General features: G+C 46.4%; 9 protein-coding genes and 1 long non-coding RNA gene across 17 annotated transcripts; 4 read left to right on the forward strand and 6 right to left on the reverse strand.

Moving 5' to 3' along the window:
* The first annotated feature begins 54921 nt into the window (after window positions 1-54921).
* LOC307112768 (WASH complex subunit 2A-like) lies at window positions 54922-124996 on the forward strand. Of its 5 annotated transcripts, none has more exons than XM_079793719.1 (31): window positions 54922-55062; window positions 55151-55279; window positions 56018-56182; window positions 62510-62572; window positions 65358-65531; window positions 68358-68451; window positions 69381-69442; window positions 70583-70630; window positions 76811-76921; window positions 77618-77699; window positions 78251-78319; window positions 85561-85679; window positions 86380-86437; window positions 87565-87624; window positions 88010-88168; window positions 90607-90734; window positions 92369-92455; window positions 96292-96393; window positions 98483-98611; window positions 102199-102362; window positions 109521-109623; window positions 113708-113863; window positions 115559-115738; window positions 117240-117368; window positions 117493-117573; window positions 118114-118236; window positions 119193-119255; window positions 119590-119802; window positions 121910-122527; window positions 123303-123480; window positions 124657-124996. In XM_079793719.1, the coding sequence occupies exons 1-31, from the start codon at window positions 55060-55062 to the stop codon at window positions 124791-124793; spliced, it is 3987 nt and encodes a 1328-aa protein (XP_079649845.1). In that variant the 5' UTR covers window positions 54922-55059; the 3' UTR covers window positions 124794-124996. The 5 variants fall into 5 exon arrangements, with proteins under 5 accessions (XP_079649845.1, XP_079649846.1, XP_079649848.1 ...); XM_079793720.1 differs by having other exon boundaries at window positions 118168-118236; XM_079793722.1 differs by having other exon boundaries at window positions 115628-115738.
* LOC307112772 (cytochrome c-like) lies at window positions 74227-76804 on the reverse strand. The gene has a single exon (XM_079793730.1). It carries the CDS (start codon window positions 76483-76485, stop codon window positions 76141-76143), a length of 345 nt encoding a protein of 114 aa, XP_079649856.1. The 5' UTR covers window positions 76486-76804; the 3' UTR covers window positions 74227-76140.
* Window positions 106923-108930, reverse strand: LOC307112474 (histone H1.8-like; the record flags this gene model as incomplete). Its single annotated transcript, XM_079793229.1, is given in 3 exon segments — window positions 106923-107465; window positions 107468-107746; window positions 108898-108930. Coding segments are annotated over 3 exon segments (855 nt in total).
* Window positions 124997-130559: 5563 nt separating the features above from the next.
* Window positions 130560-240341, forward strand: ZFAND4 (zinc finger AN1-type containing 4). The gene is made up of 10 exons (XM_079793727.1): window positions 130560-130867; window positions 143161-143458; window positions 179887-179962; window positions 183935-184002; window positions 189231-189417; window positions 200074-200221; window positions 218687-219841; window positions 221364-221418; window positions 238738-238855; window positions 239844-240341. The coding sequence occupies exons 2-10, from the start codon at window positions 143278-143280 to the stop codon at window positions 239977-239979; spliced, it is 2124 nt and encodes a 707-aa protein (XP_079649853.1). The 5' UTR covers window positions 130560-130867; window positions 143161-143277; the 3' UTR covers window positions 239980-240341.
* A 23147-nt stretch (window positions 240342-263488) lies between these two features.
* MARCHF8 (membrane associated ring-CH-type finger 8) lies at window positions 263489-355441 on the forward strand. 2 transcript variants are annotated; one of them, XM_079793728.1, is made up of 8 exons: window positions 263489-264043; window positions 310078-310257; window positions 333600-333650; window positions 347069-347151; window positions 347391-348236; window positions 349561-349741; window positions 351390-351537; window positions 351914-355441. In XM_079793728.1, the coding sequence occupies exons 2-8, from the start codon at window positions 310156-310158 to the stop codon at window positions 352213-352215; spliced, it is 1713 nt and encodes a 570-aa protein (XP_079649854.1). In that variant the 5' UTR covers window positions 263489-264043; window positions 310078-310155; the 3' UTR covers window positions 352216-355441. The 2 variants fall into 2 exon arrangements, with proteins under 2 accessions (XP_079649854.1, XP_079649855.1); XM_079793729.1 differs by lacking the exon at window positions 347391-348236 and having other exon boundaries at window positions 263491-264043; window positions 351914-355440.
* Window positions 355442-364852: 9411 nt separating this feature from the next.
* On the reverse strand, window positions 364853-422082 carry ALOX5 (arachidonate 5-lipoxygenase; the record flags this gene model as incomplete). The annotated part of the gene is made up of 14 exons (XM_079792931.1): window positions 364853-365401; window positions 366500-366670; window positions 366992-367092; window positions 367425-367546; window positions 370790-370968; window positions 372511-372597; window positions 377821-378024; window positions 383642-383788; window positions 387320-387492; window positions 388242-388348; window positions 399009-399131; window positions 412804-412885; window positions 415355-415553; window positions 421933-422082. 14 exons carry the CDS (start codon window positions 422080-422082, stop codon window positions 365222-365224), a joined length of 2025 nt encoding a protein of 674 aa, XP_079649057.1. The 3' UTR covers window positions 364853-365221.
* A 35144-nt stretch (window positions 422083-457226) lies between these two features.
* On the reverse strand, window positions 457227-461675 carry LOC307112621. Of its 2 annotated transcripts, none has more exons than XR_013814727.1 (2): window positions 461629-461675; window positions 457227-459122 (listed from the first exon to the last, which is right to left on the reverse strand). It is a non-coding gene; the product is annotated as an uncharacterized lncRNA (long non-coding RNA). The 2 variants fall into 2 exon arrangements; XR_013814728.1 differs by lacking the exon at window positions 461629-461675 and adding an exon at window positions 460536-461409.
* An 11943-nt stretch (window positions 461676-473618) lies between these two features.
* Window positions 473619-502685, reverse strand: RASSF4 (Ras association domain family member 4). Of its 2 annotated transcripts, XM_079793111.1 has the most exons (11): window positions 502577-502685; window positions 492669-492762; window positions 490662-490737; window positions 482303-482442; window positions 481241-481329; window positions 480571-480728; window positions 478607-478708; window positions 478288-478339; window positions 477605-477726; window positions 476879-476976; window positions 473620-475419 (listed from the first exon to the last, which is right to left on the reverse strand). In XM_079793111.1, the coding sequence occupies exons 2-11, from the start codon at window positions 492728-492730 to the stop codon at window positions 475359-475361; spliced, it is 960 nt and encodes a 319-aa protein (XP_079649237.1). In that variant the 5' UTR covers window positions 492731-492762; window positions 502577-502685; the 3' UTR covers window positions 473620-475358. The 2 variants fall into 2 exon arrangements, with proteins under 2 accessions (XP_079649238.1, XP_079649237.1); XM_079793112.1 differs by lacking the exon at window positions 476879-476976 and having other exon boundaries at window positions 473619-475419.
* DEPP1 (DEPP autophagy regulator 1) lies at window positions 482978-486359 on the forward strand. The gene is made up of 2 exons (XM_079793113.1): window positions 482978-483652; window positions 484158-486359. Exon 2 carries the CDS (start codon window positions 484185-484187, stop codon window positions 484797-484799), a length of 615 nt encoding a protein of 204 aa, XP_079649239.1. The 5' UTR covers window positions 482978-483652; window positions 484158-484184; the 3' UTR covers window positions 484800-486359.
* Window positions 502686-524453: 21768 nt separating the features above from the next.
* On the reverse strand, window positions 524454-552423 carry TMEM72 (transmembrane protein 72; the record flags this gene model as incomplete). The annotated part of the gene is made up of 5 exons (XM_079792915.1): window positions 552322-552423; window positions 532180-532246; window positions 527111-527182; window positions 526284-526423; window positions 524454-524938 (listed from the first exon to the last, which is right to left on the reverse strand). Exons 1-5 carry the CDS (start codon window positions 552389-552391, stop codon window positions 524454-524456), a joined length of 834 nt encoding a protein of 277 aa, XP_079649041.1. The 5' UTR covers window positions 552392-552423.
* Window positions 552424-576716: the final 24293 nt, after the last annotated feature.

Consider the following 576716-nt stretch of genomic DNA (forward strand, 5'->3'; position numbering starts at 1 on the left):
CCCTGCCCCCTTTTGAAGAAGAGGTGACGGCAGGAAGGCTCTGGTGGGGGACAGAGCGTTTCTTCCTTCTTTCTGGGTGGAACTCACAGTGTGGAGCCACCAGCATGACTCAATCACCGACCCATCTGGACAGCTGCCTGCAGTCTGTGTGGGCCTCTGCTGGGCCAGGTGTGACCTCTTTCGTCTCTGTGTCTAGTGAGGTGTGGAGGGCCAGGAGGTTCGGCACGGCAGTGGGGACACGCAGGCGTCCGGGGCAGTGGCCAGTACCCACCAGCACCTGTGAACTGGTGCACACCAGCAGCAGCAGCAGCCCCGGTTCTCTCCTGTCCCAGCACCTGCAAACAGCGTGTGGCCACCAGAATGCAGAGAAGGGCAGGCAGCAACCTCAGTCTTCCAGGAGCCGTGCCTTCCACGAGCTCTCAGGACTCAGGGCTGAGTGGCAGGAGCAGAGTGGGCGCTGATAGGGGGGGACTTACAATCTGATAGATAGAGCACCTGAATTAATCTGAAAAATGATCATATTAACTTTAAATCCTAGAATGCATATACTAGTCCTTATGTGAACAGAGGATTAAGTTTCTTATATGGGAACAAAGGGTTAGGTTTTTCTAAGTTTCATTTCTTAGGCCAGAACACCCGCATATTCCCTTTGATCCTGAACAAAGTGATTGAGGAGGTGACTCAACTATGGACAATGGACAATGTACCCAGCAAGCAAGCAGAACCGTTAGCATGGTCAGGCCGACCCCACCAGAAGTCAAGACATCATCTCATCGCCTGACAACCAGGAACAATAGTTGAATTCTGCAGACCCGAGGACTCCAAGTAGCTGCTCCCACTTCCGGCCTCACCCCAGCCCCTTCCCCTTTATAATCCTGTCCCCTGCACCTTGCTGAAAGATAGGTTTTGCATGCTTGTAAGTGGGGAGCGGGCCTAAGCTGGCAGGAGGACATCCCCCGGGTCCTTAGCGCTTCCGTGGAGGCGGGAAAGGCTCCTGCCACAGCCGCTGTGCTGGCCAGCCGTGAGCCCAGCTTCTGGCTGAGCAGCACTCCCCCTGTGGGAGCACACTGACCACCAGGGGGCAGCTCCTGCATTGAGTGTCTGCCTCCTGGTGGTCAGTGCGCATCATAGCAACTGGTTGTTCCACTGTTCAGTTGATTTGCATATTAGCCTTTTATTATATACTAGAAGCCCGTTGCACGAAGTTTCGTGCAATAGACCTTCCTTCACCTGGCTGCCGGCACCAGTTTTCTGCCAACACCAGTTTTCCTCTGGCCACCTGCTGATCGGAGCACCTCCCGCCAGTGCGATCGGCCACCCCGAGTTCCTCCAGCACCAGTTTTGGCGGGAGGCACTCCGATCGGCGGGTGGCCAGAGGAAAACTGGTGCTGGCGGAAAACTGGTGCCAGCAGCCACGCAATCGGCCACCCCGAGTTCTGCCACCGGCGCCTTCTGCCGGCCCCATGGGTCCTCCCGCAGCGCCGGCCATTGGGGCCGGCGGGAGGAACGGGGGGCGGGGACTCCTTCCGCCAGCCCAATCAGCTCCCTGAGTCCCGCCCCCAGCCTCCCACCGGCCCAATCGTGGGCGTAGCGGAGTGATGGTTATTTGCATAATTCCCTTTTATTAGGTAGGATGAAAAGGTTAATATGCAAAGTGTTCCCTCAGGAGTTCGACCAGGAGACTGGGAGTTCGATCACTCACTATGACATGCGCTGACCACCAAGGGGAAGGCCCCGGCCGGCAGCCGGCAGCCAGGGGAAGGAAGGTCCAGTTTTATACCACACTCCATAAAAATGGCAAGACAACTGCAGTAGGGGAATCTCAGTATAAACTGAGCTCAACTCCACAAAACAAAGGGAAGGCGGCTTTTGAGGTGCTGGGCTGTGCTAAGGAGGAAGCACTGCAGGGTTCTGGGTGCGGGGAGGTTCCGTCTGAGACCAGACCATCCTGCCACTGCCTGGTGCTTACCGAGGTCACGCCCCTACACGTCCCCGAGACTAGCAGGCGGGGCTCATCCTGGTGATGATTGTATTTCAGACGATGGCTCCCAGGTCCTGGAGAAAGAGATTCTCAGGGGTTATAGAAGATACATCTCAAAGAGACAGAGAAAGGATTTGCAATTGCAAGCTTTCTAAAGTAAGTGCTCTAAGAAAGGGGAGGTGGGGCCTAGAGTCAGGTTTTGACTGGAGCAATACATTCTTTTGTCAGCATTGCGATTTCTCAAGGGGCTTGGGGTCGTCATACTAGGTATGCAGCCTTGAGCAATTAGAAATTATGCTGGTATTGCCCCGGCCAGTGTGCTCAGTGGTTAGACCATCAGCCCTCAAGGGTTCCATTCCCTGTCAAGGGCACATACCTGGGTTGCGGGTTCATTCCCCAGCCCCAGTCAGGGCACATGTGAGAGGCAACCAATTGATGTGTCCCTTTCACATCGATGTTTCCCTTTCTCCTCCTCTTCCCTTCCACTCTCTCTCTAAAAATCAATGGGAGCCCTGGCTGGTTTGGCTCAGTGGAGAGAGCATCGGCCTATGGACTGAAGGGTCCCAGGTTCGATTCCGGTCAAGGGCACATGCCGGGGTTGTGGGCTCCATCCCCAGTAGGGAGCGTGCAGGAGGCAGCTGATCAATGATTCTCTCTCATCATTGTATTTGTATCTCTCCCTCTCCCTTCCTCTCTGAAACCAATTTAAAAAAATAAAAATCAATGGGGAAAAATATCCTCTGGTGAGGATTAACAGAAAGAAAAGGAAGGAAGGAAGGAAGGAAGGAAGGAAGGAAGGAAGGAAGGAAGGAAGGAAGGAAGGAAGGAAGGAAGAAATTATGCTGCTGTTTGTTCAAATCTCTTAGTATTGGGGCTTGGATAAAGTTGCTGTGAGGAGTCACAGTTCTCATGGGCCAAGGTTGAAACCTCGTTGAGAAGAGGGCTCAGAGGCACCTGCCTAAAGTTTGGTCAAGGAGAGAATCTTTGTCACTAAAAAGCCACAGTAATCAAGACAGTCTGGTAAGTTAATGCTCAAGAAAAAAAATACTAATTTTTATTAAAATGTTCTATTATTTTATGTTAATGATTGCTCATTTATTTCAGCCCTTTGTATTCAGCATGTCTCCATCAAAGTAAACCTACATTTCTATGAAAATTGAAGCTTTTGTTTTTCGCAGCCCACATAAACTTAAACCTTGTTCATTTGGCCCGTGTTAGCCTTTGAGTTTGGCATGCTTGACCTAAAGTAACCACAAAGGATGGTCTGAAATTAAAACTTTAACTAAAAGCCGTTAATGGTGGTTAGTCACGTCCTAGGCCAGTATCTCCACTGACAAGTTTAGTCTATACCAGTGATGGGCAACCTTTTGAGCTTGGTGTGTCAAACTTCGCCAAAAAACTGAGCATAACTCGGGTAATGTGTCACTTTGAGGAAAAAACATTATTTCGCAAATGTTTCATCCTCAGGAGCAGCAAATGTTTCATCCTCAGCATGCGGCTGCCTCAGCGGCCGCGTGTCATCAGAAATGGCTATGCGTGTTAGTGCTGACACGCGTGTCATAGGTTCGCTATCACAGGTCTATACCTTAACTGAGCCTCTTGTCTTTTTGCATCTATGATAACAGATTATAGAAATGTCAAGGTTAGCCCTAGCCGGTTTGGCTCAGTGGATAGAGCATCGGCCTGCGGACCAAAGGGTCCTGGGTTCAATTCCGGTCAAGGGAGCATACCTTGGTTGCAGGCTCCTCCCCGGTCCAGGCCCTGGTTGGGGCTCGTGCAGGAGGCAACCAATTGATGTGTTTCTCTCACATCAATGTTTCTCTTGAGAAGGAAAATAGAGGGCAACTTTGGGGCTTGCAGCCTAGTTCAGTATCGAGTTAAACAGGAATCGTACAAGCCCCATTCTAACTGACTTGGGCAGAGCTACAAAGCCCACCCGAGGGGCCCACCACAAAAAAATATATCAAAACCTCCCACACTGTCAGTTCAGGCTTTGGATCAGAATCCCCTGGACTGGCAGCGCTGGCTGCGTAATAAAGGTTTTCTTCCTGATTCCTCTGAGTGCTGGGTCACAACACTCTCTGTTTTTTCCTCTCTTTCCCTCTCCCTAAAAATCAATGGAAAAGTATCTTTGGGTGAGGATTAAAGAAAGAAAGAAAGGAAGAAAGAAATGTCAAGGTTACTTGTAACTTCCCTTTTTCCAGACCCCTCAAGGCACAACCAAATGCCCTGGGCGCCAGGACTTTTGCCCACGTTAGCCTTTGAGTTTGACACGCTTGCTGTAATCCAATCCCTGTCTTGTTTTCTCCCACCTACATATAGTCTTCCTTATGTTCCCTCCCAAATTTCAAATGCAGAAAAGAAATTACAAAATTGTTATCCTCAAAGCATTTGAGATCTTGCTCCCCATCAAGTCAGTTTGAGCTCAAATAAACTCTTACGGGTTTTGTTGTTGTTGTTAATCCTCACCTGAGGATATTTTTTCCATTGATTTTTTTTTAGAGAGTGGAAGGGAGGGATAGGGAGAGAGAAAAACACTGATATGAGAGAGAGACACATCAGTTGGTTGTCTCCTGCAGGTGCCCAACCAGAGCTGGGGATCGAACCTGCAACCCAGGTACATGCCCTTGACTGGGAATTGAACCCGTGATCTTTCGGTCAGTGGGCTGACACTAACCACTGAGCTACTGGCCAGGGCTTGGATGTTCCTTATGTTGACAGTTACATGACTACACATTTGTTAAAACTCATGTAAATCAAAACTTAAAACAAATTTTTTAAAAGACATAGGTTGCTGAAAACAGTGAATGAAAGTTTAACGAGGAATAAAAAGGGGCCACGTTTTAAACGTGACAAGCTAGGGAGCCCCATGTGGCAGGCCTTACAAACTCAGAAACTGAGAGTAAACACAAGGTGGTCTTGATGGGGGGGGCTTATAATCTGATAGAGCACCTGAATTAATCTAAAAATAATCCTATTTTAAATCTTAGATCACATATACTTATGTGAATAGGGGGTTAAGTTTTTCGTAAGTTTCCTTTTCAAGGCCTGTGCAAAGTGATTGAGGAGGTGACGCAGCTGTGGATCCAGCAAGCAGAACCGATAAGCAGGGTCACACCTACCCACCAGGAGTCAAAACAGCATCTCATCAACATCATCTCATCGCCTGATGACTAAGGACAATAGCTGACATCCATTCCCAGCCTCACCCCAGCCCCTTCCCCTTTATAATCCTGTCCCCCTGCACCTTGCTGTAAAACAGGATTTGATGCTTGTAAGGGCCCTGTCTTCTTGGTTGGCTGGCCTTCTCAATAAATGCCTTATATGCTCTAACCGATTTGGCTCAGTGGATAGAGCGTCGGCCTACAGACTCAAGGGTCCCAGGTTCGATTCCGGTCAAGGGCATGTACCTTGGTTGCGGGCACATACCCAGTAGGGGGTGTGCAGGAGGCAGCTGATTGATGTTTCTCTCTCATCGATGTTTCTAACTATCCATCTCCCTTCCTCTCTGTAAAAAAAATCAATAAAATATATTTTAAAAAAATAAAATAAACGCCTTATATGATTCAACCCTGCCTTCATTATTGGACACAGCATCAGGGGGTCTCCCGGTAACAGTCTGAAAGTAAAAATTTCTAACTAAAATTCCATGGTGGGTCATAGCATCCTAGGCCTGCAGCTTTCTTGACAAAGGTCAATCTTTACCCTTGAAGTTGTCTATTCTTTGTGCATCTAAGATAACATACCTTTGCAATATCAGAGCCATTTTCTTTTCCAGACCCCAGGAAGGCACAAGCCTGGCACCAGAGCACAGACCATGTTGTTATCTTTTGCCCACAGACCATCTCTCTGGCTTGTGCAGGAGGCAGCCAATCAGTAATTCTCTCTCATCATTGATGCTTCAATCTCTCTCTCCCTGTAAAAGAAATATGTGTCTCTCTGTTTTACTTTTTATCCTGTCTCAGAGATTTCCCCACTTGGCTGTCTCCTGCGCTTCTAAATCTACCACCAATGAATTTCATGTAACCCTCCTTATGTCTTCTCCTGTGAGTCTAATGTATAAAATAAGCTGCAGAACTGACACTCTCCAGAGCATTTTCTCATTCCCTTGAGATTTTGCTTCCCAGCATCTGTTATCAGTTTGGTTCAAATAAAGTCTTGTAAGATTCTTCATAGACTAGACATTCTTTTGTTGACAAGAATATTATCTTGAAGGAGTCCCTCCAAATTGCTTATTAATTACCAAAAGAAAAATAGAAATTTTCAATGGAGACTAAATGGTACCACCTTAACCAAATAATCAAAGCTAATGGTTAATGATGGGGCCAACATGGGCCTCCTGTTATGATGCCTTAAGGATCTTTTTTGTGGAGTTTCCACACACACAAAAAATGCACAACTTGATCTAATCACAAGGAAACAGCAGACAAACCCATTCTGAGATAGGGTATGTGGTGAAATGGCTGCAGCTGATAAAAGCTGCAGAACTGGAGGCCCTGGCTGATAGCTCAGTTGGTTAGAGCATCATCCTGACATGCCAAGGTTGTAGGTTTGATCCCTGGTCAGGGCACATACAAGAATCAACCAATGAATGCATAACTAAGTGGAACTTGATTTCAAGTTTCATTCATTATGGTCAGAGAAGATGCTTGATATGATTTCAGGCTCCTTAAATTGATTGAGACTTGTTTTGTGTCCTAACATGTGGTTTATCCTAGAGAACGTTCCATGGGCACTTGAAAATAATTTATATTCTGTTGCTTTGTGGTAAAATGCTCTAAAGATATCCAACCCCAGATTCTCCTCATGTAGCTCTAGTTCACGCTGCTCTCCCCCCTCTGGAGCTCAGGGTGAATGATTGTGAACAACATTTTGTGTGTTCACAAAATGTGTACTTCTCACCAACTCTCCCTGGTGGACAGAAATCCACTGCTTTTCATAATCAGATATTATGTGGGTGCCTTTCCCGGTTCTGGTGTTCTGTGCTCAGGAGCCCAGATTGGGGTTCCCCATACTTCTCATATATCCCCCTGGAAATTCAGCTGCTGCTTATGAGCACCTGGCCAGCTCTCTTGTGCTTCCACACGCCTACCAGTCTCAGTGTCGCTCCTCTGTATAGCCTTGGTTTTGAGGCTTCTCTTCAGCCGGTTTTCAGTTGGTCATTTAGGATGGTTTTTCTATACTTCAGTTGTAATTCCATTTTGGTCCTGGTTGGTGGTAAGTGCAGCTTTCACCTAATCCGCCACCACTGAGAAGTAAGGAAGAAGGCAGCATGCAGGATTACTCACAGGAGAATGTAGTGGCATTATCTGCTGCGCTCCTCGAGCTCACTGCTTTCTCACTGTCTCCAAAGTCGGTGGTAAGTTTCCTTCCGAACCTAACTGCAGCTGTTGAGTTATGAGCTTTCAGACTGAGCATTTCATTTTCAGACTACTCTTTAATTCTTAGAACATTCACATGGGAAAACCAAACCTAGCATTATGCCCGCATTGCCCATGCTCCTAGATAAAGCAGTGGCCAAACATGGTTCCCAACATCTCACCTTTACTTCAAAGTCTCTGAAGGGGAAGGTGGGTATAAGACATTTTGGGTTGTTACTCACCATGCACTCCCAACTTTCTTCTCCCTGGTAATCTCATCTTGGAGTGGCTGAAAAGCCTGTCTTTTCCAGCCTCCCTTGAAGCTAAAGGTAGACATGTGATGTCATTTTGGCCAATTAAACACAAGTATAAGTTTTCTCTAGAGCTTCTGAGGAAAAAAAAAAATATATATATATACATACATATATATATATATTATATATGTATATATATGTATATATATATATATATATATATACATATATATATATATATATATACACACACACACACACACACACACACACACTAATAAAAGAGAAAGATGCAAATTGATTGTACCTTCACGACGCTCACCAGCCAATCAGGTCAGTATGTAAATTAACCCAACAAAGGCAGGTTAATTTGCATACATAGGCACGAGCGGCTAGGGGTGGGGCAGGACACCTGTGTCATCACCATGGCGATGATGCAGGCATTCCGCACCGCCCCAGCTGCTCAGGGCCTCTGGGCAGCATGGGAAGGTGGAAAGGCAGCTCTGGGCCAGAGCAAAGGCAGAAAGGCAGCTCCCATCTGGGGCGAAGGCGGTGCCGACAGCCAGGGGACGGAAGGCCCATTCTTGCACGAATCTTCGTCCATCGGGCCTCTAATATATATATATATTGCCATTGATTTCAGAGGTGAAGAGAAAGGAAGAGAGAGATATAAACATAAGTGATGAGAGAGAATCAACAATTGGCTGCCTCCTGCATGCCCCCAACTGGGGACAGAGCCTGCAACCGGGGCATATGCCCTGACCCAAAATTGAAACAGTGACCTCCTGGTTCCTGGCTCAATGCTCAACCACTGAGCCACACCCGGCTGGGCCTCTGAGAAAGATATTTTGTCTTCACATAAAAGGGACCAGTATAAGAAGAGATACTGGTGGTTGGTTTGTGTGTGTGTGTGTGTGTGTGTGTGTGTTTTAATCTACTTACTAGAGGCCCAGTGCACGAAATTCATGCACTGGGGGGGGGGGTAATCCCTCAGCCCAGCCTGCACCCTCTCCAATCTGGGATCCCTCTCACAATCTGGGACTACTGACTCCCAACCCCTCTCCTGCCTGCCAACCTGATCACCCCCTAACCACTCCCCTGCCATCCCGATCAATGCCTAACTGCTCCCCTGCCGGCCCAGTCGCTCCCAACTGCCCTCCTCTGCAGGCCTGGTCCTCCCCAACTGCCCTCTCCTGTGGCCTGGTCCCCTGCCAACTGCCCTCCCCTGACAGCCATCTTGTGGTGGCCATCTTTAAGCACATGGGGGTGGCCATCTTGTGTGAGGGCATGAGGGTCAATTTGCATATTACCTCTTTATTATATAGGATTCCTTCCTTAAATATGACCTGTGATGTCTGAGGCTGAGGCAGTCATATTATGGTGATTAGATAACAAGAATGGAAAATATATATACTAAGGATAACAGAGAGAGAAAAATAGAAATGACATCACTGAGTTACCACATCATTCCTGATGCTATCTGCTCTTGGACCTTGTTAAAATTAAACAAAGCCAAACTGTTTGGGCAGCTTGCAGCCAGCCTGTGAATCACACGACCTTTATCTTCCTTAACCAAGGACGCTTGAGAGAAAATGGTTAATAGCTCTCCTCCCCAAGTAGAGTATGCATAGCTTAAATCATCCTGGAACTGCTAAGGCAGAAGTGGGGAAAGGGGAAGGAAGAAAAGGGAGTTTTATCTCACTCACTAAACAAAGAAGTCAGCAGTCTTGGGACTTGTCAGATGTTCTCATAAATTCTGCGAAAGCCACAGCAAAGTAAAAGGGGGCCTTGAAACATAGTCTGTGCCCAAGATATCTGGCAGAGGAACCTTGAAACCTGTAGACAGAGGAGTATAAAACTCCTTGAACCTCCATCAGGCTCACACCCAGATTAGCTGAGTTCCCAGCTGCGCTTTATGCCAGAGGTATCTTGATAAATTTGCTTACTTTGCTTCCTTAACAAATTCACTTGCTTTACTACATGCTGCTGTCTAGTGTCATTTGTTTGAAATCTTTCTTACAAGACTGACAAGAACCGAGGAGGAGACAACCCTCTCCTTTAGACTTAGGAGGCTCTCCCATAACATCTTTTCTGGTGTTTCTGTTGTCCTATAACACTGAGAAGTCAGAGAAAGGGAGTCTTGGAGACAGGTTCAGGGGGTTATCCCAGAATGAGCTGCTACTGCCCATTGCTCCCCTGGTTGCAAGTCTCATGGGAACCCTTAGAGTTTAGGAGATGCACACTTGTGGGGAGGAAGAGGGGACGTAAAAGGTGTAGGCATGCTCCCAGGAGAAACATGGGTCCTTTGTTTGGAGGGTTTTTAAAGGCTGGGAGTTTAGGGGAGGATCTCACTAAAATATTCACCAGCTTTTCCAGGTGTTCCCTTTCAGGGTCATGGTCTCTACTGGTTGGTTAGTGCCAGGGAAGGGGGTAATTAGTCATTGCAGCTGGTCCTGACATCACCTGCCTGGTTTTGCTGCTTGTCTGGGCTGCAGCTAAACAACAAATGAGGCCTCGATGTTATCTCTGGGAGGAAAAGTCAGGGTGTCTAACCTCATGATCAGTGAGTGATAAGCCAGGGGAGGAAAGGCCATCCTGTGGGTGAAGTCTGGTGCCGGTTTTGCCCATTGCTAGGCACCTGGGGCTTTTTGCCTTGGTGACCTTTTGTATTTGGCTGTAAATTGTTCATCCAGTTTGTTCCACTATTGTCTCAGTATTCTCATTCTACTTGCCAAGGAATTTTCCTAACTTCCTAAATTCTCTTTGAGTCACTAAATCCAAAGAGACCACATCACCAGGGACAATGAATATCTCCCCAGGAATAGGAGGAGACTCTTTCAAAAATCTTGACTCTGCAATTCCCATAACTCTGACATGCCCTGGAGAACAGGAGGAAACTCGGCCAAAGGACAGACAGAATTCTCTGTCATCCCAGTGAAAGGGAGGCTTGAACTAAAAATTAAGTTGTATGGAACAATTTCATTTATTTTGCTCCTCATTTGGGGAACTATAATACTGTGGTTTGTAATAAGAAATATATATTTGGCCTTTATCCCTATTTCTGGCAGAGTTAGACACTGGAATTTCCTAAGTGATAACAGTGATAAAGGTGTCTTTTGTTATTCATAACAAGCCTCTTTCCCCCAAGCCTGCGTTTCTATTAATGCAGTATTTTTGGAAAGCCCCTAGGAACAGGGATTGATTGCTAGGGAAACCAACCCTGTTGTTCGAGGGTTGAAACTTCAGTCCCACCCCTGGACCTCAGGGGAGGAAAAAGGGCTGAAGGTGAGTCAATCACCAATGGCCAGCTGCCGGAAGCCAATTCCAGCATGTCATAATTGCAAGAGTTTCATCAAAAGGTTGATGGAGCTTGGTGACTCAACAAGGGCTGAGTCACTTATATTGTCACCTGTTGGGAATGGCTGAAGGCATTTCCCCAAAACCTGAAAAGGATGATTGTTTGCTGCAAGACAGCTAAGGGCATCTTAACCTACATGTTATTGCTTCCTGTTGGCCAAACACCTGAATAGCCGAAGGCAATTCCCCATTCTGACAATGCTTCTGTACGAAACCCTACCCTTTGAAGTGTATATCTCCACCTTGCCTTAGGACAATTTGTGTTAATAAAAAGCAAGGGTCCTGAGACAAGGAGAACTTGGTTTCTTCAGCTAGGTTCCTCTGACCCCCAATGCCTTTCAAAATTATCTTTCATCTCTGGACTCTTACTTAAGTTACACACAGCCCCTTCTCCAGATTCCAGAACCCTTCTAGATGCTGGATCAAGACCACCGGCGTTAAATGGCACCCAATGTCTGGCAGCCAACAATTTAATCAGTCGTGCCTAAGAAATGAAGCTGCCATTAAGGCCTGAAAGGACGGCGTTCTGAGAGCTTCTGAGTTGGTAAACAGCAGGAGGCCCAAAGAGGGCCCCAAAGCCCCCTGCCCCTTCCCTCACACCTGGCCTTATGCATCTCTTCCATCTGGCTATTCCTGAGTTAGATCCCCTTATAATAAACCAGTAACCTAGTATGTGAATTGCTTTCCTGAGTTCTGTGAGCCTCTCTAGCAAACCAGAGGAGAAGGTTTGGGGAGCTTTCAATTTATATGTTTTAGAAGCACAGGTAACAACCTGGACTTGGCATTGGCATCAGAATTGTAGGGTGGGAGTGCAGTCTTGAGAGACTGAGACCTTAATCTGTGGTATCTAAAGATGTCTCCAGTTCAATCGTGTCAGGATTGAGTTAAACTCTAGGACATCTAGCTGGTGCTGCAAGAATCAGAGAATTGCTTGGTGAGTGAAACTCCCTCACTCCAAACACATACACATTTGGTGACTAAAAGGGAAGTGAAAAAGTCCAAAGGCTTCATTTGAGCTGCAGCCAAAACCCCTTGTGATTTTAATGCCCCTACTATTCTTGGCAGTTAGAATTAAATAACTTCATTCTTAATTAGTCCTTTGTTTACATTAACCACTCTTCCTGCTCCATTGCTGTTCTCAGCAATGTAATCATAAGTTGCTGATGTGGTTTGCCAAGCAGGAGGAGGCAATTTCAGGGTTGGAGGAGAATGTACGAGGTTTTTTTTGCAGAAGAAAAGAATGTCTTTAAGGTAGCTGCGACCAGCTGCTGGCGCCAGGAGTCTGATGCAGAAAAGCATTATCTGTGATGCTGTCTCTGATTCCTCTCCTTTAAAACTCTTTGGTCAGGAACTTTGGAGATGGTCTTTGGATGTTTGTCTGCTTCCTGAAGAAAGCAACCTTTCTTTTCACCCAACACTATCTCTCAAATATTGGCTTTTGAGCAGTGAGCACCCAAACTTGTTTTTTTGGTAACACCTTAGCCCTGAAAAGGATGCTACGGATGTATATCTTCCTAATTTTACTAAGTTTTTAAAATTAAGAATAGATTTTGTATTTTTTCACATCATTTTTGGAAGCTATGAGTTAATCATATGGTTTTTCTCTGTGACTTTTTTTTCTTTTTCCCTTCATCCATTTTACACCCCTCCACCAACCCCTCTCCCGAACCACCTCTGGCTACCATCAATCTGTTCTAAATTCTGTTTTTGGTTTTTATTTTATATTCCATATATGTGAAATAATGATGTTGCTGGTGGAAAGGGGGTCCTTTTACAGAGTCACAAGAAAAGAATTTCTGGGGACCCATACATGAGAAGTTGTGGTGTAGTGGTGTTAGGGGCAGAAATAGAATATTAGAAATTAACTATAATTATAAGAAATATTAACTATAATTATAAGAAATATTAATCATGCTCTGTTAACCATGATGGTTCTTTTCTGATTAGAGAAAGCACATTCTAACCTTGCTGAGAGTTGTAAGTCCTGGGACATAGGAGCTAACATCGGAATGCTGTCCGTCCTCCTTCCGAGAACTGCCTATCATTATGGAAAGATTTACAATCTCGTGTCACCTAGTCCTGGAGGCACCTGCTCTTTACAACCCCCAGCCTCTATTACCCATAATCTCTCTGCACACCCCCCCCACCCCGCCCAGCCCGCTTGACTTGTAACCTGTAGTGATTATCCCATGCCACTTTCCCATACCTGTAATTCCTACTTCCCCACGTAATCTTGTCCTTCTCCCCAATATAAGCAGCTGGCTTATGGTGGGATGCAGAGCAGATTTTTGTGAATGACCTGCTGCTTTCCCATGCTGCTGGCAGGATTGGAATAAACACTCATATATGATTCAATCCTGTCTCTGCTTAATTGGCTCAAGTAGTGCCAGGCAGCATGGACCCCTCGGTTGTCTGGTTACAGCAGTAAGGTTTACTGGGATAGAAATAGAAGTTTGCCCTCCGTTTTCCAGTGTCTCATCTCTGTCCATCCTGCTGTGGAAAAGTCCAGCCCTGTCTCTGGTCTTCATCAAGCCCAGAAGAAAGGCCAGTGTGCAGACGTTCTGTGCCATGTGTTCAGTCCAGTTCAGTCTCTGTCCCCACCTGGCTAGTGGGAGAGGGAGAGGGAGAGGGAGAGGGAGAGGGAGAGGGAGAGGGAGAGGGAGAGGGAGAGGAAGAGGGAGAGGGAGAGGGAGAGGGAGAAAATTATTAAATTTGGATTATATTATTTTAAGCTTGAAAAGGGCTAGGTGCTTTTTCAACTAACCAATAGATTTCCCAATCTTTTACAGGCTTGGTGGTGAGTCCTTCCCTTAACCAATCAATATCCTAGATCTTCTAGGGTTCTGTGTTTCTTATCCAATCTGATCCTTTTCCCAGACTAAGCACCACCTCTTTATGGTGGCCATCTTAGTACCTACTGGGCATGGCTCATAGTAGAAGCACCTCCCCCTGCACCATCACCATCGAAGCTTCTACAGAGTTTGTGCCCAGCAGAGGGATCTCCCCTTGATTGTTATTCCTTCTCCCCATAGTCTGGATGCGTGGACTGGCTGTACCCTGGGGGGTTTGGAAAGCTGGGCTTTCCTTTCTACCTGGGCGGATTGAGCAATGTTAATTCCCCTTGGCGGGGCAATGCTGCGATCCTCCGCGTTGTCTGTGATGCTGCAATTTCCTAGCAAAGCAGGCTTATTATCCCGTTTAGCTCCTTAGTTTATTATGCTTACTAATGTCTGGTTCTCTTTAGTCCCTTCCTTTATTAATATATAGCTACCTATGCTAACATATTGGTATTTGTCTTTCTCTGCCTGACATAATTCACTGATTCTGCTTTCTTTTTTTCTTTTTTTAAAATATATTTTATTGATTTTTACAGACAGGAAGGGAGAGGGATAGAAAGTTAGAAACATCCATGAGAGAGAAACATCGATCAGCTGCCTCCTGCACACCCCCTACTGGGGATGTGCCCACAACCAAGGTACATGCCCTTGACTGGAATCAAACCTGGGACCCTTCAGTCCGCAGGCCGACGCTCTATCCACTGAGCCAAACCAGCTAGAGCTGATTCTGCTTTCTGCCAGCTCAAATGTGATATTGAGTTCCCCTAGTGCATTTTTCATTTTAGTGATTGATTGTACTTTTCAATTCTAGAATTTCTATTTTGTTTAACTTAATATTTAAATATCTTTATTGATATTCTATGTTTGGTGAAACATTGCTTTTTAATAATAGAATGTAAAACTTATATTTAAAACTATAAAATATTGTTGAAAGAAATTAAAGAAGATATAATTCATGAATCAGAAGACTTAATATTGTTCAAATGGCAATCTCACCAAATTTACGTACAGAATTGCCAACAATTTTGAAACAGAAGAATGAATTGAGGAATCACGCTTCCCCCACTTAAAAGCATATTAGTACAGCCTGGTCGGGTAGCTCAATAGGTTAGAGGCCTGTGCTGAGGTGAAAGAAAGGAGTCTATTCCAATTGCCAGTAAGTGGGAAGCTGGGAAACTTTTCTTGTCCTGAAGAAACCCATCTGTCCCCCCCCCCCCTTTTTTTTTTAGCAAAGGTGGAAATTTATTAAACAAGTACAGACTCCCACGTGGGAGGGGGAAAGAGTCTGGCCCCTTAATGCAGGCAGGGTTTTTATTAAGGGGAGAGTGAAATCAGAACAAAGGGCCAGGGAAAGGGTGCGGGCCAGCCTTCTGTCACTGCGTAAAGGGTGGGAGAGGGTGAGACGGAAGGAGAGGGAGCTGAGCGAGTGCCGCTTCCCAAGGTTTCTCTACGGGTCCCAATCTCTCTTCAAACAGGAAGCAGTATTTTTATTGTGGGCATCTGCGAATTTTGGTGGCTGGCACATGGCATTTCCCTCCTCCCCCCTCTCCCTGTTGCTCCCCACCAACAGCCTCCTTCCTCCTCCTCCTCCTCCTCCTCCTCCTCCTCCTCCTCCTCCTCCTCCTTCTTCTTCTCCTCCTCCTCTTCCTCTTCCTCCTCCTCCTCCTCCTTCTTCTCCTTCTTCTTCTTCTTCTTCTTCTCCTCCTCCTCTTCCTCTTCCTCCTCCTCCTCCTCCTTCTTCTTCTTCTTTAATATGTTTTTATTGCTTTCAGAGAGGAAGAGCGGGAGAGAGATAGAAACATCAATGCTGAGAGATCCCACTGGGGATCAAGCCCGAAACCTGGGCATGTGCCCTGACCCCTGACCAGATCAAACCATGACCAACTGATTCATTGGTTGACACTCAATCACTGAACCACACTGGCCGGGCAGCAGCAGCCTTCTTTTAAGCGGTAGAAAGAAGCTAGATGAGAAAGAATAGCAGGGTTTGTTTACACTCTTAAGATACCAGAAAGTTGGCTGCTGCCTTAAAACAAACGGAATGCATAGCCTTTTTTCCCCCACTTAATTGGAATGCTAATTTGTGGTTACACTTTATTCCCTTTTCCTGACTAATTATATTTTATTTAATAGATATCCACATCTTTTTTATCATTCACAGTTGATGGACATTGGGTTGTTTCTGCTTTTTAGCTAATTTGAATCGTGTCTAGTACCATGCATAGCGTTTTTGCTGCAAAGGTTTTCACTGAATAACTAACTGCTGTAAGGCAAGTCTGCTGTCAAAAGCAAAAACTATCTGGTTGACAGTTTGGTTTTTTGTTCGTTCATTTGGTTGGTTGGTTGGTTAATTTCATTTCTTCATGACGAATCGATTAGCTACCACAAAAAGATAAAATAACTGGCTTATACTTGGGAGGTATTTTTGTTTGGTTGGTTTCATTTCTCCATGACAAATTAACAACCTTCAGCAGACCAATGTATTTAAGGGAGTTGCCAGATTGGTTTCATTTCTCCTTCAATGAAGTTCTTGCAGTAACTCCCATTTTTATATTATGTATGAATCTGAGCTAGTCCTCATAATGGTCACCACAATGACGGGTAGACATGGTGCTGTTAAAGCAGTGAGCATTTCTTCCCGGTGACAATGATTGGCCCCAAGAGTTAGTTTGTTATTATTATTTTTAAAAAACATTTTTATTGATTTCAGAGAGGAAGGAAGAAGGAAGGAGAGAGAAAAACATCAATGATGAGAGGGAATCACTGATCGGCTGCCTTCTGCACGCTCCCTACTGGGGATTGAGCCTGCAACCAGGGCATGTGCCCTTGACTGCAATCGAACTCAGGACCCTTCAGTCTGCAGGCCAATGCTCTATCCACTGAGCCAAACCAGCTAGGGTGGTTTGTTACTTTTAAACACACTACAGGAGGAGGAGAAAGAGAGGCACTGAAGGCACTGTGGAACCCACACTTCCCATGGAGTGCACACAAGTGCTTAGTTAGGTATAATCCACAAAATAATATCAGTTATTTGCTGTGAGGCTACACACATTTTAAATGTAGTCAAATATTTTGTATTTCACAAAGTCCTCTTAATCTTATGTTTTTTTAATATTCCTATTTTATTTTTCATGATTTTATCTTTTTTGTAGGAAAATTGCCTTACAGCCAATTAGTTATGTAGAAAAATGTTTGTGGCAAAAAAATCTTGTGGCAAAGATGTCTACTAGCAAAGATGCTTACACAAAAAGTACCTAGAACCGTTATGAAGAATGCTGCTAATAACATTTGTGTAGAAGTATTTGTTTGAGTGCCTGTTTTTTAATTCTTTTGGATAGATACCTAGGAATGGAATTGCTGAGTCATTTAACTTTATATTTAACATATTGAGGAACTGCTAAAATGGTTTCCAAAGAGGATGCACCATTTTACATTCCCACTAGCAATGCACGAGGCCTCTAATTTCTTCAAATTCTTACAACACTTGTTATTTTCTGTTTTCGTTTTAGCTATCCTAGTGGGTGAAAAGTGGTATCTTCTGGTTTTGATTTGCATTTCCCTAATGACTACTGACTTGACCATCTTTTCATTGGGCATTTGTATGTCTTCTTTAAAATGTTTGTTCATGTTATTTGCTCATTTTAATTGAGTTATTTGAATTTTTACTGCTCAGTTTTAGTTCTTTATATATCCTGGACACAAGTCCTTCAACAGACATATAATTTGTAAATATATTCTCCCATTCTTTGGGCTATCTTTTCATTTTCTTGATGGTCATTTTTGCAGTTTCAAAAGTACTAATCCAGTAGCCAATCACAAATATTTAATGTCTATTCAGGAAATATTTAAAGTAAGCAAATTCATAGAGATAGAAAGTAGATTAGTGGTTGCTAGGGGGTAGGAGAATAGGGAACTGAAGAGTAATAGCTAAAGGGTATGGGTTTTCTTTTTTCTTTTTAATTCCCACCCAAGGATATGTTTTTATTTTTTTAATATATTTTTATTAATTTTATAGAGGAAGGGAGAGGGAGAGAGAGAGAGATAGAAACATCAAAGATCAGAGAGAATCATTGATCGGGTTCTTCCTGCTTGCCCTCTACTGGAGATCGACCCCACAACCCGGGCATGTGATCTTGACCAAAATCGAACCTAGAACCCTGATGCTCTATCCACTGAGCAAAACTGGGTAGGGCTGTTTTTATTGATTTTAGAGGGAGGGGGAGGGAGGAACAGCGAGAGAGAGAAAAAGAGAGAGAGAGAGACAGAAAAAGAGGGAGAGAGATCAACGTGGGAGAGAAACATCAATTGGTTGTCTTCCCTACACACCCTGACCAGGGATAGAACCTGCAACCTAGGTATGTGCCCTGACTAGGAATTAAACCCACAAACCTTTTAGTGTAGGGACAACACTCCAACCAACTGAGCCACCTGGCCAAGGCATGGCTTTTCTCTTTCTTTCTTTCTTTCTTTCTTTCTTTCTTTCTTTCTTTCTTGCTTTCTTGCTTTCTTGCTTTCTTGCTTTCTTGCTTTCTTTCTTCCTTTCTTTTTATTTTATTTTTAGGTGTTGGGAAGTTCTGAAATTGATTGTGGCAATAAGTAGACAACTCTGTGACTATATAAGAATTAATTCTACCAAGGAATAAATAGATAACTTGAGTAAATGGAAGGGCATATTCTATTCTTGAATAGGAACATTAAAAATCATAAAGATGTCAATTCTTCCTAAGTTGATCTATAAATCTATTTTTAAAACACCTACAGTATATTTTTGGTATAGACAAGCTGATTCTAATGTACATGGGGGAAAAAACAAGCAACAGTAGTCCAAATAATTCTGAAAAAGAACAAGAAGGGACTTACTATGCATCCAAAGAGAGTATAAAAAAACAATTTGACCTTTGGAAAAGCAAAGCTAAGACAGAATGTACAGAGCTGTGGCCAGCCTTGCTGCAGTGCTGGCCAAGTGGGCTCATGCCAGCTTTTGGCTCTCTAGGTTTTTGAATCACTCAAGAGAGTAATTTTTTATGTTGAATCATTGAAATATTTGTCTGCTTTTGACCTACAAAAACAGCAGTTACATATGGTTCAACTAAATTAGAGAAAAATCAGAGCAGAGAATCTGACTCAAAGTTTTTTGTCAATGGTCAAAGTCAAGGAAACAAAAAACTACACACGTTCAAGGGCCTGAAAGCTGGTTCCAAACTCGGATATGTACTTTGTGACCGATAGCTGATGCAGTGGGGGTGGAAGTGGAGCAGGCGGGGCGTAAAGGAAGGAAAGCCCCCAGGACACAGCTGCGGAGGACTGTGGGCTGCGTGGGGCTTTCCTTGGCTGGCTGCGTGGGAGTGGTGGTGGTGACGTACAAAGGAGAGTGATCGCTCTGGCTTGAAGACACAGGGTCGGGGTTGATCACAGTGACCCACGTGGAAAAGGGGAATTGCAGCAAATGTGAAATGCATTTGTCATCAGGCAATTTATATTGTTCCATTCTTTTCTTTTTCTTACATGGTTCAGTTCCTAAGTTGGAAACCAAGCAAGTCACTACCAGGAATCATTTCTCATAAATGCAATGCATGCCCTTTGTATCCAGGATTAGAGAAAATTCGCTATAAAGAATGTTATTGGGACAACTGGGCGGTTTTGAATATAGGCTCTATGCTACGAAATAGTATTGTGTCAGTATTAAATTTCCTGAATGTGATAATTACATTATGCTTCTGTGGGGGAAATATCCTTGTTTTTGGATTTTTGTGGTAAAGTGACATAATATTTGCATCAAATTGCTTCCCCTCAAAAGACAGATACATAAAGCAAATGTAGCAAAATACTAACAACTAGTGAATCAGATGACATAAGTCTGCTATTAAAAATAAACTCAGTACCCTAGCCGGTTTGGCTCAGTGGATAGAGCATCGGACTACAAACTAAAAGGTCCCAGGTTCGATCCTGGTCAAGCGCACATGCCCAGGTTGTGGGCTCGATCCCCAGTGGGGAGCTTGCAGGAAGCAGCTGATCAATGATTCTCTCTCTCTCTCCCTCTTCCTTCCTCTCTGAAATCAATAAAAATATATTTAAAAATTTTTAAAAATAAACTCGGGAGGAAATAAGTAATACTAGCATACACTGGATTTCTATCCCTCTGTCATATGGGAGACACTTAACAAAAATAGGAATAGTTAGGCACGTGATCACTGGTGAATATGCTTTTAAAGTGAACTGACACAGCTCCAGGCCCCCTACGTGTCAGAAACATGCTGCCACCTGCCAGGCCTTCTAGTTGTCCTTGTTCTGCATTTCTCCAAAGGCTCGCGTTTAGGGTGGGGAGCATTTATAAGCCACCTGTTTGGTTGTGCCTGGGCTCTTTGTTCTTATAAAGTTTCTTTATGACCCTCTCTGTGGGCAACATCCTCCTGTCTGTCTACATTCCCTGTTCCCTGTGCCTTGGGACACTGGAGCCTGTGTGTTTGGGTTAGAGCCTGTGTAAATAACTATCGCTGTTCTTCTCCTGGCCCAGGGAAGATGTACATAAAGTGAGCACTTGTTTTAGCTGTACTCAAAGACAGGGAAAAGGCATGTGGATTTACGTGGCATTTAAAGAAACTTGCTTGGAGTTTTGAAACACTTGGAGCCACAGGAAACTATTAGAAAGCGAGCTGGCAAGTGCCTGGAACCACAAATGACAAATATCCACGAGACAAAGAAAGAGCCCAGCAGAACACAGCAAAGGCTCCCTTCCATCTCTCTTTTTTAAAAATTCTTTTTTCATTGGTTTTTAGAGAGAGTGGAAGAAAGAGGGAAAGACAGAGAGAAACATCGATGTGAGAGAAACACATCGATTGGTTGCCTCCTGCACACACCCTGACCAGGGCCTTGCAACCAAGGTACATGCCCTTGACCAGAATCAAACTCGGGACCCTTTGGTCCACAGGCTGATGCTCTACCCACTGAGCCAAACTGGCTAGGGCACTGTTCCGTGTCTCTCTCTCTCTCTCTCTCTCTTTTTAAAATATATTTTTATTGATTTCAGAGAGGAAGGGAGAGGGAGAGAGAGATGAAAATACCAATGACGAGAGAGAATCATTGACCAGCTGCCTCCTGCATGCCCCCTAATGAGGATCAAGCCCGCAACCCTGGCATGTGCCCTGGACCGGAATCAAACCCTGGACTTCTCAGTCTGCAGAACGATGCTCTATCCACTGAGCCAAACCAGCCAAGGCCGTCTCTCTTGATAACAGTACCCTCTGCTTATTCATCGGATGTGGGCTGTCAAGATGATGAAAGGAGCCTAACTAAGACTGGGACAGATGTTGAGATCTGGATGGACATCTATATAACAAAAGCCTAAGCGACTATTACAGTGTAACGACCAGAACGACTGGTCGCTATGATACGCACTGACCACTGGAGGGCAGATGCTCAATGCAGGAACTGCTCCCTGGTGGTCAGTGTGCTCCCACAGGGGAAGCGCCACTCAGCCAGAAGCCAGGCTCACAGCTGGTGAGCGCAGCGGTGGTGGTGGGAGCCTCTCCCACCTCTGCTGCAGACAGGCAGTAAGGAGCAAGGGGTCTTGGACTGCGAGAGCCCTGGACTGCGAGAGGGATGTCTGACTGCCGGCTTAAGCCTGATCCTCAGGGGATCGGGCCTAAGCCGTCAGGCGGACATCCCCCAAAGGGTCCTAGACTGTGAGAGTGCGCAGGCCAGGCTGAGGGACACCACCCCTCAGTGCATGAATTTCATGCACTGGGCCTCTGGTATTCTCCTATGAACCTTCATGAATGCTTATTCCTTTGAGCTGCTCCTCCTTCACCATCAAGCAGGTGGGCACCATAAGGCCAATGAAGCTTCCCAAGACTTTGCGAACTCAGCATTGTAATACTCTCAATTATCAATTACCCGAAAGAGGCAAGGTTACTGGTAACAATATCTGTCAGGATCGTGATAGCTACTGAATGAGATTCCTGGACCCAATTTCTCACATAGAAATTCTTGGATACTAGCAGAGTGTTCAAGAATTAAACTCAAATTCTCACACTCTCTACCTGAAGATGACATCAGATTCCACAGGTTAGGGTTCACTCCTATAAAACTGCCCCCTCCCACCTCAATTAATTTGCTAGAATGTCTCAGAGAACTAGAGAAAACCCATTTACTCACTAGAATACCAATTTCTTTCTTTTTTTTTACGTAAGATCTATCATCTATCTATCTATCTATCTATCTATCTATCTATCTATCTATCTATCTATCTATCTATCCATCCCAGTCTTAGGCTCTTTTCATCATCTTGATAGCCACATATCATGAATAGGCCTAGGGCTAGAATACCAATTTCTTTTTCTTAAAATATATTTTTACTAGAGGCCCAGCACACGATTAAATCGTGCAGGTAGGGTCCCTAGGCCTAGCCTCCTGTGATCAGGGCCATCTTCTGCCTGTTTGCCAGTCCCCAGGCCCAAGCAGTCCCCAGGCTTCCACTGCCAGGCTGTCAGGCCATTGGGATCACCAGCTCATCCCCGGCTGCTCCGGGGTTCAGGCCTGCGGGAAAGCGGGCACTGGAGAATTCACCTCCATGCGTGTGCGCTGGGCTGGCCGCTGATGGAACGTGCTGCCTGCTCGGGGCTGCTCACGCTGGCGCTGCCGCCACCACTGCCGCTGGGGCTTGAGGCCCTGACGGAGGCTGCGGGGCACGCCCGCAACCTACCCATCCTGGCGTGAGCAGCCCCCAGCAGGCAGCACATTATATCAGCGGCACACTCACGGAGGTGAAGTTGTCGGCACCCGCTTTCCCTCAGGCCTGAGCCCCCGAGCAGCTGGGAATGAGCTGGTGATCCCAACAGCCTGACAGCCTGGTCCACCTGCCACCCACCCCGATTTTCCCGTTCATCATTGCTGATCCATCAGAGCCTGCGGGCTGTGGGAGGGACCAAGAGGTCAGCAGTTCAGCCCGCTCACCAGTCCCCAGTCCCCAGTCCTGCCCCATCCCCACTCATGGGTGGGGGGAGGGGAGGGACCTAGAAGTGTTCAATGCCACCTCATGGCGACCAGTTGTTTGGTCGTTTTGGTCGTGATGCCTCTTGGCCTTTTATTATTATGATTGATTTCAGAGAGGAAGGGAGAGGGAGAGAGAGATACAAACATCAATGATGAGAGAGAATAATTGATTGGCTGCCTCCTGCATGCCCCTATTGGGGATCGAGCCCACAACCCAGGCATGTGCCCTTGACTGGAATCGAACCCAGGACCCTTTAGTCCACAGGCTTTACACCCTGAACCAAACCAGCTAGGGCTAGAATACCAATTTCTTACAAAGGATTTTAAAGGGTAAAATTCAACATCCAGGTAAAGAGATACATAGGACAAAGTCCTGAACAAAGTGCTCAGTGGCACATCAAAGCATTCTGATTTTCTGATGTGGAAGCTCCCCGCTCAGAGACGGTCCTCCTGGGCGTTCATGAAGGCTCCGCTGTGTCATCATGACTGACTGTCCTTGGCATTGGTGATGGATCATCTCCCTTCCCTTCTTCCTCCCTAGGAATGAGGGGCAAGTGGGACTGAAGGCTCCAATCTTCTAGTCACATGGTTGATTTTTCCAGCAACAAGCCTCCACTTTCGGGTGAGGTCCCCAAATTACCTCATTTATAAAAGAAATAACCATCTTTAACACTCTTAAGAAATTCCAAGCAGTTTGGTAACTGTGAACCAGAAACTGTGAACGAAGGCCAGATATTTTATAACTTACAATGTTACAGCTGCCCTTCTTGGAATGCCTATAATTTGTCAGGATCTGTTCAGGGCATTCAAATTCATTACCTCATGTCAGCCTCACCGCAGACCGATAAGTCAAGCATCACTATTCCCATGTTACAACGAGAAACAAATTCTCAAAAAGATTTAAGTGGGTGACTCTAGGTTATATTGAGGGGAATATAAGACAACTGGGGGGCTAGCAATCTGAATCTATGCCCAGTATTCTGATGCACATTCTTGTTAGTATCTAATTAAATCCATTCTTATCATTAATGCTTGTCCAGCCTTGCAGAACCTGTTTCCTGGAATACTTCCATTTTACAGAGGCCATAAACCATGAACCATACACAACCCGAGGGGGTTGGCAGCGCTGGTGCCAGCCAGGCCAGGCCTTTGGGTGTAATCTCACTTCCCCCATTCCAACCCACGGGGGCTGCAAAGTCCGCCACAGAGCCTGGAGGTTAAGAAACAAAGAACTAGCCGAGACTGGTTTGGCTCAGTGGATAGAGCGTCGGCCTGCGGACTCAAAGGTCCCGGGTTCGATTCCTGTCAAGGGCATGTACCTTGGTTGCGGGCACATCCCCAGTGGGGGGTGTGTAGGAGGCAGCTGATCGATGTTTCTCTCTCATCAATGTTTCTAGCTCTCTATCCCTCTCTCTTCCTCTCTGTAAAAAATCAATAAAATATATTAAAAAAAAAAAAAAAGAAACAAAGAACTCAGGGCTCTTTAACGTGAGAACACACTACAGTCAACGCTCAGGCTTCGGAGACTGACTCCCCTGAGTCACCGACTAGTGCATCTGCAAAGAAAGGCGTTCTTTCTGAATCCTCTGAGTGCCCGGCTGATCGTTTTCCCGTGCCACCTAGCCGCTTATCTGCAACAATATAGCTAGTGAGGGGCCACCTGAAGTCTACTGAGTTCTACCATCCAGAAGTGATAAATACGATCAGAACTATTGTGTACAATGGAATGTTATTCGGCCTTAAAAAGGAAGTGAGGTCTGACACCTGCTACAACATGGATGAACCTTGAGGATATTATGCTAAATGAAATAAGCCAGTCACAAAAATAGAAATACTGTTAGACTCCACCCATATAATGGACCTAGAATAGTCAAATTTGTACAGACAAAAAGTAGAATGATGGTTGCCAAGGGCTGAGGGCAGGGGAATGGGGAGTTGTCTAATGAGCACAGAGAGGGGGGAGGCAATTGGGGGATACAAGAGACAGAGCAATTCCATGTCAACCATGGGCCTCAACCCAGGTTCTTAAAAGCTCCCCCAAAACATTGTTCCCTAGGTCAACAACCTTTTCTCTCTTTTAAAAAAATTGATTGTTGACAGTATTACAGATGCCCGCCATTTTCTCCCTTTTCCTCTTCCACCCCAGGACTTCTCCACACTGTCTGTGTCGGGGGCTATGCATATATTCAGATATGTTATTTGGTTAATCTCTTCCGGTCCTCCCCGCCCCATCCTCGCCCCTCTGAGATCTGTCAGTCTGTTCCATGCATAACAACTTTTTCTTAAATAGTATTATAGCAGATGCTGTTGATGCCTGTCCTGTGTACCTCCAGCCCCCTTTGGGTTCATTTGCAGCTGTGGTGGACAGTTCCTTTGTAGGCTAGCAGCTTCCACTTTTTGCTACTAGGGTCAGTTAACTTTCAGCTACAAACAAACAGCTACAAACAAATCTCTTTAAAACACACAAGTGCACTTGTGTGCGCGTGCGCGCGCGCGCACACACACACACACACACACACACACACTCACACTTGAAAGAAAAAAGTATTGCCTTTTCAGATTCTGTAATATTTTGGAGCCAGAAATGGACACGGTGCTTTGAATTCAAAGAATGAACTGGCATTACTAAAATAAAATGAGTCATTAGAAATAGTAATTTGTATTTGCATTTCCCATAAATCAACTTCCATTATCCTGTAGCTATAATATGAGTAGATGGTGACATGTAATTGCTGGAATCTTACCAATCTTGTCAGCCATAATATTAGCTTTGAGGCTTCTTAGGATTTCTTATCCGAGTAGCATTGGGCAAACAGAATTTGATAAAGAAGAAGGAAATTCTTTTCTTTTACTCATTGGATATTTATATTTTAGATTTCAATCATGGCGTGTACGTATCAGTTCCTTCCTTAATTAATCATTGGCTAATCATAGTTGAAGTTCATATTAACAAAGCAATGTGTTTTCTTTGTAAAGAAAGACAGTTGTTCTGGCTTCCTGCTGTAAGGCAATTATCCTGGTGCTTGCTCTCCCCGCATGATCTACGTCCAGTTCTGACCCTCTGAGCGCCAGCCTTGATGTTAGCCCAGAGATGAAGATAGTATAGTATACACAGATCATGAAAGAGATCAAAGGAAACAAGAGACAACAAAAGAGATTAATACAGAAATAAAGACGTTTTTTATATTGTAGTATCAAAATTGGTTATAAGAATTCCTCTTCAGCCGTGGCCGGTAGGCTTAGTTGTTAGAGCATCATTCCATGTACCAAAAGGCTGCAGGTTCAATTCCCAGTCAGGGCACATACCTAGGTTTCCTGTTTGGTCCCCTGTCGGGGCACGTATGGGAGACAACCAATTGGCCTCTCTCTCTTTCTCGCTCTCTTTCCCTTCCTCTTTTTCTAAAAAAAACAATTTTAAAAAGATTCCTCTTCAGAAAGACAAATACCATATAATCTCATTTATATGTGATGTCTCAAAAACAAGACAAGAAAACAATACAAAAAAAACAAAAACCCCTCAGCTTGTAAACACAGAGAATAGATTTTGGGGATTGCCCAGAGATAGTGCCTTTTGTGGGGATGGGTGGGGATAGGCAGGTGAAATCAGTGAAGAAATTCAAAGGTACAAACTTCCAGGTATAAAATGAACAAGTCATGGGAATGTGGTGTACAGCATGTTAACTATATTAATAATACTGTATTGTATATTTGAAAGTTGCTAAGAGAGTGTATCTTAAAAGTTCTTATCACAAGGACAAAAACTGTAGCTCTATGTGGTGATGGTTGTTAATTCAACTTGTCAAGGTGATCATTTTGCATATATATCAATATCAAATCATTCTTGTACATCCAAAAGTAATGTTATGTGTCATTATATCTATAGTACATGCAAGTGCTGTTAATCCTGAGTCAGGTGTGAGAATTCTAAGCCAGAAAATTAGTGTACAGAAAGAAGTACAAGATGTTTGAGGAAAAGAAGAACACACTGAGCAAATGGAAGATCTTATGCATGATTAATAGATCAGTTAAAACAAATAAATTTAATATCTTCAGCAACATAAAGCAAAACAAAATCAAAGAATTATTTTAAAAAGCAATTAGAGCCCTAGCCAGTTTGACTCAGTGGATAGAGTGTTGGTCTGCAGAGTGAAAGGTCCCAGGTTCGATTCTGGTCAAAGTCATGTTCCTCGTTTTCAGGCCCTGATCGGGACAGGTGCAGTTGATGTGTCTCGCTCACATTGAATGTTTCTCTCTGTGTGTCTCTCCCGCTCCCTTTCAGTATCTCTAAAAAATCAATGGAAAAATATCCTCAGGTGAGGATTAACAAAAAAACCCACAAAAACAAACAAACAAAAAACACAAAACAAAGAATCAGACTTTTATTGTAAATTTCATCAGCAACACTGTGTACAAGAAGACAGTGATACAATATCTTCAATGAGCTGTTGAAAAATAACTGTCATTTTAGAATTTATACCTAGCTGTAGTATAATTTAAAAGCATGGGTGAAACAAAGTCATATTTTGGGCATTCAGAGTTTAAATTTATCACCAACAGAAAGAGCTACTTAAGATGTATTCCTACAAGGAAAAAAAGCTGAGGGAATGCAGAGGTAGAAACAGCATGAAATAAGCAATACTACTTATCTAAGTCATCAGTCAATCCTATTATTTAAGATAAAATTAGTATTAATAACCAAAAAATGTCTAAAATAATAAGTTGGGACAAGGATTCTGGATGACTTCAACGGGGGAGTTGGCCAGAAGAGAGAGAGCAGAGGTAGGTGAAAATTTCTTGTCCTGTTTGGGAACAGTCTACTAGTACACATATCGATTATCTTTAGATTTTATTAGGCAAGTGTAACTTTACGTGTGGATATAAAAAATTAAGAGAAAGCCTTAAAAATAACAATGGAATGTATACATTTCAAAGTAATAGAGGAAAAATGATGGAACAAAGAAAATTCAATCAACCTAAGAAAAACCAGGAATGGGAAGAAAAATAAACAAAAAGAGAACATAAATAAAAACACAAAGTAAGATGATAAGGTTAAGTCCAAACAAATGAGTGTTCATAATAAATGTACATTAGGAAAGTTTTTTTAAATGAGTAGAAAATGAGAGACTCATACATGTAAAAATGCCATTCAAGGAAAATTAAAATTGCTGATAAACATAAGAAAACATGCTCAGTCTCACCATTTATTAAGGAAATACAAATAAAATAGCAAGGAGATGCAATTTTTACTGATCAGATTGACAAGTATTTTTAATTTTGATAATAGCATGTGTTAATAAGGAAGTTGGGTAAGCAGTTACCCTCATGTCCTACCATTGGGAGTTAAAGAGCAATTTAACATATCTATTTTTAAAAATTGCATATGTATACAGGGAAGTATAATCAAGAATATTCTAGCAGCATTAGTTGTAATAGTGAGATATTGGAAATAATCTAAATGTCCATGAATGAGAGAATGACTAGATAAATTATAGCATGTTCATAGTGTGGAATACTTTGCAGTAGTTAAAAAGAGTAATTTAGCTTTATGTGTGATAATATGGATAGACATATTGTTAATATTTTAAAATTTACAGAATAAAAGGTACAGAAGTGTCTTATATGTGTAAAACCACATAATCAATATTATAAATATGCACACATGCATACATATTTTATAGATAGACATATGTACGTAAACACCTAAAAAAAAAATCTCTGAAAGGTTAAACAGCAAATCCACAGTTAAGAGCACGTCTGAGGAGATGAGATGAGTTGAAGAGTGACGTGAGCGGTGTGTATTGGCCTAGGGGGAGAATTGGTGTTGGGGTGGGGTGGAAGGAATTTAGTCTTATTAGTAGTCTGATTTTATTTTTAAGGAAATTATTTGCGTATTATTTGTTGAAGCGTCTGATCTTAATCAACTTTCCCCCTCTGGGTGTCATTGCCTGTGCATAGAGGGCAGATTTGCTAATCTAAACTGGCTGGGCTTTCAGGGAATGGACTGCGCACAAATAGTTTACCAACCATTGCATGATAGGAATTACGACCTCTCCCTGCTTTCCACTTCCTAGTGTTCACCAGATGCCAGAATCTTAAGGAACGAAAAGGGTGTGCCATACATGGCTGGGAACGACAGACTGATAGTGGTACCCTCTCTTGCATGAGCAGGTTCCTAGCACCCTGAGAAACAAAGCTGTGTGTATGTCTGCTGGGAAGTCATGCTTTTATGTAAGTAGAATGAAAATTTGTACTTCAGGTCAGGTGTCAGGGACACAATGAACCCTGCAGCTTCTCGTCTGTTGAAGCTCTTCTGTGACCCGCCTTGAGCTATCTACCTTCTGAGCTCTTATGTGGAACATCAAGAAAAGGAGTACCTTCTTCACTTTGGCAGTGGACGTTGAAAACACAGCCAAGAACAACTCTTTTTAAAAAATTTTTTTTATTGATTTCAGACAGGAAGGGAGAGGGAGAGTGATGAGAGAAAATCATTGATCTGCTGCCTGCTACACGGGAATTGAACCGCGACCTCCTGGTTCATAGGTCCACACTCAACCATTGAGCCACGCCAGCTGGGCAAGAACAACTCTTTATGTCCGTCAATTCCTCCTAATTAGTCACCGATTACGTATTTTTCCATTTAAAAATTATCTTTTGTTTCAAAGCAACTGCTTATAAATCTTTCTGTTTTGTAAACTGGAACACTTTAATTAGAGTCCTCTGAGTGATATTGTAAAAGTAAAGTACTCATGGCAACATCAAAAACAATGATTGTTGGGTCCCAGCCCCTCTGCTGGGGGCTGAACTTCCCACACCGGAAATTGGAAGAAGAAATGAGTAGCCGCAGGCAGAGGGGAGAGACCTTTTGTAGTCCAAGCAGCCATTGCACACAGGACAGTCTTTTCTAACACAGCAGTTCCTGCTAACACAGCAGCAAACACAAAGCAGCCACCCACCGGCTGGTCAGTAACACATTTTTATATCAACTCAGACAAAAGAGACTTCTTGCCAAATAGTGACGTTAGTATTGGGGTTATAGAAAGGTACGCCTGCGCAGAGTGTCCAGTAAAACTGCTGTGTCGTTGCCTTTGCACATGCGTGTGGCACATGGGCCTTGAACATCCAGCATACTCTGGTCAAAGTCCCCCCAACGATCCTTTCTGATGATCCCAATTCCATACTACAAACTCCAATGTGTGTCCTTTCTTTCTCTCTCCGACCCCCTCAGCCCCACGAGCTTTCTCCGTACTCTGAAACCCCAGTAGTAAATTATAATCTATAGAATCCACTTGGAATTTACAATATTGAATTCTTTTAGTATTGCCTATTGTATTGTACCACTGGTTCTTTCTATCTTTCTATTTTTTTAAAATATATTTTATTGATTTTTTACAGAGAGGAAGAGAGAGGGAAAGAGAGTCAGAAACATCGATGGGAGAGAAACATCGATCAGCTGCCTCCTGCACACCCCCCACTGAGGATATGCCCGCAACCAAGGTACATGCCTTTGACCGGAATAGAACCTGGGACCCTTCAGTCCGAAGGCCGACGCTCTATCCACTGAGCCAAACCAGTTAGGGCTATCTTTCTATTTTTATCTTTAAGTTCCTAATGCAGTGGTTGATTGGCTACTTGATTGGGTAGAATCTGGAAGTGGCTGGTATATAACCCTCATTAATCCTTGGTTCTCTAAGCCGGCAGTGGCTTGATGCCTGGGCCAGCCTCAGAACAGACTCTTCACCTTCCCTGTGGCCTGTTAGCCCGGGATTCCTGCAAAGTCCTGCTTCCTGCAAAGTCTCTGAGCTTCCCTAAAGCCAGCAGCCCAAGAGAGGCAACTTCAGTTTCTAATCCTAACACTTTTCTTTCCTCTACCACCCAGGGAGGGTGACCAAAAACACCCCCAACCCCAACTAGGATCCACCGCTTAATTTGTGGGGCCTAGTCCCTGTCTCATGAGCCTCACAAGTGAACTCTTGCAACTTATAAGAAGCAAGTCCTGGACTCTCCCCTGTGACAGTCAGCTCTTTCTTAGTCACTTTTCCTGTGACACAGCAACACAATGATATCAAGGTTGGCACCATGGAGCAGTAATGCTAACCCTAGAACTCAGCCTGGCCCTTTATCCCAACAATTTTTAGTGTCAGGAGCCTGCGACCTTCTTAGAAATGCCGTGTCTCAGGGCCCATTCAGATCTATTGAATTAGAATCTGCATTTTAACAAGGTCCACGGGAGACTCCTGGGCACATTACAATTTGAGAAAAGTAGATTGGGGCTCTGGTTCTGAACTCTACCCTGATAGTGTTGACTTCACAAATGCCCTGGCAGGAAGTGGCTCTAGGATTTTCAATGGTAGACAATTTTAATGTTTAAGGATAGAAAGATGTTGAATGAGGAAACGGTCAGGAAATAAAGGAGCTAGGTTAAATGATTGTTTAAAAATATTTTTTTATTGATTTCAGAGAGGAAGAGAGAGATAGAGACATCAATGATGAAAGAGAATCATTGATCAGCTGCCTCCTGCACACCCCCTACTGGGATGGAACCCAGACATGTGCCCTTGACTGGAATCGAGCCCAGGACCCTTCAGTCTGCAAGCTGATGCTCTATCCATGAGCCAAACCGGTAGGGCAGGTTAAATGATTTTTGAAGACCCTACCAGGAGTGTCTGTGCCTCTGAAATGGAAGCAGAGTGAGCTATGACCATAGAAAAAATCTTGGGTATGTCACAAGTAGGTGGTAGAGGTGATGGTGGTGGAGGGTCTATAGAGCGAAATCACCTGAATTTACCTCTATTCTCTGCCACTCACAGGCTATGCAATCTTTGTGAGGATTAAATGAGATGGATCTTGTAAAATGCTGAGCATGCTGCCTGGTACAGTGTTTATTCAACTACTCTTATTATGGTGCCATTGCCTTTCAGCCAAATACCACCAGGAATACACTTGCACTCAAATCAGTTGAGTTTATTAATCATTGCATAAAGGGAGAATGAACACTATAAAAACAGTGGGGCCATCTCACTAACAGGGTGTTAGAAAAGACTTCTTGTGGGATTTGTACTTGTGTTGTGTTATTTTGGAGAGGACTTAAGTGAGTTTTGTTTTTTTGTTTTTTTTATAATATATTTTATTGATTTTTTACAGAGAGGAAGAGAGAGAGATAGTTAGAAACATCGATCAGCTGCCTCCTGCACACCCCCCACTGGGGACGTGCCCGCAACCAAGGTACATGCCCTTGACCGGAATCGAACCTGGGACCCTTCAGTCCACAGGCCGACGCTCCATCCACTGAGCCAAACCGGTTTCGGCTTTGTTTTTTTTTTTTTGATTGGATGCTGTTAGGAATTGGGGTAACTGTGATGAGTTATCTTACTGAATGCGATCCAGAAGGAGGGAAGACAAGAGTAAAACTAAAGCTATAGGTGATAAAGAGGCAGCTGTCACTCACATTAGCCAGATGGGGGTCGTGTGCTCATTTCGTGTTTGGGACAATGTTCATCAATTTGTCTGTCTTCAGATATGATTGCAAGTGGTCTTGATCCATCCTAGTCTCACGGTGACCTTTTCTGATATGCATATTCTAGGAAGTTGTTTATGTTCAATACAACATCAAGATGCAGCTGAAAGTACCAAGCCACCTCCTGGCTATCAGGGGCTGCTTTTCCCTTTCTCAGTGGGCACTTAGGTTGTTCCCATTTTTTTTTGCAAAATGAATATCCTTTTATGTATGTTTCTCGTAGTGTTGGAAGTGTATCTTCAGGGTAAATTTCTCAAATTTGGATTTATGGGTCAAAAAATACATATATAGATTTGCTAGATATTGCCAAGGTCTCCTTCCAAAGGGTTGTTTTCCCTTTTGGGTTGTATTCCAACCAATAATGTATGAGAAAGCCTTTCCTCCACACTTTTGTTAATAAAATATGCTGTCAGACTTTGAAATGTTGCTGCTCTGATAAAAGATAGTCTTTGTGCTGTTTTAATATGCTTTTCTTTTATTTTTAACATTTGGACATATTTTCATATGTTAAGGGCCATTCTGATTTTCTTTTTTTATATTTACTACTAGTGGCCCAGTGCATGAAATTCGTGCATGGGGAGGGTGTTCCTCAGCCCGGCCTGCACCCTCTCCAATCTGGGACCCCTCGAAGGATGTCCTACTGCCGGTTTACAGGGATCGGGCCTAAACTGGCAGTCAGACATCCCTCTCACAATCCGGGACTACTGGCTCCAGCCACTCACCTGCCTGCCTGCCTGGCTGATTGCCCCTAATCACTCTGCCTGCCGGCCTGCTCGCCCCCAAATGCCCCCCCCTGCCAGCCTGATCACCCTCAACTGCCTCCTGTGCCAGCCTTCTCACCCCCAACTGCCCCCCCTGCTGGCCTGCTCTCCCCCCCTTTCCCTCCCAACTGGCCTGCTCACCCCCAACTGCCCCCCTGCTGGCCTGCTCACTCTAAACTGCCCCCCCGCTGTCCTGATCACCTCCAACTGACCCCCCTGATGGCCTGCTTACCCCCAACTGGCCCCCCTGCTGGTCTGCTTACCCCCAACGGCCCCTGACATCCCATCCTGGCCTGATCACCTCCCCCTCCCCCCTTGGTGACCCAAGGTCCCAGCCCCTCCTTTTTTTCTTTTTCTTTTTTCTTTTTTTTCAGCGTCTCCTTGAGCAGAGGCCAGGGCCAGCTGGAAGCAAGTATCTAGGATTTATTTATCTTCTATAATTGAAACTTTGTAGCCTTGAGTGGAGGCCAGGGCCGGACAGGGTGGGCGGGAAAACTTGGCTTCCTCCATTGCCGGGGCAACACAAGCCTTCTGCTTGCTCCAGCTCCGTGGCTGGCCGCCATATTGGTTAAATTAATTTGCATACTCCCTCCTGATTGGCTGGTGGGCATAGTGGAGTGATGGTTAATTTTCATGTTTCTCTTTTATTAGTGTAGATTGAGTTTTTTATTCTTTGCTACTTATTCTTTAAGAGCTCTTTGTATATTAAGGATATTAGCCATTTGTGATATATGTTGCAAATATTTTATATCATTTGTCAATTGTCTTTTGACTTTGTTTATGGCTTTTTTTTGCATGAAAAAAGTTTTATTTGTATGCATTAAAATTTATCCATTTAAAAAATATGTATTGATTTTAGAGAGGAAGAAAGTGAGAGGGAGAGATAGAAACATCAATGACGAAAGAGAATCATTGATTGGCTGCCTCCTGCACGCCCTACACTGGGGATCAAGCCCACAACCCCAGTACGTTGAACCGTGATCTTCTGGTTCATAGGTCGATCGATGCTCAACCACTGAGCCATGCCAGCCGGGTTATCCATTGTTTGTTTTATTTTATATCAAGTGTTTCTGGATTTTGAGTCATAACTAGACTTTCTCTACAATGAGCTTAAAGAGGAAGTCATTCATATTTTTTGTTAGTACTTGTATGGTTTCCTTTTTTACATTTAGGCATCTAATCCAGTTCGAGTTTATTTTTATGTAAAATGATAGGTATGGTTCTACGTTTACCTTTTTCCAAATGGCTATGAAGTTATTCCAGCACCGTATTTTAGAAAGCTCTTTTTTGCCCCAGTGGCTTGAGATGCCACTTTGATCAATATATTACGTTTCCAAATGTGCTTGGGTCTATTTTTGCACTTTCTCCTTTATTCCACTGGTCTGTCTACTCAGGCTGGTACTGGACTGTTTTAGTGATAGAGGCTGTACAGTATGTAAGGAAGTGTTCAATCAAGAATATGGTGGTGACTGACCTGGGCACCAGTGGGGATGGCTTTTCCAGAGACTGGAAGAAAGGGGCTGGAGGAGCATGTAGGCTATTGCTTCTGTTCGCCTAACATCTCTTCTCCCTCATTTGGTTAACAGTCCTCAATTTCTGTTTTTAGACCCACTTGTATGGTAATTCTGTGAGGCCTTGGTAGAGGTGTCAACTAAAGAAGTAGAAATACGACCTAAGGCAGGCGTCCTCAAACTACGGCCTGTGGGCCACATGCGGGTGTTTTTGCCGTTTTGTTTTGTTACTTCAAAATAAGATATGTGCAGTGTGCATAGGAATTTGTTCATAGTTTTTTTTAAACTATAGTCCGGCCCTCCAACGGTCTGAGGAACAGTGAACTGGCCCCCTGTTTAAAAAGTTTGAGGACCCCTGACCTAAGGGAACCAATCAAGTTCTATTTATCTCAAGAATTTGAAACTTCAGCAGAGAAATGATGTGGGGAAACACTGGACTTGGTTGGAATGTCTGTAAGGAGGATTCTCTGAAAGGTTGGGGGCCTCTAAGGGGACCTTGCTGAAGGCGACAGCCCCTGCCTTGACTTTTCCAAACAAGTCGATCCCCCTGGGTGTTTTGCTAGAATCTCTATGTTTAGTCTTTAGACCTGACCTTATAGAAGCAGGTGCTTTCTCAAGGATGCTCACCCTGCTGATTGTGTCTAGAGGTTAATTTTAGTTCAAGCTGTTGTGATAATAAAAGACTAACGAGGCAGGCGAACAGTGCTACTTGGTGGCGATAGCCAAGCAGTGCCTTAGCCTCTCTTTCACAGAAACATGCGTCGGAATAATCATTCCTCCGTCATTCAGGGTTGCCGGTCAGCCCCGGGAAAACAACAAGGGAGATGATTAAAGCTGAGTCATTCTGATGGCAGTAGCTCAGAGGAGGCTGTCCTGGGTCCTTCTGGTTTATGATCTTCCCAAGAACTGTCTGCTGCCCTTACAGGTTTGGCTCAGTGGATAGAGCATCAGCCTGCGGACTGAAGGGTCCCGGGTTCAATTCCGGTCAAGGGAAAGTACCTTGGTTGTGGGCACATCCCCAGTGGGAGGTGTGCAGGAGGCAGCTGATCAATGTTTCTAGCTCTCTATCCCTCTCCCTTCCTCTCTGTAAAAAATCAATAAAATATATTTTTTTAAAAAGAGACCTGTCTGCTTAGCTTTTCCTAAAGTTCTTTGATCTCTGCAGTATCTTTCCCAAAAATTCTATTTTGCTTAAGTTTGCCAGCCGAATTCAGTGGTGTGCGAATAAAGAGCTGCACAAAATACAGGCATAGAAGCATTATAAGTATGAAGCAGGAAAGGAAAGTCGGTTCTCTCTGGTTGAGGGAAGTGGGAGGGATAGTTTGGACAATGTGAAGCTGATCAAGGATAAGTATAAAGATCAAATATAAGTAAAAGAACTGCTAATTAGTGCTGCAGGTCTAGCTGAGTTTGTAGGACATGAATTTTAGTGATTTCCTTCAGTAACCTAGGTGCAGGAAAGGAGAAAGGGCATAGTTGGACTAATTCAAAGTTAGGAGCTAGCTGTGAAAGAAAAGTAGCAAAATGCAGTTAATATTGTTGAGAGCAATCTAAAATGGAGCCGGGAGGCTCTAGGACTCTGAGCTAACACACACCCTCCACAAGAAACTAAACTTTTGAACTGGGCTAAAGCACAAATTGCCACATACGGATATAGTCCTTGGGACTGACTCTGAATCACCGAACTCTGTATTAAAATACATAACATTTCACCTGGCAATAGACATAGCAATCAATCCGAATAGCACAATGTCAGTTTGCTTGCTGGCACCAATCACAGCTCTTTCAAAACAGCTTGTTTCAAAACAGCTTTCCTTTGGACGTCCCCATTTTTCTGTCTTTAAACACCCTGTCTCTTTCTTTTTCCCCTTGGAACACAGTTGGGTTTCTTTCCAAATGTGTGTCCAGAATTGCAATTTCTAAATACTCCCAAGTAAAGCTTCTGTTTACCTTGCAGTTCTTTATCACAATCGATGGACATTATGATACCATTGTGATTAGCCAGTTATTAGTCACTAGAAGCCCGGTGCACGAAATTTGTGCACGGCGGGGGGTTGTCCCTCAGCCCAACCTGTACCCTCTCCAATCTGGGACTCCTGGAGGGATGTCCGACTGCCCGTTTAGGCCCGATCCTGGTGGGATCGGGCCTAAACGGGCAGTCGGACATCCCTTTCACAATCCAGGACTGCTGGCTCCCAACTGCTTGCCTGCCTGCCTTCCTGATTGCCCCTAACCGCTTCTGCCTGCCAGCCTGATCACCCTCTAACCACTCCGCTGCCAGCCTGGTTGATGCTTAACTGCTCCCCTGCCAGCCTGTTTGCCCCCAACTTCCCTCCTCTGCCAGCCTGGTCACCCCTAACTGCCCTCTCCTGCAGGGTTGATCACCTCCAACTGCCCTCCCTTGCAAGCCTGGTCTCTCTCAACTGCCCTCCCTTGCAGGCCGGGTGCCTCCCAACTGCCCTCTCCTGCTGGCCATCTTGTAGTGGCCATCTTGTGTCCACATGGGGGCAGGATCTTTGACCACATGGGGGCAGACATATTGTGTGTTGGAGTGATGGTCAATCTGCATATTACTCTTTTATTAGATAGGATAGAGGCCTGGTGCACGGGTGGGGGCCAGCTGGTTTGCCCTGAAGGGTGTCCCGGATCAGGGTGGGGTTCCCTTGGGGTGTGGGATGGCATGAGTGAGGGGCCTGTGGTGGTTTGCAGGCTGGCCACACCCCCTGGCAACCCAAGTGGAGGCCCTGGTATCTGGAATTTATTTTCCTTCTACAATTGAAACTTTGTAGCCTTAAGCGGGTGAGCCTGGCCAGGGTGTGCGGAAAGCTTTGCTCCCCCTGTTGCCGCCGGCAACCCTGGCCTGCTCTCTCAAGCTCCATTCTGCCGCCATTTGTTTGAATTTGTTTACCTTCTATAATTGAAACTTTGTAGCTTGAGTGGAGGCTTAGGCCTGCAACGGCTATCGGAAAGCTTGGCTTTCTCTGTTACCTAGGAAACCTTGCTCTCTGTGGCTGTAGCCATCTTGGATGGGTTAATTTGCATACTCGACCTGATTGGCTGGTGGGCGTGGCTTGGCTGGTGGGCGTGGCTTATGTAGCAGAGTGATGGTTAATTTGAATATTACCATTTTATTAGAGAGGATAAGAAAGGAGCAAAGGCGGAGGCCAGACATGATAGGCGCGCCATCTGGGCAGCTTCACCCGGAAGCGGCAGCTTTGCACTCCCCAGGGAGCCACTGGTCTGTTCCCTGCAAAAACGGGAGAAGGGGACTCCACAAAGGAAGCTAGCCGCTTGCCTAGAAAATTCGGGGTGACATAGGGAAGGTGCTTGCCTTCCATTAAAGATCCCTGGGAACGGAGATCATTGGTCAGAATGGGCGTGGCCACTGCAAGCACATGAAAATCTGGGAATACCTAATCTCCGAAACAAGCGCTCTCCCTTGTTACTCTTGCTGCACTTGGTTCATGACTCCTGACCCTTGGCTCTTGTTGCTCCTGGCCTGTGACTCTTGGCCAGTGGGACTCTCTCATTCCTGCTTCCTTGCATTCGCCCGTATGGCCCATGGTAATGGACTAATGGGTTGCAGAGGGAACCACAAGCTAAGCTAGCTTGATACTGGACTGGACTCGGCTCCAACATGGTGAGGAAACTTTGGACACTGGCTCTGAGTTTAGCTCTGCTGAAACCCTAGCTACACTTCTATGACTGGACTAAGGGAAATGGGACCTTGGAAACTCAGGGATTTAATTCCATGCAAATAAAAATATCCTGTGAGTCTCAGAAAATTCCTCTTCTTGGGATAGTGCAAAAATTCCACCCCCACTAGCAACTGGGGGGAGACGAAGCCCCTTCCCTCCGTTAACAATTACATGGTGTCAGAAGTAGGATCTAGAGTGACCTTCCTCCTTGTCCAGTACTTCGAGTAAGGTACCCACAAGTGTCCATTGCACTTTATCATCTCCTCAGTGGTCCTGATTGTTGTAGTACGTCCTCCTGGACCCAAACCTCCTGCCTCGGTTGGGGTTCAGTCTCTATTTGGGCATCCTCTGTTGCCAGCTCTTTGTCTATGGGACTTAAAATGCCTGTTTGGTGAGTAATCACTCTTTTGAAACATGAGAAGTTCACTTTCTAAGGAAATGGCTGCTCAATAGCCACCATTTGGAACTCCCACTGTAATATTTATGGACAAAAATTCTGGGTTCTTATCCTGCAAATTTCTCTCTCACTGGACCATAATTACCTGGGATGATTACAGTTGAACTGGCCAACTTGAGGCTCTTTTTTCAAATCCCCAAATTAGTCTATTTGAGCCATCAGTTAGAAAAAGACTACAACACTAAGCAACCTGATGGGAAGCATATTTTAATTGGCATTTTATGGCCTCCAAAATGTAAGTGATTCCAAAATTGCTTCCCTCCAAAACACAAATTCTGAATTAACCAAAGAAAATTCTGAGTTCCTCACAGACTTACTAAACTTGAGAAGAATTCTAAATATTCTTCTGATGTCTCATTATCTGCACTTCTCATTCCTTCGCTATCTACCTGTCCTCTTCCTCTTTACCCTTTGCTTGCTCAATTCAATTCCCTTTTGATAACAATAAACCTGAGGCTCCATTAGATGCACCCTCCACTTAAAATTAAAATGTCAGATGAGCCTGACCCAGGACAATTACCCCTTATTTTTTATACCCCATAAAATTAAGCTGAGCTTCATGCCATTATTAAAGATTTCCCTAAAAAAAAAAGAAAGAAAGAAAAAATAAATCAAAAAAAGCAAAATAAATAAATAAATAACTTCTCATAAAAAAATAAAAAATAAAGATTTCCCTAATCCCAAATAGGACCTCATTGGGTTTGCTAGAGAATTTCTGCTCACTACTCAAACATAGGAGCCAGGGTTATCTGACTTCTAGAAGCTTATTCATATGTACATAGGAGAAGGACATGCCAGAGAATGACTGAACAAATCAGGATGGCAAAACTTTATGAGAGACTTTTCTCATTGAGGACAAGAAGCCATAAAACTGGCTAAATGGCTTCCATAAAAAGATACCTAAGGCTTTACAAATGTTTTTATTGATTTCAGAGAGAGGAAGAGAAAGATATAGATAGATAGATAGATAGATCTACCTCTCTCTCTCTCTCTCTCTCTCTCTCTCTCTCTCTCTCTCTCTCTCTATATATATATATATATATATATATATATAACCCTGGCTCCTATGTTTGAGTAGTGAGCAGAAATTCTCTAGCAAACCCAATGAGGTCTTATTTGGGATTAGGGAAATCTCTTTTTTATGAGAAGTTATTTATGTATTTATTTTGCTTTTTTAAAATTTTTTATTTCTTTCCTTTTTTTTAGGGAAATCTTTAATAATGGCATGAAGCTCAGCTTAATTATATATACACATATATATAGAGACAGAGAGAGAGACATCAATGATGAGAGAATCATCCATCTGCTGCCCCCTGCTGGGGATTGAGCCCACAACTTGAGCATGTGCCCTGACCAGAAATTGATTCATGGATCTAAGCTCAACCACTGAGGAACACCAGCTGGACTAGATACTCAAGGCTTTCACTTGAATTATTGATTAGAAGAAAATTTAAAAATGTGTTAAAAAAAAACCCCAATGAAACTGTTTTGGATTATGATGATAGGCTCGAAAATGTTTTTAAAGAGTAGTTTAGCATAAATGAAGTCAATGATGACACCTCAAGTCTTTTTAATCCAGCCTTTGTTGAGGGTCTGCAAAACAAAGTTGAACAACAGATAAAAATATTACAACTTAATTGAGCCACCATGCAAACCCATGATTTAGTAAACTATCCAGAGCAGCTTTCCCAAGCTATCCAAAAGATACCAAAGAGAAAACTACACAAGCCCTAAATGCCCAAATTCAGGCAACTCAAGTAATGAGCCTATAAATACAGCAATTGACAGTTAAATATGCCTTTCAAGGTCCCCAATGCAAAGCACCAAAAGGTTTTATAGCAGGCGTCCTCAAACTACGGCCCGCGGACCACATGCGGGTGTTTTTGCCGTTTTGTTTTTTTACTTCAAAATAAGATATGTGCAGTGTGCATAGGAATTTGTTCATAGTTTTTTTTAAACTATAGTCCGGCCCTCCAACGGTCTGAGGGACAGTGAACTGGCCCCCTGTTTAAAAAGTTTGAGGACCCCTGTTTTATAGTAACTGCAAACAGCCTGGACATTTGGAAAAAGATTGTTTAAATCTTAAAAGGCAATTACAAAGTCCAAGACCCCTAAAATGTGTGAATCCTCAAGGATTCCAACCTGTTTTTTCAGCAATGGGGTTTCTCTGAGTATCAAAAAGGAATTTCCCTCATGCTTCTAACTCAGTGGTTGGCAAACTCATTAGACAACAGAGCCAAATATCAACAGTACAACAATTGAAATTTCTTTTGAGAGCCAAATTTTTTAAACTTAAACTTCTTCTGGCGCCACTTCTTCAAAATAGACTCACCCAGGCCGTGGTATTTTGTGGAAGAGCCACACTCAAGGGGCCAAAGAGCCGCATGTGGCTCGCGAGCCGCAGTTTGCCAACCACGGTTCTAACTAATTCTTAAGGAGGAATTGACATAACTACTGGGAATGTGGTAACTACAGTCCTTGTAGACTCTGGAGCCAAGTTATCAGTCTCTTCATTCCTCTTCCTCAAAGTACTAAACCATACAAATAGTGGGAGTTGTCAATCAATCCAGGATTCTCTGAATCCCTTCAAATTTCTTTTCATCTTGGACCTATACAAGGAACTTAGCAATTTCTTTTGGTTCCCTCTGCCCCTATTCATCTCTTAGGATATGACTTTCTTGAGCTCACAAAGCCCAATTTTCCTTCTCTCAAAATATCCCAGCCTGTGTGACTCAGCAGTTGAACATTGACTCAGAACCAGGAGTCACCAGTTTGATCCTGGTCAGGTTACATGCCCAGGTTAAGGGCTTCTCTCTCATTGATGTTTCTGTCTATCCCTCTCCCTTCCTCTCTCTAAAAAAAATAAAATAAAAATTAATAAAACGTTTTAGAAAGCGGGGGGAGGGATATTCTTACATCTTAAACTTCTAACTAATGACCTCAAGAGGACTCGTCCATAGCTATTTCAGTTTTTTCAGCCAAACTTTGACTTAGCCAAGCCCTCTTTTAGATTCCATTCCAAATAAACTTTGCTCAAAAAAATGCTATTGACAAAAATAAACCAATGCAGAGGCCATTGAAGGAATTAAATCTATAATTGAGGAATATTACAAACAAAGCCTCATCATTCCTTGCATGAGCCCTTGTAATACTCATATCATATCCTCCATATTTAAAAAGCCTCATGGGAAGAGAAACCAAGATGGCGGCATAGGTAAACACCTGAAATTGCTGCCTCGCACAACCACTTCAAAACTACAACTAAAAGACAAAACAGACATCACCCAGAACCACAGGAAGGCTGGCTGAGTGGAAATTCTACAACTAGAAGGGAAGAGAAAACCACACTGAGACTCAGAGGAGCTGCAGAAGTAAAGTGCAGAGGTATGGAGGCATGCGCGGAAAGGGCTAGCAACTGAGTATGCAGTTGTCTTTCTCAATTGGGAGGGAGACACAAGCTCCTGACTACTCTGAACTCCAGTTCCGGGCGAGACTCTGGGGACCCAGACTCATACGGGGAGAAACTGGACTGTCTGGCATTGGGTGAACTCGAGGGTGGCTTTCTCTCAGAGGTGCTTGCAGCAATTTCCGCAGGACACTGAGACCCGGGGGCCTCTTAGGGCAGGGCTGAGACCCCGCCCCACCCAAGCTGTGCACAGAGGCTTTTGCATATCAATGGCTTGGCCCTTTGCAACCTAAAATTACCTAACAAACTGCAGCTGGGTCAGAGAGACCCAGAACATCCAAAAGAAGGCCCAAAGCCCCACAGCAGCTTGCATTGCTTCACAGCTGGGCCTCATCTAGGCACCTCCAAACCCCAAACAAAGGAGAGGAATCTTCAGATCTCTCCATAGCTCCTGCTGGGTGGCCTCAGGCAGAGGCTAAATTAGCACCTCCTTAGAGATCCAAGAGCCAGTGTACCCAGTGGTCAGAGTGGGACCATCCAGATTACAACTCCTCAGATCCATAAGGGACACACTCAGGGGGCAGACTCAGTGAGCACCAAAGCCCCACTGAAGCAAGTCTTGCCCCATAAGGGTGTCTCTAGCACAGAAGTTCTCCCATCATAGACACAGCTGATTCTCACAGCCAATTGGCCTGGAGGTCAATTCCTCCCAGTGATACCAACAACAATCAAGGCTTAACTACCACAGACTGTGCACACAGCCCACAAAAGGGTGCACCAAGAAAGTCCACCTCAGGTAACTGGGGAGGTTGAGCCACTGGGCCCTATAGGACACCTAGCACACAAAGCCACTCTATCAACACAGGGAAGCAGCCAAAATGCGGAGACAAAGAAACAGGTCACAAATGACAGAAATGGAGGAAAGCAAACTACTGGATATAGAGTTCAAAACCACATTTATAAGGTTTTTCAAGAATTTTCTAGAAAAGGCCAATAAATTTAGTGAGACCCTCGAGAATATGAAAAAGGACCAACTAGAAATTAAGCATACACTGACTGAAATAAAGAATAATATACAGAGATCCAACAGCAGACTAGAGGATCGCAAGAATCAACTCAAAGATTTGAAATACGAAGAAGCAAAAAACACCTAACTAGAAAAGCAAAAAGAAAAAGAATCCAAAAATATGAAGATAGTATAAGGAGCCTCTGGGACAACTTTAGCGTACCAACATCCAAATTATGGGGGTGTCAGAAGAAGAGAGAGAGCAAGATACTGAAAACCTATTTGAAGAAATAATGACAGAAAACTTCCCCCACCTGGTGAAAGAAATAGACTTACAAGTCCAGGAAGCGCACAGAACTCCAAACAAAAGGAATCCAAAGAGGACCACACCAAGACACATCATAATTAAAATGCCAAGGGCAAAAGACAAAGAGAGAATCTTTTTTAAAAAAAATATATTTTATTGATTTTTTACAGAGAGGAAGAGAGAGGGATAGAGAGTTAGAAACATCAATGAGAGAGAAACATCGATCAGCTGCCTCTTTCACACCCCCTACTGGGGATGTGCCCGTAACCAAAGTACATGCCCTTGACCGGAATCGAACCTGGGACCCTTGAGTCCACAGGCCGACGCTCTATCCACTGAGCCAAACCGGTTTCGACAAAGAGAGAATCTTAAAAGCAGCAAAAGAAAAACAGTTAGTTACCTACAAGGGAGTACCCATACGACTGTCAGCTGATTTCTCAATAGAAACTATGCAGGCAAGAAGGGAGTGGCAAGAAATATTCAAAGTGATGAATAACAAGAACCTACAACCAAGATTACTCTACCCAGCAAAGCTATCATTCAGAATTGAAGGTCAGATAAAGAGCTTCACAGAAAAGAAAAAGCTAAAGGAGTTCATCGCTGCCAAACCAGTATTATATGAAATGCTGAAAGGTATTCTTTAAGAAGAGGAAGAAGAAGAAAAAGGTAAAGATAAAAATTATGAACAACAAATACATATCTATCAACAAGTGAATCTAAAAATCAAGTGAATAAAAAATCTGATGAACAGAATAAACTGGTGAATATAATAGAATCAGGGGCATAGAAAGGGAATAGACTGACAATTCTCAGGGGGAAAGAGGTGTGGGGGGTGCAGGAAGAGACTGGACAAAAATTGTACACCTATGGATGAGGACAGTGGGGTGGGGGTAAGGGCAGAGGGTGGGGTGGGAACCGGGTGGAGGTCAGCTATGGGGGGAAAAAAAGAGGAACAACTGTAATAATCTGAACAATAAAAATTTATTTTTAAAAAAGCCTTATGGAAGGGGATGAATATTTGTTCAAGATCTAAGAGCCATAAATAATGTAATCATATATTGGCATCCAGTCGTACATAACCTTACTCTCAGCCATACCACTAGAAAGTAAATTCTTTTCAGGTGTAGATTTTTTAAAAATATATTTTTATTGATTTCAGAGAGGAAAGGTGAGAGACAGAGAGAGAGAGAGAGAGAGAGAGAGAGAGAAACATCAATGATGAGAGAGGATAATTGGTTGGCTGCCTCCTGCATGCCCCCTACTAGAGATTGAGCCCACAACCGGAGCATGTGCCCTGACTAGGAATTGAACTGTGATCTCCTGGTTCATAGGTCAACACTCAACCCCTGAGTCACGTCCAGGGATAGATCTTTGTAGTGCTTTCGTTAGCACCCCTGTTGATCCTGAAAACCAATTCTTACTTGCTTTCATGTCAGAATTACAAGGATGTACTTGGACAGTAATGCCTGTGGACTACACTGAAAACCTAACTTACTTTTCCCAAATTTTAAAGGCAGATACTGCCAATATAGAGTTCCTTTACCAGTCCACTCTCTCTTTTTTAAAAATATGTTTTTATTGATTTCAGAGGAGGAAGGGAGAGGGAGAGGGAGAGGGGGATAAAAACATCAATGATGAGAGAGAATCATTGATTGGCTGCCTCCTGCATGCAACCTACTGAGGAACAAGCCCACAACCCAGGTGTGTGCCCTGACCGAGAATGGAACTGTGACTTCTTGGTTCATAGGTCGATGCTCAACCACTGAGTCACACTGGCTAGGCAACCAGTCTACTCTTTTAAAATACGTGCCCTCTGCTTACTTTCTGAGGAAGCATCCCTTCAAGAGAGCCTCCACCTCCTTTGTGAGCTAGCAAAAAAGGGACATAAGGTATCTAAAGAGAAACTTCAGTTAGGTAAAACTTGGGTTAAATATCTGGGACATTTAGTTACTAATAAAGGTCTCCTCTTGGATTCCCAGAGGCTTCAGGGAACTTTCACTTTTCTGATTCTGAAGACTAAAAGGCAACTCAGAGGATTCTTAGGTTTGGCAAGTTATTGTAGGAACTGGATTCCTAATTTTTCTATCATGTCTCAGCCTTTATACTCCCTTCTCAAGGCTGAAGAGACAGAGACCCTCACATGGACAGGGTAATCCCGGAAAGCCTTCAGTGAAATAAACAGGCAGTCTTTATGATCCTCCTGCTTTAGGACATCCTAATTACTAATTGCCCCTTTTCCTTTTTGTCCATGAAAGAGAGGGAAATGCCTTAGGTGTCGTGACTCAATGACCTGGGAGACAACGTAGGCCCATTAGATACATAGTCAACAGTTAGATCTAGTGGCCAAAGGTCTCTCTCCCTCTGTGAGAGTTATTGTGGCCACTGCAATCTCCTACAGCAAGTAGAAGAGGCAATAATGGGCTCCCCAATTTATGAGCCTCATTCTGTGGAAGCCTTATTATTATTATACTACAGGCCCAGTGCACTCAGGGGTCCCTCAGCCCGGCCTGTGCCCTCTCGCAGTCCGGGAGCCCTCGGGGGATTTCCAACTGACAGCTTCCTGTTGGGAGTGGGCCTAAGCCAGCAGTCAGACATCCTTAGCGCTGCCGCCACCGCTGCTGCGCTCACCAGCCGGTAGCCTGGCTTCTGGCTGAGCAGTGCTCCCCCTGTGGGAGCACACTGACCACCAGGAGGCAGCTCCTGCATTGAGCATCAAGGCAAAATCAAAGAAAATCAGACGCTCAATGCAGGAGCTGCCCCCTGGTGGTCAGTGTGCGACATAGCAACCAGTCATTCTGCCCTTGGGCCAAAACTGGCTCTCCGACATCCCCCAAGGGGTCCCAGATTGGGAGAGGGTGCAGGCCAGGCCAAGGGACCCCACTGGTGCACGATTGGGCTGGGGAGGGATGCAGGAGGTTGGCCAGCCAGGGAGGGACTGCAGGAGGGCTCCAGGGCGTGTCCGGCCTGACTCACTCAGTCCTGATGAGCCAGAACCCAGCAGCAAGCTAACCTACTGGTCGGAGCGTCTGCCCCCTGGTGGTCAGTGCATGCCACTATTGAGCGGCCTTAGCATATCATTAGCATATTATGCTTTGATTGGTTGAACGGTCAACTGGACGACCGGACACTTAGCATATTTGGTTTTTATTATATAGGACTGTTTGCAGTTGGCTTTAATCAAGAGATGATTTCCCAGATTTTATGTCATAATCTTGTACTTTAAAAAAAATCATGTTTTCTTTGATTTTGCCTTGATACAAACTCAATGTATCTATACCAATATCTCAATCTTTTAAAGGTTTATATTTTCATAAATAGCTTTTATATGTTTTCTTATTTGAGGTAAAGATATTATCTGTTTTATTGCTAAAGAAACTGCCTGAGTTGGTTGGAAAGCCAGGTCTTTTGCACCAAATTCATGTCCTTCTTGATGTTTTTTAGAGGTTGGTTAATTCCCTAAAGGGAAGCCTTACTTAACTCTCATGATAATCAGCACTTCTCTGCTAGCAGACTGACCTCCTTCCTGCAAAGTTCTTTATTGTCTCCTGTCATCTAATGTGACTATTGCTCACTGTAATGCTCTGAACCATGCTACTCCCCTTCCTGTGTCCTTGAGAAACCCCTCAAGACTGCCTGACATTAACAGACCTACTTTTAACTCCTCAAATTGACTTACAGGAAATACCTCTTAAAAAGGCTGAATTAGTTTAGTTTACTTATGGTTCTTACCTAAAAGATGAGACAGGCCACTATCAAGCAGATTGTGTAATTATCTCTTTAAATAAACCATTGAGGACAGTCCAATGCCTCAGGCAACTTCTGCTCAAAAGGAAAGCTCTGTGCACTAATTGGAACTTGCAGTTTGGTCAAAGGTAAGTGGCTAACATACTGAGAGCAGGTATGCCTTTGGTATGCTAGGGAAGTAGAGAGGATTCCTGACCTCTTCTCGATAAAAGATAACATAAAAACCTCACAGTTCTTATATTTTGTGTGTGCTTTTTTAATCCTCACCTGAGGATATGCTTATTGATTTCAGAGAGAGAAAGTGGAGAGAGGAGAGAGAGAGAGAGAGAAGAGAGAGAGAGAGAGAGAGAGAGAGAGAGAGAGAGAGAGATTGGTTTCCTCCCGCATGCACCCGGGACTGGAGATCGGCTGCAACCTAGGTATGTGTCCTGAGCAGGAATCAAACCTGCAACATTTGGTGCACGATGTGATGCTCCAACCAACTAAGCCACCTGGCCAGGGCCAGTTCTTATATTTTAGAGCTCTTAGATGCTATTCAATTATCTAAATCTTTAGCAATCACAAAAACCCCTGGCCATTTAAAGGCAGACATAGAGGAAAACAGAAGCAATCATTTGACTAGCTGCTGTAAGTTAGCAGCATTAAAACAATTTCAGCCCCTAATGGCAGCACCTGTGCTACTGAGACAGGTTAGTGAGAAACTAGGAAAATTCCCTGGCAAGTGGAATGTGGAAGCCGAGACAAATAGCTGAACAAATGGCTGGAACAACTGAGCAGTTAGCAGCTAGCCAATAAATCACAACACCGTGTCTTCCTTAACCAAAGACACCTAGGAGCAGATGGTTTAAATCTATTTTCCCAATCTATCCTCAGGAGAACAGATTAAAACAACAACAATTAGAGCCAGAAAACCAGTTAGAGCCAGACTAACCCAAGATGGAGGTGAAACTGACCAGAGAATGACCCCTGGCTCCATACTACGGTTATTGTGATGCCTGGGCACACTAACAGACACGCCTGGTGGATATTCCGAGGTCTTCCCCTGGCACCTCCCCTAAAATCCCTGCCTCTAGGAAATAGATAAAAACCCTCAAGACAAAGGATGCCAGTGAGCAGCCGTGCCCCCTTTCCTCAGCCGGGTACTCTGCTTCTTCCCTAAGCTCTAAGGGCCCAATGAGACTTGCACCCAAGGGAGCAGTGAGCAGTGCGGCTTGTCCTGGGCTTATCCAGGGCCCTTTCTCTGCCTCACTGCCCCAAACTATAATAAACGTACTCTCACTTTCCCCTGGCCTTGTGCCTTGAAATTTTCCCTGCACGTCTCAGCCTGTGCTGGGGCAGGACTTGCCTCCGCTCAGGACCATTCCCGAGACACTACTCGCTGTCGCTATAGTAGGGTATTTAAAAGATAACATTATGGCCCTGGCTGGGTGGCTCAGTTGGTTGGAGCGTCGTCCCGTATACTCCAGTTGGTTCTCATTCTCTCTCTCTCTCTCTCTCTCTCTCTCTCTCTCTCTCTTTCTCTCTCTCTCTCTCTCTCTCTCATCAACAACAACAAAAAAATATCCTCAGATGAGGATAAAAAAAAAGATAGCTTTATGGAAGCACAGCATTTAGATGTTCAACAAAAAATAAAGAGATGGTTACAACAGAGCTATAAATTTGACCCTAAAAGAAAGTTATGAGCAGGTTGGAATAACTGGCCACTCCTCCATCACTGTATACAAGATCATATATTACAATATGTACATGACTTAACTCACTGGAACACTGACAATGGTTTTATGGGGAAAATAATACTTCTGGAAGCCATCTCCAAAGATAGCTTCCCAGGTATACCAAAAATACCAACCCTGCCCAAAGCACAACGCTGGGAAACCCAGTCCTACCTCTGTAGGGCATTTCCCCTGCCTTTAGGCCCCGTTAAGGTCTGGCAAATGGACTTGACTCAGTTTCCCCACATCGAGTATCCTTGTTAGTGTTCGTGGTGATTTGTGTGTTTCCTCCTTGGGTAGAAGCACTCCCAGGCCTCAGAGCCACAGCCTCCGCAGTCAGTAAATGCTCCTGGGAAAGAGCTTGCCCTCTGGGGGACTCCCCTCAGAGCCCCATAGCAACTGGGGAACTCATTTCACAGGACAAATTATACAACCTGTTTATAAAGTCAGACTGATTTTGCAGTAAGTCCATTTTGCTCATGTCCTTCCACTCCCAAATACTTCTTGGGCCCTAGATTTAGAAAGCTGGCATTTGGTTAAAAACAAATAAAATCTATCTCTTAGGGAATCCCAGCACAAAAACTTAAAACAACCAAACCCATGCTAATCTTTCAATCCTGATGCAAATATATAGAAACCTCAGGTACTCCCTTAGTCCCTCATGATAAAGAGCATGATGCCTTTAAGGTCTTCTGTGATAACGACTATCATGATCTCCCAACATATGGAGGACGTGATGTCCCTGCCTTAGAAACAGGACTTAGTACTTCCCTCAGGGTCTTGGGTTGAAGGACTGAATTACATGCTCTCACTTGAGGACACTGAATGTTTCCTCTTGTGTGGGGCCCAAATATCTGCTACCTTGCCAACCCAATAGTGAGGTAGATGTGGTATCATGCTAGTACTGATGCTGCCATGAGAAAGACTCTCCCTTCCTCTGCCATTATCCCCAAACTAGACTTCTTTGTCTGTAAAGTTCAACCAAACAAAGCAAATGCCATTGGGATTTGGGGTATGGTGTTTTCAGTCCTCTCTTCAACTGAAACTCCATAATAGATACGCAAGGCTTTGGGCATGCCTTTGCTAGAGCGTTTGTTCCTTGATATGGAGTAGCTGAATTAGAAGTCTATCAAAAATCTTTCCATTCCCAATAAACTGATGAATGGAGTGGATTCAGAGACATGGAAGCATGGAACAGAGTGCGGAATCTCAGAGGGAAGGAGGGGGTGGGTGGGTGGGTGGGAGGTAATCAACCAAAGAACTTGTATGCATATATGCACGACCCATGGACACAGACAAAAGGGTGGTGAAGACCTGGGGCGGGGGTGGGGGCAGGCTGGAGGGGGTCAATGGGGGGGGGGGAAGTAATACTTTCAACAATAAAGAATTATTTTTTAAAAAATCTTTTCATTCTCATAGCACAATCATGGAACACTACTGCAACTGCTCTTGACAACAAGGAATAATTGACAGTCTGCTGGGGTAGTACTACAAAACCACAGGGCTCTACATGTGTTCCCCACCCAATAAGATGGTATTTATGGCCTATTGGGAGAGAGATGTTGTTTCTATATCAACAAAACAGTTAGTGATAACAGAGCTTGAGGTTCTGAAACAAAACATTAAAATCTTTGAACTGACAAAAATCCTATATAATAAAAGGCTAATATGCAAATCAACCGAACAGTGGAATAACTGGTTGCTATGACACACACTGACCACCAGGGGGCAGACGCTCAATGCAGGAGCTGCTCCCTGGTGGTTAGTGCACTCCCACAGGGGGTGTGCCACTCAGCCAGAAGCCCTGAGCCGGGCTCATGGCTGGCAAGCCCAACGGCTGTGGCGGGAGTCTCTCCCGTCTCCGTGGCATCACTAAGGATGTCCAACTGCCAGCAATTGGACATACCCTGAGGGCTCCCGGACTGCGAGAGGGCGCAGGCCAGGCTGAGAACCCCCCACCCCCAGTACAGTAATTTTATGCACTGGGCCTCTAGTTACCCTATAAATTGGGATTGGACAGAGTTATTTAGCTGAATGCCCACAGGAATAGCAACCTGACTTCATTCTATATTACAGGCTTTAATCACATTGGTTTTTGTGATTATACCTAACTAGAGGCCCAGTGCATGATTTAATCACGCACATGTAGGCTGTCTGTCCGCTGGTCGGGACAGGTGTGGCCGGCAGCTCCGAAGTCCCTGGGCCCCTAGGGCAAGGCGGGGCGGGCGCGTGGTCCTCTGGCAGCCGGAGCCCAGGCCGGGGTCTTGCCTTTGCCTCCCGCCCAGGAAGGCTGGGGCCGCCACGCTCCTGCGGCCCAACTGCCACCAGATTCCTCCCCTGGGAGCCGCGCCGCCCGCCTGCCTGCGCCATCTCATCAGCCGGGGCCTCCAAATGCCCTGCTCGCTGCCCCAGAGGCCCCTTCTGTGCCGCAGCACAGCCATGGCTCAGACGCTGAGCTCGCGTGTCCTGCCGGCCTAATCACCACCTGGGCCACCCCAAGTCCCGCCCTCTGCGCCTCCTGCTGGCCCAATCGTGGGCGTAGCGGAGTGATGGTAATTTACATATTACCTTTTTATTATGTAGGATTATAAGTCTTACCAGGTACATCAATTGATTACCAGCCACCACTCAAATAATCTTAGCCCAACACCTGGAGATGTTACGATAAATAAATCCACTGAGACCATATCTACAAAAGTTTTGTTTGATCTGAGAAATATGAGATTTAGGTCTGCTTTTGATAAGATTCCTTCTTGCTCAAACATGGCCATAAGCTCTCTTACTGTGTGATCAGGAGACTGCTTTCTCTCCCAGGGTATATGACATTCTAGGAATGAGCCTTCCTGGTGACGAGGGATGTGTTGCTTTTTTTTTTTTTACACGAAATTCGTGCATGGGGGGAGGGGGACCCTCAGCCCGGCCTGCACCCTCTCCAATCCAGGACCCCTTGGGGGATGTCCGACTGCCGGTTTAGGCCCGATTCCTGTAGGACATCCCTCTTGCAATCTGGGACCGCTGGCTCCTAACCACTCGCCTGCCTACCTGCCTGCCTGATCGCCCCTAACCACCTCTGCCTGCCAACCTGATTGCCCCCTAACTTCCCCCCTGCTGGCCTGATAGCCCCCTAACTGCCCTGCCCTGCCGGCCTGATTGCCCCTAACTGCTCCCTGCTGATGGCCTGATCGCCCCTAACTGCCTCTGCCCTTGCCACTGTGGTTTTATCCAGAAGGACGTCTGGAAGATGTCCGGTCTAATTAGCATATTACCCTTTTATTAGTATAGATTGATTTCAGAGAGGAAGTAAGAGGGAGAGAGAAACATCAATGATGAGAATCATTGATTGGCTGCCTCCTGCACACCCCCCACTGGGGATTGAACCCACAACCTGGGCTTGTGTCCCTGACCGGAATCGAACCTGGGACCTTTCAGTTTACAGGCTGATGCTCTATCCATTGAGCAATACCAGCTAGGGCATGTGTTGCTTTTTTAATGGTGGAGCTACGATGCTTTCCAATAAGTAATCATTGATGCTTTCTAAAAAGAATCTCAATCAAAAGGAGGAAATGTAAAAAAATAGTAATGTGGCCTCACTGGTGTGCTCAGTGGTTGAGATCAACCCATGAACCAGGAGGTCACCATTGGATTCCCCATTAGGGTGCATGCCAGGGTTGGGGGCTTGATCCCCAGTAGGGGGCATGCAGAAGGCAGCTAATCAATTATTCTCTCTTATCATTGATGTTTCTATCCCTCTCTCCCTCTCACTTCCTCTCTGAAATCAGTAAAAACATTTAAAAATGGCACTATGGAGTTAATATCATGGAAAGAGCAACTTAAAATGGAGCTGGGGGCCTCTAGGAAGCTGAACTAAACCCTTCCCGCTCCAGGTGAAACTGAACTTTTGAACTGAGCTAAAGCACAAATGGTTACATCCTGACAGTTCCTGAGACTGACTGGGCATCACTGAACTCTATATTAAAAGGAGTAAAAATTTTCACGTAGCAACAGACATAAGCAATCAATTATGTATAGCACAGTATAAATCTAGCCATAGTGTAAAATAGTGGCCAATTGTGTGGGTTCCCTATTCTGATTCTTTACTGGTTTTCTAATCCGTAAGTTGCTTTACCTCCCCATGCTTCAGTTTTCTCAACTATAACACGGGGAAAATAGTGCCTACTTCATGAAGACATTGTGAGAATTTAATATGTATTAAGGTGTTTGATAAATGCTGAACACTTATTAATTTTAGCTACTATTAAAGGGGAGACCTATATAAAAATTACAATACAATGTAATACTTCATGATGAATATTTTTACAAATGTATAGAAAATAACTGAGGGGGCACAAACTTTACTTGGGGTAATCAGAGAAGTCTTCAGAGATGACAAGTGAAAACAAAAAAGTCCAAGAAATGGACAAACAAAGAGCATAGGAGAGGTGGCAACATCTGCGTTTTGTAAAAATTTATTTTAAAAATATAGTTGACACACAATATTGTATTGTTTCAGGTGTACAACATAGTGATGAGACACATATATGCCTTACAAAGTGATCACCACTATAAGCCTAGTATCTATCTGTCACCATACATGGCTATTACGATATTATTGACTATATTGCCTTCCCTGTGACTTATTTTATAACTGGCATTTCATACCGCTTAATCCCCTTCACCTTTCCCACCAACCTCCAAGCTCATCCCATCTGGCAACTACCAGTTTGTTCTTTGTATTTATGAGTTTGTTTCTGTTTTGTTGTTGTTGGTTCATTTGTTCACAAATATTTGTCTTTTTCTCTTGGACTTCTTTCAATTGGTGTAATACACTTCCGGTCTATTCTTGTTGCAAATGGCAAGGTTTCTCTTCTTTTTGTGTGTGTGATTGACTACTATTGTTTAATGGTCACCATATGACAGGCACCATGCTAGCTATTGAGCAAATATCATAACTTTTACTGAGGAAAAAACACTCGAGGTTAAATTACTGGCCACTGGGCACACAGGAATGGAAAGATGTTGGGATCTTCATTTTTAAAAGAAGTTGATCTAGTGGTGGCCTGTGTGGCTCCGTTGGTTGGGCATCTTCTGGTGAAGGGCACATACCCAGGTAGCAGGCTCGATCCTGGAGGCAGCCAGTCAATGTTGCACTCTCTCCCTCTCTCTAAAAATAGATATTAAAAGTTGGTCTGTCACTGGAAGGACTCAGCAAAGAGAATGTCAAGTAAGTGAGAAAGGATGGCCAGATCAGAGTTGAGATGCATTCGCAGGCAAGGATCAGATTATAAAGGGTTTTTCCTATCATATGATTAGATTGGACTTGAATCTGAGTGCAAAGCCCAGAGAGTCAAGTGTTCGGGTCACTGAAAGAGGTACAAACAGGACGAAAGTGGTAAAAAATTAATTTGTTAGATCATCTGGGAACCAGACGGGCTGAGCCCCCAAATGGCCCGAGCACCCAGGTACGAGGAGTCAGATTTTAAAGGACTCGGCAGGTGGGGCGGTCGGGATCCAGGGCAAGTCCGGAGGGGAAGTTACTAATCTTAGCAAATGGAATGTGGTCCAAGCGAAAGGGAATGCCGCTTGGAGATGATCTAAAGGTCAGTTTCCCAGGGGAGGGGATATCCATTCCATTATTTGATCAGACCTGACCTAAAGGATTTTAAGTAGGTCCCGCGCAGTGAGCTGAAACCCAGCTTGCCATCAAAAGACGGGCGGTGATCAGAAAAGTGGGTTATTCCTCATTTACTGAGCGCCTGTGCGCTGACCCGCAAGGGGGCGCCCTCCCTCTGCCCGCATCTCCGTCTAAAGCCCGCGGCCCCGGCTCCACACAACCTCCTTGGGAACGAGGGGCTGGCGGGGAGCTCCAGGGTGGAAACCCGCCGCCTGGGCCCGCCCGCCGAAGAGCTCGCCCGGGGCCCGGCACACCCACCCCAACTCCCGGCCCTTACCCAGCTGCCAGCCGCTTAATTATCTCTCCAGCGGCGGCCCCCAGCTTCCTTCCGGCGCCGCAGTCCAGTCACGTGAGGGCCCGGTCACGTGCGGCCAGGGCACGTGAAACCGGTCACGTGTGGAGGAGCGCGGCTGGGGGCTCGGCTTCCGGGACCTGCGGGCCGGGGCGGACGCGGTCTGCGCGGTGGGGGCCCCGCCGAGGCGCACTGCGGGGATGGTGAGGGCGGCCGCGGGCTGGTCGGGCCGGGCCGGGCGGGCCAGGCCGCCGCCGCCGAGCTCAGCCTCTGCTTGTCCTTCCGCTGCAGATGAACCCGACGACGCCCGGGCAGGAGCGGGCGCCCGAGCCCGAGCCCGAGCCTGCGTGGCAGCGGCCCTGGTCGGTGGAGGAGATCCGCAGGAGCTGCCAGACCTGGTCGCTGGCGGCGGACGCGGGCGTGAGAGGCGGGCCCCGGGCCGGCCGGGAGGGACCGCAGGGGAGGAGGCCGCCTGGGGGGACGCCCGGCCTGCGAGCGGGAGGGCTGGACCCCGATTCCCCCTCCACCCAGTCCGTCCCGCTGCCACCGGTCTTAATGAAACCCATGCCTCTCGCGCTCGAAAACTCCCCCCTCAGGGCCCAGGCGTCAGGGAGAGGGCGGGCCCGGGGGCCGTAGCCCTTCGTGCTGCCCCGCGGACTTGGCCGGGATCGGGCTTCTCTTGCTGAAGGGGCAGGTGCCCATCCCTGCCCGCGGCATTGCTGTGGCACCTGTGAGGCGAGTCCTTGCTGGACCCCGGGCTGTGGGGCGCCAGGCAGGCCAGCATGAGGTTATCCTGGAGGGGTTCTTCAAGCTCAGAACTGTGACTCCAAAGTCGCATATGAATAAGACTTTTTAAAAAGTAGTGATTTGTTATTTACCCTTTGTCTGTAATCCCTGTAGAATGACAACCAAGGAGGACTTTAAAATTCCCACAGAAAAGAAATAGCGAGTGCCCACTGACTGACTACCTGCCACTGGCTTGATGCGCTTTCTAAGTGTTCTTCAATGCCACTTGGCCTTAGCCCCCTCCAAACCAGCATCCCTTGTACATTCCAGCGCACGCACACAGAGGTGAAAGGAAATGGGTTTTTTGTTTTGAGACAAAAAAAATAGATGCATATAATATTGATACTTGTGTACGTTTATTTTTTTAAATAGTTACTCCAGTTTCTACAGGAATTTTCACAGCAGACTATCTCTAGGACCCATGAAATCAAGAAACAAGTGGATGGACTAATCCGGGAAACTAAAGCCACAGATTGTCGCCTGCACAATGTCTTCAATGACTTCCTTATGCTGTCAAATACCCAGTTCATTGAGAATGTGAGTTACTTGGCTACGTCAGACTTGTAAATAATGCTTTCTGGAGTAGCAAGAGATCTATTACTAGTTTCCTAAATTTTGAGGCAAGTGGTGGTTCTTGGTACTTTAAGCTTCTTTCTCTAGGATTAACATCTTTTAAAAAATTAATAAATTTTTTAAGCCTTTAAAAAATTTTAATTATAAAATTTTCTCATATTCTAGCCTTTTCATCCCTTTTTAGTTTTGAGAGTAGTCAGCAGTTGTGCTGAATGGTGTGGCACTCAAACAAGCCTTGTTTTGGCATATTCTGTAAAGATCGTCTGGGCCACCAGCATGTGACTATAGTTACAGAATGTTCCATTATGTTCAGATAAATTATATTAAAGGCATGCATGTGTCAACTTGGAATATTTTCAACTAGCAATGATGGCTGAACCTATGACACAGAATCAACCCTAAACAGATTACTGAGCTGTACACCAGGTGTAATTTTATCTGTATGTTTATTGAATTTCTGTTAAGTGCTAGGTTTTTGTTTTTGAAGATTTTTTTTTGTGTGTAATAGTTCTGTATTACTGTTCACTTCTTGGATTCCCTGTTTCCCATCCATCTGTCCATTGCCCTTAGTTCTTTGTCTTCCCGTTTCAGTCTGCAGCCAGAATTTGTCTCTGGATGTGACTGTTGGCACTGCCAAATTTAACTGCTTCCCAGACCACTATAATGCGTGTGATACATGTTCTTTTCATTCATGGCAGAGCATGATGTTGTTGAGAGTACGACTAAAAGTATCTGTAGGCTGATAATGTATTTGGCAGTGATTTGGCTCTTAATTTCCTCAAATCCTGACATAACTCTAGTTTGTGTGATGGTGCCATTTGGTTTCTTGCTTTATTAGAAAGATATTCAAAGTCCTGGGTTTTAGTAATTAACCTTTGGCAGGGACAAGGTTGCAAACTGCATTATGGAATTAGTGAAACTGAAGAGCATTTAGGCCTTTGTAGGGCAAGAGAAATCAGTACTGTTAGTAAAGGCTCCAGGGACGACTCTGAAGGAGGAGAAATGCTAATTAACAGTGCTTCAGTGTGTTACCAGAAAGGAGCACAATTCTTAATTACTAGTTTGTTAATTTAAGAATTTTGTCCTGAAACATTAATTGACCTAGTTAATAACTTTTTTTTTTGGTTAGTTAATGACTTCTTTAGTAGTATTTCCCAAGATTATAATTTTACATTTATTGATATGCAGTTTCTCTACTGAATCAAGCCCCATATTTTTGCAAAATGTTTTATTCCTTGGGCCTAGCACGGACCTGATATGTAGGGACTCAGTGAATATTTAAGTGAATGAGAGAACACATACATGAAAAGGACCAGTACTGTGTATAGTCTGTTCAGAAATCCCCTGCCCCTGGTCCCCTTTTCTCCAGTTCCCCATCTTCACCTTTTACCAGGTCTCCCCAAATGAGGAAAAGATCCTCTGAGTGGAAATACCCAAGATATTTTAAAATCTGGGTACGACTAACTGATTTGAAAATGATCAAGACACACATGAACCTGTGAGCTCCACCTGGTAGGCTGAAGGAAGGGAGTAGCATTGGTTATCTGCTGTGTCTGGTGACCAGAGGTGTACAGTCTTGGTTACTCTAAAATTTTCCCTGGGTTTTATGTATTTGCTGGCTGGTTTCTGAGATGTCACGTTTGGCTTTCAGCTGCAGGCTGTTGATGTCTTGGGAGGTAGCTTTTTTTTTTTTTTTTTAATATATTTTATTGATTTTTTACAGAGAGGAAGAGAGAGGGATAGAGAATTAGAAACATCGATGAGAGAGAAACATTGATCAGCTGCCTCTTGCACACCCCCTACTGGGGATGTGCCCGCAACCAAGGTACATGCCCTTGACCGGAATCGAACCTGGGACCCTTGAGTCCGCAGGCCGACGCTCTATCCACTGAGCCAAACCGGTTTCGGCGGGAGGTAGCTTTTAATGACAGGCAGGAAAAAGGTAGGATGATGGTGCTGTTCAGACTTAAGCATGAACCTCAACCTTTTAGGGAAAATGTTCTCACGATTTGAATTCTGAAGCTGCCATGTCTTAAAGTTTCAATTTTAAGAATTACTTGCTGGGGCTGGTGTAGTTCAGTTGATTGAAGCGTTGTCCAGTACACTAGAAGGTGGGGGGTTTGATTCTTGGTCAGGACACATACCCAGGTTGTCGAGTATAGGAGACAACAGATTGATGTTTCTCTCTCTTTCTCTCTCCGTTCCTCTCTAAAATGTCAATTTCAAAAATTACTTTTTTGTTTCTGTGTGTGAAAATTACTTCCCAATTTTCTGATCTTTATAGAACAATTAGGAAAAAGGATATGGAAACTGAAGAAGCATCTGCAACTTTGTCAGCTAGAGCAGAGCCATTTTGGTATATATTCCAAATTCATTTCCCATGCAGACCATGGGCTTTAAGTTTTCTTTCTTGTTATAAAAGTAATGAACACTCATTGTAGAAGAGATTGGCATAAATAAAAAATATTAAAGTGTAAAAATGTAAATAAAAAATCAACTATAATTTTGCCACTCCAGTGAACAAACCATGGAACATTTGGCATATTTCTTTCTACTCTTTTTAACTTTAACCTTTTCTAGATTGCCCTGTACACGCGCGCGCGCACGTGTGTGTTTGCAACCTTCATTTTTCTTAATGCTAATTTGTTTTAAGCATTTTAACATCTGTAGGGGTTTGTGAACTTTATTTTTTTTATTCTAGAACAATAGATCATAATCCTATCTAATAAAAGAGTAATATGCAGATTGATCATCACTGCAACACACAATATAGCTGCCTCCATGTGGACACAATATGGCCACCACAAGATGGCCAGCAGGAGAGGGCAGTTGGGAGGCACCCAGCCTGCAAGGGAGGGCAGTTGAGAAGGACCAGGCCTGCAAGGGAGGGCAGTTGAGAGGGACCAGGCTTGCAAGGGAGGGCAGTTGGAGGTGATCAACCCTGCAGGAGAGGGCAGTTAGGGGTGACCAGGCCGGCAGAGGAGGGAAGTTGGGGGCAAACAGGCTGGCAGCGGAGTGGTTAGGGGGTGATCAGGCTGGCAGGCAGAAGCGGTTAGGGGCAATCAGGAAGGCAGGCAGGCAGGCAAGCAGTTGGGAGCCAGCAGTCCTGGATTGTGAGGGATGTCCGACTGCCCGTTTAGGCCCGATCCCGGTGGGTGACCAGAGGAGCAGTTAGGCATCAATCAGGATCCCTACCGGGATCGGGCCTAAACGGGCAGTCGGACATCCCTCGAGGGGTCCCAGATTGGAGAGGGTACAGGCTGGGCTGAGGGACAACCCCCCTCCGTGCACAAATTTCGTGCACCGGGCCTCTAGTTTATTTCATAATCCTTCAAAATCAAAATTTTTAGTGAAGTGCTTCATATGCCTAGAAAAGAACAGATAACCACAGATGCTAACTATATGCACCATCCCGCATTAACAGATTTTAATATTTTTCCATATTTGGTTCAAATGCACCAACTTCCATTTTTTCCTTAAATCTAAACATTTTAGGTGAGGGCTTTTGTATTCTGCCTTTTTGTTCTTACCTGGAAAATTCATATGTGTGAATGTGTATGAATGCATACATCTCATCTTGGTTTTTTTCTATGTGGTTGACCTCACTGATTTATGTCTATTAATGCATGTGTGTAATATGTGTTTATGTGAAAATAAAATCAGGCTTACATGTAATTCTGGCCTCTGTCTTTTATTATGTTTATCTGCTATATGCCAGTATCACAATCTTAAATACCATAGATTTCTAATGTCTTCATAGGGCAAGTCCCCATGACTTTTCTTTTTCCTTTTTTTATCCTCACCCGAGGATATTTTCCCATTGATTTTTAGAGAGAGTGGAAGAGAGAGGGAAAGGCAGAGAGAAATATCAATGTGAGAGATACACATCGATTGGTTTCCTTCTGCATGTGCCCTGACCAGGGCCTGGGCCAGGGAGTAGCCTGCAACCAAGGTACGTGCCCTTGACCAGAATGGAACCAGGGACCCTTTGGTCCACAGGCTGACGCTCTATCCACTGAGCCAAACTGGCTAGGGCAGTGATGGGCAACCTTTTGAGCTTGGTGTGTCAAACTTCGCCAAAAAACAGCATAACTCTGGTATTGTGTCACTTTGAGGAAAAAACTAACTCCAAGACTCTAGTCGCAAATGTTTCATCCTCAGGAGCAGCAAATGTTTCATCCTCGGCATGCGGCTGCGTGTCATCAGAAATGGCTACATGTGTCAGTGCTGACACGCGTGTCATAGGTTTGCCATCACTGGGCTAGGGCCACATGGCTTTTTTTGATTCAGAATTTTCATTGTTGTCCTTGGCTTTTTACTCTTCTATGTGAATTTGAGAATTACCTTGTTAAGTTCCACAGAAAATCCTATTAGTATTTTGATTAGAGTTGCTTAGAATTACAAATTTGGTGTTTGAGAATTGATCCGGACATTTAAAAACAATGTTGTCTTATCAGATTGGCAGATATCTTTTTTCTTTTAATATCTTTTTATTGATTTTAGAGAGAGGAAGGGAGAGGGATAGAGAGATAGAAACATCATCAGTTGGCTCCTCCTGCAGGCCTGCTACTTAGGATCGAGCCATGGGAATGGAGCCGTGACCTCTTGGTTCCTAGGTGGACACTCATCCACTGAGCCACACCAGCCGAGCTTGGCAGATATCTTAAAAAGAGATAACATCTGCTGGAAAAGGTTTGGGAAATGAGCACTTGAAACATTATTGGTGATAGTGTGAGTTATCACAGATTTGTGGATAATACTTTGGAAGGAGCTACTAAAAAACAGTTTTGTTCTTGGACTTGGCAAACCTATTTTGGAAAACCTATAGAAATAAAAGGGCCAGGGTCTAAGACTATATGTGTGCATATGTTTACAGCAGTTTGTTTATAAAAGCAAAAACTGGAAATTTCCTTAATGTTCACCAGTAGGGAGCTGTCCAATTGTGGTTGAGTTCATACCATAGAATATTATGCAGATATTACAAAGATTAAGTCAAATCTGTGTTCATTGACCCAGAAAGTGGCTTACGTGAACATTAAGTGAAAAAGTGGGGCAGAGAACTAAGTATAGTACAAGTGGATGCTTATTTAAAACAAGGAAGGATGGGAGAACTCTGAATATGTTCAAATGTCTGTACGCATTTGTTTAAGAGCCACAGGAAACAGAAGAGCACACACCACATTTAAACTGGTTATTCCAAGGGTTAGGTTGGAGGTAGGGAAGGAAATACTTTTAAATATATCACTTTTCCTTACTTATTTATATAATTTTATTGATTTCAGAGAGGAAGAGAAACATCAATGATTAAAGAAAACCATTGATTGGCTGCCTCTTACAAACCCCCTACTGGGGATCGAGCCCACAACCTGGCATGTTCCCTGACTATGAATTGAACTGTGACCTCCTAGGCTAATGCTCAACCATTGAGCCACACTGGCCGGGCTCCATGTATCTGCATATTGACGTTTTAATTTTAATTGAGATACAATTTACATTCCATAAAATTCACCTTTTTAGTAAGTGTGCAAGTCAGTAGGTTTTGGTACATTCACGAAGTTTTGTAACTGTTACCAGCATCTAATTCCAGAACACTTTCATCACCCCACTGTTGTAACACTTGTTGTACTTGGGGAGTTTATAAAACGATAAGTACTGTAAGAATAACAAAGGAAATCGCAGTGAGTTGCTGGAGTGATGGCTGTTTTGGGAAAGAGGCCTTTGTGTCCATGCCCGTGGGCCAGTCAAACGCCTAGCCTGCAGGCAGCTCATTTGTGGGCGGCATGGCTTGTGTGTTTTCATATAAATAGGATAATAAAATGGACCAGCTACTTGAAGCAACAGAATGACAATAACTTTTGCCTTTGCCGTTTCTATTGCTCCAAATGTTAAAGCTCATGTTACCTAGTAGATACGTTCTGCCAGTTGACATTCTTAGTAGCCTCACATTTGAGTTTCCTGTATCATTGCCCCGTCAACACTAAGTGTTAGGTTAAGCAAAAAGGTGTGAAAACTGGCATCTTATGGTTTTTGTGACTCTGGTCAACAATGACATTGAACTTGGTTTCAGTCGGCTAGTCAGTTGTGTCTTTTTTTTAAATTTAGTTTTGGTGAATTGACTATTGATCTTTGCATTTTTTTGTCCCTGACTAGTAGCTTCAGCCATTTAAAGATAATTTTTTCCTTGTCTTGTATATTGAATTTACCCTTTTTATTGCATCTTGAATTCTTTCATTGTGATTTATTCCAAATGATGTTTTAACCATTTAAAAATGAACTTGCTTCCATGTTTAGCGTGTATACGATGAAGAAGTGGAGGAGCCGGTTGTCAAGGCTGAGGCAGAAAAAGCAGAACAGGTACTTGCATGAATCACTCTTCTGTGGAGTTGCTGGCTGAGAGATGAAAGTAGTGGAGACTTGTAAGGTGGCCAGTGTGGGGTGGATATTGGGGAAATGGGGAAGGCTGCTCCTATCAGCCCAACAATTGAAGTCTTTTACTTCAGAAATTTAGTATGTTAAAAAATACATAGTCAAGTTCCAGCATTCCAGCTTAGGAATGGAGCCCAGTTCAACAGAGATTTTCTGTAAAGGGCCAGTTAGTAAATATTTTAGATTTTGCTGGCCTCATTGGTCTCTGCCTCTTTTTTGTCTTTTTTCTTTTCATCCTCCTATTCCCTTTCTCTCCTCCCTTTAAAAAATACAAAAACCATTTTTACATTGAGGGCTACCCAGGAACAGGCCAGAGGCTGGGCTGTAGATGTAAGTTCTTTGAACACTGTTTACCTGTCCTGTCATGATGACTCCTTTGATTCTTACTCCTGCCAGTGAAAAACAGCGGGGAGGTGATGCGGGATTAGTCCTCACTGGGGCGCCTCCTAAGTGCTGCAGGATGTGGTGAATGCGTGTTAACTCGGGGAGATTGCAGGGAGCTTGTGACTAGGAGAAAGGCTCTGCCTTCAGGAGGTTACGTCTTGGTTGGGGTGACGGATGTAGCACGTCAGAGCTGCGTGACGGCTGCTTCAGAAGTTCAGATGCAAAAGAGCTCATCAAGGATGAGATGTTAGCTGGCTGAGGAAAGAGAGGCCAGGTTTTAGGGCATTTCAGCAAGAAAGAATGCCACAAGCTAAGGTTCTAAGGTGGGGGTGTAGCTGGTATTTTGTGGACTCTGTTAGTGGAAAATCCTGGCGGTCAGAAAGGAAGGAAAGGTGGGGGCGGGTGGATGCTGGAGGGCTTCGTGAACTCCGTGGCTCCCTGTGTTCTTCCTGGGTCCTCACCATTGCCAAAGCCTAGACGCTGGCGCTCTGGCAGAAGTTGTACCCTTCCCCTCCCACTCAGGGAGGCACAGTGCAGTGTGACCAAGTTTATTATGGGAGGCGCTTTGAATCAGCTCTAACTTACCTAGAAAATATAAATCATTTTCTACTTTATCAGTAACTGACTTGTAGCATATGAAACTGTTGGACTGGGAAAGGATATTAGAAACCAGCTACAGTTCTCCCTGTTCCCAGCCTTGTTTTAAATAAAAAGCTTTTAACAGTACTACTTCTAATAGAACTGTTTTTAATAGTACTCAAAGATTTGCTAAGTCTTTAAGTGCAATAGTATCCAGTTCCACCAAGACAGGCTCAGTTTTAAAGTGAAAGTATTCAGTGAACTATGTTTAATTTTATTTTTTTGTTAAGTGTCACCCGAGGATATTTTTTCCCATTGATTTTTTAGAGAGAGTGAGGGCGGGGGAGAGGGAGAGAAACATGGATGTGAGAGAGACATATTGGTTGGTTGCCTCCTGACTGGGCTAGGGATCGAACCTGCAAGCCAGGTATGTGCCCTTGACTGGGAATCAAACCTGAGACTCTTTGGTGCATGGACCCATGCTCTAACCACCTAGAACACTGGCCAGCGACAGTATATTTATGTCACAAACGTATGTTCACACCCTTAGTACAGTGTTAACCATTTACTAGCACCAAGCATACCAGGTGGAAGAAAGGTGCAGCCAAAACAAAAAGCTAAATCAGAAACACTTCCATATTGTCATCAAAATGTATCGTTCTCAGAGGGTTTTCCCTTTGGCCCTCAAAACGGTACTGTATGGTTTGGTTCTTTCTATAATTATGTATCATTTTCTAGAATATTTGTGAAGAGGGGAAATGACACTGCATTTTTTTCAATATTTCTCAAAATTGAGGCATAGTTGAGAGTATGAGGGAACAGTCGTTGGGAGCCGCTCCTGTAGGAAATGGAGGCTGAACTGTTTGCAGCAGGTCGGTGCTTTACACACACTCCCAGGGCGAGTGGGGGAGCTGGTTCTAGGATGAGGAACAGGGTAGATGAGAGATGAAACTGACCTCCTCCGGGTTTGAAACAAATTTATTAAAGTAACTGCATTTGTCCAATTATTATTCTATTTATTGTTATTTTTAAATATATTTTTATTGATTTCAGAGAAAGGGAGTGGGAGAGATGGAAACATCAGTGATGAGAGAGAATCATGGATCGGCTGCCTCCTCAAGCCCCCTACTGTGGATGGAGCCTGCAACGCAGGCATGTGCCCTGACCAGGAATCTAACCTCTACCTCCTGGTTCATACCTTGACGCTCAACCACTGAGCCACCCTGGCTGGGCATTATTATTATTTTTAATTGTCATTGAAAAATGACACCTCTGGGTGGAGTATTTTCTTTCAGGTCTTTACTCCTAAAATTGTCCAAAGGACCATTGACCAGGGTTAGTGGGATACAGTTACGGTGAAGCTAAGTCTAGGCCCTTCACTCCTCTGGTACCAGGGAAGCGAGGTGCCATTTGAGGGCTTGTGATGTGCCATTAACTGTTAGTGTGCTTTCACCTACGTTGTCTTGCTGAACACAGTAGCGCTTTTATTTTCATAGATGATGAATCTGGGGCCCTGGGACCTTAGGTACTTGGATCCCTGTCCTGAAAGTGACAAATTTGACATTTAAAACTTACTCCGAAGTCAACGTCAAGGCATTCCTCAGAATCTGCCTTTTGGTAGCATTACGTTAGCCTTTTGAATGAAGGTTTTTTTTGGAGCACGAGTCTAGGCTTTAGAGAACATTTGTGGTGTTTTATTACGGTGGAATCAATATATTGAAGATCCATGCTGAACGGTATTTTTTTGTAGGAGAAGACGCGGGAACAGAAAGAAGTGGATCTGATTCCTAAAGTTCGGGAGGCTGTGAACTACGGTTTACAAGTATTGGACAGTGCATTTGAGCAGCTAGATATTAAAGCAGGAAACTCAGACTCTGAAGAAGATGATGCTAATGAGCGGCTGGAACTGATCCTCGAACCAAAGGTAAAGACATGCAGTTCAAATACTTATTGTTGCACCTGTTGTGTTTTGGACACTTGAGCAAGTGAGCATGTGACTCAGCGTTCTCGTATCTGGAGGTCAGAAGGAGGAAGGAAAGGTGGGGGCGGGTGGATGCTGGAGGGCATCAGAAAAACTTGCTTTACAAGAGCATTGATTGAGCACTTACTTACCTGTGTATAAGGCAGCATGCCACGTTAGGGGATACGAAGTTTCAGGGCATGGTTCCTTCTCACAGGATGCTTATTACAGCATTACCAGACTGTGGGGGAGAGGAGACATTTATGAGTGTCACCATCATAAGTGCCCTGAGAGAGAATTGATTTCTATGCTGGGAAAGTTCGGGTAAAGAAAAGACTTGAATTGTGTTTTGAAGAATGAGAAGAAGGCTCATGAAAGGTAGAGGTTGTTGGGATCCTGAATTCTGTAGCTTGTGCTAAGGGAGACTGCAGAAGTGTTGAAAGGCATTTGGGTTGTTTTCAGATTTTGGCTATTACGAATAAAACTATGCACGTTCATGAACAGACTATTAGCCCAATAGATATTTATTGCTTTGCTATTACTTTCTCTCAGATTGTCAAAGGAGACAATTGGACAATATCAAAATGGCTCAAGTAAACAAAAAAGTTGCTATATTGCTTTTGAGAGTCCTTGTGACATGAAAGTGTCTTACGAATTGAAATGCTGCAAAATGAAACTTCTCTTGTCATTCATTTAGCTGCACTTTTCTCTTTCAGTTTGAGCTTAGTGTCATACCAATTCTGGCCTGATCCCTGCTTTCCTACTGTTGGGATTTAGAAGTTAGCAGTGGACTCTGGGAAATGTATTCCTTAGCCACACTATTAGTCCCAAGTGGACTTGGGAAGGCCTCCTAAGTCAGTGAACAGTTTGCCCAATTATCACTTTCTTTTTTTTAATTTTAATTTTAATTTTTAATTTCAGAGAGAAAGGGAGAGGGAGAGAGAGAAACATCAGTGATGAGAGAGAATTATTGATCGGCTGCCTCCTGCATGCCCCCTAGTGGGGATTAAACCCGCAACCCTGGCATGTGCCCTTGACCGGAATTGAACCCGGGACCTTTCAGTCCGCAGGCTGACGCTCTAGCCATTGAGCCAAACTGGCTAGGGCCCAATTATCACTTTCTTTTCTTTGCACTGAATTGATTGCTGTTCTTTACCCTTTACATTCATCTTCCCGAACTTTTTGTTGTGTGAAGCATCAGAACTATTCTTTCTCCCTCATCCCGGGGTCTTCTCTCAGGACAAGTCAGCTTTTCCTCCTGCAGTGGTGATGGGAGGTTGTCCTAGGGGTGGAGTGCCTTGTCCTTAAATTTTTAATGTGTGTGATGGGTGGGTCTCCAGCATATACTATCATGTACACTGTCTCCTTCATTTTGTTCTGATGTTTTATCATCTGGTCATTTTACCAGCTTCACTTTTCTAAGTTACACAGTGTGAATAATACCTGGGGGTTATTATTATTTTCTTTTAAGTTTCTTTTTTCTCCCACATAGGTTCACATCCATCTTAGACATATGTTCATTATGTTTTCTATAGATGTTTGCATATTTGTCGTTCTTTTTTTCCCTCTAGCCCATGCTTCATGTGCTCTCCCCCAGCCTTCTCCTTGGCTCTCTGATGCAGTGTGAAGGAGGCCTCGAGTCCCTTTGTTCCTTGTTTGTGACCTGTTTGTCCATACCTCCTGCCTAAAACCAGGACATACTACCTACCTTCTCATTCTATCCTATATAATAAAAGCCTAATATGCTAAGCATCTGGTTGTCCATTCAACCAATCAAAGTATAATATGCTAATGATATGCTAAGGCCACTCAACTGCTCGCTATGACAGGCACTGACCACCAGGGGGCAGACAGTAGACCAGTCGCTATGACTGTACTAACCACCAGGGGGCAGACACTCTGACAGGTAGGTTAGCTTGCTGCTGGGGTCTGGCCAATTGGGACTGAGTGAGATGTGTCGGACATGCCCTGGAGCCCTCCATGATCCCTCCCCGGCTGGCCAACCTCCTGCGTCCCTCCCCGGCCCTATAGTGTACCGGTGGGGTCCCTCGGCTTGGCCTGCGCCCTCTTGCAATCCAGGACCCCTTGGGGGATGTTGGAGAGCTGGTTTTGGCCTGATCATGCAGGCCAGGCTGAGGGACCCCACTGGTGCACAAATTCGTGTTCCAGGCCTCTAGTAGTCATAGAAAACCATTTGGGTTATTTCCTCAGTGTGCTTCTCTCCAGATTTAGGACTCTTTTTGAGGATTCTCAAGATCGATTGGTTGAGCCTTAGCTGGTTTGGCACAGTGGATAGACTGTTGGCCTGCAGACTGGAGGGTCCTGGGTTCGATTCTGGTCAAGGGCACATGCCCAGGTTGCAGGCTCAATCCCCAGTAGGGGGCGTACAGGGAGCAGCTGATCAAGGATTCTCCCTCATCATTGATGTTTCTATCTCTCTCCCTCTCCCTTCCTCTTTGAAATCAATAAAAATATAAAAGATTGATTTTTGCTTACCAGTGCTGCTTTTTTTGTTGCTGTTGTTAATCCTCACCCAAGGATATTTTTTCATTGATTTTTTTTTTTTTTTTAAGAGAGAGTGGAAAGGAGAGAAACGTTAATGTGAGAGAGACACATCGAATGGTTGCCTCCCACACACACCCCAACCAGGGCTGGGGATCGAATCTGCAACCCAGGTACATACCTTTGACCGGGCATCAAACCCGTGACCCTTCGGTGCACAGGATGATGCTCTAACCACTGAGCAACCGGTCAGGGCTTTAATGGCTTATTTTCTATTATTTTTCACAGGATCTGTACATTGATCGTCCTTTACCTTATTTAATTGGGTCAAAGCTGTTCATGGAGCAAGAAGACGTAGGTCTTGGAGAACTATCCAGTGAAGGTATTCTTTGCACCAAATATTTTAGTTACTTTTAACATTTATATCATTTTATTTTAAAATAATTTCAAACTTTGCATTAATGTTGTAAGAATAGTACCAAGAACTCTCACATATCACACAGCTTTACCAGTTGTTAACATTTTGCCACATTTGTTTTGCCTTTCTCTCTCTATGTATATACATACTATTTTTTTCTGAACCTGTTTGAGAGACAGCAAGCAGACATTATCACTGTCACTTCTAAATATTTCTGTGCATATTTTCTAAGAACAAGGACATTCTCTTATGCAGCCACACTATCATGAGCAAAGTCAGGAAATTTTACTGGACATAATACTATTAGCTAATCCTTGTTGCTAGTTGTCCCATGGTGGCCTTTATGTCACTTCGTTCCTCTGATTTGGATCCAGGGTTGCTCGCTGCATTTAGTTGGGAAAAAAAAAAAGGCTTTGCTTTGCTTTTTATAACCATGACATCTTTTTCTTTATTTTTCATAATTTTTTTGTAATTAATAAGTATCTTGTGGGGAGATACTTTGAGGCTATGTAAGTATTTAATTCCTCACTATAAGAGACTTTTAATTCCAGTTAATGGTGTAGCTAGTTTTATAAGCATTTCTGTGATGCTTCTATATGGTGGTTTGTGATTTTGAGAAGAAACTAAGCACATTTTCTTTTTTAATATATTTTTTTATTGATTTTCCACAGAGAGGAAGGGAGAGGGATAGAAAGTTAGAAACATCGATCAGCTGCCTCCTGCACACCTCCTACTGGGGATGTGCCCGCAACCAAGGTACATGCCCTTGACCGGAATCGAACCTGGGACCCTTCAGTCCGCAGGCCGACACTCTATCCACTGAGCCAAACTGGTCAGGGCTAAGCACATTTTCTTACGAATATTTGTGATAACCTTATCTTTCTTCTAAACAGAAGGTTCAGTAGGCAGCGATCGTGGCAGCATTGTGGACAGCGAAGAAGAGAATGAAGAAGAGGTAAGGACTGTTCAGTGTGTCCAGGTCAGCATTGGCAGGAAACTTAGGGTGTGTTTAGCAGGCTAAGTAAATAACATGTTTGTGAATTAGCAATATGTCTTCATAAATCTTTCAACAGTGAGAGAAGCCATATTGTGAAGTTTTTTCCTTGGGATTGGATTTCATTTTTGTCTTGTGAACAAAAACAAGGAAAACTGCTTTAATCCCTTTTACCATTTCTCTCCCTTCACCTCCCCACCAAGTCCTCTTTATACTAATACATTTTGAGAGGGCAGCTTAGATATTTTGGTGGGATCTCTTTCTGACATACAGTCTTTGAGTAAGTTCTGTCTTTGAATAATTTTAGGAAAAATGTACACTATTGAAACCTTTATTATAAAACCTTCTAGACCAGAGTAATGCTTAGAGCGTCCACTTAGTGTTAGCTGTGTTGTTGCCACTAACGTCTTCATATCCAGACTATAATTTGACTCTGCCCTAGGGCCTCAGGGTCTATGGACCTTGACCACTGTTGTATCTGGCTTTGTTCCTTTAGACAGAATATTCTTTATTGCAAAGGTTAGAGATGTTTGAGTGTAGATTTCTAAAAGGAAATAGTATTGTATGCATATACTTCTCTCTTTTTCTCTCATCCTCTTCCCCTGCCCTCCCTGCCAGCCCTTCAAACAAAACATCTAACAGTGGGAAATGAGCTTTTCTTAAATAACCTCACCATAACTGCTTTCAGCCATCAATGCAAGTCTTACTTAAACACTGATGTTCCTTTCTTGGGCTTGATGAAGTAGGTATCCTGTTTAGAAAGGAATCTAGAGAATGGAGTATAAAAAGTAAAATAACATAAACCAATTTTGGATAATTTAGTTAATTAAATATACAATTCTTACTTTAAATCCAGTGGATAGTGCAGATGGACGTGAACAAATGGTTAGAGATGTTTTAATTAACCACAAAAAGATTACATATTGCCTGGAACAGCCCTGGGTGATATTGCCAGCTATCCACCTCATGTAAACCTGATGCTCAGGTGACCAGTATCAGTAGAGACCCAGTGTTGAGGGGCCCCAAAGACTTAGACTCGAAATTATTTCTGTGCTTCAGAGTAAAACCTCTATTAACAACAAAGCCTTTTTCCCCCTAAAGGAGTCAGAGGAAGATTTTGCCAATCACAGTGACAATGATCAAATCCAGGTAAGGCTCATATTAAAGTGATTTTACTTTTAGAAGTTAGTTGAAGCATACTAACTAGGTACTAAAATTACTTTTGAATGACTTATGAGAAAATAAGGATTTATTCATATTTACAACTAATTTTCCTTCAAGCATTTCATGTTTTTAGGCTACTTCCATATATATATATATAATTTTACTTTATAGTTTTATCTTAACTTTTCTCAGGGAAAAAAAAAGAAGCAAAAAATAAAATTGAGAAGCAGAGCCTCTAAAAGATAGCCCCAGTTACCCAAACTGAATCCCTCTCTCCATTTTAAAATTTGAGACAGTATAGCAGTAACAATAAGGCTCAAAAGAATCTTCTAATCTTACTGTGTTAATATCTTTGTCTTAATTTTATATGTCCTGCCCTAGCCAGTTTGGCTCAGTGGATAGAGCGTCGGCCTGCAGACTTAAGGGTCCCGGGTTCGATTCAGGTCAAGGGCACGTACCTCGGTTGCAGGCTGCTCCCTGGCCTGGACCCTGGTCAGGGCTCATGCAGGAAGCAACCAATCGATGCATTTCTCACACATCGATGTTTCTCTCTGTCTTCCCCTCTCTCTTCCACTCTCTCTAAAAATCAATGGAAAAATATCCTCGGGTGAGGATTAAAAAAAAAAATTTTTTTTGTGTGTGTTCTACTAAGGATGTATTCTTTTTATCATATATACATAATTTATTTTCTGCTACTTTATATTAATATAAGTTTTTTCTTGTACTTGTCACTTTAAATAGTCTTTGTAATTTGCTTTGTAAACTATATACAGGGGTTGGTAAAAGTAGGTTTATAGTTGTTTGTATGGAAAAAGATATGCAGGTTATGATTATTATAAGAGCTTTATTAACTATGTGTTTCATGTACTCAAAACTCAACTTATTTTTGCCCACTCCTATATATGTGTATATATATTTTTTAATCTTCACCCAAGGACATGCTTAGAGAAAGGAGACAGATAGAGAGAGAGAGAGAGAGAGAGAGAGAAGCACCCATTAAGAGAGAAACGGATCAGTTGAGTTCCATACCCAGGTATGTGCCCTGACTTGGAATCGAACTGGCAGTCTTGTGGTGCACAGGATGGCACTCAACCAGCAGAGCCACTCCAGCCAGGCTAAACTTCTGTTGTTTTTTTAAAACATATTTTTATTATTGATTTCAGAGAGGAAGAAAGAGGGAGAGAGAGATAGAAACATCAATGATGAGAGAGAATCATTCATCGGCTGCCTCCTGCATGCCCCACACTGGGGATTGAGCCCACAACCAGGCATGTGCCCTGACCGGGAATTGAACCGTGACCTCCTGGTCATAAGTCAATGCTCAACCACTGAGCCAGGCAAACTATATTTTTAAGCACACTAATACATGATACTGTCATAGTCTCTAAATGTATATGGAAAATGTCTTATTTTCAGGATTTTATTTTTGAGATAATGATGTATTCAGTATTTTCATACAGAAAACTCCTTTGCTTATGTGAACTGCTTCCTTAGGCATAAGGTTGTGTAGAGTTATACTAAAGGCTCTGGATATTTACTGTCTGATGGACATTCCAAGTAACAGATTGTGCATAATGATTTTCCTACAATCTCCTCAGCACAGGGGTTGTGAGTTCTGTTACTGTGATATATGTACGGTGGTATATAGAGATTGTCCCAATTTGCATTTGTTTCCCAATTGGGAAATATATATTTTTTGTTAATCCTCACCCGAGGATATTTTTCCACTGATTTTTAGTGAGAGGGAAAGACAGAGAGAAACATCAATGTGAGAGAAACACATCGATTGGTTGCCTCCTGCACAAGCCCTGATCAGGGCCTGGGCCGGGGAGAAGCCTGCAACCGAAGTACGTGCTCTTGACGGGAATCGAACACAGGACCCTTTTGTCCGCAGGCTGACACTCTAGCCACTGAGCCAAACTGGCTAAGGCTCATTGATTTTTAGAGAGAGTGGAAGGGTGTAGGGAAGGGGGAAGAGAGAGAGAGAGAGAGAGGGAGGGAGGAGGAAAAGAAGGAGGGAAGGAAAGAGAGAGAGAGAAAGAGGAAGGAAGGAGGAAAAGAGAAAGAGATAGATAGATAGATAGATAGATAGATAGATAGATAGATGTTGATTGGTTGCCTCCTGCCCACTCCCTGACAAGGGACAGGAATTGAACCTGTACTGTAACCCACGTATATGCTCAGGAATTGAACTGGGCTGATGCTATAACCTTTGACCATCACTGGCCAGGGTGGGAAATATCTAAATATATATAAAAGCCTAAGTGACCATTATGACCAGATGACTGGACGACTGGCCGGTAGCTATGATGCACACTGACCACCAGGGGGCAGATGCTTAACATACAAGCTGCCCCCTGGTGGTCAGTGCACTCCCACAGCCAACCTCCTGCAGCCAGCCAATCTCTCATGCCCACCCCCCCCCAGCCGGCAAACCTCCCGCAGTCCCTTGCCCCTCGCCCCTGCCACTCCCCCGCACCAGCTGGCCAGCCCCAATTGGCCCCAATCACCGGCCAGGCCAAGGGACCCCACCCATGCACGAATTTGTGCACCGGGCCTCTAGTCTATATATATAAAAGCCTAAGCGACTGCCGCAACCGAAACAACTGAACGGACGACCGAACAGGCTGCGTGGGGCGACCAGGCCAGCAGGGGGGTTAGTGAGGGATGACCAAATGACTGAGCAGCAGGCTGCGTGGGGCGACCAGGCCAGCAGGGGCGTTAGTGAGGGATGACCAAATGACTGAGCAGCAGGCTGTGTGGGGCAACCAGGCCGGTGGGGGGGCAGTGAGGGGCAACCAAACGACTGAACAGCAGTCTGTGTGGGGTGACCAGGCCGGCGGGGGGGAGGGGCAGTTAGGGGCGACCAGGCCGGTGGGGGGCAGTTGGGGGTGATCAGGCCAGCAGGCAGAGGCAGTTAGGGGTGATCAGGCTGGTGGGGGGGCAGTTAAGGGCGACCAGGCTGGTGGGGGGCACTGAGGGGCAATCAGGCCAGCAGGCAGAGGCGGTTAGGAGCCAGCAGTTCAGATTCGTGAGGGGTCCTGGATTGGAGAGGGTGCAGGCTGGGCTGAGGGGACCCTCCCCCTCCCATGCATGAATTTCGTGCACTGAGCCTCTAGTTTGTTTATAAAAATTTTCAGCTATCAATTGAAGGATTTAGTACTTTTTGGTTGGTACTTGTATTTTCCCAGTTGTATGTTGCTAGTCTCTATATTTTTAACTAGAGGCCCGGTGCACGAAATTCATGCACGGGGTGGGGGGTGTGTGTGTATCCCTCAGCCCGGCCTGCCCCCTCTCCAATCTGGGACCCCTCAAGGGATGTCCGACTGCCCTCTCATAATCCAAGACTGCTGGCTCCCAACCACTCGCCTGCCTGCCTGCCTGATTGCCCTAAACCACTTCGGCCTGCCAGCCTGATCACCCCCAACCACTCCCCTGCCAGCCTGATCAATACCTAACTGCTCAACTGCTGGCCTGATTGCTCCTAATTGCCCTCCCCTGCCAGCCTGGTCACCCCTAACTGTCCTCCCCTGCCAACCTGGTCGCCCCCAACCACCCGCCCTTGCAGGCCTGGTCGCCCCCTACTGCCCTCCCCTGCAGGCCTGGTTCCCCCCCCCCCCCAAACTGTCCTCCCCCGCTGGCCTGATCGCCCACAACTGCCCTCCCCTGCCGGCCATCTTGTGGTGGCCATCTTGTGTGTTGGGGTGATGGTCAATTTGCATATTACCTCTTTATTATATAGGATAGGATTATATAGGATAACCCAAATTCCTTTCTGTGGAGATCTGTAAATTCTGACAGTTTTTCAAACAATGCAATATAGTGATCAAAAGCATTGGTTTAACCATTTGTTCGTATTGTTCGTATTTTTGTGTCCCACAGTTAACCTCAGAGTTCTAAAGATTTTAGCATAGTGCCTGGCAGTTTTTTTAATTTTAATTTTAATTTTTTAGTAACTAGATTACTGTTTTTTATTCACCAGATGCTTGCAAATGCAAAGTAGAAAGAATATATCATTAATTTGAACTAATTTAAACATTAGACATTCTTTAAAACAATTATACCAGTGGCTGTTTTTTTAAAAAAATGTATTTTTTACTGATTTCAGAGAGGAAGGGAGAGGGAGAGAGAGATAGAAACATCAATGATGAGAGAGACATTGATCAGCTGCCTCCTGCACATCTTACGAACCTGCAACCTGGGTATGTGCCCTGACTAGGAATCGAATCATGACCTCCTGGTTCATAGGTTGATGCTCAACTGCTGAGCCACACTGGTCGGTCACCAGTGGCTGCTTTTATCAAATTGAGAGCTTAACAGATAAAGCTTAGTTTGAGCCTTCCAGTCTTCATCCTCTCACATCCTCCAGAGGTAACTGATGTTATGATCTGGCAGTGTCTATGTCCAAGTGTTTTTCTTTGTTTTTACAAGTATATCTGTGCCCATGCAGATGGCGTAGGTGTGAGGGGGTGCAGAGTATAATACTGGGTTTATCATTCAGAGTTTTTTCACTTGATTCCTTGGATAGCTCTTCAATTGTTGCAGCTTATCCTTTTAGTAATTTTTTTTATCTGTGAGTTTGTTTTTAATTATCTTAAGCCTTATGATGACATAATTTACCACTTTGTGTTGATGATTTAGTATTCTCTACTTTAATCCTAGTGAGCTGGCAAAAGCACCATTACCAGTCACACACATGTATTCAAGACAATCCTGAGGGGGCGAGTGGGGGGCAATGGGGGAGGGATACGGACACATATGTAATACCTTAATCAATAAAGAAAAGAAAAGACAATCCTGAATTATGACTTAGTCTGACTTAAAGAATTCACAAAGTTTGCTATTATATCTTGTCACGTTGAATTTTAAAAGCACCTGACCTTAAAGGTCATCTATAAAACGTAGAAGTGTTAGATACTCTTTATTTGATATTATACATAAACCACACTAAAATGCCTTTCACTCAGTAAAAGGCAGCAGTTTAAATACAGGGAATTTTATTAAAGTGGCATAGTTGGGACCAAAAAGATAAAATGGTCACTGCCAGCTTATCTGCAGCCCTTCCTTTTAACAGGCTGATGAACACAACTTGAACCACAAGCAAGTCTTTCAGGTCTAAGAGACAGTGAAGGGCTTTCCTCAGAATTTAAACATATTAATACAACCAGTCATAGAAATCTAAATATAAGCCAATCTCCTACAGGTTCTGAGATGGCACTCCCACCTCTGAAAAGTTGAACACTAGGAATCAAGTCCAATCATATTTTTAGAAGGGAGGACAGTGACAGGGCTTGCTGAAGCAAAATTATCATCAGAGCTCAAAAAGCTGACCATATTCATTTAACCACAAGCCAGTCTTATTTAAATCAGGACTGCCCGAAAGAAATGCTCTATTAGCCATTCATGCTCTGAATTCTGGTGTATGAGATCAATTTAAATATGGTACACATAAAAAAAAGTCATGAGACCTTTGTAATAAATAAGGCAGTGGCCAACTATTCCTCATGAGTAGTTTTTTTGAGGTAAGCTATCAAGCCTGCCCTTTCTGCACTCTTCTCAATGCCAGCGATGAGCATTTTTGTTCCAGGGATGTACTTCTTGGGATTCTCCAAATACTCCATCAGTGTAGCCTCTCCCCAGGCGATCCCTTTGTTCTTGTTGGTGTCCATGTAAGAAAGTCCAGGGGCCTGACCTGTCTTTTGCCCAAAGAGACCATGGAGATTTGGCCCAGTCCTGTGCTTGCCTCCCTTCTTCACAGTATGGCACTGGGCACACTTCTGAACAAAAGTCTTCTTGCCCTTCTCAACATCACTTATTTTTAAATCGCTCATTAGTCGCATTCGACACGGCGATTCCCACTCGCAAGCCAGACGTCCCGCTCTCTAACTCCTTTAGTATTCTTATTGAGTATTAGTATTCTTATTAAGATGGGATGATACTTATTTAGTTTAATCATTTCTCTAGTGATGGATATTTTTAATATCTTATGTTACTATTATATTGTGCTAAAAATAAATGTGTATTATTTGTTCTAGCACATGTACTGCTTTATAGTTTGCTGCATTTAACGAACTTACAGTTTTGCCTAAAAGCTAAGTAGCAGTATCTCTTTTTCAGCTTGGTGACCTTATCTAACAGTTCTAATCTGGTGGTTTTTACTCTTAGCACACTGCACAAATGAGTGATGAAGAAGAGGATGATGATGGCTGTGACATCTTCACTGACTCTGAGAAGGAGGAGGAAGATATTGAGGACATTGAAGAGAATCCTAGACCTGTAAGAAAATATGGTTGCTACCTCTTGTCAAGGTTTAGAAGTAATACCTAAGCCTCATTCCTTGTATTGTGTTTGTATTTGTAATCATCTTATTTCACATCATATTTGTATTTTCAATTACACTTTTAAAAATAATGGTTGAGCATCTCAGGTTACCTAGCCAGTATCACTTTCTGTTTCAAATGTTACAATTTTACAAGTCAGATCATTTAAAATAGATTCAGTTCCAGAGTTTTAAGACCCTAATACTCCCTCCTTTCCCCCCACCCCAAGGACTACATGGAACACCCATGTCAGGTGATCTGTATAGGGTTCATATGTTTATTTTTCTTTATTTTTTATCTTTATTGTTGAAAGTATTACATATGTCCCCTTCTTCCCCTCATTGATCCCCTCCAGCCTGCCCCTGCCCCCCTGCCCCAGGCCTTCACCACCCTATCATTTTTCTTTTTATTGAATTTATTGGGGTGACCTTGGTTAACAAAATTACACAGCTTTCAGGTGCACAATTCCACAACACATTATCTGTACACTGTATTGTGTGTTCATCACCTAGAGTGCATCTATTTAAATCCAATTTTCTCATCATTTCAATTTCTTTGCCATTAATTAAAAAATTTGGTTAAATATTCAAAAGTAAACTGTACTAGTTTGTCTGTTACAAAAAGTGATTCTTTCGGTCTCTTCTGCCTGTAGAAAAGACCCACATCCTTCGCTGATGAGCTGGCTGCTCGGATCAAAGGGAGTGCTACGAGCCAGATGGAAGAGGAACAAAGAGGTACCCCCCCTCCCCCCCCCCGCCCTTTGAGATGAGTTAACAGTGGTGGTGGGAAGTACAGAAACCTCTCTGAGGGCAGAGATTTCTGTTTAGGTTTACTAAAGCACAAGAGACTTACATTGTACTTCTTATTCTTTTTTGGTTTATAACCTTTGATAACTAAACACAGTGGGCCCCCACCCCAAATGCACAAATACGCATTTATATAACATTGTATATGCAATTTCAGGGGATCAGTGGATACCTCAGAGAAGCATGGGCCCCAGTGTATTCTAGTGATTGAACAGGGTGGGAATAGGTCAGGATAGTTCTTTCAGCAGGTGCAGACCTGTTATGCATGTGACCCTAATATGTAAGTTGAGGCTTTTTGCTTAAAAAGAGGCACCTTTGTCAGGCACTGCCTGAAGTGGTCAGGTGGAGGTGATGTGTGAAGTTGAATGGCTTGCTCTGAGCTTAGGAGTCATGAGGATGACAGATACATGTGTACAAAATCAATAGATAGGTACCAAGCATAGATGGAGTATGGTTAAAACTGTGACATATTCTTCAAGCCTTATCTACAGAAGCAAAACCTCAGAAGACACTGAAAGAGAAGAAGGAAAGAAGAACTCCCTCAGATGGTAGGCCTTTTCTCTCAATTCATTTCTTTTATTTTTTGCATGTGGCTTTCCAGGGTCCTCTTTATTTTATCTTTTTGAATTAAATTTATTGCGGTGAAATTGGTTAATAAGGTTATACAGGTCTCAAGTGTACAATCTTATGATGCATCATCTGTAATATTGCGTTGTGTTCACCACCCAAAGTCACATCTCCATCACCATATATTTGACCCCCTTTACCTTTCCTACCCCCTACCCCCTTACCTGTGGTAGCCACCATATTGTTGTCTGTCTATGAGTTTTTGTGTTTTTTTGTTCATTTGTTGCTTTCAGTTTTATATCCTACATATGAGTGAAATCATACGGTTCTTAACTTTTCTGTGACTTACTTTGCTTAGCATGATATTCTCAAGATTCATCTATGTTGTTGCAAATGGCAATATTTCATCTTTTCTTATGGCTGAGTAATATATATGTAACACATCCAGTCGTCTGTTGAAGAACACTTCAGTTGTTTCCATGTCTTGGCCACCATGAGTAATGCTACATTGAACATAGGGGTACATGTATCTTTATGAATTAACTAGAGGCCCGGTGCACGAATTTGTGCACTGATGGGTCTGGCTGGCAGGGGGGAGGGGACACGGGTGGTTGGCCGGCCAGCCCCGCCCCCGATCAGGGTGGGGGGGGTGATCAGGGGTGGGGCCGGCCAGGGGGAGGGGCCGCGGGCAGTTGGCAGGCTGGCCCTGCCCCCTGGTCAAACTCCCAGTCGAGGGGACAATTAGCATATTAGCTCTTTATTATATAGGATAGGATGTTTTCAAGTTTTTCTGGTAGATACCCAGAAGAGGGGTTGCTGGGTCATATGGTAACACTATTCTTAATTTTTTGAGGAGCCTCCACATTGTTTTTCAGAGTGGCTGTGGCAGTTTGCATTCCCACCAGCACTGAATGAGCATTCCTTTTTTTTCCACAACCTCTCCAATACTTGTTATTACTTGTCTTATTGATGATAGCCATTCTACCAGGTGTGAAATAGTATCTCATTGTAGTGTGTTTTTTAAAATCCTCACCTGAGGATATTTTTTTCCATTGATTTTTTGAGAGAGTGAAAGGGAGGGAGGGAGGAGGAGGAGGAGGAGGAGGCAGAGAGAGAGACAGACAGACACACAGTGATGTGAGAGAGACACATTGACTGGTTGCCTCCCTCACATGCCCCAACCAGGACTGGCTATTGAACCTGCAACCAAGGTACATGCCCTTGACTGTGAATTGAACTTAACACCCTTTGGTCTGCAGGCCAACACTCTAACCACTGAGCAAACTAGCCAGGGCTTTCATAATTTTGATATGCATTTTCCTAATAGCTAAAGAGGTTGAACATTTTTTCATTAACCTGTTAGCTATCCTCTGCCTATTTTGTAATTGGCTTGTCTGTTTGTTTGGTGTTGAATTTTATGAGTTCTTTATATACAGGGATGGGAAAAAGTAGTTTTATGGTTGTTCATATAGAATATAATACAGCAATTAATAAGTAATGCAAGAATAAATTGCTTACTCACAGCTGTAAACCTAATTTTGCCTATGCCTGTATTTTGGATATTGACTTCTTGTCAGAGCTGCTGTTTGCAAATAACTTCTCCCATTTGGTTGTCTTTTTGTTTTGTTAACAGTTTCCTTTGCTGTGCAGAAGCTTTTTGCCTTTATTTCCTTTGCCTTTGGGGTCAAATTTATAAAATCTTCTCTATGACCAAGGTCCAGAAGTTTAGTACCTATGTTTTTTTAAATATAATTTACTAAAGGCCTGGTGCATGAATTCGTGCACGGGTGGGCTTCTTTGGGGTGGCCTGCGGAGATCGGGCCCCAGCTTGTGCCCTCAGCCCCCCAGCTCTGCCTGGCACCCCGCCTTGGCCTGGCGCCGCCCCCTCACCTGCTCCACCGTCCCACCTGTGGGGTAATCAGGACCAGGCTTCCCGCCCAGCTCCCTTAGCGCCTGGGAGCCAGGTGGCAGCCCTACCCCCTGCCACTGCCGCTGGTCGCTGTCTGCGAGGCAATCAGCGGGGTGATTGGGCCCCTGCTTGCACCTGCCTTGACCTGGCGCCACCCACTCACCTGCTCCACCATCCGCCGTGGTCCCGCTCCCGTCAGGGCCCATTAGGGCCGGCAGCGCCTCCATTGCCACCTGTTGCCAGCACTGCGTCGCGGACGCCCGCAATGTTCTGCATCGCCCCCTGGTGGTCAGTGCATGTCATAGCAAGCGGTTGAACTCCCAGTTGAACGACCACCCCGGGGGGGGGACAATTTGCATATTAGGCTTTTCTTATATAGGATTATTTCAGGTCTTATACATAGGTCTTTGATCTGTTTTGAGTTAATTTTTGTGTATGGTGACAAATAGTAGTGTAGTTGTATTTTTTGCATGTGGCTTTCCAGTTTTCCCAGAACCATTTAGTGAAGGGTCTTTTTTTTTTTTTTTTTTAATTGTCTTCAAAGAGGAAAGGAGAGGGAGAGAGAGATAGCAACAGCAATGATCAGAGAGAATCATTGATTGGCTGGTTTCTGCACACCCTCTATTAGAGATTGAGCTGCAACCCTGTCCGGAAATCAAACTTTGACCTCCTGGTTTGTAGGTCAACACTCAATCACTGAGCCACATCATCCGGGCAAGTCTTTCTTTTTTTCATTTCATGTTTTTGGCTCCTTTGATGAAAATTATTTGCCCATATACATGTGTTTTATTTCTGGACTCTCAATCGTGTTCCATTGGTCACTGTGTCTCTTTTTCTGCCATCCCATGCTGCTTGGATTATTGTAGCTGTGTAGTATAGTTTGAAGTCAGGCAGTGTGATACTTCCCTCTTTGTTTATTTTGCTCAGGATTGCTTTGGCCATTTGGGATCTTTTTTGGTTCTATACAAATCTGATGATTCCTTTTGTTCTATTTCTTTATAAAATCATATTGGGATTTAAAAAAATGTTTTTATTGATTTCAGAGAGAGGAGGGGGAGGGAGGGATGGAGAGAAAGAGAGAGAGAGAGAGAGAGAGAGAGAGAGAGAGACAGAGAGAGAGAGACAGAGAGAGAGAGAGACAGAGAGAGAGATCAATGAGAGAGAAACATCCATATGTTGCCTCCTGCACACCCCCCTACTGGGGATTGAGCCTGCAACCCAGGTATGTAATCTGACTGGAAATTGAACTTCCATCTCCTGGTGCATGGGGCAATGCTGAGCCACACTGGCTGGGCCACATCGGGATTTTGGTGGTGGTTGCATTAAACCTGTTTATTGCTTTGGGTAATATGACCATATTAACTGTGTTGATTCTTTCAATCCAAAACATGGAATATCTTTCCATTTCAATTATTGTGTCATTTTCAATCTCTTTTAATAATGCTTTATAGTTTCAACTAGTGGCCTGGTGCACGAAATTCGTGCACGGGGTGGGGGGAGGGTGGGGTGTCCCTCAGCTTGGCCTGCACCCTCTCTAATCTGGGACCCCTCGGGGGATGTCCGACTGCTGGTTTAGGCAGTCAGACATCTCTCTCGCAATCCGGGACTGTTGGCTTTTTAACTGCTCACCTGCCTGCCGGCCTGCTCTTCCCCAACTGCTCCCCCCGCCAGCCTGCTCGCTCCCAACTGCCCCCCCTACTGGCCTGCTCGCCCCCAACTGCCCCTACCGCCGGCCTGCTCGCCCCCAACTGGCCCCCCCTGCCGACCTGTTCACCCCAACTGCCCTCCTCTCCTGGCCTGATCGCCCCTTACCACCTCTACCTCGGCCCCGCCACCATGGCTTTGTCCAGAAGGTCTCCCGGAAGGTCTCCCGGTCTAATTAGCATTTTACCCTTTTATTAGTATAGATATATAGGTTCTTCACATCCTTCATTAAGTTTATTCCTAGGTATTCTTTTTGTTGCAGTTGCAAAAGGAATTTTTTTCCTTTTTTTAATTATGAAGGTTCATTATTATATAGGAAAGTAGTGGATATATGTTTTTTAATCCTCACCTGAGGATATACAGGGTGTTTCCAAAATGTCTATACACACTTTAGCAGCTGATAGCTCAATTTTGAAAATGAAATAATTATTCAAGTGTGTATGTTTATTTTGGGAGGGCACCCTATATTTTTCATTGATTCTAGAGCGAGAGGAAGGGGGCGGGAGATATACAGAGAGAAACATTGATGTGAGAGAGAAAATCATGCATCTGTTGCCTCCTATATATGCCCTGACCAGAGATTGAACCCACAACCTGGGTATGTGCCCTGACCGGAAATCAAACCTGAGACCTTCTGGTGCATGGGATGATGCTCCATCCAGCTGAGCCACACCAGGCAGGACTATAGTACATCTTCTAAAACAGCATTGTAATATCCTGCTTCTGTTTGCCTGTTGGTGATCTTACTCGAGTTTTGTGACTTTTTGCTCTGTGTTTCAGGTAAAATAACTCCCTTGAGTATTTCCTGTAATGGAGGTCTTCTGGCAGTAAATTTCCTCAGCTCCTGCATGTCTGGAAAAGCCTTTATTTCTCCTTCATATCTAAAGGCTAACTTTGCTGGATATGTTATTGTTGGCTGGTAGTTTCTCTCTTTCAGTAGTTTGAATATTTGATTCTACTCTCTCCTAACTTGTAGGGTTTCTGCTGAAAATCTGATAATAATGTAATGGGATTTTCTTTATAGGTTACTGTCTTCTTTTTTTGTGGCTGCCGTCAGAGTTCTTTCTTTGCTATTACTTTTGACAGTTTTAATACAGTGTGTCTTGGAGAAGGCCTTTTTGGGTTGAGGTAATTAGGTTTTCTAATTGCTTCTTGGATTCATGGATCTGGTTCTTTTCATAGGTTTGGGAAGTTCTCATCAACTCTTTGTTTGAATAGGCTCTCTGTTCTCTTTTTCTGGTATGCCTGTTATTCTGGTATTGCTTTTTCTGATGGAGTCAGAGAGTTCTTGTAGAGTGCTTTCTTTCTTTCTTTTTTTTTTTTTTTATGCTCAAGTCTCTCTTCTCTCTGTGTCATTTCTAGATTTCTATCTTTGATATCACTAATTCTTTCCGTCATCTGGTCAGCTCTGTTTTCCTAAGCTCACTAGTTTATTCTTTATCTCTTATTGAGTTCATCACCTCCAGAATTTGTATTTGGTTCTTTTTGAAAGTTGCGGTCTCTTTTGCAAAGTACTTGTTTTGTTTATTGATCCTATTTCTGAGTTCGTTAAACTGCCTGTCTGTGTTTTCCTGTAACTCACTTAACTTTTGTACAACTGCAATCTTGAATTCTTGGTCATTTAAATTACATATCTCCATGCCTTTAACCCTTTGCACTCGCTTGCTTTTTTCTCGATTCCTTTATTCTACTCGGGATTTAATTTTTTAAATACCCCAGATTTTACAAAGCGTGGCAGTAGGATAAAAAACTGGAGTTTCTTTTCATACAAACTTATTTATTTGGATTTTTTTATATTTCAAATTATTGATACATTCAATACAATTCAATATACAAGCTGCTACCGATGCTAACTGTGTCAAGTCACACTCGACATCCGAGTGCAAAAGGTTAAGTTTATTTTCTGGAGATTTTTCATTTTCTTTCTGAGCTGCCTCATGACCTCGGTTATTCATGGTATTTGATGGATTTCTTTGCTGTCTAGGCATTGATGTATGGGTGGCACTTCTCCAGTACACTGATAAGAAACCTTCCTATTGTTCTCTAGGTGACCTTGAAGCACAAGTTATTTAGTTCTCTTGCACTACTCTTGCTTTTCAGATCTCTGTGGGGTGGTGGAAAATGTCCTGTGTTACCTGGGAAGGTGGATGTCATCTGAGTTCAGATCGCCTGGGTCTCAGGGGACCAATCCCGTGAAGGATGTGGTGGGTGAAATCCCAGTGCTGTGCCCTGTCCCCAGATGTGGGGGTAGGGTGAGCTAGGGAAGCTGGCTGCTGCCTTTGTTGCTTTGCTGTCCTGTAATGGTGACTGGCAGACCTCAGCAGCCTCCCTGTGTATCTGCACCTGGCACTGGGGTGAGTCGCAGAGTGCAGCTGTTGCTAAGGGGAAACATGTTTCTGTAGTACAGGTTCTCTGGTTTGCAGACAATGTACTCTGCACCAGACACTCACTTCTTCAGCTTCTTCTGGGGCCTGCTGCCAGGTCTGGGAGGGTAAAGGGAGGCAGCCAGGCTCCACGGCTTGGTTTCTCTGTCTTAAATGCCGATTGCCAGACAACCAGGACTGCCTCTGGGCTTCATTCCTGCCAGGCCACTGTGTTCAGCTGCAGCTCCTACAGACCACTTCTGCAGGAAAGCGCACGGTGTCTCTCTGCTCCTTCTGGCTGACGGGAGTGCCAGTGGCAACCTGATTCTTTTTCCTCTTTTTGGGCTGAGTCCTGAGAGACCTGAGAGACCTGTGAGCTCTGGGCTGCGTCTTTGGCATCATCTTAGCTCTCTTCTTTTCCCACCTTCTTGATTTGCTCCCATTTGCCCACCTTTAGAAGTTTTAATGCATGATCTCCCAGATGTATTTGTGCATTGAACAAGGAATCCTTTGCTCAATTATGGCTGGTCAAATTGTTGAAACTCTAAGGGGAGAGATTAAGGAGACCTCTCATGCTGCCATTTTCTAACATCACCCAATTCTGTTTTTTTAGGTTTCTCTTAACTCAGGAATGTTACATAATTCACGAAGTGCACTTTAAATGCTTAACAAATGTGGTCTGTCTCTCCATTCGTGTTTTTAGAGCATGTTAAAGCATGCTTTTGGAGGAGAGATGGATGGGGAGGAAAAATGCTGTGAAGATTGGATTTGCTAGAATTTGTAGCTGTCTTTCTGGAATTCTCTAGAGTATAAAAACGAGGGAACTCTAGCATTTTTTAAACAAAGAATATATGAGGCTCTTTCATATTAAACAGTAATGTGTTGGTGTGTAGTCTGCCCCTTCCCTCAAATTCTTGGTAGGATGGGTCTTGAATAGCAATTGAATGATATACTTGCTTCAGAAGAAGTAAATGTAGATGAAGAGGATCAAGTACAGAACTTACCTGCTCCAGAGGTTTACAGACTTGAGGTGGGAACCTAGAGAGCCTTGGGAGGGATTTAGTGGACTGTTTAATGAGGTTTTGTTTGAAATTTCTCAGACTGCTGGCACTCAAATACCCCTTGTTATATATGGTTAGGTAAACTTCATGCCACTTTCGGAGAAGTTGTAAAGGCTGACCTCTGGAATTTGAGTTCCAACCCCAGCTTAAACTCTCCCTGCAAAACCTTCCTTTCTGTTTGCTAGATGAAGAAGATAACTTGTTCACACCCCCCAAGCTGACCGACGAGGACTTCTCGCCCTTTGGCTCTAGAGGTGGCCTGTTCAGTGGAGGGAAGGGGCTTTTTGATGATGAGGATGAGGAGGTGAGTCATTGCTAATCTGAAGCTCTCCATAGCTGTGTCGTGGAAGAAATACACTTGGTTCCTTGAGGGGAAAAGATGGTTTCTTAGTTGGAAGTTGCTTCTGCTTTTATATTTGATGAGATTTTGGACTAAGAACCACAAGAGAAAGGTTGTATCCTGATGCCCTTTGTTAGGTGGGGAGAGGATGGGAGAGTTTTAATAGTGAACAATTTACTTGATTGGCAGTTGTTTCTTATCTCTGTTCTTTCTTTAAAATTTTTATTTAAATATTTAATTTATTTATTTATATTTTTATTGATTTCAGAGAGGAAGGAAGGAGAGAGAGATAAAAATACCAATGATAAAGAGAATCATTGATCGGCTGCCTCCTGCACACCCCCTACTGGGGATCGAGCCCACAACCGTGGCATGTGCCCTTGGCCAGAATGGAACCCGGGACCCTTCAGTCCACAGGCCGATGCTCTATCCACTGAGCCAAATCGGCTAGGGCTTATCTCTCTATTCTTCTTCCATATTTGTAATTAATTCCTGGATAGACCTAACTTATTTAAGGGTCTGATTTTGCCATTATCTTCACTTTGGAACTGATTTTCTGGCAAAACAGTATATATGTATCTTTAAACTTGACAAGGTACTTTTCTTTAGAAAGCTTCAAATGCCACTGCTCTTTTGAATTCTGTTGTATCCATGTTACAACCAGAGTGACCTCTTCGTGGAAGCCCCTCGGAGCCAAGAAGCTGGAGCTGCTGCTAAAGAAGGTGAGCTTGGACTGAGGCTCCTGTGCTTCTTTGTAAGATTTCCAAAACTCACTTCCCGTTAGGAGGCGGGAGCCCTGGCGGTGTTCCCAAACCTGCTGTTTCGTTAGACAAGAAACTTGTGTTTGCCTTGATCTAGACTCTCGATTCCAATAATTACAGGCTGTTGTTCCTTGTGATTAAGCCCCTTTCCCAGTGGTCGGCAAACTCATTAGTCAACAGAGTGGCAAACCCAAACCGCGGCTCGAGAGCTGCGTGTGGCTCGCGAGCCGCAGTTTGCCGACCACTGGTCTAGTTGAAAGTAGTTTATTTGCACTAATTCTTGCCTTAGAAAAAACAGAGTACCATCTATAAACCCACATCACAATTTTGCCTCTTGAGTATTTTCCTGTTTGACTTTATGAATATCAGTATTGAGGACATTTTAACTTAACCAACTTAATTCAAAGAAACATTCCTAAAATTCTACGTGGAAATTGAGATCAGTAATTCCCTAGCCGAGTGTGCATTATGATCTGGACTTTCTAAAAAGCGCACAAAAAAATTTAAAAACGTACAAACTGCATTCCTTGAGCTCTGTGGTAGTTCTTGGGGGCGGGAGTTGGTTATTTTGAGCAGCTGGTCTCCTCAGGCCACAGGCTGTTGGATTGGGGCTGCTACGATGCTGCCTTGATTGTCGTCGCTCCTGCTTCCCACTTTGTGGCCTCGGTGACTTCCTCTTTCCTTTGTTCCTGGTATTGTCTTCATTTTTTCTCTGATGTCTAGACTTTTTGCTTTTTTTCCTTGTTCCTGCTCACAAACAGGAATGGGTGGAGGGCACTGTGGAGGAGCCCGCTTGCTCTGCCCCTGCCCCCACTGCTCTGCATTTCCTTGGCCTCTCCAGCCACCCCCGTCTGCCCAGGCACAGTGATTTTCCATGGCAGTCACCGCTGGGAATGCATTAGTACCAAGAAAGTAGTCGTCAGTAGAGAAGATACTAAGGAATTTTAACATGACTCTTTTGGGAAAAGTTAGCTTTAATGGGCCTTTTAGTAGCTATTCATTGTGTTGCACATATTCTAGGAAGGTGCATTTAACAAGAAAAGTTACTTTCTTTGTTGAAATGGTTATCTCATTCTTTCTCATTTTAGTGTCTTCATCCTCCAAACCCGGAAAGAAAATTCCAGCTGGAGCAGTTTCTGTATTTTTAGGTATCATTGTAGGGTTTGTTTTTTAGAAACTATATAAGAATTACTTTGTCACTTTTAAAATTGCCGTTTTCTGAGGGCAGGCTGGGGAGTAGGAGGAGCTTCAGGAGGCATGGAGCAGCTTACAGAAAGAGCTCATTCACTGGGGCTCGCTCCTATCCTCTTAGACGTCAATGACCTTGGATCTGTTTATGTTTGAGTGACCGGGTGGTTCTGCATTATGGGACATCCATTGCAGAAAAGGATGGAAGTTATTGGGTCCTGTTCCTGTATTTAGTGGGTGCACTGAAACGAAAAGGTCTTGGTGGTGGTAGTGGTGTTTTTTTCTGTAGGGTCAGAAGGCCCACCCACACTGGCTCATAGCCGGCTTTCTTGTTTCTACCCACAGGGGACACTGACGTGTTGGGTGCAGCGTCTGCTCCGTCACCGAAGGAGCCCAAGCAGCCCACTCCAGGGAAGCGCTTGTACCTCCCACCCACTGGCCTCTTTGATGAGGACGACGACGATGACTTTTTTGCAGCGTCCAGTAGCAAACCCTCCAAGACAGGTGCTGGTTCCAGCCTGTTTTTGGATTTTGCCAGGAAAATAATATTGACCTAAAAAGGCATGAAGCTCCTCTAGTTCATAGTTCTTGTAGGATCAGAACCCGTCCCCAACAGTCCTGTCATAGAGTTGTTTCATCTTTGCTTTTGTGGTTACAGTACCTTGGAGGTCTCTATTTTATGAACCCATCTTTTCCGCTTTGAAAACTAATTGCTAGGAATCTTCCTTAGAATTTTAGTCCTCACCTTCGGAATCACACTTTCTTCCAGCAGTCCTTAGTAAACTCCAAACAGAATGCCAAGCTACCTGTTTATTTCCCAGCTTCTCCTTTTGCTCCCAAAAGCCCATGTAACCTTGACTTTTCCTGTATGACAGGGTTTCCAGCCCCGTGGCCACTTCAGCTCTCTGTCTTCTCCCCTCAAATTTAAGCCGCATGTTCATGAAATCACTTTAAATCAGGTCTTTAACGTGCAGATGATCTCCTGAGTTCGTCATCATAATGCAGGTTCTGATTCAGGGTTGTAGGATGGGGTCTGCGATTCTGCACTTCTAACCAGCTCCCTGGTGCACAGAGATTGCTGGTCTGTGAGTTGCACAAGCTCCCTTTTCAGTGGGAGGTGTGGAAGGTAAGGGTAGAAGCAGAAAGTGAGAGAAATAATTCTTTTTTATTGTAGAAAGAGTGCAAACAGATGCATAATCCACTCAGATCTAGGCCACCTGAAATGGCAGTGAATGCAGGCCATAGTTCCTCGTGGCATGGGTGGTCTCTCACTGTAGAGCAAGCATGTCAAACTCAAGGCTAACACGGGCCAAATAAACAAGGTTTAAGTGTATGTGGGCCGCAAGAAAACAAAAGCTTCAATTTTCATAGAAACGTAGGTTTATTTCCATAGAGACATGATGAATACAAAGGGCTGAAATAAATGAGTAATCATTAACATAAAATAATAGAACATTTTAATAAAAATTAATATTTTTTCTTGAACGTTAACTTACCAGACACTGAATAACTGCACAAATTAATAAGCATAATGCAAATAAACCTATTTTTCTTGTTCTCCGAAAGCAAATTATTTCCTGTTGCGCACACCAAACAAGTCAGTACAAGACTAATGACGTGGCAATCAGCTGCTAAAATATTCACTGCTAGTATTAGTGGAGAGAAATGGTGTGCCTACATGTAAGGCGTGTAAGGGAAATGAATGCAACACGATTATAGTAATCAGTCATTAGCGAACGTTGTAGTTCGTTATTAATAATTATGTATAACAGGATATTGTAAAAATTAGGAAATTTTTATTAAAATGTTTCTTACATACCATTGTATTGGCTGGGCTGCAAAAATATTCATTGTGGGCCGCGAGTTTGACATGCTTGCTGTAGCGGATGTCATTGAGAACTGATGTGGAATCACAAATAAGTTGATGCCCCTTTCTTGGTCAGCTGCTGCTGTCCTGGACCATTGATGAGTCAGTGCCCTCATTTCAGCCACACACAGCTCATTCAGTGCAGCAGTGCTTGTGGGAGTGAGGCTGGAAACCACCCAAACATTCATCAATAGGGTGAATTATGGTCCTTCCATTCAGTGGAGTTTCGTGAACCTGCTAAAAAGAATGAGGTCTTTGTATGTTGACATGGCAAGATAGCCAAGGTACGTTAATTGAAAAATGCAAATTGTAAGATGTGTTGTTCAAATTATGCTGTCATTTTTAGCCTTATTTGTGAATGCCTAGAGTTAATACATTAGTATATCCTTTGGGAGAATTAGAAGCATATATACCCTACTTCCAATGGCTGTTGTGTTTGGGTGGGAAGGTAGAGTTATGGGGAAGACTTCAGTATTTGCTTTTATATAATTTGATTTTTTAAAAGCAAGAGCTGACCTTCATTTCTCAGCTTCCTAGAGTGATTGACTTTTTTTAATAGGGGAATTTTAAAAAATGTTTTTATTGATTTTAGAGAGAAAGGGAGAGGGAGAGAGAAACATGTGTCGGCTGCCTCCTGCACACACCCTCCTGGGGATCAAGCCTGCCATCCAGGCATGTGCCCTGACCGGAATTTAAACAAGCAACCTTTTGGTGCATGGGACAACGCTCAACCAACTGAGCCACACCGTCCAGGATTAGAGTGATTGACTTTTAAATGATCTTTCTGTAGGTCTCTCTTTACCTTTTATGTCAGTCCAAGCTACTGTAAGCATCGGCTGCTGTTGCTTGGATCAGTGTGTAAACCACATGGTTAAACTGTCTATCCTGTGTTTCATTTGAGCTGCTGTTCTGTTTTTTGAAAAATTCCAATCTAGTCCTCTTAATATTTCTTCATAACTAAGAAATAACATACTTCCTAAATTTATTCTTTGTGAGGGAAGAATTTTTAATCTGTGAAATTTCATGGTGGGATATTTTACCTTACTGTAATTTTGTGCTGTGATATATTTTAAAGACAAAATCAAATCCACTGCCAGCATCTTTGATGAGGAGGAAGGAGATCTGTTCAAGGAGCAAGCAGTGAGTTTGCCAGAAGCTACTGTGAATCAGACAGATGAAAATAAAGCAAGAGTGGAAGAAAAGGTGAGCAAGAGGGAAGACTGAACATAGCAGTGTTGATTTGGGACATCTTGTTAATTCATGTGGAACCCAGAGGGGAAGTATTGTTTCTTTCACGTTTATAGTGCACTTCAGAAAGTTGAAGGAAGAGTACAATGAACACCCAAAGACCTGCCACCAAGATTCAGCAGTTGTTAGGATTTTGCCTTACCAGTTGTTTTGATATCCATTGATGATCTTTTTTATTTTTTTACTAGTAGCCCTGCGCACGAATCCGTGCGCCAGTAGCTCTCTGCAGGGCCTGGCCGCTCTGTGCCCGTTGCCCAGAGGCTCTCTGCGGCCCAGAGGCCCATCTGTGGCCAGGCGCAGAATGCTTGCCTCGTCGCCACAGCAATGAAGCAAGCATTCCACCAGGCCGCTCACGCTGCCCGCTCTCAGCGGCCGCCCCCACCCCTACTCCCCCGGGACTGGGCAACTCCGGCAGGGCTGGGAGGACTGGGCGCCGCCATCTTATGGCTATGGGCGCCGCCATCTCTGTGACGGAGTGATGGTTAATTTGCATATTACCCTTTATTAGATAGGATTTAAATCCTCACACAAGGATGTTTTTTCCATTGTGTTTTAGAGAAAGTGGAAGGGAGGGAAGAAGGGGGAGAAAGAAACACCAATGTGAGAGAGACATGGATTGGTTGCCTCCTGCACGTGCCTGACTGGGGCCGGCATTGAACCTGCAACCTAATTACCTGCCCTTGACTGGAAATCAAACCTGAACCCTTTGGTGCATGAGTTGACACTAACCACCGAGCAACACCAGCCAGGGCTACACTGATGATCTTTTACCTGAACCAGTCATTGTATTAGGAGGTACAAAATAATGTTTTTCTAATTCTTGCATTTCTTTGCTGGCATTCTTCTGAACAGAAGAGCATTTTCTCCTCCTTTCCTGCTTTTTTAGTATCACTGTAGGACCATGGATGTGTTATAATCTGTGAGCATCGTAGCTGTTTTTGATGCTCATAGGTTATATTATTGACCTATGTTTGGCCAGTGGGATGCATCCCTCTCAGTCTTTAAGCTCCTCTGGCTGCTTCCCCTTCCTTTGCTGTCCTGCTCTCCTTGACCTTTCTAAAGCACATCTCGTGCCATGTCTTTGCTATGAACCCTGACCTTCCCCCTGCCGACCACCTAGGTCCCAGCATTCAGAACCTGGCATGCTCCTAGGGCGGCCCTTCCTATGCTGGCTCCAGCTGTGCCCGTCCCACTGTGTGCTTTATGAGGTGGGCAGCCGGTCCTACTCTCTGATCCTCCAGGTGTGCCCGCTGCTTTTCTCTTGCTCTTGTCTCCTCACATGGACTCTCTGCCTGGAATGTCCTTGCTGTACCTACTAGTAGACATATCCCATATCTAGGCCTTGTCTGTCCTGAGAAATTTACTTTATCAAGGAATTGTTTCTTTCCTCTTTCCTAACTTAACCAGTTTGGAAATTCTTTCTCAGGACACTTCTCATTTTGAGTTAATTATTTGTATGAACTTGATATAAGCCCAAGCTGCTTTATTCTAGCAGAGACTCAGTACATTTTGTGAATGAATGATTGAATACACTCTCATTTCCAGGCATGTTGTTTGTTAACTCTCAACTTTTTTTTTCCCCAACAAAGGTTACCCTGCCTTCCAACAAAAACCTTAAGCTCTTGTCAGAAACAAAGACTCAAAAAGGTTTATTTTCAGATGAGGAAGACACTGAGGTAAGGAATTATTTTTTAGTTCTGGGAATTAGTCCATGGATATCACATTTGAAACTATTTCTGAATCAATTTTCTCAGTAGAGGTACAAGACTTTTTATTATATCCCTTAGTTCTTTCTTTGAAATTAATCTCTTGAGAATACATGGTCCCTTTTTAAAAATTTATTGATTTGAGAGAGAGAAACAAACATTGATTTGTTGTTCCACTTTTTTATGCATTCATTGGTTGCCTCTTGTATGTGCTCTGACCAGGGATCAAACCTACAACCTTGGTGTATCAGGATGATGCTCTAACTGAGCCACCCGGCCAGGAAATGCAGTCTTTGGAAAGCAATGTATGTACAATAGTTTTCACTCTTGGGTTTGAATCCTGCGCATCGTCTGGGAGGAAAATACTCTGTCTTCAGAATGCTCAAATTTTAGGCTATTTGCTGACCTTCAATGCAGTGAGGTACTTAACTTGTACCGGAATGGAAATCTACACACTGTTTCCTTTTTTGGTATTCTCACTAAAATGTGGGCTTAGTGATGAAGTGATGGGCATCCTGGCACAGCTTTTTACCTGGTGGCTGGTCACAGTTTGCGGCCGGCACTGTGTGCAGACAGCCTCAGTCCTCCAGGCACGCGCCTGGAAGCCCCTTTTCAGTGGAGTAGCACGAGCTCTCTGAGGTGTCACTGCTGCTTCTGACTCCCACAGGCCTCGGTCCTTTGAGAACGAATTTTAGGCCAGGCTTTTAGGGGATCAGAGACCTGTATGAGAATGTAATGGGCCGTAATCAGTCCCCTTCACAGAAAAATATGTGGACGTGGCAGAAATTGGTATTTAAGTTTGGATTCTGTAAACTTTGAGTTAAACTCTAGTGGTTACTTTGCACTAATGGCCAGGATGAACATACAGCTTTTTGTGAGTAGAGTGGTTACCATAGATACAAATGAAACCTTGGGGGGTTGTACTTCACTCGTGTCCAATGGACAGAAGATATGAATCAGCCAAAATCCATAATGGGGCCTCACACTCTGGTCTGATCCTGAGCTCCCACTTTCAGATCTTTGCGCTGGCTCCTGCCCCTCTGGAATGTTCTTCCCAGAATTCACATGGCTAGCGTCCACTTTCCCCAGTTCCCTGTGAGGCCTCCCCCGATGACCCTTGGCATAATCGCAGGTTCACCAGCACACACCACACCATTCCAGAGCCTCTCTTCTGTTTCATCGTTCTCCACAGTATATTTTGCCAGGTGACATTTCACATCTACTCATGCGTTGTCTCTGTCCCAACTAGAAAGCTCTGTGAGGACAGAACGTTTGTTCCCGCCCTTATTACTAATACCTACACTAGTGATTGGCACTTGCTCAGCCGTCAAAGAGTTGTCAACTACATGAAAAAAGAAAACGTGTGTGCATGTTTAGTGACTTAAAAGGTGTTCCATTACTTATTGCTATGAAATAAATTGCTCCAAAGCTTAGGCACTTAAAACATCAATAAGGCCTAGCCAGTTTGGCCCAGACTGGGGATGAAGGGTTCTGGGTTTGATTCCGGTCAAGGGCACATGCCTGGGTTGCGGGCTCTATCCCCAGTGTGGGACGTGCAGGAGGCAGTCAATCAGTGATTCTCTCTCATCATTGATGTTTCCATCTCTCTCTCCCTCTCTCTTCCTCTCTGAAATCAATAAAAATATTTAAAAAATCAATAAGTTTTATTACCTCTTATGGTTCTAGAAGTTGACTTGGCTCAGCTAGACACTTTTTATTTAGGGTCACATGTGAAGGTGGCTGCGCTGAGAATCAGCTCCCTGGTTCTGGTGCCTGGGCGGGAAAGACTCGGATAGCAGGGGCTCTGGGGGCACGGGCACCCTCTGTGCCGTCTCCAGCATGGCAGCTTCTGGGAAATCGGCTTCTTACGTGGTGGCCCAGAGCTTCAAAGTGCGATTCCTGGGAGCTGCCCTGAGACCGTACTGCTTTCTGTCCCCTGGCCTGGAAGCCGGTGTTGCCACTTCTGCTGCATTCTGTTGCGGCAATCACAAAGGCCCGCCCAGGTTCCAGGGTAGGGTCACAGACTCCACTTCTTGATGGTAGCAATATAAAATAATTTTCAGACAGGTTCTTTTTTAATCCTCACTCAAGGATATATTTTATTGATTTTGAGAGAGAGAGAGAGAGGGAGAGAGACATCCTTGTTAGAAATATCGATCATTTGCCTCCCATATGTGCACCGACTAGGGATCTGTAACTTAGGTATGTGTCCTGACTGGGAATCGAACCCACAACCTTTTTGGTGTATGGAACAGCACTCCAACCACCTGAGCCATCAGCCAGAGCCAGACAGCTTTTTATTTTTATTATTATTTTTAAATATATTCTTCTTGATTTCAGAGAGGGGGAGAGAGAGAGAAACATCAATGATGAGAGAGAATCATTGATCAGTTGCTCCCCGCACCCTCTCCACTGGGGTTTGAGCCAGCAACCTGGGCATGTGCCCTTGTCTGGAATCAAACCTGGGACCCTTCAGTCCACACGCCGACGCTCTGTTCACTGAGCCAAACCGGCTAGGGCCAGGCAGGTTTTTAAAACCACCACTGAACGCTTTGTTCCATGTGCAGCATCGTAGATTGTTTTTACGGGTCCTGCCAGGGTGCTGGGACATGGAGAAGTAAAACAGAGAAGATGGGGCCTTGGACCAGAAGGGTGGGTTCTTGACTCAATGTGGAGCTCAAGCTCGCCCAAGTGTAGGGATATGTTTGAGGAAATGGAAAAGCACTTTTTCCAACCCCAAGGAAGATGTTAGTCAAGGGTCCAAAGCCAGGGTGTTGAAATTTGCTTTTGTTCTTTGTTTTGGTTTATTTCCTTGTTTAATTTAAAAGCAATAGTGCCCTTTCCTTAAGTGAATCCTCCCAGTGTGTAAGAGGATAGGAGGCCCGGAACTCACCTGTGAGGCCTCTTCTCCCTAAACAGACCCGTGGGCGCCGTGGGTCCCAGGCGAGAACCACTGGACTGAGCCGCGCTCTTCTCAGTTAGTGAGCCTCTTAGGCCTGTATTGGAGGAGTGCACATTGATTCCATAACGAGAAGTTTATCTGAAAAGGTCTCAGAAACTTACATTCTTGTCCCATTTAACTGTCTGGCCTCTTGTGTGTTGAAGTTTCTTCTCGAAGGAACAGTTGTTCTGTTTTATGTTAAATTCATGCAGCTCAGTGTGCAGATCTTTCTTTGCATTACAGGTTAACATTTTGAAATTTTCTTCAAATCTACCATATTTTTTAATAGTTTGCATCATCTACTGTAGTTCAAATAGAATACCAAACATTTAAAAATAAAAATTGAATATGTACTTATTTAAAAGAAATAATAATATACTTTTATAAGAGTAGCAAATATTATACTCTTATTTGTTACTAAATAAAATAGTCATAGATAAAGTAATTTGGGAACCTGGCTTCTGTTCCCATTATGGAATCTGTTTAATCCATCTGATTCTTTGGACAGAAAAAGGAAGTCATGCTTATTTTTATCATGATAGGAGATAGATGGAAACTTTCCCCTTGCCTAAAGTCGTCCCTGTGGGAGGCCAAGCCAAAGCGAGTGGGGGTACCCAAAACCCTGGGCCCAGTGAAGCACCTGGAGTTGCGTGGTCTCTTCCTCTTCACAGCCAGGCGTTAGTGTTGCGTGCGGGGCAGGGCAGACTCGGATGCGTGTTCCTCCAGGACGGGCTCGGCGAGCTCCTGTCTGACAAAGACCTGGACCACTGCAGCCGCGGTGGCATAGTCGTTCGTGTTTCATATGTAACCAATGTTTTAAAACTATGGATCTTGTTTACCAGGAACTTTAATCTTGATCCAACAGGATTTGTTTTCTTCTCAAAATGTGAGCAAGTCAAAAGATGCATCTCTCCTGCCTAGCAAACTCCCCACGTCAGTCTTGCTTTTTGATGATGAAGATGAAGAGGTAAACGTTGTTGCAACACAAGATAATCAAGTTTTTTTATTATTAGGAAACTGTTGCTGATGTTAGCTTTATGGCCAGAGGTTCAGTCAGTAGATCAGGGTGATGGGGAAGCAGTCAAGCCATCTGACAGACTTCTCTAACAAAACTATTTTGGTTTTTATTTCAGCGATCCTTTTTTTAAAAAAATTTTTTTAAATTTCTTTATTGATTAAGGTATTACATATGTGTCCTCATCCCCACATTACCTTCCCGCCCCCCCCCCCCACTCATGTCTTTACCCCCCTGTTGTCTGTGTCCATTGGTTAGGCTTATATGCATGCATGCAAGTCCTTTGGTTAATCTCTCCCCTTTACCCCCACCCTCCCCTACCTTCCCTCCGAGGTTTGACAGTCTGATCGATGCTTCCCTGTCTCTGGATCTGTTTTTGTTCATCGGTTTATGTTGTTTATTATTTCCCCTAGGTTAGTGAGATCATGTGATATTTATCTTTCTCTGACTGACTTATTTCACTTAGCTTAATGCTCTCCAGCGATCCTTTCTTAAGTTCTCTTAGCTATACAATGGGAAGGACATTAGATTCTTGATCCAGCTTTTATGGAAGGCTTTGTAGATTTCACTTTAAAAGCCTGCCTTTGGGAAATGCTTTTTAATATATATATTTTTTATTTCAGAGAGGAAGGGGGAGGGAGAGAGAGATAGAAACATCAATGATGAGAGAGAATCATTGATTGGCTGCCTCCTGAACGACCTCTACTGGGGATGGAGCCCACAACCCAGGCATGTGCCCTTGACCTGAATCAAACCCAGGACCCTTCAGTCCACAGGCCGACACTCTATCCACGGAGCCAAACTGGCTGGGGCAGGATATGCTTTTTAGAGGAAGGACCTATTATACCCAGTGACCTACAAGAACGTTGCGGTTAAAGGCAGCCGTGTCCTCCTCACCTTGCTTTTCTTTCCCACCCTGGATGAGAGCGAGTGGGGAAGTAAGAGGGAAGACCAAGCTAACCTTCATCCTTACGCAGTTCTGTGCGATGCTCAGCTCCTCGGCCTGGCCTCAGACCTCTGCGTTCATGTCCTAGCTCCACCACCTGCAAGTCAGGGGCCTCGGTCAAGTAACCTGACCTTCTGAATCTCATGGCTTAATGGTATGTGGGGTCATTGTGACAGCTGACACAACTGTGCAGCCATTGGCACCGTGCCTGGCACAGTAAGTGCGCCGTAAATGTGTATCCCCACTGGATGCCGTGCCTGCCTTCCCGCACTCTCTTTTCAGGCTCCCTTTATCGATCTTGACATTTCGGACTGTTCACCTGCTGTGTACACTCTTAAGGCTGTTTCTCTCTGACTCCGGCTCAGGCCCTCTGATGGTTTTGTTATTCTTATCTAAATAAAGGTACCTTAATAGGCACCTCTGGAGTGCGTGATGATGCAAAAATTTACAAACGCCTTTGAACCTATAAGAGTCGGCTCTTTGTGGGTCAGTGATTTTATTTAGTAAACTATTTCTTAAGTTTGTATTAACTCTTTAAAATTAACCAGAAACCCCAGTCGTTCCTTCCCTCTGTCCCAGGTGTGTGTAAAGGAGTGGAGAAAGCTCTGTGTTCTCTGCTTTTATCCATTGCTCCAGTTTGTAATTCATAGAAAGAAAGGTGCAGATTGCTGGCTGTGCAGGCGCTGTCCTGCTCTCTCGGCAGTTGCGGCCATGGCCTCCTTAGAAGCCAGAGGGCCTACCTGCCGGGCGCAGCCACGTGTCCTCCTGTTTCTGTGACCTTGCCTCACGTCCCTCTCTCTAATGCCCCCTCCCAGGTGTCCGCCTTGGGTTCCGTGGAATGTTTCCCTTTTGGATGGAGAGTAACTGAGAGACTATTACAGACTGTTGTTGTAGGCTTATATGTGAGACAAGTGGGGTTTACTAGAATTTTGTGATTTCCCCCAAAAAATGTCTATTTTGTGACATTTTTGTGGAGCATGTCTATTTTGTACCTGACTAGAGATTTATTCTCTAACAATTTGACATGAGAATATCGTAAGTTTTTTGTTTTACATGTATAAAATTGTCATACTCTTCTGCCATTTGTTTTTCTAGGATCTTTTTGGGGCTACAGCTGCCAAGAAGCAAGCATCATCTCTACCAACTCTGAGCCAAGAGAAAGCAAAACTCTCTGAGCCCCCCAAAAAGAAAGCGTCTGCCTTGCTGTTCAGCAGCGACGAGGAGGTGGGTGGGAAGTCTCCCCGCAGGAGCGGGCACTGCTGGAGTAAGAGTTGCAGCTGTCCTGAGCATTTTCTTTCTCCACCTGCTTTATGGCTAGTGAAGTTCAGCCACTAGAGACTGTTCGCAGCACTTGAAGAAAGATATTTAGTCCAGTATATTAAACTAAAGGGCATCTTTTTATTTTTTATTTTTATTTATTTATTATTTTAATATATTTTATTGATTTTTTTTACAGAGAGGAAGGGATAGGGACAGAGAGTCAGAAACATCGATGAGAGAGAAACATCGATCAGCTGCCTCCCGCATGCCCCCCACTGGGGATGTGCTTGCAACCAAGGTACATGCCCCTGATGGGAATCAAACCCTGGACCCCTCAGTCCGCAGGCTGACGCTCTATCCACTGAGCCAAACCGGTTAGAGAAAAAGAGCATCTTTTTAAAAAGGGTTAGAAATAAAGTAAGTATGGCCTTCAAATAATAATAATGCTAATTCAAATGAGTAAGGTCTTATTTTATCTTATTACATGATCACTGTGTTTCATTAATCAAGAACATAAATCTAGACATGGTAAGAACAGCCTATGCAAGTTCAACTCCTTTTTTGTTAGAGTCTTAACAACATTTCCATTCACTATCTAGGTACATATTAGCAAAACCAGTAGTGAATATTGTTTAGCTACTGTTCAGATTTAGCAGGACAGAAAAAGACTTTAAATATAATGATACTGGGGGCCCAGTGCATGAATTCGTGCACCTTGAAAGGAACTGTGGGTCGCAAGGCTGCGGTGGGCAAAGGTGCAGGTCTCAGCCCATCCTCCACGCCACCCTCAACCCCTCCCGCTGTGGCCCCTGGTCCCCTGTCTGCTGGCAGCCCCGCTCCCACCACCGCTGCTCCCATGCACTGATGGCGCCGGTCCTACTTGCACCCACTGATGGCGCAGAGCGATTGGTGCTGGTGCCAGCAGTGGGTGCGAGCGGCGGCTGCTGCCCTGATCACCCCTCACGAGCAGGGGGAGGTAGAGAAGCCCTCAGGGGCGATCGGAACCAGCAGCCACCACTTGCACCCGCTGATGGCGCTGAGAGATTGGGGCGGTGCCAGGGCCAGCAGCAGGTGCAAGCGCCGGGCGGGACTGCAGCACATGGGAGCAAAGAGTTTTCAGTAACCACTAGAGGCTCAACCCGATGACAGTGACCCGTGCCATGCCTTGGTCTGGTGCCCCTGCTCACCTCCACCATCCCGTTGTAGCTGATGCCCACCATGTTCCCTGCGCGCCCCCTGGTGGTCAGCGCACATCATAGCGACCGGTTCCCCCATTCAGTCTATTTGCATATTAGCCTTTTATTATATAGGACTAGAGGCCTGGTGCATGAAATTTGTGCACGGGTGGGGGGTGTCCCTCAGCCCAGCCTGCACCCTCTCCAATCTGGGACCCCTTGAGGGATGTCCGAGACAAATGGGCGGTCAGACATCCCTCTCACAATCCAGGACTGTTGGCTTCCAACTGCTTGCCTGCCTCTGCCTGATTGCCCCTAACCACTTCTGTCTGCCAGCCTGATCACCCCTAACCACTCCCCTGCCAGCCTGATCGATGCCTAACTGCTCCCTGGCCGGCCCGATTGCCCCTAACTGCCCTCCCTGCTGGCCTGATCGCCCACAACTGCCCTCCCCTGCAGACCTGGTCTCCCCCAACTGCCCTCCTCTGATGGCCTGGTCACCCCTAACTGCTCTCCCTGCTGGCCTGATCGCCTGCAACTGCCCTCCCCTACAGGCCTGGTCTCCCCCAACTGCCCTCCCCTTCAGGCCTGGGTCCCCCCCAACTGCTCTCCCCTGCTGACCTGGTCTCCCACAACTGCCCTCCTCTGCAGGCCCAGTCACCCCTAACTGCCCTCCCTGCTTGCCCGATCACCCACAACTGCCCTCCCCTGCAGGCCTGGTCTCCCCCAACTGCCCTCCTCTGCTGGCCTGGTCATCCCTAACTGCCCACAACTGCCCTCCCTTGCAGGCCATCTTGTGGTGGCCATCTTGTGTCCACATGGGGGCAGCCATCTTTGACCACATGGGGGTGACCATCTTGTGTCTTGGAGTGACAGTCAATTTGCATATTACTCTTTTATTAGATAGGATTAGAAACCCTGAGCATTAAAAATCTTCCTGTATTATAATAATTGCTCTTCTTTATTTTAACATAGGCAAGTTAGGGTATGACGTGGATAGCTGAATTGCAGATATGTTAGTGTTTTTATTGAAAGCATCTTAAAGTTGACACAACATAATTTGCTTTTTCTACTCAAACGTAGGAGTTTATGATGGATTTTCCTTTTTTTTTTTTGCATTGTTAGTTGTTTTCCCTGTAGTAATGGCCAAACATTAGTGGAATTTTCATTACCACAGTGGTTCAGGAAAAATGAAAATATTAGCTAAGACTGGGAGCAATATTACTTGCAGCATAAAGATAACCAGTGTTCTAGAACAGTGACACTCAACAGTACCTGCCCATAGGAATCATGGGGGGAACTCTAAGAGTGCTAATGCTAGATTCTGACCTAATTGGTTTGGAGGTACAGAGGTTACTGGAATTTTCTAAAGCTCTTCCAGGGAGTCTAGCATGTAGCCACTGCTCTAGAGGAGCGTGTCTCAAACCATAACAAGTGAAGCAGTCCCCTGGGCATCGGTTATGAGTGCGGGTCTGGTTCACAAAGTCGGGGGTGGAACCTGAGATTCTAAGTAACAGATGCTACTGGCTGTGGACCCCACTTTGCTTTGCGAAGCTCTAGGCTCTAGAGATCGAAGGACCACTTAAGCAGGTGCTGAAGAGTTCTGTGATTTGAAGGGTGAGCATAGCCAGGTGAGGTCTCCTTAAATGCCGAGTCCACATGGACACTGTTGGTGGTAGAGTCCTTCGACGCTCTCATTGTGTTGTGTTTTCATGTGCATAACATGAGCTGCTTATACATTTTTTTTCTAGCCTGCTTCAGGATTTTTAAATTGAAATATTTTTTTCCAAAGTTGAGAGTTCTTTTTTAAAATATATTTTTATAGATTTCAGAGAGGAAGGGGAAGGGTGAGAGATCGAAACATCAATGATGAGAGAGAATCATTGATTGGTTGCCTCCTGCACGCCCCCTACTTGGGATTGAGCCCACAACCTGGGCATGTGCCCTTGACTGGAATCGAACCAGGGACCCTTCAGTCTGCAGACCAACTCTCTACCCACTGAGCAAAACCAGCTAGGGCCAAAGTTGAGAGTTCTTGATTTATTTTTTAGCATTCCTCTTTATCCTCTTTAATTAATGATGCTCTAAAGTAGACAAGTTCCCGTCCCAACACAGGGCAGAACCTTAGAGAGGAGAAGCATCGTGGCAGGCAGGGGAGGAGGAGGGCATGAGCAGGTCTGTGAAGTCAAAGAACCCAGCTGTCTAGATTGGAGTTCAAGGAAAAGTCTTGGACATGAGCTTTCTTCAGGTGTGATACACTTAGTGCAATACTTAGTCTAAATACAACTTAGTCTAATGAATGTAAATTTTATTTTATTTCCCAGGTTCCTTAGACGCCATTGCCACTGGGTTTTAATACATATTTTATATTTTAAGGACCAGTGGAATGTTACTGATTCACAGACCAACTCAGCTTCTGACGACAGGTCTAAAGGCGAACTTAGGAACTCCGAGACCAGCCGGGTCCAGGAGACTGTGAAAAAGACCAGCCTCTTTGAGGAAGACGACGAAGATGATCTGTTTGCTATTGCTAAGGACAGGTGAGAGAGTTATTGTGCAAAGTCATTTAATCTGAGCCTGTGGTAACAAGTAAGGTATTTGATGTGCAGGCTGTCAGTTGCTGGGTGAGCTGCTAATCATTCGTTCCCTGGTAGTCAAACAAATGAGGATGTCTCTGCTTTTCACTTGTAAGGTATTCTTCTCCAATACTGCGGACTTTTTTTTTTTCTCTGATGGAGCCTTAATTTCTTCTACCTATCATTTTGTTAACCTTAAAATATTATTTTTCTTAGTTAATTAGGGGTTTAAGTACAGTTTGTTTTTCCTCTGGGATATACTAAAAAATGTAGTTTGGTCAAGGTTACTTAAGTTTGTCATTTGGATAGGAATCGGGCCAGCATTGAACTGTTAGGAGGATGGTTCTCTCAGAGCTGAGCTGAGTCACACCCATTGCTGGTACTCCTTAGCGGGTCTAGGTCCTTCACATTCATTCCTACTTGGACTGGAGCTGGCAGGGTGTGGAGTGAGCATGGCTGTGGCTGGTGGTGTTGCCTGCTGCCAGAAGAGCTATGCATTCAGAGTAACGCCCCTGCAAATACATATTTTTTTCTCTTGAGAGCCTTAATGATCACTTTGAAATTCAGCTGAATAGTAGTAGCATAAAGAGGCAATTGATTGGACATGTAAATCTTACCCATTAGTGTGGTTAAGCCTTTGTTTTGATTTTCTTTTTTTTTTTTTGTAAGAGAACATTTATTGGGTAAATCACAGAGGTAGAAGAAGTGATTCCTAGAAGAAGTGGGCTGAGGAAACACGTTATGGAGGTAAAGGAAGGGCCCGTGGAGCCTGGGAGTGAGGGAGCTGATGGTCACGTGCCTGGGGAGGGGAAGGGAAAGGCTCGGGCATGGGCACGGGCGTGCCCGCAGGAGCGAGAGGCCCATTTAGATCTGATAGTTCCAAAAGCACCTCCGTTCTATCTCTGAATAGTGTGACATCTTTCAGTGTCGCCATTTCTGAGTTTGGCCCGTATGGCCTCACCCCTGGATGTGTCCTTGGCCTCTGGTTAAGAATATAGGCTCCGGAATCCCTAGACCTGGTAATAAATTGTGGCCCAGCTCTAATCTCTCTGGGCCTGAGTTTCCTCATCATTAAACAAAAATAATAATAGTACTTTTTTCATAGGATCACTGAGGATTAAATAAAATCATACGTGAGCTACTTAGCATTGTAAGCATCTGTTAACCATTTATTGTCATGAATGTAGGGGAAATAACATTTCATTCCTTTATTCTCTCCCCCCCTCCCCCCCTCCCCCAGTCTTCTTCCTTTCTTATTTGGCCAGCTTCTTGAAAGACTGAATTTAAGCCCCCCCTTTTATTTTTTATTTTTATTTTTTTATTTTAAAAAATATATTTTATTGATTTTTTACAGAGAGGAAGGGAGAGCTAGAAACATCGATGAGAGAGAAACATTGACCAGCTGCCTCCTGCACACCTCCTACTGGGGATGTGCCGCAACCAAGGTACATGCCCTTGACCGGAATCGAACCTGGGACCCTTGAGTCCGCAGGCCGATGCTCTATCCACTGAGCCAAACCGGTTAGGGCTAAGCCCCCTCTTTTAAAAAACCTTCCCTAACCCAAACAGATGAGAGAGAAGAAATAAATAGGGTTGGAGTCTAGAGCACAAATGGCTTCATTCGTATATGCTCCTCTGTTGCACTTGAGCGATTTCTACATGGTATAGAAGTTACTGTTTTCACATGCACCCGCTCCCTACGCCCCTGCTGCACACAGGGCTACAAGTTAGAGACCTGGAAACATGTCCTATTTGTAGGCCCCGGAGCAGCTACACACAATTCCTGGCTTTCAGTAATTTGTTCTCTGCTCCAGACTCATTCCATCTCCAGTTGGTCCAGAAGTTGTCTTCTAAAATTTAGTGTATGGGCATTTTTCTTAAGAAATAATTTAAAGCCCTAGCTGGGTTAGCTCAGTGGATAGAGCATTGGACTGCAGACTGGAGGGTCAAGGGCACATGCTCGGGTTGCAGGCTCTATCCCCAGTAGGGGGCGTGCAGGAGGCAGCCAATCAGTGATGCTCTCTCATTATTGATGTTTCTACCTCTCCCTTTCCCTTCCTCTCTGAAATCAATAAAAATAAAAAAAATTTAAAAAGAACAAGAATTTTTTTTTTAAAAAAAGAAAAAGCGTTCATAGACAGTTAGTGTAGGAGCGGATGTAGAAGAATTGGAACCCTCATACATTTTGCTGGCAGGAATATAAAATGTGCAGCCACTTTGGAAAACAGCCTAACCGTTGGTTAAAAAGTTAAAAGTGGAGTTACTATATGACTTAATTTCACTCTGAAGTATATGCTCGAGAAATGAAAACATGTCCACACAAAAACTTGTACGTGAATTTTTTATGCTAGCCCAAAATTGGAAATAACCCAAAAGTCCATCAACTGATTGAAAGGTAAACAAATATATTATGTCCATACAATGGACTTATTCACCAGTAAGAAGGAGTAAGGAACTAACAACATGCTACAATATGGATGGATGAACCTTGAAAGTATTGTGTTAATTGGAAGAAGCCAGTCACAGAACATCACATGTATGATTCCACGTATATATAATGTTCAGAATGGATAGATCCAGAGAGACAGAAAATAAATTAGTGTTTGGGGTTCAGGGGAAAGGAGAATTGGGAGTGACTGTTAACAGATACAGAGTTTTATTTCTGGTTGTTGGAAATATTGTGAACTTAGGTTATGATAGTTGTACAACTCTGAATATACTAAAAAACAGTGATTTTACCCTATAAAAGGGTAAATTTTATGATGTGTAAATTATATCTCCAAACCATTAAAACAAACAAAAACAGGTTTGCAACCCTAACAGACTTGTGCAGCGCTGCCTGCCCCGGTTGATGCCTGGCACTCCTGCATAATGATTAATAAGTTTCCCTTTCATCCTCCAAAGTGTCCTGGTGTCGGCCATAAACTCTGTGGCCATCATCATGTTTTCTGGTATCTGTACTTTATAAAGAAATCAAAGCATTTAACTGTTATTATAGTGAGAAATACTCCAGCTCACTGAGCAGCATATTTTTCTTGTGAGGACACATCTGCATGAGAGGCTGAGAGTGGGAAATGAGGGCCAAGGTCAAGGACTGCCCTTGTTTCCTAGTACAGCTATCGAGGTCCAGAAAAAAACTAGCTCTTCTCCAGCTTACTTTCAGCTTGCCATCAAATTTTTTTTGTGGGTTGGGTTTTATATTTGTGTGTGTGTTTGTTTAGAAATTACTTGTTCAGAAAACCATAAGATTTTCTCCTGTTCTAGCTGCTTAATGAAATATCTGGCATTTTTTTGGCAACTGAGATAGTTATATTTTAAAAATACTTTGTAGTTATTTATCACCTTGTGGTTAAATATTTTGGTTATGGTTTGTGTAAATTTAAGTTGGTATATATCCTTAAAGGTATATTAGATATTACCTTACTCTGTCATTATGAGTTGGCTCTTTGTGGTTTTTAAAAAACCTATAATAATAAAAGTGTAATATGCTAATTAGACTGGACGTCCTTCCGGATGTCCTTCCTATTAGACAAAGCCGCAGTGGGTGGGGGCTAAGACAGAGGCAGCAGAGGCAGCAGAGGCCCCCAGCCACAGTGGCAGCAGGCAGGGGCCAGGGCCAAGGCCCTTGCACTAATTTCGTGCATTGGGCCTCTAATATATATATATATTAGCGTTCCCGTTGCAGGAAAAATCCTGCAATAGGGTTTCCTGCTGCACTCTACCCCACCCTGCCTGCTCTCCTCCCTTGTCCCCCGCCCCGCGAGCTCCGCCAGCCCCCCTGCTTTTCTAACTTCTCCGCCAGCCCGCTCTCCTTCCTTCTTCCCTGGCCCACCTCCGCTCCTCCCTTCTCCCCCGGCCCGCCTTCTCTGCCAGCCCGCCTGCTTTTCCCTTCTCCCCCGGCCCCGCCTCCGCTCCTCCCTTCTCCCCCGGCCCGCCTTCTCTGCCAGCCCGCCTGCTTTTCCCTTCTCCCCCGGCCCAGCCTCGGCTCCTCCCTTCTCCCCCGGCCCCGCCTCCGCTCCTCCCTTCTCCCCCGCCCCGCCTTCTCTGCCAGCCCACTCTCCTTTCTTCTCCCCCGGCCCCGCCTCCGTTCCTTCCTTCTCCCCCGGCCCCGCCTCCGCTCCTCCCTTCTCCCCCGGCCCCGCCTGCTCAACTTCCTTCTCCCCCGGCCCCGCCTCCGCTCCTCCATTCTCCTCCCCCCGGCTTGCTTGCTTCTCTGCAGCTTTGCTCCCTTCTGCAGCTCTTGGCTTCTTTCTACGCTGTCGCGATATGCAAATTAGCCACCATCTTTGTTGGGGTAATTTGCATATTCGTCCTGATTGGTTGGTGGGCGTGGCTTGGTTGGTGGGCGTGGCTTGGGCATAGCGAAGGTGCGGTCAATTTGCATATTTGTCTATTAGATTATATATATATTTTTTTTTTTGTGAGGGAGAAAAAAATTCTTTATTGATAAATAGGTTACAGTAAAATAAAGTGATGTTTTTTGGGGGAATAAAAACTGAGTCTTAGTGTCTCTCCACCCCGCCTCTAGCTCTTGGCTTCTGCCTTCACACTGGTCTCTTGGGATGATGAGGCCGTGGTAGGCATGCCAGGCCTTCTGGGGCCCCTGGGGACCTCTGTCTTCCTCTTCAGTGGTCCAGGCACCACCTTGGACTCGCTGTCCTTAGGAGTAGCAGCAGCTTTGGCTTTCGACCCTTTTCTGGCACCCTGGGCAGTGGCCTCTTTAAGGACCTTGTTCCCCGTGTTCTTTTTGGCTGGGGAAGTCACACCGTTTTCACTCTTGGGGACGGTGGGTTTAGAACTCTGAGTCCCAGCTTTGGCGTTCCTGGGGGCCTTGGCATCTGCTGAGCTGTCCTTTTTGTCTTTGACCTTTAACTTCCCATGGGGCCCGCTGGCACCAGGAGGGGCCTTTGTGACCTTGTCTGCCTGTTGGGGGGCCTTCCTGGCCTTGCCCCCTCTTGCCTCTTCGCCCTTGGTCTGGCCATCTTTCTTGGGGGCCTCCTCTTTGGCCTCCCTAGGTCTCTGGGGGGCCGACACGGTGGCTGTCTTCCTGGGCTTGATTTTTTTTTTTTTTGCTTGGGAACTAATTTGAAGCTGCCAGTGGCACCCCTGGCCCTGGAGTTGATGGGCCTGATGAGGAGGCCACGCTGCATGCCGGTGTCCAGGGCCCGCTTCAGCAGGTACTTGAGCCGGATGGCGTCCACCATAGGGTACTTCTGCAGGATGTACACCTTGATGGCCATCACCGAGGTGCCCTGGCGCTGCTCGCCCGCCTGCAGCGCCTCCAGCACCATGCGCAGCATGGGGGGGTTGCGGCGTGGTGGTGGGACGGCATGTTGGCGCGGGCCTGGCTTTAGAGCCCCGACCACCCGGAGGTGGAGGTCATGGAGGTCAGCGAGGCCGAGGAGATCAAGGTGTCACTGGAGGCCAAGCTCCCGGGAGCCATTGCGAGGCTGGCACAGACGCAGAGATCTATATATTTTTTAATTGATTTCAGAGAGGAAGGGAGAGGGAGAGATAGAAACATCAATGATGAGAGAGAATCATTAATTGGCTGCCTCCTGCACACCCCCCACTGGGGATGGAGCCCACAACCTGGGCATGTGCGCTGACTGGAATTGAACTGAGACCTTCTGGCTCATAGGTCAATGCTCAACCACTGAGCCACAATGGCCAGCTGGCTCATTGTTTTAAAATTTCTTCAAGATATGGATTTAATTTTAACTATCCTTTACTGTAGTGTATATGTTCAGTGTAAGTGCACTCACCCATTTGGTTAGTTGTGTTTCCTAATCAGTGATCTTTAGGTTTTTGTTTAAAACATGTAGGCAGACATCAGTACTAAACTAATGAATAAACTACATAGATTGTACCTTGTTCATAATTAAACTAACTAAGAAGATTGTAATATCCTTACTGGAGTATATGCTAATTATGTTCCAATGTAAGTAGATGGAAATGGTGAGCAATTTACTGAAATGACTTATTATTTTTATCTAGCTAAAATTGAATTTAAAGCTCTCATTTGGTAATTCTCTAGTATGCTAGTTGGACAATTGCTTATCACATAGTGGAAACTGGAACTTGACCCATTACTAGTTGGAACCCTTTTTATTCTAGATTCCCTGTGTCCAGTGCTACGCCTCCACTTTTTTCTTTCTTTCTTTCTTTCTTTTTTTACTGATTTTTTTTACAGAGAGGAAGAGAGAGGGATAGAGAGTTAGAAACATTAATGAGAGAGAAACATCAATCAGCTGCCTCTTGCACACCCCCTACTGGGGATGTGCCCACAACCAAGGTACATGCCCTTGACCGGAATCGAACCTGGGACCTTTCAGTCCGCAGGCCCACGCTCTATCCACTTAGCCAAACCGGTTAGGGTACACTTTTTTATTTCTTATCCTTAAAAGGTCCTGATCAGTATTGTTCTGGCAGACACGTACCTTTGGCCTTCTCTAGGGGCCAGGCCAGAACCGCAGGCGAGGAGATAGGGAAGACAGGCTAAGGAAGGTGGTGTGGAGAACTGTAGCGACATGTCGGTATGGCCGCCCAACCCGGGGTAGGAGATGGGTGAATGGTGATGTGATGGAGCGTGAAATGGAAGAGATGGAATAGGATGAGTTTCAGGTTTGAAGAGAAGGTATGGAAGGGCAGAAAGGTGCTTGGAAAAACAGGGTTGAGTGGGCAGAGGGCACCAGGCCGCGGGTCACAGCCCAAAGCAGGCCCTGGCCCTGCCATCTCTTGACAGTGCCTCCTGAGCACTCTGGAAACGGGCCTCCTGCTCTGGCTCCTCCTGTGCCGTGGGTGGTGGTGAGAGAGGATGCTCCGTTTGTGAGTGCTGAGTGTGTGCGACTCGGCAAAGCTAACAGCCAGTGCACTACACTGAGTGAAAAGTCATTGAAAAGGGACAAGATAACGAGGCCCTGGACCTTGCACGTGAGGATGAGGAACAGAGGCTGCTGGTTTACAAACCACCTCCTTCAGCTTTCCTTGTTTGTTTTCAGCTGTGTAAGCTCAATAGCTGGCTCGGATGTTTTAGTGGGAGGTGGGTTTCTATAGGTGTGGCTCAGAAAGGATACTGCAGTTTTTTAAACATCACATTTGCCTTTTTGTTTGTTTGTGTAGCCAAAAGAAGACCCAGAGAGCATCACTCCTCTTTGAAGACGACGCTGATAGTGGAAGCTCCCTGTTTGGCTCTCCTCCCACATCCATTCCTCCTGCAACAACGGTATTCTTAACCTCTTAGGTTCGGGAAATATCCTGAAGTGATGTTACATAAGTAGTAATACTTCCCTGAATCAGTTCCTGAAACCTGACCTGGAGGCTAAGTCTAATGGAGACCCATTTGCAGAGTTTTAGGAAGAGGTCTCTGCTTAGTGGAGTATTGCAGATGAAGTGCACGTACGTGCAAAGCTTGGAGAAAAGGACTCCTCGTGGCAAGCAGCCCATGCGGTGTCAGTGTAGATCTTGGTGTTTAGAGAATGTGTGTGTGGGGGGGGCTGGGGCTCATCCTGTCTCAGAATACTCCAGAAGAGGATGGTGTCTCTTTTGTCTGGAAATAATTCTTCATGTTTTCAGACATAGTATAAATGTTAACTTGTCCTATGAAAGCTCCCCAGACCAGACACATGCCAGTTAACGAATGAGGAACTCTTTCCTAACCACTTGCCCGTTGGGTGAGGTTGCACAGCTTTGCCAGAAGTGTTCAGCATTGGGGAGCATGCTGTTTTCCTGGCATGGGCTCTGCAGTGCTTCGAGGTGCTCACAATCCTTTCCTCAAATCGCCTGTATTTGCAGCCCCCTAAACAGGACATCTAGTGGCTCCATGGTTAAAAGAGTCGGGAGATCTGAGTGATTTTTTTTTTTTTTTGTAAATTATAAATAGTAACTTGTACCCCAGATAAATGAGCAATAATCTAATGAATTTTGAAGTATTGGGAAATATAAAACTGTAAAACCTGTAGTATTAGGATTATTAAATAAGACAAAGGTCAAGGATACACATTGTAAGTAGCTGAACAATCTGCATGACTTTCACCATTTATGAAATATAATTACCTTTAGACACAATATTTAAAAGATTTTTTGTTTAGAAATCTTAGAATATTTTAAAGTAAGGTAAATGTGACTGACTTGTAAACCTATCAAGAAAATTAAACTATGACAAAGATTGTCAGCTTATCTTTAGGCAAGTTTAAAACCAATAGATTTGCTCAGCTGGTGTTGCTCAGTGGTTGAGCATTGACCTATGAACCAGGAGGTCACGGTTCAATTCCTGGTCAGGGACACATGCCTGGGTTGTAGGCTCAATCCCCAGTGGGGGGCATGCAGGAGGCAGCTTATCAATGATTCTCTTTCATCATTGATGCTTCTCTCTCTCCCTTCTTCTTCAAAATCATCCTATATAATAAAAGTGTAATATGCTAAGTGTCCGACTGATCAGTCAACCGTTTGGTCGACTGCTTAACCAGTTGCTATGACACGCACTGACCGCCAGGGGGCAGGTGCTCCAATAGCTTGCTTCTGGGGTCTAGCCGATTGAGACTGGGCAAGAGGGCTGGATAGCCAGCCAATCTCCAGCTGTCCCTCCACACTGGTTGGCCCCCATCGGCCCTGATTAGGAACTGGGCGAGAGAACCCACCCGTGCATGAATTCGTGCACCAGGCCTCTAGTTAAAATATATTTTTTAAAAAACATCACCCAGTAGTATGGGTAGCATTTTCCTTGGTTTAAAGTTCATTGTTATATGAAGGGAGAATATGTTTCACCATAATTCTCATTTTTTACTCTCATTAACTTGCATCAAAGTTATATGTAGTTTTTGGTGAATCCATATCCACAAAATTTTAAAAAATTATTTCAGTTTTGCCTTATCTCTTCTGAAACTCTTGTGGGTTTCCAGTTTTTATTCAAGTTCAAACGATTAGGCATTTTAAGAATCTCTTCCTAACAATAATTAAAAATCTTACCCTGTTATTCCTACTTGATTCATAATTTTGCTTATCTTAGTAATATTCTTCTGTAGTTTCCAAATCTGTCTTCCTAACTTCGTTTAGCTACTGCTTCAAAGCTCACCACCTAATTCCATCTAGTCCAGTGGTGTGATATGTTACAATTTTTTCTCAAAAATTTCTGATGTGACTTGCCCTGAGAATACTGATCACTCTAGTCAAGTCACATAACCTCAGTTTCCTGATCTCTGAAGTTCCTGCCTCCAGGTAATGGACAGATGAGAGGCAGGGCAGAGTGCTTGCAGACTTGTCTAGAGCCCCTGCCTGATGTAAAATACCATGACTGATATTACACTGTATGATTCTTTCAAGTAAATGGACAAACAGACGTGTGATAGCTATTAATGTAAATTAAGAAAGTAAGGGCTAGTTAGAGATATAAGTAATATATATGTGTGTGTGTATATATACATATTTTTTTAAAGATACATATTTTTATTTATTTCAGAGAGGAAAAGAGAGGGAGAGATAGAAACATCAGTGATGAGAGAGAATTATTGATTGGCTGCCTCCTGCACGCCCCCTTCACTGGGGATGGAACCTGCAACCTGGGCATGTGTCCTGACCAGGAATTGAATCATGACCTCCTGGTTCATAGGTTGATGCTCAACCATTGAGCCATTCTGGCTGAGCTATATTCTTGTCTATGAAGCAGCTGATACTTACTGAAGAGAACAGGAAACCTTGAAAGATGAGGATTTGCCACTATAAACTGTGAGGAGCAGTCGTGGCATGTGAAAGTTTGCAACAGGTTTAAGGAAAAGTGAGAACTGATGGGGTGCAGATGGGTAAAGGGATATAATGAGTGTCAGTTCATTGTCATATTTAGCATTTGCTTAATGCAAATGGTACACGTCTGGGGTGGGAGATGAAATAATCCGGTGTTTTAGTTTAGCATGACAGCTCTGGAAGGTGTTATACAGCTGAAATGTGAGAGGAGGGAGGCAGAAAGGAGACTCGTAGTTGTCTTAGTGGCAGAGGTAAGGATCTAAGCGATTGCAGGACCTGTGGAGTCGAGGCACAAGGAGACAGGTGCAGACGATGTGGTAGCAGAAACTCCGAGGTGCCATGTCTGCAAGCCTGGGGCAGTGGCGTTTATTTCTTCTCTCTGCATGTGCCCCCTTCATTGTCCTGTCCAGGGTTCTTCGGAACTCTCGAGATAGGGAGTTCACCACAAGAATAGTACTCAGGAGAGAGGTTTATTACAAAGCCCCAGCACTCTAGGGAAGCAGCACCCAGGGGGGGGAAAGGAAGTGCTGCTGCTGCCGAACAGGGCCCGGTTCAAGCCCAGGGAACCGTTTTAAAGAAGTAGAAGCAGGAAAGATGACGTCGGAGCATCATGTCTGAGTATGTGCAGGCAGGGACTCTCTGGCGCCTGAGCAGTGGAACTACATGCTTCTTCATGATTTGCATGTCTCATTAGCTTGTTAAATCTCCGCTGAGGGGTGTGTTTTTTAGCATTTAAATGAGGGAGGGTTAGGGAAAGGACAGTCTCTCGTTAGGCGCACGTGTGAGCAAAGGGAATACAGTTGAAGCCTACCAAGTAAATGTGGAGGCAGCAGTGCCCTTCGGGCTGGTGGCCAGTTGGCCCTAAGGAAAGGGAAGGCATTGGGGCAATTGACGGGTTTCTGGCTTCCTGCCAGCTGGGCCCAGGGCATAGCCTGTCTTGCTTTCTCCCACCACGACATTTAGCCAGCTCCTTAGAGGGCTGTGGTTTCAGCTTGTTCTGTACATTGCAGTGATAGGCAGCACACTTTTCTTTTTTTGTTTTTGAGTGTTAACCTAAAACTAAAGGCGAAAGTGAGAGGCAACAAGCATTTATTTGCGATCCAAAAGAATAACTGTTCAGGAAGTACTGATTCAGGCGGAAACCCAAATGGCATTCTGATATTCTGATTAGGAGCAAGGCAATGGGGTATTTATGAGAAAGGGAAGGGGAACAGTTACATGATTAGAAGGAAGGAGTTTCTATGGTGTTAATAAGCTAAGGAAGGAATTTATGTAGGTGCAGATAAGCTCAGATAGTGATGCTAATTCTAAAGACTGTTTTTTAGATTTCAGTCCTAGTTGTAATCTCTGCTTTCTTGTTATTTTTGCAAATAGTTGTTGGGATTCCCTGCCGCTGTAGGCCCATCCAAAGGTCATTTTGCCCAGTTGCTTCCCCTCCCCCCAACCTCACCTTCCCCAGGTATGAGGAGTAAGATGTGCAAGGCGCAGTCCCTTTGGGATGGTAGCTCTACTCCAAGTGTTTCTGTTGATATTATTTTTCATGAGGATGTCATTTACTCATCTTTTGGTAGAAAAAAGAGACTGTCCCTGAGGTACCACCTTCGCTGTTCAGCGATGAAGAAGAGAAGGAGGTACAACTTGGAGAGAAGCCTGTGGACAAGAAGGTTGAGAGTGCCAAAGAGGTGTCAGAATTTGGGAGCACTCATGTGGTTGAAGAGTCAGAAAAGGTGGACTTTTTTCTTGTATTTTCCAATAGTTTGTCTTATATTCTTGTAATACTCACACATGCACACACACACACACACACACACACACACACACACACGCGCGCGCGCGCCCTTACATTTCCTACTACAGAAAATAAATGGCCCATTGGTCAAACGTGTGAAAACACTGTAAAGTATAAAGCAGAAAATCTCTGGTCCCAGCCTTCAGGAGCCCTTCAGCGTTGCTCGGCTTTCAGACTCTCCCAGGCACGCATGCACACAGGATGTGCCCGTTGCCATGTGCCCTGTCGTTTTGTGCCGGTGTCCACTCTGCCTTTCTCCCTCCAGGGTGTTCTTCCCCGTCTTATTTTTCATGCTGGCTTTCTCTCTGCATGTCTGCTCTTTCTGACTTGTTCTCTTTTCTATTACCCCCAGTTCCTTTCCAGTCCCCACCTGTACTTCAAATGACTGTCTTAAGAAGATTTTAGTTTACTCTATTTTTTCCCATTAAGTTGATGTTGGCTGTGAATTAAAGTGAAATTTGTTTTTCTTCTAAAACATGAGCTTCCTTTTCCTGGATCTGCCATTTCCTGCAGGAGAGGCCTGTGGATAAGGCTGCTGGCTGTAGCTGGAAATCTGCGATTGCCACCAGTCTCTGTATGCCTTTCCCTTTTTTCTATCCTCTGTGTGTTCAACTCTTAGATTTAGTCTCCCTCCTAGGGCCTGTGTGAAGAACATCACGTACACTTTTCCTCTGGAGGCTCCTGGGGCTGCAGCAGGACCTGAGTCTTCGGTTAACATTCCCTTCCTGTGATTTCAGTGTGGCCCTCTCTGTGTTCCCGCAATCCCTGAGTTACTCTAGTCACAGCCCATTCCACACTTCAACTCTCACTGCTTGTTGTACTGCTGCCCCCCTTGCTTGCGTATGAACTCCTTGAGTATTGGGGCCAGGTTTGTTTTGTTCACCATTGTATCTGCAGTACTTAGCGTATTACCTTGCACATAGTAGTCACTTTACAAATTACACATTTCTTCAAAGAAGCATAATCTTTCACAGTTGGACCACTCTGAAACTAGGATGCACCACACAGTAAAAGGCATGTTTAATTGGGAGTTTTTTTCTTTCTTGGCGGTTCATACAGTAATAATGGTTCTTACGATCGATGGTAACTTACCTGAAATGTGGTACTTGTTGAATGAATAGAATAAATGCTTGATGTTAGCATTATTTTAGAGATTCTTCTAATTGCATACAATGTGAGTCTTCTATAATTTAACTGTCTAATTTTGTCAGTTAGGTTTCTCCTTGAGACTTGTGTGTTAGGTAAATATTAGGAAATACATGATCCACTCCTAATGGTTGGTATTTGTGTTATCTCTATGACTTACAAGTTATTAATAGCTCTTGAGCAACCTATGTGGATCAGGGTAATAACTGGCATATATCTATTGCTAGGAATGAGGAACCCGGGTTTTAAAATGATTGAAAAAATTATCTTTGGCTATAAATTATCTGCACAAGACTCTTCATTGGAGCAGCTGGTTGAGAATTGACTTCAATGTTTTATTACCTGGGAGTAGATGTGATGAGCTACAGTGCCCTGAAACATGTGAATGTGGCCGTTACTGGATGAATAAGGAGCTTGGAAGGCCACAGAATAGAATTTGCTTTTCCAAGTCTTACTTATATTCTTCTTTATTATTTCCATTTTTCAGGAAGGGCCTTTGACTGTATCTACTCAGGAAGCAGTCAAGCATTCTGATTTATTTTCTTCATCATCCCAGGACAAAGGAACCAAAAGTAGAACCAAAACTGTTCTTAGCTTATTTGATGAGGAAGAGGATAAAACAGAAGATCAGTGTGACATCCAGTCTCTAAAGAAAGAAGTAGGGAAGGTGAGCAGAAGCAGCAAAGGCTCAAGGCTTTAGAAGGATAGAAGAATCTTATTTCATGGTATCAAGCCTGTCATGTGAGTTGCTGAAGAATTGAGGGTTCCAGTTTCTCCACATCCTCACCAGTACTTCTGCTATATATTTTTAAAAATATTTTATTGATTTTTCTTACCCGAGAATATTTTTCCATTGATTTTTAGAGAGAGTGGAAGGGAAGGGGAGAGAGAAACATGGATGTGAGAGAGACACATCAATTGGTTGTCTCCCACATGGGCCCAGACGAGAGACAGGATGAAATCAGCAACCAAGGTACGTGCCCTTGACTGGAATTGAACCCGGGACCCTTCAGTCTGCAGGCCGATGCTCTATCCACTGAGCCAAACCGGGTAGGGCACTATATTTCTTCTAGTCTCTTATTGTGGCTGATTTTGGACTGTGATTTTTTTTTAAGTTATGAAAATGGTAGCCTTAATTTCTATGTTACACTGGTTTTTATGTATAATCAATAATAATAATTACTAACTTTAAACAAAAACTTTTGGGGGTGGTTAATCCTCATCCACGGGTATATCTTTTGTTTCCATTGATTTTTAGAGAGAGTGGAAAGGAGGGAGGATGAAGTGAGAAAGAGAAAATCGATGTGAGAGAGACACATTGATTGGTTGCCTCCTGCACATGCCAGGGTCTGGCCTACAACCCAGGAATATGCCTTTGACCTGGAATTGAATCCGGACCCTGTAGTCTGTAGGCCAGTGCTCTAACCACTGATCAAACCGGTCAGGCCTTATTAGTTAATTTTTAATATGACCCATTTTGTCAGGAGTGAGTTTTTTTGTTTTAATTTGTGGATGTGATACTAAAGAAGTAGGGGAGGATTTTAGAATCTGGGGCATTGTAATGTCAAACCAAGTAATGTACATAGTAACTTTCAATGTCAGACATTACAGCAAACACAAAGAACTTGTTTGGAATCTGAAGGCAGTGGGCTAGGAGGTGGATGGGAATAGGGGCAGGTTGGCTGGTTATACCTGTGCCAGGACTTTGAACTAAGATGCTGACAGGTTAGGTATATGTGCTTGACCACTTTGTGTGGTTTCTGGTTTTAAGTCAGCTGTTGTCTCTTCTTCCCTTTGGCAATGAGAGGGAGAGAACTTATTTAATTTTTGTGTTTTCACCCCTAAAATTTTTCTCATTATGGAACTAATAGATTGTTTTTTACGTAAAAAGTTCAGATACTACACAAAAGTTGAAAGAGGATCTTTACAGATTACGTATCTGTTACCTGTATTTATATATTCTCAACTATTTTTGGTAGCTGCATAGTATTCCATTATGTGAATTGTCATTCCCTTTCTGATTGACACTTAGGCTGTGTTCAGCCTTTAGCTATTGTAAACAAAGCCACAGGAGGTATCTTTGTTGTTCCATTTTTGTAGTTGTGTGTGATTTCATTGAGAGAAATCCTTAGAAGCCTAAACACACACCCTCTTCCCTCTTTCCCCAGAGTCCCGACCCTGATGCCCACCCCAAGAGCACAGGTGTCTTCCAGGATGAAGAGCTCCTTTTTAGTCACAAGCTCCAGAAGGACAACGACCCCGATGTGGATCTCTTTTCCGGCACCAAAAATACCAGGGTCAGTGCCAAGGTTCTGCACACCATGGCTGTGGTGTTGTATGGGTACTATCTCAGCAGCTCACCTAGCTCTCTTTGTAAGTTGTTTTGGTTTGAATATTGAATTTGAGTTTCGTCTGTTCTAGTTGTTAGAGCCAAGCGTTGGGAGCCTCTTTGGGGATGATGAAGATGATGACCTTTTCAGTTCTGCCAAGTCGCAGCCTTTGGTACCAGCCTTTTGTTCTCAGTACTGGGGTGTGTGGGAAGGCTTCTGGGGAAAGGAATTAATGTCTAGTTACAGGGTTAAGAAAAGACTCAGAGAATGTGGGTCTTTGTAATAAATGCATGGCAAAGGAGGTGCTGATGAGAGTGTTGGTGTTGTCCCCATCTCCTCTTCCCTAGCTAACATGAAAACATGAACTAACTCAGGCTCTTTTATTACAAATTTGTTTGATTTTTAAGTTTCTTGAAAGGTCAGTTACTAAATATTCATGCTTTTCAGGTGCAAAGCTTTAAATCTGAGTGTTAGCCTGTATGTGTCATTTGCCCCTGTCCCAGTAGATATTGTAAGTACTTTTTTTTTTTTTTATCACAGAGAGGACTCCTGAGAAAGTCACAGTCTTTAAAATGCTATTTCTGAAATGCTGCCTTTGAATTAGTTCAGCTTTCATTTGAGAAAAGAAGCCACATTCTTCTATTGCATGATGACTTCTCTTTCAAATGACTAAGCTGCTTGGCAGACTTCTAGTATTCTTTTTCATTTGAAGGTATCAGAAAAGAAGAGGGTAGTGAAAAAAGATCACTCTGTTTCCTCTTTCAAGAACCAGAAACATCCTGAATCCACCCAAGTTATCAAAGAAAAAAAACTATGGAAACCGGAAACCGCTCAGGTTAGAACTGATCTCTTTAAGGACTCTGAGCTCTTGTTCGCATCCCAGTCCAGATGAACTTCATTCTGCTGAGCCAAGGGGGTGCCGGGTGCTCTTAATTAGGGAGGAAATAGCACCTAAGACCACTTCTCTTTCTTTATTGTACTTTTTCATCCTTGCTCACCTCTCTTTTCATCCCATAGTCCCGTCCATGAATCCATTACTTATCGTTGTTATTTTTGTAATACCTCCAAATTCTAGTCTAAGATGGAGTTACGGTGGGGTGAAGAATCTTTTCCCCAGTAGGACCCCCATTTCTCCCTTTGGGCTACCTTTGAGTAGAAATACGTTTGAATAAAATATATGTTGCATCCAGTTTCTTGGTTCCCCCTCATGTTACCTCCTGTGAGGTCCTTGCTGTTAGGTCTCTGTCCTCAGCCATCTTCCCTCTGGGGGGCCTCCTGAGAAGAGGCCAGGACTGGACGGGAACTCTGCTTCTGGCTCAGCGCTGTCCCTGGGTGTCTGCTGAGGCCTCCGCGTGCTGAGCTGTGAAACAAGGATGGCACGTCTCAGGGCCTCCTCCCAGGTCTCGGCCTCTCTGGCTCCCAGCAGCAGTGCCTCGGGCTGTGGGTGAATGTGTGCTTTGTCATCTTTGTGTGCGATAACTACATGTCACTTTGCCAACCGTCAGGTTTGGATGCTCTGGTTCTCATGCATCTTCCTCATGATCTGTCTCCCTTTACTCCCTGTGGTCTGACAGCCTGTCACTGACAGTGGCTGACGGGGTGTCGTGGAAGTAATGCTAGTGAAATGCTGTGAGGCCCCAGGAGAGATCGGAATGCCCTTCCCGTTGGGGAGTTACAGAAGGCGATGGCTTAGCTCCAGCGCAGACTTCGTTACAGGCATAAACGTAATCCAAGAGACGCTATTCTTTCTATTTCCCAAATGGATTTTTAACTGACTGTAATTTCACACAGGACTCACCAGGTCCAGCTCCATTTAAAACCAAAGAGCCATCCCCTCGGATCTGGAAAATACAAGTAATTATAACATGTCTGGAATCTTCATCGCCCACCCTGTGGCGTCTGTACACTTGCTTGGTTTTTTACTTTTGTCAGCTGCTGCAGGTGTTCTCTCTCCCCCACCCTCCAGTCATTGCTTTTGTGTGCTGCACCTGTAACAGCTTTCTTTGGCCCAGTGGTGGGCACAGGTGTATAACGTTCTGTTTAATGCTAAAACTTGATGAGGGATTTGCATTTCTCCTCTCGTATTATTCATTATGTACACTTGAGTCTCTCACCATGTGTCACAGTAATAGTAATGGACTGCTGTGTTTAAGAAAATATCTGAGTAAGTTTTATTTTTCTTCTTTAGGCAAATTTAGCGATTAACCCAGCAGCCCTGCTGCCTGCGGCGGCTCCCCAGATCTCTGGAACGCATTCTGCTTTGCCAGAAGTGGCTTTTCCTTCATCTGAACCTGGGAGAATACAGAGTCTGGAAACTATACCCACTCTTCCTGGGAGTGGGGAGGCCGGTGTGAGTTTTGATGTTCCAGCTCAGGCCGACACCTTACACAGTGCAAACAAGGTGATGAAGCTGCCTGTGCTTGCTTGCTTTTTTCTTAGCCAAACAGCTTGTATGTTTCTTTCTGGTTCATCAGTTACACACAGTAGGCCAGTTTTCCATTTGGAAGAGTCACCTCATCCTTCCTTCAGCCTCTGTCCTCCTTCCACCTCCCTAATTCTGCATCCACTTTTCTACTGCCCGCATTTGTTACTTTTACATTCTGCTCAGTAGCCACAGCGAAATCAGCTGCCTCCCACCTGTCCTTGCATTGCTACCAGCGGTCTAAGCATGGAGCAGACTGTGTCCCTCCTCTGCTGGCTCTCACTGCCCAGAGGAGGACATTAGAGCTCCTTGGATGGGTAGTAAAGCTTTTCTAGTCTGTGCTAACTGGAGCTTCCACTTTCCCCACCACTCACCCCACACTGCCTGCCTAAACCCCAGTCACTCCAGGCACCGTTCTCTGAATACACTCCCCCCACTCCCCTCCCAGCTGCCATCAGCTGGGGCTGCACCCTCTTTGACAGCTCTGCTCCGACTTGACTGCTTTTGTGATGTTTCTCTCCTGCCTCGTGTCCCAGGCTCCCTTCTCGGAGATCCCCAGCTAGTGCAGGCCCGCCACACTCTTCCACAGGACTGCGGACTTATGCTGGGTGGATTGTGCACGCTGAGGTTTTGCTTTCATTTGAGTTGGTTCTCTTTTTTTCTATCTAGTCTTCTTCCTTCTCCAGAAGGCCTTAGCTGATCTCTGAGTAAGTGACAGTACCTGGATAACCCTGGCAGATACATTCATTTCAGGTGTTTCCAAACCGGTTTTCCTTGTGTTTAGCTTTCATTTTGGTTAAGTTTAAATGGCTGCTACTTCAAATCATTTGTTAAATTTCCTTGAAATAGGCAAACACAGTCAAGTACTTACTTTGCCCAAAGTAGCTTATACATTCTCAAAATGAGTTGATTGTATATTTTGGAAAATATCACAAATACTGCCATTATTATCATAACTGATTAATATTTTGAGATTATATTAAGAGTTCTGATTTCTAAGCCACTTTAAAAAGAAATCTTTATTGTTGAAAGTATTACATATGTCCCCTTTTTTCTTCCATTGACACCTTATAGCCTGCCCCTGACCCTCACCACAGGCTCCCACCACCCTATTGTCTGTGTCCAATGGGTTATTCATATATGCATACAAGTTCTTTGGTTGATCTCTTTAAGCCACTTTTAAAAAATATGTATTTTTTTATTGATTTTAGTGAGTAAAGGAGAGAGAGAAACATCAATGATGAGAATCACTGATTGTAAGCCACATTCTTTTTTTAAAATTCTTATTTTTGAAAGTGTTACATATATCTCTTTTATCCCCCATTGACCTCTCCCAACCTGCTCTCACCCCGCCCCCCATTAGCTGTGTCCATTGGTTGTGCTTATATGCATGCATACAGGTCCTTTGGTTGATCTCTTTACCCCCCCCCCTCCCTTGCCTTCCCTCTGTGGTTTGCCAGTCTGTTTGATGCTTCTATGTCTCTGGATCTATTTTTATTCATCATTTTACTGGTATGTTGTTCATTATATTTCACAAATGAGTGAGATCATGTAAGACTTACCTTTCTCCAACTGGTAAGCCACTTTTTTAATATAAAGTATTTACCAGTTGAATTTACATTTTGTTAATTTGAAGAAAAGAGCACCTTATATTATCTCTATTTTTTGGTATCTTCCTGCTCTTGCAGTGTGATTTTAGTTTAGTCCCTAGTAAAGGTTAGTGCCAGAAATTCTCCTGTTCTTTCTTGTTTTGAAATAAATCCACAGGCTGAGTAGGGACTAAGGAAGGGTTATGGGACACAGAACACCAACATTTCTGTTCAGGTTCCAATGGCAGATGAAGCCTTTTGTATGAAATTGAATAGAAATTGCCTTCAAAAGACTAAAAAATGGGGAATAGTGAAGGATGAAAATGACTTAATTTTGGAGTATTAGGAGCTATTAGACTTCTGGAAATCTTAAGAAATAACCTCTTCTGTATCTTAGATAATATCTTGATTGAGGTAGAGTTGCTGATTATTTGCTGTGTTAGCGTTGGACACTTTTTTTTATCGCTAGATAAACATGTGGTCTTTTGTCCTTGCAGAGCCGGGTCAAAGTGAGAGGGAAGCGCAGGCCGCAGACCCGTGCAGCTCGACGGCTGGCTGCCCAGGAATCCAGTGAGGCTGAGGACATGAGTGTCCCAGGAGGATCCATTGCACAGTTGTCAGATGGTGCCATTCCCCCAGCGGACTTTCAGCCACAGCCCAGGGCAGCTGGTGGAAAAGATAGCTCTGAGGAGGTCGTGGCAGCTGCCACTTTGACGTGGACAGGTGGTCTGGTGCCTGGAATGGACAGAAGCCCCTCTGGGAAATCTCCGGGTCAGCCTCTTGGGGGTGACCTTTTTGATTCTGGAGATATCTTTTCCAAGGCCACTGCAGCTCAGCCCACGGGAAGAAGAAAAGCCAAGGCGAAGGCAGCAGGGAGCCCCGCCAACCGGCGAGGGGGGAGCGGAGAAAAGAGCCCCGTGTGTCCTGCTCTGGCGGAGGCAGGTAGTGATGACGACCTCTTTCGGTCTGTTAAACCAAAGCCAGCCAAGGAAGCAAGTCCCTTCCCTCTCCTGGAAGGTGAGGACTCTCTCTTTCCAGATCAGAAAGGCAAGAGGAACGAGTCAAAATCCAGTGGTCAGCAAGCTGCCGTCTCAAAAGCACAAGATATTTTTGAGGTAATAGGATATAACAGTATGTTTTCATGCCTGGTTCTAGATGAAGGAAAATACCAGTTGGCTCATTTGAGCTATAGATTACATAAGGTTTGTTTGTTGCTACCCAGTATCTAATTGCTTAGTGATTATAATTAGGTTCCCTTATTGATAACTCTGAAACTTACTCAGAAATGGTTTTTTGTTTTGTTTCATGTAGTTGGTAATTGCTGGTTGGCCATAACCATTGATACAGATCTTGGTTTTTATCAGCCAGCTTCCTTGGCAGCCATTCTGTGGCCGGTATAAGGCAGCATTGGTGCGGTTTGGGTGTTGAACCTGGTTCTGGGGAAGCAGGTCCTAGCTGATGACTGAGCACAGACTGTGAGGCCCTCAGTGGCGCTCTGGGCAGGTGTGCATTGAGCATCTGGGTACTGGAGACACCAGTGAACTAGGACCTGTGCTCTGCTCCTCAGAGCTCCCAGGGAGGGGGATTGGGACAAGGCAACAGATAATGGTAAGTGTCATATAGAAAACAACCGAGGGTAGTGGGGCAGAGTGATGGATGGGGGGAGGCGCTCCTTCAGATAGGACTGGTAGAGAAGGCCTCTCTATGGAGTTGGCATTTGAGCTGAGACTAGAAGAATAAGAAGGACTGGGCCAGGCAGAAATCTAGGAGGCAGGTCATGTTGTTGTTCCAGAACACTGGAAATTTACATTTCTGCAACTTGTTGAAATGAGTGTTTTTAGTAAAAAGTTTGATTTAATATTGTTTTGCTTGTTTTTTTACCTTAACAAGGATGATATATTTGCTACAGAAGCAATTAAACCCTTACAAAAAACAAGAGAGAAGGAAAGGACATTTGAACCCAACTTGTTCGATGATAACATTGATATCTTTGCTGACCTAACTGTAAAACCAAAAGAAAAGTCCAAAAAGAAAGTGGAAGCTAAGTCTATATTTGATGATGACATGGGTAAGTTGGGTTTTCTACACATGACATAGAGATTATTACCATTCAATGACTTGGTATTTCTCCTGCTACCTTTATCTTGGCCTTTTCCTGGAAAATGTTCCCCAGTGGGGTTCCTTTGGCTTGCTGTGTAATCCTGAATTAGGCTGAGGATGGATAGGTAAATCGTGAAATAGCTTTTGGGTATCATGGACATCAAGGATTTGAAGGATCCCAGAATTTGATCTTTAAGTGTAATTTAACTTTTATCTTATGCCCACTGCCAATTATCTGTGACAAATCTGCACACTGATGCTATGAAAGGGGGATCAGAATTATCAACCACATGTAAAGTTGACAGAGGTTGCTGCCTTGGGCATGATGCAGTTGGTTGAGTCAGAGTTCTAGGTGGAGAGTGAGCATCAGTGTCCAGAGGGGCAATTCAGGAAAACAGGACTAGATAGGAAAGTAGGTTATAACTCAGACTTTACATCTCATCAAAGATCTGTGTTTGTAAATATGCTCATTTTCTGTCCATTGTGTAACATCTACTTTATTAATGGGCAAGCCAAATGCCTCATAACCCTAAATGTAATGACTTGGTGTTGGTAATAGAATTTGGGCTGAGGCCAGATATGCAGTTCCTCCTCCTTCTCTTCTCTCTCCCAGGTCGAAACCTTGGGGTTAACTGGTAGAAAGCTGGTGCTGAAGTGCCAGACTGGGTCTGTTCCCCAAGCAAGCTGTGAGCTCCATCTCCACCTGCTTCCAATCACATGGGGTGCAGAAGAGACTTATATTACAAAAGAAGTAATACATACCTCTTGTAATAGATTAATACTATTCAGAAAATGTAAACAGTGGAAAACAAACCTAGAGGTAGCCATTATTAAGAGTTAGGCTGTAATCTTTCTGATATGCTGATACTGTTATAGGTTTGAATACTTACTTTCTTCCAAAATAAGAATATACCTTCATAGCTGAGAAAATAGTGTTCAGAGAGAACCTGTGACTTGTATGTGGTCATAAAACTTAATTAGTAGTCGGACCAGAATCTAAGAGGCTTGGCTCTATTGTAGCGTTTTTTTGGTAACCCATTCTGTTACCAGACTTGAGTCTTGTGATTTGTGTAGTTGTTTTCTTTTTTTGTTTGTGTTTTTCTTTTTTTGCCTATTTAGCAACTCTTTTTCTTTCTTTTTAAAGATGATATCTTCTCTGGCATCCAGGCTAAGACAACCAAACCAAAAAGTCGCTCTTCACAGGCAGCACCTGAACCAAGATCTGAACAGAAGGTGGCCAACATATTTGATGATCCTTTGAATGCCTTTGGAGGCCAGTAGAGCATACAAAGTATGCCATCTCACTCTTTAGCTACATCCTTGAGTTAATAATTCTGTTATGCATTTTTTGTTTTAACTGAATTATCAGAAGCAAATACTGAAACAGTGTACTCACCTCTTACCAAATGCACTTTGTATTTTTCTGCACTGGTTTTAATCATGCTTAATACTGCAAAACAAAAATAAAGGTTTCACAGTGTTTATTTTTGTTTGTTCTTTTAAAAGTATATTTAATACTAGAGGCCCCGGTGCACGAATTTGTGCACGGGTGGGGTCCCTCGGCCTGGCGCAGCAATCGGGGCCAATCAGGGCCATGGAAGGTAGATCGGTTGTTTGGTCACTTAGGCTTTTATATATATAGATAATTAGCTTTGGTAGAGCCACAATATTAGGAAAGAAACCTATTTGGGCCTTTAATGGGTGGGCAAGGAATCCCAGAGGTGGCAAGCAAAAGCCAGACTGATGACCAGGAGTCTTCCTTATACTTGGATGGGAGCCCTATCTTAGAGCCTGGGCAGATGGTAGAGGAAGGGGATGAGAGATTATCTACTTCATGAGTCTTCGCAATAGGAGAGAGGTTTAATATCTCTACAAGTCCTCTAAGGGAAGGTTTGACAGACTATGGCCCTTCACTCTCTGTTTTTGAAAATAAAGTTTTATTAGAACACAACTATACCCATTTATTTACATACTAGGGGCCCGGTGCACGAAATTCGTGCACTGGGGAGGGGTCCCTCAGCCCAGCCTGCCCCCTTTCACATACTGGGATTTAGGCTTGGGAAGGGGTTCCCCCCCAACCTCTTATCGTAGGCTCAGCCCCTTCCCAAGCCTAAAGCCTCCGCCCCAGGTTTAGGCTTGGGAAGGGGTTCCCCACCCGCACCTCCGATCACAGGCTCAGCCCCTTCCCAAGCCTAAAGCCTCAGCCCCAGGTTTAGGCTTGGGAAAGGGTCCCCGCCCCCAGCACCTCCCCAAGCCTGAAGCCTCTGCCCCAGGTTTAGGCTTGGGAAGGGGTCTCCACCTGCACCTCTGATCACAGGCTCGGCCCCTTCCCACGCCTAAAGCCTCCGCCCCAGGCTTTAGGCGTGGGAAGGGGACCCCCGCCCCTCAGATTGCAGGCTCGGCCCCTTCCCAAGCCTAAAGCCTCTGCCTGATGGCCGACTGGTAGTGACCTGGGTGCCGAGGAGGTTCCCTGGACCCAGGTATGTATGCAAATTAACCGCCATCTTTGTTGGGTTAATTTGCATACTCTGTGGGCGTAGCGAAGGTATCGTCACTTTACATGTTTCTCTATTAGGTAAGACTAGAGGCCTGGTGCACAAAATTTGTGCACAGGTAGGGTCCCTAGGCCTGGCTGGTGATTAGGGCTGATCGGGGCCTTCTGGCTGTGACTAGGGCCTTCCTTCTGGCTGCTGGCTGGGGCCTTCCTTTGTTCTACGCCGCCCCCTCGTGGTCAGCACACATCATAGCTAGCAATCGAACTCCCAAGGGGACACTTTGCATATTAGCCTTATATATGTATAGATTGTCTATGATTCTTACCCTATCTATAATGCCAGAGTAGTTGTGACAAAGGCTGGATGCCCAACAAAGCCTAAGATATTGTCTGTCTTGCCTTTTTTAGAAATCGTTAGCTGATCCTTGCTCTCATTTCCATTCCTTGGAGCTTTACATTATTTTGTCAAAGAGGCAGAATGAACCTAGGTAATTGTAGGGAGAAGTGCTAGGGGTGGAAATGCCAGCCTCTAGAGCAGCACTTAAGGGAATGTCCTGTAATTGTTGCCCAGTGTAGCTACTAGCCACATAGATGGCTGTCCCTCCCAGTCGGTGTTTTCCTATGCTGTGCCATCTTGGTGCTCAGAAGTCAACCTGTAACAATGGCACAATCTTGTAGGCAAGTTTGGCTTCACCAATCCTGAAACCACTAACTTCTTCCTTGCCCATTTTTCAGATTGCACTGGGAGTTGCTCATCTCATAGCCAAGGATTTTGTACAGCTGCCACAGATCAGCTGTTGGCCCTACTCTGCTTACCCTATGGCAGGAGAGGGTGCTTACTAGTTGCCTATTCTTTTTCTCTGATCCTTTTGTGCATGATATTGTTGTACTTAACCCAGTTATTAATTAACTGGAAAGGCCAAATATTATAGGCATGCCCAATAAAGTCTAAGGTGCTTGCCTGTCTGTCATACCTGGGAATAGGGCATTAGCTAGAGTAGGCCTGTAGGAGTGGCCACTGCAAGTGCAGGAAGATTTGATATTTCAGCTCCTAAACAAAGGGGCTCTTTTGCTCTTGCCTGCTCCTTGCTGCTGGGGTCTAACTCCTGACTTGGGCTCCCCACATGGCCCACAGCCATGTGGACCCCACACACATGGACTGTGACTAGCCTGACACTACACTGGGCTCAGCTCCACCATGGAACGGAAACTGGACACTGGCTTTTCTTTGGTTCTGCTGACTCCTACCTGCATATTTTCCAGGACTGGTTTAGGGGAAAAGGGACTTTGGAAAATGAGCGATATAATTCCATACAAATAAAGCTTTCTGCCACATCTCATCCTCACGTGGGGGCAGGTGGAAATTCTTATTCCAGAGTTGCCTCAAGAACCCCACTCCCACTAGCAATGGAGAAGAGCAGTCCATGCAATTATCCGATAACACATGAACGTTCTGTCCCTTAGATTATTTGTATACATAGTTTCCTGCTCTGAGTCTGAGCTCACTGTGGTGGTTGACTCAGTAAGCATTTGTTAAACATGGTTTTCTTTGGGAGTGAACAAATCTGATCTGTCCTTACGATTGATTCCAGGGAATTCAGGAGAGTTAGAAAATAGGTAAATTGCTATTTTGAAAAGTTTGAAAGGGGAGGGAACTTATATTTATTGGCCATGTGGTGAGCATTTCTTATTTTATTCAGTCTCCGTAACTCAGGTAGGTAATGTCCTCATCCTATCTAATAAATGAGTAATATGCAAATTGACCGTACCTCCGCTACACCAACAAGCCATGCCCACCAGCCAATCAGGAGCGAATAAGCAAACAAACCCAACCAAGATGGCTGTGGCCACAGAGAGCAGGAGGGAGGCTTGGGTTTCCCCAGCAATGGAGGAAGCCAACCTTTCCACCTGCCCTTGCTGGCCTAGGCCTCCACTCAAGTCTACAAAGTTTCAATGATAGAAGATAAATAAATATAAACAGAAATGGCGGCAACCCCAGAGCTGGAAAGAGCAGGAGGCTAGGGTTGCCCCCGGCAATGGAGGAAGCCAAGCTTCTGAAGCCCTGGCCTGCCTTGGCCTCCCCTCCAGGCTACAAAGTTTCAATTATAGAAGATACATAAATCCCAACAGAAATGGCTGCCACCACGGAGCAAGCAGGAGGCTTGGCTTCACTGAAGGCTGCAAAGTTTCAATTGTAGAAAATAAATAAATCCCAGATACCAGGGCCTCTGCTTGGGTCACCGGGGGGCGTGGCTGGCCTGCAAACCACCACAGGCCCCTCGCCCAGTCTGCCCCACACCCCAAGGGAACCCCCACCCTGATCCGGGACACCCTTCAGGGCAAACCAGCTGGCCCCCACCTATGCACCAGGCCTCTATCCTATCTAATGAAAGAGTAATATGCAGATTGACCATCACTCCAACACACAAGATGGCTGTCCCCATGTGGTCAAAGATCCTGCCCCCATGTGGACACAAGATGGCCACCACAAGATGGCCAGCAGGGGAGGGCAGTTGGGGGCGATCAAGCCTGCAGGGGAGGGCAGTTAGGGGTGACCAGGCCGGCAGAGGAGGGAAGTTGGGGGTGACCGGGCCTGCAGGGAAGGGCAGTTGGGGGGGACCCAGGCCTGTAGTGGAGAGCAGTTGGGGGACCAGGCTGGCAGAGGAGCAGTTAGGCATCAATCAGGCTGGCAGGAGAGTGGTTAGGGGGTGATCAGGCTCGCAGGCAGAAGTGGTTACGGGCAATCAGGAAGGCAGGCAGGCGAGCAGTTGGGAGCCAGCAGTCCTGGATTGTGAGAGGGATGTCCAACTGCCCGTTTAGGCCCGATCCCGGGATCATGCCTAAACGGGCAGTTGGACATCCCTTGAGGGGTCCCATATTGGAGAGGGTGCAGGCTGGGCTTAGGGACACCCCGCCCTCTGTGCACGAATTTTGTGTACCGGGCTTCTAGTCCTATCTAATAAAAGAGTAATATGCAAATTGACCATCACTCCAAGACACAAGATGGCCTCCCCTATGTGGTCAAAGATGGCTGCCCCCATGTGGACACAAGATGGTCGCCACAAGATGGCCTGCAGGGGAGGGCAGTTGTGGGCAGTTAGGGGTGACCAGGCCAGCAGAGGAGGTCAGTTGGGGGGGACCAGGCCAGCAATGGAGGACAGTTGGGGGGACCCAGGCCTGCAGGGGAGGGCAGTTGGGGGGGGCAGGCCTGCAGGGGAGGGCAGTTGTGGGCAATCAGGCAAGCAGGGAATGCAGTTAGGGGTGACCGGGCTGGCAGAGGAGGGCAGTTGCAGGAAACCAGGTCAGCAGGGGAGGGCAGTTGGGGGGACCAGGCCTGCAGAGTAGAGCAGTTGGGGGCACCAGTCCTGCAGGGGAGGGCAGTTTGGGGGGGACCAGGCCTGCAGTGGGGGGCAGTTGGGGGGGGCGGGACCAGGCCAGCAGTGGAGGACAGCTGGGGAGACCTAGGCCTGCAGGGGAGGACAATTGGGGGGGGGGGGACCAGGCTGGCAGGGGAGGGCAGTAGGGGCAACCAGGCTGGCAAGGGAGGGCAGTTAGGGGCAATCAGTCCAGCCAGGGAGCAGTTAGGCATCGATCAGGCTGGGAGAGGAGTGGTTAGGGGGTGATCAGGCTGGCAGGCAGAAGCGGTTAGGGGCAATCAGGCAGGCAGGCAGGTGAGTGGTTGGGAGCCAGCAGTCCTGGATTGTGAGAGGGATGTACAACTGCCTTGTTAGGCCCGATCCCACAGGGTGCAATGGGCAGTCAAACATCCCTCTAGGGGTCCCAGATTGGAGAGGGTGCAGGCTGGGCTGAGGACCACCTCCCTTCCCCTACCCTCCACCCACCCACCCCCCGTGCACTAATTTCGTGCACTGGGCCTCTAGTTTTACAGAAAAGGTTAAAATCTGGAAGCAGTGTAGAATGGTGGAACAGGTTTAGATCTTTTTTTTTTTAACTTTATCTTTATTGTTGGAAGTATTACAGATGTCCCCTTTGTGTGTGTTTTTCCCCATTGATCCCCCTCTATCCCATACCCAAGTTTAGATCTTTTTGAGATCTAGATTTAAATCTGACTCTCCACTCAGAGCTGTTTGAATGCAGCAAATTGTTTCCCTTTCTTAGCTTTTATTTGATCCCTTGTCAAGTGTTTTCAGTACCAACTTTGCAGGAATATGAGGGGAGCAAATATGCAATGCGCATATTCAAGGCAGGCAGGGACGCTGGAAGCGCTGGGCTCTGGAAAGGCCCGCACCCGTGGCCTGGGACTCCCCGGCCAGCCAGAGGCCAGCGCGTCGCTCCCGGCAGCCTGTGCGCGGTCGCCAGGCCGCCCCGGGCGCTAGGCAGGTGTCTACTTTAGTAATAAAGGGTCAACATCCGGGCCACTCCCAACCGACGGCCACTCCGAACCCAAAGAAAGCCGGCGCCCCAGCAACCGCCGGCGCCTGCGGCCAAGCCTGATTGGAGGGCGGCGTGAGCGGCGGCGAGCGATTGGGTGGGTGTCACAAAGGGGCGGGGCGCGGCCGGCGGCGGTGCTCCCAGCGCGGGCGGCTGGCGACCGAGCGAGCGCACCCGACAGCCGGTGAGGGCGAGCGGGCCGGATGGGGAGGGCGCCCCGGGCCGCGGGCCGCTGAGCCGGCCGCGCTGCCGTCGCTGCCGCCGGGGGCCCTAGAGCAGCGCGGCCTCCGGGCGCAGCGCAGGCGGGGGCCGCCCCTGCGCTGCTGCCGGAGACCCGCGCCGGGCGTCTCCGCCAGGTCACAGCCTCCACTGTCCCTCCCGCTGGGCGCGACGCCAGCCCGACCGGAGCCCGATCGCTGTCCTCCCGCGTCTGTGGAACCAGCTACTCCGGAGGAGCCGGGCTGCGCAGGTGACTCAGTGCCTGTTCCCGGGCGGCTCCAAGGACTCCCAGTGCCGCTGGGAGATGACTTCAGGCTGGAGTCGAGGGTGCAGATGCGAGGTGTAGGCAGATGATGTCTGTGCTTGTATTGAAAACTTAGGGTTAGTACAAACAGCTCATCAGTAGTCACCATTTTTAATGACTGCATATCATCTGGATCTCTTGACGTTGGAGGAAAAGTTTAAAAGATAACTGCTCTTATGTGGCTGATATTCTTTAGGACGGGATAAAGCTGATTCCTAGTCACTGAAATGGCTGATTTGGCGCTATTGTTGCCTTACCTGGCTTTGGTTGTATTTTTTTTTTAAAGATATATATTTTTATTGATTTCAGAGAGGAAGGGAGAGGGAGAAATAGAAACATCAATGTTGAGAGAGAATCATTGATCGGCTGCCTCCTGCATGCCCCTTACTGGTGGTCGAGCCTGCAACCCAGGCGTGTGCCCTTGACCGGAATGGAACCCAGAACAGGCCGATGCTCTGCCCACTGAGCAAAACCAACTAAGGTTCTTTGGTTGTATTTCTAAGAACTTTTTCAGCCCCGCCAGTGTGGCTCAGTGGTTGGGCATGACCCATGCACCAAGAGGTCCCAGGGCACATGCCTGGATTCCTAGTAGGGGCATGCAGGAGGCAGCTGATGAATGTTTCCCTCATAGATGTTTCTATCTTTCTCCTCCCTTCTTCTCTCGCTAAAATCAATATAAACTTACTAAAAAATTTTTTTAAAGATCTTTTTTTAGAAGGAATGAGAAATGTCTTGGGAATTGATTTAGAAATGTTTTTCGATTCTATTACTCTTTTAAATATATATATATATATATCCTTTTTATTGATTTCAGAGAGGATGAGAGAGGGAGAGAGAAACATCAATGATGAGAATCATTGATCTGCTGCTTCCTGCACGCCCCCTAGTGGGGATGGAGCCCACAATCTGGGCATGTGCCCTGACCCGGAAAGGTGAGCGCCTGGTTCATTGGTCAACCCTCAACCACTGAACCACGCAGGCTGGGCTGATTCCATTACTCTTAATAGCTAAGTCTGTTTTTTAAATTATTGGTAAAAATTCTGGAAGAACTTTTTTTCTCTCTCTGCCTTCCTTTCCTGTTCCATTTTTTATCGTCTTGTTCTTGCATCATTTTCCATCCTTTGAGTCTTCACTGCCCTTTGCTTTCCAACATCAGAGAGTTCCGTAATAGGCTCAGTTGAGCATGACCACACGACACTTTAAGAAACTGCCATGGACCCTGCTTTTAATACTGGCTGGGTCTTTGGCCTGTTGAGCTTCTATTTGACCCTCTACCATCATGTAGTCCTCCAGTCAGTTTAACAAGATTTAATGGCCTAAAATTGTCCTCTGTTACAGTGATTTCTACTGCCGAGGAGACATATATCTATTTTCTTGAGGCATACATTTCAGTTTTTAATTTAGTTACCAACCTTGCTTCTTTTTGGATATTGATTTTACTCCATTGATTAGGGCCCAAAATTATGTTGGGTGTCCCAGCACAATTAATGCTGTGCTAGGTTGCTGTTTTTCTTTTAGCCCATGCTTGATTGATTCTCCTGGTAGGTGGACTTCCAAATCTGTCTTTTCTCCCGTCCCCGGCTTGTTCATTATCACATTCAGGGTGTTGCTGTGGAAGAGTATTGTGGTGTGCTCCTTATATCTCCTGTCTCTAAATTCCCTGGTCAGGCACTGGTCACCCATTCCTTTATTTCTGTAACATTCATTTCAGCATTCCTGTCCCCTGACTTCTGTTGCTAGAGCTGCTACCATATAGGTAGGAATGCTATTGCCTTTGGGGGAACAGCTACTGCTAGTTCTAAAGTATATTTCTTATTTAATATATCATGATAAGTATGCTCTTAAGAATCCACATGTTATCTAAAATATTAAAAAAGAAGTTTCAGTGAGGAGAAAGAAGGGTCAGGGGTTAGCTTCATACAAAGTAAAAAAAAATTTTAGGCATTTCAATGTATTAAAGATAAAAGAAATAAAACCTGAGCAATAAGGCCATTTATTTGGCTTATATTTAAAAGCAATAATCTTTTTCTACTATCATCAGCAGTATTATTAGCACAGTATTTTGTGTCCTTATATTTATTACTCATTATTTTGATAAATATATAACTGCACTCAAAACTGTGTTGCTAGCAATAACTTTTCTTTCTGTGATGCCATCCCTTTAGGACCATTAGCAGTTTGCACAATGCAATTCAGATTCCTTATTAAATTAATTATACTTCATTAGTATTATAAAAATTCATACTATAGCAGAAATCACTATATGTGCTTGTATGTCATAAGTTGTATAAACTTTGGTGGACTTAGTTTGGAGTGAATCATAACATGATTCCCATGGAAAACCAACAAATATTCGGAGCATAACCAACCATTCCTTCATCTTTAAATCAGGGATAATATATTTCCTATATCACAGGTTTGTTCTAGGACAGTGGTCGGCAAACTCATTAGTCCACAGAGCCAAATATCAACAGTACAATGATTGAAATTTCTTTTGAGAGCCAAATTTTTTAAACTTAAACTTCTTCTAACGCCACTTCTTCAAAATAGACTCGCCCAAGCCGTGGTATTTTGTGGAAGAGCCACACTCAAGGGGCCAAAGAGCCGCATGTGGCTCGCGAGCCGCAGTTTGCTGACCACGGTTCTAGGATCAATTGAAAGACTGAATATTTATGTACTCTTTCATTGAACAAACTTTAGTGAGTACCAATATGTACAAAACACTGTCCTAGGTAAGTAGCGTACAGTTTAGTAGAATAAGAAAGCCATGTAAAAAATGAAATTGATTGTAATGGGTGCAATATATGGTAGAGGTATATGATAGAGGTGCAAAGGAGAGTAACCATAAAAGGCTTTGTGGAATAGTTGCCACTTGAGCTGAGTCTTGAAAGATGATTAGATATTGTCAGGTAGCCAATTGTGTGGATGGCAGTGAGTAGAGCAAAGCAGGAGGAATGATATAGAGGCTATGTGTTCCAAAACTGCAGGTGCAAATGATTAGAGCAGAGAGGTACCAGAGGTGTTACAGGGTGGGATGAAGTAAGTATATGAATAATTACCAAGGTGGAGACTGTACGACAAGAAGTAGGTTCATAGGAAAGATGATTAGTTTTGAATATGTTGGATTTCAGATGTCTGTCAATTGTTAATATTGCAGATGCTTATGGGATATAATGCCTATAGAATGGAGATGTAAGTTGCTAATAAAACCACAGCCTTTAAAAATAACTGCTCTTATAGACACGTTTCTATGAAAAGTGCAGTGACTTCAGTGATATCTCATATTCTTTGAAAAAAAAAAGTAAATAATTTATCCCATTTTTCTTCTTTATTCTTTTACTTCCCTAGTGTTCATTTTTTATTCACCTAGGCTTACTTACTGATATCCTTCCACTCTGAGGCTTTACCCATTCTGAAATACATTTAAAAGTTTATTCACTTCTGGACTACATCAAACAAAAAGTTTTTGCACAAGAAGGGGAACCATCAACAAAACAAAAAGTCACCCTACTGAATGGGAGAACATATTTGCAACTTATACATCTGATAAGGGGTAATATCAAGAATGTATAAGGAACTCATACAACTTAACCCTTTGCACTCGCTTGCTTTTTTCTCGATTCCTTTATTCTACTCAGGATTTAATTTTTTAAATACCCCAGATTTTACAAAGCGCAGCAGTAGAATAAAAAACTGGTTTCTTTTCATACAAACTTATTTATTTGGATTTTTTTATATTTCAAATTATTGATACATTCAAAGAGTAATTTTAATCTCGATGCTAACCGTGTCGAGTCACACTCGACATCCGATTGCAAAAGGTTAACACCAAAAAACCCCTAAAGCATACAATTAAAAAATGAGCAGAGGACCTGAATAGACATTTCTCCAAAGAGGGCATATAGACGGCCAATAGACAGATGAAAAGATGCTCAATATCACTAATCAGGGAAATGGACATTAAAACCACAATGAGATACCACCTCACACCTGTCAGAATGGCTGTTATCATTAAATCAACAAATAAGTGCTGGTTAAGATGTGGGGAAAAGGAAACCCTCATACATTCTTGGTGGGATTGTAAATTAGTGCAGCCACTATGGAAAACAGTACAAAGATTTCTCAAAAATAAAAAATAGAGGCCCCATATGATCCAGCAATTCCACTTCTGGGTATTTATCCAAATACAAAAATACTAATTCAAGAAGATATGTATGCACCCCTATGTCCTTACAGCATTACTAATAATAAGCAAGATATGGAAGCAACCTAGACATCCATCAATAAATGAATGGATAAAGAATATGTAAAATATAGATATCACAATATATATAGACAACAAGCTTATGGTTGCCAAAGGGGATGTGAATTTTTAAAAAAAGGTCCATTAAGAAATACCAGCATTGCATCCCTAGTGGTTGGTACATAATTGATATCTCAATAAATATTTATTGGAAGAATACTTCATTTGCAAATAATGCATTTAGATAACATGAGTGAACAGGTTAAAACATTTATCCACCTCTAGGAAATATTTCCCAACTTATTCTATGAGGCCAATATCACTTTGGTAACAAAATCAGACAAAGGCATGTAGAGAAAATTAGATCAAGCTTCTGGTAAAGATGGCTGAGAAGGTAAATGTGGTATTCGCAGCCTCCCACAACCACATCAAAATTACAACTAAATATAGAACTACCATCATTCAGAACTGCCTGAAATCTGGCTGAATAGAAGTCATACAACTAGTGAAGTAAAGAAGAAAGAACATTGAGATTGGTAGGAGGGGGCTGAAGTGTGTACAGGATGGTCTGACACCCATGTGCAGTAGTTTTTTTTTTAATTAGGAGGGATATCTTCAAGGCCTTCTGTGAGAAGCAGGGGTCCCCAGCCCCACACCAGACCTCAAGCCCCTGGAAGAGAAGAACTGAGAAGAGAAGTTCTCATAACTTCAGGCTGTAAAAACCAGCAGGGATTGTGGCTGAGTGACATGGAGGCTGCTGGAGTCCCAGGTGTTCCTCTTAAAGGGCTGGTGCAGGAACTTACAAGGTCCTGCTTACCCTGAGCTCCAGTGCCGAGCGCAGCTTTGGGGGAATCCAGGGACATACGGGGAGGAACTGGACTGTCTGGCGTCAAGGCAAGAATCGGGGGCAGCTTTTTCCTAGACGGGGTGCCAGCAGGGGTCATTGTTCCTGTGCTGGAATCTTCCTGTCCCAGAGCTGACTGGCAGCCATATCTGAGTTTCCATCAGCATAGCCTACATTGTTTGCTCCACCCTAGTGATTTCCTGATAACCCTGCCCCTTTCAATTTGCAGCCCCATCCAAGCTGCAGCTGCTTTTCCATATGAATGACTATACTTGCTAAGGCTCCAGACTTTGCTAAAATCTCTTAAATAAGCAGCAGCTGGAGTCAGCGTGCCCCAAACCTATCAATAGGCTGGAGTCAGCGTGCCCCAAACCTATCAATAGGCTGGAGTCAGCGTGCCCCAAACCCATTTACCAGGCTGTCTTGCTTCACAGCTGGGCCTCACCTGGGCACTTCCTAGTGAGGAAGTAGCAGCCATCTGCAGATCTCTTGGTAGCTCCTGCTGAGTGGCCCCAGGCAGTGGCTGACTTTGCACCTCCCAGGAGGCCTCAGAGTCAGTGCACCCGGTGGACAGCTTCAGAACATACCAGATTACAACTCTACACATCCACAAGTGACACACTCAAGGGACAGACTCAGTGAGTACCAAAGCCCCACTGAAGCAAGTCCTGCTCTATAGGGTGTCTCTTGCACAGCAGCTCTTCCATTATAGCTGCAGCTGGTCTTCATAGTCAATTCCTCCCAGTGACGCCAACAGCAATCAAGGCTCAACTATAACAAGACTGTGCACACAGCCCACACAGGGGTACAGCATACCTAGAGTGCCCAGCTCAGGTAACTGGGGAGGCTGAGCCACTGGGCCCTACAGGATACCTACTATCCAGGGCCACTCTACCAATTCCAGGAAACGTAATTGTACCTAATACATAGAAACAAACATAAGGAAGCAGCCAAAGTGTGGAGACAAAGAAACATATTACAAATGAAAGAAATGGAAGCAAGAAAACTACTGGATACAGAGTTCAAAACAATGGTTATAAGGTTATTCAAGGATCTTAATGAGAGCCTCAAGGGACTTAATGATAGTTTTAAGGGACTTAGTCAAGGATCTTAATGAGAACGTCAAAGACATGAAAGAAGGACCAGTCAGAAATTAAGCATACACTAACTGAAATAAAGAATACATTACAGGGATTCAACAGTAGAGTAGAGGATTCAGAGAATCAAATCAAAGATGTGGAATACGAGGAAGCAAAAAACATCCAATCAGAAGAGCAAAAAGAAAAAACCCAAAAATATGAAGATAGTGTAAGGAGCCTCTGGGACAACTTCAAGCGTACTAACATTTGCATCATGGGGGTGCCAGAAGGAGAAGAGAGAGAGCAAGATATTGAAAACCTATTTGAAGAAATAATGACAGAAAACTTCCCCCACCTGGTGAAAGAACTAAACTTACAAGTCCAGGAAGCGTAGAGAGTTCCACACAAGCAGAACCCAAAGAGGCCTACACCAAGACACATCATAATTAAAATGCCAAGGGTTAAAGAAAAGAGAGAAACCTAAAAGCAGCAAGGGAAAAGCAGTTAGTTACCTACAAGGGAGTGACCATATGACTGTCAGCTGATTTCTCAACAGAAACTTTGCAGGCCAGAAGGGAGTGTCAAGAAATATTCAAAGTGATAAATAGTAAGGACCTATAACCAAGATTACTCTACCCAGCAAAGCTATCATTCAGAATTGAAGGGCAGATAAAGAGCTTCACAGATAAGAAAAAGCTAAAGGAGTTTATCATCACCAAACCAGTATTACAGGAAATGTTGAAGGGTATTTTTTAAGAAGGTGAAAAAGAAGGAGGAGGAGGGGGAGGACGAAGAGGGGAAAGAACGGGGAGGGAAGACATAAAAATAGGAACAATAAAATGGCAATAAATACTTATCTATCAACAATTCAATCTAAAAATCAAACTAAACGAACAAGAAATCTAATGAACAAAATAAACTGATGAATAAAATAGAATCAGAGCCATGGAAACATGGAACCTACTGATGAATCTCAGAGGGAAGAGGGGTGGGGGGGAGTTGGAAGAGATTAACCAAAGATTTTATATGCATATATGCATTATCTATGGACACAGACAATAGGGTGGTGAAGGCCAGGGCAGAGTGGGAACTGGGTGGAAGGGGGCAATGGTGGGAAAAAAGGGGACATCTGTAATACTCAACATTAAAGATTAAAAAAAAAAGCAGCCAGGTGAAGACTGGTGGGAGGGGCAGAGATGGAACTGGTTGGTGTATGTGAAATACAGAATTTATTCTTGTATTATTTATTATTGTATTATTTATTATTATTAATCACTTTTGCCTACCTCTGTATGTAAAGGATTATACACCATATACACATAGTACTTATCCTAGGAATACAAGGTTTATTCAACATCAATGTAATACTCTATGTTATAGAATAAGAGACAAAATCCACATGATCATCTCAGTAGACTGGAAAGAAAAACATTTGTCAAAATCTAACACACCTCATGGTTAAAAAAGAACAATTACATAAACACCTGATAAAGGTAATCTGTGAAAATTCCATAGCTAAAATCATATGATGAAGGACTGAATGCTTTCTCCCTACAATCAGGAATAAGACAAGAATGTCTGCTCTCAACCCCTTAGCTTCTTTTTTATTTTTATTTATTTTCACTAATTAATTAATTAATTAATTAATTTTACCATCACCATCTCATCATTTATTTTCAACTTTGTGTTGGAGATTCTTGTTAGGGCAATTAGGTAAGAAAAGGAAATATTGCCGAAACCGGTTTGGCTCAGTGGATAGAGCATCGGCCTGCGGACTGAAAGGTCCCAGGTTTGATTCCGGTCAAGGGCATGTACCTTGGTTGCGGACATATCCCCGGTAGGGGTTGTGCAGGAGGCAGCTGGTCGATGTTTCTCTCTCATCGATGTTTCTAGCTTTCTATCCCTCTCCCTTCCTCTCTGTAAAAAAATCAATAAAATAGATTTAAAAAAAAGAAAAGGAAATAGCCATCAGATTGGAAGGGAAGAAGATCTCTATTTACAGATCACATGATCTTGTATATAGAAAACCCTAAGGAATCCACTAAAAATACTTTTAGAACTAATAAATGTTTTCAGGAAGGTTGCAGTGTACATGATCAATATATTAAAAGCAATTTTATTTCTGTACACTAGCAATGCACAATCTGAAAGTGAAACTAAATTTTATTTCAGTAGTTTCAAAAAGGATAAAATTCTTCGGAATAAATACTTTTTAAAAAATTCAAAACTTGTACTCTAAAAAACATAAAATATTGTTGAAAGTCTTTTAAAATATTAAAAATATTTTTAATTTACTTCAGAGAGGAAGGGAGAGGGAGAGAGAGATAAAAATGTCTTTGATGAGAGAGAATCATCAATCAGCTGCACTCCCCCCTGTGGGAACTGAGCCCACCACCCAGCTATGTGCCTGGACCGGGAATAGAACTGAGATCTTCTGGTTCATAGATTGACGTTCAACCACTGAGCCACATTGACTGGGCCTCTTTGATGTTGAACTTATGGAAGTCTGTGTGGTCAGAGTCAGTGTGCAATATCAAAAGAACTTTAAAAGGCAGTCTCTTACTGGCAAGGTACTTTCTTTAGGAAAGCATCGATGGAACCTATCCAGAAAAAGGTTCTCATCCAGGCCGTCTGGTGTACAACCAAAACACTGGAAGCTGGTGTTTATCTTTTCCCTTCAAGGCTCAGGGGTGAGCAGCTTCATAGATAAGGCAGTCCTGATTATAAACCCTATTGCATTTGCACAAAACAGTAGAGTTAGCTTATCCCTTCCTTTCTTAAATCCTGGTGGTTGTTTTTCATCTTTACTAATAAATGTCTTTTGTGGCATCCCCTCGGCCCAACCCCCTAGAATAGGACACCTTTGTCTGCATTAAAAACTTGTGAGGTAGACACCCGTTCTCTTCAATGATTTTCTTTTTTGTTCTTCTCAATAACTTTCTTAGTGGCATCTGGGAACTGGTCTGCTGCTTCTTGGTTAGCTGAAGCTCCTTCTGTTATCTTGACATTTTAAAAATCAAACCTCTTTCTAAAATTATCAAACCATCCTTTCCTGCCATTAAGTTCTCCAGCTTTAGATCCTTCAGCTTCCTTTTGCTTTAAGTCTCAAATGGAGTCTATAGGTATGTCTTTCTTGTAGCTATCTTGCCCCAACATTAAAGCTACATTTTCAATACACAATCAAAAGGTATTTCACAAAAAGTGCAAGGTTTTTGTGCCTGATGGTGTAACCACAGCAACGGGTTCACAAATTTCATCCCCCCACCTTTTTTTTTTACAATGGTCCTTATACCTCATTCATTTATCTTGAAATGGTGAGCAACTTAAGCAATTCATTTTTTTCTTATATTATGACTTTTCTCTACTTCTTAGAAGCACTTCTAGAATCACTAGTGGCACTTTGTATGGGTCTTATGATGTTATTCAAGGTTTATGTTATTATACTGACCATGATGAAAAATATGTGAGATCCTTGAGAGATCACTTTTAATTGCAATATGCAATTTACTGGAGAGACGAGCTGGTTACATGGCGATGATTACTATCACATGGTATTTTAAGCAGATTCTCACAACACGAGCTCACTGCTAATATAGCAGTAGGAGGTAACTACAAAATTATTATAGTAGTACAGTATGTACTACAGTTAATTTTATGCAGTTGTGATCTAATATTATATATTTACATTTGTTTTTATTTCTCTCAACTGAATGGTGTGTATGGTCCGGTTTGTGTGCTTAAGTTTTGATAAACTTTAACTGTATAATAGATTTGTATATATTTTGTGGCAGTAAATTACAAAATAAACTAGTTTCTACATATATTTTTTACAGTCATGACATACCAAACTTTTTCTCTTTTTTCAATATTTCAAGGCACCACAATTTGTCTGTGAGTTTTTCAAATTGTCACAAATCGCCCTGCATATAAGTGAACCTGCACAGTTCAAACCTGTGTTGTTCAAGGGTTAGCTGTAAAGTAAAACTTTATTACCTTGGATTAGGCAAAGCTTTTAAAATATGACACCCAGCCGAAACCGGTTTGGCTCAGTGGATAGAGCGTTGGCCTGCGGACTCAAGGGTCCCAGGTTCGATTCCGGTCAAGGGCATGTACCTTGGTTGCAGGCACATTCCCAGTAGGGGGTGTGCAGGAAGCAGCTGATCGATGTTTCTCTCTCATCGATGTTTCTAACTCTCTATCCCTCTCCCTTACTCTCTGTGGAAAATCAATAAAATATATTTTAAAAATAAATAAAAATAAAATATGACACCCAAAGCACAAACAGCAATAAATAAATAAATAAATAAATAAAATAGCCAAATTGGACTTTATTAAAATAAAAATTTTTTATTTAACCATCAAGATAGTTAAAAGACAACGCTTAAAATTTTAGTGAATCATATATCTGTTAAGAGACTTCTATTTAGAAAACAAAAAAATCCTTACAACTCAATAACAAAAAGACAACCCAGTTAAAAGTGGACAAAGGATCTGAATAGACTTTCTGAATAGACATTTCTGTAAAGAAGGTATAGAAATAGCCAATAAGCACATAAAATGATGCTTAACATCAGTTATTAGAAAAAGGCAAGTCACAACAACGAGATACTACTTCATACCAACTAGTATGGCTTTAATAAAAAATACAATAAAAGTATTGGCAAGGATGTAGGGAAATCAGCACCCTCATTCATTGTAGGTTGGAATGTAAAATGGTTCAAAACTTTAAAACTTTTGAAAACAGTTTGATAGTTCCACAAATTACTAAATGTGGAGTTATCACATAACCCAGTAATCTACTCTTAGATATATCTATGGAAGAAAAAGGAAAACATGTCCACACAAAAACTTGTAATTGAATGTTCTCATAGCATTATTCATAACAGCCAAAAATTAGACATAACCCAAAATGCCCATTAACTGATGATTAGGTAAACTATTTATTCATCGATTAAAAAAAAAAGAATGAAGTACTGATACATCCTAAAACATGGATGAACTTTGAAAACATTATGTTAAGTGTAAGAAGCCAGTCACAAAAGATTACATATGTATTATTCTATTTATATGAATGTCCGGAATAGGCAAAATTATAGGGTCAGAAAGTAGATTAGTGCTTGCCTAGGGCCGAGAGGGAAAGGAGAATTTGGGAGTCATGTCTAAAGAGTACTGAGTTCCTTTCCTGGGTGATGAAAATGTTCTAACAAGGATTGTGGTGATGGTTGTACAATTCTGTGAACATACTAAAAACGAGTAAGTTTTAGACTTTAGGCGAATTCTATGGGATGTAAATTATATATAGGGAAAGCTTTTATAAGATCTGCCTACCTTTCCAGGAAGATGTATATCATCTGTTCTCTAGTTTAAGTTCAAGACCCCTTTCCTTTACAAAGCTTTTGCTGATTAATAGCAATTTATTTGATTATTCCTATTCTTCTAATTATACACTGGTCATTTATCTTAGTACTTCTGTTGGTTATGTTTGCCTCTCGTATTTATTAGTCATTGTATGTTTGTGTGTAGAGATTATGTTTAATGTCCATTATCAATATTAACTATCTCAATGCTATACTGATAGATAAGTTGTAAATCCAAATCCTCATTGATTATTTAGTGATTCCTATTTTTAAGGAAACTATTAAGATGATTGCTATTTCTTTTATTTAGTGTGATTCAAATGTATAGTGGTTATGAAGTTATGCTTTGTATGGGTTAGAAAACATAATTTACATATTTTAGTAAAGGATATACATAAATTTTTCAAAGTACTACACATGTATACCTATGTGTTGAGTTTGTTGTTTTAAATCTTATTAATAAGAAAATATTTGTAAGTAACTGTGCCGAGCTCTAGTAAGACACAGAAAATTATTGCAAATATACCTTTTAAAAATGATCTTATAGTCTAATGGAGGAGGGAGTGATTTCAGAGGCAAAGGTGAGGAGTTTAGGATTGGACAAATTAAGCACTAAAATGAATTCTGGGGTGTGGAAGATTGGGCTATAGTTCAGAAAATGTTTATGGAGGAATGACATTTTCAGATAGGCTTCTTAAACAATTCTTGTTTTTTAGGTACTAAACTCAAAACATGAACAATGATATATATTACCAATGTTCAAAGCTGATTTGGCTAGAACTGGAATATAGTTGCCTACTACATATTCCAAAGGATTTAGCAAAGTCAAAGTAATGGATAACAGAAAAGATCCTCCATTCTTCAATGAAGATAATGTGGGACCATTTTACTACAAACTTCTTTTCTATACCATGGAGCTCTTCATTGAAACATTGACTGGAACATGTTTTGAACTGAGAGTTTCACCATTGGAAGCTGTTATTTCTGTGAAAGCAAAAATTCAAAGATTGGAAGGTACTCATCTTTTTTTTTCTTTCTTTAATTTTTAGGATATGAGGATTATATTTGTTCATCAAGAGTGTATAAATAACTTTAACTTTCCTTACAGAGAAAATGTCAAACATACATGGAATTAGAAAGTATAGGATAATGAACTCCCATATAGCCCTTACTCACCTTCAACAGTTATCAACTCATGAGCTATCTTATACCATTTCTGCATCCCTCCACCTCAGTCTCCTTCTACCCAGAGTTTTTTGAAGCAAATCCATGGTATCATGTTAGTGGTGTGAAGTAATATTTTAAAAATAGTTTTTCAACAGGTTATGATGACATGCAAATTCTGCCATAACTACCTTACAGTTACTTTTTTATTTCATTTTTTATTGTTTAAAGTATTACATATGTCTCCTTTTTCCCCCATCAACCCCTCCCTGGCCACTCCCACCCCCAGACAAGCCCCCACCTCCCCAGTGTGCATATCCGTTGGTTATGCTAAATATGCATGCATGTAAGTCCTTTGGTTGATCTCTTACCCCTCTCCCCCTTCCCTCCCCTGCCTTCCTCTGAGGTTTGACGGTCCATTTGGTGTTTCTCTGTCTCTGGATCTATTTTTGTTCATCGGTTTATGTTGTTCATTATAATCCACAAATGAGTGAGATCATGTGATACTTATCTTTCTCAGACTGGCTTATTTCGCTTAGCATAATGCTCTCCAGATCCATCCATGCTGTTGCAAATGGTAAAAGTTCCTTCTTTTTTACAACAGCGTAGTATTCCATTGTGTAGATGTACCACAGTTTTCTAATCCACTCATCTGCTGATGGGCACTTAGGCTATTTCCAGATCTTAGCTATGGTGAATTGTGCTGCTATGAACAATTAGGGTGCATATGTCCTTTCTGATTGGTGTTTCTAGTTTCTTGGGATATATTCCTAGAAATGGGATTACTGGGTCAAATGGGAATTCCATTTTTAACTTTTTGAGGAAACTCCATACTGTTTTCCACAGTGGCTGCATTCCCACCAGCAGTGCATGGAGGGTTCCTTTATCTCTGCATCCTCCCCAGCACTTGTCATTTGCTGATTTGTTGATGATAGCTGTGACAGGTGTGAGATGGTATCTCATTGTAGTTTTGATTTGCATCTCTCGGATAATTAGTGACATTGAGCATGTTTTCATGCGTCTCTTGGCCTTCTGCATGTCTTCTTTTGAAAAGTGTCTATTTTAGGTCAGTTGCCCATTTTTTGATTGGATTGTTTATCTTTCTTTTGTTAAGTTGTATGAGTTCCCTGTAAATTTTGGAGATTATACCCTGATCAGAGATAACATCGGCAAATATGTTCTCCCATGCAGTGGGAGCTTACGGTTACTTTTAATGGGACATAGTAATTGAGTTTCCTTTGAGAATACTTCAAAAAAATTATTTATTTATTTTTACAATTCTTTATTGTTGAAAGTATTACATATGTTCCCCTTTTTCCCCCATTGACCCCTTCCAGCCCGCCCCACCCCCCGCACCCCTCTTACCCCAGGCTTTCAGCACCCTATTATCTGTGTCCATGGGCTGTGCATATATGCATACAAGGTCTTTGGTTGATTACCTCCCAACCACCCACCCTCCCACACCTTCCCTCTGAGATTCTGCATTCTGGATCCACTCTGTCCATCAGTTTATTTTGTTACTTAGATTCCACATATGAGTGTGATCATGTGATACTTACCTTTCTCTGAATGAGTTATTTCACTTAGCATAATACTCTCCAGGTCCCTCCAGGCTGTCTTAAAGGGTAAGAGAGTCTTCTTTTTTACTGCTTCCATAGTATTCCATGGTGTAAATGTACCACATCTCTTTTATCCACCGTCTACTGATGGGCACTTGAGCTGTTTCTAGATGTTAGCTATTGCAGATTGTGCTGCTATGAACATAGGGGTGCATACATTCTTTCTGATTGGTGCTTCTGGTTTCTTAGGATATATTCCTAGAAGTGGGATCACTGAGTCAAATGGCAGTTCCATGTTTAATTTCTTGAGGAAACTCCATACTGTTTTCCATAATAGTTGCACCAGTCTGCATTCCCACCAGCAGTGCACTAGCATTTCCTTTTCTCCACATCCTCGCCAGCACTTGTCATTTGTTGATTTGTTGATGATAGCCATTCTGACAGGTGTGAGGTGATACCTCATTGTCGTTTTAATTTGCATCTCTCTGATGATGAGTGACTTTGAGCATTTTTTCATATGTCCCTTGGCCATCTGTATGTTCTCTTTGGAGAAGTGTCTATTTAGATCCTTTGTCCATTTTTTAAATGGATAGTTTGTCTTCCTTTTAAGTTGTATGAGTTCCTTATATATTTTGGATATTAAACCTATATCAAATGTATCATTGCCAAATATGTTCTCCCATACAGTGGGCTCTTTTTTCGTTTTGTTGATGGTTTCTTTTGCTGTGCAGAAGCTTTTTATTTTGATGTAGTTCCATTTGTTTATTTTCTCCTTAGTTTCCTTTGCCCTAGGAGATGTGTGGGTAAACATATTGCTACGAGAGATGTCTGAGATTTTGCTGCCAATGGTTTCTTCTAGGATTTTGATGGTTTCACAGCTTACATTTAAGTCTTTTATCCATTTTGAGTTTATTCTTGTGTATGGTATAAGTTGGTGGTCTAGTTTCATTTTTTTTGCATGTATCTGTCCAATTTTCCCAACACCATTTATTAAAGAGACTGTTTTGACTCCATTGTATGCTCTTGCCTCCTTTGTCAAATATTAATTGAGCGTAATGGCTTGGGTCGATTTCTGGGTTCTCTGTTCTGTTCCATTGATCTATATGCCTGTTCTTGTGCCAATACCAAGCTGTTTTGATTACAGTGGCTTCGTAATATAACTTGAAATCTGGTATTGGATTCCTCCAACTTTGTGGGTTTTTTTCCTCAAAATTGCTGCAGCTATTCGGGGTCTTTTTTGATTCCATATAAATTTTTGGAGTATTTGCTCTAGCTCTGTGAAATATGCCATTGGTATTTTAATAGGTTTTGCATTAAACCTGTAGATTGCCTTGGGTAATATGGGTATTTTAATGATGTTGATTCTACCAATCCATGAATAAGGTATATTCTTCCACTTATTTATAGCTTCTTCTATCTCTTTTTTCAACGTCCTATAGTTTTCCAAGTACAGGTCTTTTGCTTCTTTGGTTAAGTTTATTCCTAAGTATCTTAATTTTTTTGTTGCAATGGTAAATGGGATTGTTTGTTTAGTTTCTCTTTCTGAGAATTCATTATTGGTGTATAAAAGAGCCATTACTTTTTTTTTTAATGTACTTTTCTGAGAAGAGTTTTTGGCTTACACTTACACATATTTGAAGTTTTCTCATTATAGCAGGGTTACTGAATATTGTACAATATCTCTTTTGTGGTTTGTATATTTGTGTAAAGTGTCATAAATTACTTTATGTAAAATTAGAGTCTTCTTCTTTATACTTTACAGATTCCTGAAATAAATGGTATTTTTGTTATAGTTGTTAAAATCCAGTTTTGACTAGAATGTTAAATTCCTCCATATAACACTAAATGGATTTTTGCTTTTCGAGTCAGCTGGAATTTGCTTGTAAAGGTAGTAACTGTCATTGCCTTTCAGCACCGTTTAAGTTCAAAATTGTAGAAGGATGAGGAGGGTTGGAATTTTTGATTTGTAAATCAAGAATCCTGGTATCCGATCTTCTGAGTAACTAACTTCTTATCCTCTGTAGGAGGGGGCAATGGCAGGGTAAAACAAATGGCTTTGTAGTTATTAGACAGTTGAGTCCTAGATTATATAATTAGAAATGCAGTTATTGGGAAATTAAATGAGGTAATATATAAAAAATGCCTATTGTCTTAGTCTGCTTGGGCTGTCATGGTCAGGTTCAGGTGAGGGCTTTCCTGACCTGTAGATGGCCACCTTCTCACTGTGTCCTCACCTGGGAGACAGGTAGAGGGAGAGGGAGGAAAAGAGAGCACTCTGGCGTCTCTTCCTAAAGGGCACTGATTCCACCATGAGGTCCTCACCCTCATGACTTCATCTAAACCCAGTTATCTCCCAAAGGCTATCTCCAAATACTATCACAATTGGGAGTTAGGGTTTTAACATATAAATTTGGGAGGGACACAGTTCAGTCCATAGCACCTACCACTAGTGGTCAGTTGATCACAATTCCTGTTTCCATTCCTCATCCTCATACCCCTCCAAACTTCCTTTCTTCTTATTCTCCATGCTTTCTTGTAACTTCTTACAGCCCATGGACAGTGACAGACATTCTGTTCTTGAGGAGGCTACAACCAGTTATTGAATTAGTCTAGTCTTTCCTCACTAAAGTAATTTCATATCTGTCATGTATAACATTTTTTATACACTGCTCTTTTGATCACTTTGTTTAGCTTTACCTATGACAATATTATACTCTCTTATTTATTACTAGAGTCCGGTGCATGGATTTGTGCACTGGTGGGGTCCCTCAGCCTGGTCTGCAGGGATAGGGCCAAAACCAGCTCTCTGACATACCCCGAGGGGTCCCGGATTGTGAGAGGGCGGTTCTCGGGTGATGCACCCTGGAATCGGGCTCCCTCCTCTCTGGTTCCGGGTGTGTCACCTGAGAACCTCAGCTGCCAAGTCACCACAGCTTGGCAGCTCCTGCATTGAGTGTCTGCCCCTGGTGGTCAGTGTACATCATAGCTACCAGTCGGACAGTCAAATGGTCAGATGGTTGCTTAGGCTTTTATATATATAGATAATATAATTTATGTTTTATTTTTAAATATATTTCTGTTGATTTCAGAGAGGAATGGAGAGGGAGAGAGAGAAACATCGGCTGCCTCCTGCATGCTCCACACTAAGGATTGAACCTGCAACCCAGGTGTGGGAATTGAAGCATAACCTCCTGGTTCGTAGATCAGTGCTCAACCACTGAGCCACACAGGGTAATTTATTTAAAAAATATATATTTTTATTGCTTTTTAGGGAGAGAGATAGAGATAGAGAGAGAGAGAGAGAGAGAGAGAGAGAGAGAGAGAAACATTCATTGATGTGAGAAGGAAACATCCCTCCTGCACACTCTCCCATTGGGGATTGAGCTTACTGCAACCTCTCCACTCCGGGACCCCTTGGGGGATGTCCGACTGCCTCTCTCAATCCGGAACCACTGGCTCCTAACCGCTTGCCTGATCTCCCCTAACCCCTCTACCTGCCTGTCTGATCGCCCCTAACCACCTCTGCCTGCCTGCCTGATCACCCCTAACTGCTCCCTTACCAGCCTGATCACCCCTAACTGCTCCCCTACCGGCCTGATTGCCCCTAACTGTTCCCCTGCTGGCCTGATCGCCCCTAATTGCCTCTGCCTCGTTCCACACCCGGGACTCAGGATTCCCTTTTCCAGCTGGTCGCAGGCATCCGGGACCTGGGCTTCCTTCCCTCTGGTCGGCTGCAGGCACCCAGGACCTGGGTTTGCTTTGCCCAGGCCGGCTGTAGCTGCAGGGGACCGTGGGTGGGTGGCTTCGCCTGGGCCACAGCTGCAGGCATCTGGGACCACGGGGTGGGTGGCTTGTCCCTCTCCCGGGCCGCAGCCTGGCTGCTCCCCATTCCTCTCTTGTGAGCTCATTTGTGCCTGGCTGGTCCCCATTCCTCTCTCGCGAGCTCATTTGTGCCTGGCTGGCCCCCATTTCTTTATCCCCAGTGTTGAGTGTCTGAGCTGTTACGGTGTGGTGGCATGAGGGCGTGATGACCATTTACATATTAGCTCTTTATTATATAGGATGTTTCCCCTCACTCTGCCTGAGCTACAAGGCCATCTTTCTTGACTCTTCACAGTGATAACTGGATAGTTTTTCTAGAGATAAAAGTACCAAAAGTATGGAAGCTCCCTAAGACAGTGGCCCCCAGGAATTCTTTTTTTGTTGTTGTTAAATCTTACCTGAGGATATTTTTTCCATTGACTTTTAGATAGAGTGGGAGGGAGGAAGGGAGAGGAAGAGAGAGATGTGAGAGAGACACATTGATTGGTTGCCTTCTACATGCACCCCAACTGGGCCGAGGATCAAACCTGCAACCCAGGTACATGCACTTTTTTCTTTTTGTAAGGATGGTGGCAACATATAAGCTCTTCACATGTTGTAATTGAAACTGGAAATCTCAACTTTTTACTATAATAAGCTATGACTTAAAATTTCCTTTCAAGAATTGTGTTATAGTTATGACCTACACGTTGTAAAAAATTAATTTTAGAGAGAGAAAGGGAGAAGGAGAGAGGGATAGGGACATCAATGATGAGAAAGAATCATTGATTGGCTGCCTCCTGCACTCCTCCACTGGGGATTGAGCCCGCAACCCAGGCATGTGCCCTGACCAGGAATTGAACTGTGACCTCCTGGTTTATGGGTCCACGCTCAACCACTGAACCACTGAACCACGCCAGCCAGACTAACTTACAAGTTTTTAAGTTGAATTTTATTGTCATTAAATTCTAAGTGTTTGTTTAACCAAAAATATTTTTTAATCATTTAAAAATTATAATGGTCATAGGCTCTGTAACCACAGAAATATATAGGATTAAATAGATTTGATCACTTTTTATATTTTATACACATTCCCAATATTCTGACTAATAATACTAAACATGTTTCAGAAGTTTAGCAAACTCTTTTTCTCCATTTTTAATTTACATATTATAAAATTCACTATTTTTCGTATTGTATTAATTTACTAGAGCTGCCAAAGCAAGGTACCACAAACTGAGTGGCTTAATGAGCAGAAATGTATTATTCCACAGTTCTAGAGGCTAGAAGTCCAAGATCAAGGTGTTGGCATTGTTGGTTCCTTCTGAGAGCTCCTAGAGAACATCTGTACCATGCCATTGCCTAGCTTCTGGTGGTTTGCTGTCAGCCTTTCTTGTTCCTTTGCTTCCAGAAGCATCATCCCAGTTTTCTCACATGATTATCTCCCTGTGTATGTGTGTGTCTGTCTCCAAATTTCCCCCCTTTTATAAGGACACCAGTCATATTGGACTAGGGCCCTCCCTACTGACCTCATTTTAACTTCATTATATCTATAAAGACCCTATCCCCACCTCAGGTCACATGGTGAGGAACTGAGGATTAGGACTTCAATACAGGGACTTTTGGGGGACACAGTTTAACCTATAACTAGTATATAGTTGTGTCATTATTGGAAAACATTACTGTTATGTTACTATTACCACTACCTAAATATATGTGTTATTGATGTGACAAGTTCAAGTGTAATGTCTTCAAAAGTAGAATCAAACAGACTTCTAATTCTGACCATATGGTAGAAACATTTCCTAAAACAGAACACACAAATTCTGGGTAAAGGTTTTTTAAAATACATTTTCAATGTCTGTTTCAACTTGTATTAATATAATGGAAATAAACAGAGGCCTGAGATGACAATATATAATTCTTCAAGAACAGGTAGTATAGCAGATTTTGTCCCAAAAGCATCTTGCTTGAAGCAAAGGGGAAAGGAGAAAAAAATCTGGTACCTCAGTACAATGCTCAGAGATAAATATTTGTTCCCCAAGCCCCTGAACCACCATGTTTGTGGTTATTTTGTTTTGTTTTCCCACTTACTTTGTGGCACTACAAGGTGATTTAGAATCATCTTGTGTATTTCTTCCCTTGTCTTAGAATCAGCCATTTTTTTTTTTTGTTGTTTTGTTTTGTTAATCTTCACTCAAGGATATTTTTCCATTGAATTTTTAGAGAAAGTGGAAGAGAGATGGAAAGACAGAGAGAAACATCCATGTGAGAGAAACATCGATTGGTTGCCTCCTGCAAGTGTCCCGACCAGGGTCTGGGCTGTGGAGGAGCCTGCAATCAAGGTACGTGCCCTTGACCAAAATCGAACTCGGGACCCTTTCTTCCGCAGACGGGCCCTCTATCCACTGAGCCAAATTGTCTAGAGCAGCCATTTCTTCAGCGAGCCCTGGTTCCTTTTTTTTTTTTTTCATGTATTTTATTGATTTTTTACAGAGAGGAAGGAAGAGGGATAGAGAGTTAGAAACATCAATGAGAGAGAAACATCGATCAGCTGCCTCCCGCACACCCCCCACTGGGGATGTGCCTGCAACCAAGGCACATGCCCCCGACTGGAATCAAACCCGGGACCCTTCAGTCCGCAGGCAGACACTCCATCCGCCGAGTCAAACCAGCTAGGGCGAGCCCTGGTTCCTTTTATTGGACATTACACTTGAACTTGTCACATCAATAGAAACCAAGATCTGGGCATGACAATTGACTTTTTAACAATAATAGAAACCAGAAGACAGTGGAATATTATCTTCACAGTGCTGAGAGAAATAACAATCTCTACCTAAAATTAAATTTATTTTTCAAGGATGAGGACAAAATAAAGACATTTACAGAAAAACAAAACTTGAATTTCCCAACAAAAAATTCTTGCCCAAGGAATTTCTGAAGGATATATCTTAGAAGGCAAATAATCTTTAAAGGAAGTTGATGATACAATGTGGAATAGTTATCAAAATGGCACATTTGTGGGTGAATCTAAAAAAATATTTACTGAATAAAACTAATAATACAATAATATATGAAAGTTTGAAAAAATCTATTTAAAATCCTGGTAATAATGACATATAATTCAAGGTAGAATTGTGTATAATGAGAGTGCTAAGGCTCTTAGTATTATTCATGAAGAGGTTAGGGTTAGGGTTAGAAATCCTATTTAATAAAGAGGGAATATGCTAATTGACCCTCACATCACAAAGATGGTGGTGCCCACAGCCAATAAGGAGGGAATATGCTAATTGACTGCCACGCCCTCAAAGATGGCAGCGCTCACAGCCACAAGAAGGCGGTGCCCAGTCCCTTCAGCCCCGCCGGGATAGCAGGCGTGTGGCCGCTCTGCGCGCCTGCCTCTGGAGTCCCCCAGTCCCCTCAGCTACCCAGCCACCCAGGGCTGGCCCGAGGCGCAGGCAAGCCTTGGATGGTGGCTGCTCACCTGCCCAGGGCTGCCCGAGGCTCAGGTAACCAGGGCCGGCCAAGGCTTGCGCTGCCGGTAGTGGCAGCAGCAGAGTTGTGATGGGTCGTCGCCTTCCCCTGATCGCCGGGTTGCCTCTTTCCCCTAAGGGCTCCTGGACTGTGAGAGGGAGCAGGCCAGGCTGAGGGACCCCCCTCTAGTGCATGAATTTTCATGCACCTGGCCTCTAGTAGTTATATAATTTCTAGATGATAGAAGTGCCTCACCTTCTTCCATATATCTAAATTAATACATAAAGGAGGCAGGCAGTTAAAGCAGGATAATTAGAAAACTCAAAGTAAGATAGTGAAAATGAATAGAAATATATCAGTAATTCCAATAAGGTATTACAAGAGACCTAATCTAAAATGTAGGACAGCAAATGTTGAAGGTAAAGGATTGAAAGATACACCAGTAAAATACTAACCTGAAGAAAGTGGATATTTCTGTATTAATAAAGTTATTATATAAAATACATTATAAAGTGAAATGTGAATAAGTTATGTAAGAGGGATATTCATAGTAGTCTTGTTGGTAATGTCAAAATTCTAGAAACAACTCAAATGAGTACACTCGACTGGATATATTGTGGTATATGTAAATATATGTGCCATATATTGTAATTGAATTCTATGGGATAGTTCACAACAGAGAAACTAATGCATGACATGAATAAATTAAAAACAATGGTGAACAATAAAAGCAAATCATAGAGGAACACATAACACTATGATTCCACCTATATAAAGACCAAGAATAAACAGAGAAGAACTGTAAAAATAAAAAAGAATAAAATGCAGTAACTACATACCTATTGGTAATTACTTTAAATGTAAATGGATTAAATGCTCCAATGAAAAGGCATAGGGTGGCCCTGGCCAGTGTGACTCAGTTGGAGCATCGTCCTGTACACCAACCTGGCAGGTTCCATTGAGAGAGAGAGAGACATCTATGTGAGAGAGCAACATTAATCAGTTGCCTCCTGCATTCACTCCCCTGTTGGAGTGAATGCAGGAGGCAACTGATTAATGTTGCTCTCTCACATAGATGTCTCTCTCTCTCTCTCTCTCTCTCTCTCTCTCTCTCTCTCTCAAAAATAAATAAATAAATAAATAAAAAAGACATAGGGTGGCTAAATGGAGAAGAAAATAAGACCATTAAATATACTGTCTAAAAGAGACCCACCTCAGAATGCAAAACACACACAGCCTAAAAGTAAGGGGATGGAAAGAAATATTTCATGTATATGGAAATTAAAAAAAAAAAAAAAGCTGGGCAGAATACTTATGTCAGACAAAATAGATTTCAAAATAAAGGCTGTAACAAGAGACAAAGTGGCATTTCATAATGATAACAGCTTTAAGGTATGCAAATATACCTCTTTCAGGGGAAGACTAGGAGATGTGGGTTTCTATCTGCTGCCTCCGCACTGTGCCCTAGGATAGCTGTTTGTTTGTTTGTCACAGTCCCTTGGTGTACACATTAACATAAGCCCTGCTGACCACCAGAGCCAGGCAATCAAAGTGTATCTCATGGACAGCAGCCACAAGCACCAGGGTGCCAAACAAGTGCATACGATTGTTTCTAGGAGATACCAGCGACCTGGAGCAAGGCGAAGGGAGTGTGGGAAGATGGCACCCACAGGCTCAAGACATTCTCATCACCTCAAATGAAGCCCTGTACCAGTGGTTGGCAAACCACGGCTCGCGAGCCACATGCGGCTCTTTGGCCCCTTGAGTGTGGCTCTTCCACAAAATACCACGGCCTGAGCGAGTCTATTTTGAAGAAGTGGCGTTCGAAGAAGTTTAAGTTTAAAAAATTAGGCTCTCAAAAGAAATTTCAATTGTACTGTTGATATTTGGCTCTGTTGACTAATGAGTTTGCCGATCACTGGGTTATACCTATGAGTGGAATTGCTGGGTCATGTAATAATTTTATGTTTCAGTTTTTGAGACACTTCCTGTTTTCCCTGATCCATTTTGAGCTGATTTTGTCTATGGCTTAAGGTAGGGGGTCCAAATTAAATACTTTTCATGTGGGACAATATCCTGTTGTCTTAGCACCATTTTAAAAAAAGACTATTTTTTCCCCTCTGAAATATTTTAGAACCCTAGTCAAAACTCAATTGAACACATACATATGAGTTTTTTCTGGTTTCTCAATTGTCTTCCATTGATTTATATGTCTTTCCTTGTGCCAGAACCATACTGTCTTGATTACTGTAGCTTTGTTGTAAGTTGAAATTGGGAAGTGTAAATCTTCCACCTTTGTTCTTCCTTTTGGGGATTATATTCTTCCTTTTTGGGATTATATTGTCCCATCTCTTGCAAACTCAAGTTACTGGTATAGTAGGTTGCTTGAAATCGTCCCACAGCTCACTAATGTTTCTTCTGACACTTTTTGTTGTTCCATGTTTCATTTTGCTTAGTTTCTCTATTGCTATACCTTTTAAAAATTATTTTTATATTTTAGAGAGAGATGAAGGGAGAGGGATAGAGAGATGAAAACACTGATGAGAGGGAAACATCGATTGGCTGTCTCCTGCACCCCCCTACTGGGGATTGAGCCTGCAACCCAGGCATATGCCCTGACCAGGAATTCAACTGATGACCTCTTGGTTCAAGGGTCGATGCTCAACCACTGAGTCACACCAGCTGGGCTATGATTAATTTTTTTAAGTGGGACTGGAGCAATATTCAGTCTAGGTCTAATCATTCCCTATTACGGAGGCAAGATCTTCCTAAATATGCTGCCCATTACCAGAAGAATTATGAGATTATTTTTGAGTCTGGTTGGTGGGTTTCCTGTTTTCTATTCCTTTGTGAGTGCTGGGCAGTGTTCTCTCTCTGATGTTTTTTTCTTGCCTTGGGGTAGTTTCCTGTGAAAGGTCACAGCCAGCGTGGCTTTCGGGTTCAAAGGCTTGGAGAAAGAGCTGACGTACAAATGATACACACAAGACAAGATTAATTTTGATTTTATGGGGGGAGGCCAGGGCAAACTCAACTGTAGAAGTCAAGTTCCACAGAGTCTCCTTTTCCCAGCTGCTTTTATTTACTAGAATACACAATTGCCTTTTAGGAATGCAAACAGACATATCAATGGTAATGTTTATAGTAAACAGTAAGATTATCAGGTTTTGGGGGTGTTTGCTTTAGACCATTGAGTCAGCAGTAGGTCATAAAATGCAAATTCACCCTGTGAATTTCAAAGGAGCCACTCAGCCTTCTGGTGTACTCCTCGCATTCATATTAATTCCTGTTGATCTTGGTTTCCAGCAGTTTCCTTATATGGTCACTGTTTTGCTGAATACCTGAATAGCACCTTCTGCATATTTCTGTTTTGCAGTTCTTTTCTCTCTGGTACTTTTTTTTTTTTTAATTAAATTTATTGGGTGACATTGGTTGACATGATCATATAGCTTTTAGGTGTGGGTTTCTGTTACAAGATCTGTATATTGCACCCTGTGCCCACCACCCAAAGTCAAATCTTCTCCTGTCACCATATATTAGGACCCCCTTCTCTCCCCTCTGCCTTTGTGTCCTTGGACTCTTAGCTCCACTTTCAACTCTCTGAGTCTGCTGATATTCACCTCAATTTCCCGTCCCTCTCCATGGCTTGGAACTTGTCTCAGAGCAGTTCCAACTACTGCTCTGGCAAGTGTAACAGTGAGTGACCTCAGTTACTGGAAATGGTTCCTTTATCTTCTACTAATTCTCATGTATACCCTTGTTACCTTGTGAGAATAATACATTTAAAAATTTTTTTGGTAGATTCCTTTTCTAAAAGTTAAGGAAGTGTCTTTCTATTACTGATATTTGAAAACATACGTTAATACTGTAACAACTGGCTCCAGAATTTTTCTTCGAGGGACAACTTTGGTAAGAATACTTAGATAAGTTACTTGGAGTAGAAAGCAAGTCTTTAAAGCATGAATATCAGAAGAGGACCACAGCCTTCATTCCCCCAGTGATGTTAAATGATGAGTATGCTGTTCCCGTGAAAAGAAAATGGGAGGAATTTTTTTTTTTTTTTTGGCTTCTTATTAAGATGAGAAAAGTAGAAAATAGAGGGGTTCCAAGGCTAAGGTGGAAAACAGAAGTGGTGAGATTGTGTGATGGTTCATTTTATATGTCAACTTGACTGGGCCATGGAATGCTTAGACATTTGGTCAAACATTATTCTGAGTGTTTCTGTAAGGGTGTTTTAGCATTTAAATCAGTCTGCTTTGGATAAGCAGACTTCCTTCCATAATGTGGGTGAGCCTCCTCAAATTAGTTTAAGTATTAATAGAATAAAAAGACCAGCCTCCCTTGAGCAAGACAGAAATCTCCAGACAGCCTTCAGACGTTGTTTCCAACATTGGCTCCTGGTTCTAGAGCAGACTGATTTCAAACTCATACGGGAATATAGCTCTTTTAGGTCTCCACCCTGCTGGCTTCCAGACTGGAACTATAGACTCAGCTCTTCGGAGTCTCCAACCTGCCAGCGTACCCTGCAGATTTTGAACATGCTTGCTTCCATGAGCCGCAATTTCTTATAAATCTCTCTTTTCAATCTCCCCTTCCCCCATCCCTCTACCATCACCACCACACACATATACACACAGAGAGCCTTTAGTTCTGTTTCTTTGGAGAACCCTGACTAATACAGATGGTGTGAAGCTGAGATATTACATGTATTAGTCGATGAATGGAAAATCCCTAGAACAGGATAGCTAAAGGATGCCAAACACATTACCGTTGCATTTAAATTCTTTCTTACACATATCTTTAACCCTGTCTGTCATTACTCTCCATTTTAGTAATTTTACTTGAGGCACACTTACTCTTTTTTCAGTAAGTCCAACTTCTTCCTGCCTGAAGAAATCTCCTCTTCCAGATATCCTTATCGTTCCTTCCCTACTTTATTAAAATTCTCACATGTCATTTTCTCATGTCTGTCTTGACAATTCTTTTCAAAAATATACTTCCCACCTGTGCCAATCACTTTTTATCCTTGCTGTATTGCTTTTCATTGCATTAAGGAACCTAGCGTTATATTATAGATAAGTGTATGAATGAATGTATCTGTCTTAAGCAAAATCTAAGCTTCATGAAGGCGGGGTCTTTTTCTTATTCACCAATATATTTTTAACTCAGAATAATGCCTCATATAGAATAAGCATTGAAATATTTGACGAATGAATGAGTAAAGGAAATCAAAGTGATGTTTAAAAGCATGCTATTTAGTCTCCATGTGTTAGATTTTTTTGGATTGTTTTTATTATAGTTGATTTCCAGTTTTATGCCACTGTGATCTGAGAAGATGCTTGATATGATTTCTATCTTCTTGAATTTGAAGAGACTTTGCCTATGACCCAATATATGGTCTATCTTTGAAAATGACCCATGTGCACTTGAGAAGAATGTATATTCTGTGGCTTTGGGGTGAAATGTTCTGAAGATGTCAATTAATTCCATCTGGTCTAGTGAGTCATTTAGGATTGATGTTTCTTTGCTGATTTTTTGTTTAGAGGATTTGTCCAATGGTGATAGTGGGGTATTAAAGTCTCCTACTATGACTGTATTGCTGTCAATCTCTCCCTTGATATCCTCCAGGAGTTTTTTTTATGTATTTGGGTGTTCCTGTATTGGGTGCGTATATGTTTACCAGAGTTATTTCTTCTTGTTGGATTGCTCCCTTTAGTATTATGAAGTGGCCTTCCTTATCTCTTTTTTTGTCCTTCATTTTGAGATCTAATTTGTCAGATATAAGTATTGCTACCCCAGCTTTTTTTTCATTTTCATTCGCCTGAAAAACCTTTTTCCATCCCTTCACCCTCAGTCTGTGTGCATCTTTTTTTCTGAGGTGGGTTTCTTGTAGACAGCAGATATATGGGTCATGTTTTCTTATCCAATCTGTTACCCTATATCTTTTGATTGGGGCATTTAATCCATTTACATTTAAAGTTATTATTGATAGGTACTTGTGTGTCTCCATTTTTATTCTTTACCCCTGTGTTCCTTCTGCACTTCCTATTTCTGTATTTTTCTTTTTCTTTTTTTTTTTTAATATATATAGCAGACCCTTTAGCATTTCTTGCATTGCTGGTTTGATGGTAATAAACTCCCTTAGTCCTTTTTTATCTCTGAAGCTCCTGATTTCACCTTCAATTTTGATTGATAGCCTTGCTGGGTACAGTATTCTTGGATTCTGACCCTTCCTTTGCATGACTTTGTATATTTGATTCCATTCCCTTCTGGCCTGATGTGTTTCTGTTGAGAAATCAGTCACTAGCCTGATGGGGGATCCTTTGTAGGTAACTTTCTGTCTCTCTCTGGCCGCTTTTAATTTTCTTACTTTGTCGTTGGTGTTTTCCATTTTAATTATAATGTGCCTTGGCGTCGGTCTTTTGGGGTTCATTTTGCTTGGGACTCTGTGAGCTTCTTGGATTTGTATGGTTTTTTTCTTCCCTATATCAGGGAAGTTTTCTGTCATTATTTCTTCAAACAGGTTTTCTATTCCTTGCTCTCTCTCCTTCTGGCACCCCTATAATGCGGATGTTGTTTTGTTTCATGTTGTCCCAAAGTTCCCTTAGGCTCTCCTCCTGCTTTTTAATTTTTTTTCCCTAGAAGCTGCTCTATTTGGGTATTTTTTCCTACCCTGTCTTCTAGCTCACTGATGTGGTCTTCTGCTTCTTCTAGTCTACTCTTGATGCTTTCTATTGAGTTCTTTACAGCAGCGATGTCATTTTTCATTTCTTCTTGGTTCTTCTTCATTTCCTCTTGGTTCTTACACATATTGTTGAATTTGTCTTCCATTCTTTTCATCCACCTTATGACCATTTCTCTGAATTCTTTCTCTGACAGGTTGCTTGCCTCCATTTCGTTTACTTTCTTTTTTGGTGATGCCTGCTTTTCTTTCATATGCGGGCTGTTTCTTTCTCTCCCCATGATCTCTCTTCTCCGGGTGTGTGGTTATGTAGTTCTCTCTCTCCTTTCCGTGGTGGAGTGTAGAGCTCCTCTGAATCCACGTGCTTATACCACTCAGGGACTGATGTTCTCAGGTTCGCAGCTGTTGGGTGGGTGACGTAGTTGTAGATTTTCAGGTGTCCGATAACATCCACTTTCCCCTTCAAGATGGCGTGGTCTCCGTGTACGATCCGGTCGCTCTGGGAGGGAACCCAGCAGCAGTGGGGGCTGCCTGGTCAGGGGAGCCCCGTCCAACAGTCCCCCACCGTCTCCTGGAGTATAGCTGTCCCTCACCAACAAACACTCCTCGTGCGACCACACACTCTCCCTTTGTTTTCTCACTCACACACTATCTTGCAGTCTGCCTTCCGGTAGGCAGCCATCTTCCCCAATGTCCAAAGTGATGTTTAATAAGTAGTTCTTACCTATATCTAATTGAAATAGATTATTTTTCAATTAATCTGATGTAGATTCTTTTTCTATTTGTGACTTTAAAGTATGTAATCCTCTTTATGTATATACCATTCCTTCTCTAGTTCATTCTCATAACCCTTTTCCTACAATTATTTTTTTCCTGAAATGACTAAATTCCTGGAGTGTTTTCAAAAGTACTTTCAAAGTTTTTGTTTTAAGAGTTTGTATGTAATGTATGTACTTATCACATAATGTAACCTTAAGAAGTAAAGTTCTAATTGACATTGTTGTAATTGACATGTGTATTGTCTCTAATTGACAAGCATCCAGGAATGGAAATGATTTTCAGTATATTGATTTCCTCAGTTTTTAAAAATATAAACTTTAATTTAAGTTAATAAACTTTATGTTAGAGCAATTTTAGGTTCACAACAAAATTGAGCAAAAAGTAGAGTTCGCATATACTTGATATACCACAGACAACTTCCCCCACTATCAACACCCTACACCAGAGTGATTCATTTGTTATAGCTGATCAGCCTACATTGACACGTCATTTTCACCTAAAGCCTGCAGCTTACATTAGGGTTCACTGTTGATGTTGTACATTCAATGGGTTTTTACAAATGTATAATGACATGTATCCACCACTATAGTATTATAGAAAATAATTTTATTGCCCTAAAAATCCTTTGTGCCCTGCCGTCCTTCCTCTGTGCAACCCCTGGCAACCACAGTCTTTTTGCTATCTATTGCATAGTTCTTTCTTTTCCAGGATGTCATATAATTTGAATTATATAGTATGTAACCTTTTCACATTGGCTTCTTTATCCTAAAATTTTTATTTACATTTCTTCCATGTATTTTCATGGCTTGATAGTTTTTTTCTTTTTATGTTGTTTTTAAAATTTTTATTGTTGAAAGTATTACATATGTCCTTCTCTCCCCCCCCCCCCCCCCCCGCCATTGGATAGTTTATTTCTTTTTTAAAAAATGTTTTTTATTTATTTTTTATTTTTTAAAGAGAGAGTGGAAGGGAGAGGGAGAGGGAGATAGAAACATCAATGAGAGAGAAACATTCATTGGCTGCTTCCTGCACACCTCCTACTGGCGATTAAGCCCGTAACCTGAGCATGTGCACTGACCGGGAATAGAACTAGTGACCTCTTGGTGCATGAGATAACGCTCAACTACCTGAGCCACACCAGCCAGGTGATGGTTTATTTCTTTATAACACTGAATAATATTCCACTTGTCTTCATATACCATAATTTATTTATTCACCTACTGAAGGACTTCTTTGTTGCTATCAAGTTTTGGTGATTATGAACAAGGATACTATAAACGTCTGTGTACAGATTTTAGTCTGGGTATAAGTTTTAACCCATTGGGCAAATACCAAAGAGCATGATTGCTGGATCATATGGCAAGATATGTTTAGTTTTATAAGAAATTGCCAAAGTGGCTATAATTTTGGATTCCCACCAGCAGAGACTGAAGTTTCCTGTTGCTGCATATCTCATTAGCATTTGATGATGTCAGTGTTTTGGATTTTGGCCATTTGAATAGGTGTGTAGTGACATCTCACTGACACGTTAATTTCCATTTCCCTAATGACATATGATGTTGATCATCTTTTCAAATGCTTACTTACTGTCTGTACATCTTTTTGGTGTTCAGGTCTTTACCACATTTTTAATTGGGTGGTTTGTTTTCTTATTGTTGAGTTTTAAGTGTTATCTATAGTATATATTTTGGATAATGATCCCTTATCATATACTAGAGACCCAGTGCACGAAATTCATGCACGGGGGGAGGTGTCCCTCAGCCCAGCCTGTACCATCTCCAATCTGGGACCCCTCGAGGGATGCCTGACCAGGATCGGTTCTAAACGGACAGTTGGACATCCCTCTCACAATCCAGGACTGCTGGCTCCCAACTGCTCGCCTGCCTGCCTGCCTGATTGCCCCTAACCACTCCCCTGCCAGCCTGATCAAAGCCTAACTGCTCCCCTGCTGGCCAGATTGCCCCTGACTGCCCTCCCCTGCCAGCCTGGTCACCCCTAACTGCCCCCCCTGCCAGACTGGTTCCCCCTGTCTTTGACTGCAGGCCTGGGTCCCCCCAACTGCCCTCCCCTGCAGTCCTGGTCCCCCCCAACTGTCCTCCCCTGCAGGTCTGGTCACCCCCAACAGCCTCCTCTGCCAGCCGGTCACCCCTAACTGTCCTCCCCTGCAGGCCTGATTGCCCCCAACTGCCCTCCCTTGCAGGCCTGGTCGCTCCCAACTGCCCTCCCCTGCTGGCCATCTTGTGGCAGCCATCTTGTGTCCACATGGGGGCGGCCATATTTGACCACATGGGGTGGCCATATTGTGTTGGAGTGATGGTCAATTTGCATATTACCCTTTTATTAGATAGGATGTCTCTTGCATGTGTTTTCTCCCAGTCTGTGGCTTATCTTCTCATTCTCTTGACATTGTCTTTCATAGAGCATATTTTAAAAAATATTTTTAATGGTCTAGTTTATCATTTCTTTCTTTGATGGATCATACTTTTGGTATTGTGTCTAAAAAGTCACCACCATACCCAAGGTCTTCTAGGATTTTTTGCATGTTATCATCTAGGAGTTTTTTAGTTTTGCAATTTACATTTAGGTTTCTGATCCATTTTGAGTTAATTTATGTGAAGGGTATAAGATCTGTGTGGAGATACATGTTTGTTTGTTTTTTAAGTGAATATTCAGTTGTTCCAGCACCATTTATTGAAGAGACATTGTATTGGGGACATGTTGAATGGCTGGATATGTTTGTCTAAGGTTCAGGGAAGATATCTAGGCTAGGGAGAGAAATTTGAGAGGCTGATGCTTAGCTGGTAGGATGAGCTCTCCAAAAGATAGTCTACATCAAGCATGTTAAACTCAAAGGCTAACACAGGCCAAATAAACAAGGTTTAAGTTTATGTGGCCGCAAAAAAACAAAAGCTTCAATTTTCATAGACACGTAGGTTTATTTCCATAGAGATATGCTGAATACAAAGGGCTGAAATAAATGAGTAATCAATAACATAAAATAATAGAACATTTTAATAAAAATTAATACTTTTTCTTAAACATTAACTTACCAGACACTAAATACACAAATTAATAAGCATAACACAAATAAACCTATTTTTCTTGTTCTCCAAAAGCGAACTATTTCCTGTTGTGCACACCAAACAAGTCAGTACAAGACTAATGATGTGGCAATCGGCTACTAAAATACTCGATGCTAGTATTAGTGGAGAGAAATGGTGCACCTGTGCGTAAGGCACATAAGGGAAATGAATGCAACACGATTATAGTAATCAGTCATTAGCGAATGTTATAGTTCGTTATTAATAATCCTATATAATAAAAGGGTAACATGCAAATAGACCAAATGGCAGAACAACCAAATAACCAATCAAAGCATAATATGCTAATGATATGCTAAGGCTGCTCAACCGCTCACTATGACGTGCACTGACCACCAGGGGGCAGACAGTCAACTGGTCGATCAGTCACTATGACGTGCACTGACCACCAGGGGGCAGATACTCCAACCGGTAGGTTAGCTTGCTGCTGGGGTCTGGTGGATCTGGACTAAGCAAGATGGGCCAGACACGCCCTGGAGCCCTCCTGCGTACCCTCCCCGGCCTGATCGTGCACCAGTGGGGTCCCTCAGCCTGGCCTGTGCCCTCTCGCAATCTGGGACCCTTCGGGGGATATTGGAGAGCCAGTTTCAGCCCAATCCCTCAGGCCACTCCCCTTGGGAGGGCACCAGACACAGGGCTCATGGCTGGTGAGCGCTGCTGCGGCAGCACAAGCCTCTGCCGATCGGGACTGATTGGGTGCAAGCCCATGGCAGGCACAGTGGGGCTGGGATGAGCGAGAGCAGCAGGTAGGAGCTGCAGGTGACATTGGACTGAAAGTTTCGGCCTGATCCCTGCATGAGTTCGTGCACCGGGCCTCTAGTTATGTATAACAGGATACTGTAAAAATTAAGTTACAAAATTTTTATTAAAACATTTCTTACATACCGTTATATTGGCTGGGCCGCAAAAACATTTATTGTGCACTGCATGTGGCCCGTGGGCTGTGAGTTTGACATGCTTGGTCTACATTGAAAAAGAAGAGAGATCTGAGGGTACTGCAAAATTAAGAAGTCAGGGAGTTGAGGTTGAACAGCCAGGGGGAAATTGAGAGGGAGTGGCTAAAGAGGTAATAACAAAACCACAAGTGTGGTATCTTAGGAATAAAATGTTTCTAGGAGGAGGGAGTGATCAGTTGCTTTGATAGACCCAGGAGGAAGAGAATTGACCATTGGATTTAGCAAATAGAGTTTAATTGATGACTTTGATTGCATAACTAAATTGGTATTGGACAGATTTCTCCACTGTAAAGTTACTATTTTTATCTTTGTAATCCTATATAATAAAAGCCTAATATGCAAATTGTCCCCTCGACCAGGAGTTCTGCCAGGAGTTCTGCTGCTTGCTATGATGTGTGCTGACCACTAGGGGGCAGCACGGAACATGGCAGGCGTTGGCGACATGGCGCTGGCAGCAGGTGGCAGTGGAGGTGCTGCAGGCCCCGATGGGCACCTATGAGAGCGGGACTGGGGTGGGATGGTGGAGCAGGTGAGTGGGCGGCACTAGGCCAAGGCAGGTGTGAGCCACTGGTCGCCTGGTGGAGGCCCCATCACCCCACCAATTGGATTGCAGGGCAACCAGCAGCAGCTGTGGTGGAAGGCAGTGGCGTCAGAGGGGCAGAGGCACAATCGGTGGGGCGATCGGCCCCCAAAGGCAGCTGACCAGCCGGGGCGGGGGGGGGGGGGGGGGGGGGGGGGGGAGGGAGGAGTGAAGCCGGGAGCTGGGCGGGGGTGGGGGAGTGGAGCTGCCGCCCTGCTCTCTCAGCACCTGGGAGCCAGGCAGCAGCGGGGCAATCAGCGGGGAATCGGGCCCTCAGGTGGCAACCAATGGCACCGGTGGGGGTTGGGGGGCCACCGTCCCGCTCCCAGGTGCTGAGGGAGAAAGGACAAATAGCAATATTAAAATATTTCTTCTAATTATTTTCTGTTCAATATCCACTAGTTAATAAATATCTTGTGAGGCCTACCTTGATCTTGTTCTTATCATTTTGGCCAATAATTTTAGTATTCATTGATGACTTTGCCAGGAACAATTGTTACTGTAGTATTTTCCTGGTGATGATTTTTCTATTTCCATTATTGCTTCTGCATTTATTGGCATTCTACTGTAAGGAAATGCTGCCCATTAGCCCTTATTACTTATTTATCCAGTTATTTATATCAGCATGGGCTCATGAATATTTATTTTATTCAATGGGTTATGCTATATTACTGTTATTTTATTGCTAAAATTGTCACAAATTTAACTATTGGGAGTACCTTCAAATTGGTTCATATGTCCTTTTGAAATGTCCCCATTATTTTTTAGGCATATCCTTGCTTTGCATGATACCACAAAATATTCCAGGTTAATCTTATATTTTTCCTGCCTTACTTCTGCCATTAATCATTTCTCTAAGGTTATTTTTATTGGAATTCTAAGGTCACTAAATGGAAAGGTATGTAGAAACCAAGATCCAAGTGCTAAGTGTGAGCACATGGCTATTGGGGTATAATTGCTTCTAGACTTTCATAATGGACAGAGATAGGACATAATTTACTACACATGTATACCCATACTTCTATATCTATCCAAATTTTATATATATTAAAAACCAGGATTTCATACAGATACCTCTAATTTCAATTTATCACCACAGTATTCATTCTAGCCTTTTCTCTTTCCTCATTTATAACTTCTTTCTTGCACAGTGAGAAACTTGGTTCACATTATCCACAATGTATCTACTTATTTGCTCAAACTTACCATACACATAAATTAGTTTATAATCACTAACCCATCTATCTATACAATAGAGGAATATGCAAATTAGCCGGGACATCATAAAGTCACTACCGAACAGCAAGGACCTGAGGCTGCATGGCGCCTGGCTGGGAAGAGGGACCTCAGGCCGTGCCCCTGCCCCAATGCTGGGCCGGGGGACCTCAGGCTGCGTCCCCCACCCGGCAGGGCTTGACAGGGGACCTGAGGCTGTGCCCCCCGCCCAGAGGGGCTAGACGGGGGTGGGGCCGGCCAGGTCTGGGTCTCACCCAATGGGGGTGGGGCCGGCCAGGTCTGGGTCTCACCCAATGGGGGTGGGGCCGGCTGGGTCTGGGTCTCCTGCATTTTTGAAGCGCGTGTGGGTGGTGGGCGGGGACTTGAGTCTAGGTCCCATGGCGCACCCCAGACTCTGACAGGAGGGAGATTTTCATATACATTTTACTAATTTTCTTTCCTCTCTGACACTTCTATTATAGAGAAAGGGCAAATAGCAATATTAAAATATTTCCTCTAATTAATTGCCTTTTAATGTGCACAAATTTTGTGCACCAGGCCACTAGTATCTACATAAGAAACAAATTTACTAACTAGAGTATTATATTTCTGTACAGTCCTTAGCCTACAGTATACAGTCAACATATAGCATTTTCTTTATCTATTTGTGCCAATAAACATTTAGGTTGCTTCTATCTCTTGACTATTTCGGATAATGCTGCAATGAACCTGGGTGTGCAAATATCTCTTCCAGATCCTGATTTTCTTAATATATACCCAGAAGTGGAATTTCTGATCATATGGTAATTCTAATTTTAATTTTTGAGGAACAGTAATTCTAATTTTACTGTTTTACATTATGCCTAATTCTATATTCCCCCCAACACTGCACAAGGGTTCTAATTTCTTCATATCCTTGCTAAAATTTGTTATTTTTCTGAGTTTTTTTTTTTCTTTGCTAGTGGACATCCTAATGGGTGTGATTTTGATTTGCATTTTCCTGATGATTAGTGATGTCGACTATCTTTTCATATAAAGCCTAAGCGACTGTTATGACCGAATGACTGGAACGACCAGTCAACCAGTCGCTATGATGCACACTGACCACCAGGGGGCAGACGCTCAATGCAGGAGCTGCCCCCTGGTGGTCAGTGCGCTCCCACAGCCAACCTCCCATGGCTAGCCAACCTCCCCCTGTCCCTGCCACCAGCCAGCAAATCTCCCGCGGTCCCTCCCCCATCTGGCAGGCCCTGTCTGGCAGCCAGCAGGCCCCGCCCCAGCCGGCTGGTCCCTATTGGGACTGGGCGGGACTGGGACTGAGGGGGGACGGCCCTGCTAGGCCCTGATCGCTGGCTAGGCCTAGGGACCCCACCTGTGCATGAATTGCATGCATCGGGCCTCTGGTCTTTTCATATGCTATTGGCCATCTGTATGTCTTCTTTAGAGAAATGTCTATTCAAGTCCTTTGCTCAATTTAAAATCAGATTCTTTTTGTTATTGAGTCCAGTGTAATTTGTTTGCCTTATAAGTGATTGTGTGTGTGTGTGTATGTGTGTGTGTGTGTGTGTGTGTGTGTGTGTGTGTGTGTGTAACTGTTGAGGATTTTTATCTTTATCATCAAAATCAAAGAGTTCCAGGTGAATTTTCCCATGTACCTAGTAGATCCTTTCAACTTGTAAATTCAAGTCTTTTGGCCTTTTTCTATTTCTGGAAGTTTTCCAGGGTTATAGTTTTAAATATTAGTTTTGTTTCAATGTTTTGTTTTTCTTTTCCAGGGACTTTGATAATATGAATATTATTCCTTGGCCTTTTATTTCCACTACTTTTTCTCTGATCCTTCTTTCTTCTTTACTTAATTTTCATTCTCTTGGTTGTTTTTCTGCCTTGCCCCTTAGTAAATATGTATTTGAATTGATTGTCTCTTGTAATTTATTCTTATTTTTGAGGTAATTTTATTTTTTCCTTCATTTCTTTTCTGAGTTTAGTCAGCTCTATTTTTATTTCTATCTATTTTTGTGTGTGTGTGGACATTTTCTGTTCTAGTTAAAAATTATATTTTAAAAATTGATTTTAGAGAGAGGAAAGGAGAGAGAAAAGAAATAAACAAACATTGATGTGAGAGAGAAACATCAATCAGTTGCCTCCTGCACATAGCTGATCGGAGATCAAGCCCACAACCTGGTTATGTGCCCTGACCACAAATTGATACTGCAACCTTTTGGTGTACAGTACGACACTCCAACCAACTGAGCCACACTGCCCAGGGATCTAGTCTTAATTTTTGAATTTCTGATTCAAAGCATTTTCTTAAATATCTTCAAATGCTTGAGTAAGTTTTGGATGTGGCCTTATAGTGTTCTTCTTCACAACTATTTTTTTTTGGGGCGGGCGGTGCGTAAAATTTACCTTGGTTGATAGGTGTGGCATTTTGTTTGCTAGTTTTTACTATTAACTCTGTATGGATTTGTTAATTTTTGTCTTGTTGATTTTTGTGGTATTGGGATGTTTTACAGATTCTGTTTAATGGTGCTCTCCCTATTAGTAGAGCAGTGTGCAGATATTTTAGTAGACGTTTTATGTTTTGTGGTGATGGGGGGAGTTGTGAGTCCTAAAGTCCTTTTGTCTTTTAGGACTCTTGAGTTTTTATCCCTTATTCCTTTTCCCCCTGACTGCTGGATTACTGAAGGATGCTCTTTCTCTTGTTATTGTTTTTTGTTTGTTTGTTTTTTTGCCCCCTGCCCCACAACCCTTTTCCCAAGCTCCTTCAATTGCTTGGCTTTAAAGTCCTTTTCTTGTAGCCAGTGCTCTAATCTACCTGAGTTCCTTTTGTAGACTTTTCGGACTTAGAATGGCCTTCTTCTTCTTTGTGATGGTTTTATGTTGAATTTACATAATGTCACTTGCTTCTCTCTCTCTTCTCCAAAATTCTTCTCAGTGACCTCTGCAGGGGCAGGAGCATGAGACATCCTGCACTGGGAATGGGTGATTGCCCCGTTTTATTTCCCGTTATTTTGAAATTTGAACATGAGCGGACTTTAAGTTATAAGGGCCAAAAGCATGATTTCTTTGTATCATTTCTCTTTTCTTCTGTATTGTTTTGGGAGGAGATATTGGGAGATGGGAACTATGTTTCAGCATTGTCTTTAGTTATCCATAAATCCTACTGTTTCTGGTTTATTTTCTAAATGCAGATATGAACATGTTGTCAAACACAAATGTATCTGTGTGAAAACTCTAAAAAAGACAAAGCAACCTGCTTGAGTAATTATTAGGATTAGATGAGGTCATGATGATGGGCCCCTCTTGATGGGATTAGTGCCCTTATGAGAAGAGACACAAGAAAACTCCCCTTCTCTCTGTGTACACTCGAAAAGAAGTCATGTGAGCACACAGGAAAATGTCAGATGCCTACAAGCCAAGAGAAGAGGCCTCAGCCTGAAATCTACTTTGCTAGAACCTCAATCTTGGACTTTCCAGCCTCTAGAACTATAGGATCTATTCATAACCTTTGGGGTATATTTCCTTTTAAAATATTTTTTTGTGTGTTTAACAAATAGATGGCACTTTAATATATATATTTGTCATAATTTACTTACCCAGTCTTCTATTAAGAGATATTTTTACCTATCCAGTTATTCATTATTATAAACAAAGTTGTGATAAGCAATATATGGATGCCAGTGTATTTGCAAATAGCACTTACTATTATTATTCTAGTGAACTTATTTTACAGTATCATAAACAAAATGTCAGTATCCATTAAATGCTGTCCATGTATATAATGCTCATTCTCTGGCTAGTATAGTGCAAATATTCTTTGGGCATTCAAATGTGCAGTTTGGTGCCCCCCCCCAAAAAAAAAGGTTAATTATGCTGGAGTGTGGGATCTACCTTAATATTCTTTTAACATCACAGAAATGTAAAGAAACTGTCATTCAGACTATTATTTTTAGCATTGAAAATTGTTCATAGTATACTTTTTTCCCTCCAAGACTGAGTTATTTTGTAATTAGTGTTCAAGCTCTACAAAAAAAAGAAAACCAAAACATCCTCTCTAATAAAATGGTAATATGCAAATCAACCATCACTCCGCTACATAAGCCACGCCCACCAGCCAAGCCACGCCCACCAGCCAATCAGGGTGAGTATGCAAATTAACCCCAATCCAAGATGGCTACAGCCACAGAGAGCAAGGTTTCCCAGGTAACAGAGCAAGCCAAGCTTTCCATAGCCGTTGCAGGCCTAAGCCTCCACTCAAGCTACAAAGTTTCAATTATAGAAGGTAAACAAATTCAAACAAATGGCGGCAGAATGGAGCTTGAGAGAGCAGGCCAGGGTTGCCGGCGGCAACAGGGGAAGCAAAGCTTTCCGCACACCCTGGCCGGGCTCACCCGCTTAAGGCTACAAAGTTTCAATTGTAGAAGGTGAATTAACTGCCACAGAGATGGCTGCCACCCCGGAGGGAGCAGCAGGCTTGGCTCGCAGGCTTGGCTCTGCTCCAGGCTACAAAGTTTCAATTGTAGAAGGAAAATAAATTCCAGATACCAGGGCCTCCCCTTGGGTTGCCAGGGGGTGTGGCCGGCCTGCAAACCACCACAGGCCCCTCGCTCAGGCCACCCCACACACCAAGGGAACTCCCACCCTTATCTGTGACACCCTTCAGGGCAAACCAGCTGGCCCCCACCCCTGTACCAGGCCTCTATCTTATCTAATAAAAGAGTAATATACAGATTGATCATCACTGCAACACACAATATAGCTGCCCCCATGTGGTTAAAGATCCTGCCCCCATGTGGACACAAGATGGTCACTACAAGATGGCCAGCAGGAGAGGGCAGTTGGGAGGCACCCGGCCTGCAAGGGAGGGCAGTTGAGAGGGACCAGGCTTGCAAGGGAGGGCAGTTGGAGGTGATCAACCCTGCAGGAGAGGGCAGTTAGGGGTGGCCAGGCTGGCAGAGGAGGAAAGTTGGGGGCAAACAGGCTGGCAGGGGAGCAGTTAAGCATCAACCAGGCTGGCAGCGGAGTGGTTAGGGGGTGATCAGGCTGGCAGGCAGAAGCGGTTAAGGGCAATCAAGAAGGCAGGCAGCCAAGCAGTTGGGAGCCAGCAGTCCTGGATTGTGAGAGGGATGTCCGACTGCCTGTTTAGGCCCAATCCTGGTGGGATCGGGCCTAAACGGGCAGTCGGACATCTCTCCAGGAGTCCCAGATTGGAGAGGGTACAGGCTGAGCTGAGGGACAACCCCCCCGCCGTGCACGAATTTTGTGCACCGGGCTTCTAGTGTTAATATACAATTGTAACTATAATCACAGATGAACACTGAAGTGGAAGGAATTTTCTAATATATTAATGTTTCTTATTGGAAATTATATTTTCTGCTTTCCTTTTTCAAAGTTACTGACATTTCCATTCACAAGAAATGTGAAAGATGCCACCTTAATTACTAAATAAATTCAAATATAAGCAGTTATCATTCCATGTGGACATGTTACTCTGGGAACAGATTTTTAGAATACAAACCCCTAAGGGACAGTAAACTAAATAATTTATATATATACTAGAGGCCCAGTGCACGAAATTCGTGCACCGGGGGGTATGTCCCTCAGCCCAGCCTGCACCCTCTCCAATCTGGGACATCCCTCTCACAATCCAGGACTGCTGGCTCCCAACCGCTCGCCTGCCTGCCTGCCTGCCTTCCTGATTGCCCCTAAACCGCTTCTGCCTGCCAGCCTAATCACTCCCTAACCACTCCCCTGCCAGCCTGATTGATGCCTAACTGCTCCCCTGCCAGCCTGTTTGCCCCTAACTGCCCTCCCCTGCAGGCCTGGTCACCCCTAAATGCCCTCCCCTGCAGGCCTGGTCCCCCCCAACTGCTCTCCCCTGCAGGCCCGGGCGCCCCCAACTTCCCTCCTCTTCCAGCCTGGTCACCCCTAACTGCCCTCCCCTGCAGGCTTGATTGCCCTCAACTGTCCTTCCTTGCAGGCCTGGTCCCTCCCAACTGCCCTCCCCTGCTGGCCTGATCACCCACAACTGCCCTCCCTTGCAGGCCTGGTCCCTCCCAACTGCCCTCTCCTGCTGGCCTGATCACCCACCACTGCCCTCCCCTGCTGGCCATCTTGTGGTGGCCATCTTGTGGTGGCCATCTTGTGTCCACATGGGGGCATTCATCTTTGACCACATGGGGCCAGCCATCTTGTGTGTTGGAGTGATGGTCAAATTTGCATATTACTCTTTTATTAGATAGGACTAGTGTCTTGGTGCATGAAATTCGTCAACGGCGGGGGGGGGGGGGGGTGTCCCTCAGCCCAGCCTGCACCCTCTCCAAACTGGGACCCCTCGGGGGATGTCTGACAGCCAATTTAGGCCCGATCCCACAGGGCAGGCGGACATCTCTCTTGCAATCCGGGACCACTAGCTCCTAACCGCTCACCTGCCTGCCTGCCTGATTGCCCCCAACTGCCCCCCCTTCCAGCCTGATCACCCCTCACTGCCCCCTGCATGCTGGCCTGCTTGCCCCAAACTGTTCCCCCCTGCTGACCTGCTCACCCCCAACTGCCTCCCCTGCCAGCCTGCTCGCTTCCAACTGCCCCCCCCGCCATCCTGATTGCCCCAACTGCCCACCCCTTCTGGCCTTCTCGACCCCATCTCCACCCCCCCTCCCCCCGCTGGCCTGCTCGCCCCCAACTTACCCCCCCCTGCTGTCCTGATTGCCCCTAACCTGCCTCTGCCTTGGCCCCGCCACCGTGGCTTTGTCCAGAAGGACGTCTGGAAGGTCTCCCAGAAAGTCTCCCAGTCTAATTAGCATATTACCCTTTTATTAGTATAGACTAGAGGCCTGGTGCATGAAATTCGTGCACGGGAGGGTGTGTCCCTCAGCCCAGCCTGCACCCTCTCCAATCTGGGACCCCTCTCACAATCCAGGACTGCTGGCTCCCAACCGCTCGCCTGCCTGCCTACCTGCCTGCCTGATTGCCCCTAACCACTTCTGCCTGCCAGTCTGATCACCTGCTAACCACTCCCCTGCCAGCATGATCGACGCCTAACTGCTCCCCTGTTGGCCTGATTGCCCCTAATTGCCCTCCCCTGCAGGCCTGATCACCCCTAACAGCCCTCCCCTGCAGGCCTGGTTGCCCCTAACTGCCCTTCCCTGCCAGCCTGGTCGCCCTCAACTGCCCTCCCCTGCAGGCCTGGTCCCCCCCAACTGCCTATCCCAGTAGGCCTGGGTCCCCCCAACTGTCCTCTCCTGCAGGCCTGGTTGCCCCCAACTGCCCTCCTCTGCTGGCCCAGTCACCCCTAACTGCTCTTCCCTGCTGGCCATCTTGTGGCGGCCATCTTGTGTCCACATGGGGGCTGCCATCTTTGACCACATGGGGCAGCCATCTTGTGTGTTGGAGTGATGGTCAATTTGCATATTACCTCTTTATTATATAGGACTAGTGGCCTGGTGCATGGATTCGTGCACCAGTGGTGTCCCTCGACGTAGCCTGTGGGGATCGGGCTGAAACCGGCAGTCCAACACCGTTTCTGCCTGCCCTTCCTGCTCATCCCAGCCCCGCTGCGCCTGCTGCCACTGCCACTCGGCAGGCTCGCTGCCACTCTGCTGTGGTCTCTGGGCTGTGGCAGCCAGCCTTTGTCTGGCGCCCGTCAGTCAACTTAGCGGTGCTCCCGCTGTGGGAACACACTGACAACCAGGGGGCAGCTCCTGCACTGAACATCTGCCCCCTGGTGGTCAGTGCACATCATAGCGACTGGTTGACCAGTCATTTGGTTGTTCGGTCATTTGGTTGCTTCGCTTAGGCTTTTATATATATGGATGGGTTTATATATGTTTACTAGGGTTATATCCTCTTGTTGTGTCAATCCCTTTAGTATCATGTAATGGCCATCTTTGTCTCTTTTTACGGCCTTTGCTTTGAAGTCTATTTTGCCCAGTATAAGTATTGTTATCCCTGCTTTCTTTTTTCTTTTCCATTTGCATGGAAAAATTTTTTTCCATCCCTTTACTTTCATTCTGTGTGAATCTTTTGTTTTGAGGTGGGTCTCTTGTAGACAGCACGTATATGGGTCATGTTTTCTTATCCAATCAGCTACTCAGTGTCTTTTGATTGGAGCATTTAATGCATTTACATTTAAGGTTATTACTGATAGGTACTTATTTACTGCCATTTTTTTTCTTTATACTTATGTTACTTTCTCTCAATTTCTTCTTCTTCCTCTTAAAGCACTCTCTTTAGAATTTCCTGCAATCCTGGTTTAGTGGTATATACTCCTTTAGCCTTTTTTTTTGTGGGGGGGGGGGGGGTCTGGGAAGCTCTTTATTTCCCCTTCAATTTTAAATGACAGCCTTGCTGGATAGGGTAGTCTTGGGTTCAGGTCCTTGTTTTTCATTACTTTGAATACTTCAAATCAATTCCTTCTGGCCTGAAGTGTTTCTTCTGAGAAATCAGCTGACATTCTAATGTTATTCTAAATTTACCTTGTCGGTAACTTTCTATCTCTTTGTTGTGGCCTTTAAGATTCTTTCTTTGTCTTTAATGTTTGACATTTTTATTATGATGTGTCTTGGAGTGGGTCTCTTTAGGTTCATCTTGATTAGAACTCTCTCTGCTTCCTGAACTTGTGTGACTTTTTCCTTCACCAGGTTAGGAAAGTTTTCTGTCATTATTTCTTTAAACAGGCTCTTTTTTCTTTTTGCTGCTCTAATTAGGTGTTGGTTTTTTTTACCTTGTCCTCCAAGTCACTGATTCCATCTTCTGCCTCATTTAATCTACTTTTGTTTCCTTCCAGTATATTCTCGATGTCAGATATGTTATTCTTAATTTTCAACTGATTATTTCTGGTTTCCATTTCTTGTTTTATGCTGTTGTAGTTCCCACTAAGTTTCTTGAAATTCTCACTAAGTTCATTGAGCATCCTTATAACCATTACTTTGAACTCTATATCTGATAAATTGCTTGCTTCCATTTCATTTAGCTCTCTTTCTGGAGTTTCCTCCTTTTATTTCATTTGGGGGTTGTTTCTTTGTCTCTCCATTACTTTTGTCCTTTTTTATTTGTTTCTGTGTATTAGAGCAAATTACTATGCCTCCCAGTCTTCATGGGATTGCCTCGTAAGTAGGTGTTTTGTGGGACCCAGTGGTGCAATCTCTTAGATATCCCAAGCTGGGTGATGCAGGAATGTCCCTGGTTGTGAGTTATTTGTGCTCTCCCATTATAATTGGGAGGAATCTCCTCTCAGGCTGGCTGACGTTTAGGCTCACCCCTGACCAAGTTGTGTGAGCTGTTGTGCAGGTGCTGGCAGAACAAAGCAAAACACAACAAAATAAGAAACAAAATAAAAACATACACAATCCACCTACAACAACAACTAATGCAGCCACAAAAGAAGAGAGAATTAGGAAGGAGAGTGACTCAGAATCTTACTCTGCCCTCAGCGGGGCAGATATCCTCGTATGCAATCCAGTGGGATCAGCTGGAAACCTGGAGTTTCTATCAGCTCTCCTATGAGGGGAAAGCACCAGTCAGGTTCCTGGGTTAGTGGGATGGTTAACCCTGCCCCCCCACCTCCCAATGACTGATGTTTCCTGATGCAGGGTGTGACAGGCAGGGCTCCTGAGGGTGAGGCTGAATGTATCGCCTAGGGTGGGGTTTTTTCCTTTTCCTGAACCGTGGCTATTGAAATGGGCCATTTCAGTTTTGGGGGTGTGCAACCAAATGCAGGTCTCTCAGCCACCTCTTTTCCACGCCTCCCCCCAGTGTTTCCTACCCCAGCCTCTCCTCAGGCATCTTTAGTTCACACCACTTTCCCTCCACTGAAGCCTGGGGTAAGTTACTAAAAGTGAAAATTGTGTGCTCTGGGTTTAAAAACAAACAAAAAAAAAACCCTGCAGCTTTATGTCTGACGGGCTCCACACTCCCTGGTGGTCAGTGGCCCTGCTGCCTTTCATAGCTGGATGTTACGTGGGTCACTGGTCTCAGCTCTAGTGCTCTAGGATGAGGAGCCCAGCCTGGGTCCTAGGCCTCCATCTTTTTGTGCCGCGCCAGAACAGCCAAGGGTTCGGCGAGCCTGAGCAGGGGTGACGAAGGATGGAGAAATGATAGACAAAGAGAAAAAGCTGGGTCTAGGTGGATCTTCTGTGCCTTGCTGAGGCCACAGAACAGATCCAGACTGCAAAGCTGAGGCTTTATTTATAATCAGGGACAAACAAGGTTATCTACAATGTTGTTGTAAGTTTCACTTGTTTTGGCAGCACTTGCTGCCCCTCCCACAGCCCACTAGCTACCCAGGAAAGATCTAGGGAGCAGTCACAAGATCAAGCTTAATTATGCTTAGAGGACTGTGCCCTCCAAGCTGGGACTTGTTTGCGACTTTGCCAGCAGGTCAGTCCAAGGCTTAACCCTATAACTGCTCCCAACACTCCTCAGGGGAAAAAACCATCCTGTAGCTGAGAACTCCCTCTTTACTCTTGGCCTGCTGCCTGTGAAAGCTGGGTCAGCCTTTCTCGTGACATTGCCCTCCCAGGTGTTTTCTGTCCTTCCTTGATATAAGCCTTCTCCTCAGCTGGACCTCAGTTGGTAATTCCAGGTGAATGTTCCCCACTTTAGCTGTATTTCTAGTCTGGCCCTGGGGGGATGTGCAAGAAACATCTGCCTATTTGACCACCACCTTCCTGTCTCTTGCTATTTTTTTATTTAGCTATTATTGACATACTAGAGGCCCGGTGCACGAAATTCGTGCACGGAGGGGGGTTGTCCCTCAGCCCAGCCTGTACCCTCTCCAATCTGGGACCCCTCAAGGGATGTCCGACTGCCTTGAGGGCAGTCGGACATCCCTCTCACAATCCAGGACTGCTGGCTCCCAACTGCTTGCCTGCCTGCCTTCCTGATTGCCCCTAACCACTTCTGCCTGCCAGCCTGATCACCCCCTAACCACTCTGCTGCCAGCCTGTTTGCCCCCAACTTCTCTCCTCTGCCGGCCTGGTTACCCCTAACTGCCCTCTCCTGCAGGGTTGATCACCTCCAACTGCCCTCCCTTGCAGGCCTGGTCCTTCTCAACTGCCCTCCCTTGCAGGCCGGGTGCCTCCCAACTGCCCTCTCCTGCTGGCCATCTTGTGGTTGCCATCTTGTGTCCACATGGGGGCAGGATCTTTGACCACATGGGGGCAGCTATATTGTGTGTTGCAGTGATGATCAATCTGCATAATACTCTTTTATTAGATAGGATGACATTTCTTTCTTTTTTTTTTTTTATCCTCACCTGAGTATATGTTTCCATTGACTTTTAGAGAATGTGAAAGAGAAAGGGAAAGACAGAGAGAAACATCAAAGTGAGGGGAATACTTAGATTGCTTGCCTCCTTCCTGAGCCCTGACCTGGGCCCCAGCCAGGGAGGAGCCTGCAACTTAGGTACATGCCCTTGATCAGAATCTAACCTGGACTCTGCGGTTGGCAAACCTAGACATTATCCACTGAGCCAAACCGTGTAGGGCAGGTTATGACATTTCTTAGCCCTCCAGCAGCGGACCTTCATTTTTTTCTCCAGGAGTGTGGTGGAAAAGCCCTAGATCACTTTTTTGGATTCTTATACCCAAGTTACTAAGAATATTACCAGTGGCATACAGGGAGCTTAGCCAATGAGTGGTCAGAAAAGGTATTTCCTCTGTAGTTCACACCTATCTCCTGTGATCTCCGGCTCCACCCCTGCCAAGGCCTAAAGCCTCCAGCCCTGGGCAGGGACCCCCAGCTGGCTCTGATCGCCCTGCTCTACCCCTAGCCAAGGCCGCAAGCCTCTGTTTGAGGCTCGGGCCCTGGGCAGGGACCCCCAGCTGGTTCCAATTGCCCACAGACACCCACAGCTGGCTCTATCGCCCGGCTCCACCCACGGCCAAGGCTGCAAGCCTCTAGGCTTGGGCTCTGGGCAGGGACCCCCAGCTGGCTCCGATCGCCCACAGGGGACCCCAGCTTGCTCTGATTGCCAGGCTCCGCCCCAGCGGCCAAGGCCGCAAGCCTCTGGCAGAGGCTTGGGCTCTGGGCAGGGACCCCCAGCTGGCTCGGATCACCTGCAAGGGACCCCAGCTGGCTCCGCTGGAGGGCTCCACCCCAAGCCAAGGCCTAAAGCCTCTGGCTGAGGCTTGGGCCCTGGGCAGGGACCCCCAGCTGGCTCCAATCACCTGCAGGGACCCCCAGCTGGCTCCGCTTGTGGGCTCCACCCCCAGCCAAGGCCTAAAGCCTCTGGCAGAGGCTTGGGCTCTGGGCAGGGACCCCCAGCTGGCTCTGATCGCCCTCAGGGGACCCCAGCTGGCTCTGATCGCCCTCAGGGGACCCCAGCTGGCTCTGATCGCCAGGCTCCGATCACCAGGCTCTGCCCCAACGGCCAAGGCTGCAAGCCTCTGGCCAAGGCTTGGGCTCTGGGCAGGACCCCCAGCTGGCTCTGATCTCCCCGCTCCGCCCCCATCCAATGCCGCAAGCCTCTGTTTGAGGCTCGGCCCCTGGGCAGGGACCCCCAGATGGCTCTATCCCCCGCTCCATCCAAGGCAAAGGCCTCAAGCTTCTGTTTGAGGCTTGGGCCCTGGTCAGGGACCCCCAGCTGGCTCCAATCACCGCAGGGGACCCCAGCTGGTTCCAGTGGCCCAGCTCCACCCCCAGCCAATGCCGCAAGCCTCTGGCTGAGGCTCGGGCCCTGGGCAGGGACCCCCAGCTGGCTCCGATCGCCTGCAGGGGACCCCAGCTGGCTCCGATCGCCTGCAGGGGACCCCAGCTGGCTCTGATCACCTGTGGGCGACCCCCGCTGGCTCCGATCTTCCCCTCTGATCTTCGGCTCCAATATCCCAGTTCCAACAACTGCTCTCCGAGGCTGCAGCCATCTTGGTTAGGTGTATTTGCATATTCCCTTTCTGATTGGCCGGTGGGCGTGGCCGGTGGGCGTGGCTTGTGAGTGTAGCGGAGTGATGATTTGCATACTACTGTTTTATAGATAGGATATGAGTTTCAGGTGTACCACATAATCCTATATAATCCTATATAATAAAAGGCTCATATGCAAATCAACCAAATGGCGGCACAATCGGTCGCTATGATGTGCTCAATGCAGGATCTGCCCCTTGGTGGTCAGTGCACTCCAACAGGGGGAGCTCTGCTCAGCCAAAAAGCCCTGAGCCAGGCTCACGGTTGGTGAGCCCAGTGGCAGTGGGTGGCAGGAGCCTCTCCCGCCTTTGGGGCAGTGCTAAGGATGTTCGACTGCCAGTGGGGAGCAGGCCTAAGCCATCAGTTAGACATCCCCCCAGGGCTCCTGGACTGCGAGAGGGCGCAGGCCGGGCTGAGGGATGCCCCCTCCCCAAATGCATGAATTTCGTGCACCGGTCCTCTAGTGATTTAATATTTGTATGTATTGCAAAATGATCTCCACAATAAGTTTAGTTAATATCCATCAGCATAAAGTTACAAAAGTTTTTTTCTTTTTTTAATGAAAAATTTTATTGATTGATTTTTAGAGAGAGGAAGGGGGGAAGGGAAGCATCAAATTGTCATTCCCCTTATTTATACATTCATTGGTTGCTTTCTGTATGTGCCCTGACTAGGGATCAAACCTGCAACCTTGGCATATTGGGACAGCACTCTAACACTAAGCTACCTGGCCAGGGCAAAAGTTTTTTTCTCCTGTGATGAAAACTTTTAAGATCTCTCTTAGCAACTTTTAGATATACAACACAATATTATTAATTCTAGTCCCCATATTATACATTACATCCCCATGCCTTATTTTATGGCTGGGAATTTGTACGTTTTAACTGCCTTTACCCATTTTACCCATCCCCACTCATACTTTTAACCTTGCATATAACCCTGAATGAAGACTGTACTTTGCAGCGTTTAGAACTGTCTTCCAGTTTCAAGGTCAGAGAGTTACTGAAACATACTGTTCTTTTCTAAAGTGAGTGGATTGGACTACATCTACGTTTAGCTATGTCTTTTACCTGTGATTCTGTAAATTTTAGTTAAGCACTCAGCATTCAATATAGAAGTGTGTTTAATTTCTTGTTGTTGTTGTTATTATTTTCATTTCATACATAGCTTTGTATCATATTTTTAAGAAGATTCTATTGCATTTTAAACCATTTTTTATAACCTTTCCCTAAGGTATTCCCATCTGTCAGCAGCACTTAATTTGGAATAACGTGGAACTTGAAGATGATTATTGCTTGAATGATTACAAGTGAGTGTAATTGCATATTAATTGTTTTATAGATGCTCAGTATTGCGACTTCATATAGTACCAGTTTTTCTTCTGAATCCGTGGATCATGTCTCTTCTTCTGAATAGTTCTTTTACCTAGATTTCAGTGTAAATCCTGAACTAAATAAACTTTTGAACAAAACAGAAACAGAAGCATGGAAACGTTGGAACAGACTGACAGCTGTCAGAGGGGAGGGGAAGTGGGGACTGGATGAAAGAAGGTGAAGGGATTAGTCAAAAAAACTTATATACATACCATATAGACACAGGCAACAGTATGGTGATAGAGGGAAAGGAGCACTGGGGGGTAGGTGGAGGTGAGCAAAGGGGAGAAAATGGGGACAGAAAGAGACTTTGCTTGCAGTGATGGATAAACAATGCAGTTTGCAGATAATGTGGTGGTGTTGTTTTTTTTGCCAATTATTATTTTTTTTAATGTGTGTTTTTTGTTGTTGATAGTATTACAGATGTCTCCCATTTACCTCCCCGCCCTTTACCGCCTCCTCTCATCCCCAATGCCCCCCCCTCCCAGGTCTTTACCACCCTATTGCCCATGTCCATAGGCTATGCATATAAGTTCTTTGGTTTATCTCTTCTCGTTCCCCAACCCCACCTCAAGATATGTCAATCTGTTTCATGCCTCTGTGCTTCAGGTCTTATTTTATTGGTCAATTCATTTTGCCCATTGGAGTCCACAAATAAGTGAAATCATGTGATATTTTTCTTTCTCTGTCTGGCTTATTTTACTTAGAATAATATTTTCCAGGTCCTCCATGCTGTCCCAAAGGATAAGAGATCCCTCTTTTTTATAGCTGCATAGTATTCCATTGTATAAATGTCTCACAGATTTTTTATCTATTCATCTACTGATGGGCCTTGGGCTGTTAAAAAATCTTAGCTATTGTAAATAACGCTGCTATGGACATAGGGGTGCATATATTCTTTCTGATTGATGTTTCGCGATTCTTAGGATATATTCCCAGAAGTGGGATCACTGGGTCAAACGGAAGTTTCATTTTTAATTTTTTGAGGAAACTATAGTGCTTTCCATAGTGACTGCACCAGTCTGCATTCCCACCAGCAATGAACTCGTGTTCCCTTTTCTGTGCATCCTTGTCAGCACTTGTTTGTTGATTTTTTTGATGATAGCCATTCTGACAGGTGATATCTCGTTGTGGTTTTAATTTGCACTTCTCTGATGAGTAGTGACTTTGAGTATTTTTTCATGTGTCTCTTGGCCATCTGTATTTCCTTTTTGGAGAAATGTCTATTCAGCTCTTCTGCCCATTTTTTAATTGAATTGTTTGTCTTACTTTTGTTGAGTTGTATGAGTGCTTTATATGTTTTGGATATTAACCCCTTACCAGATGTATCATTGACAAATATGTTCTCCCATTCAGTGGGTTCCCTTTTCATTTTGATAGTGGTTTCTTTGCTGTGCAGAAGCTTTTTATTTTGATGTAGTCCCATTGTTTATTTTTTCCTTAGTTTCCTTTGCCCTAAGAGATGTATTAGCAAAAATTCTGCTGCGTGAGAGTTCTGAGATTTTATTGCCTATGTTTTCTTCGAAGATTGTTATGATTTCATGCTTTACATTTAAGTCTTTTATCCATTTTGAGTTTATTCTTGTGTATGGTGTAAGTTGATGGTCTAGTTTCATCTTTTTGCATGTGTCTGTCCAGTTTTCCCAGCACCATTTTTAAAATTAATTTCTTTATTGATTAAGGTATCACATATTTGTCCTCATCCCCCCATTCCCATCCCACACCCCTCCCCACGCATGCCCCCACCCCGCTGTTGTCCTTAACCACTGGTTAGGCTCATATGCTTGCACACAAGTCCTTTGGTTGATCTCTCCCCTTTACTCCCACCCTCCCCTACCCTCCCTCTGAGGCCCGACAGTCTGATCCATGCCTCCTTGTTTCTGGGTCTGCCCAGCACCATTTGTTGAAGAGGCTATCTTCATTGTATGTTTTTGCTTCCTTTGTCAATTATTAATTGGGTCAATTTCTGGGGCTTCTGTTCTGTTTCATTGATCTATATGCCTGTTCTTGTGCCAGTACCAGACTGTTTTGGTTATAATGGCTTTGTAGTATAGTTTGATATCCGGTATTCTGATTCCTCCAACTTTGTTCTTCTTTCTCTTCTTTCTCCTATAGCTATTTGGGATCTTTATGGTTCCATATAAATTTTTGGAGTATTTATTCTGGTTCTCTGAAGTGTGCCATTGGTATTTTAATAGGGATTGCATTCAATCTATAGATTGCTTTGGGTAGTATAGACCTTTTAATGATGTTAATTCTTCCAATCCATGAACATGGTAAACATCTTTTTGTATCTTCCTCTATTTATTTTTTTCAATGTCCTATAGTTTTCCAAGTACAGGTCTCTTACCTCCTTAGTTAAGTTTATTCCTAGGTATCTTATTTTTGTTGTTGTTGTTGTAATAGTAAATGGGATTCTTTTTTTAGTTTCTTTTTCTGAGAGTTCATTATTGGTGTATAAAAATGCCATTGATTTCTATATGTTGATTTTGTATCCTGCTACCTTGCCAAATTCATTTATTAAGTCCAGTAGTTTTCTGGTAGAATCTTTAGGGTTTTCTATGTACAATATCATGTCACCTGCGAGTAATGAGAATTTTACTTCCTCCTTTCCAATTGGGATGCCTTTTATCTCTTCTTGTCTGATTGCTGTGGCTAGGACTTCCAATACTATGTTGAATAAGAATGGTAAAAGTGGATATCCTTGTCTTGTTCCTTTTCTTAAGGGAAAAGCTTTTAGTTGTTGACCATTGAGTATTATGTTGGCTGTAGGTTTGTCAGATATGGCCTTTATTATTGAGGTATGCTTCCTCTATTCTCACTTTCCCGAGAGTTTTTATCAAAAAAGGGTGTTGCATTTTGTCAGATTTTTTTCTGCATCGATTGATATGATCATGTGATATTTATCTTTCAATTTGTTTATGTGATGTATCACATTTACTGATTTGTGGATATTTTACCAGCCTTGAATCCCCGGAATAAACCCCACTTGATCATGGTATATGATCTTTTTAATATATTGTTGGATCCAACTTGCTAATATTGCAGATGATATTTTATTGAGTTGTACACATGAAACCTTTTTGGTTTGGGGAACCAATGTCACCCCAATACATTCAATTAGAAAAAGATGTGTTGGCTCAGTACCCCATATTACCTGATTGTTGTCCTTGGAATCTTTGTTTTACTTTTTCATTATTCACTCTAAGCTATTAATCTCCTTCCTTTTTAGATCTTTCTCTTCTGATCTTGCATTCTTTGCTTCTTTATTTGAATATTGATCCAATTCTCACCTGACTAGGTTCCTTTTCTTTCCATTTTCACAAGTATTGAGTGAGAGAGTATTGCTCTTCACCAAGTCTTTCATATTTCATTAAGCCCTTCTTCCATTACTAAGTGGGACACTGCATACCAGTGATTGCAGATATACTGTCTGACATTTTGCCTTGTTTTCCTCCCATTTCTCACATAAATCTTCACTCTTAAGAGCAAAAAGGCCAGAGGCAATATGCTGGAAGAGCATTGGGAGACCTTGTAGATTTTCTGTTTCCTATTTTACTAAATATATCTGCTATTTTCTAATACTTTGGGTCTTGAATAAGAATCTTTTTTTCTTAGGGCCTCTTTTTCCTTACATGTAAAAAAAAAAGAGGTTAAACCACATGGTCACAGATCCTTTCCAGTACTTTTATTCTGAGATTTAATGTCATATTTAAGGCTTATGAAAACTTCTTCACTTTTTCATTATTTAAGAAGTAAATAAGTTAACATTTTATATTTATGCTCATTGCTATATCTATTTTTAGAGGACAGGCACTATGCCTGGCAAAGCAGCAATAATTATGTAGATATTTAACAGTGAGTGTATTTTGATGATTGTAGTTTATTTTTGTATTAATTATCCACAGCATTTCAGAAGGCTGTACCTTGAAGCTGGTACTGGCTATGCGTGGCGGACCTATAAATACTAGAAGAGGTAGGCATATGTTAAAATTATGTATATTAAGCACTTTCACAATAACAATCTTTAAGCCAGTCGGTGTTTTTATGTTTTGTAGTAAGGTTCTCTTTCTGCTCTTAGGTTTTAGAAGAACCACTTTTTTTTGTTTTTTTTTTGTTATAGGCATTGTTCTTTAAAGCCTAAATCAACAGTGGCAGGAACTCATATACCAGGAAGTCTAATGATTCATGATTCCATCCAGGAAGATTTAAAAATAAACCTCATCACCCTAGCTGGTTTGGCTCAGTGGATAGAGCATTGGCCTGTGGACTGAAGGGTCCCGAGTTTGATTCCAGTTAAGGGCATGTGCCCGGGTTGTAGGCTGGATCCCCAGTAGTGGGGTGCAGGAGGAGGCCGATTGATGATTCTCTCTCATCATTGATGTTTCTCTCTCTCTCTCTCTCTCTCTCTCTCTCTCTCCCCCCCCCCCCTCCTTTTCTACCTCCCTCCCTCCCTCCCTCTCTGAAATCAATAAAAATATATTTAAAAAACAAATAACTAAAAACAAACCTCATCAATATAGGGAAGGGAAATGGAATGGCATAATACAAATATGTTGTTATTGTGATTAGGTTCATTCCAGGCTTGTTGCTTGTTTTTATCCACTGATTCTTTAATCCCTGGGGTAATGTTTTTTAAAAATATATTTTTTAATTGATTTCAGAGAGGAAGGGAGAGGGAGAGAGATATATAAACATCAATGATGAGAATCATTGATTGGCTGCCTCCTGCATGCCCCCTACTGGGGACCGAGCCCGCAACCCAGGCATGTGCCCTGATGGGGAATCTAACTGTGACCTCCTGGTTCATGGGTCAACACTCAATCACTAAGCCACACCAGGCAGGCCTGGGGTAATGATTTTTGTAGAAACTTCCTGGATATCTCTTAGCCTTGTCTATGATGTATTTGGGTGTCATGGATATTATCATGGCCCTGTTGAATCCTTTTTCAGAATGTGGGCAGTCCTTGGGAATTCATTCATTCGTTTGTTCATTCATTCATTCATTCATTCAGCAAATACATTTTGAGCATCTACTAGATGTTCAGTGCAATATTTTATGGGAGAAAATGTCCCTAATTCATGAAGGTCCCCACAATAAGTGTGTAAAGAATGGATGTCATTTTAAGCAGTCATAAATGCTGTGGAGGAAACAGGTTAGTATGATAGAGTCTGTGGAGGCAGGGTGATAGGAGGATGATGGGGGAAGGGCCCTGGGAGAAGGTGATGTGAGCAGAGACTTGGTTAATGAGAAAGTTCTAAGCATGGGGAGAACTGGGAGTGTTTACATTGGTCCCTGATTCAGGCATGCCACATGAACCCCACCAGATAGAGGCTCCCTTAGACTGCTTAGAGCAGTCCGTATTTTGGGGAAGGACGTCATAGTTGTTGAGCCTTCTTTAACCAGAAAACGAAATTAAGTATTGAGTCTACTGCTGGCTTATTTCTTCTACAAGTCAAATTTTATCTCCATGCTTCAAATTTTAGTTAAAAAATAAAGGTATTACCATCTTGTTTCTAACTACTTCAAGAGGATTTTGAGAGATATGTTCTTTTTGCTGTTTAACTATTTTGGATAAGCTAGAAAAGATGAAAATAATGTTAGAGCTGATTAATTAGCACTCCTAATATCAGGGGCTGTCTATTAACATGAAATTCTTGTATGTGACATAAGTTGATGTCTGTAGTACCGATTCTGAGGGTAGTACAAGACCCTAAAGCGTTTCCTGGGTCATTATTGTAAGATAGAATTATACAGTGTTTAATGACATGTGAACTCCATTGTATCATATTTTTGAAAGTTGGTTATTCGTGTACACTATTTTCTTTAAACCAGGGTTTTAATCAGAGCACCTATATTTTTTTACTAGGACTAAAATTATTTTATGTTTATGAGGAGGAGTGTAAGTGCTATAGATTCTGAGTTAAAAATATATGTATTTTTTAAAATTTTAAAAATTTAAAATGAACTGCATTACTACCCTTTGATAGTTGAAGCTTTGTAATACCTTTTTTCCCTACAACATTTTGTGCCTTATTTATAAATTGAAAAATCAGCACTTAGAAATTGTCTATTTTTTAATATTTTAAATTAAGTTTTTAATAATTTTGCCTTTATCAAATCAACATTTTTAAAATTAAAAGCTTGATGTTGTCTACCTTACATCATTAAAATCTTTGTGAACCCAGATCTAAAACTTCTCCATATGGATTTGAGAAACCATGTTTTTTAGCTATTTAAAATATTTAAAACTTACGGTTTAGAAAGTACCGTTATCATCTGAGTTCCAGTAAGTAATATTTAGCTTAAAAATTTTTTTTAATGAACCATTATTAAAACAGCGTAGAAAATACTTTCCTTCCTAAAACTAAATTTTATCTTAAACTATTCACTGAGTGGCCAGATTATTATGATCTTTGAATGAATGCATAATAATCTGGCCACTCAGTATGTGTGTGTGTGTGTGTGTGTGTGTGTGTGTGTGTGTGTGTGTATATATATATATATATATATATATATATATATATATATATATATATATATTAGAGGCCCGGTGCATGAATTTGTGCATGGGTGGGGCCCGGCCAGCCTGGCCAGGGGGAGGGGACATGGGCAGTTGGCCAGCCTGCCTGCTGGTTGAACTCCTGGTCGAAGGGACAGTTTGCATATTAGCCTTTTATTATATAGGATAAACACTGAGTGGCCAGATTATTATGCATTCAGAGATCATAATAATCTGGCCACTCAGAGTATATACAATGTTTTATACCTGATGAAATCTAAGTGATTTTTCTGTTATGAAAATGTGTGTACATACAGATACATATGTGTATAAACATATTAAATCCCAGTGCTTCCCTAAGAAAGGCACTCTATGTTGATTTAAGTAAAGTTTCCATGTGGCGTTAGTAATGACAATAGCATAGGTTTTTATTTCTCATGAATATAATGTGGAAAATATATCATTAACTTAAAACTGGCAAGAACTTGTTTTTAAAATGTCTTCTAATATTAATCATTTTGTGCCTATGAAAGAGTCAATCAAAACATCTGAACATTTAAAAACTATATATTTTTATTGATTTCAGATAGGAAGGGAGAGGGATTAAGAGATAGAAACATCAATGATGAGAGAGAATCACTGATCAGCTGCCTCCTGCACAGCCCACACTGGGGATCGAGCCCACAACCAGGGCATATGTTCTGACCGGGAATCGAATTGTGACCTCCTGGTTCATAGGTCGATGCTCAACCACTGAGCCACACTGGCTGGGCCTCAAACATTTTCATAAAATAAACTAAATCCTATTATATTTCTTAAGTTTTTGAGTTTTAGTAGTGGTGGTATTGAATTTAGGATATGAGAACATCTTTAATGTTTTTACCTTGTTACTTTCAGAGTTCAACTTTCCTTATTATAATTTTTTAAAAGAAGAGTGCGGCACTGTGATTCTGGTAATAAGTAAGCTACTTGAATGAGAGTTATGGAGTTTGAGAAATTATTGCTTCTTTTAGGAAAGAGCAAAAGTTTCTTCAACTTGTCATGAGAATGTCTTTGGAAACTATTTTATTTCCTGTAACCATTACTTAGACAACCAAGTGTGGAGTTCAGGGGCTTTTAGAACATTCACCCCATGAGCCAGCAATCTCTTCAGGCCAATTCCCACTACAGGAGCAGGATCTGTGGCTGCTGTGGACAAGAGCAGGTTGTAATATCATTCAAACCCAAGGACATCTTTGACTTCTTTTTTTTTTTCAACGTACTGATTTTTTCAAGTTATTATTTAAAGTATTACATGTAGTAGTACATATATCTCCTTTTTTTTCCCCATTGACCTTCCCCCAGCCTCCCCTACCCCCTGTCACATGTCCTCATCCCCCGTCAGTAGTGAGGGCTTTGCCCCAGTCCTGTGCTCTGACTGGGCACAAGGATGTACCATATTTTCTGGCGTATAAGACGACTGGGTGTATAAGATTTTCCTGGGTTAAAAAGTCGTCTTATACGCCGGAAAATACGGTAGTCCAATATATCTAATCTATTATATTTAATCCCATCAATATAGTCCAATATACCGTATTTTCCGGCGTATAAAACGACTTTTTAACCCAGGAAAATCTTATATGCCCAGTCGTCTTATACGCCGGAAAGTACGGTATTCTATTCTAGAACAACTCGGCTCCTGGGAAGACGCTTTTAACAAACAACATTCTGACCATTATACACACTGCCGTTTCAGTACTTAAGTGGCCCCCTTGTTTCTGAATTACTGTGTACTTTTAATTACCTGACTGCACATCAAGAAACAGCTCTAAGAGGACTCAGCCTCTATATAAAACCAGTAAGAAGAAGGATTCAGTTGCTTCTCACTTCTAATATGTCTCCTAATTATGTGTGTGCTTATTTTTTAATATAAAGTAAGTGGGATTTATATTGCTTTTAATTGTTGATTGTTGGAACCAATATTGGAAAATATGGGAAGCAGAGCTGTCAAGTGAGAGCAATCATAGATAATTATGTCATAGAGTCAGCAACTATACAGGCTAGCGGTATAGGAAAAACCTTGTGTATCTTTGTACCTAACAATGCAATAATGCATTTCATTTATTTCATACTAGCAGCCCGTTTGCACGAAGATTCGTGCAATAGACCTTCATTCACCTGGTTGCCTGCACCAGTTTTCTGCCGGCACCGGGGACTCAAGCCTTGGCTGTGGCCACCGCCTTCTGCCTTCTTTCAGGGTCGGGGCTTGGCCCCAGGCAGCGGCCTTGGGCTCGGCTGCACCCCAGCCTCCCTGCTACGGATTGCAGGAGCCGACCCCCGGTGGTTGCCTGCAATCCGTGCAGGCTCCCCGCTGGTGCCCAAGGCCGGGAAAGCCTCCACCCAAGGCTTTCCTGGCCTTGGGCTCGGCTGCACCCCAGCGTCACTGCGACGGTTTCCTGGTGGGCGTGGCTGGTGGGCGTGGTTTGTGGGCATAGCGAAGGTACAGTCAATTTGCATATTACTCTATTATTAGGTAGGATTAATACAACATAGGGAGTGCTGTATTAACTATAAAAGACCAGAAACTTTTTGAAGAATATTATATATAGTATATCGTATGCACAGGGTTGTTGTTCAAATTCATAATATTATGTCCTGTCACTGTACCAAGATGCATAAAACTTGAAATTGAAAGCTTGTTTATCAATTTTTCCATTTGTAGTTCCTATGGAAGACCCACTTAGGGAGATGGCTGAGTTCATGGATTCCAGTCAAGATGAGGTCTGGGAGAAGACCTCCTACAACAAACAAGTTACATTTTTGGTATACCGAGAAGGAGAGCAATTGAATTTCTTTCGTGTAGTAGATAGGGGAGATGGCACTTTAACACCATTATCTGAATCTTTAAGGTAAATAAATAGGTTTTCATTTGCATGTCTCACTTAGAAAAGGATAACATCATACAATACACTCCTTAAACCTTTATGTTTACCTTGTTTTGTCAAAATAATCTTATTCACAAGACTGACTAAATTTCATGCATTCTCCTCTATTCCTGTGGCCCCAGGTATGTGATTCTGAAATTGCCCTTTATATGATTAATACTTAGAGAGTAATTTTTAAAACTGAAATTTCTTTTTTTAAAATACGTTTTTATTGATTTTAGAGAGAGATGAGATGAGAGGAGAGGAGGAGGATGAGGAGAGAGAGAGAGAGAGAGAAAAACATCAATGTAAGAGAGATACATTGATTGGCTGCCTCCCATATACGCCCCAACCTGAGATCAAACCCTCAACCTGGGTATGTGCGCTTGACTGGGAATTGAACCAGCAACCTTTCGGTGCACTGGATAATGCTCAACCAACTGAGCCATACCAGCCAGGGCTGAAATTTCTTTATGGAATAAGATTTTTCATACAAAAGATTTATTTCTGTAACATTATGAAACTTTAAGATGCCTATTAGATTAGAGTCTTTTTATAATAGTGTGATATTATAATAGAAAGGGTTGAATCTAAAATTGCTAGCTTTTTTCAAAATTTAACTCTGTTGCTTAAAGGTGTATAAATCTTACTTCTCCAGGGTTGTTTTTCTACTCTATTAAGGGGGGGGGGGTTATCTATATATATAAAAGCCTAAGCGACCATCGCAACCAAACGGATGACCGAACAGGCTACGTGGGGCAACTAGGCCTGCGGGGGGGTGGGGGGACAGTGAGGGGCGACCAGGCTGGCAGAGGGGGCCAGTGAGGGGTGACCAGGCTGGTGGGGGGGGAGCAGTTGGGGGTGACCAGGCCGGCGGGGGGGGGGGGGAGTTGGGGGTGACCAGGCCTGCAGGGGAGACAGTAAGGGGCGACCAGGCTGGCAGGGGGGCAGTTAGGTGTGACCAGGACGGTGTGTGGGGGGGCAGTTGGAGGCGACTAGGCCAGCAAGGGGGGGTGGCTGTTGGGGGTGACCAGGCCAGCAAGGGGACAGTTAGCGGTGATCAGGCAGGCAGGCGGGTGAGCAGTTAGGAGCCAGTGGTCCCGGATTGTGAGAGGGCTGTCCTAAACCAGAAGTGGGTACAGGCTGGGCTGAGGGGACCCCCCCCCCTTCCACGAATTTCGTGCACTGGGCCTCTAGTATCCTATATAATAAAAGGCTAATATGCAAATCGACCAAACGGCAGAACAACTGGTTGCTATGATGCACACTGACCACCAGGAGGCAGACGTTCAATGCAGGAGCTGCCCCTGGTGGTCAGTGCGTTCCCACAGGGGGGAGAACCGCTCTGTCAGAAGCCAGGCTCACGGCTGGCGAGTACAGTGGCGGTGGTGGGAGCCTCTCCTGCCTCCGCGGCAGCACTAAGGATGTCCAACTGATGGCTTAGGCCTACTATCTGTGGGCTCCCAGACTGCAAGAGGGCGCAAGCCAGGCTGATGGACCCCCTTCCCGAGTGCACAAATTTTGTGCACCAGGCCTCTAGTTACTTATAAAATTAGAAGGATACAACCTAAAGGTACTTAGCTAGGCAAAACAACACTTAGAAATCAGAGTAGGTAACCTATAGGTTTTTGTGCACTTTGTCTTATTGATTCTTCACTGCCTTTCACTTAAGTCACTAAACATTTACTGAGCTTTTTGTAGCGTGTTTGTACACTAGGCACTAGGTTACAAAGATGATTATTCCTCCCTCCTGGAACATGCAATCTGCTATACACAGTACCTATAATACACTGTTGGCAATTGTTATAAAAGGATATCAGCATCTCTGGAAAACCAGATGAGAGGGGCTTCATTTTGCTTGAAAGGAGGGGAGTTAGGGACAACCTCTGAAAAGAAGCAGCTGTAAAAGAGGAGTCGGAGTTTGCCAAACAGAGAAGGGAGCAGTATTACAGGTAACTAAATTTAATCCACAACATAAAAAGCTAGTGGCAAACCATTCATGGAAAAGATGACTTGTCTGGAGAACAGTTTCTGAGGGTCTGGAGTCCTGGCACAGTTTAGCTGGGGGCTCTGCTCAGGGTTCCACTAGCTGCAATCATGGTTTTGGCAAAGGTGCACTCTTCTCTGGAGGCTTGACTCGGGGAGAGAATCTGCTTTCAAGCTCAGTCACAATGTTGTCATAATTCATTTCTGGGAGCTCTATGACTGAGGGCCTGGTATTTTTTTTGCTGGCTATTGGCTAGAGGCTGCCCACAGCTCCCTTTTGATGAACTCAAAGTCAGCTGATTTAGGACCTAACTTACATCTGCAAAATCCTTTTATTTTTCATCTAATCTGTTGGCTAGATGTAAATCATAGGTCATGCCCATGCTCAAGGAAGGGTAGGAGAGTGTACAGGTGTGAGCATCAGGGATCGGAAATCATGGGGATTCCTTTAAGATTCTGGTCACCACAGAGTGCTGTGGGTAAGGAAGAGTAGACTCCTTCTTTGTGGCCACAGAGAACAGACTGTAACAAATGAGTGTTGACTGTTGATTCTAACGTGTCAGGATCTGGTTAGCACTACAAATGTGGCATAAACCTTTGGGCTTGAAGTTGAGAAGAGGGAACAATGAGAGCTGCAGCCTTAATCCCGTGTCTCTTACTTGGCCAGGAATAGAATCTCATTACACTATCTCTCTGTGTGCTGGCTCACTGTTGTTTTGGTTTTCTTTCTTAAGAACATTCTCTTTTGGCTCTCCTTTCCTAAAGGAGAGGATCTTAGCTCTCTACTTAGGATGTAAAGCCCTTTACTACCTTTCATCAGCAATTTTTCACGTCTTTCATTTTGTCATGCTTTTACACAACTATTTCCCTTTGCTTGAAAAGTCATTTTCTTCTTTCACTCCATTTTTTTTTCCTCAGTCAACTTCTACTGAGTTTTAGACCAAATGTTGTCATGGATTTCAATTAAAATTGTATTATTGTCCCTATCAAGGTAATTTTTTTATTTCTCTTTTTCTTTCTATTCACCTACCAGAATTGGTCAAGAAATAGAATGGATAAGAAAGGGGAATATAAAACTTTCTGGTCGCATCTTGAAGGACATTTATCTTGCTTATTCTACAGCAGGAGGCAGCAAACTTTTCTGTAAAAGGCCAGATAGTACCTATTTTATGATTTTCAGGCTAAGAGATAAACTCAATTATACATACTTATATAACTAGAGAGAGAAAAAATTTTCACAAGATTTTTACTGACAAAATTTAGAATGTAAGAATAATAATTGAGTACTTTGTGTGTGTGTGTGTGTGTGTGTGTGTGTGAGAGAGAGAGAGAGAGAGAGAGAGAGAGAGAGAGAGAGAGAGAGATTGAGGCCTACTAATGAGAAGAATGGAATTCTTCTTTGTGGGAGTAATTTTTGGGGTAGAAATCCAGCATTGCCTATCAAATTGGCATAATCAGTTGCAAAAGTTTGTTTAAAATTGATCTGTAATGACATTTTATGTATTCTATCTTGGAAAGTTTCTTTTCACACAGATAAGTACTACCAAATACTCATAGGAGTTCATGAGTATATGATTTTTAAAAAATATATAATTTTATTGTTCTCAGAGAGGAAGGGAGAGGGAGAGAGAGAAAGAAATATCAATGATGAGAGAGGATCATTGATTGGCTGCCTCCTGCACGCCCCCTACTGGTGATCAAGCCCGCAACCCAGGCATGTGCCCTTGAATGGGAATCAAACCCAGGACCTTTCAGTTCACAGGCCGACACTTTATCCACTGAGCCAAACTGGCTAGGGCAAGTATATGATTTTAATTGAGCATATTCATCACTTGGAAGGTGTTTATTGAATTCTATTAGTCTTCTATTGCTGTTTACCTTTAGCATGTCATTGCATTGCATATTAATTATTTCCAATTGAAGATAGATAGAGCTCCTTAATTCCATATTTAAATAGATTTTTAAATATGGAAATTTCCATCAACTTGGAGGGAGTTATAAAAAATGCTACTGGGAGCATACTTTGCATTTAGAAAATATATCTGCTGCAAATTTGTGTGGAAATGGAGATCTCATTTAATTTTTTTAAATAATATTTTTAATTGATTTTAGAGAGAGAGAAAGGGAGAGGGGGAGAGAGGAGGATAAAGAAAATTAAAGAGAGAAACATCGATGTGAGAAACATGGATCGGATGCATCCCGTACGTACCCTGACTGGGGACTGAATGAACACCCTGGGCATGTGCCCTGACTGGGAATTAAACAGGTGACCTTTCAGTACATGGGATGATGCTCAACCAACTGAACTATACCAGCTAGGGCTCGCTTAAGTTTTTACTTTTGAAGGCATGACATTATATATGTGATCACAGTAATGCTTAGTTGTCAAAATGACATTAATACAGTATAAGTTTCTCATATAAGTACTGTTTGGCCTTGTAATATTAGGTGGAATTCACTAAGAAACATTATCAAGTTCACAGCAAAAGCTAATTTCCAAAGGCAATTCTTTTCATTCAGAAAAATTCATTGTCATCCCTGAGCTAGAAAAAAATCACAATAAAACTACTACTCTCAAGCCATTGAACTGATGGCTAAATCCAGGAGACAGATGAAGTTTACCATTGAATTACTGGTTCAATAACACATGATAGATTCAAATATTGGCTCTAGAAGACCTGCTGATGAATAATACAATGAGTAACCTTAGGTGTTAAACACCTTACATTTTCATTACTTTTGTAAATTTGTTCCACTAAGCTTTTTCTTTTGTTCTACAGATATTTTTACTCCATCAAGTTGTACTGACTTAGTGTTTTAGCAACTTCTTTGAAAATATTCTTAACTCTAGTTGTTTTATGCAGCCTTTTCAAAGAGGCTAGTTTTTCACTTACTTCAAACTTGGTATTGATGCCCTGAATAAATAAAAACAGCTAAACAGTCTCAATAACTTACGTTGACGCATCAAAAGCCAAGCAAAACAACTCCAAATAACATGCAGTATTTTTTGTTTCTGTTAATCCTCACCCAAGGATATTTTCCCATTGATTATTTTTTAGAGAGAGTGGAAGGGAGGGGGAGAGACAGAGAGAGAAACATCGATGTGAGAGAGAGAGACATTGCCTCTCGCATGTGCCCTGATCGGATGGGGATCAGGCCTGCAATTGAGGTACAAGGTATGTGCCCTTGATCAGAATTAAACCTTTTAGTTTGTGGACCAATGCTCTATCCACTGAGGCAAACCAGGTAGGGCAACTTGCAGTATCCTATCTAATAAAAGGGTAATATGCAAATTAACCGTCGCTCCATCACAAAGATGGCAGCGCCCATAGCCACAAGATGGCAGTGCCTAGTCCCCTCAGCCTCGCCGGAGTCTCCCAGTCCTGGGGGGGCTGCTGCTGATAGCGGGCAGCGTGAGCGGCCTGGTGGAATGCTTGCATTGTCACCGTGGTGACGGAGGGCCTCTGGGCAGCGGGCACGGAGCAGCCAGGGCAGAATGCTTGCTTCATTGCTGTGGCGACGCCCCGGGCCACGGGGGGCCTCTGGGGGAAAGGGGAGCCGGCCTGAAGCCTCCGCAGCCGAGAGCAGGCCCGGAGAGGAGACGGCGGGCCCGCCTCCCGTGGAAGCAGCGTGGCTCCTGTGGAAGCAGCACGGCTCCCGTAGAAGCAGCGCGGCTCACGGCGGCGTGCTGCAGTTCCCGCCGGCTCTCGCGGAAGCAGCAGGCAGCCCACTGCGCACAATATTGCGTGATGGGCTACTAGTCCTATATAATAAAAGCCTAATATGCTAAGTGTCTGGTCGTCCAGTTGGCCATTCAACCAATCAAAGCGTAATATGCTAATGATATGCTAAGGCCACTCAGCTGCTCGCTATGACATGCACTGACCACCAGGGGCCAGACAATCGACTGGTCGACCAGTTGCTATGATGTGCACTGATCACCAGGGGCAGACGCTGTGACCGGTAGGTTAGTTCCAGCTGATTGGGACTGAGCGAGATGGGCCAGACATGCCCTGGAGCCCTCCCGCGATCCCTCCCTGGCTGGCCAACCTACTGCATCCCTCCCCAGCCCCGATCGTGCACTGGTGGGTCCCTCGGCCTGGCCTGCGCCCTCTCGCAATCCGGGCTGAGTGACCCCCCTCCTGAGTTTACGAATTTCGTGCACCGGGCCTCTAGTTTTTAAATAACTATTGATGTTGCTTCCAGTGATGTCAACTCTTTGAGAAATTGCTCTTGCCGAGGAGTAGTCTTTAAACAAGTTTATTTTCTGGATGTGGTTTAAGTAATTCTGTATTGGTAAACAGATTTTCTTGCTTATCTAGTAAATAAACCACTTAGAAACTTTTTTTGGTTATAGTCTCATTTTTTATTTATTTATTTATTTATTTATTTATTTATTTATTTATTTGCTTGTTTGTTTGTTTATTTTAATCCTCACCCAAGGATATGTTTAGAAAGTGGAAGGGAGGGGCAGAGAGACAGAGACAAAGACAGAGAGAGAGAAAGAGAGAGAGAGATGAGAGAAATATCAATTGGTTGCCTCCCGTGCATACCCTGACCTGGGATCAAACCCACAATCTAGGTAAATGTCCTGGGAATTAAACCCACAACCTTTTATACACATGGCATTCAAAATGCTGTTGAATTATGACTATGCCACTGTGATTTGTAGTGTGCCAAGCCACAGTGCAAAGCAATGAGAGCCCCATACAATTCTGTTTTGGTTTTTCAGCTCTGCCATTGTAGTGCAAAATCAGCCACATGTAGTATGTGATCAAGTGATATGGCTATGTTCCAATATAACTTCATTTATGGACACAAATTAGAATTTCATACTGTTTTAACATGTTATAAAATATTATTTTGAGTATTTTTCAACTCTTTAAAATTGTAAAAACCACTGTTGGCTCATGGGGCATACAAAATAAGTGGTGGACTGAATTTGGCCTGTGGCTATAGGTTGCTGACTCCTGCTCTAAGAAGAAACAGAGAATTTGATTCATTCCAGTACAAAATCTAGTATCATTTTTAGTCTCAAATCTTTTTAGTTAATCATGTTACCTCCCTGCTTTTCTAAGTGTGATGAAATAGAGGGAGGCATTTTAAGACCTAATTAATAGGTCACTTCTGTGAAAGTCATATGAGGACTTGGCTTCATGATGAAACAATATTCATCTTGAAATAAATATTACATTTGCTCATCTCTTATTCTTTAATTATAGTATTAGATTAAAAGATATAGATAAAGTTAGTCTGATTTGGCTCAGTGGATAGACCATTGGCCAGTGGATTGAAGGGTCCTGAGTTCGATTCTGGTCAAGGGCACATACCTTGGTTGCAGGTTCCTCCTTGGCCCAGACCCTGGTCAGGGCTCGTGCAGGAGGCAACCAATCAATGTGTTTCTCTCACATCAATGTTTCTCTCTGTCTTACCCTCTCCTACTCTCGCTAAAAATCAATGAAAAAATATCCTCAGGTGAGGATTAACAACAAAAAGATATAGAAAAGGTTAAATATAAGCATTCAAGGTAATATTGAGGGAATTTGTACTCCGAAGTGAATGCCCTATGTGCATGTATTAAAACTTTATTTTCTACTGGTAAAAAAGAAAATATTTAGAAATTGAAGAAAATACTTAGAATGTCCTATCTAATAAAGAGGAAATATGCTAATTGACCACCACACCCTCACAAGATGGTGGTGCCCACAGCCAATAAAGAGGGAATATGCTAATTGCTGCCACACCCTCACAAGACGGCGGCGCCCACAGCCACAAGATGGCAGCACCCAGTCCCCTCAGCCCCGCCTCATCCAGCCGGAGTCCCCTAGTCCCCTCATCCCCGCCTCATCCAGCCTCAGTCCCCCAGTCCCTTCAGCCCCACAGGGGAGGGCAATTGGAGGCAATCAGGCTGGCAGGGGAGGGAAGTTGGGGATGATCATGCCGGCAGGGGAGCAGTTAGACATCAATCAGGCTGGCAGGGAGCGGTTAGGGGGCTATCAGGCTGGCAGGCAGAGAGGTTAGGGGCAATCAGGCAGGCAGGCGAGTGGTTAGGAGCCAGCAGTCCCAGATTGTGAGAGGGATGTCTGATATTGGAGAGGGTGCAGGCTGGGCTGAGGGACCCCCCCCATGCATGAATTTCATGCACCAGGCCTCTAGTTTAATATAAAAAGGATATTTTTAGATTAAATTTATAAATTACTGTTATCCTAGTGTAGTTTTATTTTTCCAACTAGAAAAAAATTATGATTGTCTTCTAACTGATCTCATGAATCTAGGCTTTATGAGGGGAAAAAACACAAACAGTTATGTGATTATTTTTAAAATATTAGGTGAATTTAAAAGTGTCTTTAGTCCTCTAAAATGTATCCAATGAAATATTTATCATAATTGTACTTTTTTACGTACACACACAGGAAAACAGTAAAGGACCAGTGTTTATTTATTTATTTTTAATTTTTTTAGTAAGGTTGAGTCACAAACTCTTTCAATGTTCAATATGGGTAAGTTGAAGCTAAAATAGCTCAGGATATAATAGAGAAGTGCTTAAAGTTCAATTATTTCAGGGTAACCCAGAGCAGAGTGTACTGAGTCCTTCCTTCCACCTCTAAGGGTGAACTGGCAGAAATCTTCACTCAGGCCTCCATTTCAGGTATAGTTAACCTCAAGACAAGAGCCTTCTCATACTACAAGTTCTGCTCCTTTTTTGAGTACTGTTGTTTGGTGCCTGGGAAAGCAACAGGAAATAGTATAAAGAGTAGCCTTTGGAACCAGGTAGATGGGGATTTGAATCTTAGGTCCACCATTTATTAGCTTTCTGGCCAACAAAATTACTTAACCTCTCTCAACTGCAGTTTTATTTATACAGTGTGATATAATATAATCTTATGTAGTTTTGTGAAGATTATAGATAATATGTGGAGAGTACCTGGCAGAATAGGAATTTAGTAAATGGTATCTGTTAATTTAGTGTTGTGCCTCTTGTGTCGATTTCCATGTGGTAGAAGGCATCTACAATAGGTAGAGGTAATGGTCACAAGGCACATACTAGGAGCTGAGTTGGTTATGGGATTAATTTCTGCACTCTTCCTTCTAATAGTCATGCCTGCTGTGCATGTAACCAGCCCTCAGTTTCACAATGTCATCTCTTTCACCATATTAAGTTTAGGAGCGGGTTATTCACCCTCCTCTTTGCCTTTGTGTGGGAGTAGTATGTGTTTCGGAAGGGCTATGGAATATGCTTTACCAAGGCTATCCAAATAGTTTTTATTCTTATAGCCAAATAGAATAGGAAATCTTACCCTCAGATTCTTTAGCACAGACACATTAGTTTTCCTATAACAAGCCACAGTGACTAACACACATTTTTTTTTCTGTTCTATTTAAAACTTTAGTCATTCTTCAAACATGGTGAGCTTTTTTTTTTTTTTTTTTCCTCAAACATTTACCAACCTAATTTTCTCATTGTTGAAAAAGCTAAATTTCTCCCTGGCTGGTGTGGCTCAGTTGGCTGGGGTGTCATCCCTTACACCAGAAAGTTGCAGGTTTGATTCCCGGTCAGGACACATATCTAGGTTGCAGGTTTGATCCCCAGTCGGGAGTGTACAAGAGGCAACTGATCTCTCTCTCTCTCTCTCTCTCTCTCTCTCTCTCTCTCTCTCTTCCCCCCTCCCTCCTGCTCTCTCTCAAATTAATAAAAACATATCCTCGAATGAGGATTTTAAAAAATTTAAAGAAGAAAAATCTGAATTTCAATAGTGTTTGTGTTCAGTTCAACAAACATTTTATGAATATGTGCCAAGCATTGTGCCAGGTGCTAAGACTAGGAAGATGAAAAAACCTAGCAACTGCTTTCAACTTATACATATGGTGGAGTAAGAGGGAGAGATATGTAAATATAAATATGAAGATAGTGTGATAAATGCCATTGCATTATGTAGTCAAAGAGAAGCGATCCCAAATAATAATTATGTTAAAATATGAACAAATGTCATGATGATTAATCAATAATTGAAATGTTTTACATGTTTAATAATTTGTGTCATACTTGCCTGGGGTGTCTTTTTCATTTAAAATGTATGCTGTTCTAAACACACAGAGAAAAATCTTAAGTTATCTGCATTTTTTGTTATTGTTGTTCTTTAAGAACGGAAACTGTTCGGATGACACCTATGTATGAGTTCCTTTTTTTCTTTTAACTTTTAACTGAGAATCCTCTCAGGATGAATAAAAATCAGGACTTCTCCTCTGTGTCAGTTTCTTTTTCATTCTGGTTAACGGGAATTTGATCAGCTTGTGGTCTGGGTTGCAGAATTACCGGCCTTGGCTGATAAAGTAAATCAGATCATTCTTGTGGATTTTGCTCCTGTGGGAATGAATGGTATAGCCAAAAAGACCTTCCCTTATGCTATATCGACTTCAGAAGAGCTCAGCTGTACTACAATTTTCAGTAATGCTCGATTGTGATACTTAGCCCCATTAACTTTTTTTCTCCTAAACTATATTTTTAAAAATACATTTGCCTTAAATTTACATTGACAAGATGGATTTGTTGCTTTGTCATTAGCAGCATCTATAGTTTCTATTGCACATAGAGTATTTTTAGTCATTGGGCATGTATCAGGCACATAACAATGGTAATTATCGTTTTCTTCGCAGTGGTGGTTCAGTGTATAATTTGTATACTGATGAGGATGAAGAAATTGAGCCTTCTCCTTCTGGGCAACAGATAATTGAAAATTCAATAACTATGAATAAGATGAAGCTGCTGAAGGCTAAGATGGAGAACATGAATCTCAGCAAAAAGGTGAAGCTGTCAGCACTTGGCCAGGCCTTTCTCTAGTTTATCCCTGTAGGGCTCGCGTATTGATGTCTGCTGGGAATTGTGAAAAATTATTTATAAAATATTATTCATCTCAAGATTTTGGCCTCAGTAATTTATTGAGATGTTAAAAGTGATTAATTGTTTTGTATAGACTAGCAACAAATTTAATGTGATTATATTGCACTTAAAGTAATTAATGATTTTTAAATTGTCTAGTTCTAAAGGCGAGGATAATAATAGATAGCCTAATCTTAATCTTACAATTACTTTTAATGCTGCATTTATATTTACTTATTATGGAAATCTTTGTCTGGGTGTTGACAAAGACTATGCCTATGTTCAGCTTCACTAGATATTGTCAGTTTTCCAATGTGATTCCAAAGTAATTGCACCAATTTACATTTTGTCCCATAGTGAGTGAGACTTGCAGTTTTCATGCATTCTTATTAGTGTCTGGTATGGTCATCTTTTATTTTTGTCATTTTGGTTGATGTGTAGAGCCATCACATCACAGTTTTAATTTGCATTACTTGGACTAATGAGGTGGAGCTTCCTTCATATGTTTATTGAGTATTTTGATATCCTTTTTTGCAAACTGCCTTTTTAAATATTACCCATTTTTCTATTGAGTTGTATGTTTTTCGCTTATTGATTTTTTAGTTGTTAATCCTCACCCAAGGATATTTTCCCATTGATTTTTTTTTTTTTTTAGAGAGAGTGGAATACAGGGGGAGAGACAGAGGCAGAGAAACATCGATATGAGAGAGACACATCGATTGGTTGCTTCCCACATATGCCCTGACTAGGGCCGGGATTGAGCCTGCAACCGAGTACATGTACTTGACTGGAATCAAACACAGGACTCTTCAGTCCAAGGGCCGATGCTCTGTCCACTGAGCCAAATTAGCTAGGGCTGCTTATTGATTTTTTTTTGGAGATCTTTATGTATTCTAGATATAAGTCCTTTGTCTCAAATATAATATATGTGTGTATATATATATATATATATATATATATATATATATATGTATGTATATCTATACATATATATTTATATATATACTAGTGACCCGGTGCATGAAATTTGTGCACATTAAAAGGGAATTAATTAGAGGAAATATTTTATTATTGCTGTTTGCCCTTTCTCTATAATAGAAGTGTCAGAGATGAAAGAAAATTAATAAAATGTATATGAAAATCTTCCTCCTATCAGAGTCTGGGGCATGCCACAGGAACCAGAGTCAAGTCCCTGCCTACCCACATGCGCCTCAAAATCACGCTAGACCCAGACCTGGCCGCCCTCCCGTCCCCCCGCATTGGGCTAGATCCAGATCCAGCCGGCCGGCCCCACCCCCGTCAAGCCCCGCCGGGTGGGGAGCATGGCCTCAGGTTGCCTGGCCTGGTGCCGGGATGGGGGGCATGCCTTGAGGTCCCCCAGCCCGGCACCGGGGCAGGGGGCGCGGCCTGAGGTCCCCCGTCAAGCCCTGCTGGGTGGAGGCATGGCCTCAGGTCCCCTTGCCCGGTGCCAGGCTGGGGGACACAGCCTGAGGTCCCCTGGCCCGGCGCTGGGGCGGGGGTGCGGCCTGAGGTCCCCTGTCAAGTCCCACTGGGCAGGAGACGCAGCCTCATGTCCTATGGCCCAGCACTGGAGTGGGGGGTGTGGCCTGATGTCCCCTGGCCAGGTGCTGGGACGGGGGGTGTGACCTGAGGTCCCCCGTCAAGCCCTGCTGGGTGGGTGCTGCGGCCTGAGGTCCCTCAGCCTGGAGCCAGAGCAGGGGGCGTGGCCTGAGGTCCCCCGTCAAGTTCCGCTGGGCCGGGGATGCAGCTTGAGGTCCCCCATCAAGCCCTGCCAGGCGGGAGGCACGGCCTGAGGTTCCCCGGCCCGGCACTGGGGTGTGGGGCGTGACCTGAGGTCCCCTGTCAAGTCCCACCAGGTGGGGGGTGCAGTCTCAGGTCCCCTGCCCCGGCCCAGCACCACACAGCCTCAGGTCCCTGCTGATTGCTCGTTAAGGCTCATTAGGAGAACTCGGCCCCTGCTTTGGGCACAGCCATCTTGTGTTAAGGGATCCCCACCTCTGCTGTGGGTGCAGCCACCTTGTTATGGTGTGATGGTCAATTTGCATATTCCCTCTTTATTAGATAGGATAATCACCCCTCTGTTTCTTTGCTTTTCACTCTATTAATAGCTTATCCCATTTTCTTTATTGAACTATTATATGTACATACAATAAAACTCACAAGTCTTTAATGTACAGCTTGATGAATTTTTACATTAATATAAATTCATGTAGGAACAACTAAAATTAAAATGAACCTTCCTCTCCAATTTTCCTTATAACCTTTTCTAGTCAATACCTACCATTTCCATTTGTCACCATAAATTAGTTCTGCCTATTTTTGAACTTTGTATAAGTGAAATAATATGTTCCCTCTCTCCATTTTTTGGTCTTGTTTCTTTTGCTCAACCCATAATAGTTTTACAACTCATCGTGTTGTTGTATGCATGAGTTCAATCTTTTTTACTGCTGTGCACTATTCCACTGTAAGACTATATTTATGATTGTTTCTTCTCCTTTTGACAGACATTTGGGTTGTTTCTAGTTTTTGGCTTTTCAACAATAAAGCTGCTTTTGAACATTCTTATACATGTCTTTGGTGGCCATACACACGCTTCTTTGGGGCATGTACCTAGGAATTGTCTTATAGTCATGGGGTAGGTATATATGTAACTTTAGTTTCTGTGCCAAACCATTTTGCCAAGTGTCTGAATCAATTGACACTCCCATCAGCAACACTAGAGTTCTAGTTTGTACCACATCCTTAACACTTGATATTGTCAGTGTTTTTCATTTTAACCATTATGGGTTAAAATGAAACCCATTTTGGGTCAGTCTTTTTCATTTTAACCATTTTGGTGGGTGTGTCGTGATTTTCATTTACATTTCTCTGATGAGGAATAATGTTAAGTTTTTCATATGCTTATTGGCCATTAAGATACTGACTTTTGTACCAACTGTTATATAAATGCATCATATTTTAAAAAAATTATTGACTTGTCAGTACATGTTAGAGTCTTTTGCTCATTTTCTAAATTGGGTCGTCTACCTTTGCTTATTGTTTTTTATAGGCATTTTGATACTATGGATATAAGTTTTTTTGTCAGAAGTGTTATTTATACACAGTTTGCTCTTTTACTTTCTCATTCTTTTAGTAGGTAGTCTTTATTTTAATGTATGCTAACTTACCAGTTTTCCTTTTATGATTATCAATTTTTATAGCCTTTTAATAAAGTCTTTACCTTCCACAAGGTCTCGACATGCCTTGTGTTTTTCTTCAAAAGCTCTATGATTGTTCCTTTCTCACTTAGATTTACAATCCATTTGAAACAAAACCTTTTTTAAAATATAATATGAGGTAGGGTGGAGAAAAATTTCCCACAATCCTAAATGTTTATGCACCTAACAACTAAAGTTCAGAATATATGAAGCAAAAGCTACAAAGATAAATAGACAAATTCATAGTTATATTAGAATACTGAGGCCCAATGCACGAAATCTGTGCAAGGGGCTTGGCCCTCGCAGACGTGGCGGCTGCCTCAGCCCTCACAACCCCGGCTTCGTCTGGAAAGTTGTCCAGAAGGATGTCCGGAAGGTCGTTTGGCTGTCCGGTCTAATTAGCATATTATGCTTTTATTATTATAGAAGATTTCTACATTTCCACTCTCAGAAAATGGATAGAAAAGATAAACAATCAGAAAGGACACAAAAAGGCTTGACAATACCTCCTTGTCACAACTGACATTTAGAGAATACTCCACCTACTGGTAATGACAGCAGAATACACATTTTTAAAAAGTGCACTCAGAACATTTACTAAGATAAACTGTAAACATGCTAGCAAATAAGGCCCAATATTTTGAAAAGATTCAAATTACATAAAAATGCTTCCTTTTAAACTTTAATTGTTGACACTATTACAGATGTCCCTCATTTTCTTTTGCCCACCTCCACCCAGCAGCCACCCCTTCCTTCTGGCCATCACCACACCGTTATCTGGGTCTGAGTTCTTTAGCTAATTCCTTCACCTTCTTCCATCTAGTCCCGCTCCCACCTCCCCGTGACAGCTGTCAGTCTGTTCCATGTATCCATGCCCCTGTTTCTGTTTTGCTCATCAGTTTATTTTGTTCATTAGATTACGCATATAAGTGAGATCATATAGTATTTTTCTTCCTCTGACTTGCTTATTTCACTTAGCAAAATCCTCTCATACTACAACGAAATAAAATTAGGAGTCAGTAACAGAAAGATACCTGGAAAGTCTATTTTAGAATAACATATTTATAAATAACAAGTCAGAAGAAATTCACAAGTATGAAATCATTCTTACACTCTTAGAATGAACCACTCTTGGCTGTGAGGATTTTCCCTTTTTATGTCTTTAGATTTTACATTTTACTTACCAATGCATATGTTGATAGAGACTAGTGTTGTTTCTGCCTTTTGGCTGTTATAAATAATGTTATGAACATGGGTATATACTAGTAGATATGTCTTTGAGATCTCACTTTCAATTCTTTTGGATATATACCCAGAATTTCAGGATTATATGGAAATTCTATTTTTAATTTTTTGAGGAACTGTCATGCTGTTTTCCATATCAGTTGCACCATCTTACAATCCCACCAATGGTGTACAGGGATTCCAATTTCTCTTCATCATCACCAACACTTATTTTTTTGTTATTTTAGTAGCCATCCTAATCAGTATGAGGATCCTAATCTCATTGTAGTTTTGATTTGCATTTTTCTAATGATTAGTGATATTGATCATCTTTTCATGTGCTAGTTGGCCATTTGAATATCTTTTTTGTATAAATGTCTATTTAAGCCTTTTGTCCATCTTTTGCCCATTTCTGAATTGGGTTATATGTTTTAATTGTTGAGGTTTAAGAGTTCTACATATATTTTGGAGATTAACCTCTTATGAGACATAAGATTTGCAAATAATTTTTCCTATTTTGTAGGTTCCCTTTGTACTCTGATGGTAGTGTCTTTTGATGCACAGAACTTTCAAATTTTGATATAGTTAATTTATTTTTATTGCCCATGTTTTTGGTGTCAAATCAAAAGAAATTATTGCTGAATCCAGTGCCAGAACATGCAACCTGGATATGTACCCTGACTGAGAATCAAACCTACAACCTTTTGGTGTACTGGACAATGCTCTAACTAACTGAGCCACATCAGCCAGGGCTTCTCCTATGTTTTCTTCTAAGAGCTTTATAGTTTTAGGTCTTACATTTAGCTCTTTGATACATTTTAATTAATTAATTAATTAATTTATTTTTTGGTGTAAGTAAGGGTGCAACTTCACTCTTTTGTATGGGATATCTAGTTTTCCCAAATTGTTTTTTTAAAGAAACTGATCTTTCCCCATTGGTACCTTGTTGAAAATCATTTGACCATATATGTGAGGGTTTATTTATGGGTTCTCTATTCCATTGGTTGATAGGTCTGTCTTTATGCCATTACCACACTGTTTTTAAAAAAACATATTTTATTGATTTTTTACAGAGAGGAAGGGAGAGGGATAGAGAGTTAGAAACATCGATGAGAGAGAAACATCAACCAGCTGCCTCCTGTACACTCCCCACCAGGTAAGTGCCTGCAACCAAGGTACATGCCCTTGACCGGAATCGAACCTGGGACCCTTGAGTCCACAGGCCTATCCAGGCTCTATCCACTGAGCGAAATCGGTTAGGGCTACCACACTGTTTTGATTATTGTAGCTTTGTAGTAAGTTTTGAAATCGGGAAGTATGAGACACTTGTTCTTCTTTTTCAAGATTGTTTCAGCTATTTGGAGTCTCTTGCGATTCCACATGAGTTTTAGCATGGATTGTTCTATTTCTGCAAAAAATGCCATTGGGATTTTGGTAGGGATTACATTAAATCTGTATATCACTTTGACTCATGATTTATTTAGAAGTGGGCTCCTTAGTTTCCAAATATCTGAAATATTGAATACATTAAAAAACAACAACTATGTTTTAATTGATTTTAGAGAGCAAAAGGGAGAGGAAAAGAGAGATAGAAACATCAATGATGAGAGAGAATCATCAATTGGCCACCTCCCCCCTAGGCCCCCAACAAGGGATCAAGCCCCAACTGGAATAAAATCCTGAATTCCTGGTTCATAGGTCAACACTCAACCCACTGAGCCATGCCGGCCAGGCATAAAAGTGATTTTTACCACTTTCCCAAATCTTAGAACACTAGCTCCATTTTTTCATCCAAATACCTTTTGTATCATTGTCATGCATTTTAATTTTACATTTATTTTGAAACCCTCAAATTGTTTTATATTGCCAACATTATTATTTTTTCACTAATATTATTATGCAGATAATAATCATATTAATTATAACACCTATGTACACTTTCCCTAGATTCCCCAGTAAACATTTTTTCACATTTGCTTTCTCTCCTATTTTTTTTACCTGATCCATTTGGGAATTAGTTGCAGATGCCATAACATTTTACCCTAAATACTTTATTTAGTACTAGGGGCCCAATGCACGAAATTCATGCATGGGGGGGTGGGGCGCGTGTGTGTCCTTCAAACCAACCTGCACCCTCTGCAATCTGGGACCCCTCTCAGAATCCAGGATTGATGGCTCCCAACTGCTTGCCTGCCTGCCTGCCTGATTTCCCCTAACTGCTTCTGCTTGCCAGCCTGATCACCCCCTAACCACTCCCCTGCCAGCCTGTTTGATGCCTGACTGCTCCCCTGCCAGCCCATTGCCCCCAACTGTCCTCCTCTGCAGGCCTGGTCGCCCCTAACTGCCCTCCCCTGCCAGCCTGGTTGCCCCCAACTGCCCTCCCCTGCAGGCCTGATCGCCCCTAATTGCCCTCCCTTGCAGGCCTGGTTCCTCCCAACTGCCCTCCCCTGCTGGCCTGATCACCTACAACTGCCCTCCCCTGCTGGCCATTTTGTGGAGGCCATCTTGTGTCCACATGGGGACGGCCATCTTTGACCACATGGGGGCAGCCATCTTGTGTGTTGGAGTGATGGTCAATTTGCATATTACCTCTTTATTATATAGGATATATCACCCAAGGACAAGGGCCTTCTCCTACATAACCACTCTAGTTATCATACAAGTAACTTTTGTTGCTATACATTATGTTATCTGTATTCATATTTCTCCATGTCTCAGTAATGTAGTTGATAACATTTTGTTTTGTTTTTTGATTTTTGTTCTGTTTCCAATCTGGGATTGCATTTAGTTGTAATGTTTCTACAGAACTGTTTCTTAGTGTTTTTTGAACATTCATGTCAGATATTTTTGAAGAGTATAGGACAGTTGTTTTATAGAATATCTTCAATTTGAATTTGTCTAATTGTTTCATCATAATTAGATGCAGGTTAAACATTTTTGGCAGAATATTACAGAGGTCATGTATTCTCAGTGTAACATAACAGGAAGCACAAAATATCAATTTGTAGTAATTGAATTATTTTTTTAAAGAAAATTTGCTATTTGAGTTGATATTTTCCCTTATATCCAAGAGTTGTTTAAAGGAATTTAAAAATTTCTGGTGAGAGATACTTTTTAATTTTTCATTGTTTTTAATTTCTAGTTTTATTGCATGGCAATAAGAAAATGTTTATATTTCTGCTTAATAAATTTAATTATTTTTATCTAATATCACTCTTTATGAATATTATATGCATATTATAGAAGATAGTTCATTCTCTACCATCAGGGCAAAGTTTGATAGGTATCTATAATATGGACATTATTGATTGGTTGTTTAGGTCCTATATTTTCTTATGTTTTGTCAGCTTGATTTCTCTTGGAATGAGAATAGTGATACATGAAAGTCTATTATTAGAATTTCTGTTTCTCTTTTTATCTTCCATAATTTTTGCTTTAAGAAGGTGGTTGTGTGAATTGGTGCATAAATATTAATAAGTTTATATTTTTATTATACTGCTAATTCCAGATGTTATAAAGTGTTTTATCTCTGATTTTCAGTGTGACTTTTAAAAATATATTGTTTTATTGATTTCAGAGAGGAAGGGAGAGGGAGAGAGCGATAGAAACATCAATGATGAGAGAGAATCATTGATCAGCTTCCTCCTGCATGCCCCACACTGGGGATCAAGCCCACAACCCAAGCATGTGTCCTTGACCAGAATCGAACCTGGGACCCTTCAGTCCACAGGTTGACACTCTATCCACTGAGCCACGCCGGTCAGGCTGTGTGAATTATTTTGAATGCATGTGTGTATGTGCATGTTTGTGTGTGCATGTGTGTGTGTGTTTGTGTCTCATTGCAGAGATAGTGAAGAAAGGACTTAGGACTGTTTGTCCAGGTGAATTATCCTCCAAAATGCAGACTGCAACTTTCTTGATTTGTTTTGGTAACTTTGAACTTACCTCTGACTTTAGACTAACTCTCAGGGTCTGAAAAATAAAGACATTTCTAAGAATGAGGGAATTATTAGTGTAATTGCTGCTAGACCTGCATTAACTATCTGAACTGCATTGATTAATCACTACATCTTGACGGACGCAGGCTGAGGGGCGAGGACACGTGGTCTCCTTCCAGGGACTCTGGGGCAGAGCTGCTGTCGCTGCCGCCGCTTCCGCTGCCGCTTCAGGCTACCGAGGACACAGCTTGTGAATTTGCACGGGCCCTGTGGCATCCGCCCCAGCTTCAGGAACATGGGTGCAGTTTCCTGACTCTCTGCATAGTCCTCTTTTCTGTGTCCAGGGATTGTTCCACGGATTCACTGGGCAAAGGGAAAAGAGTTTCTTTTCCCACCGTTAAGTTTTTGGACCTGCTCTTATTTCTTCAGGAGAGAGAGAACTACATAACCAGACACCCGGAGAAGAGAGATCATGGGGAGACAAAGAAACAGCCCGCATATGAAAGAAAAGCAGGCATCACCAAAAAAGGTAGCAAACAAAATGGAGGCAAGCAACCTGTCAGAGAAAGATTCAGAGAAATGGTCATAAGTTGGATGAAAAGAATGGAAGACAAACTCGACAATATGTGTAAGAACCAAGAAGAAATGAAGAAGAACCAAGAAGAAATAAAAAATGACATCGCTGCTGTAAAGAACTCAATAGAAAGCATCAAGAGTAGACTAGAAGAAGCAGAGGACCACATCAGTGAGCTAGAAGACAGGGTAGGAAAAGATACCCAAGTAGAGCAGCTTCTAGAAAAAAAAAATTAAAAAGCAGGAGGAGAGCCTAAGAGAACTTTGGTACAACATGAAACAAAACAAAATCTGCATAATAGGGGTGGCAGAAGGGGAGGAAACGGAGCAAGAAATAGAAAACCTGTTTGAAGAAATAATGATAGAAAACTTCCCTGATATAGGGAGAAAAAACCCACACAAATCCAAGAAGCTCACAGAGTCCCAAGCAAAATGAACCCCAAAAGATCGATGCCAAGACACATTATAATTAAATTGGCAAACACCAACGACAAAGTAAGAATATTAAAAGCGGCCAGAGAGAGAGAGGAAGTTACCTACAAAGGATCCCCCATCAGGCTAGAGACTGATTTCTCAACAGAAACACATCAGGCCAGAAGGGAATGGAATGAAATATACAAAGTCATGCAAAGGAAGGGTCTGAATCCAAGAATACTGTACCCAGCAAGGCTATCAATCAAAACTGAAGGTGAAATCAGGAGCGTCACAGATAAAAAAGGACTAAGGGAGTTTATTACCACCAAACCAGCAATGCATGAAATGCTAAAGGGTCTGCTGTAAATAAAAAATAGGAAGCGCAGAAGGAACACAGGGGTAAAGAATAAAAATGGCGACACACAAGTACCTATCAATAATAACTTTAAATGTAAATGGATTAAATGCCCCAATCAAAAGACATAGGGTAATGGATTGGATAAGAAAACATGACCCATATATCTGCTGTCTACAAGAAACCCACCTCAGAAAAAAAGACGCACACAGACTGAGGGTGAAGGGATGGAAAAAGATTTTTCAGGCGAATGGAAATGAAAAAAAAGCTGGGGTAGCAATACTTATATCTGGCAAATTAGATCTCAAAATGAAGGACATAAAAAGAGATAAGGAAGGCCACTTCATAATACTAAAGGGAGCAATCCAACAAGATGAAATAACCCTGGTAAACATATACACACCCAATACAGGAGCACTCAAATACATAAAAAAACTCCTGGAGGATATCAATGGAGAGATTGACAGCAATACAGTCATAGTAGGAGACTTTAATACCCCACTATAACCATTGGACAAATCCACTAAACAAAAAAATCAGCAAAAAAATCAATCCTAAATGACTCACTAGACCAGATGGAATTAATTGACATCTTCAGAACATTTCACCCAAAAGCCACAGAATATACATTCTTCTCTAGTGTACATGGGTAATTTTCAAAGATAGACCATATATTGTGTCACAGGCAAAGTCTCTTCAAATTTAAGAAGATAGAAATCATAACAAGCATCTTCTCAGATCACAGTGGCATAAAACTGGAAATCAACTACAATAAAAACAATCCAAAAAAATCAAACACATGGAGACTAAATAGCATGCTATTAAACAATGACTGGGTTACCAGAGAGATCAAAGAAGAAATAAAAAACATCATGGCAACAAATGACAATGAAAACACAACAATCCAAAATCTATGGGATACAGCGAAAGCAGTCTTGAGAGGGAAGTTCATAGCTCTACAAGCCTACTGCAAAAAACAAGAAACAATGGTAATAAACTACCTAACCCTACAACTCAAAGAGTTAGAAAGAGAGCAACAAGAAAAGCCCGGTGTAAGCAGAAGGAAGGAAATAATAAAGATCAGAGCAGAGATAAACGACATTGAGACAAAAAAAAACACAATATAAAAAATCAACAAAACCAAGAGCTGGTTCTTTGAAAGAATAAACAAGATTGATGAACCTCTAGCCAGGCTCACCAAGAAGCAAAGAGAGAGGACCCTAATAAACAAAATCAGAAATGAAAAAGGAGAAATAACAACAGACCCCACTGAAATACAAAGGATTATTAAAAAATACTATGAACAACTCTATTCCAACAAACTGGACAACCTGGAGAAAATGGACATATTCCTAGAAAAATACAACCTTCCAAAAATCAATCAGGAAGAATCTAAACATCTCAATAGGCCAATAACTATGGAAGAAATTGAAGCAGTCATAAAAAAGCTTCCAGCAAACAAAAGCTCGGGGCCAGACGGCTTCACTGGGGAGTTTTACCAAACATTCAAGGAAGAACTAAAACCTATCCTCCTCAGACTATTTCAAAAAATTCAAGAGGAAGGAACACTTCCAAGCTCCTTCTATGAAGCCAGCATCACCCTAATACCAAAACCAGATAAAGACAACACAATGAAAGAGAATTACAGGCCAATATCCCTCATGAACATAGATGCCAAAATCCTCAACAAAATTCTAGGAAATCGGCTCCAGCAGTACATCAGAAAGATCATACACCATGACCAAGTAGGATTTATCCCAGGGATGCAAGGATGGTACAATATCCACAAATCAATAAACATGATACATCACATAAACAAATTGAGAGATAAAAATCACATAGTCATATCCATTGATGCAGAAAAAGCATTTGACAAAATCCAACACCCTTTCTTGATAAAAACTCTAAGCAAGGTGGGAATAGAAGGATCATACCTCAACATAATAAAAGCCATATATGACAAACCCACAGCCAACATCATACTCAATGGGAAAAAACTAAAACCATTTCCCGTAAGAACAGGAACAACATGGTATATGATAGTTGTGAGAGCTCTAGCTCTCTACCTTTCTGTCAAATGTCCTTCTTTTTTTTTTTTCAATTATAGTTGATTGAGGCTGGGGAGTGGTGACAGGGATGCCCACTCTCACCACTCCTGTTCGACATAGTACTGGAAATATTAGCCATTGCAATTAGATAAGAAGAAGAAATAAAAGGCATCCAAATTGGAAAAGAAGAAGTAAAGCTGTACTTATTTGCAGATGACATGATATTGTACATAAAAAATCTGAAAGACTCAATCAAAACACTATTAGACTTAATAAATGAATTTGGCAATGTAGCAGGATACAAAATTAACACCAAGAAATCTATGGCATTTCTATACACCAATAGTGAACTTACAGAAAGAGAGACTAAAAAAGAAACCCCATTTACCATCGCACCAAAAAAATTAAGATACCTAGGAATAAACTTAACTAAGGAGGTAAAAGACCTATACGCGGAAAACTACAGGACACTGAAAAAAGAGATAGAGGAAGACGTAAACAGATGGAAGAACATACCATGTTCATGGATTGGTAGAATCAACATCATTAAAATGTCCTTACTACCCAAAGCAATCTATAGATTTAATGCACTCCCCATTAAGATACCAATGGCATATTTCACAGACCTAGAAAGAACTCTCCAGAAATTCATCTGGAATAAAAAAAGACCCCGAATATCCACAGCAATCCTGAGAAAGAAGAACAAAGTAGGTGGGATCTCAATACCAGATTTCAAGCTGTATTACAAAGCCACTGTTCTCAAAACAGCCTGGTACTGGCACAAGAACAGACATATAGATCAATGGAATAGAATAGAGAACCCAGATATCAACCCAAACAACTATGCTCAATTAATATTTAACAAAGGAGGCATAAACATACAATGGAGTCAAGACAGTCTCTTCAATAAATGGTGTTGGGAAAATTGGACAGATACATGCAAAAACATGAAACTAGATCACCAACTTACACCATACACAAAAATAAACTCCAAATGAATAAAGGACTTAAACATAAGACGGGAAACCATAAAAATACTAGAGGAATCCACAGGCAGAGAAATCTCAGACATATGTCAAAGCAATTTCTTCACCGATACAGCTCCTAGGGCAATGGAAGCTAAAGAGAAAATAAACAAATGGGACTACATCAAAATAAAAAGCTTTTGCACAGCAAAAAGAAAACCAAAAACAAACAAACAAACAAAAAACAACAACAAGAAAGCCCACTGTATGGGAGAACATATTTGCAAATGTTATCACTGATAAAGGTTTAATCTCCAACATCTACAGGGAACGTATACAACTTAATAAAAGGAAGATAAATGATCCAATAAAAAAATGGGCAACAGACCTAAATAGAATCTTTTCGAAAGAAGACAGAAGGACGGCCAAGAGACATATGAAAACATGCTCAAAGTCACTAATTATCCGAGAGATGCAAATCAAAACGACAATGACGTACCATCTCACACCTGTCAGAATGTCTATCATCAACAAATCAACCAACAACAAGTGCTGGTGAGGATGCGGAGAAAAAGGAACCCTCGTGCACTGCTGGTGGGAATGCAGACTGGTGCAGCCACTGTGGAGAACAGTATGGAGTTTCCTCAACAAACTGAAAATGGAACTCCCATTTGACCCAGTAATCTCACTTCTAGGAATATATCCCAAGAAACGAGAAACACCAATCAGAAAGGATATATGCACCCCTATGTTCATAGCAGCACAATTCACCATAGCTAAGATTTAGAAACAGCCTAAATGCCCATCAGCAGATGAGTGGATTAGAAAACTATGGTACATCTACACAATGGAATACTATGCTGCCATAAAAAAGAAGGAATTCTTACCATTTGCAGCAGCATGGATGGACCTGGAGAGCATTATATTAAGTGAAATAAGCCAAGCAATGAAAGAAAAATACCACATGATCTCATTCATTTATGGAAAATAAAGAACATTATAATCTGATGAACAAAAAGATAGATACAGAGGCAGTAAAGCACCAAACAGACTGTCAAATTACAGCGGGAAGGCTGGGGAGTGCTGGGGAGGGGGCGGGGAAGAGATCAACCAAAGGACTTGTATGCATGCATATAAGCACAACCAATGGACACAAGACACTGGGGGCGGGGGTGGAATGAGGGCATGCGACAGGGGGTAGGGATGGCTGGGAATGGGAAAAAATGAGATCTATGTACTACTGTATGTAATACTTTAAACAATAAAAAAATTAAAAAATTTAAAAAATCAATGCATCTTTTTACTTGCACCATTTTCTTTCATTATTTATTATGTGCTGTCTCATGAATAATTAATAAAATAAGTATTTCCCCTATTTTATTGGTGATGATATTGAGATTGAGAGAGATGACCAGACTTGACCAAGATCCCTGGCTGGTATATGATAGTTGTGAGAGTTCTACCTCTCTACCTTTCTGTCAAATGTTCTTCTTCTTTTTTTTTCTTTCAATTACAGTTGATGAGCAATATTATATATTAGTTTCAGGTGTATAGCCCAGTGATTAGACATTTATGTAACTTACAAAGTGATCACCCAGTAACTCTAGTACCCATCTCACACCGTGCATAGTTATAATATTATTGACTATATTCCCTATGGTTTTTTTAAAAAATATATATTTTATTGATTTTTACAGAGAGGAAGGGAGAGTGATAGTTATAAACATTGATGAGAGAAGAACATCGATGAGCTGCCTCCTGCACACCCCCTACTGGGAATGTGCCTGCAACCAAGGTACATGCCTTTGACTGGAATTGAAACTGGGACCCTTCAGTCCTCAGGCCAACACTCTATCCACTGAGTCAAACCAGTTAGGGCTATATTCCCTATGGTTTATGTTAAATTCTCATGACTATTATATAAATAGCAATTTTCATTCTTTTCGTTGTTGTTGTTAATCCTCACCAGAGAATATTTTTTCCATTGACTTTTAGAAAGAGTGGAAAGGAGGGAGGAGAGGGAGGGAAAGAGAAACATTGGTGTGAGACTCATCATTGACTGCCTCCTGCACGTGCCCCAACCAGCTATGTGTCTTTACTGGGAATCGACCCCACAACCCTTCGGTACGTGGGCCGACACTCTATTTGTACTTCTTAATCCCTTCACCTTTTTCACCCACCCTCTCACCCCCCTTCTCATGTACAACTCTCAAAATATTTTCTGTATTTATGAGTCTATTTCTATTCTACTTGTTCATTCATTTTGATTTTTAGGTTTCACATATAAAAGTAAAATTATATGTCATTTGCCTTTCTCTGTCTGACTTATTTCACTTCCCACAATAACCTCTAGACCAGTGGTTTTCAACCTTTTTAATGCCGCGACCCTTTAATACAGTTCCTTATGTTGTGGTGACCCCCATCCATAAAATTATTTTCGTTGCTACTTCATAACTGTAATTTTGCTAGGAACAAATGACCCCTGTGAGCACCCTCTGGGAGAAAGCTGTCCCCGAGTTCCTGCCCGGATACCAGACAATCCCTTTGCTCCCTGTATGTGACTGGGTCTCCAGCAGCCTCCATGTCACTCAGCCACAATCCCCACTGGTTTTTACAGCTCAAAGTTATGGGGACTTCTCTTCCCAGCTCTGGAATCCTGGGGTGGAGGTCTAGTGTGGGATTGAGACCCTTTGCTCCTCATTGGCAGCCTCCACAGCGAAGATATCCCTCCCGATTAAGAAAGTGTGTGCCAGACCAGCCCCTTCCACGCCTCCGCCCTCCTACCAGTCTCCCTGTGCTCTCTTTTTTACTTCTCTAGTTGTAGGACTTCCATTCAGCCAGCTTTCAGGCAGTTCTGAATGATGGTTGTTCTGTATTTTAGTTGTAATTTTGATGTGGTTGTGGGAGGTGGCGAGTATGGGCCTTTACCTACTCTGCCATCTTGGTTCTCCCGTTTATTGATTTTAGAGAGAGAAAAAAAACACACACACATCAGCAGAGAAACATGGCCTGGTTTCCTCTTGACACGCCTTGGTGGGGGGATCGAACCCGCATTTCAGGTATATGCTCTGATTGGGAATCGAACCCGCAACCTTTTGGTGGACCGTATGATGCTCCAACCAACTGAGCTGCCCAGCTAGGGCCAAAAGTGAGGATTTTGTGTGGCAAAGTAAATTACTGATTTCAGTACACCCTCTTCTCTCTGCATAGTGAAATGCAGTGTTTTAAACCAATGGCACTGTTTATTGAAAGGTGGGGTTGGTGTGTTTACGATTTTGTGTGCCCTTTTGTGCGTGTAGGATTCTTTCTGTCACTTTCCTGCTGCCTTCTTTACCTTCACTGTCAAGTGCTAAATGGGTGCCTTTTCCTTTCCGCTCACCCCTTCTTGCTACAGAAGTGCCTTCTTGAAGCTATCTCCTCCGGTCTTGAACGTTTTAAGTCACTTTCTTTTTATTTCCTAGTAGCCTGTGTTTTAGTATCCTAGATATTACACCTGCTGCTTTCAGCATTTTTCATAATGAAGTGGGATTTCCTCTTTTTGGGTTTATTTTGTATTTGTTCCAGTAGCCCTAGTTTATCCACACCTGTTTTTCTCTCCTCCGTTTCCTTCCCCCTCCTTCCTCCTCCCTCTCTCCCCTCCTTCCCTCCTTTCTTTCTTCTGTTCTGTCTTGTTCCACACTCTCACCATAGGCATAGGCTTTGTAGATGAGTTTCCTGGATTTGAGTATTTTCCTACTTACAGGTAATTTTAAGTTAATTTTGTCTGTCGTTTAGTTTTGATGAAGGTATGGTTTATGGGTGATTTTATTTGCTTATGTTGTTGATCTGTATAGTTTTTTTGAGAATTCATGGAGAAATTCAGATTTAGGCAAGCACCATTGATCTCTACAGCCCTGAAGTCAACACCTGTATTTATTTGTTTATTTATTCCTCACTCGAAGACATGCTTATTGATTTTACAGAGAGGAGAAGAGGCAAAGAGAGAGAGAGAGAAACATCAATCTGTTGCCTTCTCATGTGCAACCTAAGTATGTGCCCTCCTGACCAGGAATCGAACCCACAACCTTTTGGTGTATGGTATCACGTTCTAACCAATTGAGCCACACCAGCCAGGCCACCTTCATTTTTGAAGAATATTTGTGCTGAGTATAGAATTGCAAATTTGCAAGACAATGGCCCTAGGATAAAAGTAGCGATAGGAGCCAGCATATCTTTCCAACATTCTTTTTTCTTGGGATTTTTAGCTCCTTACTTCTTGCCTCAAATGGTATCCACCGAATTATCTAGCCTTTCTTGTATCTCTAGGATGGAAGTATTGGTATGTCATCAGGTATTCCACTCCATCCGGATACTCATATCATCTTTAATTTTCAACTTTATCCATAACATTGTGAATTGTTGTGATACTTTTATTAAAATCTAAAACCTACTGTATCAGGGACTCATAGACACTCCCAGGTTGAATGGTTTGCTAGGAAGACTCATAAGACTAGCATATAGTTGTATTCATGGCTAAGATTTATTACAGGGAAAGGGTACAAAGCAAAACCGGCAAAGGGAAAAGGGAAACTAGGCACAAGCTTTCCAGATCCTTTCCTGGTGGAGTCTCATGGGATTCACTTAATTCCTCTATCAGTCAGTTTTGTCAGCACATGTAGAATGTTTTCTACTAGGGAGGCACATTAGAGACTCTGTGCTCAGGTGTTTTATTAGAGGCTGTTTATGTTCCTAGCATATTCCCAAACTACACACTCCCAGAAGAAAAGCTGGTGTTTGGCATAAACCATATTGTTTGCAAAAACTGGTTAAGCACAATGAGCCACTCTTATCATTCAGGGTGGTGGGAACCCTCTTCAATACAAGTTCCCAGAACCAGCCAAGGACCAGCATTGCAAACAGGGCTTTTCAAGGATAGCAGTTTAGTTCTGTTAACTCTTTTCTGCAATACCTACCTTGCCAACCACTTACTCATCTTACTAGTAAGAGTTGCTTGGGATCTAAAATAGGTCAGCAATGTCATTTAATATAATAAAAGGCTAATATGCAAATCGACCAAATGGTGGAATGACCAGTCGCTATGACATGCACTGACCACCAGGGGGCAGATGCTCAATGCAAGAGCTGCCCCCTGGTGGTCAGTGCTCTCCCACAGGGGGAGCACCACTCAGCCAGAAGCCCTGAGCCAGGCTCACAGCTGGCAAGCACAGCAGCGGTGGTGGGAGCCTCTCCCGCTTCTGCGGCAGTGCTAAGGATGAGTGGGGGAGCAGGCCTAAGCCGTCAGTCGGTCATCCCTCAAGGGCTCCCAGACTGTGAGAGGGCGCAGGCCGGGCTGAGGCCCCCTGAGTGCACAATTTTGTGCACTGGGCCTCTAGTATCTAATATAATCAATGATGTTTCTTTACAGCAAAAGTCTGATAATTAGAAGTGAGAAAATAAAATTATTCTCAGAAAATTATACTTAATGAAGATAGCAAAATTCTTTTCCACCATAAGCTTAATATTTTAAATTAAGGTAATCAAAATGCCAATGTGTTACAGCAAATCACATTTCCTTCCTTCATTAATTTCTATTAATGGGCACATGAAATGAATTATATAAATGGATAATACAATGAATTCATGTAAAGGAATTATATATTCACTCTTTTCTTTTAGCCTAAGAAAGCTGTCAAGGTAAAACCTCGCCCACCTGTAGCTCCTCGATCTTCTAGTAGTTCCACGGCAGCTACTCGGCACAGATTGTTACGAGTTCTCCCCCACATTGGGCAGTCTTGTTTACCTTCTCCTGGGAATGCTTGTCTGCCGGAAACATCCAGCAATGCAATTTCAAGTTTGACAGCCCTGCCCCCTGCTGATAGACCCATATCATCTATGACTGGTGATTTCCTGAAGGAAGATGCTAACTGGGAGAGTAACACACTGCCTCATTCCAATGGTAGCACCAAACTGTCACCTCAGATAACCCATGTGGAGTTGGAAAATGACAAAGAGTTTGCTGATTCTGTGCTCCATCTTGGACCATCCCTGCCGAGGCGGACAAAGCACTTTTCAGGAAATTTGTCACCTAATAATGAGGATGACACTGTTTTATTTCCAGCTTCTGAAGAGTGTGTAACTGAAAAATCACTTCTACCTGAAGTGGGTTCGTTTCCTTTGTTTTCAGAAGGAAATATTGATGAACAGAGCAGTGGCTTAGAAGGCACACGGAAGGTAAATCCTGACAAAGGGTTGAAAGCTACAGAGCAGCATCTTAAACATGTTGCAAGAATGTTGAGTGGTGAATCAGTAGAGACTACAGTTCTCAACAACCGTGAATTAAGTCCTCACAAGAGCAGACTCTTGTCACCTCTTCACTGTTCTACACCAATGTCACTCCATCATTCTCTGGTGAAGCCACAGAGACAGTCGAAATGTTTTGAGTCTCGAAATCTCCAGTCTTCTGCTTCACAAAATGTGCTCCGGTCATTGGATGTTCGAAATATAACTGACTCTTCTTTCTCTAGGACTACTCGCTTTCGAGCTGTGAAAGTTGATTCACCTGGGAAAAGATCTGATATTATTTCTAAAGTTGAGGCTCGGGATATCACAGAAATGGCTAACAAGGCTTCCAAAGAGCCTGTCGGTTGTGTAAATAATATAGGTTTTCTTGCTTCGCTGGCCCGGAGCGCAAGCAGAGACGGGTTACAGAGCACGCGTGGGGTAGGTAGGCTTCGGACCTCTGGAATTGGGCTGTCTACAAACCTCCAGCATTTTCAGGAAGAATGCATTAGGAAAAGTTCTCCCCAGTTAGAATCTACAGATTTTTATCTAGTAAGTATATGCTTTTCAATATGTTCTAGTAGTTGTCCTTGTAATGATTCAACATATTTAAAGTTTATTTTTTGTTTACATAAATAAGGAGGCCTAAGGTTGACTTCTTTTAATAGTTTCTTTACTTCGTAGAAAATCTTTTTGATAGGTGATTTTCAAATAATTTTTTAGTCCTAAATTGCAAACTGTAACATTAAAATAATTTTGTGTAGACAACTTATTACAGTAGTTCCCCCCCCAACCCCCCCCCCACCCCAAGGTGTGGGGGATATGTTTCAATACCTGCAGTGGATATCTGAAACCATGATAATACCAAACTCTATATATACTATGTTTTTCCTATACATACATATTTGTGATAAAGTTTAATTTATAAATTAGGCACAGTAAGATATTAATAACAATGACTAATAAAATAGAACTATTATAACAATACTAGAGGCCCAGTGCATGATTGAATCATGCACGTGTAGGGTCCCCTACACGCTTTCGCTTTCAATCACGGGATGCTGGGTGCCTGTCCGCTGGTGCACCAGGCGCCGGAGGCTTCTGAAAGGCCTGGTGCCTGAGCGGACAGGCACCCAGCTCCCACGCTTTTGCTTTCGATCACTGGTGCACCAGGCCTTTCAGAAGCCTCAGGCGTGGCGGAGGCTTCTGAAAGGCCTGCAGCCTGAGCGGACAGGCACCCAGCTCCCACACTTTTGATGGTCCGCGCAACGGGACATCAGCTCACTTCCCCAGAGGCCCCTTCTGTGCCGCAGCATAGATATGGCGCAGACGCTGAGCTCATGCCGCTGCTGGCGACGCAGCTCAGCGTCCCGCCGGCCCAATCAGCTACCCCGGCCACCCCGAGTCCCGCCCCCCCGCGCCTCCTGGCCAATCATGGGCATAGCGAAGGTACGGTCAATTTGCATATTTGTCTATTATTAGGTAGGATACTATAATAAAAGTTATGTGAACATGATTTTTCTCTCTCTTAAAATATTTTATTGTATCGGGCTCACCCTTCTTCTACTTGTGATAATGTGAGATGATATAATGCCCACATGAGATCAACTAAGTTTGGATATTCTGGACAAAATGATGATTCACATCCTGGGCAGGATAGAGTGAGATTTCTGCTACTCATGCAATTTAAAATTTATGAATTGTTTATTTCTGGAATTTTCCATTTAATATTTTTAGACTAAATATTGGTTAACTTTAGGTAACTGAAACTGGCAAGCAAAACCATGGATGGGGGGAATACTGTATTTTTAAATGCTGTTTTTATTAATTTTTCCCCAAATGAGAACTTTTATCTGAGCCATTAAATTATACTCTTTTAAACATAAGTAATTAGTACAATATTGCTGGATGTGAGAATCAGGTTCCAAGTTAATTTAATTAAAATTCAGTTAGATAATTTTAAATGAAAGTCCAACAGCATTTTTGTAATAAAGTACAAGAATTCCATGCTTGGTGATCTTTAATTCTGTTCTCCATTAATTCACACCATAGATGTTTTCTGTTTTAATTGTAGTCTGCCCGTGGTATTGGAATGAGTGGAAATAATGCAGCAGCAGGTAAAAGAGTAGGTAAGCTATAGATAATTTTAAAAATAATGTAAGACTAATAACCATATCATTATGCATATTGTTGAATTTCAAAAAATGCTAAGAACCTTCTCTGTAGTGTGTGCAGAGTAAACTTCCCAAACTTTGTTCCACTTAAGAAAATGACTATGAGAACTGACTGTAGGACATATTTGACAAATAAAACTAAAATGAAATTTAGATGTCTGAGGCCTGGGAAGGAATATGGTCTATGTGAAAAGAAAAGATGAGTGAAGAATTAACATGTAGTTCCCAATGCTCCCAGGCACTGGCCACTTTAGAGCCATGCTGGGCTGCAGGGTGGGTTTTGACAAAGTACCCTAGAAAGTCGTTTCTTAACGTTATCATGATCCAATATCAAGGTTGGTATAAGAGTTCCTTTTGCTGAACTGGATAAAAGAAAAGGACCATTTCTAGGACCAGCCCTTTCCAAGGAATAGTAGCAGACCTGACTATAGCATTAGCACCCCATTGTGCCAGTAACACCTTAAAGGCTCACCAACCAGTCCTCTTTCCAAGGCAGCTGTTACTGTCATCATTTTTTGTGTTTTAATACTCAGACTAGGATAGGAAACTCATTACAAAGATATACCGCCCTTATAGCCCCAAGGTTCCAAAGGATATTTTGTATATTATAGTTGTTATATAAGTTTTATGTCTTTTTTTTCTTTTTGTTAATCCCACCTGAGGATATTTTTTCCATTAATTTTTTTAGAGAGAGTGGAAGGGAGGGAAGGAGGGGGAAAGAGAGAGAGAGAAAGAGAGAAAGAGATTGGTTGCCTCCTGAAGATGCTTTGACTGGGGCCAGGGATGAAACCTGTAACCCAAGTATTCACCCTTGATTGAGCCCTTGACCAGGAATTGAACCTGACACCCTTTGGTGCCTGGGCTAATTCTCCAACCACTGTGCAACACTGGCCAAAGAGAGTTTTATGTCTTTAAAGAGATCCTTAGGGTTTCTTTTTCACTATATAAAACCCAAGGTCCTAAAGTCTTATATCCACTTCTTTTTTAAGAATTTTTTATTGTGGTAAAGTGCACATGACAAAATTTACTGTTTTAGTCATGTTAAATGTCTAATTCAGTGGCGGTAAGTACATTCACATTGTTGGGCAACCCTTGCCACCATCTACCTCAAGAATTCTTTTTATCTTGAAAAGCTGAAACACTGAACTCATTAAATACTACCTCATTTACCCCTTTCCCGAGCCCCTGGAAACCATCATTCTATTTTCTGTTTCTATAATTTTAACTACCCTACCTACTGCATATAAGTGAAATTATACAGTAGTAGTTATTTTGAATCTGGCTTACTTCACTTAGCATAATGTCATGGTTCATCCATGTCGTAGCATGTGTCAGAATCTCCATACTTTTTAAGGCTAAATAATATTCCCTTGTATATACATAAAACATTTTGCTTATCTGTGCATCTGTGGGTGGACACTTGTGTTGAGTTCACATTTTAGCTATTATGAATAATGCTGCTATGAACATGAGTATACAGATATCCTTTGAGACCCTGCTTTCAATTCTTTTGAGCATATACGTAGAAGTGGAATTGCTGGATCTTATGGTAATTCTATATTTAATTTTTTGAGGAACCACCATACTGTTTTCTTTCTTTTTTATAAATACTTTTCTTATTTTTAAATTACAGTTAACATACAAGTTATTCAGGTGTACAACATAGTGATTAGACATTTATGTAGTTTACAAAGTGACTGCCCGATAAATCTAGTACCCATTTTACACCATAAATAATTATTACAATATTATTGATCATATTCCCTATTCTATAGTTACAATGATATGACTGTTTTGTAACTACCAATTTGTACTTCTTTTATTTATTTTATTTTTCAATATATATTTTTATTGATTTCGGAGAGGAAGGGAGAAGGAGAAATAGATAGAAACATCAATGATGAGAGAGAATCATTGATTGGCTGACTCCTGCATGCCCTCTACTGGGAATTGAGCCTGCAACCTGGGCATGTGTTCTTGACCAGAATCGAACCTGGGACCCTTTAGTCTGCAGGCTGACACTCTATCCACTGAGCCAAACTGGCTAGGGCTGTACTTCTTTTAAATCATTTTTAAAATTAAAATAATTTAAATAACAGTTTACATTCAATATTATTCTATATTAGTTTCAGGTATACAGCATAGTGCTTAGATAATCATATACTTTACAAAGTGGTTGTCCTGATATTTCAAGTATCCATTTGGCCCCATACAGAGTTATTACAATATTATTGACTCTGCTGTAATTTACAACCCTGTGACTGTTACATAACTACCAACTTCTACTTCTTTTTTTCTTAATCCTCACCCGAGAACATCATATTGATTTTAGAGAGAGGATAAAGGGGAGAGAAAGAGAGAAAGAAACATGGACTGGTTGCCTCCCATACGTGACCCAAATGGGATCAAACTCACAACAGGAATTAAATCCACAACCTTTCAGTGTACGGGATTATGCTCCAACCAACTGAGCCACACTAGCCAGGGCCCAATTTGTACTTCTTAATCTCTTCATCTTTTTACTCAACTATCCCAATCCCACTATCCTCTTGGCAATCATTACTCTGTTCTCTGTATCTATGATTCTGTTTCTATTTTGTTTGTTCGTTTATTTTGTTCTTTAGATTCCACTATAAGTGAAGTCCTACAGTATGATTTTTAAATTTTAGTTTTTAATCCCTTCACCTTCTTTTATCCATATCCAAACTCCCTCCCCTCTGACAGCTGTCAATCTGTTCCATGTATCCATGCCTCTGTTTCTGTTTTGTTTGTCAGCTTATTTTGTTCATTAGATTCCACATATGAGTGAGATCATATGGTATTTGTCCTTCTCTGACTGGCTTATTTTACTTAGCAAAATAATCTCCAGGTCCATCTATGCTGTTGCAAAAGGTAAGATTCCTTTTTTTCCATGGCCAAGTAGTATTCCATTATGTAAATATTCCACAGCTTTTTTATCTGCTCATCTACTGATGGGCACTTGGGCTGCTTCCAGATCCTAGTTATCCTATATAATAAAAGGCTAATATGCAAATTGTCCCCTCAGGAGTTCAACTGACTGGGAGTTCAACCACTTGCTATGACGTGCGCTGACCACCAGGGGGTGGCACGGAACGAAGGAAGGCCCCAACTGGCAGCCAGGGGAAGGAAGGCCCCGATCGGCCTTGATCGCCAGCCAGGCCTAGGGATCCTGCCCATGCATGAATTTTGTGCACCGGGCCTCTAGTTGTAAATAATGCTGCTATGAACATAGGGGTGCATATATTCTTCCTGATTGGTGTTTTAGGCTTCTTAGGATATATTTCTAGAAGTGGGGTCACTGGGTCAAATGGCAGTCCCATTTTTAATTTTTCTTTTTTTTGAGGAAACTCCACACTGTTTTCCATAGTGGTTGTACCAGTCTGCATTCCCGCCAGCAGTGCACTAGGGTTCTCTTTTCTCCACATCCTGGCCAACACTGTTGTTTGTTGATTTATTGATGGCAGCCATTCTGACAGGTGTGAGGTGGTATCTCATTGTCATTTTAGTTTGCATCTCTCCGATAATTAGTGATGTTGAGCATTTTTTCATATGTCTCTTGGCCATTTGCATATCCTCTTTGGAGAAGTATCTATTCAGGTCCTCTGCCCACTTTTTAATTGGATTGTTTGTTTTTTGAGTGCTGAGCTGTCCGAATTCTTTATAAATTTTGGATATTAGCCCTAGCCGGTTTGGCTCAGTGGACAGAGCATCGGACTGCGGACTGAAGGGTCCTGGGTTTGATTCTGGTCAAGGGCACATGCCTGGTTGAGGGCAAAATCCCCTGTAGGGGTGTGCAGGAGGCAGCTGAAAAATGATTCTATCATCATTGATGTTTTTATCTCTCCCTCTCCCTTCCTATCTAAAATCAATAAAAATATATTAAAAAACAAACAAAAAACCTCAATATTAAGAAAAAATAATAAATTTTGGATATTAACCTCTATAAAATGTATCATTGGTGAATATGTTCTACCATTCTAGAAGTGGGGTCACTGGGTCAAATGGCAGTCCCATTTTTAATTTTTCTTTTTTTTGAGGAAACTCCACACTGTTTTCCATAGTGGTTGTACCAGTCTGCATTCCCGCCAGCAGTGCACTAGGGTTCTCTTTTCTCCACATCCTGGGTTGTCTTTTTAATTTGTTGTTGGTTCCATTTGCTATGCAAAAACTTTTAGTTTGATGTAGTCCCATTTGTTTATTTTTTCTTTTGTTTCCCTTGCCTGGGAAAATATACTAGAAAAAAATATTGCTAAGACAAATGTCTGAGATTGTACTGTAATTTTTTCTTCTAGGATTTTTATGGTTTCAAAACTAATATTTTTTATATACTTAGGGGCTCCTATGTTGGGTGCATGTATGTTTACAAGGGTTATAGCTTCGTGTTGGCTTGAACCCTTTAGTATTGTGTAGTGACAATCTTTGCCTCTTGTTATAGCCATGTTTTGAAGCCTATTTTGTCTGACATAAGTATTGCTACCTTAGCTTTTTTTTCATTTCCATTTTCACAGAACATTGTTTTCCAACACTTCACTTTCAGTTTATGTGTATCTTTTGCTTTGAGGTGGGTCTCTTGTACACAGCACATATATGGGTCATATTTTCTTATCCATTCTGCTACCCTATATCTTCTGATTGGAGCATTTAATCCATTTACATTTAAGATTATTATTGATAGGTACTTATTTATTGCCATTTTGTTCTTTATATCTATGTTCCCCTCTCTCTTTCTTCTTCTTAAAGCAGGCTTTTTAACAATGTTTGCAATACCGATTTTAATAGAATGAACTCATTTACTTTTTTTTTTTTTGGTCTGGAAAGCTCTTTATTTCTTCTTTAATTTTAAAAGATTGCCTTGGTGGATAGAGTTGTCTTGGTTGTAGGTCATTGGTTTTCATCGCTTTGAATATTTCATGTCAGTGCCTTCTGGCTTGAAGTGTTTCTGTTGAGAAATCAGCTGAGAGCCTTATGGGAGCTCCCTTGTAGGTAACTAAGTATCTCTCCCTTGCTGCTTTTAAGATTCTCTCTTTGGAAAAAAAAAAAAAGATTCTCTCTTTGTCTTTAACCTTTGCCATTTTAATTATATGATGTGTCTTGGTGTAGGTCTGTTTTTGTTTATCTTGACTAGGAGACACTGTGCTTCCTGAACTTTGTATGACTTTTTCTTTCATTAGGTTGGGTAAATTTTCAGCCATTATTTCTTCAAATAAGTTTTCAATCATTTGCTCACCCTCTCCTCCTTCTGGTACACCTATAATACGGATGTTGTTACCCTTGATGTTGTCCCAGAGGTCCCTTAGACTCTCCTCATTTTTGTAATTCGCTTTTCTTTTTGATCCTCTGCTTGGGTGCTTACTGTTATCTTGTCTTCTAAATCACTGATTTGATTCTCTGCTTCACCTAAGTGCTGTTGATTCCATCTTGTGTATATTTCATTTCAGATATTGTATTTTTAATTTCTGACTGTTTTTTATGGTTCCTATGTCCTTTTTCATGTTTACCTTCTCTTTGTTTAAGTTCTCACTGAAATCATTCATTCTTCCCTTAAGATCCTTGAGAATCCTTATAACCATTATTTTAGACTCTGCATCTGATATCTTGGTTGTTTCCATTTAATTTAATTCCTTTTCTGGGGATTTCTCTTGTTCTTTCATTTGGGGCATATTTCTTTGTCTCTCCATTGTGTGTCTCTGTGTACGTCAAATCTTATTTCTTGAACATCTCCCATCTCAAACAGTTTGGTTCTCTACCAAGTTGTTCACAGAAAAAAATGTCTCAGTTGTTGAATCAAACTTCGAGTTTCGACCTGATAACCCTTTCATGCTGATACCTCAGCATGACAGAAAGTGTCTCTTAGACAACAAACAAAGGAGAGAATGCTCTTGTTGCTGGTGAAATCAATCAGTTAGCACAATTTTAAAACACAAAGAGCCCATCAAGAGTGCTAATGTTGCTAAGGGTGTGAAAGAAACAATGATAACAGGCAATAGAATAGGTAGGAAAACTTGTTCATTTGGGTGAACCAAAAGCAGTTAGCCAGTGACAGCATTTCAGAGGCAATGATATGTGAAAAAACAAAGAGGCTGCTTGCTGACCTGAAAGACACCCCTGGCACGAGCCTAAAAGTGATTCCTTTAAAGCTAGTAGGGGGTGGTTTGATAAATTTAAGAAAAGAAGTGCTAGATTAAATAGTACATTAGACATGAACTGTATACAAGAAAGGTTAAAATAGAATCTTCTGGGGCTCAGTGGCATAATCTCCCTGGTCACCTAAACTGGATGCTCCAGGAATGTTTCTTGTGTGATTTTGTGAGCCTCTTTTTGTAGTTTTAGGGGTCTGAAATGGATTAATTCAACTTATATTATTTCTAATGAGAAAAAATGATTCAATTTTTGAACAAATCGCTTCTCAAACAGCCTTCCAGAATGAATTAAGTTAAAAACAGAGGTTCCATTGTATTAGGTAGATCTGCTATGACTCCCAAACTTGTTATGATGGCTTTATGATGTAGGTGTCTTGTTGGGCATAGTGCAAGGTGACCAGATGTCCCGCTTTTGGCGGGACAGTCCTGATTTTTAACAATTTGTCCCACGTCCCATGGCATTTTAAAAAAGTCCCGATTTTTGGAAAGAATGCACGACAAGCTAGGGAACGGCGGGAGAACGGGAAGGGAATATACGGTTTTCAGCGGCCATGTGGCTATTTAGCCAGGATATGAGTTTTATATTATTTTTGTTAATTTTATAATGTTAAGCTTTAATAATAACAAATATTTGTTGAGAACTGATTATCGAGAACTGCTTATCAAAGTTCGCATTGTTGATCAGTTGTTAGAATTCGACCACCATTGTTTGGACTTAATGAACAATGGCATGTTTTGAGATTGGCAACGACGAAAACATTTTGTAACTGTCTCTCAGACGATACACATTGTACTGCGTGCTAGTAAGCTAGTTAAACAAGCGATTTCATTACAAATCAGCTATTCAGATAATTTAGGTAAGTGATTTATTTATTTATTTCATAAATACATAAATTTTCTTGAATTTAGCAGACAGTACTCGTATTATTTATATTTTATAGTGGCGGCAAAAAGTCTAGCACCGGCCTTGAAAGTGACACTTACGACTTACGTTACGGCAAATTCATGACCTTTTAAACAACTACAGCAATCTACTAAAAATAATTCACTCAAATGAGAAATATGCCAAAGAATAAAATAATACTATACATAATTTTTATTTATTATATTTGTAAATTGTACTTATGTTGAAATTTAAAAAATATATTGCAATACTATTTTTGCGTTCTATGAAAATTTTTGTTGCTCCATATAGATCAAATTTTTAATCAAGAATCCCCCCCTTTCCCACCCCCCCTCGTCCTGGTGAATGGTGTCCTGCTTTACCAATGTTAAAATCTGGTCACCTTAGCATAGTGGCATAAACTTCCAGATCACCTGGGCTCCAGGAATGTTTCTTGTTGGTTATGTGCACCCTCCTGTTGTAATTGAGTCTTGAATTCTATTGATTCTTTCTTGTGTGGAGTTAACCCTGCAGGGTGGCTGACTATTAGGATAAACCTCAATCCTTGAGTATGAATCAAGGTGAAACTGTTCCCAGCAGAGTCTGATACCTGCCAAAATCCCCCTTTGGGTGTGCTGTTTGTGTGGCTAGTTGGGTTGAGTTCTGGTGTTGTCTGAAGCCCACCACTGGTTGTGTTGGTTCTGATTTCACTTGGGCAGGGCTCAGGTACAGGTTGATGTCAGATGTGTATAACTGGCCTTGGGCTACCAATTTGTAGCTACCATGCTATTTACTGTTTGTGTCTGCATCTACTGGGCCTGGGTGTGCTTGGAGGGGCCAATCTGTGTACAAGGGTTACCTTCCTCCAGCTTAGAGCTGGGGGCAGATCTGTAAAAGGTCTTAGGCTCCCTGAGGTCTGCCTCTATATGTCAGCTTCTCTCCACCCGCCCCCCCCCCCCCCCGCTTCCCCCAGGTGTTGCCAGGTCTTCCTCCAGAGCTTTTCAAAGCAAGACTGTAGAGTCGGCCCAGGCTGGCCGCAACGCCCAGGCCCTTCCACAGGTCACAAGCTTGCTAGGGTGGCGTAACTGGGATCAGGAGGACAGGGCTAGTGGTTCCCTACCTAGGAGCCACATAGTCAGGCACTCAATGAGGAAGTCCCCTACTCCAGAGCCAAGCCACTAAGTCTCTGCCAGAGTCTCCAAGCCTGGCTTCCCCAGGAGGAGCACACCATAGTTTCAGGGTGAGTGCAGCCAGTCATCCCCTCTGCAGAAGCAAGCTCAATAGGGTAGAGCCACCAGGGCTCCGGAGAGCATATCAAAAGTCTCCCTCAGGTGGGGGCCAAGGACTGCATCCCGGTCCCAGACAATAGCCTCTGAGGGAGACACACTCTGAATGTCCCAGCTCTGAGCAGCACACTTTTCCCCCACAGAAGTGAGCTCAGTGGGGTGGGGCCTCAGGGAATTGGGAGGGCTCATTCATTCTCCTGTTGGGGGTGTTGCTGGAAAGCCTGTAGGAGGGGCACGAGCACTTATTCCCACTCCCATGATAGGGTGGGGCTGAGCTCCCAAGGGAGATAGAAGTGCCCCTCCCCGCCCGCCCCCTCCCCCCGCTCTTTCCCCCTCCTGCCACTATGTAGCTACACACAACCTAGCACCAGCCCTTCTGTTTCCTGGAAAAAAGTCTCCTTGGGAGACCTTTTGAAAGTCCCAGCTCTGCATGGCCCTCAGATCCCCCTGGGAGACTGAACTCAGCAGGGCAGTGCCACAAGTGGTAGGGCATGCTAGTGATTCAACAGGTGGGGAGGGGTGTGCCAGTTGTGCACTTAAGGTGGGAAGAAATGGTCACCTTTTTAAAGTTAAACAGTCCAGTTAAACAGTTCAATCACTGTCTGAGTCTGCACCAAGAACTTCTCCAGAAAAAGAGCTTGCCAAAGGTCCCCACTGGTTGCAGCCAGCAGACCCCTCTGCAGGACCTGCTCATGACAGAGTGGTGTCATCACTAGCTGGAGGAAAGGCTGGTGCTGTAACAATAGGAGTACTGGACCCTGAGAAGGTGGCATCTGGGTCTCTAGCTGACTCCCTTTTCTCCCAGGTGGGCTGAATCCTCACTGATTTTCACCACCAGATGCTCTGTGGGCTCCTCTTCCTGTCTCTGTTGCTCTGGGTTGGGGATCCATGTGTGGGGTTGATACTCCTCACACCCGGGAGGAGAGAGTTTTGCAGCCAAGATATCTTCTGGCTTCTCAGCTGTCGTACATAGTTGTGGGGTCCAACTCTCTTTGTGTCTTCGCGCTTCTTACCAGTCTCTATGTGGCTTTTTTGGGAAATCCTTGGTTATAATATTTCAGTTCAGCAAGACTTCAGTTGATTATTCAGGTTGATTGCTTTATAATTAGATGTAAATCCAGTTTTTACCTGGAGCAGGTAAGTGTAGTTTGCACCTACTCTGAAGCCATTTGGAATCTCTTTAGAAGTTTCTTTAACATTTCCTATAATACTAGTTTGATGGTAATGAAGTTCCTTAACTTTTTCTTGTCTGGAAAGCTCTTTATCTGTCCTTCAATTCTAAATGATAGCTTTGCTTGGGAGAGTAAACTTGGTTGTAGGTTCTTACTTTGAATATTTTGTGCCAATCCCTTCTGGCAAAGTTTATATTGGGAAATCAGGTGACCTCCCTTGTAGGTAACTGACTTTCTTACTTTTGCTGCTTTTAAGAGACTTTCTTTGTCTTTAACTTTTGACTTTTTAATTATGATGTGTCTTGGTGTGGGCCTCTTTGGGTTCTTCTTGTTTGGGACTGTGCGCTTCTCGGGCTTGTATGCCTATTTCCTTCACCAGGTTAGAGAAATTTTCTGTCATTTCTTCAAATAGGTTCTCAATCCCTTGATCATTATTTTCTTTTTCTGGTACCCCTATGATGCGGATGTTGTTACACTTGATGTCCCAGAGGTACCTTAGACTTTCTTTTTTATTATTTTTAAAAAAATTTTCTTTTTAATTCTTTTTTTTTTCTTTCAGCTTTGCTTGCGTGTTTTCTGCTATCTCAGTGGTTGGCAAACTGCGGCTCACGAGTCACATGCGAGCCACGGTTTGCCGCTCTGTTGACTAATGAGTTTGCCAACCACTGGGATAGGGGCTTAATCACAAGGAACAACAACAGCCTATAATTATTGGAATTGAGATTCTAGGTCAGTGGTCGGCAAACTCATTAGTCAACAGAGCGGCAAACCGTGGCTCACGAGCCGTAGTTTGCCGACCACTGTGCTATCTTGTCCTTCAAAATGCTGACTTGATCCTCTGCTTCATCTAACCTGCTGTTGATTCTTTCTAGTGTACTCTCCATTTGAGATAATGTATTTTTTATTTCTGACTTTTTTATGGTTTCTATATCCCTTTTTATGCTTACTTTGTTTAAGTTCTCACTGTGATCATCCATTTTTCCTCTAAATTCCTTGAGCATCCTTATAACCTTCATTTTGAACTCTGCATCTGGTAGCTTGGTTGCCTTCATTTTATTTAGTTCTTTTTCTGGGGATTTATTTTGTTATTTCATTTGGGCCATGTTTCTTTACCCTCCATTTTAGTTGCCTTGCTGTATTTGTTTCTGTGTATTTGGTAGATCTGTTGTGATTCCCAGTTGTGATATGGTGGCTTATATAGTAGATGTCTTCTGGGGCTCAGTGGCATAATCTTCGTGGTCACCTGAACTGGATGCTCCAGGAATGTTTCTTGTGTGATTTTGTGAGCCCTCTTGTTGTAGTTGTGTCTTGATTGCTGTTGGCCTGTTTGTAGGTGAGTTGACTGTCAGGCTGGCTGATTATGAGAATTGACCCCAACAACAGTGTTCAAGCAGCTGTTGACAGCTGACTCCACAAAGGGGAATTGGCCCAGTGTCTGGTGCCTGCTAGGATCTCCTGTTTGATGTGCCACTGTGAAGCTAATTGGATTGTGCTCTGGTGTGGTCTGAAGCCTGCCACTGGGTGTGCTGGTTCTGGGGACTTTTGAGAAGAACTCCAGCACAGCCCAATGTCAGACACTACCTGTGACCAGCCCTGGGGTACCTGTGTGGAGCTACCAAGTGATCTGCAGTTTGTGGCTGCCTCTGCTGGGTGTGGGTGCATGTGAGAGGGTGCAGCTGTGTAACAAGGCTGGCTTCCACCAGTTCCAAATCAATTTTTTAATTGCCCAGAGCACCTCCGGGTTCACTGTTAAGAGTGTGAACTCAGCTTCAGTCTGGACCTGCCTTTCTCACCTCCTCTGTCCATTCAGTTTGTACTTCTTAATCCTTTCTCCCTTTTCACCCATTCCACCTAACCTTCCTTCTATCTTGCAACCATCAAAATGTTTTCTATATATATGAGTTTGTTTGTCCATTTATTTATTTATTTATTAGATTGCACATATAAATGAAATCATATGGCACTTGTCTTTGTCGGACTTATTTAACTCAGCACAGTATCCTCTAGGTCCAGTCCATTCGTGTTGTTGCAGATGGCAAGATTTCATTTCTTTTTGTCACTGAGGGATATTCCATTGTGTATATGTAGCACTTTTTTTATCCATTCATCCATTGATGAACAGTAAGGTTGCTCCCATATCTTGACTATTGTAAATAATGCTTCAGTGAACATATGGATGCATATGTCATTTCAAATTAGTGTTTTGGGTTTCTTTGGATAAATACCCAGAGGTGAAATTGCTGGGTCCTACTTTTCTCTTGTTATAGCCTGTTTTAAAATCTGTTTTGCCTGGTATAAATAATTGCTACCACAGCTTTTTACTTCGTTTCCATTTTCATGGAATATCTTTTCCCATCACTTTACTTTTAGTCTGTGCGTCTTTCCATCTGAATTGAGTCTCTTGTCAATAGTGTTACGAGTCTTGTTTTCTTATCCATTCAGCCACCCTATGTCTTTTGATTTTAACATTTAATGCATTTACATTTAAAATTATTGTTGATAGGTATGTAGTTACAGTCATTTTATTATTCATATTATATATTTATATATTTTTTAAAGAAGCCTCTTTATCATCCTATATAATAAAAGGCTAATATGCAAATCGACCGAATGGCATTATAACCAGTCACTATGACATCCACTGACCACCAGGGGGCAGACGCTCAATGCAGGAGCTGCCACCTGGTAGTCAGTGTGCTCCCACAGGGGGAGCATCACTCAGCCAGAAGCCAGGCTCACAGCAGCAGTAGAGGGAGCCTCTCCCGCCTCCGTGGCAGCACCAAGGACCCCTCGGGGAATGTGCACGTGCGGGCCTAAGCTGGATGGCAGATATCCCCTGAGGGGTCCCATACTGTGAGAGGGCGCAGGCCGGGCTGAGGGATTCCCGCTTCCCCCTGCCCCTGCCCCCAGTACATGAATGTCATGCACCCGGCCTCTAGTTTCTTACAATACTGGTTTGGCGGTAATGAACTCCTTTAGCTTTTTCTTATCTGTGAAGCTCTTTATTTGTCCTTTGATTCTAAATGATAGCTTTTCTGTGTAGCATAACCATGCTTGTCAGTCATACTGTTTTCCATAATGGCTGTGCCATGTTGCATTCCCACCAACAATGTACACAGTTTCCAATTTCTTCACATTCTCACCAATACTTGTTACTTCTTTCCTTCCTTCCTTCCTTCCTTCCTTCCTTCCTTCCTTCCTTCCTTCCTGCCTCCCTTCCTCCCTCTCTCCCTCTCTCCCTCCCTCTTTTCCCTCCTTCCTTTCCTTTTTTTTTGTAATGGATATCCTAACAGGTGTGTGGTGGTATCTTATTGTGGTTTTAACTTGCATTTCCCTGAGTATTGTGTTGTATGTATATTTAGCCATTCATATATCTTCTTTGGAGAAATGTCTATTTAAATCCTTTGCCCATTTTTTAAGCGGGTTGTTTGTTTCTTGTTGTTAAGTTTTAGCTATTCTCTGTATATTCTGGATATTGATCCTTTATCAAATATACTAGAGGCCCAATGCACAAAATTTATGCATGGGGGTGGGGAGTATTCCTCAGCCTGGCCTGAGCCCTCTCGCAATCTGGGACCTCTCACTTCTAACCGCCCGCCTGCTTGCTCCTTACTGCTTGGCTTGCTGCTCCTTAGCATTGTCGTGGAGGCGGGAGAGGCTCCTGCCACCGCCACTGTGCTTGCCAGCCATGAGCCCAGCTTCTGGCTGAGTGGTGCTCCAGCTGTGGGAGCGCACTGACCACCAGAGGGAAGCTCCGGCATTGAGCATCTGCCCCCTGGTGGTCAGTGTGCATCATAGTGACCAGTCATTCTTGTCATTCTGCCATAACAGTCACTGGGCTTTTATTATATAGACTCGTGGCCCAGTGCACAAAATTCATGCACATTAAAAGGGAATTAATTAGAGGAAATATTTTAATATTGCTATTTGCCCTTTCTCTATAATAGAAGTGTCAGAGATGAAAGAAAATTAGTAAAATGTATATGAAAATCTCTCTCCTGCCAGAGTCTGGGGCATGCTGCGGAACCCAGAAACAAGTCCCCTCGTGCCCTCACGCCAGGGCTGGGGACCTGAGGCCGGGCCGGGGAACCTGAGGCTGCGCCCCCCGCCCAGCAGGGCTTGATGGGGGACCTGAGGCCACGCCCCCCAGCCCTGCGGGGCTTAACAGGGGTGGAGACAGCCAGATCTGGGTCTCGTGCGATTCTGAGGCACTCGTGGGTGGGCAGGGCATGAGGGTGCGAGGGTGTGAGGACCATTTGCATATTAGCTCTTTATTATATAGGATGATTTGCAAATATTTTCTCCCATTCTGTAAGTTGCCTTTTTACTCTGTTGATAATGTCTTTTGATACACAATAGTTGTTAATTTTCATGAAGTCCAATTTGCCTATGGTATCATGTCTAATAAATCATTGCTAAATCCAGTGTTGTGAAGATTTTCACCTATTTTTTCTTCTAGGAGTTTTATAGACTTAGGTCTTACATCTAGATCTTAGATATATTTTGAATAAATTTTTAAATATGTTATAATGTATGGGTCTAATTTTACTTGTTTCCATGTATATATTCACTTTTACCAGACCATTTGTTAAATTAAAAAGACTATTATTTTCCCATTGAATGGTATTGTCACACTTATCAAAAACTATTTGACTGTATATGTGAGGGTTTATTTCTGGATTCTCTAATTGTGTAACATTGATCTATATGACTGTCTATGCCAGTATCACACTGTTTTGATTATTGTAGTATATTCACTTTTAATGTTATACTTATTTTTCCTTGATCCATATTCAAGTCTGTCCTGTCTTAATCCACAGCTTGGCCTTTTGTGTTTCACTTATTTCTTCTCTCTTAACTTTAAGTCAGGCCTCAGTACTTCCCTCACTTCTCTTCTCACTGCTCCTCTGAAACTGCTATTGCCGAGGTTACCAAAGATCTCCAAAATTTCAAATCCAGTGGATGCTTTTGTATTTTTATCCTGATTGTTGTGGTCATCCTTCTTTTTGTTAAAAAATAGGTTTTTACTTATTTTTTTAAAGAGAGAGGTAGGGAGAGGGAGAGAGAAAGAGAAAAAGATCAATGTGTGAGAGAGATACATCGATTGGTTGTCTCCTGTAGGCCCCCTGACTGGGGACCAAAACCACAACATTTATGCACAGGATAACATTCAACCGAGGCACACCGGCCAGGGCTGTGGCCATCCTTCTTGAAATGGGTTTTTGTTTTTTAGTCTCTTTCTCAAACTCTCTTTTTTCCTCTCTCATTCTGGTCTATCACATTGTTGTAACTTTTTATTTTAACCTCATTTTTCTGTTGTACTTGTTTTACCAGACCTCTGGTATATACTCTTTTGGTTGACTTCATTTAGGTCAAGCCATCTGTTGCTTCCTACAACTAGAGCTCTGTAACTTGCTGCCATTTCCTTTCAGTAATAACTGTGTCATTCTGAATTACCTACAAGAACCTATGAAAGTTTTGGTGTAAGTTTTATTTAATTGACCTACTAAGTTCTTCTTTGGTCCTCTTTGCTTTTCACTATAGGGTTTCCCTTGGAAATTTTATTCCTCTTTATAGCTTTAGTTATCATTTTAGGCAGATGATTACCAAACTTGCATCTTAAGCAGTACTCTATTACTTTGTTGGCTGCATTTTCTGTTGGGTGAATTTTTTTATGGATCATTATGCTAGGTAAAATATTAGACCTGGAAATGCCAAACAAGTGAGTTAATCCAAATATATTTAATCTTTTTCTCAAAAGCAACTCTTCACATCAACATTACTTTATTGACTTTTTAAAGATTTGTACAATACACATTTGAGAGAAAGCTTCAGAGAGGAGTTGATGATTGATATCTTCTTATAGGACAAGTAAGTTTTCTTAGATTGGCAAAGTAGAATAGAGCACTTTAGAAGAGACTGTGCATGTAATGTGTCTGGTGCATCATTCAGAGCGGATATGATGTGATAAATGACTTTGGAAAGTTAGGACATACTAGAGTTTGAATGCCAGTCCAAGGAATTTGACTTTTTTTTCCCCAATTTGTTGTATGAAACCTACATATTAGCCTGAAGTAGATGACTAAAGAATGGTTTTCTCTGGCGGGTGGAAAGGCATATGGAAACTGTTCTCATAGGAGATTGCAGTTATGTTTTGGTGCCACTTCATTCCTGACACAATGATGTTCTCTGTCTTAGCACATTCACAAGAGTTCTTGAATGAAAAAAGTTTGGAAACATTGAGTTAAGCACCCCTAACAACAGAAAAAAAATGAAAGTATGACTCCACTGAACTAAGCTATCATCAATAGATGTTTTACTTAGTTTAGGGAAGACCATTTTAAACCTGAATTTCAGGGATCAGTGCCATTAGGTGAGCTTATACAGGATATCCAGTAGTATGTGCCTTTCCTTTGTGTGCTGTGAAAATGTGTATCTCATTTTTATTTTTTAAGAAGCAGAAAGTATCCCATCACCTGTGTGAAATGTTCTTAATAGCTAAGTGCACTTGAAGAAGAAAGTGAATGCTAACTGAGTGGGTGCCCAGCATTATTAGAATCATTCAGTTAGTTGTTTCAAATGTTTTCAGTTTGGGGCAAGATCTGGGCATGTATTTTAGACTGGTAATAGAGCAGACGTGATTTTGTTGGGCTGGTATATCCAGCACCCAATCCAGGTTGTGAGAAGAGGTGTGTTTGTAAATCCAGTTTTTGAAATCTTGAAGAATTTTTAGAGACGTTTAGCTGCCAGATAAACATTAAGCCCAGGCCTACCAAACCTTTCTCAGTAGCGCACGCAAAATAGGTACCCGTCCATTGACAGAAATTTTTCTCCTCATTCCTTCCCCTTGTTTTTGTTTTCTTTGCCTCTTGCTTCTTGAACTTTGAGTGCTACCAAGCACTATGTACTTGCATTGTTGTAGCAACTATGGACGTGAGTTTGAGCCTCTCTACTTATGAGGGGTTTGTTGGAAATTTGCTCAGTTCTAAAAGCATTCCACTTAGGAATTAAAGAAATAGATTTATTCTTTCTTATATCATAACAGATACGTTCTTATTTTTAAGGTGAAAAATCAAGTTGTTACAATAGTACAGAATTTAGTAAAATTTTTTGAGACGGTTGTACTGTGAAATCAACCATATTAGTAACTATTGCTAATATGTTTTATATAATTATAATGTTTAAAATTTCTAGAATGCTTTTTATATATTAGAACTGAGTTGACCTTAAAACACTTAGAAGTCTAGAGAGAAAAATAGATGTTCTGGTATCTTAAAAATGAACAAATTCAAGTTTTGAAAGAATAAGTAACTTGCTTGATGAATTTGATTTCTATGGCATAATTATGACTAAAAGATCAATTTCATGAGACTGCTGCTCCTTCTTGGTGTGAAAAAACAGGGTGACATACTACATACTACGTTGTTTTTCAGAGGCCTCATAAAAATGATTTTGAATCAGACATTTTTCTTGATTCACTGTCAAAGTTTAGTGTACTTCATATATGTTGATTGTCATTAGAAATAATCACTAATGTGTTGGTGTGTACAAACATTCTAAAAATATGAGTCACAGTTAGTTGAAACCTACCACATCTTAAACATATAACAGTTCTACTGCATCTTCACTTGCAGATTCTGTAAATAATTTTAGATATAAAAATAGCACAAATTAATTTTTATGAAATAAAAGTTTGCTTGTGTTTTGCTTAATAGTATCTCCCATTTAGAATTTTATGCCTGTATTAATCAAGGTTTCCTTTCTCTACACAGGAGAATGTACTCATCTTCTCCCACCTGTGCAAGCCCCTATTCAAACAAAGAAGAAAACAGCAAAACATTGTTTTCTTTGTGGGAAGAAAACTGGACTGGCTACTAGCTACGAATGCAGGCAGGTTGGCTAGCTGGAAAAGTTGAGATGCTTTCTTTGTGATAGCCCAACTTGGGAATACAATGTAAAATGTTCTTTAAGTTGGTTATTCAGAACATCATGAAGGTGATGTTTATATGGCAGCCCTCAGTTTAACTCCTTCTAATTGGCTGAAGTAAAGAGCAACTAGATAGCTCATGAATTTCCAAACTCATGAGATCCTGCCCTACCCTTTAAATTAGGAGGTTTAAACCAATGGGAGAGTACACTTTTTTTTGTTTTATAATAGATATACTTAATTTTTTTGGTTTTAATATTGCTTGGAAGAATCCCTCCTCTAATATTCTATTTTAAATTTAACAAGAAAAGACTAAATTTAAAATTAATGTAGTATAAATTTTAACAATTATATGGTATGCTTTTATTTCAAAACAGATGAATAATATATTTACAAAAATGAATGAATTTCTTCCTACCCATAATTATTTCTTTTATTAGCCTAGATTAATATGCTTCAAGGATGGTGTCTGCCCTTAGGGTGAGGCCAGATATTAAAAATAACTGCTGCTTTTTAGAATGTATTTTATTCAAATGGGAACAGCTTATCTTGTTGCTAGAAATATTTTTTAAATCCATTCATGGTTTAATTAGCATTTACATAATTTAATTTTTTTATTAGACAAATTTCTCAGAAATTCATAGTTCTCCCAGGTTTAAATAGTGGACTATTTACCAGTTTTTTTTTTATTTTACTACTTCACAAATGTCTATACCCTATTTCATTCCATAATGGATTCTTTATTATAAACTCTCATAATTATAGACAATTAACTTGTTCTGTTGGGGGTGGTGCTTTTGCTTGTTTAGAGGGGAAGGGAAATGCCCATGCTGAAATTGCTCAAGAGAACCACAGGGCTCCTGTTGGACTGCCTAAAGTCAAGCTCTGATCTCCCAGAGACGAGCCTCTAATGAAAATGTGACTATTCATGTGAACTTTTTTGTGCTTTAGATGTGGAAACAACTTCTGTGCATCTCATCGCTATGCAGAAACTCATGGCTGCACCTATGATTACAAGAGTGCAGGGAGGAGATACTTACAGGAGGCAAATCCTGTGGTTAATGCACCAAAACTTCCAAAAATCTAACTCTTGCTCTGCACCTAACTGTTCTGCCCGAGGAATCGTATTGCAGTGACAGCCAGAAGAAATATTGTTAGACTGCATTCATTTTGTTCCATACCAAAAGATTTACCAAATAACAAAAGGATACAATGCACACTGTTGGAGAATGAGAATGCTACTGTATTTGACATCTCTATTTTTTGGTGAATCAAAAGTTTTAAAAGTAGTTTTAAAAACTTTAAATGAGTTAGCTTTGTTGTTGCATGTCTTATGTTAAGTATTTTATATATTTGATATTGCAATTTTACTAGACAAGTCTTCAAAAGACGCACTTTATGAAGTGACCATTGACTGCATAACTGTCTTCCACATTGTACAGAAATGACCTGTCATGTCATGGCACTATTCAAATCAACCACTTTTTTTGTGTGTGGGGGTGGGTGGGTGGGGATTTTTAAAAGAAAAATCCCATGTGTGAAAGTTTATTCAGTTCACTAGCAAGTTCCTTTTTATTTCAAGCTACTTTTTATAAAAAAGAACATTTGGTTTTCCAATGTGTTTTTAATACATATAATTCTTCCATATTCACATTGGCATTTGGATATGTATCCATTCTATAAAACACATCATGTTAATCATAGTATATATTTCTTAAAATACTACTTTTTGAATGGTAGTTTTAAAATGGATGTCCCACTTGTTGCCATTAAATACAGAACCCAACTTTTCAATTTTTGAAAAACAAAATCTCACAACTTACTTTGTTTTTCTTATATGTTGAGTGCTATTACCAGGAGAAATTAAAATAAATAATTCAATTTCATTATGAGTTTGATTATTTAAAATAACTTTTATGAGTTATTTTTTGCTTGATCTCTTCACCTTTATCACTCAGTCCCCCAAACTCTTCCCCTCTGACAGCTGTCAGTCTGTTCCATGTTTCCATGCCTCTGTTTCTCTTTTGTTTGTCAGTTTATTTTTCACTAGTTTCCACATATAAGTGAGATCATATGGTATTTGTCTTTCTCTGACTGGCTTATTTCACTTAGCATAATACTCTCCAGGTCCATCAATACAGCTGCAAAGAGTAAGATTTTCTTCTTCTTTGTGGTTGAATAGTATTCCACTATGTAAATATACTAGAGCTTTATTAAAAAAATATATTTTTATTAATTTCAGAGAGGAAGGGAGAAGGAGAGAGAGATAGAAACATCAATGATGAGAGAGAATCATTGATCAACTCGCCTCCTGAATGCCCCCCACAGGGAATTGACCACACAACCCAGGCATGTGCCCTGACTGGGAATTGAACTGTGACCTTTTGCTTCAGAGGTCGATGTTCAACCACTGAGCCACACTGGCTGTACCTTTTTTAGCCACTCATCTACTGCTTCCAAATCTTGGCAACTGTAAATAATGCTGCAGTGAACATAGGGGTGCATATATTTTTTTAAGTGGGTCATAGGTAGTTACATTTTTATATTTTGAGGTAAGTCCATACTGCTTTCCACAGTGGCTGCACCAATTTGCATTTCCACTGATAGTGCACTAGGATTCCCTTTTCACTGCATCCTCGTCAACATTTATTGCTTGTTGATTTACTGAAGGTAGCCATTCTGACAGATGTGAGGGGACATTTCATTGTGGTTCTAATTTGCATTTCTCTCGTGATTAGTGACCTTGAGCATATTTTCATATGTATGTTCCTGTGTCCATTTTTTAAAATTGGATTGTTTGTTTTGTTAAGTTCTTTATAAGTTTTAGATATTAACCCCTTATCAAATGTATCATTGGCAAATATTTTTCCCATTCAGTGGGTTCCATTTTCATTTTGTTGGTGGTTACCTTTGCTGTGCAAAAACTTTTTAGTTTGATGTAGTTTCATTTGTTTATTTTTTCCGTCATTACCTTTGTCAGAGAAGATATATTAGAAAAAATATTGCTATGAGAAATGTCTGAGATTTTACTGCCTATATTTTCTTGTAGAATTTTTATGGTTTTGAGTCTAACATTTAAGCCTTTAATCCATTTTGAGTTTATTCTTGTGTAGGGTGTAAGAAGGTGGTCTAGATTCCTTTTTTTGCAACTATTTGTTCAGTTTTCCCAAACAACACCATTTATTGAATAGACTATCTTTATCCCATTGTATGTTCTTGCCCCCTTTGTCACATTTTAATTGACCATAAAAGCATTGGTATATTTCTGGGCTCTCTATTCTGTTCCATAGATCTCTATGTCTGTTTTTATGTCAGCTAACATGCTGTTTTGATTTTCATAGCCTTGTAATATAGTTTGATATTAGGAATATGATTCCTCTAACTTTGTTCTTCTTTCTCAAGAATCTGTGGCTATTCAGGGTCTTTTGTGGTTCCATATAAATTTTTGGAATATTCTAGTTCTGTGAAATATGCCATTGGTAACTTGATAGGAATTACATTGCATTATAGATTGCTTATTATAGTTTGGAGATATTATTTTCTTAAAAAATTTGTATTGTTGAGAGTATTACAGATGTCCCCAGTATTCTCCCCATTGTCCCCCTCCACCTGGTTCCCACCTCACCCCAGGCCATCACCACACTATTGTCTGTGTCCATAGGTAATGCATATATGCATATATGTTATTTAGTTAATCTCTTCCCATCTCCCTCCACCCCTTCCTTCTGAGACTCATCAATCTGTCCCATGTTTCCATGCCTCTGGTTCTATTTTATTCATTTATTTTGTTCATTAGATTCCTTGTTCATTTATTTTAATTTTTAGATTCAATTACTGATAAATACGTATTTATTGCCATTTTATTGTTCATATTCTTTTATCTTCCTCCTCCTCCTCCTCCTTACTAACTTCTTTTCTCTTGCTGCTTTTAGATTTTCTCTTTATCTTTAACCTTTGGCATTTTAATTATGATGTGTCTTGATGTCGGCCTCTTTTGGTTCCTCTTGATTGAGACTCTTTGTGCTTCCTGGACTTGTAAGTCTATTTCTTTCACCAGGTGGGATAAGTTTTCTGTTATTATTTCTTCAAATAGGTTTTCAATATCTTGCTCTCTCTCTCCTCCTTCTGGCACCCCTATGATGCGAATGTTGGTATGCTTGAAGTTGTCCCAGAGGATCCATGCACTACCTTCATATTTTTGGATTTTTTTTTCTCTTCTGATTGGGTGTTATTTGCTTTCTCATATCCAAATCATTGATTTTATTCTCAGAATCCTCTACTGTACTATTGAATCCCTATAAATTATTAATTTCAGTTAGTGTATGCTTAATTTCTGATTGGTCCTTTTTCATGTCTTTGACATTCTCACTGAGATCCTTGAAAGTCTCACTAAGTCCCTTGAACTCTTATTAAGATCCTTGAGCAACCTTATCACCATTGTTTTGAACTCTGTATCTAGTAATTTCCTTGCTTCCATTTCATTTAGCTCTTTTTTTGAAGATTTCTTCTGTTCTTTCATTTGTGACATGTTCTTTGTCTCTGCATTTTGGCTGTTTCCCTATGTTTGTTTCTGTGTATCAGGTAGAACTGCTTTGTCTCCGGGAATTGGTAGAGTGGCCTTGTGTAGTAGATGTCCTATAAGGCCCAGTGGCTCAGCCTCCCCAGTCACCTGAACTGGGCACTCTAGATGTGCCCCTGTGTGGGCTGTGTGTACAGTCTTGTTGTAGTTGAGACTTGATTGCTGTTGGCATCACTGGGAGGAAATGACCTCCAGGCCATTGGCTGGGAGAACCAGCTGTGAGTTCAATGGGAGAGCTGCTGTGCAGGAAATACCCTATGGAGCAGGACTTGCTTCAGTGAGGCTTTGGTGCTCACTGAGTATGCCTCTTGAGTGTGTCACTCATGGATGCATAAAGTTGTAATCTGGTATGGTCTGAGGCTGTCCATCAGGTGCACTGGCTCTGGGGCCTCCCGGAAGGTGCAAAGTCAGCCACTGTGGCTGTAGCTCTGGCAGGGACTACAGAGCGATCTGCAGATGGCTGCTACTTGTGTTGGGCTTGGAAGTGCCCAGGAGAGGCCAAGCTGTGAAGCAAGGCAGACTACTTTTCATGCTGGGTCTTGCTGACACCAGCGGCTGCTTGTTTGAGAGATTTTAGGAAAGTCTGAGGCCTGAGCCAGGACAGGCTGTTCATATGCAAACAGCGTGAGTGGGGATACAAATTGGATGGGGCAGGATTTCAGGGAATCACCAGGGGGGAGTAAACTGATGGAAACTTTGAGCCAGGCTGATGGAAACTCAGCTATGGCTGTCAGTCAGCTCTGCAATGTGGGAGGTCTCAGCATAGGAACAATGAACCCTGTGAGCACCCCTGTCTGGGAGAAAGCCATCGCCAAGTTCTTGCTCCAATTCCAGACAAACCAGTGCCTCCCAGTATGTCCCTGGATCCTCCCCAAGTTGTTGTTCCAAGGCTGAAGCTCAGAGTGAGTGAGTTTGAGTCAGTTCATGTGCCGGCCCTTTAAGATGAACTGCCTGGATCTCCAGCAATTTCTGTGTCACTCAGCCACAATTCCCACTGGTTTTTACAGCCCCAAGGTAAGGGGACTTATCGTCCCAGCTCTGGAACTCTGGGCTGGGGGTTTGGTGTGGGGCTGGGACCCCTTGCTCCTCACGGGAGGACTTTGCAGCCAAGATATCCCTCCCAATAAAAAAACGCCACATGTGGGTGTCGGGCCAACCCATTCTGTGCCTCGGTCCCTCTACCAGTCTTAGTGTGCTTTCTTCTTTACTTCTCTAGTTGTAGGGTTTCCATTCAGCTAGATTTAAGGCAGATCTGAATGATGATTGTTCTCTATTTTAGTTTCAATTTTGATGTAGTTGTGGGAGGCAGTAAATTTACCTATGCTACCATTTTAGTTCTCAGTATGGACATTTTAATGATGTTAATTCTTTCTATCTATGAACATAGTATATGCTTCCACTTATTTACATCATCTTCAATTTCTTTCTTCAGTGTCTTATAATTTTATGAGTACAGGTCTTTTACATCCTTGGTTAAATTTATTTCTAGGTATTTTATTTTTTTATACAATTGTAAATGGAATTGTTTTCTTAGTTTCATTTTCTGATCATTATTATTGTATAAAAATGGAACTGATTTCTGTATATTTATTTTGTATTCTGCTAATTTACTGAATACATTTATCAGTTCTAGTAGTTTTTTGGTGCATCTTTAGGGTTCTCTATATACAATATCTTTTTTATTGAATTTATTAGGATGACACTGGTTAACAAAATTATACAGGTTTCAGGTGCACAATTCTACATCATCTATGCACTATATTGTGTGTTCACTACCCCAAGTCAAGTCTCCGTCCATCACCATTTATCCCCCCACCCCATACCTTCCTCCACCTCTCCCAATCCTCCCTCCCCACCATCAATCACCACATTGTTGTTGGTGTCCATGAGGGTTTTTTTTCTTTTTCGTTCAATCCTTCTGTTCCTCCTTCCTTTCCCTATCCCATAGCTGTCAGCCTGTTCTCTATCTGTGAGTCTGTCTCTATTTTGCTTGTTAGTCATTTTGTTCATTAGATTCCACATATAAGTGAAATCATATGGTAGTTGTCTTTCTTTGATTGGCTTATTTTGACTTAGCATAATGCTTCCCCGGTCCAGTATCATATCATCTGCAAATAATGACAGTTTTACTTCCTCCTTTCCTATTTGGATACCTTTTATTTCTTTTTCATGTCTGAATGCTGTGGCTAGGATTTTCAGTACTATGTTGAATAAGAGTGGAGAAAGCAGACAATCCTGTCTTGTTCCTTATCTTAAGGGAAACACCTGTACTTTTTGCCCATTGAGTATGGCATGGGTTTGTCATATATGGCCTTTATTACATTGAGGTATGTTCCCTCTAATTTCAGTTTGCTGAGACTTTTTATTATAAATTAGAGGCCTGATGCATGAAATTCGTGCAAGGGGCTCAGCCCTCGCAGCCCCGGCTGCATCCAGAAGGTCGTCTGGATGGTCGTTCTGCTGTTCAGCCATCTGGTCTAATTAGCATATTATGCTTTTATTATTATAGACTAGAGTCCCGGTGCACAAAATTCGTGCATGGGTAGGGTCCCTAAGCCTGGCTGGTGATCAGGGCCTATCGGTGGGGTGACCAGTGGGGTGATCAGAGGGCCCCCACTGGCACCTGCCTTGGCTGGCCTGGGGCCTGTGGACTGGGGGAAGCTCCTGCATTGAGCGTCTACCCCCTGGTGGTCAGTGCGTGTCATAGCAACTGGTCATTCTGCTGTTTGGTCGATTTGCGTATTAGGCTTTTATTATATAGGATGGGTGCAGGATTTTATCAAGTACTTTTTCTACATCTATTCATGTAATTATGTAGTTTTTATCATATTATTTTATGTATTGGTGTATCACATTTATTGATTTGCAGATGTATCATCCTTGCATCCCTGAAATAAATCCCACTTGATCATGGTATATGTTCTTTTTAATGTATTGCTGGATTTGGTTTGGTAATATTTTGTTGAGGATTTTAGCATATATGTTCCAGGATATTGGCCTGTAATTTTCTTTCTTTGTGGAGTCTTTATCTGGTTTTGGAATTAGATAATGCTGGCCTCATAAAATGAGCTTAGGAGTCTTCCCTCCTCTTGAATTTTTTTTGGAATAGTTTTTAGAAGGATAGGTGTTAGTTCATCTTTGAATGTTTGGTAAAATGTATCTGTGAAGCCATCTGGTCCAGGACTTTTTTTTGTTGGAATTTTTTTTTATTACTGATTCAATTTTACTAGTTGTAATTAAATAGTGGTTTGTTTGTTTTTAGAAAACCACTAAATTAAATAAATCAATTATTTATTCTACTTAGAAAAAATAACTATCACTATAAAAGTTTTCTGTTAGGGAATAAATGTTCTCCTCCCCAGATTGTAACCAATACACCTCAAGCTTTTGGGAGGCTACTAACTTTATGGAAACTTAGTTGCAAGTGCTGCTGAACTCTGGTAAACTCTGGTAGACAGCCCAAATGGTATCTGCAGAGGTACCAGAAGGCTAATTTAGGTGCTCCAAAAATCCTCTTCCTCAGTGCAAGGTTGAACTGGAGAGTTCTCTTAGCCCTTCCTCTACTTCCTGTAAGAAATTGACTGTTGAATGGAGAAAGGTGCTGTCATCCTTCTGAAGGCATCTCTAGCTGTTCTTCAGAGCAAGAAGAAAATACATTTCCAAGATGGAAAAGGTGAGAAACTAGTGGAATAATGACACAATCAGGGGTTGATGGCATACTTTTATGGGAGGCTATACAGGCTAATGAAAAATATTTCTATCTTTGTTGAGTAGTTCAACCTTTCCTCCCTTATAAAGACAACATGTGCTTTAGACAATTAAAATCTAAGAACTCTATTACATGGACAGGCTGCTAAAAAATAGTCCAAAACATATGTATTCCATAAGTTAATATGAATACATAGGACATATGTGCTTGATATATGTTTAGTTCACTATACTTTTTAAACCAAGGCCATGTAGAAATACTTTGTATTAAGTTTACCAAAGATCTTTGTCAAAGTTGAGTCTTTTTACTAACTTCTAAGTCACTGAGAGATTAAACCAGTTGATTTCAAGAAATTATATTATTATTGGGAGGCATTTATTTACTCTTTAAATTCTTATAGAGAAGTGATCATAATTTTTGAGACCTCCGATCTCTCTTTAAATTTCCAGTAATTAGGAGAGTGCCTTACATAGAGGCTCTGGTTGAACATCTATAATATAAAAAGGCAGTGACCATGATGACCGAAACGACCGTTCCACTGCATGCAGTGCTAGCATGGATGCATAGACATAGTCTATGAGTAAACTAAGAATGAACAAGACATATGCTTGCCTTCACGGAGCTTGCACTGTAAGAAGGTTAGGTTAGGGATGAGAATTCAAATTTGCCACCAGCACAGACCTGAGGCACCACTTCTCAGAGTGGCCAGAGATACACCTGGAAGCGGACTGGCTCCGATGTGAAGGCGGGGCTGTTCTGGATTTCTCAGAGGAGCCAATGGCTGCCTAGGATGCAGAGCTTTTGACGCTGACTGGCATAGAAACCAACCAATCAGAACCTAATCTTGGTGAACTGAGAAGGCAGAACCTAAGGTGGGGGCTGAGGAGGGGTTTTAAGGGCAACAGCTGTTTGGTGTAAGGTGTAAGACAGCGGTTCAATTTTTTAATAACTGGTTTGGCAATATAGTGCATATGTCTGGCTATCAGTCCAGATATAGGGGTTCTGTATTTTTGTCTGCCCAGAGCATCTCCTCCTGCTGAAAAAGGCTTCCCCCCATTTAAGCAATCCTATCATATATAATCTACCTATACTAATAAAAGGGTAATATGCTTCCCTAGCTGGTTTGGCTCACTGGATAGAGTGTTGGCCTGGTGACTGAAGGGTCACAGGTTCAATTCCGGTCAGGGGCATGTACCTTGGTTGCGGGCACATCCCCAGTAGGCTGTGTGCAGGAGGCAGCTGATTGATGCTTCTCTCTCATCAATGTTTCTAACTCTCTATCCCTCTCCCTTTCTCTCTGTAAAAAATCAATAAAATACATTTAAATAAATAAATAAATAAAAATAAAAGGGTAATATGCTAATTAGACCGGGTCGACTGGCCATCTTCCGAACATCCGACTTCCTTCTAGACAAAGCCATTTTGGTGGGGGCCAAGGCAGAGGCAGTTAGGGGTGATCAGGCCAGCAGGGGAGAGCAGTTAGGGGCTAGATCAGGCTGGCAGGGGGTTAGGGGCGATCAGGCTGGCAGGGGAGGGGAGTTGGGGGTGACCAGGCTGGCAGGGGAGGGCCATTGGGGGTGACCAGGCTGGCAGGGGAGGGTAGTTGGGGGCATTAGGCAGGCAGGCAGGTGAGTGGTTAGGAGCCAGTGGTCCTGGATTGCGAGAGGGATTGGGATAGGGCCTAAACAAGCAGTTGGACATCCCCTGAGGGGCTCCAGATTAGAGAGGGTGCAGGCCGGGCTGAGGGATACCCCCACCCCCCATGCATGAATTTCATGCACCGGGCCTCTAGTTAGTTAAATAAATTCATAGTATTGTAGCTTAACCATGATATAAAATAAAGGTATTATATTGTTTTATATAACTAAACTGATTTTATATGATAAAGTTCAGTTTCTGCATTTTTTAACCTTTTGCACTCGGATGTCGAGTGTGACTCGACGAGGTTAGCATCGGTAGCAGGAATCAAGAAAAAAGCAAGCGAGTGCAAAGGGTTAAATGGTAAGTATTTGATTTTAGCAACAATAAAACTTTTAACTTAGCTATGTGAATTATTTTCAACCTAAGTTTTAACCATTTTAACTATTCAAACATGGGAATTTCAAGTAACATGCTTTAAAATTTTGTCAGTGTTGTAACTTGTGGAGGGATTTAGTGATAAAAAAGACATGAATTAATTTTCTGATGTATTTAATTCCTTCATTTGCTCAAAATTATGACATTTTGGTTTTTTTTATTACTTTTTATACAGCTCATGCTTTTGTTTCTACTTACTTTTATTTTTCTTAAGACAAAGAAAATGTACTTGTATCTTGTTTGCTTAAGATTGTCAAGGTTCTTCTATTATTGTTATTATATTTAATCTTTCCATTTCGGTTGACATTTAATATTATATTAGTTTTAGGTGTATAGCACAGTGGTTATGCTTTTAGATAATTTATGAAGTGACCCATCTGGTAAGTCTATGACCCACCTGGCACCATATGCAGTCATTACAATATGATTAACTATATTCCCTATGCTGTACATTACATCCCTATGACTATTTTGTAACTACCAATTTGTACATCTTAATCTCTTGACCTATTTCAACTTGCCCCTACAACATCTCTCCCATCTGGCAACCATGAATTTGTTCTCTGTATCTATGAGTCTGTTTCTGTTTTGTTTCTTTATTTTGTTATTTTAGATTCTACATATAAGTGAAATCATATGGTATTTGTCTTTCTCTGTTTGACTTACTTCACTTAGCATAATGCCTTCTAGGTCCATTCATGTTTTCTCAAATGGTAACATTTCATTCTTTTTTATGGCTGAGTAATATATCATTATGTATATGTGCCACAGCTTTTCTACGCACTCATCTATTGATGGGTATTTGGGTTGCGTCCAAATTTTGGCTATTGTAAATAATGCTGCTATGAACATATGGGTGCATATATCTTTTCAAAGTAGTGTTTTGGATTTCTTCAGATATATATATAAGTGGAATAGTGGGGCCATAAGGCAGTTCCATTTTTAATTTTTAGAGGAACCTTCATACTATTTTCCATAGTAACTGTACCAATTTGCATTCCCACCAACAGTGTACAAGGGTTCTCTTTTTCCCCACATTATCAGCAACACTTGTTTTTTGATATTTGGATGATAGCCATTTTCAGGTGTACGGTGATATCTCATTGTGGTTTTAATTTGCATTTCTCTGACTAGTGATGTTCACCAACTTTTCATATATCAATTGGCCATCTGTATATATTCCTTAGAGAAATGTCTATTCAGGTACTCTCCACATATTATCTATAATCTTCACAAAACTACATAAGATTGTATTATATCACACTGTATAAATAAAACTGCAGTTGAGAGAGGTTAAGTAAGTAATTTTGTTGGCCAGAAAGCTAATAAATGGTGGACCTAAGATTCAAATCCCCATCTACCTGGTTCCAAAGGCTACTCTTTATACTATTTCCTGTTGCTTTCCCAGGCACCAAACAACAGTACTCAAAAAAGGAACAGAACTTGTAGTATGAGAAGGCTCTTGTCTTGAGGTTAACTATACCTGAAATGGAGGCCTGAGTGAAGATTTCTGCCAGTTCACCCTTAGAGGTGGAAGGAAGGACTCAGTATACTCTGCTCTGGGTTACCCTGAAATAATTGAACTTTAAGACCTTCTCTATTATGTCCTGAGCTATTTTAGCTTCAACTTACCCATATTGAACATTGAAAGAGATTTGTGACTCAACCTTACTAAAAAAATTTTAAAAATATAAAAACTGTGTGTGTATGTAAAAAAGTACAATTATGATAAATATTTCACTGGATACATTCTAGAGGATTAAAGACACTTTTAAATTCACCTAATATTTAAAAAATAATCACATAACTGTGTGTGGTTTTTTCCCCTCACAAAGCCTAGATTCATGAGATCAGTTAGAAGTCAATCATAATTTTTTTCTAGTTGGAAAAATAAAACTACACTGGGATAACATAGTAATTTATAAATTTAATCCAAAATATCCTTTTTTGTATTTAAATTGTCTAAATATTTTCTTGAATTTCTAAATATTTTCTTGTTTACCAGGAGAAAAATCAAGTTTTAATACACACACATAGGGAATTCACATAGGAATACAAATTCCCTCAATATTTTCTTGAATGCTTATATTTGACTCTTTCTATATATATATATTTTGTTGTTGTTGTTAATTCTCACCCAAGGATATTTTTCCATTGATTTTTAGGGAGAGTAGAAGAGAAAGGGAAAGACAGAAACATCGATGTGAGAGAAACACACAGATTAGTTGCCTCCTGCATGAGCCCTGACCAGGCCCGTGATCCAGGAGGAGCCTGCGACTGGAACTGAACCTGAGACCCTTTGGTCCGCAGGCCAGTGCTCTAGCCATTGAGCCAAACCGGCTGGGGCCACTTTGCTGTGAATTTTTATCATAAATGGGTGCTGGATGTTGTCAAATGCTTTTTCTGCATCTCTTGTTATGATCATGTTTTTATCTTTCATTTTGTTTATATGGCATATCATGTTAATTTATTTGTGGATATTGTACCAACCTTGCATCTCAGGAATAAATTCCAACTGATCATGGTGTATAATCTTTTTTCATGTGTTGCTGAATTTGCTTTGCTAATATTTTGTTGAGGATTTTAGCATCTATGTTCAGTAGGGATATTTGCCTATAATTTTCTTTCTTTGTAGTATTTTTATCTGGTTTTGGAATTAGGATATTTATGACCTTATAAAATGAGCTTAGGAGTCTTCTCTCTCCTTCAATTTTTTGGTATAGTTTGAGAAGGATAGGTGTTAGTTCTTCTTTGAATGTTTTGTAAAATTCATCTGTGAAGGTATCTGGTTCAGGACTTTTGCTTGTTGGGATGTTTTGATTATTGAAAAGATTTTGTTGGTTGTAATTGATTGATCTGTTCAGATTTTCTGTTTCTTCTTGATTCATTCTTGGAAGATTGTATGTTTCTAGGAATTAATCCATTTCTTCCAGACTGTCCAGCTTGTTGGCATATAATTATTTATAATATCTTCTTACAATTATTTGTATTTCTGTGGTGTCAGTTGTCACTTCTTTTCTTTCATTTTATTTTTTACTCAATGACTCTGGTTATATTTTTATTAATATTTATCTTTTCAAAGAACCAGCTCTTCATTTCATTGGTCTTTTATATTGTTTTTTTTTTAGACTCTATTTCACTTATTTTCACTCTGATCTTTATTTTTTCCTTTCTTCTAATCACTTTAGGCTTAATTTGTTATTGTCTTTCTAGTACCTTTAGATGTAAGTTTATATAGTCAATTGAGATTTTTCTTTTTTCTTGAGTAGGCCTGTATTGCTATGAATTTCCTTCTTAGGACTTACTTTGCATATTATGAGGGCGTTTGTTTTTTCTTCCATTTTTCACAAGGTATCTTTTGATTACTTTCTTGATCTCATTGTTAACCCATTCACTGTTTAGTAACATGTTGTTTAGCCTCCATGTCTTTGTTTTTCAGGTTTTTTTTTTGTATTTGATTTCTAGTTTCATACCAAGGTGTTCGGAGAAGACGCTTGATATGATTTTAGTATTCATAAATTTATTGAGACTTTTTTTGTGGCCTAACATGTGGTCTATCCTAGAAAATGTTCCATGTGCACTCGAAAAGAATGTATATTCTGATGCATTGAAGTGAAATACTCTGAAAATATCAGTTTAAATAATCTGGTCTAATGTGTCATTTAAGTCTGCTGATTCCTTGTTGATTTTTTGCCTGGACGATCTACCAGCTGATGTCAATGGGTGTTAAAATTCCCTTCTATTACTGTATTACTACTGACCTTTTTCTCAAGTCCATCAAGATTTGCATTAAAATTTTTGATGCTTCTGTTTTGGGTTCATGCTTGTTTACAGGTATTATAGTTTTCTGTTGAATTGATCTTTTTATCATTATGTAATGTCCTTTTTTGGTCTCTTATTATAGCCTTTGTTTTTAAAGTCTATTTTGTCTGATTTAAGTACAACTGCCCCAGCTTTTTTGTTGTTTTTATTTGCATGAAGTGTCTCTATTCCTTTACTTAAGTTTGTGTGTATCTTCTGATATGAAGTCAGTTCCTTGCAAGACAGCATGTATATTGGTCTTATTTTCTTATCTATTCAGCTACCCTATGCCTTTTGATTGGTACATTTAATCCATTTACATTTAAAGTGATTATTGATAGGTCCATAGTTATTGCCATTTTATTTGTATTTGTGGTTAATTTCCCTTATTCTTTTTATGAAAGTTTCTAACATTTCTTATAATACTGGTTTGGTGGTGATGAAATACTTTAGCTTTTCCTTGTCCAGGAAGCTCTTTATTTCTCCATTAATTTAAATGATAGATTTGCTGAGTAGAGTAGTCTTGGTGTACAGATCCTTGATTTTCATCACTCTGAGTGTTTCGTACCAATCCCTTCTAGCCAGAAATGTTTTTGTTGAGAAATCATCGACAGTCTTATGGGAGCTCCCTTGTATGTAACTAGCTGTCTTCATTCATTTATTTATTTTTGCTGCTTTTAAGATCCTCTGTCTTTAACCTTTGCCATCCTACCTAATAAAAGAGTGATATGAAAATTGACTGCACCTTTGCTATGCCAAGCCACACCCACCAGCCAATCAGGGCAAGTATGCAAATTAACCCAACCAAAATGGCGGTTAATTTGCATATCAAGACAGCGTAGAAAGAAGCCAAGCCTGCAGAAGGGAGCAAAGCTGCGGAGAAGCAAGCAGGCGGGGCGGGGAGAAGGGAGGCAGGCAGGTGGGGCTGGGGGAGAAGGGAGGAAAGCAGGTGGGGCTGGGGAGAAGGGAGGAAAGCAGGTGGGGCAGCGACCGCAGCAGAAAGCCCTATTGCAGGAATCTTCCTGCAACGGGCCACTAGTTTTAATGATAATGTGCCTTGGTGTGGGCCCACTTGGATTCATCATCTTCTGCCCTTCCTGGACTTGTGTGTCTTTTTCCTTCACCAGGTTAGGAAAGTTTTCAGCCATTATTTCTTCAAAAAACTTCTCTATTTCTTGCTCTCTCTCTTCTCCTTCTGGTACCCCTATAAGGCAAATGTTGTTACACGTTATATTGTCCTAAAAGTCCCTTAAACTGTCCTCTTTTTAAACATTCTTTTTTCTTTTAGATGTTCTAATTGGGTGTTTTCTTCTACCTTGGTTTTTAAATTGCTAATTTGATCTTGTGCTTCATCTAATCTGTTGTTGATTTCTTCTAGTGCATTCTTTTTAAAATTAATATATTTTTATTGATTTTAGAGAGGAAGGGGGAGGGAGAAAGAGAAACATCAATGATGAGAGAGAATCATTGATTGGCTGCCTCCTGCACGTGCCCCTCCACCCCCACCCTCCACTGGAGATCAAGCCCATAACTCAGGCATGTGCCCTTTTTAAAATTTTTTTTCTTTATTGGTTAAGGCATTACATATGTGTCCTTACGGGCATGTGCCCTTGACTGGAATCGAACCTGGAACCTGACACTCTACCTACTTAGCCAAGCAGCTAGGGCTCTTCTAGTGCAGCGGTCACCAACTGGTGGTCCGTGAGGTCCGAAAGGTTGGCGACCGCTGTTCTAGTGTACTATTCTTCGTTTCAGTTACTGTGTTCTTCATTATTGACTGCTTTTTTTATGGTTCTTTTTTACAGTTAGTATCTCTTTATTGAAGTTCTCACTGGGTTTTGTCTATTCTTCCCTTAAGTTTCCTTAGCATTATTATAATCATTGCTTTGAACTCTGTATCTGGTACATTGCTTGCCTTTGTTTTATTTAGTTTTTTTTCCTGGAGATTTCTTCTGTTCTTTAATTTGGAGTTTGCTTTTTTATTTCCCCATTTTGACTGCCTTTCAGTGTTTGTTTCTTTTTATTAGGTAGATCTGCTATGTCTCTCAGTCTTGTTAGGGTGGACTTACATAGTATGTGTCCTATAAGGGCCTAGTGGTGTAATCTTCATGATCAACTGAGCCAGGTGCTCCAGGAGCATCTCTTCTGTCAGTTATGTGTGCCCTCCTGTTGTAGGTGAAACTTGATTGCTATTGGCCCATCTGTGAGTGGGGCTGACCCTCAGGCTGTCTGGCTGTGAGGATCAGCATGACCACAGTTCTGTGCAAGGGGTGATTCTAAGATCAGAATTCACTCCAACAGGGTGTGGGGCCTGTCAAGTCCTCTCTTGAGGAGCTAATCAAGTGGTGGTCTGTTGTGGTCTGAACCAAGCCCCCAGGTGTATTGGTTTTGAGGGCTCTCAGGTGCAGGTCAATGTCAGATGCTGTCTATGATCTTCCCAGGGTCCCCTGATAGGAGCTAGAAAATGATCAACAGTTGGTAGTTACCTCTGCTGGGCCTGGGTGTGTGTGGAAGTGACCAGGCTGTGAATCAAAATTGGCTGCCACCCATTCTGTGATGTCATAAAAAGTCCCCAAGCACTTCCAGACTTGGTGTCACCTACTGGCTGCTTGTTTTGCTCAGACACGTAAAAGCCTCAGGTGGTATGTGAGTTTTGCAAAGCAGGTTCTCAGGGAGTTACCAGGTTGGGTGAGTGGTGTTCAGCAGGTTCATACAGTTTCAAACTCAGAGCCAGTGCTGGGTCTGAGGCCACTCAGCAAAAGTGTCAGGGTGCACCAATATCTGCCACCACCCTAGAGCCTTTATGGTGGGGTCTCAAAGAATTGTCTGGGTGGAGCTAGTAGAGTTCCTGAGGCTAAAGCAGATTAAAGATTTGGCCATGTGAAGGGAGGGCTTAACGCAGGAAAGGTGCTGCCTGTGGGCTATGTAGGAAGACAGCATTCACCCTGAAGCCACACAACTCATTTTCTCCATGTTCTCTGGCACCCCTGAGCTTGACTGGAATTCCTCAAGAGCTTTTCAATAAAAAATGCAAAACAGGCATATGCTGGCTGATGCTGAGACATCCACTGACCATGGGAAAATTGGCCAGGACTGGGTCCAAGGGAGTCATCCCGGTGTAGCTAGGATAGCTCACCAGGCTACTGCTATGTGGGTGATCTTATGTCGTAGATGATCTCATTGTTACCCCTTTGGTTGTTTAGGTTCTCATCACAGAAAAGGTGGTGCTTTTTGGCATTCAAGAAGATGGCCCTCGCCCTGAAGCCACACAATCCAGTTTCTCCCTGTGTGTACCTCCTGAGCTTAACCAGGATTCCGCGAGAGCTTTACAAGAAAGACTGCAATGTGGGCCCAGACCGGGTGCTGCTGACAGAGTTCCTGGCTGTGTTAGCCAGGGCTGGACCCCATGGAATCATCAGGGCAGAGCAGGTGTAGCTCACCAGGCTAATGCTGTGTGTGGGGAGAGTGTTTAACACAGGAAAGATGGGGCCCCTGGTGTGGTAGGAGGACTAAACACAGGCATTGGAGGTTTCCTTTCCAGCCCTTGCCCTGAAGCCACACAACTCAGTCTGTCCCTGTATAACTCTGTTATTCCCTTAGCTGCCACTCTTCCGCAGGAGCACAGGGTGAGTGCCTAAGAGTGTGCATTGTTCCTTTAAGAGGACACTTGGATTTCCATCAGCCATTCATCTCACCTGGGCAAAGATGGAATCCTTGCTGATTTTCACAGCCAGATGACATGTGGTCTCTCTTCCCAGCACTGATCATCTGGGCTGGGGAGCCTGGTATGGCGCTGAGACCCCTTGCTTCTAAAAGCAAACCTCTGTAGCTAGAAATGCCTCCAGATTCTCAACCACCACAAGTGGGTGTGGGGCGAGCTTATTTAACATCACCCCTCCTATCATTCTGAACATGACTTCTTCTGTATATCCTTGGCCATATATCTTCTGTTCAGCTAGACTTCAATTTGTTATTCAGGTTGATTGTTGTATAATTTAGTTGTAATTTTGATGTGGTCATGGGAAGAGGTGAGTTTAGCTTCCATGTACTCTCCCATCTTAGATCTTCTCTCAAGGTATAATTTTATTTCTTCCTTGATCCTGTTGTTAACCCATTGATTGTTTAATAGTTTGTTATTTAGCCTCAATGTGTTTTTCAGTTTTTTCTTGTAATTGATTTCAAGTTTCATACCATTGTGTTTGGAGATGCTTTTTGGTTTTCTGTCTGGATGTTCTATCCATTGATGTCAATGGGATGGTAAAGTCCCCTACAGTTACTGTATTACTGTTCATCTCTCCCTGTATGTCCATCAATATTTGCTTTATATATTTAGATACTCCTACATTGAGTGCATGAATGTTTACAAGGGTTATATTCTCTTGTTGGATTAATCCCTTTATTATTATAAAATGTCCTTCTTTGTCTCTTGGTATAGGCTAATAACAAAACCCAAGCAGAGTAGGGTGACACAGATAGGACTGTTGTTTTAGAAAGGGCATTTCTGAGAAAGTTACATTCAAGTAAAGTCCCAAAGGAAATGAGAAATTGGGGGAAAGTATTCTATGCCTGATGAAACCAAGACATAACAAGGAAGCCAGGTGGCTGGCGCAAAGCAAGTGGAGAGGATAATAGGAAATAAGGGGCTGCATCATAGGGGACTTTATAGGCAAGAACTTTGGATTTTATTCTGATTTGGGAAATACTGGGGTTTACGTAATTGGACTTAAATTTTGAAACATCACTCTGTTGGTTATGTAGGAAAAAAGACTATAGAAGGCAAGGATGGAAGTCAGGAGACAGAAAGATCCAGCCATCACCCATGGGGGAAATCATGGGGCTGGGGCCAGATGTAGCACTCTCTTGGAAGATTGTCATCCTTTCTTTTATCTCCTTAAACCACCAGCACCCCTCTCCCTCTCCTCACTCAGCTGCTTATATGATTAAACTATGACCAATTGGAAAAGAAATTGCACCTGTGTTTAACAACAACCCTACCAAGCTCTCTGTATCTGTGCCTGCCCACTCCCTCCTCCACCTGTCTATGGGTGATCCCTCCAGACTACTCAAGATTTTCTTCCTACAGTTTTCACACACTACTGCATCAATACTTTCTCATTACTGGGTTTTCTATTAGTGCATAAATATTTAAACAGAAAACCTAACCCTCAATCTCTTGTTTGCTTTTGCCCCATTCCCCAGCTCCTCTTTATAGCAAAAAGAAATAGATTTATTTGTTACCATTTATCTCTACAATCAGATTTGTATCCCTACAGTTTATCTTAATCTCTGTGTTCTGACATACTTAGATACTGCCTTCTTTTGAAACATTTTCTTCACTTAGCCTTTATGATTCTGTTTTGTTTCTCCTCTTACCTCTGGTTGCTCCTACTAATTTTCCTTTGCTAGTCTTCTTATATCTACAGTGCCTCATGCCTAGCCTTTGGATTTTGTTTTCTGTCCTAGGTCAGCGACTCTCAGAGATATTCCCACTGTAGGCCACAACTGTTACTTGGTTAAAAAGATCAGTGGATTTGGGAGTGGAAGTTTTAAAAAGTAGAAAAGAATAAAGTAGAAGAGAAAGGAAATAGTGCATTACATACAGGGAGGCTAACTTCGCTTCTTTTCATTGTTGTTGTTAATCCTCACCTGAAGATATGTTTTCCATTGATTTTTAGAGAGAGTGGAAGGGAGGGGGAGAGACACACAGAGAGAAACATCGATGTGAGAGAGAGACATTGATTGGTTGTCTCCTTCATGCACCCTGGACCAGGACCAGGGATCGAGCCTGCAACCCAGGTAGGATTGAGTCTGCAACCGAGGTACGTACGTGCCTTTGACCGGAATTGAACCCAAGACCCTTAAATCCACAGGCCGATGCTCTATCCACTGAGACAAACTGGCTAGGGCTAAATTTGCTTGAAAATTTTAAGATATGTACATGTATTTGGTCAGTATGTAAAAATGTATTTTTGATCCTGGGTTGAGGGCAGAAGGTATGAAAATTTCTGCTCTGTGTAACTCATTCAATCCTGTGGCTTTAAATACCACTAACAAATCAACTTATATCTCTACTAGAGGCCCGGCCCACGAAATTTGAGCATGGGTAGGGTCCCTAGGCCTGGCCTGCGATCAGAGTTGATGTTCCCCGGCTGCCAGCAGCCAGCCCTGTCCCCCCGCCGCAGATGCCAGTTGCCCTCTGTGGTTGGGAAAACCAATGGGGTGATTGGGGCTCTACTCACTCGCACCTGCCTTGGCCTGGCGCTGCCTGTGCCTGCCACCACCTACCCCTTGTTCCCCATTCCCCATCGGGCAATTGGGGCCTGCCAGCTGGGGGCAGCTCCTGCGTTGAGCATCTGCCCCCTGGTGGTCATTGTGCATCATAGCAACCAGTTGTCCTGCCGTCCGGTCAATTTGCATATTATGCTTTTATATATATAGATATAGCTCCTCAGAATTCCAGTGTCATCTATCCAGTTGCTAATGGTACATCTCTATTTGGATGTCTAATAGGTATGTAAAATTTAGCATGTCCAAAATGAAATTCTCAATTCTCCCCACCCCAGTGCAGATATCCCTTCTCCATCTAAATGACAATTCCATTCTTTTGGTTGTTCAAGCCAAAAACCTCAGTCATCCTTCACTCTGTTTTGTAATACCCACCTTCAATCAATCTGCAAATGCTGCTGGCTCTAGTTTTGAAATATACCAAATACTGCCGAAACCGGTTTGGCTCAGTGGATAGAGCGTCGGCCTGCGGACTCAAGGGTCCCGGGTTCGATTCCGGTCAAGGGCATGTACCTTGGTTGCGGGCACATCCCCAGTAGGGGGTGTGCAGGAGGCAGCTGATCGATGTTTCTCTCTCATGGATGTTTCTGACTCTCTATCCCTCTCTCTTCCTCTCTGTAAAAAATCAATAAAAATATATATAAAGAAAAAAAGAAACTAAGAAATATACCAAATACTATGTGAAGGGAAATTGTAACCAACACACCATAGGAAGGCCAAAATCAAGCTATCCTATGTAATAAAGAGGTAATATGCAAATTAACCCCCACACCCTCACAAGATGGCTGCCTATGACCAGGCTGGCAGGGGTGTTAGTGAGGGACGACCAAATGACTGAACAACAAGGCTGCATGGGGCAACCAGGCTGGTAGGGGTGGTTAGTGAGAGATGACCAAACTACTGAACAGCAGGCTGCGTGGGGTGACCAGGCTTGCAGGGGGACGAGGGGGGGGGTGTCTGTGAGGGGTGACCAGGCCAGCAGGGGGGGCAGTAAGGGGTGACCAGGCTGGTGTGGGGGCAGTTAGGAGCGACCAGACCGGCAGGGAGGGGACAGTTGGGGGTGACCAGGCCAGCAGGGGGGGCAGTTAGGGGCGACCAGGCAGGCAGGCAGGTGAGCGATTAGGAGCCAGCAGTCCAGGATTGTGAGAGGGATGTCTGACTGCTGGTGTAGGCCTGATCCCCGGGATTGGGCCTAAATCGGCAGTTGGACATCCCCCAAGGGGTCCTGGATTGGAGAGGGTGCAAGGCTGGCTGAGGGGACCCTCTGTGCACAAATTTTGTGCACTGGGCCTCTAGTAGATAGATAAAATGAAACCACATCTTTATGATTATTGATACAAAGAAAAGCGTGCTTAGACTTGGAATCAGGAAATGTAAATTCAAGACTAGCTCTACCATATTACAGCTTTGTAGCACCTTAGCTGGTTATTGTTCACTTCTTTGTTTGCAAATCACCCATTACTCCTTACATTCATCATCCTAGTGGAATGTTGTGTTAGGTGAAATGCCATTAGAGAGCCATAAACATTTGCAGTGTCTCTTACCAGACTCAGCAATGCATTTTGCTGTTCGCAGTGAAACCCTAACTAAAAAACTAGAAATGGTTAGATGTGTTTAAGCATTTGGTGGACAGTCAGGTTTGACTGGCTCTTGGGGTAATGCTGGCCACTTGGCTTGGGCCTGACCGCTTTCTCTAGGAGAGGGCAGGCAGTTTCCTATGTGGGCTGAGGCAGTGGAAAGGTAGTATATTAGGAGTCCCCATCATCACATACAGGATTTGGAATTTACCTGCTGCCACAAGTGAGCACCTCACCACCAAGAGCAATCCTCTGTGGCAGTCTTCCATTTGAAGTGCAAAGACTTCCCAGTTGCACTTGGTTTCCTTGCTGGTAATCCCATCCTCAACTCCAGTTCAGGTGGCAAGAATCCAATCCCAAGACCGGGACATGTTCCAGTTGTCAGCTCCCTTTCCCTTGGGACTCTTACCTCCTTGTTACTACACTCTTGCCAAAGGCTGCACATATAGAATTAACATTTATTGATTCCTGTGTTGGGCACTTTAAAGTGTGCCAGTATTATTTCAACTTCATTCTACTCTATTCAGGAGATAAACGAAGAAAGAGGCTCAGAAAGGTTGGGTCAATTGCCTACGAGTAATGGCTGAGCTAGGACTCCCCTTAGCATTGTCCCCTTGAGTTCTGCCTAACTCACAGGTTCCTCTGATCTACGAAGGTTCTCTGCCACTGCTTACAGGATGGCAGGATTCCACACCCACTAATCAACTTTTTTGTTTTCTAGGCATGGTTTAGGCATAAGATGTGCCAATGAAAGATATTGCTCCTGCCTTCATATGGAACATCTGCTGCCCAAAGCAGCGGTAAAAGTCAACCAGGTGTGGCAATTGGCCTTGTAACCTATTTTCAATAGTAAAAGAAGAGCCCAGCCAGTGTGGCTCAGGGGTTGTGTGGCTCAGTGGTTGCATGGCTCAGTGGTTGAGGGTTGACCTATGAACCAGGAGGTCATGGCTCAATTCCCAGTAAGGGCACATGCCTGGGTTGTGGGCTCAATCCTCAGTGTGGGGTGTGCAGGAGGACTCCGATCAATGATTTTCTCTTATCATTGACTAGAGACCCGGTGAATGAAATTTGTGCATGGGAGGGGGGTGTGTGTGTCCCTCAGCCCAGCCTGCACCCTCTCCAATCTGGGACCCCTTGAGGGATGTCCCTCTCACAATCCAGGACTGCTGGATCCAAACTGCTCACCTGCCTGCCTGCCTGATTGCCCCTAACCACTTCTGCCTGCCAGCCTAATCACCCCCTAACCACTCCCTTGCCAGCCTGATTGCCGCTAACTGCTCCCCTGCTGGCCCGATTGCCCCTAACTGCCCTTCCCTGCTGGCCTGGTCACCCCAACTGCCCTCCCCTGCAGGCCCGGTCCCCCCAACTGCCCTCTCCTGCAGGCCTGGTCCCCCCAACTGCCCTCCCTTGCAGGCCTGGTCCCTCTCAACTGCCCTCCCCTGCTGGCCTGATTGCCCACAACTGCCCTCCCCTGCTGGCCATCTTGTGGCGGCCATCTTGTGTCCACATAGGGGCAGCCATCTTTGACCACATGGGGGCGGCCATCTTGTGTGTTTGAGTGATGGTCAATTTGCATTTTACCTCTTATTATATAGTATATAGGATGTTTCTATCTCTCTCTCCCTCTCCCTTCCTCTCTGAAATCAATAAAAATATATTTAAAAATTAGTAAAAGAGCATGAAGAAAATTCATCACTATATTTTGTACTCTTTGTAATAATGTTGAATTCTAGGTGTGTGACAGAAATGCAGAGGATGTTTGAACTTGTTGTATTGATCTAGAGAGTATTTCCAGCCCACTGATTTGACCCTGTCAATTTGCTGTTGGACAGCTCAGTATGCAATGACCAGAATTGTGGGGAGGTACTTGACTCTCCCATAGATCACTCCTGGACAACAGAACAATTCTGGAATACTGAGGGTATTGGCTCAAGTACTTACTAGGAAATAATACAAACTTTTGGTCTTTTATGCAATTTGTAATGAATATTATGGAAGAAACTGGCAGTGGCTGAAACTTTTCAAAGTTTGATTGGGGAAAACTGGACTTGGGAAAAATAGTCACTAAAAACAAAGTGACTAAGTTTATGGGGGCGAAAGCTGAGAAATACATTAGGTATGTCTGTATTTACACATACAAAGACGAATTCCCATGAAAACTAAATTTAAAATAAAAGTAAGTTCCATAAGCCTTCCCTTTCCAGGATGGAGGTGTGAGGCAGGCTGTGGGCATAGCCATTCACCCCAGATTAGGGAGGGAACGCAGTGTTCCCTAAGGCAAACAAAACAATTATTGCTTATTTCTGTGCTCTCCCTTCATTTGTTAGCTTTGGATAAGGAAGTTTCCCATTTCTTTTTTCGAAGTTCAACATCCTACTGCTGGGACAAATCCCCTTTTCCCAAACACTAATGACAAACGCAGGGTAGGTTCTCGCCTCTGCCGCCGGGAGGAGGGAGCACGCAGGGACCCCGCACCTCGGCCGCCGCCCCAGCGCGCCGTCGTTGCCCGGCAACACCTCCGCCCTACCGGCCGAGCACGTGACGCGCGCGTCACGTGACAGGCCTCCGCGTCCTCCAGCCACGGCGTGTAAATAGGCCCGAGGGGCTGGAGCTGCGGCCTTGCAGCGTCTGCGTCTCCCGCTCGTTCCCGGCGGCCCCGGCGACCCGGCCGCGAGCGCAGCGCCCGTCCGAGGTAATCGTGCCGGCCGACCCTGCGCAGCGCCCGGCGCCGGGCCCCACGCCGCGCGCACCTGCTGTCCCTGCCGCGTCCCAGCGCTGGGGAGCCCTCAGCCGGGGGTGTGGCCGCCGCCGTGAGGTCGGCGACAGGTGGGCCGGCGGGGGCGGCTCCGCTTCTGCGCCCTCGGGCCGGCGGGGCCCCCGGCTGCCCTGGGGCCGGACCGAGCCGGGGCGCAGGGTCGTCGCGCGCCCAGGGCCCTGGTGGGCAGCCCGCGGGGAGTCCCTGTTGAAGTCCAGCCCTGAAGGTCCTGAGACCTGGCACCAGCCAGCCCCAGCCCGGGGATGCGTTTCCCTGATCCGTGAAACGGACGTCCGGACCGCGATCTTCCCTCTGACGTGTGATCTCGAGAGACCTGCACACACAGGAAGCTACCCAGGGAAAGCCTAGGTAGATCGTTTTAATTGCTACGCTTTTGTTTCTCTTTAAATCTTCCATCCGACAATATTTGGATTCTTGCTCACCTGGATGAAGTTTTTAATGAAAACTTAAAGTCACAATGGTTTATGTTATTGTTTTTTTGGAAAAAATGTAATGGAACCTTCTTTCTTAAAACCTTATTTGGAAACCCAATTTGTGAAATGATAAAAAGAAACCTTTATCTGTCTCAGAACACAGATTGAGAAGAGCCGTTAGAGTTGAGGAAATGTTTTGTGTTTTTGCTAATATGATGGGATTCGGAAGCTAAATCCTTGGCCTATGTGCAGTTTCACTTTTCCTTTGATTTTGTTAGACTGCCCTGCAGTTAGACAATTCATGTATTTCTCATATATACTGGAAAAAGGCCCCACATTTTCCAATGAAGATTCTTCTCTTTCCATGTTTTCTTGCACCCCAGTCCCATGGGAAATAATTGGGAGACCTCCTGGCTCATTGCTGGTTTGGTTGCTCAGGCACAAAATGCAAGTGGAAGACTTTTTGCAAGAGTTATTGAGATCGTAGGAACTGTGAGATAATAAATGTTCATTGTTTTAAACCAGAGTTTTGGGGTAATTTGTTATGCACAATATATAATACATGGGCGGGAACAATGCACTATGTATTGTTTTAAATTTTGGTGTTGTGTGAAACTATAATTGACTCTTATCCATCATTTTGTTAAACACAATTTATGACTAGTAGGTAATAATATGTTTCTGAAAGTATCCTCTAAATTATTGGGCTGAGCATTATGTTTAGAATAGTTTAAATTTGTTTTCATTTTTAAAAGTTGTAATCTCTGTGTGATGCATTATGAATCTCAACCAGGACAGGCCATTTCTAGATCATTTGGCAATACAGACCATTTATCATATTGTCATGATCTGGTAGCTGTTTTATATTTAAAGTGGATCTGGTAGCTGTTTTATACTTAAAATTATAGATGGTATTATATCTTAGGCAGATTTGATTATTTATGACTTTAGCAAAGGCACTCAAAAAATAATTATTGAGGAAAAACTGCAGTTCCCTACAGTGGTCGGCAAACTCATTAGTCAACAGAGCCAAATATCCACAGTACAACGACTGAAATTTCTTTTGAGAGCCAAATTTTTTAAAACTTAAACTTCTTCTAATGCCACTTCTTCAAAATAGACTCACCCAGGCCGTGGTATTTTGTGGAAGAGCCACACTCAAGGGGCCAAAGAGCCTCATGTGGCTCGCAAGCCGCAGTTTGCCAACCACGGCGGAGGTAACCTCTTCTTACTGGAAGTTAAGATTTTTGTTCTTTTCCTCTGAATATTTCTGTATGTCAATTGAAGAAAGAGTGTCTGACTATGGTATATGGATAAGGGACTCACAGTGAGTTGTGAAATTTGACTTTAAACTTGAAGACATGTTTTAAAAGTTTGAAAGGATTCTCGGTCCTTTATTTTACTTGCCTTTTTCAAAATGCAAAAGGTATATACTTATTAATTACAAAAATTAACATACAAAAATACCTGAAATACTATTTGAAAAAATCAGACCATAGAAATTTTCTCCTAAAAGTTTTATAGTTTTAGTTATTATATTTAGGTCTATGATCTATTTTTAGGGGTTGCTAGGGTGTGTGGGGTATGGGTCTAGGTTCATTATTTTCCTTTTTGGATACACAATATTTTTGATGGTATTTGTTTAAAATTATCCTTTCCCTTTTGAATTTCTTATCCTTTGGCTATTCAATTGCCTTGGTATTTTTGTTGGAAATCTACTCATGATATTTGTGTGGGTCTGTTTTTAGACTCCCTCTCATACAGATTTGTATGTCTCTCCATATGTCATAGCATACTGTCTTTCTTACTGTAGCTTTATGTATGGTTTGAAATTGGTTGGTATAAATCCTCCAACTTTGTTCCTCACTTTCAAAGGTTCTGTGCATTTAATAAATATTTTAAGATCAGCTTTTTAGTTTCAAAAACTTCTTGGGATTTTAATTGGGATTGCCTTGAGTCACTAGATCAGTTTGTGGGAAATTGCTATCTTAATATTGAACCTTTGAATCATGAATGAGGTATGTATATCTCTCCAATTTCTTTTTTTTAACCCTTACCTGAGGACATCCTTATTCATTTTTAGAGAGGAAGAGAGAGAGAGAAGAGAAGAGAGGAAAGGAGGGGAGGGGAGGAGAGGGGAGGAGAGGAGAGGAGAAGAAACATCGTTTGGTTGCCTCCCGCATGTGTCCCGTCTGGGGATTGATCCCACAGCCTAGGTATGTGCCCTGAAACCTTTTTGATGTACGGGATGATGCTCTAACCAATGAGCAACCCAGCCAGGGCTCTAATTTCTTGCAATGTTTTTTTTTTTTTAGTTTTGTAGTATTCACACCATGTGCATATTTTGTCAAATTTATATCTTCATTTTTTATATTTTGATTTTATTATAAAAGGGAGTAAAAATCCTTTTCCACTTGTTCCTTGCTAATATGTAGAAATACAGTTGATTTTGTATATTATCTTTATATCTTGTAGCCATTTTAAATTCACTTATTCTATTATTCTGCTTATTCTTTTGCTTAGGGTTTTTCATACCTACAATCATTGAAAAGACAGTTTTACTTCTTCCTTTCCAATCAGTATACTTGTACTGTACCTTCCTTATCTTCTTTCTTTCACTCTTTCTCCCTCCCTCTCCCTCCCTCTCCCTCCCTTCCTCCCTCCCTCCCTCCCTCCCTTCCTCCCTCCCTCCCTCCCTCCTTACGTCCTTTTCTCTCCTTCCTCTTTCTCCTCTCTTTTTTTGTTTCCTTTCTTTTCCTTATAGCACTGTCTAGGACCTCAAATTCAGTATTATGATAGAAGTGATAAGCACACATCCTCATTTTGTTCCCACTCTGAAGGGGAAAGTATTCAGTCTTATACCTGATACAAAAGGCACTAACAGTACTTTTTTGTTTGTTTGTTTTAATTCAAATTCTTTATTGTTTAAAGTATTACATGAGTCTCCTTTTTCTCCCATTGACCTCTCCCCAGCTACTCCCACCCCCCCAACAATACGTTTTTTTAAAATGTTAAACTTAAAAATTAAGATACTGTTAAGAAAAAGAAAAGATATGCTACTAATTGGGAGCAAATACTTGCAATTCATATATCTGACAAAGGACTTTTATCCAGTGAATATAAAGGACCTCTATAAACCACTAATAAGAAAGCAGACAACTCAGTTTACAATATTGGTAACGACATTTGGATAGATACTTCACAAAAGAAAATATTTGAGTTTCCAATATGCACATTTAAATTTTTCAACATATTTAGTTATTTAGGGTAATCAAATCAAAACTATAAACAATATTTAGCCTACAGGAATGGTTAAAATAGAAAAGACTGACAATATGAAGTGTTGAGGATATAGAGCAGTAGGAACTTAACATAAATTGTTAGTAGGGATGTATAATGATACAGGCACTTTGGGAAAAGTTCAGCAGTTTCTGATTAACTTAAACATACACTTATTCTGTGGCCCAGAAATTCCACCCCTGGTTATAAAATAAAAACTTGCATTACAAATGATTTATGCCCCAATGATTAGAGATCAAACCTGGCAATAGCTCAAATGTCTGTCAATAAGTACACAATGAAATACTACCAAGCAGTAAAAAGGAAACTTCTGATAATGTCACAGCATGACATTAGCAAACATTATACTGAGCAAAAGAAGCAGACACAAAAGAATATGTACTATATAATTCCATTCATATTTGTGCTAGAGCCCAAACCCCCCAAAACCATTTAATCTATATAATAAAGGCCTAAGCGACCGTTAAGGCGGAATGACCAGAACGACCCATTGCTATGATGCACACTGACCACCAGGGGGCAGACGCTGAATGCAGGAGCTGCCCCCTGGTAGTCAGTACACTCCCACAGGGGGAGCGCCGCTCAGCCAGAAGCAGGGCTCATGGCTAGCGAGTGCAGTGGCAGTGGTGGGAGCCCCTCCCGCCTCCATGGCAGTGCTAAGGAGCAGCGAGCCAAGCAGCAAGGAGCAGCAAGCAGGCGGTGGTAAGAAGTGAGGGGTCCTGGACTGCGAGAGGGATGTCTGACTGCCAGCTTAGGCCCACTCCCTACAGGTGGACATCCCCCAAGGTGTCCTGGACTGTGAGAGGGCGCAGGCCGTGTTGAGGGAACACCCCTCCCTCCCCCAGGGCACCAATTTCGTGCACCGGGCCTCTAGTCAGTAATAAAGCAGATTAGTGGTTGACTGGGGTCAGAGGTAGCAGGGGGGCGGGGGGAATTGACTGCAGAGAAACTTAAAAAATTTTTTAAAATTGATTTTATTGGGGTGACATTGATTAAGAAAATTATATAGGTTTCAAGTGTCCAATTCTATAATACATCATCTGTATATTGTATTGTGTGTTCGCCAAACAAAGTGAAGTCTCCATCCATTACCTTTATTTCTCCTTTACCCTCTTCTGCCTCCCCTTTCCATCTGGTAATCACCATACTGTTGTTGGTGTCTGTGAGTTTGTTGTTGTTTTGTTTAATCACTTCACTTTTTTCACCCAGTCCTTGGTACCCCTGCTCTCTGACCAGCTGTCAGTCTGTTCTCTGTATCTATGAGCCCGTTTCTATTTTAGTTTATTTTGTTCATTAGATTTCACATGTAAGTGAAATCATGGAATTTCTCATTCTCTCACTGGCTTATTTTACTTACCATATTACTCTCCATGTCCATCCATGCTGTTGTAAAAGTCTTTCTTTTTTATGGCCAAGTAGTATTGTGTAAATGTACCAGAGCTTTTATATCTTCTCATCTACTGATGAGCACTTGGGCTGCTTCTAAATCTTTGCTATTATAAATAACACTGCAATGAACAAAGTGGTGCATATGTGCTTTCAAATTAGTGTTTCAGATTTCTTCAGATATATACCCAGAAGTGGAATTGCTGGGTCATAGGCCTGTGAGTTTGTCATAAATGATCTTTATTATGTTCAGGTATGATCCCTCTGTTCCCAGTTTACAGGGAGTTTTTATCGTAAACTAGAGGCCTGGTTCACAGATTCATGCACATTGAAAGGAAATTAATTAGAAGGTGGCCAGTGGGGCGGGACTGGGCGAGACAGGCCGGACACACCCTGGAGCCAACCTCCCGTGGTCCCTCCCCGGCCGGCCGTACCTGGGGCAGTGCCGGGGCTCAAAGGCCATCTGCGGAGTGAGTGGGGTCCTTCTAGCCTGGCTTGTGGGGATCAGAGGAGTCCTGGAATACGGGAGTGCACTCTGCAAAGTTGCTGTCACTCAGCAGCGTTTGCCCCCTGGTGGTCACTGCGCATCATAGCTACTGGCCGGTCACTTAGCCTTTTATATATACAGACTAGAGGCCCGGTGCATGGACTCCATGCACCAGTGGGGTCCCTTGGCCTGGCCTGAACCCTCTCACAATCCAGGACCCTCAGGGGATGTCGGAGAGCTGGTTTTGGCCCAATCCCTGCAGGCCAGGCTGAGGGACCCCACTGGTGCACAAATCCGTGCACCGGGCCTCTGACATCCCCTGAGGGGCCCCAGATTGTGAGAGGGCACAGGCCTGGCCGAGGGGCCCCACCGGTTTAATCTCTTCCTGCCTTCCTCCTTCCCCCCTTCCCTCTGAGATTCATCAATTTGTTCCATGGTTTCTGCTTCTGTGTTGAGCGTCTGTCCCCTGGTGGTCAGTGCGCATCATAGCTACCAGCCAGTTGGCCGGTTGGCTGGTTGGCTGGTCGGCTGGTCGCTTAGGCTTTTATATATATAGAATAGGTGCTGGATTTTGTCAAATGCTTTTTCTGCATTTATTGATAGGATCATGTGATTTTTTTATCCTTCATTTTGTTTATATGATATCACATTTATTGATTTGTAAATATTGTACCAACCTTGTATCCCTGGAATAAATCCCACCTGATTATAGTGTATGATCTTTTTAATGTATTGCTGCATCTAGTTTACTAATATTTTGTTGAGGATTTTAGGATTGGCCTATAATTTTTTTTCTTTGTAGTGTCTTTATCTGGTTTTAGAACTAGGATAATGCTGGCCTTGTGAAAAGAGTTTTGAAGTCTTCCTTTCTCTTGAAATTTAGTTTCAGAAGGATAGGTGTTAGTTCTTTTTTGAATGATTGATAAAGTTCACAGTGTGAAGCTATCCAATTCAGGACTTTTGTTTATTGGGAGTTTTTTTATTTTATTTTATTTTATTTTTTATTACTGCTTTTATTTCATTAGTTGTGATTACTCTATTTAGATTTTCTAATTCTTCCTGTTTCTGTTTTGGAAGGTTGTATGTTTCTATGAATTTATCCATTTCACCCACATTTTCCAATTTATTGACATATAGTTGTTCATAGTATTTTCTTACAATCTTTTGTATTTCTGTGGTATCAGTTGTTATTCCTCCTCTTTAATTTCTGCTTTTATTTAATTGGGTTCTCTCTCTTTTTTTCTTTTTTTTAAAATTTATTTATTGATTAAGGTATCACATATTTGTCCTCATCCCCCCATTCCCATCCCACACCCCTCCCCACGGATGCCCCCACCCCCCTGTTGTCCTTAACCACTGGTTAGGCTCATATGCATGCACACAAGTCCTTTGGTTGATCTCTCCCCTATATCCCCACCCTCCCCTACCTCCCTCTGAGGCCCGACAGTCTGATCTATTCCTCCTTGTTTCTGGGTCTGTTCTTGTTCATCAGTCTATGTTGTTCATCATTTCCCCTAGATGAGTGAGATCATGTGCTACTAAAAATACACTTATAAGAACCAAAAATGAGACAAGCAATAATGGTTATGCTGAAAGGCAAATGAATCAGTCTGTAGTGAGTTTCTTTCTGGGCCAACAGTTCTTTTGTGACCCAATTTCAATGTCAAACAGTTCCTTATGTGTACATGTTAGCAATGATATTTCAGTTCTGGATGGAGGACAAATGGTGGTAATGCAGGTCCGACCCTCTCTGGTTTGGTCCTGGGCAACCTGCAGTGAGGCACAGCTGCTCTCTTTTTTTCTTGATGAATCTGGTTAAAGGTTTGTCAATCTCATTTGTCTTTTTAAAGAACTGGCTTATGGTTTCATTGATCTTTCATAGTATGTGGGTTTTTTTTTTGTCTCTGTCATTTTCTCTCTCATATTATTTCTTTCCTTCTACTTATTCTGGGCTTTGTTTTTCTTTTTCTAGTTCTTTTAGATATAGGGTTAGATTTTATACTAGAAAATTTTTTTTGCTTCTTGAAATAGGGCTGTAATGCTATGAACTTCCCTATCAGGACTGCTTTAGCTGTGTCCTATATATTTTGGGTCACTGTGTGTTCATTTTCATTTGTGCCCAGGTAATTTGATTTCTACTTTTTTCCCCCTCATTATTAACCCCCATTCATTGTTTAATAGCATGTTTTTGAGCCTCCACATGTTTGAATAATTTTATTATTATTTTTAATTGTAATTGATTTCTAGTTTCATATAGTTGTGGTCAGAGAAGAATCTTGATATGATTACAATCTTCTTGAATGTCTTAAGACTTAGTTTGTGTCCTAACATGTGGTCTATCTTTGAGAGTGTTCTATATGCACTTGAGAAGAATGTAGTCTTCTGCTTTGTGATGAAGTGCTCTGTAAATATCAATTAAATCCATCCCATTCAGTGTGTCATTTAAGGTCATTGTTGCCTTGTTGATTTATTGTCTGGAAGATTATCCATTGATGTCAGTGGGATATTAAAATTCCCTACTATGCCTGTATTGCTGTTGAGCTCTCCTTTAATTTCCTTCTAGATTTTAAAAATATACTTAGGTTCTCCTATGTTGGGTGCATATATGTTTATTTCCTCTTGTTGGAATGATCCCTTTAGTATCATGCAGTGAACTTATTTGTCTCTTTTATGGCGTTTGTTTTGAAGTCTATTTTGTCTGATATAAGTATAGCTACCCCAACTTTGTGTTTTTTAAAAAAATATATATTTATTTTTATTGATTTCAGAGAGGAAAGGAGAAGGAGAGAGTGATAGAAACATTAGTGATGGGAGAGAACCATTGATCGGCTGCCTCCTGCACGCCCCGTACTGGGGATTGAGCCCACAACCTGGGCATGTGCCCATGACCAGAGTCGTACCTGGGATCTTTTAGTCCGCAGGCTGATGCTCTATCCACTGAGCCAAACTGGCTAGGGCCCAATTTTGTTTTTTGTTTCCATTTGCATGGAATTTTTTTTCATCCCTTAATTTTTTTTGGTCTTTTTGTATATCCTTTGTTCTGAAGTGGGTCTCTTGTAGAGAATATATATATATGGGTTACAATATTTTTTTGTCCATTCAGCTACTCTTTGTCTTTTGATTGGAGCATTTAATTTGTTTACAGTTAAGGTTATTATTAACCCTTTGCACTCGCTTGCTTTTTTCTCGATTCCTTTATTCTAATGCTAACCATGTCGAGACACACTCGACATCCGAGTGCAAAAGATTAACTAGTGTCCCAGTGCACGGATTCTTGCACATCGAAAGGAAATTAATTAGAAGAAATATTTTAATATCGCTTTTTGCGTCTTGCTAATGAAAAGAAAATAGGATTCTACCGAGTCTCCTATCTATCTACTCCAGGACTTCTGTGAGGATCAAATGAGATAAAGCACGGGAAAATACTCACAAACATTTGGTTAAACTGTAAAATGTTTGCACCTGGCTATAAAGCAAGCTGGGTTCCTGGGCTGAAGAAACTCCAAGGAGGCTAGTCGCTAGGGAGAGGAAGCTGGGCATTGCTATGTGACGTCATTATCCAGCGCCCACAGCGACCGTTTCTGGGCTGGGCTGAGCTGTGGATCACATTTTGCGCCATGGGGTCTTGGCAGTGTTGGCTGCGATTTGGTGGGGTGTCGCTTCAGGGTGGTGGCGGGGTCTGTGTCCCACTTGGGGGAAGCCGAGTGTTGGTTTGTCGGCTCCAGGTCCGTGGTGCCGTTTATTTTTAAATGGCCAATGCACATCATGGCAGCTCCTGCGTTGAGCACCAGCCCCCTGGTGGTCAGTGTGCATCATAGCTACCGGTTGGACGGACGGACACGTAGCCTTTTATATATATAGACTAGTAGCCCTGCACACGAATCTGTGTGCCAGTAGCTCTCTGCGGGGCCTGGCCGCTCCGTGCCTGCTGCCCAGAGGCTCTCCGCGGCCCAGAGGCCCATCCACGGCCGGGCGCGGAACGCTTGCCTCGTCGCCAGGGGCGACGACGCAAGTATTCCGTGCCCTGGCCTGGCCAGAGGCCCATCTGCGAATGGGCGCGGAACACTTGCCTTGTCGCCGTGGTGAGGAAGCAAGCATTCCGCCAGGCCGCTCACACTGCCTGCTCTCAGCGGCCCGCCGCCCCCAGGCCTCCGGCGGGGCTGAGAGGACTGGGCGCTGCCATCTTGTGGCTGGTTAATTTGTATATTACCCTTTTATTGGATAGGTACTTATTGCCATTTTATCCTTTATACTTATGTTTCTCTTTCTCTCTATATCTTCTTCTTGAAGCTGGCCCTTTAACATTTCTTGCCATACTGGTTTGGTGGTAATGAACTCATTTAACTTTTTTTCTTGTATGGGAAACTCTTTATTTGTCCTTCAAGTTTTAAATGATAGCCTTGCTGGAGAAAGTAGTCTTGGTTATAGTTCCTTGCTTTTCATCACTTTGAATATTTCATGCCAATCTTTTCTGGCCTGAAGTGTTTCTGTTGAGAAATCAGCTGACAGCCTTACGGGAGCTCTCTTGTAGGTAAGTAACTCTTTCTCCCTTGCTGCTTTTAAGATTCTCTCTTCATCTTTAACCTTTGCCATTTTAATTATGATGTGTCTTGTTGTGGGCCTCTTTGTGTTTATCTTGATTGGGACTCCCTGTGTTTCCTGAACTTGTGTGACTTTTTCCTCACTATGTTAGGGTAATTTTCAGACATAATTTCTTCACACTGGTTATTCATCTCTTGCTCACTCTCTTCTCCTTCTGATACCCCTATGATGTGGATATTTTTATGCTTGATGTTGTCCTGGAGGTCCCTTAGACTTTCCTCTTTTTTTTGGCGGGGGGGGGGGGGGGGGGATTCTCCTTTCTTTTTGATGCTCTGCGTGGGTGCTTACTGTTACCTTGTTCTCTAAATCACTGATTCAATCCTCTGCTTCACCAAAGTGCTATTGATTCCATCTAGTGTGTTCTTCATTTCAGATATTGTATTCTCATTTCGGACTGGTTCTTTTTTATGGCTTTTATGCCCTTTTTAATGCTTATCATCTCTAAGTTCTCACTGAGATCATCCGTTTCTCCCTGAAGGTCCTTGAGCATCCTTATAACCATTCTTTTAAACTCTGCATCTGATTATATTGGTTGCTTCCATTTAATTTAATAGTTTTTATGGGAATTTCTCTTGTTCTTTCATTTGGGGCATATTTCTTTGTCTCCTCATTGTGTCCCTGTGTGTTCGGTAGATCTGCTACAGCTCCCAAACTTGTTATGGCTTTTTGATGTAGATGTCTTGTTGGACTCAGTGGTACAATTTTCCAGATCACCTGAGCTCAGTGCTCCAGGAGTGTTTCTTGTGGGTTATGTGCAGCCTCTTATTGTAGTTGAGTCTTGCATTGTTTTGATCCTTTCTTGGCTGGTGTTAACTCTTCAGGCTGGATGACTATAAGCATAAACCTCGATCCCTATGTTTGAGTTGTTTGCAGGGGCTGTCCCCAGAGGTGAAGTTGTTCCCTGTAGGGTCTGGTGCCTTTCGGAATCCCCCGTTGCACATGCACTTGTGTTGCTAGTCCGGTTGTGCTCTGGTGTGGTCTGAAGCCCATTGGTTGTGTTGGTTTTGGTTTCACTTGGGCAGGGTTCAGGTACAGGTCAATGTCAGATGTGTGTAAGCAGCCTTACCGTACCTGTCTGGAGCTACTGTACTATTCACTGTTTGTGGCTGTGTCTACTTGGCTTGGGAGTGGGTGGGAGTGCGTGGGAGGGTCCAAGCAGAGGATCAGCTTCCTCCTCTTAGAGCTGGGGGCAGATCTGTGAAAGGTCTGAGGTTTCCTGAGGTCTGCCGTCACATGTTCGTGACTCTCCTCCCCCTGAGGTTGCCTAGTCTTTTTCCAGAGCCATCTGTAGAAAGACTGCAGAGTGGGCCCAGCCTAGCCATGACCCACAAACCCTTCCACAGTTCACTAACTTGGTAGGGTGGGGTGACTGGGGTTGGGATGACAGGATCAGTAAGTCCCCTACTTGGTTGTCTCTGTCAGGCTCTCCATAAGGGGAAAGTGGCTCATACGCTAAGGCCATACTTCTTGGCTCGAGCTTCTCCAGGAGGAGTGCACTGCAGGTTCAGGTTGGGTGCTGCCAGCTGTCCCCTCTGCAGCCAACACCACAGGAGGAGGCCACTGGGGCTCAGGCGGGCAGATCCAAAGAGTCTCCCCAATTTTGCAGGAGGGGATGCAGCACTTCATCCAATCCTGGACCATTGTCCCAGCTCCAAGTAGCACTCCCTTTCCTTTGTGGAGCTGATCTCAGCAGGGTGTGGACACGGGGACTTTGGAGGGCAGACCTAAACCATCTCCCATTAGAGGTAAGCCTGTAGGAAGGGGTGGGCACCTCTTCCCCTTCCTGGGGCAAAAGCCTCCAAGGGAGGCGTGCACTGAATGTCCCAGCTCCGAAAAGCTCCCAGATTCCCCTGCGGGAATGAGCTTAGCAGGGCGGGGTCCCTGGCAGCCAAAAGGCAGGTCCCATTAATCCGTTGAGGAGTAGTGTGGGTTGAGCTCCCTGAGGAGATTGGAGTGACCCCACCACACATGATGTATCCACACAACCCAGCACCCACCTGTCTGATTCCCAGTGGACGTGCTCAGAAAGTCCCAGCTCCGTGTGGCACTCTTATCCCCCCACGGGACTGAACTCAGCAGGGCAGGCCCACAGCTAGTGGGAGGACAGGCCAAGTGATTCAACAGTTGGTGGGGGCGCAGGCTCTGCGCGGGAGGTGGGGAAGAATGGGCCCCTTTCTAAAGCTACACAGTTCGGTCACTGTGCAGTATCGGCCAAGAGCTTCAGAAAAAGAGCTCCCCAAAGGTCCCTCCTGGGTGCAACCAGCACAGCCCTCTCTGCAGGACCTGAGCAGGCAGAGTGGTGTCCCCAGTAGTTGGAGGACCTGGCAGTACCCTCCCCAGGTCTCTGACATACTCCCTTTTCTCCCACGCAGACTGAACCCCACGGACTTTCAACGCCAAATGCGCTGTGGGCTGCTCTTCCCGTCTCTGTTGCTCTGGTTGGGAATCCCTGTGTGGGGTTGAGACCTCATGCTCCTGTGGGGAGGGAGTTTTGTAGCCCAGATATCCCTTTGGCTTCTCAGCTGCTGTATGTGGGTGTTATGTCCAGCCCTTTCTGCATCTTCACCCTTCTTACCATCTCTCTGTGGCTGCTTCTGTAAATCCTTGGTTATAATATTTCAGTTCAGCTAGCCTTCAGTTAGTTATTCAGGTTGATTGCTCTATAATTTAGCTGTAAATCTGATTTGGTGCTGGGAGCAGGTGAGTGTAGAATATTCCACATATTCTGCAGCCATCTTGGAATCCCTGCTTTATTATTCTGAAGGTGTGTATTATTGCTTGGTGTGCATTTGTTCATGGCACACAATCTTATGTGGGAAGAGCCTTTGGGAAGTGATTGACACCATCAAACTGCTTGGCTGATGTTTCTCAGGAAGCTCCATGCCATACATGAGTTCCTTCACTGCTGCTCCCAGAAGGATTAGATTGAATTCAGGGTAGTTGATGTGGAAGGTGATACTTTAATACTATAGCTTGATTTTAAGTTAAAATGACTTTATTTTATGCTAGGAGGGCACATACTGTAAACCTTTAAATTTCTTAAAAACTTTACTTTTTTTTTTTTCAGAAAGGCTAACTTTTATATTATATCAAAGCACTAAAATTTTGAGGAATTACTGGAAGTCTTAAGCTTGTTAATTTGGTTGTGATAATGTTAGGAATGTTCTAGTACTTACCCAGGTGGCATAGTGATTGAGGATATAGGCTTTGGAGTCAGTTTCAACACTTACTGTGTGACCTCAGGCCTGGGTTTCTTCATCTGTACAGTGGGGATGGTAACAATTACACAGTTCCACAGAGTGGTTGTGAGCATGGGAGTTTTGTTTTTAACATGTTAAACTGAGAGTATTTGTCTTCTTATCATAAAACTTAAAAAATTATGTCAATTCTGTTACTAATGCAGCATCTTCTACAACTTGGTATTGTTCTGAGGGTATTAGACTTAAGAGTTAGGAAACCTGAGTTTCCCTCCCTACTTTCTTTATGAGGAACTGCTTGACCTCTAACAAGCAGCCTTGCTCCATCTTTCTCTGCCTGACTTGGCTCATTTGTAAAGTTGAGGTTGGGTTTGAAGTGGTTCGTCTCTAAGATTCCTTTTAGTTCTTCCATGAATCATATTGAGCTAAGACACAGTTCATGAGGAGAGCATATTTTACAACCCAGGGAAGAAAAAGGCTTGGTGTGTGGAGGGTAAAATTGAGAAGAATTAGATTTGTCTTGCTTCTAATATATGGCGAAATAAACAATAATAGATTGACTCAGGATAATGGACACACTTCTAATACTTACTACTGTCCAACACAGAAATGGGCCACCTTAAGTGCTGTATGCTTCCTGACACTGAAAGGACAAAGGTCAAGGTCATACTGGCAAATGATGCTTCAGAGTCAGGTCCAAGTTATTTAAGCCTTAGCTAGGCATGGTGCTGGATAACTTCTCTAACCTTCTGGCCTCTCGTGGGTGGAAATCATGGCATGATAAAGTTATTAAAGTAATCAAGGAAAAAACCATATTGCATTGTGGTCACTAACTTTAAATGAATCATAATAATGATAATTCAGGTATTAAATTATTTTTTATCTGTAATTTTTTTGGTTGAAGTGCAGACTAAATACTCTGTTCCGAGTTTTGAAAATGTTGCTCTTCTTAAGTCTTATTTAGTTTTTGATGATTTATCTGGGAAAAGCAGCACTATTATTTTCTTTGTTTTGAGTGATCTTTCAATGCTTGCCACTTTTCTTTTAAGCAAAGCTGGGAACTGTGAGTTTGGGTTCTTAGGCCCTGTAGAGATATGCAGCTAAATGTGTCATTGACTGTGTGGGTGCATTGCCAACTTCTCTGGAGATGTTTACCAGCCTGGGCAGTTTTGATAATATTATCTTCTTAACGTGTCTGCTGGGAAGCAGTCTTTGAAGAAATATATGATATGTGGGGGAGCAAAGCCTTGGGGGAAAAGGTATTCTTACTACTTTTATTAAATTATAATGCTCTTCCCTCCCGCCCCCCAATTCGTGGTGTGTGTGTGTGTGTGTTTCCTAAACGATCCCAGGCCTCCTTTACCCACTGGGTGCCCTGTTCCTGATGAGTTGGGATTAGACTCTAGTGAACTGGTGGATAAATCAGTTTATGGCGGCTTCTCAACCTTAGCACTACTGACATTTGGTAATGGATAGTTCTTTGCTGTGGGGCTGTCCTGTGCATTGTAGTATGTTTAGTAGCATCCCTGGTCTCTTCCTACTAGTGCCAGTAGCACCTCCCCGCCCCCCCCCCCCCCCCCAGTTATGCCAACCAGAGATAGCCCCAAGACATTGCCAAAAGTCCCCTGGGCACCAGAATCACCCAGGTTGAGAGCCGCTGACTTATGGATGCCTCTCCGCCAGCCCTCTGCCACGGTTGTGGTCCTCCTTCTCTCTGGTTTCTCCATGTTGCCAGCCAGCTCACAGCCTCCTCCCCCTGATTGTGCTCTGCTCAGCTAATGAGGTGGAGCGTTGCCAAAAGGAAGGTGGAATCAGTGGGGAATAGGGCAGAGCAGGAGTCAGGTGTGACCTTGGGTAGTGGCTGAGCACTGCAACACACGGATGGGTGTGTTTTTGGTGGCAGCTAATGATTAGACTTAAATGTTCTTTGACATGCAAGTGAGCTGACAGTGTGACACTGGTGGTCCTAGCACACAAAACAGGTATGTGGCATCTGCATGTTGTCTGAGCCTGCTGGGAGTCTGGGGTTTTGAAAGAAAGCTCCAGGGATGTTTTCTCCTTAATATTTTTTATTTGAAAGGGTAAGGAAAACAGAAACTGCTTCTTAACTAACTTCCATGTTCAATTTAGATTTCATTTTTGAGGTGACTTTAGTAGTTAGAGTCAATATTTTTTTTACATGAGTGAAATGACATGGGAGAATTTGTAAATATAAAGTGGCAAATATTTAAATAGTGCAACTGGGGATGACGCCATAACCTAAGAAACGCTCAGAGTGCTCAGGGAGTGAGGCAGGTGACTGGGCTTGGTCCACCATGTCAGGAAGGGTGGGGGCTGGTGGTGAGGGATGGGCATGGGGATCTCATAGGTACACTCAAGACTTGGAACAGGTGTTCACAGGCCTTGTTAATATTCATCTTCAAACAATCAATGTTTGTCATTAGTGCTTTTATTCTGGGATTTATACATTTTTTAACCTAGTCACAGTCATCCTGAATGCTGTTTATTTTATAAACCTTACTCTCTTAACATTTATTGCGTAACACTGCCCACTTCAATAACTGACTGCATACTACATTTTATGTTATATTCTAATGTACTTAACCCTTTTTCTATTGCTTAATGTAGAGCTTATTTTAAAGAATTTTGCTACTGTAAATATCCTTTGATGGATATATTTGGGCATACATTTTAATCCGTAGTTCAGACAATTTCTTTCGGATAGTGTCATGAACTAGAGTCACTGGGTGAGATGGTGGATATTTTTTTAAATTAAATTTATTCGGCTGACATTGGTTAATAAAATTATATAGGTTTCAAGTGTGCAATTTTATAATACATGATCAGTTTTTGCATTGTGTGTTTACCACCCAGAGTCAAAACTAGGAAAGCTGCCGCCTTTACCCTTTATTTTGAAGGCTCTTGATTCCTGTTACTAAACTGCTCTACTGAAAGGTTCTAGCTAACACTTTTATTAGCAGAGTGTTTAGTGACCCTTTTAGGACATTCTTGCCAAAGTTGGGTGCTATTAAACAAAAAAAGAAAGAACGGATTTAACAGGGGTAACACATCTCATTTTTGTCTTTCTTTGCCTGTTTAAATTATTGGTGAAGTTGATTTTTTGTTGTTTTCCTTTAAAACGTCATTAGTTTATTTTGTAAATTGGCTCTGCATGTCTTTTTCCGCTTAATTTTTGGGGGTTTTACTGTCTTGTTGTTTTTTTTCTGATTCTTTTGTACAGTTTATATATACATATTTTGTGTTTATGTTCAGTTTATTATTTATTTTTTAATTATAGCTTACATTTAGTATTATTATATATTAGTTCAGGTATACAGCAGAGTGGTTAGACAGTCATGTATTTTACAAAGTGTTCCCCCTGATATTTCTAGTTCCCACCTGGCACTATTCATACTTATTACTGTATTATTGACTATATTCCCTATGCTTTACTTTATACTTTATATCCTCATGACTATTTTGTAACTTCCAATTTGTACTTCTTAATCCATTCATCTTTTTGCCAAACCCCCCTGTCGCTCTGGCAACTGTCAGTCTATTCTCTGATTTATGGATATGTTTCAATTTTGTGTGTTTATTTTTTTCTTTAGATTTCACATATAAAACATCGTATGGTATTTGTTTTTATCTATCTGGCTTATTTCACTTAGCATAATACCCTTTAGGTCCAATCACATTGTTGCAAATGGTAAGATTTAATTCTTTTTTATGGCCAAGTAATATTCTGTTGTATATATGTACTATATTTTTATCCACTAACCTATTAATGGGTACTTGAGCTGCTTCCGTATCTGAGCTATCTATATATATAAAAGCCAAGCAACTAGAACGCCGGGACAACCGGAACTGCCGGAACAACCAGTTGGTATAATGCGCACTTCAGCCGGCCACCGGCCCGATGGGGAGGCAGCCCCTTACCCCCCTCCCCCCCGGCTGGCCCAGCCCCTGATCGCCCCCCCTCATCCTGATCGGGGGCAGGGCCAGCCGGCCAACCACCTGCGGCCCCCCTCCCTGGCTGGCCCCACCCTCGATTGGCCCCCCCACCTCTACTGGGGCAGGGTCAGCTGGCCAACCGCCCATAGCCCCTCCCACTGGCCATGGCCCCTTCCCAAGGCCTGCCCCATCCCTGATCGGCTCCCCCACCCCAATCAGGGACAGGGCTGGCCGGCCAACCTCCTGTGGCCCCCCCAGCCGGCCCTGCCCCTAATCGCCCCCCCCCCATTGGGGGCAGGGTTGGCCAACCTCCCGTGGCACCCCTCTGGCCGGCCCGGCCTCGATGGGCCCCCATCGGGTTGGGCTGGCTGGACCCCACCTGGGCACAAATATCTAGTCCTATATAATAAAAAGCTAATATGCAAATTGTTCGGGAGTTGGACTGGGAGTTCAACCAGGAGTTCAACCGGGGGCAGGGCCGGCCAGCCAACCACCCGCGGCCCCTCCCCCCGGACAGCCCAGCCCAATTGCCCTGATTGGGGCGGGCTGGCCAGACCCCACCCATGCACAAATTCGTGCACCAGGCCTCTAGTTGTAAATAATGCCGCAATGACCATAGGGAACATATATTTTTTTGAATTAACGTTTTAGGTTTGTTTGGATATATACCCAGAAGTGGAATCGCTGGGTCAAAAGGCAGTTCCATTTTTAATTTTTTGTGGAAACTCCATACTCTCTTCCACAGTGGCTGCACCAATCTGCATTTCTAGCAATAGTTCACCAGGGTTCCCTTTTCCCCATATCCTTGTCAACCCTTGATGTTTGTCGATATATTGATGATAGCCATTCTGACAGGTGTGAGGTGATATCTCACTGTGGTTTTAATATGCATTTCTCTATTATTGGTGTTTTCAGATGTTTACTGGCCATCTGTTAGTCTGCTTTAGAGAAGTGCCTATTCAGGTCCTCTGACCGCCTTTTAATTGAATTGTTTTTTGGTGTTGAGTTGTATGAATTCTTTATAAATTTTGGATATTAACTCCTTATCTGATGTATTATTTGCGAATATCTTCTCCCATTCAATAGATTGTCTTTTCAAAAACCCCTTTGCTGTGCAAAAACATTTTAGTTTGATGTAGTCCCATTTTTTTGTGGTTGTTGTTCCCTTGCCTGAAGAGATACAGCAGAACAAATATTGCTACGAGAAATGTCAGATATTTTTCTGCCTATGTTTTCTTCTAGGGGTTTTATGCTTTCGAGTCTTACATTTAGTTTTTAATCCATTTTGCATTTATTCTTGCATATGGTGTAAGCAGATGGTCTAATTTCATTTTTTTGCATGTATTTGTCCAATTTTCCCAGCACCATTGATTGAAGAGACTGTCTTTTTCTGATTGTATGTTCACAAGGAAACTGGAGCTGCAAAGCCATGAGGATCTGACACAAGTCTAGGGACCAGATTCACTTATGCTCGTTGCATCTCTGCTCTTCTCTTCCAGTCTGCTTCCTGTTTCCCTTGAGCCAGAAGCCTTCTTCATCCTCTGTGGTATCTTTTTACGATTTCATGTCTTCTGTTCATGGTTCTCAACTCCTCTGACCTTGGCCTTGCTTATGAATCTTTGAGGATCTTCCTTCACTCCATGTATTCTTTCAACTTCAACTCCCAATTCCCAGTATGGATTCTGGCCCTGTGTGTCCAGATTTCACTTGCCAGCTCACCTAACTAGTCTCTCCCCAGCCAGAGGATTGGTTACCCGTGGGTCTGAGGGCTCTCTCCTTCCTTTGGGTCAAGGAAGGCTCATGCAAACAAGACATGACTGACCATAGCCCCTCCCTCAGCTGGGTGCCATGGTGCCATATGTAGCCTATATCCTTCTAAGCTGTTTAGTATTCTTTTTTGAACCAGGAACAATATAAAAATAAAGGCTCCCTACCCTAGAAAGCAAGTTTGGGAAATTAAAAATGCCAATCCTGCTTATTCTTGTGTGAAAACTGTGATAAATGTAATGCACATTTGGAATTTTTTGTTTTGTTTCTGGGAGTTTATCCAAGAAAGAAATGTAGATTGCTAGTCATATTAATGGAGGTTTTTATCTCAGATATGATGTTCATGTTTACCGAAATGGAAGAGCATTTCCAATGAACTGAAAACAATTATTTTTCTTTCTCCATTTTTTTCTTTATTGATTAAGGTATTATTTATGTGTCCTTATCCCCCCATTGTCCCCCTAACACCCCACCCCCACTCATGCCCTCACCCCCCTGGTGTCTGTGTCCATTGAAAACAATTTTTGTATGAATCAGTAATACTGTGTTCTAGACTACAAAGTCAAATGAAAAATCATAGTATGTTTTTGGGTGGTAGACATTTAACTGTCATCTGTATACCACTGTACAGTTTGCAAAACACTTTCCACATTTGTTATATCATCTATACTAATAAAAGGGTAATATGCTAATTAGACTGGATAGACTGGACATCTTCTGGACATCATTCCAGACGTCCTTCCTGACAAAGCCAGGGCCTGGGCGAAGCCGCCCGGGGTCCCGGGTGCCTGCGGCCGGCCAGAGGGAGGGAAGTCCGGGTCCCGGGTGCCTGTGGCCGGCTGGAGGAGGGAAGCCTGGGTCCTGGGTGTGGGGCCTAGGTAGAGGCGGTTAGGGGCGATCAGGCAGGCAGGCAGAAGCGGTTAGGGGTGATCAGGCAGGCAGGCAGAGTGGTTAGGGGTGATCAGGCAAGTGAGTGGTTAGGAGCCAGCGGTCCCGGATTGCGAGATGGATGTCTGCCAGTTTAGGCCCAATCCCACAGGGATCCCAGAGGGATCGGGCCTAAACCGGCAGTTGGACATCCCCCAAGGGGTCCCGGATTGTGAGAGGGTGCACCGGGCCTCTAGTTCTTTATAAGAGCCCTAAAGTTAAAAACATAAAGGCAAAGGGACACAAGAAGCCCTGCTAATGAGGAAAGTAAGGAAGGCCTGGTCTTCAGAGCTTGATGATTCAGAGCAGAGTCTGTGGCTAGGCTTGCTGCTTGCTGCCTTCTGGGCTAGCCCTCACCAGCGAGGAATCCTGAGCACGCCAGTCCACTTCCCTGGATCTCAGTTTCTTCAGGGGTGAAATGGACATAACAGCAGGATCTGCCTCATGGATTACGAGGGTTGACTTAGATATACACAGTGTGTGGACCTGGCCTGGGGAGCAGTAAGCGCTCAGGCTCAGGCTTGGGCTCAGGACGGTGCAAGCCCAGGTCTCAGAGCACGTTCCCTGACTCTCAGTCTTGTCATCTTACATTGTGCTGCCTCCAGTGGCCTTTTAAGTTTATGATACATTTAGTAACGAATGATTAGAACAAGGCAAAGTTTTTCATTCATTTCCTAAAATTTATGTTATTCCTAAATAATTGAAATTGCCAGAAAATTACTTTTTAAACCACACCTTTTCTTTTTAAAGATACATTCACATGGAATATTTAGTTGATTTTAAATAGCAAGAATTGTCAAAGTTGCCGAAACCGGTTTGGCTCAGTGGATAGAGCGTCAGCCTGTGGACTCAAGGGTCCCAGGTTCGATTCCGGTCAAGGGCATGTACCTTGGTTGCGGGCACATCCCCAGTAGGGGGTGTGCAAGAGGCAGCTGATCGATGTTTCTCTCTCATCGATGTTTCTAACTCTCTATCCCTCTCCCTTCCTCTCTGTAAAAAAATCAATAAAATATATTAAAAAAAATAAAAAGAATTGTCAAAGCATGAATGAGGCTTTATTATAAATTCTGTATTTAATACATATTTTCTTTGTTAGGCCTCAAAATGTCCTACTTTCTGTATATTTTATTTCTTCAAAATGTAAGTTTTGTTTGTGGTACTATTGAATAGTAAAAAACAAATCAGTCAGTAGAGGAAGAGTGTACGTTCCTTTGTGGTTTCCCTTTGTCTTCCTGGCTGCTCTCCAGCGGCTCTGTGGATAGTGGCTGTTGCGCACACACGTACCCACACAAACAGTCTGCTGGTGCCGAAGGCCCCGCTGGGCGTTCCCACCCTGTGCCCAGCCTCGGGAGTGCCACCATTGCTGCCAGGGTAGTCATTGTGTTCACAGAGCAGCCGTCATGGCGGGGCCACCAGGAGGGTCATCGTCACCAGCGCTCCTCTCCGCTTTGTGGCTCACAGCGGCTGCTGCTTGTGCTGCCAAGTTCTCAGGTGTTGCGGTTCCACAGAGTCTTTTTGAAGTGTCTTTAACTCTGTGCAGCTCCCTGTCTTATGCAGCATAGTGTGAGTGATAGACACCTTGTTGTGTTCAAGCCACACTCTGTTCTCATGCTCTATGGCTTTCTTTGGATTAAACCTAGGCTCTTGCTTTAGAATGAGTCCCCTGCCTAAGATTTCTTGTGCGTGTGTGTGTGTGTGTGTGTGTGCGCGTGTGTGTGCGCGTGTGTGTGTGTGTGTGTGTGTGTGTGTATGTGTGTAAACAAGCTCTCGGCAAGTCTGACCCTGCCACAAAAAAGAAAAAAGAAAAATCTATCTTTCCTGGAGTGGCCTCTGTGCAGGCTTAGCTGGGATTGTGCTTATTAGGAAGAATAATTTTGTATGAAAGTGATTTTTCAAAGGTAGTAATTGACCAGGGTTCATCTTCCAAAGGTAGAAATACCAAAGTTAATTAAAACTATAGTAGTGGGTAGGAAGTACCATTGATCCTCTTTCTTACATATTTGTTAAACACTTACACTATGGTAGGTTATTGTTGTTACCAAGTCGTCGTCGTCATTATTATTGTTATTATTATTATTATTATTTTGTAGGTCTGAATAGGCGTAGTAAACTAGAAGTCTGTTGAGTAAGCTTGGTGCAGGGCTTTGCCAAGTACCTAATCTAAGGAATGGTAGATGGGTGCGGTGTATTTCCCAGCGGGTTTGCCATCATTGTTACAGGACGCCGAGCGGAGTGGCCAGCCTCTGTTGAAGGTGGACATGAAGGACTACTGCTTCTATAGTCAACGCTGCCTCACTGGACTTCTCTTAGCCGTGCCGCCTCTTCTGGCCCTCCATGCTCTTTGGAGCGACCCTGACCACATCCAGCCCTGTCTGGCCCCTCTGCATCGGGGTTTGGATCTTCTCTTCATCGTCAGACTTCTGACCTCACAGTTCATTTAAGAACTAGTGTTTTTTTTCTTTTTAAATATAATTGTGCTGGTTTATTGTCCGAAGAATTATACTGCAGAGGCCGTTGGGGTAGCGAGAGGCGTGTGTGGGACAGAATGGGCAATGGGTAGGAGGTAGGAAGAAGAAGCGCCTTTTGTTTAATGGCATGCGTTCTAGTTCTGCAAGTTGAAAAGTTCTGGAGATCTTTTCCTAACAATGTGAATGTACAGTATTGAACGCGGCTAAACTATAAACCTAAAACGGTTAATTTGATGCATTTTATTACTTGTTTTTTACCACAATAAAAAAAAAGAGTAAGTGTAATTTGTGGAATATAGATTTAAAAGATTAAATGCAGGGGTTTGGATTTTCTGTCTTATTTTTTTTGTCCTTGGTAAGATTTACTCATTCTTTATCACAGATTTAATCAACAGCCCAAAGTTATTGAAGGGTTTACCAGAGCGAGGGAGATGATTAACAAACAGAATTTATTCATTTAAATGTATCGAGCACTTCGTATGTAGCAGGCTCTGTGCTTTCAGTTCATAATTTAGAGAAATAAGGGGCATGCATTCCCAAGGGCAGACAGGTGAAACAGTATAAATCAGTATTGCCACTTACGCTGAAAGAACTGGAAAAGGGAAAAATTGTGTAAACCATGAACGTAATTATTAACTTAAAGCATCTACATGTGAAGTCATTCATCAAATTCTCAAAACTTAGTTATGGAAAATTTCAAGTATATCCTAGGACAAAAGTGGGGGAATACAGAGTGTCCCAAAAAAGTATACACATTTTTTTTCTGATAGCTCAATTGATATTTCTTTCTTTTTAGATATAACCCATTGGAATCAATAATTATGCAAAGTGTGTATAGATGGTTTTGGGACATTCTGTAGTACAGTGAACTAATGTGTGTCCATACCCCATCTGCATCCACTCACAGCCTTTAAAAGAAATATATATATATATATATATAATGCCTAATATGCTAATTAGACAAGATGACCTTCTGGACGAAGCCAGGGTTGCGAGGGCCGAGCCCCTTGCACGAATTTCGTGCATCAGGCCTCTAGTGTGTGTGTGTGTGTGTGTGTGTGTGTGTGTGTGTGTGTGTGTGTATTTGATTTCAGGAAGGGAGAGGGAGAGAGGGGTAGAAACATCAATGATGAGAGAGAATCATTGACTGGCTGCCTCCTGCATGCCCCCAACTGGGAATTTGAGCTGCAACTCAGGCATGTGCCCTGCCCAGGAATCGAACCGTGACCTCCTGGTTCATATGTTGATACTCAACCACTGAGCCCCGCTGGCTGAGCCTCACAGCCTTTTTTATTTCCTTGTACCTCCTCTCCCACTGCATTTTTGAGGCAAATTCTAGTTATTATATCATGTTAGCTAAATATTTCAGTACTTCCACTGAAAGGTAAGAGCTGTTTTCTTAAAATTAATCACAATACCACAGTCACCCCTAAGTTATTTCACACTTTTTTGCAGATGATTATATAAATCAGGGTCTAAATAAGGTCCAGCTACACATTACATTCAGTTGATCTTTAAAATATTTTAACCTAATAGGTTCCGCTTATTTATTTTCTTTATTCTTGAAATGTATTTACTGAAGGAATCCCGTCGTTTTCCTTGTGGAGCTGTCCATACAGTTTGCTGAATGCATCCGTCCGTGTCATTTAAGATGTTTATCGCCACCCCACCCCGTTTCCTGTCAACGGAACGTTAGATTTAGAGGTTTGAATTGATTTAGGTTCGTTTTTGTTGCAAGAATATTTAATAGAGGCAGTTTCCAACAGCACATAGTGTCTGGTTGTGTTTTTCTTTGTGACTTTAGTGGCCACTTATAATTTGCACCAGCCTTATTTAGTCAGGAGTTGGCTATTCTAACTTCATCATTTCTTCTTTTTTCTTTATTGACTAAGGTATTACATATGTGTCCTTATCGCCCCATTGCTCTCCCACCCCCCACTCAAGCACTCACCCCCCTGGTGTCTGTGTCCATTGGTTAGGCTTATATGCATGCATACAGGTCTTTATTAGCTATGGCACTTCTATGGAGAACTTTCTCTTTATCAATTACTCTGAGGGTAAACAGGTTAAATGAGTGATTCTTTCCTTTTATTTACAACTCTTGGAGGGCCCTTAATATCTCTAAAGATGGCCAATGATGCATTTTTAAATTTTAACTATCATTATGAACACACAAATTTTAACATATTTGATTCTTTTTGAATCCATTACAGTTATTTTTATTGATCAGATTGTCCCTTTGTTGGCCAGTGAGGGTACCTTTAGGATGGTTCTTGGGTTCTTTAGACATGAACATTTCGATGGACATATTGATGACAAGATACTCAGGCTCATCTTGTGCATTTTCTGTGGTTGGTCTGGAAACAGCTCTTTCTTCAGCAAGTCCTGGTTCCTTTTAGTGGGAATTGCTATTTCGGAATCACAGCCGAATACCACAGGCTAAGTTGTTGCTTATAGGCTTTTTCAGTGGACTGAGCTAGGAAAGATGTTTTTAAGAGAAAATACTTCATGAGTTTCATACTGATTTTTCCAACTCAAATTTAGGAATATAGATTTTTATTGGACTTTAATTTCACATTTGTATTTCATGCTGAAACACTTGGTTCCTAATAATATTTATTCTTAAGGTAGATTCCTCTAGGGATTATGCTGAAAAGTGTTTTAAGTCATTTGAAATAATTCTTTTTGTATGGTGACACCACTGACTCAATACATATTTAGGTTTGTTTCATTTTGCTTTTAAATTTTAGGGATTAAAAAGTTTTTAGATTTTGTTGTTGTTATGGAAAGTACATAGTTTCAGAGCCAAATCTGCAGAACAAAGCAGAATTAAAAAAAGTCTAGCTTTGATCCTTGTTCCCTCCACTCTGTTTCTCTCTCCCCCTAATTCCATTTAAACGTATAAGCAAGTATGTATGCATGCATGTGTACTTACATGTACTGACTGCCTGCCAACCCGATCTTAGATGAATGGTAGTAAATTATACATAATTTTCTCTCCTCGCCTTTTACTCTTTCCATTATTTCCTGGAGGTCATTTAATACAAGTATATAGAGATGTTCTTTATGCTTTTTTTTGCAGCTCTGTCATATTTCGTTGTGTGAATGTGCTGTAGTTTATTCAGCCACTCCCATATTAATAGACATTTGGATTGTGGCTAGAGTCTTGCTCTTATAAATGGTGCTATAGTGCATACCTGGTACAAATATAATTTTTTTGAATTTTTGCTACCCTACAGGTGAATTTTAGTTTTAGATAGAATAACTTGACTTCAGAAAGGATTCAGATGCAAGGTTACTGCTACTAATGGATTGTTCTGGTAGTAGTGGGCAATTTGGAAGGCCAATCTTTTGACTTAAGATATGAGTTTTTCTTTGAGCATGGGTCCATTGGTTAGAATCATGTTCTTGTATACACTATGTCCATATAGTAACTTCTGCATTTTCTAGTTTTGTTTTTTTTAAAGTCTCTTGAGACTTCAACAACTTCAAAGCAATCTGAGTACAGAATTTCCTAGTCTTTTGTAGTCTTATAACCAGTTTTTCAAAAAACTTTAAGAAAACTAATATGCCTCTATGAATAATTTCTGAAGTATTCAACTTAGTTTTTATAGAAATAATAACTTAATTTTATAGCTACATTTTTGCTCATTTGTGATCAGTTTACATAGTATTAAGTTAAATTATGCAATTGCAATGAGCACAAGTGACATAACCAAGTTTGGGTATATTCAAAGAAAAATGTCCACATAGATTATTGATCTAGTAGGCTTTATTCAACTAGTCATGAATTGGGCAGCATCCAGTCTAGCAAATAGGAAGGAGCTCCCGAGAGCTGTAAAAGGTGAGAGTTTTATAGACCGAAGTGAGCAGGAATAAGAAAGTTATTTGGGCATTAGCTGATTGGTTACAGCTGGCTTACTTTCCTTATATGGGGCAAAGAGAAGCCTTGGAGCTGGGTTAAGTAACTGGCACTAAGCTGGCAAATGCTGTTTGCATGACCTAGGCCAGTGGTCGGCAAACTCATTAGTCAGCAGAGCCAAATATCAACAGTACAACGATTGAAATTTCTTTTGAGAGCCAAATTTTTTAAACTTAAACTTCTTCTAATGCCACTTCTTCAAAATAGACTCGCCCAGGCCATGGTATTTTGTGGAAGAGCCACACTCAAGGGGCCAAAGAGCCGCATGTGGCTTGCGAGCCACAGTTTGCCGACCACGGACCTAGGCCTTCCTTTTTTGGGAGAGCCAAGCATAGAAACTTAGTTAAGTTTTGTTTTGCTGACATGGAGTTTAGCAAGAGTATCTCCATCTTGGGCCTAATCTGCTTACTTTTAATAGGAATAAACAGATTTTTGATATGCACTAAACTGGTGGGAGCAGAAATGTGGACATCATTGTAGTTTGTTTTTCTTGTTTATTTGTTGCTTTCAGTTTTATATGCCACATTTGCGTGAAATCATGTGGTTCTTGACTTTTTCTCTCTGATTTATTTCTCTTGGATAGATGAATGGTAAAGAAGATATGGTACATAGCCCTGGCTAGGTGGCTCAGTTGGTTAAAGCGTCTTCATGTACAATAAAAGGTTGCAGGTTCGATTCCTGGTCAGGGCATATACCTAGATTTCAGGTTTGGTCCCTAGTTGGGTCACATATGGGAGGCAACCAATTGATGTTTCTCACATCGATGTTTCTCTTTCTCCTCTCTCTCTAAAAATCAATTTTAAAAAATATCCTCTGGTGAGGATTTAAAAAAAGATATGGCACATACATACAATAGAAAAGCGACTTAGCTGTAATACAATAATACTAAAATACTGCCATTTGTAACAACATGGATGGATCTTGAGAATATTATGCGAAGTGAAATATATTACTTTTAAATTAGGTCTTGGGTTATTATTTTGATGATTGGCTGAAATAATTTTCACTAGAGAGTGCTATTTAGAGGGTAAAAAAACTAAAAATAATGGATTTCAGGATCGTAGAGCAAAGAGTAAACCAAAGTTTTTAATTCTACCATCCATGTGCAAATTAATATAATATTAGAATTACCCATTCTGAATAGTCTTTAACTACATTTGGGATTTGTCCATAGAAAAATGATGCTAATGTTGCTTTTCTCTCTTTCACCTTATTGCTTCATTATGCATTTACATACATATCACAATCAGTGAGGCAGAAAGGTTAGGAAACTGGAAGGATGCACTGTTTAGTCGTAAAGAAACACCAATTAACGTTTCAGAAATATTCCACCCCTGGTCTATATAGAACACTGTAGGGACTATTAAAGAAATAGTCTGGAGAGAATTCAGCCTTTTAAGTAGACCAAGCTTTATAAGCTGCAAGGAATAATCTAAAAGTATAGAGTATATTGTATTAGGGTTCTCCAAGGAAACAGAATCAATAGGACACACACACACACACACACACACTCATACACCACTTAATGACCGGGATATGTTCTGAGAAATGCATCTTTAGGTGATTTCATCATTGTGCAAACACCATAGAGTGTATTTACCTAACTAGATGGTATAGCCTGCTGCACACCTATGCTATTCAGTATACCACCGTCGCAGATTTGTTCTGTGGTGGACTGCAACATCATTACACAGTGTACGACTCCATTTGTGTGTGTGTATATGTATACATATATATAGTGTGTATATATGTATACATATATAGTATATATACACATGTAGTGTATGTATATATGTATACATATATAGGTATGCATATATGCATATATAGTGTGTGTGTATATACTGTGTGTATATATATGTGTGTATACATATACATATACATGTGTGTGTGTGTGTATATATATATATACATATGTATATGTATATATATGTATATATATATTAAGAAATTGGCTCATGCGATTATGGAGGGCAGCAAGTCCAAAATCTGCAGTGTAGGCTGGTAGGCTGGGAACCCAGATTCTGGAGTTTGAGTCTGAAGTAGTCTGCTGGCAGAATTCTCTTCTTTCAGTCTTTTTTATTAAGACTGTCAAATGATTAGATGAGGTCTACACAAGTTAGGAAGGGTAGTCTGCTTTACTCAAAGTCTGCTGATTTAAATGTTAATCACATCTAGAAATATACCTTCACAGAAACATCTAGAATAATGTTTGACCAGATAATTGGGTAATGTAGCCTAGTCAAGTTGATACATAAAATTAACCATCTCATATACTGCAGAATCGTTTTGTATATGGTTAAATGTCACACTGTAAAGAACATTGGTTAAGTGCTGTGGGTGGTAAGAAAGGGGCGGGGGAATTTGCTTTGCTGTTTACAGGCATACCTTAGAGATATTATGGTTCAGTTCCAGATAATAATAAAGCGAGTTATACTCTTTTTTGCTGGTGGAGGGTCTTGCCTTCAACTTGTAAAAACCACAACACTGTGAAGCATAATAAAGCGATGTGCAATAAAACGAGGTAAGCCTGTATTTGCTCACGGAGGAGATGAGCTTTGAGATGCTCATCTCAGGGACTTTTTGAAAGCCAGGGAGATTTTGGGCTGGTGGGCAGAGTGTGGAGAGCATCCCAAGAGGGTGGGTCAGACTGAGCAAGGGTAGAGTTGACCGTGGCATTTGAAGAAAAGGTGCCCTGTCCGGACAGACATATCTCAGACAGTGAGGGAGGTAAGAGTGAATAGGTGAGGCGAGCTCTGCTCTGGTTTCTTGCCTCACGGCTTAAGCAGAGAAGACGCTCCAGCCGGAGGTGACCGCTGGCTGGTGCGGGGTGTCCGCAGGGAGCAGTACATGCTACATTATAGTGTGATGTCCCGAGAATTCCTTTTGCAGGAAGCACTTCAAATGAAATATAACTGCCTTAGCTTTTCTGTTATAAAAGGTGGACAAAGTCCTTTTCCTCTATCAACTTAACAAAGATGCTTCAAATATCCACGTGTTTGTGAAGGAACAGGAGATCTTCAAGTGGTGTGAATTGTTGCCAGAAGTATTTCTAGTCTCTAAACCTTGAAATATTCTGGATCCATTATTCTGAAGTAGAAATAGAGCCCAGAACTGCCCCTCCCCCCCAAGTTACAAGTTAAAGAACATAATTTTTTAGATGTAATAAGCATAAAAATACTTTATCATTAAAAACTAACAGTAAAAATAATTATTATCAGAGAGAAAACTAACAAAAACAATATGTGGTAAATGGATAAAAAAGGCCCCTAGTGAATCACCTCCCCATGTCTCCGCCCCTTGCATTGCAACTGCTCGTTTCTCCCATGGAGCAGTAGGGTCTGTTTTCCCACCCTTGACTCTGGGCTTTGCCATGTGACTTGAACTGGCCAGTGGGAACCAGCAGATCCGCTGCAAGCAGAGGCACCATGTGCAGCGTGCCAGCCTCTTGGGGTGCTGCTGCCAGCCGAGAAGCCCGGGAGGAAGGCTGCCTGGAAAGGGAGGCCCAGCTTTTCCTCACTGAGCTCAGTCCCCTGCTGACCTGGGCCCAGTGCAGCATGGGTAAGTCAGATCAGGGCATCAGAAGAGCTGCCCAGCCAACCCATGGAATTGTGAGAAACAGGAAATCATTGCTGTTTGGGTAGTTTGTTTCCCAGCAACAGCAAACAGAACGGTCCTGTGATAAATGGCTGGAATCGATGCCTGTAACTGTAATCATGGCTTCATTACCGTGAACCTTCAAGGAGTCCACAGTCCAGGGAGGGAGGCAGAAATGTAAGCAGGCCTGCTTCCTTACATGCCGTGAATGCCCAGGAAGGCTCTGGGCAGCTGTGGCCTTGAGCTCTGCTCCATCCTCCTTTCTGCACCTGTAAGGGTCGGACCAGTTGCCTGCAGGGCAGCATTGGAGAGCACGTGGAGGACCTGGAGGAAGTAGACTGTTTCTGTTCTCAGTGAGGTGTTTACCATCTCTCATGTCACTCAGACCTGCACTTCCGTTTCTCGTCAGTGAAATGCTAAAAGAACCCCAACAAATCTCCTCTTTCCCTTTTGTTAACTGAGTCTTTTCAGTATTCTTATACTTGTCCTGTTAGCAAGGGAATATGCATGGCTATTCCATAACTTTCCTCAGGTTCAGAATCTTCTGGAAAATGTAAACATTAGACCAGTAATCATGCTTGGCTCCCCTAATTTACACACATGGTGGAGTGGTTCTACTGAGGTCTCCCTTCCTCATTGGAGAAGCCATGATGGCATGCAGTGTCACGAGCTCAGTCCCGCCTGCCCCACGTTGTCTTCTCACTCACTGGATCAGCCTTGGCTCCTCTCTGTTGCTCCCTCCTTAGGATTCCTCATCGCACATACTGGCCTTCAGTCTGCGGCATGTCTCCTCTCCTGGCTGTGCCCTTGCCTTTGGCCAAGGACTTACAACACCAGGCCCCATCAGTTTTCCTTAGGGGTCTATTCTCCTCCCACTGGGCAACATGGCTGGTCAAATCTGGAGTTCATTCTGCTCCTCTTCTTGGCTTTGAAGTTGAAGTTGAACGTTGAAGTTGAACGTTGGAAAATTACCTTGAATAATCTACTGAATAGTTTAAAGATATGGCTATAGTTTTATATAGTTACTAGAGGCCTGGTGAACGAAATTTGTGCACTGGGGGGAGGAGGGGTGTCCCTCAGCCCAACCTGCACCCTCTCCAATCTGGGACCCCTCGGGGGATGTCCGACTGCCGGTTTAGGCCCTCTCACAATCTGGGACTGCTGGTTCTTAACCACTCGCCTGCCTGCCTGCCTGATTGCTCCTAACCGCTTCTGCCTGCCAGCCTGATCACTCCCTAACTGTTCCCCTGCTGGCCTGATTGATGCCTAACTGCTCGCCTGCCGGCCTGGTTGCCACCAACTGCCCTCACCTGCTGGCCTGGTCACCCCCAACTGCCCTCCCCTGCCAGCCTGGTTACTCCCAACTGCCCTCCCCTGCAGACCTGGTTGCCCCCAACTGCCCTCCCCTGCAGGCCTGGTCCCCCCTAACTGCCCTCCCCTGCAGGCCTGGTCACCCCCAACTGCCCTCCCTGCTGGCCTGGTCTACCCCAACTGCCCTCCCCTGCCACCCCAATCAGCCCCAACACCCTCCCCTGCTGGCTTGATCACCCACAACTTGTGGCAGCCATCTTGTGACAGCCATCTTGTGACAACGTGGGGGCAGCCATCTTGTGTTGGCCATCTTGTGATGACGTGAGGGCACGAGGGCCACCAAGGCTTTTATTAGTATAGATAATAGTTAAAAGATGGACTATAGTTTTAAAATACAATATTTTTCTGTGGCTTGTGATATAAATTTTCAAGTGAACTTAAATTGATACATTTAAATATCTGTTATCAATTGGACTCAGCTATTTTGAGGCACATCTTACTACCTTAAAATATCCACTTTTGAAATATCTAAATTACTATCTCAAAATTTGATTAAGTATACTAGTACTATACCAATTACTTTGGTCAAATGTCCCTCCCTATAGACAAAAGTGCAGCAAAAAGCCTGTATCTAATACTTTGAATGTGGAGTCCATCTTTATTATTCATGGAATTTTAATAATTACCATAACAAAGTGAGCAACACACCAGGTTTTACCTTTGTCTTTCCAACAGTTGTGCCACAGTGAGATAAAAGCATAAAGGAACAACAAATCGATATCTCTTTCAAATTAATCAATAAATAAAAAATTTAAAAAGGTACTCAGTTACCATTAAAAAACAGAAGAAAATCAAAAAAAAGGAAAAAAAAGAAAAGTAAAACCTGCTTAGTTCACTTTGTAAGTTGCCGCGGGCTGTCATATCAGTGACATGTCTGTGAAGCCTGAGCCAGCTGCTTGACTGCTCTGAGCCGCGTGTAAAGTGGAGATAAAGGTTTCCCTGCGGCTGGCTCTGCTGTGGGAGAATGAAATCATCCACGCAGAGCACTTACAGTTTCTCGATACTTTCTTCGGGTGTATTTTTCTTCCAGCGTTATTATTTACAGGTAGTATTTCTGTACTTTTCAGTTTATTTCTCTTGCTTTGTTATCTGTTTAAAGAGTTTGACAAGAAAAAAATATGCTGTTATGTTCTAACTTAGATTATAGCGGCCAGAGAGTGAGAGAAAGCGACAGAACAGTAGCCTGTTAATAGCTGTGGAGCAACTAACAAAAGACCGCTCCTGTCTGGCTGATGGGATTTTAGATTACCTTACGGGTGGCTATTTCTGCGATTATCCAAAAGAGAGAACAGCAGGCGCCACCACCCCAGGAGCCTCTGCTGCTGCTGCTTTTTTTTTATTTTTTATTTTTATTGTTCAAGGTAAAATTTTACTAAAACATAACTCACAAGTGATCCAAATGCAGCAAAAAGGACCCTGTAGGCATCCCATTTTCACAGAGTTCCCCAATTTTTTTTTTAATTCTTTATTGCTTAAAGTATTACATATAGTATTACATATGTCTCCTTTTTTCCCCATTGACCTCTCCCTGGTCACCCCCATCCCCAGCACATGTCCTCTGCTTCTTATTCACGCGTGAGCTTTCCAGTCTTGTCCACAGCCCATCCAAGGGACAAACACTTCTGCCTTGGACTCTGCATCTATCTCAGAACTGCGCTGCTTCAGCTTCTTTCTCCCACCCACCCCAGCCCCGTTGTCTAGAGCTAATGTAAACTCTTTCAGAAAGGCTTACATTCTCTCCCCGACCCCTTACTTGATGTATAAAAATACTCAACAACTCTAGGACACTGGACATGTCTTCTCACCTAGCCATGTCCTTGGCGGTTCAGACTTCATGCCCAAGGACCTACCTGGTCTTTCTCTCTAGCCATGGCTTAATAAATCCTTTCTTTTAAAAAAGACTTTCAGCAGGGAAGTTATTTTTTGGTTTAATGTGTTTATATTTTAGATTTCATTTTCCATTTATCTTTAGCATTTCTTATTCTTTTTGCAGCATTGTTCTTGCTTTTTATTATCTGTAGTCATGCTCCAAATTATTCTAGGTAATTTTTAAAAATTGTATTTATTAAATTGACTGGGGTGACATTGGTCAGCATATATGTTTCATGTGTGCATTTCTATGTTACAAGATATGTATATTGTATTGTGTGCCCACCACCCAAAGTCAAATCTTCTCCTGTCACCTTATATTAGGACCCCTTTCTCCCCCCACCCCCTTTCTTCTGGCAACTGCTGTTTGTGTTCATAAGTTTCAGTTTTATATCCCACATATGAGTGAAATCATATAATTCTTAGCTTTTTCTGACTGACTTGTTTCACTTAGCATAATGTTCTCAAGGTCCATCCATTTTATTGCAAATGGCGCTATTTCATCCTTTCTTATGGCTGAGTAGTATTCCATTGTGTACACATATCACATCTTCCTTACCCAGTCCTCTATCACAGGACACTTTGGTTGTGTCCATGTCTTGGCCACCGTGAATAATGCTCAGTGAACATAGGGGCACATATATCTTTGAGAATACATGATTTTGCGTTTTTCAGGTATATGCCCAGGAGAGGAATTGCTGGGTTGTATGGTAGCTCTAGTCTTAATTTTTTGAGGAATCACCAAAACGCTTTCCATAGTGGCTGTACAAGTCTGCATTCCCACCAGCAGTGAATGAGGGTTCCCTTTTTCCTACAATCTCTCCAACACTTGTTAGTGCTTGTCTTGATGATAATGGCCACTCTTAACAAGTGTGAGGTGGTATCTCGTTGTAGTTTTGATTTGCATTTCCCTAATTGCCAGTGAGGTTGAACATCTTTTCATAAACTACTGGCTGTTCATATGTCTTCTTGGGAGAGGTGTATTTTTAGGTCTTCTATCCTCTTTTTGATTGGGTTGCTAGTTTGTTTGGTGTTGAGATTTACAAGTTTGGAAATTAAACCTTTGTTGGATTGAATATTTGCAAATATCATCTCCCATCTTGCTGACCGTCTCTTTGATTTATTGTCAGTTTCTTTTGCTGTGCAGAAGCTTTTTAGTTTGATATCGTCCCATTCCTTTATTTTTGCATTTACTTCCCTTGCCTTTGGCGTCAAGTTCATAAAATGTTCTGTATGACCCAGGTCCGTAAGTTTGGTACCTATGTCATCTTCTATGTAATTTATTGTTTCAAGTGTTACATTTAGGTCTTTGATCCATTTTGAATTAATTTTTGTACATGGGGACAAACTGTAATCCAGTTTCATTCGTTTGCATGTGGCTTTTCAGTTTTCCTGGCACCATTTATTGAAGAGAATATCTTTACTCTATTGTGTGTGTGACTGGCTCCTTTAGAATTGTGTATAGGAGATGTAGTACCCAAAGTCTTGTACTGAAAAACACCAGTTTTTTTTAAAAAAATATTTATTATTCAGATTATTACAGATGTTCTTCTTTTTAGATTCACTTGTTGATAGATATGTATTTGTTGTCACTTTGTTGTTCATAATTTTTATCTTTACCTTTTTCTTCTTCCTCTTCTTAAAGAATACCCTTCAGCATTTCATATAATCCTGGTTTGGTGGTGATGAATTCCTTTAGCTTTTTCTTGTCTGTGAAGCTCTTTATCTGACCTTCAATTCTGAATGATAGCTTTGCTGGGTAGAGTAATCTTGGTTGTAGGTTCTTGCTATTCATCACTTTGAATATTTCTTGCCACTCCCGTCTGGCCTGCATAATTTCTGTTGAGAAATCAGCTGACAGTCGTGTGGGTGCTCCCTTGTAGGTAACTAACTGTTTTTCTCTTGCTGCTTTTAATATTCTCTCTTTGTCTTTTGCCCTTGGCATTTTAATTATGATGTGTCTTGGTGTGGTCCTCTTTGGATTCCTTTTGTTTGGGGTTCTGTGTGCTTCCTGGACTTGTAAGTCTATTTCTTTCACCAGGTGGGGGAAGTTTTCTGTCATTATTTCTTCAAATAGGTTTTCAGTATCTTGCTCTCTCTCTCTCTTCTGGCACCCCCATAATTCGGATGTTGGTACACTTGAAGTTGTCCCAGAGGCTCCTTACGCTATCTTTGAATTTTTGGATTCTTTTTTCTTTTTGCTTTTCCGGCTGAGTGTTTTTTGCTTCTTTATATTTCAAATCTTTGACTTGATTCTTGCGGTCCTCTAGTCTTCTGTTAGGTCTCTGTATAATATTTTTTATTTCAGTCAGTGTATGTTTAATTTCTAGTTGGTCCTTTTTTATATCCTCGAGGGTCTCGCTAAAAATATCGGCCTTTTCTTGGAAATTCTTGAAAAACCTTATAACCGTGGTTTTGAACTCTATAACCAGTCATTTGTTTTCCTCCATTTCTTTCATTTGTGATCTGTTTCTTTGTCTCCACATTTTCGCTGCTTCCCTGAGTTGGTAGGGTAGCTTTGTGTGCTAGGTGTCCTATAGGGCCCAGTGGCTCAGCCTCCCCAGTTACCTGAGGTGGACACTCTTGGTGCACCCCTTTGTGGACTGTGTGCTCAGCCTTGTTGTAGTTAAGTCTTGATTGTTGTTGGTATCACTGGGAGGAATTGACCTCCAGGCCAATTGGCTGTGAGGATCAGCTGTGTCTACGCTGGGAGAACTTCTGTGCTGGAGACACTCTTATGAGACAAGACTTGCAAAATTGCAAAAGCCTCTGTGTTCAGCTTGGATGGGGCAGGGTTTCAGGGCGGAGAAGACAGCCTTGGTTTCCCGTCAGCCCTGCCCTATGAGGCCCCTAGGTCTCAGTGTCCCTCGGTAATCGCTGCAAGCACCTCTGGGAGAAAACCGCCCTCGAGTTTCGCCTGCTGCCAGACAGTACAGTTTCTCCCCGAATGAGTCTGGGTTCCCAGAAACTTGCCCGGAACTGGAGTTCAGCGCAGTCGGGAGCTTCCGTCTCCCTCCCGCTTTAGAAAGCCAGCCGCGCACTCAGCCTCCCGTGCATTCAGCAGTCAGTCCTCTCTGTGTGCGCGCACCTCCTGACCTCTGCCTTCCGCAGCTTCCGAGTCTCAGTGTGCTTTCTCTTTCCCTGATAGTACAGATTCCCCCCGAATGAGTCTGGATTCCCAGCGTCTCGCCCGGGACTGGAGTTCAGCGCAGTCGGGAGTTTCTGTCTCCCTCCTGCTTTAGAAAGCCCCAGCCACACGTGCACACAGCCGCCCATCCTCTCCACGTGTCTCCGTACCTCTGCCTCCTGCAGCTCCTCTGATTCTCAATGTGCTTTCCTCTTTTCTTCTAGTTGTAGAATTTCCACTCGGCCAGCTTTCCTGTGGTTCTGGATGGTGTCTGTTTTGTCTTTTAGTTGTAGTTTTGAAATTGTTGTGCGAGGAAGCAGTTTAGGTGTTTGCCTATGCCGCCATCTTGGTTTCTCCTCCACACTTTCAAATGATATATTTTTACTATTTCTTGATTTATAAATATTAAATAGCATCTGTTCTCTTGGTTTTATTCCTCAACTCTCTTCTCCCCCTCATACTGTTTTGGTTATATTACAATGTGCTTATATCATTATAATGTTTATATCATTATCAGTATTGGAGTATTGTTTATTTTGGAGCCAAATGATTACCTTCTGTTTTCTTTTGTTATTGTTAATTGCTTTATGTTTTTACTTGTGTTTTTCTCAGACTTACCCTTAGTTCTTTAAGGTGTTCATGATATTACCTGTCACTCCATTTTCCTTGTTGAGACTTCTTTTATTCTAGACACCTGGCTCCTGGAAGTGTTCATATGTCTACTCCATTTGGTGCTGATAGTCTCTAGGCTGTTGTGCAGCTGCAGTCCTGAAACTTTGCTTTGTGCCTCTCCTAAGTTATAATGACCATTTTCTGCGTTGTGTGTTTTTCCATTCCTTGATTTAGCCCTTTAATTTGTTAGAGTACACTTTCAAGAGTTTACTTTAAAAAGGTGACAGGAAATTTATTTTCTGACTTTACTCATACCTACCCCATGATACTATTATTTTCCTTTCTGATTTATTTGATAGTTTGTCTGGCTATGAAATATTCTCTCAGAATTTTGAAGGCATTGTTTGGATTTCTCATTTGGATCTATTGATGCTGTTGAGGGATTTAATTCTCTTTTGCAGTGTAATCCCTCCTTCTCCTGATCATCAGGCAGATACTCCCCACTGAAAAATTTTATTTTTTGGATTTTTCTTTGTCCTTGGTGTCTTGGGATTTTGCCACAATGTCCTCTAGGTCTACTCATGTTGCAAATGAAAGCACACTTCTTTTTAATGGCTGGATTATACTCCATTTTATATAGGTGCCATATTTTCTTTCTTTATTGATCCATCAGTGGACACAGATTGCTTCCATGTCTTGGCTATTGTGAACATTGGAGTATAAATATCTTTTTGAGTTAGTGTTTTTGTTTTCTTCCAGTAAACATCCAGAAGTGAAATTGCTGGATTATATGATAATTTCATTTTAAAATTTTTTTGAGGAATCTTCATACTGTTTTACATAGTGACTGCATCATTTTACATTGCCACCAACATTGTATGAGAGTTCCCCTAGTCTACATCCTTGCCAACACTTTTTTTGTTTGTTTGTTTGTTTGGCCTTTTTGATAATAGCTATTCTGACAGGTGTGAAATGATACCTCATTGTGGTTTTGATTTGCAATTCCCTGTTATTAGTGATTAGTGATCTTGAACACCTTTATGTGTCCCTCTTGGTTACTTGTATGTCTTCTTTGGAAAAATGTCTGTTCAGATCTTTTGCTCATCTTTTAAAAGGATTGTTTGTTTCTTTTCTATTGAGTTGTTGTGTGAGTATTTTTTTAAAAAATTCATTGTGCTAGATGCTTACTGGACCTTTCATTGTGGGGGCTTGCATCTTTCAGTTCCTGGGACTTTCTTGTATTATTTATTTGAGTATTTCCTTCCCTCTGTGCTGTCTGCTCCTTTTTTCTGCAACTCCTTTTGGGTAAGATGCTGGAATATTTAAACTGATCTGCAGATATTCTTGTATTCACAAATCCTGGTCTTCTCGGTATTATTTTCTGTTGTATATTTTTGTACCAACTTTTTGGAAAATTCTGTGACTGAGTTTTCTGACCCTTCTGTTGAATTTTTAGTTTTGTTTATAATTTTTAAGTTTTAAGAGTGGCTTTAGTTTTTTTTTCTTTTTATATTATCATATTTTGTTTTTATGGATGCCATATCATGCATACCTCTAAGCAGATATTGATTACCTTATTTAAAGGGACTAAAAATACTTTAGAAAATTATCTTTATTTTCCCCAGTTTTCTTTTTTGTATGTATTATTTTGGTTCCTTTTATTTTGGAGCTCTTCTAAGTTTAATCAGCAAATAAGAAAGGCCAAGAACAGTTTCTGTGAAATGGGCAGCAGAGGTTAGATTGCATTAAATTGAGTTGTAGAAGACGAGAAAATGAGACAATTGTAGATAACTCAGGAAGTTTGGTTATAGAGGAAAAGGGAATAGGAACTTTCAAATAATTTTTATTTTTGCTTTTACTTTTTTACTTATTGATTTGAGAAAGAGAGAGAGAAACATGAATTTGTTGTTCAACTTATTTACATCTATTGGTTTGGTTGCTTCTTGTATGTGCCCTGGCTGGAGATTGAACCTTGGCATAGAGGGACAACGCTCTAACCAACTGAGCTACTCGGCCAGGGACTTTCTATTTGCTTTTGAAGATGAAAACACACAAAACACTTTAAAATTCTGTATCAGTGTGGAATTTTATAATTTTTAAATAGCATCCAGTGACATAAACTGCTTATTCTATGCCTTTATCGTGGAAAACTGATTCTATTACTTCGTTGATGTGTTAGGAGTCTTTAGGAAGGAGAGGTTGAAAATAGGGGTAGGAGGAAGGCTTTGGAGGGAAGCCTCTTAATAGGTGGGTGAGGAGGGGGGCAGAGAGCCCAGTACATTCTCAGACCTGGGGTCACTTCTTCATTTGTGTTACATGATTTACATACTTTACAAAAGGGATGGGGCCAGTGAGTCCGTTTATATGATTGGCAGCAGGAAATTGATAAACTTTTACAGTAAATATTGTTTAACCAGTGAAAGTGCCCAATCTTGTGGTCAGATCCTGGACACGTGGGTTTCCTTCACACAAGGAAATCTGTTGTTAAGAAAGAACAATACATTCTTCTCTGGTGAAAAGAAGACTTTCAGTATTGTGGAACAAGAGGTTTCTTTTATAACATTGATTAAAAGAACAAAAATTTACTAATAGCTTGTGTTATTCTGTGCTCTGTGAAAGATGGTGGTTCCTGCCACAGAAATGTTTCTGCCATAGTAACAGGGACATATAATGAAAAAAAAAAAAAAAAGTAGTGTAAGGAACAGATAGCCTTCTAAGTGCTGGCAGATGCTCAGATTCTTTGACAGTGGACAAGTACTAACCTCCCCTTGTCTGCCATGTTATAATGCTGTATTCCTACTTGCTAGCAGTTCATGTTCTGAGCCTTCATTTCTGCTGGTGTGTAAAGGCCATTCCAGTGTGTTAACAATTGTGGGTCATATGCAAACTGGAAATAGTATGACATGAAAATATTAATCAAGTCTAACTCGGTGTAAAATATAAAATAATACAGTCTCTAAAATAAGTAACTTTGGAATGAAAGTCATATTTAATAAAACATCATGAAAAAGGCAAGATAGACCCATGATTCTCTATGCTACCTTTTGAGGGAGAGTACTATACAAAAATATTAGAAGAAATATTGAAAATATTAAGAAGGAGAATAAAACATACACTATGATAGTTATAAATATCTGCGTCTTGTGAATGCACCCCACTACTTTATTCCTGTAGGAAAATTAGGCTTGAATTCTGTGAGGCCTTCAAATAGTACTTCTCACAGAAAATGAGCCCTTTTATGGCTTATTTATTTACTAGAGGCCCGGTGCACAAAATTCATGCATGGGGGTGGTCCCTCAGCCCGGCCTGCACCCTCTCCAATCCAGGACCCCTCGGGGGATGTCCGACTGCTGGTTTAGGCTGATCTCACAGTCGGACATCCCTCTCACAATCCAGGACTGCTGGCTACTAACTGCTCACCTGCCTGCCTGCCTGATCGCCCCTAACCACTCTGCCTACCTGCCTGATCGCCCATAACTGCCTCTGCCTGCCTGATGCCCCTAACTGCTCCCTTGCTGGCCTGATCACCCCTAACTTCTCTCCCCTGCCAGCCTGATCGCCCCTAACCACCTCTGCCTGCTGACCTGATCGCCCCTAACCGCTCTCCCAGGTTGGCCTGATCGCCCCTAACCGCTCTGCCTCCCTGCCTGATTGCCCCTAACCGCCTCTGCCTCGGCCTCCACCACCATGGCTTTGTCCAGTCTATCTGGGCTAATTAGCATATTGCCCTTTTATTAGTTTAGATAATAAAATTCTGACCATTACCAACCAATGTGGAATGACAAGCTTTTAGTTTTAGCTCTTTAAAAATATATATAAACTATAAAAGTAATATATCATTACTAAAGGTTTAGATATAGAGAAGTGAAAATCATTTATATTGGCATATTATTTAATCTATTTGCTTTTTATGAATTCCCTTCCAAGATTTTTGCTGTGTATCTATAACATAATTATAATACATGTAAAATTTTATCACCTGCTTTTTATCATGCCCATATTTCTCTGGCTTCTAATGCTTACCTGATATCCCTTTGATTGTATTAGTACCACAGTTCACTCAACTTTTCCCCAGTTTGGGGAAATTAAGGGTATTTCTGTTTTTCTTTGTTGTAAATAATGTTATATTGAAAATTTGGGGGCTTGTAGATTTTTATATATTTTCTCAGGTGAAGCTTCCCAAAAGTAAGCTCTCCCATAGTTTCTGAGCTCTCTGGCTTATAGGTTCCCTGATGGGCATTGTGATTCTACCATACGAGGATCATGAGAACACAGACTCAGTCCAGATTGGTCAATGACAGGCTTTGCTATATTTTTGTAAAATTTTATTAAATATTAAGTGAGGATCCATGCTACTCCTCATTTGTGAAATGGCTGTTTCTAAGCCCTGACCATTTATTTATTGGGATTTTAATGTGTTTTTTAAAGCTATTTATCTTAACTTCTTATATAACTTTCTGTCCTATATTGTACAAATATTTTCCAGTCCTTTTTTTTTTGGCTTGTCATTTATTTTTGCTTTTAATTACAGAATCATATCTATAACCCCTTTAAAAATATTTTTATTGATTTCAGAGAGGAAGGGAGAGAGAGAGAGAGAGAGAGAGAGAGAGAGAGAGAGAGAGAGAGAGAGAAACATTAATGAGAGAGAATCATGGATCGGCTGCCTCCTGCACTCCACTGGGGATCAAGCCCACAACCCGGGTATTAACCCAGACCAGGAGTCAAACCACGACCCCCTGGTTTATAGGTCAGTGCTCAACCACTGAGCCACCATGGCTGGGCTATGTAACTCTTTTTCTTTTGTGACCCTCTCCCCTTCAAATTCTAAGCTTAAAAAGAAAGTTTCTTTTTAGTTCCTTAATATATTCATTTGCAATTGTATTTTATATTTTTACATTAAACTTTTATATCCATCAGAATTTATTATGATGAATGAAGTGTGTCCTTTTTCCTTCCCAATTGTTAACCAGTGATCCCAATACCATTTATTCAGTAATTTGTTCCTTTCCTATAATTCTGTGCTTTTTCTTCTATTAGCTATTATATTCTTCTTGTATAATTCAGCCAGTTTCTGCACTGTTTTCTGTCTTATAACAAACTATACCTTGCTGTTTAATAATGATTACTCCCTTGTAATGTTTTAATATTTCTTATCTCCCTATTGGTTCTTCCCTAGCATTTTTATTTAATCATCTCATTATTATGCATAATTTTAGAATCATTTTATCAAGTAAAAAAATCTTGCTTAGGCTTTGATTGGAATTACATTAAATATATGCTTTAATTTGGAGAGAACACAACTTATTAGAGTATTCAGATCTATTCTAAAGTCACTAAAATGTTTTTCATTAAATGTTCTTAAGCTTTAAAATCATTTATCTCTAATTATCTTATGTTTTTTGTATTATTGGTGTACAGGAATGTTGGTGACATTAATGTGTTTTGTCAACCTTAAAAATAAAACAGCCAGTTATTTCACCAGCAAAATGGTTTTATTCAGGGATAGCAAAGAATTGCAATTTGGGGCAAGCAAGCTACAGGAAAACCTCAGGCAAGTCCAGCAAGAAAAGGAGGGGAATGTTGCTTTATAGAGAAAAAGGAGGAGGCTGGGAAGGGCTGTTTCGAATGAAGCCCATTGGAAGAAAGCAGGGCTTGGGGGCGGTGCAGCATTTGCCACGGGCTGGGGTCTGTAATTGACGGGGAGTGGTAGTGCACCAGGGCCCCACCTCCTGGCCTCCAGGCTTCATTTTAAATGAGGTTTCTTCTATCCTGCTTCCCAGTTACATACTTTGTTCTTACACTAGCATATTTACTGATTTTATACAAATGTTTATGTTTTTATCTGATTCCATTAGATCTTAGAAAATTCCTTTGAACTCTTCCCTTGTACTACAAAGTTCTCTTTTTATCATTAACTTATCACAGCAGAAAAAATTTATATATTAAGTAATAGCAGTGGTAATGTGCTTATTTTGCTTTTAAGTTTAATTAAAATGCCTCTAAGAGTTCTGCTCTGTGAGTGTAATGTTAAATTTTGTGAGAGAGGTGCTTTTTAAAAATTAGGGACCCTCCATTGCTGTTTTCTAAAAGGTTTTAAAATTCTGTGTGGATAATGGGTTTACATTTGTGAATAGCATCTAATGACATACACGACTGATTCTGCAGGTTTTCCTTGTGAATCGGATTCTGTTCCTGGGTGTCCAGGTGTCACAGTATGCTGGTGCGCTCCGCACACTGTGTACATATTGTGGGTTTCCCACAGGCATGTCAAGCTCATTGTGCCATGGTGACCCCCTTGCCCCCCGCTCCGCTGGTATCCCGGTCTTGTAAATGTACAGCTAGAAGCCTGGGTGTGGCTTAGACCCTGGCTGGGTTATGTCAGTCCCCCTTTTCAGATGGTCCCTCTCCATCCACCACTCTCACCGCTTTAGGTGTGGCCTCGATCATTCAGGGCTGTGTGTTACCGTTGTCTCCGCACTCCGGCTTTCTCTTTCTTGCTGTCTGCTAGTTACTATGCACAGGCTTCTCCTTTTTTATATGAGACCTGCTTCTGATAGAGACAGGCTTGACTTAAACTGATTTATTCTGAGTGCCAGTCATGGTACTGAGACCAACAACTCACAGTAGGGAGGAGCAGGGCACTGCTGGAGCTTGGCTCCCTATGAGCAAGGGTGCAGGGAGGCATGCAGACCTGGGGTGGCTGTGCCTCAGGGAGGCTGCGACTGGCATCTTTGTCACAGCATTGTTGTTGGGCTGGGCGAGTCCTTTGTTCATTTGACCATCTGGAGACACACAGAAGAGCTTGATGGTTAGGCTACACTGGTTGTCATGTGGACCAGAGCTTTCTACCTCTCCCCTCATAGGGACAGCATTGTCAACTTTGCTTTCCCGCAGAGTCATGCTGCTGAGCTGCTTAATAGATGTCAGAAAGGATTTGAGGTCCCAATTGTTTAAATCTTGTGTCAGACTGAGCTGTAGGAAGACAGGGATAGTACTGGGAAAGCAAAGCAAACAAATTGGCTTTTGTGAGGCCACGAGAGGAATCATGCAGATGCCTGAAAAGGCAGGCTGGGAAATGTGCTGATGTTAAAACCCGTACATTTGTGCATGTGTCCAGTCTTATTTGAGCTCCACAGTAACCCTATAAGCTGAGCAGAGATGATTACTTTCTCTTTTACAGATGAAGAAACCAGGCACTGAAATGTATCAGTTTGCCCAACATCACAGTTAGTATTTAATAGAGTCAATGCTTACGTTTCTGATTGCTGATTACGCACTCTTCCTGTTGCCTTTCTCAAAACTGGAAGAGTGATAGCATAACAGTTCGTCCATTTTATCTAGATAAATCATGTTAGGGATAGCACAAAGGAGAAGTAGGGTTTTATCCATATTAACCCATATGATTTCCATATTCTTCTTTTAAACAGCTTTATTGGGATACTAGAGGCCTGGTGCATGAAATTCGTGCATGGGGGTGGGTCCCCTCAGCCTAGCCTGCACCCTCTCCAATCTGGGATCCCTCTCACAATCCTGGACCACTGGCTCCTAATCGCTCACCTGCCTTCCTGCCTGGTCGCCCCTAACTGCCCCCCCCGCCAGCCTGATCACCCCTAACTGCCCCCTGCTGCTGACCAGGTTGCCCCCAACTGCCCTCTCCCTGCCTACCTGGTTGCCCCTAACTGCCCCCCCCTGCCGGCCTGATTGCCCCTCACTGCCTCTGTGTGCCGGCCTGATCACCCCTAACTGCCCCCCCTGCCAGCCTGGTTGCCCCCAACTGCCCCCCACTGCTGGCCTGGTTGCCTCCAACTGCCCGCCCCCCCCCCCACCCCGCTGGCCTGGTCGCCCCTCATGTCCCCCCTGCCGGCCTGGTCGCTCCACGCAGCCTGCTTCTTCAGTCGTTTGGTCGTCCCTCACTAACCCCCCTGCCGGGCTGGTTGCCCCATGCAGCCTGCTTGTTCAGTTGTTGGTCATCTCTCACTAACCCCCCTGCTGGCCTGGTCATAGGCAGCCATCTTGTGAGGGTGTGGTGGTCAATTTGCATATTACCTCTTTAATTCACATCCATTACAGTCCACTTATTTAAAGTGTGCAGTTCTATGGCTTTTAGTATACATAGAATTATATAACCATCACATACTGAAGTTTAGAACATTTTCATTACCCTAAAAAGAAAACCTATTAGCCATTACCCCCCACCCCCATCCCTACCCCAACCTTTGACAATCACTGTCCTACTTTCTGTTCAATAAATTTGCCTGCTCTGGACATTTCATACAAATATTATCATCCTATATGTGGTTCTTCTTTCACTTAGTATAATGTTTTCAAGTTTTATCTATGTTGTAGCATATATTCATGTTTTATTTCTTTTTATTACTGAATAATATTCTATTGTATACATAACTCATTTTTATTTATCCTTTCATCTGTTTATGGACATTTCAGGTATTTCTGTTTTTGGCTATGAACATCCATGTATATGTTTTTATGTGGGCATTACTTACATTTTTTTGGGTGTGTATATACCCAAGAATGAAATTCCTGGGTCACATGGTAACACTATATTTAACATTTTAAGGAATGGCCAGACTTTATCAAAAGCAGCTACATACATTCCCACCAGGGTGAATGAGGGTTTCAGTTTCTCCACATTCTTGCCAGTGCTTCTCTGTCTTAGTAATTATCCATAGTTAAAGTGGTATCTCATGGTTTTGGTTTACATTCTCCTGTTAGCTAATGATGTTGAGCAATCATTTTTCATTGGGTTGTCTTTTTATTATTGAGTTGTAACAGTCCTTTATATATTTGAGGTACAAGTCCCTTATTAGTTATATGGTTTGCAAAAATAATTATTCTGTCCTATGGTTGTCTTCTCACTTTTTTTACTTTAAATGATTTTTTATTTTTCCATTGTAGTTGACGTAAAATATTATATTAGTTTTTGGTGTACAACCCAGTGATTAGACATTATATAATTTACACAGTGGTCACCTTGATAAATCGAGTGCCCATCTTATACCATACATAGTTACTATATTATTGGCTATATTCCCTATGCTGTACTTTACATCCCATGATTATTCTGTAACTACCAATTTGTATTTCTTAATTGCTTCACCTTTTTCACCCATCCTCCCTGGCAACTGTCAAAATGTTCTCTGTATCTATGAGTCTGTTTCTATTCTGATTGTTTTTATTTTATTTTATGTTTTTATTTCACATATAAGTGAAATCATATGGTATTCGTCTTTCTCTGTCAGACTTATTTCACTCATCACAATATCCTCTAGGTTCGTCCATGTTGTTGCAGAGGGCAAGATTTCATCCCAGTGTACTAAAAGTGTTTTCACTCAGTTATATCTGTCTTCTCTCTCTCTCAGCTTTAAGTCCATGGCCCAAAATGCCTCTACCACTGGAGACTCTCTTCTGTAAAGAAGACGACCAGACAGGAGGCTGGAATGAGCATGCCACTGCATCCAATCTCTGCCATTCCTTCTCAGGATGCCACCTGTTCTAGAGGCTACAGAAGTAAGACCAAAGAAAAGGAGAGGGAAGAGCAGGTAATTTTAGTTTCCTTATTTTTGTTGTTTTCATTAAATATGATCTATAATGGTAAATTCTGAAGATCAAGATTTTCTCTGGTGATATACTAAAAAGCCCAGGTAGTGCTTAGAAATAGTCTTTGTTATTGTTGTTGTTATTTCTCACCAGATAGTGTTTTTTCTTTTTTCAAAAATTTTTTTGATTGTCTACAGTTTTACATATGTCTCCTTTTTCCCCGATTGACGGCCCCCGCCCCAGCCATTCCCACCATGGGCAAGCCCCCACCGCCCCAGTGTCTGTGTCCATTGGTTATGCTAATATGCAAGCATACAAGTCCTTTGGTTGCTCTCTAACCCCCGCCCCCCACCTCCCCTGCCATTTGTCTCTGGATCTATTTTTGTTCATCAAATTATGTTGATCATTATATCCCACATATGAGTGAGATCATGTGATATTTATCTTTCTCCGACTGGCTTATTTTGCTTAGCATAATGCTCTCCAGTTCCATCCATGATGTTGCAAATGGTCAAAGTTCCTTTTTTTTGATAGCAGCGCAGTATTCCATTGTGTAGATGTATCACAACTTTTTAATCCACTCATCTGCTGATGGGTACTTAGGCTGTTTCCAAATCTTAGCTATTGTAAATTGTGCTGCTGTGAACATAGGGGTGCATATATCATTTCTGACTGTTGTTTCTGGTTTCTTGGGATATATTCCTAGAAGTGGGATGACAGGGTCAAATGGGAGTTCCATTTTTAACTTTATGAGGAAACTCCATACTGTCTTCCACAATGGCTGCACCGGTCTGCATTCCCACCAGCACTGAAGGAGGGTTCCTTTTTCTCCACATCCTCGCCAGCACTTGTCGTTTGTTGATTTGTTGATGATAGCCATTATGACAGGTGTGAGATGGTATCTCATTGTTGTTTTGATTTGCATCTCTCGGATGATTAGTGACTTTGAGCATGTTTGCATATATCTCTCAGCCTTCTGTATATCCTCTTTTGAAAAGTGTCTACTTAGGTCCTTTGCCCATTTTTTGATTGGATTGTTTATCTTCCTTTTGTTAAGTTGTATGAGTTCTCTGTATATTTTGGAGATTAAACCCCTATCTGAAATATCATTGGCAAATATGTTCTCCCATGCAGTGGGCTTTCTTGTTGTTTTGTGGATGGTTTCTTTTGCTGTGCAGAAGCTTTTTATTTTGATGTAATCCCATTTGTTTATTTTCTCCTTAGTCTCCATTGCCCTAGGAGCTGTGTCGGTAAAGATATTGCTACGACATATGTCTACTATTTTGATGCCTATAGAGTCTTGTAGGATTTTTATGGTTTCCCATCTTACATTTAAGTCCTTTAGCCATTTTGAGTTTGTTTTTGTGTATGGTATAAGTTGGTGATCTAGTTTCATTTTTTTTGCATGTGTCTGACCAAATTTCCCAACACCATTTATTGAAGAGACTGTCTTGACTCCATTGTATGCTCTTCCCTCCTTTGTCAAATATTAATTGAGCATAATGGCTTGGGTCGATTTCTGGGTTCTCTGTTCTGTTCCATTGGTCTATATGTCTGTTCTTCTGACAGTATCAGGCAGTTTTGAGAACAGTGGCTTTGTAATACATCTTGATATCTGGTATTGTGGTCCTTCCTACTTTGTTCTTCTTTCTCAGGATTGCTGTGGCTATTTGGGGTCTTTATTAATCCAGATGAATTTTTGGAGAGTTTGTTGTAGGTCTGTGAAGTATGCCATTGGTATTTTAATGGGGATTTCATTGAATCTGTAGATTGTTTTGGGTAGTATGGACATTTTAATGATGTTGATTCTACCAATCCATGATCATGGTATATTCTTCCATTTGTTTATGTCTTCCTCTATCTCTTTTTTCAGTGTCCCATAGTTTTCCAAGTACAGGTCTTTTACCTCCTTGGTTAAGTTTATTCCTAGGTATCTTAAAATTTTTGGTGCAATGGTAAATGGGATTGTTTTTTTAGTTTCGCTTTCTGTGAGTTCATTATTGGTGTATAAAAAGGGCATAGATATCTGGGTGTTAATTTTGTGTCCTGCTATATTGCTGAATTCATTTATTAGGTCTAGTAGTTTTTTGATGGAGTCGTTGGAGTTTTCTATGTATAGTATTATGTCATCTGCAAATAAGGACAGTTTACTTCTTCTTTTCCAATTTGGATACCTTTTGTTTCTTCTTCTTGTCTGATCGCTATGGCTAGCACTTCCAGTACTATATCGAACAGGAGTGGTGAAAGTGGGCATCCCTGTCTTGTTCCCATTCTTAAGGGAAATGAGTTTATTTTTTGCCCATTGAGTATGATGTTGGCTGTAGGTTTGTCATATAAGGCTTTTATTATGTTGAGGTATGATTCCTCTATTCCCACTTTACTGAGAGTTTTTATCAAGAAAGGGTGTTGGATTTTGTCAAAGGTTTTTATGCATCGAGTGATATGATTATGTGATTTTTGTCTCTCAGTTTGTTTATGTGATGTATCACTATTATTGATTTGCGGATATTGTGCCATTCTTGCATCCCCGGAATAAATCCCACTTGGTCATGGTCTATGATCTTTCTGATGTACTGCTGGATCCGATTTGCTAGAATTTTGTTGAGGATTTTAGCATCCATGTTTCATGAGGGATATTGGCCTGTAGTTCTCTTTTTTTGTGTTGTCTTTATCTTGTTTTGGAATTAGGGTAATGCTGGCTTCATAGAAAGAGCTTGGACGTGTGCCTTCCTCTTGAATTTTTTTGAATAGTCTGAGGAGGATAGGTTTTAGTTCTTCTTTGAATGCTTTGTAGAACTCCCCTGTAAAACCGTCCGGACCAGGGCTTTTGTTTGCTGGAAGATTTTTGATCGCTGCTTCAATTTCTTCTGTAGTTATCGGCCTAGTCAGGTTTTTTTATTCTTCCTGATTGAGTTTTGGGAGCTTGTATTTTTCTAAGAATATGTCCATTTTATCTAGGTTGTCCATTTTGTTGGAATAGAGTTGTTCATAGTATTTTTTCATAAAACTTTGTATTTCTGTGGGATTGGTTGTTATTTCACCTCTTTCTTTTCTAATTTTGTTTATTTGGGTCTTCTCTCTTTGCTTCTTGGTGAGCCTGGCTAGAGGTTCATCCATCTTGTTTATCCTTTCAAAGAACCAGCTCTTGGTTTTATTGATCTTTTGTATTTTTGTTTTTTGGTCTCTATGCCATTTATTTCCACTCTGATCTTTATCATTTCCTTCCTTCTACTTACTCTGAGCTTTTCTTGTTGTTCTCTTTCTAGTTCTTTAAGAATTACAATTAGTGTTACATAACTTATTGTCAGTTTTTCTTGTGTGGTTTTTTTTTTGGTGTGTGTGTGTGTGTGTGTGTTTTTGCAGTGGGCCTGTAGTGCTATGAACTGCTCTCTCAGGACGGCTTTCACTATGTCTTGTAGATTTTTGGATTGTTTTGTGTTCATTTTCATTTGTTTCCAGGATTTTTAAATTTCTTCTTTGATCTCTTTGGTAATCCATTCATTATTTAATAGCATGCTATTTATCCTCCATGTATTTAATTGTCTTTGAGCGTTTTTATCGTAGCTGACTTCTAATTTCATGCCATTGTTTTCTGAGAAGATGCTTGATAAGATTTCAATCTTCTTGAATTTGTAGAGACTTAGATTGTGTTTTAACATGTGGTCTATTTTTGAAAATGTCCCAGGTGCACTTGAGAAGAATGTATATTCCATAGCTTTGGGGTGAAATGTTCTGAAGATTTCAGTTAGTTCCATCTGATCTAGTGTCATTTAGGATTGCTGTTTCCTTATTGATTTTTTTCCCTAGAAGATTTATTTAGTAATATCAGTGGAGTATTAAAGTCCCCTACAATGATTCTATTGCTGTTGATCTATCCCTTGATATCCTCCAGAAATTTTTTTTTAAAATATATTTGGATGCGCCTGTATTTGGTGCATATATGTTTACCAGAGTTATAGCCTCTTGTTGTATCAGTCCCTTTAGTATTATGAAGCGGCCTTCCTTATCTCTTGTTAAGGCCTTCACTTTGAGGTCTGTTTTGTCAGAGATAAATATTGTTACCCCAGCTTATTTTTCATTTCTATTTGCTTGAAATTATTTTTTTCACCCATTCACTTTCAGCCTGTGTGAGTCCTTTGTTCTGAGGTGCATCTCTTATAGACAGCATATATATGGGTCATGTTTTCTTATCCATTCAGCTAACCTGTGTCTTTTGATTGGAGCATTTACTCCATTTATGTTTAAGGTTATTATTGATAGGTACTTTTTGTTGACATTTCTATTCTTTATGCCTGAGTTCCTTCCTCTTTATTTCTTCTTTTTACAGAAGATCCTTTAGCATTTCTTGCATTACTAGTTTGGTGATAATAAACTGCCTTAGCCTTTTTTTTTTTTTTTGTCTGTGAAGCTCCTGATTTCACCTTTAATTTTGAATGATAGCTTTGCTGGATAGAGTATTCTTGGATTCAGTCCCTTGCTTTGCATCACTTTGTATACTTCATGCCATTCCCTTTGGCACGATGTGTTTCTTTTGAGAAATCATTTACTAGTCTAATGGGAAATCCCTTGTAGGTTACTTTCAGTCTCTCTCTAGCAGCCTTTAAAAAATTTTTTTTTTTGTTTTTTACCTTTGCCAATTTAATTATGATGTGTCTTGGTGTTGGTCTTTTTGGGTTCATCAGTGCTTCCTGGACTTGTATGACCGTTTTCTTCTCAAGGTCAGGGAAGTTTTCTGTCATTTCTTCAAACAGGTTTTCTATTCCTTGCTCAGCTTCCTCTCCTTCTGGAACCCCTATTATGCAGATGTTGTTTCGTTTCATGTTGTTTCAAAGCTCTCTTAGACTCTCCTCCTGCTTTTTATATTTTTTTCCAGTTGATGCTCTGTTTGGGTATTTTTTTCTGTCTTCTAACTTGCTGATTGGGTCCTCAGCTTCTTCTAGTCTACCGTTGAAACCTTCCATTGTGTTCTTTATTGCAACCATGTCATACTTTGTTTCCTCTTGATGCTTACTCATGTGGTGTATTTCTCCTACAGGTTTTACAATTCTCATTTAGTTGTATGTAATTCTCATTCAGAAGCTTGAGCATTCTTATAACCATTACTCTGAATTCTTTCTCTGACAGGTTACTTGCCTTCATTTCATTTAGTTCATTTTCTGGTGATTCCTCCTTTCCTTTCATTTGGGGGTTGTTTCTTTGTCTTCTCATTTTTGCTCTTCCTCTGTATTTGTTTCTGTGTACCAGTTTTAGATCAAACTTCTCTGCCACCCAGATTTTTTGTGTTGGTCTTATGTAGTAGATGTTTTGTGGAACCCAGTGGTGTAGTCTCTCAATATCTACTGTGCTAGGTGTTCTAGGGAGGCCCCTTGCTTGAAATATTTGTGTTCTCCTAATGTAGTTGGGTCTTGAATGTTAGTCCCATTCATGGATTGAGTCTCCTCTCAGGGTGTCTGATTATGTGATTTGCTCCCTACCATGTCGTGCCTACTGTTGTGAAGGTGCTGACCAAACAGCACAAAATACAAGATAGGACACAACACAGGAGGAGCAGAGAACGAATGTACATAAGACCTCTATAGCCCCAACTAAAGTGACCACCAGAGAGATGAGAATTTGGAAAGAGAAAAGAGAACAAGAATGATAGAAAAAAAAGAATATGGGAAGAAAACACAACACAACAAACAAAACAAAAAGCACAAACAAAAAACACCCAGGAAAAAAAAGGGGGGGGGCGGTCAGAATCTGTAGATGCAGAGCTTAAATAAAGAAAATAAAGAGTTAGTGGAATAGGGGAAGGACCACAGTTTAGAATAAAGGAGGGAGAAAATAAATGAGAAGACAGGAAAGAAGAAAAAACAGCTAGCAAAGGAGAACAGAGGAGAGAGCAGATAGCCCTAAATTTAGGAAGTGAAACAAGTTAAGACATTAGGATAAGAGAAAGAGAAGAGAGAGAAAAATAAAAACATTGAATGGTTAAAAAAAAAGAAAAGAGAAAAGGAAATTGAATAGGAGCAGGGAAGAGGAAATTAGATATATGAACAAAACAAAAGCAGATAGATAAGCAAAATAAATTTAAAAAAGGGGGAAAATGAAAGGAAAGAGAAAAATTAAAAAGGAAAAGGGAGAAGAAAAACAGGAGGAAAAAGAGAAGAGAGGAAGAAAAATAAAAAGTAAATAAATAAATGAAGTGTCATTCCCTTAAGTGACCCATGGGAACTGGCTTAGGACCCCACTCTTTTGTCTGTCAATTCTGGACTTCCCGTTAGGTGTTAATCACTGCCAGGCACTGTCTTTTGGCTTTTAGCACCCTGCTTGAAGCTCTAAGCCAGTGGTTCTCAACCTTTCTAATGTTGAGAACCGCTCACTAGCAGGGTCGCCTAAGACCATCGGAAAACGCAGATATTTACATTACGATTCATTAACAGTAGCAAAATTACAGTTATGAAGTAGCGATGAAAATAATTTTATGGTTGGGGGTCACCACAACATGAGGAACTGTATTAAAGGGTTGCGGCATTAGAAAGGTTGAGAACCACTGCTCTAAGCGATCCACCAGTCCACTGCTTGGTCTCATTATTTTTTTTTCCATTTTTTTCTTTATTGATTAAGGTATTACATATGTGTCCTTATCCCCCAATTTGGTCTCATTATTAATCCATTCATTTATTTAGCTTCCCTGTGTTAGAGTGTTTTTCAGTTTTTTTATTATAACGTGGTTAGAGAAGATGTTTGATATGATTTCAGTATTCTTGTATTTATTAAGACCTGTTTTGTGTCCTAACATGTGGTCTATCCTAGAGAATGTTGCATTGTAGACTTAAAAAGAATGTATATTCTGCTGATTGGGATGAAATGTTCTGTAAGTATCAGTTGAATTCATCTGATCCATTGTGTCATTTAAGGTCACTGTTGCCTTGTTGATTTTTGTCTGGAAGATCTATCTATTGATATCAGTGGGGTGTTAAAATTCCCTTCTATGACTGTGTTGCCATTGATCTCTCCCCTTCATGTCCACAAAGATTTTCTTTTTGTACGTGGTTGCTCCTATGTTGGGTGCATATATGTTTAGAAGAGTTTCCTTTTGTTAGTTATGTGATTTGCATATATCTTCTCCCATTCAGGATACCTTTTTGTTGATAATTTCCTTCACCGTGCAAACGTTTTTAGATTGTTATAATCCTGTACATATTTTTATTTCATAATTTTTTCATAATTTTGTCTTCGCATTATGTTTTTTAAAAATATATTTTATTGATTTTTTACAGAGAGGAAAGGAGAGGGATAGAGAGTTAGAAACATCGATGAGAGAGAAACATCAATCAACTGCCTCCTGCACACCCCCTACTGGGGATGTGCCTGTAACCAAGGTACGTGCCCTTGACTGGAATCGAACCTGAGACCCTTGAGTCCGCAGGCCGATGCTCTATCCACTGAGCCAAACTGGTTAGGGCTGCATTATGTTTTTATTTTTATTTTTCATTTGCCTCTGTGAATATTAAGGTACAGAGACTAGAATCTTACTAAGTGAACTTTGATAATACCTTTGACAAATTATTTTATGAAATTCAAGGTAATCCTAATAGGTTTTTGGGGAAAATTTGAACTTTGAGATCCTCACTTTACAAAATTATTTATTATGAAAAACAGAAAAATATGGGAGGACTGTTTTAGATTTACTTCAAATTTCATTGCTTTAGCTATAGCTTCTTATTTTACACTTTAACTTTAAATTTTTACTTGCTCTTAGACCGTGGAATTTTTTCTTTTTTGTTTTTGAGTTAGATTATATATTAAAAGTTATTTTGCTATATTTTATCCAGTATTTCTATGTATTTTGAAATGGGAGTCAGGTGTATTGTTTGGTGCAGCTCAGCAGTTCTAATTTCTCCTGTGTACTAGGAAGTGTGTATATATGTATAAAAATATGTTGTCTATACTACCTAAAGATCTAGATATGAAAATTTCTCCCAGTTTCTTCTGTGCAATGCACTGTTCCTCTAAGGGGTTTAGAAATATGAGAACGAATTCATTTGGTTGTCATATGAGCACTCTGAGTTAGGCACTATCATTGTCATCTTTGTTTTATAGGTGAGCCACAGAAAGTTTGGACGAGTTCCCTGGTTGGTAGTTGGCAAGTGATAGAATTAGTATCAGACCCAGCCTCCCCTCCTATGTTCTCCCTCACTTGCTCGCACAGGCTGCTCAGCCAGCCACTGGGCTCTATCTTTTCAAACCACATGTCCCTCCTGTGACCTCGCCCAGCTCCCCTCCCCTCTGTGTCTACATTCCTGCAACGCTTCCAGTGTATACTGAACTAGATTCATGTGTTCTTCTGCTTGCTTCCGTGCGTCTTTGTCTTGTGTCTTTATTAATTTATTAATTTTGAACCCATATTTAATAAGCACCCAGTTCATGGTGGGTGCTTTGTCAGGCATTTAGCATAAATGTGGCGTAAGGCAGAGACTCCCTCTGTGTTTCCTAAATCTCTCCCAGGTCATGTGCTTCCGAAAGGTCCCACTTGTGACTGTAGTCCAGGCCCTCACCGTCTCTACCGCTGTATCAGCCTACACACTCGTCGTCTGGCCTCCACCCCTGCTTCCTGCTACGTGCACTGCTGGCAGGGAAACTAGACAGTCGCACGGTCAGTGTGTAAGTGCCATCGCCCAGACAAGAGCCCCTGACTCAGTCTCATGGTGACAGGACGGCTTTCTGGAAGAAGAGATGGCAAAGATGACTCCTTAAGAAAAAGTGGCCTTAGATAAAGATAGAGGAGAAGAGTGTGTGGGGCAGAGAAAGTAGTACAAGGTAAAAATTCCTAGGGAAGACAAGAGTATGGTATGTTTGAAGGACTGAAAAAACCCCTCATGCTCAAGTGCATAGGTAGGAGCACTGAGAGGAGGCAGGAGTGGCCACATTGACGCTCCGAGCACTGGGACGTCAATGAAGGTGTGGGTCTGGGCATTAATAGTTGAGCTCTGTTTTGGTAAGGTCACCATGGGGTTTGGAGAGGGGAGTGAGGGAGGAGGCCACTTAGAAGGTGATTGCAGCAGTCCTGATGATGACTGGACGAAAGAGGTGTTGGGGGTGAGAGAAGTGAGCAGCTGCAAGGAGGTGGACGGGAAGTGGGTTCACTGACAGTGCTGGAGGCTGGTCAGTTGTGGTCAGATAGGTGAGGTCTGGCCTAGACAACAGGGTGACATCATTGACTTAGCGGAGGGGGTGGGGGCGGCAGGTTAGCAGGAAGGATGGTGAGTTTGGTGGTAGATGGGCAAGTGTGAGGTGCTTGGTGGTCTGTCCAGCTGGAGATGTGTAGAATTCAGTTGTATCTGAATTTCGAGAGGGAAATCTATCTAAGCTAAAGATAGAAAAATGGCATTTTGAAGTTGGTAACATATAGACAGGAAAGGAGGCCCCGGGAACAGGAATAGTTAAAATTGTCGGTAAGAATAGCCTGAGACGGAAGAAAACGAGACGTGTGCCAGGACACCGAGGCGGAGGAGCCACGGTCTGCAGTCAGCATCTCACAGGCACGTCTTATCATGTCAGCAAGCACACCTGGTCCTGACAGTTACTCTGGCTGCTTGCAGCAGGTGGGAATAGTTTATAGCCTTCTTTCCTGCTGCTTTTGCTTAAGCAGTGAAATGTTGCCCCTTTCAGTCAGTCCTCCTGGTGCTGGGTTTTCATGTTTGCTTATGAAAACTCGGTTTACCTCATTTCCGAAGCCTGTCTTTTTAAACAGCAGACTGCTCTTGGGCTCACAGCATTCAGGTGATATGAAACTAACTCACTGGTTGTGGTTGCAGTTATAAGGAGTCTTAATATACACTGAGTGGCCAGATTATTATGATCTCTGAACACATAATCATCTGGCCACTCAGTATATATTCTATATAATAAAAGGCTAATATGCAAATTGTTCCCTCGACCAGGAGTTTGACTAGCAGGCAGGCCGGCCAACCGCCCATGTCCCCTCCCCCTAGCCAGGCTGGCCGTACCCCACCCATGCACGAATTCATGCACCGGGCCTCTAATACACACACACACACACACACACACACACACACACTCACACACACTGAGTGGCCAGATTATTATGATCTCTGAATGCATAATAATCTGGCCACTCAGTATATATTCTATATAATAAAAGGCTAATATGCAAATTGTTCCCTCGACCAGGAGTTTGACTAGCAGGCAGGCCGGCCAACCGCCCATGTCCCCTCCCCCTAGCCAGGCTGGCCAAACCTCACCCATGCACGAATTCATGCACCGGGCCTCAAATACACACACTGTATGAGAGAAAAGGATAGGGAGTAAAATAAAAATCCGAATGGCTGTGGCAGGAGCAGGAGTGATGTAGGCAGTCCTGCAGGAGCCTGGGATTCCACGTGACTGGAAGCCCTTCTCTGAATGCTCCTCATGTGACAGAGAAGCGCACTGTGATCACTGCTTTGGCATGTCCAGGCTCGTAAAAAAGGGAAGGAAAGTAGACTAGTGCGAAAACCTGGAGCTGAGTATTTTGTCAGTCAACTGGGAGTCAGCAGAATTCCTGACGGAAGGGAACATTGACGAGTCAAGGCTCTCTGGGCGCCAGAGATGTTACTGGACAGGGGACCTGCGCGGGTCTGCGTGGTCTGCCTGCAGGGTGGGTTCTTGACTTTGTGCTGGAAAAACTTCACGGCCTGAGTCCAGGTGGTTGTGGAGAGTAGGTTTATTAAAGCTGCACACAGTGCAACAAGGAAGGGTCTAGGACAGTGATGGGCAACCTTTTGAGCTTGGTGTGTCAAACTTCGCCAAAAAACTGAGCATAACTCGGGTAGTGTGTCACTTTGAGGAAAAAACATTATTTCGCAAATGTTTCATCCTCAGGAGCAGCAAATGTTTCATCCTCGGCATGCGGCCGCCTCAGCGGCCGCGTGTCATCAGAAATGGCTACGCATGTCAGTGCTGACACGCGTGTCATAGGTTCGCCATCACTGGTCTAGGATGAAGAAGCAACAACAGAGAGCCGAGGCGGGAGTTAGAGGAAGTCGGGGAGGAAAAGAATGCATCCCAGTAGAGAGCAGAGTGAGGCTGCGTGTGGCCCTGGCCCCTGCTGAGCTGATTCCCTTTCTCTTTGTCACATCCCACGGGCCTCCCTCTCCTCGCACACCTGCACCGAGCTGCTAGCGTGCAGCCCAGCTTAGAACGGAGCTGGAGTGGAAGGTTCCCCTGGACTGCACAGTGACACCCACAGATGCCGCAGACCATCCCTGTAGGTCTGAGCCAGTGAGAAGACTGGCCAGGTTCTGCCCTCGTGGCAGGATGGAGAGAGGCACAGTGCATGCGGAAGAAGAATAACTGCCCTTCAAAAAAGAAGAGAATTCCCAAGTAGTAAGCTATTAAGAATCTGAGTTTCATAAAACACAGGCTCAGAAATGACATAATAAAAATAGCAGAATGAGGTGAAAAGGGAAGAATACAGAGCCAAGGAGATATATAAAGAATCGATTTGCAGAATAAATAAATCAGAAATGGCTAGGAACAATAACAGTAGCTGAAAGATTAATTACTGACAAAGCACAAGCTTGAGACACTCAGAAGGAAAACAAAGCTTAAGGCAATGAGGTAAACATGGTAGGTGGGGACTGGACCTCCTGGAGGCAGAGCAGGTGGGAGAATGGCCTTTCGTGCTTTGTTCCGGTTCCTCTTGGAATTCTGGTTTTGGTTGCAGAGCAGGAACTGCTTAGACATGCTCATTTGGAAATGTGTAAGCACTGACAAATGGTGAAGAGGAACATGCACGTTTTTCCTAGAAGAATGCCCATGAGATAAAGATCCGATAGCCTTGGAAGCAGGCAAATTCTCCCTTAGCAACTTGTTTCCTGGCATTGATACCAAGCTCCCCTCCCCCACCACACGATGATTTTCTGTGCTTTGCAGGAAATGATTTTCTGTGCTTTTGCTAAATGTAAATTCTGACCTGCTGATCTCAGGGCAAGCACTTGGCTGCTTTTTCTACAACCAGAACCTAATTCATAGGACAGGTCTTAGGAGGAAAAAAATTTGGTTCTGTTAGACATCTGTGGTTAATCATTTACCTTTCCTACATTTTATGAAATTTCTCAAGTAAGCCTGGGCTGTAGGTTAGCATGGGAAAGAAGCAAATGGATCCACTAACGTTTACTGTCACTGACTAGAAAACTGAACTTTCATTCCCTGTATGGCAGCAAATATGGTTTAGAATCTTTACATTGCAAACTGCTGTGCATAATCTACTCATAGAGCAGAAATTGGTTACTGCAATGGCCTTGTCATGAATTATTCATTCACTGCACAGTTCCTTGGAAATCAGCGGGAGGAAATAGTCCAGTTTGATCACAGGAGGGGCATGCTAAGGGCTTCTGCACGCCTGCAAGTCCGGCGGAGATGTGCTTCTGCTGGCTGCGCTGGCTGCTGTGCGGCGGGCGGCGGGGCTGTGCAGGTGGAACCCGCGAACATGCGGTGCTGCCGGGAGCGCTGCACTGAGGGAGGACGGCATCGTGATGGAAAATGAAGCCCCCGGTAGGAGAGGTGCCTGTCAGTAGTGGCACCTCATTATTGTAGGGCTACGGTCAGGCCATATGAAACAAACAGTATAGAGAGAATGAGTTGTTATAGGGTGCCTCACTAGTAAGGTTCCCAGCCAGAGAAGCCGGACAGTTTAGGTTTAATCCCATTTTCAAGGATGTTTTTCCTAAGAAAACTGTTCCTTGAAACTGTGAAAAATATTACTAAGTCAAATAAACAATTAAGCATATAAATTATAGCATTTTTTTCATGATATCCTCCTACTGTTGGTATAAAAAATGTCTTTTTTTTTATTGCTATGATTCTGCCCACATAATTTTAAACCATGGAATCATGGCTTTGGAAAAATCTTGAGAAAGACAATTAGTGTATAATCTGAATGAGAACAGTCTCCGCTGCCTTTTATTTTCTAGCGGAAATATTGTTCTCACAAGCCACCTTGGTTCGTTCTGCAGGAGCATTCATTCCGGGAAAATCTTTTGGCTTCTTATAGGATGGAAAATGCATAAAAGATGGAACAGTAACAAAGGGCCTTCTTCTGTTTGTTGGTGTTTTTTATGGTGTGTGTGTATGGGGGAGGGAGAGTCAGACATGTAATTTCATTTGGCAGAGACATTCTAATGTTGCTATTTGCATGTCTGTCTGATTTTGTGTGGATGCTGCTGCTGTTAACTTTGTGAGGCTAGATGCTCTAGGGCTGTATGGACAAAAATAATAAAGGTGAAAAGAATCAGAGCCTCAAGGCATATGGGCCAAATTGGATACACATATTTCTTCATGAACTATCATTTATAGTTTTGACGCTCTTAAGTAAGAAACATTCCTTGAACACACACTCTGAGCTCTGAGACAAGAGAAGATCAGCATTCTCCTTCTGCTGTTTGCTTAAGTTCTGCAAGAGAAGCCACCTTTGTTTTGTGATTTCATCATTCCCAAGGGCCAGAGTGTGTTCCCTGAATGAGTACATTCTACACAAAAAAAATTTAATAGTCTTTTTACAAAGGTTACTTACTTATCATACAGCACTATAGGGAGTAGTAAAAGTGTTACAATTGCTATAATAATTTTTATAAGAAATATATTTTGATTTGTATTGATAATGATTTTTCAGCTACTTCAAGGGTTTATGTATTTATTAGATATATTAAGAGCTTTTAAATGGCAGAAATTAAAATCTGTTCATAATAAAGATTGTGTATTTAAGGTTTTAAAAATATTAACAAGGAATACAAAGACCTTTTTTTCAGCATAACTTTATTTTATATTGGGAAAATGAAAATAAAAATTACTTAATGAAAAGTGAATTTTAAAAAGATTGGATTCATCAGTACGTTACTAGGAAAATTATCATTTTGATTATAGTGTTACATGTAACATTTTAAAACACATTTAATTTATTAGTCTGTGTTAGAAGGGTTTTTGGAACTATAACCCCATTATTCATAACTTCAGGGGTAAGTTTGTGAAATCACAATATGTGTAGTGCTGAGTGAAACTAAACAGGGCAACATACCCCACATTGAATCACATTTGAGGACTCAGAAGAACCAAAGAGGTCATATCTGTTACTCCTCCACACAAGCTCACTTTATAAAGGACAAAATGAAATCCAGGCATTATAGATGATTAGCAAATGGTTACCTGTTATGGTCTTGTTAACTGTGAACAGCATCAGATGTTAGACCTCAATCCTCAATTTGAGTTAGAACTCAAATACAAGCAAAAGTTTAATTAGAAAGTCACAGAGGTAGAAGTAAGTCTTGAAAGAAGTGAGCCAGTTAGGCTGCATGGACTCAGGAAGCAAGTTACAGAGGGGGGAAGTGGGGCAGGAGGGTTCTGTCATTATTACTTCAACTAGGTTTTCAATCCTTTGCTTTCTTTTTTCTCTTTCTGGAACACATATGACATGGATATTATTATGCTTCATGTTGTCTCAAAGGCCCCTTAAACTATCCTCATTTTTTAAATTCTTTTTTCTTTTTACTGCTCTGATTGGATGTATTTTTCTACCTTGTTTTCCAAATCCACTTCAGTCCTCTGCTTCAAGCTTACTGTTTATTCCTTCCAGTGTATTATTTATTTCAGATATGGCATTCTTTAATTTTGACTGGTCCTTTTTTATGGTTTCTAGGCCATTTTTCATACTGTTGAGCATCCTTATAATCATTATTCTAAACTCTTTATCTGATATATTGCTTACCTCCATTTCATTTAGCTCTTGTTCTAGAGAATTTTGTTCTTTAATTTGGGGCTTGTTTCGTTGTCTCCCCATTTTGGCTGCCTCTTTGTGTTTGTTTCTATGTTTTTAGTAGAACTGCTATGACTCCCAGGCTTAGTAGGTGACCTGTGGGACCCAATGGCACAGTGTCCATGATCATTAGAGCTGGGTGCTCTAAGAATGTTTCTTGGGTGCCTTCTGTGGCCCCTTCTTTTGTAATTGAAACTTGATTGCCATTGGCCCTTTAGTGTGTGGGGTTGGGCTGGCTGACAGTGAGGCTCAGCCCCCAACACAGCATACAGGCTGCTGTGCAGGTATTGATCACACAAAGCGGAATTCACCTTGGTATCTGCCAAGATCTCCTTATGGATATGCTGCTTTGAAGCTTATTGGATACTGCTCTGTTATTGTCTGAAGCTGACCCTTGAGTGTATTGGTTCTGGACCTCTTCAGACAGTGATATCAGCCACTATCAGATGCTGTCTGTGACTAACCCTGGGCAACCTATTTGAAGCTACCAGCTATCCATAGTTTGTGGCTCCCTCTGCTGGGCTTGGTTGCTTGTGGAGAGGACCAAGGTATGTACCAAGGCTGGCTTTTATCAGCACTGGGCCCAGGGTCTGGTCAGCAAAAGGCTTAAAGCACCCAGAGATCCGTCTCTGCCTGCAGGCTGTCTGTTAGGCTCAGCCACTTAAAGAGCCTCAAGCTGTACTCCTCAGCAGGGCTTAAGCTCCACAGAGTGGGGTGAGAGGAGTGGGGCTATTGCTTTTCCCGAGGCTGACATTGCATGGAGGGGAATGCTCTGCCTGAAAAAGATGTCTTCTGCAGTATGGGGGAATGACTCAGCACAGGGTTCCTGGTGGCTGACCTTCAGCTCTCTCCCCAGAGCCACTAACCACAAACTCTCCTCACACAGCTCTATTACGCTCTGCTCTCTCTCTGCCCAGGGTGAGTGGCTGTGAATGAAATTTTGTACATTGGCCCTGTAAGAAGGTGCCTGCATTTCTAGCTGTCTTTCCCTGGTGGACAGATAACTCTGCTTTTCACAGCCAGATGTTATGGGGTGCCATTCCCAGTTCTGGTGCTCTGGGCTGGGAGCCTGGTTTGGGGGTTAGACCCTGCACTTCTCAGTGGGATCCCCCCCGCAGCTGACATATCCCTTTGGAACTTCAGCTGCTGCTCATGAGTGCTTAGCCAGCTCTCTGTGCCTCTGCATCTCCTACCAGTCTTGAGGTGGCTTCCTCTGTAAGTCTTTGGTTATAAGGCTTATCTCCAGCTAGTCTTCAGTTAGTTATTCAGGATGATTTTTCTATATTTTAGTTGTAATTCCAGTTTTATCCTGGGACCAAACTGAATGTAGCTTTCACCTAAACCCAATCAATCCATCCTGGTACCACTGTGTTTATTTTTAAGGCCAGTATTTGAGGTTTCTTATGATTTCAGGAGAACCTTCTTAGCTTTCGCTGTCCTTGGTTTTATGTGATATACTTCTAGTTGTTTTATGGTTTAGTCAGTTGCTCTCGTAAAGCTACCATTCTCTTCTTAAAAAGTCAGCATTTTTGACAGCACCCTTTGGCTGGAATGCCTGCCTACTCCATTCCAAACAATGTCTGTTTTTTTTGGTGATAGCTGAGCAACACTCTCTTCCTTTGGCTGCCTTTCCACCTTGGCGAAATCTGAGCCTCTGCTTCAGAGCTGGGGCAGGTACAGTGGTCCACGTACTGTGGAGTGACATACCTGCTTTATGAGCAGTGTGCTGGCGGGACTGTAGCCCCTTTTGTTGGCTTGCCTCTCTTGGTGTGGAACTTCCACCCAGTCGGCATGTTGGGTCGAGTACAGTTAGGGCCCCGTTACTGTCCGTCTGTCACAGCCGTGGTGGAGCTTCTGCTCTGCTAGTGGACACTGTGCAGAAGACAGCCCAAACCTGTCTCTAAGTCACTTTTGCCTGGAACATAGCTTTGACAGGGAAGAGTTATTGCAGCAGAACGTGTCATGGTTGAGGCCTGCTCCTCTCTGGGAGATACCATTCTCTTCTGTTGAAGCTGGGAAAGGGAGCCATTATTTCTTGGCTTCACTCTCCCAGAGTGCAGCTCTGAGGAGGGCCTGGGTTGTGTCTCAAATGCGAAGATACTAACTGTTGCTACTGAGATATAGTAGATTTTCTTGGACAGATGCTTCTCCAACTGCTGTATGCTCTCATGACAATTTTTGCTATCTTAGGAATTAAGTGTGTCATTTAGCTTTTTTGTTTTCTGTTTGTTCTCTCCTCTTTCCCTCTCCCACTCTCTCTTCTCTTTTTCCTGCCATCCCGTGGGCTTCTTGAACTCTTTTTAAGAATTCCTTATTATCTTATCTATGGTATTGATGAGTGTGTCTTTGTATAGTTTTTTAGTGGTGCTTATCTTTGCAAGTTTGATTTTATTGTTTTTATAGCTTATATCTCTTTGACTTTCTGAGCATTTGGAAGACAGTTATAATATTTTTATATTCTTTTCTGCTAATTTAAATGTGTGTCAGTTTTAATTGACTGTCCTCCACATTAGAGATGAGATCCTCCACATTAGAGACGAGGTGTTATTTCTTCTTCGTATATCTGGTATAAACCATTTTTACTGCATACCAAAGTGCAATGATTGTCTCAGAGCGGAGCACTTACGGGTTGTTAGCTGAACTAGTCACCTTTTTTATACTGTGTTTTTCTATACATATACTTACCAAAGATAAAGTCTAATTTGTAAATTAGGCACAGTAAGAGTAACAACAGTAACTAAAACTAGAACAGTTATAACAGTATACTACAATTATAGTTATGTGAATATGGTCTCTCAAAATATCTGGAATTTTGCATGTAACATTTTCAAACCGCAATTGACTACAGGTAACTGAAAACATAGAAAGCAAAGCTATAAATGAATGGGGTTGGGAGCTACTGAAAGCCAAATTTTCTCGATTTGCTTCAATCAAAACATCATATCAGAGGAGATTGAATTCACAAGCAGATATGAGAATGGAGCTGTCTTCTAGAACAAGATTTAGAAACACCTATACATTTTTAGAAATCTGTAACAAGATTTGCAAAAATGTAAAACTATGCTACTCTGCTCACTTGAGGTGTTTTGTTTGGAAAAATAGTTATTTCTTATTGAAATGCTATTTTATGTTAACTGAATTTGTTATTGGTAATTCTAAATGAATTAAGAGACGCATATTTTAAAAATAGTTTTCATTTCTAATGTGGTAAATATAGTAAATATAACCCACATAAACAATAGGTTTTGGCAGTCCCCAATTTTTTACATTGTAAATGATTCCCGAGAACGAAAGGTTTGAGACTTCTGGTGTATAGCTCTCCTGCCTCAGGGTGGGCTCCTCTACCGGGGTGGCATCTGTATTCCAGGTGAACGCGGGAAGGAAGAATGCTGGAGAAAGGAGCAATGGCTGTATCAGGAGAGTGAAATCCCCCCCCCAGAAAACCCCGAGGTTAATTGTTTTACAGAGAACTTCTTATGTATTGACCCTTAACTGCGATAGTGTGAGAAAGTGAGAACTTGGAGTTGGGTCCTTTGCTGCTCAGAACAAAGTTGGAGTTCTGTTGGTGGGGATGAATATTGTCTGTTACACACAGGGGCTTTTTGTTTGTTTGTTTTGCTTTGTTTTAATGACTGGTCCTGGTCAGAGTTTCAGGGAAATTCCTACATGAAGTTCTATTGTTTGACTCCTTTTTGCAGAATCCCAGAAACTTGCTTAGACATCTCACCTCATTGTCGTCTTGTTAATTCTTGGCTTCTAGTTTCCAGGACTTGTTTGGTCTCTGTGGGCTCTGTGTCTCAGCTCTGCCCCCAAAGTACATTGTATTTTTTTTTTTTATTGATTAAGGTATTACATATGTGTCCTTATCCCCCCATTGCCCCTCACCCCACTCCCATTCAGGCCCTCACCCCCCTGGTGTCTATGTCTATCAATAAACTAATTTATTATTATATTAAAATAAATAATTTAGGTTAGAAAAAAAAAGTACATTGTATTGGAGCCACACATGGACTTGCAAAACATTGACAGGACTGGCCAGATTGTGAAATGTCTTTATTCTTCAACAGAGCTGATTTTATCTTTGTGATTTTGTAACTTCTTATATTAACAAAACTTTTCTCACACCCTCAGACTTAGTATTTCCCAATCTATATATCAGTCTGTTTTCTGATTGATTTATTTGTATTGACTCACTGGTGAGCTCACTGCCATCTTTTACACAGAAATTTAGTTTTACAGTAGTCATGATTTATTATTTACTTTTTTAAAAATGAGTCATGATATTCACTTATACCTCAGTTTTTAAAAAATGAGTCATAGCCTTTATGGATTATTTTGGCCCAGGATTTGGAATGAAACTTGCATGTGAAGTGTGGTCTGGGAACCAGCAGCATGGGAGTCACCTGGGAGTTCCTGAGAAATGAGCAATCTCAGTGCACCTCAGACCTACCAAACCACAGTGTGCATTTTAGGAACATCCCTAATTGGTTCAAGGTGCAGCGTTTCAGAACACTGGTCTAAGGGAGAAAATAAATGAGAAGAGGGCATGGAGCTGTGTTCTAAGGAACATTCATGTTCAGTGTAGAAAACAGAGCCCACCAAAAAGACACGGGGATGCGAGCAAGCCAGGGAGGTGTGTGTCTCACAGCGTGGGGTCACCTGGCGCTATCTCTGAGGAAGGAGGGTACCAGTTTCTGTTTCCAGAAGTGAAGTAGAGACTTTCATCGCTCCCTGGGTTAAAAAATGGGGGACCAATTAAGCAGTTGCTGAATGGATTAAAGATTATCCTATATAATAAAAGCCTAATATGCAAATTGATGGAACAGCAGAATGATCGGTTGGCGGGGGATGGGGCCGGAGAGCAGGCGGCACCAGGCCAGCTAAGGCGGGTGCCAGCAGGCAGAGGGAGGGGACAGTGATCGAGGGGGGGCGGCGGCAACCTGTGGCGGCAGAGGGGCGATGAGGGGGGACGAGGCTGGCCACTTGCCAGCTGGTGCAGTCCCACGATCGCCCAGCCCGTTACCTCCCACAGAGGGAGGCCACCAGCGGAGGCGGTGGGCGATGGGGGGACGGGGCCAGTCGCTCACTGATGGGCCCGCCAGTTGCCTCCGGCTGAGGGAGGCCAGACTGGCTTAGGCCTGTTCCCTGCAGGGAGTGGGCCTGAATCCGTGGTCGGCAAACTGCGGCTCGCGAGCCACATGCGGCTCTTTGGCCCCTTGAGAGTGGCTCTTCCACAAAATACCACGGCCTGGGCGAGTCTATTTTGAAGAAGTGGCGTTAGAAGAAATTTAAGTTTGAAAAATTTGGCTCTCAAAAGAAATTTCAATCGTTGCACTGTTGATATTTGGCTCTGTTGACTAATGAGTTTGCTGACCACTGGGTTAGAGCATCAGTTGGACATCCCCCAGGGCTCCCAGACTGTGAGAGTGCACAGGCTGGGCTTGGGCCCCCCTCCCCGCCGAGTGCACGAATTTTCATGCACTGGGCCTCTAGAATGAAAATAATTGGCCAAGGTTTTTTATTACTTGGTTATTGAAGCTTAGTTGCAGCTTGAACTGGAAGGGAGCTCTTGTTCTCCTTGGAATGCCCAATTCCAGTTCTTGACATTGTTGGTAAACTTGCCTTCTCATTCAGAAACATGCCTGTGTGACCGTAGGAGAGAATGGTGTCACGCCCTCTATCCTGATATGACTCATAGATGTGCTTTTTTATGTCATTCTTCAGCTTTTCCCTAGTTGACGTTCCTCATCAAAACACGTTTGAAGCAGTTCTGTGGTAATGTCATCATTGGAACAGGCCTAGGAGCCACATTTATTTTTGTCCATATTCTGTCACTGATGCAGCTGTTCGCATTTGGTAGTCACATAGTATATAGGATGGAATGAATGAGTAACTGAGTTGAATGAATCCTGAGATTTGCTTGCTGAAAAATAGGTCTGTTATGGTTCTGAGCTTGTTAGATTTTTCAGTAAGTCCAAATAAACGTTGCAGTATTTAAGGGGGGAAACGTCTGTTGGAAATAAATTGTTAATTTCCTACCAAGCAGTGGAGAAGCAATCCTAAATCTCGATAGGCTTCAGGCTTTAAAACGTCTGCATCTTTTGGGACTAGTTATTAGTTTGATTTTTACCAATGCATTTTATTGTTTTGACAAGGGAATCAAAATAAAGGCTTACATCATTAAATTTATGTCCCAAGTTCATAAGACAAAGAGCAACTTTTAGCTCTCAATCTGGATTTCTAATGTTATCTAGCTTAACTGCTAGTCCTCTCCCCACCGTAATATTCCTTCTTTATGGAATGATGAATGTCAGAATGAATTACTGCTTTTCTTCATACCTCAGAACTTCTCTGTAGGTTTCTAGCTGGTTTTAAACTGGCCATTTTTTTTTTTTTGTAATGGTGATTATAATTGGTTTTGTATACAGATAATCCAAGGTGTATATTATCTTTGTTTTAATTTAGCAGACTAAATGAAAATTTAATAGTAAATCCCGGTGGATGAGCCGTTAAGCCTGGATTCACAGCAGTACCCTGTGTTTGTCCGTAACACATTCTTGACTCGTAAATAAAACTTAAATGGTTACAGATTTACCTGCTCTGTGGGCAGAGGGACTTTCCATTCCCAATGAGTGAATGTGTGAATATGATGATTGAATGAAATTCCTAATTATTTTTTTAAACAATCTTTGGAAACATATTGCCAACACTCTGAGTATACTTTATAATTTTGTTCTTTTCCTTTATAACTGTCTAATTGACTAACTTAAGACCAACAAATATTCCATTGAGACTAAACACTTAATAGCATTGTCTGTATTGTATTACACTTAAGAGACCTGAGCTGCGGTTTCCACTCAGGTTTATAAAATAGAGGATATAACAAAAATATTCCAAAAATTGCACAAATACATTGCTGTAAAGATAAAGAAGACAGCATTGGTAAAATGAGTGCCGGCCAGCAGGCCACTTGGGAGATGCTGAAATGCTTCTTCATCAGCATGTTAGGGATAGCGAATGTTCAAAAGCCAGGTGTACTGAAGTCAAGGCAGTCTGTAATTGGGTGGGTTGAGGGGGAAGGGGAAAGTTAAAACTTTATTGATGGCTTGATCTCTTTAAGGAGAGCATTGGTGGAATGAAATCAACTCTTCCTCAAGGACGTTTTAAATGATCTCTAGCTCCTTTGTATCGCTGACTGACCAAAGAATTTTATCTGCTAATCACATCTCACCCTCTCTGGTCCTCCCCAGGTCATTGCATACCATGCTACCTAAGCAGAGAATAGATGATCTTAAGAATACAAGAAATATCACATCGCTTCCATTTGTAATAGTTTTTTCCCCTCCTCATTTGGGTTTAGAACAAGGATGAATGTATTCAGGGAAAGTTACTTTATTGTTTTTAAAAATCAGATTTATACTTGGAACACTCATTTTTAAAGAAGGTTATAGTGTGGAAGATTATTGTATTCATTTTTAGGGCTGCCATAACAAACTGTCACAGACAGGGTGGCTTAAACAGTAGGAATTTTCTCACAGTCTAGAGGCTAAAAGTCTGAGATCAAAGTATCAGCAGGTTTGGTTCCTTCTGAGGCCTCTGTCCTTGGCTCGTACACGGCTGTCTTTTCCCTGTGTCCTCACATGGTGTTCCCTCTGTGTGGATCTGGGTCCTAGTTACCTCTTCTTATAAGGACGCCATTCATATGATCAGGGCCCACCCTAATAAGCTGACCTCATTTTAATGTAATTACTCCTTTAAAGGCCATTTTCAAATATAGTCACATTCCGAGCACTGGGGGTTAGGACTTCAACATATGAATGTGGGGGGGGGGGGGGGGGGAACGACGCAATTCAGTCGATAGCAATATGTCTTAGGAAGGTCATCTTAAAAACAGAAAGACCAGTTAGAAAGTTATTCAAGAATTCCAAGTGAGAAATGAAGAGACCTAAACTAAGGCTTTGACAATGGAATGAAGATGAGATTGAGAGGCATTAAGGAGGAAGAATTTGATGTAAGACTTTGTGACTGAACGTGGAGAGGGGTGAGAGGGAAGAAGCTAGCCTGACTCAGATTTCTCTAATTCAGGAGGAGAAACAGGCTTGAGGGACTAGATGTGAGCTGTGCCATGTCCCTGTTGAGTACCAACACTTTGACAGCCAAATGAGCGAGGTGGCATCAGCTGTCCTGCTTTCTTTCCCCCGTTTTACACGGTCCTCAGAATGGACCACCTACACACATCTGAGCATGCCATTTCTTGCCTGTGACCCTCCACTTGAATGTGTCATAGGACATTTACTGCCCTCTTATTTTTACAGTTAATTCCAAATTCCTGGTGTTGTTATTTTTTTTTTTCTCGTTAAGTTCCTTTAGGGCAGGGACTATTGTTTTATTCATCTTTGCCAAATTCTCCATAATATATTAGCTGACCCGGTACATATTAGTTTGTGTTCAGCAAATTCTAGTTGAGGGAATGATTTGTCAATACCATCGTTGTGATCAATTACTTGTTCTTTGCACATTTTAATCCCCTGTTTGGTTTTCTTGCAGAATGAGAAGACTTTGGGACATCCCATGAGTCATTCAAGTAGCATTTCTAAGGTAGAGTGCCACTTAAATATGTTATTTTTATATTTTCTTAACTTGCATGTGTTTATGCTCTTCTTTTAAAGACATAAACTTGCTGTAGCTGGTTTGGCTCAGTGGATAGAATGTAGGCCTGTGGTCCGAAGGGTCCCGGGTGCAATTCCGGTCAAGGACGAGTACCTTGGTTGCAGGCTCCTCCCTGGCCGGGCCCTGGTTGAGGCTCATGCAGGGGGCAACCAATTGATGTGTTTCTCTCACATCGATATTTCTCTCTGTCTTTTCCTCTCTCTTTCACACTCTCTCAAAATCAATGGGAAAATATCCTTGGGTGAGGAGAGGAAGGGAGGGAGGGAGGGAGGGGGGAAGGGGGGAGGGGAAGGGAAGAAGAGAGGGAGGGAGGGAGGAAGGAAAGGAAGGAAGGGAAGACATAAATTTGCTGACACAGTTCTTTCATCTGCTCTGGGACCACACAATGAGGTGTGTGGCAGTTATGTTTTTCTAGTGAGGCAAATTCTGAGTGTGTGGTGAGGCAGTGACTAATTGGAGAAAACCCTGTTTCTTCCAGTAGAAATTATTTACTTTCAGATGAAAGAAATCTCAGGGAGTCACCAGAGAATCTGTCTCCTCAATTAGGAGTGCATTTGACTGATAGTAACAGAAAACCAACTCTGGTGACTTAAATAATTATAGATTTACTAGAGGCCCGGTGCACGAAATTCGTGCATGGGGGGGGGAGGGGAGTGTCCCTCAGCCCAGCCTGCACCCTCTCCAATCTGGGACCCCTGGAGGGATGTCCGACTGCCCGTTTATTGGGATCGGGCCTAAACGGGCAGTCGGACATCTCTCTCACAATCCAGGACTGCTGGCTCCCAACTGCTCGCCTGCCTGCCTTCCTCATTGCCCCTAACTGCTTCTGCCTGCCAGCCTGATCACCCCCTAACCACTCCGCTGCCAGCCTGATTGATGTCTAACTGCTCCCTAGCAAGCCTGTTTGCCCCCAACTTCCCTCCTCTGCCAGTCTGGTCACCCCTAACTGCCCTCTCCTGCAGGCTTGATCGCCCACAACTGCCCTCCCTTGCAGGCCTGGTCCCTTCCAACTGCCCTCCCCTGCTGGCCATCTTGTGCCGGCCATCTTGTGTCCACATGGGGGTAGGATCTTTGACCACATGGGAGCAGCCATCTTGTGTGTTGGAGTGATGATCAATCTGCATATTACTCTTTTATTAGATAGGATGTGGTTCCAATGACAGGATGTCCGGAGGTAGATGTTGCTAACAGAGGTGCCGGGACCCAGGCACTTTCTGTTCTCTATGTCGCCTTCCTTAGCGCATTAGCACCGCATGCTTAGCACCTCATGGTCTCCAGTGGGAGCTGGGCCTCCAGGCACCATGGCTGTGGCCCTGGCAGAAATGAGTGATGAAGGTTGGAGGGTGTGGCAGCCGAGAGTGCCCCTTTTTAAGGGGAAGGCAAAGCTTTCTCAGAAGCCCCGCCCGGCTGCCTGGCTGCTCACTTCTCACTGGCCAGAAAAGTTTGTGAGCCACTGGCTTACAGTGTCTTAGGGACATTTTATGGCTTGCACGGGCTTGGGGTAGAGTTATTCTGTGTTGCTCTGTGAGGGTTTGGGGGTTAGATGGACAGGGATTTACTAGCCATGAGACTTTGAGGAAGAACCCTTCTCTGAGCTATAGTTTCCCGATGAGTAAAATTAGGGCAATAATACAACCTTCAGAGTTGTTGTGAGTCTTAGGGATAATGTTTGCAAGGAGCCGTGGGGCAGCTCTCCCACTGCAGTGAGTCAGCAAACTGACTCTTGTTAAAACTTGTTGACCCCTGGTGATCTTAGGTTGATTGGGTGAGGATAGTCCCTAATGGTAGCTATTATTTTATTACTGGTGGATTATTTTATCCTTCTTAGTTCTGTGAAATATGCCATTGGTATCTTGATAGGGAGGGATTGTGTTGAATCTATAGACTTCTTTGGGTCGTATGGACATTTTAATGTTAATTCTTCCTATCCATGAATAAATACAGTGTATGCTTCCACTTATTTGTATCTTCTTCAATTTCTTCAGTATCTTACAATTTTCTGAGTACAGATCTTTTACATTCTTGGTTAAATTTATTCCTAGGCATTTTTTGATGCAGTAGTAAATGGGATTGTTTTCTTAGTTTTTATTTCTGTTTGTTCACTATTGATTTATAAAAATATCTGTTCATTGGCATTCCTGGATATTTATTTTGTACCTGTTACTTTACTGAATTCATTTATCAGAATGAATAGAATCTTTAGGGTTCTCTATATACAGTATCATGTCATCTGCAAATAATTATGTTTTACTTCTTACTTTTAATTTGGATGCTTTTTAGTTCTTCTTCTTGTCTAATTGCTGTGGCCAGGACTTCTAGTAGACTTCCGGTACTGTGTTGAATAACAGTGGTGAAAGAGGGCATCTCTGTCTTGTTCCAGATCTTAAGGGAAGTGCTTTTAGTTTTTGCTCATTGAATATGATGTTGCCTGTAGGTTTGTCATATCTGTGAGATATATTCCCTCTAGCCCCGCTTTACTGAGAGTTTCTATTATAAATGGGTGCTGGGTTTTATCTGATGCTTTTTCTGCATGTATTGATATGATCATGTGATTTTTGTCATTCATTTTGTTTATGTGATGTATCACATTTATTGATTTGCGGATATTGTACCAACCTTGAATCCTTGATCATGGTGAATGATCTTTTCAATATATTGCTGGAATTGGTTTGCTAATATTTTGTTGAGGATTTTAGCATCTATATTCATCAGGGATATTGGCCTATATTTTCTTTCTTTATAGTGTCTTTATCTAGTTTTGGAATTAGGATAATGCTGGTCTTGTAAAATGAACCTGGGGGTCTTTCTTCCTCTTGAATATTTTGGAATAATTTGAGGACGATAGGTGTTAGTTCTTCTTTGAATGTTTGGTAAAATTGACCTGTAAAGCTATCCAATTGAGGACTTTTGTTTGTTGGGAGTTTTGTGATTATTGCTTCAATTTCATTAGTTGTAATTGGTTTATTCAGATTGTCTGATATCAGAGAAATGTAAATTATAACTACAACAGGATATCCTCACACTTGTCAGAATGCTGTCATCAATAAATCAACAAACAAATGTTGGCAAAGATGTGGAGAAAGTGAACCTTCATGCACTGTTGATGGAAATGCAGATTGATGCAGCCACTGTGGAAAATCTTACGGAATTTCCTAAAAAAATTAAAAATGGAACTGCCTTACTCTGGGTCTGTGGCTCAGTGTTTGAGTGTCGACCTATGAACCAGGAGGTCATGGTTCGATTCCCAACTGGGGCACATGCCTGGGTTTCGAGCTCAATCAATGATTCTCTGTTACTATTGGTGTTTCCGTCTCTCCCTTTCCCTTCCTCTCTGAAATCAATAAAAAAGTACTTTTTAAAAATGGAACTGCCTTATGACTCAGTGATTCCACTTCTAGAAATATATCCAAAGAGACCCAAAACACTAATTTGAAAGAATATATGCACCCCTATATTCATTGCAGCATTATTTAAAATTAGAGGCCCGATGCACGAAAATTTGTGCAAGAGTAGGCCTTCCCCCCCCCCACCCCCCGCTTCCCTCCTGCACCCGGGACCTGGGCTGCTTTCCTTTGGCCGCCACCACCCGGGACCCAGGCTGCTTCCCTCCGGCTGCCACCACCAGGCACCCAAGACCTGGGCTTCGCTCCTGCCCCGCTTTGTCCAGAAGGACATCTGAAATGACACCCGAAAGGACGTTCGGTTTAATTAGCATATTATCCTTTTATTATTATAGATAGCCAAGATTTGGAAGCAGCCCAAGTGTCCATCAGTAGAGCAGTGAATAAAAAAGCTGTAGTATGTTTACACAATAGAATACTACTCAGCCGTAAAAATAGAAGGAAATCTTACCTTTCTGACAGCACGGATGGACCTAGAAGGTATTATACTCAGTGAAATAAGCCAGTCAGAGAAAGACAAATACCTTAACTCCCCAAAAATTCATCTGGAATAAAAACAAAAACAAACAAAGAAAAAAACCTGAATAGCTGCAGCGATCCTGAGAAAGAAGAACAAAGTAGGAGGGATCTCATACCAGACCTCAAGCTATATTACAAAGCCACTGTTCTCAAAACTGCCTGGTACTGGCACAAGAACAGACATATAGATCAATGGAATAGAATAGAGAATCCAGATATCAACCCAAACCACTATGCTCAATTAATATTTGACAAAGGAGACAAGAACATACAATGGAATCAAGACAGTCTCTTCAACAAATGGTGTTGGGAAATTTGGTCAGACACATGCAAAAAAAAAAGAAACTAGACCACCAACTTACACCATACACAAAAATAAACTCAAAATGGATACAGGACTTAAACATAAAACGGGAAACCATAAAAATACTAGAGGAATCCACAGGCAGCAAAATCTAAGCAATTTCTTCACTGACACAGCTCCTAGGGCAGTGATGGGCAACCTTTTGAGCTTGGTGTGGTCAAACTTCGCCAAAAAACTGAGCATAACTCGGGTAGTGTGTCACTTTGAGGAAAAAACATTATTTCGCAAATGTTTCATCCTCAGGAGCAGCAATTGTTTCATCCTCGGCATGCGGCCGCCTCAGTGGCCACGTGTCATCAGAAATGGCTAACCGTGTCAGTGCTGACGCGTGTCATAGGTTCGCCATCACTGTCCTACGGCAATGGAAACTAAAGAGAAAATAAACAAATGGGACTACATCAAAATAAAAAGCTTCTGCACAGCAAAAGAAACCATCCACAAAACAACAAGAAAGCCCACTGCATGGGAGAACATATTGGCCAACGATACCTCTGATAAGGGTTTAATCTCCAACATTTACAGGGAACTCATACAACTTAACAAAAGGAAGACAACCCAATCAAAAAATGGGCAACGGACCTAAATAGATCCTTTTCAAAAGAAGACAGGAGGAAGGCCAAGAGACATATGAAAATATGCTCAAAGTCACTAATCATCCAAGAGATGCAAATCAAAACGACAATGTCAGAATGGCTATCATCAACAAATCAACAAATGACAAGTGCTGGCGAGGATGCGGAGAAAAAGGAACCCTCGTGCACTGCTGGTGGGAATGCAGACTGGTGCAGCCACTGTGGAGAACAGTATGGAGTTTCCTCAAAAAACTAAAAATGGAACTCCCATTTGACCCTGTCATCTCACTTCTAGGAATATATCCCAAGAAACTAGAAACACCAATCAGAAAGGACATATGCACTCCTATGTTCATAGCAGCACAATTCACCATAGCTAAGATTTGGAAACAGCCTAAATGCCCATCAGCAGATGAGTGGATTAAAAAACTTTGGCACATCTACACAATGGAATACTATGCTGCTGTAAAAAGGAAGGAACTCCTACCATTTGCAACAGCATGGATGGATCTGGAGAGCATTTATGCTAAGTGAAATAAGCCAGTCAGAGAAAGATAAATATCATATGATCTCATTGATTTGTGGATTATAATGAACAACATAAACCGATGAACAAAAACAGATCTAGAGACAGAGAAGCATTGATCAGATGCTCAAATCTCAGAGGGAAGGTAGGGGAGGGTGGGAGTAAGGGGGAGAGATCAACTAAAGGACTTGTATGCATGCATATAAGCCTAACCAATGGACATAGACACCAGGGGGGTGAGGGCATGAGTGGGGGGGGATTTGAGGGGTCAATAGGGGGTAAGGACACATTTGTAATACCTTAATTAATAATGAAAAAAAAGGGGAAAACAATGGCTTTGCTGCATCCCATAAATTTTACAAAGTTGTTTATTTTTATTTGTCTCAAGGTACTTTTGATTTCCTCTTTGACCCAATTGGTTATTTAGTAGCATATTGTTTAGTCTCCATATATTTGTGAGTTTTTCTAAGTTTCTTCCCATAGTTGATTTCTAGTTTCATACCATTGTGATCAGAAAATATGCTTGATACAAATTTAATCTTCTTGATTTATTGAGGCTTGCTTTGTGGCTTAATAAGTGGTCTGTCCTGAAAATGTTTCATGGGCATGCACTTGAAGAATGTATAATCTGCAGTTTGGAGATGAAATGTTCTAAAAATGTCTATTAAGTCCATATGGTATTATGTGGCATTTAAGGCCATTATTTCCATATTAACTATCTGTCTGAATGATCTAGTCATTTAGGTAAATGGAGTATTCAACTATTTTTGTGTTAACTGTTCATTTCTGTTGTTGATATAAGAAACATCCAAACCTGCAATAATTTTCATGAGTTTATTTGAGCCTCCGATAGTCCTCAGAGCAACCATGTGCTTGCTTCTGTCTCGTTTCTCTTTCTAAATTTTATTTCAGTTTTCTGTAACCTTTCTTAAGGTGACCTGGCTTTCTACAATAAAAATATATCCTCCATAGGTATTTTCCAGGAACCATATTTAGTAATTCTGTTGCTTTTTGTTCCCAGAAACCAGTAGGTATCTTAATTGGAATAGGTCAGAATATCCAAGATCACATGTACTAACAGTTAAATTAGAACTTGTATGCATATATGCATAACCCATGGACACAGACAATAGGGTGGCGAAGGCCTGGGGTGGGGGCAGGCTGGAGGGGGTTAATGGGGGGGAAAGCGGGACATATGTGATACTTCCCACAATAAAAATTAAAAAAAAAAGATTTCCATTTTGGCCATCTTAAGTTGATAGCATTTCTAGTTAAATCTTCCCATTTCTGTAAGTACTCGCAAGTAAAGGCTTCCTATTTATTGTATATCTGCAGGAGTATTATTGAGGGCTGGAGGCTGGCAGTTTCCAGTCTTGGAGGCTCGGTTTCCCATATTAATTTTAATTTTATTTTGGCATGTGCAGAGTCTGAACAAAATTTCTAGAGATAGTGTGTATTGGGTTGAAGTGTGCCGCTTATGAGTTGAGCTCTAAGGGGCTGTCACCTCCCGAGTTGTCTCAAACTTGTTACCTGTCTTGGTTTCTCTCCCTGGCTGTGTAATACAGCCATGAGGACTTGGAGCCCTGGGTAACCAGCCTTTATGTGCTCGTCCCTGAATGAGTCAGTCCTTTAGTTACAGTTGAGTTGGAATTCCCTGTGTGGCTTCCCCATGTTGTGAGGGGTACCCTCTGACCCCTCTGCAAAGATTAGTAGTCACCGGAGAATACCAGGTTCGAGCTGGAGGAGGAAGTGCCCCTTATCTTTAGAGTCGACAGAGTTCAGGTTCTCATTTATCCAGCGAAAGGTTTTGTTCAGACTCTCAGAAAGCAATTCCGATTAAAACGCAAAAGTTCAAAACCAGCCACCCATTTTTTTTCTCCTGTCCTGCGTTCTCAACTCTTAGCTTTAGCCTGGATTCTCTCAACCCTTAACCTTTAGCTTCAACTTGAGGATTTTTCCAAAACAGCTGAAATAAAGGCAGGACCTCTTACCTTAAAATAGGGAGGTCCAGAATTCCAAGAAAAACTCACCCAAGTTCACCTGATACAGAGCAAGGAGCTGGGCTGCGACACAGTGGGCCCCTGCTGGTACCGAGCACAGGTCCGGGGCTGCAAGTGGTCCTGGACATGCTTCTTGAGCCAAACTGACAACAATTGCTGGGAAGCCAAAGTTCAGCGGATTGAGGACATGTGCCAAAAAGGGAGGCATTTTATACCTCCAGGGTCAAAAGAGAAGACGTAAGAGGTTCCATGAAATTCATTGGTGATAGGCTAGGAGGCGGGAGACAGTAAAGTGGGGAAATCTCTGGGATTGGATAAAAACACACATACGTCTTTTACATTGGTGGGTACAGGATAGTTAACAGTTCACATGTACAGAGGGATGGTATGCAGGAGAACAAGATCACAATGAGGGGTTCTGGGGTCTCACGCTCTGATGGGGGTTTGTGCCCTGAGGAGTCAGGAAAAGGGGGTTACTATGACATTCCAAAGGTCTGTTATCAGTAGATACAAAAGACAGTAGACAGGCTCAGCTGAGGTAAAGGTTGACCTTAGTCTAGGAAGAGACTGGCCTAGGACACGGCTACCCTCCATGACTCGCTTTTCGTTAGGAAGTTTTAGTGTCAGACCATCCTGCGTAGTTACTTTAGCTCTCCGAGTCGGCAGGCCTCCCCTGAGCCGGTCAGGGTCAGCAGTGGCCCCCTTCTGTCCACACTGCCTTTATGTCTATTCCTATTTGCTTTATATACTTGGGTTTCTCTATGTTGGGTACATAGATGTTTAAATTGTTATATATATGCTTTGTTGCTTAACATTTTTATTCTTACACCATGTCCTTCTTTGTCTCTTTTTCCATTCTTTGTTTTAATTCTTTGTTTTCCATTGTCTGAAGGAGTATTGCTACCCCAGCTTTCTTTTCATGTCTGCTTGCATGGGATAGCTTCTTCTGTCCCTCCACTTTCAGTCTGTGTGCATCTTTCCATCGGTGAGTCTCTGGTGGGCAGCATATAGATGGGTCGTTTTCTTAATCCATTCTGTCTTTTGATTGGAACATTTAGCCCATTTACATTTAAAGTTATTATTGATAGGTATGCGCTTATTAACCTTTTGATAACTGTTTTTGTTGTTCTCTGCCTATCTTCTTCTCTTGATATCTTTCCTTTCCTTTGGATCTGTTGGTTTTCTGTAGTGTTTTGGTTGGTTCCTTTCTCTTTACACAATATTTTGTGAATTTTTGTAGGTTTTTGGTTTGTGGTTACAATGATATATCCATCTCTATCTATAGCAGTCTTTTTTAAACTGGTAGGCATGTAAGTTCAAACGAATTTTAAAAGCACTACATTTTTACTACACCCTCCATCCTTTATGTGTTTGAGATCATTTTAATATATTTTTTGTCTTGCGTGTCTCCTATTTATTGTAGTTATAGTTAATTTTACTAGTTTTGTCTCTGAAACTTCCTATTAGCCCTTTATTTTTTTATTCTCACCTGAGGATATATGTCCTCCTCCAGCTGCGGCCCTGCCTCGGCAGTGCTGTGAGATATATATATATATATCTCCTCCTTCTGCTGGGATGTACTACTATTCATGGAATTCTAACTCTAAAGGCCACCAAAGAAAAGATTTCAATGTTAGTGCTACTTGCTAAGCAAAGCTGAGCGTCATTTACATGGGAATTCACTAGTTTTTATTGCACACTCCCCCAGGAATCCTAGATTGCTTATGCTCTACACTGACTTTGTGTGGCTCGTTCTAATTAGTTGCCATTGTGGCTCGTTCTTGGCACAGCTGTTCATTAGAGCAGCCACAGAACTGGCCTTTCCTCCTTTAATTGTGGCTCATTTGAAGTTGAATACAGTTGGGTGTTTATTTATAGAAATCAGAGTCTCTCATAACAAAGCTTTGTTCTCACAGAGTGACTTCTGTGCTCAGCAGAAAGTTTCCTGAAAGGCAGCCTCAGTCCATACCTTCAGCGTGTCAACGCCAAGTAAGACTTCATTGTATGAAGCCAGGCCCGCTGAGCGGCCGTGAGGGCAGGGTATTATCTCTTGGTTTGGGAGTGGGAGGGCAGTAGCATTTAGGAAAGTAAGGTGGTCTGATAAACAGAAATTCTAAAATGGATTGCAGGCAGGAGTGGGCTTGAAGATGGCGAGGGGTTGACTGACGGGGGATGAGGGCGGACGGCTGACAGCCCCAAGGAGACTGGCCCTCAGTTAGAAAGCGGCAGGAGTTGCATTCTGCCAACCCCCTGCATGAATGTGGGGGTGTGTCCTTCCCCAGCAGCTTCAGAGGGGGAGGCCCCGAGCAGTGGGCCCATCCCACGCCGTCAGACGGTACATCTGTGTACTCTTGCTCCGCTGAGTCTGTGGTGCTTGTTCCACAGCAAGAGGAAGCTGGCCCGGGGCAGACGCTCTCCGCAGAGCGGGGCCTGTCCTGGCAGCCATCGAGCCCTCGCCTCCAACCTCCGACCTCCAACCTCCGACCTCGTGCTGGCGGTGTGAGGCTCTCTTCATTTAGCCACATTCCGTTGCTTATTTTGACATGTTGTATTTTCTTTGTAGAAATACAGACTTTCAAATTATTTTGACCATGACCTTTCATAAGAAAAGTAGCTTTTACATCGAAACTCAGTTCACTCACATAGAGCTGAAAGAAATATTCCCTCCAAAGACTTAATTCTTATGATGTCAGATGTACTCTGGGGTAACTCTCACACCCATGGCCGGGGCCTGGGAGGAGGGGGAGGGAGAGCCCAGAGCAGAACACAGCCTGCATGGAGGAGGTCCACGCTGTGACAGGACTGGGTCTCGCGGTGAGCGCACCGGCCCGTCTGCACTGGCAGCGAGCATCTGCCTGGGAGGCGGCTGCAGCCCTAGGCCCACGCCCTGCTCATTAGAAAACAGGAAGTCCCAGCATCCCCATCCATGCCCTGCCCTCGGTGCATCCTCTCCTAGCCCACACAACACATCCCAAGACGCGCTCAGCATATGTCCAAACCACAACAAGCTCCAGTAACAGGAAAAAAGTCTCTCTTCGTATTAGATCATGAGGTTTCAAGAAAATTTTTTAAATCTACTTTCTGTAGTTTTACATAAATACAAGCCAACAAATGCCTTTTCCTGGCTCCTTCTCCAGGAAGAGTGAGCAGCAGCAGGATTTGTGGGGCATCCCCGCTCCCACAGGGGCTCCTCCTGCCACCAGCTGAAGAGCAGCACAGGCTGAGCTCAGGCCCCGTCCACTGTGGGTGCCCACCCAGCGCAGCTCAGCACCATCAAGAGCTCACCTGGTCTCAGGCCCAGTAAGATCTATCAACCTCAGCGAGGACCTAAAACACCGCCCTGCAACAGCGGCACAAAAGAGAAGCTTACAGCTTACGTCCTGTACCTCAGTCTGAGCCACTAAACTTGACCCAGCCACAAAGAGGAAGGAGAGCTGACCTCCCGCAGTGAGGGGACAGGATGTGGATGTAGCTGGACTCTCCTGTCCTCCCTTCCTCCAAAGTCTGCTGAGGGAGGCCCGGTGATGACGCTCCTCTGCAGTGCATGACCAGCCCGTGGCTTCTGTGGTGGCCTCTGTGACGACTCACATCCCTGCAGTGCAATGACTAGCCCGTGGCCTCCGTGTTGGCCTCTGTGATGACTCACTTCCCTGCAGTGCAGTGACCAGCCCGTGGCCTCTGTGACGACTCACTTCCCTGCAGTGCAGTGACCAGCCCGTGGCCTCTGTGACGACTCACTCCTCTGCAGTGCAGTGACCAGCCCGTGGCCTCCGTGGTGGCCTCTGTGACGACTCACTCCTCTGCAGTGCAGTGACCAGCCCGTGGCCTCCGTGGTGCATTTCTAGTCTTGCCCACAGGTGCTGAACAGAGCTGGTCACCCCAGAAGTAAGAGAAGGGAGCAAGGCGCTCAAGAAGGCTGTCTGTCTGAGGCTGGGTTAGGACTGACCGTCAGAGAACAGTCGTTAGGAGTTCGGGCCTTCGTGTAGTGCCCCAGCCCCTTCCCGGTGAGGGGCGGTAAAGGCCCTGTGCTCCTTCAGTCTCACAGCAGAGCCTGCGCCTGCTCCCGGCCGGGCTGGGGCCGAGGCTCCCGGAGAGAAGCCTGGGGTGGCTGCCGGGTGGAGGCCCCGCTGGGGGAACACAGCAGCGTCATGTGCACCTAGGTCCTCATTTTCCTTCAGGAAGAACAGTGACATCGTGACAGGTTACTTGAGGGCGTCATTTTCATGTCTCCAAATAAATTAAACATTAGAATCTTAAGAATTTTGACTAGTAATTCTTTCAAAGAAAATATACCCAGTGTCCACGTGCACATTCTGTTAGGAAGTCAGTGCGGATTCCCTGGCGACTCCGAGGAATGCCGCCTGGCTTAGCACCCACAGCTGCCGACAGCAGGCACTCCCTGGAGGTCTCTTCAGGTGGCGCTGGGTTTGGCACGGTTACTCGCCATGCCGCGGGGCAGGGACGTGGTCCAGTGAACGCCTCAAGTGCCGGCCCGGTCCTCCAGCCGTGCGATTGCAGGGGGAGGAGGGGAGAGTCTGGACAATGGTGCTGCCTGTCTTGGTGGCTCACCCGTGTCGGCTCTGTGGCTGGAGTGCCAGGATGAGCGTGCACCCCTGGGGTGGCACTTAGCAAAAGTGGGGCCAGGCCTCAGCTGGAGAATTGTGGACCAGAGTGCGACTCCCCAAAGGACCAAGGAGCAGGGCTGAGGGCCACTGGGTGTCCTCGGGAAGACGGAGAAGTGACGTGGGCTCGCTCTTCATAACAGACCATAGTACAGCTGCCCATATCATTGGGCTTCGCACCCATGGCTTTCGCATCTGCAGATTTAATCAACTGAGGATTGAAAATATTCAGGGGGAAAAAGCCCAGAAAGTTCCCAAAAGCAGACCGTGAATTAGCCATGCACTGAGCACCACCCTGATTCCACGCAAATGGAGTGAGTCACGTGTGGGCACACCCCGCTATAGGCTTTATGCAAATACAGGTTATATGCAAATGCTACACTGTTTTATATAAGGGTCTTGAGCATCTGCGGGCTTTGGTATCCATGGGGAGTCCTGGAATGAATCCCCCAGGTGCCCAGGGACAGCTGTACTGTTTTCCTGTGGTGCTCGGTGTGTGGAGCAGGTGCTCGCCCGGGTTGTCCTAAGGAGGGCAGCAGCATTTCCATGCAGGTGCACGGTGCTGTGAGGGCCTGGGAACTAGCAGGGGCCCACAGAGGCTGGAGTGGAGGTTTGTGTCCTCAGCTCAGCCACACTCCCTGTGGCTCTCTCCTTCCTGCCTCCTACCTCTGTGGCGTCTCCTCTCCCTCCTGGATCTTTTCTCTCATCGGGCTTATTCACCACCTTTCAGAGCCCTGCTCTACCTCAGGACCTCCGGCTACACGTTCTTTCAGATTTAAACTTCCCTTTTGTTTGTTTTGATTAGAACTCCGGGAGCATGCTGGGCTGGGCCCCTGGCTGCGCTGTGGATCTGTGGATGGGGGCCCTGTAGTCTCTCTTTGTATAAAGAGCTCTGGCTCGGCAGCACTTTTTGTGGCCCAACCTTGAGGTGGTGAGCAGGAGAGAGTGCCACGGCCTGCCAGCCTCCACCAGGGAAGCCCAGGCCTCGCTGGCGGGGAGCAGGCGCCCCCTTGATACACATGCAGTTCTTTTGCTTTTGCCACACACCTTGTAGGACTTGGTTTCTTGACCTGTGTCTGAACTAATTACACTCAGATGCTTAGGAAATAAACGACCGTGAGTCTTCGATCCGTGGTGCTGCTCCAGTCTTGGGTATTGCCTGGCTGCACTTTTACCCACAGGCAAGACAAGAGTGTGATTTGTTTGTTCTGTCTCAGCTTGTGGGGCCCTGGTGCCTGTTCCTCGCTGAGCGGTAGGAACTGGCAGACACCTCCCATTCAGAAGGAGAGGGGTTCACGGTCCTCTTGACTCTCCCGGAAATGACGGAGGTGTGTCGTTGCAGGTCGGGGGTCCTCTGCCGGTGTCAGCTCCTGTGCCCGCCTTCTCTCGCTCTTCTGTCACACCTTCCAGTCAGGACATCTGCAGGTAACACCCTCTTCAGATGCTACCGTGGCTCGTGTCACCCCAGAAGTACGCGATCGTGTCTGCAGTTCTCAGTGTTTTATTCGCTTGGTCAACACTGTGCTTTGCCCTGAACAGTCGGCCCGGTTCTGTGTGCTGTTTGCTCACCAAGTTACACGAGTCTCATTTCTTCACTTGTATGTCTGTTCTCTTTAAAAATTGTTTTCACTTCTGTGTTTTATCCCACTGTTCTGTGCATGCAGTTCCAGGGCAGTGTGTTCTGAGTGTTGTCACCACAGCCCCATGCAGGCTGCTGTTGTCCTGAAAGCGGCTCGGGGCCCGAGCTCTCTGGCGCCAGGGCTCACAGTGACCGTGCTCTGTGCAGACACGCTGCAGGCGCCACCCAGGAGCCCCGGCGGCTCTGAATGGGCCGCGGCCTTGACGCCTGCTCCGAGCAGCAGAGCCAGAAGGACACTCAAGTTCTCCAAGTCCCTAAACGATGTGGGTGAGAAGGCCCAGGACACCATGGGAAGCTTTGGCTATGTGGAAAGAACTTGCTCTGAAGGGAAACTGATACTCTCTCAAGATCCGTGTCCCAGAATTAATAGGTTCCATCATAAACACAAAAGAACTCTGAATTGCAAACCTCTTGGCCATTCCAAACATTCTTGTGTTTCATCCCTATTTGCCAATCATCCAGCTGCCTCAGAGGTGGAAGGTGGCAAGGGGGGCATGCATGTCCCTCTTTTGGAAGAGAAAGCAGACGAAGAGGCCGTTTCCAGAAGCCGGCGGCTGCTCAGGTACCTGTTCTCCCTCCCTCGTGGCTCGAGCGCCAGCAGCCTGCACAGGTTCCACGAGCTGGAGAGCGGGGCGGCCCCCCGGCGCAGCGCCAAGTCCTCCAGCGGGCTGGCCGGCAGCGCGGGCTTCTGCTCCGACGACATGGGCGATGACGACGTCTTTGAGGACAACACGTCCGCAAGATCGAAGAGCAAGGCCCCGCGGGCACCCCTCTGCTCAGTGGAGAAGGACAGTGACCTGGATGGCTCCTCTCCCCTCTCTGAAAAATGCCCCCCCATCTCTCCTGTGTCCACGTCAGGGGATGCCTGCAGGTTGGTTTGCCAAGAACCGCCATTCTGCCCATCTCTGCTCCCCACACCTCTGTAGCCTCATCTTGCTTTTAATATGTGAAGTTTCAGGAAAACGAATTAGTAGGCAGTTGTAGACAATTGTGGATTCATAGTTTTCTCCAAAAGAATGGAGCGTTGATATCATTTGGAAAACCAATTTCTATGACATGGGTCCCAAGATAGTTTCACAGACGATAAAAGAGGAAGAAGCTACACATATTAAAGGTCAAGCTGACTTTGCATAAGGAACTTGGAAGGAAGAAAGTTTTCCGGCTTGATGGTGTAGAGTTCCAGGGCTGGCTGCCCCCCAGCCTCATTTTTACCCCTGGTTCCACCTGCAGCACGATGTGCGTGGGGAGGGGCTGTCCTTCCTTCTTTTGAACTTGGAGGCAGCCACCTCTGTCCAGGTCCTAATGCCACTGCCCACCTCCATCTCCTCCCATGTCAGTAGCCTGGGAGGAGATGATGCCCCCAAATCATTCAGAATTCACTTTTTATCACCCCTCTATGCCTTCCCCATCCTAACCTTCCCCAGTCGCCCTCCTGAGGGCCAGCCATGATCAGTTCTAGCAATTGGATCAGAAACCTCTGTCCCAGAAACAAACGGCTGAGAGCCTGGCCAGGGCCTGCCACTCCTTCCAGGCCGGCGTCTCTGCTCCTCAGCGGCTGGGAGGACCCTGTTTCTCAGGGGTCTGTTTAGTGTCTCGAGGTTAGTAGCTCATCCTGTTGCATGTACCCTGAACCTTTCGATAAGATTTAAAATTTCCGCTTATTGCTGTGAGTGGTCCTGCAAAAAGAAATGAAACTGCAGCCCTCCTAATGTCCTGAGGTCCAGGAGAGGTGCCGAGATGTCGCTGCTCACCCCTGACGGAACTGTGTGGTTTGGAGGTGAGGTCAGTGATTATAGTGAAAAAGCAAATCCCAACATCCTTTCAAATCACTGGTACTTTGGGAAGTCTGATTTTCTTTTACACAGAAGTTTTTTCTTCATTTTAACGTCGTAAGTTCTGGAAGATACTTCCCGGTTGCCTTAAATGTGTCTTTCAGTGAAGTTCTGAAGTCTTACCCGCAGTGACTGCTGTGTCATTTCTTACACCATTTCCCCTCCCGTGCCAAGGCCATGCAGACTTCCCGTGCCGGCGCAGTCAGCTCGAAGTGTTTAGTTGCAGCATGGCCCGCTTTTGTCTGTCTGTGTCTGTGCTCGTAGTTGATCCCGTGATGTTCGTGTCTGACGTTCTCTTTGGGGTGTGGACCTGGCACCCTGTCGTCAGCCCTGCTGGTAATGCCTGGCTCTCCTGCCGCCCAGGATCTGCCACTGCGAGGGGGACGACGAGAGCCCTCTGATCACGCCCTGCCACTGCACCGGGAGCCTGCACTTCGTGCACCAGGCCTGCCTGCAGCAGTGGATCAAGAGCTCCGACACGCGCTGCTGCGAGCTCTGCAAGTACGAGTTCATCATGGAGACCAGGCTGAAGCCGCTGAGAAAAGTAGGTGGACGCCCGGGCGTGGCGCACCCGAGGAGGGCCGCGCCGGCCGGTGCCGTTCCTGTGAGGAGGGGCGGGGCGCACCCTCGGGCTGCAGCGACCACCGTGTCTGGCGCGGATTTCCAGGTCCCTCTCAGTCATAACGTTTTCTTTTCCTTCCAGCCGAGGCGGCTTGCTCACCTGTGTCAGTCGTTCGGTCCTTGACCGGCCTCGTGACATTTTAGTGAGCATTTAGCTTTACGTATGGACTCTGTGTGCCTTGCCTCTGATTAGAACTGTGTGGCAGAGATTAGGATCTCCCCTGCATAAAGCACAGCATAACCCAGTAACGGTCCTGTGAGAAGTGTTTTAGGTGGGGGGGGGGCGGGGGGAGGCAGGAACCAAGGGCGGAGCCTTGTCCTGCACACGCGTCCTGTAGGCATGACGTTCACCGTCTCTCCCCGTGTCCAGAGCATGAGGTTCGTCTGGAACAACACGAGACTTGTTTGTATCTCAGGTTTTCTATGGAAATTGAGAGGGGAGCCACATCCTCAGAGGGCAGCACAGTCAGTGCCAGTTAGGCGCTAACGCACGCCGTGGTGGAGCACGCCAGGCACTCGGGGAGGAAGCGTGCGCTGGGAGCTGGGGCTCGGAGGGGTGGGAGCATCCCAGAATGTTGGGGTGTCGAAGCAGCTCTTGAGGGTCAGTAGGATTTGGAGGTGAAGTGAAAGGTGAGGCGAGCACTCAGGGGCGTGAGAGAGGCGTGAACAGAGTGTGTCTTAGGGAATAACAGGAAATCGGGAGGAGGGCTCGGTTAGGAGAGAAGTCAGATGAAGATGTATCGCACCGTCCCAGGAAGGTGTGGCTTCAGAAGGGGTCCGGCGCAGATTTAAAGTAATCTCAGGCGCCTCCAGTCCTCGGGCCTGCTCTGCCGGAGTCTCGGGAGTCAGGCCCTGGACCAGGATGGAGGGCCTGCGGCTCTGCTCTGGCCTCTCCCGACAGCCTCTGCAGAGGCTGTGAGGCTGGCGAGGGCACCCCGCCCTCTCCCTGTTCCCTTTCTCTACCTTTATGTGTTCTCCTCTCATTCGGAAACGGGTAAATGAAAAGGAAATGTGGCTACTCGGAGTAAATGAATGCGTCCCTAGAGGAGATGGGACTGGCAGAGACTGCTTGTACCAGGAGCTCTTAGCATCGCTTCGCGCTGTTGCTGCCAAAGTAGCAGGGGAGCGCCCTCTGCATCACCCTCCCGCGTGGTGTGACCCGTCGCGGCTGTGTTGGCATCATCAGTCTCTGCCTCCCTCGCCCATGCTGGTCAGCACGCCAGGGAGACTTACAGTGTGCCGCCTGGGGCTGGGCCAACAGGCTGTGTTGATCGGGGCTGAAACCAGAGGGTCCCTGCCAAGCACTGCCGTCTGGTCTGCTGGCAGAATAAGCAGGCGGGCTGCGGGTCGTGGCTCCCAGCTCATCTCGACCCCAGCCCCTTGCCAGTGCACGGGAGGTTGTCTACTGACAGAACACCAGTACCGGGTGCCTGCGGAAAGCCAAGTGGCTTAAAGAGAATGACTGGGTGTTGAGGGGTATTCATGTAGTTGTGGGAGGGGCAGGCACCCATCTCAGTGCTCTCACCCTCGCAGCCTGCACTCTCTGAACCCTGTCTGTGTCGTCTTCGCAGTGGGAGAAGCTGCAGATGACGGCCAGCGAGCGCAGGAAGATCATGTGCTCGGTGACGTTCCACGTCATTGCCATCACCTGCGTGGTCTGGTCCCTGTATGTGCTCATCGACCGCACGACTGAGGAAATCAAGCAGGGGCAGGCGACAGGTACGTGCCGGGGACGAAGGGGCTCGGCCCAGGGGCCTGGAGAGCCCACGGGTCTGGGGCTGAGCGTGACTCCAGGTTTCATTCCCGGGATTCTGGAAGGGCCGCCAACTGGAAGGCAAGAGGCATCCTGTGGTGATGGGCTCTTGCTGAGAGCGGTTCTGAGGCCCAGTCAGAAGAGAGGCGGTCATGGCGGGAGAGACTCTCCATGAGCTGCCCCCGGACGGGCAGGGCGAAAGGAGGGGCCCTCCCAGCCTCCTGCAGGGAGCAAGCTTTGATGAGTTAAGAGTCCGTGGTTATAAGAAGTTCCTGAGTTGTGTTTTAGCTCTTCCGATCCTGAATGACGTCAGCTGAGAGGCTAACCGTGTTTCCCTTCCAGGAATCTTGGAGTGGCCCTTCTGGACTAAGCTGGTGGTGGTGGCCATCGGCTTCACGGGCGGACTTCTTTTTATGTACGTTCAGTGCAAAGTGTATGTACAACTGTGGAAGAGACTCAAGGCTTACAACAGAGTAATCTATGTTCAGAACTGTCCAGAAACGAGCAAAAAGAATATTTTTGAAAAACCTGCCCTCTCGGAGCCCAACTTGGAACACAAAGATGGGCGTGGAGTCTGCCATTCCGACACCAACTCTAGTTGCACAGAACCTGAGGACCCCGGAGCGGAAATCGTCCCCGTCTGAGGGGCGGGGCGGTTTTCCTGCACGTCCACCAGCGGCGAAGGGAGCTGCTGCCCGCCATCGCGTACCTTCTCCCGTGTGCTGCCAGCCCAGACCGGCCGGCGACTGTTAATGCTCCTCTCTCCGCGGCCTCCTGCCCAGTCTCCTGGGAAGCCCCGGAGGCTGCGTGCCTGGGCACCACCTCCGCAGCAGGCCTGTGGGGGAGGCGGAGCCCGGGACACCAGACGGGAGCTGGCGTGGTCTGAGCAGAAGGAGGGATAACAGGTCAGGCCTGAGGGAGGCGCAGGAGCAGGTGGCACCGGGCCCTGAGGGGCAGCTGGTCGGTGGGCAGCAGGCCCAGCCTGGCTTGCAGCGCTCGGAGTGTCGTCACGGTGCGGGACCCCTCCTCCCGGGAGAGCCGGGGGTGCTCCCACTGCCCACGGCCTGCGTCCTCCCCAGCAGGTGGCCGGGGTGCTCTGTGCATGGTGGCAGGCAGTCACTAAGCAAACAGCACTTTACACAAAGAGAGCCTTTATTTTATGTTTCCAGTGAGATTGACATTGAAAAGAATGTCTCCTTTAGAAACCTCTTCATGACCCTGACGGCCACTTTCATGTTCTAACAGATCCGAGACCCTTTCTGCCTTACGTGGCCTAAGACACGCGACGTCTCTTCTGTGTCCATTAAAGGGACTTGTGACCATAAAGCAGCCACAGGTCTGACGCTGTCTCCTAGCATTTCAGGGAAGGAATGGCTCTCAGTGGCGACTTGCGCATAGTTCCTGAGGTTTCAAGCCTGTGTTATGACAGGTCTTACAGACATTTCTCTCTGTGTCAGCACTGAAAAGAAAGGGCTTATAGGGTCTAAATGCAAGGAAAGTGAGTAATTAAAACAAAACTGAATATTTAGAAACCATTCCTTTCCAGACAAGCCTCTCTAGCTTGTGCTGGCTTCCCACTGAAGAGCAGGCGTGCCCGCCTGGCCGGGGTGCACACCGCGGCTCTCCGGCCCCTGCGCCTCCCCAGCCCCTGCTCCAGCGGTGCTGCCCTGGGCAGAGGCAGGCTGGCTGGGGCCAGCACCCGAGTGCCCGAGCGACCGAGCAGCGACTGCCATGGCTCACAGTGTCCCTGCCCTCAGCCACACCCCAGCTGCTGGTCGCCTTAACTGGACTGAACAGACATGATCTTTTTGGGGCCCTGGCCCTGCGTTCAGTCTGTTCTCTTTTCAGGGATGCTCTCCCATTTTTCATACAACAAACAAAACCAACATCACTACCATCAAATGGCTTTTGTCCCTTAAAGAGTCTCCTTAGAATTCTGTTTTTACAAATCAGTGTCATTGCCCCAGAGACAGAGTTAACTCCGGGAGGAGGCGAGGACCTCGGTGCAACAATGGGTTTGCCCAGGTGCTCACTTTCCCTGCCACTCTGCCTCCTGGTGCCCTCCTCCTGGGTGAGGTGCCCAGGGCCAGCCTGCCACCTCTGAGCCTGCCGCCTGGCCTGGGTGCTGAGCGGCTCACAGAGGAAAGCCAGGAGGAGGCGCAGGGTGTCAGCTCTGGGGAGCGCGGGGAGCAGACCGCCCTCAGCCACCTCCTCTCCCCGGAATCCGACTCCAGGGGCTGGGGCTCCGATCTGCGGGGCTCTGCATGGCCTTCCTCGCCTGGGCAGCCAGGGCGCCGCCAAGCCCTGCACATGGGTCAGCTCTCCCTCTCGCTGTCTCCCGGGCCCCATCCAGCCCAGGCCCGTGTTCACTGTGCCCCAAAGTGCAATTACCCACCCCCTCGGCCTGGGACCAGGCGGACCATTCACTCAGGGTTGCTGAATCCTGGTCACCCCGGCTGCCCCTTAGAGTGGCCTCGCCAAGGCCGCTCTGTCCCCCTCTGACAGCGGATGAGTGTCAGGTGACGACTGGGGTAGGTTTTTAAGTGGGGCCCTGCCCTCTCCCCCGATGGAACCGCTTATGCTCCCACCGAGGGGTGCGTGTGCTTCAGCCCCAGCAGCTCCTGGGCAGCCTCCCCCCTGAGGCTGGCACCCGTTGTGACAGGGCAGGGAGGCGCCCTGCGCCCCCGACTGGTGTTGCTCTCACGCCCAACAGAGTTTTAAGTGAAGCCTCCTGCTGCCTTTCAGGAAGGCCTGCCACCAGGTTCCCCAGCCCTTCCGCCTGGGAGTCTGTCCCACGTCCTCCTCTCCTCTCCCGAAGGTGCTCCCTGGCCTGTCTGCCTGCAGGTCTCCTGAGCCTTTGCCCCTTCTCAGCCCCAGCTCTGCTCCTCCCCGCCGAAGGGAGGCACGCAGCCTGGCAGCTTGTGCTGTGCTGCCATCTAGTGGGGACAGAGGAGCTGCCAGGAGTTCCCTTTAGTCTCTCACGGGCCCTCTACTGGTAAATACTTCGGGGGTTAATCCCTGGCTTCCCCTCGTTTGCACCTGGCTTTACTGGGAGGGGGCATTTGGCTGAACCGTATAGAAATGAGGTGAGCTTGCAGGTCTCGGAGCCACGAGGGCTGGGACCGGTGGGCCTGGCCAGGAGGAGATGGAACGGCCCTCGGGAGTCACCAGCCAGCCTTCCCTGATGTGGCCTTTATTCCCCCAAAGTTACAGCACAACTCAAGGGGTTCCGACTTCTTCCGCTGCCAGCAGTAATTTGGGTTTTAAGAATTTTCTAAAAACTGTAAAAGGTCTCTTCCTATTCCAGGCCTCTATCATGCCCCTCTCCCACTTTTTTTTTTTTTTTTTTTTGGCTACAATCCACTTTTTTCAACCGTATGGGTCTAATTTTCAAACCTCAGGTGCACCCTTCCTGGCTACAGGTGTGCAGGCGGCAGGCAGTGGGCCACTTCGCGCCTCGGGCAACGCCTGACGGGGTTGGAGCTCCTGGGCCTGGTGGGCAGCTGCCGGCCGGGAGGCCTGGGCGCCGCAGGGCAGACACCCACGATGCCGGGGAGCTGGCCTGATGCAAACACGTTTGAAATAGTTACCCTTTGGGTCTGATTTAAAATAGGCAGCTTCCATCTCTAGCCCAGGGAAGACCTAAACAGCTCACCACCTATTTAGATGCCATGTCTCTAGAACGTTGACTGTTAATAAAACCAAATGTACACTGGCACGTGCGGCAGTTTCTAAAAGGCACTTGGGGAGTTTTGTATCTTTGTGTGTGCTCGCTGTTTCTCAGTATTACCACTGAATAATTCTCTGCGGGGCTCGTTTGTGCTATCCACGGGGGTGTCTAAATGCAGCAATAAAACATTTCTTTAAAAGTGTGGCCATGAAAGTGTTTTCCTGCTGGAGCCGGGGATCCTCTGGCTTGCACATCAGGGGCGGAAGTCACGCCCCTCTGGGGGAATCCTCCTCACCTGTCCCAGCGAGGGAGGCCCCTCCCCCAGGCGCTGGTGCTCAGCTGGGTGGGCTGGGTTCCCGGGGCGTGGGGGCGTGGGGGCGTGGGGGTGCAGACAGGCAGTTCACACAGGGGTGCTTGTGTGAAACATCCAGCTGCACCTGAACTCACCACCCTGAGAAGCGGACTCAGGTCAGGGTGCGTGGCAGCATGACCCTTGGGGCAGCCAGTTGCTTAACCAGCATTATTGTTGGAACAGTTACTAAACCACAGGCCAGCCGAGTAAGAGATGGGGAGCCGGTGGGGGGGGGGGCAGAGGGGGGACAGCGGGATCACTGGCGGTAGCTTAGCCGGGCTGCATCCCTGACTGATGGCAGCGCCCCAGTCCTCCAGTCTGGAGACGGCACAGCTCTGCTCTCAGGCTTACCTGTGTGCCTGAGGTGAAAGGGGGAGGAAGGCTGCCCTGGGCGTACTGTGCCCCAGGGAGCCGGGAGAATTCGTCCACAAGGGCACCACGGTGGGCTCCCAGGAGACTCGGGACCGAGGAGGCCACCTGGCCAAGTGTCTTCCTTCTGCCGAGAGGAGGTCCCCAGACCTGGGTCTTCCAGAGGAGCACGGGCCGCAGCAGAGCCAGCCGAGCCGCCAGACCTGCTCAGGGGTGCGCTTGGAGGAGGAAGGGAGCCGACGTGCCCTGAGCTTGTGCTCAGCTGTGGTCGGGAGCAGGGAGAGGAGGTGGCGCTGAGAGGAGTCGGCCTCAGGAAGAAGGTGAGGTGGGCTGCCTGGGAGGAGCCTCTGCTTTGGGGATTGGATGAATTCAGTGAGTTTGGCTGAGGAAGCTCCAGCTGGGGCCTTGCTGCCCGCAGGCCTCAGGCCTCCAGGCCGCTCGCCCTGACCCAGTGGTGACCCGGTGGTGACCCAGTGGTGGGGTGTAGGCCTGCCGCCACCTCTAGGCCTCTGTGTCATGGGCCGGGACCAGTCGCGGGCCCGCCTTCTGTTTTGTAAACTTAGAGGCTCACAGCCACGTCCATTCATTTACACATTGTATTCTGCTGATTTCCTGCTCTAATGGCAAAGGTGAATAGTTGGGACAGATCTGGCCTGCAAAGCCTGAAATACTTACGTGCATGGCCCTTTATAGAAAACGTGTGGTCTGTGCATGGCGTCCCTAGAGGTGGTCACAGCCCCTGTCAGAGGTGCCATGGGCCCCTCCAGGGCCTGTCACTCCCCCCACCTCAGAAGTTCCTGGGGAAGAGCTGAGGGACGGGGCAGAGGAAGAACATGCCTTCCCGAGCTGGCAGCTCCTCCAGGACGGCAGAGGCTGCCGCTGGCCTCGGAAAGCCTGTACCCCCTGCTGCTCTCTGGAGCTGAAATGCAATGAGAGGCACAGAGTCCTGACCCCACTGGCGTGACCTCTACCCCCTGCACACCGGGTTGGGGTGGGAATCCAGCGGTTCACGGAGCCGCGTATGGGCTCCGCTCTGGCCCCTGAACCGCCTCCCACCCTCTAGGTGAGGCAGTGTCAGGCCGTCCCCATGACAGGGGCAGAAATAGAATATTGGGGACCAGCTAGAATTTCAAGAAATATATTTATGCTGTTAACCGGGATTGTTTTGTTCTGATTGAAGAAGGCACATTCTAACCTGACGGGGAGCTGCATGCAGGAACTGGGAGCTCACCTGGAAATGCAGCCCACCCTCCCATCCGGGAGCTGCCTAGTGTAGAAAGACTAACAGCCTTGTTGCAGAAACCACAGCCTCCAGCCCTTTGAAGACCCCCCCAGCCTTTGGCATATCGCCAGCCCTTTTAAGACTCCCAGCCCTTTGCATACCCACAGGCCTTTGCAAATCTCCAGCCTGCATTACTTGTAAACTGCCCATTTGGCATACCTTTTGCCTATTTCCCCATGTGATCTTAGTCCTTCTACCCAATATAGGCAGCTGGCTTATGGTGGAGGGCGGAGCAGACTTTTGTGGATGACCTGCTGCTCTCCCGTACTGCCGGCAGGATTGGAATAAACGCTCATATATGATTCAACCCTGTCTCTGCTTAATTGCAGACCCATTGGTTGTCCGGTTACACCTAGAGATGAGCTGGTCTGGCTGTGGTCCTGGCGCTGATGCAGTACAGTCTGCAGGGGCTCAAGGAGACGGGAAAAGGCAACAAAGTTAGTGTGAGAGAAAGAGTGGACTAGTCCATACCCTGTCCGCCTTTTCCCATGTAAACTGTCCTGTTCTGAACTGATGATGACAGTAGACGGAAGCTCTTGGTGGGGGTGGGTGCTTTAGTTGATTGGTTGGTTAGTTGCTGGAAGCTAATTCCAGCAGGTCATAAATGCAAGAAGTTCATCAAAAGGTTGGTGGACCTTCAGCCTTCAGCAAGACTGGAAAATCGCATGTTATTGCCTGTTGGAAATGGCCGAGGGCATTTCCCCAAACCTGGAAAGGATGCATAAATGATTGCTTGCTGCCAGACAGCTAAGGGCATTTCAAACTACATGCTATTGCCTCCTGCTGGCCAAACACCTGAACAGCCGAAGGCAGTTTCTCCCAAGCCTGATAATCTTACTGTATACCAAACCTTACCCTTTGATATGTATATCTGCTTCAGGGCAATTTGTGTAAATAAAAAGCTCTGGGTCCAGAGAGACAGGAGGACTTGGTTCCTTTAGCTAAGTCTCCTCTGGCTCCCCAAAATGCCTTCCAAAATTATGTTTCGTCTCTGGACTCTTTATTAATTTACCACAGCCCTTCTCCAGATTCCTGAACCCTTCTAGATGCTGGACAAGACCCCCGGCAGTTAGTGACTGTTGGTTCAAACTAACAAAGAGTTAATCACCCAAATGTCTCTCCAGACTTCCTTTCAAAGCTCCTCTGATCCATGAAATCCAGTCACCTGGGAACACTGGTCCAGGGCTCTCCTCAGCCAGGAAGTGTGGGCCCTGAGGACTGTGAGTGCCCAGCACGCTCCTCGGGGAACGCCCATAGCTTTTATCTGATTTTCAAAGGTCTCTGCTTCCCTCCACACTCCCCAACACTGGCAGCAGCCACTCCAGGCTGACCCTGCGTTGGTCAGGAGTCAGGCCCAGAGAGGGCACTGCTCCGAGTCAGGAGTCACTGAGGGCTCCTCTGGCCTAAGGATCTCCTCCCACCCTGTGACTCAGTCCTGCAAGGCCCAGGCCCAAGGGACTGGGGAAGGGGGTCTCAGGGCTCGTCCCCCCATTGAGATGGCGGAAGTCAGTTAGATGTGGAGGCCAGGGCAGTGCTGCTGTGGGGGAGGAGCAAGCTGTCCTCTACCCTCCAGGCTCTTCTGGCTGGTCTGACAACACGTAGACGTGAGACAGGTGTGCAGGAGAAAATAACCTCAATACATGCACTTGCATGGGAACGACATACATGAGAGACAGAGACACGTGCAAGGGAGGCTCAGAGACAGAAGGAAGTGGGGTATAAGGGTCATGGCAAGATGATACGAAGAGCAGATGCTTAGTGAAGTTGGTCCTGCCCTCTAGACAGGTCCAAAGGGTTGTCTCTAATTCAGGGCCCCTCGTTCCAGTTCTTCTAGGTCAAGCATGTCAAACTCGAGGCCAGTGGGCCGCATGTTTGACATGCTAGTTCGAGGTAGTTAAGGGAGGGGTAAGTTTCTCTTGAGCCTGAAGCTAAAATTGCCTTTAGCTTAAAATAAACCGCCTAGCACTGAGGTACATCTTGAAGTGGCTCATTGTGAACCCCCATACTGGGCTGAGTAAGTAGCTACCTGACCAGTATCTGTTTTGTCAGAGCCCTGTCCCCCAAGTTTTCTGTTGGGAATGGAAGGTGCTTGGGTGCAGGGTCACCTGGAGGCATTGGAGTGGGGGTGATGTGCAGCGCCTGCCCTGGGCTTTTGCTGAGCAGCAGAATTCTCATCTGTGGACGGGCTGACCATCCCGCTGGGCCCTGGGGGAGCTTTAGGCGTAAAGGCAGTGCTGGTAAGTCTTTGCATTGCCCTCTTCAAAGGATCCACTCCTGCTCCTTCCTGGAGGCTGGAAATCCAGCAGCTGGTGCAGGGGAGGTCAGCGGGCACTGGGGCCCAGCTCACATTGCCCAGGCGCGCCCACTGCTCCTCACTGCATGGTGTCCGTGACACAGTACGCTGCTAGCAGGTTGGAAATTAATGCAACTTTTGAGTTATTTTAGAGACAGTACTGCTCATGTGCCATCTCTGCTCAGGAAGACCCGGAGCCAGGTGCCCCTTCCCACGGAGCCAGAGGACCAGGCACAATTAGAGCTCCAGCGCCAGACTCCGAGCAAGGTGTCGGTTGCACAGGAGGCCCCTGTGCAGGAGACCTACCCCATCTTCCCATCACCGACCTAGTTCCAAAGCTGGCCAACCTGCCGCCAGCACCTTCATATGCCCGCTTGTCCCCGTAACCCTAAAAACTCAGCCCCGACCTCGGCAGGGAGCAAACTGGTTGAGCTTCGTTCTGGTCTGCGTGCTGGCTGCCTGACAAATGAGCCCTCTTCTCGGGGACAGCCTGGTGCCTCGGTTCTCAGCTTTCTGGGCCACCAGCGGTGAGCCCATGGGCCCTTGCTTGGTAGCATCGGCTGGTGGGAGGAGGATGAACCCTGGAACGAAAATAGAGCTGACAGATGACAGGATGGCTGGCCTTTAAGAGGGAGGGGAAGTCAAGTCAACACTATGAAACAGAAGATCAAACCCAGCCCTTCCCCAGGGAAAGGCCCTCAGCAGGGCATGCTGGGAGGTGGGCTGCAGACAGGGCCCAGCAGGGGCGGAAACATGGGCAGTGGAGGTGTCACCTATTTTTATTAATCTGAAATTTATATAAAACTAGAGGCCCGATGCAAAAAATTCGTGCATGGGTAGGGTCCCTAGGCCTGGCCAGCAATCAGGGCCAATCTATGGGACAACCAGTGGGGCAATTGGGAGGCCGCCGCTGGCACTCGCCTTGGCTGGCCTGGCGCCACCCACTCGCTGGCCCCGCCCCCTGCTGCCGCTACAGGTTGTCTCCTTCTGCGGGGCAACTGGTGGGGCGATGGGGGAGGGGGAACCCGCTGGCACCTGCCTTGGCTGGCCTGGGGCCTGCAGGCTGGAGGCAGCTCCTGCATTGAGCGTCTGCCCTCTGGTGGTCAGTGCACATCATAGCAACTGGTCGTTCTACCGTTCAGTTTATTTGCATATTAGGCTTTTATTATATAGGATGCGTGTGCCTATTGAGATCATATGACATAACTTTGCAGCTCACTTTTTTCACTTAACCAGTTTAATACTTTTCTGTCAGAACATCTGTATCTACATTATTCTTTTTAACTAATGCAGAATTAAGTTCACTAAATTAAACTAGTCAACTAAATCCTTATTGCTATAGATTTTAGGTCGCTTAAGAAACAAGGCAGAAATCCACACCCTTGACATAAACTTTGTATACTTGGGGGTGTGTGGGTAGTTCTGAAAATAAATTCCTATATGTAGAAAAACAGGATGGAGGCATGTTAAGGTGTAAAACTGATCCCCAAAATTATTCCCTTATCTTTCCACTGTGAAACTATGAGTTTCTTTCCTGACATTGCAATATGCGGGAATTTTTTAAATGGTTACAAAAATGATTCCCTCATATCTCACTGATGTTTTACTTTGCATTTCCCAGATAAATGACATTGAGCATCTTTTGTATACTGCTCATTTCTGCTGATGTCAATTTCCATGCCTTGACCATTTTGCTTGGATTTTTATTTGTATTTTATACTGAACATGGGTGCCTTTTATGATGTAAGAACATTAACGCTCTGCTTTTATATAAGTGGAAAAGAAGTACAATTCATGAGTTTTTTCCAACATTTTATTATGAGTAATCTATATATATATATAAAAGGCTAATATGCAAAGTGTCCCCTTGGGAGTTCAACTGGGAGTTCGATTGCTCACTATGAAGTGCGCTGACCACCAGGGGGTGGCCCGGAATGAAGGGAGGCCCCAGCCAGCAGCCGGAAGGCCCCAATCGGCCCTGATCGCCGGCCAGGCCTAGGGACCCTACACGTGCAAGAATTTTGTGCACCAGGCCTCTAGTTTGAAATATAAAAGTTTGAATAACTGTACAGTGAGGATGCATATGCCCTAGGTTCTGCAGTTAACGTTATATATGCTTGACTGCATAGCCCATCTATGTACCACTCTACCTACTCATCAACTTTTTTTTCTTGCATTTCAGAGTAGATTGCAGCTATAAGTACACCTCACCACAACCACTCCAGTCTGCATATTGTTACCTAGAATTCAATGTTGGTTTATGGTTCTTTTTGTTCTTAGGTAGATTTACAGAGGAAAATGCACAGATCTCCAGACAGCATTTGATGAGTTTTGACAAATGTATGCACCTATGTAACCCAAACTGCTATCAACGTACAGAACATTATCTCAGTCCTGAGAATTCTGGACTTTTCAGTACACCCCGTCCCATTCCTCCCAAGCAAACATGGCTCTGATTTCATGGGTTTAGCTTACCCTAGAGCTTAATTTTAATGGAGTCATACAGTACATACACATTTGTATAAGAGTTTTTTCTGCTAGCACATTGCTTTTGAGTTTCATCCACGCTATTGTATGTTAGCTCATTCCCTTTTATTGTTGATTGATAGGCCATTGTATGTATAAACCAATCACTTCATCCATTTTCTTATTGCTGGATACTTCAGTTTACAGTTTTTGGCTATTATGAGTAGAACTGCTAAGAATATTTTTGTGAATAAGTGTCTTCATTTCTCTTGGGTAAATACCTAGGAATGGAATGCTGGTTCAGAAAGGGTAGGGGTATGTTTAGTTTTATCAGAAACCAAACACGTGTTTTCCAAAACAGGTGGATCATTATATCCTCACCAGCAACGTCTGAAGGTTAATCCATATGCTTGGGTTGTCAGCCACCAACACGACACACAAGGACTTTAGCCCTCCTGCAGATGTGTCGTCGCATTGCATTGTGCGTTTAATGTGTCCTTTCCTAACAACTAACTGTGTTGAGCATCTGTCGTGCATCTTGTCACGTGCTTACTTGCCACTCACAAACACTGCCTGTCTCTTTGTCCAAGGGGCTGTCACACTGCAGCCACTGGCCACATCCAGCCTCGGCCTCATTTGGTAAGGCCCTTGAGCCAGCAATGTGTTTTGCATTTCTAAAGGGTTGCTTTAAAAAATGCAACAAATTGTAGATAGCCTGCCAAACCTAAAATATCTATAGAAAAAATTTTGCTGACCCTGCTATATATTGAAAGTGTCTCCTGTATATAGCATGTTGCTGGGTATTGCTTTTAATGTTATTTATTTAGCTAGCAGGGTAAACAATCTATCTAAGATGTGGGAAAAATCTGTGTCTTAGATTCTGGACAAAGGCACTAGTATCATTGGTTTCAATCACATACGTGGAGCTGATTTAACTTGAAATGGGTGAGGCATCACTACAGCCCTGGTGTTACCTACAGCTGAGCTTTGTCAGGGTGAACATAACAGGAGCCCTTTAAACGGGGCTTTGAACCTTCTGGTGTTTCCTCAGTATTTCCAGTGCCACTTGGGACCTAGAAAATATATGGGTCAACACACCTGCCCTGGACAACAATCTGTTTGGATGGGAAGTCCATGACGTGAGTGGCCTTCTCTGTTCATGAGTGGAGAAAACACAAACCATCTCTTCGCTGATGGCAAGGAACCCCTGGGTGGCCCCTCGGGTTCCCTCTTGCCTCCGCAGTGGAAAGCACGTGCGGATCCAAGTGAGCACAGGACCTTGTCTCCTTCATACAGAGACTCTGCGGCGAGTTGCAGCTTGGTTGTTCCCCTGTGAAGCCAGATATGATGCCCTTCAGGAGGCAAGGGGAGAAGTGGGTTCTCAGAGTTGGGTTAAGGAAGCCCATCACTGGCTCATCGGTTACTTTGGAGATGGCATTTCCTGTGGGGGAACTGCTGCTCGGTGCACTGACGGTATGCCGTCCGGCTTCCTGCCCCGAAAACGCCCTTACCTGTGAGCCAGCCCATGCATGGGCATCAGGTTAATGTGGAGAAGGCTGGTACTGCAGTGGGTGCTGATTTTTAAAAATCTATTCCAATAATCTCTGCCTTTTTGTAGGAGTTTTTAGTCCATTAACATTGGATGTAATTATTGATATGGTTGATTCTATGTCTACAATTTTATAATTTGATTTCTGTTTGTCCCCTCTGTTTTTATTTCTTTATTCCTCTTTTCATGCTTTTTTTCATTATTTACATAGTTTAGAATACCACCTATTGGTTTTTAGTTATATATTATTTTTAGTGATCATAATATACCCACTTAAAATTTTGCCAGTTACTTAGAATTAATATTGGGCCAGTTGATATAAAATGTAGAAACCGTGTCAATGAAAAAGTCCATTTAATACCCATTGTCTTTTATGCTATCTTTATATGTATGATGTAAATGCTATGTATTTGCTTTAAAATGTCATATATATTTTAACAGAATTAAGAGTAGGAAAGTCTTTTAATTTAATAAATATTTACCATTTCTGATCCTCTCCCATCCTTCCTGAGGATCTGAGTTTCCATCAAGTGTCATTTCCCTTCAGCCTGTAGAATTTCCTTTAGCATTTCTTGTAGTAGAGATCTGCTGGCCACAGATTCTCTTAGTTTTATTTACCTGAAACTTTATCTTATTTTCATATTTGAAGGATATTTTTGCTGGTTACAGAATTCTGTGTGGGTGATTGTTTTCTTTTAATGCTTTAAAAATGCTGTTCCATTGTCTTCTGATGAAAAGTCCACCTGTAATTAAAAATATTCCATTGCATGTTGTTTGTGTCACTGCTTTCAAGATTTTCTTTTTAACTCTGGTTTTGAAGAGTTTGACTCTGAAGTATGGCTTGCTTTGTATTTATTCTGCTTGGGTTTGGTTGGGAGGGTTTGCCTAGATCGGGGGAGTGGGATGGGGGGACATCCAGCCCATGGAAGATCATTTGGTCTGGTCTTGCCAAGGCATTGGGGGTGGGTTAATTAAATGTTTGATCAAATATAGCGGGCTCATTTTTAAGTTGGTAACTTTGTATGGCCTTCGAATGATGTTAGAAATATCCAAATGGCCCTTGGCAGAAAAAAGGTTCCCCATTCCCGGCCTCGATGGAATCACAGTGCTTATAGCTTTTGTGTGTGTTGGGGGGTGGGTGGGGTGGTGGTGTGGGGGGGGAGTAAAATGTCTGAGTTGGTTGGAATGTAGCACATGGAAGCAAACCTGTTTTAAATGCATTTTATTTTTATGACAACCACTTCTTTACTTGGGCATGTATTACACGCAAGAAATGGAACTAAGCATAAATAGAGCAGAAAATAGTCACTCCATGTCTCCAACAAGAAGCACCTAGCAGTCATCCGATTGGCTGGTGCAGAAGTCTGAGCGAGGTGCAGGGCAGAGGGCCACACCATCTCACTCTGTGTAGGAGGGGTCCCTGCAGTGTTGCCGCGTTGATCAGAGTATGGGCTTCACTCAAGACGGAAGAATAAGAAAGGAATGTGCACCGAAGCTTAGCGATCCTGTGGCCCACTGGGCAGCCTTTGGTGTGAAGCCAGTGAGCCTGGGGGCTGAGGGCAAATTCCCAGGAATCCTGGTGGGCCCGCCTCGGAGCCTCTCCAGCTGAGCAGGCTGGAGTCTGGGTGCGAACAACACCTGGAGCCGGCGGCCACCTGGAGTGAGATGCTCAGATGGCAACGCTGTTGGGAATCCGGTCTGGAGACAAGTAGTAATAGGGCAGCTTCTTGTTCTTGTTGCGCTCAGCGATCACGCTGACGATGGCATCGAGGTTCTTTCGGAATCGGGTCATGGCCTCCTTTACGGGTTTCTCAATGAAATGCTCCTCCGGGTACATGCCCAGGAACAGCTGAGAGCCGGACAGACAGACAGACAGGCAGGCAGGTTACGCTGCAATGCAGCGATGCTAATCGACAAACCTGTCCCACGCATGGACAGCATCCCTTGGGAGTCATCCTCTGCCCGCTGCGGAGAACCCTGAGACCGCGAATGCCACCTCCCACCCGGCTTTCCCTGAGGAAGCCTCGGGGAGGGGGTGGGGTTAGACAGAAGGCAGACATCACTGCCCTGCTCCGGTGGCTATAAGGACATGCGCAGTGCAGGTATGTGTGGAGGCTGTTGGTCCCAGCACGGCCGCGGAGCCCCACCTGCCTGTGCTGCCCAGCACCCCACCTGCCCGTCTTGGCTCCAGGCAGCAGGAGCAGAGGGGCCAGCGCTGGCCCCCTCCCCTGCCAATGGTGTGCTCAACTGCACACGCACACAGATGAGAACTGGACATAGTAAAAACACACGATTGGACTGTTAAAGCTGGAAAGGGTGGGAGAAGCCTCTCTGGCGGTTGATGGGTTTTGGATTTAGTCTGTGGAGGGCAGCTCAGTCTCAACATTCTTTGACCAAGAAGTTCCCCTGTTAGGAGTGTCTCCTCTGATCCCATTGAACACGTGCAAAGACCCGGATCCATAGACGTTAGCAAGGGACCAACACATAGCAAATGCCCTGAAGTAACCGCCCAGGGGCCTGGGCCTGGCAGTCACCCTGTGCAGCACCCAGCCAATGCCCGGGGTTGTGTCTGCTGAGTCCCCCGCTTTGGGTCTAGGCTAAGGGAGGTAGGTGCACGTGCACGGCCATGTCGGGGAGACCCAGGAAACTTAGTTGTTGCCTCTGTGCAGGAGAAACCCACACAGGAGAGCTTTGTCCGCAGCTGGGGTGGGGCAGGGGGGTGGCTTTGCGGGGAAGGTCACCAGTGGCACAGAGTCCTCCACGCTGTCTGCCCAGCCGCCCAGCTCCCTCATGCCTCAGGCCTGAGGACCTCATGGGCCACTTCCGCCTGGAAGCTGAGGGTCCAGGAGGGCAGGGAGCCACCCTGAGGCTGAGTCACAAAGCCCCGCAGTTGAGGAGTGGGTGCACCCGGGGCAGCCTGCCCGCCAGCAGGGGCGCACGGCCTCACCTCATTTTCCTGGAACTGGCTCAGCGCCCACACGGCACCCAGGTGCCAGCAGGAGCGGCCTCGGTCTGGCAGCGTGTCCACGATCTGCTCAATGGTGACCACCCCCTTTGTCGTGGGCGGCGGGGCCCGCATGGTTGGGGGGGCGTTGGGGATCCAGGAGCACCAGTCATACTGCAGGGAGAGCCACAGACAGGCAATGCAGCCGCTGCCACCCATGTCTCCCGCCTCCCACCTGTGCACCCACCCACGCCAACAAGGCCTGGCAGCCAGGCTGCAGCCCCCTCGCCGCGGCTGCGCCGCTGGGGCCCTCCGCCAAGCGGGCAGACCCCTGAGTGGGAACACCGATTCGGCCCCGAGGCCACCTGAGGTCCACCTGTCTTCCTCTAGCCGACTGGCTGGCTGGCTGTTTGGGAGACTGCAGGTCAGTAGCAGTCAAGGTCAAGGTGACCTTGGCAATTTCCCTCCCAGAGGGCTGGCCCTGCCCTCGCGCACCTGGCCGAAGTTCACTGCTGCGTGCTGGGCGGAGGCCGTGAAGATCACCACCGTCAGGTACTCGGACAGCTTCTCCCTGGTCTTGATGGACTTGGGGAAACCTGAGGCGGAGCCACGGGCCCACTAAGGCCCCACCTCCCAGGAGGGACACCCAGCCAGCAGACCCCTCCTGTTCCCCCCCACAGCCTTCCCTGGGGTCCCCCACACCAGGGCTGGAGGGACCGGCTTGTCTAGTGTCCCGATGTTTCTGACCCAGGCTGTCAGGGTCACAGAAAGCCCCTGAAGTGTCCCCATGAGGCATTCTGGGGTCTTGGGGACTGTGGCCTCAGCACCAGGTGCTAAGGTGAATGGCACGGCCAGTGTTGCCCAAGGACACGCGGAGGTGCAGGGAGGAGCAGGGAGGAGGACTGGGGAGAGCTGGGAGGGTCCCTACCTGAGGCCTTCCTGCCCCGCATGCCGTACACGTACACGTCCTTCACAAAGGCCTGCAGCTCCTGGTCCTCCGCCACCACCTGGTCACTCTCGTAGTAGATGCCCACCACGTCGGCCGTGAACCTGGCTCAGGGGGAGGGGCCCAGCTAGGGGGCTGCAAAGCTGGCCCGGCCCCGTGGCAGGACCCCATCATGAACCAGTCACTTACCCCTCTCCGTCAGGACATTAGGGTCACCCATCTCCCGCATACCCCTTTCTCCATCAGTGCCTGACAGCAAAGCCAGTCCCTGGTCCCTGAGTCAGTGTGCAGGCCCTGGCTAGGTCCATCCTGCCCACGCCCACTCCTCCTCCAGGACCCCCTCCTCCTCCTCCAAGGCCCCCCTCCTCCTCCAGGACCCATTCCTCCTCCAAGGCCCTCCCTCCCCCAGGATACACGCTCCTCCTCCAGGACCCCTTCCTCCTCCAGGACCTCCTCCTCCTCCAGGACCCCCTCCTCCTCCAGGACCTCCTCCTCCTCAAGGACCTCCTCCTCTTCTAGGACCCCCTCCTCCTCCAGGACCCCCTCCTCCTCCAGGACCTCCTCCTCCTCAAGGACCTCCTCCTCTTCTAGGACCCCCTCCTCCTCCAGGACCTCCTCCTCCTCAAGGACCTCCTCCTCCTCCAGGGCCCCCTTCTTCCTCCAAGGCCCCCCCTCCCTCAGGATACACGCTCCGCCTCCAGGACCCCTTCCTCCTCCAGGACCTCCTCCTCCTCAAGGACTCCCCCTCCTCCTCCTCCAGGACCTCCTCCTCCTCCAGGACCCCTTCCTCCTCCTCCAGGGCCCCATCCTCCTCCTCCAAGGCCACACCTCCTCCTCCAGGGCCCCCTTCCTCCTCCAAGGCACCCTTCCCCCTGGATACACGCTCCTCCTCCAGGACCCATTCCTCCTCCAGGTCCCCCTCCTCCTCCAGGACCTCTTCCTCCTCCAGGACCCCCTCCTCCTCCAGGACCTCCTCCTCCTCCTCCAGGTCCCCCTCCTCCTCCAGGACCCATTCCTCCTCCAGGACCCCCTCCTCCTCCAGGACCTCCTCCTCCTCCTCCAGGTCCCCCTCCTCCTCCAGGACCCATTCCTCCTCCAGGACCCCCTCCTCCTCCAGGACATCCTCCTCCTCCTCCAGGTCCCCCTCCTCCTCCAGGACCCATTCCTCCTCCAGGACCCCCTCCTCCTCCAGGACGTCCTCCTCCTCCTCCAGGTCCCCCTCCTCCTCCAGGACCCCCTCCTCCTCCAGGACCCATTCCTCCTCCAGGACCCCCTCCTCCTCCAGGACCCATTCCTCCTCCAGGTCCCCCTCCTCCTCCAGGACCCATTCCTCCTCCAGGACCCCCTCCTCCTCCAGGACGTCCTCCTCCTCCTCCAGGTCCCCCTCCTCCTCCAGGACCCCCTCCTCCTCCAGGACCCCCTCCTCCTCCTCCAGGTCCCCCTCCTCCTCCAGGACCTGCTCCTCCTCCAGGACCCAAGGCATGTCCTCCTCCAGGACGCCCTCCTCAACCAGGACCCATTCCTCCTCCAGGACCCCCTCCTCCTCCAGGACCCCCTCCTCCTCCAAGACCTCCTCCTCCTCCTCCAGGTCCCCCTCCTCCTCCTTCAGGACCCCCTCCTCCTCCTTCAGGACCCCCTCCTCCAGGACCTCCTCCTCCTCCAGGACCTCCTCCTCCTCCTCCAGGTCCCCCTCCTCCTCCTTCAGGACCCCCTCCTCCTCCTCCAGGACCCCCTCCTCCTCCAGGACCTCCTCCACCTCCAGGACCCCTTCCTCCTCCAGGACCCCCTCCTCCTCCAGGACCTCCTCCTCCTCCAGGACCCCCTCCTCCTCCAGGACCCCCTCCTCCTCCAGGACCTCCTCCTCCTCCTCCTCTTCCAGGGCCCCCCTCCTCCTCCAGGACCCCCTCCTCCTCCAGGACCCCCACCTCCTCCAGGACCCCACTCCTCCTCCAGGACCTCCTCCTCCTCCTCCTCCAGGACCTCCTCCTCCTCCAGGATCTACTCCTCCTCCTCCTCCAGGACCCCCTCCTCCTCCAGGACCCCATTCTCCTCCAGGACCTCCTCCTCCTCCAGGACCCCCTCCTCCTCCTCCAGGACCCCCTCCTCCTCCAGGACCCATTCCTCCTCCAGGACCTCCTCCTCCTCCAGGACCCCACTCCTCCTCCAGGACCTCCTCCTCCTCCTCCAGGACCCCTCCTCCTCCAGGACCTCCTCCTCCTCCAGGACCCCATTCCTCCTCCAGGACCTCCTCCTCCTCCAGGACCCCCTCCTCCTCCAGGACCCCTCCTCCTCCAGGACCCCCTCCTCCTCCAGGACCCCTCCTCCTCCAGGACCCCCTCCTCCTCCAGGACCCATTCCTCCTCCAGGACCTCCTCCTCCTCCAGGACCCCATTCCTCCTCCAGGACCTCCTCCTCCTCCAGGACCCCCTCCTCCTCCAGGACCCCTCCTCCTCCAGGACCCCCTCCTCCTCCAGGACCCCCTCCTCCTCCAGGACCCCCTCCTCCTCCAGGACCCATTCCTCCTCCAGGACCCCCTCCTCCTCCAGGACCCCCTCCTCCTCCAGGACCCATTCCTCCTCCAGGACCTTCTCCTCCTCCAGGACCCCCTCCTCCTCCTCCAGGGCCCCCCTCCTCCTCCAGAACCTCCTCCTCCTCCAGGACCCCCTCCTCCTCCTCCAGGTCCCCCTCCTCCTCCTCCAGGTCCCCCTCCTCCTCCAGGACCCGCTCCTCCTTCAGGACCCACTCCTTCTCCAGGACCCCTTCCTCCTCCAGGACCTCCTCCTCCTCCAGGACCCCCTCCTCCTCCTCCAGGACCTCCTCCTCCTCTTCCAGGTCCCCCTCCTCCTCCTCCAGGACCTCCTCCTCCTTCTGCAGGTCCCCCTCCTCCTCCAGGTCCCCCTCCTCCTCCAGGACCCCCTCCTCCTCCAGGTCCTCCTCCTCCTCCAGGGCCCCACTACTCCTCCTCCAGGACCTCCTCCTCCTCCTCCAGGTCCGCCTCCTCCTCCTCCAGGACCTCCTCCTCCTTCTCCAGGTCCCCCTCCTCCTCCAGGTCCCCCTCCTCCTCCAGGACTTCCTCCTCCTCCAGGACCTCCTCCTCCTTCAGGACATCCTCCTCCTTCAGGGCCCCACTCCTCCTCCTCCAGGACCTCCTCCTCTTCCAGGACCTCCTCCTCCTCCTCCAGGACCTCCTCCTCCTCCAGGACCCCCTCCTCCTCCTACAGGACCTCCTCCTCCTCCTCCAGGTCCCCCTCCTCCTCCAGGACCCCCTCCTCCTCCAGGGCCCCCCTCCTCCTCCATGGCCCCCCTCCCGCCACACAGAGTGGTCCCACAGCCCAGCATGCACTCACGCCCTGATGGCTTCCCACACCAGGAGCCCGTCGTCCCGGTAGAAGTAGTAGGGAATATCCTTCGTGCTGTCCATGCCCCGGGCCTTGATGGCCTCAGGAAAGCACAGGGAGGTGTAGGTCAGCTCCTGCATGGCCTTCTGCACCATCTGCACGTGCCCACCGCCCCCTGTGGCGTTGGCCTTGAGCGGGAGGAAGAGAGAGTGCTGTGAGCTGAGGCCGGCAACCCCTCTCCAGCTTCCGGCCCCAGAGCACCAGGAGTAACTGTGCTCAGCGGAGCAGTGGCCAGGCATGCAGAGGGCCAAAGCCACGGCCTGTGAGACTGGGTGGGAGGGATGTTTAACTCAGAGAAGCCAGGGCAGCGAGTGAAGAGGCTTCGGGGAGGAGACTCTGAGTGCAAGGGGTTGATGGATGGGTGTGTGGGGGACCTGAGGGCAGCTGCAGAGGGAGGAGCCGGCTCCCACTCCGAGGAGGGCAGCAGGGACAGCTTGCAGATGGGGACACAGGCTGCCCAGAGTCCAAGGAGTGCTCTCCGTGACCAATCTGTGGCTGAGAGAAGGGGCAGAAACCAGCCCCAGGACCTGCACAAGCTGTGGAGGGCTGTGCTGTGCTCAGGGCAGGGAGGGAGAGGCCTTCCGGGGGGATCGCTCTCCTCCCAGCGGCTGAGATTGAGGCACACGTGTTCTCAGGCATGCACACGTGTGTACACACACACACACACACACACACACACACACACACACACACACACGGGGCTGGGAAGAGGAGGGCTCGGGTGCCGGGTGCCAGACATGGGTCCCCAGGGGTGGTTTGACCCAAGTGGGACTGATCAGAGTTGTCGCCGTGCCATGTGGTCACTGCGTGGAAGCATGAGCCTGGAGCTCACAGTGATGGTCCCGGCCCTGCCACGGGCAGCCCTTGGGGGAGAGTGAGGCCAGCACCGCTGGAAGAGGTGGGGAGTGGAGCCAGTGTGCCTGGGCCTGGGGACTCAGGGCCACTGTCCATTTCGATCGGAGGCTCCCGCACCCCTACATGTCCAGGTATATGAGGCAGTACCTCTCTTTTCCAGCTTCTGCTGGTTTGACTTGGATTTTGTATTTTGCAACCCAAACAGTGGCTCAACCTTAGGGACCATCTGGTAGCTCACTAATGGGAGGTGGGAAGGAGGGAGGTCAAGGGTGAGGCTGCAGGTGGAGGAGAGGGAGGAGAGAATCTGCGCTTGGTAAGGCCATGGGAGGTGTGTGTGGGGGGTCAAAAAAAAGTGAGGTGCTGTCTGGGAGAATGTAAGGGACCAATAGGGACCAAGACACCACTGAGGAGGAAAATGGGCTGGGAGCGCTGATAGCCGGGAAGGGCAGAGGGTGGGAGGGGGATGCAGGTCCCTAGTGCATAAGAGGAGAGGAGTGGGTGCGGGGAGGCAGGGTCTGCACCCACTTGCCTGAGATGGGGAGGGGAGGGTGGAAGGGGGACAGGGAGACACATGGGAGGAAGACCTGGTGATGCAGGCAATGCACTCAGAAAGGGAGAGCTCGCCCATGCCAGATGGAAGGAGCCGAGACTGGCACAGAACCTGGGAGCCCTCTCTGCCCGCCTCCAGCCTCCAACCTCCACCCCTTTGGGGCCTACGGGCCTGGCCTCCTGAGGGGAAATCTGTGCGGGTTTGGAGAAGTGGCTGCCCACCAGCCTGGGGTCTGCCCTGTGTGGGGCGGGGGGGAAACGCCCACCTTGTCAAAGAGGCCGAACTCGCAGATGAGCTGCTCCCGGGCCTTGGTGTTGATGGCGATGGTGAACCGCACATGCGCCACCAGGAGCTGGCGGGGGAGCAGAGGAAGCATCAGAGGAGGCCAGGCAGGGCCCCTGGCCTGGCCTGCGCCCCTCTGGAGACCCCAGGGACCCTCGTCACCCCAGTCCAGTCCACTGTGGAGGGTGACAGGAGGGCTTGGGGAGGAAGTGCAGATGGGCACCCTGGCCTTCACCGCCGAGGAGCTGCGGCTGCCTGATGTAGCGGTGATGATGCTCAGTGATGGAGATAATGATGAAGGTGAGCTCAGTGATGGGGATAATGATGAAGGTGAGCTCAGTGATGGGGATAATGATGAAGGTGAGCTCAGTGATGGGGATAATGATGAAGGTGAGCTCAGTGATAGAGATAATGATGAAGGTAAGCTCAGTGATGGGGATAATGATGAAGGTGAGCTCAGTGATGGGGATAATGATGAAGGTGAGCTCAGTGATGGGGATAATGATGAAGGTGAGCTCAGTGATGGGGATAATGATGGAGGTGAGCTCAGTGATGGGGATAATGATGAAGGTGAGCTCAGTGATGGAGATAATGATGAAGGTGAGCTCAGTGATGGGGATAATGATGAAGGTGAGCTCAGTGATGGGGATAATGATGAAGGTGAGCTCAGTGATGGAGATAATGATGAAGGTGAGCTCAGTGATGGGGATAATGATGAAGGTGAGCTCAGTGATGGAGATAATGATGAAGGTGAGCTCAGTGATGGGGATAATGATGAAGGTGAGCTCAGTGATGGGGATAATGATGAAGGTGAGCTCAGTGATGGGGATAATGATGAAGGTGAGCTCAGTGATGGAGATAATGAAGGTGAGCTCAGTGATGGGGATAATGATGAAGGTGAGGTCAGTGATGGGGATAATGATGAAGGTGATGCTCAGTGATGGGGATAATGATGAAGGTGAGCTCAGTGATGGGGATAATGATGAAGGTGAGCTCAGTGATGGGGATAATGATGAAGGTGAGCTCAGTGATGGGGATAATGATGAAGGTGAGCTCAGTGATGGGGATAATGATGAAGGTGAGCTCAGTGATGGAGATAATGATGAAGGTAAGCTCAGTGATGGGGATAATGATGAAGGTGAGCTCAGTGATGGGGATAATGATGAAGGTGAGCTCAGTGATGGGGATAATGATGAAGGTGAGCTCAGTGATGGAGATAATGAAGGTGAGCTCAGTGATGGGGATAATGATGAAGGTGAGCTCAGTGATGGGGATAATGATGAAGGTGATGCTCAGTGATGGGGATAATGATGAAGGTGAGCTCAGTGATGGGGATAATGATGAAGGTGAGCTCAGTGATGGGGATAATGATGAAGGTGAGCTCAGTGATGGGGATAATGATGAAGGTGAGGTCAGTGATGGGGATAATGATGAAGGTGATGCTCAGTGATGGGGATAATGATGAAGGTGAGCTCAGTGATGGAGATAATGATGAAGGTGAACTCAGTGATGGGGATAATGATGAAGGTGATGCTCAGTGATAGGGATAATGATGAAGGTGATGCTCAGTGATGGGGATAATGATGAAGGTGAGCTCAGTGATGGGGATAATGATGAAGATGAACTCAGTGATGGGGATAATGATGAAGGTGAGCTCAGTGATGGGGATAATGATTAAGGTGATGCTCAGTAATAGGGATAATGATGAAGGTGAGCTCAGTGATGGGGATAATGATGAAGGTGAGCTCAGTGATGGGGATAATGATGAAGGTGAGCTCAGTGATGGGGATAATGATGAAGGTGAGCTCAGTGATGGGGATAATGATGAAGGTGATGCTCAGTGATAGGGATAATGATGAAGGTGAGCTCAGTGATGGAGATAATGATGATGGTGAGCTCAGTGATGGGGATAATGATGAAGGTGAGCTCAGTGATGGGGATAATGATGAAGGTGAGCTCAGTGATGGGGATAATGATGAAGGTGAGCTCAGTGATGGGGATAATGATAAAGGTGATGCTCAGTGATGGGGATAATGATGATGGTGATGCCCAGTGATGGGGATAATGATGAAGGTGAGCTCAGTGATGGGGATAATGATGAAGGTGAGCTCAGTGATGGGGATAATGATGAAGGTGAGCTCAGTGATGGGGATAATGATGAAGGTGAGCTTAGTGATGGGGATAATGATGAAGGTGAGCTCAGTGATGGGGATAATGAAGGTGAGCTCAGTGATGGGGATAATGATGAAGGTGAACTCAGTGATGGGGATAATGATGAAGGTGATGCTCAGTGATAGGGATAATGATGAAGGTGATGCTCAGTGATGGGGATAATGATGAAGGTGAGCTCAGTGATGGGGATAATGATGAAGGTGAGCTCAGTGATGGGGATAATGATTAAGGTGAGCTCAGTGATGGGGATAATGATTAAGGTGATGCTCAGTAATAGGGATAATGATGAAGGTGAGCTCAGTGATGGGGATAATGATGAAGGTGAGGTCAGTGATGGGGATAATGATGAAGGTGATGCTCAGTAATAGGGATAATGATGAAGGTGAGGTCAGTGATGGGGATAATGATGAAGGTGAGGTCAGTGATGGGGATAATGATGAAGGTGATGCTCAGTGATGGGGATAATGATGAAGGTGAGCTCAGTGATGGAGATAATGATGAAGGTGAACTCAGTGATGGGGATAATGATGAAGGTGATGCTCAGTGATAGGGATAATGATGAAGGTGATGCTCAGTGATGGGGATAATGATGAAGGTGAGCTCAGTGATGGGGATAATGATGAAGATGAACTCAGTGATGGGGATAATGATTAAGGTGATGCTCAGTAATAGGGATAATGATGAAGGTGAGCTCAGTGATGGGGATAATGATGAAGGTGAGGTCAGTGATGGGGATAATGATGAAGGTGATGCTCAGTAATAGGGATAATGATGAAGGTGAGGTCAGTGATGGGGATAATGATGAAGGTGAGGTCAGTGATGGGGATAATGATGAAGGTGATGCTCAGTGATGGGGATAATGATGAAGGTGAGCTCAGTGATGGAGATAATGATGAAGGTGAACTCAGTGATGGGGATAATGATGAAGGTGATGCTCAGTGATAGGGATAATGATGAAGGTGATGCTCAGTGATGGGGATAATGATGAAGGTGAGCTCAGTGATGGGGATAATGATGAAGATGAACTCAGTGATGGGGATAATGATGAAGGTGAGCTCAGTGATGGGGATAATGATTAAGGTGATGCTCAGTGATAGGGATAATGATGAAGGTGAGCTCAGTGATGGGGATAATGATGAAGGTGAGCTCAGTGATGGGGATAATGATGAAGGTGAGCTCAGTGATGGGGATAATGATGAAGGTGAGCTCAGTGATGGGGATAATGATGAAGGTGATGCTCAGTGATAGGGATAATGATGAAGGTGAGCTCAGTGATGGAGATAATGATGATGGTGAGCTCAGTGATGGGGATAATGATGAAGGTGAGCTCAGTGATGGGGATAATGATGAAGGTGAGCTCAGTGATGGAGATAATGATGAAGGTGAGCTCAGTGATGGGGATAATGATGAAGGTGAGCTCAGTGATGGGGATAATGATAAAGGTGATGCTCAGTGATGGGGATAATGATGATGGTGATGCCCAGTGATGGGGATAATGATGAAGGTGAGCTCAGTGATGGGGATAATGATGAAGGTGAGCTCAGTGATGGGGATAATGATGAAGGTGAGCTCAGTGATGGGGATAATGATGAAGGTGAGCTTAGTGATGGGGATAATGATGAAGGTGAGCTCAGTGATGGGGATAATGATGAAGGTGAGCTCAGTGATGGGGATAATGATGAAGGTGAGCTCAGTGATGGGGATAATGATGAAGGTGAGCTCAGTGATGGGGATAATGATGAAGGTGAGCTCAGTGATGGGGATAATGATTAAGGTGAGCTCAGTGATGGGGATAATGATGAAGGTGAGCTCAGTGATGGGGATAATGATTAAGGTGAGCTCAGTGATGGGGATAATGATGAAGGTGAGCTTAGTGATGGGGATAATGATGAAGGTGATGATTAGTGATGGAGATAATGATGAAGGTGAGCTCAGTGATGGGGATAATGATGAAGGTGAGCTCAGTGATGGGGATAATGATGAAGGTGAGCTCAGTGATGGGGATAATGATGAGGGTGAGCTCAGTGATGGGGATAATGATGCAGGTGATGCTCAGTGATGGGGATAATGATGGAGGTGAGCTCAGTGATGGGGATAATGATGAAGGTGATGCTCAGTTATGGGGATAATGATGAAGGTGAGCTTAGTGATGGGGATAATGATGAAGGTGAGCTCAGTGATGGGGATAATGATGAAGGTGAGCTCAGTGATGGGGATAATGATGAAGGTGAGCTCAGTGATGGGGATAATGATGAAGGTGAGCTCAGTGATGGGGATAATGATTAAGGTGAGCTCAGTGATGGGGATAATGATGAAGGTGAGCTCAGTGATGGGGATAATGATTAAGGTGAGCTCAGTGATGGGGATAATGATGAAGGTGAGCTCAGTGATGGGGATAATGATGAAGGTGGCGCTCAGTGATGGGTATATTGATGAAGGTGAGCTCAGTGATGGGGATAATGATGAAGGTGATGCTCAGTGATGGGGATAATGATGAAGGTGATGCTCAGTTATGGGGATAATGATGAAGGTGAGCTCAGTGATGGGGATAATGATGAAGGTGTTGCTCAGTGATGGGGATAATGATGAAAGTGAGCTCAGTGATGGAGATAACGATGAAGGTGGAAATGGCTGATGCGTGTGTGGAGCTCCTCTCTGCGTCAGGCAGTTTTAAGCTCTAAATGCGTTCACTATTTTAATGTGGACAATGACCCTATGAGGCGGTGCACTATTTGATCTTTGTTATACCGATGGGGAAACCGAGGCAGGTGGGAATATTCTTAGCCTGCAGCCACCTTAACAGTCAGTGCTGACAGGGACAGAGGGGCAGTGGTGGGGCTGCCACTTGGCCTCAGACTAGGGTCATGCTGATCTCATTTGCCTCTTCCAATGTGGCCTCACTGCCGGGCCACTGGTGTGTCAGGCCCCGGGTCCGAGTCCTCAGGGACCAGCAGGTGCTCAGCACACATTACCGCCCCCAGAACACGTCTCCAGGATCCCTGTCTGCTGGCCTCCAAGCCAGGCCTGTGGGGAAGTCAGTGACCCTCCCTCCCTCCTGCCCATCCACATCCAGAAACTCTCCCCCGCTTCCCCTGCCCCGTAAGGCAGTAGCTTGCTGTACCTTAAAAATGGGGTGCACGGCGGGCAGCTGGCGGTACATGGCGATGCCAAACACTTCAGACACCAGGTGTGTGCGCAGGAGGTGGGTGATGGTCTGGTGGATGTGGAAGTCACTGGAGCGCACCCAGATTTTGGCCAGAAGCCAGTCATATTTCGCATCCGAAGGAAAGAAAATGGGGTTTTCGTCTCCTGGGACTTGGTTGAGCTGGTGCATAGAGGAGAGAAAATACGCTTCATCTTCCATTCCAAACCATAGCTCCGGGAAAGCCCGACCACGCAGGAAATTCCAGAGGAATCTGGATTACTTTTTAAATTAAATCTTTATTGTTGAAAATATTCCATATTCCCTTTTATTCCCCATTGGCCCCTTCTAGCTCGCTCTCCCCCCCGCCTCCCCCCCGCAAGGCCTTCACCACCCTATTGTCAGTGTCCATGAGTTAGGCATACAGTATATGCATACAAGTTCTTTGGTTGATCTCTTCCCCCTCCCCCGCCACCCCCCCTCGCCTTCCCTCTGAGATTCCATAGTTGTTCTATGCTTCTGTATCTCTGGCTCTATTTATTTATCAGTTTATTTTGTTAATTATTAGATTCCACATATAAGTGAGATCATGTGATACTTGTCTTTCTCTGACTGGCTTATTTCCCTTAACACAATACTCTCCAGGTCCCTCCATGCTGTTTCAAAGGGTAACAGGTCCTTCTTCTTTACTGCTGCATAGTGTTCCATGGTGTAAATGTACCACAGCTTTTTATCCACTCATCTACTGATGGGCACTTGGGCTGTTTCCAGGTCTTAGCTATTACAAATTGTGCTGCTATGAACATTGGGGTGCATACACTCTTTCTGATTGGATTTCTTAAATCGGGACTTTTGAATCCTGGGAGGATCTTGGGGGAGAGCAGGTGGCTCAGGGGCTTTGTTTCCCATCCCAGCTACATCGCTTACTACCTGTGGGACCCGGGGCAACTTCCTGAGCCTCCGTGAGCCCCGGTGCCACCTCTGGAATAAGGAGACAGTATGTGCTCAGCTCACAGGCTATGGGGGCCGTGAATCAGGGTGTGAAGGCACCGGCCTTCAGTGCTCAGGGCACATGCTGGGTCTTCCCCCGGCCCCCACACCCCTCTTCCCTTTCCCACCGGCTCACTGCTTCCTGGTTCCCGCTGCCTTTGGGTCTCCTGCACCACCCCTTCCTCTGCTCTCCCCTAAATGCTGCTGTCCCCAGGCTCTGCCTCCAGGCCTACTCCTGGCTCCCTGCTGGCCCCGACCCGCCTCCGGTTCCCAGGGCTTGAGCCCCTCATGATGCCGTGTCCCAGGCCACTGTCCCTTTAGCCCAGACCTCCGGCCAGTGCCTCCCTAGCGGAGACCAGGCTGTCTTCCCTCTCCAGTTGCTACTCCACACTGGGCCAAGGTGACACTTTTTTCTAAAAAGGAAATCATGTTGAAACATAGGCCATCTTGTTCCAGTAACCTCTATTTTGTAAAAACTTCTGTTGAAATTTTAACTCGGCTATTCTTGGCTTCTATAAACATGCTTGCTTAAATAATAGGGAAAATAAGACTACTCCCATTTTAGAGAGGCCACAAACCATGCCCCAGACAGAGTTATCCATGCTGGCGCCAGGCCAGGCCTTGAGATATGGTCTCACGGCCCCTTCCCAGCACATGGGCTTTTTGCAAAGCCCACGAAAGATCCGGAAGTAAAATCCCATATTTGGGAGACAAGGGACTGGAAATATATAAAAAGGGAAAGCTTCCTCCGTGTTTTTGCTCAGGCTCTGGAAACAATATACCTCTGAGCCCGCCGGCGTAATAAAGACTCCTAATTACTAATTAATTTGGCTTATTACGGCGTCTTATGTTCAGCTCGCTGATTTACAATATAACAATGTTATGCCAATTTTTAAAACACACAGTCACCTCCTAATGCCTGAAAAGAAAGGCCCTAACTCCATGGTCTGGCCGCTGACATCGGACCCTTCCCTTCGTCCCTCCCTTTGCCAGGCCACTGGTTCTTAGCTGTGCCCATGCCAGCAGTCATGGCATTCATCACACTGCTCAGCTTCAGGACCCCTGGGCATGATGTCCTGTGAGTGTGCAAGGTAGGCGCTCATCGCTCCTCTTTCAGAGGAGGACAGGCGTCTTGGAGGGGGACAGTTACCATGGCAATGAAGATTGGGGAGTGGCATCCAGCTGCCGGAGCAGGTGAGGGTTGGGGCTGAGTGGGGCTCAGCTCGATGGGCGGCAGGCCCTCCCAGCTCAGTGTGGCTACAGCTCAGTGACCCAGGAGAGCTGCCTGCCCTGGGGGGGCAGCACCAAGTGGGCGCCTCAAGGTCATACTAAAGGTTTTGGAAGGCAATTTCTCTGCTTCTCTCTCAAAAGCAGAAGTGTCCAATAGAAAAATAATGTAAGCCACAAATAGAATTTTAAATTTTCAGGTGGCCACAGTAATAAAAGAAAGAAGAAACAGGTGAAATTTATGTTAATAATAAAATTTTATTTTACCTAATATATCTAAAATATTATCATTCAACATAAAAATAATATAAAATTACTAATGAGATATTTACATTCTTTATATGGGTAATATATTTTATTACTGTTAGCATGGAGTAAAGCTAATGGTGTTTTTGAGGAGTACATTTATTGACACCTTGCTAAATTAACTTACTAATTCTAGTAGCTTTTTAAAAAATTAGAGTCTCTTAGGTTTTCTAAGTCCACCAAAATATAGTCTTCTCTTTGTTTTTTTTTACATGATTATTATTTTATTTTCTTGTTTATCACATCCAGGACAATGTTAAATAACAATATCAGCATTCTTGTGTTTTTGTTGTTTTCATTTTTACTGAATTTATTGGAGTTGCATTGGGTAATAAAATTATATAGGTTTCAGGTGTATAATTCTGCAATGCATCATCTGTATATTGTACTGTGTGTTCACCACCCCAAGTCAAGTCTCCTTCCATCACCCTTTATCCCCTTTAACCTCTCCTACCTCCCTCACCCCCTTCCCTCTGGTAATCACCAGGCTGTTGTGTCTATGAATGGTTGATTTTTGCTTAATTCCTTCACCTTTTTCACTCCACTCCCTCTCCTCCGGCAGCTGTCAGTCTGTCCTCTGTATCTATTTCCGTTAGGTTCACTACTTTGTTCATTAAGCATTCTTGTTTCTGATTTTAATGGAAATGGCCTTAGGATTGCCATTTTTGAATGATATTTCCTGACTTCATCATATGGAGGTAATTTCTATTATTATTTTAACTTTCACGAGTTGTGTTATTACATTTCCTTTCGGTTTCAGCTGGTACAACCGGAATATTTTCCGTATAGGCGTGGTGCATTGGGCCGATACAGAGGCACCTGGAATAAACTCGCTGGTGTGACAAATGGGTCGTGTATTACGTGCTGCGTTCGCTCTTCATTGTTAGCATGAAGCACCGTTGTCAGAGCCTCTTAAACCTGTGTCTGTCACTTGGGTGCCCGTGACATCTGTCACTTGGCTCTTCTTGCCGGCCTCGCAGCATGACCCGGGGCCACGTGCCCTCGGGAGCTCTGGCGACGGCTAACGGCGCCTGCAATGCAGCGCTCAGCACAGGGCCTCTCCCCCGTCCAGACTTTAACCAGCTTTCCAGATGCTTAGCTGGAGATTGGCCTATTTTCTACAACGTCTTCTAGTAATTTGTGTTTTGCTTGGTTTTTATCCATTTCCTCCAGGTTTTCAAGTTTGTTGCCACATCATTACTCTTTTTAAAAATCTGTGATCGTCTTTCTCTTCTGTCCAATCTTGTATGTTTTTGCTCTTTTTATTCTTTCATTAGCCTCATGAGGGGCTTTTTTCAGAACCAGACTTTGAATGTACTACTCTCTGGCCTTCATTTGCATGGTTCTTTATAATGTGCAAAGTCTCCATTGTCAGGAGCAGGAAGAGATTCAGGAACATCCCGTGACTTGCCCAAGGTCCACGGCCTGTAAGCAAGTGGCAGAGCTGGGCCTCAAGCCAGGCCCCAACCCCAGGCCACCCGAGGGCCCTGGAGCACCGGCTGTGTCGGGGGCGCACCAGTGGGAGTGCCCCCTCCTTGCTCTCCTCGCTGCTGACTCCTCTTACATCACCTGTCCCTTACCCCGTGCACAGGGCTTCTCTCTGGTGACGGCTGGAACGCTCCTGCAGGAAACGTGCCCTGGGACTGGGGACAGGGGAGCACTGACTTGAAGCCAGAAGGCCTGGAGTGAGTCCCAGCTTTGCTACTGACGGTGCGCACCTGTTCCTCAGTTTCCCTCTCTGACGTAAACGGTCCCTAGCAATAGTGTCCGCCTACCTTGCAGGGCTGTAGCGATGATTACATGACTAGAGGCAGGTCCTTCCTGGAACCCCTGGTGACTAAATGTTTCAGCACGCAGGATTTTTAAGACTTTAGCAGTGTGCATACTTCATTGTGTGACGCCTCTTTCTCCCACCCAGGTCTGGGTAACATATATTTTACAATCAAATACATTAGTACTAGAGGCCCAGTGCACAAAATTCATGCATGGGGAGCGGGGGGGGGGGGGGGCGGGGGGGCTTAAACTGGCAGTCAGACATCCCTCTCGCAATCTGGGACCACTGGCTCCTAATCACTCACCTACCTGCCAGCCTGATGCCCCTAACTGCTCCCCTGCCGACCTGATCACCCCTAACTGCCCTCCCCTGCCGGCCTGATCTAACTGCTCCCCCCTGCTGGCCTGATAGCCCCTAACTGCCCTCCCCTGCTGACCTGATTGCCCCTAACTGCTCCCCTCCGCCGGCCTGATCGCCCCCTAACTGCTCCCCCCTGCCGGCCTGATCTCCCCTAACTGCCTCTGCCTTGGCCCCCACCACTGTGGCTTTGTCTGGAAGAATGTCCAGAAGATGTCTGGTCTAATTAGCATATTACCCTTTTAGTATAGATTCCTGCAATGACATATGAATTTCACATTGAAAGGGACAAAGCCTTTAATTGGTTCAGAGTGAGTTTTGCTACCAATGAATTTGCTGCCAATTTTTGAAAAACCTAGCAGTGTTAGAACTTTTTAGATTTCAGGATTGAGGATAAGGGATTGTGGACTGCGTGGGTTAACCCTTAGGGGAAGTCTTGGCATGTGGTTAGCACCAGGCAAAATCAGTGGCTATGATGTCTCTAGCACCAATGTCTGGCGCAGGGTTGGCTCAAAGTGCTGTTTGCTGAATGCTTGTCGGCCTGTCCACCATGGGCCCCTGGGCAGCCCACCCCCAGGACCTCTGCCAGGTCCCACCTGGTGTTGCTTCCTGCTGTCTGGACACCAGCTTCCACAGTGTCGCAGATCCTGGTGCTGTGAGGAGGCAGACGGCAGCCAGGAAGGGGAGTGATGAAACTCTGTCCCACCCACCTCCCCCCAAAAGGCCCCAGGGCCCGCATGTCTCCTGGCCCAGGCTCCATGCTGCCTCTCAGGGCTCAGTGTCCCGCTCACATCACAGCTTCCCCTGCCTGGCCCCTGTTGACATGGTGATTTGGGGCTCCTGCCCAGGGTTGGGGTGAAGTGTGTTTTTCTAGGGCAGGTCCTCTGCAGACAGCTCATCTTGCCAGGAACTTCTCAGGTGGGTCTTGGGGAATGGAGCCCTCCCTGCCCTGTGGACAGCGCTCCCCACTCCTGGCAGGGAGCCCTGGTTCTTGTTCCCGCCTGCCTGGTGGAGCTTTCTGCCTCCTCCTTAGGAGACGCAGGCAGAGCTGCCCCTCCTCTGGAGGTTCCAGTGAGCCACCCAAGGTGCCTCCCTGAGCCCCGTGTGCCGAGGGTGAAGCCCAGGAAAGGAGGAGGCGGAGCCTACCTGGATGGCGATGGGGACCATCTTGTTGACCAGGTTCTTGTACAGCAGGCAGATGGGAGCGGCCAGGAACTGCAGCGTGCAGGGGTCTGTTTTGTTGGCATCGATGCCGTCCAGCAGCTCAAAGTCCACGATGAAGATGTTCCCTTGCTGCAGGAAGCGAGAGGAAATGTGTCCCAATCAGTGTCAGCCAGAGACGGGCCCCGGAATGAGGCCCGGAGGGAGGGACGGCAGCTCCGGCGGCCCCTCGCTCAGCGGAGGGGAGATTTGTGGTTCTTTGTGCCCAGCTCAGAGGCTGACTCAGCCAGGAGCTCCCGGTTGCAGAGGCTTCCTCACAGGGTGAGGGAGGGGCATTGCCCGTCTGCATTTGCCGTGCAAAGTCTCCTGCTCCTTAGGGAAGATGCGGAAAGGCCACCCAGGGGGACAGTGTAATAAGAAGAAAGCAGATAGCGTTTACATGAAATCGATGAGTCAAATAGCAGAGTGCCCCTGTAGGATTCCAGATACATCAAGTTCAAAACCAGGCAAACTCCACTGTCGGTCACCCTCGGGAGAGAGCAGGAAAGGGGGCGTGTCTTTGGGGGTGGGAGGTTCTGCATGGGGGGTCTGCAGGGGTGGGGTCTACAGAGGCAGGCAGAGGTCTACAGGGTCAAGACAGGGCCTTTGGCTGGGGGTGCTCTCCTGGGGCCCGGAGGAGCTGCAGGATCTGGGGGTCTGCAGGAGTGGTAGGCTCAGTGACCCTGTCGGAGCTGGTGGCACGGTGGGAAGGGCCGCGTGGCGTGAGTTCACTGACGCCGGTGGGCCGCGCCGGCACGGCCAAGGGTGACCCTGAGTGGGGGCGGCGGAGAGGCTTAGAAAAGACAGACAAGAGAATGAGGGCTGGGTCCCGGTGGGACGCTGCTTCCTGAGAGACAGCGCCGCACCCCACCAGCCGTGTCTTTACTTTATAGCAGATGCCGCGAGGCAAAGGAAGGGTGTGGTCAAGATGTTTACAACATTCTCCTGGGTTTCAATCCTACTCAACTACCTGCACCTGAACTCTATCAAGCCCACATCACTCAGGCACGTGGGGCCACGTGTTCGGACCATAGGTTCAAGCTTCCAACTACAGCTGTTGGCTATAACTGTGCTGGGAGGGCTCTGCCCTCCAAGCCGGGACTTGCTCGTGGCCGTGAGAGGACTGTGCCCTCTCATTAGTCCGAGGCTTGAACCTGTCCAAACACTGTAGCCGCGCCCCACAGGCCGGCATTCCTAATGGGCACCCTTTCTGTAGTTACTCTGCTTCACTGCCGAACAAATGTGCCCGGGGCTGGGGGAAGCAGAACACTGCCCTTCCCAGGCTCCGCTGAGTCCTCTAGAGCACCCCTGCCCCCCGCCGCCCGCCCCCCCCCCCCCCAGTGTCCTGGCTTTCTTAGCACGGGCAGGCCAGTCAGGCCAGAACTGGGAGCTTGGGTAGGGGGCAAGCAGCTCTTCTTAAACCTTCCTTGTGTGTGCGTGCGTGCATGTGTGCGTGTGCTTGTGTGTCTGCATGTGTGCGTGTGTGTGTTTCAGGTGTACAGCATAGTGGTTAGACATTGGTATAACTTACGAAGTGACCCTGGGATACGTCTAGACCCGCCTGACACCATAGTTACTACAATAGTATTGGCGACATTCCCTGTGCGGCACCTCACATCCCGGACTGTCCTGTAACGGCCTTTCTCGTTTCCGGTGAGTGATGGAGAGGGCAGCCGGGGAAGGGGTCAGGTCGACAGGAGCTTAGGGGAGCTGCGTGTGCACGACTCCGCCCGCAGAGGTCGCAGTGGCCACTGCACCCTGGCTGAGGGGCACCCAGGACCCGGGAGCTCAGAGCCCGGCTACCATCCTCCTCCTCTGTGAACATGAATGCCCCGCGGTCACGTGGCACCAGCGATGAGCTCTGAGCATCTGCTGCGATGCATGCAGGGCAGGAGCGGGACAGGGTCGGGGGTCAGATGCTTGGCCAGCCAGGGCAGAGGGGTGTTCCAGGAGAGTGTGGCAGGACTCCTCGGGGCCCCTGGAGAAGAAGGTGGAGACAGGGGGCTGTGGGTCCCAGGGCTGCCTGGGCTCCTGTGATGGGCTGGACAAGGACTTTCAGAGCAGACGTGACCGTCAGTGAGCACTACACAGGACCAGGTTAGGTAATGTGATGGGAGCCGGAGGCCTGGGACTTGGGCCTGCGAAGGGGCATTTCTCTGTTATCCCGAGCCACCTCCTCTCTTCGGGCTTCGGTGGCATCCTTCTGGAAGGCGAGGGGGCAGGCCTGTCTCCCAGTTCTACATTCTGGGATTCCGCTGTGGACACGGGTGCTCTTGCCTGTCCCGTGCCCTGTCCTCTCGGTTTGGTCAGCGTCCTTGTCGGGGCCTCAGTGACTGCTTCCGGGGATTGGGGATCGTGCTGTGGGCGACGGGGTGGCTTGTGTGTATGACTCCAGTCGGTGGTGGCTATGAGGCTACCGCTTCAGGACCAAACCACAGCTGAGTGTCCAGACCATCGCTCAAAGGAAAGATGACCATGTGGTAAGATGGGTACAACCCCCGGGTCCGGGAGATGGCCGGGACCCGGGGCAGAGGCTGTACCCTGCCGGGGTGCCAGGTGCGCAGCAGGCTGCTCAGTGCCTCCCAGTTGTAGGATTCTCTGCCTTTCGAGGTTCTCAGATTCTCTGACGTGAAGTTTGAAACCTAAGCACTGACTCAAGTTAACACGCCCAGCAATTGATCTACAGGGGGAGCTGCTTTGTGCTGCCTGCATGGGGCGTGGGTTGGTGTCAGCCGCCCATGTGACCAGGTGGTGTCCGGGGGCCGGGCAGTCCGGGAAGCGGGGTGGCGGGGACTGCCTGCCCTGGGCAGGGGCCCTTCCTGGGGTGCATCTGGGAAGGCAGCCCTCCAGAGGCAGGTGGGTAGGGTGGGGCTGGCAGATCTGTCCACAGGTGGCGCTAACCATCCCTCTTTGCCTGGGGCCCCAAGGCGAGCTAAGCAAGCAAGATGGGTGACTGGACACAGCAGAGGGCCATGAGTCACCTGGGGACCAAGGGCCATTCCTGGGGCTCAGTCCCAGCAAGGAAGGTGCTGACGCTGAGTCCCGCCAGACCCAGCATGGATGCGAGACTAGGTTTGTCTTGGAACTGAAGAGGGTGGACCCTCAGGTGAAGGCTGGAACAAGGGCTGGCGGGGGGAGGGTGCGGGGGCGGCCAAGGGCAGAAGCAGATGACACCAACATTTCAGATGAGAAAGTCAAAAATGTCATGTTTTCTTCTTTGTTTTGTTCTGCTGCAGGGTTGTTCCTTTTACCAGTTTCCTCACCTTTGCAAGGTGGGTAACAATGTGATGCCTGGCCCATTACGGGCTCAAGTCAGAGGGAGCTCTGAACTGTTGATACTGACATTGAAAATATTGACATTATGTTCCTAGACCCAAGCATCACGGAGCCACATCCCGTCAGCTCCTCGTCCTGCGTTGGACAAGGCAGACCCATGGACGCCCAGGGGAAGGAAGCAGCTGCTCCCGGGCAGCTCTCCCCCTCAGCCCGGCAGAGGAACCTGAGGGTGGTGGCCTCAGGCCATCGGCGCTGGCCAGCAGGAAGCGGTTTCTGTCGGACAGTGTGACCGGGCCATCTAAGCTGGGCCTCTGGCCTGGACGCTGTCTGCAGCCAACTAGGTCCTACCTCGACCTCCTGCTCCAAGGTGAGCTGCCGCTCCAGGCTGCACTCCACCATCTCCGTGGTCACCGGGAGCTTCTCGGGCAACTTGGTGCAGCGCTGGATCAACACGGGGTTGCAGCCGTTCAGGAACTGGTAGCCGAACATGAGGTCTTCCTGCCAGTGATTCATGACCCGCTCTGCGGAGGAGAGAAGCGAATCGTGGCACCGCCTGAGATCTCAGGGGGGCAGCCTGGGCCCTGCCGGGTCCCCTCTCCCAGGCACCAGAGAGCTGGCTGGCCCCGGGCTCCACCTGCCCGCCCCCTGCCCATCACTGGGTCAGGCCGTGGCACCTCCTGCCCTCCTTGCTGGCCCTTAGAAGTTTCCTGGGGCACCCTTTTCTCGAGTACAAAAATAAAAATAGGCTAACGGGATTGCATTATCCTAAAAAACTGCACAGCCTTGGAAACAGCAGTGCATAAGGCAGGCTACAGAATGGGAGAAAGTGTTTGCAAAGCATATATATATGTGATGAGGGGTTAATGTACAAAATACAAATGGAACTCCCACAACTCAACAAAAGAAAACTATTAGCTCAATTAAAAAATGGGCAAAGGACTTGAACAGATATTTCTCCAAAGAAGACATACACATGGCTAGCAGGTGTATGAAGAAATGCTCAGTGACTCGACCCATCAGGGAGTGAAAACAACCTCACACCTGTCAGGATGTCTTACACAAAATGGAGCTAAACGAAAGGCAACGGTGAGGATGTGGAGACTGGAACCCTCGCGCACTGTTGGTGGGAACATGGAATGTGCAGCGCCTGAGCGAGGGGAGGCCTGGGCAGCCGGGCCTGGCAGGCCAGCCTTGCTGGAGCAGGGCGGGCGGCCCTTCCCACGGCCAGGCAGTCTCCCCAGCACCACGAGAGCCCCCCAGGCACACTCACCAGAAATAGTGTTGCTGATCTTGACGAAGATTTTTTCGAAGTCGGCGAAGTCACTCCAGGACGACTGGAACATGTGCATGAAGCGGTTGATGAAGAGGTTCTCCATCCTGCAGGCAGGGCACAGCATCACTGTGAGGGCTGCCCTCCCCGCGCAGCCCTCACACCCTGGCCGATGGAGCCTCTAGATCCCGCCTGGGCAGCGGGGACTCGCGCCCAGGGCAGCTCCTGAGGGGAGCTCCTTGCAGACGCAGGACAGAAACTGGCACCCCTGCCCGATGCTCTCCCTCCTGCACCTCCCCGGTGAGAACTTGGCTGCCTGCCATGGAGGACAGTGTGCGGCGCCTCCAGTCCTGTGTGCATGCTTCCATCCACGCGTGCATGCTTCTGTCCACACGCTCATGCCTTCATTCGTTCTCCGTGCAAGCTTCCAGGGACAGAGGCCAAATTGCCTGTGCAGCTGCTCTCCCGAGTCTCCTGGATTTCGGAGGGATTAGCGGTTCAGGTGAGTCTAACCCTTGTTTACTTTCTGCTGAAGCCGGGCTCTGTGCCTGGTGCCCAGGAGGACACATCTCCCAGTGCTCATTACACAGGACAGCAAAATAACCGGGACCGGCGCTGGATGAATTGAAAGTGCAGGCTGTAGGCAATAAGGAGCGAGCTCTGAGCCATCCTCGGGGCTCCTGGAGGAGGCAGGGATGGGATGGGCCTGGGAAAGGTGGAGAGGAAGGGCGGAGTTTCCCAGGCTTCCCCGCAGAATCCCAGCAAGGCACAGCAGAGGTGTGGGAGACCCGCCCGATGCTCGCAGTGGCACACCCTGCCTCAGTTTCTCTCTCTGGCACACACATGGCTCAGAGTAACGAGCCGGTACCTGTTCCTTCCCCTCTGGCAGTGCTTGCTCCTCCAGTGTTCAGGCCTCCTCGCGTGCTGTCTTCGGTGCCTCCTGACTCAAGCAAGGGCCTTGGCACGTGTGGTTTGCCCTGCAACACCCTGCACCCCTCTTTCTGCTCCTGAGCGTATGGGGTGAGTATACCCTGAAGGCTCCCCCAGCGTGGCCCTACTCCTCCTTCAATTTCACAGAAGCTGACCCTTCTCTAACCCAGGTTGGCCCTGTGACGCTCTCGGCAGCACTGAAGGAGGTCACATGCACACGCACCTGTGAGCACCTGCTGCCTTGGCTAAAAGGCGGGTCTGCATTGCTCAGCGCCGAGCCCAGGCCCCTGGCACCAGAGGGGCCCAGGCAGCATTGAGCACGGTCTGAGGGGGTGGCAGAAGCTGGGGCCGTGGGACCGTGCCAGAGGTGCTCCTCCAGTGGGCTCCCCTTCCCCCGCCCCCCCAGGAGAGCCAAGCAGAGCCAGTAACCTCCCCAAGGAAGCAGCCCGAGCTGCGTAGGGCCCAGCACTCGCCCAGGACTGTCTCCCAGGGAAGTGGGCTGTCTTTGTCTGAGCATCGTCAGCGGAAGGCGTGAGAGTCCGGAGGCCTCCTCAGGCTCGCCCTGACCAGCGGAAGGAAAGGACTGAAGTTTGGGTGTTTTGTCAGAGTGAACCTGGCTTGCAGACTCCCGTTCTGGATCTGCCTCAGTTTGGCAAATGCTTTTCCTTTGGACTGATTTCCCTGGGACCCCTAGGAGCCATGCTGCTCAGGAGAGGGGCCTGGGGCCACAAGGCTGGTGACCTCTGTGAGCCTCCGTCCTCCTCAAGCTGCCTGCAGGTTATTGTGACGCTGTGATGCCCAGGGGTGCTGGAGCACAGCAGGGCAGCGGCGGCCACACACAGTAGGCTCAGCATCTCGAAATTGGAGAATAAGGCTGGCGGCATCCTTCAGTCCATGGCTGGAATCATTATCATTTATCCCAGCCCCTCACAGGGCAGGAAGAGCTCTGAAGCCATGCTTGTCCTACACCCATTCTGTTCTACACTCTTGCTTGTTCTACACGCAGGCTTGTCTGACACCCATGCTTGTCCTACACCCATGCTTGTCCTACACTCATGCTTGTTCTACACCCGTTTGTCCTACACCCATGCTTGTCCTACACCCATTTGTCCTACACCCATGCTTGTCCTACACTCATGCTTATTCTACACCCATGCTTGTCCTACACCCATGCTTGTCCTACACCCATGCTTGTCCTACACCCATGCTTGTCCTACACCCATACTTGTCCTACACTCATGCTTATTCTACACCCATGCTTGTCCTACACCCATGCTTGTCCTATACCCATGCTTATTCTACACCCATGCTTGTCCTACACCCATGCTTGTCCTACACCCATTTGTCCTACACCCATGCTTGTCCTACACCCATTTGTCCTACACCCATGCTTGTCCTACACCCATGCTTGTCCTACACCCATTTGTCCTACACCCATGCTTGTCCTACACTCATGCTTGTTCTACACCCATTTGTCCTACACCCATGCTTGTCCTACACTCATGCTTGTTCTACACCCGTTTGTCCTACACCCATGCTTGTCCTACACCCATGCTTGTTCTACACCCGTTTGTCCTACACCCATGCTTGTCCTACACCCATGCTTGTCCTACACCCATGCTTGTCCTACACTCATGCTTATTCTACACCCATGCTTGTCCTACACCCATGCTTGTCCTACACTCATGCTTATTCTACACCCATGCTTGTCCTACACCCATGCTTGTCCTACACCCATGCTTGTCCTACACCCATGCTTGTCCTACACCCATACTTGTCCTACACTCATGCTTATTCTACACCCATGCTTGTCCTACACCCATGCTTGTCCTATACCCATGCTTATTCTACACCCATGCTTGTCCTACACCCATGCTTGTCCTACACCCATTTGTCCTACACCCATGCTTGTCCTACACCCATGCTTGTCCTATACCCATGCTTGTCCTACACTCATGCTTATTCTACACCCATGCTTGTCCTACACCCATGCTTGTCCTACACCCATGCTTGTCCTACACCCATGCTTATTCTACACCCATGCTTGTCCTACACCCATGCTTGTCCTACACCCATGCTTGTTCTACACCCGTTTGTCCTACACCCATGCTTGTCCTACACCCATGCTTGTCCTACACCCATGCTTGTCCTACACCCATGCTTGTCTGACACTCATGCTTGTCCTACACCCATGCTTGTCCTACACCCATGCTTGTTCTACAGCCATGCTTGTCTGATACCCATGCTTGTTGCAGCCTCCACTCCAGTAGGCAGGCTGCTGAGGTCCAAGAATGCTATTTACCTCTCCCCTCACCATCTTCTAGCTTCCTTGTTTGTAAATATCTGGGTACAGAAGCCCTTGTTAAACTTGAGGAAAAAAATCTCACGTGGCATCTGAGTGTGGAAAGGACTTGTTTCTGAGAAGGAGAGGCCTTTCCAAGTCCCTACAGTCCCCACAGCCCTGAGGTTGTCCTAGTGCCAGACGGTGCCCAGGAAGGAGGTCCTGGACACTGCACCGTGTGGGGAACTGGGAGTGAGTCACAGTCCACAGTCAGTCATTCCGCACTGGGAGTGGTCACAGTCTCTCCAGCTGGGTCTCTGAACTTGGAACAGGGTGGATGAGGCAGTGCGCAGAGGAAGCTTCGGACCCAGGAAGAAGTGGAGTTAGGAGGAAAATATTTGCATGGCCCATAGAGATAAAATTTTCTATGTACTTACAGACAACTTGGATACAAGGGACTTAAAGATCTGTTATTGTAAAAAGAGGAAGCTGCGCCAAGAGAAGGCACCCAGCTTGTTCGAGGCCACACAGCCAGGTAATAACAGGCCAGGTAATGGCACAGCCAAGTGGATACCTACACCGAGCTGCTGGCCTGGCCTGGGAGAGGAGGAGCTCTTGTTTCCTCTATTTCCCCTGCTTCTTACCTCCTAACAGCGTCTTCATTTTCCATTTCAGTTTTGCAGGGTTTTTTTTTGGGGGGGGGGTGTTGGGGGGGGGGGGCGCCAGGGTGCAAAGCTTACTGAGGAAGGCTGGCCTTGATCTAGGCAGAACAGGTGGCTCGGAGGAAATGGGTCATTACCGTCACTCAGAGTGCTGCCCAGAGGCAGAGGCCCAGTGTGGAAAGCCTTTTTGGCCACTTCAGCCAGGAGTTCCAATTCTGCATAGGCAGGACTGAGCTTAGCCATGGGCAGAGTGACACTGCTGTGGATAAGCCTCAGGGACACAGAGCAGGCCCTGGGTTTGTGGATTCTATCAGAAACCTTCAGTGCAGAGTAGGCTGCCAGGCACGGGTTTGGTGCCCTTTCCCCATCAGACCATTAGGGGGTTTAACCAAATGGTCTTGGGGCCCCCAACCCATGTGCTGGGGTTTGGACAAAAGAACCCTGGATGGGACCCCAAGCTGGGCTCCCCGTCACAGAGCACCAGAACTGAGAAAGGTGCCCCCATAACATCTGGCTATGAAAAGCAACAGGGTTGTTGTCTGCTAGAGAGAGAGAGCTGGAAATTCAGATACCCTCTTAAAGGGCCAACACACAAAATTTTGTGTGCAGCCACTCATCTTGGACTTCATCAGAGGGAGGGCAGAATGGATTACAGTTGTGTGAGCAGAAGCCAGGTTGGGGGTTGGAGCTCAGAGGGCAGCCACCCCGGTTTCCTGTGCTGAGTCATTCCCTCACACTGCAGAGGACACCCCACCCCTTCTTCTTCTTCTTCTTTTTTTAAAATATATTTTATTGATTTTTTACAGAGAGGAAGGGAAATGGATAGAGAGTTAGAAACATGGATGAGAGAGAAACATCGATCAGCTGCCTCCTGCACACTCCCTACTGGGTATGTGCTGCCACCAAGGTATATGCCCTTGACCGGAATCGAACCTGGGACCTTTGAGTCCTCAGGCCGATGCTCTATCCACTAAGCCACACCGGTCAGGGCCCCTTGCTTCTTGACACTGACATGCAGAATGCTGAGCCCTTGGACCAGTCCCTGCTTCAGACCCCCATGGTCCTGACCTCCACCACACTCCCCTGCTGAAGGTTGGGCTCCTGGCCACCCCCTTGCAGCTCCAGCCCCGCAGGCCCCAGTCCGGCCCTCCTGAGTCCCCCGAGTTCTCCCTGCGCAGAATGCACCCCTCTGCCCCTCCATCAGATTGGCAAACTCCTGTGAGTCTTCAAACGCAGGTTGGGCTTCTCTCTCAGGAGTGTTTTCGGATGCTGTCCTGGCGGGCTGCCTCCCTGCCCGCGTTTCTCCAGAGCCCTTCCCTTTATTGGGTTTGTCTCAAGGAGACAATCAGCACGCCCACCACCTGCTGCGGTGAGAGGTCTCCACGGCCCTGCCCACCAGGCTGAGAGCTTCTTGGTTTGGGACCAAGGGGCCGTTTTGATTCCTCTTGCCCCCCCCCCCCCCCAAAAGCTCAATAAGCAGGTGTCAAAGGCAGAGAGCAGGTGCCTCCTGCTCCACCTGCTCCACCTGCTCCACCTGCTCCACCTGCTCCCTGGGGTGGGGGGGGGGTGGGGGGGAGGCCAGGAGAGCTGGCAAACAGGCAGTGGAGACACAGGACGGAGGAGAACGTCCTCTAAGTGCCCAGAATGGAGAGACAGAGGAAGCTCACCTACAGGGTGCCAGACGTGACGTCACCATGGGGACACCGCATACACGAGTTCACGCAAGGCTCCTAACACCTTTAGCAGCTACGCAACATGGGGCTCACATTATAGGAAGGAAACTTAGGGTACGAAAACGTCACTCTCCCAAGATGGCGCAGCTGGCGTCTGAATCAACCCCAGCCGGCCAGGCTTTAAATCAGCAGCCTTTTGCTTTTAAAGGGTAGAGATGAGTTGATACTTGTTGCTAATTTTAATAGATTAATAGATGACCCTCCCGCGCCCCCCCCGCCCCCCCGGAAAGCAACAATAACCTGGTACTGCATGCGTGGTCCATGGGCCCGCGGCATTGGCATCCCCTGGAGCGTACTGGGCATTCAGACTCTTAGCCCATCTGTCAGCACCTGCGGAGTGCTCGATGGTGGCCCACGCCACAGGGTTGTCTGAAGGACGGCATCTGGACCTATGTTTCCTCGCTGGGAAACATGGCTGTTTGTCCTGGCCGCCCAGTGACCAGGAGAAGCCCAGTTGTCCTAAAATGAGCCTCACAAAACCCAGCCGCGGTTAAGTCAAACCTGCACCCCCCTTGCAGCTCCAGCCCCGCAGGCCCCAGTCCGGCTCTCCTGAGTCCCCCGAGTTCTCCCTGCGCAGAATGCACCCCTCTGCCCCTCCATCGGATTGGCAACCTCCTGTGAATCTTCAAACGCAGGTTGGGCTTCTCTCTCAGGAAGTGTTTTTGTTTCAAGGTGAGAATCAGAATTCTAGGGCAGGCTTAAGGAAGGAATGGTGCGCTATGCTGAGGAGCAGAGGAGGAAGAGAGGAAAATGAAGAGGGGGAGGGTAAATGCACCTTAACCCCGGTTCCCCAACCTGAGCCCTCGGAGGAGTCTGGAGAGCATTGGGACAACGTGGAGCAGATGTCATGGCAGGGCTTCTCACGGCCTTACAATCTAGAGCAGGGGTTCTCAGTGTGGCCCCCAGGCCAGCCGCCTCTGCACCCGGACCTTGTTAGAAATGCAGGTTCTAGGCCCATGCCTGGCATCTGAATCGGACACCTGGGGGCAGGTTCAGAAATCCAGGGGTTAACAAGCCTCCAGGGGATTCCAATGCAAGCTGCAGCTCGCAACCACCGCGGAAAGGGTCGCAACATTTTCAAATTAAACTGACTGTAGAGCAAACCCCCTCTCAGGGAAATGCTACTTGAGGCTTTGTGTTAACTCTTGTTCTTATTCTATGACCCATTTTAAATAAGAAAAAATATGCTACTTTAGCAAATATAATTTTAAAAATTTTAACTTCTAGGTGAGAGTCTCTGACCTCCCCTCCCCCACCTACATTTTCCCAACAAATTTCTTTTTCAACGGGACAGAGCACCTATTTCATAACAAGATGCAATAGAAGTAAAGAGGATTGGTATACAGGCATCAGTAGAAGGCGGAGATGACTTCTAAAGTTTGCAAGAAGACGGGGGCTTAACATCTGTGAAGTGAAGGGGGAGAAGCCCATTTTCTATCAGTGCTTTGGTGGCATGGAGCCCACTTGTTTCTGAGCTGGGAGGGGGATGGAGGTGGGGTCTTCTTCCCATAGAAACTCATGGCTTATATGCATAGCCCATGGACACAGGCATAGGGTGATGAAGACCTGGGGAGGGGGGAGGGGCTGAAAAGAGGGGGGGAAAGGAGGGTAAAATGGGAGATATCTGTAATACTATCAACAATAAACATATATAAATATATCCTATATAACAAAAGGCGATGGTGGCTATGGTGTGCACTGACCACCAGGGGGCAGACACTCAACGTAGGAGCTTCCCCGTGATGGTCAGTGCGCTCCCCCCAGTGCGCTCCCACAGGGGGAGCGCCGCTCAGCCAGAAGCCTGGCTCACAGCTGGCGAGTGCAGCGGTGGTGGTGGGAGCCTCTCTCACCTCGGCAGCAGCGCTAAGGACCCCTTGGGGGATGTCCCCAAAGATGTTCCCAAGGGGTCCCAGACTGCGAGAGGGCACAGGCTGGGCTGAGTGACACCCCCCCACACACTGCACTAATGTCATGCACCAGGCCTCTAGTATCCTATATAATAAAAGCCTAATATGCTAAGTGTCCAGTCATCTGGTAGGCTGTTCACCAATCAAAGTGTAATATGCTAATGATATGCTAAGGCCACTAAACCACTCGCTACGACATGCACTGACCACCAGGGGGCACACGCTCAACACAGGAGCTATCCCCTGGTGGTCAGTGCGCTCCCACAAGAAGAGCACCGCTCAGCCAGAAGCCAGATTCATGGCTGGCGAGCACAGTGGTGGTGGCATGAGCCTCTCCCGCCTCTGTGGCAGCACTAGGGATGTCTGACTGACAGCTTAGGCCTAGACTGCGAGAGGGTGCAGGCCGTGCTGAGGGACCACCCTCCGAGTGCATGAGTTTTGTGCACTGAGACTCCAGTATATATATAAAAGAAGTGCATGTGGTACATATAGAGAGATAGAGATATAGAGAGAGGTTATTCATTTTACTTTTCAATGCTTCTAAAAAAACAAACAAACCAAAAACTCATGGCTTTGGCTTCCAAAGCCAAGAGAATGAGCTCTCTCGAGGCCCCTCTTCTCCGTCCTTTCATCTTACCCTCTCTTGCTCCCTCTGAGCTTTCGAGAGCCCCACCCCCAGGCCTCACCAGCCTGCTCCCATCTCTTTCTTCCCTCCCTAGAACTCTGTCCCATCCACATCCTCTCTCTAGGCCCCTGCTCTTCACCTCAGGGGCCAGCTCTCCCCCCACACACCAGCTTCTTTTAAGGAGATGTAATTTATGTAATAATGTTGTCTCTCTTCAAACAAGCACTGGGTGGCTGGTGTGGGGCTGGAGCAGGGATGGACGTAAATTATTGCTGTCAGCCTCACTCACAGTCCTCTTCCTGCCTCCCGTCCCCTGTCCCTCGCAGGGCTCCCAACCTTGCTTCGCCTCAATGCTCTCGGAAGCCTTTCTGCATAGCCCTGGGCCTGCGTGTCCCACTGCCCACCCGGCCACCAGCAGAGGCTGCACATGCCTCTCCAGCTCAACATGCCCCCACACTGGCCTCATCTTCCCCTCCAAACCTCTTCTTCCTCAGCTTCCCTTTTAAAGAATCATCTACTTTCCCTACAAGCCAGATGCCCATCAACCTGGGTTCTCCCCTCAACCTGTCCCCACTGTGATCTGAATTCCAACTGGATCCCAGGTTGGTCCATACCACATCCCTACTCTCCTGTTCCCTGTCTTCATCCCTGTCTTCATTCAGCTTCTTTCCCACCTCTGGGCTCTCTCTTGTGACCCCCCAAGGCCGCCAGTCCAGCGTTTGCAGTGTAGCTCTAATTCCCTTTACAAGTTGCAAATCCAGACTCATAGTGGCCAACCGCGGCTCCTGGCAGCATTTCTGGTGCTGCCTTCCCAGGAAGGTGACTGGGGTCTGGATGAGGGAGAAGGTGTCCCTCCGAGGAGCTACCCATCCAATCTCATCAGATGGGAAGTTCATAGTGGGTGAGGGTCCGAACACCCTGGTCCTGGCACGAGGCTGGTCAATGCTCCCAAACTCAGTCACATTTCTGCACTGTCCTGCTCTGCTGGGAAGGAAGCTCTTTCTCAATTTCCCTTAAAGAGGGCATTCCCTTATTAGCCTGCTAACCTCCTGCAATCCAGCTTCAGACTGCAAATAGTGAGTGGTGAGTAAACACATAAGATGCTCCTCCTTTGATGCCATCAGGAAATTTCACAATTCACCTGTTTTTGTGAGCAAGCCCAGCCACGTCCGGACTTTACACATGGTACTCTCTCTGCCCCAGCATCCTGGCCCCACTTCTCTGTGTCTGCTTGGCCAGGAGCAAGGCCAGGCCAGATGCCCTGCTGTGAAGCCTTCCTGGGCCCCATAGTGAGATAACACCAGAGAGGGTGAGGACAAAGGACCTAAACAGACACTTCTCCAAAGGAGACATACAGATGGCCAAGAGACATATGAGAAAATGCTCAAAGTCACTCATCATCAGAGAGATGCAAGTTAAAATGACAATGAGGTATCACCTCACACCTGTCAGAATGGCTGCCATCAACAAATCAACTAATGACAAGTGCTGGCGAGGCTGTGGAGAAAAGGGAACCCTAGTACACTGCTGGTGGGAATGCAGACTGGTGCAGCCATTATGGAAAACAGTGTGGAGTTTCCTCAAAAAATTAAATATGGAACTTCCATTTGATCCAGTAATCCCACTTCTAGGAATATATCCTAAGAAACCTGAAACACTCATCAGAAAGAATATATGCACCTCTATGTTCATAGCAGCACAATTTACAATAGCTAAGATCTGGAAACAGCCCAAGTGCCCATCAAGTAGATGAGTAGATTAAAAAGGTATCGTACATCTGTACCATGGAACACTATGCAGCAGTAAAAAAGAAGAATCTCTTATCCTTTGAGAGAGCATGGAGGGACCTGGAGAGTATTATGCTAAGTGAAATAAGCCAGTCAGAGAAAGACAAGTATCACATGTGGAATCTAATGAACAAAATAAACTGATGAACAAAATAGATCCAGAGACATAGAAGCATGGAACAGACTGTCGAATCTCAGAGGGAAAGTCGGGGGTGGGGGTGGGTGGATGGGTGGGTGGGTGGGAAGAGATCAACCAAAGAACTTGTATGCATATATGCATAACCCATGGGCACAGACTACAATGTGGTGAAGGCCTGGGGTGGGGAGCAGGAGTGAATTATAAGGGGTCGATGGGAGAAAAAAGAGGACATATGTAATACTTTCAACAATAAAGATTAAAAACATAAAAAATAAATGTAGAAACTATATTATTTGCTGCAATAAAATAAAATATTTAATAAAGTGTGAACAAAAAAATTAAAAGTAAATCCAGGGAGCGCTGGCATGGTGGCCGCTCTTAGGGCAGAGCCCTGCCCCCTAGGGGACAGCCTGCATACTGTTTCCCCTGGAGCGGGCTGTTTCCCCCACTTGGGTGGGGGCTGGGCTGGGCATTCCAATCAAAGAACCCCGCTTTGGGCTGAAACAGCCTTGTCCCGTGTCAGGAGGCTTCAGGTTGTAACTGTTCATACAGGATACCCTGTGACTGGGTTGTGAGCCCACTCTATGACCAAGATTCCATCAGAAGCACTGGGAAGAGAGGCTGGGCTGAGCTGCTCCCCAACCCCCTTGCAGCCCTGGCCAGCAGAGGAGCTGCCCAGTGTCCTGAGCCCGCCTGGACTTACGCTTTCGAGTAGTTCAGAACAAAGTCCACGCCCTTCTCACTATCGAACTGGATGTCGCGAGGCAAATCCCTGTGGCACTTGGCGTCGATGCTCAAGGGGAATCCAGGGTTCCATTCCATCCACCTGACAGGTGAAAGGAGAACGTTGAGTTAAGCGCCTCAGCATGAAGACTGCCCCTGTGCCTGAGGACGTGCCCTCCCATATGGCAGCTGATGTGCGTCCAGCAAGTAACTGCACCCCTCCCCAGGCCCCCGGCAGCCACTGTGCTGAGCATCACCCGGGAGGCCTGAGGCCCTGAACCGGAGACTGCGCTGACAGCCGAGGGGCAGCGAATGGTAGGCCTGCACACTGTGTAACGGGGTTGAAAGAAAACATCAGAAGAGGGGGCACTGAGCAGTGAGGCCTCCCAGGGCTCTCCCAGGCACAGAGCCGCCTTGGTGGCACGTGTGGCTGCCCTGCCAGGCCTGACCTGGGCGTCCAAGGTCCTACCAGTGGCTCAGTGCACCCTGAACTGCATGCGGTGGTCACAGTGGTGATAACCGCATGGTAGGTCCGTGGGCAGTGGGTGGCTAAGTGAGCCTGCCGCTCCCATGGGCACAGAGAGCTGCCATAGCAGGTGCAGGGATTTTATAATCAAAGCAGGTCCCCTATAACAGGCCATGCACCTTCCCGCCAAAGTTCTCAGATCCCGGTTCCTTGAAACTTACCCCACAGCCCTGAACATTCGTGTGGTCTTTTGAAATTTTACTTTTCTTCTTGTTTATAGAGAAAAACAAAACCTAACAAACAAACCCTATCAGTTTCCTCAGGGCAGGGAGCACAATCTTATAGTTATTTAAAAGCCCAAATCTACATTCTGAGATTTCAGCTTTCCCATTTATATCCCTAACTAGAGGCCCGGTGAATGAAATTCATGCACGGGGGTGTGTGTCCCTCAGCCCAGCCTGCACCCTTCCCAATCCAGGACTGCTGGCTCCCAACTGCTCTCCTGCCTGCCTTTCTGATTGCCCCTAACCACTTCTTGCCTCCCAGCCTGATCACCCCCTAACCACTCCCCTGCCATCCTGATTGATGCCTAACTGTTCCCCTGCCAGCCCTATTGCCTCTAACTGTCCTCCCCTGCAGGCATGGTCACCCCTAACTGCCCTCCCCTGCAGGCCTGGTCCGCCCCAAACTGCCCTCCCCTGTTGGCCATATTGTGATGACCATCTTGTGGCGGCCATCTTGTGTCCACATGGGGGCAGCCATCTTTGGCCACATAGGGGCAGCCATCTTGTATGTTGGAGTGATGGTCAATTTGCATATTGCTCTTTTATTAGATAGGATAGAGGCCTGGTGCACAGGTGGGGGCCGGCTGGTTTGCCCTGAAGGGTGTCCCAGATCAGGGTGGGGGTTCCCTTGGGGCATGGGGCAGCCTGGGTGAGGGGCCTATGGTGGTTTTCAGGCTGGCCACGCGCCCCGGCGACCCAAGTGGAGGCCCTGGTATCTGGGATTTATTTATCTTCTATAATTGAAACTTTGTAGCCTTGAGCGGAGCCAAGCCTCCTGCTTGCTCTGTGACTGCAGCCATTTTTGTTGGGATTTATTTATCTTCTATAATTGAAACTTTGTAGCCTTTAGCAGAGGCCTGGGCCGGCCAGGATGTGTGGAAAGCTTGGCTTCCTCCATTGCCTGGGAAACCCAAGCCTCCTGCTTGCTCCGTGGCCGCAGCCATCTTGGTTGGATTAATTTGCATACTTTCTCCTGATTGGCTTGTGGGCGTGGCTTGTGGGCGTAGTGGAGGTACAGTCAATTTGCATATTACTCTTTTCTTATATAGGATTCTCTTTCCTTTTACATCTCTCTTATGAGAGGAAAGTAAAACTTGAGATTTTGGTTATTAAAAGTCTTGAGTCTCTTTTACCGTCACAAAAACCTCTTCTGTTTCTCATGGTGGTGCTGGCTCCGGAAGCCTCTCAGAGTCACAGGTACAGAAAGGGCATGTGTTTGCCCCACACCCACCTGTGGTCCCTCTTAGAGCAAACATGTCACAGAGCATGTTCTGTTTTCTGAGTAAGTCCTGGCAGAAAAAAGGCTACCTAGATATATACTGATTATTTTTCAAAGTGCTGGAGAAAAGAATGTGTGTGTGTAATACTTTCAACAATAAAGTATTGTGTGTGTGTGTGTGTGTGTGTGTGTGTGAGAGAGAGAGAGAGAGAGAGAGAGAGAGAGAGAGATATGGGGGTTGAGAAGGGAGGAAGGGGGGCATGAAGGGAGAGAGACAAGAGAGAGATGCTCCCACAAGCTCACAAGCTTCTGGAAGAAGAAAGATAACCAAACTATCATTAGTTTCCTTACTTGCCATACTAAAAAATGGAAGACAGTGTAAAGTGTTTACAGAATTTTTTTTTAGATCATCATCTAAGCCTCTCATATCAAGTCCAATAATTGGTGAGGGCAGGAGAGTAGGTGGGTGTGGGGCAAGTACATAGCCTTTCGGAGGAAATTCATTGAACAAGTTCAGGCAGACAAAATGAAATTAGAATGAACCAAGAAGTTCCTAAATACAGTACAGAGTGTTCATCTGAAAACAAGAACAAGTCTAATTTTAAACAAACAAGCAAATAAATAAACAAAAATATCAAAGGTATTTTCTCAAAAATCAAGACCCAGAGAGAATGTTCATCATTACTACTATTACTTGTTTTGGGGAATTTCAGCCACACAATGAGAACAATTTATCAGTGGTGTAAATCATTCTCTATAGTAAAAGGCTAATATGCAAATAGACCGAATGGCAGAACGACCGGTCGCTATGATGCACACTGACCACCAGGGGGCAGATGCTCAATGCAGGAGCTGCCCCCCAGTAGTCAGTGTGCTCCCACGGTGGAGTGCCGCTCAGCCAGAAGCTGGGCTCACGGCTGGTGAGTGCAGCGGCAGTGGCAGGAGCCTCTCCCACCTCCGTGGCAGTGCTAAAGATGTCCAACTGCCAGCTTAGGCCCGCTCCCCATGTCAGCCAGACATCCCCTGAGGGCTCTCAGACTGAGAGAGGGTACAGGCCGGGCTGAGGGGACGCCCCCCCCCCCGTGCATGAATTTTGTGCACCAGGCCTCTAGTGGAAAAGAAAAGAAAAAATTATCATCATTGGAGTAATATGATCAAATAACTAGGTAACTAAAGAAACTTATTAAAATGATGACTGCCAATAGAAGAGTTTAATAAGGTGTCAATACAAGGTAAACATTTAAAAATGAGTAATTTATCTTTATGCAGCAATACTTATTTACAAACAGAACAACATTGCACTCAGAACTGTGCAAGCTATAGTTTCCTGGCTACAAAGTAACTTGAAAGGAGAAAGAACCGCATGATGAAAACTGGAAATTCTGTTGAAGGACATCGCAGGAGATCTCGGCGAGTGGAAGGACACACTGAGTCCTAGGTGGACAGATAGACTGTCACTAAATGCCGGCACATGACAATCTATATGTAACCCAGAGAGTTCCCATCATGAAAACCTTTTAAGAAACATCAAATAACACAGCAGCTAGTAACATATATTAGAAAGATATGAGAATAAGAAAATGATGCTGGGCTGTGGAATAAAAAAAAATAAAGTAACACACAAGTCCAGAAGCAGACCCAAGAAAATATGTGACTCTAATACCGACGTAGCTAATACTTACTGTGTGCTTTCTATGTGCCGAATACCATTTTTATGTGTTTTCGTGGTTTAACCTATTTAATTCTCTCAAAAACCCTATGAGGCAGGACTGTTATTTCGTCCATTTCACAGACGGTGGGGATTGAGGCACAGAGAGATTCAACAACTTTCACAGGCCACGAGGTCAGTGGCTACAAGTGGGGCTGAGCCCAGGAACTGGCTGCTGTGGGTGTGGCCCAGGGCAGCAGGGAGGGAGGTATTAGGTACTAAATGATACTGAAGACCTTTGGCCCCTGCTTCACACCATATGTAAAAATACATGGCAGGTGAAATAAAGGCCTACAGTTAAAAACAACAACACAATATTGTAAAAGTATTAGACAAAAATCTAGTATTATGTTACTTTGGGGTGGGAGGGCCTTCTTAAGCAAAGCAAGAAACCCAACAGTTGTAAAGGAGAAACAATATGCATAGTTTAGAAAATGAAGAACTAAAATCCCCCGTGAGAAAAGCCCTGGAAGACGAATGATAACGCTGCACAGGCCAGAGGGAAGCCACGCTCCATCCCTAGGCAGTGCCCGGCGGAGGCGATGCGGAGAACCTCAGCTCCCCACGCAGGGGAGGCAGTGGGTCTCAGGGAGTTGCGGATCGTCAAAATGTAAAAGACCAACGTCACCAAGTATTGGCAAAAGTATGGGTAAGAGCATAGTTTCACAGACAATTGGTGGGACTGAAAATTATTATAAAATTTTGGGAAAGGATTTTTGTATTTCTTTTTTTAAAAGATTTTAAAATTAATTTTTAGTGAGAGAGGAAGGGAGAGGGAGAGGGAGAGAGAGACATTGATGTGAGAGAGAAACATCAGTTGGCTGCCTCCTGCAGGCCCCTCACCAGGGCCAAGTCCACAACCCTAGCATGTGCAACCTTTCAGTGCAAGGGAGAGACACAACCAACTGGGCCGCACTGGCCAGGGCTGTCAGTGTTTCTTAAAATGGAAAACGCTTTGGGTAGTGGACACACATGCAATCATGCATCATAGACATGTACACTTGAAACCTACATGATCCTGCTAACCAATGCCACCCAATGAGTTTAATAAAAATAAATGTTAAAATGAAAGTGCTGATTTGAGCAGCGGCGTGAGTTCTGGCTACTCCAGATGGCAGTGACAGTGCCAGCACGCCAGGACGTTGGCACAAGTCTGCGTCTTGCAACACCATTTGTGACACAAAAACAAGAGCAGATGTACCCAGGGAAACAGGCTGGGTGTCCACCAGCAGGGAGTGGCTGAGGGAGTTATGATATATTCATATGAAGCCAGACATACGTGGCATTTAGGGAGGAAGAAAGCAACGAGACGACATCTCACTCATTCGATTGACAAGAATGAAAATGTCTCAAGGTGCAAAGTGTGTCCAAGATGTAGGGCAATGGTAACCCTCAGAAGCAGCTGCTGGGTGCAATGGTAACCCTCAGAAACAGCTGCTGGGTGCAATGGTAACCCTCAGAAACAGCTGCTGGGTGCAATGGTAACCCTCAGAAGCAGCTGCTGTGGTGAAAATTGGCAGGAACCCCTTAGAAAACAATTGGCAATATCTAGAGAACTTAAAATGTGGTCTACGACCCTGCAAGTCTACTTCTAGGAATGTTCCCTGGAGTAACTCTTCCACGAGAGCACTGGGTGCTCATGAGGAAGCTCTTTGAAGCATGGCTTAGACTGGTGTTTAAGTCACAGCCAGAAATTAAGAGAGCCCACAAGTCTACAGCAGGAGAGGGGGAGCATGGTGGTGTGTTCATAAGATGGTATACAGAAGCTAAAATAATGGGTGACGCCGTCTGTGTCAACTGGTTGCTCTTTAAAATAGAACGATGAGTGAGAAAAGGTAAGGCCCAGCATGGTTAGATTACCTGGTGCCGATGAAAGCCCTACACTACGTTGCTGTGAGTGTGCGGGTGCCGCCCAGGTACAGAAAGTCACGGTGAGCGCAGGCGGCGAGGAATGGCCGGTGCTGGTCCCCCACCGCCCTGCCTGGCTGGTGGAACGATGAGGGCCCGCTGGCTCGCTGGCTTTCTCGCATGGTAGACTCTTCCTAGCTGTTACTTTACTTCCAAACCCCAATAACATGGATGCCTAAATTCGTGTGAAAGAGGAACTCCAAGATTGTGCAGACAGCGCAAAGTTGTGTTTCCTGAACGGAAACAGAGGTGGGGAGGGGAGGGTATGAAAAGGTCAAATTAGTGGAAGGAGGAAGAAAAAAACAAAAACAAAAGAGGATTACATCCATGAAAGGGGCAAACTATCTCACCAAAAACCCACCTCCCTAGAGCCTGCCAAAGCCCCACCGCTGTGAAAACCCCACCGGACCACCGCTCGCCTGCGAAGAGGTGATTCCCAAAGGGTGTCCATACCGCACTCCTTCTGCAGGAGGTAACTCACAGGTCCCGTTCTCTTGGGAAAAACCGGATTAAAAAGCATTAACCCTGGCCCGTTATCACAGAACTTCCCAGGGTGCTCCATGCCTGGGCAAGCTGTGACCCCCCAAGAGGGCTGTGTGATAAGCAGTTTCCCAAACGTGTTTGACCACGGCACCAATGCTCCAGGGCACGCTGCAAAGTACCGGTTAAGCAAATGCCTGTAAGACTAGGGTATCAAGTCATTACTGTCTTAGTCTGAATTAGTGTGGAGCTGATAAGACTGGCTGCCCATTGCCCTAACAGAGCGCAAACTAGCCTGATTCTCTGGAAGCTGTTTACCATCATCACAATCCAGGACTCCTTCCTTCCCCAGGGCCAGAAGCAGGTGGAGCGCTCACCACAGGGGCTTTGCCACAGGTGGTGGAAGGGAGGAAAGCAAGGAAAGCTCTTTGTTCCACGGCTACACAACTTTCCCTGGACAGTGTAACTCCAGGCCGTATGGATTGGCCAGACTTGTTGTGTGCTTCTATTTACTCTCCGACACTGCAGCTGGGCGTTCTGCCCACGTTACTCTGCACGGCAACTGGGAGCTGACTCTCCTTGCAGGTAGAATGATCACTGTTTATCTGTTCTGCTCTTGATGGACATTTGGGTGGCTCCCATTTGCCGGCTCTCAGGAGTAATGCTGCTGTGGACAGCTGTGTGCATGTACCCAGGAGCACAGGCATACAGATATGGATCCAGGAACAGAATGTCTGAGTCATAGATTATAATGTAGTTTCCATTTTATTAGATACTAGAGGCCCGATGCACGAAAATTCGTGCAAGAGTAGGCCTTCCTTCCCCTGGCTGCTAGCACTGGCTTCCTTCCAGCACCCAGGACCCAGGCTTCCCTCCTCCGGCCGCCGGCAGGCACCTGGCACCTGGGCTGCTTCCATCCTCATGGCCCGAGGGCACCCAAGACCTGGGCTGGCTTCGCTCGGACCACCCACAGGCACCCAGGACCCAGGCTGGCTTCCCTCTGGCCCCGGCTTCGTCAGGAAGGACATCCGGAATGATGTCTGGTCTAATTAGCATATTACCCTTTTATTATTATAGATTGCAAGATTATTTTTCAAAAAGGATTTTTTTTTTTACATAAGCATTGAGGATCCTGAGAAGTTCTGTGATAATGAACCAGGGTTAATTGCTTTTTAACCCAGTTTTTCTGAAGAGAATTGGACCTATGAGTTACCATCCTGCAGCAATGTCTTCCCACCCAACCACTTCGTTAACATTCGGGTATTGTCAAGTTTCAGTCTTGCCCATCTGGGGTGTGTGTGTGTGTGTGTGTGTGTGTGTGTGTGTGTGTGTTGTGGTAGTCATAGTTGGAGTAGTGGTACTAGGGATCCAATTAATAGATCTTCATTGCCATCTTACTTTTGATTCCCTTGGTTCCAAATGAGGCTGAGCACTGTTTTGTGTTGGTTTTTTTTTGTATTTTTGCTCCTCATATTTTGTATGGTGAGTACTCAAATCGCTTGCCTATTTTTCTACTGAATTGACAACCCTCTTCTTATAGATTTGTAGGGGTCATTGGTATATTATAAATCATAATTCTTGTCCTCCACTCTGTGAATTGTCTTCTCCCCTTTCATGATGTCTTTCAGTGAACAGAAGTTTCTCCTCATGAGCTAGGTGATATTAATCTTTTCCTTTATGGTTAGTGCATTTTGAGTCTTTTTTGAAAAATCTTTTTAACTGGAGGCCAGGAAGAATAACCTCCTGTAGTCTAAAAATGTTATAGTTTTGCCTTTAATATTTAAGCCTATTCAACCCAAAACCGAGTTTTCTGAATGATGTGAAGTAGACTCCAAAGTCTTCTTTTCCTCCTTCTCCTCTCTCTCTCCCTTCTGTGGCTGCCCAGTAGCCTGGCCCCGCTCCTGCCCGTGCCCTCTGTATACATCACATTTCCACGCATGTATGGTCCCGTTGCTCATTTATTTTTTCATTATGCTTCACGGAAATGTAAGTTTTCATGGATCTGGGCAACCAGTAGGGTCTTCTGGACCACATGACAGCACCACTGCTGGGTCCCCGGGAGCGGGGAGGACAGGAGCTAAGAGATGAGAGACACCTCTACAAACAAACAGTTAAAAAAAGAGGCTGCCCAGCTTGGCCAGAATTGGTGAAGTTGGATACCCCTCATCTGCTTGTGAAAACTGGTCAAAGAGTTTTGAAGAGGAATTTGCCAATATATACTAATAACTTAACACTACTTGCTTAGTGACTTTATTTCTGGGCACCTATCCTGAGGAAAATACTTTAAAATGCACCAAAGTTCCACACAAAGGTTTTCACATTGTTTAGAAGAAAAACATCAGAAACTTCCAAAGTGTCCAGTTAGACTGGTGTTTAAATAGATTATGGTGCATCCATACAATGGGATATTATATAAAACCTAGAATAATGTTTGTGATAAGGCTTTTAAAATGTGGGGGAAATGTTCCTGCTATATCTTTAAGAGGAAAAAAGGAGGCTGAGGCTGCCGATTATGTATATAGTACAATCCTAAAGGAGTCAGAGTGAAAACGGATGAATTACAGTTATTTTCCTGCTTTCGTGTTATTCCCCTTCCCTGGCTTTATTGAATTAAAAAACCTTGAAATACTACATGTCCCTGGTGAGAAGCTAAACGATGGAGGAACATGTAGGAAAGTGTAACAGCCGCTGCCCCACCAAGGCCGCTCCACAGCCAGCAACCATGCTGACCCTCAGCACGCTGCCTCCCACTCTCTCTTGGAAGGAGTCTCACACTCAACAGTCTCCAGGGGCTGAAGCAGGAAACTAAGTGAAAAAAAGCCTTGATATAGACATTAGCAGGTGTGGACTGAGGAAACCTGGGGAACAAACACCTTGAAAACTCCACAATGACCCATCAAACATATGGAGGGGCTGGATACTGCCCACACCACCAGTTTCCATGTATTATTATTACTATTTTAAAGCAGATTTGTTGAGAAATAATTTACATACCATAAAATTCATGACTTCAAATTATCCAATTAAGAGGTTTTTAGTATATCTACAGAGTTGTGCACCCATCACCAGAATCTAATTTTGGAATATTTTCATCTCAAATAGAAATCCTGTACCCACTGATAGTCATTCCCCATCTCCCATCTCCAACTTCCAGCCCTAGGAAACCACTAATCTATTCATCTGTGTCCATAAATTTGGCTATTTAGACATTTCATATAAGTAGATTCATGCAGTATGTGGTCTTTTGTAAATGACTTTTTCATTTAGAAGAATGTTGTTGAGGTTCATGCATGGTTAAATATCCTCTATAATAATCCTATATAATAAAAGGGTAATATGCAAATAGACCACACGGCAGAACAACCAATCAAAGCATAATATGCTAATGATATGCTAAGGCTGCTCAACCTCTCACTATGACGTGCACTGACCACCAGGGGGCAGATGCTCCAACCGGTAGGTTAGTTTGCTGCTGGGGTCCGGCTGATCCAGACTGAGTGAGATGGGCTGGATATGCCCTAGAACCCTCCTGCGGTCCCTCCCCAGCCCAATCGTGCACCGGTGGGGTCCCTCAGCCTGGCCTGTGCCCTCTTGCAATCTGGGACCCCCTCGGGGGATGTTGGAGAGCCGGTTTTAGCCTGATCCTGCAGGCCACTCCCCTTGGGAGGGCGCCAGATGCAGAGTTCATGGCTGGTGAGTGCTCCTGCAGCAACACGAGCCTCTCCTGATTGGGACTGATTGGGCGCAAGCCCGTGGCAGGCACATGGGGCTGGGATGAGCAGGAGCAGCAGGTACGAGCTGCAGGCTGTGTTGGACTGCGGGTTTTGGCCTGATCCCTGCAGGCCACCCAGAGGGACCCCACCCATGCACGAATTCGTGCACCGGGCCTCCAGTATAACCATAATACATTACTTTTTAATGCTAAATAATATTCCACATGTTGTTTATCCATTCATCAGCTAATGAGATTTAGGTTGTTTCGACTTTGGGGTAATTATGAATATACTAGAGGCCCGGTGCACAAAATTTGTGCACAGGGGTGTGTGTCCCTCTGGGTGGCCTGCATCACGCCATCTTGTGATGACGTGAGGGCGTGATGACCACCTAGGCTATTATTAGTATAGATTGCTATGAATACCTTATACAATTTTTATGTGTAGAAATATGTTTTCATTACTCTGTGTAGTTACCTAGGAATAGAATTTAGATGTAGAATTCTAGGTCATATGGTAACTCCGTTTAAGATTTGGGAGAACTGCTAAAGTAGTTTCCAAAGTGGCTGCATCATTTTACATTCTACCAGCAATGTATGAGTTTCTCCACATCCTTGGCAGCACTTGCCATTATCTGCCTTTTTTGTTCTAGCCATCCTAGTGCATGTGAAGTGGTATTTCATGGTGCTGCCATGACAACCAACAGTGTTGAACATCCTTCCATGTGCTTATTGACCACTCATACATTTTCTTTGGAGAATGGTCTATGTATTCATTCCTTTTTATGGCTGAAATAGAGTCCATTACATAGATATACTACTGATATTCATCAGTTAGTGAACATTTGGGTTGAACTCACCTTTTGGCTATTGTGGACAATGCTGCTATAAACATTCACATACAAGTTTTTCTGTGGACATATGTTTTCATTTTTCTTGGGTATGTGCTTAGGTGTGGAATTGTACCATTTTACATCCCAACCAGTAGTATATGAAGCTCTTATTTCTCCACATCTTTGATAACACATGTTACTTTATCCCATTCTGTGGGTTATTTTTTCATTTTCTTGAGGGAATACTTTGAAGCATAAAAGTTTTAAAATTTGAGGACATCAATTTATCTTTTTTCTTTTGTAGCTTATGCTTTTGTTACATCTAAAATCCCTTTGCCATACGGTAATTCTATTTTTAATTTTTTGAGGAGTCTCCCAGGAATTGCATTGCTGGGTAATTATCCAAAACACTAATTTGAAAAGATATATGCACCACTATGTTCATTGAAGTGTTATTTACAATAGCCAAGATTTGGAAGCAACCTAAGTGCCTATGAATAGACGAATGGATAAAGAAGATGTGGAACCTATATACAATAAACATTACTTGGCCATAAAAAAGCATGACATCTTACCATTTACAACAATATGAATGAATCTAGAGCAGCGTTTCTCAACCTGTGGGTTGCGACCCCTTTGGGGGTCGAACAACCCTTTCACAGGGGTCGCCTAAGACATCCTGCATATCAGATATTTACATTACGATTCATAGCAGTAGCAAAATTACAGTTATGAAGTAGCAACGAAAATAATTTTATGGTTGGGGGTCACCACAACATGAGGAACTGTATTAAAGGGTCGCGGCATGAGGAAGGTTGAGAAACACTGATCTAGAGGGTATTGTGCTAAGTGAAATAGGTCGACACAGAGAGAAAAATGCCATATTATTTCACTTATATGTGAAATCTAAAGAACAAAATAAACAAACCAGTAAAACAGAAACAGACTAATAGCTATAGAAAACAAATTGATGGTGTTAGATGAGAGGGGATAGGGGGGCTGGGTGAAAAAGAGGAAGGGATTTTGGTGGGTACAAAATAGTCACGAGGGTGTAAAGTACAGCACAGGGAATATGGTCAATAATGTTGTAATAGCTATGCACGGTGCCTGGTTGGTAGTAGACTTATTGGGAGGATTACTTCATAAATTATATAAATGTCTACCCACTATGCTGTACCACTGAAACTAATATAAAATAATATTGAATGTCAACTATAATTGAAAATTCTTTGTGAAATCCAAGGTTATGAAGGTTTACCCATGTTTTCTTCAAACTTTTGTAGTTTTAGCTCTTGCATTGAGGTATTTGATCCATTTAAATTAACTTATGTATGTGGTGTGAGGTAAGGTCCAAGTTCATTCTTTTACATGTGGTTATTCACTTGTTCAGTTTATTAAAAGGAGCATTTTTCCTCCACTGAGTTATCTTGCTACCTCTGTTGAAAATTAATTGACATAAATGTAAGGGTTTGTTCCTGAACTCCCAATTCTATTTCATTGACCAACTGTCTTGATTGCAGCAGCAGTGTAGCAATTTTGATATTGAGAAGTCTGAGTCCTTCAACTTTGTTTTCTTTTTTTAGATTGTTTTGACTATCCTGGGTTCCTTGCATTTCAATATGAATTTTAGGATCTGCTTGTCAATATCTGCAAAAAAGTCAGCTGGGATTGTGATAGGGATTGTGTTATATCACTTTGGGGAGTACTGCCCTTTAAACAATATTAAGTCCTCTGATCCATGAGCATGAGATTACTTTCACCTTATTTAGATCTTCTTTTTGATACATGAATCATTTTATTCATTAACAAAATTTAGGTCTTTCACTGTTACTCATTAATCCTTTTTTTTAAAAAAAATTTATCTTTACTGTTGAAAGCATTACAGCTGTTCCCTTTTTTTCCTCATTGACACCCTTCACCTTGTCCCCCTGCCCCAGGTCTTCACCACACTATTGTCTGTGTCTTTAACTATCTTCAACACTACTTTGTAGTTTTATTGGCTTTTCTTAAATTTAGTTATAAATATTTTATTCCTTTTGATGCTATTGTAAACTGAATTGTTTTCTTATTTTTATTTTCAGATTGTTGGTTGCTAGCGTATAGATAAACAATTGAATTTTGTATATAATCTTGTATCCTGCTTTCTTGTGTGAATATTGAGATGATCATGTTTTTTAGTTGTTTATTCTATTTGGATGTTTAAACCAACCTTGCATGTTTGGGATAAATCCTACCTGGCCATATAATGCCTTTTATGTGCTACAGGGTTTGGTTTGCTAGTGTTTATTGAAAATCTTTGCATCTGTATTCATAAGAGATCTCGGTGTATAGTTTTCTTTTTTTTGCGATGTCTTTGGTTTTGGTATAATGCCTGTCTCATACAGTGAGTTAAGACTTGTTCCCTCTTCTACTTTCTGGAAGAGTTTATGTAAGATTGGTACAAATTTTTAAATGCTTGGTAGAATTCACCAGTGAAGCCATGTGGGCCTGAGTTTTTCTTTGTGGGAAGTTTTAAATTTAATACTTCAATCGCTTTGCTTATAATTGTTCTATTAAGATTATTTCATATTGAGTCAGTTTAGCAGTTTCTGTCTTTCTGTGAATCTGTCCATTTCATCTCAGTTATCTGATGGGTTGGTATACAGTTGTTCATAGTATTCCCTTGTATTCATTTTAATTTCTATGAGTTGGTACTGATAGTCCCTTTCTTCTAATTTTAATAATTTGTGGCCTCTCTTCTTTCTTAATCTTTAGCTAGAGATTTGCCAATGTTGTTTTGGATTATGTACCACTTTATAATCAAATTATTATCAGAAGACATGAAAAGTGGGGGTAATCCTTACAACTGGAGGTGAGGGAACATCAAGATGAATTCAAGCTTTTGTTGCCCATTCCTCCTAAATGCCAGTATGGTCGATCCCAAGATTTTTTTTATTATTATTGATTAAAGTATTAAATATACTTCATTTTTCCCATAATTCTCTTCACCACCGCTGCTTGGGGTGGTGGTTGGGGGGAGCTTGGGGACCACAGGCGGCTGGTGCCTTGGTCATCACTCACCAGCAGTGATGGGCCCTAAGCTGTGGGCAGGGATCATCTCATACCCCGGCCCCGAGACAGAGGAACCCGGGGTCCCGTGCCATTCGGCCTGATGGCATCACTCACCTGTACTGTTTCTGCCGTGTTTCCAGTTCTTTGCGTCTGTGCTGCTTGAGAATGTGAATTTGGTCATCGCGGGGCAGCTTTGCTGTGAGGAAAGGACACGTGTGAGAAGAGCCTAAGGATGAATGACATTACGGCCGACACCAGGGTTTCCCTCTGGCTCCCTGGCCCTGCTTCACATGGATCCTCTTACTGAAGCCTCAGCACACTCTGTTTTATTACATGGGACTCAGGCAGGTTGAAATTTACTCAAGGTCACACACCTAATTAGTAGGTTTGCACACAAGACTCAAATCCCACGCTCCTAGTCACTCCTTTTCCAAAAGACAGCTCCAGTCTCTCCTGCTGCTCACTCAGCAGCGGGCAGCCTGCACCGGGCCTGCGGATCCCTCCCGGTGCACGAGCCAGGCCTGTTTCCCAGGAGGCTATTCGGGCACAGGCAGTGACTCTCTGTCCCCCTCCTACCGGGACCGTGTGTGCCCAACTCTGGCCACCTGTGGATTTTCAGCTGGAGGCTCTACCTTCTGCTCGCCCGGAGGACATTGCTCTGCAGGAGTCCTGGCGCTGGGGCAGAGCCGGCTGCCTCTCTAGGTGTCCCTTGCTGGGTTTCTTTAAACCGCTCAGAACCGTCCGCTCCCATTCCCTGCAGCTCCCGTGCAGAGTAGCCAGGACAGCTGCCTGCGGCCCCCTGCGGCCCTATAGCAGCAGCTGCCCGTGGCTCTCGTGTTTCAAAGCCCAATTGGCTGCCTCCTGGAGAAACGTGTGACTTAAGATCCAACATACAGATGCCGACACTACCCATTCCCCGTGCTGCCTGCTCAGAGGACTGAGAATGCAGCCTAGCTCTGAAGCAGGATGTGGTGTCCTGGAGTGTGGGCTTTAGAAGGGACACACCTGGCGCCCGCTGGCTTGGCTTCCTTACAGGGGAAATGGAGGTAAAGTGCCCATTTCAGGTCATGGTGGGAAGCAGTGAGAGAGTGCAGCAAAGCCCCCACGCAGTGCTCGGCACCCAGGAACTGCCCAAGAAATGCGAACAGTGGCCACCGTCCTTATAATCCCAATGGACCTGAGCCTCTTCCTCCCTCTGAGCCTGGCTGCTAAGTCTCTCATCTCTCATTCAGGAGTGGGCAGGCGCTGGGGGTGAGGGGGGCGGAGGGGGCGGCAGCAGAGGGGCAGAGGCCGGACGGCGAGTGCCCTGTTACTGCTATTTCAGGTGACGGCAGTGGGCACAGTCACGGTGTTCCTGAGTGTCAGGGGTTCCAGACTTTCAAAGCTTCCATTCCATCACAGACTGATATTTTTGTAAAACACAATATAAATTAACTACTAAAAACGAAAATAAAAAATAAGCCAAAGACATTCGACAGGCATGCCCTGATTTTATTACCAGATGCAGTAGCCACAGAATTTTCCTGGCCAGCGGCTCTGGAAGCTGGGCTGCTCCCAGTCTCGGGCTCCCGCAGGCAACGGCCCCACAGAGCTACGCACACTCCTGCCACATGGCCACCCCCAGGGCCAAGTTTGTGATCTCTTCCTGAGGCCAGGGGACAAAACTCCTCTAGCTCCAGTCCTTCAGTTCAGACATTTTCTTGGAATTTGGCTTCGTAAGTTAAAGCCATGTCGGAAACAACGGGGTGTGCCTGATGGTTTAAGAACCCTGGGCAGAGAGGGGCCTTCTCCTCCTTCGTCTCGGTTTTCTTAGCTAAGAAGGGGCCGGTAATCACTCTGTGTTACTGGGCGGGACTTCCGTGAAGAGCAAATGAGCCAGCAGGAGGAAGCCATCGCACTAGGAATGCTAAAGGGCGCCAGGGATGGAGGCAGCCGGCCCCGCCTCGTTCTGGGGGGTGCATGGCACCTGAAGACTTATTTTTCCAGGCTTACAGTGTGAGCAAACTGAAGGGCCAGGACTTGAAGTAAGGTAGGGACCTGCCGAGGCCCGGATGGCGCTCTCGCAGGCTAAGAGGCTGGTGTGCAGAAAGCTGGCGGCATGGCTGACCTCTGCCCCGTGCTCCCTGCGCATCGGCCAGCCGCGCCTCCTGTGCAGAATGGCCTGCTGAGGCAGCGCCAGGCTGGGCCTGCACGGGTGAGGGGCTTGCTTCAGAGGACAGATTTTAGGTTCTTTTCTCTTTCAACAAAAAGTGGGGCTTTGCCTTTAACAACTGCTTACTGCAGACCCAGCCTGCCCACAGCCTCTGGGTGGGGCCCTGCTGTGACGTCACACAGGGCAGTGTGGGGCTGGGTGTCTGAGATCTGCAAAGCAATGCATCTGGAGAGCTGCCCTTTTAGGGGTACCCCCAGGGGCACTTGTTACTGGGAAGCCTAGTTACCCCTTGGAGAACTATAGCTCAGGGACCCCATGGCTGGCCTGCGCCGGGGGCCACAGGCTCCACCCTGGGAGCCGGGTCTGTTAGGAGGGGGGAAGTTCACGCCTCCTGCAGGTGCTTCGAGGCACAGAGCAGTGCCCGCCCGGGGCCGGTGGTCATTATGCCCGTGGATGGAAGGGGTCTGCAAGCCCCAGCCTTGGGAAGCTCGGGGAGCCGGCCCAGCTGCTCACCTCGCCCGTCTCTGAGCACCACCTCGCCCTCCCCGGTGAGCCAGCGGTAGCAGGGGAACTCGATGTAGTCCCCGGAGGGCGTCTTCAGCGTGACGTACTTCAGGTACCAGTCGTCGTGCAGCCAATACTTGCGCTTCTCGATTTTGACCAGCTGGATGTCGCCCAGCTCTTCATCCACCGTCACATCGTAAGAATCCACCTGCGAAGGAGAAAAGGCAGGTGAGACCTCTGAGGCCGTGGAGCCTGGGTGTCACCCTGTGGCCCCGCGCCCAGGTGTCTGCAGGTGCCTGCCCTCTGGCTGTGGGACCACCTGCGGGTCTGCCGCGCTGGAGGCAGGGGCTGTGGGAAGCCGGACTCAGGCCTTTCTGGGGCACTTGCTAAACCAGATTCCACCAGCCCTGAGCTTTCCCTCAGACAGAGCCTAGAGCTCTCAGCATGCCCGTCAGGCCAGTGGAGGGCACACTGTTCGTGGTGCATGCGCCCCCAGGCACCTTACTCTTCTCCTGCCAGTAGCACCCTGAGGGACTTTGTCAGTAAAATGAGAAGTTGTCGTCAGAGACCTCCGGGCTCGCAAGCTGTGGCAGCCGCAGGCGCAGGCGCCAGACGCTGTGGTTAGAAAGCAGAAGCCTCCTTCCTGTGCCCTGCGGTCTCGGCCTGGGCCCCGAGGACAAGGAGCCAGGTGTGTGAGAAGACACTTCCGTGCAGTGAGGCCTGGGTCTGGGCAGGGTGGCGGCTCCAGGGGAAGTGGCTTTTCTGTGGCTCCGAGGGGCTGGAGCAGCTGAAGTGTCCTGGGTTTGATGCAGGAAGGCTGGGGCTCAGGGGAGAGGACAGCCATTCCAAGGAGCAGGTGCAGGAGCATCCTGGTGGACACTCTCCTGGGAGGGAGGAGCCCGGCGCCTGGGACTGTGAAGGACAGTGGGGGCTCGTGGCCTCTGGGACTGGGCGGCTCTCAGAAGCAAGGCCAGCTGTCCGGATGGGGTGGTGACCGACAAGGAGAGGAGGGGCAGCTTCCCTGAGGGCGGGAAGAGCAGGGTCACCTTCAACAGGAGGAGGGCCCCCAGGTTTCCCGCCCCTGTAGGCCTGGCAGAGGGCTTTGGAGTCTCACCCAGGACAGACAGACTGAGCAAACGGCAGGGCTCCCATATGCCGTCTGACAGCGTCTTGGCGGGGCTAGAGGAATACGCCTGCCCGTCTGGCGGGTCTCTGACTGGCCCCGGCTTCAAACTCAGTGCTCAGGAGGCGAGCAAGCATCTGAGGAGTTCAGCCCCTGCAACTCAGCAAGTCTTTTAGGCATGAGGTCTGGCTACTGTGGCGTTGGCACCCACGGGAGCCACTACTGGACAGTCACAAAGAACAGAGACAGGCTCCCAGAAGACCGCTGGGTCCCAAGCATCAAATCGCAAGTCAAGTCTTAGGAAGGTCCCACATCACTCCCTCCTCTGGGGGCCAGAGCCAGGTGGCTGCTCTGCTGTCTGTTTGCCTTGACACGTTGAATTCTCATGCCCATTCAGCACAGTGGACACTGTCAACAGTGGCTGGCCCCTCTCCAGCCCTCAGTAAATGCAAAGCGTGTGCGCGACTGCGCGGATGGTTCCCACTTTACAGAAGGAAACAGGCTCACAGAAGTCAGGCAGCTGCCAGCCGTGGTGTAATTGTGGCCCCAGGATTGCAGTCCGCACCTGTCTGGTGGCCAGTCCAGTCCTCCACCCTCCCTGTAGCCACGTGGTGGGAAAAGCCCCGGACAGGGAGCCGGTGACCTGGCTCTGAGCCCTGGTTCACCCCTCGATGGAGTATGAAGAGGCAGCGTGGGTGGGGTGGAGGGCATGGAACAGCTTCCTAAGAGATGGCATTTGAGGCAGCTCTTGGGACTTAGTAAGATTTCAGAGGTGAGGTGAGTGGGAGGAGCGGGATGGGCAGGGCATTTCCATTACAGGAAAGGAGAAAGCAAGATCCTCCAGGCAGGAGGCGGCTGGAGCAGGGAGCTCCCTGAGCAGAGGCGGCAGGAGCTGCGGGCAGACGCTGGAGAGAGACATGGAGCCAGGGAGCATGCCCTTCACCTGCCTCAGTTTGTGGAAGGACCACTTGGCTGATTTCACTGGCTGTTCTCGACTCCTTTTTGAATATTTCAGCCAAGTGTTGGCTGGCCATTTTCATCTGGTTTTTATATCAGCATTTTAAGGAGGGCTTCATTTTCTCTGCCCAGATCCCTGCTGTTGCTGTGACAGGGATCTCTGCTGGAGCAAGGACAGGGGAGGGCCATGGCCCAGCCAGCCTGGGGTGCCCATCTTGGGGGGCTGATGGAGGATGATGGGGGGCTGGGAAGGGATAGGAGGAGGCTGTAAAGCAGAGAGAGAGGGAGACTGAGGGGTGGACAAGGGAGAAACTGGGGTAGAGAGACGGAGAGAGGGTGCCGTGGTTAGGGAGATGGAGGGGGGAGAATGGGTGAGCAGGAGGAAAATGGGAGACAGAATGGAGGAGAAATTGGAGCAGAGAAGAAATTGGGGGTTTGAGGGATGGTGGGGAATAGGGAGTAGAGGAATAAAGGGAGCAAGAAGAGGAGGCAGCTGTATGGAAGAGAGGGGACAGAGAAGAAAGACTGGGGGATAGAGATTGAGGAGCAAAAAGAAATATTTATTCTTCATTAATATATCCTGAGAATGAGGTTGTTCTAGAATGTATTCTTCATGAATATCCTACATAATAAAATGGTAATATGTAAATTACCATCACTCCGCTACGCCCACGATTGGGCCAGCAGGAGGCGCAGGGGGCGGGACTCAGGGTGGCCGGGGTAGCTGATTGGGCCAGAAGGACGCTGAGCTCGCGGCGCCTCTGGCGCCGCGAGCTCAGCATCTGTACCATGGCTGCCGGAGGCTTTCGGAAGGCCTGGGGCGCCGGACAGGTCCCCCGCGATCAAAGGCCAAAGCGGGGGACCTGGCCGCCTGTCTGCTCCGGCGCAAGGCCTTTCGAAAGCCTCCGCAGCGCCGGAGGCTTTCGGAAGGCCTGGGGCGCCTGCGGACAGCCAGCCAGACAGGTCCCCCGCGATCAAAGGCCAAAGCGGGGGACCTGGCCGCCTGTCTGCTCCGGCGCAAGGCCTTTCGAAAGCCTCCGCAGCGCCGGAGGCTTTCGGAAGGCCTGGGGCGCCGGCGGACGGACAGCCGGACAGGTCCCCCGCGATCAAAGGCCAAAGCGGGGGACCTGGCCGCCTGTCTGCTCCGGCGCAAGGCCTTTCGAAAACCTCCGCAGCGCCGGAGGCTTTCGGAAGGCCTGGGGCGCCTGCGGACAGCCAGCCGGACAGGTCCCCCGCGATCAAAGGCCAAAGCGGGGGACCTGGCCGCCTGTCTGCTCCGGCGCAAGGCCTTTCGAAAGCCTCCGCAGCGCCGGAGGCTTTCGGAAGGCCTGGGGCGCCGGCGGACAGCCAGCCAGACAGGTCCCCCGCGATCAAAGGCCAAAGCGGGGGACCTGGCCGCCTGTCTGCTCCAGCGCAAGGCCTTTCGAAAGCCTCCGCAGCGCCGGAGGCTTTCGGAAGGCCTGGGGCACCGGCGGACAGCCCGCTGGTGCACCAGGTGCATGATTAAATCATGCACTGGGCCTCTAGTATTATGATAATATTCACAGAAAATATTCAAGAAGTATATATAATTGTAAGAATTGCTTACACTCCCTGAATATATTCCAGGATAACTTATTGCGCTTAGCTTTCCTAAAAGTGCTGCCACAGAATGAAAATGGGTCAAGCGAGATTTCCCAGAAATGTCCTATCTGCTACAGTCACGCCATTTTACCTGAATTATTTTCAATGAACAGAGTGAAAGAAACACACCAGTTGGCTTAATTGGCCCAGACTTGGGCTCGTCTCTGGGCTCTGGGTCCGCAGTCCGGCTGTCCCCCACAGACACCGAGGGCCCATGGAGGGGGGCTGTTCCCAGGAGAATCTGACCTGTGAAGGGCTCCCGCTCCCAGTCCTGCCTAAACCACTCTGCAGGCTGCTGGGGAGAACAGCCAGGGCTCTGTGACTCAATTTATCTAGAAACAACCATCAGTCCTCTCCGTTATCTGACTGAATTGTGCAAGGGTGGGTTGGGGTGTTGACCGGCCGATGACCTGGAAATGACTGACTGGTTGCCTGGAAACAGTCGTTACTGCCACTGTTATTAACCATCACGATCGTAACACTTTTCCAGTAAAATGGATACCTTTATCTTCTCAGCAAGTATTTCCTCTAATTCTTTCTTTCACCTTTACCCAAACGGGACAGATCGTCCTTAAAGAGACATTGGCTGGAGAATGGGGAAGTCGCTCTGGGCTGTGCAAGACAGTGTGGAGTAACTTTGCATCAACAGGAACTTTCTCAAAAACTGATGTTTTTTCAGAGAGCCTTTCGGAGCCAGCTGGTTCCCCTGCACGGAGCAGCCACCCTGACTGGCCCTCTCTCAGCCCGATGGAAATGTGAATGCAAATCGCTCCTGAAATTTGCTTCTGAGACACTCGCTGAGGTGTTGAATCACAAGGGCATTTAAATGAATTCTCGGGGTGGGCAGACAGAAGAGAGGGAGGGGGATAAGGAGCAGAGCAGTGCTTCCAGCCCTCTGCCCACAACCTGTTTGGGTCACGCCGCTGTCTCCGGGGAGAAGCCACACTGGGCGCCGGTGCTGCACAGTGAGGACCCTGCTGTGCGCCGAGTGTGGGAGGACAGGGCCCAGGTGGCCCGCTGATAAGGGGACGCAGTCTGCATCCTGTCCTCCTCCCTGCGGTGTGGGGCGTCCGTAAGTAATAGAAGCAAACGAAGGTGCTTCAGAAAGGACAGAGGGGGCCATGGTCTCGCACGGATGACTAGCTAGCCCTCCTGTTCTCAGGGCCAGTTCCCGGGCAGGGCAGCCAGCACCCGGAGGTGGTCCGCACACGCAACACCCGTGTCTCCGTGAAGGGAGCTCGACCCTGGCTAATCCAGGGTGGGGCAAAAGTAGGTTGACAGTTGTTCGTATGGGAAATAAGACAGCCCTGGCCGGTAGCTCAGTGGTTAGAGCGTCAGCCTGCTCATGGAAGGGTCATGGGTTTGATTCCCAGTCAAGGGTACATACCTGGGTTGCAGGTTCAATCCCCGGCCCCAGGCGGGGTGGGTTCAAGAAGCAACCAATCCATGTGTCTCTCTCTCATGGATGTTTCTCTCCTTAATCCCCGCCCTCCCTCCCCCCCCCCTCCCCCTTCCACTTGATGGAAAAAATATCCTCGGGTAAGGATTATCAAAATAAAGAAACCACAAAAGGAAATAATACAAGAATAAATAATGATACAAGAATAAACTGTGTTTTGCATACTCACAACTGGAAACCTACATTTGCCCACCCTGTATGCTGAACTTGGCCAAGTGCCCCGTCAGCCTACGGCGAGGATCTAAGGCTCCGGAGCACAGCCCAGCCCGTCCGAGTCTGGGACTGGGAAAGGGGACTACGACGTGCAGGCTCTAGGCTCTGCAGCCTAAGCACACTTCACAGATGAATCCGTAAGGGTCTGGCCGAGCCATATGAAATTGCCGTTTTGTCTGTCCAACGTAATGGACTCTGAGCAATTTTATGTGGTTCGACCCTATAATCCACGGGGTGGCGAGAAGACGCGTTGTGAAGTCTGCGTGTGTGGGTCCGGTTCAGGAGCTGGGGTGGCGGAGGGAACAGTATTCCGGGGCTCGCAGCCTCCTGGGGCGGCCACAGCAGCCGGTCGCCGAGCGCTGCCTACGCGGGCCCTGGCTGGGCGCTGCCGGAGGCGCCGCGGGGCCTGGCCGCCTGCTCGCGGCTGGAGCTCGTGCGGGAGCCTCAGGCGCCCGCTTCCGAGTGAGGACACCTGTGCACGTCACACAGCACCTGGCCCGCCGCCTGGGGCGCAGTGAACACCAGCTCCCTCGCTTCCTGCACTCCTCCAGCTCCGGGGTCTCCAGGGAAGAGGGGGGAGGGGAGTCCTACACCCCCCTCCCGCCCCCCAGCCCTCACTCTGGGTGGACGCTCCCCGCTGCCTTGCAAGCCTTCCCCTCCTCGGGTTCTCTTGTTCCTCCTAAATACCTCTGGGACCCGTCCTGAAACGGCAGCTGCTCAGTTGTGGAGACTTCTGCTAGTACATTTGGGGAAACTGAGGCCCGGGGGGGGGGGGGGGGCGGGACAGTGAGCTAGTGGTCAGGCCCGGATGGCACTCAGGTCCCTGGACGCCCGACCTGCGCTTTCTCACAGCTGGCGGCTGCTCCAGGTGCCCTCTGCGCGCCACAGCAGGGCGAGGACTCGCGGGGTCCCTGTCCAGGCCCCTCTCCCCCACCCCTGGAAGGAGCCCGTGAATGGGGCCTCTCAGAGCCTCGGCCTCCGGTGTGAACGGAGAGCAAACCTTGACCCTCCCGCGCCCTGGGGAGCAGGGCCTCCCCCTAGACCAGACCCTGACCATGGTCCCCAACGGACGCGCTTCCACGGGCCCAGGTCTCCCGGAGGGGCTGCTGGAGCGCCCCAGCCGGCAGGCCGCCCCGATGGATGGTCCCGGGGTCCTTCTGCCCGGCCCCGCCCTCCCCACGGCCCCCCGCGCCCGCCGCGCCGCCCGCTCACCGCGCCGCGCTCGAAGTCGTTGTAGAAAGCCTTGTCCAGCAGGTGCTTCTCGCTGCAGCCCGCGGTGCCCACGAGGCTGAGGTAGATGTAGTCGTCGGTGCCGGCGAACCACTGGCTGCCGGTGGCCACGGTGACCGTGTAGGAGGGCATGGCGGCGGGCAGCGGGCTCGGCGAGCGCTGGAGCCTCCGGGCGCTGGTCCCCGAGCGCAACTCCCCTGGACCCCGGACCCCGCCCGCCCGGCGGCCTCGCCCCGCCCCCGCCCCGCCCTCCTGCGGCTCCAACCTGGAGGGGACGCCTGGGCGCGCGGAGTCACCCCTCCCTGCGTTTCCCCTGCTCGGCTCGGCGTCCGTTTTAGTATCGAGGGGCCCGGGGCAACCTCAGCTGCCACCCCTCATCCATCCACCCCTCATCCATCCACCCCTCATCCATCCTCCCACCCTCCCAGTCTCTCATCTCTGTCACACTCTGCGCCCTCGCTCATGCTCAGCTTCCCCCAGGGAGCCTATAGGGCTGGGCTCCCGGGACCCCCAGAAAACCTGCTCTCTCCAAGTTCCCAGGGCGCGTGGGCGCGCGGGAACAGTCTCCCCTGCTGTGCGTTTCCCGGTCCACAGCGGGAGGAGGAAGCCACCTGGGGGTCGGGGAGGCCACACCCCTGAGCCCACACAGCGCGAGCGGAGACTGTCAGCACTGGCTCCTGCCACGCGCTGGGCTGAATGCCACGCCGGGCGCGGGCAGGTGGAAACCAGGTGAGACAGGTGCCAGCCACGCCCAGGCCGTGAGATGGGCAGGGTACAGTGGGAGGCAGAGCAGCCTGAGAGGGGGGGGGGGGGGGGGCCCGGACGAGAAAACCCAAACCTAGACGCTGAGGGGACTTCCCGAGAGGAGGGCTGCGCAGCGCGGGGCTGGCGGCTGCGCTGCGGGGAAGGCGGCAGGCTTGTTTGAGACACTCATGGGAGTGGACCCGTGGCTGGAGGCCCCGGGAAGGAGATGTGGACCACAGGGGGTGCTCCCACAGTTAGAGCTGGTACGGGGGAACCCACTGCCCCCCTTCATCTCCCCCCCCCCCCTCCAATCTGTTGACTTTCTAGGTGAGGGGCAGGAGCCTGCGAAGGGCGTTAGTGGAAGACTTTGTGCACTGGAAGGCAGCTTCCCAACTACTATGACCTGGTCTCAACGATTCTCTCTATTCGCCTACACGCCCTCATCCCCCCGCTCCCACTCCAGAACTGGTCTGACCGGGCTACACATTCAGTAAAGAGCGGGACTAAATTAAAACCAGCCAATCCCATGCGAGGTGGAGGCCATGGCAGGTCACCTGCTTTGGGCGCTCATTCGGAGGGAGGCTGTAAGATGCTGACGAAGATGCAGGCCAAAGGCAGGCTCCCCGTTTCTGGGAGCCTGGGCTGTACCTGGTGGCAAATCCTGCCTCCATGGCAGGACCAAGACTCTGGGCAGAAAGAGGGCACCATTCCACCTCTACACCTGGGGGATGAGGTCAGATTTCAGTGCGCCTGGCTTTACTCATCGAAAGACAGGCACCAAGGGATTATTATTTTTATTATTTATATTACTAGAATGTAATTTATTTTCCTGTTGCACATTCATGCTGATCGAAGTTTGTTTTTTTTAAATAATTCTTTATCGTTCAAAGTATTACATAGGTCCCCCTTTCCCCCATTAACCCCTCTCCAGCCCGCCCTTGCCCGCCGCCCCAGGCCCTCTGTGTCCATGGGCCATGCATTTACTAATAGGCATACAAGGTCCTTGGTTAATAGCTTCCCATCCACCCACCCGCCCCACCTTCCCTCCAAGATTCCGCACTCTGTTCCATGTCTCTGGATCCACTTCGTTCATCAGTTTATTTTGTTACTTAGATGCCACATATGCATGAGATCATGTGATGCTTGTCTTTCTCTGCCTGACTTATTTCACGTAGCATGATACTCTCCAGGTCCCACCATGCTGTCTCAAAGGGTAAGAGATTCTTCTTTTTTACAGCTGCATAGTATTCCAGGGTGTAAATGTACCACAGCTTTTTTATCCACTCATCTACTGATGGGCACTTAGGCTGTTTCAGCTATTGTAAATTGTGCTGCTATGAACATAAGGTGCATACATTCTTTCTGATTAGCATTTCGGGTTTCTTAGGATATCTTCCTAGAAGTGGGATCACTGGGTCAAATGGCAGTTCCATATTTAATGTCTTGAGGAAACTCCGCACTGTTCTCCATAATGGCTGCTCCTGTGAAGCATTCTGGACCCGGGCATTTGTTTGCTGGGAGTTTTTTTATTGCCGTTTCTGTGTCATCAGTTGTTATTGGCCTATTTGGGTTTTCTGATTCCTCCTGATTCAGTTTTGGGAGATTGCATTTATCTAGGAATTTGTCCATTTCACTCATTGTCCAGCTTACCGGCATATAGTTGTTCATTTTATTTTCTTACAATCCTTTGTATTTCTGTGGTGTTAGTGGTTACTTCTCCATTTTCGTTTCTGATTTTATTTATTTGGGTTCTCTCTCTTTGTTTCTTGATGAGTCTGGCTAGCAGTTTATCAATTTTGTTTATCTTTTCAAAGAACCAGCTCTTGGTTTCATTGCTTTTTTTTTTTTTTTTGGTGTGTCTCTATATCATTTATTTCTGCTCTAATCTTTTTTCAAAATTTAAATTCTTTATTGTTTAAAGTACTACACAAGTCTCCTTCCCCCCTCCCCCATTGACCTCTCCCCAGCTGCTCCCACCCCCCCAGCACATGCCCCTACTGTCTGAGTCCATTGGTTATGCTCATATGCAAGTCGTTCAGTTGATCTCTTACCGCCCCCACCCCCCGACCCCTCCCAACCTCACCCCAACCCTCTTTCCTCTTAGATTGGACAGTCTGTTCGATGCTCTGTGACTCTGGCTCTATTTTTGTTCATCACTTTATGTTGTTCATTATATTCCACAAATGAGTGAAATCATGTGATATTTACCTTTCTCCAGCTGGCTTATTTCACTTAGCATAATGCTCTCCAGGTCCATCCATGCTGTTGCAAATGGTAAGAGTTCCTTCGTTTTTACAGCAGCATAGTATTCCATTGTGTAGATGTACCACTGTTTTTTAATCGACTCATCTGCTGATGGGCACTTAGGCTATTTCCAAATCTTAGCTGTTGTAAATTGTGCTGTTATGAACATAGGGGTGCATCTATTCTTTCTGGTTGGTGTTTCTGATTTCTTGGTATATAGTCCTAGAAGTGGGATTACTGGGTCAAATGGGAGTTCCATTTTTAATTTGTTGAGGAAACTCCATACTGTTCTCCACAGTGGCTGCATCAGTCTGCATTCCCACCAGCAGTGCCCCAGGGTTCCTTTTTCTCCACACCCTCACCAGCACTTGTCATTGGTTGATTTGTTGATGATAGCCATTCTGACAGGTGTGAGGTGGCACCTCATTGAAGTTTTGATTTGCATCTCTTGGATGGTTAGTGACTTTGAGCATGTTTTCATATGTCTCTTGGCTTTCTGAATGTCCTCTTTCGAAAAGTGTCTATTTAGGTCCTTAGTCCATTTTTTGATTGGATTGTTTATCTTCCGTTTGTTAAGTTGTATGAGTTCCCTGTTAATGTTGGAGATTAAACCCTTATCTGAAATAGCATTGGTAAATATGTTCTCCAATGCAGTGGGCTTTCCCGTTGTTTTGTTGATGGTTTCTTTTGCTGTGCACAAGCTTTTTATTTTGATGTAGTTCCATTTGTTTATTTATTTTCTCCTTAGTTTCCATTGCCCTAAGAGCTGCATCAGTAAAGATATTGCTACGACACGTCTGCTATTTTGCTGCCTATGGATTCTTCTAAGATTTTTATGGTTTCCCGTCTTACATTTAAGTTCCCTATCCATTTTGAGTTTGTGTATGGCATAAGTTGGTTGTCTAGTTTTATTTTTTTGCATGTATCTGTTCAATTTCCCCAACACCATTTATTGAAGAGAATGTCTTGACTCCATTGTATGCTCTTGCCTCCTTTGTCAAATATCAATTGAGCATAATGTCTTGGATCTATTTCTGGGTTCTCTGTTCTGTTCTATTGGTCTATATATCTGTTCTTGTGCCAGTACCAGGCTGTTTTGAGAACAGTGGCTTTGTAATACCGCTTGATATCTGGTATTGTGATCCTTCCAACTTTGTTCCTCTTTCTCAGGATTGCTGTGGTTATTTGGGGTCTTTTTTTATTCTATATGAAGTTTTGGAGAGTTTATTCTAGGTCTGTGAAATACGTCGTTAGCATTTTAATGGGGATTGCATTTAATCTATAGATTGCTTTGGGTAGTATGGACATTTTAATGATGTTGATTCTACCAATCCATGAACACGGTATATTCTTCCATTTGTTTATGTCTTCCTCTATCTCTTTTTTCAACGTCCTGTAGTTTTCTGAGTACAGGTCTTTTACTTCCTTAGTTAAGTTTATTCCTAGGTATCTTAATGTTTTTGTTGCAATGGTAAATGGGATTGCTTTTTCAGTTTCTCTTTCTGTGCGTTCATTGTTGGTATATAAAAAGACATAGCTTTCTGGGTGTTAATTTTTTTTTATCCTGCTACATTGACGAATTCATTTATTAAGTCTAGTAGTTTTTGTGGAGTCTTTAGGGTTCTCTATGCACAATATCATGTCACTGGGAATAATGACAGTTTTACTTCTTCTTTTCCAGTTTGGATGCCTTTTATTTCTTCTTCTTGTCTGATCACTATCGCTAGCAATTCCAGAACTATGTCGAACAGGAGTGGAGAAAGTGGGCATCCCTGTCTTGTTCCTGTACTTAGGGGAAATGGTTTTAGCTTTTGCCCATTGAGTATGACGTTGTCATATAAGGCTTTTATTATGTTGAGGTATGATCCCTCTATTTCCACTTTGCTGAGAGTTTTTATCAGGAGAGGGTGTTGGATTTTGTCAAATGCTTTTTCTGCATCAATTGATATGATTATGTGATTTTTGTCTCTCAATTTGTTTATGTGATGTATAATGTTTATTGATTTGCAGATATTGTACCAGCCTTTCATCCCCGGAATAAATCCCACTTGGTCATGGTGTATGATCTTTCTAATGTAATGCTGGATCTGATTTGCTAGAATTTTGTTGAGGATTTTAGCATCTATGTTCATCAGGGATATTGGCCTGTAATTCTCTTTCTTTGTAGTGTCTTTATTTGGTTTTGGGTTTAGGGTAATGCGGGCTTCATAGAAAGAGTTTGGAAGTGTGCTTTCCTCTTAAATTTTTTGGAATGGTCTGAGAAGGATAGGTTTTAGTTATTCTTTGAATGTTTGATAAAACTCTCCTGTGAAGCCGTCCGGTCTAGGGCTTGTTTGCTGGAAGTTTTTTGATTACTGTTTCAATTTCATCAGTAGTTATCAGCCTATTCAGGTTTCTTTATTCTTCCTGTTTAAGTTTTTATTCTTCCTGTTTGAGTTTTGGAAGCTTGTATTTTTCTAGGCATATGTCCATTTCGACCAGTTTGTTGGAGTAGAGTTGTTTGTGTATATATATATATATTCCTTAGTAGTTCTGTGTGGTCGGTTGTTACTTCATCTCTTTCATTTTTAATTTTGTTTATTTGACCCTCTCAGCACGGTGGTTTCGCGACTCTTTCCAGCCCAGATCCCTGATCCTACCATTCTTCAGGCATCCTCTGCCCTTTCCAGCTGCGAATTGTCTCACTAGCTGTGTCTACTTCGCCAATTTCGGGTGGGCGTTATTTGATTAGATGCTCCTTCTATCTGCTCCGGGATAAGGCTTGGGACACATCTGCCTATTCAGCTGCCATTTTTCCTTCTAGCAGCTCTAATCTTTATTATTTCCTTCCTTCTACTTACTCTGGGCTTTTCTTCTTGTTGTTTTCTTTCTAATTCTTTAAGTTGTAGAGTTAAATGGTTTATTGTTGATTTTTCTTGTGTTTTGAGGTAGGCCTGTAGTGCTATGAATTTACCTCTCAGGACTGCTTTTGCTCTGTCCCAGAGATTTGGGATTGTGTTTGTTCATTTTCATTTGTTTCCAGAAAGTTTTTTATTTCTTTATTGATCTCCTTGGTAACCCATTCATTGTTTAATAGCTTGCTATTTTGCCTCCATGTGTTTGAATGTTTTGGGGTCTTCTTACTGTAGGTGATTTCTAATTTCATTCTAATATCAAGTATCTGAGAAGATACTTGATATGATTTCAATCTTCTTGAACTTCTAGAGATTTGTTTTGTGTCCTAACATGTTATCTGTTTTTGTGAATGATCCATGTGCACTTGAGAAGAATGTATATTCTGCAGTATTGGGGTGAAATGTTTTATAAATGTCAATTAAATCCATCTGATCCAGTGTTTCCTTTAGAGTCACTGTTTCCTTGTTAGGTTTTTGTCTGGAAGATCTATCCAGTGAAGTCAGTGGAGTGTTAAAGTCCACTACTATGTCTATATTGTTGTCAGTCTCTGCCTTAAAGTCCTCTAAAAGTTTATTTGTTTTGTTTTGTTTTGTTTTATGTATTTAGGTGCTCCTATAGTGGGTACATATATGTTTACCAGTGTTATATACTTTTGTTGGATGGATCCCTTTAGAATTATGTAATGACCTTTGATGTCTCTTGTGATGGCCTTCATTTTGAAATCTATTTTGTAGGATATGAGTATTGCTACTCCAGCCTTTTTTCTTTTCCATTTGCATGGACAATTTTTTCCATCCCTTCACTCTCATCCTGTGTGAGCATTTTGTTCTGAGGTGTGTCTCTTGTAGACAGCATATAGTTGGGTCATGTTTTAGTATCCATTCAGCTACCCTATGTCTTTTGATTGGAACATTTAATCCATTTACATTTAGAGTTATTTATTGATAGGTACTTATTTATTGCCACTTTAATTCTGTATGCCCAGGTTTCTCTATTTCTTATTATTATTACAGCAGTCCCTTTAGCATTTCTTGTAATGCTAGCTTTGTGGTGATATACTCCTTTAGTTTAGTTTTGTTTTTTTTTGTTTTTTTGTGTTTTTTTTTTGTCCAGGAAGGTCTTTATTTCACTGTCTATTTTGAATGATAGTCTTGCTGGATATAGTAATCTTGGTTTCAGATCCTTGATTTTCATTACCTTGAATACTTCATGCCATTTTCTTCTGGCCTGTAGAGTTTCTGACTAGAAATCAGCTGACGGCCTTATGGGAGCTCCTTTGTAGGTAACAGTTTGCTTTTCTCTTGCTGCCTTTAAGATTCTCTCTTTGTCTTTAATTTTTGGCATTTTAATTATTATGTGTCTGGGCATGAGCCTGTTTGGGATCTTCTAGCTTGGGGTTCTCTGTGCCTCCTGAACATGTGTGACTTTTTCTTTTACCAGGTTAGAGATGTTTTCTACCATTATTTATTTTAAACATGTTCTATATTCTTTTCTCCCTTTCTGCCTCTTCTGGAACACCTGATATGTGAATATTGTTATATTTAACATTGTCCCACAGCTCCCTTAAGCAGTCCTCCTGTTATTTAATTGTTTATTTTTCTTTTTGGTTCTTCTTTGAGTGATTTTTTCAACCCTGTCTTCTAATTCACTGATTTGATCCTCAGCTTCCCAAAATCTGCTTGTATTCCTTCCAATGTGTTCTTTATTTGTGCTATGTCATTCTTTATTTCTGTGTTCATAGTTACTATGTCTTTTCTCATGCTGTTGAGCATCTTCACCATCATTATTCTGAACTCTATATGAGATAAATTGCTTATCTCCATTTCATTTATCTCTTCTTATGGATAATTCTCTTGTTCTTTCATTTGGGGGTTGTTTCTTTGTTTCCTCATTTTGGCTGCCTGTTTGGGTTTGTGACGATGTATTAGGTAGATCTGCTATGTCTCTCAATCTCTAGTGCAGGACAGTGTCAAATGCTGTTTCTGATTAATTAGGTCAGGCAAAGACTCAAAGCCTCCAGAGACCATGTCTGTCTCCAGACTGATAGGATTCCATCTTGAATTGCCCTCAGGCAATTGTCCATAGGTGTCGCAAGAGTTTTTTTCAATAGGATGGGGCAATTTCTTCTGACTGGAGGCTAATTGTTATTCTCAGTCTCTTAATGGGCCTCAGTAACTCCACACCATAGAGCATGTGTTTCCAACAGGGTGGGTCAATTGTCTTCCCCCCAGGCAAGGCCGCCTGTATAGAATATGTCTGCATGAGAAAGATGACTTCTGCAGCTTGAGGGAATGACTCAGAACAGGAAACTGGGGTGTCTTGCCTTCTGAACTCTAACCCCACAGCCCTTGATCTTGGCTTCTGCCCACACAGCTCCAGGCCACTCAGCCCTACCCCTGCCAGAGCAAAAGGTGAATGGTTCCACAGGGAATTTGGAGCATTGTCCCTTTAACATAGTCCCTGAATTTTCCACTGTCTCTCCCTGTCAGACAACAACCCTGCTGCTTTTCACAGCCAGATGTTATGTGGGTACCCTGGAACCAAGCTTGAGAATTAGACCCCAGAATTCTCAGTGGCAACCCCCTACAGCTAAGATATCTCTTAGAAACTTCAGTTGCTGTCTGTGGGAGGCCAGCCAGCCCTTTTGTACTTCTACCTCTCCTACCGTTCTCTATGCAGTCTCAATTTTCAGGCTTTTCTCCAGTGAGTCTTCCACTGATTATTCAGAAAGTTTTTCTGTATTTTAGCTATAATTCCAGTTTGGTCCTGGGAGTGTGTCCATGGAGCATCCACTTACTATTACACCATTTTTAATATCCAAAGAGATTCTTTGGGAACACAATTGGAGGACAAGAAAGGCTCTGAGCACAGTTGTTATGGGGCAGATGAAGATAGCACAAAGATGGGATTCAGCATCTGCCAGGCAAGAGGCATGTTCCAGGAAACTGTAGAGGACATATGAACAAAGACTTTGAATTACTTTCAAACCTAAAAACAAAATGGCTCTTTTTCTTTAAAAAGGAAATATTATATATATTTGACAAACATAATGAACCACCCTTGTAGAAAATATTAAAAATATAGAAAAGTTTGATACAGAAACAAAATTCATAACAACATGCAGAAAAAGCAATTATGAAAATTATATTACACATTTTAAAGCATTTAAAAATACATTGTATGTTTAATTTCATATCATTTTCCACTTTTCTTAATATTATAGCATATTTTCCTATGGAATTTTACTTTTTAAATACTTTAAAGACTGTATATATTCAATTATATGGATATACCACCATTAATTAATTAATGCCACTATTATTGGACATTTAGGTTGCTTTCACCCCTAAATATTGTGATGGTACCTATTTTGTGCTTAAAATATTAATTTTTTTTATGATAGGGATTTAGAAACCACTCAAAGTGTATGAACATTTTGAGACATTGTTACATGATATTAATCTACTTTCCCAAGGACTGCAGTAATTGACATATATGCCATTTACTCTCATGCAGAACATGAAATGTTTGCTTCATAGAAACTTTGCCATAATGGGATAGTTTCCAAAATAACTCTCTCATTTTCTCACTGTCTCTGCCCTGGTCCAGACTTTCAGCATCTCCTGTATGAATTGTAACAACAGCTGCTACCTAATAATCCCTCTACCTCTAGTCTAATTGCCTCCTCCTCCTTGAGTTCTCTAGCCAGAGTCAGTTGTACATGAAATGAGTGAATTTTATGGCATGCTAACTACATCTCAATAAAGTTGTAAACATGTTAAAATAAAGAAAGCAAAGATACCTACCAAGAAGGACTCCTGGTAACTAACTGAGCTCAAGTGAAAAACAAAACTGTGACATAGATGGCATCCTCTCATTGTCTTACTTAACACCCATCATTGCCTGCGGGGGGGGGGGGAACAGTTGACAAATAAAAATTGTATATTTTTAAGATAAACAGTGTGAGAGTTTGATATACAGACACATTGTGGCATGATTACCACAATCAAGCCAATGACCTCATTCATCACTTCATACAGTTACCATTATTTTGGTACAATGAGAACACTTAAGTTCTACTCTATTAACACATTTCAAGTATACAGGACAGTATTGTTACTTACTAGGGGCCCAGTGCACAAATTCGTGCACCTTGAAAGGAACTGTGGGCCTCAAGGCTGCAGTGGGCACAGAGGCGGGTCTTGGCCCATCCTTCGCACCCCCGCCCAGCCCCTCCCGCCACAGCACCCAGTCCCCTGTCTGCCAGCAGCCCCGCTCCCGCCGCCACCGTTCTCACATGCTGAGGGTGCTGGCCCTGCTCACACCTGCTGATGGCATGGAGCGATTGGGGCCGGCACCAACAGTGGGTGTGAGCAGGGCCAGTGCCATCAATGGGTGCGAGTGGTGGCTGCTGCCCTGATTGTCCTTCAGGAACAGGGGGAGGTGGAGAAGCCCTCAGGGGTGATCGGGGTTGGCAGCCACCACTTGCATCCGCTGATGGTGCCAAGCACCGGCAGTGGGTGCAAGCAGTGGCTCTGGTGCTGGAAGCAGGTACGAGCACTGAGCGTGACTGCAGTGTGCAGGGGCAAAGCATTTTCAGTAACCACCAGAGGCTTGCCCCGATGACAGCGACCCGTGCCCCGCCTTGGTCTGGTGGCCCCACTCACCTGCTCCACCATCCCACTGTGGCTGATGCCCGCCATGTTCTGTGCTCTGCCTCCTGCTTCCTACGCCCACCATGTTCTGCATGTGGCCTCTGGTGGTCAGTCAGTGCACGTTATAGTGACTGGTTGTTCAGTTGTTCAGTTGTTCTGCTGTTCGGTCTATTTGCATATTAACCTTTTATCATATAGGATAGTCATAATGCTGTACATTAGATTCCAAGAACTTATAACTGAAACTTTGTATCCTTTGACCAATCTCTCTTGATTTTTCCTACTCCCACACCCTGGTAATAACCACTCTACTCTCTGTTTCTGAGTTCAATTTTCTTATATTCCAAACTAGGAGCCCGTTGCACGAAGTTTCGTGCAATAGACTTTTCCTTCACCTGCTGCCGGCACCAGTTATCCGCCAGCAGTAGTTTTCCTCTGGTCACCCGCCAATCAGAGCACCTCCCGCCAGCACAATCGGCCACCCCGAGAGGAACTCCGATCGGGAGGCGCTCCGATCAGGCGGGTGGCTCGAGGAAAACTGCTGCTGGCGGAAAACTGGTGCCAGCAGCCACGCAATCGGCCACACCGAGTTCCGCCACCAGCGTCTTCCGCAGCGCCAGCCTAAGCAGCACCGGCAGTTTAAGCCGGCGGGAGGAGCGGGGATCGGGGACTCGCGAGTCCCCGCCCCCCGCCCCCCGCTCCTACCGCCAGCCAATCGGCCACCCTGAGTCCCGCCCCCAGCGCCTCCAGCCGGCCCAATCGTGGGCGTAGCGGAGTGATGGTAATTTGCATATTACATTTTATTAGGTATGATATAACAGAGATCATGCAGTATTTGCTTTCTGTGTCTGGCTTATTTAGCATAATCCTATATAATAAAAGCCTAATAAGCTAAGAGTCCGATCGTCTGTTCAACCAATCAAAGTGTAATATGCTAATGATATGCTAAGGCCACTCAACTGCTCGCTATTATGTGCACTGACCACCAGGCGGCAGACTCTCCAACTTGTAGGTTAGCTTGCTGCTGGGGTCCGGCCGATTGGGATTGAGTGAGATGGACTGGACACACCCTGGAGCCCTCCTATGGTCCCTCCCCAGCTGGCCAACCTCCCATGTCCCTTCCCGGCCCCAATTGTGCACCAGTGAGGTCCCTCAGCCTGGCCTGTGCCCTCTCACAATCTGTGCTGAGGGACACCCCCGAGTGCACAGATTTGTGCACTCAGCCTCTAGTGTTCTCATATTCATTCATATTGTCACAAATGGCAGGATTTTTTTTTTATGGCTGAATAGTATTCCTGTGTGTGTGTGTGTGTGTGTGTGTGTGTGTGTGTGTGTGTGTGGCATTTTCTTTGTCCTCTCATACACTGAGAGTCACTTCAGTTGTTCCCATAACTTAATTATTGTGAATAATGCTGCAATGAACATTATTTAAGATCCAGTTTTCATTTTCTTTAGATATATTGTTGAAGTGGGGTTGCTGGATCAAATGGTGGTTCTATTTTTAATTTTTGAGGACATTTATGCTGTTTTCTATAGTTGCTGCATCAATTTACATTCCCACTCACTGTGTATAAGGGTTTGCTTTTCTCCACATCCTAGTCAGCACTTGGAATCTTTTGTCTTTTTGATAATAGCATCCTGACAGATGTGAGGTGATATACCATTGTAGTTTTAATTTGTGTTTTTATAATGATTAGTGTTGTTGACTATCTTTTTATGTACCTGTTGCCCATTTGTATGTTTTCTTTGGAAAAATGTCTATTCAGACCTTTGTCTATTTTATAATTGGGGTGTTTAGTGTTGTTTTTTTTTACTTGAATTTGTATTAGTTATTTACATATTTAAAGATTAAACCTTATCAAATATTTGGTTTGCAAATATTTCTCCCATTCAGTAGGTTGCATTTTCATTTTGCTGATGATTTCTTTTGCTGTGCAGAAGCATTTTAGTTTGATGTAGTCCCACTTATTTACTTTTGCTTCTGTTACCCTGTGCTTTTGATGTCATATCCACAAATTATTGCCACGACGTATCTCAAGAAGCCTTCCTCCTACATTTTCTTTGAAAGTTTTAGGGTTTTAAGGTGTTATGCTTAAGTCTTGTGTTGTTGTTGTTAACCCTCAGCCAAGGATATTTTTTCTATTAATTTTTAGAGAGAGTAGAAGGGAGGGAGAGAGAGAAGGGGGAAAAGAGAGAGAGAGAAACATCTATGTGAGAGAGATACATTGATTGGTTGTCTTCAGCACATTACCAGACCCAGGCAGGGGATCGAACCTGCAAGCCAGGCCATTGACTCAGAAAGGAACCTGCAATCCTTCAGTGTGCAGGCTAATGCTCCAACCATTGAGCCATGCTGGCCAGGGCATTATGCTTAAGTCTTTACCCTATTTTCAGTTGATTTTGTATATGGTATCAGATAAGGGTCCAATTTCATTCTTTGGCTTAAGATATTCAGTTTTCACAAATAATTTAGTGAAGAAACTAAACTCTTTTTCCCCATTGTGTATTGTTGGCACCCTTGTCATAGATTAGTTGATGGTATATATATGGATTTATTTCTGGACTTTTTAATTTTGTTCTATTCATCTATGTGTCTGTTTTTATGCCAGTACTATACTGTTTTAATTGTGATAGCTTTGTAATACAATTTGACACCAGAAGTGTAATGCCTCCATCTTTGTTCTTCTTTTTTCAAGATTGCTTTGGATATTTGTGATTCCATATGAATGTTAGGATTTTTAAAATATTTCTGTGAAAAATGCTATTGTCATTTGAATAGGGACTACATTGAATCCATAGATCACTTTGTGTAGTATAAATATTTTAACAATATTATTCTAATCCAAGAGCATGAGATATCTTTCCATTAAATTTTTTTTTCAAATTGGTTTTTAGAGAGAGGAAGGGAAAGGTAGAAAGAGCAGCATCACCGTGAGCGTGAATTACATTGATTGGCTGCCTCCTGCATGCCCGCCCCCTACCCCCACCAGGGATCAAGCCCCCAACTGGCACGTGCCCTGACTGGGAACCGAACCAGGAAACCTCTTGGTGCATGGGATGCTGTCCAACCAACTGAGTCACACCAACCAGGGCATACTTTCCCGTTTTTTGGATGTCATTTATTTCTTTCGTCATTAAGTTTTCAGTGTACAGATATTTCAGCTCCTTGGTTAAATTATTCCTAATTATTTTACTTTTTGATACTACTGTAAATAAAGTTGTTTTCTTATTATTTTCACATTGTTCACTACTAGTGTATAAAAGACATTTAATTTTTTTTTAATTTCTTTATTGATTAAGGTGTCACATATTTGTCCTCATCCCCCCATTCCCATCCCACACCCCTCCCCTTGGATGCCCCAACCCTCTGTTGAACTTAAGCATTGGTTAGGCTCATATGCATGCACACAAGACCTTTGGTTGATCTCTCCCCCCTCCCCCCACCCTCCCCTATCCTCCCTCTGAGGCCCGATAGTCCGATCGATGCCTCCTTGTTTCTGGTTCTGTTCTTGTTCATCAGTCTATGTTGTTCATCATTTCCCCTAGATGAGCGAAATCATGTGTCACTATAGATATACTTATAAGAATTGAATGTGCGACGAGCAATAATAGTTATGCTGACAGGCAAATGAATCAGTCTGTAGTGAGTTTCTTTCTGGACCAACAGTTCTTTTGAGACCCAATATCGATGTCCACCGGTTCCCTATGAGTACATGTCGGCACTGACCCCTCAGCTCTGGATGGTGGACAAATGGTGGTAATGCAGGTCCGACTCCCTCTGGTTTGGTCTCGGCTGGACCCAGGGGCACTGCTTCACCCGGATCCAGGGGCCCACGGCCTCACCTGGATCCAGGGCCCAGGGCTCACCCGGCTCCAGGGGCCCGCGGCCTCGCCCGGACCCGGGGCCCAGGGCTCACCCGGCTCCAGGGGCCCGCGGCCTCGCCCGGACCCGGGGCCCAGGGCTCACCCGGCTCCAGGGGCCCGCGGCCTCGCCCGGACCCGGGGCCCAGGGCTCACCCGGCTCCAGGGGCCCGCGGCCTCGCCCAGACCCAGGATTCAGCCTCACCCGGACCCAGGGGCGCACGGCCTCGCCCAGACCCAGGATTCAGCCTCACCTGGACTCAGGGGCGCATGGCCTCGCCCGGACCCAGGGGCACGTGGCCTCACCCGGACCCGCGGCCCAGCCTCACCCTGACCCAGTTCCCAGCCTCACCCAGACCCAGGGGCACGCGGCTTCACCCGGATCCAGGACCCAGCGGGGTTTCGTCTTCTTGATCCCATTTCCTGTTGGTCAATTCCATCTCAGTAATTCCTTCGGCCATTTTCTCAGAGCTCCAGGGCAGCCGCCGCAGAACTCGTTGGGCGGCGGGCTCGGCGAAGCTTCGGTGTGCCCGGTGCGCGGCAGCGGGCTGGTCCGGGGTGGCTGCGTCGGCCCTTGGGTCTGCAGCGGTGGCCAGTCACCGAGCGTGCGCACCTGGCCGCTTCCGGGGCGTTGAGATTCTTGAAGGACTCGGAGGTCAGCAAGCGCGGAGTCTCCCACCCCATGACTCCCAGGGGCTCGTCTGTCCGTGCTCGGCAGCGAGTGGGGCCTTCCCCTCAGCCGGAGACCGCTGGGGGAACTGCGCCGAGCACGTTCCAGGCCGCCACTGTGTCGTCTGAGCCGTAGTTCTTAAAGTGTGATCTTTGGGTCGCCGGCATCAGCATCATCCCGAGTACCCCTCTCTTTTATTCTAGTTGTAGAGCGTCTGCTCAGTCAGCCCTCCGGTGGTTCTGGATGGTGTCTGCTCCGCTCTCCCGTCGTAGACTCAAAATTGTTGTGGTGGGCAACAATCAGGCTTCCACCCTATGCCTCCATCTTGGTCTTCCTTTGTATAGTTAAGTCTTGATTGTTGTTGGTGTCGCTGGGAGGAATTGTCCTCCAGGCCAATTGGCCGTGCAGATCCTCTGTGTCTATAAAGGAAGAGTTGCTGTGTAGGAGACAGATTTATGGGCCGGGTCTTGGTGCAGCAAGGCTTTGGCGCTCATTAATTCTGCCTCTGGAATGTGTCCTTTATGCGAGTGGTTGAAATCTGGTGTCATCTCACACCGACCATAGATGCCCTCATTTCTGGGTCTCCAATGGTGTGTAGGTCAGCTACTACCTGAGACCACTCAGCAGGACTTACGGCAAAAACTGCAGTTTCCTCCTCCTGTCTGAGCGTCCCTAGAGCAGTCCGACTAGAACCGCAGTTTATCTGGTCAAGCTGCCATAGGGCAGGCCACCCACATGCAAAAGCCGTTGCTTGGAGCCCAGGTGTGCCTGCAAGACGTGCGGGGCGGGTCTGCAAAACGAGCGGGGCGGGTCCCAGGGCGGGGCGGGTCTCAGGGCGGGGCGAGGCCTCAGGGCGCCACCAGGCCATGGCGAGGCGAACCGCTCTGGCTGCAAGTCTGCTTTTTCTGTTTTCCACGTTTCCAAGCCCCCTCATTCCGCACTCCAGCGCAGCAAACACTGATTGCTGGGCGCACCTCCACAAGGAAGTCACTCCCACTCTCCGACAGGAAGGCCGAGAGTCCAGCCTCTCCCCGCAGGCGTCTGGGGAGCTGATCTCCCCTAGGGTTGGAACAAAAGCTGCACGTCCCTTCCCCCGACCCACGCGCCTCCGCACCTCAGCTTCTCCAGAGTTCGCTCTTTCCTCTTCTCTCTTAGCTGTAAATCCACCATTCAGCCAGCTCTCCTGTGGTTCTGGGTGGCAGACGCTCTGTGCGCGGCGAAGTTCCTTTGTTTAACTTTGAAGTTGCTGTGCGCGAAGTTCCTTTGTTTGACTTTGCTGCCTTCTTAGTTCTCCTCTCTCAAAATGGCTAGAGGACTTGAGTGTAAGACAGGAAGTCTTAAGAATCCTCTAAGTCGGTGTTGGCGGTCTCCGGGGCCCCGAGGATCTCAGTGGGGAGCTGGGCCAGGTCGGTGACGCGGGTGGGCCCGTCTCGCAGAAAGATGGTCTCTTCCTTCACCGAGAGCCGCTGCGCCGAGTCCGCGGTCGCCACCACAGCAGCTGCCGCGGCGCCCACGAGCTCATGGCCCCGGCTGCAGTGCTGGCTGAGAGGAGCCGCCGCCCGGTCTGGGGAGACGCGAGCAGGAGTCGCCGCGCTCACCAGTCCATCTTTTAGTTGTTTTTCCAAAACTGCCATGCGAGGCAGCAGATCAGCCGTTCACCTCCGCCGCCATCTTCAAAATCACTCCCCATCTTCGACATTTAATTTTTGTATAATAATTTTATATGCTGCCTGCTTGCTGAACTCGTTTACTAATTCTAATGGTTTTGAGTGTGTGTGTGTGTGTGTGTGTGTGTGTGTGTGTGTGTGTGTCTTTTGTGTCACATGAGAATAGAGATAGCTTTATTTATTATTTATCTATTGGGGTGCCTTCTATTTTGTTTTCTTTCCTAATTGCCTTGGCCAGAACTTCTAGGAAAAAGTTAAATAGAAGTTGCAAAATCAGGCATCCTTGTCTTGTTCTTGATTAAGGGGTGAGCATCTAGCCTTTCATCATTAAGTCTGATATTAGTTGTAGGTTTTATATAGTTCCCCTTTATCAAATTGAGAAAGCTTCTCTTATTCCCAGTGTTTTGTAGCGTTTTTATCATGAAAGGGCCTATCTCTTCCCTTTGATCCTTCTTATCCTTTCCTCTCTGTCTCCCAATCTCCTCTTCTAAGAACCCGCACAAGTGTTGCTTCTTCCATGGAGCCTTCCTTGAATCCCTCGGGCAGAATTAGTTGCACCTCTTCTGAGCTCCCACACTTCGTTCATGCCCATGTTTTGGAACATTGCCACTCTGTCTCCATCCCTCCCAGCTTGTCCTGGAAGTCTGAGAACAGGGAGCAGAGCTTACTTGACCCTCCGTCTCCAGCATGATGCCAGGCACAGAGAAGCTGTAAGTAGACCCTAGATATGTTGAGTTAATGGAGAGCTTGCAACTTGCTGAGAAGATATGGTTTTTGAGGTTGGCAAGGCAGACAGGCAGCATGGGCCTAAGCTCAAGAGAGCAGTTCTAACTTCCCCAGCAACGGGTCGCATGATCCCTGACTCACAGAGTGGAACTTGTGGCGTGTCTACAGAAAGCCCTACAGCCACCGCTTTCGTAACTGCAGCAGGACTAGTGTGGCTCTCCCGCAGGACGGCACGGCCCTGGTGCCTGGCTGACCGAGGACGTGACTAGGGACAGGTCTGTCTGATGAGTCGTTTTCCTCTGGTTTTGTAGGACCCCACCTTCTTTTGGTCAGTTCTAACATTTATAGCTCTTTGCAGTTTCTCATGCATAACACGGACTACCACTGAGTATTAAAAAGAAAACATTCATCAGAGGTTTAGAGAAAGAAAAACAAATCGATGGTCCAGAAGCCCTATCTCCCCACCCTGCCCTACGGTAGAGGACCTCATAGTTTTGGCCGACTTCCGCTCAGGGTGGACGTTACCAGCTCCTCCCAGCCCATTGCTTGTTTAGCTGCCATTTGTCCTGTTCCAGAAGAATAAGAGGATAAAGACTCTAAGTCTTGAGGAGCTCCTGTATATCCCAGAGTGTCCTGCTGGAAGGATAATGAGGAAAGCCTAGGGCAGCTCCTTCAGCCTGTGACCAGCCTGTGGCGAGGACCTTGTTCTCACCCTCTTCCTTTGTGTGCTTCCGGTTGTCTCTCCCCGCAAGGCTGTGACAGGAGAGTGGGGTGAGGAACCCAGCACCACTTTACCTAGGTTTATGCTCTCCTAAAGCCTGCACAGGTTACCCTCTGGGGCTCAACCAAAGACCTCTATTTTACTTAGGAGGACAAGGCTGATGGACGTCCTGACTAAGTACAAGGATACTTTTTAATCCATGAAGGACAAGATCTAAATAGACGTGTTATATTTGTTATCTGTGATCTTTTTTTTCAAAAGGGAGAACAGTTCTCATACTCAGGCTGACATTTTTCATCCCAAGATTAGTTAATCACCAGAGATGATCTCTATGAGCCCCGACTGAACAAACACAAGAGAAGCAATTCACTCCAAGGGGTCTGAGCATCATCATCTTCCTCAGACCCATCTGTAAGGGTCCCTGGTCACCCCCTCTCCCTTCGCTCCACACGAGCTTTCTTCAAGGCACTTACCACCATCTGGCATTGACTTCTGTCTTTCCTTCTTCCTTGTTTATTGTCTGTGTCTCCCACTGCAGGTGGTGCATTGCGAGATTTTGCCAGTTTTGTTCACTTTCACATGTGTGATTCCCACAACAAGGATTTGTGGTAGCACAGAGATGGGGAGAGAGGCAACTAATCATTTTTAGGTACTCTTTGCTAAGAAATTTTACATATTCTACCTCATTTATTCTTACAACAGCCCCAGGAAATATATATTGTTGCTAAATTTTACAGAGAAGAAAGCCCAAGTTCAAACATCTCCTGCATGGAATTGTGTGTTTCTGTGTGTATGCGTGTGTGTGTGTGTGTGTGTGTGTGTGTGTGTGTGTGTGTGTTAAAATGTATGTGAGAACTGCAATCAGTATTCCAGAAAGGCCTCTAAGAGTTAAAAGATCTTAACCAGGGAAAATGCCCCGGTGTGATGGAAACCCAATACCAGAAAATGTTAGTTAATTATGCATGTGATGTTAGCTCACATTTATTGGGGGCTTCATGCTGCCAGGTACTAAGCTGGGGTCTCATTTGGGCAGGTACTATTCTCACCCTCATTTCACAAAGGGGAAGACTGAGGTAAAGAGGGACCATATAATATTCTACATAGCTAGCAAGTAGTGGAGTTGGGATTTAAATCTTGGCAATCTAACTACAGGACCCCAAATTTTAACCTAAGATGTGGGGGGGGGGGGGGGAGATGTGATTTGTAAAATGAATGAAAACAAAACCAATACTTTCCCCTCGCCCCCCGCGGCTTAGATTTAAGAGTAAGGCTCCTTGTTCCATGAGAATCGTGATAACAGTATCAACTAACCTTTGCACAGCACTTTGCACATCACAAAGCACCTCCTCTGACTTCCTTGTGCTTCCCACAGTGACTCTGAGAGGCAGGCAGGTGTGTGTTAGCTGTTACTCTCAGCTGACAGCTGGGAGGAGGCGCTCAGGAGGTGAAATGACTTGCTCAGTGAGTCTATATTCCATGAGGCGGCCACACTGGCTCTCATTTAGCTTCTTGCCGCTGTGGGACTGGAGGCTGGTGGGATTTGACACCAGATGCCAGCTTCCTGGTGGGAGGCAAGTCTGGAACTAAAGATCCTGCTTGGGAGGAGGGAAGCCGGAGGTGGGAGGAGGTGGATAAGGAAGGGTGTCCGCTTTCCCCACCCAGCTTTGTGGGCAAGCACTTTACATCTTTGATCTTTGAGGGCTGGTGTGGCCACGACCCTGCGGTACTGGGCTGGTGGCAGTTAAGAGCTGCTCCAGAGTGAGTAGGGGCTTGTGAGCTGACAATAGTACATGCTCAGTCACTGTTACAGTCTTGTGATTCAGTTTGTAGATGGTCAATGCACCATCCAGGTATGAGCTGTCTGAATCCAGATTTTTTAATGTGAAGGACACCTTTTCTCACTAAAAGGCCACAGAGGTCTTTGGAGAAATGGTTAATTTCATGCCCGGGCCAGGGAATCTTCAAGATAAACCTGGAACAATTGTGGGGTCAGAATGAAAGAAAGCTGTTTGGCCACTGGGATTGTATCAGAGAAACCTAGCCCAACTTCAAGACAGTCATTCAGGCTCATTTGGGAATAAAAAAATAACTGAAAGGAATGATACAAAATAAAAGCAACTGGTTACTAGGGCACCTAGTTATTATTCTGAAAACAAGTGATTAAGGAAAAATAATAAAGTGAGCTATACCAGTTTTTATAGTGATTTAAAATAAAACGTAACTGCCTACATATACTACACCAACCCAGAACTGTCTCCATCGCCTTCAACCAGTAGCAGGAATTTGAGGTCCTAGGACAGAAGGAACTGTAAGGATCATTTAATTGCACCATCTTCACCAAATTCAATGTCTTCTATAAAATCTCCAATAAAAGTCTGCCTACTACATGCTTGAACACTTCTGGGAATTTGAAATCCAGGCAGCCCATTCCATCTCAGATACACTGTGAGTATTTGAAAGCCCAATCTGGTGAGTGTTAAATGGTATCATGGTTTGGTCTTAATTTTTATTTCACCAGTTACTAATGAAATTGAGTAATTTCATGTGTTTAGTAGTAATTTTCACTTCCTTGTTGAAGATATATATTTTCAACATTTTGCCCATTTTTTCAACTGTATTTTTTACAATTAAATTCCAAGATTGTCTTAGTCTGTTTGCCTTGTTATAACAAAAATACCATAGACTGAGTGGCTTATAAACCACAGACGTTCATTTCTCACAGTTCTGGAGGCTGGGGAGTCCAAGATCCTGGCACCATTTCTTGGTTCATAGATGGCTATCTTTTAACTGTGTGTTTACAGGAGGAAGGGGTAAGAGACCTCTCTGGGCATCTTTTATAAGGGCATTAATCCACCCATGAGCACCCCCATGAGCTAATTATCTCCCAATACCGTACCTCCAAATACCATCACATTGGGAATTCAGTTTCAACATAAGAATTTTGAGAGGACATAGTCTATACTTAAGGATCGTCAGTTACATTATACTAGAGGCCCGGTGCACAAAATTTGTGCACTGGGGTGGGGGTGTCCCTCAGCCCAGCCTGCACCCTTTCCAATCTGGGCCCCTTGGGGGATGTCCAATATCCCTCTCACAATCCGTGACTACTGGCTCCCAACCACACACCTGCCTGCCTGCCTGATTGCCCCTAACCCCTTCTGCCTGCCAGCCTGATCACCCACTAATCACTCCCCTGCCAGCCTGATTGACGCCTAACTGCTCCCCTGCTGGCCCAATTGCCCCAACTGCCCTCCCCTGTAGGCCTGGTCACCCCCAACTGCCTTCCCCTGCAGGCCTGGTTCCCCCTAACTGCCCTCCCCTGCAGGCCTGGTCCCCCACAACTGCCTTCCCCTGCAGGCCTGGTTCCCCCAACTGCCCTCTCCTTCTGGCCTGGTCGCCCCTAACTGCCCTCCCCTGCAGGCCTGGTCCACTCTAACTGCCCTTTCCCACTGACCTGATCATCGCCCACAACTGCCCTCCCCTGCTGGCCATCTTGTGTCCACATGGGGGCAGCCATCTTGTGACCACATGGGGTGGCCATCATGTGCAAAGGCATGATGGTCAATTTGCATATTACCTCTTTATTATATAGGATGCTTTGTTGGCTATATGTACTACTGTTGAGGCTTTATATTTTTACTTTCTATGTGGTATTGGGTTTTTTGAGAAGTATAATTTCCCAGTTTTAATGTAATCAGATCCATCAATCTCTTTCTCTGTGGTTTTTAGTCTCAACATGTCCTCTCTTTTTTATTATCTTATACATTTATTATTTTATAAATTTATTATCCTATAAAACATTATAATTTGATTATTTAAATTGATTATCTTATAAAAAGTTATAATTCAATTATTTAAGTTTTTAAAATTAGAATTGACTTTAGCATATGGTGTGAGATAGGAATGCAATTCATTTCTATCCATATTGGTGCCAATTGTCTCAGAATAAGATGTGTAATAGTCTTCCTTTCCCACTTATATGTACATCACGCCAGATCTGTAATTACATAGTCTCTTCTTGCAAAAAAAAAAAAAATTCTTGGTGACTGTTGGTTAGGCAAGAAATTTTTTTAGCTGTAATACTAAAAGCATAGCCCATAAAAGAATAAAATTTGTATATATTGTACTTGACCAAAATGAAAAACATCTGCTTATTATAGAAATCATGAAGAGAATAAAAGGCCGAGGTCCACACTGGGAGAAAATATTTGCAAAATCATATCTGAAAAGGACTTGTATTTAGAATATATACATCTTATCTAATAATAGAGAAATATACAAATTTGTCCATTATAGCATCACATCATGACTGGATTGGCAGGCTGCCATCCTGCCATCTGCTCAGGCAGCTGCAAGGCCTGGGGTAGGATAGGATATGATAGTCACAGAAATGGAAAAGGGAAGGAAACTGCACGCGGAATGGCATGGTGACCTTGGGGGCTGGGGGGGCGGAGCAGGTGCTCCCAGCGAGGGGAAGGGCGCAGGTGGCACGGAGCAGGGAGACCCACCCAGATGCAGGAGGAGGTCAGAGGTGGCCGTTGGCAGGGAGGTGCCCACAGTCCAGGATGGAGTGGAGGACAGTCTGAGGCCTTCTGGGAGGAGGCACTCCTGCTTTGTGGCAGCAGTGCCCAGTCTGCACGGGCCTCGGCCACCCTTGCTGGGCCGGTGTCCCGGGAAGGGAATGGGAGCAGGACAGTGGTGGGGAGGCCGGGGAAGGGGGCCAGCGAACACCTGGCCCCGGGCTGAGCCCTGGGCTGGTGGTTAACACCCTCCCACCCCCCACAATGGAAGCTTTAAAAAAGGAAGGAGGGAGGGAAGAACTTTATAAAGGAGTCAGTGGAGAGCAGACTTAAAGAAGGAAAGAGGATGTGTGAGTGAACTGTAGGACCTATAATGAAAATCAAGTATAGTTGTGTACTGGGAACAGATTTTAAAAGTAGGAGTCAGAAAAGAAAAAAGATAAATGATAATGAATAATTAGGCAGATAGATATTAACCCTTTGCACTCGCTTGCTTTTTTCTCGATTCCTTTATTCTAATGCTAACCGTGTCGAGTCACACTCGACATCCGAGTGCAAAAGGTTAAAACAGTGGAAGTAAGTAGAGAAGGATGTGGATGAGAGGGAGGGAATAAAAGTTTTAAAGGGGAGCCAGTAGAGCCTAAAAGGAGAATGGAAAAAAGGAAGAAATGCGGGAGGGAGCAAAGCAGGTCCAAGGCAGGAAGTGAAGAAAAAAATTAAGGTGGGAAGGAAGGAAAAGGGGAGGGAGGGCAGGGGTAAAGATAAAGGAAAGAAGGAATCTAGGGAGGGAAGGAGGGTAAAAGAAAGATGGGAAGAAGGATGATGGAACAGAAGTAGGAAATAAGGAGGAAAGAAAAGTTCATAAATGATGAGTCAGTAGGAAAAAGTGTTACATAAAGGAGAGAGAAAAATTGTGTGAGAGGGAGAAGCCAATAAGGATGTCAAATACAATTGTGTGTGAAGGGGAGAAGATTACAAAAAAAAAGTTAATAGGGGCGAGGAGAAACCAAGATAGCGGCATAGGTAAACACCTAAACTGTTGCCTCGCAGAACAATTTCAAAACTACAACTAAAAGACAAAACGGACATCATCCAGAACCACAGGAAGGCTGGCAGAGGAAATTCTACAACTAGAAGGAAAGAGAAAAGCACACTGAGACTCAGAGGAGCTGCAGGAGGCAGAGGTACTGAGACGTGCATGGAGAGGATTGGCAACTGAGTGCATGGCTGGCTTTCTCAAGCAGGATGGAGACAAAAGCTCCCGACTGCACTGAACTCCAGTTCCGGGAGAGACTCTGGGGACCCAGACTCATTCAGGGAGAAACTGGACTGTCAGGAAAGAGAAAAGCACACTGAGACTCAGAGGGACTGCGGAAGGCAGAGGTACTGAGGCGCGCACGCAGAGAGGGCGGGCAACTGAGTACGCGGCTGGCTTTCTCAAGTGGGAAGGAGACAAAAGCTCCCGACTGCACTGAACTCCAGTTCCGGGTGAGACTCTGGGGACCCAGATTCATTCGGGGAGAAACTGGACTGTCTGGCAGTGGGCAGAACTCGAGGGCGGCTTTCTCTCAGAGGTGCTTGCAGCAATTACCACGGTACACTGAGACACAGGGGCCTATTAGGGCAGGGCTGACAGGAAACCAACGCTATCTGCTCCGCCCTGAGACTCCGCCCCATCCAAGCTGAGCACAGAGGCTTTTGCAAGTCTTGTCTCATAAGGGTGTCTCCAGCACAGAAGTTCTCCCAGCATAGACACAGCTGATCCTCACAGCCAATTGGCCTGATTCCTCCCAGTGATACCAACAACAATCAAGGCTTAACTACAACAAGACTGTGCACACAGCCCACAAAGGGGTGCACCAAGAGTGTCCACCTCAGGTAACTGGGGAGGCTGAGCCACTGGGCCCTATAGGACACCTAGCACACAAAGCCACTCTATCAACTCAGGGAAGCAGCCAAAATGCAGAGACAAAGAAACAGATCACAAATGGAAGAAATGGAGGAAAGCAAACAACTGGATATAGAGTTCAAAACCACAGTTATAAGGTTTTTCAAGAATTTTCTAGAAAAGGCTGATAAATTTAGCGAGACCCTCAAAGATATGAAAAAGGACCAACTAGAAATTAAGCATACACTGACTGAAATAAAAAATATTATACAGAGATCTAACAGCAGACTAGAGGATACAAGAATCAAATCAAAGATTTGAAATACAAAGAAGCAAAAAACACTCAACTGGAAAAGCAAAAAGAAAAAAGAATCCAAATATATGAAGATAGTGTAAGGAGCCTCTGGGACAACTTCAAGTGTACCAACATCAGAATTATTGGGGTGCCAGAAAAAGAGAGAGAGCAAGATACTGAAAACCTATTTGAAGAAATAATGACAGAAAACTTCCCCCACCTGGTGAAAGAAATAGACTTACAAGTCCAGGAAGTGCACAGAACCCCAAACAAAAAGAATCCAAAGAGGACCACACCAAGACACATCATAATTATTTTTTTTAAATTTCTTTATTGATTAAGGTGTCACATATTTGTCCTCATCCCCCCATTCCCATCCCACACCCCTCCCCACGGATGCCCCCACCCCCTGTTGTCCTTAACCATTGGTTAGGCTCGTATGCATGCACACAAGTCCTTTGGTTGATCTCTCCCCCCTCCCCCCACACTCCCCTACCCTCCCTCTGAGGCCCCACAGTCCGATCGATGCCTCCTCGTTTCTGGGTCTGTTCTTGTTCATCAGTCTATGTTGTTCATCATTTCCCCTAGATGAGTGAGATCATGTGTTACTAGAAATATACTTATAAGAACCGAATGTGAGACGAGCAATAATAGTTATGCTGACAGGCAAATGAATCAGTCTGTAGTGAGTTTCTTTCTGGACCAACAGTTCTTTTGAGACCCAATTTCAATGTCCACCAGTTCCTTATGTGTACATGTTGGCACTGACTTTTCAGTTCTGGATGGTGAACAAATGGTGGTAATGCAGGTCCAACTCCCTCTGGTTTGGTCTCACCCGGACCCAGGGGCACGGCCTTACCCGGACTCAGGGGCACACGGCCTCACCCGGACCTGGGACCCAGCATCACCCAGGCCCTGGGGCGCGTGGCCTCACCCGAACCCAGGGGCACGTGGCCTCACCCGGACCCAGGTGCACACAGCCTCACCCTGACCCAGGTCCCAGCCTCGCCCGGACCAAGGGGCGCACGGCCTCACCCGGACCCAGGACCCAGCGGGGCTTCATCTTCTTGATCCCAATTCCTGTCGGTCAATTCCCTCTCAGCAATTCCTTCGGCCATTTTCTCAAAGCTCCGGGGCGGCTGCCGCGGAACTCACTGGGCGGCGGGCTCAGCGAAGCTCCAGTGCACCCAGTGCGTGGCAGCGGGCTGGTCCAAGCGCACCTGGATCCGGGACCCAGCGGGGCCTCGTCTTCCCAATCCCAACTCCCATCAGTCAATTCCTTCTCAGCAATTCCTCCGGCCATTTTCTCAAAGTTCCGGGGCGGCTTCCGCGGAACTCGCTGGGTGGCAGGCTCGGCAAGGCTCCGGTGCGCCCGGTGCTCAGCAGCAGGCTGGTCTGGGGTCGCTGCGATGGCGCTCGGGTCTGCAGCGGCGGCCAGTTGCCGGGTGTGTGCACCTGGCCACTTCTGGGGCGCAGAGATTCTCGAATGACTCGGAGGTCAGCAAGCGCGGAGTCTCGCACCCCATGTCCCCCAAGGGCTCGTCTGTCCGTGCTCGGCAGTGAGCGGAGCCATCCCCTCAGCCGGAGACCGCCGGGGGAACCGCGCCGAGCACGTTCCAGGCCGCCATTGTGTCTCCAGAGCCGTAGTTTTTAAAGTGTGATCTTTGGCTCACCGGCATCAGCATCATCCCGCGTCCCCCTCTCTTTTATTCTAGTTGTAGAGCATCCGCTCAGCCAGCACTCCGGTGGTTCTGGATGGTGTCTGCTCTGTTTTCCAGTTGTAGTTTCAAAATTGTTGTGGTAGGCAACAATCAGGCATCTGCCCTATGCCGCCATCTTGGTCCTCCAGAAGATTCTTAAGTAACCTTATAAATGTGGTTCTAAACACTGTGTCGTCCATTAGTTTACTTTCCTCCATCTCTTCTATTTGTGACCTGCTTTGGTGTCTCCACATTTTGGCTGCCTCCCTATGTTGATGGAGTGGCTTTGTGTGGTCAGTGACCTATAGGGGCCAGTAGCTCAGCTTCCCCAATCTCCCTAGGTGGTCACTCTTGGTACCCGCCTTTGTGGGCTGAGTGCAAAGTCTTGGTGTTGTTAAGCCTTGATTTCTGTTGGTACACTGGGAGGAATTGACCTCCAGTCCAATTGGCTGTGAGGATCAGCTGTGTCTACGCCGGGAGACAGCCTTATTCAACTAGACTTGCAAAATTGTAAAAGCCTCTGTGCTCAGCTTGGATAGGGCAGAGTTTCAGGGTGGAGCCTACAGCCTTGGCTTCCCGTCAGCCCCGCCCTATGAGGTTCCTGGGTCTCAGTGTCCCTCCGTGTCCCTCTGTACTCCCTGCAATCACCTCTGAGAGAGAGGCGCCCTGGAGTTTCGCCCCCTGCCAAACAGTCTAGTCTCTCCCACAATGAATCTGGATTCCCAGATTCTCGCCCAGAACTGGGTTTCAGTGTAGTCGGAACTGGGGCTCAGCGCAGTCTGGCGCTTTTGTCTCCTTCCCACTAGGGCAATTCAGCGGCACAGTCAACAGACCATCCTCTGCGTGCATTCCCGTGCGCGCCTCCGGTTCTCTGCCCTTCGCCGCTCCTCTGCGTCTCCGCCTCACAGCCCAGGTTCCCCCAGTATAAGCCTGGGTCCCCAGGGTCTCGCCCAGAACTGGGGTTCAGTGCAGTCGGAACTGGGGTTCAGCACAGTCCGGAGCTTTTTTCTCCTTCCTGCTAGGGCAATTCAGTGGCACAGGCAACAGTCCGTCCTCTGCGCACATTCACGTGCGTGCCTCCGGAGCTCTGCCTTTCGCCGCTCCTCTGCGTTTCTGCCGTACAGCCCAGATTCCCCCAGTATGAGCCTGGCTTCCCAGGGTCTCGCCCAGAACTGGGGTTCAGTGCAGTCGGAGCTGGGGTTCAGACCAATCTGGAACTTTTATCTCCTTCCCGCTAGAGAACGCTGGCCAGGCACTCAGCCACCCCGTCCTCTCCGGCTCTGTCCTCCCCACACGCGCACGCGCCTGTGTCTCCACCCGTGTCTCCATACCTCAGGCTTTTACGGCTCCTCTGATTTTCCTTGTGGTTTTCTCTTTCCTTCTAGTTGTGGGCGTTTCAGTCAGCCAGCTTTCCTGTGGTTCTGGATGATGTCCGTTTTGACTTTTAGTTGTATTTTTGAAATTGTTGTGCCAGGCTGCAGGTTAGGTGTTTAACCTATGCCACCATCTTGGTTTCTCCAACACATCATAATTAAAATGCCAAGAGCAAAAGACAAAGAGAGAATATTAAAAGCAGCAAGAGAAAAACAGTTAGTTACCTACAAGGGAGCACCCATACGACTGTCAGCTGATCTCTCAACAGAAACTATGCAGGCCAGATGGGAGTTGCAAGAAATATTCAAAGTGATGAATAGCAAGAACCTACAACCAAGACTACTCTACCCAGCAAAGCTATCATTCAGAATTGAAGGTCAGATAAAGAGCTTCACAGATAAGAAAAAGCTAAAGGAGTTCATCACCACCAATCCAGTATTATATGAAATGCTGAAGGGTATTCTTTAAGAAGAGGAAGAAGAAGAAAAAGGTAAAGATAAAAATTATGAACAACAAATACATATCTATCAACAAGTGAATCTAAAAATCAAGTGAATAAAAACATCTGATGAACAGAATAAACTGGTGAATATAATAGAATCAGGAGCATAGAAAGGGAGTGGACTGACAATTCTCAGGGGGAAAAGGGTGTGGGAGTGCGGAAAGAGACTGGACAAAAATAGTAAACCTTTGGATGAGGACAGTGTGTGTGTGTGTGGGGGAGGTAAGGGCAGAGGGTGGGGTGGGAACCAGTTGGAGGGGAGCTATAGGAGAAAATAGAGGGACAATTGTAATAATCTGAACCATAAAGATTTATTAAATTAAAATAAAGTTAATAGGGGCGATCAGGCAAAGCAGGGGAGGGCAGTTAGGGGTGACCAGGCCAGCAGGGGAGGGCAGTTAGGGGGATCAAGCTGGCAGAGGAGGGCAGTTAGGGGGATCAGGAAGGCAGGCAGAGTGGTTAGAGCAGGCAGGCAGGTGAGCGGTTAGGAGCCAGAGGTCCCGGATTACGAGAGGGATGTCCAACTACCAGATGAACATCCCCCAAGGGCTCCCAGATTGGAGAGGGTGCAGGTCAGGCTGAGGGATCCCCCCATGCATGAATTTCTTGCACCGGGCCTCTAGTTTCTTAATAAGAAAACAAACAACCAAATTTTAATAATGGCCAAAAGCTTGAGCAGACACTTCACCAAACAGTATATGGATATAAAATAAGCACATGAAATAATACTCAATATCATAACTTAATAGGGAAATTCATTTTAAAACTACAGTGAGGTACCATTACAGAATGGGTTAAGTGTTGCCTATCAATTTTAAAACTTGCTTGCAATCCTGTAAAAAAAAATCACTTTTATTTGCTAATTTTATTGAGGGTTTGCATTCACATTAATTAGTGTGTTTTGTCTGTGGGGTGTGTGTGTGTGTGTGTGTGTGTGTGTGTGTGTGTGTGTGACATCTTTGTCATTTCTACCTGGATGCTTCTCAGGCATCGACACTTACACAGGTGCACAAATTCTACCTGTCCATCCCATGCCGCTACATTAAGTCAATCACCAATGATGATTCTACTTTCTAAATAGTGCTCCAAATTGGCCATTTCCTGTAACCCTACAAGTAAAACTTCAGTTTTAACATGATCACTCTGCTTCCATTTAATCCCTTCCAATCCCTCCTCTAACTGCAACCAGATTATTCTTCTAAACACAAAAATTTCATTATATAACCTCCTCATCACCATCACCAATGCTGCCTGATAAAAATGTTTCAGTTTTCACCATTCATTTGTATAAAGTTCAAAATCATTGATTGATTTGTCTTTGTCTGCTAGTTTAATGTAATGCTTTAAATTATAAAGCATTTGCCAAGAATTATTACAATTGGCCCTGGTCGGTGTGGCTCAGTGGATAGAGCGTCAGCCTGCGGAATGAAGGGTCCCAGATTTCGATTCCCGGTCAAGGGCACATGCCCAGGTTGCAGGCTCAATCCCCAGTAGGGGGCGAGCAGGAGGCAGCCGATCCATGATTCTCTCTCATCATGGATGTTTCTCTCTCTCTCTCCCTCTCCCTTCCCCTCTGAAATCAATAAAATATATTTAAAGAATTATTACAATTGAAATTTGAATTACATTTCAATGTAAGTTCATATCTAAATGAATGCATGCTCATGGCCATTTATGACATTTTAAAATTTATTTATATTTAGTCTGTTATGTATGCAATCATACATTTTGTGGAAGGGTACTTGGATGCCATTTTCAGTTTTTGAACAATGGAGACTGTTTATATGTTGCCTTTATATTTGGACAATAACTTGGCCATGTATTAAATAATGGGTCAAATCTCTTCTACTTTAAAACTCTGTGGACATTGCTCCACTATCTTCTAGCATCTGAAGTGTTTGGGGAAATGCCTACCACCAACTTTGAACACAATGAACGTTTTTATCCTAAAAATTTGGGTGTTCTTTTGGTTACTGAAAGTTTTCTTCAATAATATTTTAAATTTTGTTTTATTCCACTTTTTGGTTCATTTTTCAGGAATACCAATTATTTATATACTAGAGGCCCGGTACACGGATTCATGCACTGGTGGGGTCCCTCGGCTTGGCCTGTGGGGATCAGGCCGAAACCGGCTCTCTAACATCCAGTCAGCTGGTCGCTTAGGCTTTTTTATACAGAGATTGGGTCTTTATTGTTTCTTCCCTGAGATGATTATTTTTCTACTAATTTAATTTCTCTCATAATCTCCACCACATTCTCAAGATTGTTCTCCATGTCACGCATACAATTTCCTGTCACGCCAGTTCTGCTCCTTACTGCTTCTTAAGAACTGCATGATTTTTATTTTTCTTTAAATAAAATTTCATTTTTCGGTTCCTTTTTTCTCTTGTAACATTGTTTTATTATTCTTTCTTTGATTTCTTGACTATATTCTCTGATGTGTGGTTTCATAGAGTTCATTTCCTTTGATTTTTTTTTTTTTTGGTCAAAAAAAATTTTTTTTTTGCCTAGAATGAGACTTCTTTCAAAATATATTAAATATGTCTTTTGTACACTATGTTCTTTTTTAATCCTTATTATTTTAAGTGGAATGTTTGCATTGGTCTTATGCTTTTTCCTGGAAAATTTATTGATTTGAATTTGCTATTTTTACTTTACAGCAATTATTGTATTTAATTCTAATAATAGCAGTACTATTATTATTTTCATATAGAAAATTTTAAAAACATGAGAAAAGCATCAAGTTGGAATATTATGACATTTGGATAATAAGGAGTACAATCAGCAATGGAGATCTAACTTTTTTCATCATGATGTATGCAATGGACTGAAATGTATCCGCCTTAAATTCCTGTGTTGAAGCCCTAACTCACAATATGGAATGCATGGAGACATGGTCTTCAGGAGTTAAAGTTAACTATTATAATAACTATGTACAATGAGAGTGGGTACTTGAAAGATTGGGGGGGGGTCACTTTGTAATGTATATGATTGTCTAACCACTAAGCTGTGCAATTGAAAATTATCCTATATAATAAAGAGGTAATATGCAAATTGACCATCACTCCATCACACATAGTGGCTGCCCCCATGTGGACACAAGATGGCCTCCACAAGATGGCCAGCAGAGGAGGGCAGTTGTGGGTGATCAGGCCAGCAGGGGAGGGCAGTTGGGAGGGACCAGGCCTGCAAGGGAAGGCAGTTGGGGGCAATCAGGCCTGCAAGGGAGGGCAGTTAGGGGTGACTGGGCCAGCAGGTTAGGGCAAGTGGGGCTACCAGATCTTCAGGGGATGACAGTTAGGGGCAACCAGGCCAGCAGGGGAGGGCAGTTAGGGGTGACTGGGCTGGCAGGGGAGGGCAGTTGGGGGCGACCAGGCCTGCAGGGGAGGACAGTTAGGGGTGACTGGGCCGGTAGGGGAGGGTAGTTAGGAGTGACCAGGCCAGCAGGGGAGGGCCATTGGGGGGGACCTGGCCTGCCAGGGAGGGTAGTTGGGGGCTACCAGGCCTGCAGGGGAGGACAGTTAGGGGTGACCGGGCCGGTAGGGGAGAGCAGTTAGGAGTGACCAGGCCGGCAGGGGAGGTCCGTTGGGGGTGACCAGGCCAGCAGGGGAGGGCAATTAGGGGCAATTGGGCCGGCAGGGGAGCAGTTAGGAATCGATCAGGCTGGCAGGGGAATGGTTAGGGAATGATCAGGCTGGCAGGCAGAAGTGGTTAGGGGCAATCAGACAGGCAGGCAGGCAGGTGAGTGGTTGGGAGCTAGCAGTCCTGGATTGTGAGAGGGATATTTGACTGCCCTCAAGGGGTCCCAGATTGGAGAGGGTGCAGGCTGGGCTGTGGGATGCACCCCCGCCCCCCCCCCCCCCCACACACACACACACTCCACCCAGTGCACAAATTCCGTGCACTGGGCCTCTAGTATAAAATAATATTAGATGTCAACTGTAATTGAAAAATAAAATTTAAGAAAAGGTTAAGGTTACAAGAGTAGGATCCTAATCTGTTATGATTGTGAGTTTATAAGAAGGGAAAGAGATTTCTCTCTTTTTCTTTCCTGCCTGGTGAGGACACAGTGAGAAGGTGGCCATATACAAGCCAGGAAGAGTCCTCACTAGAGACCGAGAGAACTGGAACCTTGACCTTGAACTTCCCAGCCTCTTGAACTATGAAAAAATAAGTTTCGGTTGTTAAGCCATCAATTTATGGCATTTGACTAAATGTGCTCACTTTAAAAAATTATGCTTGCATCTCCAAAGACATTTTACTGAGTCCCATCTGACTGTAGAGGGTGACCTCAAATTCTCCACATTTTGAGTATGATATTTTCAAAGGAAGATACAAGCTGAATGCACATAATAGACAGGCATGTTTCCATTCTATCTCCTTTGCTGCCATCTAGTGACAGTTCTAAGTAACGTAAAGAAGTGTAAGCAGCCCAGAGTCCACAACAAGACTGGTATGACTGAGGCCTTTGTCCATGCAGTGCCCTCATTAAGCTGGGGTGTTTCCAACTGAGCCTAGAGAAACACCCCAGATATTTACTTCTTCAACAAAATGAAACTACTTTGTCTCCCTAACATGGGGAATAAATATAATGGCCATGTACTTCTATTTAGAAGAGGTACTCCTACTACCTGTCAAAAAATTTATAGGTTTATTTATTTACTTATTTGTATTGGTTTTTAGAGAAGGGAAAGATTAATGTGAGAGAAATATCGATCTGTTGCCTCTCACACACAACCCTGATGGAGATCAAACCCACAACCTGGGTATGTACCCTGATCAGGAATAAAACCTGCCACCTTTGGTGTATGGGACAACACTGCAATCAACTGAGCCACACTGGTCAGGGACGTACAGGTTCTTAAATTTCCCTTAGGAACTTATTAGATGGTTCTGGGGGAAAAATAGAACTCACCTTTAAATTTATGGAAAGTATTATTTTTGCCACTGACAATTTCAGATTTGGTTCAATAGCTTCTCTGTGTCTCATGACCTAAGTCAAAGAGTAAATTCTGAACAATGTCCCAGACTCTATGCTAACCTCTCTGCCTGCATTATTTCATATAATTCCCCCCATAACTCAACAAGTATCCTATCCAACTTAAGAACAAAATTCAAATTGACCAGTTGCTAGGTGACCAAGATGCAAACCCAAGTATGTTGCCCTAGAGCAGTGGTCGGCAAACTCATTAGTCAACAGAGCCAAATATCAACAGTACAACAATTGAAATTTCTTTTGAGAGCCAAATTTTTTAAACTTAAACTTCTTCTAACGCCACTTCTTCAAAATAGACTCGCCCAGGCCATGGTATTTTGTGGAAGAGCCACACTCAAGGGGCCAAAGAGCCGCATGTGGCTCGCGAGCCGCGGTTTGCCGACCACTGCCCTAGGGCCCAAAGTCTTCATCATTAAATCCTGCCTATCCTTATCAAAGATTAGTATTATGTATGCATCTGACTTAGACAACGTCTCACATAGCACACACTGCCCCCAGTGAATGGGTTATAGCAGTGGTCCTGCAAGGGTGTCCTGGACCAGCATATCACCATCACCTGGGAGCTGGTTAGAAATTATTTGGCTACAGCCCAGACCTACTGGAAAGCCATTCTGGGAGTGGGCCCAGAAATCAATGTTTTAACAAGGCTTCCAGGTGACTTTGATGCATGCTGAAATTGAGAACCACTGTGTCTCTCTCACAGTATCGTTTGCTTTACTCATTTACATTCCAATTCCTCTACTTGACTACCCACTTAACCTTAGTTCCTTCAAGCTAAGGCTGTCTTACCCATTTTATTTCTACTGCACTTAGATTGAATAAAGAATATGGAAGCCAAAGGTTTCAAACAACGTATCTTATTCATTGGTGTAGGACAGAAGTTTCAACAGTATTAAAAAACAAAAACAAAAAACAAGACTTGGAGCTCCCCTTTCCCTAAATAAAAAATCCAGAGGTTGTATAAGCAGCCAGAAGAATAAAAGGATTCAGCTTGGTAAACCTGTTATGGTGGAAAGTCAGCAGAACTTTGAGGGGCAGCGTATTTTCATACAAGAGTGTATTCAGAGGCAGTGCTTAGACTCATGTTCCACTGTTAGTCAATTTCTAACACAAATCAATTCCATTCACAACCTAATGTAAAGCAGTTGTAATTTCTTCTAAGGTGCTCCTAAAAGGAGGAAAAGGCTGCAGTGCCACATGTTGGTTACCACAGGCTACCAAATGTACTGACCTATTTGCTCCCGGTTTTATGGCTCTAAGAAATGCAAACCACAAACTGAGAATACATCACACTCTGGAGTATTTGCTTTATTTTTATAGAGAACAGAGAAGTTTATTCAGGATAAAAAGGTAAACTATGAAATTTAACAACATACAAAGGTCTTTCTGTTGCAGGACACTGTGGTTGCTGTCAAAATTGCAAAACTCATTACATTTAAGAAAGTGGTGTTGGTCCAGTCAGAAGTTACTCCAGACACAAAACTGCTACACAGTAATGGTAGATCCTCAAGATGGCCCTGCTTCCAAGTGACTTGGCCGGTTAACAGGACACTTGCTAAGCAAAGATCAAGTCTTTTGTGAAAGATACCTGCAGTCACCTCAGAGTCACACAACACTGTGGATATCCCGCTGGATGAAACTAGTGCCAGCAAGGCCATCTTCTAAGACTCTACACTAAGTACAAGGCCAGGAGGAAGACAAAGTTCAAGTTTGAGGAAATAAAAAACAGGCAAAACAAATGATTCTTCCAAAGCTGTGCTTTTAGATGTTGCTTAAATCCTTAAAATTTCCCGGGAGAAAAATAAACAAAAGGTGGTAGTATGCAAAATATTCCATTTTTTAACTTTTATGAATAATTGTCATTAATACACCAGAAACAGACATGATTATAAAAGATACAAAAAAAATCAGAATGTTAACATTTAATAGAATTAAAATTTGAGCTGAAGGCTGCTGAACAGAATGTGGGACACAGTACTGTTCTGATGGTAGCTGTTTGCTAGACTGTAAATAATTAATTTCACTCAGAAAAGTTTAACTTAGATTTCAAAATCTACATTGAGCTACATTTGGATTAAGTAATTTTTGCTTTAGGTAATTTACTATTACTTAAAGTTCTCCAAGGGGAAGGCAGGGAGGTGTGTGCATTGTAGATTTTTAATTAGCAAGTTGAGATTGTTTTGGTTACATGTTTTAATTATTTATTCATGTAGGTCTAAAATGCTATTTCGGTTTGTCAGAACATAAGAGAACTTCAAAAGTCAAAGGCATAGAGATGGATAAATCCATTCTAACTTCTGGAAAACAACTGACACAGTGTAACACCATCACAAAGAACTTGTGGTTTAATTCAGTTTTCACTTTGACTTTTAGAGTATCTTTTAATAAGAATTTGGTGAAAAACAGGAAAATTCTACTGATTTAACAGCTGTCCATAAGGAAAGAAAATAAAATAGTGATAGGCCTTAAGAATCAGTGAACAATCAATATATTTTAATATAGTGAATCTTGAGTCATACTTACAAACTGATGATTAACATAAGACTTTACAAACATAAAACTTCATGTTACAGAACTCCAAAACCAATGGAATTAACTTCTTTTCCTTTTTAATTATTCCTTCAACAGAAAGTCTTAAAACTGGTTACTGAAATTCCTACATTTTTATACGTCATTAAAACATGATTGTTCTTGTCAAAATTATGCAGGAAACACTTTCAAATAAGGTCAAGAAGTTTATATTCTTGCAAAAAATGTTTTCAGTTCTCTGTACTCCAGGTTACATAAAAGAGAAACAAGAACAGTGGGACTCAGGTCATTTCTTTCCACCTGCCTGGCCTGATGGCATTAAACCCCTGTGTTTCAATGTCTCCATGCTAGGAAAGAACAGTGTTTACGTGCTCTATTGTAAAGTATCTCTAGTTCTAAGAGAGCTTTTCCTTTTTCTTTTTCCCTTAGCGGAGGCGAGCCACCGACTTCCTTTTTGTGCCAGTTTTCCAAGATACTAAGTGAGTTTTTGCCTTAATGTTTTTGCCTGGAGTTTTGCGCGACTTCTCTTTGTGCACCTTCATGTGCTGCCTGAGGTGAGAGCTCTGGCTGAAGCATTTGCCACATTCACTGCACTGGTAGGGCTTCTCCCCCGTGTGGGTTCTCTGATGCTGAATAAGGTGGGAGCTCTGGCTGAAACATCGGCCGCATTGATCGCACTGATAGGGTTTTTCTCCGGTATGAATTCTCTGGTGCTGAATGAGATTTGAGCTCTGTTTAAACCTTTCTCCACACTCATCACATTTATAGGGCTTTTCCCCAGTATGGATCCGTCGATGCTGTATGAGATTAGAACTCTGAAAGAAACTTTTCCCACAATCAGCACATTTATGGGATTTCTTTCCAGTATGGATCTTCTGGTGTTGAAAAAGGGTTGAGCTCTGACTGAAACTTTTTTCACATTCTTTACATTTATAGGGCTTCTCATCCAAGCCTCTTCTCCGTCTACTCAAGCTTGAGTCAAACCGAATAGTCATTCCCCATTTCTGACGCTGCCAGCCTCTTTTGCGCTGGTTCTCAGAGGTCTTTCCTTGGCTTGCGCTCCGAGAAATACCTCCCTTCAGTTTTCCTAACCGCATTGTGAGAGTCAAATGTATTCTTAACAGAGTCCACTTGCTTCTTCTGAACTAATGCTTCTCTTCCTAGAGCTACAGAGCTCAGAATTTTCTGGGTGTAGAAGAAAAAACAAAAATAAATTACAGATGATTTGTTAATCATTCAACTTTATACCTCTTTAGATCCATCAAAATTGCTTCCATTTTTAAATTTAAAAAGTATTCAATACATATGAAAACAAAAGCAATTCTGCAAAAAATACTTGTAATTCTAATACCGTATTTTCCGGCATATAAGACGACTTTTTAACCCAGGAAAATCTTCTCAAAAGTCGGGGGTCGTCTTATACGCCAAGTGTCATCTTATAGGGCGGGTATATCCCAAACTCTGTATTTTAACTGTAAAAGTTGGGGGTTGTCTTATACGCCCAGTCATCTTATATGCCGGAAAATACGGTAATTCCAGAGTTTAAACTTAATAAATATTAGCAAATAAATATTGTTTCAATATTTACTCCCATGTTAAACTTCTCACTGGTAGCTATCTAATTAAGGATTTCAAATTAGAAAAAGATGACAAATCATGCTTTTATTAACTAGAGTGCCTCAAAAAATGTATACACACTTTAACAGCTGATAGCTCAATTTTGAAAATGAAATGTATTTTAATAAACACTGCCTTTGTATTTATTTAAAGAGTGTGTATACACATTTTGGGACACCTGTATTTGTCCTTATTCATTTAGCCATTCTACTTTCACAGCTATAGATAACAACTTTGCTCTAGCTTTTAGCATAAACTGTTTTGAAAGTAGGAACTACTCTTTAAGGAGCAAGTTTCTGTGAGTTAATTTAACAAATGCTGGATGAGAAAAATGCCCATAAAGAGATGCTTTATTTTTTTCTATATTTGAATGATCAAAGAGGACAATTCTTTGAAAACTTGAGGATTGTGTTTTGAAAGAGAAATGTTTTTAAAGAACTTTTACAGGATAGCGAAAGAAACAGTAGGAAAAAGGGTGCAGAGGAGAAAGTTTACATATAAAAATAGGGTTGGAATTTGAAAAAATACCCAAATGCCAAATAACCTCAAAATTTCAAACAAATCTATTTGTTTACATATAAAGTTATTTTTTAAAAAGGGCATAAACAAGCCACAAACTCCAAATAGGTGAAAATGTACGTGAAGCTAGGCTTCAAAAATAATACAATTATTGGAACTATTTTTCACATCAGATGTCAGGAAATAGACTTTAAAAAATTGCGCTGGGTCTCTGTAAACAGGCTTCTAAAGCAAATAATGAAAACACAAATGACATCATTGTTCTGCCATTCCTTCATCTTTTTTAAAAATATGTATTTTATTTATTTTTTACAGAGAGGAAAGGAGAGGGATAGAGCTAGAAACATCCCCGCAACCAAGGTACATGCCCTTGACCTGAATCGAACCTGGGAACCTTTGAGTCCGCAGGCCGACGCTCTATCCACTGAGCCAAACCGGTTAGGGCCCGTTCCTTCATCTTACCGTATAACTGAGAGTTCAGGCTTGGTAGCGCTGGGGAATTTATCTGGATATTCAATAATTATATCCGCTGCAATTATGGTATCAGAAAGAGCAAACTGCATTCAAAACAAAATTACAGCAATACGGCTACTCAGTCTTTAACTGTAGTAAATATTTATAGAACATCTTACAAGGAGACATTTGTTAGGTCCATGGTACTGGAGTTCAAAAAATAGCTTTAATAGTAATTATACACTGAAAAAACACACATTTACTTTTTAATACTATGGAAGTGAGACCTGGCAGGAAACTCAAGAGACTACCTAATCCACCTAAAACACTGGAGATGAGGAAATCATACTATAGGCGGCCTGCATGCCAGACACGTGCCATCTCATTCAATTCTCTCAGCAGCTCCAGGCGATCACCGCCGCCAGCCGGGCCCAGCGTGCACCGCGGTGGCAGAGTGATGTCCGGGCAGCCACAGCTTTCACCTCGGGCAGGTCGGCCGCACTGCCCTCAGGTGCGGGCACTGGGTGAGCCTGGGTGGCAGTGGCTGTGTCCGCTGGTCTGGGGACACGCCTAACAGGAACGTGCCTGTTTTCGTACATGAAACTGGGAGGACAATAAAGCAGCTACACCAACAGCGGCTAGGTTTACAGAGAAAATGTCGCCAAGTCCCTCAGAACAGCCCTGTGCTACCGGACATCAGTTCCCCACACGCGGCGCCACTGAGGCACAGGGAGCAGCCCGGCCGCCCGCCTCCGGCCCCACTGCAGGCCCCTTAGGCCGCCGCCCGCCCCCTCCTCCGCCCCCAGCCCGGCGTCCTCCAGCGGCGCGGGGAGCGGAGGCCAAGACCGAGGCCGCCATCCCCGGCTTGCCCAGGCCCACGCCCCCCGCGCGACCCCCCCACCCCCACCGCCCCCGCCCAGGCCTGCCGCCCGCTCCCCGCGTCCCCCGGGCCCTCATTCCCCGCGCCCACTCACCCCGCCGGGCTCCGCTTCCCGCACCCCCGGGGCCCCACTCACCGCGACTCCCGGACCCCGGCCGACCCCCTGCCGCCCCGCTCACTGCGCCTCTCGGACCCCGGCCGACCCCCTGCCGCCCCGCTCACCGAGCCCACCGCCCCGGCTCCCCAGCTCGGCGCCCTCCCGACACCGGAAGTACAGGCCCCGCCGCCGCTGCCACTCTAGGAACGCGGCGGAGCGACTCTATGGTCGCGGCCCCCTTCTCCCAGTGGGTTCCTCCTCCCGCTCCTCCGAAGGCGTCCCGCCCCCGCCCCTTGTGGCGGAGGAGCGACCTGCAGCCCGGTGCTTCGCGTCAGGGCTTAGGGGCCATAACCCAGCCCCCCAGCTGCAGATGTTTTTCTGCACATCTCGCGCATTGACTGATTGTAAGGGGTGCTTTCGGGAGCCCAACTGCCCCCGATCTTTTTCACGAGTCACCTTGTTTCATTCTCACCAAAACGCCCCGCAGGGCCGGAATGGTCATGCTCATCTCACCCGTAAGGAGACCAAGGCGTAGAAGAAGTTTGCTCCAGTGTGCACCGTGAAAGTGGACGGCCAAGGACTGGGGCGGGCTTTTCCCATGGAAGTCTCCCCATTTTCAACACCCCCTAATTTCTCCTTAGTAACGGTCTCCCCTGGTTCTCTCCTGCCGATCCTCCTCCTCAGCCAAGCCGGCCTGCGCTGGGCCCTCCGACCTCTCCTCTGGGTACCCTCTTTCCCCGGCCAACTCCTCCGGTCCAGTGGCTTCAGATACATCCATAGGTGCTGAAGACTCCTGGACTGTGAACTCCAGGCCCCCCTGCGATGCAAATATTACTGAACTCCAGACTTGTCTACCCACTTGAGTACTCAGCACTACTTGCTTGTGTGACGGACATTGCAAACTTGGCTGAATTTATGACATTCACTGTCCTAACCTATTCCTTCAACTGTCGTCATCCCAGCAACTGATGGCAACTCCATCTTTCCAGGTGCTCAGGTCCAAACTCTTGATGTCATTGTTGACTCTTTTTCATGCAAAACCAAATCCAATCCATTGAAATTATATTGGCTTTATCCTCAGAATATATCCGGAAATGAACCTCTTTCACCCCCACTGCTATAACCTCTAGCAAGCCACTCTCATCTCCTGTCTGGATTATTGCTTTGGCTTCCTCACTGGTCTCCCCAAAGTCTGCTCACAGCCCCAAAAAGATCCTCTTAGCATCCAAGTCAGACCATGACACTACTTTGGTTCAAAACCTCCATAGGTTTCCGATGTCATTAGAACAAAAGCCCATGGCCTCACAGTGGCGCACACAGCTGTCCGGGTCTGTTTCTTGCTCTTTGTTGTGTCTGCATTGCTAAGAACAGGGCTCAGCAGGTACAGGCACTCAGCAAGTGTTTGTTGAATGAATGAATTTGTAAGATACCTCATTCTTTACAAGTGCGTTTACATCTATTCTCAGGTCATTCATCTCTACTACTTGATGCAGGGATTGTTATGTCTGTCTTACAGATAAGTAAAATAAGGCTGAGGGAGGGAGACTTTCCTGAGGTAACACAGTGCATTGATGGTAGAGGCCAGAGTAGCTCCAGGTGGGCTAAGGCCTGGACAAGGAATGCCAACTCAATAATCTGGATAGTAGCTAGACTGTTGTAAAGATTAAATGATATAAATGTAAGGGATTTAGCACAGTGTATAATACAAAAATATGAGGTGTTGCTATTACTTTTACTAGTATTATTAAATCATTATTAGAAGTTGATGCTGGTAGTTGAAGGGGGTGGTGGTAGGGAGCAATGGCCAGAGATAGTATAGGAAAAGTTGTGTGGACCTTGAGAAAGAAGTTACCTACCAAGAAGGGCCCAGTTGGCTAACTGGATTCAAATTTAAAAGTAGAGCCTAGCAGCCCTTTCTAAATAGGGGCCTTTCATACAAGCCACATGGCAGGGAGAAGCCTGCCCTGAACTACCTGCCTGCACTGTGTTCCTGATCTCCTTTATAAAGGAATTCCTGGAATTCCAGCCAATAGGACTGAGGCTTTCCCCATCCAGTCAGAGCTGAGCAGCTATATCACCAACATCTTCACTGATCAATCAGAGCAGCTCCATTTTGACCACTCAGGACAGTGCCTTTTGGACCAATCAAACTGCAAGTATTTGGAGTCCTCATTTGCATGAGGATGACCAATCAGGGACCAGGCTGTGTATATAAGCCAGCTCCCCTCTGGCTGAGACAGTACCCTGCCCCTTTCCACTAGAGACTGAAGGTTGTGTTCCCTCTACTGGTGCTGAAACACTGGAGAAGTCTCGCTGGAGCAGCAGAGTGGGGTAGAGCAGAGCTGTCCAGCCCCACGGCCCTCTCACCCTGGGGCTGCCTCACTCCAGGGCTGCCTTACAGCCATGCTGCTTCATAATTGAGCTGTAACAACACAGCTGTTTCATAGCCATACTCCGCTTGACCTGCTGGGACTGTTTGCTCTATGTACATTAAAATAAGATAACATTTATTTAAAAACATGTTATTAGTAAGACAGTCATTAATTAAGACCAACTACTTCCATGTCCCACATAAAGGTGAATTACCTCTTTTAGCTTACCTGAAAACAATTTGGCCAACTACAGAAGGCCCAGAGATGTGTAGATTAGAGAAGTAGAGATTTAGATAAAGAAAAATGAATTTTAAAAAGGAGAGAGAGAGAGAGATGAAAGCCATGAAACAAAGGTGTGTAGGTAGCCAAGAATGGACAGAGTAGGAGGTAAGGATGGAGAGGGGCAAGAAACAGAAAAGGATATGGGGTGGGGAGGAGGAGGAAGATTAAAAGAAAAAGGAGAAAGAGAGGGAGAGAAAACAAGCAGGGTTTTATGCCTTCTACTTATTAGTATAATTATAGTCAATTCTTACTGAACGCTTACCATGTGCCAGGCACTGTTTGAAGCATCTCATTCCGTATTCCTGTGATATGATTGTTTCCAAGCACTTACTGGCCCTTTTTGTATTTTACATCCCTGCCTATTGCTGTGTGACTTTCAGTGCCTCCTAGGGAATGACACCCATCCCACTAATGTTGATTTTAGGTGTGAATAGCATTGGCCAACTGCGAGTGAGTGAGTGGACATGAAGTATATCATGTCCAGAAGAGGCTTCAAAGCATTGTTTCTGCCTCCACTGTTCTTGCCTCTGCCTTGAGAATACTGTGGGCCAAGTGGGGGCTGCTCCTTCAGTCGGACCTGAGAGACGACACGTGGAGCGGAGATACATATGCCCACCTGCAGCCACCTGTAGTCCCATGTCACTTGACAAATAAATGCTCTGGTTGTAGTCACTGAGATTTTTGGTGTTATTTGTTTTTGTAACAAAGTTGACTAAAAAGCCTCCCACAACTTTAAGAGATAGGAACTGTTATTATCCTTATTTTACAAATGAGAAAATGGGCACAAGTAACTGGCTTTGCTTTCTTTTTTTTTTGTAAAAAAAGTTTTTATTGTTGAAAGTATTAGAGATGTCCCCCTTTTTTCCCCATTGACCCGCTCCACCCCACAGCAGCCACCCCCCCCACCCCCAGCCTTCACCATACTACTAGAAGTGTCCATGGGTTATGCATAGATGCATATAAGTTCTTTGGTTAATCTCTCAGCACCCAAACCAGCAACGCCACAGTCCTTCTGAGACTCATCAGTCTGTTCCATGCTTCAATGTCTCTGGATCTGTTATGTTCTTCAGTTTATTTTGTTCATTGGATTCCACATATGAGTGAGATCATGTGATACTTGTCTTTCTCTGACTGGCTTATTTCCCTTAGCACAATATTCTCCAGGTCCCTCCATGCTGTCTCAAAGGGTAAGAGATCCTTCTTTTTTACTGCTGCATAGTATTCCATGGTGCAAATGTACCACAGCTTTTTTATCCACTCATCTACTGATGGGCACTTGGGCTGTTTCCAGATCTTAGCTATTGTAAATTGTGCTGCTGTGAACATAGGGGTGCATATATTCTTTCTGACTGGTGTTTCGAGTTTCTTAGGATATATTCCTACAAGTGGAATCACTGGATCTAATGGCAGTTCCATATTTAATTTTTTGAGGAAACTCCATACTGTTTTCCACAGTGGCTGCACCAGTCTGCATTCCCAACAGGAGTGCACAAATCCCCTATCTCCACATTCTCACTAACACTTGTCATTTGTTGATTTGTTGATGGTAGTCATTCTGACAGGTATGAGGTGATACCTCATTGTCGTTTTAATTTGCATCTCTCTGATGATCAGTGACTTCGAGCATTTTTTCATATGTCTCTTGGCCATCTGCATGTCTACTTTGGAGAAGTGTCTATTTAGGTCCTTTGACCATTTTTTAATTGGATTGTTTGTCTGCAAAAATATTGCTATGAGAGATATCTGAGATTTTGCTGACTATGGTTTCTCTGAGAATTTTTGTGGTTTCACGTCTTACATTTAAGTCCTTTATCCATTTTGAGTTTATTTTTGTGTAAAATGTAAGCTGGTGGTCTAGTTTCATTTGTTTGCATGTACCTGTCCAATTGTCCCAACACCATTTATTGAGGAGACTGTCTTTACTCCATTGTATGCTCTTGCCTCCTTTGTCAAATATTAATTGAGTGTAATGGCTTGGGTCAATTTCTGGGATCTCCGTTCTGTTTCATTGATCTATATGCCTGTTCTTGTGCCAGTACCAGGCTGTTTTTATTACAGTGGCTTTGTAGATATCTGGTATTGTAATCCCTCAAACTTTTTTCTTCTTTCTCAAGATTGCTGCAACTATTTGGGGTCTTTTTTGGTTCCATATAAACTTTCGAGTATTTGTTCTAGATCTGTGAAATATGCTATTAGCATTTCAATAGGGATTGTAATGACGTTACAGATTGCTTTGCGTAGTATGGACACTTTAATGATGTTAATCCTACCAATCTATGATCATGATACATTCTTCCACTTATTTATATCTTATCAATGTCCTGTAGTTTTTCAAGTACAAGTCTTTTGCCTTCTTGGTTAAGTTTATTTCTAAGTATCTTAATTTTTTTAATTTTTTTTTGCAGTGGTAAAAGATCTTTTTATTTTTAATTTTTATTTTTTTAGTTTTTCTTTCTGAGAGTTCATTATTGGTGTATAAAAATGCCATCGATTTCTGGATGTTAATTTTGTATCCTGCTATGTTGTCAAATTCATTTATTAAACCTATTAGTTTTTGGTGGAGTCTTTAGGGTTTTCTATGTACCACATGATGTCATCTGTGAATAATGAGAGTTTTACTTCCTTCTTTCCAATATGGATACCTTTTATGTTTTCTTCTTGTCTGATGGCTGTGGCTAGGACTTCCAATACTATCCTATCTAATAAAATATTAATATGCAAATTGACCATCACTCCAACACACAAGATGGCTGCCCCTATGTGGTCAAAGATGGCTGCCCCCATGTGGACACAAGATGGCCAGCAGGGGAGGGCAGTTGGGAGGGACCAGGTCTGCAAGGGAGGGCAGTTGTGGGTGATCAAGCCTGCAGGGGAGGACAGTTAGGGATGACCAGGCCAGCAGAGGAGGCAAGTTGGGGGCAAAACAGGCTGGCAGGGGAGCAGTTAGGCATCAATCAGGCTGGCAGGGGAGTGGTTAGGGGGTGATCAGGCTGGCAGGCAGGATCAGTTAGGGGCAATCAGGAAGGCAGGCAGGCGAGCAGTTGGGAGCCAGCAGTCCTGGATTGTGAGAGGGATGTCCGACTGCCCATTTAGGCCTGATCCTACTGGGGTCGGGCCTAAAAGGGCAGTCGGACATCCCTTGAGGGGTCCCAGATTGGAGAGGGTGCAGGCTGGGCTGAGGGACACACACCCCTGTGCACGAATTTCGTGCACCGGGCCTCTAGTGTTGAATAAGAGTGGTGAAAGCGGACATCCCTGTCTTGTTCCTGTTTGTAGGGGAAATGATTTTAGTTTTTGCCCACTGAGTACAATGTTGGCTGTAGGTTTGTCATATGTGGCCTTTATTTTGTTAAAGTGTGATCCCTCTATTCCCACTTTGCTGAAAGGCTTTTTAAAAAATAAAAAATGGGTGTTGGATTTTGTCAAATGCTTTTTCTGCATCTCTTAATATGATCATGTGATTTTTATCTTTTAACTTGTTTATGTGATGTATCACGTTTATTGATTTGCAAATATTGTACCAGCTTTGCATCCCTGGAATAAATCCCACTCGGTCATGGTGTATGATCTTTTCAATATATTTCTGAATCTAATTTGCTAATATTTGGTGAGGATTGTAGCATCCTTGTTCATCAGGGATTCTGACCTCTTTCTTTGTAGTAGTTTTATCTGGCTTTGGAATTAGGATAGTGCTGGCCTCATAAAAAGAGTTTGGGAATGTTCCTTCCTCTTGGATATTTTGGAATAGTTTGAGGAGGTTACGTGTTAGTTCTTCTCTGACTGTTTGGTAAAACTCCCCTGTGAAGCTCTTTGTACCTCACCTTTTGTTTGCTGGGAGTGTTCTTTTTTTATTTTTTTATTACTGCTTCAATTTCATCAGTTGTTATCAGCCTATTCAGGTTTTCTGATTCTTTCTGATTCAGTTTTGGAAGATGGTATTTTTCTAGAAACTTGCCCATTTCACCCACATTGTCCAGCTTGTTGGCATGTGGCTATTCATAGTATTTTCTTATAATCCTTGCATTTCTGTAGTATCAGCTGTTACTTCACCTCTTTCATTTCTGATTTTATTTATTTAGGTCCTCTCTGTTTGTTGTTTGATGAGTCTGGCTAACGGTTCATCAATCTTATTTATCTTTTCAAAGAAGTAGCTCTTGGTTTTATTAATCTTTTGTATTGTTTTTTAGTCTCTATGTCATTTATTCTGCTGTGAACTTTATTATTTCCTTCCTTCTCTTACTATGGGATTTTCTTGTTGTTCTCTTTCATTATTATTATTATTATTATTATTATTATTATTATTTTGTTGTTGTCAATGCTCACCCGAGGATATTTTTCTATTAATTTTTAGGAAGAGTGGAAGAGAGAGGGAAAGACAGAGAGAAACATTGATGTGAGAGAAACACATCGATTGGTTGCCTCCTGCATGATCCCTTACCAAGGTCCAGGCTGAAGAGGGCCTGCAATCAAGGTACATGCTTTGACAGGAATTGAACCCAGGACCCTTTGGTCCACAGGCTGATGCTCTTTCCACTGAGCCAAACCGGCTAGGGCCTTGTTGTCCTTTTTCTATTTTTTTTTTAAGTTGTAGTGTTAGATAGTTTATTAAAATGTGTTCTTGATTTTTTGAGGTAGGCTGTAGTGCTGTTAACTTCCCTCTCAGAATTGCTTTCGCTGTGTCCCATAGATTTTGGGTTCTTGTGTGTTCATTTTCATTTGTTTCTAGGAAGATTTTATTTCTTCCTTGATCTCATTGGTAACCCATTCATTACGTAATAACATGCTATTTAGCCTCCATGTGTTTGCATGTTTTTGAGTGTTTTGTTGTAGTTGATTTTTAATTTCATGCCATTGTAATCTGAGAAGATACTTGATATAATTTCAATCTTCTTCCATTGTAGAGACTTATTTGTGTCCTAACATCTGGTCTATCTTTGAGAATGTCCCATGGATACTTGAGAAGAATGTATATTCTGTAGCTCCAGTGATGTCAGTGGGGTATTAAAGTCCCCTACTATGACTGTATTTTTGTCAATCTCTCTCTTAAAGTCCTCCAGAAGTTTTTAAAAAAATATATTTAGTGTCCTATATTGGGTGCATACATGTGTGCTAGGGTTATATCCTCTTGTTCTATCGATCCCTTTAGTATTATGTAGTGACCTTTATTGTCTCTTTTTATGGCCTTCTATTTTGTCAGATATGAGTATTGCTACCTCAGCTTTTTTTTGTTGTCATTTGCATGAAAAATTATTTTACCCATCCCTTCACTCTCATCCTGTGTGAGTCTAGCCCTTGCTCACTTTCTTCTTCTTTTAGTACTCTTATAATATGGATATTGTTATGTTTCATGTTGTCCTATTACTTCCTTAAACTGTCCTCCTGATTTTTAATTGCTGCTTTTTTTTGGTTCTCTGATGGAGTGATTTTTTCTACCCTGTCTTCTAATTCACTGATCCAATCCTGGGCTTCTTCTAATCTTCTGTTTATTCCTTCCATTTTGTTTTTTATTTCTGCTATGTCACTCTTCATTTCCAACTGGTCATTTTTCATAGTTTCGATCTTTTCTCATGCTGTTGAGCATTTTTATAATCTTTAATCTGAACTCTCTATCTGATAAATTGCTAATCTCCATTTTATTTAGCTGTTCTTCTGGAGAATTCTCTAGTCCTTTCATTTGGGGAATTTTTTTTGTCTCCCCCTTTTGGCTGCTGGTTTGGGTTTGTTTCTATGTATTAGGTACATCTGCTATGGCTCCCAGTCTTTTTGGAGGATCTCTGATGCAGGAGAACATCAGATGCTGTTTGTGACTGGCCCTGAGTACCTTGTTCGGAGCTATCAGTGATCCACAGCTTGTGGCTCCCTCTGCTGGGGTTAGTGCATTTAGAAAGGACCAAGATGTGCAGCAAGGCCTGCGTTTCCTTGCCTGGGCCCAGAAGCAGATCAGTCAAAGACTCAATGCACCCAGAGACCTGCCTCTGCCTTTAGACTGATTGTTATTCTCAGTCTCTTTTTTAAATTTATTTATTTATTTATTTATTTATTTATTTATTTATTTATTTTTAACCCTCACCCGAGGATATTTTTCCATTGTTTTATAGAGAAAGTGGAAGGGAGGGGAAGAGACATAGAGAGAAACATCGCTGTGAAAGAGACACATCAATTGGTTGCCTCCTGCATGCACCCTGACCAGGGCCAGAATGGAGCTTGCAACCAAGGTATGTGCCCTTGACTGGAATCAAACCCAGGACCCTTCAATCTGAGAGCCGACACTCTATCCACTGAGCCAAACCGGCTAGGACTATTCTCAGTCTCTTAATGAGCCTCAGGCTGAGACCATAGCAAGGCATAAACGCCACTGGGTAGGCAAGAGGTTTCCCAACGGGTAGGGAAATTGCTCCCTGCCCCCTACCTAGGGGAAAGCTGCCTGGCTAGTAAAGCACGTGCTGGAGAAATATGTGCTCTGCATTATGGGGGAATGACTCAGCACAGGAATCTAGGTGGCTGCCCTCCAAGCTCTATGCTCAGAGCCCCCAACCCTGGATTCGCCTCACATAGCCCTGGTCCACTTTGTCCTTCCTCTGCCAGAGCCCAAGGTGAGTGGCTGCACATGAAAATTTTTGTGTTGGCTCTTTAAGAGGATGCCTCCATTTCCAGCCATCTCTCACTAGCAGGCAGCAGCCCCACTGCTTTTCATAGCCAGATGTTATGAAGGCATCTTTCTCAGTTCTGGTACTCTCTGCTGGGGGTCCAAGCTTGGGGTTAAGACCCCAGAGTTCTCAGTGGGAACCCCCCACAGCTGAGATTTCTTTCCATAACTTCAGCTGCTGTATGCTGGAGCCCCACCAGCCCTCTTGTGCCTCCGCCCTTCCTACCAGTCAAGAGAGAGAGAGAGAGAGAGAGAGAGAGAGAGAGAGAGAGAGAGAGAGAGAGAGAGAAGAGAGAAGAGAGGAGAGAGAAGAGGGAGAAGGAAGGGAGGGAGGGAGAGCTGCATTTGGAAATAATGCAAGGGATGCTGGTCACATGTGTGGCCCAAGTACAGTAACACGTGGGCCACCTCCCATGAAAGCACCCTGAACAATGGTCTGTGCACCAAGCCTGAGACCTGGCTTTCTGTTTCCTTTGAGTTCTCTGGGAAAGGAAACTCTGGGAATTCCCATTCCTAAGTTTGCAGAAAAACATCTCATTTAAAAGTACAGCCAGGAGGGAGCAGAGCCCCACCCTGCAAGCTGGGAGTCCAGGAGCAGGTCGGCAGCTGGCTTTCTCCCAGACAATTACAGCTTGTGGCGTCTGAGTACAGCGTGTGCATGGAGCTGTTTTTACACTGGGAACGGGTTGGCTCTGATCGCACCTCCTGGCTGATTGTGGCTGCGGGACTGAGGCGGCGGCTGCTGCCCACCAGGACACCTGCTAAGGACAACCTGCTCCTGTTCTGCAGCTGCAGGGCACCTCTGTGCCGCCCACACGGGCACGGTGTGCATTGCCAGGGCCTCCACCATTCACCTGGCCTGCCCTGTGCTTTGTTTCCCTGGGACTATGGGACCAGATGTTCCTGGGTGACAGGCCCAGTTTTATTTTGACAGTGTTCGGAAGGTCTTTAATCCATTTTCTGGTAAACATCCCGAGCAGGTAGCATATGGTTGTTAGCAGGGGAAAAACAAGCTGTTTTTCAATGCCTATTTGTTCTGGCCAAACCACCCTGTTTTTCCCGAGTCCACTTGCTATGTTGAAATCATGTTGATTTTATTCTGTTTATTATTTTCTCTGGTTCCTGAGCCGGGGCCCCGGGAAGACAGTCCTTCCATAGGAGAGGACATGCTCTCACCAGCATCTTCACTTAATCTTTGGATACACTTATCGCCTGAGACACTAGTTAGTGAATGGGGCATCTGAGAAATACCGTCAGGTCTGTGGAGAGAGGAACATGGAGCTTCCACACAAACCAGCAGGAAACCACAGAGCCTGAAGCGGAGGTGTCACAGGGAGCTGAATTAAGCAGGTTTTCAAACGGCCTCTAAGAGTAAAGGTGGCGTCGGTGAAAAGGTTTGTGAAGCCCTCAGATGATTACAGAAGTGCCCATCTCCCCTTTTCTGTGCTAGTGGCTTTTGTTAGCCATGGTATTCAGAAGTTAGTTTTGATAATGTCTATGTTAAAAGTGACACTTATCTAGACAAGCATTAAATTAAATAATATTGTAAGAAGTGCAAAAAACACCCTCAATCTCTTGTCGGTGGAACGGGGTTCTTTCACGGACTCGCAAGGAAAGCATTCTGGAAACCGCGTATGGGAGGTTGTGACATGCAAGATTTACTGTGGCGCCAGATCAAAGAACTGCCCCTGGGTTCCCAATGTCCTATCCGTCTGTCCTGCAATAAAAAAATCCAACCTTGCTCTTCAGGCCCAGAAATAGGGCCAATGTCCAGTGATTGTATGCCATCCTGCTACTGCAGTGCGCCAGGCCAGAGCGGTGGCTAAGGCGCATGGTTACTATGGAGAGAGAACGCAGGAACCAAGAGGCCAGCACTGTTACCCAGCAAGAGAGAGAGCTTTGTTAAGCTTGGATTATATTATCTTGGCCTTGGGGAAGGACCATGCATCCTTTCAAACTAACCAATCAATTTCCCAATCTTTGCTGGGCTTGTATTGGATCCTCTCCCTAACCAATCCATTTCCTAGCTCTTATCCAATCCGATTCTTTTCCCAGGCTAGACTGACAGGCCTCTAAGTGTCTCCTTGGCTCCTCCAGCGCGTGCCTCACAGTAGAAGCACCTCTCCAGAGTCATCCATCCTCATCTTGGCTTCTGCGCATGTGCCCAGCCGGGGGATTTCTCCTGCTGCTTTTATTCCTCCCTCGGCAATGACCAGTAACAACCTTCCTGCTTCCTTTGGGAATTAGAGGTCCGATGAGGGAGTGTGAAGCTGTAGCTGCCTAGTGGAGCAAGCAGGCTCAGTGTCTGATTCAGCTTCCCGGTTTTTTACGCTTAATAACATCTGATTCCCTTTGCTCCCTTCCGTTATTAATATCTAGCTATGGCCCTGGCCAGCTGGCTCAGTTGGTTAGAGCATTTGCACATACACCAAAAAGGTTATGGGTTCGATTCCTGGTCAGAGCACTTATGGGGTGACGGATTGATGTTTCTCTCTCACATCGATGTTTCTCTTTGTCTCCCTTCCTCTCTTTAAAAATCAATAAAGCATATCCTCTGGTAAGGATTATATATATATCTAGGTGCCTACACTAACAAACCCACAAACAGGTGAGTAATTACAGAGGGCTCCTGATCCTATGGCTCCCCGTGAGCCAGGCCTGGCCTGCCCCGGGCTGGCAGGTGTCTCTCGGCTGGAATGCCACACACAGTTGTAACCACTCAGGCTCAGCCTGGGCCTCCTCCCAGGGCCCTCCACTGGCTCTCAGGGTGTCTCCCGATGCGGGAGCCCTGAACTGCGGTGGACTGGGGCTCTGCCTTTGTCCCTCCAGGGCTGAGCAGAGGCCTTTCACAAGACGTCACTCAATTACTGCTGAACACCGGATGGCAGCTGTGCTAGACCTGAGGTTGGAAATAGGGGCTGGGGAGTAAAAGGATCTGTTTGATTTCTTTTCTACCTTCGCCTTGGTCTTGCCGCCATCCCACCTGAGCCCGTACCTGGAAGATTCCCGATGCTGAGGATCTGTGATTCGGGATGACCCTACGTTCACCGGCCAGGCCACCCACAGACCCCCACAACGATGACTCCTCCACGCCCTGCAGCCCCCTCTGTCCTCAGGCCCCACACCGATCCCCAGGATAGGCACAGCAGTGAAGGGGTTATGTCTGTGCAAGGGCAGCGATGGGGCTCAGCTCTGGCTCATCTGCCAAATTCAGCCACACACTCTCCAGGGTGAGTCTCAGAAATACAGCAGGGGGGCAGGTGACACACATAAGCAAAAAGAAGGCGTGGTCCTGACTCCTCCAGCTCAGGGGAGCACACCTTTATTGAGCACCTCGGAAACTGTGCCGCCAAGGGGCGCAGACAGCAAACTGCGCAGCCTGGCTGCTCCCCAGCTCTGCTCCTGTGGGCGCTGCCGAGGAGCCGCTGCCGAGGCGGAGGGGGATCCCGCCGCCTGCATTTGGAGGCCTCGCTGGTTCTTCCCCTGAAGTCTGCCACCCACCGGCAGCGGGAAGAAATTTGGTCTTTAGCTTGCTGACAAACACCACGACTGACATCAACTGTTGCATGGTTTTGCAAAAGACTTCTTATTCCTTCCAGAAATTCTCCATCAGCTGACAAACCCAAATGGTTCAGTGTCTGGCCCCAGTGAATTCAAAGCCCTTTCTCCTCAGGCTGACATTTCTCCTCATCGCACGCCTTTGAGGGAAGTACTTCGCACGGAGGCTGCAGCCCAGAGAGGGACAGGGTGGCGGGGCCTGGGCACTGCCTTCTCGAGCCGTTGACAGCAGCCCCTGGACCCAGGACTCTCCCACAAGGGGTCGTACACCCAACGCCATGTGGGCCACCTCCTCCCCTTGACCAAATTGGCATGTTTTTGCAGAGAGTTCCTCATAAGAATTCCTTCAGGTCTTGCTGAGGAAGGTTAGAGTTAGTGCTGCAGAGAGAAGGCGAGGTGCTCGTGGTCTTATTCCTGTCCGGCCTCTGCCTCCGGCGTGCCGGGCTGTGTGAGGCTCACGGAGTGACAGCAGATGTTTGGAGGCCAGGAGCCAGGGACGCCAGGGGAGTGATGCTGGGAGCAGGCACATTCCACCCCTGCAGGCAGCCCCGCCTTCCCGGCAGAGCTCCTGAGTGCAGCACAAGGTGGCTCACGTGGACGCCGAGGACAGGGCTGGGCCCTGCGGGGCTGCGCCAGCTCCAGGGGCTCGGGAGGTACTGCTCTCCTAAGCAGGAGGCGTGGCGTGCACAGGACTAGCCACGCCATCCAGCCACATAACGTGGCAGGTGTCAGGGCTGTTCAATGCCCAGAGCAAACTTTCACGCAGCTCCAACTAAACCAGCAGGAAACCCCACCAGCAAGTTCCTGCTACTCAGGCCAGTGCCTGGGTCCTGCGAGTGCTCACCTTGGAGATAAGAACCAGGGATATGGGATTCGTGGTACTTAGGCAGGCAGGCAGGTGCTGATTCCTCAGGTGGGGCCGCCAGTCAGGGCCCGCTCGCAGGCACTGGGTGTGCGTTGGCTGCTGGCGGCTTCAGAAGAGGCGGGCTCTGGCTGGCTACTTGGCCTCCACCAGCTGCTCCAGGCGCTGCAGCATCGTCAGACGCAGGGCTTGGAACCTGGAGGGAGACACAGCCAAGCAGACTCACCGACACTGCAAGGGACAGGGCGGGGAGGGGAGCAGAGTGAGGGAGCTGCAGTTGCCTGGGCCAGGAGGCACAGGGTTCCTGGCCGGCTGATCAGTGCCAGCGCCTGCCTTCTGCCAAGGAGGGAAGAGCCAGGCGTACACCCTGGGACCACAGGCTGCCAGAGGCAGGCACACAGGGCTGCGCACACTGCCAAGCCTCACAGCTACGTGCTGCCATTTCCATGCCAAAGACTGTCCAGTATGGGCAGGCGCGTGCTGGAGTGGACAGAGCACAGAGCCAGGATCAGAGCCCTGGGTTCAAGCCTGGGCCCTGAAGTCACCTGTGCTGCAAGCTTCCTCGCCTTGGGCCTGTTTCCTCTCTGCACCCTGAAAAGACTGACCAGGTGGCCCCACGTCCTTTTTAGGTCCCAAATCCTACAGTGACCCTGCTGACTGCCCACATGGGGCCCAGCTGCACAGATGGACATGTGGGGGAGAGGGGAGGAGGGGGTGTGGCTTCCACGGGTCATTCAGCCAGAATCCTAGCCAGTCCTCAACTTCAGGCCCTAGCAGGGAACACCCCCTGCCCCCCCTTCCCTTTCTAAGAGGGACTCTGACCCCGGCCTGGCATGGCACCTCGCACGTGTCCTCTCCACGCTTGGCTCTGCAGAGGGACATGGAACCTGGCTCACCTCACACAGCTGGGCCCGGCGTAGCTTCCCCGGGAGCTGCCAGGTGACACCTGCTCACCTTCCACCAAAGTGGTTCCCTGCACCTGAGTTACAACAACCGCCCCTTTTGGGCTCAGACTCCGCTGGCACGAAAGCCCCGGGCAGGCTGACCGTGAGCAGAGCAGGCCCGCTCCGCGGCTCCTCCAGAGCTGGGTCAGCAGCAGAACTCCCCGCCCTGGTCCAGGGTCCACCCGTGCTCCTGCCTGACTCCGCTGCCCGGTTTTCAGCAGCTTGCGTCCCTCCCTTCTGGTGAGGTGCTGGATGGGGGTCTGGGCTGCCTCCTGCTATTTTGGCAAGTTGCCACCCAACTTGGTATCAATGCCAAGCAGGGGGCCAGAGGACTGGGCTGGAAAACCAGGGTTGGCAGGCTTCCCTGAGCCATGCGAGGGCACCTGGCATGTCTGGAGGAGAGAGCTCTCTCTCCAGAGCCCTGGAGGATAGAGCCCTGGCCCTGGATGCTCTATCCTGCAGGCTTGCCTGATGGACAGGGCCCCGGACTGGCCCTTTAAGCACTGGCCCTGGATGCTCTACCCTACAGGCTTGCCTGATGATTAGGACCCACAACTGGCCCTTTAAGCACTGGCCCTGGATGCTCTACCCTGCAGGCTTGCCTGATGGTCAGGCTCAGGACTGGCCCTTTAAGCACTGGCCCTGGATGCTCTACCCTGCAGGCTTGCCTGATGGTCAGGACCCACGACTGGCCCTTTAAGTGCTGCTTACTTCATGGTCAGTTTGATTATTTCTCTTTGCTCCTCTTCTTTTAATTTTTCAATAAAACTGTCCAGCACCGGCATTTCAAACTTAATGTACTGAGCAACCTAGAAAATCCAAGAACATTTCATTGTGCTTTAAATTAGAAGCCAAACACGTTTTCTTTTCCTCATGGTTTCCATAGGTCCAACTCAGCAACGTCTCACGCCCGTGGAGGTGGCTGCCCTCTTCCCACCCAACACTGTTCTGTGTGCTCCAGGATGGGCTAAGGAGGAGGAAAAGCATTAGACAGTGATCAGAGGCACACGGGGTACGGTCTGGGGTGCAGGTGGGGACACACTGTTTCTAACAGTGGCAGGACACTGTGCTGGCCTGTGGACTTAGATGCCTGTCCACAGGCCCAGCCAGGCCCTCGCTCAGAAACCCCTGTGTGGATCTCCAGTGCAGTGACAACAGACACTGCAGTGAAGGAAAGGCTCCACCTGCGGGAGGGAGAGCCCAGGCAGGGGCTTCCTGGAACCAACCTCTTCTCCCTCGGAGCCAGCCCATGGAGCTGGTGGGGGCACAGAGGGGTGGGGGTGGGGCTGGAGCCATCATCGCCCTTGCTAGGGGCCCTTTCGGGACAGCCATGCGGTCCCTGGAGACCACGTCCGAGAGGGCTGCGGCCAAGGACACCTTTGGAGCCCTGAGAGTCCCCACGCTGTCCGCCAGCCCTCCCTCAGGAGCAGGACTCACGTCATGGGGAACCTCTTCGCCCAGGTCGGCTTCCATCAGGAATATCCTGGCAATTTTCTCACTGGGCCCGTGCAGGATCCTGGAAATCAGCGGGTACTCACAGTCTTTTAACTTTGTCCGCTCTGAAAAGAAAGGTGGTTTACAAGATTCAGGGGCATGAGGATCGCCTTGTTCCCGGACAGTGCCAGGATGGACGGCAGCTGTCAGCGGCCGCAGGGGCTCTCCTCCAGGCCTGGCTGAGACGATGGCCCTGAGTGGTGTGTGACCATGTCCTTCACAAAGACCCACTTGGACCGGGACCGTCCCGGGGAGTGGGGAGGAAAGCGGACCCGGGAGGCTGGGCCCACAGCCGCCTCCCGGTGCCGGGCAGGGGCTGCCGAGAGGACGCAGGCTCGGCCACTGCACTGCTCAGGGCTGAGGGCTTCACTCCAGCTCGCAGACCCCGGTAAGCCTCCCCAGCCCTCCCAGTAAGTGGGCTAGGATGGTAGCTTCCCACGGGGCGGGGGGGGGGGGTCTCAAAGGGACAGGTGTGCCCTGGTCGGGGCTGGGAGAGGCATTCGGGGTGCAGGCACAGTGGGTCCCAAGGTCAGGAGGGCTCACAAGCCAGCACAGCCCTCGGAGAGGAACATGGTGGGCGAGCCTGCCTTTTGTTTTTATGATCTGGGGCAAAGGCCGACACTCACCCCCCGACTCGTGAACAACGTAGAGTGCGAACTCGCTGGGGCCGTTCTCCACCTGCAGCGGCAGAGACCGAAGTCAGACCCGGCTCCCAAGACCAGAGACAGAGGGACTCCTGGCAGCACCCACACACCCGGTGCCACACACACAAACCCCCGGACCGCCCGCCACCCGTCTCTGCTTCAAACCCCAGAGCCCAGCGCAGCAGGGTTTGCTAGGCCTTCCACCAGGGGCCACAGACAACTCCCCGCCGTCACCCACCCCTGACACAGCAACCGCTGGAAGGCCACCGGCTCGGGGCCACGGCGCCGGCGCCAGACTTACTCGGAACTTGCTGAGCAGCAGGCTGAGCACCTGCACGGTGGTCATGGTGCTGTTGACCCTCACGTTGGTCACGGACCCGTACGCAGGCGTAAACACGGAGGTCTGCACAGGGAGGGGGAGGTCAAGGCCGGGCCGGGGACAGGGCTGGCACGCTTAGGGCCGGGGCACACTGTCAGCCATGTGCTGCGAGCACGGAGCAGCAGGCGAACGGGGCTCTGGGAACACCGGCGCCTGATCTCACACACAGACCCACGTACAGGCCAAGCCCAGACCGGGGCACACGCGGGGAGGCTGTGACGGTTCACGTCTCACTGAGAAAGAGCCTGCAGGGCAGCCTCTGCTCCCAGGACTCAGTGGGCCGAGGAACCTCACAAGGGACGGGGGACCGGTCGCTCCCTCCTCTTTCTGTCCATCAGTGCACCAGGTGTTTGCTGATCCCAAGGCAGAGAGTTCTCAAGTCTGTCCTCGGCTCTCCACTCTCCCCAAGGTGCACCAGATTCCCACTTTCCCCTCCAGGCTCGGCCCTTTAATTCCTCCACAGAGGGTGCCCAGGAATAACCTTCCCAAACCCTGCGCCACAAAGCGTGCTCTGAACTAGCCCCCGCTTCACCCGCTTGGCACCAGGGCCTCCCTCGCACCCCACTCCTGGTGCCCCACGCCCCACATTCAGATTCACACATCCTCTGTCTGGCCTCGCTCAGCTTTCCTCGGCAGGTAACGGGGACTTACAGTGTCCCCAGCTGGTCCCCTGTCCCAGGGCCAGCCTCGGCCTGGACTTGCCTTCTCCACGGAGAAGACGTGGACTGACTGGTGACACAGAAGCCGGCCTCGGCCGTCAGTTCCCAATGAGCATGGAATGAACAGAGGAGCCAGGCCACTTCAAGGAGAAGCAAGACTTAAAGAACACCGACTCCTTAGGAGGATTTACTACACGTAGTGCTCATGGTAACTAAACCATCCCCAACCTCCCCTAAAGTTCAGTCCTGGCTCTTCACTCCTTCAGGAACTGTCCTCTCAGGCAGTCCTGGGTTTTCCTGGGCGGAGCACCGATACTGGTAGCCGCTGGCACTCAACACTCGCTGTGGTCCTAGCGGGGGGGGGGGGGGGGGGGGGGGGCGGCGGCGCGGGGAGGTCCCGACAGCAAAGCAGGGTCCTGTCGGCTTGCCTTGCTGACGTCCCCATCCTGAAGGCCAGGCCACCCCCTGCATGGCCTGAATGGCTCCGGGCAGGCCTCGCCTGGGCTGCTGCTCTGCAGACCTGACCCCGGGACCTCCTCCCGCTCCCACTGGCTCCTGGGCTGCTGCTTGAACCGGAAGCCCCTGCTCCATTCCCAGGGCTCTAGGATGTGCCTGGTACAGGACACGCCATCCAGGCCTCACCCAAACTGCCACTCGTGGCCTTTGCAGCAACAACCAGCTTCTCCGCTTGCCGTTCAGTGTGTTTACGGAATGATGTCACTTCCTGAGCTTGGTACAATACATGCTGGGACAAAGGCTGCGTGCTGGGAACCAGGGGCAGTGCTGTTCTCTGACACAGCCATGTGCCTGGCACACCTCGGCCTCGCTGACTCACTCACCCAGCAAAGTGCCAGCAAGGTGCACGGTCCCCAGGAAACTGAGCCCAGATGAACCCCAGAGAACACTGCCTAACTAAGCCCGGCACAGGCCAAAGACAGACGTGCCCCACATCCACGCAGCGTGTGCGAATGGATGGACAGTGAGTCTGTGGTGAAGAAAACACAGGCTTTGGGGTCGTGAACTGGGATATTGATTTGATAGGACTCTGGGCTCGCCCTGACCCTGTTTCTCCACACCGCACGGCCACCTGCACCGGGAGGTGGTGAGGGTAACTCTGACATGGCCACCCTGGCCTGGCGTGTGGCAGGCCCGGGGGTTCTGCGGGTGCTTGGGGCTGGTTCCGTGGCCAGCGTCAGGGCCCTGGGCAGAGCGGGGCCGGGACGTCACCTTGTGGTTGTAAAAGTGCCCATTGATGGAGAAGCGGTGTCGCCGGGTCCTCTGGGTCTCATCAGGTGCGCGGCACCGGGCCCTCCGCTGGATCACACAGGCTGCGTCGCTCTTGGTGCGCATCAGCTGTGGGGTTTCCTCGCCCTCCTCCAGGGGCCCTGCAGCGGGAAGGGATGCCGGGGTCAGGCCCAGGTGGAGCAGGTGACAGGGCACTGCGGTGCTGTGTTTGCGCGGTGTGTGTGGCCGCAGGTCTGCTTGACGCTGTCCGTGTGGAGGCGGGTCCCGGCAGGAAAGGTGACCCCCAGACAGGAAAGGTGACCCTCACACAGGCCCCTCACTGGGTATGGGGGGGCACGGAGGACAGGGGGGCAGTTATGGACCCAAATGTGAGGACGAGGCCCGGGCCTGCACGGCCAGGAGGGCTCCAGGCCCCCTGCGAACTGTTCCCTCTTCCTGTAACCCGCCCGGCGAGGGGCCGGTCACTAAGGAACCACGTTGCCCCTGCTCCCTTCTGTTGAGTGAGGAGTCATTGAGGACCCTGTACTGCTCCTGAGGACGAGTGGGGCGCCTCGCTACTCCTCGGAGCTGCTCTCGGAGGCGGGGCCATGGGCCAAGCCCCCCCCCCGCCCCCCCCTGGCTGAGCGCAGGGCCCGGGAGTGGGACGGCTTACCTGCGCTGTCGCTGGCACTCTCAGGCCTGTGCTCAGAGGGCGGAAGGCCGGGCTGCGGGGCGGTGCCCCCCTGCAGAAGCGGCTCCTTTCTGGAAAGACATGAGCGCGATGCGGCACAGGAGAGAGGCCACGAGGGGCTGCCTGCGTGGACGGCACACAGGCCAGACGCCGGACAGGCCGAGTGGAGGCTGGGATTTCACACCAGAGTCAGCGTAAATATTGAAAGAAAAGCACAAGATGGCCAAGTGTCTGCTGGGCCAAGGGGGTCTGTTCTGAGGGCCCGTGGCTCTGCTTTGCCACACCGCAGGACACGGGACACCGCGGTGCTCGTGGGCACCGGGCCACCGGGCTGAGGCGGGCCGAGTCCGCTGCCACGTGCCACGTGGGCTCGGGCATCCCTCAGGCCTGGAGGGGAGCCGGGCAGGGCAACCTTCAGGGGGCTGACCCCTGGCCTCTGGGAGAGGAACAGGCACGATGGGAACTAGCCCCCTAACTGCGCGCGGGAATGAGACCCAGAGGACCATGAGCTTCGTGCTGCAAGCCTGAGCTGCTCGAATTGGCTACACGTGACTGGGCACCCCCGTGGGTGCGCCAGTGGGTCAACGTGCTGAGGGTCCTCGCAGCAGCGCCTTGATTTGAATATTTGAAGGGGGAAATGATGATATTAAAGGTTGATACATTTATAAACATGAATTCTGACATTAAAATAAAAGCAGAGCAGTAGGAGGTGAAATCTGTGTGCACCTTTAAGACAGAAGCAGAGCTGCTGAGAAATGCCTGTCTTGAAGAGGGCCCTCCCATCCACAGCCCTCCCTGCAGACCAGGTGGCTCATGCGGATGTGTGAGAAGCACAGCTGGAGGGGTGGGCGCTGGGACATTCTCCAGGGGAGGCTGTGGGCTGACGCCGTGGGGAGGGGACAGGGCTGAGCCCGGACTGTTGTGCCCCCTACAGGAGCGGGGCTTTGCCCTGAGGCCCAGGACCCCCCACCAACACCCCAGACAGTAAGCTCAGGTTGACCAGGTGCCACGGAGACCACCCAGCCACCAGAGCCCAGCACTCACAGGCGGCAGCTGGGCTGCCCGGCGTCCAGGCGGCCGAGGAGAGGCGCCGGCTCCCGGTCGTCCTGCATCTGGAGGCGGATGGGCCGCCTCAGCCCCCAGGCGATGTTGAGGAGCCCCTCGATGACCAGAGCCCCTTCCTCCTGTGGGACCTCACAGTCAGCCTCTGCCCCGGGGCCGGCCTCGGAGTCACGGCCCGCCTCCCCCAGGACCCAGCCCTTCGGACACGGGACTCCCCGGACACTCAAACCCCCAAACACGCACCCTCCTCCTTGGGGACCTCCCTGGGGGAAACCTAGGTGCAAGGCCAGGCCAGCCAGACGAGGCCTGCTTGGCCCACACCCGGCAGGGGCACGGTGGGGGACAGAGTGGCTGAGACGGGTGTCCCCCGGGAACCTAGCCGCTGTCCACACAGCAGCCAGGAGGCTCGGTCTGGGAGCCACGGCCGCACCGTCAGCGCAGGGCAGGGCGCCTCTCCACGCGCACCGTGCCTGGGCGCGGCCCCACGTCACCGTTGGAAAGCACCACATCTGGGAGGTAGTGCGACCAGGACCCTGGGCGCGGCCCCACGTCACCGTTGGAAAGCACCACATCTGGGAGGTAGTGCGACCAGGACCCTGGGCGCGGCCCCACGTCACCATTGGAAAGCACTACATCTGGGAGGTAGTGCGACCAGGACCCTGGGCGCTGCCGTGGTCCAGACCAGGGTGGGCACTGTCACCTTGGCGCAGGCTTAAGTAGCAGGCCTCGGCCGCCTCCAGGGCAGGGCCTCCTGGGGTTGGGGGCGGGGGCAGGCTCCGGCTCCGCCACACCGGCTCTAGGCTGGAGGGTCTGGGGCTCAGGGGGCTGGTGTAACCCACGGTGGGGACACTTCTAGGTGGTGGTAGCAGCCCCGAGGGCAGCCTCTCCCCATGGCCTGGGCCGAGGTGACAGCAGCGGTGCCGCCCCGCCCCTTCCCTGCAGAGTAAACACTCCCAGTGCCTCCCACAGGCACAAACACTTGCTCCTGGTCGGCACGGGGCCAGGCCCGCCCCCCAACTAAGCTGTTTTCCTGAGAGCCTTCCTGAACTGCTATTTTGGGCCCTCGTGACAGTAGCTGATTAGTGGGAAGGTATAAAAGCCGCTGCGGGGCCTTGGGGTTTGCCAGACCGTCAGGGAGGGTTCTGCTCTGGACAGAGGCACATCGGACAGAGGCCGAGGCACACTGTCCTTACCCTCATCCCGACCGTCTGTCACCGGACACGGGGCTCCGACCGCTGGACCCGCATCGGCTGCCCCAAACTTCGTGGGGCTTCCCGAGCCTGGCCTTGCTCCTGCGGCATCCCTGCTACCCCCAGGGCCCCTCGGCCACAGGTAAGAGGGAGCCACTGCCCCCTGGTTTGAGACAAAACAGAATGGCTTTGTGTGTGTTCCCGGGTAGTCCTCCGCCGGGGCCCCGCACAGCCTCAGGGCGGGTGAGAGCCGGGCGCAGCCCGTGGCAGTGACAGAGGCTGCAGAGGGCTTCACACCCCAGAGGGCTTCACATGAGAGGCCATTCATGTGATTCTCACACCACACGCCCCTGGGAAGCAGGTGTACAGCCCGCTTTATGGGTGAGTAAGCAGAGGCTTGGAGAGGTGACGCTGCCAACGGTCCCCGCGTCAGGGAGTGGCAGAGTCTGGCTGTAGACCCGGCTCCTCTGACTGCAGGCCTGGGCTGGGTTCTCTTATTCGCATGGGCTTTAATGTGAGCAGAGAGAGCGGCTCTGCAGGCTGCTCTCCGGCCCATGACGCACACAGGCAGCCTCAACGGGGCGGGGCGGGGCGGGGGCAGGAGGGGCTTGGCAGACCCTCACCCCTAGTTCTCTGTCAACCAACAGGTGGCTGCTTCCCCGCCGTTGGCAGCCATGAGGTCCCGGCTCCTGCTCTCTGTGGCCCGTCTGCCCACAATCCGGGAGAGCTGGGAGGAGGTGCTGCCTGGGGGGCCCCGGCAGGACGCCCGGGCTTCCCCGAGCCTGGATGACTACAGGAGGTCCATTTGTCAGCTGGCGCAGCCCACCTCAGTGCTGACCGAGGCTGCAGCCCGGGCCCGACCCAGCAGACGCCCCCGGCAAGCCCGGGCCGGCGGGAAGAGCGGCCCCCCCGGGTCCCTCCAGGACATCACCACTCACTTCAGCGGCCAGCAGCCCCCAAGCACTGCTGACCCCCTGGGCTGGCTCTTTGGGCAGCCCCAGGAAGAGCAGCCAGGAGGCAGGGGCCTGCCAAGGAGGACTGGTCCCTCTGCGGACCCCGGGGGTCCTCACAGAGAGATGGAGAGCAGCAAGGCCAGGGGGTGCCCCAGAGGGAAGCTCTATGATGCCAGGGCACCGGGGCGCTGTCCGGTGGGACCGTTAAGGGACTGGCACCAGGGCTCCCGGGCTTCCCGGCAACCCATCCGGGCCGCAGCCTCCCCGCCAAGCTCGCGCCCCAGCAGCGTTCTCAGAACTCTCTATTTGCACCTCCCGGTGATCCATGAACTCTGACTCCTCCCCAATAAAGGCTTCTGTACAGAGCAAGCTGGCCGCGTCACCTCTCCACTTTGCCTCCCCCGCGGTGGGCACTGCCCCGGCAGGGCAGGCCTTGGAGGGAATGGGTTTCTGCAGGGCTGCCTGCTCTGGGACCCCTACCCTGAACAGGAACAGCCTCCCTCCCGGGGTGTGGTGCTGCGGTCCCACGCACATGGCTCCTCCCTTGCTGACCACTTGGGCACGTGACTGAGTAGTTTCTCGGTTTTCTCATGGCCGAAGAGGACAATCCGTGGGACCTGCCCCCTGGCTGCTCCGATGAGCAAATGAGATCAAAGTCACACATGTCATGGGGCACATGGGAGCCCACACACGACGTGGCTGCTGCCTGTGTGGGAAACGAGGTTGGGGGCAAGGAGAAGCGAGATCCCCCCCCTCCAGTGGTTTCCGAGCGAGGCCCTGGGCGCTCCAAGTCAGTCCCTTGGCCCCACCTTCAGAGCCTCAGGGGAAAACGTGGTCTCAGCAAGCAGCCCCACTGTTTCAGGGGCGCTGTCACGGCGGCATCGGGGGCACCTCAGTGGCTCCGGCTCACAAGTCCTGTTGTGTTATCAGGGGAGTTTTCCCCAGGCTGAGTGCCAGGACAGAACCTGCACCAGCTCAGCCTGCAGGATGCCAAGTGCTGCACCAGGTGATCCTGCCTCCCCCTCCTGCCTGCCTCCACCCAGGGGACTCAGCTGTGGGGGGTGAAGTGCAGGGTGCTGTCTGGCTACCCTGTTAGCAGACAAGTCCAGGGGTCAAGGCCTCACTCCACATATCCTCAGGCCCAGGTCAGCCTGGGCCATTCCTGGGTCCCCCAGAGACCGGCCAAACCCCGTTTCCTCGAGGCATCTGGCAAGCAAGGAGGTGAGGGTGAAGAGTATGGAGAGGGAGGGCTTCCCTCTCAGAGAGGCAGGTGAAGCGTCAGAGAACCAAAGGATCAGGCCTGAGAACCTGCTGCCTGCTCCCTGGGCCGCAGCGCTGGCCGGGCAGGGGAAGAGGGCACAGAGGAGAGGACGGGGCGGGGCTGCAGCCGAGCCCTCAGCCTGCTTCACCCCCCACCGCCTTGCTCTGTGGACCATCCAATGTTCTTTTCTCCCTTCCTTCCTTCCTTCCTTCCTTCCTTCCTTCCTTCCTTCCTTCCTTCCTTCCTTCCTTTCAAAAAATTGTTGTTGTTGTTAATCCTCACCAGGATATTTTTTCCATTGATCTTTAGGGAGAGTGGAAAAGAGAGGAAAAGATAGAGAGAAACATCGATGTGTGAGAAACACATCGATTGGTTGCCTCCTGCATGAGCCCCGACCAGGGCCCAGGCCGGGGAGGAGCCTGCAATGAGGTTCGTGCCCTTGGCCGGAATCGAACCCCAGACCCTTCGGTCCGCAGGCCGAGGGTCTATCCACTGAGTCAAGCTGGCTAGGGCTCTTCCCTTTTTTAAAGCTCTTTTAAAACTGGTTTGGACTTTTACATTTTTATGTCTTCTTTTATGCGTTCTGTGGGGAGGCAGAATGTACACCATACATTCAAAAGAGGAAGTTTCAGACCAGCAATTTCTGTTTCCCCATCTTTTCAGCGGGGACACCAACACCTGCCCTCACACCGGAGAGGAGAGGGAGCTGGACAGCCACTGGGAGATGGAGTCGCAAGCGCTGCATACGTTGTCTGCATCTGTCACACTGTGTGGCTCCAACTTGTGGGTTCCTGACTGTCCGGCAAGAACGTGTGGGAGGGCCTCAGCCAGAGCGCCCTGGGGAGGTGGCGGGAGGGCTGCCCTGCCCAGGGGGTGCCTGGGGGCGCACTGGGCTCAGACTCACTCAGCCCTTTCGTGCAGCAGCAGGAACGCGGGTCAGAGGGAGGAACGAGGATGACTGGCCAGTCCCCCCAGCTCAGGAGCCACGCTGCTGTGTGGGGGGTCAGGCAGCAGTGAGGGGACCCAGGGCTCTGGTCTCCTCTGCTAACACCTCTCAACGTGAAAGAAACTGATGGCACTTTCAGAAGGTGCCAAAATAACAACCAGAGTGAAGGGCTGGGCAGGGGCTCTGGCAGGCAGTGTCCCACCCTCCCGCACAGACAGCCTCGGGGAAGGGGAAGGTCCTCGAGGGGGGAGGGCCAGTACAGAGGCTCACTCTCCTCCCACCCACGGTCGGAGCAGGGAGGACACACTGTCCCACCCAGGGCGGGCGGCAGGCGGGAACTCGTCCACAGCGCTCACCCGCCCAGGGGCCAGTGCTCTGTCAAAAGCCCCCCCCACCCCCACCCCCTACCTTTCTCAGGCCCAGCAGGCGGCTTGGCGTTGAGGATGGGGACTGGGCTCACTGCCTGGTCAGGGCCAGCAGGGGGAGCCTTGAGCCCATGAGAGCTGAGCACAAGGTTGGGTGGGAGGCCAGGTCTTGGAGGGGCCACAGTGCACCCGCCAGGACCTGGGTCCTGGGCCTCTGCTCACACAATGAGTAATTAGGGAAGAACGTACCCACGGGCTGCTCATTCTCCTCTGAGACGCCAACAAATGCTCTGCTGTCTTTAAAAGGCAGATTGCTCCCAGTTGCTTCCGCTTTTCACTGTAGCACAAGCAAAATTATCCGAAGGCAAGGCTCACAACAGAGGCAGCTTGGGCCTTGGCCTCCTCAGTGGGGAGTCCCTCGCACCCAGCTCTCCAAACATGTGGCCCAGTCATGGCCCCTGGCCCCTGGCCCCTGACCACTGACACCCTCCTCTCTCCAAGTTCCATGCGCCTGGTGGGCCGGTGGAGGAGAAGGCGCCCCAACAGTAGCGCTGGGGCCGCAAGAGCTCCAGGGGAGGCCGGGTGACAAAAGGGGAGGGGCCTATTCAGCCCCCTATGGCCCTGAGAGGTGCACCTGGTGCTGAGCCCCTTGGCGGCCGGAGGGCAGCTCAGGTGGGTGACCCTGCTCGATGCTGGCGAAGGTGTTGCTATATTAACACCTGTGCTCAGGCCTCGAAGCCACGCCAGCACCTTGCACTCTGCAGGGTCGCCTGGCTTAGAGGCTTATGAATGAGAGCCTGCATCCCTTTGTCTGGAAAATGGTGGCTCCTTTGTTGCAAAGCTCTTGTGTTACAAAAAATAAAAAGAGGCAAAGTGCCTGGCGCCTGGCTGCCCGACCTCAGGGCCTACAGTGCCCACAGAAAGGCTGGCCTGAGGCAGCCCTGTAGCAAGTGCCTGGAACCACGAGTCCCCGGAACCCGGGCGCCCCATCTCACGCTGAGAAACTGCAGAGGCCCGGCCGCTGGGTGGTGGGGGGACGTGGTGTCCCGGGAACTAGCACGCATTCCAGTCAGAACCCCAGGCCTCCCACGCCTGCAGCCGAACGTTTTGGTGGCTGTCACCTCCCAGAGACACACGCCCTCGGGCTGGCACCCCTTGTTTGGGCTGCAGGAGGTTCCTGAAAAGTACGTTCTGGCTCCAGGGAGATCAAGCCAGACCCTCACACGTGTTTTAGGGTTGGAACAGGAAAATCCCCGCTGCGGGATGTATACTTCCCACCGCTGGGGGCTGTCACCATTGTGAGGTCCCCCACGTCTCCACATGGACTGTCGGGTCACACACAAGCACAGGGCACAAGCTCCGGGCTCCCCAGCTCCCCAGCCCTGCCCCCCACACAGCTGCTCCTGCAGAGGGGTTTGTCCTGGGGAATCCCAAGTGCCAACACCAAGCGCTCAGACCAGTGGTCTCAGAATGGCCTTCCTCAGGAGACCCGGGGCCCGTCACACGCAAGGGGGGATGCAGAGCTTCTATACAGCGGGCCTGGGGGAGGACGGAGGCAAGAACTTCAGTCCTAACAAGTTCCCAGGTGTGGGAACCACCAGGACCTTAGATTAATCCCTGAATGCCCAGAGCTGAGGAACAGGGTCAGCCAGAGACGGCGCCCCGGGCCGCCAGCACCAGAGCTGAAGAGGGCCCACTCCTCACTCAGCAGCGCGGGTCAAAGCTGCCCAGCACCCGGGGCTCAGCCCCACTCACCCGGCCTGCTGGCCACTCATCCAACCCCTGTGCCCAGGACCACCCTGCCTGGCCCGGGGGCTGCAGAACCAGGCAGGCCTCGGGGCTCCCACTAGAGTAAGGACAGGCGGTGAAGCCAGACTTCGCCGGGCTGTGGGATCAGAGCCCCTCGCAGTAAGGAGCTGGGTCAGGTGGGCTGGTGGGGCAGGTGCTAGAGGCCACTCGGCAGGGGGAGAGCGTGAGGGAAGGAGCACTCGGTAGGGCGGGGTGGGGAACAAGGTGTCAGGCGTGGCCCAGGCCCCGAGAGTGCGTGCCATCACAGCAGCCCAGCACCGCCTGCCCCGTATCCAGGTGGCCCAGCAATTCGGTCTGGCAGGTGGGTTCTAGTTGGCCCTCCTTCATGCCACTGACAGGTGACCCCCAGCTGCTGACCCCCAGCAGCCCACAGCTGCCCGGACCCTGGGCTCACCCTCTGGCCTGGGAACTGCAGGAGGAGGCGTGGCTGTTTGAACAGCTAAAGGGAATGAAGATGGATGAGCAGTGGCCTGCCTCACCTGGAGAAGGGGTCTGTGGGTGGGTGGGGTGTGAACTGCCCATTCTGGTGCTCAGCAGCAGAAGGGGACTCAGAGGCTGCTGGCTCTTACAGACACTGACAGGCCCGAGGGAGTCCAGGAGTCACCCGATCTCAACCGTGGAAACCCCCCAAATAAAACCTTACACAACAAGTCTCCCCAGTGGGCTTTACAAGTGAATTGAGTGAGACTGAGGTGGGGCCAGTGCCCCAGCCTGGGTCCCAGGTGAACGGTCGGAGGGTTTCAGATGGCGGGAGGGCCAGGCCTCTGCTTGATCTGCTCAGGGAGTGGCCCCCGAGCCTGGGCCCTGCTGGCCACTCCCCAGAGTCCGGCCGGCGCCGCAGCCTCGGGATGGCCTACAGACACGCTTTGTTTAGCTCACATGGGGTTTCGAGGTTTGCGAGATTCCACATGAAATCCCAGGTGTCTAGCTTCCGTTGAAATACCAGTAAGGGTCCGTGTGGGCCAGTCCACACTCCTGCACAGCACACGGCCTGACGGGTGGGCAGCAGCGGCCTGTAGGTGGGACGGTGCTCTCTGTCCTCCACGCCCCCCGCCAGCCCTGCCTTTCACTTTCGGGCCTGCCTGGCCCTGGGAGCACCTCTGGGGAGCTCCTCTCCCTTCTAGCCCTTCCCTGTTTATTCTGATTGACAGGGTCATCTCCTTTCACCCCTCGATTGTCCTGCGCCAGAGCCTGTGCTGAGCCCATTTGTGCTGTGGGATGGGTGGTCTCACAGATTTCAAACTCCAATGTCCTGGCAATTCACCGGGACCAAAGTCCCAGCTGGAAGGAGGACGCCCACGGGAGGACACCCACGGGAGGACGCCCGCGGCTCTGAATTCTCATGGGGATAGTCTGACCCTCTGCGCCCCTGACAGGGGCCTCAAGAAGAGATCCTGGCTGCTGTCACCTGGTGCCCCACTCAGAGGATGGGTGACCTTATAATTCATTACCAAATGGGGACACTTCCGAGAGTGAGGGACGTGAGCTTAATAATTACCCTGGAGCCCCACCCGGTTTGGCTCAGTGGATAGAGCGTCGGACTGCGGACTGAAAGGTCCCAGGTTTGATTCCGGCCGAGGGCATGTACCTTGGTTGCGGGCACATCCCCAGTAGGAGGTTTACAGGAGGCAGCTGATCGATGTTTCTCTCTCATCGATGTTTCTAACACTCTATCTCTCTCCCTTCCTCTCTGTAAAAAATCAATAAAATATATTTAAAAAAATAATAATTACCCTGGAAATTAGGTGTAAACTGGACTGTCTGCTGCAAGTGGCGGATACACGGTGACTCTGCATGAAGAAGAGACCAGGCCTTACCTCTCGGTGTCTCAGCTGAAAGCTCCTGCCCTCGTGGTAGCAGTTGTAGGTTTTCAGCAGGTTTAAGAGCTCCGACCTGAGAAGGGAAGGACACGTGCATCCTCTCTGAGTGTGGCAGACCTCGGACAAGGTGTTTGTCCTCCTTGGCCTCAGTGTCCTCATCTGCAGAATGGGCATAACAGCACACATCTTTCTGGCCACGCACAATTGGTTAAGAGACCAGACTGCCATTGGACATGGGCCCTTCAGGCTTCTTGAGGGTTCCACATATCAGCCCTCATGGGAGGCGTAGGGGTGGGACTTAGAGGGAAGTGAAAACTCACAGATGGACCCCATCATTGTACAGTGAGGGTGTTTGCACACGTTCACTATTGTGGATAAAAGTTCCTGACGGCCTCCCTATACTTTACTGCTGAGTCACTTCCTCAAATAACCCCCTGGGGCTCAGATTATTGGCATTTGGAAGACTCCTGCTTTCCCCCCACATTACTTTGTACCAGGGCCTGGCATGGCTGCTGTGTGGACACCAGGAGGGCGACCTGCCTCTTTCCCATCCTGACCTCCTGGAGGCATGACCAGGGGATGAAGGTGACAGAAGTAAGACCCCCAGAATGTTTTCTCCCCAGAATAAAAGGGAAACACACTGTGCTTGGCTGGTGTGGCAGAGAGAAGACAGTGACGGCTGCCTGTGCCCAAGCGGGGCTCTGCAGGGCAGCTCCATCCAACAGATACAAAATGCGAGTCACATTTATACAAGAGGGAAATAAAACAGGTGAAATTAATCTTCATAACACTTCATTGAACCCAGTAAATCTAACATACTATCATGTCAGCATGTAACCTGTATGAAATATTAAGGAGACCTTGCTCATTATTTTATTCTGTAAGAAGTGTTTGCCACCGGAGCATCTTTTGTCTTAGCTTCGCCTCTCCAGCCACAGGGCCCGTGCTGGAGCCACACTCGCTGGCGGCTCCTCCCGGACAGGGCTGCCCTGCGTCTTCCTCAGGCAGCGCCGGCACCGCCCTGCATCCACCCCGGCTGTGGGTGAGCAGCACCCGCTCTGCAATGTGGGGATGACGGTGACTGACAGGGGAAGTGATTTACAACGTCATGGCACTGACGAAGCAGCATTCAATGCTGCATGTTCACTGGGCTTCTAAGTGTGTAAATGCTAAACACAAAGTTATTAGGATACACACACACATATATGAAATTATATATTATATGTTATGGTGATTATGACTTTTCAAAAAATGGTATCTAATGTTGTTCTATTATAAAATGTAAATAAGAACATGACGGTATGGGTAGCACTGAGAATGATACAAGGGAATGCCGTCTGCTCTCAGGGTCTCAGCAGCAGGACCCAGGGAGTCGTCTCTGCAAAAGCTAGCCCGCCCCGCGGGACTGGCTTGTCTTCCGATGGCAGGTAGGAGCTGCCCAAAGCAGACAATGTGTAGACTCAGAACTCAAAGAGCAAGATAAAATCACAACTATACTTTGCTTTAGTTCAGAAATAAATTTTAAAAAGTATCCTAAAATAAACATTTAGAGTATCCTAAAATAAAAATAAGCAAAGCTAAAAATCATATGTCGATAAAATATACTTTTTCAGTAAAAACTCAAAACCAGTGTTGAGGGTTTTTTCCTTAACTGTTTAACACAGCAATAAGACTGTTAGTATTGCTCTAGTTATTTCTGTTCGTTTGTTTTTCAGTATTGCTCTAACTTTTAAATAAATATCATTTCTGCAGAGTCACGTGGGCACTGTGGGGCTTTCCTGCTTTTGTGGGCCAGAGGGGGCAGAGGTCAAACCCACACCCTGAGGAGATCCTCCATCTCCAAAGAGACAGGCTCCAAAGACAACCAAGACCAGGACAGGCCCCCATCGCTGTCCCTGGGGCAGGCACACCTCCCATCTAGGAAAAGGGCCGGAACCTTCCACCCAAAGGCTGCCCACAGAGGAGACCTCAGGCATGTACCCCTCCCAGCACACACAGGCTTACTTCAGAATGGATTTGCTGTCGCTGATGGGCACGTGAGAACTGGGTGCACAATCTTCCTTCATCTTCTCCTCCTGTCTGCAGACCTGGAAGCTACCTGCCAGCAAGACCAGGAAGGGCACACAGACAGGTAAGCGGGAGGAGCTGGCCAGTGTGGCACCCAGAGCCGCTGCCTGGCCTCACCTCCCACCTCCATCCTCCCAATCCTGCATGCCCAGTCCCCTCCTCACTCCCACTCCCTGGCACAGGACGGCCAGGGAAGGTCAGGACCAGAGGACTTAAGGGGTTCCACACCTACACGTGTCAGCCAAGCGCCCCCTGGTGGGCCAAGGCCAGAACTGCTGAGCCAGCAGTTGCCAGCTCGATCAGCCCCACTCCCAGAACCTCTCCACACTCCCTAGGAGTCAGGCTCAGTCTCCTACAAGTTTCAGGGCAGGTGTTTCCTTCCCTCCACGAGGACACCCTGAATACTGTTTCTGCCCCGATTACTCCTCCAAACTTCCGAAGTAGCCTGGGCCTGTCTCCTCCGTTCCCGCTGAGCCCAGGGCGGGACTGGGCTGCCCCTGGAGTTCGCGCCCCTGGCCAGCTCACCGAGGGACGGGCTGACAGGTACCATGCTCACTACGTGCCAGACTGTGTTGAGCATTTTCTATGGTTACAGCTGTTTTGTTACCACGGTGATGAGATGCTGCAGGAACTTAACTCCCGCATATCATTTAGCTTATTGTAAACTGGTTTCTTTAGATGTCATTTCACTTAAAGTCACAGAACCCATTGCCAACATTGGGAGGGATTACTGTATTTCATTTACTCCTCACAACATTACGAGGTAAATGCCATCCTGTTCCCACGTTGTGGGTGAGAAAATGGGGACAGGAGGTAGGCACTTTGCCCAAGATTCCCAGCGAAGAAGTGGCAAAGCCCCTGTGAACGCCAGCACTTAGCGCCCAGATACTGTCCGTTAGCCCTTTCTGCGTTGACCTTGAACAGTGGCTCACACCCCTGAGGAAAGAGTGAAGAAGGGACTATATAAGCAGCTAAAATTGTTCGCGTTGTGACAGCTGGGGCGCAGGAAGGACCATCCTCTTTCTAGCTCGCCTGGGAACTGAAACTCTGAACTTTCCAGCCTTGCATCAGTGCCTCGATAGACATCTGGCCCAGGGTAAGCATCTAATTACCCCCGGAGGACTCAGTGCATCCACCTGAGAGCTGCTATCCAGACTCCCGGGATGTGACCAGACCTCCTGGCACCCCTGTTCCGGATCACCTGACGTACCTCCGACTGGTGACCCTCCTGGAGCCATCCTGGGCCAAGAATGCAGGGCTGATACTGGTCAAGAGTGCACTTGTTGCTACAAGAACTTTTAACTTTTCTTTCTTCTTTGAAACACTCCTGGGTTTTTGCCTCACTGTGTTTCCAGTTTGCAAACTCCAAGGCCCTGGAATGAGCCTCTGTCCTTTTGCCTAGCACAGCCTCCAGGCTCCCGGAGTTGTCTGGCGCCTCTGGACCATCCTTTCTCATTGCACAGTGGGGTACCCGCCCTCCAGGGGATAGTGGGTTCACACAGGAAACTGCCTGTGTCTCTTCCCACTCAGCCTGGGGAGGTCTGTGCAGCTTCTCGCAGTCCCGGCCTCTGAAGGACGGTAACTCCACGGGGCGCTCCCTATGGCACCGGCATCTCCCACACGGTTCCTACTTCTAACTCCCTCCACGCCACCCTGGGGAGGACTCTCCTATCAAGGCCTTTTGTGTGCTAAGCAGCGAGCCACACTTCAACATTCACTCTCCACCCCTGAGCCTGCCTCCTCCTCCCTTCTCCCAAGCTGCGCCAGCAGTCCAAGGGGTAAGTGACCCTGGGGGGTGCACAGCCAGGGTGCAGGCCTTCCTTCACCCACCGAGGCGGCTCCTTCACAAACCCCGTCGGTTCACACAAACCTGGCTCAGTCACACCTTCCTGCTCTGTGTGTGCGTGTGTGTGTGCGCGCGTGCATGTGTGTGTGTGTGTGTGTGTGTGTGTGTGTGTGTGTGTGTGACCCCCTGCTGTTCTGTTAACCCTGGGAGCGGAGTGCTCTGCCCCTTGGGCACGGCTGCCCGTCGCGCACTCCCTCCCTGCTTGCAGGACAGCACTCACAGAGGAGCAGGCCTCTGTGCTGGCAGGAGCGCTGGACTCGGGAGGCGGGGACACTTGGTGGGTATGGAGAAGGGGAATTATTTGAAGGAGGGAGGTGGGCCTCCCAGCGACCCCAGAATCGTCCTATAAACACCTCCTTCTGCCTTTGCAGGAGGCAAATCAGCTGTGAGAGGTCAGGCTCCCTGAGGCAGCCCCACAGCCAGCACAGGCCCTACCCTGGGCACAGGGCGGGACCTCGGGCCTGGGGAGGGCCTCCCGCTGCACTCCAGGCCCATTGCCAAGGAGGGTTCAGTTCCTCAGCCCCTCAGCTCCCAGGAAAAGCGACCGCCAGGCTCCGCCTCAGGCCCTTCCGCAAGTCCTGCCCACACAGAAGCTGCTCCACGGAGCTGGAGGGAGCCGGAGCCAGAGCCGGGTGAGGCTGGTGGCCGCTCTCCCTCACGCTGTCCTGTGGCTCAGGGCACAGGGATGCCTTGCAGCCAATTACAGGAAGGGCTGCGTTTACCCAGAACTAACCGGGCGGCTCCTCTCCTGCCTTCCTCTTTCCCGCTCTCCCCTTCCTGCTCTCCCCCTCCCTGCTCTCCCCCTCCCTGCTCTCCCCCTCCCTGCTCTCCCCCTTCCCGCTCTCCCCCTCCCTGTTCTCCCCCTCCTGCTCTCCCCCTCCCTGCTCTCCCCTTCCCTGCTCTCCCCCTCCCTGCTCTCCCCCTCCCGCTCTCCCCCTCCCTGCTCTCCCCCTCCCTGCTCTCCCCTTCCCTGCTCTCCCCCTCCCTGCTCTCCCCCTTCCCGCTCTCCCCTTCCCGCTCTCCCCCTCCCTGCTCTCCCCCTCCCTGCTCTCCCCCTCCCTGCTCTCCCCCTCCCTGCTCTCCCCCTCCTGCTCTCCCCCTCCTGCTCTCCCCCTCCCTGCTCTCCCCCTCCCTGCTCTCCCCCTCCTGCTCTCCCCCTCCTGCTCTCCCCCTCCCTGCTCTCCCCCTTCCCTGCTCTCCCCCTTCCCTGCTCTCCCCCTCCTGCTCTCCCCCTCCTGCTCTCCCCCTCCCGCTCTCCCCTTCCCTGCTCTCCCCCTCCCTGCTCTCCCCCTCCCTGCTCTCCCCCTCCTGCTCTCCCCCTCCCTGCTCTCCCCCTCCCTGCTCTCCCCTTCCCTGCTCTCCCCCTTCCTGCTCTCCCCCTTCCTGCTCTCCCCCTCCTGCTCTCCCCCTCCCTGCTCTCCCCTTCCCTGCTCTCCCCCTCCCTGCTCTCCCCCCTCCCTGCTCTCCCCCTCCTGCTCTCCCCCTCCCTGCTCTCCCCCTCCCTGCTCTCCTCCTTCCCTGCTCTCCCCCTCCTGCTCTCCCCCTCCCTGCTCTCCCCTTCCCTGCTCTCCCCCCTCCCTGCTCTCCCCCTCCTGCTCTCCCCCTCCCTGCTCTCCCCCTCCCTGCTCTCCCCTTCCCTGCTCTCCCCCTCCCTGCTCTCCCCTTCCCTGCTCTCCCCCTCCCTGCTCTCCCCCTCCCTGCTCTCCCCCTCCCTGCTCTCCCCTTCCTGCTCTCCCCCTCCCTGCTCTCCCCCTCCCTGCTCTCCCCCTCCCTGCTCTCCCCCTTCCCTGCTCTCCCCCTTCCCTGCTCTCCCCCTCCTGCTCTCCCCTTCCCTGCTCTCCCCCTCCCTGCTCTCCCCTCCCTGCTCTCCCCCTCCTGCTCTCCCCCTCCCTGCTCTCCCCCTCCTGCTCTCCCCCTCCCTGCTCTCCCCCTCCCTGCTCTCCCCTTTCCTGCTCTCCCCCTCCCTGCTCTCCCCCTTCCTGCTCTCCCCCTCCCTGCTCTCCCCTTCCCTGCTCTCCCCCTCCCTGCTCTCCCCCTCCCTGCTCTCCCCCTCCTGCTCTCCCCCTCCCTGCTCTCCCCCTCCCTGCTCTCCCCCTTCCCTGCTCTCCCCCTTCCCTGCTCTCCCCCTCCTGCTCTCCCCCTCCCGCTCTCCCCTTCCCTGCTCTCCCCCTCCTGCTCTCCCCCTCCCGCTCTCCCCTTCCCTGCTCTCCCCCTCCCTGCTCTCCCCCTCCCTGCTCTCCCCCTCCCTGCTCTCCCCCTCCCTGCTCTCCCCCTCCTGCTCTCCCCCTCCCTGCTCTCCCCCTCCCTGCTCTCCCCCTCCCTGCTCTCCCCCTCCCTGCTCTCCCCCTCCCTGCTCTCCCCTTCCCTGCTCTCCCCCTCCCTGCTCTCCCCCTCCCCGCTCTCCCCCTCCCCGCTCTCCCCTTCCCTGCTCTCCCCCTCCCTGCTCTCCCCCTCCCCGCTCTCCCCCTCCCCGCTCTCCCCCTCCCCGCTCTCCCCCTCCCCGCTCTCCCCCTCCCTGCTCTCCCCCTCCCTGCTCTCCCCTTCCCTGCTCTCCCCCTCCCTGCTCGGACTCCAGCCTCCTGACTGCCCACAGCCCCCTCAAGGGCTCGGTGCCCTTTCCTCCATTTGGGCTTTAACCGTGCTGTCCTCCACTGAGAGCAGGGCCTTCTCCCTGTCCTGTACCCCAGTGTTGGCTCAGGCGGCACTCGCCAGAGCAGCTCCCTGGGCCTGCTCCTGCTCCAGGCTCCCGCTCAGCTACCTGGCAGGAGCCCCTCTGACACCCCCCTCCCACCAAGAGGAGGCGCACTGCCTCAGGGACTCTGCGGTGCTGCCTCACCACCCGTTTCCCTGTGCAGAACAGCCTGGCGCACAGCAGGATGACAAGAAGCCACGCGGGGTGGGTGGTGGGGGGCCCTGTCCAGGGCCAGGCCCCGTGCTGCGTAGCACGTGAGATCTCCCCACATTGGCCTTCAGGAGTGTTTTGCCCCCAAGAGCCTAATTCAAAGGAGGTAACTGAGGTGCGGAGGGTCTCCGGGTGGAGGCGGGAGCAGGAGCAGGGGAGCTGAGAGGCGGGAGTCCTAAGGAGGGAGAAGGCGGGCCCTGGATGGCGGTGGGGAGTGAAGGAAGGGGCAAAGGGCACATCGCTGAGCTTGGCGGGACAGAGTGAGGGATGCCATCTCAGGTGAGGGGGGAGGTGAGCGAGGCTGGGAGGCCGTGAAGAGTCAACTTCAGCAAAGGGGGCTCCTCCAACGTGCCCGCCGGGTCTCCAGCCTGATGGGCGGGAACCGCGGCCCCGGACAAGCAGCCCCTCCTGAGAGCACACCCACTCCGTGTCCTCCGGCTCACCCGTGGTGGGGCCTCAGCAAACCACCTGGGCTCTCTGTTCTCACCTGCCCAACCCTTCACCCCAAGCAGGCCGGTCTCTGCTCCTGGAGGTCCCGGCCTGAGCTCCGGGCCACTCCCAGTTCCCACGTGGAGTCCGTGCACTGTGCCTCTGGGTCGCGTACCAGACTGAAGGCTGGGAGCTTTCCATTCATCTGAATAACCCCCGTGTTCTGGGCTGTACACAGACCGCAGGGTGTCCTACAGATACCTGACCGAGAGCTTCCAGGGAGAGAGGGCGACACACCACCCAGCCAGAAAGCAAAGGGGGTTTTCCTCCCTGTGGAATGTTCCGGAAACTGCCCCGTAAACTCTGCCTCTCCTGGCGCATTTGGCCGGCCCTAGAGAATCTCTAAGGAGTGTTTTTCAATATTTTATTACAAAAGCACAATTGTATCTTTAAATAAAACCCAGGCAGAAGCCCAGTATACACATGGATCAAGCACGTCAAACTCGCAGCCGGCGGGCCACATGCTTCACCCGCCAGCCACGAGTTTGACATGCTTGGATGGATGGAGGTGCCTCGGTTGAAGCAGGACTGGGCGATGCTCCGGGGCTGGCCTGCCTCTCAGGCACAGCCTGGAAGCTGCAGAGTGACAGATGCAGCTGGGAAGGCCAACCCCCAGCTCTGGGAGGCCAGCCTTCTTTGTCTGGGTCTGCTCCCCTCCCCCAGCCCCGGGCCTATAGGCCTCTGGGCTGGCTTCCCAGTTAGCGGCTCCCATCCTCAACCAGAGGCCCAGCTTCAGCCAGTCTTCCCTGCCCGCCCACTGAGGAGGGGCGGGCGTGCGCCAGCCGGGGTCACCTGCCGCAGTGCACGGGCAGTGAATGGTTTTAGCTTTCCACTTCAGGGGCTGCCGGGGCCCTGAGCAGGGGCTGCTGGCGGCAGCGGCACCGCAGCCGCCCTCGCTATTGTCCCGGCCTGTGGTTTGGGACAAAGGGCACTGAAGCCTTTACCACTGCGAGGCGTGGCCCACCTTTCCTCTTCGGGGTCACGAGCTCTGTGGCTCTTCAGGTCACCACGGCAGCCTGATGGCCGAGGAGCAAAAGAAGGCTAATGTGGGGCAATATCATAAAGCCAACGGGATGCACTGGAAAGCCTGTACTCCAGGCGGTGAGCTGCCTGCTCTTCGGCCTCACAACGCCCCCTCTTGTAAAATAATGGCTCAGAAGCTGGCCACTGCGATCCTTACTCGGCCAAATGGAAAATGTGTCGGTATCCACATTAAAATGTCCTGAGGATGTCTGGTCAATCTGAAAGCTTGGTTACCTCTGTTCTAACATTTGAAAAGGTTATGATTCTTATTTTCTTATTTAGGCCTGATTAAAGTCAAATGCGCAACAGAAGTGGCGGGGGAACAGCAGGAAGGACAGAGCAAGTGGGACCCGGGCTCTCTCACTAGGAGGGACGGAGGCTCCGAGGGAGGGCAGGTGCGGGGACACTGCTGGGCATTCCTGGGAGCCGTGTCCTGGGCCACAGCTTCAGCTGCCAGGCAGGGCCAGAGGGAGGCACAGAAAACAATGCCCTGTCAACGGGCCTCCCTGGCACCTGCTGGCCAGCAAGTGGCAGGAGCTAGGCCAGGCACGTGCTGGCACCAGCTGCCTCCAGAGGGGTCTGGCTGGACAGAGGCTGCTCCTCAGCGACACATTTTGGCCGAGCAAGCCAACTGTTGGGATGTGGACGGCAGGCAACAGCTCAGCAGCTGCAGATCCCATACGCTTCCAAGCTGCTCTCCTCCCCCTCCCCCAAATGCCACCCCCTCCCCCATCCCTGTGGCTCAGCCACAGACCTCCCTGCCCCAGTGCTGATGGCTAGGAAGGCCTGGAGGACACTGCCCAGCAGGAGAGGTGGCCGCAGAGCCACCAGAACCTCCATCCCCACCTTCCCCGGGGCTGGCCTTCACTACACCCTCCCCCCCCATGCGGTTCGGGTCCCACTGACAGGTCTCTCTGTGGGCAGGCTGGGCCACAAAGCTGCCCACAGTCCTCCTGCTCCCTCACACCTGCACACCCCGGCCCCGCGGGACCCTCCCCCCAAACTGGGCTCCCCTCTCCTATAAAGGGGGAGAGGGAAACAGGAATCCTCTCAGCTGTGCTTTTTGGGCCAAAGAGAAGCTCAGAATGACCACTGAGGCCTGGAGCAGGAGCGCGGCCTCCGTGCCCACTGCTGCCCGGCTGCACTGGGTACTCTCCACGGCTGCCTCCACCGTGCCACCCCCTGTGCCAGGCCTGGGGGCCACTGCAGCTCCGGGCTGGCTCCCTGTGAGACGTGGGTGCCTTAAAGCTTCTGGGCCATGGAACCTTTGGAGTCTTGAGAGTTTAACATACGATCCCCAGAAAGATGTGTGTGTGTGCATGTGTGTGTACGCACACGCCTGTGCACACACTGAATTTGCACACCACTGCAGGGGTCAAGAAGCTCCTCAGATCCTGGTTAAGAACTTCTGCTGAAACATGTTGCAGCAAAAGACAGGAAGCAGGGGTGTCGTGGAGAGAAGTCTGGGGGTGAGTTTTGCTGGAGAATCAGCTTGTGCATGACTTCAGCGTGTTGTGCCATCTCTTGAGCCTTGGTTTAGCCGGGATTGTACTGGCAGCTGGTCTAGAGTGTCCTCAGGGCTCTTTCCACTCTGGGGGCACCGGCCTCCTGACACTCCACCCACCCCCAAGGTCAGGCAGGGCAAAGAGAGGGGCTGTCAGGCTCCCTCAGCAGTCCATCCTGGGAAGGAGGGCAGACGGCTAGGAGTCTGAGCAATCTGTAAGTTCCCCTTTAACCAGAGTGAAAACACTGCAGAGGCTTTGGGAAGAGCAGCCACTTCCTATTTGCTTTTATTTTACAATAAAGCAATTTCAAAGTATTTTCTTCAAGGCACTGTGCGACGGGATAACCCCCAGCCTTCCCAAGGATCTGGGTTTCAAGCTCTGCTGAGTGATTCTTGAGCTGCGTGACCTTAGGCGAGTCCCTTCCCTCTCTCAGCCTTAGGTTCCTCATTAGTTGAATCACTGACTGAAGGTGAGTGAAGAGACATGTGAGCTGGGCCTCACATGAGCTCACATGTGATAAACAAGCTCCAGTTATAGGTCGCAAAGGGTCAGGGGCTCTGGAGAGACCACGAGGCTCTGGAGATGGGACTGTGGGACCGGAAGAGGACGGCAGTCCTCCCGGGCGGAGCGGCTGTGAGGACATATGACCAAGTTTACTCTCAAAACCTGGCCCTGGCCCCCAGAGGTACGCTCCAGAGGGCTTTCTGGTCAACCCCATAGCCGGGTCTCCCCTTTGAGGCTTTGCCTTTAACAGGATCTGAACGCTGTTCCGTTCATGTTCTTTGTTATGAGTCGTTGTCTAGCTGCCTGACCCAGGAGGACGCTGGCCCTTCACTGTCCTTGACCTCCAGGCTACCCACTGGAGTCTCAGGGTGAAACTACACCCCCATCTCCCACCTTTCACACTGACTGTCATCTGTGGCGTCCACCGCATTTTCACTGTCAGGTCGAACCGTCAGCACTACGCGCGGAGAGAATCACGAGGAGAACTAATGAAACAGACTTAAACACTGACAAGTACTGAGACACACCCATTACTGCTTCCAGCAGGCAGGATTTGACCTCAGTTTAACGTGTTCCCTTTTCTCTTCTCTCCCTTTCCCTCCTTTTCCTCTCCCAGCCCCCTCCTTCCTCCCTCCTTCTCCCTAGTATCTCCCATCCTGGTGCCAGCAGCGGCTCAGGAATGACAGGGGAGTAGGAGGCAGACAGACCTGCAGGTACCTGTTAGTTCTACCAATTCATTTACCTCTCTTTTTTTTAAAAAAAAACCATGGCTTCCGGCAGCACATCTTGATTGTGCTGTGGACAGTTAAACTATACAGTAGCCAGTGAGGGTCTCGTCTGCAAGCACAAGTGCCTGGCTTTGCAGTCTAACCTGCTTGGATTCAAATGACAGAATTGCAGTCTTTGTTTGCTGTGACCTGATTTAACTCTTTTGGGAGGCTCTTCTTACAGTGTTTGAAGATAGCACCGGCCCTGGCCTGGTATTCATGCCCAATGGCATAAGTAAACAGGGCTGTGCAGAGTGAAAACACCGAGGCATCTCACAGCCCGAAGCACAGGACTGAGAGTCGGGAGCTCGGGGGAGAGCAGAGTGAGCTCTGACGTTAGTGGGCGAAATGAATGGGACCTGGGTTCGAATCCTGATCCCACTACTGACTCATCTGGGCAAAATTGGATAACTCTACAAATCTTTGAACATCAGTTTTCTCATCTGAAAATGAGTTTAATGAAAGTATTGGGGCTGTAAGAAGTAGGGGACATACTATGCTAACCCCCTTACCTGGCTAAGAGCGCCAGGGCGGGCAGGTGTAGCCTGCGGTTGCGTCACCTGTCGCGCTCAGGCTTTAGCCCCTACGGCGCCCTCCCCGTGGAGGAGGTGCCTGGCGCCAGGCCCACTCCCAGCTCCGCTCTGGGCCACGGCTCCGGAGGGGCCAGGCTGGCAGAGGGAGGGGGGTCTGCTGCGGCAGCCGCGGGCAGCAGTGCCCAGGCGCCAGCGCTCCCGGCTCGGGGCGGGCTCGGGGGCGGGGTGTCAGTGCGAGCCGGGCGCCCCGAACTCTCCTGTCCACGTGTCACTCACCGTCCTCCCGCGGCGCAGACCGGAGATCCCTGTCGGAGCTGTGCCCTCGCCCGCACCGCGCCGCGTCCTGGTCGCCCACGGCCCCGGGCCTCCCGGCTCGGTGCGTCGGGCCGCCTCTCCCCACCCCTCGCCGCTCCGGCCAATGGTGCGGCCCGCCCGCCCCGCCCCGCCTGCGCGGGCCAATGGCACCAGCTCGTCCCGCCCGCCGCGCCCGGGCGCACAGGGAAGGGTCGGCTTTAGGCGGCACCCTGGGAGCAGCCGAGCAGGTTGGGGCGTGGAGCTGCGGGGTGTCCTCGGGCCACCACCAGGGCGCCCGGGGTCTCTCGGAGGAAGCAGCCCTGCGAGTTATTGACTGGGAGGCTCCAAACTCCTTGGGTTTCCAACCGAGGCCGCTGCGTGGGCGCCGCGGTCACTAGTGCGCTGGGGAAGGTGGGGAAGGTGGGGGGTGGGGGAGGGGGATCAAAGGCCTGAGCATTGTTAATTTTTGCTCCAGGGGCACCCGTTGTACTCGGCTGTGTGCTTGAGGTGGCCTCTCAGGGCGCCGCTGGGTTTAAGAAATCGGATCCGATGATAAAGAGGGAAAGATAAACTTCTCTCCTCTTCATCGCCTGCGCGGCCGAGGGGACGGAGACACTGGCCTTTGGGGGAACAGCTCGGTCTTTCCCGGTCCTATGAGTGGCAGGGAGGGGAAGGGGTTAATGGAAACATTTGCGATTTCTGTTTCATCTCCCGCTTCCCAACCCTGACTTCGGGATGGACCTCCTCTTTCCCATCCCCAACATAAATCACTTCAGTTTCATTCAATCTGTGGCTCTTGATCTTTTTAGCGTCACATGGCCATGTTAGCATCTGGACCTTCTAGAAAAATGCAGGCACCCACATAGGCAAAAATCAGGTCAGTGAAGTCTCCGGGCCTGCACCCCACTTCTGAGGGGCTGCGCTAATCATTGCTAGGCCTGCTGGGTTTGGGGTAAAGAGACTGGGCTCTGCCCTCTACTTCCTGTATGCCCTTGCCATGATGCAGCTCCTCTGGGCCTCAGTTTCCCCACTTGCAAAAATGAGGGGGTAAAGATGACCAGCCCCGGGGTCCTTGAGCTCTACTTTTGTGTGAATTCACGGAGAATGGCCCAGCTCGGCGTCCCTGTGATTCGGGACCTCCTCTTGCATAGGCCAAAGATCTGGTCATCAAGGCTGAGGCCAATAATTGGGTGCCTCTAAAAGGGCTTTTAAAACAGTGGGAAAATGCAACCCAACCCTCCACCTGTGAGCATTTACCCCACCAGTGGGGTAATTAAACAGCACCAAGGTAACATACAATTCCCTGGGGCTTTCCAGCTCTTGAAAGTGAATCAGTCTTTCATCTAGTTGGGGCTGCCCCATGGCCAGGCCTAGTCTGGAGTGAGGAATGGATTTGAGGAAGCGACCCAATATGTCCTGCAAGCCCGGTGTGTCCGCACTGTGCTAAGTGCCTTCCATCAGGGACACCCAGCAATCTCCTCCTCAGGCCTGGGGAGGGGGTGCATCTACCTGAGTTTTACATGGAACACAGTGCCCATCACCAGGGTCCTCATTCCTTCAGAGTGAGGATCACCCTTTCCTTCCATTTTCATGGAACTCTAAGTGGCCCCAGCCCATTTGTGGTGGGTGTTGTGGATACTGTTAGTTGCAAACCCAGTATCTATTTAGTTCTTTGGGAATAAGGAAGAGAGGGAGGAAAGAAGAAAGGGAAAGGAAAGGAAAAGAAGAGATAGGAAAGGAGAGAGAGAGAGAGAGAGAAAAGAGAAGGGGGAGAAAGGAGAGAGAGAAGCTTGTTGTGGCAGCAACGTGCAGGCCCCTCCTGACAGATGATCTCTTGTATTTTTCATGCTGTGCTCAGAGCTCAATAGTGAGTCATGAAATTAGGTTAGTATTCGGCTGTGATAGAAAATGTGTTTCTCACTGCGGGCCACAGTCAGAAATGTTGGAAGGCCATTCTCTAAATCGATCTTGACAATTCTTCTCATGGCTTTCCCAGCTTCCTTTGAAACTAGAAGTGGCCGCATGACCCACTCTGGGCAAAGAAATAGGGAAGAATGTGGGGGCTGAGGGGAGACTCGAGGGAGAGAACACAACTTCTGCTTTCCGGTAGGAGGAACGGTTGCTCCTTCTCCTGCCTTCTGTCTCAAAGGTGGATACAACATGTAATGGCTGATGCACTGGCCGTCATGTGAGAGCACAGGCTGGGAGCATACAGGTATTAACACCATGGGCTGCTGCGCCCTGGCTGTGTCCCCTAGACTTTTTGCCATGGAGAAAAGCCCCTATTGTTTAAGTCGGAGGTGGATAAGTCTTTTCTACTTAGCTTGTTGCTGTGATTTGGAAGCTTCCATAGACAACGTGTAAACCAAAGCCATGGCTGTGGGGCCACATGTAACCCCTGGGCTGTTTGCTGGCTCTCTCCCTGGTGATCTTGCTGCCTTTATTGCTTCTCTCCCATCGGCTCCTCTCTGCTCCGGCCACGCTTCTTCCCACACACCAGGCCCCCTCCCTCCCGAGGGCCTTTGCACTTGCTGTTCCCTCAGCCTGAAGGCTCTTCCCCCAAATGTCCACAGGACTTGCTCCTTCACCTCCTTCCGATCCTGACTCACAAATTACCTCTCTTCAAGGCCTTCCCTGGTTCCCTTCCCTGGTTCCCGCTGGCCCACAGGCACTATTCTGAGGCGTGCTGTATATTTCACTTCTTTACTCTGAGCTCCTTGAGGGAGGGAAACTGTGTCTGCCTGCAATGTCATAGTGTTTGATCAGTATTTGGTATATAATTGATTTTTCCCCTTTCTGCCAGATTCAGGTAAGAAAACGGACTCAGGGAGGCTCATTATCCCATCCTTGGGGACACAGTGGGTAAAGCGGTGGAATCTGGGTTTGCACCCTGGGGGCCCTGGGCAGTGGTGTTTGTGGCACCAGGAAGAGAGGGAGAGCAGCCAGCTCCATTGGCCGATCAGGCATTAGGGGCCTGAAGCCACACAGAGATTCCTGCATGACTCCTTGCCCGGGGGCATCGCCCAGTAAAGGCGGCCTCTGGGAGCCCATTAAGGGAACCAGGCGTTATCCGGTTCATCTAGGGCACGCTCACTGTTACAGCATTCCCACATCAGAGAGTCTTTAGTCGAGTCATTATTCGGTGAACAGTCCAGACTGACTTGCAAGATCATAAAAAGCCAAATGGAAACACTTACCATTCAACATTTTTAGTCAAGAAAACCCACAAAGAGGGAATTTATATTTGATTTACAAGTGGGGGAACCGAAAGGAGCCTAATAGTGCATAAAACACACTGACATCTGGGTCAGGAAACCGGGCGAGTGTTCTGATGGCTTTCGCTCGAGGCTTCTCGGCACCAGGCGCTGCTCCAAAGAGCCCAAGAAATTACCTTCTTCCTCTGCTGCTTTGAGGGGCGAGCCCTGAAAATGCCGCGGTATAATCCTATGGTGAAGTGCAATTTGGATTTCACTGCGTCTTCAAAAATAAGGCTATGTATTTTAACATAAATAATATTATTTATGAGGGTCATTTTCAAGGCCATTTTTTTACACAGCAAAGGGGAGTTGGAGTTAAAATTACTGGTTACTTGCCTAAGGCCTTTAATGGATAACTTTGTATGATTTTTTCCTTCACTGTCTGACATCAGATTTAGAACACATGACTTTTTAAAGCAATTTTTTTCAAAAAAGTCTGCATGATTCCAAACGAAATTCTTTAGGAAACAATGGAATGATTGAATTTGACTGCGATCTGTAAGACCCAGTTTAAACCAAACGGCGTGTCTTTGCTTTTAATGGGCTCTGTGTGGGAAACTGACCAACAGGAAGAGGCCCCTTAAAGAAGCTTCTGGCACCAGCTCTTCGGTGGAATCCTTGAGGAGTGAGGTCACCCCAATGCGTGATCTTGGCATGTAGAAATATTTGCCATCGGTTTTCAGATGCTTTCTCAAATCATCTGCATACCATCGATTCTTCTTTCCTATGTGAAATGGTTTGCATGAACTCCATTTGTTAGCATGTAAATAATAACTTGTTAATATATGCAACTCTTTAACCCACACCAGAGGAGAATTTATCTCCAAATGGACATAAATTCCAATGATGTATGCCTCTCAGGGTGCTTTCTTATCACACACACACACACACACACACACACACTTCATGTGAGGTTTGTTCTTTATGGTTGTGCTTTGGAAAAGCTTTTGTATCCTGCCTTGTAGAACGAATATGTGTTTAGGCACAGGGTTTCCTAGAGGTGAGAGAGCTTGCTTTAAAAGGTGACATAGCGCCTGGTCAGTGTGGCTCAGTGGTTGAGCATCAACCCATGAACCAGGAAGGCACCGTTTGATTCCTGGTCGGGGCTCATGCCAAGACCTGATTTTGGCTCATTCCCAGTAGGGGCCATGCAGAAGGCAGCTGATCAATAGTTCTCTCTCTCCCCGTCTCCCTTTCTCTCTCTGAAATCAATAAATACATTTTTAAAATAAGTGATATCGCTAAAAATTGCTGCTGAAATTTCCTTTGGGGGAAAAATAACTGCTTAGCTCAAGGGCTTCCCCCACCCATTATTGAGGAAAGGGTGTGGCTGTCCCGAGGTCTGCTCCGAAAGCTTGAGTGAGGATGCGGATGGCAGGGGCCGCTACAGGCAGAGCAGAAACAGGCCTGGCTGGCTGACGAGTCCCAGGCCTTTCTCTTCCCCACTCCTCTTCTTCCCGGCACTGGACGTAGGTAATTTTTTTGGAGGTTTTTTTTTTCCCAACAGAACAGATCAAAACGCTAGGGGAAAGACATCTTCCACTTCCTCGGGCGTTCCTGCCTTCTCCAGCCTCCCCCAGGCCCGAGTCCCCACCCAGCCACGCTTCATGGTCCTTCCACCTCCTACGTGGCCGTGCTCCCCGAGGATGCCTACAACGGCGGCTGCTAGAAAGTCCATTATTATGAATGGACTTAAAAATAATATGAAAATAATTATGGCGATAAAAGATTCCTGAACAAACTGCTTTTTCAATGTAACTACAATTTTAATAATAGAAAATGATGTTTAATATTTTGATTAATGTAACAAATAGCAGGACTGTTTACTGGGTATAGGGAGCTAAGCATGAAACAGTGCAAGGGCAGGAGAATTTATGGGACGAGAATGTTTTAAGTAAGGATTTATCTGCACAAAGAGTCTGGTCTGGCCTGGGAGCCAGAATTTCTATGAATAGCAAGATACTGAGATTCAAGGCTGAGAACTCATAAGCGATTAGGACCTTCCCTCAAGCCAGATGTTAAACACCCAAAGGAAGTGGAAACCTCCCGGATGGAAAATAGAGGAACTTTGAGAATGCACAGAGCATTTGCAAAACAAGGGCCATTTGTCCAGCTTCTGGGCTGCGTATTTCCAAACAGGTCAGCCTCCGAGAATGTGGCTGCGCCGCGTCCCGGAGGGAAGGGCAGTCCCTCCACCTCTTCTTCCACAGGCAGCTTCCGGGGAACGCAGACATGCCCTGCGGGAAAGGGCAAGCCGCCGGCCTTGACCTGTTAACCCCGTGTTCAAAACGATGTTTCAGCTGAGTCGACTTCACCTCTGAACCTGACATCAAAGCTGCCCCTATTCAGCCCCTGGTGGGACAGGGGCTGCCACCCCCACGTTGCCTTCCAACCTTTGTAACTACGAACTAAGGGCCTGTGTGTTTAAGGCAGGAGAGTCTCATATAATTGCTAAGCTTAAATTTTGTGTCCACTTAGGAAACAGTGTTCAAGTGAAGCTGGGACAGAATTAGAATAGCCAGTGTATTAGGGTTCTCCAGCTAAACAGAATCAATAGGCTATCTCCTATTGAGAGAGAGAGAGAGAGAGAGAGAGAGAGAGAGAGAGAGAGAGAGAGAGAGAGAGGGAGAGAGAGATTAAGGAACTGACTCATGTGACTGTGGGGGCTGACAGGTCCGGATTCTTCTGGACTGCGCAGCAGTCTGAAGATTCAGGTAGCAGTGGATGTTGCAGTCGCGTCTGGAATCTGCAGGCCAGTTTAGCTGGAAACAGGCAGGGTTCTCTGTCGAATACTGGGGCAGGATTGCTTCTTCTTTGGGAAATCTCAGTCCACTCTTTTAGGGCCTCCAACTGATTGGAGGAGGCCCACCCACCACATTGTGGAGGGTAACTTGCTTTACTCAAAGCCTACTGAAACGCGGGGATCTGGGTACAGACTTCGCATGGGTTCTTGTCCGACAAAGATGAAGAATAAATTCGTGGACTAACAAATTTCTTTAATAAAAACGTAGACGTTTATTGGAAGCAGATACAAACTTCATCTGGGCTCAGGTGTCCCCAAAGGGGACCCCCTGGGGAGAGATCCCCAAATGGGAAAAGCCTGCTCTCTCTCTCTCTCTCTCTCTCTCTCTCTCTCTCTCTCTCTCTCTCTCTTATGGAAAAAAAAAAATCCTCCTCATGTCCCTTTGTCTCCAGGTTATATATGCTGTAGTTCTTTGTTTGAACCTGACCCTTTCTAATTGGACCTTTCATTAATTTAGGGCTCCCATACTCTCCTCATTGGTTATTTGTTACATAGTATCAGTTTCAAAGGCCAAAGCCCATGTGGTACCCTTCTTTCTCTCCCCTTATCTTAAAACATTCCTCTATTTTCTGTAAAAAATGTCTCTTTTTCCCATTATTCTGTGATTTTTCTTTATCCTCTGTGAATGTATGTCTTCCTCCCCCCTTATCCTGTGGCCTTTTTCCATCCTTTGTAATTGCTCAGGCCAGAGATACCCCGTTCTTCATGTATGCATTCCTCCCCCAAAGACTCTCTTTACTAGTATTCCCTAAACCTGACTATTTTGTCCTTAGAATTCCTTTCACTACTGACTTAAATGACTAACCACATCTAAAAAATACCCTGCCAGCAACCTCTGGACTGGTATTTGATCAAATAGCTGGGCACCATGGCTTAGCCAAGGCACTCATAACATGGACCATCACAACCAGTGAGTTTGACCAACAGCTCGTCCCTGGCATGCCCCTCTCAGGAGAGACTCCATGGCAGGATATGGCCTGATACTAGGCATTCAAAGATTCCATGTTTGCATATACCTATATAATCTGTGGCAATTTCTGAGGAACTTCTGTTGTCTGTCGGCCTACTGGGTCTAAATTGGGGGTTGGTTGGCCAGATAGTATATATTTTCATCCCTCTTGCTACCACTCAAGCAAAAGCAGCCATAGGCAATCTGTAAATGACTGACATTGCTGTGTTCCAATAAAACTTTATTTACGCAAACAGGCAGAGGGCCTGATTTGGTCCATGGTTAAAGGGAGAATTTGGGGTGATATCAGACCTTTTCTCCCTGCCAAATCTGGCAAAGGGGGTGGCTAAGCTATACTCTGGGTTGGGGTACTTTCATCTATGGGGGATGAAAAGCCCAAAGGGAGCTTTGCTATCTCACACAGTAAAAAGCCTGGGACTCGGAACGCCCAGGTTGGGTAAGTCAATGTCTCAAAGACATTTTCAAGGACTGGTTCTCTCCAGGTCTGTGCTCCGGCGTCTTCAGCACGTTGGTTTGGTGCACCCAGGTGCTTGAAAAGAGTTCCTGTATTTCTTGGCAGACATGACCACATTCAGTAGAAGAAGAGGAAGAGTGTGCCCCACTGAGACTCATTTTAGAAACAAGAAATCCCTTCCCAGAAGGCACTGGGCCATCTCCCCTCACTTTGTGGCCAGAACTAGGGTGTGGGTGCTGCAGGGGACGGACCTCTGTGACTGGCTGGGAGAAGTGTTTGGCTGGCCAAGGGGAAGATGGTAGATCAGCCATGAAAATTCAGGATGTGACAGCAAGCAAAGCTCAGTGTGCCCTGGGAAGAAGCCCCAGCAATGCCGCCCTAACTGCAGAGCCCTCACAGCTGAGGTGGCTCATTCTAGGTGGCCCACACCTGGGACGTGAGCAGGTCTGCAGGGAGAGGAGGGCAGCAGGCGGGAGAGAGTTCAGGAGGGCAGTGTCCCCTGTTGAGTGCCAGGTAGGAGGCTCTGGGCAACTGAGAATACCTGACAGGAAAGTAGTGAGACCCTGAGCACGGAGAGCTGCCCCAGCCCCCCCCCCCGCCCCCCCCCCCCCCCCCCAGACAAACAGGAACCACAAATGCCCAGAAGAAATGTAGAGCAGCTGCAGGGGCCTGAGGCCAGAGAGGCCCTCGCCCCCAGCTGCTGGGCCCAGGCTTCAGTCACGGAGCTGTTAACGTAAAAACATTCAAACCTGTAAAGAATGTTTTTGAGTTTATTTAAGCCAAACTGATGACAATTGCTGGGAAGCAGAATCTCAACAGATTGAGAAAATGCTCCAGAGAATGGCAGCTTTTTTCCATCTATTTTTATACATTGCAATCAAAGGAGGGAACATAATACATTGGTGATAGATTAGAGGCGGGAGAAAGCAAAGTGGGGAAACCTCTGGGATTGGATAAAAAGTAAAATGATAGACACATACAGTCAATAATTAACATGGTAACAATAACAATGAAGGAATTTATGGTCTCCTGTTCTGGCGAGCAGGCACATTTAGTTGTGTCCCAAGGCGTCTGGAAAAAGGGAAGTTACAAGTTACCTAGACATTTCAAGGGTATGTTATCATAGATGCAAAAAGACAGATAGGCTCAGTTAAGGTAAAGGTTGACCTTGTCAGGGAAGATACCTGCCTAGGAGGTGACTACCCACTATAACTGCTTTTAGTTCAAGTTTAATTTCAGACCATCCTTTGTGGTGACTTTAGGTCTCTGAGTTTGCAAGACTGTCATGCAGGCCTCCCCTGAGCTTGTCAGGTCAGCATGTGGCCCCTTTCGTCCACAGAGCTCTGGCTGGGCTCTCTGCTAACCTCCCAAGAGCTCCAATGACTGGAGCACAGCAAGGAGGAGCCGCAGGAGACCTGGGCCCGAGAAAGAAACTTACCTGCACTGGCGCAGGGAAGACCCTGCTGAGGCTGGGGTTTTTGTCCTGGGCTTGGAGGCTGGCCGTGTGGGAGGGCTGGGCCCAATTCCCAGGCTCCGCTGGGTCCAGCTCTGCTCAGGCCCATCAGCAACCCAGGGGGAACTCAAGGCACCGGGCCTCTGGCAGGATGAGCGATCAGCACAGGCGTGGACGGAGCTGGGGCGGGAGAGCCGGCAGCACTACCTGGGCTGTGTGTGTTGGGCAGGTAGGGGTGCCTGGTGCTCAGGATAGAAACTGCCCCGGGCATTTGAGCACGAGAGTGAAAAATGGGGCAAACATATTCACAAAGTGGGGGGCTGGTACACCTAAGCTAGCTCTCCCCATGCTCTTACCTCCTTTATCCCTCCCTGTCTTCCTCTCCATTTACTCCTGAGAAAAATTGGAATCTCAGATGCTTTTGTTGGGAGGGTCCTTAGGGTCAATGGTCGACACCCTTCTCATTCAAGAGCTGAGGAGAGAGAAGCCCAGAGGAAGTGATGTGGCCAAGGCCAGGGGCTGGCGAGGTATGTGGCCCGTATCAGACCTTGGACTGGTGGCGTTAAGAACCCCAGGAGCCTGCGCTGAATACTGGCCCTCCTGCTCTTTAGCTGTGTGCAGTGTTCAAGTGACTAACTTCTCCATTCTGTGGCTTCTCATCTATAAATGTGGTCATAACAGCCCCCGACTCATAGGCTGGAAGACTAGAAACGCCGGAACCCGCACAGCACTGCATGCCGGGCACATTACAATTTTATTGTGACGCTTATTCCTGCCTCATGTCAGCCACACTTAACTGCCCGTCTATCCTATGGGATCAGACAGCATGCCTGACTCACCCTCCAGCCAGCTCCTGGCATGGCTCCTGGCCCCCTGTAGGTGATTAATGACTATTTGTTGAGTTAAATGGACCTTGTTCCTGGCAACCTGTTCTCTAAGTTTGCACTGGTGCTCCAAGTGTGAAAGAAAGGAAGGTGTTCTACTCTGGAAAGAGGAACCCAAGACTTGGGGCCTGTAAACATCTTACTGAGTTTCCTGGAAACTGACAACTGAAGCTGGTGGCGCCCTCACCCCCGCCTGGGCCACGTGCGGCTCAGGCAGAAGCAGCTGTGCAGGGACAAATGAATCAGCACAGGCGCTGCCCTTTTGCGTTACTTGTTATCCTCCCTTTGAAGGGAAGTTTGATTTGAGACTCACAGAGGCTTTTCATATACATTAGGTGGTACGCAACCCATTGGCTGGGCTTTTGCACCTGCCCCAGGATAGTCCCAGGATATTTCTCCAGCTGTAATGCTCCCCGCTTTCCCAGGTCACTGTCCCAAGAAACTATGCAAATTTCCCAGGATCTCATGCTATAAAAAAATGTGCAGCCCATTTTTAACTCAGTATTGGGTTTACCCTGGGCCTGCTCTGAAGTCTGGGCAAACGCTCCCTGTTGGTGTGCACAGCTGGACGTCTGTCTCTGAGCCTTAGAGCTGGCAGGTCCTATAGAGGTGACCTCATTGCCTCAGGCTGCGTTTGAGGAATGATCTGTGGCCTGAAGCTCAGCAGAGCCAGGGAGACCATATAGTTGGGCTCTTGGAAGCTTCTCTCTGTGAAGTTGTTTTTACTCGTCATAATGTGAAAGAGACTCAGAACATAATATTACACTGAAATGAAACTCGGCCTCTGGGAATTCCACATTTCCCCTGTGCAAAGGTCTCGGCTTATCAGTTCTTCCTTCTTCTCGGGACAATGGTAAGATAACCAGCCAGGCAGACTCCATGGAAGCAGCCCATATCCAGTCAATGGGGACAGTCCCTCCTTGTCTCTCAAGACATTTCTTCCCCTTCCAGGTGGTCAACCAGCTGGCTGTTAACTGGCTGGCCAGCAGCTATTGACTCCAGATGGGCCCAGGACGCTAAGGGGAAAATGCGGCCTGGATGACTGACTAATTTAAAGAGAAAGCTAGAAATTTTGGACAGGCAGAGGAGGGGGCTTTCCCATTTTGACACACAAAATGCTAGTTTCCTTTGAGAGATCAGTGAAGTGTGGGATGGGTAGAATCCTAGGAAAAGAGGCTCAAGTGCATTCCTAAGACAAACAAGCTGTCAGCAAGGAATTGGCTCCAGGCTGAGCGAAAAGGAGCGGGTGGGACTTGGCAGAGAGATCTGCGTCCCAGGAGAACTGACCAAGGAGAAAGGAAGATTCCAGAGTGGCTGCAGGCCCTCATGTCCAGGAAGGAGCGTTCAGGGGTCAGGTGCACCAGGGGGCTGGCGTTCACTGAGTCCCTGCCAGCGACCAGGTGCTGTCCTTTACTTGTATCATCATTTTTAACCCTCAGTCAATTCTTATTATACTCTCTTTACAAATGGGGAAGTGACAGGCTCTGGGGTGCTACATGAGCCTGACCACCCAGGTGGTGAAGAACAGAACTATAGCTCAAGTCTAGGTCTTGTGCATTTGATGGCCAAAATTATCCCTAAATGCACTCCATTTCTTCATGTTAATGGAAAAAAAAAAAAAGTAGGAATAAGACTTCCAGACTGGCAGGCCAAGGAGCTTGGGGGCTGTTTCCAACAAAACAGCTTTTTTAGAGAACATTTAAATACCAATTATTCTGGCAATTGTCCTAAGGGCATATAGCAAATGGAGACATATTCATTTAAGAAGATCTACTAAATCTTGTCTAAGAACAGGGAAGTTGTGGCATTTGAACTATCATCCATTTCCTTATTCCTTAGCTCTGTCTCTTGGAAATTACTCCAGGCACTCTACACTGGGCTGATATGGCCAATAACACGGGGGCTCTCTCTCCCTACAGCTGCAAGAGGGGCAAGATGCTAATATTTCTCATCTCCTGAGTCCCTGTGTTGAGGAAATTCTATTCTTGGGGGACCTAACCAAGATGACTGAGACCCCCTTCTTACTGCACCCTCACTCATGCAGCAGAAGCTCTGGTCCACGTGCAGCCAGCTGAGAATGCTGGGAGTTTCAAGCTGGGAGGGACCAGCAAGGCTATCCCACAGCCCAGTACCCACTAGTACAGCAGGGGTGTCACTCCAGGAAAGCAGATGTCTGTCCCCATCTCTGGCTCCAGTGCCGTGCTGCAAAGGTTCTGCCCGAGGGAAACACAGACAGTAAGGATAAAGAGCCCACAGTATGGCCTGAGGGGGCTAATTTTATCTGGAACAGAATGTGGAGAATTCTATAGATCAGGAAGTTGCTGAAAACAATGGAAATCTTGGTGAGAGCAAGTAAAAGGATGCTCATAACTCCCTGGTGCTGGTAACAACAAGCAAAGGGCAGAATAGCAGAAATTTACCGGAGAACTGGGTAAAGTGACAGCCAGGAAGAGTCCTCTTGAGATCAACTCTGGGGATCAGGACGGTTGTGTGCAAGGGCCAGGCTGCATCCACCAGGAGCAACAGGAACAGTCAGCACATGCGGGACAGACTCGAAAACATCCAGTCCACACAGGTTCACCAGCAAAGGGTACCGCCTAACTGTCACAAAGGGCTCAATCACACTCTGACCAAATACTGGGACAGGGCAACTCTCAGAAATCCAGGCTAAAAATTAAATCACAAATTTCATGTGCCTAAGGTTGTGCCCTCTCTGGAGTTATTTTAGAGAAGAAAATCCAAGTTACTAGTTCCTGGCTGAAGGTAGAGGGAAATATAAATTCTTGGAATCATGGTAGAAGTCTCCAAGTTCGTTCTCTCTCTCTCTCTCTCTCTCTCTCTCTCTCTCTCTCTCACACACACACACACACACACACACACACACACACACACATGATGCAATGGTAAGGGGTAAATACATTAACTTGTCAAAGGCCATGTATTTGGCTATGCTGGTACTGGGGAAAAAACCTAGGTAACCAGGCTAAAATATTAAACATAAGTCTGAGCAAAGATACTGGAGGCTGAACTCTGGGGCAAATTAATTGACATCAGAGACTTGGCCCAGCCAAGTCAGTAAGCAAACAAATGAATAAACAAACAACAAGAGACCCAGGCAGGGATGAGGGGAAAACTAGTATTTAGAGTAGCTATCATATATCATCTAAAATGTCCACTTTAGAGATATACAAAAAAAGAACTTGTGATACACAGTGGAAAGAAGCAGACAGTAGACACAGTGTTTGAGATGGCCCAGAAATGAGGCTTAGTTGACAAAAACTTCAAGGCAGTTTTCTTTCTTTCTTTCTTTCTTTCTTTCTTTCTTTCTTTCTTTCTTTCTTTCTTTCTTTCTTTCTTTCTTTCTTCCTTCCTTCCTTCCTTCCTTCCTTCCTTCCTTCCTTCCTTCCTTCCTCCCTCCCTCCCTCCCTCCCTCTCTTTCTTTCTTTCTTTCTTTCTTTCTTTCTTTCTTTCTTTCTTTCTTTCTTTTTTCAAAGAACTAAAGGAAACCATATTTAAAGAATGAAAGGAAAATATAATGATATCTTACCAAATAGAGAATATGAATAAATATAAAAAATAAAGCAAAACAAGATAAATTATTTTGAAAAAGAACCAAATGGAAATTCTAGAGTTGAAAAGTACAATAAGCAAAAAAAATTAACTAGACTCAACAGGAGATTTAACATAGAGGATGAAAGAATAAGCAAACTTGAAGATTAATAAAGATTATGCAATCTGATTATAAAGATTATGCAATCAGAAGAAAAGAGAAGAAAAAGGAATAAAGAAAAATTAACAGAACCCCATACTCATGTGGAGAACTGTTATGCACACCAACATATGTACAATGAGACTACCAGAAGGGGAGGAGAGAGAAAAGGGGGAGGAAGAAATATTCTAAGAAATAATGGCTAAGAAATTCACAAGTTTGATGAAAAACATCAATGTGCACATGCAAGAAAATCAATCAATTCCAAGTAAAATAATTCAAATAACTTATATTCAGGCAGATCATAGCCAAAATGTTGAAAGATAAAAATGAAGAGAAAATCTTGAAAGCTATTAGAGAAGCTCAATAAAAATAACAGCTTACTTTCCATCAGAGACAATGGAGGCCAGAAGGCAGTGTGAGGACACACACACACACACACACACACACACACACACACTCACACACACACACATACACACACACACATACACACACATTCACACATTCTCACTGGAGGATATTTTTCCATTGCTTTTAGATAGAGTAGAATGGGGGGAGAAGGGGAGAGGAAGAGAGAGAAATATTGATGTGAGACACATCATTTGGTTGCCTCCCACACATGCCCCTACTAGGCCACGGATTAAGCCTGCAACTGAGGTACATGCCCTTGAATGGGACTAGAATTCAACAGCCTTTGGCTGACATTCTAATTACTGAGAAAAACTGGCCAGGGTATTGTGAGGACATATTTAAAGTTGACCCAAAATGTAAAAATATTAAACTGTCAACCAAAAACATTATATCCAGCAAAACTATCTTTCTAAACTAAATTAAAAAAAGACACTCCCAGACAAACAAAATCTGAGAGAATTAATTACCAGATCTGCCTAACAAGAAATACTAAAGGAAGTTCTTCAGGCACTGACAATAATAGCACAGAGAGGCAGTTGGAAACAAAGCTCTTTTGAAGTAAAGACATGACACCAGATGGTAACTTGAACCTAAAGGGAAAATGAAATGGCAGATAAAAAGGTTAATACAGCAAATGATAAATATATACTTGACTAGAGGCCCGGTGCACAAAATTCGTGCACTGGAGGGGTTGTCCCTCAGCCCAGCTGCACCCTCTCCAATCTGGGACCCCTCAGGGGATGTCCGACTGCTGGTTTAGGCCCGATCCTACCTAAATCGGCAGTCGGACATCCCTCTCACAATCCGGTACTGCTGGCCCCCAACTGCTTGCCTGCCTGCCTGCCTGATTGCCTCTAACTACTTCTGTCTGCCAACCTGATCACCCCCTAACCACTCCCCTGCCAGCCTGATCGATGCCTAACTGCTCCCTTGCCGGCCCAATTGCCCCCAACTGCCCTCCCCTGCAGGCCTGGTCGCCCCCAACTGCCCTCCCTCCCCTGCAGGCCTGGTTGCCCCCAACTGCCCTCCTCTGCCAGCCTGGTCTCCCCTAACTGCCCTCCCTGCCAGCCTGGTCCCCCCCCCCCAACTGCCCTCCATCCCCTGCTGGCCTGATCACCCCCAACTGTTCTCCCCTGCAGGCCTGGTCACCCCCAACTGCCCTCCCCTGCAGGCCTGGTCACCCCCAACTGCCCTCCCCTGCAGGCCTGGTTGCCCCCAACTGCCCTCCTCTGCCAGCCTGGTCTCCCCTAACTGCCCTCCCTGCCAGCCTGGTCCCCCCGCCCCCAACTGCCCTCCCTCCCCTGCTGGCCTGATCACCCCCAACTGTTCTCCCCTGCAGGCCTGGTCACCCCCAACTGCCCTCCCCTGCAGGCCTGGTCACCCCCAACTGCCCTCCCCTGCAGGCCTGGTCACCCCCAACTGCCCTCCCCTGCAGGTCTGGTCATCCCCAACTGCCCTCCTCTGCCAGCCTGGTCCCCCCCAACTTCCCTCCCTCCCCTGCTGGCCTGATCACCCACAACTTCTCTCCCCTGCCGGCCATCTTGTGGTGGCCATCTTGTGACCACATGAGGTGACCAGCTTGTGTGAGGGTGTGACAGTCAATTTGCATATTACATCTTTATTATATATGATATATTTTCTTCCCTCAGCTTCTTTAAAAGATATTAAGATTGTGAAAGTTACAATTACAACAGTGTATTATTGTGTTTATTGCATTTATAGACCCGTAATAATAAAGCCACAAAAAAGTGGGGCAGAATGGAGGTATATAGAAGTAAGTAACCTTTCTCTGTTTCAATGGAATTAAAATTAGTATAAATGTAAACTAAATTTTGATATTTTAAAGTGCATATTGTAATCCCTATGCCAACCACTAAGAAAACCATTCAAAATGTAATTAAAAACTTGTTAAATGAATCAATATTTTTAAAATTGATTTCAGAGAGGAAGGGAGAGGGAGAGAGAGATAGAAACATCAATGATGAGAAAGAATCACTGATTGGTTGCCTCCTGCATGCCCCCTACTGTAGAGCAAGCCCACAACCGGGCATGTGCCCTGACCAGAAATCTGACCATGATCTCCTGGTTCATAGGTTGATGCTCAACCACTGAGCCACATGGGCCAGGAAAATAAATCAAATTTTTACACTAGAAAATACTTAATATAAAAGAAGGCAGTAAAGAAGGAGCAGCAATCAAGGCTCAACTATAAGACTGTGCACCCAGCCCACACAGGGGCGCACTTAGAGTGCCCAGCTCAGGTGACTGGGGAGGCTGAGCCACGGGGTCCTACAGGACACCTACTGCACAAGGTCACTCCACCAATTCCGGGAGACACAGCAGCTCTACCTGATACATAGAAACAAACACAGGGAAGCAGCCAAAAGGCAGAGACAAAGAAACATGTCACAAATGCAAGAAATGGAAACTACACACTAGCATCTGAAATGAAGTTTTAGAGAAAGCTATGTGAGGTGATAGTAGGTTAATTAACTTGACTGTGGAAATCATTTCACAATATATATGTTATCAAATCATCACATTGTACACTTAAATAAATATGCAAATTGACCGCACCTTTGCTACGCCCAAGCCACGCCCACCAGCCAAGCCACACCCACCAACCAATCAGGTCGAATATGCAAATTACCCCCAACAAAGATGGCGGCTAATTTGCATATCAAGGCAGCATAGAAAGAAGCCAAGAGCTGCAGAAGGGAGCAAAGCTGCGGAGAAGCAAGCAAGCCAGCGGGAGGAGAAGGGAGGAGCGGAGGCGGGGCCGGGGGAGAAGGGAGGAGCGGAGGCGGGGCCGGGGGAGAAGGGAAAAGCAGGCGGGCTGGCGGAGAAGGCGGGCCGGGGGAGAAGGAAGGAGAGCGGGCTGGCGGAGAAGGGAGAAAAGCAGGGGGGCTGGTGGAGAACGCGGGGCGGGGGACAAGGGAGGAGAGCAGGCAGGGCGGGGTAGAGTGTAGCAGGAAACCCTATTGCAGGATTTTTCCTGCAATGGGAACGCTAGTATCTATATAAAAGGAAGGGCACCTTATAGTCATGGATTGGAAGATTTAACATTGTCAAGATGGGAATACCCACAATGTGATCTAGAACAAGCATGTCAAACTCAAAGGCTAACACGGGCCAAATAAACAAGGTTTAAGTTTATGTGGACTGCAAAAAACCACAAGCTTCAATTTTCATAGAAATGTAGGTTTATTTAGAAAAGTGTAGTATAAAATAGAACAAGAGCAATGATAAAATTAATGTTTTCTTACATGCCGTTATATAGGCTGGGCTGCAAAAATATTCATTGTGGGCTTCATGCAGCCCATGGGCAGCGAGTTTGACATGCCTGATCTAGAGAGTCAATTAAATTTTTATCTAAATCCAAGATTGCTTTTTTGCAGACAAGTTGATCCTAAAATTCATATGGAAGTGGGAGGGACCTCGGATAGACAAATAGCCTTGAAAAAGAAGAACAAATTTGGGGGCTTACACATCCTGGCTTCAAAATGTATTCATTACAAAGCTATAGTAATCAAAACAGTGTGGTAATGTGGTAAGGACAGACATACAGATGAATGGAATAGGTTGAAAGGGAAATTTATGATCTATAAGTTTTTGACAAAGGTACCAAGACAATTCAACGAATGGTGCTGGAACAATAGGATGCCATGTAAAAGAATTAAGTTAGACTCTCATTTTAAGAACTAACATTTACTCTAAAACTCTTAGAAGGAAACATAGAAATAAATCTTAATGAACTTTGGTTAGGCAATGGTTTCTTAGATTTGACCACAAAAGGAAAAGCAACAAAAGAAAAAAAATAGATAAATTAGATTTTACCAAAATTAAATCCTTTGTGCTTCAAAGGACACTATCAAAAAAGTAAAAGGCAACCCACAGAATGGGTGAAAATATTTGCAGATTATATATCTGGTAAGGGTCTGATATCCAGAATATATATATATATATATATATATATATATATATATATATATATACTCTTATAAGTAAAAAAAAAAGACAAAAAATTCTTATTGAAAAATAGGCTAAGCATTTAAATAGGCATTTCTAAAGAAGATATACAAACAAATGGTCAATAATTAAATGAAAAAATAAAAATGCTCAATACCATTAGCCACCACAAAAATACATATCAAAACCATAATAAATGGATGACTATAATAAAAAGACAGACAATAACAAGTGTTGGCAAGGATATGGAAAGTCAGAATACTCATACAGTGTTGGTGGGAATGCAAAATGGTGCACCCCCTTTGGAAAACAGTTTAACAAGAAGTTAAATATTGAGTTACCATTTAACCCTGCAATTCCACCCCAAGGTATATATCTAAGAGAAATGAAAATATATGTCCACGTAACATGAATGTTCATAGCTGCATTATTCATTGTAGGCACAAAGTAGAAACAACCCAAATGCCCCTCAACAGATGAATAGATAAGCACATGTAGTATATCCATGTAATGGAATATTATTCAGCCTCAAAAAGAAATGAAATAAAGATACATGTCAAAACATGAATGAATCTTAAAAAAAAATTATGCTAAGCCCTAGCCGGTTTTGTTCAGTGGATAGAGTGTTGGCCTTCGGACCAAAGGGTCCCAGGTTCCATTCCGGTCAAGGGCACATACCTTGGTTGCAGGCTCCTCCCGACCCAGGCCCTGGTCAGGGCACGTACAGGAGGCAACCAATCGATGTGTTTCTTTCACATCGATGTTTTTCTCTGTCTTTCCCTCTCTCTTCCACTCTGTCTAAAAGATCAATGGAAAAATATCCTTGGGTAAGGATTAACAACAACAACAAAAAAAAAACCCCTAAAAAACCCCAAAAAACAAACAAACCAAAAAACAAAAACAATAAAAAAACAACATTATGCTAAGTGAACAAAGCAAGTCACAAAAGGCCATATCTTATATGATTCCATTAAATGAAATGTCAGGAAGAGTAATCTATAAAGACATAAAGTTGATTAGTGATTGTTTAGGGTATGGCTGGATTGGGGTGGGGTGGAGAGTGACTTAATGTGTGTGGTTTTTTTGGGGGGAGTGATGAAAATGTTGTGAAATTAGGTTGTGATAAACTTGATAATGAATATACCAAAAACCATTTGAATTCGTGAATTTTATGGGATGTGAATTATATTTCAATAAAAATATTTTAAAAACTAAAAAAAAAACAACATCCCTAGGACTGATGGGAGAGAGCAGTTATACTGGGGAACCTCCAGGGACTCCTTGTGACGGGCTCCACCACGCTCTCTCAGCTGGAGGGTGCACCCTCCCGGCTCAAGCACTGAACCTGGAGCTGAGAGAGAAGCTTGGGTCTGCACTGGCCTTGGCCTGGAGGAAAGTCTGGGCGGTGTCTCCTCAGTGCTTCCTTACTTTGGGGTTTTCTCGCTGTGAGGCCCCCACGGTAGCAGAGAAGTGCTCTCAACACTGACTGGGGTGACTTGTGATCTGAGGAGCACTTTCCCCTTCTTCCTTGCTTCAGTGATCGCACCAATCCTGAGAGGAAGTCTGTTAATTCCACTTAACAGGGGAAACTGAGGCCTGAGAGGTGAAAACGGTTGGCCAAGGTCAGTCAGCACGTTAGTGGAAGATTTAGCGAGTCCCAGCCAGTGTTCTTCCTACTACCAATTACTGCTTCACATCTACAAGATGTCTCGTCTGCCTTCTGCAGAGAAAGGGAGCCGGCCACGCTCGGGTCAGCCCTTGTGGTTCGCTCTCAGCAGGGATGAGGGCCACCGTGGTTCGCTCTCAGCAGGGATGAGGCCGCCGTGAGGGCAGCAGAGGGTAGGATGTGGCTGTCTTGGCCTGAGACTCAAATGGAGACACCTGGTGTCCACCTGCTCATGAGGAGGGGCCATTTCCTGCTTGGTCCAGCGACAGAGGTAAGGGCTCTGGTCTATTTAACCATCTCATCTCAGCCTTCTTTGCTTTTCCAGCAATAACAGAGTTTGAAAACTTCACTTTGCTAATCTCAGTTCGATCAGAATCATTCGGGCCTCTATGGCCATGGGTAAGTTGCGGGCACATCCCTGGGCCTTCGGGGCAGACTCCCCCTTACCTGGTAGGCACCGGGAAGCCGAGACGTCTCAGTCACACGCACATCACATCACCTGGAACTCCCGTGTCCCCGCCTCTAAGACACAGCCGAGACACTGCTCGTGGGCGTACAGAAATGTTTATTGACATTCCACTCCGGGTGTGCTTCTTGCACAGGACCTGGCCACCTCCCCAGCTCTGCAGCCCGGACTTCTGAGAACGGAGTGGGAGCACCGGGTTCACAGAGGCCGCCTGCATGGCGCTGTGCTCACCACCACCCCTCTCACCGGACAGGCACAGAGCCCGGCTCCCTCCGCCTGGGGCTCCTGTCTAGGCCACCTCCCCATTAGGAACTGGGCACAGTTCCCCCTGCCCATACCCACGTTCCATATTATTCACTCTCCTCTGTCTGACTCAAATCCTGAAGTCCCTCCTCTCGCAGTTAAAGAAACAGCTCCACTGTTCCACCATGGAGGGCTTATGGAAATGTGTTTGTCTTCTTCCCACTTGGTTTCACACAGAAGTGAGTGATCACAGGAAGGGATCCGCTTATTTGGGACACTTGCTGCACTGAGGCACCAAACGGATCCTAGCTTCTGGTTGGCTATTTCCACACATTTTTAAACTAACCTGTGGGTGGTGGTGGTGGTGGTGGTGGGGGGGTGGGTTTGAAAAGCACATAAGAAAGAACACATTTCTCCTCTGGACTGCAGGGCACGTGGTCTGAGGCGGGCTCTGCGGAGCCGTGGCTACTCACAGACGAACTCGGGTTGCTCGTTAACTGCGTGTGGCAGAGCCACTTCTCTGTGCTATGCGTGTCTCAGGACCACAGCCTCTGGCCCTTGCGTGCAGCGGGCGCTGCCTCCTGGGCGGCATTCACTGCTGAAGCTGTCCATGGCTTCCAGGATCTTTTTTAAAAAATATATTTTATTGGTTTTTTACAGAGAGGAAGGGAGAAGGATAGAGAGTTAGAAACATCGATCAGCTGCCTCTTGCACACCCCCTACTGGGGATGTGCCCACAACCAAGGTACATGCCCTTGACCGGAATTGAACCTGGGACATTTCAGTCCGCAGGCCGATGCTCTACCCACTGAGCTAAAGCAGTTAGGGCCCAGGATCTTTTTGTTTACATCGTCTCCTTGGGGCTTGGTAAGGTTGGTGGTGGCGGCGATGCAGAGAGCCCTCGGCGGTGCGTTCAGAGTGAGCACGCCCACCTGGCCGGCCGGCTCTCCCTGCGGTGGGCAGAGCGGCTGTTTCCCGGAGGGGCTCTGTGACGCCTGCTGCCCAGCGCCGGCCCGGAGCAGAGAGCGCAGGCCGCTGCTGGGCACTGCTCTCCGCCTCGAGGGCCCGCGGCCTGGCCTTCCCTCCCCATCCGCACAATCTCAGTTCAGGGTTGGGGCCCATGGTGCCTTCAACACCTGCCTGTGGACATGGCTAAGTTGCTGGCACATCCTTGGTCTTCAGAGCTGGGTGCTGAGCCCGAGGGCTTGCTGAGTGCTGGGTCCTGTGTCCGGAGCAGCAGGAGCCCGGCGGCTTCTCCTGGGGCCGAGGCAGCCTTGTGGGGAGTGGGAGTGATGGTCTCTTTGGGGAAAGCACAAGGGTTTCCTCACTCCGTGTCCAGGAGGAAGGACCTACGCCAGCATGGCTTCGTTTGCACCCCCTTAAGGCTGTTTTGGGTTCTATCATGTCACCCGATGGCCCTGGGGGCCCAGGGAGGATGTCTGGTCACCCCTTGAAGAGCCAGCCTATGAAGACCAGGCTCCCCAGAGGGCCACGATGTCAGGGAGCTCCAGGCAGGGCCGTCAGTCCGCACAGACCCCTGGCTGGGCGTCTCCCAGGCTGGAGCCCGCAGCTCAGAAGAGGCTGCTGCCCGAGAGAGAAGACAGGAAGTGTGGAGCCGGCGGGGGAGGGATGATGGGGGTGGTGTCAGAGCTGGCTTCCTCCGGCTCCGGCTCGCTGTCCTCGCTGTCCAGGCCGTCGGCGAGGGCGGGGATGATCCTGACCACACTGTCTTCAAAGTGCACCTGCTTCTTCGTGGCCAGGGGGGCAGCTGGCTCCAGAGTCAGCTCGGTGAGGGCCTCGGGGCGCTGGGGGGCGCTGGGCTTCCTGGGCCCCTTCAGGATGCGCCTCATGTGGGTGAGGAGGGAGCCGGGCCCCTGCTTGAGGGCTCCGTGGAAGGTGTAGGTTTGCTCAGTGTCCCCAGAGCCGGTGGTGCTCCTGGCACTGCTGGAGGGGTCCGTGTACTGCTCCTGGGCGGCCAGCCCCGCGGGCGCAGCTCTGCTCTTCTTCCGCTTGCTGAGCAGGAAGTAGGCCAGGCCAGTGAGGACGAGCATGGAGCCTGGGAGAGAGCTGGGCGTCAGGCTGCTGGAAGCGTCCTGGAGAAGAGCCAGAGGCTGCCAAGCCCACCGTTCCCAAAGGCCACGGCGCACACCTGTGTGGCCACGCTCAGGCTGCTGCTCCAGCCCTCACTCCTCACGCCCTCCTCACACACCACAGGAGACCCGGGGGCAGCCTGATGCCGTGCCAGGGCCCCGCCCCTGACCGTGAGCTGGGGGACCCTGTGCCCGAGGCTCCCTTCCTGGTGACAGCCCCCCTGGTGCTGCCTGAACAGCCTCCATCCCCGCACTCAGCCTCTCCTCACTACGGCTATTGGAGCTGGACCTGTGACCCCGCCAATGGGTCTGGGGTCTATGTTGGACACCAGGCCCCACCTGCTGGGACTTCCCATTCCAGAAGCAGGGGGCCGCCTTCACTGTAGCCTCCCCAGGGAACAGAAGCAAGTGCAGACATCTTTGAGTGGGGCCAGCAGACATCGCCCCTTCCTGGCACCTCCCAAGGCCTCCAGGCAGAGGACCCTCCGGCCCCGGCTGGGACCTGCTGCTCTGGCTTCCCTGCTGGGGCTCCTGCCCTGTGCAGAGGAAGAGGGGACCCAGGCCTGCCTCCGGGGCCAGAGCCTCCTGGGCCTCCCTCGCTTTCCGGGAGGCCGTGGCTTGCTCTAGCGCTGCAGGGCTGTGTCCTGCTCAGTCGTCCACGGGGGCGGGGGAGGGGGTGGGAGTGGGGGTGGGGGGAGGGGAGGGGATGGCCCTGGGACTATGACAGGGACTGCAGGAAGGAAAGGAGGCTCTGCCTTCAGTCCTGTCTCCCTGCGCGGTTTGCTTTCTGGATTTTAGGTGGGTCACGAGGAGGGTGTTAGCAGAAAAGCCATGAACAGAACCCGGGAGGTGGGAGCACAGAGTCCTGCCTCCCGGCCAGGAGCCGCTGGCTCAGGGCCTGAGGAGCAGGATGTGCTGCGGCTTGTGAGGTCTTGGGTCCCTTCCTGCCTTGCTCCCGCCTCAGGCCGAGAGTGTGGCGCTGAGTCAGGACACTGGGAGACGGGATGGGTCTGGGCGGAGAAACGACCGTCACCCTCTGAAAGCTCAGTCCACACACAGGCGTCGGCAGAAAGGCACGTCCTTTGGGGTGCAGCCTCTGCACACCTACACGGAAGATGCACTTCCGGCACATGCCTGCCGCTGAAGCAGCGCGGAGGGTCTGACAGGTCCTCCTCCCCACGGCCTGAGCCAGAGAGCGGTGGGCTCAGGGCCCTGCCGCCACGTCACCGTAGGCTGAGTGAGGAGGACCCAGCCCTCGTGCTCAGAGCCTCCCTGAGCGGCGGCCTGCCTCCACTCGCCCTGGAGTCCTACCTGGGATGGTCACGTGCCAGACCAGCACGGGGTGGAGGAAGCAGGCCACGGACAGCAGCAGGTAGGCCAGGAACTTCTGGAAGCAGCCCAGCCAGCGGGCCTTCTCCCTTGCTCTGGCGGCCAGGGACCCTGGCTGACACCTGGGAGGAAGGAGTCCGGATGAGCAGGGAGCAGGCAGCAACTCGGGAAAGCCCAGCAACTCATGAGGCTGTGGGAGGCTCTGCCGAGGCCATGTTCTCCGCAGGCACCCCGGTGGGAGTCCTCAGTTAGGGGTCTTGCTGTGCCCCTTGCCCCCAGAGGCCCTGCAAAGGCAGGAGAAAGGGAGCAGGAGCCTCAGGGGCCCACTGGGGCCCACAGCAAAGTGGAGCAGGCGTGCAGTGTGGGACACGGGCGGGAGGTTGTGCAGATCATGCCCTGCACAAGGGGCCTGGCTGCTTAGGGTCTTGCCTGGGTGTACGATGACGGGCCCAGAGTCCACACCCGCCTGATTCCGTCAGGGCTGCTGCCGCCAGGTTCAAAGGAGGAAGGCCTTGCCCTTAAGCCCAGCTCCTTCCCCTCTGCACTGACTTGGAGCAGGGATCTGCACGTCTCATCCGGCCAGGCTGGCCCGGGAGCAGCGGCACTGAAGGATGGTGTGTTGGCCCAGACATGGCCTCTTCCACACCACTGCCATGGCTCTTTGGTTCCCCCTGGTGGTCATTCTTTTGTGCCCAGGTCCTAGTTGGGGTGGAGCCCTCCAGAATTGGTAAAATGGCCCTCAAGCCTAGGGCTCCTCCCTCACCGGCCCCAGAAGTTGCGAGGATCCCTGGGCCGTGGGAGCTACTCACTGGAAGCAGATGGCCAGCAGCTGAGCCACGAAGTAGGCCCCTTCGCACACGGCGACGGCGGCTCCTGTGAACCTGCGTGGAGACAGGTGAGGGGGTGGGCCTCCTCCGCTCTCCCTTCCCCTTCCTGCGGGTCGTCTTCTCGCTGCACCTTGGCCTCCTGACCAGAAGCTTCTCAACCTGATCCTGTCACCCAGCCAGCGTCCCCCAGGCGGGTCTTGATGCCAGGGCCTGCACGAGGTTGGGCTGTGGTGGTGGAGGGGTTGGGGCCTGGGCCCACAGATGGGTGAGGAGGGAGCTGCAGGCCAGCAGGAAGGCCACCCCTGAGCGGACACTGGCAGATGTTCTCCCTACTGTCACCAGGACGGACACCTACTGCCTGACTGAGGGGCTTAAATCTGGACCCATTCCTGAGCCCTTTTCTTCTCCCGCTTTTCTCATCATGCAAACGGTCACCAGGACGGGCTGATTGTGTCCTGAAATCATCTCAGACTCCGTCCCGTTCTCTCTGGCCTCACCCGGATAGCCTGAGTTTGGGCCTTGCCCACAGACACCTGCACCACTTCCCCCTTTTGGTCTCCCCACTGCCTGGCCCTCACCGCCTGTACCTGCTCCTCCATGTGGTCACACCAGCTGCCCCAAGGGCTCCTTCTGACACCTGAATCTGATCATACTCTTCCCAGTCTAGAATTCTTTAAATCCTCCCGCTCCAGTTGTCCGGAGACCCTCCAGTCAGAATTTCCTGCGAATATGTAAAATCATCGTCCCTGGGCCAGGCATCACGATCTTTGGGAATGGGACTCACATTTCTTATTGGAGAGTCTCACTGGCCAATAGGATTGAACTTCCTTAGCACACCTTTGAAAGCCCTTCCACATTTCTCTGACTACACGGGAAGCTGCCAGGGGCCACAGGGCCTTTGCACAGGCCAGCCCCTCTTGCAAGGACTCTTCCTTTCTCCCCCTGTCTGTCTGGTGGCCTCTAATTCTTCCATGCAGCCCGGCCCACTCTGGGAAAGGCTTAGTGTTAAGTGTTCCGTGGACTTGCATTGGAGGGAATGGATGAGTGAGAGGAGATGCTGCCTTACAGGGCAGGGAGCTCGGGGTCAGGGTTTCCTTGGGGTCCTGGGCCTTGCTTCTGATCAGCTGAGTGACCATAGGCAAGAGGCTTGACCTCTCTGAGCCTCAGTTTTCTCAGCTGTAAACTGAGAGTAAGTATTGTGCTCCAACAATAAATTGTTACAAGGACTAAATGAGTTGCTCTTTGTAAAGCGCTTGGAATGTGCACGGCACATAGTGCTTATTATACATATACGGGGTGGGCAAAAGTAGGTTTACAGTTGTGCATATTGAAAAATACAAATTAATAACTAATAACAGAAGAATAAGCTGTGTTTTGCATATTCCCAACTGTAAACCTATCTTTGCCCACTCTTGTATGTATTAGTCACTATCATTGCTCGCTCTCTCTCTCTCTCTCTCTCTCTCTCTCTCTCTCTCTCTCACTGTGACCATCTAATACCTAACGTCTACTTTCTCCCACTGACACCCAAACTCTTCCTCCTCAGCGTTTAAGTGGCAATGCCCTTCCGCCGGCGGTGCGGCCGCTGTTTGTGGGTGAGAGTGGGGGCGGCAGTGAGAGGCCTCGTGGGAAGGAGGAAGATGGGCGAGGAAGCAAGTAGAGCGAGGGGAAGTGGAAAGAACAATGTCAGGTCAGTTCCTGTCAGTGCCTGCCCTTGACCATGGCCCCGCTTGGTCTGAGGACACAGAGATGGCAGATCCACGGGCCAGGTGTGCGCTGCCCTCGATGAACGCGCCGAGTGTGAGGGACCACAGTGGCAGGAGCTCCAGATCTGTGTGGGGAGATTGCGTGTGCGGGAAGGATGGGAGGAGGGAAGGGTGAAAGAGGGAGGCGGGCATTTGGGTGGCCCCTGAAGAACCAGTGGGCACAGTGCAGGGTGGGCAGGGTGGGCTGGGTGCTAATCCCTCGGGGAGGAGAGCAGGGCATGGGTGGGGAACATCAACGAGTTCGCGGTGAGGGGCGGGGGACCCGAGGCTCAAAAGAACTCCTTGTAGGACTGGACCACAGGGTGACCAGGTGGGCACAGCATCCCCTTAAGACAGGCAGAGCAGCCAGGGAGAGGCAGGGCTGGGCAGGCCACAGGCAGCATGAACTGGCCACGGACGGGACCTGCTAGAGCAGTGGTCGGCAAACTCATTAGTCAACAGAGCCAAATATCAATAGTACAATGATTGAAATTTCTTTTGAGAGCCCAATATTTTAAACTTAAACTTTTCCTAATGCCACTTCAAAATAGACTTGCCCAGGCCGTGGTATTTTGTGGAAGAGCCACACTCAAGGGGCAAAGAGCCACATGTGGCTTGCGAGCCACAGTTTGCCGACCCCAGTTCCTACCCAAATTAATGTCTGTGGGTGAACTAGGCAGCCACAGAGAGGAGGAAGCCAGGCCTGCTCTGGATTCCAGGGAGACCGTGCACAGCGGCTGGGACACTCGGTGAGACCCGGGGGACCTTCGGAGCAGGAGGTCACTCCCAGCCGGTGGGGGTCTGGCATGGGCAGGGGGCTCAGGGCCGGATGCCAGGGAGGAACCTGGGACTCAGGTGAAGTGGGTGGAAAGGCACCCTGGGTACCTGACAGGACGAGCCAAGGCTCAGAGGGGAGGTGGGTGAGTGTGGGGAAGAGCCGCTTGGGTGGTAAACGGAGTGACTAGAAATAAGGTGGAGGTCAGGGATGACAGAGAGCGTGGCCTGGAGGCTGTGGCAGCAATGAAAGTCGCCAAAGGGAACCGTGTGTCCAGGCGGCTGACACTGTGGCAGTGTGGACATGCCCTGCGGGGTCGGGGCCTGGCTGGGAGATGGTGGATGGACCCACCTTTGCCCACCCCATAGCACACCGGAGAGCTTGTCTGAGGCAGGGGGGCAGGGGGGCTCCTTAGGGTGCCGACGAGGCCACGTGCTGAGTGTGGACGTGGAGGGGAGAGTGGGGGCAGAGGAGGCATCCTGCTGACCCCACAGGCATGCGGGGCTCCCCTCGGGAGGGGCTGCCGAGAGCTGGTGGTCAGAGCTGCAGGGGTGCCAGGCTTCCTCCCCCTCGGGGACTCCCTGCACAGTGCTCTCCCCCTGCCAGAGGCACTTGCAGAGACAGCGGGCAGAGAAGAAAGAACAAAGGCTGCTCAGTGGCTTGGTGATGTGGCCGAGCTGCTCACTCCCACTGAATTTCTCCTCTGCAAAACCAGGACACTGGTTGCTTCGCCAGGGCTGTCTGAGCTAAAGGACACAGTGTACGGAAAACCTTTAACGGCTTGGCAGGAAGATGGCGCAAGTTTATGGTCCTCTGAGATTCCCCTTTCTCTAACACAAGAGCTCGGTTAATGTGTGCTCCCTAAGAAACTCTGGAAGAGATGGATGGGGGGATAGGGGGCCATGTGAATAGACGGATGGATGAATGTGGATGGTAGATGGTGGGTGGGTGGATGAATGGATGGCTGGGTGGGTGGATGAATGGGTGGATGGGTGGGTGGGTGGATGAATGGATGGCTGGGAGGGTGGTGGATGGGTGGGTGGGTGGATGGCTGAGTGGGTGGGTGGATGGCTGAGTGGGTGGGGTGTGGATGGATGGATGGCTGGGTGGGTGGGTGGATGGATGGATGGCTGGGTGGGTGGATGGATGGATGGCTGGCTGGGTGGGTGAGTGGATGGATGGCTGGGTGGGTGGATGGATGGATGGCTGGCTGGCTGGGTGGGTGAGTGGATGGATGGATGGCTGGGAGGGTGGGTGGATGGATGGCTGGGTGGGTGGATGGGTGGATGGCTGGGTGGGTGGGTGGATGGATGGCTGGGTGGGTGGATGGCTGAGAGGGTGGGTGGGTGGGTGGATGAGTGGATGGCTGGGTGGGTGGGTGGGTGGATGGCTGGGTGGATGGGTGGATGGCTGGATGGGTGGATGGGTGGGTGGGTGGGTGGATGAATGGATGGCTGGGAGGGTGGTGGATGGGTGGGTGGGTGGATGGCTGAGTGGGTGGGTGGATGGCTGAGTGGGTGGGGTGTGGATGGATGGATGGCTGGGTGGGTGGGTGGATGGATGGATGGATGGCTGGGTGGGTGGATGGATGGATGGCTGGCTGGGTGGGTGAGTGGATGGATGGATGGCTGGGAGGGTGGGTGGATGGATGGATGGCTGGGAGGGTGGGTGGTTGAATGAATGGCTGGGAGGGTGGGTGGGTAGGTGGATGGGTGGATGGCTGGGTGGGTGGGTGGGTGGATGGCTGGGAGGGTGGGTGGGTAGGTGGATGGGTGGATGGCTGGCTGGGTGGGTGGGTGGATGGATGGATGGCTGGGTGGGTAGATGGATGAATGGATGGCTGGGTGGGTGGGTGGATGGCTGGGTGGGTGGGTGGGTGGATGGCTGAGAGGGTGGGTGGGTGGGTGGATGAGTGGATGGGTGGGTGGTTGGGTGGGTGGATGGATGGGTGGATGGGTGGATGGGTGGATGGCTGGGTGGGTGGGTGGATGGATGGGTGGATGGGTGGGTGGGTGGGTGGATGAATGGATGGCTGGGAGGGTGGTGGATGGGTGGGTGGGTGGATGGCTGAGTGGGTAGGTGGATGGCTGAGTGGGTGGGGTGTGGATGGGAGGATGGCTGGGTGGGTGGGTGGGTGGATGGGTGGGTGGGTGGGTGGATGAATGGATGGGTGGGTCGATGGATGGCTGAGTGGGTGGGTGGATGGATGGCTGGGTGGGTGGGTGGATGGATGGATGGCTGAGTGGGTGGGTGGATGGCTGAGTGGGTGGGTGGATGGCTGAGTGGGTGGGTGGATGGCTGGATGGCTGAGTGGGGGCGTGGATGGCTGAGTGGGGGGGGCGTGGATGGGAGGATGATTGGTTGGTTTATGGGATGGTTTGATTACAGCCCTTTCCAAAGCAGAGGATGCTCTAAGGTGCCCTCTAGCCCTTCCTCCTCTGGGACAGAATGGACGTAGCAGGAGAGGTGGGGCTGCTCCGCGTTACCCGAGGAGAAAGCAGAACTCGCCCGGGAGAGCAGTGCATACTCACAGTAGGTAGAACGCCAGGCTCTTGAAGTGCCCCTGGAGGAAGGTCTCGGTGCCCACGCCGATCAGCACTGAGAGGGAAGAGGAGGGGACAGTGGCCCAGGTGCTCCCGCCACAGCCCTGCGCTGAGCGGGCGTGTGGCCAGGAGCCAGCCTGTCCCTGGGACTGAGAGCCGGGAGGCTCTTCCCATGCGGCACAGAGACGGGCGGCTGGGAGGATGGAGAGAGCAGGAGCCTCCTGACTCGTCTCGGAAACCAGGGTGGCTCCAGGCAGGGCCCCAAAGGTGTTCAGTGCAGTCTCCCCTGAGCACAGACGCCACCCACCTGAGTGCCCCAGGGACAGCCACGACGCCAGGACACCTCCGCCCTGCTGCCGCTGTCCTGCACGTGTCCCGGCTCCAAGGGCCCTGGCCGCCCGCAGGCCCATGCTGGGGTGCTGTGTCTGGGCGTCAGTGCGTGGCCGGGGGGACCCGCCTGCTCTTGCTGTCCCGTGGCCTGTTACACTTGCTGGTTTGGCAGCTGCCTCACACTGACGGCTCTGGCCCCAGGGCCCATCAAGCCCTGACACAGAGGCCGCTCAGCCCCGTCTCCCTCTTGCCCTTTCGTGGCAGTTGGTACTCGAACACTTAACCTCCCTTTCCCAGCATGCACTTTGCCTTGGAGCCACCTTTGCAGACTCGCTGGCTCACCATCATCTCCTCCCGGGACTCCCTGCTCTAACAGCTTCACTGCCCCAGCCGCGCTCTGACCCCATCCACTCGCTGATGGAAGCAGGTCACAGGCGCACGCAGATGTCCCAGGCCTGCAGGACCGTGGTGGCCCCGGGTCAGACCTCTTTCTGGAACTAATTGATCATACTCCTTGCACCTGCATGTCCCTCTGGGCTCAGGTGACATACCCCGGTGTTTCCACTGTGGTGTTTGCCACCCTGTCCTCCCCCTCTTCTGAAACTCAAAGATGGCAGTTTGGGTTGTCAACATGGGCTGAATGGCTCATGTCTGCTGCGCACGGGCGGGCTGCTTCCTGGGCCTGAGGCCTCCCCTCGCGCCGGGCGGAGATGCTGTGTACGCTTCCGCCCCTGGGTGGCCCCAGCCCTTTGTCTGGGCAGAAGGGCTGCCTCCTGAAATGCAGTGTGGAGCCCCTCGCTTAGGCCGCCAGCACCCCCACCCTCACTTCTGGGGGAGGTGGAAGTGCTGCAGGGAGCCGGGAGGGGGTGCCTTGACCTAGGAGGGGAGCGGAGGGGAGGCACCCAGCCACCCAGGTTGTCTCGCTGATGGAGCCCCGTGCTCCAGAGCGGCAGGGACAGCGTCTCTGTCCTCTGCAGGATCAGCCCAGGTGAGGAGCTGGGGATGAGTGTCAGCACCACCTGCAGAGCACTCACTGGTTTACACACGATGGTCACACATGTCCCGACTCCTCATAGCATCCCTGTGACACAGTGAGCTCTGCACGCCCCATTTTGCAGGGAGGAAAACGAGGCTGGTGTTGTGCTCACAGGACACACACGTGCCAGAATGTGAAGGAGCAAACGAGAGGTTTCTGGCTGCAGGTGGTGAGCAGTTTCCTGGTTTCCACAGCCTACCAGTGTATGTGGAGTGTGTGTGCACGTGCACATGTGTTGTGTGTGGTATGCAGATGTGTTGGCGTGTGTGTTGTTTGTATGTGTGTTGTATGTGATATGTGTATTTTATGTGTTGTGCATGTATGTGGTATGTGCTATGTGAGTGTTAGACTATGGTATGCATGTATGATATGTATGTGTGTTGGTATGTTTTGTATGTGGTAGGTATGTGTGTGTGCTGTGTGTGGTATGTGTGTATGTGGGTATGTGTGTGATGTGTGTGGTATGTGTGTGTTAGAGTGTGGTATGTGTGTGTAGTGTGTGTTGTATGTGACATGTGTATTTTATGTGTTATGCATGTATGTGGTGCATGTGGTATGTGAGTGTTAGACTATGGTATGTGTGTGTGGTGTGTGTGATATGTATGTGTGTTGGTATGTTTTATATGTGGTGTGTGTGTGTGCACGGTGTGTGTGGTATGTGGTATGTGTGGTGTGTGTGTGATGTGTGTGGTAGGTGTGTGTGTTAGAGTGTGGTATGTGTATATTAGTGTTTGGTATGTGTGTGTGTGTGTTACAGGCAAATGTTCATTTATTTAATTTTCACTGTGTATCCTGCCCTGTTCTCAGCACTTAGCATTTATTAACTAACTAGAGGCCCGGTGCATGAAAACTCATGCATTGGAGGGGGGGGGTCCCTCAGCCCGGCCTGCCCCCTCTCACAGTCCGGGAGCCCTCAGGGGTGGGAGGTGACCCGGCGATCAGGGGAAGGCGACGCCCCCATCACACCTCTGCTGCTGCCCCTGCCGGCAGCACAAGCCTCGGCCGGCCCTGGTTACCTGAGCCTCGGGAAGCCCTGGGCGGCTGGGTAGCCTCCATCTGAGGCTTGCCTGCGCCTCGGGTGTTGACTGGGCAGCTGCCATCTGAGGCTTGCCTGCGCCTTGGGTCAGCCCTGGGTGGCTGGGGGGCTGAGGGGACTGGGGGACTCCGGAGGCAGGCACGCGGAGCTGCACGCCTGCCGCCCCAGCGGGGCTGAGGGGACTGGCGCTGCCATCTTGTGGCTGTGGGTGCCGCCATCTTTGAGGGCGTGGCAGTCAATTAACATATTCCCTCATTGGCTGTGGGTGCCACCATCTTTGTGAGGGCGCGATGGTCAATTAGCATATTCCCTCTTTATTAGCTAGGATTTAATGATCACAACGTTCCATGTGAAAGTAGCATGCCAACCTCATTTTCCAGGAGAGGAAACTGAGGTACAGGGAGTGTAAGCAGCACAAATAAACCAATCGGCCACGGCTGCCTCGGTCAGATCCTGCATTTCAGCCTCACATTTGCGAGTTGATAGCTGAGTCACTCATCTCTCTAGCCTCAGTTTCCTCATGGTCCCTCTGGAATGTAATGATTATGAGGATTTAGTAGGCTAATTGATCCCAAGCACATCACAGTTGCTCAATGAAATAGCTTGTCATTTTATGTGGGGTTTCATTCTGATCAGTTTTGTAGATTTTCATGCGCTTGTGGCAAACGGCCAGCAGATGGCAGGAGAAAGCCTTGGGAACAATCTGGTTCCCTACCTTGCACCATTAGGCCCGCGGAGAGCTATTTTAACCTATTGACTGAAACAAAGGGTCAGTGGTCAAAGGGGCTTTGGAGAAGCACCAGAGGCAGAACGGGTTTGCAATCTAAAAATCAAAGTGGCAACAGAAATAAGAGAGCAGGCTTAGACTCTCAGTTCTAGGTGATGTGACCTTGGTGGAGTAGGTACATGTGACCTTGGAGGAGTAGGTACATGTGAACTTGGTGGAGTGGGTACATCAGACCTTGGTGGAGTGGGTACATCAGACCTGGGTGGAGTGGGTATACGTGACCTTGGTGGAGTGGGTACATGTGACCTTGGTGGAGTGGGTACATGAGACCTGGGTGGAGTGGGTACATGAGACCTGGGTAGAGTGGGTACATGAGACCTTGGTGGAGTGGGTACATGAGACCTTGGTGGAGTGGGTACATGTGATCTGGGTGGAGTGGGTACATGAGACCTGGGTGGAGTGGGTACATGAGACCTGGGTGGAGTGGGTACATGTGACCTTGGTGGCGTGGGTACATGTGACCTGGGTGGAGTGGGTACATGTGACCTGGGTGGAGTGGGTACATGTGACCTTGGTGGAGTAGGTACATGTGACCTGGGTGGAGTGGGTACATGTGACCTTGGTGGCGTGGGTACATGTGACCTTGGTGGAGTGGGTACATGTGACCTTGGTGGAGTGGGTACATGAGACCTTGGTGGCGTGGGTACATGTGACCTTGGTGGCGTGGGTACATGTGACCTGGATGGAGTGGGTACATGAGACCTGGGTGGAGTGGGTACATGAGACCTTGGTGGAGTGGGTACATGTGACCTTGGTGGAGTGGGTACATGAGACCTTGGTGGAGTGGGTACATGTGACCTTGGTGGAGTAGGTACATGTGACCTGGGTGGAGTGGGTACACGTGACTTGGGTGGAGTGGGTACATGTGACCTTGGTGGCGTAGGTACATGTGACCTTGGTGGAGTGAGTACATGAGACCTTGGTGGCGTGGGTACATGTGACCTTGGTGAAGTGAGTACATGAGACCTTGGTGGAGTGGGTACATGAGACCTTGGTGGCGTGGGTACATGAGACCTTGGTGGAGTGGGTACATGAGACCTTGGTGGAGTGGGTACATGTGACCTTGGTGGAGTGGGTACATGAGACCTGGGTGGAGTAGGTACATGTGACCTTGGTGGAGTGGGTACATGAGACCTTGGTGGCGTGGGTACATCAGACCTTGGTGGAGTGAGTACATCAGACCTTGGTGGAGTGGGTACATCAGACCTTGGTGGCGTGGGTACAGGAGACCTTGGTGAAGTGAGTACATGAGACTTGGGTGAAGTGGGTACATCAGACCTTGGTGGAATGGGTACATGAGACCTGGGTGAAGTGGGTGTGTACTAACTGTCTGCGCTGAGTTCCCTCTGAAAGGGGAGAATAAGTTTCACCTCAGAGTTGCTGCTGGGCGTGGGGAGATTGACAAAGCTGAGACGCAGGGCTCTGTGTGTGGTGGGGTCAGGGACCGTGCACACGAGCTCCTTCCTCCCCCTACTCGGCCGGGGCAGCTTTCCCAGCCTCCATTTAGCCCCGTCCAGGGAGGTGGGGTCCCCACCCAGAAGCTCTGCAAGCCCAGCCACAGGGGTGCCCTCTGGCCGGAGGAGGGGCACAGGGTGATGGAGTGAGGAGTGTGGGTTCTAAGGCCAGGGGATCCCTAAGGGAGCCAAAGGTCCTTTGACACTGGGGCCACGGGGTCACCTGCTTTCTGCTTGATCACCCCAGTTCCGGGCTCCCGTGCTCAGAGGCAGACCATGCAGGGCCGAGACAACATCAAGTCCTTCCTGTGTCCCCTGCATCCGCCTCTGCCTGCGGCCTCGACCCGTGATCCCGTTTCTGCCCTAGAGCTACTTGGCTGACTCCTTGGTCTCCTGGCAGCTCTTCCTAGACTGCGCTTCTATCTCCTCTTCTGGGTTTTCCTGTTGGGGTGCGTTGGGGTGAAGCCCAGCGGTGGGCTGGAGTCAGGCATGTGCTCCTCTCCGGGGCATGCTTGGTCCAGGGGGAGACACGTGGTTTGTACAGACTGAAAAAGTACCATGACCCCTTCTGTGAGAGAGGCTCACCTAAGTGCTCAGAGAGCCAGAGAGAGAAGGGCCATTCCTGAAGGTGTTGAACCAAGAAGGACTGGCAGGCAGGCAGGAGACGGACCTGAGCAAGTGGAGGGGCAGCGCCCTGCAAGTGTAACAGCAAGTGATTTCCTCTGGAGCCGGGGCACGGGAGGGGCACGGGCAGTGCCTGTGGGCCGAGGCCAGACTGTGGCTCTTTAAATAGCAGGCTCCACAGGCTGGGCAGGAGGTGGGGGCACGCGGGTGCTGGGAGCAGCTGAGTGCTGTGTTCAGATTGGCATCTCAGAAAGCTCCCTGCCCTCAGGCAGAGGTAGGAGGCTTTGGTGATACCGGCTAAGACTGCCTGGCGGAAGAGAGGTGGTGACGGAGGTCCAGGACCTGCTCCGGGTGCTCCTGGCCTCCCCTCCCCCAGCACACCACCAGCCTCCAGTTCCTTTGCGGGTCTGGCTTGGAGCAAGCTCTGGTCATGGCTCCTGACGCTGTGCTTGGGTGACTGTTCACCTGTCTGCAGGCAGGGCACCTGGGCGAGGGGGGCAGGGGAGAAGGGCATGCCCTGCTGTTGCATGATGGCCCTTTTCTGGGTGGAGGAAGCAGCGGTGTGAGGTGGTCACAGGTGACCACAAGACATTGGGGTTGGAAGCTCTCTGGGCGTGCCAGCCCAGCTGCCCCACAGGGAGGTCCCACCACGTGCTGTAGACTGAAGCAGCCCCTGCACACATCCTGCTACTGTGCACAACGTTCCTCAAGGTGGGGACTGCCAGGCCCTGTTGTTATGAAAAAATCCCAACCAGCGCCCGGGGTGAGCACCTTGGCCCAGCACACTGGCCGTGATGAGCAGAGGGCGACGGGATCAGACCACCTCGCAGGGTTCTGCGGTCCCTGCTGGCAGAGGTCGGGGAAGGACTCTAGAGAGAGCGTGCAGGTGGGGAGGATGTTTCCTGGGGCCCTTCACAAGCATGGGGGTGTCAAGTGAATGAGACCTTGTCACCACGGGCAGTGGGCCATTGCATCGCTCCGTCCAGCTGTGCATACATTTTTGCAATGTCTTCATCATAGAGAGGCAGGAACCTGCCCCTGCACTGCCTCAGCGACCAGCTGGTGCCAAGCTGTGGGTCAGGGTGGTGACCACCCCTCACCCCTCACCCTGGGCATGTTGCAAAGGGCCCGCAGCCTGGGCAGAGCTCTCTGCTGAGTGTCACAAGTGGTCTCAGCCTGAATCTCACCACCAGGCTGTTGCCCCAGTCACCAAGGGTTGCTCTGGTTGATCAAGGCCCAGTGGGGAGTCCACACCCTGCTCACAGCACATCCTCTGAGCCAGGTCCGGGTAAAGTACAGGGTGCAAAGCAAATGCGTGCCCCAGCCTGGGCAGACAGCCCTAGGAAACGGGGACGCCGAAGGTGGGGATAAGCCACAGCCCGAGGAGCAGGAAGAAGGCAGAGGAGACAGGAAGTCCCTGCGGAGGGGACAGGCCAGGTGAGGCCAGGCGGACGGAGCAACGCGAGTTCAGGGCTTGGATCTGTGACGCCGAGACTCTGTGCACAGGTCAGGGGCGGGGCCTGGTCTCTGGGTGCCTCTCTGTGCAGCTTCCAGGCTGAGCAGGTTCGCAGGGTGGCACTGGAGCAGACAGTGCGGCTTCCAGGCCCACACCCTCACCCTCTTTCACCTCGTCCGGCCCTCTAGGGAGCCACGCCGGCTGAGAGAGCTGTGCCCATGGTCTGGGAAAACCCCGCCATGGGCAGTCTGGGTGCAGCCAAGTGCCCTGGGACCACTGCTCCTGCGAGGACTTACTCCACTCCCTAACGCCATCTCCCCGAAGGTCCCCAGGCCTCTCGGGGCTGGGCCGGGTGCCATCTCTCAGGTCAGTGAGCCAGGCGTGATCTCCTGGGAGGACACCCCTGCTGACCCGGCAGGAACGCATCCAGAGAGCTGGAGAGATTATTGCTGGATCTATGACAGACAGTTGCCCCCCACAAACTTAGTCTGTTCCGAGAGGAGATACCCTGACTGTAACGATGTAAGATGGGGTGCTTCGTTACAGCAGATGTTAGATGGGAGCTGGGAACAAACTTCGCAGCTCTTCCCATGGAGAGGTGTAGTGTAACCCCTCCCGCTGGGTGCGGTCTGTCCGATGGAAGGAAGGGTGTACAAGTAAAGTTTGGGGACTTGCATGGCTAATTCGCAAAGAGCTTCTTCTACTGAGACTTCCTAAAATGCTTGTTCTGGGAGAAGCTACCCGCTATGTGGAAGTCTGACGCTCCTGAAGAGCCCCAAGATAACCATGGAGAGAGAGAGAGAGAGAGAGAGAGAGAGAGAGAGAGAGCGCGCCCCAGTTGGTTTGAGTCCTCTCAGCCGGGCATAGGACATGGGAGTGAAGTTCTTGGACATCCAGCCCCAGAAGGTCCAAGTGGAGGAGAACCGCTGACCCGAGCTCGCAGTCAGGACACGGCCATCCCAGCACCCTCCCAGGCCCCGCATCGTGGAGAGATGCCATCCTCACGGTGCCCTGCCTGCGTTCCTTAGCCACAACGTTTGAGCATAAGAGAAGAGTTGCAGTCCTAAGCGGCTAAGTCTTGAGTGGCTTTAGATGTAGCCGCAGATAACCGGAAACGCAGCTAATCCTGTCCTCTGACTACCTGGAGTGGGGCCCAAGGTTCCGTGCCAGCCTGTGGGCTCTGACTCTCAGCAGTGACATCCCCAGCCCCGTGGCCTCTGCACCTCTCACCGGGGCTCCCCCCTCCAGGCTCCCACATCCCGCAGCATCGGTCCCCTGCCCAAATGTGTGCACAGCCTCAGGGTGCAGCCTCCCAGCAACAGGCGGGTGTCCGGCCTGCACTGGGGCCGCGGAGTCCTCTGGTGGTCTCACGCCTGAGGCTTTCCTGGAGGACCCGCGAGGGCCTGCCTTTCCCCAGCAGGGCCCCCCGCAGCTCCGTTTCACAGAGACGCTCAGTTGAAAAAGTGAGGAAAGCAAAAGTGAGATCTCCTGCTACAAGGGAGTTTGTGACCTACGCCCAGTGCCCCCTGGACAGCCACCCCAGGCTGGGTGTGCTTGCTGACCCGTGCTGGGGACAAGCTCTCCTTGTGAGGCACCACTGTTCCCCGTGACACAGATATAGCACCCCAAAACTGTTCTCACTGAGGGCCTGGAGCTTCCTAAGTGCTTTGCAGGGACTAGTCTTCAAAACCAGACACTTCAGAAGCCAGAAATTGGACATCAAGTATAGCCTTAAATTGGGGGTGAAGAGTGGAATGGGTGTGAGAAGATTGGCCGACCTGCCTCCCGAGTGTCCGTCTGCCCAGACTGCAGGGGGCACCTGCTCGCTAAGAGGCCTCAGGACCCATGGGAATGAGGATGGCGCAGTCCTCACTTCGTGGCGTGGACTGAGGAACTGCCCGGTTTTCAGCTGCAGCCAGGGCTGTCTGGACAACAGGGAAGTTATCCAGCGGAGCCGGGACTAGGGTGAGCCGAGCCAGGCACCTGGGCACACATTTAAGTTCTAAATGGAAGGAGGCATTCACCCCCAGGCCGGCTGCAAGCCCTGGCGTCCAGCGCTATACACGGCCCATGGTCTGTGGGCTTCTGGCTACTCATGGAGGTTGGCCTGCACTCTGTCCTGGCTGGGATGTCTGAAACTCACCTATGGGGCTCCAGTTCAGAACAAAATGGGCGACTTTCATCAGTGACCCACCCAACCAGTGACCCTGAGGCCTTGTCCCGAAGTCAGGAGAGCTGACAGTGTGACATGCAGACAGGAGACAAGTGCCATGCTCACCCCAGAACCAGGCTTCATGTAAGAAAGATTTGCCCCCAGAACTGCCTTGATGCGGCTGCACGGTTCTGCCCGCTGTCGGTGGGCGGGGTGCTTTCACAGAGCTGTTTAGGGCCCGTCCTTCTATCCCTCCCTGTTATCTGTCCCTCCGGATCCTGTTATCCCTCATCCCAGTCCAACAGAGACAATTGCCACCCCGTCCCACTGCCCTGCACAGTCCCCAGCGAGGCCCCCTGGCGGTGCCAGCTGGAGCCAGCTCTTCCTCCTCAAGCCCCCGCACCCCACTGCATCCCACCTCGGCCTCCAGCCTCTGTCCCTCCTGTCCGGCTGGGTCCACACCCCCCACAGAGTGTTCTTCTGCGCTGTCTTCCTGCGCTGCGTACGCCGGCTCAGCAGTGGTCAGACTCTGGACGCCGAGGCTGCGGTGCAGCCGGGGCCCGTGGACACCTTCTCAGCACCTTGCGGGCATCCTGGCGCTCAGCTCCAGAGTGTGGGGGCAGAGGTAGGAGGTGCTGAGCTGCAGCGGACAGGAGGGAGGCTCCTCCAACAAGTCATCCTCTCTCACCTGCTTCCTCTTCTGGAAAATGACGAGAATAAAACGTGCGCATTGGCTGTGAGAGTTCGGCCTTAGCATGATGGACGCTCTGCAAATGTAGCCGATGGCCAGGGTATTGTTAGGAGAGGCGGTGTTCCCGTTAGTGCTCTCAGGGGAGAAGAGGGCTTATTTCCACCCTTCCCTCCATCAGTGCACACACTTACAGGACTAAGAGCCCTTCGCTGTGCCCCGATGCTGCTCATTGACTTTCTGGTCTCAGCTTCCTTCTGCAGGCCCGGCTAGGATATAAGTGGTCCAAAGCCCCATCCACCACACATCTCGTTTGGAACACGCTCTGTGTGGGCCAGCGTGTGTGAGGATGGGGCCTGCGTGTGGAGCAGGCTGCCCAGGGCCCAGCTCCCCGGCTTTAGCCTTGTGTTGCCTTTGCCTCAGGACGGACCTTGTGGCTGAAGACGGCTTGTCTGTTCTGACTCCGTTGCTGGGTTGAGTTCTGACGCCTGTCTTGTGTTTGGTGCAGTGTCCTGGTGGCAATGCCGGACACTTCACAGCCGTCACTGGAGGCCACACTAACTGGCCTTTTTGTTGTTGTTTGTTAATCCTTATCCGAGGATATTTTTTCCATTAATTTTTAGAGAGAGTGAAGGGAGGGGGATAGACACAGAGAGAGAAACAGTGATGCGAGAGAGACACACCGATTTGGTTGCCTCTCACACACACCCCAACCAGGTCTGGGGATTGAGCCTGCAAACCAGGCCCTTGACTGGAATTGAACCCAGGACCCTTCAGTCCACGAGCCAATGCTCTAACCATTGACACACACGTGCCAGGGCACTAACCGGCTTTCCATGCCAGGCAGCGATCTGGGCCCGGGCTGCCCGGGTAGCTGCATGAGAATGTCGTTGTCGCTGCTGCCGAGGGCAGCCTTGTAACTCCCACATCTTAGTGACGGCTCCTCTTCCTCAGGGAGGGGCTGTCTCCTGCTGGTCTTCGGCCTGTAAGGACCCCTTAGGAGCGGATGCGCTGGGTTGATGTCGATGGCTGGAGCGGGCTTCGGGTCAGAAGAGGGCACAGCTGGTTGCAGAGGTGAAAGCTAGCTTTCCACTACTGCTAAGAACGTGGGGGTATTGGAACTAGTTGCTAAGAAGCCGCTGAGACAGAAGGTAGTGGTTGCAGGCTTCTAACTCAGGAGAAGTTCTGGCAGATTCTAACACGGCAGGGACATTGACCTGGATACGGAGAGCTGTTCAGCGGACACCTACGAGGCAGGGTTCAGAGGCATGCGATGAAAGGCCAAGGTTTTACAGGAGAAAGTTTCCGATATTCAGTTAGAAGAGATTTTAGAGCACAGCGTGGCACTCAGTACCCAATCACTCTCACAAGTCTGTTTAGGTAGAATGCCCCAAGGCAGGAGTCCACTCATGCTCTGCTGGATTCTTCAAACATGAGCCACAGACTGAAGCTGACCAGCCAAGAGGCCGATTTGGCCTGTGCAAAGCCCCTGTGAGAATTGCTGTGATGCCCCCACCTTCACCCCTCTCGGCATCCACACTTTGACAAGTGACTTTGCGGTGAAGTCTGTTTCCCTGACCCTTGCATCTGGACTCAGCAACGTGGCCTGTTTTGGGCACCATGCAAGCACAGGCGTGAAATGGGCTCGTACACTTGCATGTTTTCTCCTGCGCATGCCAGAGCCAGCCTGCTGGAGCAGCAGGGACACAGAGAGCAGAGTGACCCATTTCATCCCAGCCATGGCCAGTCTAGATGAGTCAACAGCCCCAGCAAGGGAAGCACACCCAGCGACATTAGCAGGGCTGCCCAGCCTGCTTGCCCAGATGTGTGAATAACAAAAGCTTGTTGCTCTATCCCATTGAGGGTTTCTGGATGTTATACAACATTATTTTGGCAATAGATAACAGGCACATCCACTTTTAGAAACAGTTTTATTGAAGTACTAGAGGCCCGGTGCACAAAATTTGTGCACTGGAGGGGGGGGTGTCCCTCAGCCCAGCCTGCACCCTCTCCAATCTGGGACATCTCACATCCCTCTCACAATCTGGGACTGCTGGCTCCCACCCGCTTGCCTGCCTGCCTGCCTTATTGCCCCTCACCGCTTCTGCCTGCCAGCCTAATCACTCCCAAACCACGCCCCTGCCAACCTGATCAATGCCTAACTGCTTCCATGCTGGCCTGATTGCCCCCAACTGTCCTCCCCTGCTGGCCTGATAGCCCCCAACTGCCCTCCCCTGCTGGCCTGATAGCCCACAACTGCCCTCCCCTGCTGGCCATCTTGTGGCGGACATCTTGCGACCACATGGGGGCAGCCATCTTGTGCAAGGTCGTGATGGTCAATTTGCATATCACCTCTTTATTATATAGGATAATTGATATATTACAACTGCACTTATTTAGAATGTTCAGTTTGATAAGTATTGACATGTGTATATACCCAGAAACCATCACTACAATCAAGATAATGAATATATCTCTCCTCATATCCTTGTAAACCTACCATCCTACCCATCCATCCACTCTCAACAACCACTAATCTACGTTCTGTTACTAGAGATTAGTTTTCATTTTCTAAAAATGTATTTAAATGGTACTCTTTTTCATCTGTTTACTTTCATTCAGGATGATTATTGAGATTCATCCATGTTGTAGCATGTGCTTTTTCTTTTTTAAAAAAAATATTTTAATTAATTTTTAGAGAGAGTGGAAGGGAGAGGGAGAGAGTGAAACAGCGGTTGGCTACCTCTTGCACACCCAGTACAGGGGATCAAGCCCACAACCGAGGAATGTGCCCTGACCAAAATCCAACCAGCAACCTTTTGGTGCCTGGGACAATGCCCAGCTGGCCACACCTGCCAGGGCAGCATGCGCTCTTCTGTTGCTGAGTAGTATGGATAGAATCTATCTGTTGCTGGGGACTTGGATTGTTTCTAGTTTTGGCTACTACAAAAAAGATGCTATGAACACTCATCTATAACATTTTCATGAACATATGCTTTCCTGTTCCTTGGGTAAGTACCTAGGAGTGGGTCATTTTTAAGAAACTGCCAAACCATTTCCAAAGTGAGTGTACCATTTTACATCTCCGTCAGTGGTGTTTGAGAGTTCCACATCCTTGCCAACACTTCAGCACGTGGCATGGTGAGTCTTTCAGCCATCCTAAAGGCAGGTAGTCGTACCTCATGGTAGTTTTGGTGTGCATTTCCCTAGTGACTAATGATATGGAACATTTTTTCATGTGCTTTTTGCTATCACATCTCTTTGTTAATTTGTTTTAAAATTATATTTTGAAAAGTAAAGTGTTAAATTTTGATGGTGTGCAATTTATTAATTTGTTCTATGGATTGAAATTTGGTATTGTATCTAAGAAATCTCTGCCTAATTCATTACTGAAGTTTAACCTATTTTCTAGGAATTTCATAGTTGTAGGTTTTACATTTAGGACCATAATCTATTTTGAGTCTTTTTTTTTGGTATATGGTACAAAATATAGACAATTTTTAAAAATTAATGAATATTCAATTGTTAGTGAGTTAAAAAGTTAAAAGTTATTCTTTCTACACTAAATTATGTTCATACTTAAGTCAAAATTCTGTTGTACATATATAGCTAGTTCTATTTCTGAATGCTATTGTGTTCCATTAATCAATATTTCTTCTTTGTGTCAAACCTGCACTGTCTTGATTTCTGTAGCTTTATAAGTCTTAAAATCAGGTAGTGTTAAATTTCTCATTTTGCTCTTTGTGTACAAAGTTGCTTTGGTTATATTAGGACCTTTGCATTTCCAGGTAAATTTTAGAAACAGGCTATCTACTCTTAGGAAACACACACGCGCACGCGCGCACACACACACACACACACCCCAAACCTGCTAGGATTTTGGCTGGGATTGCAGTTAGTCTATAGAACAATTTTAGGGAGAACTGACATCTTAATGATGCTGAGTCTTCCCACCCATGAACAAAATATATCTCTCATATTCTTAGGTCTTCTTTACTGTCCCTCAGCAATATTTTTTAGTTTCCAATGTATAAATTTTTGTCAGATCTATCCTATAGTATTTCATAGTTTGATGCTATCATTTTTACATATTTTTATTTGATTTGCTAAAATGTGGTTAAGAATTTTTACATCTGTGTTGATGGGGGATGTTAACCTGTAGCTTTCTTGAGACGTCTTTGTCTAGTATTAAAGTAATACCAGTTTTATAAGATGAGTTGAGACGTATTCCCATCTTTTCAAATTTCTGGAAGGGTTGTGTAGAATGTGACTATTTCTTCCTTTAATGCTGTAGAATTCACCTGTGAAGCCACCTGGGCTGCTACACCAGTTTCTGGTGATGACGTTGTTCACATGGAGGACTCTTGCAGGATTCACAGATACTATTGAGGCTCTGGCCTCCAGCACAGAGCGGCATCTCCCTTGTAAGAACCCATGGGGGAAAATTTCTTCTAGGTCTTGACTTCATGTCAAGGTATTTGTCCAAGAAATTTGATTCTTATTCTATCTTGCATTTAAAGAGAACACATCTGATCATTCTTCCACATGGCAGCTTTCCAGGTGCCCGAAAACAATGGTGATGCCTCCAGGTGTTTTCTGCCCCTGCCACACATGCCATGTTTCTTTCTCTGGCCATTACCTGGCCCATGGAAAGCTAGGAAGGCTCAGGGGGAAGCCCTAAGAGAGCTCCTTCGTACCAGCATCAGCCACTTATGTATGACTACGTTTTTTTTCGGATAATAACCCCTATTCAGATGGTTGCATAGACTAAGGACAAGCTTAAAAGAACTGCCATCCTATGGAAAATAAAACAAGGCTACCATCTTCCTTCTGGTTGGATCACCATGAGGGGATCGAGTGTACAGTGATGGAAACTTGACTTTGGGTAGTGGGCACACAGTGCAATATACAGATGATATATCATAGAATTGTATACTTGAAACCTACCCAATGTCACCCCAATAAATTTATAATAATAAAAAATAACCAAGCCCTGCCAGTGTGGCTCAGTTGGTTAGGCATCCTCCCGTGCACCAAGCGGTTGCTGGTTTGACTCTCAGTTGGGGCACATGTCAGGTTGCAGGCTCCATCCCCAGGGGAGGGGGGGGGGGCTGCAGGAGGCAACTGATTGATGTTGAGCTCTCACATTGATGTTTCTCTCTCCATCCTCCTCTCCCTTCCTCTCTCTCTAAAAATCAATTAATATATATATGTGAAATAACCAAGTTCTTGTGGGCTGATCTTAATAACCCAAGCTCAAAATGTGAAGGGAAATGTTAGTCAGTGTAAGATCTCTCACAGTCTAGCCCCTTTCTCCCTCTCCAGGTTCAAGGGTCATATGTTGCCTTGTTCTTTTCCTCTGATCTCCCTTTTCCCCCATACTGCAGGAAGAGCCCATCACTCATGCTGCACAGCTCCTGTGTTCTGCAAATGCCTATAAAATGAACCAGCACTGTTAACCAGCACTGCATGAGAATCCATGTGCCAGGCATTTCCCTGGTTTAGTCATTGTTTCATCGAATGCTCACAACCCCAAAGGGTAGATGCATTTGTTATCCCCATTTCATAGATGAGAAAACTGATTTTTTAAGTTGAATTTGTTGGGGTGACATTGGTTAATAAAAATTATACTGGCTTCAGGTATACAATTCTATAATACATTATCTGCATGTTGTATCATGTGTTCAAGTCTCCTTCCACCGCCATTAATGTGCTGGGTAACATGCCTGGAGGCACACACCTAGTCAGTGGTAGAGAAGGACATGCTTCACCCTCCCAAACCCTGGGCTGCAGTGCTTGGTGCCAGGACATGTGCTTTTTAGCTTGTCTCCTCGGTCACCATATGCTTCTCTAGAGGGAAGTTGTGCCATTCTGTATGTCTTCATGGCACAGGGTGGGAGTTCTGCAAATGTTTGCTGAGTAAATGAATCTTAAGTGGAGTTCTAGGTTTCTTGTTCTAAATCTAAGAAAAAGGGCACAAGGATAATGAAATAAGGAAAGAAATGCTTGAGCCAAATCACATTATCTTTCAGGTGGAGCAGAGGTAGGGAAATTTCATTTACTTGTTGAAACAATCAGATTGGGGGAAAAACCAGCCAACATCCGCTTGGAGGATCTGAAAACAATGTGGTTAACAAACCCACCTGTGGATATGTTGGGGTGCAGGAAGCTTCCTTCTGTGGCAGGAAGTGGTCGCGGGGATAAGGTTTCAGAAGGGTGGAAATTAGCATGGAGAGCCCGGGATGGCTGCCTCAGAAGCATTAGTTTGTTTCTGAAGGCTTTGAAAAGGGCTGAGGTCAAACTGTGCATTTGCGGTGCCCTTTAAAAAATAATGAGAACATCTGGGTTTAAGTGCTTCTTGCGTCCTCGTCTACATTAATAAGTCACCATTTCAAATGGAGTGTGGCAGGAGTGCGCTGCTGAAAGTCTGGCTCTGCCCTTGGTGTGGAGGAGAGGTTAATGGGTCAAACCCTAGAATAAAACAAACCCCTAAGCGATCCCGGGTTGGCCGTCATGGACGCAGGCGGGGCGTCAGCGAGATGATGACTTTATAGCACGGTGTCGTCAAGCAGGCTGGGCCGTCCTGGGAAGGGCCCGCTCTGACAGTCCCCTCTGGAAAGCTGTGCAGATCTGGCTGAGGTCCAGGAGCGGGTCCGAGAGGGGTCAAAGCAGGTACCCATCCAGAGGGCATGAGCGGCCGTGTCAGACATCAGTGTCTTTACGTGTCGGAAGTGTTGGTCGTTCCTGACTATACGCCACGGTAACTGTCCACACTCGCCATGACCCACCTGCCTGACAGGGCTGACTGGGGTGGGGGCGCCAGGTAGATGGTGGTGGCTTTAGTCATGCCTCCTTGGTACCCTCTGTGTGTTTTGCATCCTGCATCCTGGGACACCACGATATGGAAAGACTGAGGTGCAGGGCTGACTAAGAGTGGGGCCTCGGGAGTGGACCACCGCCCATTCACATCTTGCCGCCCTGCTTTCTGGCTGTGAGGACCGGAGCAAACGGCTCTCTTGCACTAGGCCTCAGTTTCCCCCTGCGCAGAATGAGGAGGAGGATGAGCATGACGGTGCTCCAAAGGGTAGTTATGAGGATAAAACGAGGCACCACATTTAAAACATGCAGCAGAGTCCGGCTCACAGCAAAGACTCACATAGTAATGCCCATTGACAGCTATGACTCCCAGAGCCGAGGCTGGAAGAGGAAAACCTGCCCTTGAGTGCTGGCAGCCAGGAGCCTCAGGCCCAAGCCCTTTGCTCTGAGGAGTGTTAGGCGGCCTCACCGAAGGGCTCAGAGACATTTTCTTGGCAGCTCCTCTTTTGGGGAGACTCATAGGCAAGGACGTGGCTGCTGGAAGATGGCTTTTCCCAGTGACCAGGGCTTAGGGGAATTAGTCTCCCCTCTTTCCTCCACACTCCACTCAAGTCTGGGACCCTCAAGGTGCAACATCTACCCAGCACGGTGAACTCTCCCATCCCGTTTCTGGCAGGGTTGGGGCAGGGCTCAGGAGTGGTGAGGAAATTCATGGGAGTCACCCTTGGAGGTGTGGGGGAAGGGGGGAGGGGAGGATTGCAAAGTTCACAGGGAAACCAATCCCTCCTCCCCAGAGCAGGAACGGGGCCCAGCCCACGCCCAGGCTCGGTTCTCACTTTGTGGGGGAGGAACGCCTCCCATCGCAGTTACAACCCCTCTCCCGGCGCCCTCCTGCCGGTTGGTCTGCAGTGAGAACTCCACACGGTAAGGGCCCTGGGTCTCTTCCAGGCGCACCCAGCGGGCCGGCTCTGGGGCAGCAGGCAGACGTGGGCATCTGCGCAGGGAGGGCGAGGGCTCCCAGCCTGTGCGCAGGTCCCGTTGGTGTGCTTCCCTGGGTGGCTGCTGAGGCCACATGTCCATAACCGGCACCGAGAGGTCACACATGGACACACACACACACACACACACACACACACACCCTTCCCCGCCAGGGAGGTCACGCAAATGCGTGCAGCCAGCTAAGTGTGAGACTAGTGGGGAGGCGTGGGTTTGTGCTGACCTGGAAACCTTACGATTGATTCAAAGGAAGAGAATTTTCTAATTTTCGAAACACGTCTGGCTGGGCGCCGTCTGCCCATGGCCTGTCTCCTGTTTGGTGTAGCAGGGCTCTGTCTGTGCCCAGTCTGTGGTTGGGGCTGGCCATGGGGCGGGGCAGCATGGCCCGGGGACCACTGGGCGTCTAATGAAGCTTCATCCACTGAGGCCTGGGTGAAGAGGGAGGGTGAGCTCGGCCAGCCCCTGTGCAGCTGTGCAGGGCACGCGGTGGCCAAGCTGCTGGGCCGTGCCATCGGGGGAGACGCCTGGGGCCTGTGTCTTCGGAGCCTCTGACAGTCACGGGTCCTGTCTGCACAGGGGAAGGAGGTCCAGGGGCCAGGCCAGTTGGTAGGTGCTGCCTGGTCCCTGCAGGTGACTGTCTGGATGGCCTTGGGTCGCATGCTTCCCCCAGCTTCTGGGGAACCACACTCCTCCCCACAGTGGGGCCAGGGTCTCCCGAAGTTTCTGCAAACTGACAGCCTCTCTCTCAAGCCTTATTTCCTCTCCAGCAGCAATGCCCCTGTACATGAGGCCTGGACTTCTCAACAGGAATTCCACCAAAAAGGAGGCCAAAGGGAATAAAGAATTTGCAAACCTGATACACTGGAAACAGGCCAGGAGTTCCCCGATCCTGCAAGGAAACTGGAGATACGCCCAAGAGACGAAGCCCTCTCTCTAGCTTCCCGGTCTCCTGCACTTTAGAAAGCCCCAACAAGACGACTGAAAAGCCTGGCCAGTAAAAGGCAGTCCGTGGCCTACTTTCAGCCTGGATCCTTTTCAAAACCAAGCGGGAGGCCTGCCCTCAGCGTTAGCAGCGCCCTCTGTGCGGAGGTGAGGGATGTGGCCAAGGGGAGCAGTGGTGTGCCTGCCGGCTGCAGCCCCTTTCTCTGGCTGAGGTAAGTCGGATTTGAACGGTCTTTAGCTAACCCATTAGGGGAGATACAGATCAAAACAGATTCCTGACCGGAGGCGGGCCGGGCTCCGGGCAGGGCGTGGCGGGACCGTCGCGGTGACACCTGCGAGCGGAAAGGGCTGTGCTTCCGCTCTAGGGAACCAGGCTTAGAGGAGGCAGGCGGAGTCTAGATCAACAGTTGTAGACCAGACCTTGAACCCAGACATGGAAACCTATTTAGGGCTCCCTGCCCCGCCCTGGGTGGGCAGTCAGTCCCGGAGTGCAGGGACAGGTGCCCTGACAGCGTCTGGAGCTGGCTCCCCACCAGCCCATCTACTCGGGTCTCCGCAGAGCGGGTCCAGACCGTCCTGGTGCCTGCGGGGTGGGCTTCCTACCCTGTAAGGCAGAGAGCTCTTTGGCAAGAGTCCTGGCCTTTCCAAAAGCCGAGGGGCCAGGGCTCCAGGCCGGCTGTCCCTCTGACCTGCAATGTGACCTTGGGTAAGGTCACTGCCCCTATTTGAGCTCAGATGTGGGATTAGCTCAAACGGTGGGTTCTGTGCTAACTCAGGGCCTCCATACTGCAGACCCCACTGGCCAGTCTACCAGTGAGGGTCCCCTGAGCTCAGAAGTATGTCATGGCTTCTCCCAAGAGGCTTTGTCCCCAGTCCAGCTATCTGATCAGTTCATGTATTGCTGATCCTTCAAAAACCTGGCCAGCAGGGCCGGTTATCTCCATTGCACAGACCAGAAAGCTCGGTCCCAGAGGGCCCGATGGCTCTCCAAGGTCACATGGTGCAGGTGGGCCGAGGCTGGAAGCATCACTGTTTGAGCCTGAGCTGGGGGACATTTCCCATTCACCGAGATCCATGCACATGATTTGGTCCAGTGATGGAGAAGGACTCGATGAGCTGTGGGCATCTCCTCCTTGTCCCCAGGGACAGTGAGGCCCAGTGCTCAGAGCTCAGAACACTGATGCTCACCTCCCCAACACAGATCCTGGCCCTGTGGGGGGCCTGGGCTGGGGTAGGGTTTGCCCTAGGAAAGTGAGAAGGCGGCACTCAGGGCCGTGGTCCCACTGGTTCTGCTCCATCTGTCCTCCAGGCAAGTCAAACAGCCCTGGGATTAGGCAGGTGAGGGAGAGGAGCCAGCCCAGGAACCACTTCCCTCGAACCCTGCAGAGCATCAAGGAAGCCCGAGGTCTCCATGACCAGCCCTCCAGCTCAGCTGGGAATTCTCTCCCCACGACGGGGGGCTGTGGTATGAATAAAGCCAGCTGTGCTCTGCTAACTCTACAGCGAGGCATCAGCCTTTACACCTTCACCTTCAGCCGCCGCCCCCTCGCAGCAGCCCCGCAGGAGGTGGGGCCGACCCTCCAAGATGAGGAGGCTGAGGGGTCCCAAGTCCCTGGGTTCCCAGTCCCCAGCTGACCCCACTGCACCTGCTGTGCCCTGCAGAGCACTGTTCCTGGGGGTCTTGGGGAGGAAAGTGAAGGGCAGATGTGGTCAGATGCCTCTGCCCATCCCCAGCCAGCTGGCTTCCACCGTTGGGCCAGCCCATCTGCTCTGCCAGCACGCAGAGGACTACAGCAGGGAGGTGGGGTCCTACCTGCAGCCGTGGCGATGCCCAGGAGCCGGCAGGTGTATTCCAGCCCCGTCCAGAACACCTGCAGCTTCATGGTGCTGGGGCAAGGGCAGCGGCCCAGCAGGGCGGGCAGCAGAGGCTCTGGCCCGAGATGCTCTCAGACGTCCCGTGTCCAGGGAGGCTGTGGCTGCCAGCTTGGTTGGGGCCCTCGTGCCCTGGGGCCCTGCTGTCCCAAACCAGTCCCAGCCACGGCAGCCTGGTCGAGGTGTGAATAGGACTCACCTTCCTGCCGGCTGCCTGCGCCTTTGCCAGGCCCTCAGCTTAATCATTACCTGGGAGAAATGTCCCCTCTGCTTTCCGCAGTGCCCTGGCCCCGGCAGCCGGAGATCAGGCCGATTAGGGCTGGGCTGGAGGCAGGCAGCCTGGGGCTGGCAATCAACGGCTTCTGGCTGGGAGGAGGGAGCCCGCCAAGGAGCCGGCCTGGGCTCCTCTGTCCGGGCAGCTCAGAGACAGTCCCACCTGGGCCTCAGGCCGCGGGTCTGGAGAGGCGGTGTCTGGAGGTGGCAGTGTGCAGGAGTGGGAGAGAGAGGTGTCTCTAAATCAACAGCAGAAACACCCTTTGAGATGAGTTCTAAGCTCCCATTTTTTGGAATGTAGGTGGATTAGAAAGCTTGGAGTCTGTGGCAGGTTTGGATTCCGGCCAGGAACACTAAGCTCAGACCCACGTCACATGGGACCTTCCTTTATTCCTGACCCGTCTCTGGACGTGTGATGTGGGAAATCACCATGATTCTTTGGGAGGGGAGTTGCTATGACAATAATTAACTGGTGACCTTGGAGAAACACAAAAGTATTTGTGAGCCTCAGAAACTTGCAGAAAATAAGTGAGAGGGTTTGACTGGATTGGTGGTTCTTAAAGTATTCCCCGAGGGCTGCGCCAAGAAGCCCAGCTTCTAAAAGTTGGCAATTGTGGGCTTTCACTAATTCTTAATTTACTAAATTATGTAAGAGATTGAATGATGCCAAGTGTTAGCTTTTCTCCCAGGCTTTTTCTGAAATCTTTACCCCCTTAAAAAAAAGCTTGTATTGATTGTTTTAGAAAGGAAGGGAGGAGAGAGAACACACACACACACACACACACACACACACACACACACACACACATTGATCAGATGCCTCCCACAAGCGTCCTAACTAGGGATCGAACCCATAACCTAGGTATATGCCCCGACCGGGAACCAAACCCACCACCCTTTGGTACATGGGACGAAGCTCCAACCAACCGGCCAGGGCTCATGTGACCTTTAAGAGCAAGTTTTAAAATGTATGATTTGCCGAAACCGGTTTGGCTCAGCAGAGCGTCGGCCTGCGGACTGAAAGGTCCCAGGTTCGATCCCGGTCAAGGGCATGTACCTTGGTTGCGGGTACATCCCCAGTAGGTGTGCAAGAGGCAGCTGATCGATGTTTCTCTCTCATCGATGTTTCTAACTCTACCCCTCTCTCTTCCTCTCTGTAAAAAATCAAAAAAATATATTAAAAAATAAATGAATAAAATGTATGATTTGACATAACTATTTATTTCTTGGGTTAGCTGACTGTGTTTAACAGCAGACTGTGTTTATCCACCCTAAACTTCCCATTTTCCACAGATCTCGGCACCTGAACCCCCTCCCCCAAACACTGCTCCCTGGGTCTCTGTGGCCCGGCACCTCGCAGACGCAGAGGGAGAGGGAGCTGCTGGGGTGGGGGCAGCCGAGGCTCTGGGGCCCGGAGGCCGTTCTCGCTGGCTGCCGGCAGCATCCCTCCTTCATCCTCGGGCACAAAGCTGTTGTTCTGACGCCTTTGGCCCTGGAGACAGGGAGCCCCTCTAGGCTTTGGGGGGCGGGTCTGGCTTCAGCCTCACCTTCCCAGTGGCTTTGGTTCCGGACTGAGACAATGGCCTACTTCTGTCAAACGGTCTGGGAGGAGCATGTGCTGCTGGCTCCTGGAAAAGTGAACCTCGGTTTTCACAAGGCCCAAGGACAGGCTTTGCTCCTCCCTTTGGGTCCACCTGTGCTGGGGGGGCAGCCAGCTCCTGATGGGAGGGCGAGGGGCTGAGGCAAAGGGCTGAGCAGCGCCTGGAGCCTGCCCGGGGAGACCCTGGCCCGTGGGCTCGGAGCTGCTGAACTCCCTGTTCCGTGCGGCTCAGCGGCCTTCCTCAGGCTTCATCGCAGCTGGAAGCATCTCTCCTGACACAGGGGTGGTGCCTGAACCGAGTTCTCTCCACAGCCGTTTCCTCGCGAAGCTCTTTCCTGCGCACCGGGCCCAGGTGGAGGACTGGAGGCTGGGGATTGGGGTGCTCTTCCATCCCTGAGGGTGCCCCTGCCTCACCAGGGCTGCCCCTAAGTAGAAGGAAGAGGGGGTGTGGGGCTGGTGGTGGAAGGAGTGGAGGGTGTATTGCAAAAGCAAATGTGGTGAAATCCCAGAGAGGGCCCGTCTTGAAGAAACTGCAGACTCTGACCGAGGTCATGACCCCTCCTCCCCGTCAGCCTTCTGTGGAGCTCTGCGGGGAGGGGAGGCGCCTGGCTGGGCGGACGAGTTGCCTTGACCTCTCAGAATCCCGAGGGAAGGTTGCCAGGAGCCAAGGGCCAGAAGCCCTGAAATGGAGGCTGACGGAGGAGGTGGTGAAGCGCCCGGGTACCCACGTCTGACCTGCAGCGGCTGCTGGGCCGGGGAAGAAGAGAACGTCTGCATTTCCTAGAGGAGCCCGCAGACGCCAGGGAGCTGGTGAGGAGCTGAGAAGGGGCAGGACAGAGGGAAGAGGAGGGAACTGAGGGCGGTGAGTGAAACCTTCACGGAGTGGGAAACACTCCGGGCGCGCAGGGGGAGTCTGGGAGGACAGCAGCACAGGAAGCTCTGCACACGGGCCACGAGGCGCTACACGGAGCAAGTGCCCTTTCAATCCTGACTGTGTCCTAACCAGTCCAAACCTGCACTAGCGAGGAGAAGTGATGGGGGAACTTAGCTCTAAGCAGGGGAAGGTGTCCTAACAACCATTCCCCACTGGTAGGACGGGCTGTTGTGGGTGGCCATGACTCTTGGGAGCCCTATGAACGTGGGGGGTGGGGGACTGTGGGCAGGGCTCGGATCTGGGTTCTGGATTCCAGGTGGCTGTGATTCCTGAGAGAATCCAGGCAAGTGCTCCGAGAAGGGCCAGGGACACCCCCTGGGAGAGGAAGGCTGGGGCTGGGGCTTCCTCCCTGGCCTGGCTCCTCTTCTGGTGCCTGCCCATGGTCCCGAGGTGCCGGGCCAGGGCAGAGAAGCGGTGTGGGGAGATGAGGGAGGGGCAGGCTCACTTGGCAGGTAACACGTGTGGCCTGAGACATTCCTTATCCTCCCTCCAACCTCGTCTCCTCTTGTAAGATGGGTCTACAGGGTGTCTTCCTGGGTCGGAAGTACTGTGTCAAAGGTGCCTGCCTCGGGCAGACGCCAGGAAGTGGGAGCTGATGTTACAAGTGAACAAAGAAAAGTGACTTCTCTGTGGCCAACCTAGGTAGCTTTAGTTGCCACAGGATCCACTCACAGCCAACAGCACGCGGACTGGGGCACAGCCGGGCCCTGACCTCATGGAGAAACGGGGCGAAGGGAATGACAGGGCTCACCCAGAGCTTTCTTCTCTGTGTGGCTTCATTTCACGGTACACCAACCAGCGCGTCTGTGTGCTGCAGCCACAGGAAGGCAGGGCCACTCAATAAACCTACAGGAACCCACGCCACTTGGTAATAGAATGTCCCGTTTCCAGGGCGGTGACAACTAGTGATGATGTCACTGACAGTCACAATAACCAGTGTTTGCTCAACATTGACTGCATTGCAGGTGCTGTGCGAAGTGCGATATCCACGCCCTATTCCTCACAGCACCCACATTTACAGAGGAGGGCGCAGTCAGGGCAGGTTACCGCATTCGCTCAGGCTCACACAAAGCAGGAATGAGGGGACCAGCAGCCTCAGCCCCGCCCTCTGCTGCGCCCTCTAGTGTTCAGGTGCGTCCATCATAAAGCTGCCACATGACAGGAGACCACCCTGTGGCCCTGGCGCATAGCATTTTTCTTTTTGCGGGGGCGGGGGTGGGGGGGGGATGCTTCAGGTAGAACTGGGCATTGCTTTCCTCACAGCTCCGGGATCGGAGGAGGCAGTGGTGATGTGAGGGAACTCTCCCCCGTCTGCTCCGGGTGGTGGCCCATGGAATGCAGGCCGGCCCGGCGGCCTCTCTCCCCTGGCCTTGCCTGGAGCTTCGGTGTGAAGCTGTGAATGGGTGGGTGCGTCACAGGTACTCGCTGCCACAGGCCTGGCCTCACCTGGTGCACCGTTAGTAGCAGCACACAAATTCCAGAAGCCACGGTGGCTCTGGGAGCTTGAGAAGTCAGGGAAGGCTGAAGTGTGGGCGTGTGCCAACCTTCATCTGCGGGCCGTGAGGAAACTTGCACAAATAGTAGGAAGCTCATGGGCGTCACTCAAAGCAAATGCTGGGCCCTGGAAACCAATCCCTGGAGCTGGTCTAAGACTTTGGCCTCTTCAGATCTCCCCGTCCCCTCACCCCTTGTCTCAGTGTCTGCGGAATAAAATGGAGACCTCAGACCTGCGCCGTGCAAACCCCATGTGTGCCTCTTAGCTGCACCCTGCCCTGGCCTGTCCTTTCCTTCCAGTGGGGGCCCAGGGGTTATCCTCACGCGCGCTTTCTTGCCTGTCCCTGGGGCCTGGGACCGATGTCTTCCCCTGTCCCCTCCACCTCTCCCCTGTGCTCACCCATAGCCCAGGGCAAAGCTTTCCTGCAGGACCCCGCTTTCCCTGCAAACCACACGTGGTCGCTCCTCCCTTCCCACCTTAGGCTTTTGAAAATGGTCTAGTTGTCCACTCCTTCCCATTATTTCTTTATTTTCTGTTCACTTGTCTATTTACTAACATGTGGTTTCTACCTGCGCCCACGTCAGGGTGATCATGCTGGCCTGGCCGCTGACCGCCAGACCCGGCAGCCTAATCTCTGTGCTCACTCAGCCACTCAGCTCCATCTCTTGGACTTGGTAGCACTTGAGACTGTTAACTGCTCCTTCCTCCTGAAACTCTCCCTGCGACATTGTCCTCTGTTAATGGTCCCGCAGGCCGCAGGGCGTGCTCTCTCTTCTATGTGTCCTTTACCGAGTCCCCTTTCTGTGCTGTTTCCCCGTGATGCCCTGTGGTTGGCAGCCTCCAGGTGTTCCCGTGACGCCCCTCCTGGCATGCGCACGCTGCGCAGCGTGGTCTGTGTGGCTGCACGTGGCAGAAGTGGGAGTAGCCACCCGCGGAGTAGCCTATCAGACACTGCCTTGGTCACGTTCTCTCGGGCACAGACACAGAACACGGGCCTTTCCATCCGGGCTCGGGCTCCCTGTGTCCTCCAACACCCAGGCTGCCCGGATGGCCGAGAGGTGACCTTCATGCTTCAAGCCAGGAGAATGGCCTCGGAATAGCTGTGTTCTGGGCAATGGGAGCCCCTTTGATGGCTGTGAGGCCTCCCCCTGAAAGTCACCGTTTTCTTGGCTGGGACTCCTTCTGGCCTCCAGGCTTACCCTGCCCTGCCCTTGTCCCAGGACACCCCAGTCCCTGGCCAGGCGTGCCCTCTTCTCTTCCTCATCCCCTGTGGACCCAGGCTGTTCTGCCTCTCTAGTCCTGGGCCAGAGGGGGAAGGTCGTGCAGTCCTTCTCAGGGAGGCCGAGGCCCGTGTGAGAAGGAGGTGAAAGCTGACTCCGGGGTCAGCCACAGCCACAGCCACCCTTGCAGTAGATGCGTCCACCTTTAGTGCTTCCCCCCCACCCTCCCAGAGCCCCAGGGGCTCACCTGCAGGCCTCACCTGTCTTCAGCAGACTCCCCTGTCAGTGTCAGGCAAATCAAGTTGTCCCTGCTGAGGGGCAAGTGCTGCTCCTAACAGACCCGTCTCCACCCGTTTACTAGGTATCGGGGTTGCGGGGCCAGGCTCAGGAGCGACAGGCACAGGTGTGGGGTCTGCTTGCCTCCCTGGCTGGGATCTGTACAATGAGGTGAGACGGGCTGGGGGTCACAGCGCCCTCCCAGCTCTGACACTGCAGATGGTGAAACAAGGTGACAACTTGAGCAGGGGGATGGCCTGCTAGCCAACGGCACAAACATCTGTCCTCTAACCTCTACTGAGCCGCAACACTGGATCCAGGGTCCTGGGCACCACCAGCTACTTCTGCTTCGAAACAGCTCAGAGGGACGCCTCTTTCTCAGTCCTGGGCATCAGTTTAGCCTCCTTCTGCAACTTCTAACTTGGCAGGTGACACCGGATCTACCAATCACACAGGCTTAAAATCTCAGAGCCAACTTTTGCTTCTAGTTTCCTCCCAGGCAGCCTCAGCCCCGTGGTTTCTACCTCCCTGGCCTTGCGCTCCTCACCTGCCTCCTCCTTTCCACCCCCGTGGCTGTGGCCACCCCAGGGCCTGCCTGCTTATGCTCTGACTGTGCCATCGACTGCTAGCTGACCTCCTTGCTTTTTGCACCCCTTCTGACTATCCCAGATGCCACACTACAGCAGAGGGTGTTGAGACAGAATGAACCATGGCACTGCCCACAAAGGTTACCAGTGCCTGCAGGGGTGGACGCAACCCTCGCCTGGCTCTGGACAGGAGTGTGCTGGCTGGCAAGCCGTTAATCGCTGTCCAGGAGCAACGCCCTTACTTGTAGCGTTTGCCATTTTTGTCCTGTAAATTCCCCACCGTGGCTGATTTCGAGCTTCCACAACGTCACTGGGGGCAGAGCTTGGGAGACGCGCAGGAGCACGCCGTGACATGGGCTTCCCTTGTGCAGACCCAGTGGGTGCTAATGACGTCAAGAGCGGAGTAAGAGTAAAGTGTAATAGATTGATTACAGCCTGATGAGTTTTGAAAATTACACTTTACTATGTAATTTATTTACTTCGATATAGTTTAATTTTTAATGATGGCTTTTGCCTAACAACCGGCTCTTAAAATACCTGAAGTTTAACAATCAGCTCTTACTGGACAACATGAGTGGACCCCGCACCAAACTGCCTGTCACCCCGGTGGTCTCCGTGTTGACTGAGGTTGTGACAAAGGACCTCATCAGTGTGCACATGGCTTCTTCCTGGGTTCTGACAAGCAGGCTCTGCCTAGTAGGTCTCCTACTGTGGTTTCCTGCTGAGAACCTCGCGTCTCCCCAGAGTGGTCCTGCCTTGCAGTTGTCTAGCGCCTTCCCACTCCAACGGCCCCTCCCCGTCGAGGCGTGATGGACGCGCAGCAGCCAGGGCAGCGCCTGCTGTGGGCCCTTGTGAGCACGCAGTCCAGGGAGCTCTCTCTGTGGGTTCGGAGTTGCCTGACCATCAGCGCCCTCCATATCCTCCTTGCAGAGCACAAGGCAGGCACCCTGCTCTGGATCTGCATGCTGGAGTGGCTGGGACGGCCAGTGGCCTGGGCTCTGTCTGACAGCCCTCTTGCTGCACAGCGTATACATCATCTGACGTCACTTGACTGCTTCCCGGGAACAAAAGAAGTCCCGAGCGCACCAGGGTGACATGCACACCAGGCTGCATGTGTTTTGCGAGTGTAGGAAGTGGAAGAGGCAGGGAGATTAACTAGCAGAAGGAGAGGGGAGAGAGAGAGGTCAGTCCCCCTTCTGCCCCCCCTCCTGCCCCTCCTCTTATAAAGCAGTCTCAGGGAGGATGGCTGTGCTGCTCATAGCATCAAAATAGGCCCCAGAGACCTTCAGGCCACCTAAGGAGCTGGGTGGAGTTGATCCTAAAAATAGAAACCACTTCCTTATCTCACTAGAAGGAGCGTGTGCACGTGGGAAAGCTGCTCTCTGGTTTAGATCCAGATGGAAGGAAGTGCGAGAGGCATATTCCAGAGTCTGAGAACCTGAGGGAGGGTCCACCCCGAACCCCAGGACGGAAAAAGCTACCCATGGAATTGGAATACAAAGCAGCACACACTCAATATTCAGTCTTTAACCCACAGTCCTTTCCATTTGGGGAAGCAAAGCACAGCTAGTTTTGGAAAGCCCCTGGGATCCAATGAAATGCCACTTGAAACCATTCTGTGGTTTTCCGTTACGAGAAGTCCAAGGGCTGGTAGGGTTTATGGCGGGCATGGTACAGATCACTGCGGAAGAATTTTTCTTTGCAATCAGTTGTCCTTTTCTCTGATAATCATTTCAAATATGCGGAGTTGAAAGGGGAAGGAGCCCCTTCCTGGGAGGGAGAAAACCAAACAAACAACGTAGCCTTTCTTGAAGTCTGCTCACAGCAGTAACACTGGTGCAAGCTCCAACGTGAACTGCCTGATCCTTGAGCCAAGATTCTGGGCCCTCGGCCCATCCCCGCACCCCCCTAAAAGAGTCTCTGAATGCCCAGGCATCCTCAGAAGCCCTTTGGCGCCTGCCCAGACCTTTTCCTGGCCCTCTGCATCTTGTCTCTTTCTCTGCCGCCAAGCTTGAGCAACCTTCATTCTACGGGCCCTTCCCTGACCACCCGGACAAGCTTGTCACTCATTTTCTTTCTTCTTCTTCTTTTTTTTAAAAATCATGAATAGGTCTTGGATTTTGTCAAATGCTTTTTCTACATCCATTGATCTGATCATGTGATTTTTTTGTTTTTATGCTGTTGATGTAATGGATAACATTACTTGATTTTTAAAATCTTCACTCAAGGAGTGAGGATATTTTTTCCAATTATATATATACTAGAGGCCCAGTGCATGAAACCATGCACAGCTAGGGTCCTGATGCTTAGCCTGCGATCAGGGACATCTTCTGCCTGCAACAGCACTGCCACCCACCTGGTTCCCCTTGCCATTCCCCAGTCCCACTCTGCCGCCGCCACCCACCAATTTCACCTTACCAGTCACCAGTCCCCCCCCACCGCCACCCAATCCAATTCTCCATTTGCTAGCTGGCAATTGGAGCCTGCGGGATGGGAGGGGAGAAACCAAGAGGTAGTCAATACACCTCATAGCTACTGGTCAAGTGGTCGTTCTGGTTGTTACACTGTTATGGTCACTGGGCTTTTATTATATAGGATATATATATATATTTTTTCAGGGAGTGGAAGAGAGGGAGGAGAGGGAGAGAAAGAGAGAGAAACATTGATGTCAGAGAGACACATCCACTGGTTGCCTCCCCCACATGCCCCAACTGGGGCGGGGATCAAACCCGCAATCCAGGTATGCGCCCTTGAATCAAACCCACGATGCAGGCCAACACTCCAACTACTGAGCCACGCTGGCCAGGGTAATCGCTCATTTTCTATGTTTCCAGAAAACCTCATTTGTACCTCTAAGGTTGTCCTTACCTCTCTGCTACCATCATCATCATAGCTACTACCGTTTCTGAATACTTACAAGGGGCTAGGCATAGGGCTGAACAGTTTGAGCTATTTATGTGTCTCTGTCTTCTACCCTTGTTCTCTGAGCTTCATGTTTAATATGCCTTAGTCCCCTTGGTCTAGTGGCTAACACAATGCTGGATTTATAGTAGGCATCCTATACATATTTGTTAAAAGACATTGTAAGACTCAATTTGTAACCAGGTCCTTTAAAAATCAAAGTCATTTCTACTTAATGAAATGGTTCTGTCATCTGTCTTTTGCAAGAAGGTCCTTCTCTCTTCTCAAGGTCCAAGTTCCTGTAATTAATAAATGTAATTCATTTGTAGGACACAAGTTCAGCTCAACTTCTCCTCTCTTCCCCCTGGGGCTGAGATGGGAGGACTCCGTGGCTGGACCAGAAGCTATTTCTTGCTCAGCGAAGTCACGCTGATCATGTTCCTGCTGCTGTGAAGCGTGGCCCCTCACTGGGTCTCCCTCATGTGGCTGAGGGGTTGAACTTGGACAATCAGAAGGCAATGTTTGCACACCATGTAAGTGAATGTCACGGAGTGTCGTTAATAGGCTCCAAGTGCAGAGCTCCAACTTCAACATGAGCTTTATAAGCAGTTGCTTCTGTGCATCCTCATACCCTTGGTGGATGGTATGACTTCTTACTTCTTAACTAGAATCAACCCTTGATCACTCCTTTTTAAGCCCCAAGTAACATTGTCTTTTTTTTAAAAAAATTGAGTTCACTCTACACTAGCAGTTTTCATTATTTCCTGGAGGCGGATTGGTTTCCACAGTGATGCTGGGCTGCGTGCAGGCAATTCAATCTGACCTCACTAAGGGGTGTGTCCGGGAGTCTATATTGGATCTCAAGCAAGAGTTGTGTCCCCCACCCCCTTCCATCTCCTCCCTGTGGTTCAATGCAGAAGAAAGTTGAGAAAGCAGGAATGGATGAGGTGGATGAAGCGAGGAACTCAAGTGGTTCTTACCCCCATATAGATCTTTTCACAAAATACACATATGATTATTCCCATCAACATGGAGAGAGAGAGAGAGAGAGAGAGAGAGAGAGAGAGAGAGAGAGAGATTGCCCCATTTCTCTGCTCCCCTTAGAACACAGCTGCTAAGTGAGTGGTCTGCATTTGCTGTCTCTTTGGTATGTGACATGAAGAGAATGCTATCCCCCCCTACCACTGTTGGGTTGTAGAAACTCCATAATTATATGGTTAATACAGTCAATGCATGTTGACTAAGTGGACACTGTGGCATCAACGGTTGGGTTTTCTGAGTTGTCTATAGCCAACCTTGGTATTTGTCAACTTAGTACACTTTAGAATTTATAGAGCACCTCTGGTCTTCTCGCCCTGCTAGGCATGGAGGATCAGAGATGAATGACACACCTTGCTGTGTCTTGGGAGTTTCTGGGTTGGGACCTCAGAACTGGGGGAGGCAGGCAAAGACTGTGATTTAGGAAATTCACTTTATAGAATCCTCGGTAGGATTCAGGGAGAGCTAAGTTTAGACCTGTGTTCACATAGACATCGAAACTCTTCCTTAGCAAGTCCCCAGGAACTAATTCAACTCAGGAATTCAGAGTTGGCCTGTAGGATGAGATGGGATTTATGCTTTCAGCCCAGGGGCCCCTTTTCCTATGAGACCTCAATGCGGTTCCTAGGCCCATGATCCTTCCTAAGAGGTCTTTTAAAAATTGTTTAAATTGAGGTACAACCAATATACAGTAACATGAAATATTTGAAGCTTTCAGTTTGGAGAATTTTGATAATTATATATGTTGTGTTATCACCACTGGAAACAAAATATAGATCATTTTCAGTCTCCAAGAGAAGTTCCTCATGCCCCTCTCCAATCATTCACCTAACAACGGTGTTCTTACTTTTGTCTGTCTAGATTAGTTTAACTATTCTAGATTTAATATAAATAAAACCATAAAGTATTGTACCCTGTTGTGTCTAGCTTCTTAAAATTTTAAGATTTATCCATGTGGATTTTTATATCAGTATGCCAACTGATGGTAATTGGTGTTAATGGGACATCAACAGGAATCCCCAATATGGGGTGCGGTGAAGAAGCAAACTTTATGCAAACAGCTCAACTGTGATACAGCATGGCTGTTAGGAGGCCCTGGGGCCTGGTCCCTCTCCAGCTAGATAGCCCTGCTCTGCTCTTTGATGGTCTGCTGTGCTCTGGTCTTGCCTGCTCTGCTCCAGAGATAGATATCTTTAGTGTTTCGGCTCCAGCCCTCCAGCCAGGGAAATGCAGTCTGTAGTCTTCAGTGGAAAGGGAAAGTGTACTCCCTGAGTCAGAGGGGAACTGACTTATAGACACAGTTCTCCACCCCTTGTCTCTGATTGGTTTATTCTCTTGTAAATGAGGATTCCAAATCCTTGCAGTTTGATTGGTCCAAAAGGTACTGTACTGATTGGTCACAATGAAGCTGCTCTGATTGGTTGGTGAAGAAGTTGAGGGGATGTAGCTGTAACAGGCAGTTAGAGAGAGAGAGGAGCTGAGCTCGGACGATGGGCCAGGTACAGAAGGTCACCAGGGCAGAAAGCCCGGGTGCCTACCAAGGGGCAAAACTGGGAAAATAAGGGTCTTGCCCCAGGGTAATCTCTCCTCCCCTAGCATGCCGCTGGTCATGTGGGTTGGACCCCATATTGATGCTCAGGCGTTTAACCTTTTGCACTCGGATGTCGAGATTAAAATTACTCTTTGAATGTATCAATAATTTGAAATATAAAAAAATCCAAATAAATAAGTTTGTATGAAAAGAAACTCCAGTTTTTTATTCTACTGCCGCGCTTTGTAAAATCTGGGGTATTAAAAAAAAATTAAATCCTGAATAGAATAAAGGAATCGAGAAAAAAGCAAGTGAGTGCAAAGGGTTAAACCCCCTGACCTTTTCCTCCCTAAAGATAACATCGAGGCCTCAGTTGTATTTCAGCTCCAGGCCCAGAAAAGCAGCAAAACCAAACAAGTGATGCTGTGGCTGCCTCAGGACCAGCTCCATTGACTAAGACCTGGTGCTGACCAATCAGTGGAGACCACGCCCTGAAAGGACACACCTGAAAAGCTGATGAATATTCTATTGAGATCCTCCCCTGAGAGCTCCCCTAAGATTCCCAACCTGCAAGAGAGAGATAAACACCATCAAAGCAAAGGACCCAGTGAGAGCTCTCTTTCTGGGGAGCACAGCCTTGCTGTTCCCTTCCCCCACAGGCATGCTTCTCCTAAACTCCAAGGGACCCCAGAGACTTGCAGCCAGGGGAGCCATGGGCAGCAGCAGCTTGTCCCAGACTAACCCCCTGAACCTCCAAGGCTCTCTTTTCTCTGACTTCCCAGTGAACCAAAGCAGCCCAGCCGAGGCTCTCCTGTTGCTTCTTCTATGCCCTTCCTTGTTTCACTGTCCTGACTGCGTTTGCTTCGACCAATAAATTCTTGCTTTCTTTGTTGCCCTTTGTCTCTTAACTGAACTCTTTCCTTCAAGAAGACAAGAACCGAGGTCTATTCATCTCACCAGTAACATGGCTGCACAGCTCTGACTGAGTGAGGAAAAGCTCAGTCCTATTTTTGAGATAGGAGTCCAGGAACTCCCTTTTAAGGGCTGGCTCAGATGGCAGGAGCAGTGCAGGCAGCTCTGTGAAGTGCAGTTTGCTTGAGAGCCCCCAGTGTAGAAATGGCTGCTAGGCTCTGCTTTTTAAAAATATTTATTTATTTATTTATTTATTTATTTATTTATTTAAAATCCTCACTGAGGATATGTTTATTTTACTTTATTTTTAAAATTGTTGACAGTATTACATATGTCCCCATTTGCCCCAGGAGCCCTTTCTAAGTAGGTATCTTGTTTCTCAGGGACCACAAGTAGTTCATTCCTTTTTATTACATCACAATTTCTTTACCGATTCATTTATTATTTCCAGGTCTTTTTTTTTTTTTTGGAGAAAAAGTAAAAGGAGAAAGCTGCTCTGAACACTCAGGTACAATTCTCCTTTGTAGACATAGGTTTTTATTTCTTGTGGTAAATACCTAGGAGTGGAATTGCTGGGTCATAAGTTAGATGAATGTTTAACTTCATAGAAACTAACAAACAATTCTTTTTAGTGTGTTTGCCAATCGACACTCCATCAGCTGTGAGCGAGAGCTCTGGCTGGTCCTGATTTTTAGCAACACTAGTGGGTATGAAATAGAATCTAAGGTGTGTGGAGAGTTTTAAACTCACACTTGTTTGCCACTTTCACACACTTCTGGATGCACGCAGCCTACCTGCTAGTAGGTGGGGAGGTCTTGGGATGTTTATGGACCAGGAGCGTGAGTGCCTCACTCAGCCAGTCACGTGATGTATGGCGGTGCCAGCATTTCAGCCTGGCTCTGGCTGTGGTATAATAAGAAATAGATTGTTGGTCTTTGTCCCTGGTTACTGGCAGAGTGGTCCTAAAACCCGTGGAATTTCCTGAGTGATGGGAGTGTCTTTTATTACTCATAAGGAGTCCCTTTACCAGGGATGGGGAATGTCCGGCCAAAGGCCTGAGAAATCATTTGGTATGGCCCTGCCAAGGCATTAGAGGTAAGTTAATTAAATGTTTGACCAAATATAGCAGACTAATTTTTAAGTTGATAATTTTGTATGGTCTGTGAATGATGTTCTAAATATCCAAATGGCCCTTGGCAGAAAAAAGGTTCTCCACCCCTGATTTAGACCATAGGAGAGTTTATGTTAATGGGGTAGTTCTTGGTAGGCCCCTAGATAGCTTCAGGATGGAGAGCTGGTTTCTGGAGGAACCAACCACAGGATTAGAGGATTAGGACTTTCATCCACACCCCTTGACCTCCTGGGAGGAAAGAGGGACTTGAGATTGACTTCAATCACCAATGACCATGATTTAATGTCATGTCTACCTTAAAAACAACAACAACAACAACAACAAAAACTTGTGTAAAAACTCTGAAACAACAAGGCTATCAGAACTTCCGGTTGGTGAACAGGTCCAGGTGCGGGAAGGTGGCGCCGGAAGAGGGCGTGGAAGCTCTGCATGTCCCACCCTGTACCTAGCCTTACGCACTTCTTCCGTTTGGCTACTTATTTATGGTCTTTATACTAAAACTATGCTTCTTAGTAGAGTTGCTTTCCCGAGTTCTGTGAATCTTTTTAGCAAATTATCAAACCTGAGGGGGAATTATGGGCACCCTAAATTTTTGGTCAGATGGACAGCAGTGAAGGTTGTTTGGGGGCTCTACTTGCAGCTGGTATCTGAATTGGGACAGAGCCCTCAACCTCTCCGGTCTGCTTTAGCTCCAGGTAGTTAGGATCAGAAATGAATTGTGCTGTTGGCCCCCTAGATGGTGTTGAAGAATTAAAAAACTTGAGATGAAACTAGGTATGTGACTCCAGTAAAAATTACAGATGCTGATTCTTAGCTACCCTCTCCCACTTCCCCTCTGTTTTCTATGGGCACATAATTCTCAGTTGTCCTTTAAATGGCAGGACCTGCCAGTGTTAGGACTGAAGAATGACAAGAGAGCCTTCCTCTGAGCCGTGGGAAATGTGCTGATGCCTGTCTAAAATGGCAGGCTCATTTGTTTGTTTCCCTTGACTTAGGAGACATATAAAAAATATTGCTAAGAGTGATGTCAGAGTTTACTCCTGTGTTTTCTTCTAGTTTTATGGCATCAGGTCTTACATTTAAACCTTTGATTCATTTTGAGTTTATTTTTTGTATATGGTGCAAGAAAGTGGGTCTAGTTTTTTTTTTTTTTCATGTATCTGTCCAGTTTACCCAACACCATTTGTTGAAGAGACTGTCTTTAGCCCATTGCATATTCTTGCCTTCTTTGTCCTAGATTAATTGAACAGATAGGCATGAGTTTAGTTCTGGGCTCTCTATTACATTGATCTATGTGTCTGCATTTATGCTAGTACCATGATGTTTTGTTAACTATAGCCTTGTAGTACAGTTTGATATTAGGTAATATGATACTTCAAACTTTGTTCTTCTTAAGATTGCTGTGGCTATTTGGAGTCTTTTGTGGTTCTATATAGATTTTAGGATTATTTGTTCTATGCACTTCTTCCATTTGGCTATTTATTCATAGTCTTTATATTAAAACTATACTTCTTAGTAGATTGTTTTCCCGAGTCCTGTGAATCTTTTTAGGAAATTATCAAACATGAGGGGGAGTTATGGGTACCCTACATTTTTGGTCAGATGGACAGCAGTGAAGGTTGTTTGGGGGCTCTATTTGCAGCTAGTTCTGTGGAAAATTCCATTGGTATTTTAATAGGGATTACACTAAATCTGTAGATTGTTTTGGATAGTGTGGACATAGTGAAAAAGATTCAGGGAAAAAGAAATACAAATTGGCAGTTATAAAAATTCTCATAGGTACATAGGTACATAAAGTACAGCATAGGGCATATAGTAATATTGCTATAACTATGTATGATATCAGATAGGTACTAGACTTATTGGGGCAATCACTTCATAAGTTGTATAAATGTCTAATCATGATATGTTGTACATCTGAAACTAATATAATATTGTATGTCAACTGTAATTGAAAAATACATTTAAAAAACAGTAAAACAAAAGACTCCCCACCCCAGCAGTCTCATGACGTGAGTGTCCGTCTCCAGGGATTTGCCAGACACTATTTATCAAGCTTCTAGAGACAGACTCTTACAAAGACTGGATTCTAGAATGTGGCACAAACAAAGGGAGGAAGCAGACCACATAAACTGTCCCTGTGAGCTGAGGGAGAGGACACGGAGAAGTCTTGCAAGAAGACTTCAATGGAGATGGGAATGCTACCAATGAACAAAACTAAATGGCCCTGAAGTGATAATGTCGGAATATTTTATGAGTTTTTTTTCCTATTTTATGCTTTTTAAAGTAGTAACAACAGGAAGGAGGGACATTTATACATTTCTCTTCATTATTATTTATACATAATAAAATATTCATTAATATTTTTGGAACTGATGTTTTCCCAGAGTGTCCAGGACTTCCTCTCTCGGACTGAGCCTGGAGTCTATTAAAGCTGACTATTGTGAGAGCATCTGGGCAATAACCCGAATGGTTGAGGTGACCCTTCCCATGCTCTGCCCACAAAAGCAGCTGCATTGAGACTACACAGGTACATGAGCATCTATTGAGAATCATGAACTTCCAGTTCCATCGATTTTGCAAGAAGCGACCCTCCACCTCGTCTGTTTTCACCACTTGCTGGCAGATGAGAAGGTGACCCCTGGATTGGGAAAGTGCGTGTGTAAGTCCTGCTGGTGGCTGAGAGCAGCGGGAGGAGAGCTCCATCTATTTGGGCTTTTGCTGCGTTGCGGGATGCAGGTTGTGGGGCCTTAGGGAAATAAAAGCTACAATTTATTGAGCATTTACCACATGTCAGTGCTTTCTCAATGTTTTATGTGCATCCCAGCCCTCAGAACAAAATGACACGGAGCCTGGGAAAGGCAAAGTCAATTTTCCAAAGTCCAAGGTCTCGCAGGTGGGCACTGGCCATGTGGACGGGGTGCGGACGGTACAGCAGCCCAGTGTAGGAAACACCGCCCTCTGTTTCAGGTCGTCTCACTTTCCTTGTTGTCCAGATGATGCCTTGATTTGGGGTCTTCCCAGCCTCAGTATCCCAGAACCCATTGGCAGCTCTTAGTCTGTTAATGCTCCTAAGGCTGGTCCCTGCTCACCCAAGGACCACGTCCCCATTGTCCTTGTGGAGGATGCTCAGGCTGCGTCCTGAATTACATTCATCCATTTTCTCGGGGTTTCCCTATAGTTCTGAAAATGAGACACCACAACAGAACACTACAGTTCTCGGGGTGACAGCACTCAATTATGCCTTTTATTCACCTCGAGTGTCTGCAGCTTTACCTTGGTCTAGTCCATGGTTCTGTTTCCCAGTGGCTGAAGGAAGAGGTGCCATCTGTTCTGTTGCTTGCTCTGTGACTTCCACAGAGCCTCCTTGCCATGCACGGGCCTGGAAAGTCTCTGGTCTCAGAAGAACATCCCTGGCCCTCTATGAACCCTCGTGGCTGTCCTGAACCCTTTCTGTTCACAGTTCCATTCCAGGGACCAGCAAAAAGATGCCTTCAACAGCTTGGATTTAAATCTGAAAATCTGGAGAGGAAAATATTGGACCCACAGGGGCTTGGAAGCAAGAGCCAGTATTTGGTGAGGCTTTCGCATTTGGTTACGAGGATGAAGTAGTCTCTGCTAGGTGGCTCAAAGTAGGCCACACCCACTGAAATGCACCTGTGTCAGGGCCCTCGACTTCCTCCTCTTCATCTCTGCAGCCTTGATCCTGATCTAAAGTGGCCCAACCTCACCCATGGCCTGCCTTGCCTGCAGTATCAATCTGTATGCCCATGAGCAGCCACAGGCCTGTCCTCAGTGTCTGTAAGTGGCAGGGGCCTGAGACAGGCTAGGGAATCGGAGACAACCAGGAATAGGAGGGGATGCAAACAGCTAAGGCTAGTGGGTGCCAGGCTGTTCCAGGTCCTCTGCAAGGTGGATGTCACTGTGCCCCCTCACTGATTCAGACTCAGAGAGGTTGAGAGGCTTTATCAATATCACAGCTAGAAAGTGACCCGGCTGGAAAGAGGCAGCACTGAGATCTGAACACAGGTCTGTCTGCTTCCAGAGCACCCGTGTTTTTCCCTGGCCGGTGTGGCTCAGTTGGTTGGGCATCATCCTGTGCACTGAAAGGTTGATGTTTCAATTCCTGACCAAGGTACATGCCCAGATTGTGAGTTCAATCCCCAGTAGGGGGCGTGTAGGAGGCAGCTGATTGATGTTTGGCTCTCACATTGATGTTTCTCTCTCTCCCTCTCTTTTCCTCTCTCTCTAATACTCAATAAAAATTTTTTAAAAAACAAACCAAATAAAAAGAAAGCACATGTGTTTTGTTCATACTACATATGTGGACTCTGAATATGGATCCCAGATTTGAGGCTCCGGGGGGCTGGGGAGGGGCTGAGGGCTTGGAGCATCTTGGGTAAGGAGGCGCTTGTGGTGGGCAGAGGTGCTGCTGCCTCAAGGCAACTTTTCCACCTGGGCCCGGTGCACCCAGACCCCTCCTGGGACAGCTCATCACTCAGCTGGGTGGAGAGCGCAGGGCCCTTCCCTACCCCCCACACTGGCCTTTCAATGTCACCATGTGCTCCCTCCCAGGTTGCCAGCACACACTCCCGATGATTGCTCCAGGGCCTGGGGAATAGGTCCTGTGACCTGGCTGTTTTTCCAACCTGGTCACAAGGGGCTGTTTTGTTTTGTTTTGTTTTCCATCACTGCTATTAACCCAAACCTTGCCACGCAGCATCATCGGATTTTGGCCTTCAAACACCCTTGTTTAATTTAATTTGCAGGCCTGCCTCCATTTGTCATACCTTTCAATATGCCATCTGGCAATCCTGTAACCATTCTGAAAGACAAAGGATACTATGGCTTGGAATTCTTTGCTGTCTCCTAATGAGTGGATTGAATACACATGAGGCATTAGATCAAGTGAAAATGCCACGTTCAGATGGGTCTGTTTTCATCGGTATATTTCCTAGATCTTGGCCCAGCCCTGCGAATAAACATTTGAAAATGATGCAGCTACTTCATTTGCTGTGGTCAGATCGAGTACCAGCCTCTCACGAGTGACAGTTCCGCCTTCACTGTGGGTTGTTGAATGCTCTGATTTGCCTGTTGCTCTAATTAATGAGAGGATCGCTAGCTTCTTCATTTTGGAAGGAGTGTGGGAACTGCCAGCTTCCCACGTGCCCTTGAATATGGAAATGACCCTGGACCTGGTGGCACAGAGCATTGTCACTCCCGCTGCAGTGAAGGAACTTCCCCGGTGGTCTCTGCTCCAGGCAGGAGTGCAGTAGCTCTGAGGAGGAGCATGAGAGCAGTGAGCCTCCTGGTCGCTCACTGGGGGAGGGGAGGCGCAGCCTGGAGCAGAGGGCTTTCCACTTGGGAGATACCTGTGAGCTGTGGTGGGCAGAGCTGTGACCGAGCTTTCAGACTCTGTGCCACACTGGCAGGGTGGGGGACTTTAGGGGAGCAAAAGGACACAGCACCCTCAGCAGGTGCGGGGCTGAGGGCCGACCCCTGGTCCAGGAGGGCTGTTTGCTCCACTGGCCCAAACTGTGACAGCGTCTCCACAGATGCAGGAGTTGTTGGTATTTCATGCTCCTCCACGTTTACCTGGGCCCACCAGTGTGTGAGGTAAGTCCTGCCCAGTCATTCTCTCGCTCTTGTTTCACAATCACCTTACTTGAAGGGAGTAACAAGAACTGGTGATGAGTACTGGGAGTTTGTCAGGCACCACCCTGACTGGGAGGAGAGGCCACCTTTCACAGAGGTGCGGTCTTAGGTTTCATGTCCAGGCCAGGGCTCTGGCCCAGCGCCCACTGATTTCATCTCCCCTCCTGGCCCCTCGGCAGGGACCTCGATGTTTGGTCCTCCACATTCTAAGGGCCCACAGCCCAGGGCTAGAGCTCCTGGCTTCCACCCCTTCACACCCCAGATCTCCCCTGTCTCACCTTCCCGCACCTGAATTGCCTTTGCAAACACTGGCCTCTGGGGCTGTGCTCTCCAGGCACATGGAGAAACCAAAGTGCATTATTCTACAGCGCTGGTCCCCCGCCCCCAGCCCATCCCCTCACTGAACATGCCGCTATGCAGGGGATGGCTTTGTTTGCATGCAACAGTCCGGGAGCACAGGAGAAGCCCACCATCTTCTCAGTGACATTCTCTTTATTCATCAGCATGCATGGTCACCCTGGATGCTGGAGAGCGGGGTTCATGAGACAAAGCCACTCTCCAGCAAGGCAGGGCTGGGTCTAGTTAGCTGCAATATATGGGTGTGCATACACCCGTGTGTAAGGATAACATGCGCTTATGTCTGTGTGGGGCCCTGTCGCCCACAAACGTGACTATGGTGCAGGTTTGGAAGTCCGTGCCATTCTCCTCTCGCTTAGGCAGGTGACCCAGGGCTTTCCCGTCAGTGAAATGGCTCCCAGCTCCCCGCATCTGCTCTCACGGGACACGGGATCCTTAGAGTTACTCTGCGTAGGCAGTGGCCTCTCTGTTCAGTATTGAACTCTGAGAGGGCCACGGTCTCCACTGTGCTTACTGACTAGGTGACTATGTTGGAAATGATACAGTACATAGAAATGCCAGGGACGGTTTATATACCAATACTGTGCCTACATGTGTGTGCATGGGAGTCCTCGCTTTTACCCTAAAGCGCACTGATCACCAGGCGTTGCCTGGGCTGCTTGGTTAAGGCCAAGTCTCGGGGCTGTGATGAATCAATAGAAATGCAGTTCCAACTCCAGAAGCATTTCTGATTAGCACAGACTCTAGGTCTTGGCGGGCCAGCAGGTGGGGAGCACAACGCACAACGGAGGCCCCACAGGATTGCTTCACTGCCGTTGGCCTCCGTGGCCTTCTCCTCACCCCCCCTCACAGGCCGCAGCCCCTCTTCCGGCCTTTCCCCCAAAGCGCCGCCCAGGCCCCCTTCAGGACCACTCCTGGCCCTCGGAGCTGTCCGTGGTCCCTGGCTGTGCACCAGGGGTCACTCAGAAGCCTGCTTCCCCTCGTACTTCCGCGGTGAGTAGGGGCAGGTTATGAGTACTGCATGCCCTATTTTTATCTTCGTGATGTACACTAGGAACCGTTCAAGTTGGACCTGAAGCGTTCTTTGGACTGCACGTCCTGTCGTATTGCACAGCGTGGGAGTTGCACCTTAATGACCACTCCAAAAGGGTCCCCGCGGGATATACAGGAACAGGGATTTCGGCCTCATTTACGGAGGAGGAAACAAAGGTTCAGAGGGGCGATCTGACTTGCCCAATCACAGAGCCCTCAAAGGGCTTGGTCCCAAACCCGGGTTTTCTGGCGCCACGTAGAAGACTATGGCCACTAGCTGCCCGGAAGCAGGAACCGAGCCTCAGCGTTGACCTTTGGGTCTTGTGTGGGACAGTGGGAATCACAGCTCACAGGGAATACGCGGAGTTTGGTTTTGCTGCATAAGCTGGTGGTGTTTCTAGCAGGTGGGGGGCTGAGGGCTCACTAAGGGATGATGAAGGTGGTGGAGAGTGTGGGGAGGGGGGTGGAGTTGCCTTTGGGACTCAGACTGCGTGACCTCATCTCACTGAGCTCCCTGAGCCCACCCAGACGACACTGCTGTCCAGCCTCCCAGTGGGGCCTCACTAGGGCTTCTGGTCCCTCAGCCCCCAAAGCTGCTTTTCTTGATGGAATGCAAACCATTTCCTGCGCGGGGTCCTGCCAAGGCTTGGCAGGATTACACGTGACATTCAGTTCCAGATTAATCCACGTTGGAACAGCTCTGCTGAAGGGCAGAGCCTATTCCTTCCTTATTTATTTATTTTTCTGAAACCCTGGACCAGCTTTAAGGACATGGCTTTGGATTTCTGCACGTAAGATACATGAGCAAGATTCATTTCATTTTTATAATGCATATCCTTAATAATTACAATAAAATGGGATCTAACATTTAAGGTCTATTTAGCCTTTTAGGCTTTATCCCAGGAATCTGGGCTGGAATTTAGGGCTTCGGTGTGAGAGGGAGGACGTGACTCACCTGCTCTCCGAGTCCTCGCTACGAAATTCCCTCTGAGGGTCCTCAGCTTGGACTCCCGCTCCCAGGAGCTTCCCACCTCACAGAGCAGCCCGTTCCCCCCAACAGCACAATCTGAATGTCTGTCCTGAACGGAAGCAAGACGCACAAAACCTGTGAAAGAGCTACAGGTCGGGAGGGACTCGAGCCAGCTCTCTCTTTCTACGGATCTGAAAACAGCTCCGGCTTTGATCAGTTCCACAAACTGCGATCCATGACCTTGCCCAGCCCAGGCCTCCCAACTCCGAGCGCCCTCCCACTGTGCTTGAGCCCGGTCCAGGCTGACGAGTAGTGACATGCCTCTATCACTTTGAAATGTTAATTAAATCAATTTAAATGGATTACATCATTAATTGATACAGTTATTAAAGGTATGTGATTACTATTTGTTAATGTAATATTATGGGGGGCCGGGGGCTGAGTGGACATTTTTTCAAGGTGTTAAAAGAAAATCCTTCTTATTAAAAACTTAAATGTTGGAACAAATTTCAAATGATTATACAGAGAATGCAGAGCAGAAATGAATTCCGTGATGGTTGTTCATGATGCTTCAGTGTCGTCACTTAGAGCCAAGGAGCCATCCCAGTAAGCAGCAGGGCTTCTCCCACTGCGGCGCCTGGACCAGCGTCAGCATCACCGGCAACTGTTCCAAAGGCAGCCCTGCTCTGCCGACTCAGCAGCTCAGGGATGGCCCCGCAACCTGTGCTTCTGCAAGCCCTCCGGGTCCTCCCATCCATGCTTCAGTGTGAGGCTTACTGCCGTACAGAATATTGTCTTCCGGGTCCATGTGACGTGTGTGGATAATTTTGTCTGTCCACCTGGCTAGCCCTGGTGCCCAGTTTATGGGTCAGTCAAGATGTTGCTGTGAAGGCAGTTTATTTTAGATGTAAGTAAGTAGACTTTGGGTAAAGCAGATTACTCTTCATGTGCATAGCCCTCGTCCAATCAGCTCAAGGGCTTAAGAGAAGAGACTGATTTCCCCTGGGGAGAAAGGAAGTCTGCCTCCAGACTGTCCTGGAAGTCAAGACCAAGACATCAGCTCCTGCCAGCCTGCCAGCCTGCCAGTCTGCCAGCCTGCCCTGCACACTTCAGACTTGCCCACTCCCACAGCTATGGGAATCAATTCCCTAATCTCTCTCTCTCTCTCTCTCTCTCTCTCTCTCTCTCTCTCTCCTGCCCCCCTCTCCCTCTCTCCAGCCTACTGGCTCTGTTTCTCTGGACAACTCTAACTAATACAAACAGCATTAGAATCCTATCTCTTTACTTCTTCTCACTTAGCCCACTCTTACCCGCACAATCTTTCTTAGTGCAAGACAGCTACTTTCATCAGACAGGAGTTAAAACAGGACTTAAAGTATTAACTAGGAGCTTAACATTTTGTCGGTTTACTTGGTTTACTGCATCTATGTATAAGTCTTTTTATAGACGTGAACTTTCATTTCTCTGGAGTAAAATACCTAGAAACAGAACGGCTGGGTCATATAATAGACATATGTTTAACTTTTTAAGAAACTACCACTATGTTTCCAATGTGATTGCGTCATTTCACATTCCCTCTGGCCGTGTAAGAGTGCCAGTGACTCCACACCCTCTCCCAGTCAGAATGAGTAGGCTTTTCTCTTTCTGGGATTCGAATAGGTGCATAGTGGTGTTTCATTATGGCCTTAATTTGTGTTCCCTTAATAACTAATGGTGTTGAACATGTTTTTATGTGCTTATTCATCACCTGTATATTGTATGGTGATGTGTCTTACAAATCTTTTGCCCACTTAAAAAAAAATTGGCTTGTTTGCTTTCTCATTATTAAGTTTTGAGAATTCTCTATAGATTCTGTATACAAGCCATTATTAGATACATAATCTGGAAATATTTCCTCCCATTGCCTTTTCATTCTCATTGTAGTGTTTGAAAAGAGAAGCTTTAATTTTGATGAAGTCTAGTTTATCATTTTGCTCTTTGGGTGAGTCATGCTTTTGGTATCACAGCTAAGAAATTTTTGCCTAACCCAAAGGCCACAAATAATTTCTCCTATGTTTTCTTCTAGAAGTTTCTTAGTTTTACTTGGAGTTAACTCTGGCAGCTGGCGCAGAGTATGCGTTAGAATTTCTTGTTGTTCATAAGAACACCGAATGGTTTCAGTGTCATTTGTGAAGGCACTGCTTTTCTGACACTGACTTGCCTTTCTTTGCACCTTTGTCAAACTCCGGTTTCTCAGTGCAGGCTTATCTTTGGATGCTTCATTCGCTTCCATTCACCTATTTATATGTTTTTGCCCAAATCCTACATTATTTTGATTACTGTAGTTTTATAATAATTCTTGAAATCATATAGTGTTAATTCTTTAAATTTGTTCTTCTTTTTCAAATTTTTATTTAGATAGATCTGAATTTTAGAAGCAGTGT

The sequence above is a fragment of the Cnephaeus nilssonii genome (assembly GCF_951640355.1).
Source record: "Cnephaeus nilssonii genome assembly, chromosome: 16".
Classification (NCBI taxonomy): Eukaryota; Metazoa; Chordata; class Mammalia; order Chiroptera; family Vespertilionidae; genus Cnephaeus; species Cnephaeus nilssonii.

Excerpts from the sequence above, each read along its gene's own strand:
- LOC307112768 (XM_079793719.1), top strand. Across the intron at positions 86,438-87,564 it reads TGGAGCTGCTGCTAAAGAAG|TGTCTTCATCCTCCAAACCC; the intron begins GTGAGCTTGGAC and ends TTCTCATTTTAG. Across the intron at positions 119,256-119,589 it reads CTCGGATCTGGAAAATACAA|GCAAATTTAGCGATTAACCC; the intron begins GTAATTATAACA and ends TTTCTTCTTTAG.
- LOC307112772 (XM_079793730.1), bottom strand. The coding sequence starts at position 76,485 with ATGCGACTAATGAGCGATTTAAAAATAAGTGATGTTGAGAAGGGCAAG.
- ZFAND4 (XM_079793727.1), top strand. The coding sequence starts at position 143,278 with ATGGATAACAGAAAAGATCCTCCATTCTTCAATGAAGATAATGTGGGA. Across the intron at positions 184,003-189,230 it reads ACCTATAAATACTAGAAGAG|TTCCTATGGAAGACCCACTT; the intron begins GTAGGCATATGT and ends TTCCATTTGTAG. Across the intron at positions 200,222-218,686 it reads ACATGAATCTCAGCAAAAAG|CCTAAGAAAGCTGTCAAGGT; the intron begins GTGAAGCTGTCA and ends CTTTTCTTTTAG.
- MARCHF8 (XM_079793728.1), top strand. The coding sequence starts at position 310,156 with ATGAGCATGCCACTGCATCCAATCTCTGCCATTCCTTCTCAGGATGCC. Across the intron at positions 349,742-351,389 it reads GGCTGAAGCCGCTGAGAAAA|TGGGAGAAGCTGCAGATGAC; the intron begins GTAGGTGGACGC and ends TCGTCTTCGCAG. Across the intron at positions 351,538-351,913 it reads CAAGCAGGGGCAGGCGACAG|GAATCTTGGAGTGGCCCTTC; the intron begins GTACGTGCCGGG and ends TTTCCCTTCCAG.
- DEPP1 (XM_079793113.1), top strand. The coding sequence starts at position 484,185 with ATGAGGTCCCGGCTCCTGCTCTCTGTGGCCCGTCTGCCCACAATCCGG.
- RASSF4 (XM_079793111.1), bottom strand. The coding sequence starts at position 492,730 with ATGAAGGAAGATTGTGCACCCAGTTCTCACGTGCCCATCAGCGACAGC. Across the intron at positions 482,443-490,661 it reads TTCAGCTGAGACACCGAGAG|GAGGAAGGGGCTCTGGTCAT; the intron begins GTAAGGCCTGGT and ends GAGGTCCCACAG. Across the intron at positions 475,420-476,878 it reads ATAATCAAACTGACCATGAA|GTTCCAAGCCCTGCGTCTGA; the intron begins GTAAGCAGCACT and ends GTCTCCCTCCAG.